Source organism: Lissotriton vulgaris, chromosome 5 (assembly GCF_964263255.1).
Source record: "Lissotriton vulgaris chromosome 5, aLisVul1.2, whole genome shotgun sequence".
NCBI lineage: Eukaryota > Metazoa > Chordata > Amphibia > Caudata > Salamandridae > Lissotriton > Lissotriton vulgaris.
The window spans coordinates 1885543421-1886087034 of NC_141693.1; the positions used below are offsets into that span (position 1 = coordinate 1885543421).

The following is a 543614-nucleotide window of genomic DNA, read 5'->3' on the forward strand; positions in this document are numbered from 1 at the left end:
AGCATCTTTTATTCGGTAAAACAGAGCTCGGGGGTTCTCTTGGGGACCTTCTTTAATATGCTGGAGACGTAACCGATAAGCCTCTTCATCGATTCCCATTCTTTCTAGAACACAACGTTTAATATCAGGATAGGGTGTCAGACCCAGGGGGTTTGCAGCTTGGTATGCCGCCTGGAGATCCCCACTCAGAAGAGATCCCAGATACTGACCCCACCTATCTTCGGGCCATCGAGCAGCTCGAGCCATTCTTTCGAAATTAGAAAGAAAAAATCAGGTTCTTCCTGTGGTACATATTTCTGTGCTACTATGGACGGAGTGGCAGTATATCCGCGAGGTTGTCCCAATGTCTCTGCCAATTTTCCTATGGCGGCCTCTTGTGACTGACTCTGTCCAGTAATTGTCTTATGTAACGCGTCCCTGTCTGTTTCTGCAGTTTCCAAAAACTGCGTCATTATTTTTTCCAATCGTTCTTGTCCTTCTGCCATTTTCTTAATGACGGTCTCCATGGCTTCCGATCCCACTTCTGACACCAAATGTCGGAGGTATGGTCGGAAGCAGAAGCGAGGAGGCCGTATGGGGCCAATATTGAAACTATTTATTTACATTTATAGAAAGGAGGCATACAGTTAGCACAAAATGTCACCATTAGGGTAAGAGTAGCAGGACAGTTGTTATTCCAAAGGTGTAGTTTCTTCTCTCTTCGGATATTGCTGGGAGGAAGGTATCTTCTAGTAGGCTCTTTCCCCACGTTGCAAAACCTATGACGGGTTTCGTGTGGTCGCTCCTTGGAGGTGAAACCTATTACGGGTTTCAGGGGTGGCCCAGGTCTGGATGCACCTCAAACAGAAGAGAGTGGCATCAGTGTCTATCCTTCTTACTCTAGGGATGGTTACCGTCACCAAAACCACGTGGGGGAGGAAAAGTACAACTAATATAATGTGAGGAGGCTTAACAAAAAAAAGGAAAACAAAACCAAGGAACCTGTTACAACGTATACCTGAGGACCTACGTAGAGGGTTGGCAACAGGATAGGGGTCAGGCAAGGTATAAGGCAGAGGTTGCGGTAGTTTGAACAAGTTTGCGCATCGGTTTTTATATACACGCATGGATGGAAGACTTAGGCTCTAGTAGGAGACAGCGAGTCTATAGGAGTTTCAGAAGCATGCAGCGCCTTTCCCCAACCCCGGACAGCGTCCCTCCCCTTCCCTAGACCCTTGTCCGCCACGTACCACAACTAGCCACAACTCTCCGGAGTTGTGGCGGCTCGCTCGTCCTCCGGGCTCCACCACTCTTTACTCCAGCTTTCCTCGTCGTCGCGTTCTTAGGTCTCGGCGTCTGCGTTTCCTCCCGGCAGTTTCAGGTTCGCGTTGCGCTCTCCTTCCGGTGTCTCCGTCGCAGACAACTTTAATGGTGTGCCTTCTCGTTTTTCAAGCGGTCGCCGTTCCTTAGAGAAGGGTCCTGATTGGTCCTGCCTCAGGTCGATTCCGCCTCCCAGAGAGCGGGCTGTATCCGGATCACCTGTGGAAGGCTATGGGAGGAGGAAAGATTCGCGGGTTAGCGCTGCTGGTCCAACACAGACGTCCTCCTCTGTTTCATACTGGTAAGGAATCCATTGCGGGTTTTTAGTGATCCGGGGTTCGTTATGGATGGGGACGGGACCTCCCTCACAAGCCACTACTGTATATGTTGTTGTACTAGCACAGGGTTCTCCAAAGTCGGTGCTGGAGGGCCGGATCCATGCCAGATTTTTAGCACCTCCCAACTTAAGTAAATGTAGTTATCTTAAAAATCTGGCATGGATCCAGCCCTCCAGGACCGACTTTGGAGAAACCTGTAGCAGCATAATTGTGGTAAATCTTTAGATACTGTGGGAATTATTACCACTGTGATATATTGCACAGTTTGATACTAGCATTTCCATTACACTTAAATTTACAGTTTAATAACATCACTTTTGCCAAGAGATGCTTGTCTTATAAGATTGTGGTCTGCCTCCATGGACACTCTAAGTCACTCACTCCTTCTCTAGTCATCCATCCATGCATTCTCTTAAACAATTCATCTATGCGTTCACCCATTTATCTATTCTCCAATGCAACCCCATTAATTATCCATACCTTCACTTATTCATCCAACTAATGCACCCAGTCATCCATCCAAGTGTGTACACATTCTCACATTCATCCCATCATCCACAAAAATGCCTCGCTGTGGGACTCCACCTGGTCACCTAAAAACCTCAGACCCATCCCCAGCACACAAGCAAGAAGCCTCTGGATCATCATCGACAGCAAGCTAACATGTCAGCCCAGGTCAATGCCGTCGCCACGGCCTGCTTCCACACCCTGAGGATGCAAAAAAAGATTTTCATATGGCTATCTAACAACACCAGAAAAACCGTCACACACGCCTTCATCGCTAGCAGATTGGACTACGGGAACACCCCCTGCATGAGAATCACCAGCAACCGCACAAAAAGACCCAGACCATCCCGACGCAGCAGCAAGACTGGTGGTGCTCAACCTGCCAAGCTGGTCTCACGTCATCCCGCACCTAAAGGAGCTACACTGGCTCCCTATGCATAAACTGTAAAGTCAGCGTTCTAGTTGATGCACGTCGCATGACGACGCTACGTGCCTGACGCCATTTTGGGGGATGCGCGCGCATCCTCAGTGAGAAGGCGTGAGTGCCGGAGCCCGGACGTTCTGCCGGCTCAGCGCTCTCTGCAGATATAGATTAAATAAATAGCGTATTAACCTCACGCTGTGTCCTGTCATAATTGGAGGCAACAGGCATCATTACAATGGCGACGAGGACGGGATAAAGACAGGCAAGAAAACTGAGAAAAAAAAACGAACACTAACTTTGAAAAAACTGAGAGCCCTGAACCCAGGAAGGAGCATTAAACAACCTGCCCGACGAGCCTGTAAGTACAGCAACCATACAGCGTCAGAGGGACATCAGAGAGCGCGGCAGAGCCCACAGCCACACGGAGGAGCCACACTTAGAACCGGGGAGGAAATAAAAGAGCGCGCAGAGGGGTAGACTGCCAAGGGCACCCCACAGCACAGCACAACCACGGGCAGGAGCACTGGCGACCTCAGGGAAGAGCGAAGGGGCAGAGATACAAAGCCCCCAGCTGCACACCGAGAAACAAGAGGAGAACGGCGCACCAGGCAGCCCCAGAAGCCACAGTGGGACTCCACCCCCGGGAAGGCGCGAAAATATGTGCGCACAGTAATCGTCCGCTACGGCCCCCGTACAATTCCTACCCAAGCCAGGGGAACCCCTTATGAGGTGGGAAGACTGGAGGGACTACATCGACAACTTCATTGAAGTACTTGAGGATGAAAATGAGGAGATATTTACCAGCAAGAGGAAGAGACGAATACTACTACATAATCTAGGCCCGGAGGGGCTCAGAATTTTCAAAAACCTAGTGCCCAAACAACGTGGGAGTACAGACGACGATGTATACGCCAACGCTATCGAAGAATTGAACGAACACTACAGACCTGCGGGGTGTGTCTCGATTGACAGATACAACTTTCAACAAAGGAAGCAGCAAGCGGGAGAATCGGTGGAAGAATACGTGGCGGCATTAAGGAAGTTGGCGTCCACATGTAAATATGATGCATTCCAAGTTGATTTCATTAAGGATCAAATCGTAATGCACACCACAAGCACGGCCGTGCAAGACAAACTGTGGGCCAGCGGGGATGCCACGCTAAAGGAAGTAATGGTAATAGTCAAGAAAGCGGAATTGGAGCGACGATGCGCGGAAGCGGCAAAAGGAGACAGTGGCCAGTCCAATGGTGAACAGGATAGGAGAAGATGAGGCCCGAAAGGACAGCAGAAGCAAAGGGTTCATGCCGAAGGGACCGAACAGGTGGCAAGGGAATCCAGAATCCAGGACCACCGGGAAACCAGGTGGGGAACAACAAGAAGGCCTGCTATCAATGTGGAAGTTGGGCGCACGAAGCCTACGACAGGAAGTGCCCGGCGTTTCGCGCCAAATGCATGTTCTGTGGGATCGTAGGGCACTATGAGAAAGTGTGCCGCAGGAAGTCCGCCAAGAGTGTGGTTAAATACGTTGACCAAGGACAGGAGGACCCGGAGAAGAGTGACCAAGAAGAGGATGACACCATACTCTGCATCTACGACCAAGTGTTAAGTGTAGATAACAAGAAGATCAGACCATGCAGGACGTGAAGGAATGCATAGTAAATGGCTGGCCAGAAAAGAAACACCTCAGTGAGACCCTAAGGAAGTACTACGAGGTCAGGGAAGAACTGTCGGTGGACGACCAAGGAGTGTTCGTATACAGGGGGGACAAGGTCATTCCCCCAGCAGGCATAGTTCCAAAACTATTGGCGATACTACATGAAGGTCATTTGGGGATAGGAAAGACAAAATTGTTGACGAAGCAAGGATACTGGTGGCCAGGTATGGACCTGCAAGCTGAACGGTATGTCAGGGAATGCACACAGTGCCAAGGAGCGGACAAAACACTTAAGCCACTAAGACCGGCGCTGGGAAAATTCGATTCCCCAAAGAACCCATGGGAAGAATTATCCATCGACATATTAGGCCCGATCTTAGATGGACATGGAACCCAAAAGTATGTGTGCGTCCTCATCGACAGGTACTCAAAATGGCCTGAAGTGAAGGTGGAAGAGGTAATGGACACAGAGACAATCCTAAAGTTTTTGAGCGACACGTTTGTGAGAGAGGGCATTCCCAAATCAATCCTGAGCGACAATGGCCCTCAATTTACCTCAGACAAATGGACTAAATTCATGGAGAGAAATGGCATCCTCTCCAAACACACTTCAATTTATCACCCGGCAGGAGATGGACTAGTAGAACGCTTTAATCGGGTGGTGATGGGGTCTGTGCAAGCTGCGATAACAAATAACAAGGACTGGGAGAAAGAGATATGGCACATGATATGGGCGTACAGGATCACCCCCACAGGAACAGGATATAGCCCCTTCCAAATTTTGAGGGGCCGTGACCCCTTCACGAAGGACAACCGAGCTTGGAAGGAGAAAACAATCACAAGCAAATGGTCCCCCGCAGTGGACCAGGCGAACTTGGAGAAAGCGCAGGCCGTCTATGCAAGATACTACAACATGCGAAGGAATGTGAAGGACACTGGACTAGAAGAAGGTGAATGGGTGCGAGTCAAGTTAGCGGTTATGCAAAGGAAAGGGGACAGCAAATATAGTAAGCCCCTGCAAGTCAAGGAGGTGTATGATAGAGCTGCCTTGTTAAGTGATGGCAACGTATGGTCTCAGGACCGCATGGCGAGATGCAACAAAGTATTACAGTGGAGCCAAGGTGAGCAGGAACTGGAAGGAGGGGTGGAGTCCGGTGCAGGAAATGAACAATTCAACTTGGAGATGGACACAGAAAGAGGAGAAGTCAATGGAGAGCAAAGCAACAGAGGTAGCCTTGGGACGGAGAAGGAGATGAATACCAGGAGATCAACAGAGAGCCCAGTGGCAATGAACAATAGGGGAGGTGGCGCAGAGACTCACGAAAGAGAAGCCACGGCTACCCCGGCAAGACAGACACGCAGTGGGCGAACGGTGGTGAGACCATCCAGATTCCAGGACTATGACATGAGCAGTAGACTGTAAGTTTTATGTTGTTCCATTGTTTTGAAAAAAGGGAGATATGTAGAGTCAGCGTTCTAGTTGATGCACGTCGCGTGACGACGCGACGTGCCTGCGGCCATTTTGGGGGATGCGCGCGCATCCTCAGTGAGAAGGCGCGAGTGCCGGAGCCCGGACGTTCTGGCGGCTCGGCGCTCTCTGCAGATATAGTTTAAATAAATAGCGTATGAACCTCACGCTGTGTCCTGTCATAATTGGAGACAACAGGCATCATTACATAAACATGCACAATTCAACCCACACATGCAAAGCACCACACAACACAGGACATGCCTACCTGAGCAACCCACAAGGCACTGGTGCTCAGCTGGACTCTCACTTGCATATATACCATGCATACACAAAAGCAGAGCAGGAGGTCGTTCTCCCTCATGCATCGCTCATAAAGCGTGGACCGACCTTGGACACCACTTTAGAGCCTCCTCATCACTGCTTGAATTCTGTAGAAAGCTAAAGAACTAGCTCTTTAAGTAGGGCCCTTCGAGGCCACCACCACACACCTGCTAAGTGACACGATAATCGTACAGGTAATTAGGCACTATAAAACATTTCATAACAAACATAACGCAACATCCATTCAGAAACACACACCAATTTGCCAATCTATGAAGAATCAATTTCACTTAGCAATTGTCAAGGCCTGTTGGCTTTACCAGCGCTCGTCCTCCATTCGTTTCCCAGTTCCCCCTTTAAAGGTGCAGACAGTGCCAGGTAAGTTGTTGACGCTGCCAGCTCAGAGGCAAACGCCCCCAAGTTACACTAGTGTCAGGCATTGTGAAATCAGAGGCAAACACACACACAGCTCTTGGTGCAGATAATCACAGCACAATCCCAGACACAAGAAACCGCAGTGCCAAGGCTGACAAGTGTTCCATGAAGCGTAGGACATTTAAGGACTGTCCTGTATGTTTAGCTCACTGCAGCTGTGCAGCCTGGAACTTGTAGTTTTGATTTTACCATTAACAGCCAGCATGTGAAACGCGTTTCAGTAAACAGCCCAGACGTAGAGGCACTGCTTTTTCTGCAGCAACGACTCCCACCTCTGGAGGCAGCACTCTCTGCAGAGATTCGGGCCTTCCCAGAGGTAGACGCCCCGGTACAGATTCAAACATAAATTGCTCACATGCAGACACAACATATAATCTGAGGACACTCCCAGCTCAGCCGCAGACACGCCCTACTCTGGTGCAGACGCTCCCAGGTTAGCGTTATGTGCATGAGCAATAACCAATCAAAACCCAATTCTCCACGAAGCTGTAGAAGGAAGTAAAGACAGACACTCCCACTTCACAAACTGGCAGAAACGAAACTTAACTTCGGCACCTTGTATATCAGCAGGAACATGGCTGCATCTATCCATCTCCTAAATTTGAAGGAGGAAGCCACGTGCTCCATATGCCTGGAATATTTTACAGAACCGGTGTCTGTGGAGTGCGGACACATCTTCTGTCTTTCCTGTATCAATCGGTGCTGGGAGGGGCTGCAGACAGACTTTCCCTGTCCTGAGTGTAGAGAAACCTGTCAAAGTAAGAAACTCCGACCGAACAAGAGATTGGCAAATGTGGTGGAAACGGTGAAACATCTTGACTTACTGAGTGCGACCCCCGAGGAGGCGAATCTGTGCCGAGAACACGAAGAGAAACTGAAACTGTTCTGTGAAGATGACCAGGAGCCCATCTGTGTGGTCTGCAGCATGTCACGTGATCACAAGCCTCACACAGTGCTCCCCATTCGAGAGGCTGCCCAGGAGTACAAGGTATGTGTGCTACAGAGCTGGGGTATAGGGGCAGGCAACACTGCTGCAATTCGAGTGGCTGCCCTGGAGCACAAGTTGCATCTGCTGGAGGTGAGGGTAAGGGGCGGATTCAAGCTCGCATTTGCTACTCACCATTCCAGAGGCTTCTCTGAACTACTACAGTGTAAGAGGTACCTACTAGTTATAGTGTTACCTAAGACCTTTTGATTTTACCAAAATTATATGCATACTGTGCCTACTTATATGGGGCTTTTAGCATGCCCTTTTCATTTATTGGTCTGTTATTGTGTCATTCACATATCCCTTCCGCCCCTTACAGCATACGCAAACGGGTCCGCCTACTTCAGCCATTGGCTAACTTCACTGCAAGTGAAGGCATTCTGCTCTTACACAAAGAGCGCATCTGCTCACAATGTCAGGGATTTCTATGGCCCAAAAAGTATTTTTGCTTTTTAGCCAATGTTGTTTTTAGGTTGACGAGGGCCCAGCAGCTTTACCAACAGTAAGTGTGCAAAAAAAATTACAAAACAAGTTTGGACAAAGCCAAATGGCTGGAGGCCAATGCCAGACTTATTGGCTTTTACCCATTCATGTATATCCTGTGTCTGCTATTATCCTTACAAACTGCATACAGTTCATCTGCACTATCATGTGACTATTGGCATGAGATATCAATAAGTCACTATATCATACAGTTTTTATCTTGCCTTACAAGTCAGGGATAGGGTGGGACTGACCTTGGTTTGCTTTTGGAGGAAAGGGGGGTGCATGTATCAAAGGGTTTTACCCATTTTATGTCTGTGGGTAAATTCTATGGTACATAAGGGCCTGGATTCTTAGACCAAAACGTACTCTGTGATACTGAGGTGACTTAAGCATTTTTATGGGCCTGGTGATTCTGATAATGATAATAACCTGCTTTTAGGTTTAGCTGTTCTGGTGCATCAGAGCCAATCCTGCAAATGTCATGACGCTGACAAAATACAAAGACCTCCCTGGAATGGGAATCGCAACCAATTTTTCAGGTCTCTCCTAGCGATGCAGCGCTTGTGCCGCACTCCTTGGCGAGATCTATTGTTGTGGGTTTTGCGTCCGAAGGGGGACAGGAGATGTGCACTTGCCTGGACAGTCGATGTGCACGTGTATGGCTCGTGATGGTGTTTCTGCAGAATGCGTGCATGGAGTGCTTTCACTTGTTTATTTTGCTGCATCTCCTCCCTGGCGCAACGTTTTGACTTGGGGGTAAGAACTTTTTTTTAATTCAACCGTACGCTGCATAGCAGTGCCGCTGATTACTACATCGGTGGCCATACACGCACACTGGCTGGAGGTGCGCTCGTTGTCTGGGGTCTGGTAAAGTTCAACCTCCGTGTCTGTTTCTTTCTACAAATTTCTTTCTTTTATTTGCTTCGAGTCGTGCGTGCGTGTGCAACAGACGGGGTTTGGTACCTCAAGGAACTGCGCCAGCTCCACAAGCGTAGCTGTCACATAACATTTGGATGCCGCATATCTGATTCCTCTGAGTTTTAAACCAGTAGATAACCCGCTTGCCTCCCATTCACCCGTCCTCTGTGTTATAGTAGAAGGAGAAATGCCTTATTTTTCCCTGTTTCTGGAACAGGAGCAGCCCTCATTCACAACATCAAGAGTTGGGAAAAGACACCCCTGAACCATAACACCCCCTCCCCTACCTGGCATGTGCAGTGATTTGCGGTTCGCCGACTTGGTAGCATACACGTGGTTATCTTGTCATAAAAATAACTTGGTTGACATGGCTCTTCATACGTAGTTTCACCATCTGTAACAGCCGTAAATAGCTTGTGTCACCATTATCTAATATAATCACCAGGTTACTTGTGCTCAATAGACCGAGCTCATTAGGATTGAAGGCTAAGTGGGCCTGCTGGCATCCAATCTCTTAATGTGCAGGCCACAGTGTACTCACTGAGCCACCTCTGCGTCCTCATACCTCCTCCTTATATTACCCTCAAACCACTGCACACTGTTGCTTCTGCCCAGTTAAAGGCAACAACAAATTTCCAAAGCACCAATAAACAAACTCCAGCCTCTCACCTCCTGCACACCTATGCCTCCAATGTGCCTCCTTCATCTCAAAAGGAGGCGCTCAGTGAGCCCAGGCATGGCACCTCAATCAGGCACTCTTCTTCCACTTCTGTGACCCACTTTCGGCTGAATCTGCTGAACTCATGCGTGCAGTGTGGCAATTCCTCTCGGTGAAGATCATGGCCACAGTAAGAATTCGTCCACATTTGTTCTGTCTTCTGTGTCATTCTGTCAACCGCGTCACTTCTTTACTCGGATCAAGGGTGTAGTTACCATTGGTGCAGCAGGTGCAGTCGCATGGGGGCACCGGGCCCAGAGGAGCCCACTAAACCAACACCAACAGCAGTCACAGGGCCTTTTTTCCCACTTGCATCAGCCCTATGGCATCCTTGCAACACCAATGACTCGGATCTGTGAGCAATGCACCCCTAGCTTCACCGTCCTCATCACTCTCACAGCATTAATTGACTTATTCTTTTACCTCCTAAGCCAGTACTGAATAGCTTTAATACGTCCGGATGATCTCCATAGCCCCTTTCCATTTACACCCTGAGGGGTGCCCGGTTGAGCAAGAGCGGACAAGTTGTTCCCCAGCAGAGCCTGACCATTTCAACTTGTCATTATCAGCGAATACTCGATCTCAGGTCAGCGATCTAGATAGAAGGACTGACAGTGGAGTTGTGCCTATCTTGCAAGTGTTACCATCTTTCCAGGTCCAGGAAGAATCAGTTAATGGGGAAACAATGAATATCCTCTCATGGAACCTGACCGGTATTAGTTGAAAGTGTAACTGTCCACATTGGTTGGACCTGGTTTCTCAACAGGAAATATGTCAATTTCAGGAAACCTGGTTCCAGACTCCCATACATATTCCTGGGATTAAGTCAAAGTCAAAGTCAACATTTTTTATTTGTGTAGGTACTCAACAGAGGACCACAAATTTACATTTTACAAAATTTTAAGAAGTAGTTGCACATTTTAATCAATACAGTATTAAAAAAGATTTAAGAAATTTATAAAAGTTATAACAGACAAATTCATTTGGAGGCTGTTTACATAGATCTATTAGTTCGCTCACTCGGGTGATTCTACAAGATCGATAAATAGGGGCAAGGAATCTTGTCCGTGCAGTAATTACCTTCAAGTTGGGACACACGAACAACACGTGCTCTAGGGTTTGGTCTCCCCCTTCACACAGGGGGCATATCAAAGATCCCTCTGGCTGCCATCTTACTGTGTAAGTTAGTATAGGTAAGGTGCCCAGTCTTAACAAGGTGATTGTCCTCCTTGCACCATGAGTCAGTGAAAACCCAATATATGGTTGTTTTTGTTTATACTCCAAAGAATCTACGAAAGATTTGTATGTTGACAATTTTTTACAGTGTTGGTAATCTAATTCGTAGCTTAACTTCGGAGTGAAGCATTTTAGGAAAAGTTTCATTTGAGCGTTTGTCCAGCCTTTTAGCATTTCCGGGGTAATCTCTGCCATTTGGAAGATATTTGTCATATTTTTTAAAAACGTCTGATTTTTAAATGCACCCTCGAAGATTTCTTGTCTCAGCAAATGTCTTAATGTGCCCTCCTTTGCATGGAGAAGATTGTAGCTCCACCTGATTACATTTGCTACCGCCGTGGCATAGGAGCTTGTGATCGAAAATTCTATATGTAACGCTTGGACTGGTGTGGAGTCAGAAACTTTCATTATTCTTTTTAAAAAATTTCCCTCCTTGCGGTCCATATAGGTCCATTGTTTCATTGGAATGTATTCTGTTGCATATGACAATACAGGAGGAATTTTTGCCTTATATATTTTTATTAAAGAGGAGAAATGCCGATTCCCAGTTGTCTGATATAGTCTTAGGAGGGCCTCAGTATGCACCTCTGACTTCCTCATTAAATTTTCTATATGTTTTCCATTCGTAATATTCTTCGAGAGGATCCTGCCTAGGTATGGATATTCGCTTACTGTTTCTATTTTCTCTCCACCTAGACTCCATCTATATTTAACAGTAGATTTCTTCCTTGAAAAAAACACAATTTTTGTTTTTTTTAAATTGGGGATTAGAAAGTTTGTTTTTGAGTAATCATGAAGAATGTCCAGGGATTGTTGCAGACCATAGGGAGTGAGATCAAGCATCACGATATCATCGGCATAGAGTAGCACTTGTATGTTTTGTTTAGCGATTTTAGGGGACAGATTTGAGCCTTGATGTAATTGCTTAGGTAAGTCGCTGAGATATAGGGAGAATAGTAGTGGGGCCAAGAGACACCCTTGCTTTAGGCCGTTAGATGTTTTTATCCTTTCTGTTAATCCCTTTTCGCCTCCCATTTGGACCTGGCACCAGGTGTCGGTGTGAAGGTTCACTATAGTTTGGAGTAGTAAATCTGGAATGCCAAGTTCCTTGAGTTTGTGCCATAGAGTAGGGCGATCTACTCGATCAAACGCCGTCGAATAATCTACGAACACTGCGTATACCGCCTGAGATTTACCTGTTACGTATTTGTCTATTATTGTTTGTATTATAGCAATATTATCCGTAACTGAATGTTTTGGCCTAAAGCCAGCTTGAAACATTGGAATTTTGTTCAATGAAAAAGCCCAATCTTTTAATCTTTGTAAAACCTCTGCTGCGAAGATTTTTCCAGCAGCATCCATTAAGGCGATTTGCCGATAATTTCCTGCGATTGTCTTGCTTCCCTTTTTATGTATTGGGATGATGGTGCTTCCCTGCCAAGATATAGGCATTTGTCCAGTTTTAAAAATGTGATTAAATAGATTTGATAACAACTTACTCCATTCCCTTGGATTTGCCTGGTAGATCTTTATTGGGATCTGGTCTGGGCCAGAAGCTCCTGTTTTCCTTGCTTTTCTTATGTTCCATTCCACTGAGATAGCTGTAACTCTATATATTTGTGGGTCAGCGTCTTCTTTGTCTTGTTCTGAGCTTTTCCCCTCAAAGTTAATCGGGTTTGCTTTATATAAGTCTGTTAGATAAGTTTCCCAGTCCTTTGGTGTAACAGGTATCGCTTGTAGCTTCTTTTTCGTGCCAGTTAGTTTAGCTACAAGGGACCAGTATTTTCGGGAATTCATATCTTTTGCAGCTTCTTGAATGTCCACCCAATTACGGTCTTGATTTTCTTTTTTTCTTTTTTGCTTTTCTCTTCTGAGTTTGTTTTTTAGTTTATTTATTTCTTTCTTAATTGACATAGAATGATTCAGATATTGTGCACGTACCAGTCTGTTAAATTTTTTCTTAGTTATAGAATTTTGGGTATTTTGTGTGTTATTTTTATTGCGGCTATTGTTTCCATAATTCACACCTTTAGGGGCACATTGGAGTTTGTCCAATAGTAGATTTTTTAGCTCATTAGTGATGTGTTCAAAATTTTCTATTGGGTCATCCGAGATTGTTTTTAATAAGAGATCATTCTGTTCAATCAGTGTCGATATTCTGTCCAATACTTTCGAGCTCCAGAAAATTCTTCTTTGGGCACTATTTACCACAACAGAGCTTCTATGAAATATTAGCTGCCTGTTAGTAGCTGTTTGAGGCCTCCATTCAGTTTTTAAAATCAGCAGAACGTGGTCGCTCTCTTGGCTTAACTGTATTTTTAGGTGAGTAACAGTCTCCATTAAATTCATATTGCAAATAATATAGTCAATAATGGATGAACTTCCATTACCCCGTCTGGTATTCGATGCCGGAATGTCTCCTTCTATGTTTCCGTTCAGAATTACGCCTCTTAGGGAAGGTAGTGTCGATAATAGTAATTTCCCTCTTTTGTCACATTTTGCACCCTTGGGAAATTGCGGGGCTGAGAACTCGGCAAATTCCTCGTCATAAAGTTGCATCCATTTACCAATTTCTGAATTTGAAATTTTGCCGTTTAGATCACCTGCTATTATGTATGGGATGCATGATTGATCTTCGACAATTTGTGTGATGGATTCCATGAATACTAGAAAGGTATTATCGTAGTTCTTGCCCGGAGGGGCATAGACATTAAATAGCAGAAATGATTGTTTAGTTGCTACATCATGAGTTTTTAGAAGGATCTTTAAGCATTGCAGGTTTTGTGATTTGGTCTGGATAATTTCCTGGGCCCACATATAATCCTCCTTCAATAGAATGGCCAGACCACCCTTGGCGTGGCCCCGAGTGGATGCTTTGGCGGGGATGTCATATACGTAGTAGTTATTTTGCGAAAATGTTTGTGTTGCCCAGGTTTCCTGTAGCATTAAGAGGTCCGGGTGGTTGTTTATGGCTTCCGTCAGTTTGATCTTAGTTTTCCCCGCTATATTCCATGATATTATTTTGAGACCATTGCTAAACAGGTTGTCCCGAACATGATGTGGATTTATTGCTGTTCAAGTTCTCAGATACCCAAGACCAAGATCTGATGCTTTCTCTGTACTCCTTTCCCTTTGGGTCTTGTTGCCATACTAACCTTTCACCATTTTCCAGTTTTACCTTCAAAGTGTCTTTCCCTGAATACTTAATTCCTGAATACGTTGCTCGGGACTCATCAGTTTCTCCCACAGGATTTTTGTATTGCGAGTTAGAAATTCTCCATATTTGTTCGTCATATCTTGGGGGAAATCTGTTTTCTTTGGGATCCCTTCTTATATAGACGTCGTATCCATGTTTGTGTAGTGTTTCCTTTTCTCTGATTATGATTCCAGGTATAACGTTTGACCAGAAGGTTACTGTAGCTATTTTATTATTATCTTTTTGTGGAAAGATTACTAGATCAATCTCGTTGCTATTCAAGGATTCCAAAGGTTTGATGTGGTGAAGGAGATTGATGATTCTTCTTCTATTTAGTGGTGCTAGGTCCATTGGAAAAAGTTCTTCAAGTTGTAGTGTTCTGGAGTATGATGTTCCTGCTCCATGTTGGTTTTTTCCTTTATTTTTCCTTTCGATCGTATTTTGGAGTTGTAATTCTTCAGGGACATTATACGAGACAAAATCCTTTGCAGCCGGATCTAGTAGTTTCAATTTCTCTTCTCTTTTTTTTGAGCTAGTTTCCATATTGCCAATAGCCCCGGGTTTAATAGGTTCAATTTCTAGTACTTCTTGTTTATTATTGACAATTGTAGACTTTTGGAATTTCAGCTTGCGATTTTTTTTCCTATGTATACGTCTTATTGGTTTCTTCCTCTTTCTTTTTCCTTCTACTCGGTCAGTATTTATAGATTTATTTGTTTTTTCTCCTTTTTTGCTTTCAGATGTATTGTTGAAAGTGACTTTTTGGGTATTTTCATCCAAATCTTCATCTTTTGGTATATCCGATTTCATTACCTTTGTGAAAATTGGATATTGTTTGTCATTAACGGGTTTTTCTTTGAAAAGTCTTTTCAGGGAGAATATTGGTGTTTCATGTTGTCGTACTAACTTCTCCTTTTTTTGTTTTGGAGATACTGATGTTTGTGTACCACGATTATTTTTCTCTGGGTCTTTTTCGCTGTTTTTGTGACTTGTGTAGTTCCTTTGTTCATTGTCATTGAACTTCAATTGGTTTTTTTCCAATTCAGGGGGTTCTTTCCTTTTCTTTTTTTCCTCTACTAGATGCTTAAGGATTCCAATTTGGACATCCAGGGTTTGGTCTGAATTTTCTAATATGTTCCCTAGAAAGGAAAGGACCGACTCCAGTATTTCATGTAAGGAGAACAAGGCTTTTGACATAGGTGTAGCTATGTTAGCTGAGTTGTTGGTTTTTATGAGAAAAGGGTCTACCGATGATTCAAGTGTTTGAGGTTGCACTTGATTTTTTTGTAAAGGGGGACTATTTGTTATTTTTGACTCATGTTGGTTTTGTGTTATCTTAGAGTTGTTTGCACAAAGTTCTTCCAGATGACAGGTATTTCCTGGGCCTTTTTTTGGTGTTGAAGATGTTAACTGATTTTCCTCGTGACCCTGAATTTGAAAATTTTTAGAGTTATTGAAAGACTTTTGTATATTGTCGGAAACAATGTCGCTTAAGTTTGGATTTGGATTTGACCCAAGTTTGGTGAGCACACATTCTTCTAACCCTGTATGCAGTAGTGAGTTGGGTATTTCTTCTGCCACAAGTTATTTTTTGTCAATTTCATCTTTAGATATTAGAGTAGAGAAATATTCAGTAATGGCCGGGGTCCGTGTAATGCGACCTTGTTTTATTGATTTGTCTGATGATTTACGAACAGCGTCCTCCGTGCCCATACGTTTCATAAAGATAGTCCTGGATCGTAATTTTTTAAGACACATTTCTTTTTGTTACCACGATTTCTGTTGGTATTTACTTACTTCTAATCCCTCGTCGTTTTAGAGCAAGGATTAGCACTAGTAGGGGAACAAGTCAGAAGAGGATTTGGCTTACCAGGAGCAGATGGTTAGCAGGGTGGCCCGTCCCGTCCTAGTACGACCTCGGACGGCCTCAGACGGCCCGCCCTTTGCCCGGGCTTATCCCCTCGCTTGGTCCCGCGCGCGTCCCGCGTCGCGGGGAGCGAGATGATATTTATACGTTTCGTTGGGGGCGTGTCCGTGGGCGGTTCGCCTGGGGGAAGTGGAACCAGCTGATCCCAGCTAGGAATTCTGGTCCTCGCAGTCCCCCAGGCTAGGTGCGCTCTCAGTACACACCCTGGCCTCAACCCCTCTGACTCCAGCTGGGAGCGACAGGCAGAGCGTGCAGAGTGCAGCTCACGCTCACACCAGCGAGTCAAGGGGAGGCAGCGCCACGAAACGGTGATGGTTGAGCGTCAGCTCCGTTCAGGCAGCACAGGTCACAGTCAATGTGGAAGGGTTCCTCGCACAGCAAAGCAGAGTACAGCACCAGTTCCAAGCTCCGGTGAGTGGCTGGGATTAGGTCCTTTTTTAAACCATCAGTTTCTGCTAAAGCGGGTCGGGCTTCAGGGGGCCTACTTATTTTGGTAAATCTTTCCTTGAACTGCGAAATAAATGAGCTGGCTACCAATAACCCAGACATTTTGGGGATTAGGCTAGCCCAGTGGAATGGATTAACTGTCGATATGTACAATGTATATGCCAGGAGCACTAGAGGTGGTAGCTCATCGACTCTCCTTGCCTTGGATAACTTATTGGGTGACCGGAATATCAGCTATCTGCTGATAATTGGTGGTGATTTTGATGTTATATTCGAACCCCTGGATTGGATCGAGTCCCTTGACGTGTCTGAAGAGGACAAAGTTTGGAGGGTACCCTCGTTGGAATTACCCCCAATCAAAAAATGGTCCCATGCTGCCCTCCAACTGGACGCAATCTCCCTGGAATACAGGCTAAGGGCTACCAATGGACGAACCAATTCCGACAGAAGTGGTGGGATGACCTTTATAGGAACAAAGGGGTCAAGTCGGATGGACTATATATTAGTGGATCTGACCCTGTGGCCTCAAGTCCAGGACATGCTTATACACCAGGACTGTGACACTGATCACAACTCCCTACACTTATCTATTAGCCATCTATGGGGGAGTATTCGGCAGGACTCTACTGCCCCACTATGCACAAGGGAGTTGAGTGCCACAAAAGATAAGCACCGGCTTAAATGGCCCATGGTCCTGGCGGACAAACTTAAAATTCAAAAGATCAACGAAGTTCTAGCTGAGTATTTATCGATATTAGAAGCAGCAAGTATCGACTCTCACTCCTTGAACACCTGTAGTGCCATTCACGGAAAATTCTTCAAGCAATTGGCTACCTTCTTTTACATCCCCTTTTCAAAGACAAGATCCTTCCAGGGTAGCCGCCTTGGAGCAAATCCGTGGTACAATATAGACTGTAGGCTTGCTAGAGCAAGATTGACCACAGCTATTAAAAATAGGGACCCAGTAAGCATCCGTGAATGCAGAAGGGCCTATAAACAGGTACAGGGCATAGCCAGAGGGAGATGGGAAGAACTAGAGGAGGCTATTGGTCATCCTGACCCTCGATAATTCTGGCTGTTAGTGTCCAAGGCAAATTTTGAACGTAACCCTCCCCTGGCCAACAATATTACATCATTAGAATGGTACAATCATTTTAATGCGCTATATTCTTTAGGTAATACTACAGAGCCCCCCAGCTTGGACGTCCAACGAAGCATAATTGTATTTACTAGGAAGGTGAATATGAGCTCGTTAGATGCCATTATACCTGCTAAAGCCCCAGGCCCAGATTTTCTTCACCTGACCTTGCATCCCCTCCCTCATGCTCTGAATTATACTTGTCCTGTGAGACGAGGAATCACTCTGGTTCCGGAACATCTTTTCCTTCAACCCTTTTCGTTGACAATTAATAACTAGAACTGGATTTGTTTCTTGTCACAGTCGCCATGGTGCCTGTACTCTCTCTATGGTAAGTGTATCTCAACTGAGGCTGCCCGCGGCACACGCAGTGTGCCCGCACAAAAGGATGGTCACCTAAGTGCCACATTAGGCACATTCCCACGTCGAAGTGTGGGGACCCCCGGGAGGAGTCCCTAAAGTTCGGTGCAGATTCCGCGCCACTTCCAGCGCATCTTGGGTTGGGGCGAGGTACTTCTACCTGCCCATCTGGCCGTTCTTTTGGTATCTCCTGGTCATGCCATCGGGTCAGGTCGTGGTTGTGGTCTCTTTGTTTCGCTGGATACGCTGTTGTCCCCCTGCTGTCCTGTTGCGTGATGCCTGGAGCCCTTTGGCGGCATAAAGCATCTGTGATTTATTGCGGTGAGAGGGGGCAGTTTTCTTTTGCCTCCTGGTGGCGCCCGTTGTCTACATTTCTGGAAACCTAAATAAAGCTTACTTTAAACTCTCTACAATCGCCTGGATCATCCTTATTACACTTACGACGACTTGGAACCACCCACGTGTGTACAAGCCTGTTCTCAAGGAAACGGAAATGAGGGACATGTACCGGAAAGAGAGTTAAGCTGAAGAGTTTCCACTATTAAAGGACACTGGACCTCAACACAAATACTCCGATTTAACTCACAGCAAGTACTTTGAATTTCTATTTGATATATTTAATATAACTGCGAGACAACTGTTACTCAAGCTCTCCTGAGCTTGCGCTCTGTGCCTCTCGCGCATGGACTCAGCTGCGACTAGAGATCACTGTGACGTATTGGACTTTCTTGTTCCTCTGATTGTTTCTTTGTTCCTCGTCACTGAAACACAACGTTTTATGTTGCATGACTACCCTTGCGGCCATCTATAAAGAGCATGTAGTAAATTATTGGAAATTTGCACTGAAACACAGCGCCTCATCCTGCGTGACTACTCTCCTCTGAAATATTGGAAGAGCAGACTTACTGTTTGTGCTCTATCACTCACATCTGTTTTCTTCCATCTGCCCTATTACACAGTGATGCGCACACCTTTGGTCATTTACGTGTCACTAATGGCTCACATTATTGATGCGGTGACACGCACACCTTTGGTTCTTTTGATACGCATACTTCTTTATCCTGCCTATCATTATTGGTTGAGGTTTTGATGCGCACACTTTTTGAATATTTGTTTACCAGCTTTACTACGCTGACACGCACATCTTTATTGATCGCTTGTCTTCATTAGTGTTTAACCTACACGGTGACACGCTTACATTCAATTCTTGTTGGTCATTGTACACGGTGACATGCATTTCTAATTTCGGCCGCTTCAGTTTTTCAGCGGGCTATGGAAAAGATATTGAAGGGTGTGGTGGGATTGAAGATCTAACAAGATGACATATTGGTGTCTGGTTCAACTGAAATGGAACACAACACAAGGCTTTGTGAGGTTTTAGATCCCTTGTTGAAGTCTGGTTTGATTCTTAAATGGGTAAAGTGCAAGTTTGGAGTTCAAGGGATTGAGTATTTGGAACATCTCCTCACAAACAGTGGAATTCAACCTAAAAAGTTGTTGGTTGATACAACAGAGAATTTGTCTTCTCCGAAGAATAGAGATGAATTGGTTAAGTTCTTGGGAATGGCCGAATTCTGCAACAAATTTATCCCTAATTTGCTGAGTGGTCGTTATCTTTAAGATTTTTGTTAAAGAAAAACACAGAATTTGTCTGGTCCAATTTATGCAAAACTGAATTCATATATATCAATCTAGATTGAAAAATACGTCTGACCTTGGGAGTTTCGATGTCAATGATGATGTGATTGTGATGACTGACGCTAGCTGTAGAGGTTTGGGAGGTGTCTCATTGCAAAGATTAGGAGGTGAATGTAGGACAATTTCTTTTATTCGGAAAGGTCTGGTGGTGCTGAAATTAATTATTCAGTTATTGAGGCTTTGGCTGTATTTTGGACTGAAAGAAAACTGAGTAAGTTTCTTTGGGGCACAAATCTGAAATAAAGACAGATCACAAACCTCTCAAGAAGGTCTTTTCAAAAAAAGGTGTGGACCAATAACCATCTACGCATACGTAGATGGGTTATTGCTCTTCAAGAGTTTGATTTTGAGATAAACTATGTCCCTGGTGCTTGCAACTTGCAGGCAGATTGTCTTTTAAGGTTAGTTACCGAATCTGCATGTGATGTAGACTCTTTAGAGGAGAGCTTTGCTGGTGAAGACTTTGACGAAGATTTCAATGTGTGTTTCGTTACTGAAGGGATTATACAAGAGACGGAGTAGAGGACTTTGCTAGAAAAGGATGTTTGTTTACAGAATGTGATGCAAATGATAAGTGTGGGGCGGAGTTATTGGGTTTTTGGAAAGTTCGCAATTAACTCTCTATTGTTGAGGATTTGCAAATGAGAGGGAGTAAGCTTGTTCCTCCTGAAGATTTGAGACTTGTTTTGGTAAAGAGGGCTCATTCCAGTCATATGGGCAGTTCTAAAACTAAAGAAAGGGTCAGAGAGAAGTTCTGGTGGCCGTCAATGGATTTGATGATTGAGAGGGAGGTTAGAGAGTGTTTGGATTGTGCAAGGGGTGACAAGGTGTTAAAGTATAGGACGCAGCCCATGGTTGTCAGGGAGAGAGCTACTGGTCCATGGGTCGACATTTCCATGGATATTCTTGGTCCTGTGAGGGTCAGTTCGCAGGACAGATATGTTTTTGTTTGGTTAGACATGTTTTCACTGTGGCCAGAAATCAAAATTGTGAATTCAATTGAGTCTGGTGATGTGATAAAATTCTTAGAGGAGTTGTTAGAGAGAGAGGGTTTTCCCTCCAGTCTTCTTACAGACGATGGGTTGCAATTCACCTCTGGGCAAGTTGAAGAGTTTCTTAGAGAGAGAGAGAGAGAGAGAGAGAGAGAGGTGTGAAGCATAAGAAAGCTTCACTCTATCATCCGGAGTCCAATTGTGTTGTTGAACGTTTTGTTACAGTTTTAAAAGAGAGTCTGCAATTGTCCCTAGTTTGTGTGTCCAACTGGGTTGAAGGTTTTGAGGAAGAAATTGAGAGAGTACAGGTTGACTCCTCATTCCAGTACTTGAGTGTTGCCTTTTTGTTTGTTTAAGGGGAGGTTACCCTATTGTGAGGTCAGCCTTGGATGGCTCATTGAGAAAAGATTGAAGGTTGATAAGGAAAATTGTCTGCCTACAGGTTGGGAAGCCAAAGAGGAAGAAAAGAAGTTGAAGTCTAAGACAGTGTATGAAATGAGGAAAGCTGTTAAAGAGACAAGTGTCAAAGTAGGAGAGTGGGTGAGGATAAAATCCCCAAGGAAGAGGGTGAAGTGTTCAAAATTTGGCATGCCTTGTCATGTTAAGAATTTTTTAAAAATGCTGGGAAAACTGTTGACAATAAGATTTGAAATTTGAGCAGAGTTTCAAAATGTTCATCTGAGCAGGAATCGCTTCCTTTGTCTTCCAATGTGATGGATTTGAGACCAGGATCTGATTCAGCTCCTTTGACGACTAATAGGGGAATAAACCTCCCTTTGAAATTGAACATACATAATAGGGAAAACCACCTCCCTATAGGGGAATACACCTCCCTTAGAAACTGAACAATGCGTAATAGGGGAAACCACCTCCCTATAGGGGAACACCCTCCCTTTGAAACTGAACAAAATGTAATAGGGGAAACTACCTCCCTATAGAAGAACACTCCTCCCTGAGAAACTGAACAAAATGTAATAGGGGAACTACCTCCCTATAGGTGAACACTCCTCCCTGAGAAACAGAAAAAATGTAATAGGGGAAACGACCTCCCTATAGGGGAACACTCCTCTATGAAAAACAGAATAAGACTGTAATGTAGGAGCTCACAGTAAAAGGGGAACACACCTCCCTATAGGGGAACACACCTCCCTCTAGGTGAAAACACCTCCATTTGTGCTGACGCCCTCTCCTCCCTTGTCAAAGCTAAAATTCAATTCAATAAATATTCTTGGGATGCGGCATGTAATAACCTTCTTAAATTTAACTCAAAAATGTATGGTGGGCACAATAAAGCTGGTAAATCACTTGCTAACTATCTCAAAATAAAGAAACAGAAGTCCAAAATAGCTGTATTACCGACGTTCAGGGAATCCGTCATTGCACGGATGATAAGATCCTTGATTGCTTTGTTCAGTACTACTCCTCTCTATACACACCTGAATCGACGCCGTCCTCTGATCAAATAGATTCATTTTTCCAAACTATTCCTAAATCTCCAACTGCTGATGTTGATTTCTCCTCTCTTGATGCCCCCATTTCCGAAAAAGAGATTCTCCAGGCCATTACTCTCTTACCTAAAGATAAATCACCCGGTCCCGACGGCTTTACTGTCCGTTTCTATTTTCATTTTAAGAATTTTTTATTACCACATTTAATCTCATTGATTGCTCATTTCCTCTCCATGGGTGAATCTAAAGGTTCCTTCACCCAAGCTATGCTATGCCTGCTTCCAATAAAAGATAAAGATCCCTCTCTCTGTAAAAAGTATCGGCCTATTTCATTAATCAATACTGATTGCAAAATATATGCCAAAATTGTAGCTTCCCGATTAAATTCTGTTATTCCCGACCTCATTAACATCTACCAATCTGGTTTTGTCAAAGGTAGGTCTATCACAGATAATTCTAGAATTCTATGTCAGGACCGGAGGCTTCAGATTATGCTATATCTTCCTTCGCTTTATTAACATAAAGACTCCACAGCAGCTTAGGAAAAGATATAATAAGAACAAAAAATGCTTTAAACATAAAGCATTGACGTAATGTTCAACAAATCAAACAACCACTCCCAAGAGTCTCTTTACATAACAATAGTCCATAGTCCTTCTACTCTGTCCATCATCACTATATAACCGGACTTCTCATCATCTTCCTCCTCTTTCTTCGCTGCTCCCGCAGCCAGATAAGTGCTTTCCTATATTTTTTTCCTTTTTCATTGTGATTGATTGTCTTGTGTACGATCATTTGGGGGACTCATTGCATGGTTTATTCCCTTACAGAGTCCCCAGTTGCGGGAACGTTCTTCGTTCCTACGCGACTTTATTCCCACTTGTGTGCGGTGTGTACATAGACCGCAAGGGGGCGGCCTGTCGTCTCGCCGACCCTTCGGCGCGCCTCCGCAGTGCCAGGGGCCGCGCCGTGGAGTCTGCTTGCGCAGGAGCCAGCCCTCGCGTACCCCTCTGACACCTGGTGACCCGGGTCTGTAATTTACCCACTTTTGACGCCCGCTGGGGTCTGTATAGCGGCTCTGACCACGTGAATCACCTTCGGGTGGCCTTTGTGCACCTCTTTACCCGAGTGTGGCCTAGCGCGCTTGAGGGGTACGTAGACCCGGTCCCGGCGAGGAGGGTCTGCGCGCTTGGGGGTTGGTGCAGCCCACCTGCCACGTCAGTTGGCCCAAAACGTGATCGCAGCCGCTTGGCCTGCCCACATTCGAGAACTTTCTCGGTTGCCGCCCTCTTGGGTGCCCCGCATTTGCCCTTGGTTCCGAGATGGAAGGGGAATACGAAGAAGAACCCTGCCCCTATCTGCAGGATGATGAGTTTTATCAGGCGGTGGACAATTCTATCTATCGCTGCGTGACGGAGGTGGTAGGGCCCATGGAGGGCCGCCTTTCCGCCCGCATCGTGGAAGAGTGCGCGAAGCTGGCAGCGGCGCATGTGCCTCCGTCCCCCGAACTTCCGGGGACGTCCGGCGGGTTGCCACCCGCCCCGAAGAGGCCTTGTAAGGAGGGGCCATCATCGGAGGCCCAAGGCGTGGACAGGGGCGCTTTCGAGCGTCTTCGTGACGCCTTCCTGGCTAAAGCGACGGCGGTGCCCCCTGCACCCTTGGTGGACCCTAGTACTTCGGGCGACGTGACTACGGCGCCCGCCTGCCCGATCTACGACTCTCCGGAAACGGATGACGATGGGGAGTCGACCCGCTCTTGGCTCCCGGCGCCTTCGGCCAAGGAGATGCCCCGGGATGAGTCGGGCATGCTGGACCCGGACGAGATCGTCCACCCCCGATCCGCGGCCTGGGCCCCGAGGGAGACGGTGGCGAAGTTTGTGGCGAGCAGACTGCGCAAGCCCCTAGAAAAGGAGGCGAGGGGTTGCCTACGAGGGGAGTGCCCTCGGCCAACTTTGGAAGGGAAAGTGGCCATGACGCCGGAATTGGACCCCAAGATGGCCACCTTCCTGGCGAAGTTTATGAAGGACCCCAGGAAAGGGATTGACCGGTCCTGGCGGGCCTGCCAGGACAAGTTGTTGGATGCGGTCGGGCCCGCCACGAAGATCCTCGACATGGCGGAGGAGGCTCGAGCGAATGGCACCGCCATTTCACCGGAGGTGCTCTCCAATTGGGCCCAGAGGGTGATCGTGTTCTTGGGCAACGCCAACTGTGCCCTGTCCACTGAGAGGCGGCGTTCGCTCCTGATCAAGCTGGATCCGAAGCTGGGGGACCTGGCCTCGTCGGAGGCGGGTGCTGTGGCCCAGGGTGGCCTCTTCGGCGAGCCTTTCATCCGCGAGCTAGGCAAGTTTGTGAATACGTTCACGTCGCTGGACAAGGCCCAGTCTAGCATCAAGAGGGTGTTCCACCAACGTTTCTCTGGAGGGGCCGGTCGCGGTAGGGGCCGCGCGATCGGCCGTGGTCAGCAGACCAACAACAAGGGACAAGGCTCCGGAAGAGGTCAATACCAGACCTCGGCCAACTACACCAACTTCTACCCCACCAGGGGACAACGCTTCGGTGGCAGAGGGTTTAAGAAGAACTCCGGACAGGGAAATGCCCCCGGTAAGTGTACTTTGCTTGGATCAGGTTCAGATTGGGGGGCGGCTGGCAAGCTTTTACGGGGAGTGGGAATTGCTCACTGCCGACGCTTGGGTTTTGCAAACTGTAAGAGGTTTCCATATCGAGTTTTACGACCAGCCAACTCAGGCGAGGCCCCCGCGCCCGATGGTTTTTTCAGATTCCGACGCGCGATTGATAGACGGAGAGGTCTCGGACTTGCTGCGCAAGGGAGCCATCCGTCTATCAACGCGCCACCCACATGGGTTCCTCAGCAACGTCTTCTTAGTAGACAAGACGGATGGGGGCAAGAGTCCTGTGATCAATCTCAAAGAGTTCAATGGGTGGTTGGTCTACCGTCACTTCAAGATGGAGGGGATCCACCTCCTTCGAGACGTGCTCCTCCCTCGGGATTGGATGGTGCGACTGGATCTCAAGGATGCCTACTTAGTCGTTCCCATCCATCCCCCTCATCGTCGCTTCCTACAATTCCTGTGGGACGACAAGGTGTTCGAATTCACCGCCCTGCCGTTCGGTCTTTCTTCGGCCCCGTGGTGCTTCACGAAGGTCCTCCACCCGGTGGTGGAGTTTCTCAGAAGTCAGGGGGTCCGGATGCTAGTATACTTAGACGACATCCTCCTCATGGGGCAGTGCCCGGAGGTGCTGGCGGGCCAGCTGCGTCAAGCTGTCGGCCTGCTTCAGAGACTAGGGTTCGTCATCAACGGCTCCAAGTCGGTTTTGGTTCCCACTCAGCAGATCACCTTTTTGGGTTTCGTGGTGGACTCGGTACAGGCGGTCTTGAGCCTGCCGGGTCGGAAGGTCGCGAAGATACGACACCTGCTCCGGCAGACGATCGCAAGGGATCGTACGTCACTGCGTCATATCGCCAAGGTGGTGGGCCTTCTCTCGTCCTCCATCCAGGCGATTTTCCCAGGCCCGCTGCACTACAGGGCTCTTCAGCGCTCGAAGGCGCAACATCTGCGCCGTGGGATGAGTTACGATCAGTGGGTTCCCCTCACAGACGAGGTGAAGGAGGAAATGTCATGGTGGCTGTCTCACATGGAGGCGTGGAATGGTCGAGCGATCTTCGGTTCGGCTCCGGACCTGATCATAGAGTCCGACGCCAGCAGGTCGGGCTGGGGCGCCCGGTGCGGGGATTTTTCCACCGGCGGCGCCTGGTCGTCAGAAGAACAGCAATTGCATATCAATTGTTTGGAGCTCCTTGCGGGCTCCTTCGCAGTTCGCTGTTGGACCAAAGATTTGGTCAAGGCTTGTGTCCTGTTACGGATGGACAATATTTCGGCGGTTCGATATGTGAACCATCTAGGAGGTCCTCGTTCCCGCGCCTTGGCGGACTTGGCGAAGGACTTCTGGGATTATTGCCTGTCTCGTCACATTACGGTGACGGCGGAGTATCTGCCGGGCCAGTGCAATCAGGTAGCGGATTGGCACTCCCGACATCTCAGGGACGCCAGCCAGTGGAAACTGGATCCGGAAGTCTTCCGGTGGCTACACTCCCTCTGGGGCCCCTTCTCGGTGGACCTCTTCGCGTCCCGTCTAGACCACCAGCTGCCGCGGTTTTACAGCTGGAGGCCGGACCCTCTAGCGGAGGCCACGGACGCGTTCTTGCAGGATTGGAGTCGGGAACAGCCGTTTGCGTTTCCCCCGTTCTCCATGATCATGCGAACGGCGGCCCAAATACGCCGCCAGGGTGCGGAGCTAGTGTTGGTTACACCGCTGTGGAGGTCTCAAGTATGGTTTCCGGTTCTTCTGGAACTTTCTTGGGATTTTCCAATCCTACTCCCCCTGTTTCCTCTGCTCCTGACGAACCCGGATCAGGAACCTCACCCTCTCGTCATGCAGAACACTCTCCGCCTCGTGGCGTGGAGGCTCTCAGGAGACGCTGGGCGCTCCCGGGCCTTTCGGGGTCGGCTGAGCACCTGCTCTCCTAAGCATGTGCCAATAGTACAACGAAGCGTTACAGATCCGCTTGGCTTAAGTGGATGCGTTGGTGTTTACGAAGGGATCTGGATCCCATGGTCGCAGGCCTTGTTCCCGTGCTGAATTTCCTGGCGCATTTGGCCGACAAGGGTCTAGCGTATTGGACGATCAATGCTATTCGGTCGGCGATTTCTGCTGGCCATGATAACATCGATGGCCACCCGGTGGGGGAACATCCTTTTGTGTGCCGGCTTCTGCGAGCTATTCGCCTCGCGCTGCGCCAGAACCCAGGTACTCCGTCCTTTGGGACGTCAATTTGGTTCTGAATTTGTTCCTGTCGTGGCCGGCCAATTCTTATCTGTCTCTTAAAGAGCTGTCGGTGAAGCTAGCCATGTTGTTATGTCTGGTTTCTTGTAGGCGCTTCTCGGACGTGCGCGCGCTGGATGTCTCTGCACGCCTTTTTTTCCCCGGATGGGGTTACTTTTACCGTGGGCCGAGGCACTAAGACGTCGTCGCGTTCCATTTCTTATCCAGCCTTTCTTGACACTCCTAAGTTGTGTGTCGTGCAATGCCTCAAAGCATATGAGGACCTGACCTTGGATCTGCGCCCTCCGGGCGAGCGTCAGTTGTTGATTGCCCTGCGGAAGCCACACAAAGCTGTCTCCTCCCCCACTATTGCTCGGTGGGTGCGATGGGTCATGCAAGAAGCGGGCATCAATACTTCTCTCTTTGGAGCACACTCCGCCAGGGGGGCCATGGCCTCTAAGGCATTCTCGGTGGGTGCTCGTCTGGAGGACCTAATGCGAGCAGCGGATTGGTCCTCGGATTCCACCTTCAAGAGGTTTTATTTTAAGCCAGTGGTGGATTTGGCTCAGTTGGTGGTAAGTAAGCTTTAAACTAGCATAATCTGAAGCCTCCGGTCCTGACATAGAATCGAAATTTGCCTAGCTTACGTAACGGTAAGTTTCAATTCTATTAAGGACACGGAGGCGAGGATTATCCCACCCAGGCTACAGTGGTGTCTCTACCCACCCGTATGGCAGTAAGTAAAGCGTTTTCCTTTGCGTTGTCAGTACTGTATTAATCACTGAATGCTCCTCGCCTTGTTGTCGCATTCCTGGACCACCTCGCTGATGCTGTTCCTTTTTCGACAGGCAACGACGGTGCTAAACAGGACCAATGAGGCTCAAGCGTGATCTGCGCGAAGAAAGAGGAGGAAGATGATGAGAAGTCCGGTTATATAGTGATGATGGACAGAGTAGAAGGACTATGGACTATTGTTATGCAAAGAGACTCTTGGGAGTTGTTGTTTGATTTGTTGAACATTACGTCAATGCTTTATGTTTAAAGCATTTTTTGTTCTTATTATATCTTTTCCTAAGCTGCTGTGGAGTCTTTATGTTAATAAAGCGAAGGAAGATATAGCATAATCCTCGCCTCCGTGTCCTTAATAGAATTGAAACTTACCGCTACGTAAGCTAGGCAAATTTCGACTCTCCTTAACATTATTCACCTTGCCTCTAAATTGAATTCCCCACTCGCTGCCATTACTCTGGATGCTAAAAAAGCTTTTGATAGGGTTTTTTTATTTTTTTTATTTCATCAAGCAGCAACATATAGACATTATACAATAGTACATATATATGTATCAATCTCTACGTACATTCCACTGTACTACTACATAGTTATTATATAGTAAAGATGATCTTACATTATCCTAATGATCCAAACCTGGGCATTGATACTCGACAATATTACAGGCACTGGAATGTACCCACGCAACCTTTACTGGCATCAGTATACTAACGCCTGTGGCAATTACATAGTTAGTCAGATCTATAAGCATGACTCCGAGCTCACCGGGCCAGAGAGTCCCCCACTCCCACCCGCCCCCCTCCCGGCTTCTGATTGCTGTTCCTCCTGTTGTTGGATTAAATAGTCTTGGAATGGCTGCCAAAAGTCTTTGGGCCTAGATGCGTGCGGTAGCTCGTCCTCGTAGGTTCCCAGTGTCTCTTTGCAATATGTCATTTCAGACAGCCAGTCCTTGAACTGAGGTGGTCGTTTACTGCCCCATTTAATTGCAACTCGCCTTTTTGCCAGTAAGAGTGCCACCACTAGCAGTTTGCGCCTTTTAGGCTGTTTAAGCTTATAGGTGCCCAGTAGGCACACAATGGGTGCATTAGGGATCGGCTCAGACAGCATTCGGGCCAGCACTGTCAACACCTCACACCAGTACTTTTCCAGTTAAGGGCACGACCAGGCTGTATGGACAAAATCTGCCCGGGGGCAGAGCATCCGCGGCATTTATCGTCTGCCCTGAGGCCATAGCAATTCAGTTTGTCAGGTGTTTAGTAGGTCTTATGGAGGAATCTAAAGTGTATAGTTAGTAAATTACAATTTGGTGTGAGTAAATGCAGCTGTGTGCAGCTATAGTTCCAGTCGTCTTCCGAGATAGGTACCCCAGTGGTCTCTACCCATCGTGCCAATGCCCTATCTGGATCTGAGTACTGTTCGTTCTGCGATGTGGTATATAGTTTTGTGACTAGTTTGTCACGCGTTGGTGCTGTGAGCAACGTCTGTAATGCCTGCACTGTTGTGGTTTCGGCTGGGAACGTATTCTAGAAGTCTTTTATCGCTGCCCTTAATCTGAGGTAAGCGAACGTTTTTAGCGGTGCTTGGTGCGTGCTTAGGGAGGGGCATGTTAGTGGAATGAATATGTTATGTGGGAATATCGCGCTCATCGTTGCTAGTCCCATTTCCTTCAGTGTCGTCATCATGTTCTGCTCTTGTGTGACTGACAGTTTGGTATGATGCACCAAAGGGAGCGCTGGTGCGTATATGGGATATTTCCCTGCCCTTGTCGCCAGCACGTGCCATGCTCTGGATGTGCATTTGACTGGGTGTATTACACCGTTAGGATAGTTCCTCACTGGATCTGCTATGTATTCTGTTAGTCTGTGCGGGCGGACACTGTCGGTTTCCACTGCGATATGTGGAATATGGGAGTGCGGTTGCGACCAATAATGGGCATGATGTGCCTGTGCACAGTAGTAGTACAGTTGCAGATCGGGGGCGGCAAAGCCTCCCTGGTGGTACGGTTTCATGAGGACTTTCCAACTCACCCTGGGCTGTTTTCCGGCCCACGTGAGCCGTTGTAGCGCTGTACGTAGTCTTGCAAAGAACGCAGTCGTAAGCCATATAGGGATATTCTAGAACAGATAGAGGAATCTGGGTAAAACTATCATCTTTTGGAGAGCTATGCGGTCAGCCATATATAGAGGCAATCTAATTCATTTTTCAATTTGGTCTTTCAGTTCGTTCATTGCCACTCCATAATTCGCCCTTATCACCGTTTCTGGGTCTCGGTGCACCCATACTCCAAGGTACTTCATCGGATCTGTGACCCATTTCAATGGGTAATCTAGCGTCGGTTCCGGGGTTGTTTCAGTTAAAGGGATCACTACTGATTTGTTCCAATTTATGCTAAGGCCTGAGTATTGTTCGAATTTAATATATTCCCTAATTAGTGGATTTAGATTCTTATCTGGGTGTCTAGTGTACAGGACCATATCATCGGCGTATAGGGAGATGCCCACAGGCCGGAGACTAAACTGGAGTGCCGTTTCCGGGTGTTTTTGCCTGATTTTGCATGCGAGGGGCTCTAGTGTAAGCGCGAACAGGATAGGGGACAGTGGGCATCCCTGCCTCGTTCCACGGGTTATCTCAAATTGCCGGGATGTGTGCCTGTTGATGCACACTCTTGCTCTGGGGCCATTATACAACAGGGCAATCCGTTTCAGAAAGGCAGTTGGGAATCCCATTCTGGACAGGACGGTGATCCTGAAATCCCACTCCACCGAGTTGAAAGCTTTTGCCGCATCTAATAGTGCAGCTGCTGCCGGTATCTCGGGATGTAGGCTGTGGTACATCGTGAAGATTGTGCGAACGTTGTGGGTTGTGGATCGTGTGGGGATAAATCCCGCCTGATCCAGGAGCACCAGGAGTTTTAGCAGTGGTTGTATAGGATTTGCCAATATCTTGGCCAATATTTTCGCGTCTATATTTATAAAGGAGAGAGGGCGGTATGATTCGCAAAAGCTGGGGTCTTTACCAGGTTTTGGAAAAGCTATTAGCAGTGCTCCCCGTAACGTCATCGGAAGGGCTCCCTCTTCATATGCTTCCTGGAACATCTGAGCTAATTGTGGAATCAACAAGTCTTTAAATTCTTTGTAGAGTTCTCCTGGTATGCCGTCCATCCCCGGAGCTTTATTATTTGGCAATGAGTTAATCGCATCTCTAAATTCGTCCTCAGTAATATGATGCCCTAAATATTCCCTGTGGGTGTCAGAGAGCCAAGCCAGGCCTATATCATCAAGGTACTCATGAATATCTTTTTGTACGTGTGGCGACTTTGCGGTGTACAGTGTTGTGTACAATATCCTGAAACTGTCTAGGATGGATGGAGTGTCGTATATCTGTACATCTTGGTCTGTCGTGATGGTTGTAATGAGTGCTGATCCCTGCGTTGGCCTGATTTTCTGTGATAATGCTCTGCCTGGTCTCCCACCCTCTCCATACGCCCTAGCCATGTATTGTTTGGAAAGGTATTTTATTTCAGTGTTTGCGTATTCGTTATATGTGTCCATTTTGCTACGGATGTCTGCTAAAAGAGTATCTTGTAGTGTGGTGGCATACTCGGCTTCCAGTGTACAGAGATCTTGTTCTACCATGTTTAGTTGTTGCCTAATATCTCTAAGGATACCAGCATGCTTGCTGATTCAATGGCTCCTTATTGTTACTTTGAAGGCCTCCCATAGCGTCCTATAGCTCTCCACTGTCCCAGCATTGATCTGGAAAAAATCTTCTATAGCTTGTTTCAGTTCACCCCGGAAGACTTGATCTTTTAGTGCTGATGGTCTAAGTGGCCATGTGAATTCCCTAGGTGTATGTGTGGGGATCTCTATCACCAGTCGCACAGGGGAATGATCTGATAGAGTCTTAGGTAGGTGTTCTATTTCCTTTGTCCAGGTACTAACGTCCTGTGTGGTCAACCAAAAGTCTAATCTTGACCAGGTATTGTGAGTAAGTGAGGTGCATGTACCGTCTCGTCTCGTTGGGTGTCTTAAACGCCATACGTCCACCATGGACCACTCCTTCATTCCCTCTAGAATCGAGCGGGCTGCTCGCTTACCGTATCTTTCGGTACCGGAGGCTCTATCTAGTAGTGGGTCTAAGCACGTATTGAAATCGCCCCCCCCCCATACTATGGACGTCGGTTGTGCCTCTCTGAGTTTGCCCCAGAGGTCTTCGTAGAATTGCGGGTCATCCACATTTGGGCCGTATCCTGACTATTGTAAGGTCTGTCCCACCGAAATTACCTCTGAGTATAATATATCGCCCTTGATCGTCTGTGGTCGCATTAAGTAGTGTGAAGGGAATGTTGCGCTTAACCAGTATCAAGACCCCCCTGGCGTAGTTCGAGTAAGAAGATGCCACTCGGAATTGGGCCCATCTATAACCCACTCTGCACTCTCGTTGAGGCGCTGTGTGTGTTTCCTGAATACATGCTACGTCTATTTTGTGTCTATCTAAGTATGCAAGAACTTTCCTGGTTTTCCGTGGGTCTTGTAAGCCTCTCACATTCAAGGTCATCAGGGTCAGTGTCCTAACCTGTTGTCTCGTCTCAGCCATGGGTTACAGGTAAGTCATCGTCAATGGTTTCTAGAATCACTACACTCTTTTGTGTAATGTTTTGTGAACAGAATGTGTTGCTGCTGGCCGGTGAATTTTTAACTCCCCCCCCCCCCCCCCCCCCCCGTCCCACCTCCTCCCACTTCGCCTATGTCCCTTAAGCATGGGCGGAAAATCCGTTTCGCTCGCGGATTTTCGGTAAATTCGCAATCCGCGAGATTCGCGAATTTCCCGCAAAATCCGCAAATCCGCTAGCAGCGGATTTTATGGCTTGCTCGCACTGTTCGTGTGAGTTCGCGGCTTCCCAGTTCAACCTCGCGCCCCGCGAATAAGCGCTAAATTGCAGAAATACGATCTTAGCAAAACTGAAACTACTTACCAGGTTCAAAAGTTCAAGCTCATCATTAGTAGCCATTTCCTGTAGTGCTTCCTGAGGGGCCCCTCCAGAGTTCAGTTGCCTACTTGCAACTATTATGTGACCCTGCTCTGACCCTCAGAATAGTTACACAAAGGTCCTGAATTACAGCTAAGGCAGACAAGCAGGAGCCAGGCTAGAAGTTCAAATCCAGTGACACATTAATCAGCCCCTAATTCATTATTGCCAGTTGGGGCAGGGCAGGTGTTGTAACTAATTTTGCAACAATGAAAGCACTTAGCAAGTGCAAAAGATCACTAATCAGGAAGCACTAAGGAAGCAGGTGCCAGCTAAAAAAATATTCTGTGACACATTAATCAGCCCCAAATTAATTCAGGTCACTTGAGGCAGGGAAGGTGTGCTTTGCTTTGCCGAAAATAATGTACACTGGACAACCAGAGGGTGCGGTGATGAAACAGAGGGTGGCATGGGTGGGCCAGAGGGTGGCATGAGTAGTCAGAGAGTGGCAGTGGTGACAGAGAGTGGCAGTGATGAAGAAGAGTGTCCCAAACAGGCTGGACACGTAGAAACAACAAGTTCGCAAAACTTGCGACCCGACAGGTAAGTTCGCGTTTGCGAAATTGTACAAAACCCTCGCAAACTGGCAGAAAACCGCGCGAACACACAAAAAAAAAATCGCGGGTTCGCAAATCCGCAAAATTCGTGAACGCGAGATTCGCAAAATTCGCCCATGCTTAATGTCCCTTCGACGAAGACCGGGCCTCCAAGTCCTCGGCTTTAGCGGTCAATATAGCCAGTTGTTTGTCCACTCCAGTCTGCTTTGATGTTGTTTGCGCGCTGATATCTTCCAAGTCTGATATCCGGCGTTCGGCCATGTCTGTCCTTTCGGTATGTCTGTCTAGTCATTGAGACATGCGGTCTACTCTGTGTGTGAGGTTATCGATTTTCCCGTCAATATTTGTTGGCGCCGTTTGGATTGTAGCGAACATTGATTGTATACTATCTGGTGCGGGATCTCCCGAATCGTGCGCTGCCGTTGGATTTGTTTGGTGGTCTTCTCCGGGTTAGTCCGGTGTTTTTTTAGATTGATCGAAATGTAACTTCCTGGTTCCGGTCTGGCTTACCCATTGTGGCCCAAGTGTGGTCCCCTGTGCTATTGGCGCTATTTCAGTCTGCTGGTGCTTTACTGTGCACAGGTGTCTGTCTGCGTTGTGGGCTAATGAACGCGGTTGGTGCGTAGCTGAGTGTACCCAAATGTCCGCCTCTTGCTCGGGTACGTCTCCTACTGCCGGCCTGGGCCTGCCGCTTATACCCTCTATGTCTTCTCACTAGATGTCCTGGGCCAGGGTGTAGCACATTTCCTCACTCTGGATTCAATGGGCAGTGATGCGCTCTTAACTAGTTCTGCGGCGCTGTGACCCAGCCACTGCGTACGGATATCTCAGAGTGCTCCGGGGGCTACGGTTGCTGCAAGTGGTTGTGCCGCCCTGTGCGCTTATTTCGGACCTCCACACGGCATGTATCGGTACTCCTCCTCGCAATGCCGGTCAGTATGGTCACTCTTGGTCGTGTGGCCCAGCAGCCCGCAACGTGTGTCTTTCGCCCCGATGAATTAAAATAGAAGGCCCGGTCACCGCCGCAGCGCGCCTCCTTTAGTCGCACTGTTCAGCCGAACGGCCTTGCGTGGGCTGCTATGTATGACGCTTGGCAAGTTTTTGAATGGCGCAGGGGACTGGCGTACCTGTATCCGTTGAGGGCGTTAGATCATCTCTCGCAGGCAATGTGTCGGTGCATGTACCGGCCTCCGGCAGCGCGATCTCTGCGGTGGGCGCGGCTACCGGAGTCCGAGTTGCGTGCTCTGCGTCTCGGCCCTGCTTTCCACTCTACGCCGGTGTCGCACGCCAGTCTTCCACTGCGTAGGCCACCGCAACTTTTCATTCGATATTTCTCAGCGCCTGGGACTTCGTTTCTTGCAAAAACTTCAGTCGAGTGAATGTCCTGTGTCAGGGTATATATTGTCTGAGTATCCGAAGTTTGGACACCGTCTGCAGTGTAGGATCAGGATGATGAAAGCGGGCACCCGGAGGAGCTCACCTAAAGTGCGGCCATTGCGTTCCGCGGCTAGCTCCGCACCCCCAAGCTTTTGATAGGGTTAGCTGGGATTTCATGTTTGGTGCTCTCCGTTGGCACGGTTTCAGTCCACACATCATTAAACGTATTCACCTTTTATATTCTGCTCCTTCTACCTCTATCTGGGTTAACGGTGTTCAATCTTCGTATTTCCCTTTACATAGGGGCACCAGGCAAGGCTGCCCCCTATCTCCCCTTCTCTTTATTTTGGCTCTAGAACCTTTTCTTGAAAAAATATGGCGTTCCGCATCTTATTCTGGTTTTGTTTATAAGAATTTAAATATTAAGTTCACTGCTTACGCTGACGATATTTTACTTTATATTTCTAACCCTAATACTTCTCTGCCTGCTCTTTTTTCCTTACTATGTGAATACTCCTTAGTCTCTGGTTATAAGTTGAATATCGGTAAATCTGAAGTATTACCCCTTAATAAATTTTGTCTTCCCCATATGTTTCAGGGTTCTGGCTTTGAATGGAACCCTACGAGCATCAAACGTTTAGGTATTCTCTATGCTAATAATGTTAAAGATACCATCAAAATTAATCATAAAGACATTCTTTCCAAGCTTTCCGCTCTTATTGATCGTTGGTCTCCATTATTCTTATCTTGGTGGGGAAGATTGTCTACTATTAAAATGATGCTTCTTCCTATTATTAATTTTTATCTCTCAATGCTCCCCATCTCCCTTCCTGCCTATTTATTTACACTCATCAATCGCTTTCTTGTTCGGTTCCTCTGGAATAATCGTAAGTCTAGGATTTCTCTATCTCGCCTTCAGCAACCAAAGAATCTGGGGGGGTTAATTTTCCCAACATCGTCCAATTTCATTCCTCTTTTACTTTTAAACGAATTTGGCCTTTTTTATCCGACTCATCCCCTCTCCCTGTCACTGCCTGGAGTGCACTGGGGTTGGCTCAGCTTTCGCCTTTCTCTTTTCCTTCTGCTACCCACTTGTCTCAACCCCCTAAGCGATTTCTCTCCCCCACCTTCAAACTTTCAAGGGCGCTTGCCCTATCTTTTTTCGCTCTTCTTTCTCTCAAGCACATCTTCATTTCCTCACCCCGTTGTGGTATAATCAATCCTTGAAAATCAACAACAAAGCTCTTTTTTGGAAGGAAGGGATCGATAAAGGCATTATGTATGTAGATAAACTCTTTGTCGATGATTCCCTGTTGGAGTTTTCAGATATATGCACAACCTTTCACCTATCTCGCACACACTCTTCACAGTATTCTGCTCTTAAACCTGCTCTAACCACTTTCATATCTCATCATAGCTCACTATCTGATATTTCTCTGTCAGAATCCCCTCCACCAGATTTCACTACTCCCCACAAAGCTGCTGTTATCTATAAGATTCTTTCCCGCTCTGTCTCTGACCGCCCCAAATCCAAACCCGAGCTTGCATTGGAAAGAGATTTTTCGCAGGACTTTTCATTTCCTGTCTGGGACTCTATTTGGTCTAAAATTCACACTGTTTCTCACTCAGCTAGTACCACCCAGACTCTATTTTTTTTACAATAGACTTTTCCTTACCCCCTCTGATTTATTCAAGTTCAAATCTTTAGACTCTAGCAAGTGTTGGTCATGCCCTCATTCTGACAGTGACCTCGTCCACATGTTTTTCCACTGTCCATTGGTCAAATCCCTTTGGCATCAAATATGGTACAAGCTGAATGATATTTTAGGCTCTAATTACACCATTGACATTGTTCACATTTTTCTAGGTGGTTCCTCCCCCATTTGGAACTTTCACACAATGTTCGTAAATTTATAGACTTGTTTATAGCTATCTCTTTGCAGATAATCACTACGAACTGGAAAGATACCGAAACAATTTCATATAATGCTTGGTGGAATCTCATATATCATCATCATAGACTTGATCGTGCCTTTGCTACCACCACTCCTCTTTTGATTTAAAAAAGATTTGTTATGGTTACCTTTAACTGATTTCCTGTCCAGGCGGTTGCCTTAATATGCCTTATTTAATGCTTTATTTTAGGTTTTTGTAATTCATGCTTTTATTTATTTTTTTCCTCCCCTTTCTTTCTTTCTCTCCCCCTTTCTTTCTTTCTTTCTTTCCCTTATTCCCCTTTTTTCATAAAATCCTTAAAAAGCATTTTCTCTTAGTATGTATATTTAATACTCCCATTTTCGGATTTTGTGTTTTTTGATTAACCTGTATATTGTATTTCTCCATTGGTTTAATCTCTCTTATTGATTGTGATTTTGTACTGATGTTCTACTTGGTACATTTGATTTCAATAAAGCTTTCTAAACTAAAAAAACTAAAAAAACCTCCATTTGAAATTGATCAAAACGTAATAAGGAAACTCATTTCCCTATACCTCCAATGTGTAAAGAAACTTAACCTGTGGAACTAAGACAATGCAAACTCCAACCCCCAAAACAGTAGTAAATTTTTTTTTTAAACCAGAAAAAAATCTCACCACGTCGTATATCCTCAATGGTTAAGTGGAACTTCATACATCAGAAGTCAAAGTTACCAGGATGCATAACATGTAAACAAGTTCACAGCAACGTTTTTGAGGTTTCCAATGCAATATGCAACCAAGAAGCTCCTCAACTGTACACAGTATACTTCCATGCACAAAGATTAAAAATGAGAAAGTACCTGAAATAATGTGCTGCTCCATAAGACGATTCACCTACCAATAGTAAGACAAAAAGAAGCAGATGTCCTACCAGCAACGTTTCAGTCAGCGTAAACTTCGAATTAACTCCAATTCCTCAACTTGTTCTACTTTCCTGAAGATTCTTTTCTCGAAGTGTATAACTGAGGAAAAGAGATCCCACGACAAGTCCTTAACATGGTGTCCATGTTACCAATACTGGCCTCTGGCTCCAAATGCTTGTGTGTGAAGATCAGAGCATTAGATAGGAAAACAATACATACTTGAAGCTGTGTGGCAACCACAAGATGGCGGCACGCACTGGTGAAGCCTCGCCGGGTGGCTCCCGGCATCACCGTGCACCAAGTCGACCATAACAGCAAGGGACCTTGAGAAGAAATCAATGTCATGTGCTCCCCTGACAAGACAGCGCAACATCGTGTAACAGCTTGTGCTTCATAAGCAGTGGTCGAAGTGGGGGAAAAAAAGTAGGGGAACTGTGGGTGGAGAATCAGGGGGCGGGAATAACCAACGATTGGATCAGTGGGCGGGGTCAGGGGTGTGGCTAGAAATAGCAAAACATACCGGGGCATATTTACAATAAGTGGCGCATCCCTGCATATCAGCAGGTTGCGCTGCATTTATAATGCAAAAAACACAGTTGATGGACAGAATGTAGAACAATGTCATACATTCACCCCAGTACAAGGATCTGGGCCTAAATCCATCATTTTTTTTGCACTCCACACCACCCTGGGTTAGACACTGGCTATATGCAAATCAGCTCTGACCCTGTGCCTCATGAGAACAGTCCAGTCCGAACTACCAAGCCGTGTCTTTCCCAGACCGGAATCAAGCATCCAAGGACCGGTTTCTGGCTATCAGCCTTCATCAGCCTGGATAGCTTGACTCCAGTGGTGTGGAGAGCCTGGGACTCACGTCTGAGCATCCCCAGCACACTCGGGGTGAAAATTGCAAAAAACACAGTTGATGGACAGAATGTAGAACAATGTCATACATTCACCCCAGTACAAGGATCTGGGCCTAAATCCATCGTTTTTTTGCACTCCACACCACCCTGGGTTAGACACTGGCTATATGCAAATCAGCTCTGACCCTGTGCCTCATGGGAACAGTCCAGTCCGAACTACCAAGCCATGTCTTTCCCAGACCGGAATCAAGCATCCAAGGACCGGTTTCTGGCTATCAGCCTTCATCAGCCTGGATAGCTTGACTCCAGTGGTGTGGAGAGCCTGGGACTCACGTCTGAGCATCCCCAGCACACTCGGGGTGAAAATTGCAAAAAACACAGTTGATGGATAGAATGTAGAACAATGTCATACATTCACCCCAGTACAAGGATCTGGGCCTAAATCCATCGTTTTTTTGCACTCCACACCACCCTGGGTTAGACACTGGCTATATGCAAATCAGCTCTGACTCTGTGCCTCATGGGAACAGTCCAGTCCGAACTACCAAGCCATGTCTTTCCCAGACCGGAATCAAGCATCCAAGGACCGGTTTCTGGCTATCGGCCTTCATCATCCTGGATAGCTTGACTCCAGTGGTGTGGAGAGCCTGGGACTCACGTCTGAGCATCCCCAGCACACTCGGGGTGAAAATTGCAAAAAACACAGTTGATGGACAGAATGTAGAACAATGTCATACATTCACCCCAGTACAAGGATCTGGGCCTAAATCCATCGTTTTTTTGCACTCCACACCACCCTGGGTTAGACACTGGCTATATGCAAATCAGCTCTGACCCTGTGCCTCATGGGAACAGTCCAGTCCGAACTACCAAGCAATGTCTTTCCCAGACCGGAATCAAGCATCCAAGGACCGGTTTCTGGCTATCAGCCTTCATCAGCCTGGATAGCTTGACTCCAGTGGTGTGGAGAGCCTGGGACTCACGTCTGAGCATCCCCAGCACACTCGGGGTGAAAATTGCAAAAAACACAGTTGATGGACAGAATGTAGAACAATGTCATACATTCACCCCAGTAGAAGGATCTGGGCCTAAATCCATCGTTTTTTTGGACTCCACACCACCCTGGGTTAGACACTGGCTATATGCAAATCAGCTATGACCCTGTGCCTCATGGGAACAGTCCAGTCCGAACTACCAAGCCATGTCTTTCCCAGACCGGAATCAAGCATCCAAGGACCGGTTTCTGGCTATCAGCCTTCATCAGCCTGGATAGCTTGACTCCAGTGGTGTGTAGAGCCTGGGACTCACGTCTGAGCATCCCCAGCACACTCGGGTGAAAATTGCAAAAAACACAGTTGATGGACTGGACAGAAAGATCCGTAAAGAAATTCTAGACATACACGCAAAGGAAAAAGCAGCTAGGGAAGCCGAGAAAGCGGAGGAAGAAATCTCAGAGGACGAAGATATAGATGATACAGAAGACCCAGATAGAATAGCGTACGTAGGTAGAGCAAGACCTTTTGACAGACCCATACGCCCAGAAAGCAAGAAACGTTTTCTTTCTCCCATACCAGAACAATGTTCTCTTGAGCATTTATTTCAAGCCACTGATAAAGTACTGAAACAACGAATAGGTTACAGTGAACTTAGTACCATGCGCGAACAGGAACTAGCACGGTCAGCAGTTCAATGGGCTGGAAATACCAGCGTATATAAAGATGATTCAGTAGCGCAAACATTTTTTAATCTTTCCCCAGACGAACAGCGATTAGCTGGTATGTACATGATCCAGCATCTCATTACACTATATGAGAGTCAGCATTCTGATCCAGGTCCCCTATATAATATATTGGACGAATTACTCCTAGGTAGATGGAGAGGCCTAGGTACCGATTTAATTAATATCATTCTAGAACAACGACATAAATACAGAACTTTCCTGACTCCACATTTCGTTCCTGTTCCACCCCCAGTAAGGAAAACCTTTTACATAGACAGACAGAATCCTTTACGAGAAGTTCATCCCATCCGGAAAACAGACGGTGAGCTTGAACGAGTATTCGTATACACACCGTTGACCAAAATGGAATTATTGGAAATGAAAAAATTAGTGCCCTGTCCTGATAAAGATCCAGCAGGGGTCCACCGTGAATTAAAAGACATGCTCCTCATGGGGGAGTATACATATCCCGATATCCTTAAAATGTTAAAGGTACTGTTGCCTGCCGGCATTTATGAAAAACTTAAAGAAAAAGAATGGGAAGTGGGAGAGAAAAAGATTGATTGGGCAGTATTAGAAAACGAAGAAAATACACGAGTTCCAGGTACTGGTCTCGGGGAAAAAGCCAAAGCATTACCCGAATTGTTAATACAGGTTTTGCCAAGATTACTAACTACGAAAAAGGAAGACTGGGATGCAATCTCAGCCTGCAAACACAAACAAGACGAAGACACTAGTGATTTTTATTCTAGATTCGAGAAATGTTTCATTATTAATAGCGGCCTAAAAACAAGTAGTGAATCATACCCACATCTTTTTGTGACCAAATTAGTCGAGAATTCCTTACCACAAGTGAAAAATAGAGTACTGAAAGTCGAGAGTACATGGCAAGCAAATAGCCCTTCCCAAATGTTACAAATGTTACAGTACCACCAGAACCGAATTAGAGAGGAACACGATCATGAACAGAGACGCATTAAAGACACGAAAATGAAAGTACTAGTTGCTCAGTCTGTTCCAGCAGACGGTCAGAAGAAGGGTATGATACCGCCAGGTCATTCTGCAGCTCCGGTTAAAGGGAATTGCAATTACTGTAAGCAGCCAGGTCACTATATAAACGAATGTACCGTTCTGAAATACAATATTGCTACAGGCAGGACGAAAGAAAGACCGCGTCCTCCTAGACAAGAACATGTTCCACAGCATATTCCACAGAACACGCAACCTCCACAGAATGCATAACAGACAGTAGCTGTACCCCAACCCCAACCCATTGCTGCCACACAACATGTCACGCAACAAATGTACCAGTATGCACAGTCCGATTACCCCGATTATCAGCAGTACTCATGAAACAGCCTAGAGAGGGAGGTTGGCTTGCCTCTTATCGAGGTACCGTAGATCAAGAGGGTCCCTATGTACATAGTCAGGTATTAGGGAAAGACAGAAAATCTTTGATTGACACAGGGGCGAGCAGAACTACCATCAGTCATGACGAGGTTCCAGGGGCACCCCTCTCAGGCTCACAGAATGTTTCCCTGGGTGTTTCAGGAAAGCCTATTGTTAACGAAGTGTCAAAGCCAGTTTCCCTAGAAGTTGGTCCATTGTCCCCTACTACAGACTTCAAATCAAATCAATTATCTTTATTTAGATATAACACATATATCTTTAAAAGAAGGTTATAAAATTCACATTGTGTATCAATAAATAAGATTAAAAAATCTTGAAGAATAAAAACATGGTCAGTTAACAGTCATTATAAAAACGGAAATTCTCTTCTCTTAAGCCTCTTTAAATGAAATAGAGTAGCTTGAAGCATGATGTATAGGGAAAAAAGTCGTCTCTTCCTCCCTTTTATATTATACTCGGCATCAATGGTATCCTACTTTTAGGAAGCAGCCGACATTCCTGAGGTTACTGGTCGTTTTATTTTAACCTCCCTAAGAGTTGGAAAGTGGGAGGGGCACTTTAGCAGGGCCTCTTTTGATTGAAATTACGGTATGCTTGCAGAATGAAGTTTATGAGTCTTATGATTAGGGATGTGTTTTCCAGATTTAAAGCTACCATGATAGCTTGCCTGCAAGTCCTGGCACCCAGCCTATTCCATTCTGGTTTTAGTCTCCGCCTGCGTTCTGAATTAAAAGCTGGGCAGAGGCAGATCACATGCGACATAGTTTCAGCTGTTTTGCCACACCCTCTACAAGTTAAATCTTCAGCGGTGCGTCGCCAGGAGGGTAAATCTTTCAGGAATCGCCAGTCGCCCATTCTAATGGCGATAAGGCTGCGTTTTAGGTGGAGTGAATATGTACAGGCCAGATAGGAGGCGGGGGCTAGCCGTCTATAAGAGTTTACAAGAGCCCAGGCGTGACTGCGTTTCAAAAAGAGTGCTTTATCGAAGATACTTGATCTCATTCTCACACCCTTTTTGATCCCTATTTTGAATGCTGTCTGACTAGGATTCAGGGCCCACAAATCACTTGCTGACATTTGCTGAATGATTTAGAAAAGGGGGTGGTGATGAACAGAGTGTCTGAGTTAAACAGACCACTCTTACCCAGTCCAAAGATCAGGGCTTGGTCCATCACCGTTATTTATCTCACTGCCCCATCCCAGCTCAGAACCTGGCTATATGCAAATCAGTCTGTCCCTGGCCCAGTGCATCATGGGAACAGGGCAGACTAAACTACCAAGCCAATTCTTCACCAGAAAGGAGACAAGCTACCGGGGACCGGTTTCTGGCATTTCAGCCTTCTTCGGCCCGGCTTGCTTGAATCCTGATGGAGCAGTGAGAAAGGGACTCATGTCTGAGTATACCCTGCCACACCTATAGTGGCCAAAAACGATTTAGAAAAGGGGGTGGTGATGAACAGAGTGTCTGAGTTAAACAGACCACTCTTACCCAGTCCAAAGATCAGGGCTTGGTCCATCACCGTTATTTATCTCACTGCCCCATCCCAGCTCAGAACCTGGCTATATGCAAATCAGTCTGTCCCTGGCCCAGTGCATCATGGGAACAGGGCAGACTAAACTACCAAGCCAATTCTTCACCAGAAAGGAGACAAGCTACCGGGGACCGGTTTCTGGCATTTCAGCCTTCTTCGGCCCGGCTTGCTTGAATCCTGATGGAGCAGTGAGAAAGGGACTCATGTCTGAGTATACCCTGCCACACCTATAGTGGCCAAAAACGATTTAGAAAAGGGGGTGGTGATGAATTGGCTTTTGTAGTTTGGTTTGCCCTGTTCCCATCATGCACTGGGACAGGAACAGACTAATTTGCATACAGCCAGGTTCTGAAACTGGGATGGTGCAGTGAGCTAAAAAACGGTGTTGGATCTAGCCCTGATCTCTTGACTGGGTGAGAGCTTTCTGCTTAATTCAGAGACTCTGTCCCTCACCACCCCTTGTTGTAAATAGACATTTGCTGAATGGCATCTTTAAAGAGACGGCCGTATGTTCCACCTGGATTTTTCTGAGTTATTTCTTCCCAGACTAGGGATTCTAATGTATTGGGGTCCGCTTGTCTTAGTTTGTGACAGAGATTAAGATATGCCCCGATGTTGGAGGCATCGTAGTTTATCAGTCCCATCTCCAGTCTTATCTGTGCAGCAGATGCGGATTTTGGCAGCTGGAGAACCTTTTTATAAATTTTGGTTGTGTGCTGGTTCAAGGCTGTATTCATTTTCCCCCCAAATAACTCTATGCCATACGATAGAGTAGGGCAAATTTTTGCTCTCATCACCTCCAAAAGAGGCGATAGGGTTGGGCCTGAGAGATTTTTTACAAGCTTGCCTAGTGATACCGCAAAGGTTATTGCTTTGACTGCGATCTCGTTACGCTGCTTTCTAAAATTGTATTTAGAATCCAGGTGGACGCCTAGATATTTATATGACTGGGCTGTTACGAGGCTTATGTTGTTGATTGACCAACCACCACCTGTGTGTCGTTTCTTACCAAAAGGAACGACTTGCGTTTTTTTTAAGTTGACCTCTAATTGGTTAATAGTCGTACTTGTTACTTACGAAAGCATGTCCAGAAAATCTGCTTGGTATTAAAACGTTGAAAGCACTAGGAGTAGTAATATGTTGTTCTCCGGAAGGAGTGAGGTTGTTTTTACGTGATTTTAAAGGACATTATGTGTTGAGAGATTTTGATCCAAGATTGCAGAATGTACCACAGCATTTATGGGCACAAGGTCCAACTGATGTAGGTTGTATGCACATTACACCATATCGTGTTACACTCAAGCAAGGAGTTGTACTACCCCGAATCCGACAATACAAATTGCCACCTGAGGCTGTAGCAGCCTTACTGAAAATTATTGACAAACTGATTGCCCAAGGAGTGGTTGTAGAAACCGACTCCAATGTATGTAATTCTCCAATCATTCCGATTCTTAAACGAACTGACCCAAATGCACCACCGGTCTACAGATTGGTGATTGACCTTCGAGAATTAAATAAATGCATCCATTGCTATCATGAAGTGCAAAGCACATACGAAAGTTACTGACACCATTTCCCAGGGTAACGACCTGGCAGACCGAACAGCTAAACTCACAGCTCAGACTCAAACAGACATCCCAACTGATCCGACAAAGACTGAAGTATCAACACAGACACATTGTATGACAGTGAAGGATCCCATACTAGATGTACTCGACATACAGACACATGCCACTCCAGACGAAATCAAGAAATGGACTGAACAAGGAGGGATCCCGACAGATCAGGGATGGATGACGAAGGGAAGAGCCACATGGTTTCTCCCCGACTCTATGGTTCAAGTTATCATAAATACAGCACATAGTCCAGCACACTTAGGAGAAAAAGCTATGTTAGACAGCATTCAGAATCTCTGGTCCAACAAGCATTTACGTGCAGCAGCAAAACAGAAAGTGCGTACCTGCATGATCTGTTGTCAGTTCAATCCAGGCAAAGGCATTTCCGTGGAACAAGGTGGATTCCATCCTCCTGATCACCCTTTCGAAGTCCTCCAGATGGATTATATCCAGATGGACCGATGTAGAGGATTTAAATATGTCCTCGTAGTTGTATGTGCCCTTTCCAGATGGACAGAAGCGTACCCAGTCCCAGATTACACTGCCGTGACCACTGCCAAACTGTTGGTCCGTGAATTCTTCCCGCGATACGGCTTGCCCCGTGTCGTGTACTCAGATAATGGACAGCCATTCTCGTCTGAACTCATGAAACAGGTATCACTCCTGTTAGGATACCAGTGGAAATTTCACTGTGTACGACACCCCGAAGCAGCTGGCTTGGTCGAGAGACATAATCAGACTCTGAAAACACGATTAGCGAAGGTCTGTGCAGAAAAAGGTGTAGATTGGATAGTAGCCCTGCCAGTTGCCCTCTTTTACATGCGTATGGTAGCTCATTCCAGAACCGGACTATCTCCCTATGAGCTAGTCTTCGGCAGACCTCCAAACATGTGGGGTACGCCTATGCCTCGAAAGATAGCTGATGTCGATAGTAACATGCTGACAGATTACCTGGCTTCCTTGATGTCTGCACTACTATCTTGTCGTTCACAGGTCGCGGCTGCCTTCCCGGACAACACCCAAGTGAAACCGCATGAAATCGATCCAGGAGACCTAGTATACGTCCGCAATTTTGATCGCACAAGCCCTCTGGAGCCCAGGTGGAAGCAGCCGAAACTGGTGTTGATGACCACGAGGACTGCGGTGAAGGTGGAGGGAAGAAAAGGGTGGCTCCACTCCAGCCACATCAAGCGATTTCATGGACTGTGTCCAGAGACTGTTTCCAAGGACTGCCCTGACACTGACTCTAAACTCCCCCTGTTAGAAAAAACTCCGCAGCAGGAGTACCGAGCTAAGCTAAGGTCTAGTAAGTCAGACAGCGTTTAATTGTTTAAGTCCCCCCCTGGGTGAAGCGGTTAGACAGGTTTCTGACATGTATAAGATAGACCCAAGTAGTCAGAGAGATAGGCGAATCGAAAAGAGAGAAAAATATTGCAAAAACCTACATAGCAGATGCGTCATTACCTTAATTTTTATGTTTATTCTGAGTATCTCGATTATATGCATAAGCTTGATGCTACATGTTTTCTTTCCTCCTCTTGGTTCACATGTACATACTTTCTCTAATAACACCGTAGAGCACACTTTCAGCGATCTGCCCCCTCACGAGCTGTCCTATCGACTAGCAATGCACAACAATACTTTCATTCGTATGTTACACCATACTCACCAGACCAGCAATGCCACGAATTGCTGGGTATGTGGCCGACTCCCACCTTATCAGAAATACAAGGGAGCTCTGCCCCTCTTTCCCTACCCGTTTACACATAATGGTTCGTGTGGAGCATGGTTTGCTTTAATGTCCTCCTTAGACAGTAAGTCCAAAGTTTCCCAAGGCAATTGGATATGGGGGAACCTGAATACAGTCATGAATAAAGCATGTTTCCCAGACGCAGACGGTCTTCCCCAAAGGATAGGGACCGATCTAGAAAATGAAGTGTACGAATTAGGTAATTTTTCCCTCAATCTCATGATCCTGAACGTTCAGTCCGAGACTAATTCGGACTTGCCGTTTATAACCGTTTTACCAGTGAAAGGCGAATTATGCGTTAGAAAGAATGGTTCAGTACATCTCGGACACAGTGATTGTAATACTGTGGTCGAATTCAGCGATAAAGGAAAGTCTACTTTCAAAGCCTCTCGCCATTCCTATTTTATTTGTAGTCAGACAGCTTATATACACCTGCCCCTTGATTGGGATGGGACGTGTTATATCCCGTTCCTATTACCACCTGTTTTCCTAGCCCCACCTGATTATCATCGAAATTCACGCCTTGTACATGTAAGACATAGAAGGGAGATCAAGTCCCCAATTGTCGATCAGACTGAGACAACGTGGGAACAATATACAGATTTCAATAAAGGATTCTTTTTCTTTGTAGGTCCTGTCCAAAACAGTAAACTGATACGCAAATTAACCAGAACTTTGGAAGCAGTAGTGAATGAGACTACTTCTGCTTTAGGTAACCTGACCAGGAACAGTCTGCTATGAGAATTGTTGTTCTTCAAAATCGCCTTGTCCTTGACGTCATCCTGGCCGATAGGGGCGGGGCTTGTAGAGTGATCGGATCCAGTTGTTGCGTGTTTATTCCTAATAACGCGCCATCCGTGTATAAAGCCATAACCAGGCTCCATGAGATTGCTCACCTGATACACCAGAATCCTGGCACCTGGACTTGGTCCTGGTTGGCTCTGGAGTGTGATATCCTGGGGATGGAAAGTGTTATCAATCCTAGGAATAATACTGCTTATTCTATTCAGTTGTTGTCTCTGTCTGCAATGTGGGCCAGCGAGTTGCGGCTTGTGCGCCACAGCTTGTATTCCCCGTCCAAGTTCATGTTCCCGTTCCCGAATGAAAAAAGATGAGCAAATGATGTTATATGAACAGATAGATGGTCTCATGAGAATAGACATATCCTAAAGGGTGAAGTAGGGGCCAAGGAGGGAATGAGGAAATAGAAATTTTTAGGTAGCCAATGTGTCCCCCACTCGCACCCCATCCATGCACACATGTGCCCCATGTATGTCCTGTAATTCCTTTTCCGTGCCTGCCAGGAAGACGCATATGCATTTGCGTCCAACGTTAACATGTCAGTTATACAGTTCTCCAAGAAAACCACGTTAATTAGGCTTCTAGGCCTATGGTGCCAAAGTCTTTACATGGTGCACTTTTGAATAAAGCACACGTTTTCTCGATGTTTTTCTGGCTCAGTCGAGCCAGGCCCTTAATTGAGGCTCCGAGTCGCTTCTGTCTCTGAAAGCTGCAATTTAGGTATGCATCCCTGACCTCTACCTTACATCCTGCCCAGACGAGCGGTGCCCGGCTCGGCCTGGCCTGCCTGCCAAGACGGTATTTTACCTACAGTTATCTGCTCAGCCTCCGCGAAAACACATTCCAGTCTAGTGAAATAGGTAAACATATTCCCGGCTGTTCCAGAGCAAAGGGCCCTGCCTTCCTGTCTCCATGCAAGTAATTTACTGCACCCGTTACCATGGTAGGCCCATGGCCCCCGTACTTTGCATGAAGATCCATATGCACGCACTAGAATTCAGTGATGAACGGCCTCTGCCCGAGAGACCTTTTACTTCAGACACTACATCCTCTAAACACAAGATACCAGATATGCTATAGGTGCAGGTCGTTCTGACATCCCAGACATTAGTCTCCTCTGCTAGGGCTAAAGTCAAGCCCCCAGCTCTCCCCAGTTACACGTCATGCTCAGTTGCGCGCGCATACGTGCCAAAGGTTTCTGCTGATTCTGCAAACTTTCTCTAAGCATCCACCCACTTGTGACGTTTCTCTGACTCGTCAAGTACACGCCTACGTGTACGCCTTCTTACACGCCTCCTGTTACGCACATGTGTTCTTATCTCTCTCTTTTCACCTGTTACGCCTACTGTATTCATTTCAATTATATGGTTTTACTATATATAATGTGTGATGTTAATAAAATGTTGAATATCCCTTCCTGAGCCTTAGTGGTGATGGAACCCGATGTCCAGTATCTCGAGATACTTAATTAAAGCCCGTATGACTCTGATACCACGGACTCTGCCTCTCATTTGATTGAGCTATCCTTATTGTCATTTAATGTATAGAAAAATAGTCCGGTAATTTTATTTACCACAGGACAGAATGTAGAACAATGTCATACATTCTCCCCAGTACAAGGATCTGGGCCTAAATCCATCGTTTCTTTGCACTCCACACCACCCTGGGTTAGACACTGGCTATATGCAAATCAGCTCTGACCCTGTGCCTCATGGGAACAGTCCAGTCCGAACTACCAAGCCATGTCTTTCCCAGACCGGAATCAAGCATCCAAGGACCGGTTTCTGGCTATCAGCCTTCATCAGCCTGGATAGCTTGACTCCAGTGGTGTGGAGAGCCTGGGACTCACGTCTGAGCATCCCCAGCACACTCGGGGTGAAAATTGCAAAAAACACAGTTGATGGACAGAATGTAGAACAATGTCATACATTCACCCCAGTACAAGGATCTGGGCCTAAATCCATCGTTTTTTTGCACTCCACACCACCCTGGGTTAGACACTGGCTATATGCAAATCAGCTCTGACCCTGTGCCTCATGGGAACAGTCCAGTCCGAACTACCAAGCCATGTCTTTCCCAGACCGGAATCAAGCATCCAAGGACCGGTTTCTGGCTATCAGCCTTCATCAGCCTGGATAGCTTGACTCCAGTGGTGTGGAGAGCCTGGGACTCACGTCTGAGCATCCCCAGCACACTCGGGGTGAAAATTGCAAAAAAAACAGTTGATGGACAGAATGTAGAACAATGTCATACATTCTCCCCAGTACAAGGATCTGGGCCTAAATCCATCGTTTTTTTGCACTCCACACCACCCTGGGTTAGACACTGGCTATATGCAAATCAGCTCTGACCCTGTGCCTCGTGGGAACAGTCCAGTCCGAACTACCAAGTGATGTCTTTCCCAGACCGGAATCAAGCATCCAAGGACCGGTTTCTGGCTATCAGTCTTCATCAGCCTGGATAGCTTGACTCCAGTGGTGTGGAGAGCCTGGGACTCACGTCTGAGCATCCCCAGCACACTCGGGGTGAAAATTGCAAAAAACACAGTTGATGGACAGAATGTAGAACAATGTCATACATTCACCCCAGTACAAGGATCTGGGCCTAAATCCATCGTTTTTTTGCACTCCACACTACCCTGGGTTAGACACTGGCTATATGCAAATCAGCTCTGACCCTGTGCCTCATGGGAACAGTCCAGTCCGAACTACCAAGCCATGTCTTTCCCAGACCGGAATCAAGCATCCAAGGACCGGTTTCTGGCTATCAGCCTTCATCAGCCTGGATAGCTTGACTCCAGTGGTGTGGAGAGCCTGGGACTCACGTCTGAGCATCCCCAGCACACTCTGGGTGAAAATTGCAAAAAACACAGTTGATGGACAGAATGTAGAACAATGTCATACATTCACCCCAGTAGAAGGATCTGGGCCTAAATCCATCGTTTTTTTGCACTCCACACCACCCTGGGTTAGACACTGGCTATATGCAAATCAGCTCTGACCCTGTGCCTCATGGGAACAGTCCAGTCCGAACTACCAAGCCATGTCTTTCCAAGACCGTAATCAAGCATCCAAGGACCGGTTTCTGGCTATCAGCCTTCATCAGCCTGGATAGCTTGACTCCAGTGGTGTGGAGAGCCTGGGACTCACGTCTGGGCATCCCCAGCACACTCGGGGTGAAAATTGCAAAAAACACAGTTGATGGACAGAATGTAGAACAATGTCATACATTCTCCCCAGTACAAGGATCTGGGCCTAAATTCATCGTTTTTTTGCACTCCACACCACCCTGGGTTAGACACTGGCTATATGCAAATCAGCTCTGACCCTGTGCCTCATGGGAACAGTCCAGTCCGAACTACCAAGCCATGTCTTTCCCAGACCGGAATCAAGCATCCAAGGACCGGTTTCTGGCTATCAGCCTTCATCAGCCTGGATAGCTTGACTCCAGTGGTGTGGAGAGCCTGGGACTCACGTCTGAGCATCCCCAGCACACTCGGGGTGAAAATTGCAAAAAACACAGTTGATGGACAGAATGTAGAACAATGTCATACATTCACCCCAGTACAAGGATCTGGGCCTAAATCCATCGTTTTTTTGCACTCCACACCACCCTGGGTTAGACACTGGCTATATGCAAATCAGCTCTGACCCTGTGCCTCATGGGAACAGTCCAGTCCGAACTACCAAGCCATGTCTTTCCCAGACCGGAATCAAGCATCCAAGGACCGGTTTCTGGCTATCAGCCTTCATCAGCCTGGATAGCTTGACTCCAGTGGTGTGGAGAGCCTGGGACTCACGTCTGAGCATCCCCAGCACACTCGGGGTGAAAATTGCAAAAAACACAGTTGATGGACAGAATGTAGAACAATGTCATACATTCACCCCAGTACAAGGATCTGGGCCTAAATCCATCTTTTTTTGCACTCCACACCACCCTGGGTTAGACACTGGCTATATGCAAATCAGCTCTGACCCTGTGCCTCATGGGAACAGTCCAGTCCGAACTACCAAGCCATGTCTTTCCCAGACCGGAATCAAGCATCCAAGGACCGGTTTTTGGCTATCAGCCGTCTTCAGCCAGGATAGCTTGACTCCAGTGGTGTGGAGAGTATGGGAGTCACGTCTGAGCATACCCATCCCACTCGGGGTGACAAATGCAAAAACAACAATTGATGGACAGAATGCAGAACAATGTCATACACTCACCCCAGTACAGAGATCTGGGCCTAAATCCATCGTTTTTTGCACTCCACACCCCCCCAGTTCAGACATGGCCATATGCAAATCAGCCTTGACCCTGTGCCTCATGGGAACAGTCCAGCCTGAACTGCCAAGCCATGTCTTTCCTGGACCGGAATCAAGCATCCTAGGACCGGTTTCTGGCTATCAGCCGTCTTCAGCCAGGATAGCTTGACTCCAGTGGTGTGGAGAGCATGGGACTCACGTCTGAGCATACCCATCCCACGCGGGGTGACAAATGCAAAAACAACAATTGATGGACAGAATGCAGAACAATGTCATACATTCACCCCAGTATAGAGATCTGGGCCTAAATCCATCGTTTGTTTGCACTCCACACCACCCCAGTTCAGACATGGCCATATGCAAATCAGCCTTGACCCTGTGCCTCATGGGAACTGTCCAGCCCGAACTGCCAAGCCGTGTCTTTCCTGGACCGGAATCAAGCATCCTAGGACCGGTTTCTGGCTATCAGCCGTCTTCAGCCAGGATAGCTTGACTCCAGTGGTGTGGAGAGCATGGGACTCACGTCTGAGCATACCCATCCCACTCGGGGTGACAAATGCAAAAACAACAATTGATGGACCGAATGCAGAACAATGTCAACATTCACCCCAGTACAGAGATCTGTGCCTAAATCCATCGTTTTTTTGCACTCCACACCACCCCAGTTCAAGCAGGCGCAGGGTTGTGACGCTTCGAATCAGAAGCAAGGTAAGCCCTTGGTCATAATGCCGGTTAAGCCCGATCCCGGTCCCGAGCACGATCCCTTATTAGGCTATTGTTTCCTTCCTAGTAAAAGAAGACCTCCTATCTCCTTCCTCGCTTCTGGCTACAACAGACGTAGCTAGACAGTCCCCAGCGACCACGAGGACCTAACTGAAGGAAACCTCGGAAAACAAAATAACAGAGAATCGCCCACCGGCATATACTACACCTGTGTAGCACTTGATGTTGCTCACCGGTTGAGATCTCTCCCATTGATAATAAGAGATAACCCAACTATAGGCGACTAGCAGTAGCGCCAGGTAAGCCTTGCCCCTCAGTGCTAACTAGGCATGGAACAGCACACTCAATGCATGTCAAACGAGCAATTCCTGGTTGCATATCTCTGAATTTCTGGCTCCACCGAGGGCTGACGTTCGCCCCCATTAAAAGGTGACTGCCCCCTGGCACTGGCTCACTCACTAAGTCACTTGATCACAGAGCACCAAAAAGCAATAGAAGCATCCCTCTTGTCACCGCGCATAAATCACAAGTGTTCATGAATGACACCAATGTCACTGCGCCGTTTTTCAGCACTTCTCCACCTGTATATTTTTTTAAAAATTCACAATCACACCAACAAAGAATCGGCGAGTTCAAATAATGAAATGGCCTTTTTTGAATACTTAGAATTGTACCCTGTTGAGAATTAAGCTCTCATGAACGATTTTTCTTTCTTGCTTAGGCCTTAAATCTGTGTTTATTTTTCCCTTCTTTTACAGGCTTTAATTTACTGCAGGCACTAACTGTATAAATAACTGTCCTGATGATGATCCCATTGTATTATGAGCCCTTAGGGATCGAAACGTCGACGCAATTTGCAGTGTAGCATATTAATTGACATGTTTATTCTAAACTGTTGACACTGAAGGGTGAATTTGTTGAAACTGTATTTATTGTACCTACAAGTCACCTTTCGGCTCAAAAAATTTCCTTCTTGCCTGAAAACCCCTTTTTCCTTGTTTTATCTCTTTCTTTCTGTTTTATCTCTTCTAAACTTTCCGGGATAGGTACAGGACTGTACCCTATCTTGCAACTATTTCTGGCCTCTCCATGGGCCAACATTACACTACGTCATTCTTTGAATAAACTTACGTCCGGCTGGACGTTTTTCAAAAATATAGTACTGATTGTAGTCTATATCATTATCTGTTTGTGATATTGTGATTCCTTAGGACCCCTGTTCTTTAAAACGGGTTGTGACGCAGCATGGGCACCAAAATGACTGAGTGAAATCTTGTAGATTTCACTCAGCCACTTTCCGTAGGCGTTCCTGCGCCGGAACGCCCCCCCCCCTCCCTGCGCAGGAACGCCTCCTTCTAGCGCAGAGCTGGAGATGCGTCACGTTGCAAATATCCCGCACCATAGCGCATCTTTTGCGGCGCCGCTGCGGCACAAAAGTGACGCAATGGTGGCGCAAAAGCGGCGCAAGGGGCTTGTAAATATGCCCCACCATTTTTAGTACGTTTAGCATTTCACTGACCAGTTACAGCTTATAACGTTATTTAATTCAAACAATGGATAAACATATTTATTTGAGGTTTAATTCAGGAAAAAGCAAAAACTCATAGGGAATACAGGTTTATGTAAAGCGTGTGAAATATAAGCAGGAACAACATGTTACCTTAATGCTTTTATCTCATCGTTCAGAAATCCATGAGTATTTTATGTCTCAAACATTGAGGACATGAATACAGGGCTCCTCCTGTAAACATGTGTTAAGCAGGGCTCAGAAAAGAAAGGGACTCTTCAGGAGAATCTAGACTCAGGGAAACCCACAAAGGCTCCTTCATATTCATGTCAGCCAGCTAGCTGCTCAACCATAATATAGCAAAAAGAACAACTGGTGGACAGAATGTAGAACAATGTCATACATTCACCCCAGTACAGAGATCTGGGCCCAAATCCATCGTTTTTTTGCTCACCATGTCATTCCAGTTTGGACCCAGCCATATGCAAATCAGTCTTGATCCTGTGCCCAAGGGGAACAGTCCAGCCCGAACTGCCAGACCATATGTATTCAAGTGTCCTTTCATTCGGGAAGTGAACACAAAGCAGTTCCCACTGAACTATGCACATTAAATATTGCTCTTTGATATGCATGTTACACATTCTTTCCAGCAGGCATATTACCCCTCTGCGCTACCTTAGGTGAGTAAAACAGCCACTAGACAAAACATGCTCCCATCTCTCTCCAGCAGGTACATTGATCACCAAAGTTATCTTGGCACTTGTATTGTTGACCGAAACCTGCTGAATATACAAAGAACTTTGCAGTGTTTTTAAAACTCCTGCACTTGTACAAAACCGCCCCCGCCCCCCCCCCCCCCACCCCCCAAACTAAACTGCCCTCCTACCCTTCCAGTCGCCCTGGGAAACGCCTGATGCCTGGAACGGCCAGTCCAGCATAGTTACCCTTTTCAATGCAATACTGCAGATATGTATGCTTTTTAGATATAAACGTCATGGATCACTGTGTTTCTAGTTTAAGGTTCACTGGTACCCCATTTCAGTGTAGTCAGTTTGTTAAAATAAACTAGTTTGTGTGCCTTCCTGCACCACAGCATCCTCTACACAGAGGATTTTACACTCCTTGTTCTGGAATCTACTGCTAATCAAGGGCCGATATTGCATTGTCAACAGTCTGCTCTGCTGTGTCACCAGTTAATTCACAGTTGTCTGATTGCCCTTTCAGTGTTGCTTTGCAGGCCCCTAGATAGAAGGGAAGGGGGAGGAGGTCGTGGGCACTGCAGAGTAGGGTGGCCAACTGGCATGGGCGCAAATTCAGAATGGTGAGTGTAAAAGTTCAGGACAAGGGGTCAAAATTCACAACAAAAATTCAGGACAGGAGGTCAAAATTCAGGAAAAAAATTCAGGGCAACAGGTATGCTTTGCAGACACATCAGTGGATGGCATGTAATAGTATATAAATAAATAGGTAAAGAACATAAGTACAAGTCACTTTTACTGCCCTGTCACTTTCTCCTGCCCGGTCACTTCTACCCCATCACCGCTCCTTCCCTGTCATTTCCCCTGCCCGGTCACTGCTCCTTCCCGTTCACAGCTCCTGCCCCGTCACTGCTCCTGCTCATTCACTACTCCTGCCCGTTACCTGCTCCTGCCCGTTATCTTCTCCTACCCATTCACCGCTCCTGCTCATGCCTAATCACTTCTCCTGCCCCATCACTTCTCCTGCCCCCTCACTTCTCCAGCCCCATCACTTCTCCAGCCCCATTACTTCTGCCCCATCACTTTTCCTGCCCCGTCACTTTTCCTGCCCCGTCACTGCTCCTGCCCTTTCACTGCTCCTGTCCTTTCACTGCTCCTGCCCGGTTACTGCTCCTGCCTAATCACCTCTCCTGCCCTGTCACCTCTCCTGCCCTGTCACCTCTCCTGCCCTGTCACCTCTCCTGCCTCATCACCTCTCCTGCCCTGTTGCCTCTCCTGCCCCATCACTGCTCCTGCCCCGTTCACTGCTCCTGCTCCGTTCACCGCTCCTGCCCCGTTCACCGCTCCTGCCCCGTTCACCGCTCCTGCCCCGTTCACCGCTCCTGCCCCGTTCACCGCTCCTGCCACGTTCACCGCTCCTGCCACGTTCACCGCTCCTGTCACGTTCACCGCTCCTGCCACGTTCACCACCGCCTCTGCCCCGTTCACCGCTCCTGCCCCGTTCACCACCGCTCCTGCCTCATTCATCGCTCCTGCCCCATTCATCGCTCCTGCCCCATTCATCGCTCCTGCCCCATTCACTGCTCCTGCCCCATTCACTGCTCCTGCCCGGTTACCGCTCCTGCCCCGTCACCTCTCCTGCCCCGTCACCTCTCCTGCCCCGTCACCTCTCCTGCCCCGTCACCTCTCCTGCCCCGTCACCTCTCCTGCCCAGTCACCTCTCCTGCCCCGTCACCTCTCCTGCCCCGTAACCTCTCCTGCCCCATCACTGCTCCTGCCCAGTTCAATGCTCCTGCCCCATTCACTGCTCCTGGCCCTTTCACTACTCCTGCCCCGTTCACCGATCCTGCCCCGTTCACCGCTCCTGCCCTGTTCACCGCTCCAGCCCTCTTCACTGCTCCTACCCCGTTCACCGCTCCTACCCCGTTCACCGCTCCTACCCCGTTCACTGCTCCTACCCCGTTCACCGCTCCTACCCTGTTCACCGCTCCTACCCCGTTCACCGCTCCTGCCACGTTCACCGCTCCTGCCACGTTTACCGCTCCTGCCACGTTCACCGCTCCTGCCACGTTCACCACCGCTTCTGCCCCGTTCACCGCTCCTACCCCGTTCACCACCGCTCCTGCCCCATTCATCGCTCCTGCCCCATTCATCGCTCCTGCCCCATTCACTGCTCCTGTCCTTTCACTGCTCCTGTCCTTTCACTGCTCCTGTCCTTTCACTGCTCCTGCCCGGTTACCGCTCCTGCCTAATCACCTCTCCTGCCCCGTCACCTCTCCTGCCCCATCACCTCTCCTGCCCCATCACCTCTCCTGCCCCGTCACCTGTCCTGCCCGTCACCTCTCCTGCCCCGTCACCTCTCCTGCCCCGTCACCTCTCCTGCCCCGTCGCCTCTCCTGCCCCGTCGCCTCTCCTGCCCCGTCGCCTCTCCTGCCCCGTCGCCTCTCCTGCCCCGTCGCCTCTCCTGCCCCGTCGCCTCTCCTGCCCCATCACTGCTCCTGCCCCGTTCACTGCTCCTGCCCCGTTCACTGCTCCTGCCCCGTTCACTGCTCCTGCCCCGTTCACTGCTCCTGCCCCGTTCACTGCTCCTGCCCCGTTCACTGCTCCTGCCCCGTTCACTGCTCCTGCCCCGTTCACTGCTCCTGCCCCGTTCACTGCTCCTGCCCCGTTCACCGCTCCTGCCCCGTTCACCGCTCCTGCCCCGTTCACCGTTCCTACCCCGTTCACCGCTCCTACCCCGTTCACCGCTCCTGCCCCGTTCACCGCTCCTGCCCCGTTCACCGCTCCTGCCCCGTTCACCGCTCCTGCCCCGTTCACCGCTCCTGCCCAGTTCACCGCTCCTGCCCCGTTCACCGCTCCTACCCCGTTCACCGCTCCTGCCACGTTCACCGCTCCTGCCACGTTCACCACCGCTTCTGCCCCATTCATCGCTCCTGCCCCATTCACTGCTCCTGTCCTTTCACTGCTCCTGCCCGGTTACCACTCCTGCCTAATCACCTCTCCTGCCCCGTCACCTCTCCTGCCCCGTCACCTCTCCTGCCCCGTCACCTCTCCTGCCCCGTCACCTCTCCTGCCCCGTCACCTCTCCTGCCCCGTCACCTCTCCTGCCCCGTCACCACTCCCGCCCGGTCACCACTCCTTCCCAGTCACCACTCCTGCCCACTACCTCTTCTTTCCTGTTGCCACTCCTGCCCCGTCACTGCTCCTGCCCCATCACTTCTCCTGCCCCATTCATTTCTCCTGTCTGTTCACTGCCACTATCCGTTCACTGCTCTTGCCCGGTGACCGCTCCTGCTCATGCCTAATCACCGCTCCTGCCCCATCACTCCTCCTGCCCCGTCACATCTCCTTTCCTGTCACCTCTTCTGTCCCGTCACTGCTCCTGTCCCGTCACTGCTCCTGCCCTGTCACCTCTCCTACGCTGTCACCTCTCCTACGCTGTCACTTCTCCTGCCCTGTCACTTCTCCTGCCCGTTACTTCATCTGCCTGGTCACCTTTCCTGCCCCATTACCTCTCCTTTCCTTTTGCCTCTTCTGTCCCGTCACTGCACCTGCCCAGTTCACTCTGTGTACCACATTGACAAACTACACAAGGGGGCAAATTCCCCACAGTACTTAGTTTGGGGAAAGCTCCTCTGTAATCAGGAACTAAGATCTCACTGGCATGTGATATGCTAAAGGAAGGCGGTGGGCGCATTGTCATTCCAAAGGTGATAATTAGCCTCAATTGGAATGACAAAGGGCCTGCCCACAATCTGTGAGAGCTCAGGGAGGGGCTGCTGCAGCCTCTGGAGTTCAACAGAGAAGTGCTAGCAGCCCCTGGAAGCTGAATGAAAAAGTTATCGTTTTTAAGTAGGACTATTCTTGCTGTCCCAGGACGATTTTTTAAAATAAAGAAGTAGGGGAACTGACTGACCTAATTTTTAAAAGTAGGGGCACGCCGTGCCCTTCGATCCCAACTTCTACCACTGTTCATAAGGGCTTTGTGTGAGCTTCAAGCTATTCTCTGGGCTCGCGGCTCAACAGCAGCAGATGTTATGGATGCCTCGAGATGAATTCAAACATCACACAAGCTCCACAACCAAATGGTAAGGAAGCACGCGCTGGAAAGTTATGCACTCCCAACCGTTATCTCTAATGGTTTGTGCTGCATGCGGCTGACAGTGAATTTAAATGAACAGAGTCACAGTTCAAATAGTTTGCGCTGAATGCGGCTCCTAGTAGACTTAAATAAGCAGAGTCGCTGTTGTAATGTTTTGTGCTGCGTGCAGCTCTCAGAAAATCCAAACAAAGATAGTAACAGTTTGTTGGCCGCATACATGGACAGCACACTGTATATCTGCAGAACCATACATCGCCAAGAACTCCCCACAATGCCAACACGTCAAATAATCTGCCTGTTGCCTCAAAATTCCTAAAACAGTTGGCTGCAGCTCTGTGCTTTGTGCCAAGACTAAGTCGATCCTATGTGGCTCAAAGTATATCCCTTCATACGTCGTGTACACTCACTCACAACAGAGCATTGAACATCTAGATGCTGTGCACAGGCCAGGAAAGACACAACTTCCAGAGAGTCCAACTGCCACAATCTGAAGTCATTCCTTGTACATGTTGTGACAATCTCAGTAGTCCACTCTGCAAAAAAGTCATCATGATTGGAAACCGCTCACAGCAGGAACAGGCAGGTAGCAAAGCAGGCAAGCAGCAGGAACTGGCACTTACATGGTAGGGCGACCGGTGGAGTGGTCACTGATGGGGCTCATTGGTGCCAACTTCCTTAAATACACAACTCGTACGTTCTCTTGAAGTTCCATATACTTGAAAATCCTTGAAGTTTCATAAACCATTATCCATTGAAGTAGCACACACGTAGGCTCTACCAAATCACCGCCAGTGTTAAAATGAAAAATATCTCTTAGTCAGGTCGTCTAGAAATAGGTAACAGGTTTATTCATTAATATACTTCATCAATTATAGCTTCAGGATGATGGTAAGATCCATAATATATGCCCACCAGGAGCATCCTCCTTGCTGCTGGCCCTCTCACACCAACTGATCTCACTCAAGCACAAACATTCTCAGCATTCCAAATGACATCACCAATGGCTGAGCAGCAAGGCGGAGCACCACAATGGGGAGGATGCATAAACCAGACCAGTAGGTTATAACACCAGTTCGTTTTTATGATTATGTTTAATGATTTTTTTGTTTTTTTGTTTTTGTTTACTATTTTTGTTTATTATAAGTGAGGAGGTGATGTGGTATCCTAGGTTATAGAACCATCTCTTTCAGTGGTTCTGCAACTGCAACTGTAAACGGCGACTTCGGCAGCTGCTTCACGGAGCGCTCCTGTGGATGAGGCCTACATTTCTGGAAATCTAAATAAAGCTTACTTTAAACTCTACAATCGCCTGAATCATCCTTATTACACACTGCTTGCCTCCAGGCATGCTTTCTGGTGGGGGGCCTGAGGTCTGCAGGTGGGCAAGGGCAAGTCTTTGCTGCCCCTGCCTCCTGGTGAGTTTGCGCCCTCAGAGAGCGGATGGTGCTGCAGCTAGTGCGGCCACCGTAGCTGCTGCGAACAAACATGTCTTGTGTGTTTATTGTATTGCTGTGCATGCTTTGTTCTTCTTGCGGGGGGAGGTTGCCTATATCGGCACTATGCATATGGACCTTCCCACCCGAGTGTTGGTCTTGAACCAGGATCAGATAACCTTCCTTGATGTCTGTAGGCCCCGCACCCCTCACTGGACTTATACAATCATTCAGTCATTCTGCCACTTGAGCGTGACAGCCAAATTTTCCACATCCAAGGTGTAGGCATTGAAGACAAATTAAGGGAGGATGGGACTTGCAATGCAACAGCACGTCAGTGTGATGATGTCACTTGGAGAGCATGTAACATGATGATGATGTAATCCAGGAAACACAGGTGGTAGCAGATAGGAGATTTATTCAAGGATAACAGTTTATACATCCACAAACTACAGGAGACAGACTAGCTCTGCCAAACTCCCACATATAGAATGAAAAGAGTCATAACAATTCTAGAAGTACATAGAAGTGCAGGAGGAAGGAATACAACACACCTTCCCCCTTTTGAAAGAAAAAAAAAAAGAAAATTAACAAAATCACACAATTTGATAGGAGAATATTTAACACGAACACTTCTTCTTAAAACCTCATTGTCAGGTTGTTCAATGACACGTCCAGAGACTTCATAATCAGCATTCACATTAGGATCATTTAAAGTACCACAATCATTGATAGGTAAACTAACCTCACTAAGTTGTGAATCAACATTCTCAGTTTGAGGCGAATTGAGAATCTGTGGTGGAATGACAATCTCAGATTGTGGCTCACACCCAAAAGTGTCTAAGAAAGCAAAAAAATTTACATCATTTTCAATAATTAAATTTGGCTGCAAAGATGGACTGGCTTTTGAGCTTGGCTTGGCTGCGAAATGTACTTAGAATTTATTCCCTTTATTGCCGAAGATGTACCAAATTTTATTCTCACAAAATCTCCCACTTTGATTTTAGGATTATGTGAGACAGAACCCGAACAATTCCTTTTCATCCTCTCCTGATAAGCTAACACCCTGTCTCTGACCTTGAAAGGATCAAAGGAACCCTCGCAAGCAATCTTACTTTTCATCCACCAGGGTAAAATTTTAGAGCCTGGCTTCCTGCCTCTTAACATTTCAAAAGGAGACAAACCCGTGACAGAATTGACGAGACGAACCCACGGACCCCTTCAGCTGCCATGCCTGCAAGTTCACCTGCATCCGAACCTGCCCTGCACCAGCACCCGCCAAGCCGAACACCAGCAGCAACCACCTCAAGTGCATCCTGCTCAACACCCGCTCCGTCCACAGACACGCCATCGAACTCTGGAACTTCCTCGACACCACAGCTCCTGACGTCGCCTTCCTCACGGAAACCTGGATGAACGACTCCTCAGCGCCCGACATCGCCATCTCCATCCCAGAGGGCTACAAGATCTCCCGAAGAGACCGCGACAACCAGACTGGAGGAGGCATCGCCATCATCTACAGGGACACCATCCGCATCAAGACCAACACCGATGACACCCTGACAACCGCCGAACACCTGCACTTCTAGATCCACACGGACCCCAAAACCACCCTCAGAGGCACCCTCATCTACCGACCCCCGGGACCACGCACACAATTCAGCGAAGACATCGCCGACTTCATCAGCCCGCACGCCCTCCCCTCCGCTGACTACATCCTCCTGGGGGACATCAACTTCCACCTGGAGAACAACAACGACCGCAACACCACCACCCTGCTTGACAACCTCGCCATCCTCGGACTCAAGCAGCTGGTGACCACCCCCACCCACCTCGCCGGACACACACTCGACGCTGTCTTCTCATCCAGCAAGGACATCGTCTTCAGCCACGCCACCGGACTCCACTGGACGGACCACAGCTGCGTCCACTTCACCTTCAGAAGATCCACGATCCACCACCACCAGCAACAGGTTGCTCGAAGAAACTGGAACAAGATCACAGCAGACCAGCTCGCCGCTTCCCTGAGCCAGCACCCTCCCGCCAGCTCAGAGAACCCCAGCCAGGCCGCCGACAACCTCACGAAGTGGATCAGCGATCAGCAACTGCGCAGACGACCTCGCCCCACTGAGGACCCCGCCTAGCAGACCCGGCAGCAAGAAGGCCCCCTGGTTCACCGACGAACTCAAGAGCTCCAAGAAGAACTGCCGAGCCCTCGAGAAAGCCTGGAGAAGGGAGCCAACACCGGACAACATGACCACCCTCAAGCTCGCCACCCGGAAACTCCATCAACTGATCCACGCCACCAAGAAAACAGCATTCAAGGACCGGCTGGACAACAACGCACACAACTGCAAGGAACTCTTCAACATCGTGAAAGAGCTCTCCAACCCCAACGCCGGAAACGACGACATCACCCTGTCGCAAGACCTCTGCAACTCCCTCGCCTCTTACTTCCACAACAAGATCGCTGACATACACCACAGCTTCAGCCCACAAACAACGCTCCCCAAGACCGCACCAACGCCCCCCACCACCACCCTCAGCGCCTGGACCCATATCAACACAGAAGACACCATCCGCACGATGAACTCTATCCACTCCGGATCTCTGACCGACCCCTGCCCACACCACGTCTTCAACAAGGCCGACGCTGTCATCGCACCCCACCTACGGGACATCATCAACACCTCCTTCGACACCGCCACCTTCCCTGACAGCTGGGAGCACGCCGAACTCAGCGCTCTACTAAAGAAACCAACAGCGGACCCCACCGAACTCAAGAATTACCACCCCATCTCGCTCCTCCCTTTTCCAGCCAAAGTCATCGAGAAGACCGTCAACAAGCAGCTGGCCGCCTTCCTCGAGACGAATGGATCCCTCGACCCCTCACAGTCTGGCTTCCGAGCCAACCACAGCAACAAGACCGCCCTCATCGCTGCCACCGATGACATCCGAGCCCTGCTGGACAACGGAGAAACAGCAGCCCTCATCCTCCTAGACCTCTCCGCGGCGTTCGACACTGTTTGCCACCACACCCTAATACAGCGCCTCAGCAACATCAGAATCCAGGAGAAGGCACTGGAGTGGATCATCTCCTTCCTCGCTGGAAGGACACAGAGAGTCCGCCTACCACCGTTCAGATCTGCAGCCACGGAAGTCATCTGCGGCGTTCCTCAGGGCTCCTCGCTCAGCCCCACCCTCTTCAACGTCTACATGAGCCCCCTTGCGGCCATCGCACGCCAACACAACCTCAACATCATCTCCTACACCGACGACACCCAGCTGATCCTCTCCCTGACCAACGACCCCGCCGCCGCCAGAACCAACCTCCACGATGGGATGAAAGACGTAGCCGAGTGGATGACGACCAGCCGCCTGAAACTGAACTCAGACAAGACGGAAGTCCTCATCCTGGGCTCCTCGCCCTCCGCCTGGGACGACTCCTGGTGGCCCCCCGCCCTGGGCACCGCACCCAAACCGACAGACCACGCACGCAACCCGGGTTTCATCCTGGACTCCTCGCTCTCCATGACCAGACAAGTCAACGCCGTCTCCTCGTCCTGTTTCAACATCCTGCGCATGCTACGGAAGATCTTCCGGTGGATCCCCACCGAGACCAGGAAGACGGTCACCCAGGCCCTCATCACCAGCCGACTGGACTACGGCAACGCCCTCTACGCCGGAACCACCGCCAAGCTCCAGAAGAGACTCCAGCGAATTCAGAACGCCTCAGCCAGCCTCATCCTCGACGTCCCCAGACGCAGCCACATCTCCGGACATCTGAGAGACCTGCACTGGCCCCCCGTCAACAAGAGAATCACCTTCCGTCTCCTCACCCACGCACACAAAGCCCTACACGACCAAGGCACGAGCTACCTCAACAACCGCCTCAACTTCTACGCTCCCAAACGCCACCTCCGATCGACCAATCACGCCCTCGCCGCCGTCCCCCGCATCCGAAGAGCGACAACAGGAGGAAGGTCCTTCTCCTACCTGGCCGCCAAGACCTGGAACACCCTCCCTCCCGACCTTCGCCTGACCCAAGATCACCTCTCCTTCAGGAAGAAGCTCAAGACCTGGCTGTTCGAGCAGTAGCGGCACCCCCCCCCCCCCCCCCCAAGCGCCTTGAAACCCACCGGGTGAGTAGTGCGCTCTATAAATGCCTTGATTGATTGATTGATTGAATTGGGAGAAACACGATAAGACAATAAAGAGGCACGTAGTGCTTCTCCCCAATTTAAATTGCTCTTAACAGCAAGTTGAATAGACTCCTTTATCACTCTGTTAAAACGTGCTGTTTGACCATTGGCCTGTGGGTTGTAATTCAACACTCTTTTGTGTACAATGCCACATCTTTCAAGGAAAGAAGAAAATTCTTTGCTAATAAACTGTGGATCATTGTCGGAAACAAGTTCCGCAGGAATGCCCTCTCTACAAAACACTTCATCCAAAAATTCCACAACTTGAGTGGAACGTATTTTATCCACAATTTTTAACTCTGGCCACTTAGAAAAGTAGTCAATTAAGACCAAGATAAACAAGTCTTTATTAGGTGACAAATCAAGAGGACCTACAATGTCCACGCCCAATTTCTTCCAAGGAGATGTAACAAATTCGATAGGCGAAACACCAACAGACAAAGGCTTCACAGACTTATCACTCAAAGAACAAGGTAAACAAGAACTGACCCATTTATCAATCATATTATCAATACCTGGCCACCAGTAGAATTCACAAATACGCCTTTTAGTACTTGACATACCCATGTGGCCTTCATGAGCCATTGAAATAATTTTCTTCCGTAAATCACAAGGAGGCTCTATTTTATCACCTCTAGTCACAAAACCTTGGTCAAACATGATTTCATCCTTTATCTTGTAAAAAGACAGAACCTCGCCTGATAATTTCCGTTCCTCAGGCCATCCATGTTGTAAGTACATCACTACATTAGATAAAGCCGAATCCTTAAACATGGTATTTCTCCAGTCAACTTTTGAAATAGTGCTAGACAACTTGTTGTAGCCTTCACCATTGACATCCCCAATGGAAAATACAACATCCACATCGCTGTGAACAGTGGAAACTTGCGAATCAAAAGGCAACCTAGACATGCAATCGGCATGTACATTCAAACGGCCAGGAACATATTCCACAACACACTGGAATTCCTGCAATTTCGCAGCCAAGCGTGCAAGACTGGCTGTCAGAGTTCTCCCACCACCGGCCGCTAGCATATTAATTAAGGGCTTATAGTCGGTGCGTAAACGAAACTTAGTTCCCCAAAGGAACTGTCTGAAATGTTCGACTGCCCAGGTGCAAGCCAACAATTCTTTCTCAATAGTGGAGTAATTGTACTCAGCACCATGGAGAGTTCTTGAGGCATAAGAAACAACATACTCCTCACCTCTATCCTTCTGCATTAGAACAGAACCTAAGCCAACATTGCTTGCATCCACACATACAATGCATTCTTTACCCAACTCAAAAGGTCTTAGAAATGGAGCATTGAGGATTTCCTTTTTAAGAAGATCAAAAGCAAATTGTTGTACATTGGTCCATAAAAACTTTGCATTTTTTTTAACAGTAATCTCAAAGAATGTACTTTAGAAGCGTAATCTTGAACAAACTTACTGTAAAATTCGGTAAGGCCTAAGAAAGACACAAGTTGATCCTTACTAGAAGGTGCAGGAGCTTTAAGTATACTCTGGATGTGATTGAGTTTAGGCTTAATGCCTTGGGCAGAGATCTTGTGTCCAAGATATTCTACCTTACTCTGTCTAAACTTACACTTTGAGAATTTTAAAGTTAGACCTTTGTTTTGAATTTGTTTTAGTACAGAGTCTAGATTCCTGTCATGATCTTCAAAATTTATCCCAAAAATTAGAATATCATCTTGAAAAGCTATAGCTCCCTTGCAACCCTCAAAAACTTCTTTCATGAGTCTTTGAAAGACAGAAGCCGTGCTGGCTAGGCCAAAAGGCATGCGACAAAATTGAAACATACCTTCTGGTGTTATGAAAGTAGTCAAAAACTTGGACTCTTCATGCAAAAGTACCTGATGGTAAGCACTTGCCAAATCTACAGTAGAGAAAACACATGCACCTGAAAGAGTAGAGATAAGTTCATGTATATTGGGTAGGGGATGCCTATCAACCCAAATCTCTTGGTTTAAGCTCCGAAGGTCAACACATAGACGAAGTTCGCTGTTGCTTTTAATGGATAAAACCACTGGGGAAACCCACGGGGAGGATTCAAAAGGTTCCACTATTTTCCTAGCCACAAGATCAGATAAAATTACTTTTAATTTATCACGATACGCAAGTGGCACATTTCTAACTCTGTGCCTCACCGGAACAGCTCCTTCCTTGAGAATAATACGATGTTTGAAATTCTCAAATCTACCTAAATTGTCAGAAAAAATGGCAGGAAACTTTTCTTTTATGGAGTTGGTAAATTTATCAGCCTCTGGAGATATGATGTAAACAGGATGTGATGCATTGGGGTCAAGTTTAATGCCTAGCTCATGCTGATGAGGCCAACTGAGAATAGAAGCACCATTAGAGTCAACATAGACTTTGCCTTTAATACTGCTACCTGTAAATGTGATATCAGCCCACATGAAACCAACCAAATCAATCTTATGACCAGTGTATCCACCGGGCTGTACATCGGGTGGTGATAACTTCAAAGAACCCCAACATTTTTTTAATATGTCCAGGCCTATAATACTGTACCATGCACACGAATCAATGAGCATAGAAATTTCATTGCCATCAATTAATATTATGTCTTTAGGAAAACCTTTACATTTGGTATCCCCGACACACAATAAACTATTGACTCCAAGGCCATCAGTGGGAATGGAATCCAATTCATCATCAGTCAATAAATTCACTTTTTGAGTAGACCTACACATTTTACTAAAATGACCAGAATCTTTACATTTAACGCATATTTTGTTCCAGGCAGGGCAACCTCTGTAACTCCCTACATGGTCGACACCTCCACAATTTGATTTCTCCTTTCAAAGGGTTTGATATCCCTTCTGAAATTCTCTTTAGGTTTAAACGGAATAAACTGTGGCTTATTAGGAACAAATTGTGTTTTTTTTTTATTATAAGAATCTTTTACTACTGAGACTTCGGGAATAACTACTTTGGTTTTGCTTTCCTGACCTCTAATCTCACTTACAAACAGTTCGGACTGTTCGATCCCTTTAGCAATATTTAACGCAGCCTTAAGAGTAGTTTCAGTTCCCATCCATAAGCGTTCCTGTATTTTCTTACTCTTAGTTCTCATCATAATTTGATCTCTGAGAACCTGTTCAAAATTAATTGTTTCAAAAGCACAGGAACCAGCGAGAGTTCTTAATGCAGCTACATAGTTCTCAATTGATTCATCCTCTTTTTGTACACGAGAATAAAATTTAAAACGTTCCATGACAGTATTTATCTTTCTTCCAAATCTAGAGAACAATTGTTTAACAACAACATCAAATACGTTTATGTCACCTGCACCTTCAATGGGAGGTAAATTTTCTAATTCTTTAAGACCAGCACCACCTAAGCAGTTTTTAAGTAGCGCCAATTTTCTTTTAGGAGAACAACCATCCTCTTCAACAACATCCAGATAGGCTAGAAATGTAGGAAACCAAAGATCCCATTCCATTTTGGGATCACCGGCTATAGGTAGGAAATGTGCAGGGGAAGAAATGTTATGAGACATGGTAGATAGTCTAGTATTGTACACTTAAAATAGATACTTTGAAAACATGAGAGAATAAAATAAATACACTAAAATAAAAGAGGCAGTCACCGATGTCTGTCTTGAAAAATGCTGGTGTAGAGACTACAAGGCGTGAGCTTGTTGATGTAGAAAATCCAAATCACAAAAGGAAAATTTCTCTCTTTGTTTGAGTTTGCTGGCGTAGAAATCGCGCTGGCATGGGACTAATAATGTGAAATTAAAAATAATAACAAAATCGGCACTTCCGTGCAGATCGGCGTTTAGATGCGTAGTCAAGGTAACACAAAATGGCGGATCACGCAATGACGCAGGACGCTACGTGATGTGCGCTGCGTTGCGTGATACGCGCTGAAAGGTCAAGGTTCGAAGGCAGACTCACAGAACGAAGACGGAGGAGAGAATGACAATCCCGAGAGGGAGTGCTCGTGCGATGCTAAAGGTTCGGATGCACACGCGATGCCAGAAATTCAAATGTAAACCGGTCAGGTACTGGAAATGAAATGAAAATAATAACAAAATAATTATAAGAGGAAATTAATAGGAAATGTAGAATTTTCCATGTCTTGGTAGAAATGTAGAATTTTCATGTCTTCGAAGAGAAAAAAAAAACGATTAATGAGTAGAAATCAGGAAAATTTAGCCGCTGGTGCAATCAAGAGCACGACCATGTACATAAACAAAAACATCAGGCGCAGGTGCAATCAATACACATAGAAGAGTAAATATCTTTAGGTATACGTGAACGCTGTTTGAATCCTTTCAATCCTTTCTCCAAGTTTCCAGTTTTCTTAAAGTCATAGAAGAAGAAAAAAAAACCGATGTCTTGGAAGTCAGGTGTTCAGATCCCAAATCGTCGCCAAAATTATGATGTAATCCAGGAAACACAGGTGATAGCAGACAGGAGATTTATTCAAGGATAACAGCTTATACATCCACAAACTACATGAGACAGACTAGCTCTGCCAAACTCCCACATATAGAATGTGGAACCCCAAAAGAGTCATAACAATTCTAGAAGTACATAGAAGTGCAGGAGGAAGGAATACAACACATGACATTGGCAGCTCTTGTGATGTAAGAGTGTTCCTTGCCTCCCAAGTGCCCGTTACAATCTGTGCCCCTTAGAATGATGACGTTACTTGTGTTTGTGTTAATAAACACTTTATTTCACATTAAGAGTGCAGGACTCAGTATTGCTCTCAGCCATTGCAATCACAGTGGATTCATGAGGGTGGATCAGACCTCCCTCTGGAACCAGAAGACTGCCAGCTTTAGACTAGTCCAGGGGCGTAACGCAGATCCCGGCGTCACAATGATTGCGGAGCCTGGTTCAGAGTCTGAGTCGGAAGTTACTGGGCTCCAAGTGTCACAACTGGAGCCGTTCACTACAGGTGTCCTGATCCCACACTACTACTGAAACCTAGACTGCATAACCATGTAATCCTCCTTAGCACTTGATTCTCTCATGATCGCTGAGCAGTTTGAGGCTGCCTCAAGGAAACCACGAGCGTTCGATCCTCAGAACACCATCATAGTACCCTTATATAACTGAATGTCCAGACAGTGCTTCACATTATACAAAATATACCCAATGCTTATGAAACTAAATACTGTCCTTGACTTCGTGATTTTGAAAAAAAAACTAAATTGTCTAGCTCATTTCTTCCTAGGTGGAGATAGAGCCCCAAATGTTATTAAAGAGCTTAAGCACTAGTGCTACAGAAAGACTTTACAATGGGGCTAGACAATGGAGGCACTCGGGCAGATCTAGCGCCCTCGTTCTAATGGAGAACCTCAGGTCTTCCTTGTTGCACTTCAGACTGACATGAGCTGCTGCACTTCAAAAGGTAAATGTGTCTCTTCGTTTGAACTCTCAGGAATGTGCTACTACTCAAATCATCTGTTCAAGGTATTGTTTTTATCCGCTAGATGTCTTATGAGTTTTTGGTGTCTTTTCCGCGAAAACTAAAGTGATCTCCATAAACTTTTCAAAATCTCTGTAAGCCAAGCCAAACTCTGGCTATCTCAAGATACACTTAAAGGGGTGTGGGTGCATTCCACATATGTCCACTAACTCCCTCGCTAGTCGTTGTTTGGGGGAATTATTGCTGGTTCTGATGCATGTACACCAGAATTACCAAGTGCGGAATACTTCAAAATCCTACATCTAAGAAAACAATGATCACATTGACATTTTACAGTGCCCCTGGTGCCCTAAGATCCAAGAGAATGGCCTATGGCTCCAGCACAAAGTTAAAGAAGCAGGACTTGGGCTTCAAGTGTAGATATCTCCAGAACCTCTTGATATATTTAGATGTGGTCAAGGGTTCTGGACTACAGATGACTTCTATCCGCTATCTGTCCAGCTCACCAGGGAAGGTGTTGAAACTATTGTAATCCTCAGGGTATTTACAGATAACAAAAAGGCAGAAATCCCTTTCCCGGCATCCTGGAGGGGTCAGGAATGATGCTGGCACACCCAACAGATGGTTTAAACAATGACTTTTCCTTGGACCCCAGGTGGTGCACAGAGGGCCTCGTTGTTTTCCACTTTTCCGATGGCACTGACTACTTAGGAGTTAGAAAGCGGGTTTCCAGTTGTTGATGCACCCATCAGCACGCGGAGGACGCCGAGAGGAGTTGCGGGACAGTGTAAGAGGGCGTTTGCTGGAATCGAGCGCCCACTGTGGCAGCATCTTTCCGCCTGGACTATCAATTTTGGAACATTTGCTTGGGACACAGTTACGGCACAATTTGTGAAAATATTGGACAGTTTCCAAACATTTCGTTAACGATTAACTATAGGTTCTCACCTGTACCGCCCTCACCTGTCCTGGCCCATTATCGGCGCAAGACCATTTCTTTTCGATTTTCGCCACAGTGCGCCAAGACTGCTTGGCTTGTCTCACAGAAATATCTACTGATACCCTGACTGGGTTGGAATTATCACCAGTCGTGGGGGATTACCCATCTTTCCCATCTAGGGATCTAGCCCTGAAGATTTGGAGTGCACCCCACTTCAATGAAACACGTGTCTGCTGGCGCAAAAAATGCAGTTGCTACATATACTAACCGCCCCTCGTTGTTGTTTCAAAAAAGCCCAAAAAAAGATCAAATATCTGTATTTAGTTTGTGTGTGCATAGGTTTCTGTCCCACAAGGTGCACAGAGGATAGCTGGATTACCTAGAGTGGTGCAAACATCACATCAACTCCCACAGCTTCTGACCGGCTGCTGGACCTCTGGACCAAACTGGCCGCAGGCAGACTCTACTCTGTAGTGCACAGTCCAGCAGCTTCGTTCAACAGGAAATATGGCTATCTTCTTTCAAGGAAGTCTAGCGATACTTCATTAATGAGGCCCCCACGTCTGATGAATAGATGGCAACCAGACAAAACTGTATGTCTATATCAGTCCTTCCCAAGTGCACTAATGTTTAGTTCTGTCCTTGGTTGATCAGTTAGTGGTTGAAGTGATCACCAGTTCTCAGGATGAGGGCTAGCCAATCAGCTCTCCTACAGCATTCACTTTCTATGGTGCTTCTCCAATCACAGAGTGCATGGAGTTTGTGTCTACTTCACAGTCTGTTCTGTGCCATAAAAGTGTGCAGGCTTCATGTGAAATCTTGCATATGTTTGTTGAAGTGGCATGCGCCTGGCACCAGTGCTGTGGGTAGTAGATGTCTTCACTTCACCATCAGAAGACCTGTGTGCAACTCCAGGACTATCAGTACCACCTTATCTGTCTATGTTCATTCTACTCCATCTATAAACCTTTCCATTGGATCACACAGGTGGGTTCTGCTGGCATTGCAAAAGTGTGAATAATTCATAAAGAGACCAATAGACAACTATTAAATGTAAAAAATCACTACGCTTTATAAATTCAATCTAGGGAACATATGTACTAGGCATGTTATCAGTTTGAAATGCTCCCATTCGACGTTTGCGACTGGTAAAATGCTTTTTTCAGATGGACGAAACCTGTTTAAGGAGTCCGAAAAGTTTTTCCGATCCCTGAAATGGGAATTCGAATGGATACAGATTTGGTTTCTGGAAGGGGCATGTTTTTGGTGTGTTTTTTAAACACTGAATCAGGGACTAATGTAGGAGGTGGTAATGCATCTGCAAATGGAAGAGGATGTAGCCTTGCAGCTATAGAGGTCGACTTCGAAGCTGGGGAACCTGGTTCGAGTCTCGGCAGCAACGCTCAACATCCTGTCATTTTGAGCAAATCACTTACCTCCCTGCGCCTATCAAAAATGAATGTTTCCTTGTGTAACAAGACTGGTGCTCTTGTAAAGCACCCTGATACCTGATATCTTCAGGTCTAGTTTGCACTATATAAAACTAAAAAAAAAAAAGTTGTCGAAGAGTAGTCAGAGGTCCAGGGGGAACGCTGCCAACTCGTGAAGAGCCAACAAAAAGGAGAACTTTTCTTTCAAAATGCAACGGTTTCCTTTATTGAAAACGGTTGCATTTAAAAAAACAACAAAAAAAGGTTTGCTTTACAAAAAAAGGCATGATGGTCAGCAGACCACCATCCCTGTGATGGCCTCCAATTGTAGTGAGCCGCAATTGGCGACCTCCCTTATTAATATTCATGAGGTAGCTCGGGGTGGACCAATATGATATGGAATTTTAAGAACTGACCTATTAGTACATAAGTTGGTTCTTAAAATTCGTTATCTTACTTACACATTGTGACCATTATTTTGTGACCAGCACACCTTCCAACTCACACGGTGCCACTGTGTGTCACACGATATTGGCTCCCATCACACAGTCACCTGATAAGGAGCAGCTATCGGTGTGGGCAAAATTACCTGGAAACTCGCGCAGAGAGCATGTTTCCAGATAATTGTTTGGCGGTTCCGCTCAGCTGATGCCCCTTACCAGGTGTGAAACCTTCCCAGATCATTGGGCCAGCTTCAAAAGCTTTGTATTTGGTTTTTGCGGAGCAGACAGGTAAGAAGTTTGGAGGAGGAGGGATTTGAGTGCCTCGGCTATGATCGGCACTAAGCCCCCTTCGAGGCCCCACCCTCTCCCCAAACAGTGAAAATGCACGAGATTCTTAGTTTACCTGCCGCTGACATTTATTTTTTTACTTATTTTTATATCCATGTGTACCACAACCTATTTGTGTTAAAGAAAGTGTCTCAAGATGTGGGAGGCTTCATGTATGATTGCTGGGAATGCCAACAAAGGTGTTATATTTCAATAGTTTGCACAGCTAATCCAAGTGCGTGGACTTCCCAATGATGAAAAGGTGTATATATAAACCAGCTCATTAAATAATAAATCTCAGCTAATGCGGTCACTGTCTACATCCTCCTTCAATCTCAGATTTATTAATTAAATCACATTAGGCAGTAGTTTGTTGTACTACAAGATGTAGTACAGAAGGCGATTAAGTACATGTAAACTCATTTTTAAGACATTAAAAATAATAAAAAAGGATCTTATAGTAAGCAAGTTATCAGATGGCACCTGCTCAGGATAGCATTTTCATCATAACCCAGATGTATTTATAGTTTAATATCTTCATCTTCCACACTGTCTTGGGAGGGGAGCACTCAGCTCCCTGTACTGGTGGTGCTCTGAGGGTGTGGGTGGTGCAGAAGTTGGAACACTCAATGGCATAAATTTGCGGCAGTCTGATGCTGTCAGAGGGTGTGAACCACTCTCCGGGTGGATGGGTGGATGGTTGGGGGTGGGTGGGTCACCAGACGTGGGGTACCTGTGTTGCTGACATGGACACCTCAATATTTTCAGGGTTACTGGAGATTGGGAGTCAGTGAAGCATGTGCAGGCCAGGGTGGGGCAGCACAGAGGATTGTAAGATACCTCCCCTTTAGAGGAGGTGCACCCCCAGGTGAGGCTTCTGGCGGAACAGATAATGCAGAAATTACTTACAAAAGATGCCAGGAAAAATTTAAACATTCGTGGAAAGACATGTCCCACTCACAAATCATACGGGATAACCCAGAAAGCCAAGAGACTTCAAGAACTTCCAGTCCATCTCTCTGCTCCCCTTCCCGACCAAGGTCATCGAGAAAACCGTCAACAGACCGCTAACCCGATACCTCGAAGAAAACAGAATCCTGGACCCTTCCCAGTCAGGGTTCCGCAACAACCACAACACCGAGACTGCCCTCATCGCCGCCACCGATGACATCAGGACCCTGCTGGACAATGGCGAGAACGCAGCACTCATCCTCCTAGACCTCTCTGCCGCCTTCGACACTCTCTGCCACCGCACACTACGCGCACGCCTCACGGATCTGGCTCTGGATTGGACCACCTTCTTCCTCACCGGCAGAACCCAGAGCGTCCGCCTTCCCCCATTCCGTTCCAAAGCCTCCTCATCTGCGGAGTACCCCAGGGATCCTCCCTGAGCCCGACGCTGTTCAACATTTACATGGCCCCGCTCGCACATGTAGCCCGACAGCACGACCTCAACATAATCTCCTACGCCAACGACACTCAGCTGATCCTCTTCTTCACCAAGGACCTCATCATCACCAAAGCCAACCTTTACGAAGGAATTAAGGCCGGCCCTGACTAGATGAAGACCAGCCGTCTGAAGCTGAACTCGGAGAAGACAGAGGTCCTCATCCTCGGCTCTAACCCTTCAGCCTGGGACGACTCCTGGTGGCCGACGGCACTGGGGGCAGCCCCGACACCCACCGACCACGCACGCAACCTGGAAATCATCCTCGACTCAACGCTGTCTCCTCCTCCTGCTTCAACACCCTCCGCATGCTCCGCAAGATCCACAGATGGATCCCGACAGATAGAAGAAAGACAGTCACCCAGGCCCTAGTCAGCAGCAGACTCGACTATGGAAACGCCTTCTTCGCCGGAGCCCCGACCAAGCTCATCAAAAGACTACAATGCATCAAAACGCCTCGGGACAACTGATCCTCGACGTACCACGCCACGGTCACGTCACCCCACCACCTGAGAAACTTGCACTGGCTCCCCGTCAACAAGAGTATATCCTTCAAGCGCCTCACCCACGCACACAAGGCACTCCACAAGAACGGCCCAGCCTACCTCAACAGACAGCTCTCCTTCTACATCCCAACTGCCAGCTACGCTCCGCCAACCTCTCACCATCCTGCGCATCCGAAGAACAACCACCGGTGGGAGATCCTTCTCCCACCTCCCCGCCAAGACATGGAACACCCTCCCACTGAGCCTTCGACAGACCAAAGACCTGCTGAACTTCAGGAGGATACGCAAGACCTGGCTGTTTGATCAGTAGCACCCCCTTCCCCCAGCACCTTGAGACCCTCGCGGGTTTGTAGTGCGCTTTACAAATTGATTGATTGATTGATTGATTGATTGAATGCCCGAAGATCACTTGCCCAAACAAGCTAAGAGCTAAATGGAGCTGACCATAACCTCCTTGCTGTATAGTTTGTTGAATGCTGGGCTTATATGACATTTGGAAAAGTAGCTGAAGCACTCCACGCTCTTCAAAAACAGTCCTACAGTCCCTCCCCTTCCCGGTCTGACAAGGATCATGTACGGTTAATAATTCTAGTGGGCTAGGTTTCTGTTCTAGGTCCAGAGCCTTGTTTTAGGCATGCTTCCTTATCCACCTTTCTATTTCCCCACCCATTGCCAAGGGCTGTGGTACGCAGCCCGGCAGTCTGAGGTACCCATGTTTAGTTCCCCATTCTTGGCCAAGAGCTGGGAAGAGTTATCCTGCAACCTAATGCTCCTCCACCCTCTTGCTGACTAATCTGAATTGGTAAATTACTAAGAACATTATTTATCTGCCCCCTTCTTTCAAAAACTCTCACTTTCATCATTGTCATCATACACTGAGTGTCTGCTAACTAGCCAACAGCAGAATGTCACAACATGGCCATTGTGATAAATGCTGGCCAGCTAAGGTGGCCATTCTCAGAATCCCTCTGCTAGAAAACATGCACAGTATCATCTTCTCTGCACCATCTAACTTGTGCTTTATAACGCCTTGGTAACACACCCTTCACCATAACCTCTCTGCTGAGAACATGCCAGTCCTACCCTAATGCATATTCCTGACTCTGGTAGCATGCCCTCAGAGTTACTGTCCAGGTAACATACAACTGTGTTTAGTGCCCCTGTAGTCTTCCCTGATATGTAGTGCTCTAAAAACTTGCCAGGGCGCCCTTCATCGACTATTGGCACTTTTGTGTTGTCTGTCACAGAGTACAACAATTTTATTAAAAGGCAATGTAGACTAGATATCTCAGCTTATGAAGAATAGTTATACATTGTGTTGTGTTATTGTAAAACAATGTCTTTGTGGATTTTCAAATATAGACTTTCTTCTTTTAGAAAAAAATTCAAAGTTATCTTGACTGCTTGAAGAAAAAGCTGGAGGATGTAGTGGAACTGAATCGCAGCGAAGAAATTAAAGGAAAACAGCTGGAGGTAAGGCCAGAGTAAATTATATACTGGTAGTCTCGAGAGAAGACCTCAAATATTGCCTCAATTTACCAGTTTCCAGCATGACCACAGCATTTGTGCCAGGGTGCAGCTGTGCTTCCAAACTATCACCTGCAACTTCTTTGAACATAAAGAGATAAAGTCACTTTAAGGAAGCAGGGGTTTCCAGAGTTCTTGTTTGGATGTAGTGAAAAAGTAATCAAATCACAGGCCCTGCTTAACCGTGTCCCTGATTCCTGTTTAACTACCTTCTTGGAGGCGATGACCACAGTGCACGGATGATGGTAGCAATGGTACCATTAAAGTCTATTACTACATCAAGTGCCTCCAACCAGTCGATCGCGAGGAGCCAGTTCTCCTTCCTTTGGATTTTGAGAAGGCTTTTGATTCTCTTAGTTGGGTCTTTCAGGAGGAAGTGTTGATCAGGTTAGGTCTGGGTCCTCGGTTCTGGGAATTTGTGCTGGTACTCTACTCTAACCCCAAGGCCCAGGTACTGGTCAATGGCACCTGATCTACCCATTCAACAAGTGGTCGGTGCACCCGCCAGGGATGTCCACTGTCACCAATCTTGTTTGCTCTGGCGATCAAGCCGCTGGCTATGTGGATTCGCTGTGATGCTCAGGTCTGGGGATTCAATTGGGGTGTGGCAGTGAAGGACCTCATTGCTCTCTATGCGGATGATGTGCTTTTGTATATCTCACGCCCATCGCTTACGATTCCTTTGGTGCTGCAGATCCTTGGTCTATATGGGGATGCACTGGGGCTTAAAATTAACCTGCCTAAAAATCTCTCTATCCCCCTGCAGTGCCCCTGATGGACACGGAATGGTCAACACGGCTTACGGTGCACAGACGGAGTTTCCGATATCCAGGAATGTATGTTGTCTTAGAGCCAGGTCTAACCTGGAACTTGAATATTTGCCCTTGTGATTCCGCTTAATGACAGACCTAAGTTCAACAAGGGGAAAAACCTGGTATCCTACTTAATGGTTTACTGGGTTTATGCATCACTACTATAGAAGGCAAACCTTGATCCCTGGGAAACTCCCGACCCTTACACTCTCTGAGTACATTTGAAGTAAGTATGGCGTGACCTGGGAGGCTACAGCTTTATATTGGTCCCATCGCCTCTCCGAACTGGAGACTGTGTATTGCAGAGGCTACTTCCCACCATAATATTGCTCTCCATACCTGCTGCGTCCTCAGGAGTTAACACCGGTAGGGGTAGATCAGCGAAGATGTCCTTTGAGGCCTCTGCTGTGGCCGTGGGGCTTTCGGAGTATATATTTTGAGAACAGTCTATAGCCAAGTGAATAAACTAAGGATACAAAGCAATATATCTAAAAACCAAACAAAATTTGCCCAACATTGTACAGACTAACAACCCATGTGATAATTCAATTATTCATTTTATTATTCATGTATATATTTTATAGTCTTTTTTTAGATACTTTCTTATCTTTTTTTCTCCTTTTTTCTTATAAAGTTGATTACAATTCATGTACAAAAATTATAAAAAATACAATACAAACAAACAGGAAGCAGTAGATGTGGCAGACGATGGAGGCAATGCGGTATTAACTACACGCACCTCGGCTAGGCAGCCCTCCCCAGGTGACCGTCCACTGCAAGAAAATTAATTGTCCAGACCATACAGATGAAAAGAGAGAATACGTATAAAGACCGCCAGACACAGGACGCTGACTTTCTTGATTAAACTAATGATGAAAAAAGATGTGCATGATGGTCAGTACCGCAACATCCGATACTGGAAGTAGTAATTCCTCAAATAGGGCCTCGTGTTTCTAGCGATAGTTCAAACCACATTCTGTTATATCGTCATGAAATTCGATGAAAAGGATGACGTGGTTACACGGCTGTAAAAAAAGGATTCTTCTAATCTAATTCTGACGGCTTACGGGGGGGCCGAGAGCCGGAATTTCGATAATGCTTGGGTGATGGCTTCCTAGATGTGAAAGATAATTTCGAGATACGGCTCTCCGTAAAAGCAGGAACACCGCGAACGTGCCGGTGTTTGGTAAGATGGCTGGCAGCAAACGGGGCTTTCGGAGTATAACATGGCAAAATATTGTGCGAATGTCTCCGCTACCTCTCGGGGATCGTTTAGCATGGCTCCAGCTGTTGTAGTGATTGTACTCCCCCACCTATTTGCTTTTTTGCGCCGCTCCAGCCATGCAAACAGTTTCCTGGCTTTATCGCCATGCTCATAAACGCGGTCTCTAGTGGCCGACTGTTTGGCTCTGGCAGCCTCTGAGGCCAATTCCTTATAGTCCTGTCTTTTGAGCTGCAGAGTACTGAGCAGCTCTTCTGTGTGACACTCTGGTGCTTGAGTCTCTAGGTTTGAAATGTTGCGCTCCAACTCTCTTATCTCTTTTATATCCTACCATTAGTGAGAGACCTTCCCCCTTTATGACTATCTAGTAAGCTTCCCACAAGATCTGTGCTGATTCTACCGAGTTTTTGTTTTCATCGAAATATGTTTTTGTAGTCCGGACTAGGCCTTTTCGTATCTGATGGACATTCAGGCCCCATGGCTGCAACACTATGTTTCTTTGGGTACCCCGAGCCCATATCGGGGAGTGGTCAGAAAGTCCCCATGGCAGGTGGTGTACTTCCCAAAAGCAAGCAACTCTATCTGTATGTGTGAACAAGAAATCTATGCGTGAGTGGCTATTATGTACCCTTGAGTAATTAGTGAAATGCTGTTTTAATGGATTCTGAGTGCGCCTGACATCAGCGAGACCCATTGCTGTCAAGAAATCTGAAAGTGCGGAGGAGTGGCAGAGTTGTGACCTTGCGGGGAATCTGTCTTGAATGTCCTTTGGTGTCATGTTGAAGTCACCTTCAATTAGGAGCGCTCCTTCAGGTAACCTCAGAAGGAATGTGTTCATGTCGGGATGGCGCTATTGTACAGCGCCAGCGGTATGTATACTGTATACTTAATTTTATTGGACCTCTCTGCCGCGTTCGATACCGTCCCCTATGAGCTCCTTCTCCGCCGGTTGTCGGCCATTGGAATTGGGGGAGTTGTCCTAGATTGGCTATCCTCCTTTCTGTCCGATAGGACTCAGCAGGTCTGGATGCCTCCTCACGCCTCTGAACCTAAACCACTGCTTACAGGGGTACCGCAGGGGTCTACTCTTAGCCCCCTGCTGTTTAATGTCTATATAACCCCCCTGGTTTTTCTGGCAGAACAGTTTGGGGCCAAGATAATAGGGTATGCAGATGATACCCAACTGTTGTTTACCTGGCCGGATGATAATCTGGATACAGCGGTTGTTCATCTGTGCTTGTCCGCTGCATTTCGTTGGTTAACACAGGCCCAATTGAAATGCAACGAGGAAAAATCTGAAGTACTTTTCTATGGCTCCTTCCCCACCTTGTTTAAGAACTCGTTGTGGCCACCAAACATTCCTTGCCCAAAAGAGATGGGGAGACCAGCAAAAAATCTCGGCATCTGGTTCACAGAGGATCTCAAATTTGAGGCCCACATTAATAAACTTACAGGTACCTGTTTCGCTACCCTAAAAATGCTCCGCCAATTCTTTCCTTTGCTCCCTAGGGATGCTAAGGAGACGGTTGCCAGAGCACTTATACTGGCTAGGCTGGATTATGCAAATGCACTGTTTAGTGGCATCCCGGCCTATTTGGTAAAACGCCTCCAAATCATCCAGAATGCGGCAGTCCGACTCTTGTTTAACATCCCGAGATGGAAGAGCGTTCGTTCTGAGATGCGCACGCTCCACTGGCTTCCGGTTGCCCAACGCATTCTATTCAAATCACTGGTGCTTGCGTTTCGTGCTTCTCATGATCAAGGCCCCCTGTATCTGAGGAAGAGATTTACCAGCTATGTTCCTGCACGCCCCCCTCAGATCCTCTACCTTGCACAAACTGTATCTTCCCCGCTTCAAACGAGCAAGACTTGGTGGCCAATCGATCTCAGTGATCGGGGCCCGGGCCTGGAATGCTCTCCCTCTCCAGCTACGATCTATGTCCTCAGTGGCTGTTTTTAAAAAGCATTTGAAAACTCATCTGTTCAAGAGTGTAAGTTAAGTTTTCTTGTATGTCTGACTGTCTACCTCTCCTCTACCCGCGCCAGGATACTCTCCAGTAATGGAGCGCGCTATAAAATAATTTATACATACATACATATGTTAATCGTTTTCCCTTTCCACTTGCCTGTCAGCACAGCAAATCTACCCCAGTCGTCCACTAAAGTCCGTTCCAGGATGAGCGGGAATTGCTTCCTCCCCAGCACTCCCACTCCCCTCGACTCGGAAGTGAACCCCAAATGCACAGCCAACTTCTATCCCCCCCCATCTGTCTAGAGCCCTGCAGGTATTACCCTCTAGATGTGTTTCCTTGAATAGGGTCACGGCAGGCAAATGTCGCTTAATGAATTGTAGTACGGAGCCCCCTTTTTGTTATTGTTATTGTTAACTTGGTTTTCTATAGCGCCAACTCACCAACCGGTCTCTAGGCGCTCGAAACAGACAACAAACAACAGTGCATGAGGATGAGGGAGAGGCAGGGCATGTTATAAGACTATTTAGCTGAATCAAGTACCTCCCTAAATAAAAAGGTTTTTGGCAGCTTCCTGAAACGCAGGAGATTCGCTTCTTTCTGAAGTGATTCTGGTATATTGTTCCAGATCTGCCGAACCAGAACTGAGAAAGACCTCCCTCCTTTGGTTTTTAACTTATAACGAGGGCAGACCAGAAGCTGGGATTCGGCGGACCTTAGGACTCGCTTGGGGATGTACACCTCCATGCGCTCTTTAATGTACGCAGGGGCTTGCCCATAGATGGCCTTGTGGGCTGTGCACAGGCTCTTAAACTTCACCCTCTGTTCAATGGGGAGCCAATGTCGCTTCAGTAGTAAAGGAGAGGCATGAGATCTTCTAGGTAACTTGAAGATCAGACGCGCCGCGTCATTCAGGACCACCTGCAATTTATTAATCAAGATTTTAGGCAGGCCTAAATAAAGGGCGTTCCCATAAACCAGCCTCGAGACGATGGTGGCAGAAACCACCATGCGGAGAAGGAGAGAAGAGGAGCCAACTTTCGTAACTGTCTGATCAAGCCAGTACACATCCCTACAACTGAGGAGATCTGACTGGCCATTGACAACTCATTGCCAATCTTGATTCCAAGACTTTTTACTTTGTCACTCGGTATCGGTGAGGGTCCTAATTCCTGGGGCCAGTAGAGATCACGCCAAGGCGAGGCTGAGGTGGAGACCACCAATACCTCCGTTTTTTCCGGATTTATTTTCAGCGAGTTTGCCGTCATCCAGCTGACTGTATGTCTGAGAATGTTCCGTGCGCTAGTTTGTGCCAGGAGCGTATTGTCAATACTCAGCAGCAACTGGGTGTCGTCAGCGTAGTTAAATACACGACAACCCATGTTAGCTAGAGAGTCAATCAACGGCTGGAGGTAAAGGTTGAAAAGCAGTGGGGATAGTGCGGAACCCTGAGGGACTCCGCACTCCAGAATACCCACCTCAGAAATGGCATCCCCCAGTTGGATCCTCTGGGTCCTGCCGGTCAAGAAAGAATGGAGCCATTGATGGACCTGACCCCTTATCCCAAAAGCGGCTAATCTGTCCAATAGCAGGGAATGGCTGACAGTATCGAACGCCGCCGATAGGTCTAAAAGTATCAGGGCGCTCGGTTTCTTACTGTCAGCCATACCTCTCAGCTCATCCAGCACCAAGAGCATCACCAACTCGGTGCTGTGATGTGCACGAAACCCCGCCTGACGCTCCTGGAGAAGATGGTGTGATTCCAGGAACGAGGAAAGGCTTGTCCCCCAACCCATTGACGTTCCATGATAGCAGTCGCAATTGGGGAATATTAATCATGTCTGCCATTCCCTACCCTTGGGTGCATCTTATGTCTTCCTGCTTCAAGTTTGGAAATTTTTAAGCTCTTCATTTTGGGGGCCTTTACCTCCTTATGCAGCCCACCCATTAATCGTACTGTTTGAGATAAAGTCTTCTGTCACTCTGCCCTCGGGACCCGGGTTGTCTGTTCTGGTTTTGAGTACTACTAACCTTAACTACAATAAAAACTACCCTACTACCCTAGTGATACCCTATAAAAAAACTTGCCCCCGCCTACCTCCTTGCATCTCAGGCCTTGATCTACCTGCATCCCCAACTCTGCAGAGCGCCTGTCGTCCCTCCCCAATCTTAACTTTGGAGACTAGTGTCACAGCATCCCACCCCCTCCCAACGGCCTTGCATGCTAGGTAAAATATACTCCTATATCCAAGCTCCTCTCGAGTTCAGTGCAGCGCCCTGTGTGTAGTAGTCTGATTCTCCACCTCACAGTTCAGACATATCTTTGATGCCGGAGTCCGATTTCACTAGTATAGTGACACCACTGAGTTTGTTTCTTTCTTTGAGTTACTGTGGGTCACATCTTTCCTCCAGGGACCATCCTTAGGTACTCGTAGATGTTCCAGTTACTCTGTGGGACTGGTCTCCCTTACTGAAGTCTGATCCTGTCCTGCTGGAGTCCCCTACCTCCATAGTTTTCATGGGGCGTTTATATCTTTTTGCTTTGGAACTGGGATCTCCAACTCGTCGCCATACGTCTAGCTATTCCCATACTTCCACTGGGTTGGCCAAAAACCAGACCTTCTGTTCCGCCTCCACTCTGAGTTTGGCTGAGAAGAGCATTGCATACTTTAGTTCTTTCTCTCTCAGAACCATTTTCACCTCAAGAAAGCTGCACCTCTGTTTTTGGCTTTGATTGTGAGGTCTGGGAAGGACGAAATTTTGTTGTTTTCATAGCACACAGGAGGTGCACTGCGTGCAGTTTGGAATATTGTGTTGCGGTCTCGAAAATAAAGAATGCAGGCCAATCTCGATCTTGTTGGTGCTCCCAGCTGGATCTCCCTTCATAATCATCAAGCTTTGCATCTAGAACTTTGCTTGTCTCATGTACTTCACTGACCTGTCTTTTGAGAGAGGTGGTGTCATGTTGCAGGTCTGCTGTTTTCTCTTCCATCTCCGTCACTCTAGTGCCCATTTTTCTTAGGTCGGCCCTGACCAGCGAAAGCTGTGTGTTACTGAATCTATTCACGATTCCAGTGAGGCCTGTACTCTGTTTAATGCAGTCATTATGTCTTGCAGTGTTAGGCCCTCTTTTGTTGCAGGCTCCTGTGTATCTGCCCGTTTCTCTTCCCGGGGAGTCCCATCGGTGTCTGCTTTGCTTGTCCAAGCAAATTTGTTGAGCTTGGATTGATGAGAGCCAGCAAACCTTTCCCCCCAGTCATTGTAGGTGGCTGTTGATCAAGCCTGGTAGTTGAGGTTAAAGCCCACTCGTGTTTGTACGCCACCTGTCTGTAGCTATGTTAACTCTACGCAGCCTGTTGGGGTGTCCCCCGGTGGGATCTGTTCTCGGGCCGCTTCCTCTCCCAGTAGTTATCGGGGCTTCAATGTGGCATGGAATGCTCTTTAGATGTGTCCTACTTGTCACCTTTCCCTCCTTTCCGCATGGTTCTATCAGTGGCCCCTGGTGTGTCTGCTTTGTGCCTTCTGCCAAGATTTTTGGAGAGAGCGTATTCCCGTGCTCTTCTGTGCTGATTTACTTTGTCCTTGCCTCCGATTGCCTATTTCTTGTTCACTCTACTGGGGAGGGTGATGGTGGGGGTGGCCCCCTGAAGGTTTTGGCTCCCCACACTGGGCCGTTGGCTCCGGGTCTATTCAACCGCACAGGCGGCCTACTGTCTGTCTTTAATTCCTGGCACTTCTATTTGGCTCCACAGCCTCTCCTGTTACCACTCCCCCTTCGTCTCAGCAACTCCACTCCCAATGCTCGTTGCGCCCAATGGTGTCTGCACTTCGCAACTCACTCACCTCAGAGGCACAATACCTTCTCCACATCTGAGGGTAAGGGCAGCTGATGTTGTTCCTTATTAGGGTTCTCTCGAACCGTTTTCACCACCCACTCCTGGCCCTTCTGCGCAGCTGTTACTGACTCAGGGGGATCGTTACTTCCGCTACTGCTTGCAACTCAGTCTCTGCCTCGTCCGTTCTGTTCTGCTCTACGGTCGCTTGTTTCTGCTGGCACTCAGGGTTATTCCGCAGTGCCTCTGGGACTACACTGTATTCACTCATTCAGCTCTCCCGGGCACTGGCGGTTACTTCCTCGCTTTGTATCAGCGCTGTTATGGCTCGGAGAGGCGACTACTATAGCCCCCTGCTTCCGGTGTCTTTTAGGCCATGCCTCTGGACTCATTTTCCTGACATCTAGGGGCTGCACATTTCAATGGACTCCTCTAGAGCAGTGTCCCACTTGAAGGTTGTGTGTACCTAGAACGGATATTGTACCGGATATTTAGGGAAGGGGGTTACGGATCTCGGGAACTCCTTTAGTTGTCGGCCATCTTACATCGCTGCTGCCTTGGGACGCACCGCTCTGTTCAAGATGATCACTCTCTCGCTATTACTTTTCAGAATATTACCTCTAATTGGAAAGACACCTCAAAAATGTCCTTTCAAGCATGGTGGAAATAACTATGTCACCATCATAGAATGGACAGAGCCTACGCCACTTCTACTCCTCTGATGAATAAAAGAGACTTATTATGGTTACCTTTAACTAACATTTTATCTAGAAAGTCAACTTAACTTTTATTGGTCCAATTTTTACAATGTTATTTCATGTACTTTAAATTTGATTCTCACTATGTTTATTTCTCTATATCACTTTCTCTTTTTGGACTCTTCTCTTTTTCTTCTCCTCCTTTTTTCTTCCTTCTTTCTTCTTTTCCTCTTCTCACCCTTCTCCTCTTTCTTTCCTTCTTCTCTTCTCGGAAAATTTTATAAAAATGCATTTTCACTTAGTACAGCTATATTTCATAAGGACATTTAATAATACTGTTTTTTGTCCATAATCCACGTTATTAAGCTTCCTGCTTTTTCTAGACTTTGTAATGATGTTTTACATTGTTTTCATAATTTCAATAAAGCATTTTAAACATAAAAAAAGATGATCACTCTCCCCCGCTTTTTATACACATGACAAAACTATCCCTTGCTATTGCCGCAATCTTGGTGGTGCCAACTGCAGGCTAAAATCCTGGCATTTTTGTGGCTTCACCAACCTCCCTATATCATATGGGAAAGGCACTCCATCCACATGAGATGGGGGGGCTTGGGATGGCCGATGAGCTCCTTTACTGTTGGGCGGCTCAGGTTCTGGTGTTCAACAAGTGGCAGAGCAGGGAATTTCAGTTGGAAGTGGACAGGATTGGCATGGACAAGGTAAATGGCTGCTGTACGGCACTCCCATTCCAGCTCCTCTTCCCCAAGTTCTCAAGGGTGGTTCTTGGGACTTGGCGTAAGGCACACCAGTGAAATGGCTGGGTTCAGAGGATTACACTTGCAAACCCTCTCTTGGTAGGCGGCTGGTTGCATCAGGTCTCCTCCCTAGAAGGGTTCAGTGGGTAGGATAAGATCGGGATTTCCAAAGTGGGAGACATTTGGCAGGCAGCGTGCCTTAAGTTCTGTCAGGTGCTGCAGAAAGAGTTTGCTCTGCACAAGTCCCAGTTCTTCAGGTATATGGAGTTTCCATGCCCTGGAGCAACACCGCAGTACCTTGTGGAATGTTCCTGAGTGTAGCCTCTTGGAGTCCAAGAATCTTATGGGACCCATCACAGAGAAGGGGATTTCGCAAGTTTGCAAATACCCTATTGTCATTCCCCACATGTATTTGTGACCCTTAAGGCCCGATGGGAGCATTGGGTGGGGCCCATAGAGGATGGTGACTGGAGGGATGTTTGCATGACACCGAGAGTGCAGGTTATCTCCTCATGATCTGGCTCATCCTGCTCAGTTACCTGCACATGACCTATAAAACACCAGATTGGCTGCTGCACACAGGTGTGATGGAGTCGCCGGCGTTTTGGCACTACCCAGGGATGCCTGCTCACTTTTATCATATGGCATGGAAATGTCCCTTGATTGCAAGATAATGGGGTAGGATCATTGAAGTACTACCTAGGGTACTGGGAAGGCGTATGAACAACTCTCTGCTGCCCATTCTACTGAGAGTCCTGGAGTGGGTGGAAACAAGAATTTGCTGGGGATTGGAATGGAATGGCACTGGCCAAGAGAGATATTGCTAAATGGTGAAGGCTGACCTCTTCTCCTCCATTAGCTCCCTGGAAGCAGGCAATGGATTTGTGCACAACACAAGAGAAGGCTGTATGCACAGCTAGGGAGTACTGCAAAAAGCACTAAAAGGTATGGGGAAAGTGGATGGAGTAGCGAGGACTCGTTTAAAATGTACACTTGATTGGGATGTGATGGTGTACAACCGGTGGTATCATTTTCTGGGCCTCTGGAAATGTTGTAGGTTGTTAAATGCTCCAAAATCAATAAAATTCAGTTTATTTAAAATATATATAATGAGCAACCTTGTCTAGTGCCCCTAAAGAAGATTAAACAAATTGGAAAAGTATCCATTGATAAAAAGCCTTGCAGAGTGGTATAAGTATAGTGTTGATATCATTCTAAAAAATGAGTCTCCAAAATTGAAGGTAGATAGGGTACGGAGTAAAAATTGCCAATAAACCTTGTCAAAATCTTTATCAGCATCAACTGCTAGGAGCTCTGTCATAGGGCCCTTAGCTAAAGTATTTTTTGTTCAAACCATAGTATCTGGCTCTTTGGACATTAGCCTTGAAGTCAATGATGTTGGGCATGAGGATCTCTGGTAAAAATGCGTGAGTTGTTTTGTTGAAGGTGAGCCCATAATTCTATCGATGCCCAGGCTGCTGGCGCAAACCGCCTCTTAGTTCCCATTCTGAATAGTTACCAAAATAAAGAGACGGGCGCTGGGAGCAGGAATCAAGAACGGAGTTTATTTCTCATGAGGAGAGCCAGTCATTTCGGACACGAAACACAGTGTCTTTCGGGAGGTGCTCTAACAAGTGAGCGTGAGACTCTGGCTTTTATACATTTGCAGAACATTTGATGATACAATCAGGTCAGTGTGTCGCAAAAGGAAAACATTCCTATAATCCTCGTGATGATCCTACTCCACATACGTTCACAATGGGGACCCTTGACCTGCTGATAAGAGGGAAGGGCGATCGTGCAGCTGAGTGTGTCGTAGGATGTGTGCGCCTGATCATGGCCCAGGGGGTGGGGTGGCTAGGCATACAATAAGGGCAGTAAATGGTATCTCCTGGCTTAGGCGATGGCCTCGGACATGTGTGGTCAGCCGAACTCGGGGGAAGGGGTCATCAAAGGAGTGGTATTCATGCCTGCGTGGACAATCGAGCGCGGAGGGAGGGCTCGTCAATAGAGGGGCATTCATGGAAGGGAAGGAGGTGCTGGTCAGGCGCGGCCGTGATTCTCAAGGACAGGGCTTTGTGAAAGAAGAGGGTTTATGGCTTGCTCATATGAGGAGAAGGAGGGGGGGGGTCAGGGTGCATGCAGGGCCAGAGCCGCGCAGAGAGAGAGAGAGAGAGAGAGAGAGAGAGAGAGAGATCTTATGACCTGTATATGAGAGAACAGGGGCAGTCAGATACAACTGGGGGGCTATGTCAGCTGAGGCGAAGGGTGCCTCTTCAAGAGGGAAATGGGGGGGGTGGTGCCTGGGTCAAGCAGGAGAGTTGCCTTTCATAGCAGGGTCGCGCAGAGTGCTGGGTTTCATGGTCTATGCATGTGAGAGTGAGAGAGGGGGGGGGTGCTCAAATGCGCGCAGGAGGGAAGCCAGTGATTCTAATGAGTGGGCAAGAGGCCAAGGTGCCTAAAATGGCTATCATGTACACATGGGTACAGGCCTTTGCGGGCTGAGGGATGCAGTCAATGCTTTACAATATCCATGGTGCGTGCAGGGAGGGGAGTGGGAAAAGGGAAATGAACGTTGCCTATGTACATCAATACTTCTTATTTTCTACAGTCGCCCCTTTTTACATAGCAAAGTTCATTTTTTCAGTCGATGAAGGTACATATAAACAGGTGCGATCGAAGAATTTGCATTTGTCAATACTAACATAGGGCATATAATCATAGACAGTTGATGTGTTTGGCAGAACGCAGCACATAGGGGATGGCATTTGTCGAGTTCCTATCATTTCAAATCACTACATAGCATAAATGTTTCTGACTTAAAAGTGTGACCAATGAACATTTTGACCAAGTAGTCAAGGGAGGAATTCAGTTCAATACGCAAGATCTCTTCGTCACAGTGTCTTTTATCAGTGAGCCATCACTGGTAGGCTCTAGTCCGTGTCCTTTCGTTGGCGCTGTTGAGCACCCGCGGTGGAGCTATAGGTCCAGCTCTGTTCTATCCTTGCGCGTTGCAGGGTGCGGTCAGTCCTCTGCTGTTAGACCACAGTCCTGTTCCCTAACCAATCCTTTGAGTGGCGCCTTAAGCTTGGCACCTATATTTCCACGGTGTAACCCCATTTCCATCTAGATGCTGTTCTTCCTTTCAGCAGAGAGTCGCATGGAAAAGAGGGTGTGCTGTTTCGTTAGTCGATGGGAGTGAGAGGGCGGAGTGGGGGCAGATTTTCCCGGGACACACCAAAGGGACCAAGGGAGCAATGGGTGACAAGCAAGCAGGCCCATCAATCGGGCTTGAAAAGAGGGACGGAGGCTCCAGGCACACGTGGGGTGGCGGACAGAGAGCTTCAGGACAGCCCTTCATTCTTTCTTTTACCGCCTTTGAGAGTGCTGCCTCGTCCCGTTTCTTGTTGTCCTGCGGCTCCACCTTTGGTTGAGGTCGCATGTGTCTCATGATCTGCAGCCACGCTGTGCGTCACATCCGGCCCTTCTCCTCCGGTGATTGAGTATCTTTAAATGGGTAAAAACAAGTTTTAGAGAACTGGCAGGAGAAGAGATTTTTACATATGAATTCCACTCGCAATCCTAGCACCTGGCGTTATGCTCATTGGTCATAGTCAGAAGTCTATTACCATGAAGTAAGTAGGTGGGTATTTCTACTGCGTTCGCACCAAGTCTAATCGGCGTTCGTTCATGACATATATGGACAGAGGTCAGACTCTTATTACCTGCGTATTTCAACAAAAACCCCAAGATTGACAACATTCAGGAGAGACTCGTCCTTCTAATTCGAGCCTTAACAGTCTTACATTTCCCTTTAGAGCTGGCTAACTCTTTAAAACAAAGCGGGGGTGCAATCATTGAAAGACAGAGTCAAACATGTTTTTCTCGAGGGGCGGCAGTTACTCATGGTCATCATATATATATATATATATGTCGGGGACAGTAGCTGGGGTCGATCAAGTGGGGCGGGGACGCTTCGGGCATTCGTGCCTGGGGGCAAAGGGGTGGGGCAATCTGGGCATTGGGGGTCAATCTGGACCTTGGCGCTTGTCTCTAACAATAAAAATTAGGATGCCATTGACATATAGTTCCCCTATAAAAGGCCAAATTGGGGGACCTTAGCCGTCTTACCTGTCCTTTCCTTCTCAGCCAATTCAAGTTCATTCATTTTGCAGAAAGGAGAGGTAGTAACATGGCGAGATACAGTCATTTTAGTTTCGGTCAATTTCGCTGAACACCTTCGTGTTCAATATGTATCAAATCAGACTGGTGCCGGTGGGGCACAAATTTACCAAAAAGAGGGAGAGAAAATAGGGAGACTCTCATAGAGAGTGAGAGTCGTCCGCAATCTAAACGAGCCATTCGGTACACGTATGACATGTAGAGAGAGAGAGAAAAAAAAAGGGTGGAGAGAGAGAGAGAGACGTGTACGAAAATAGGTCATTTAGTGCGCTCACAACACAGAACAGCAAAGGTCGGGTATCATGCAGATATAGACAGAGGGGAGACATATATTCGTACGTTACACACACACAAACTCGGACAGGGAAGACGGCACATGTATTACACATATACAAGACATTCACAACAAGACAGAAAACAATTGTTAGTCTACAACATCTGTTTTTATATATATCCTACGTATCTTTCACTATCCTATTTATCTATGTGCTTAGCTCTTTCTGCCCTTCCCCCCTTTTCCTTCTCGTTTGTCACGCCTGCGAGCGTTCCCAATTACCAATACTCACACCTCGGTTGGTTGATCGGAAATTAACCTGGTCATGCTAGTTACCCATGGTTGGATCTTAAACCGTTTTCTGTTCCCTCCTTTGGTGGGAAGTTCTCCAGGCTGAGGCAACGGCAAGTATTGATCGGGAAAACAGTCGGACAGCTTGGCTATATCTGTAAGAGCGTGAGAAAGGGGGCAGTGCATTTTGAACATCGACAACATTTCTAACTTCCTAGGCGGGTGGTGCCGTGGCAACCCTTACCCGTACAATTTTTCTTTGTCCTTTCCCTACCTAGTCAAAACGTCCAGTCATTTCATTTAACGCATCGTTTCTAGTCAATTTTGGTTTTGTCATTCAGTACTTGTCCAGTCTCTATGTCAGTCCATCCTCCCGTTGCTATGTTCTAAGGAGGAACAGTCATGTTTAAGTCTACGTCGTTTAAAAACTTTTATTTGTCCTAAGGACCATGCTCACATTCCCCTTCTCCCCCTCTCATCGGCGGTTCGGTCGTCGTCCATCCATACATCAGCCAGTGTTCCGACGTGACCTGCAGAAGGGAGGAAAAAGAAGGGGTGGGGGGCAACATTCAAAACCTCATCAACGTGCAGTAATCCGGAAACGCTTTACCTACCACATACTCGACCTATTTTCACGTAGTGCATTTCCCTACCATCACGGCGTTTAAGCCCAGATGGACCAGAAAGGTCAGACCGATAATCATTGATGATCTGTGCGACATGAGCTACTTGATCGTAACCCCTTTTCATCGGGTACAAGGGTGGCGGTCAGGTGGCATTTCTGTGGTGTCGTTTTTAGGGCTTCTAAAGCACCTTTCCGGCTGCCTGTCACACATAGTGTGGCTGCTAAATATCGGGTCCTTTTTAACCTTTAGCCTTCATCATACTTTCTCGTTGCTCATAGTAGTAATACATTCAAAACTCATTAATGCAATCCGCTACAACGATGCTTTCGTTTCCAAAATACCTTTAATAAAGAGGGTTGACACATAAATACAGGCCTACAACTCGGTGGGCTAGCCACGGAGCAGATTGGAGCTGTACATGGGAAGAACGAAGCTGGTGGCAGTTCATTGCATAAAGTGCGGCAGTGCAATAAAATCATATTAAACTCCCCTACAGAGCAAGCATGATGCATGTCAGTAATTCATCTTTAATACATTCATAAATACATCATCCAATAATCATTCATTACCTTAAATTACACCAATTCATTTTCCAACTCATAAACAGTACCCACCCTTAAGTCAATTCATTGTCCAAGCACATACTCAATATCCTTCATATCTACTTTCATTATCCAAACGTTATATATCTCGGGGCAAAAAGCTTGCGCAATCAGGGTGCAACAAAGTTCATTAAAAACGTCACATTTTGTGTCGGCGCCATTTTGGGTGGGGTCAGGCAAGTTCCAGCACAGTCAGAGTGTCTCTAGTCTCGCAAGGTTGGCCCAGAACTTTCCATTGGCAGTTCAGAAAGTCTCGTGCAATGTGGTTAACAATCTAACAAATATGGACCATGAGTCAAAGAGTGGGAAGGGCGGCAACAATTTTCCTACCGGGTCATTCTGGTGTTCCTCCGGAACTGAACAAGCCTGTGCCGTGGCGGCATCTTAGCCATTTCCGATCCGAGTCTGGTGCCGGCAGGAGTAGCACCGATGTCGTGGTTCCCAGCGAAGGGGGCGGGGGCACCCATGCAGAGGGTCGGGGGCCCCCCGGCTCTTATAGAATCTTCAAGGTCGAGGAGAGGCGATATGGAGCGTGTGCCCGTCCTGGGCAGAAGACCTCTTTTTGATGTTGACCCTCTTTAAGCGAAGAGTGTTGGGGTGTCGCTGGAAGCCTCCACCTGGAGGGAGGTGGGGGAGGGTCGTTCGCGGCACCTCCCCCTTCCAGCGACCCCGCGCCGTTCCCCGGCTCCATCGTTTTCGACATTGGCCGTGCCAGCCATTGATGATGGGGGGGGGGTGGTCGGCGGCTGAGGCAAGACAGCCCCCCCCCCTCCCTTTTTGACATGTGGCGGGACTATCTGATTCTCCAGGGAGCCCGAAGTGTGGCAGGACCGCCTGTACCTATGAAGGCGGCGGCAGGCGGCGAATTTGGCATCTGGCGGGACTACTTGATTTGCCGCCGTTCTTGCCTTGGCTTCGGCTCTGGACCAGCAGGCGATGGCATGCGGCGAATTTGAAATGTGGCGGGACTACTTGATTCGCCGCCGTTCTCGCCTTGGCGTCGGCCTTTGGCAAAAGCCGGATCGGGTGAGAGAGAGGGGTGGTCGGTGGCCGAGGCAAGACAGCCCCCTCTCTCCCCGCGGCCTGCAGGGCGGCAGAAGGGAGAAGACGGAGAGGTCCTTGTCATCCCTTTTGGACCGCCTGCCCAACATCATCTCCTCCTGACCGTGGGCAGGCGAGTCCCTCGTGCCTCCAGGCCTCGCCTTCCGGATGGGCGTAACCGCGGACCTGTTGCACTTCGGGAGCTTCCGGAATGGGGGTAGGTACCTATTGAGTTGTTTCTATTTCATGTGACCGTTATTTGGGCGGGGCGGGCAATGAGACAGACATGTTGGGAACAGGAACAGGCAGTGAAGCCTAGCTACCTCGTGGCTATGTTCTGCTATCGAATCTTTTCGCCATTTTACATTTCTTATTACGAACTACTTCTAATGTTTCTTATTTTTGGTGAAGTCAAAAGCTCATCAGGGGGTTACTGACTTAGCCTGATTTCTTTTTATTTTTCTTTCTCTTCCTTAGCGTGTTTCGAGCTAAAGCTTTCTGTTAGTAGGGAACGGTGATCACTTCATATTTTTATGTGTCCTTTTCACTAGGGGGTGGTACATCTGGACGGACCAGACGAGTCCCCTCCAATAAATGGTCCGGGGTGGAACGAGATTATCGATCAAAAGGGGAACATATATTCCTTCATTAGGGTATCATCCTGGACAGACCGAGCGATGTACTTCCACTTACTAGGGTAGCCTCCTGGACGGACCAGTCGGTCTATTTCTATTAAATGGCCCATGAGTAGAGAGCATATGTCCTCCATAAGAGTAGTCTCCTGGGCGGACCATGCGAGCTACCCCACAATCACCAACCAGTGGGGAGTGGGTAGGACTGACGAATTCACAAAGGGGCATAACCTACCCTTTTCTACTTGCAAAGACTAGATAGAGTGTTTCTATTTCACGTTGTTTGCAAATAGAAAATACCTCAAACGAAACAATTCCTGGAACAACAATGTCCAGGCAACCAACCAATCAGTGGGGAGAATAACAGGCATGACGAATTACAACGGGGACAAATGTCTGCATTACCTGCCCTTCGCTATCCATAAAGGAAGATAGAATATTTCTACTCGTCTCAGTTTGTAGACAGGGAAGATCTCAAAGAGCAACAATCGATTATTAATCGACTTCAAACAATCAGTGGGGAGAAAAGTAGGCATGACGGATTACAACGGGGACAAAAGTCTGCATTACCTACCCTTCTCTATCTGCAAAGAGGGACGACGTTCCTATTCGCCGCTGTTTGCAAACAGAGAATGTCTCGTTCTCAAAAGAGAACCAATATGTCAAGTAGCCTTCAAAGCTAAATGAACCAATACCAACAATGCCAGTATACAAATACCGGTTTTCAATACAAACAATCAATCAATCAGGTGGACAGAGCCACCCTACCAATCAGGCGTAAAAACACCCTACTTAATCTTACCCGGACCGGACCATACGGACAGTTCTTCGACTCCCTCCTCCAGCGCCCGATCGTTCTCTTACTCCATGTAGCATTCCTGTGGGATTCCAGTCAGGACAATAGGTCACTCAAGAGAGGTCCGTTCAGAATTGGTGAAGTTCTGTCGATCGGCAGCCGGGCTAGGGCCCTCTCAAGGCAGGTATACTCCGATCATTTTAGACGTTCACTTCTTCGTCTGGATCTCTCTTACCGAACCCCATGTCACTGATGGACCCCGCGTTGGGACGCCAATTGTTGAAGGTGAGCCCATAATTCTATCGATGCCCAGGCTGCTGGCGCAAACCGCCTCTTAGTTCCCATTCTGAATAGTTACCAAAATAAAGAGACGGGCGCTGGGAGCAGGAATCAAGAACGGAGTTTATTTCTCATGAGGAGAGCCAGTCATTTCGGACACGAAACACAGTGTCTTTCGGGAGGTGCTCTAACAAGTGAGCGTGAGACTCTGGCTTTTATACATTTGCAGAACATTTGATGATACAATCAGGTCAGTGTGTCGCAAAAGGAAAACATTCCTATAATCCTCGTGATGATCCTACTCCACATACGTTCACAATGGGGACCCTTGACCTGCTGATAAGAGGGAAGGGCGATCGTGCAGCTGAGTGTGTCGTAGGATGTGTGCGCCTGATCATGGCCCAGGGGGTGGGGTGGCTAGGCATACAATAAGGGCAGTAAATGGTATCTCCTGGCTTAGGCGATGGCCTCGGACATGTGTGGTCAGCCGAACTCGGGGGAAGGGGTCATCAAAGGAGTGGTATTCATGCCTGCGTGGACAATCGAGCGCGGAGGGAGGGCTCGTCAATAGAGGGGCATTCATGGAAGGGAAGGAGGTGCTGGTCAGGCGCGGCCGTGATTCTCAAGGACAGGGCTTTGTGAAAGAAGAGGGTTTATGGCTTGCTCATATGAGGAGAAGGAGGGGGGGGTCAGGGTGCATGCAGGGCCAGAGCCGCGCAGAGAGAGAGAGAGAGAGAGAGAGAGAGAGAGAGATCTTATGACCTGTATATGAGAGAACAGGGGCAGTCAGATACAACTGGGGGGCTATGTCAGCTGAGGCGAAGGGTGCCTCTTCAAGAGGGAAATGGGGGGGGGGGGTGGTGCCTGGGTCAAGCAGGAGAGTTGCCTTTCATAGCAGGGTCGCGCAGAGTGCTGGGTTTCATGGTCTATGCATGTGAGAGTGAGAGAGGGGGGGGGTGCTCAAATGCGCGCAGGAGGGAAGCCAGTGATTCTAATGAGTGGGCAAGAGGCCAAGGTGCCTAAAATGGCTATCATGTACACATGGGTACAGGCCTTTGCGGGCTGAGGGATGCAGTCAATGCTTTACAATATCCATGGTGCGTGCAGGGAGGGGAGTGGGAAAAGGGAAATGAACGTTGCCTATGTTCATCAATACTTCTTATTTTCTACAGTTTAGCCGTCAGTGGTTTACGATGATTTTCACAGATCAGAAGTAGCTCTCCCTACAGAAAATTTTGGAGACTCCTAAAAGTTTAGGAGTATTAAAGTGATAATCTCCAGTATATATATCCTGGTATTTGGTGTATTTGCCTGCATGTGTAATTTGACAGTAGTACAATCCTAATTAAAGTTCTTAACCACCAAGACTTTGAATGATTGTCTTTGATGTCCAGCAGAGCTGGTATTTCAGGAGATGGTTCCACCTTTGTGTGGTGTAAATCCGCCCATCGTTGCTTGTGAAGAGAGTTGATCAGTCCTAAAACCCAGATGCAATAGTTGCTTTTTCATCTTTTTTTAAAAGCTTACAATCTGGACATATTTTCACATCCCGTGTTCTTTCAGTGAAAAAAAAGTGAATTATCTTGCGTACCTTTTTAGGTATTCCTGATTCATCGAACACCCGCTCACATTTGTTATGCATACAATAGTGAAATGTTGTTTTCACAGATTGGGCATTATTTGCAGTATTCTGCTTTAAACAGGTAATCATTCTACGTCCACAGGACTAATACTCAGGGTGCATATGGTTGAAGCAGTCAGTCTTTATCAGTCACATAGGTGCACATAGCCATGTAGTTGGAACAAGCATATAACTGTACTGAACGGAGATGAAATATGTACCACACTGTGATCATCTGCTTGTGGTGGCAAACTGATTCAGTCCTTAGCCCGAGTAAAAGACCCAATCCTGCTTCAACCACCCTGTCTAAGGCCTCGCTGTAGGGGGTAGGTAATATATGGTTGTAACTCTGTTCTTAGCCACTTGCTCTTCGAGGGGTGGAGGTTTAGCTTTAACCTTAAATTACCTTGATATTGCCTTCTTGCAACCCCCACCAGCCTACATGCACCTCGGAGGTTCTCACCCTCACTGTGCAGTGCGTGGTTTGTCTGGTGCAGTCAGGACTCCGAGGATTGACCTGTGCCCAGCCATCGGACCAGCACACCCCTGTTCCCTTTGTGCTGCTGGTCCAGATACGAATAGCACCTTTGCACAAGCCAACTCGAAGCAAATAACTCCATTCAAGGTGCCACCATTGAAATAAGAGTGTGCTCGAAACGGTGAACTGTAGTCTAGTTTATGCTAAAATATTTTAATCAGTCCATTCTCATTGATATATAGATGGTTATAAATGAAAAACAACATATTTCTTGCATACTAATCTTCTCCAGTTTGGTAGTAGACTTACCCTTCAGTGATTTCTATCAGAGCTTGCTTTGTAAAAAAACCAAAAGAAATATGTGCCAGGGCATTCCCAGGAGCCCACTGCAGTGTGCACCGTCCATTGCCATCCACACACCGCTGTCTGGATTGCGAGTGGGTGGAGGCTGCCACCCTTGGTTTCTTCCGCCAGTCGTGCCCTTCACAACTGGGTTGCACCAAGGCTATTACTAAGCGGCGTTTGTTAGGGGCTTCTGTTTTTTCCAGAGCCCTTCTGAGTTCCAGCGGTTAATTTAAGGCGGTAAAACCTTCACCAACCGGTTTCGGTAACCCACAATACCCTTGTCTTTCATTCAGGATAATTATCCTCGAAGTGCCACAGCCCCGCTGGTACTGTTGAGGCATGAACAGAGGTTCTACAGGGTGAGTCTACCACCCTGTCATACCAATGAGAGCTGAGATGTATGTACTTTTAATTTTCTTTATTGTGTTTATCCTCTTCACATGGTATATTTTTCCTAACAAATGTTATATTTCAGCAATTGTGCTCCCTGTCACAACACATCGAACAATGTTATTTCGGGTCACCAGTGCAAGCACAATGGGTCACGTTCTAGTTGTACAGAGAGTCATGGCATAATTAAGGATGCACAACAATCATGTAGTATTGATCGTGGTGCCTTTTTCCCTCCTTTTTCTTAATTACCCTCATCTTTGTTTGGGTATTTATCCTATAACATACGTGGTAGGTAGATAACTATCACTACCACAAAGTGTAGATAGTTTACACATTGGTCCTGATGAATTGCCGTCTGACCACTCGGACATTATGGCAAGAAACATGTTGACCATTATAGAGTAGTGTAGTAAGTAGTCGTATTCAGGTAGCAATTTAAGTAACAAATTTATTACTAACAGCCCCACACCTCAAGCGGTGCGCAGGTCAGAATGCCAATATCATTTATCAGTTGGGCAGTTGGGAAGGTGACAGGGGCAGTGTAGAATGTTAGGGGGCCAATCAGGACGGCGGGAAACCATGGATGCTCTCGCGCAGGAGAGCTGGTAGAAACCACTGCCAGGAGGCTTGGGGGGAAAACTAGACTAGGTTACAACACATCTTCCTCTCTTGCGAGTTTTACAAATGGGCCACAAAGTGTGGCAAGGGGAACAATAGAGCTAAATAAACAGGTAGGCTTTAATCACAAACATAGTCTTCATAACGTTTAGGTTTGTGTATGGTTCTCCCAAATCTTCCCTTGGCAACAAGGGCACCGGGAAGACTTTCTGTGTCAGAGTGAGATTCGTTACTGGTTCTACCCGACCTACCGCTGAAGCTGTGACTGCCAGACATGGCTTCTGAGTCAGAGTGGGAGTCACCGTAACGACTCCGATTGGTGATCGGAGTGTGGGTAATGACATCCTCAAACTGGTCTGATGATTGACAGTCAGCTGAGTCAGTGGCAAGTGGGGGAGCGTGTGAACTGGCATTTGTGAGCCTGGAACCTTGTTCTGCACTGGATCTATCAACTTCAACCCACAAGTCTTTGCAATGTGACCCATGTTGCAGCTGGTTGGAAACATTGGTCCCCTGATGGTATCTAGCAAATCTGCTCATGTGCCAAACCTTCCCATCGCTGAGTCTGGCCGCGTTGTTGAATAGTTCCTCAATTTGCATTGGAGCGGTGAATCTGCTTTCTCCTTTCCTTACTTTTTTTTCAAAACGAACTTTTACCAAATCACCAACTTTAAATGAATGTTCTTTTGCACCATGTTTGGAATCATACCATTCTTTGTAATACTTTTGAGCTTTTATTATGTTATTCCTTATTACGTCTGGTGACCATGCCACTTGTTTTGAATTTGGCATCCATCCCAGATCACTACTCAGAGGCTGTCTGCTTCTAATCCTTGTTTGGGTTTGATGCCCTCTTTGCTAATGGTGTGCCCTAAGTATACTACTTTGTCTTGCGATATTTTACACTTGTCTAATTCAACAGTCAGACCATGCATTTTAAGTTTATTAAAAACTTGCCTGAGATGTGTGTCATGTTCAGATTGGTTGCTACCCATGACCAGGATATCGTCTTGGAAGAACCTGATACCGTTGACGCCTTCAAAAATGGTAGTCATGACCCTTTGAAAAAACGCCGCGGCAGAGGCTAAGCCAAAAGGCACCCTGGTGAAACGATAACAACCAAACGGGGTGATAAATGTGGTGTATTTTTTGCTGTCCACATGTAGGGGAATCTGGTGATATGCAGATTTTAAATCAATTATTGAAAATATACACATACCATTGGTGGCATTAAACATTTCACATATGCGTGGCAGGGGATATTGATCAACAATAATATTCTTATTCAGGTCCCTGAGATTGATGCAAAGTCTAATTTTTCCGTTGGGACGTTTGACCACCACCAAGGGAGAAACCCACTCCGCGGACTCAACTTCTTCTATTATTCCATCCTTGATAAGTCTATTCAGTTCAACTTGAACATCACTTCTTACTGATACAGGTAAATGTCTTACCTTGTGAATGCATGGGATGGCTGAGTCTTTAAGTTCAATTTTATGCTGAAAACTGTTGAGAAGACCAACCTTACCAGAGAACACTTCAGGAAAGTCATTTTGGATGGTACGTTTGCAGGACTCATCGACAGACAGTACAGGATCATCACTGTTCGGGTCAAGGATAATGCCCAGATCAGCTTGGTCGCTCCAACCTAGGATTGATGGACCCTTCTTAGCCACAAAAAGCCTGCAAAATGCTTTCCTGTTTTTGAACTCAAATTCAAGATCACGTGTCCCTAGGAAATCTATATTGTTTCCGGTGTAACTTCTAGCAATCACTTTTGATTTTTCCAAAGAAGAACCCAATCTGTCATTGAATTGTTTCCACACGCTCTCATTTATGATTGTGAAAGGAGACCCTGAGTCAGCCATGAGATTCACTGTGACCCCACCTAATTTCACATCACACATGGGTTTTTTTCTCTTCGTAGGTGTGAGCTCCAGAACGTCATATTCAATTGAGAAAACGTAACTGATGCTGTCAGAATCTGAATACTCTGAATTTTCCTCGTCTGAGTCACTTTCCTCTTGAATTTGTTTGACATGTTTACCTTGTTTTGAAGATCTTCTATTACAAGCTTTAGCAATGTGACCTGTCAAACCACAAGACGTGCATTTTTGATGTCTTGCAGGACACTTTTTTGAATCCGCTAGGTGGGTGGGAGACCCACAGCGATAGCATTTAAGTTCAGAGACGTCGTTGTTCCTTGTACTGCAATGTTTTTCTTTGCTGTATTTGGATCCGAAATGTTCACTTTTCTTATGTTTATCATGTTCAACATCTCTCACTTTATCATACTGTCTTAGCTTGCCTGCATTAGAAGATTTAATGGCTTTTACTACTACAGGTTCTTCAAGAACGGCCTTGGCACATCTGCCTGTAAGTTCAGCTTTTTTGACTAGAGCGACCACTTCCTTTAAAGAAGCTTCACCATTAACCCAGAGTTTGTCCTGGATATTAGGATTGCTGGCATGCATGATAATTTGATCACGAACAAACTCTTCTTGTAGTTGACCAAACCTGCAAGTCAAGGCCAAATTATTCAACGCAGCGACATAATCGTCAATGCTCTACTCTTTACATTGCTTTCTTCTTGAAAATTTGTAACGGTCAACAGCTACGCAAACTATGGGTGAAAAATGAGCATCAAGATCATCCAACGCATGCTGATAGACATCATCCCCTTCTCTCGCCTTTTTTTCAATGTTATTGTAAGTCTTTACTCCACCAGGACCTAAACAGTACAACAGAACTTTCTTCTTTTTCTCAGCTGTGAAGTCCCCATCTTCCACTGTTTCTATATAATTAGTAAAGTACTCTTTCCACTCCTTCCAAGGCATGCAAGGAGCACCTTTGCAGGGTAAGAACGCCTGGGGTTGCGTAAGATTCAGCGAACTTAGAGCACACATTGTGTAAAGTTTATTTACAAAGTGAGCTTATGCTTGCACAGATCAGGACTTGCTTTGCTTTATAGCGTTTTCTAGTAAAGGTAAATACCATAAATTTCTTTTCTCTTTGAATGTAAATTTTGCTGAACACGACCTTCAAGTGCAAGCGAAAAAGTTTCCAAAACACAGAAATCAATCAGTTCACACTCCTAGAAGAAGAACATGGGAATGCAGAAGAGTGCTGTTGCTATTGATTCTTCCTTTCTTTAATTAACTCCTGTTGTTAATATTGACCGTTGAAACCAATGCTTGTTTTCGTTGTTGTATCCTTTTTTTAATCAATGGGTTACTATACTTTTAAATTCACAAAACTGTGCGTGTGCCCAGGCGGGATTCGAACTCCCGACACCGATTCTAATCTCAGCGCTGAATGTCCAAGTATGGCGCCTTACGCTGCGTTTCAATGACGTGGCACGCCTTAGCGCATGCGCAGACGGGGTTGCAGAAGAGGCGTTTGTGGCGCGAAAATCCCCTGACAGGATTTCCTTTAGTCGGACTTGCGCAGAGCTTCGCACAGCATGGAAAAGGAACTTGACGCTGCAGAACAGTACCTTCTTCCCTTAATCAGCTGGAATAGACACTGCATTCAGGCTCGCTGTGAAGATTCAATCACACAGGCAAACACCGGTTTCATGTTTCCTACCGGAACGATGCCTCGAACAGCATATTCTCCAGACTGCACATGTAAGCAGAAGGGTCGGCAGGAATCAGCGAAGACGCACCAGGATTTTACAAGGTAGGAAGCCAGTTCTTCCAGGGCTCTGCTGAAGCGCCGTGCCTTAGCAGATATTAATTCTGTTTTAAGCTGGAAAGCGGTGGGTCCGCGGTGAGGGGCTGAGGTCCTCGTCGCCACTTGTAGTAAGTAGTCGTAGTCAGGTAGCAATTTAAGTAACACATTTATTACTAACAGCCCCACACCTCAAGCGGTGCGCAGGTCAGAATGCCAATATCATTTATCAGTTGGGCAGTTGGGAAGGTGACAGGGGCAGTGTAGAATGTTAGGGGGCCAATCAGGACGGCGGGAAACCATGGATGCTCTCGCGCAGGAGAGCTGGTAGAAACCACTGCCAGGAGGCTTGGGGGGAAAACTAGACTAGGTTACAACAAGTAGAGCACTACAATCATAAACGAATAAATTTAAGATAGTTGTCACTCAAGTTCTATTTCAATCAGGTAGGAGCCATTCTATTAAGGTACATTTTTGGACTACCAAACCTGTTTTATATCGTACCTTCACTATACAACATCTACACTTACCAAGGCCCCTCACCCACACCTCACCAAACGGCAAGGAACAAAAGATCTCCGCCAAAGAGCACCATCATTGGGTGCCTGTCGGGTATTGCACCGCCGACCCGAAGAGGAGCAGTCCCGATGATGAAGCATGGCACCTAGCTGGCTGGGTGTGTGAGGGCCTTAGATCCAAAAGGAGGAATTCCCCCGTCTTCTGATTTCACTTTCCTTGGAGGACACTTTTCCCCTAAGGGAATTGTTACCCCCTTATCTCTCTGTACACACCCTTTGGGTGACCTACCTAGAACTGCATACCCCTTTGTTTTATTATTGCTTTGGGAGAGTATGCTGAACCAGAACAAAAGCCCTTCCTGATCCCCCTTGTTGATGTACCCTGTCGGGGAAACAAAATACCTGGGCTGATTTCTGCTCAATTGCTGGACCCCCCTTTCTCTGGTATGACATATATGATGGCCCTTAATCACCTGGTGAATAATAATTTCTGAAGGGCCAGCAATTTGAGTATGGGCTTTATTTTTATCTTGCAGTTGCAGTTCAAGAGCCAGAGAGAGCAAATCCATAATGAGTTTGAGAAGCTCCAGAAGCTTTTGGAGAAGGAAAAATCTTGTCACCTCAGCAGCCTAGAGAAGGAAGAGAAGAAGAGCCTGCAGAACATCAAGGAGAAAGTGACCAAATATAAAGAACAGCAATCTGTCCTCAGGAGCCTGATTGCAGAGATCGACTTAAAGTGTCAGCAGAAAGATGTGGAGTTATTAAAGGTAAGAAAAGGTTATAATTGTATAAAACAATAAGAGCACCAAAGCTTCCTTAGTGTTAGAAAGTATCAAACTTGTAAACTGGGTCTAAATGGAGCCATGTATGATTCCACACCACTCTGAATCCACTACCAAATATATTTTAAATATGTTGGTTAGAAGTCGACTCAGGGGTGTGTGGCTATGAGGAGGACCCATGTAGAAGAGTCCTCGCCAAACTCCAAGTGCTGGAAGGCCATCTGAGACCCGTACCAGACCAGATGGGAACTGGAAATCCTTGAATTTAGAGCTGAGGCATTGGAAGCTATTTTGCATCAGCAGGTGCCACTGGAAACCACTTTTGAGTATCGAAAGGCAGCTACAAAGATCCACAAAGTGGCCTACCCTGATTCCAAGATACGCTGGACAAGATGACTGCCGGTAGAATGAAGACGGCTTCCAATGCAGGCAGGAACTTTAAGCCATGCACAACCCACTATGCAGGACCGAGGTATGCCAGATTTGGGCCCCTGGGACCGCAGCCAGAAGAGCGGTTATTATCCACAAAGCTGTTGGAGAAGAGATTACAATCCCACAACCTTGGGTGGGTCTAGAGTAGACCTCAAAATAAAGAAGAGAAGCCCCGAGATTTGGCTGGAGGAGGCGGAAGGTTCAATTGTGTGCAATGGGATGCCCCCTGTAGGGATTCTGATCTGGACTGGGTTTGTTAAATAATGCGACCATGGATGATCCCATGTGAGGAATTAGGTTGTTGTTTGATTGGGGTGTGAACCCTGGTCAAGCAACAGCCACAATCCCTTGCACGGTAAACAGTCACTAAATTAACCTGTTATCCCTTGGTCAGCTCAGCACAAAAAACAGTCTGGTTTAACTTGGAAGCATTGTGTAAAGTATTTATGCTGCACACAAACAGAAATACACAACACAAGAAAAATCCCAAATCAATTCAGAAAAATAGAGTACATTTATTATTCGACACAGTAGAACCGTAAGGGCATGTTTGTGCGACATATTGCACTTTTAAAAAGTCAAAAAAGTGCTTTTTTAAAGAAAATCGCAAATTACCACCAATTTGAAGTTGGTGGTAATTTGCAATTTCCTCAAGGTTGAATAGCAAATGTTTGGTGCTTCCAGAATTGCATTTAAGGAATCGCAGTTTGCAATTCCTTAATTGCATTAGCAAAATAGAGAATCGCAAATTTAGCAATTCTCTATTTTGCGATGGCCTTTTGGAATGATACATCAAAAAAGGCTTTTTCCAATTCGCAAATGGGCCGACTCTTAGGAAAAAGGCTTGATACATATGGCCCATAGTCTTGCAAGTCTAGCTCAAAGCGGAAAGTTAAGGCCGACCACAATGGAATGCGGTTCGCATTAAAAAGTGGATTGGGCACGTTCAGCGCTTACCTTCGTACTTAGAAAAGTCAAGTGAGGCAAAGCGGCAGGGGGTGTCCGAGAACGGAGTTTTGTAGTCGGATGACCTTGGGTCAAAGCTGCAGTGAAGATACCTGTGTTCGGACTCAGTCACCGAAATGGAAGTCCAAAAACTCCAGCGGGACGAAGCAGAGGGCTGTAGCCGAAGACAGTTCTACAAGGTCAGATACCCTTTTGGCGAAAAACTGCTGAAACTGATTTGCTGCTGCAGAAAACATAGCAGGAGAAGTCACAAAGTCAATCCAATCGACAATGCACCTCGGGTGGAAAGGCGAGCAGGTTGGTCCCAGTCTCCGCCTGCTCCTCCGAGCACTTTTTGGCTAAATGTTGTCTAAGGCCTCAGTTTTGGAAATTAGCCATCTGGGCACCTTCAGCACCACAACCAAGGATCCAGCAGAGTGGGACACCTCTTGGGGGTTCAGAGCTCACTCAAGCTGGGTCTCGGTGAGGGTTCAAGATGGTTGGAGCCTGTTTATGTCCCTGTGGCCTGGACCCCGAAGCCGCCACAACACCAGACTGCACTACGACCCCAGCACCCTCCATGCACTCAACCCCGGACGAGATCACTCCTGCTACCGGGCCACCCCAAAACGCACCCATAGCCCCTTCACCTGCCGGAACTGCAGCTTCACCAGCATCCGGCCCGCCAAACCATCAACCAGAGAACCCAACCACCTCCGATGCATCCTCCTCAACACCCGTTCCGCTCGCAAGCATGCCATCGAACTCTGGGACCTCCTAGACTCAACCACCCCGACGTCGCCTTCCTGATGGAGTCCTGGCTGAACACCACCTCGGCACCAGACATCGCCATAGCCATCCCAGAAGGCTACACGATCTCCTGCAGAGACCGCATCAATGGAGTGGGAGGGGGAATCGCCATCATCCACAAGGACACCCTCAGAGTCTCGACCAACACCGACGACACCCTCACCACCGCCGAGCACATGCACTTCCAGATCCACAATGACCCCAACACCACCCTCAGAAGAACACTCGTCTACAGACCACCCGGACCCCGACCACAATACAGCGACTCCATCGCCGACCTCATCAGCACCCACAACCTCGCCTCCACGGACTACATCCTCCTCGGGGACCTGAACTTCCACCTCGAGAACAACAACAACGCCAACTCCACCGCCCTTATTGACAACCTCGCCAACCTCGGACTCAAACAGCTCGTGATGACACCCACCCACGCTGCTGGACACACACTGGACCCCATCTTCTCCGCAAGTCCCCAGGTCTCCTTCAACCACACCAACAAAACCCACTGGACAGACCACATATGCGTCCACTTCACCTTCAGGAAACCTAACACACACCACCGCACTCAACAGATGCCACGCCGCTGCTGGGGCAAGGTCACCGAGGACCAACTGACCACCACCCTCGACGTGGGACCCCCCACCGACCCCGACACCGCTGCCATCAACCTCAAACAGTGGATCAACGACTGCTCTGACACCCTCGCCCCACTCAAGACCTCCGCCACCAATCACACCAACAAGAAAGCCGCATGGTTCAACGAAGACCTCCGAACCTCCAAGCGCACCTGTCGGAAGCTGGAGAAGAGCTGGCTCTGCGACCGAACACCCGACAGCTACACAGCTCACAAGAGCGCCACCCGCAGACACCACCAACTCATCAGGGCCGCCAAGAGGACCGCCTTCAAGGACCGCCTAGACAGCAACGCACACAACAGCAAAGAGCTTTTCAACATCGTGAAAGAACTCTCCAACCCCAGCTCCAACACCAATGACATTCCACCATCACAAGACCTGTGAAACTCACTGGCCACCTTCTTTCACCGCAAGATCACCGACATCCACGACAGCTTCAACACCACCACCACCACATCCACAGCCGAGACCACCACCCCTGCGACCACCACCTGCACCAGTCGCCTGACCGCCTGGTGCAACGTCAGCGACGAAGACACCATCAAGCCCATGAACTCCATCCACTCCGGATCCCCATCTGACCCATGCCCTCACCACGTTTTCAACAAAGCCCGCACAGCCATCGCACCCCATCTCCGGAAAACAATCAACATCTCCTTCGAGACAGCAACCTTCCCAGAGAGCTGGAAGCACGCCGAGATCAACGCCCTACTGAAGAAACCCAAGGTGGACCCCAACGACCTCAAGAACTTCCGGCCCATCTCCCTGCTCCCTTTTGTGGCGAAAGTCACGGAGAAGATCGTCAACAGACAGCTGACCCGCTACCTCGAAGACAACAGCATCCTGGACCCATCCCAGTCCGGCTTCTGCAGCAACCACAGCACTGAGTTCGCCCTCGTCGCCGCCACCAACTGCATCAGGATCCTTATGGACAAAGGAGAAACAGCCGCCCTCATCCTTCTGGACCTATCAGCAGCCTTCGACGCGGTTTGCCACCGCACCCCGACAGCACGCCTCCATGACGCCGGAATCCTAGAGAAGGCCCTGGCCTGGACCACATCCTTCCTCTCCCGCAGAACCCAGAGCGTCCGCCTCCCTCCCTCCCTTCCGCTCCAAGACCACCAAGATCATCTGCGGCATTCCACAGGGATCATCCCTCAGCCCGACGCTGTTCAATATCTACATGGCACCACTCACCCCCGTCGCACGACAACATAGCCTCAACATCATCTCCTATGCCGACGACACCCAGCTGATCATATCCCTCACCGAAGACCCCTACACCGCCAAAGCCAACCTCCACAGAGGAATGAAGGCCGTCGCCGAATGGATGAAGGACAGCAGGCTGCAGCTGAATTCAGACAAGAAGGAGGTCCTCCTCCTCGGCCCCACCCCCTCAGCCTGGGACGACTCCTGGTGGCCAACATTGCTAGGAACAGCCCCAGAACCCACCGACCACGCACGCAACCTGGGGGTCATCTTTGACTCCGCCCTCTCCATGACCAAGCAGGTCAACGCCATCTCCGCTTCCTGATTCAACACCCTCCGAATGCTCTGCACCCAGGCCCTCGTCACCAGCAGACTGGACTACTGGAACGCCCTCTACGCAGGAACAACAACCAAGCTCCTGAGACGGCTGCAACGCATCCAGAATGCCTCGGCACGACTGATCTTCGACATCCCCCGACACAGCCACATCACACCCCACCTGAGGGGTCTGCATTGGCTCCCCGTCAACAACCAGATCACCTTCAAACTCCTCATCCACTCACACAAAGCCCTACACAACGCCGGACCAGCATACCTTAACGACCGACTCAGCTTCTACACCCCCACCCGCAGCCTCCGCTCTGCCAACCTCACCCTCGTCACAGTTCCAAGCATCCGGAAAACCACCGCCAGCGGCAGATCCTTTTCCTACCTCGCCGCCAAGACCTGGAACACTCTCCCTACCAGCCTACGACAGACCTAGGACCTGCTGGCCTTCAGAAGACTTCTCACGACCTGGCTTTTCGGTCAGTAGCAGCCCCCCTCCTCCCCCCCCCCCCGCACCTTGAGACCCTCACGGGTATCTAGCGTGCTTTACAAATGAAATGATTGATTGATTGATTGAACAGGAGGCAGCATGCTAGCCCCTAGAGTCCCTTCTGGTAGTCGGTGGTTCAGATGTAGATGCAAGGCTCAACAGCAGCACTAGCCTCTGATGTATCAATTCAGGGTCCAGGCAGCAAAGCAGTCCTTCCAAGTACAGCAGCAATCTGGCAGAGTGCACAGCAAGTCACAGCAGCAGGCAGTACTCTGATATCTCTTCTGCTGGTCCAGTAGTGAACTGCAGAGTGAGTCGGAAAGTCCTAATTCTATTACTCTGGCGCCCTTCTTCTGGAAGGTGGGGGAAGTTTTTGGAAAGGTTCTTTGAAGTGCTTAGAATTTCCTGATTCCCCTGCCCTGGCTGGCAGTCATTGAGCACTTTGTGAGGAGGCGGAGCACAGGCTATTCAGGTGTAAGTGGGGCTGTGCAGAGCTCCGCCACCCCCATACTGCCAGCAGATTGCTCGTCAGGCACACCAAATCTCTCTATTGTATGCCTGTCTGGGAAGAATTCACAAAGTCTGTCAGCTACACTTAGTCATGTGACCCAAGAATGTGTGACATTGATCCTCATTCGGTCCATCACCTGTTGTTTTTGCAAACTCGCTATAAGTGTACTGGGGATGCCCAGACGTGGGTCCCAGGCACTCCACACCACTGGAGTCAAGCTAGCCGGGCTGATGAGAGGTGTTACCTCGAAACCGGTCCGGTCCTCGGATGCTTGATTCCGTTCTGGGAAGGACATGGCTTTTGTAGTTCGGACTGGACTGTTCCCATGGGGCACAGGGTCAGAGCTGATTTGCATATCGCCATTGTCTAACCCAGGGTGGTGTGGAGTGCAAAAAAACGATGGATTAGGACCCAGATCTTTTGACTGGGTTGAATGTGTGACATTGATCCTCATTCGGTCCATCACCTGTTGTTTTTCCAAGACAGGCTGCAGGCACAGATTGCCGAGGTTGGGTAAATGCCATCTTTCTCAAAAATATGTACATTTCAAAATTGTAAGGAAAAGTCCAACTTTACCATTAAGAAGGATTTATCATTACAATTCCATAGAAACAAAGCATGATATATCTACCTCCTCTCAGTTAGGAATTACAGCTTTTTCAATGTAATAAGGAATCCCTAATGTTGTGCCACAGGAGGGGTAGTCCTCACATTAGTGAAAAACACATTTGGGAGTTTTTCACTACCAGGACATGTAAAACCTAAAAGTACATGTCGAACATTTTAATTACATAGAACCCTGCTTGCTGAGCTACCTAAGGCCTACATTAGGGGCAGCCTAAATGTGATAAAAGGGGAGTTTAAGGCTTGGCAAGGGGGTTTAAATGCCAAAACGACATGGCAGTATGACACTGCATTAAGTCTGCATTGGCAGGCCTGGGACATGTTTTAAGGTGCTACTAAAGTCGGTGGCACAATTAGTGCCACAGACCCTCTGGAGGCATTTAATTTAGAGGCCCTGGGTATATGGTATACTGCTCTACAAGGGAATAATACATTAAAAATGGCCATTTACATAAATGCCACTCAAACCATGTTTACAAGAGTGAGCATAAGCACTTCAGCACTGGTTAGTGGTGGTAAAGTGCACAGAGTCCTAAAGCGAACTAAAACAAATTTCAGCAAAAAGTGGAGGGTAAAAGGCAAACTGTTTGAGACTGACCCTGCAGAGAGGGCCAGCTCTTACACCTTGGCTCTGGGTTAGGTGACTTGGTGGGGAGAGCCTGTTGAGAGTGCTGGAGAGTGAGGGACGGCTTACGTCAGCTATGATTGATCAGCCAGCTATTTGGTGATGGCATCGTAGTGCACCTGAGATTACACAAGCCCTGACACTTATTAGCCCAATAGTTATGTACACTGCCTAATGGCAAAGGCCCGCACAAGAGTTCAGAGGGGCCAATCTAATTGGGCACTTTTAAACGCTCAGACGCTGCAGCAAAAGATGACTTCCGCCATTGATAAGATTGGTGTAATGAAACCGGTCAATATTCAGGCCAGTGAATGTGGGGAAATTGGTTCTACGGCTACGAGAGCCAATATTCCATTCATGCTGCCAGAGATAACAAGCATTTGCAATGCAATAGGTCTCGCATTTGAGAGTTTGAGCTTTTGGCAATGCAATAGCTTAAACTCTGTCAAATGCGAGACCTATTTCATTGCAAATATTTGTTTACTATCAGCCATGCAGCGCTTTCACATTCATGGAGGCCGGGTACCTTTCTTCAGACAAGCCTCGACTAAAGAAAGGGGCGTGGCCGACATTAAAGTGAAACCGTGGCATGGGACGCTTTGACTAAAAAAAAGCATCTGTTTGTCAAGTTGACAAACAGTTTTTTTGTAAAAGCTCTTTCACTTAAATAGCGGTTGCGCACCTTTCTTTAGACACTGCTTTTCTAAAGAAAGGGGCACTGCCTCCATGAATGTGAAAGCACTGCATGGGCGCATGTAAACAAACAAAAAAAAAGTATGCGTGGCCGATATTCTTAAAGCGGACTGTCATTACTAATTAAAATAAAACGGGTGGCGTGCTGTTAAGTAATAGGTGGAATAGGGGCAAATCATTAAATAGAATCGTGCTCACAGCCAAGATAAAGCATACCGTGTAAGAAGGAGAATGACACAAGCTAATTAGAAATACGGGTGGTGAGTAGGCGGAGCTCCAAAAAGACCATACTCTTATACTGCATGCCTCGCAGCAGCGCAAGCGCTGCCCCAGCTCGACCTAAAAAGGAAATGGGCCAATTGTGACAGAACTTTTGGAAGTCACTTGCTGACACTGGGGTGGACCATCTAGAGGTAGCGACAACTCAAGAAGTACACAAAAGGTATGAACTGAGTATGAGCCTTGAGGAACTGGAAAAAAGATGGCAATGGCTAATCAACACAGCTGAAGATGGTTAAAACTGTTCTGGGCGAAACACAGTGTGGATCCGAGGAATTCTGGACTTAGGGCCCGATGTAGGTAGCCCTTTACCGATCCGAAACGGCCGAAAATACCGATTTTCGTCCGTTTCCGATCGGTAAAGGGCTACCGAGATGTAGGGGCACATTTTCGGTAATTTTACCGAATCGGTATCATTACCGAATCGGTAAATTTACCGATTCGGTAATATGTACCGAATCGGTAAAATAATTACCGATTCGGTAATATTTACCGATTTGGTAAAATTACCGAAAATGCAATGTAGGTAGGCAATGTACCTTTTGCACATGGCTTACAGAATCGGTATTTTACCATGGAATACAAATCCATGGTAAAATACCGATTCCAGTGTGCATGCACATGTGTCTATGCACACCTATGTCATGTGACAGGCAGACCTGCCCTTAGGGCAGGTATGCCTGCCACATGGCACCTGTGCCTGTTTTGGGGGTGCCAGAGGGTGTCAAAGTGACACCCCCTGCACCCTTGTGAATGCTTTAATTACCGATTCGGTAAATACCGAATCGGTAATGCCTAATCATTCCTATGGGCTTCAAAGCCCATAGGAATGAATGGGCATTACCGATTCGGTATTTACCGAATCGGTAATTAAAGGATTGCTAAGGATTCGGTAACGAATCCAGATGTTGGGACCTACATACCATTTACCGATTTTGAAATACCGAATCGGTAGGATTCGGTATTTCAAAATCGGTAAATGGAATTTACCTACATCGGGCCCTTAGTCTCTAACCAACACTTACCTCAATATGTTAAAGATTTGTTTAAACCACTCCTGCAGGGCTCAGAAGATCTCTTAGTTGAACTAGACCTCAGTCGCAGAGTATTCAGCTCACATCAGACCCAGAAAAGTTAAACTCCTGATGTTCTGACTAGAGGTCAACACTTAATACAGAAGGAGAAAATACTAAAAGCGGCTAGACAGTCCAAACCCAAAGTGTTCTGACGATCTACCTTGACTTTTTTCCAAGATTTCTTAGCTATGACCCTTGCTAAGAGGAAGTTCTTAAAAATAGCGGCAGAATATTTACAAGCTCACAAAATCTCATATCAGTGGGGCTTCCCCGTGCATCTTCTATTCCAATATAAAGATAAACAATCATTGATTTCTATTAGACAATACGCTATTTTCCCTGCTCCACCTAAAAGGGAAACAACACTTCAGGGAAGAGCAGCTGGATCAAAAGCGACCAACATGAAGGCAACAACAAAGAAAGAAAGCTACACAACGAGTAGAACACAGGAACCCCTGAGAGAGACAATTGTGCTTGATTGATAATCCTCAATCATAGGGCCCTTGAAATGTGAGCTGTTGAATATAAATACTCATGACCTATGTGGAGTTGTCCCTTAAAGGTGCCTCTGGACTCCAACCCAGTGGGTCTTTTTGCCATCTTTTGCTCCGAAGGATCCCTGGAAGAATTTAGCCTACTGTAACACAGTACGTTAGAGTACGTTAGAGTGGCAGGTTACTTGGAGTAGTTGTTAAATGCTACTAGTCTCCTTCAAAATTAATGTATTGTAGGAAGGCTCTTCTAAATGTAGCTTATTGTGTGCTAATTTCACATTTCACATTCTTTTTGTTCGTTAAGGCAGGGGGGAGGGGAGTAACCACCCCCTGGCTTCAAAGAAGCTGGCCCTACTGATGAGGTTTAGAAGATGTCTGCAGTATGTAATGAGGGGAGAGCCTCCCTGACACACACCAAGGCTCTGTGTGGTCTGACAGAAGAAACACGTTCTGAAGGCTCTCCATTAGTTCGAGTTTTACTGCATAGTTCTGTTATTGTGTTTGTTTATCTCTTACTATGGCCTGGAAAATATCTTTGACAAAATCAGTGCAGAGAAGGTGGAGGGTCTATTAAGCAGCCTCAGGACTACACTGCGGATGGATGTGGGTGGGTTTGTAGGCCTCCTTTTACACCTGCGATGCAGGACAAGGGACCGACCCTGAATCTTTTGACTAATTAGAAGAAACCACTGCTCCATATGAAAAAGGCGGCCTAGTGCTATTAGAAGAGGGGCACCTCTTACTCAAAATGTCAGTCACGATACCACCCACAGCAGTTCCACTCTAATGCAATGACCAAGACTAAGGGTGTTACGGTTCTAATAGGGTCTGTGACACCTTTTCATGTAGTCTCAATACATTGAGATGAGAATGATACTGATTAATTGGATAAATATGGACAAATCTGAGACAATAGTGTTGGTTTGTGACCCAAAGGAAAGTCAAGAGCCGTTCTGTGCTTTGCTCTTCCCCTATTTACCCCAGTGTTAATTGGACAACTTGATTTTTAGGAGTGACTTTAATGCAGCTGTTGAACCTAGTATTGATAGATCACACTAATCCTGACAGACATTAACCTCTCCATTTCCCATGGCCATGGACCTTGATGACTTGAAATTGGTAGATGTCCAGCACACAGCATATAGGAGAAAGGGGTTACACATTTTACTCCAGTGTTCACAGATCATACTCACAAATTGATACTTTTGTTTGCCAGTCTGGTTATTCTTGGGTTGGAGATTCTGGAATAGACACACAGGTTTTGTCAGTTCATAAACCAGCGACTGTAACTATACTCGTTTCCTCCCCATAAGTGCCACCCTATAGGTCCTAGGACCTGGAAAATGAATGAAGTCGCGTTTCAAGATCCTGTCCTTGGAGAGAATATGACCTTGTACGGAGGGCGACCCTTTGGGGTGTCCTGGTAGACATGGGGTTGCCGCATTATATCCTCTCATTACTTATTAGGCTACATGAAAATAGTTTTGCCCAGATAAGGTGGGGCCCAGAGAGTGAAAAAACTAACAGCATCCCGGTAGAGAGGGCGGTCCGCCAGGGATGTGTCCTAGCTCCCACCCTTTTTTCCCTTTACATCAATGGGGTGGTTGAGCATCTTCGGAGACATCCTTCAGATGAACCATCCCTGGCTGGAGAGCGTATACCAACCCTTATCTTCGCGGATGATACGCTTTTGATATCGAAAACCCCGATTGGCCTCCAAAGACTTTTGAACAATTTTCAGTCTTTTTGCTCTGAACGGGGTTTGATTATCAATACCGAAAAGACAAAGTATCTTGTGCTGAATCCCGCAAAAAAAACAATTTGCCCTCGTACCCTGAACGGAGAACCTTTGGGGAAAGTAGAAGTTTTTGACTATCTAGGCATACGGTTGTCCCACAAAATGCAATGGGCCCCTCATTTGGATAAAATGTTGCTAACCCACAAACGTCTAACAGGAGCCCTTCTGAAAGAACAACGCTCTTGTGTTATTAGACCCATATCTACTGTTCTTGAAATTTATACAGCCAAAGGGGTTAGCTCTGCTCTTTATGGGGCTGAGTTATGGGGCTCATCTATTACAAATGAATTGCCAAGATCTGAGAGGAAATTCTGCAGAGCAATTATGTCCCTCCCGCAAGGTACGCCTATGGTCCCGCTAATGCTGGATTTAGGTTGTCGCCCAATTGACGACAAAGCAAAACTTCGGCCATTGCTGTTATGGGCCCGCCTGTGGCGAGTACAGGAACTCGGCAAATATGCGCAAGGCCTTTCAGAAATCATGTCACTTCCAGGATGGGAGAAAATTAAATGGTTGAGAGATATGAAAATCTTGTTATCCAACTTGGGTCTAAAGGAAGCATGGTTAAACAGATCCTCTCCACCAAAAGAAACTCTTAAAACTCTGTACTGGAATTGGATAGCGTCAAAAAGGGACACGAACGATTGCTTGGGCAGACTAACGGAAGATTTCCTGAACTTTAAGGACCTGCCAATATGTGAACCTTATTTAGACATAATAGAGAAACCTTTTGACAGGGCCCTTTTTTTAAAATTTAGAGCAGGTACTCTTCCTTTGTATGCCTTGTCATCACGGTGGAAACCACCCGTGCAAACCACAGAGTACTGTTCAATGTGCATAGGCAGACCAGAGACAGTGGCGCACTTTTTGTTTGAATGCGGAGAGTATACCTTGCCACGGAAGAAATGGCTTAAACATCTATGTCGCCAGCTAGGTACTAGGCGTCATGCGGAGGCAATAGGCATACTCAGGTCTGACTGCTGTATCTTATATGTTTGCATTCTTGCAAAATTCTTATCATGGGCCTGGTCCATTAGATCCAAGAGGCTTACATCAATTGTTTAATCCGTTTTTAAATTATTTTATGAAATATCTTTTTTCCAATGACCTTTGGAAATGTTTTTAATTTATTGTATATTAATTTTCCTGTAATTTGTTTATCTTGTCATCTTAAACATGAAATTGTGTATTTTAAAACGAAGCTTTTATGATAACCTTTTTATCGAAATAAAGCCTTTTGACTTGACTTGACTTCAATATAACCTTTGTGGTGAACAACCTTTACAACGCAACTCTATGATAGGGAATAAGTTTAATTTACTATCCAACACCTTCCCTAGTGTGCACGGGGACTGGAGTTGGAATAGTAAATTAAATTATTCACTATCCAGCACCCCAAAGTGCTATGCGTTGTAAAGGTTTTAGTTGTAAAAACCGCATTGTAAAGGCATGCGTGGTAAAAGCATGCGTTGTAACGTCATACATCCAAATTTGTAGTTGAAAACTACTTTAAAGAAAACGAAACAGTGGGGATGATGTGGATTATGATATGGAATGCAACCAATGCAGTAGTCAGGAGTGAACTCATCAAATACAGCTGAACTTTGCTATGCATGGCCATGACCTGAAGATTAGAGCTTGAGTGGGAAACGGCCAAACTGGAACCAGAGTTTAAAAAAAGAAAGCTTTCGAAAAACACTGTGTCTTACGGAGAGCCTGGTGAGAGCTGGAGGTGACAGTAAGATGTGTCCCACAAGTTGTTGGAAATAAAGCACCTGTATTATGGCAAAGGGTTCAGAGCGGATAGGCTGTTGGCCCATAACATAAACATGCACAGACCAAAGAATTATGTACTTGGTAGTGGACAACGAGGGTCATCTACACATAAATGATTCTGGAATTTTAAAGACTTTTTTACATTATTACACAGCCCCTATATGGGAGTGAGCGTAGTAGAGTTCAATTGCCGGATAAGTACCTGTCAAGAATCTGCCAAGATAGAGTCAGAACTAAGAGATGAGTTGGAACAACTGATAACAGTAGTAAAGGTGGCACAGGCCATTAAAATACTTCCTAACAAGAAAGTCCCAGCCCCCAGTAGATTCTCTAACTCTTTTTATAAGACCTTCTCGCTATTCATTTTACCTTACCTGACTAAGGTCTACAATTCTTTCCTTGGCACCCGGCAGGTAACCCCATCAGTCTTCGAATCTCTCCTTACACTGATAGCAAAACTGGATAAAGTCCCCCAGGGTCGGGGGCCCTATTGCCTGATAGCCCTCCTAAATAGTGACGTGAAGATATTCACTAAGATCTTAACGACTCGGCTGAAGGGGTTATGGCCCAACATAGTGTCTCCTTATCGATTGGGTTTCATTAGAGACAGGCATACAAGCGATAAGATCAGGTTGGCCATCAATGTAGTTCACAAGGTATCGACTACAAGAAACCAGATGCGTGGAAGGCAGTTGACTGTGTTGACTGGGAATTCTAAATAAAAATGCTATAAAGAACGGTTGTAGGCCCCCAAATAAAATCTTTAATCTTGTCAAGTTATTTGGGAGTCTCCGCTAGACTCCGAATACAATTATGTCTTTCAAATAGGATGAGCCAAGGGAACGAGACAGCGGGGCCCCTCTTAGCCCTAATATTTGCCTTGAAGATGGGGCCACTGTTCTAGCATGTGATGGGCAATCTAGAGTTAACAGGTCTAGAAACAAGGGATGGGAAGGTGAAAATGACCTTTGCAGATGATGTTTTCTGACCAATCCTTCGCCTCGCTCTTGGGATTGATGAGAGACCTGGACCAATTCCGACTTGTAGCAGGGTTCAAAGTTAACCACCAAATATTCAGAGGAATTGGGATGGGAGAAAATCAAGAGGACAGTGAGACAGTTGCTTCCAGTTGTGGGTTACAGCTAGCTGTGACATCTGGAGGTGCCTATTCCTCACATAGTTTTGAACAACAAACCTCTGCTCCTTAGCACTCTATTTAAAGATCTCTATCGATGGGGTAGACTGAAGACCTCGTAGGTGGATAGGATAAATTGCATTAACTGAACCTTTTCCCATCTGCTCTATTTTATTCGGTCATTGCCATTGATGGTCCCCCTTGAGGATTTGAAATCTATACAAAAACGTGGGTTTTCATATGGAATAATAAATCGCCATGCATGGCAAAAACTCTCTTAACAAGGAGCCCCGTTGAGGACGGCATGGGAAAATCGATCTTTGCATATTACCCACCTATCTGTTTCCAATTCTTCTATGGTGCTAATCCCTGGTGCCTTATGGAGCAGGTGCACAGTAACCACACTTGTTACCAATTGTTAAAGATTCCCCCCAGGGTTTGCCGCTCTCTGGGAACTCTGATGTGATCTATGGAAGTGCCTTTATAGTACAGGAATAAGGCGGTCTGGACAAGAGTGATAAATAACTTTCCTTCTTGATCCCAGAGGAAGGAAACCTTGGAACTCCTACAGGGCATGATTGATAAGGAATACCTATCTTGTGAGTGAGTGACCCATTGTGCCTTGGCTAGCTACATGCAAATGGAACCCCGAAGACCTGAGATCAGTGTCCAGGCTGTGCAAGTCCTGCACTGGGCTAGGCACCAAAATTACAGGAATGATGGGCTAGAGAAGCTACAGGGGTGGAAGATTTGTGCTCACATGAAGTAACCAACAAAGCGCTGTCCAACTTTGTAGAGCAATGGACAAGAACACTCTGATCTCAGCTCAAATGTACAAAGAAATGGATGGAGTACTGACAGAGACTGCCTGGAGTTTGATCCACAGGGTATGATTTTACACTTTGAGGCTTTGTATGGGAAAATGTTCCAAGCCCCTCTGAGGATCACTTCCTTATTTTGCTATTTGAAAGTGATGGAGTGCGATGGTGTTTTGAAATTTGTAGGGGTGCATCATAATCACTGATAGTCCACACTGGCATATGTACTCTTATGTTGTATTAACAATTGACTATTCGAAGGTGTTCAGTAATAACGTGTGAAAGTAAATGGTAGGAAAAAGTGTTGTGTCATGTAAATAGACAACGTAGCGTTCATGCTATAATGTTTTAATTCATAGTATTCAATGTCATCTGCTTAACAAATTTGCTTACATGTGATGTGTATGATCTAAACATGCACCATATTGAAGTTGCACATAAACGTGACTTAATTGCATTTTACATGTAGAATTTTGTAAGTGGCTTGCAGTTAACACAAATTCAATGTGCTTCTGTAATGTAACGAGGTATAGAGGCCCAAATGAAATGTTCACTTATGTGTGTATTCGAAAGGCCTATGTATTTCACTCTTATGTTGGCCGATTTCTGTAGGCCTGAATTATATTTTCCCTGAGGGCTCTGAGCTGGACTGTTAGAAATTTCATATGCATGTTGAATCTGTTCTGTTCTCAAGTTTCTGTTGCAGGTGGAGAAAGTCGTCTTTGTTAGTTAGAATAACGTCTTTTGTTTAAGAGAGTTAGGTTCGGGAGGATGCAATACATTTTGGTGAAGAGAGCTGTTAATTGGGAGCCGGTGTTCCTTCTCACTGAGGGAGGCTTGGGAATCCAGGTGATAAAGCGCGCGCGGATTTTCACCTGCTCGGTTTTACTATACTCACCTGGGCCCATAATATACACATTTTGAGCGGGTGACCCTTTAACCCTCTTACCAAGTTTTAAGTTTACCTACTAGGACCTATACCATTGACTTACCAATCCTTATCGCTGGTACCTAACGTCCTATGGGATCAAGGGTGTTAGCATAATAGATAGCATAACAACATTTTCATTTACCTTTAAAATAACCACAGAGTCGGGAAAGGTTTAAACTCTTTATCTATGTAAGTTCTTAAATGTCAGAGTTCATAACACGCCTGAGACACCAGGACACTGCTTGTCAAGACTCGTTCGATTGTAACTAGACCCCTGAGGAAGGGCGTCAGTCCCGAAATGCATAGGGACACTGCTCTTTTTTTTTACAATCGGGCACTTTGGAGCATAAAAGGACTATATGTCTTATGAACATAGTCGCTAGGATTGAAATATGTGACTAGTTGAATAAAACTCTTCAATTGAATTTTGAGAAAAATTGTTTCCCGCAGTTTACATTGTTTACACTACTAAGACTTTCTCTAAAGGAGATCATCCCCACTGGAGTGCCATCGGAAGTAGTGTCGGTGATTCCTACACTCTCCCAGCATTTTTGTTCAAATTCGAGTCCCCAGAGGCCAGGAGGGACTTATTACGCAGCACCCGAAAACTTCACTGTTACTATTACTTCGAAAAAGAATTAAGTTGATCTCATCAAGAGGGAGTGCCGCACACCAAACTCTTTGTGTATTTATAGAGTTCATAACAACTCAGTTAAAGCTCGTTCAGTTAGAAAGACAATGATTAAAACAAAATATGCAAAGATTTGATAAGAAATGTCGTTAAGCATTTTTGCAAAGGAAGGGTAGAAAAGGGAAACAGTACAATGACGAACTCACACGGATTTATAATTACCTAGAATGGTATAACGACCAGCCCTGGCCACGGGCTGGGACAAAAGAACAGGACTCCCGATTGGTTCCGGTGTCAGTAGACAGCACAGGTGCAGATCAGGACAGGTATAAACCAAATTAGGATGAATGCAGACTGAGCCAGGTACCCTCAGCTAAAGTGCAACGCCAGCGTCACACCCCTCAGCGCAGCTAACAGTCGTACCACGATTGGGTTATCGATTCTCCTCCTCAACCCCGATTGGGTTATCGAACCTTCTGACAGAATGCTCCGCTAGCACCTCTGCACTCGAACCTTCTGACAGAGTGCTCCGCCAGCACCTCTGCTCTCAATCCCTATTGAGTGCGTTGGGTCAGTTACAGGTCAGCTATTGGGACAAGTCGAACAATCTAGCTAGCTAAGCTGTGGTAAATAAAATTACCGGGACTATTTTTCTATACATTAAACGACAATAAGGATAGCTCAATAAAAAAATGAGAGGCGGAGTCCGTGGTATCTGAGTCATACGGGCTTTAATTAAGTATCTCGAGACACTGGACATCGGGTTCCATCACCACTAAGGTTCAGGAAGGGATATTCAACATTTTATTAACATCACACATTATATATAGTAAAACTGTATAATTGAAATGAATACATTAGGCGTAACAAGTGAAAAAAGAGAGATAAGAACACATGTGCGTAACAGAAGGCGTGTAAGGAGGCGTACACGTAGGCGTGCACCAGATGAGTCACAGACGTGTCACAAGTGGGTGGATGCTTAGAGAAAGTTTGCAGGGTCAGCAGAAACCTTTACCACATATGCGCGCGCAACTGAGCATGACGTGGTGTAGACGTGTATCTGGGGAGAGCTGGGGGCTTGACTTTAGCACTAGTAGAGGAGACTGGTGTCTGGGATGTCAGAACGACCTGTACCTATAGCATATCTGGTATCTTGTGTTTAGAGGATGTATTATCTGAAGTAAAAGGTCTCTCGGGCAGAGGCCGTTCAATACTGAATGCAAGTGCGTGCATATGGTTCTTCATGTAATGTACGGGGGCCATGGGCCTACCATGGTAACGGGTTCAGTAAATCACTTGCAAGGAGACAGGAAGGCAGGGCCCTTTGCTCTGCAGCCGGGAATATGTTTACCTATTTCACTAGACTGGAATGTGTTTTTGCAGAGGCTGAGCAGATAACTGTAGGCAAAATACCGTCTTGGCAGGCAGGCCAGGCCGAGCCGGGCACCGCTCGCCTGGGCAGGAAGTAAGGTAGAGGTCAGGGATGCATACCTAAACTGCAGCTTTCTAAGACAGAAGAGACTCAGAGCCTCAATTAAGGGCCTGGCTCGGCTGAGCCAGACAAACGTGGAGAACGTGTGCCTTGCAATATTTAAAAGTGTACCATGTAAAGACGTTGGCACCATAGGCCTAAAAGCCAAATTAACGTTGTTTTCTTGGGGGACTGAATAACTAACATGTTAACGTTGGACGCAAATGCATATGCGTCTTCATGGCAGGCACGGAAAGGGAATTACATGGCATACATGGAACATGGGTGCATGGCTAGGGTGCGAGTGGGGGTCACACTGACTACCTAAAAATTTCTATTTCCTCATTCCCTCCTTGACCCCTACTGTGCCCTTTAAGATATATCTATCTTCATGAGACCATCTATTTGTTCGTATAACATCATTTGCTCATCTTTCTTCATTCGGGAACGGGAACGTGGACGTGGACGGGGAATACAAGCAGTGGCGCACAAGCCGCAAATCGCTGGCCCACATTGCAGACAGAGACAACAACTGAATAATATGAGCAGTATTATTCCTAGGAATGACAGTACTTTCCATCCCCAGGCGGATATCACACTCCAGAGCCAATTAGGAATAAACACGCAACAACTGGATCCGATCACTCTACAAGCCCCGCCCCTATCAGCCAGGATGACGTCAAGAACAAGGCGGTTTTGAAGAACAACAAGTCTCATAGCAGACTGCTCTTCGGTCAGGTTACCTAGAGCAAAAGTAGTCTCGTTCACTACTGCTTCCAAAGTTCTGGTTAATCTGCGTATTATTTTACTATTCTGGACAGGACCCACGAACCAGAAGTATCCTTTGATGTAATCCTTATACTGATCCCATGCTGACTCGGAATAATCGATAACAGGAGGAAGGTCTCTCTTGTGTCTGACATGTACAAGGTGGGTATCTCGATGATAATTAGATGGTGCTAGAAAAACAGGTGGTAATAAGAACGCGATATAACACGTTACATCCCAATCCAGGGGCAGATGTACGTAAGCTGTCTGACCACAAATAAAATAGGAATGGCGGGAAGCTTTGAAAGTAGACTTTCCTTTATCGTTGAATTCGACCACAGTATTACAATCACTGTGTCCTAGATGTACTGAACCATTCTTTCTAACACATAATTCACCTTTCACTGGTAAAACTGTTATAAACGGCAAGTCCGAATTAGTCTCGGACTGGACGTTCAGAATCATGAGGTTGAGGGAAAAATTGCCTAATTCATACACTTCATTTTCTAGATCGGTCCCTTTCCTTTGGGGAAGACCGTCTGCGTCTGGAAAACATGCTTTATTCATGACTGTATTCAGGTTTCCCCATATCCAATTGCCCTGGGAAACTTTGGACTTACTGTCTAAGGAGGACTTCAAAGCAAACCATGCTCCGCACGAACCATTATGTGTAAACGGGTAGGGAAAGAGGGGCAGAGCTCCCTTGTATTTCTGATAAGGTGGGAGTCGGCCGCATACCCAGCAATTTGTGGCATTGCTGGTCTGGTGAGTATGGTGTAACATACGAATGAAAGTATTGTTGCGCATTGCTAATCGATAGGATAGCTCGTGAGGGGGCAGGTCACTGAAAGTGTGTTCTATGGTGTCATTAAAAGAAGTATGTACATGTGAACCAAGAGGAGGAAAGAAAAAATGTAGCATCAAGCTTATGCATATAATCGATATACTCAGAACAAACATAATAATTAAAGTGATGACGCATCTACTGTGCAAGTTTTTGCAATATTTTTCTCTCTTTTCGATTCGCCTATCTCTCTGACTATTTGGGTCTCTCATACATGTCAGAAACCTGTCTAACCGCTTCACCCGAGGGGGACTTAAACAATTAAACGCTGTCTGACTTACTAGACCGTAGTTTGCTTCTATACTCCTGTTGCGGAGTTTTTTCTAACAAGGGAAGTTTAGTGTCGGTATCGGAATCAAGGCAGTCCTTGGGAAATGTCTCTGGACACAGTCCATGGAATGTTTTTATGTGGCTGGAATGGAGCCAACCTTTTCTTCCCTCGACTTTAACAGCGGTCCTCGTGGTCATCAACACCAGCTTCGGCTCCCGCCACCTGGGCTCCAGAGGGCTTGAGCGGTCGAAATTCCTTATGCAGACATAGTCACCAGGAACGATTTCATGCGGTTTCACTTGGGTGTTGTCCGGGAAAGCAGCCGCTACCTGTGAACGACAAGAGAGTAGTGCAGACATCAAGGAAGCCAGGTAATCTGTCAGCATATTACTATCAACATCAGTGATCTTACGCGGCATAGGGGTACCCCACATATTCGGTGGTCTCCCAAAGACTACTTCGTACGGGGATAGTCCGGTTCTGGAATGAGCTACCATACGCATGTAAAAGAGGGCAACCGGCAGGGCTACCATCCAATCTACATGAATGAATGAATGAATGAATGAATGAATGAATGAATAACTTTTATTGTGTGGTTACTTAAAACCATTACATTAAGATCAAGTATAAAATTTACAAAAATTAAAAGACCAGAGAATTCCGGTAGTCAAGCATGTCTTAAAAAGTTCCCAAAGTTCGTGGGGGCAAAAATCCAATCTACACCTTTTTCTGCACAGACCTTCGCTAACCGTGTTTTCAGAGTCTGATTACGTCTCTCAACGAGACCAGCTGCTTCGGGGTGTCGTACACAGTGAAATTTCCACTGGTACCCTAACAGGAGTGATACCCGTTTCATGAGTTCGGACGAGAATGGCTGTCCATTATCTGAGTACACGACACGGGGCAAGCCGTACCGCAGGAAAAATTCACGGACCAACTGTTTGGCAGTGGTCACGGCAGTGTAATCTGGGACTGGGTACGCTTCTGTCCATCTGGATAGGGCACATACAACTACGAGGACATACTTGAATCCTCGACATCGGTCCATCTGGATATAATCCATCTGGAGGACTTCGAAAGGGTGGTCAGGAGGATGAAATCCACCTTGTTCCACGGGAATGCCTTTGCCTGGATTGAACTGACAACAGATCATGCAGGTACGCACTTTCTGTTTTGCTGGTGCACGTAAATGTTTGTTGGACCAAATATTCTGTATACTGTCTAACATGGCTTTTTCTCCTAAGTGTGCTGGACTATGTGTTGTATTTATGATAACTTGAACCATAGAGTCGGGGAGAAACCATGTGGCTTTTCCCTTTGTCATCCATCCCTGATCTGTCTGGACCCCTCCTTGTTCTGTCCATTTCTTGATTTCGTCTGGAGTGGCATGTGTCTGTATGTCGAGTACATCTCGTGTGGGATTCTTAACTGTCATACAACGTGTCTGTGATGATACTTCAGTCTTTGTCGGGTCAGTCGGTATGTATGTTTGAGTCTGAGCTGTGAGTTTAGCTGTTTGATCTGCCAGGTCGTTACCCTGGGAAATGGTGTCAGTAACTTTCGTATGTGCTTTGCACTTCATGATGGCAATGGCTGTAGGTAAGTGTATTGCATCTAACAGAGCTTGAATGAGGGGACCATGTTGTATCTTGGCTCCGTGAGAAGTCAAAAAACCTCTCTCTTGCCAGAGAACACCGAAGTCGTGAACGACTCCGAATGCGTACTGTGAATCTGTGTATATGTTTACTTTCAGGTTCTTGGCTCGTATGCAGGCTTGGGTCAGAGCGATGAGCTCTGCTGCTTGGGCTGACAATGTATCAATACGATGTGTTTCTATGACTTCAGTTTCAGTGGTCACTGCATATGCGGCCACTAACTCTCCTGTGCTTGTTCTCATACATGAACCATCCACATAAAGTGTCAGGTCTGGGTCGGGCAATGCAATGTCTGTTAAGTCTTGTCTTGGTTTTGTTACAGTATTAATGACTTCCACACAGTCATGTGGTGTAGGGTCAGTTGTGCTCGAGGGTAACAATGTGGCAGGGTTTAAAATGTTGCAACGTCTGATCTCAATGTGTGGCTGAAACAGTGTCAATTCATATCCTGTCAGTCGTGCTATGGTCAGGTGTTGTGTCTGGGTTCGGTTCAGGAGAACTTCCACGGAGTGTGGAACTTGTACTGTCAGGGGATGTCCTAACACTATTGAGTCGCTTTGTCTGATTGCTAGAGCTGTTGCTGCAACGGATTTTAGACACGCAGGCAGAGCCTGGGCTACTGGATCCAATGTACTAGAAAAATAAGCACAGGGCTTGTGTTTTCCTGCTTGATCTTGTGTAAGAACAGATAATGCTGTGCCATCGCGTTTAGTGACAAAAAGTGTAAAAGGTTTGCTGTAACATGGTGTCGCTAAAACAGGTGCTTGACATAAAGCTTCCTTCAATTCATCAAAAGCTTGTGTATGTTCCTGAGTCCAAGGGAGGACAGTCGAAGTCGCTGCCTCCTGTGTTGTCAACTGTATTAGTGGTTTGGCTAGATATGCATACTGAGGAATCCATTGTCGGCAGTAAGAAGTGAGGCCAATGAAGGCCCGTACCTCCTTCTGTGTCTTGGGTCGTGGAAAATGTGCAATTAACTGAATACGGTCTGGTGTCAACTGTCTACCCCACTTGGACAGCAAGTGCCCAAGGTATACCACTTGCTGGGCACAGAATTGCAGCTTAGAAGGGGACACCTTATGCCCCTTCTCGGCTAGGAAGTACAAGACTATCAGTGATGCACGTTCGCAGTCACGTTCGGTCTGTGCAGTAATCAATAGGTCATCAACATACTGGAGAAGGACAGTGTCAGTAGGCATGTGAATACTGTCTAGTTGTCGTTTCAGGGCTTGGCTGTAAATACTAGGACTTTCCGTGAACCCTTGAGGAGCACGTGCAAATTTGAAGCTTCGGCCATTTAAACAGAATCCGAAAAGATACTGGCTTTCTGGATGAATGGGAACACTAAAGAAGGCGTTCTTGAGATCGATTACAGTGAAGAACGCAGCTTCTGAATCAATGGCAGTTAACAGGGAGGAAATATCCGGGACCACTGGGTACTGGGGTATTATGCATTTGTTTAACTCTCGAAGGTCAATCACCAGTCTGTAGACCGGTGGTGCATTTGGGTCAGTACGTTTAAGGACCGAAATGATTGGAGAATTACATACATTGGAGTCGGTTTCTACAATCACTCCTTGTGCAATGAGCTCGTCAACAATTTTCAGTAAGGCTGTTACTGCCTCAGGTGGTAATTTGTATTGTCGGATTCGTTGCAGTATAACTCCTTGTTTGAGTGTAACACGATATGGTGTAATGTGCATACAACCTACATCCGTCGGACCTTGTGCCCATAAATGCTGTAGAACATTTTGAAGTCTGGGGTCAAAATCTCTCAAAACATAATGTCCTTTAAAATCACGTAAAAACAATCTCACTCCTTCCGGAGAACAACATATTACTGCTCCTAGTGCTTTCAACGTTTTTATACCAGGCAGGTTTTCAGGGCATGATTTCGTAAGTAACAAGTCTGTAGTACGGGACAATGGACCAACTTCTAGGGAAACGAGCTTTGACACTTCGTTAACAATAGGCTTTCCTGAAAAACCCAGGGAAACATTCTGTGAGCCTGAGAGGGGTGCCCCTGGAACCTCGTCATGACTGATGGTCGTTCTGCTCGCCCCTGTGTCAATCAAAAATTTTCTGTCTTTCCCTAATACCTGACTATGTACATAGGGACCCTCTTGATCAACAGGAACCTCGATAAGGGGCAAGCCAACCTCCCTCTCTAGGCTGTTTCATGAGTACTGCTGATAGTCTGGGTAGTCCGACTGTGCATACTGGTACATCTGTTGCGTGACATGTTGTGTGGCAGCAATGGGTTGGGGTTGGGGTACAGCTACTGTCTGTTGTGTATTCTGTGGAGGTTGCGTCTTCTGCGGGATATTTTGTGAAACATGTTCTTGTCTAGGAGGACGCGGTCTTTCTTTCGTCCTGCCTGTAGCAATATTGTATTTCAGGACGGCACATTCGTTTATATAATGACCTGGCTGTTTACAATAATTGCAGTTCCCTTTAACAGGAGCTGCAGAATGACCTGGTGGTGCCGTACCCCTCTTCTGACCATCTGCTGGGACAGACTGAGCAACTAGTACTTTCATTTTCGTATCTTTAATACGTCTCTGTTCGTGTTCGTGTTCCTCTCTAATTCGGTTCTGGTGATACTGTAACATTTGTAACATTTGGGAAGGGCTGTTTGCTTGCCATGTACTCTCGACTTTCAGTACTCTGTTTTTGACTTGAGGTAAGGAATTCTCTACCAATTTGGTAACAAAAAGATGTGGGTATGATTTACTACTTGTTTTCAGGCCGCTATTAATAATGATTCAGAAAAGGGGGTGGTGATGAACAGAGTGTCTGAATTAAGCAGACCACTCTTACCCAGTCAAAAGATCAGGGCTTGATCCATCACCGTTATTTATCTCACTGCACCATCCCAGCTCAGAACCTGGCTATATGCAAATCAGTCTGTCCCTGGCCCAGTGCATCATGGGAACAGGGTAGACTAAACTACCAAGCCAATTCTTCACCAGAAAGGAGACAAGCTACCGGGGACCGGTTTCTGGCATTTCAGCCGTCTTCGGCCCGGCTTGCTTGAATCCTGATGGTGCAGTGAGAAAGGGACTCATGTCTGAGTATACCCTGCCACACCTATAGTGGCCAAAAACGATTCAGAAAAGGGGGTGGTGATGAACAGAGTGTCTGAATTAAGCAGACCACTCTTACCCAGTCAAAAGATCAGGGCTTGATCCATCACCGTTATTTATCTCACTTTTCTGAATCGTTTTTGTCCACCATAAGCGTGGAAGGGTATACTCAGATGTGAGTCCCTTGCTCATTGCACCATCAGGATTCAAGCAAGCCGGGCCGAAGACGGCTGCAATGCCAGAAACCGGTCCCCGGAAGCTTTTTTCCTTCCCAGTATAAGAATTGGCTTGGTAGTTTGGTCTGCCCTGTTCCCATGATGCACTGGGCCAGGGTCAGACTAATTTGCATGTAGCCAGGTTCTGAGCTGGGATGGTGCAGTGAGCTAAAAAACGGTGATGGATCAAGCCCTGATCTTTGGACTGGGTAAGAGTGGTCTGCTTAATTCAGACACTCTGTTCATCACCACCCCCTTTTCTGAATCGTTTTTGTCCACCATAAGCGTGGAAGGGTATACTCAGATGTGAGTCCCTTGCTCATTGCACCATCAGGATTCAAGCAAGCCGGGCCGAAGACGGCTGCAATGCCAGAAACCGGTCCCCGGAAGCTTTTTTCCTTCCCAGTATAAGAATTGGCTTGGTAGTTTGGTCTGCCCTGTTCCCATGATGCACTGGGCCAGGGTCAGACTAATTTGCATGTAGCCAGGTTCTGAGCTGGGATGGTGCAGTGAGCTAAAAAACGGTGATGGATCAAGCCCTGATCTTTGGACTGGGTAAGAGTGGTCTGCTTAATTCAGACACTCTGTTCATCACCACCCCCTTTTCTGAATCGCTATTAATAATGAAACATTTCTCGAATCTGGAATAAAAATCACTAGTGTCTTCGTCTTGTTTCTGTTTGCAGGCTGAGATTGCATCCCAGTCCTCCTTTTTAGTAGTTAGTAATCTTGGCAAAACTTGTATTAACAACTCGGGCAATGCTTTGGCTTTTTCCCCAAGACCAGTACCAGGGATTCTTGTCTTGTCTTCGTCTTCTAATTCTGCCCAGTCAATCTTTTTCTCTCCCACCTCCCACTCTTTTTCTTTAAGTTTTTCGTAAGTACCAGCAGGCAGCAGGACTTTTAACATTTTAATAATATCGGGATATGTATACTCCCCCATGCGGAGCATGTCTTTTAATTCACGATGAAACCCTGCTGGATCTTTATCGTGACAGGGCACTAATTTCTTCATTTCCAATAGTTCTATTTTCGTTAAGGGGGTGTAAACAAATACTCGTTCAAGTCTACCACCTGTTGTCCGAACGGGATGAACTTCTCGTAAGGGATTCAGTTTGTCCATGAAAAAAGTCTTTCGATTTTGAGTAGGGACAGGAACGAAGTGGGGAGTTAGGAAAGTCATATATCTATGTCGATGTTCCAAAATGTTATGAATTAGTTCGGTACCCAAACCTCTCCATCTAGCTAGCAATAAGTCTTCCAATAATTTATATAGGGGGCCTGGGTCAGAATGCTGACTCTCATATAGTGTAATGAGATGCTGGATCATGTACATACCAGCTAATCGTTGTTCGTCTGGGGAAAGATTAAAAAATGTTTGCGCTACTGCGTCGTCTTTATATAAGGTAGAACTGCTAGCCCATTGAACTGCTGACCGGGCTAGTTCCTGTTCGTGCAAAGTATTAAGCTCACTACTCCCTATTCGTTTTTTCAATTCTTGGTCAGTGGCTTGGAATATGCGTTCAAGGGAATAGTGTTCTGGTATGGGGGAAAGAAAACATTTCTTACGTTCTGGGCGTATAGGTCTATCAAAGGGTCTTGCCCTGCCTACGTACGCTATTCTATCTGGGTCCTCAGTTTCTATGTCATCGTCTTCTGAGACTTCGTCTTCTTTCTCAGTTTCGTTCTCGTCGGCCTGTGCCAAAGCCTTTTCTTTCTCTCGTATGTCAATAATTTCCTTACGGATTTTCCTGTACATTGACTCTACACAGGTTTGTTTATCATGCTTTCCGACTGCTATGTTGTCACTCCAAGTTAACATACGTTTAGTCACTTCTCTGTGTGGTTGATCTTGTTCCCTAATCAAACAATTTATCAGGAACTGTAAAATCATGCGCTGGGTTTCCACCTTTCTGTGTGCCATGGCCTCATGTATACTTTCTGGTCCCTCCCCCGTTCTAATAAAATGGTATATCTTGTCTAATTTCTCTCTCATCCCTGGTAAAGTGATCAGATAGTCTGCAACGCGCCTTAATCGTAGTGAGTGTAAGACCAATGAATCCTCACCCGGTACTGGATCATATATACAATCAGTAAGGTTCTTTCTAAGGTTGGCGTATGTTGCCTTTGGCGTTTGTTCCAAGTCTCGTAACGATATTCGTTTTACTTGAGGAGGGGTGGAGAAACCTCCTGAGGCTCCTAGATGTGAGCCACCGGGGCTGGCAGGCAATGATGGCACTGGGAATATTGGTGCAGGTAAAGTAGGTGTCGGTATTGTAGGTTGGCCCTGAGTTACAGGTGCTGCGTGAATAGGATTGGGAGGGGGGTTGGTAACAGGTTGAACAGCGGGAGGAATCGTGTTAACAGGGTTGTGAGGATGGACATTCAGAGGAGGATTCGTATTTGCATACTCTGGGACAGTGTCGTCTAAGTAGGAAGAAAGAAAAATTTCCGCTGCGGTCTGTTTATGACGCAGTTTAGTCGGGACCAATGGCGGCGGCAAGTTACAGGGTACTTCCGGGGTCACTTTGGGTAGGCCCTCGGCAAGAACAGGATACATGCCTGTATTAAAGGCATTTCTTTGTCTGTCTAATTGTTCTGCTTTAACTCGTTCACCTTCTTCTAGTAGTTCTCTTTCTTTAGCTTTTTCAGATTCTTCTCTACTTCTCTCTGCTTTCTTTATTTCTTTCTCAGTTCTTCTATGCGCTTCTTTACGCCATAATTCTATGGCATCTTTCTGAGATTGTCTGGCTTTCTTTTTCCATAGTGCTTCTTCTACTCTCATGATGCATTCAGCATCCCATGTCCCTGATACAGGCCATCTATACTTCTCTTCCAGATCCTTGGTATAGTCCACCCATAAATCTAAGTACAGTATGGCATCTAAGCCATGTTTATGGTACATAAAATGACCAGGAGTATCCCTAGGCGGGACGGGAACTGCCTCTTCGAGTATCCCCTTCCTGGTTCCTATCTGACGTAATTTCGAGAACAGTGGCATGTCTGAACTGACTTGAACGTGAACACAATAAACACAGTAATGAATTGCAAACAATCATTCATACCACGACATTAAAACACATTAAAACATTTTGGACCGATACTACCTAGTACATAGAAAAACACAATTCTGAAAATCTCGAGATACAACACTAGAATACTTAATTTCTGGAGGCACTGCTAAAACAGTACAGACATACCGGTCCCATAAAGAGACACGTCATACCGTATCCACCTAAGTGAACACGTCTGGACCGGGTCTGTGTACCCAGACCCGTCTTGACCGGGCACAAATTAATGAACCCGTCTATATGCGTCCCCAACAACGGTACTCACCGGGAAGCAGAAACTGAAGGCCTCGGATACTGGACTGGACTGGACTGCTACGACATCTGGCTGCTACTACTACTACGCATGTGCTTCGGAACAGGTGGGCCTCCGGATACCTCGGACCTTGCTTTGTCGGCTTGGGCTCTGGTCGGGACTCTCCGCATTCCTCACCGCCTCGTCTGGATGCCGGGTCGCAGTCTCCGTCTCCTCCGTGGGCCTGAGGGAGTTAGCAGGAAAACCCGCAGGTGTGCACAGGAGTCCGTCACGGCTGTAGAAGGGGTCACGGGCCTGCGTTACATCGCCGGCGCGTGGGGAAGGGGAGGGGTCCCTATTCGGGCGCCAGATTATGTGGTAAATAAAATTACCGGGACTATTTTTCTATACATTAAACGACAATAAGGATAGCTCAATTAAAAAAATGAGAGGCGGAGTCCGTGGTATCTGAGTCATACGGGCTTTAATTAAGTATCTCGAGACACTGGACATCGGGTTCCATCACCACTAAGGTTCAGGAAGGGATATTCAACATTTTATTAACATCACACATTATATATAGTAAAACTGTATAATTGAAATGAATACAGTAGGCGTAACAAGTGAAAAAAGAGAGATAAGAACACATGTGCGTAACAGAAGGCGTGTAAGGAGGCGTACACGTAGGCGTGCACCAGATGAGTCACAGACGTGTCACAAGTGGGTGGATGCTTAGAGAAAGTTTGCAGGGTCAGCAGAAACCTTTACCACATATGCGCGCGCAACTGAGCATGACGTGGTGTAGACGTGTATCTGGGGAGAGCTGGGGGCTTGACTTTAGCACTAGTAGAGGAGACTGGTGTCTGGGATGTCAGAACGACCTGTACCTATAGCATATCTGGTATCTTGTGTTTAGAGGATGTATTATCTGAAGTAAAAGTTCTCTCGGGCAGAGGCCGTTCAATACTGAATGCGAGTGCGTGCATATGGTGCTTCATGTAATGTACGGGGGCCATGGGCCTACCATGGTAACGGGTTCAGTAAATCACTTGCAAGGAGACAGGAAGGCAGGGCCCTTTGCTCTGCAGCCGGGAATATGTTTACCTATTTCACTAGACTGGAATGTGTTTTTGCGGAGGCTGAGCGGATAACTGTAGGCAAAATACCGTCTTGGCAGGCAGGCCAGGCCGAGCCGGGCACCGCTCGCCTGGGCAGGAAGTAAGGTAGAGGTCAGGGATGCATACCTAAACTGCAGCTTTCTAAGACAGAAGAGACTCGGAACCTCAATTAAGGGCCTGGCTCGGCTGAGCCAGACAACGTGGAGAACGTGTGCCTTGCAATATTTAAAAGTGTACCATGTAAAGACGTTGGCACCATAGGCCTAAAAGCCAAATTAACGTTGTTTTCTTGGGGGACTGAATAACTAACATGTTAACGTTGGACGCAAATGCATATGCGTCTTCATGGCAGGCACGGAAAGGGAATTACATGGCATACATGGAACATGGGTGCATGGCTAGGGTGCGAGTGGGGGTCACACTGACTACCTAAAAATTTCTATTTCCTCAAAGCCTACCTTAGTTATACCATTTTCCAGGGCAGTGTACCACCCCCAATGTTGCGAATTTGTGTATTCCCGCAATTTGATTGTACAAAAGACGAGGAGAGGTCCTCACTCCATGCCAGTTATGAGATCATTTGCCTCAATATTGAAATTAGCATTCCCGCCCATAATTTTATTTTCCCAAGCACTTTTATTCCACCCGGCAGTGAATGTATCAATATCAATAACATTGTATTATAGTTTGTACAGTCCAGCTTCCTCTTGTAGGGTTGAGAGTTCAGGCGCATCTTCTAGCAAATCAAGACTTGGCCAGATTTCAATGACAGTGATTCAGGGATTTGAGCTTCTCTGCACAGGCGCAGTTCCTCCAAAGATGGAGTTCAGAAGTACATGCCAGGCCCAAAGTACGATTCATGTAAAATAGAAGAGAAACCATTTTAGAACAAGGAATAAATGAATGCACTGTACCGCTTATCTCTACTCCATTCCCATTACTTTATATTAACTACTGCATTAGAGTTTAAGCAGAACGAACAATGTTTAGTAAAAGCAGCAGCAGGTGCTTTAGTATGTGAAACATGAAGCAGCCATCTTAGTTCTAGTGCGCAGAAGCAAGAGTTTCCCACCTAGCAGAGAGAATACATCATGTCACATGACTGTGACAGACGCATGCGCAGTACAGATCCTGCGTTGCGGCGGCCCTTTTAGTGCACTCACGTTACTGTTAGTAAAAGCACATATGCAAGCTTCCCCTAGATAGTAGAAATGTTGTGTGGTGCAATATTAGTAAGACGAAACATGTTAATTAGTATGTTACAAATTCTTTCGAGAGGGCTGCATACGAGCAAGTCGCTCTACGTGCGCAACCTTGCTCCATCAAAGGTCATCGAGCCAGGAGCTAGGAACACAGACACTGCGTGGAAAATCACCTATAGGAAGTCTCCAGCGAGATGAGGTGATCTGTGGGCGTGTTCTATGTTTTTGTGTTTTGTATTTGGGATAGTGTCCCGGGATGGAGTCAGGAGAAGGTATGAGGAGATCTAAGGCGAGGGAAGGAGCATCTTAGAACTAGCTCTGTAGCTTTAGGCTACTTGGCCTATACAACGCAAGTGTACTTCTTAGGAAGTCTTCACGTGCTGACACCTTTTTCCTGATCTTGTCTGGGAAATGCTAAGTAGGGATGTCACAATAGTGGTAATGTAGGGACAGACTAATGATTTTTATTCATACTCCGCAGATGAAGACTGAACTTCACGTGGGGCCAATAATTGCCTGCGTTCTGCTTCTGGAGATTGTCATTCTGTTTTTCTACAACCTCCTTATGAGGTGCTTGTAAGTCTAGTTGTTTTTGGCTTTGCAATAAACCCCACTAATTTGAAATCCAGAGTCTGTGGTTCTTCAATCCTGGTTTTACAACTTATGATCCTATTAATATGAATTGGTTCTCTCCTTTATGCTTCTCAGCAGGCAATAAAGGTCAGTCGGGCCATAAGTTCCACAGTAATTTTGTAGAGAGGAACTCTGCCTCTTTCAAAGTGACAATATACAGTGTCGGGTTCGAACGCATGTTGAACATTGAATTGTTTTGATCTCTTTGACACTGCTTGTAACTGTATATTATTGTGTGTGCATAAGAAAATGTTTACATATGGTTGTTTTTTTTGTTTTTTTAAAAGAGCTAGACTCAAGGAAAGGGGAATAGGGAGACTTGATATCTCCACTCTGCCTTGTCACACAGCTGGGCACTGTCTTCATCTGGGGTAGCATTGCTATCTAAAGAGAACAGTATAGTCAAGTAAAGTCAAGTCAGGATATTTGTATTGCGCACATATCACGTCCAAAGAGTCTCATGGCGCATGCAGACAACTCTGACAGAAAGGTAAGCAGCTAAAATTAGCAGAAAAGCCAGGTCTTAAGCTTCTTTCGGAAACTAGTGTGTTCAGGGGCTGTGCGCAGACTGAGAGGCATTTTATTCCAAAGAGATAGTGCCAAGAAGGCAAAAGCGCGACCTCCATTTCTGGCAGTTTGAATTCTCAATGGAGTGAGTAATGACTCAGTGCTTGATCTCAGCTGCCTCCTTGGCATATACCATGTGAGTTTCTTGGTCCAATATTTTGGGCCTCTTCCATACATATGTTGGTGTACCATACATAGTGTTTTAAACGTGATCCGTTTTTTTACAGGATGCCAGTGTAGGGTTTTTAGGCACGGTGCAGACGGGGATCTTTGAGGTAAGTTCAAAACAAGGCGTGCTGCCGTATTCTGCAAAACTTGCAGCTTCCTGAGGTGGCATTCATTTGTGGCAAGTAGTAGTGAATTGCCATAATCGAGCCTGTTTATAATGAGGCCCTGTACTAAGGGCTTACGGGCTTCAGCTGGTATCCACTTAAAGACCCTACGCAAGCCGCGCATGATGCCAAAACAGGTACCAACAATATGGTTTACCTGAGCTTTCATGGAGAGCTTATTATCCATGTGTAGACCTAAATTGTGGACCGATTCCTTGGGGACTGGGCATTCGCCCAGTTGCGTAGGCCACCAGTCCAGGGTCCAATGTTCAATGGCTTTGCCGAACAACATGACCTCTGACTTGCTGCCATTCAGCTGCAGGTGATTTTGACCCATCCAATTTTTTACCTCCAGCAGACAGTTCTTAAAACGGCCTTTGGTCTCATTAATGTCAGGGCCAAGAGTGGCCAGAATTTGTGTATCGTCGGCATAGGATAGAACATCGAAGCCGAACGCTCTGCTTACTTTGGCCAGGGGAGCCATATAAATATTAAAACGCGTGGGGCTCAAAATGGAGCCCTGTGGCACCCCTCTTTTGACAGGCCGAGTGCTAGCCAGGATTCTGCCTATTTGTACTGTGGTCGTCCGGTCTGATAAGTAACTCTTGAACCATTCCAATACCTGCCCTCTGACACCAATCTCCCATAGTCTCTGAATCAGAATACGATGGGAGATGGTGTCGAAGGCCGCAGACAGATCTAAGAGGACAAGGATGGAAGATTGGTGTTTGTCCAATGCAAGTCTTATGTTGTCTGCGACCTCGACCAGTGCTGTCTCCGTACTGTGGGCAGCGCGGAAACCAGACTGTGAAGGGGCAAGTAGGTTATTCATTTCAAGATATTTTACCAGCTGTCCGTTGACCGATGCTTCCAATATTGTTCCAAAATATGGGAGCAGGGAGATGGGTCGATAGTTTACAAGAGTGTTAACATCTGCTCCTGGTTTTTTCAATATTGGCCTTACTCTCGCCGCCTTCCAGATTTCTGGGACATCTGCTTCCAGCAGAGATTTATTAAGGAGGCTAGTGAGACAGTCTACTAGAGCTGGGGCGAGTAAGGTAAATAGTTTTGGGGGTAGTTGATCATTCGGGGAACCTGATTTGATATTTTGCCCTACTATAATGGTCTTATCCTTGTCAAACATTTCAAAGGTAGTCCATCTGGAGGGAGACTTGTCAGTGGTAGGGTCATGATCTGGGTACTGTGTAGGCAGAGAGTCTGGGCTGAAGGATTCGCATATGGTTGTGATTTTATCCTCCAGGAATTTAGAGAGTGCTTCGGTCCATTCTACAGTATCAGGAGCAGGTGATGGATTTTTTGAAGAAGCTCTTTCGAGGAGTTTTCGGCTTTAATTATACGGTCTGCTAAGTACACCCTCTTAGCTGATCTTATTTCCCGCTTATAGTTGGTATGCAGAGTTTGATAGGTCTTACGATCCGTTAGGTCCTTACTTTTCCGCCATTTTTTCTCAGCGGTTCTTGTGATGGACTTGGTTTCTTTTAGCTGTTCCGTAAACCAGGGTGATGGCTTCTCCCTGCACTTAACCATGCGTAAGGGGGCGATATTATCCAATGCCTTACCAATTGCTGACTCTAGGTGTATTGCTACTAAATTGACATTCGTAAGTCTTGCATGATTTCTTTTTAATAATGCAAATGATCTCAACCACCACAGTTGGGACCCCGAATCAATTCTCTGTTTTTCCTGCAGCCAACCCTGAACAGGGTCTGACAACCTTTAACAGAGGCCTTTAAAAATTGATCTAGCTAAAACATTTAATAATTGAAGGAGCTGTATGAGACTCTAGAGGGATCCCTGTTTCTTCCCAGACACCAGCAATGCCAGTTTGTGTCGAATGAAGTTAGGAGATGAAGACAGAGACACTAGTCTATGGTAGCATAACATCTAGCTAAAACAGGGCTCTAAACATACATGTTCAGATGTCGATGTTACCATCCTGTGTACAAAGCAGTGCAATCATCCTGACCATAGTCCTCAACCAAGGTTTAATTCAACAACAAAATGATAGCTGGTAACTATATTACCATAACCAGGGTCCAGGATTCATGATATGGTTGGTTCCTGCTCTAATCTGCATCCATTCATCTGCAAGCCCTGAGGTTTGAGGGTCAGAAGATGTTTGGTTTAGAATAGTTTTGACATTTCGTTATTGTTTCAGCATAGAAAAACGAATTTGAAACTGTGTGGTTATATTTTTTCAAATCTAATTTCTTAAAGTACTTCACCCCAATGGAATTGCGTTACAGGGAATGGATAACAAGCAAGCTGGAGCGTAGCATAATGAATTCAAGGATACACAATGCATAGGACCTGAAGAAAATTCAAGGTTAAGTGGAGGTACTTACAGTAGTGAAACAGTGCTTGGGTCAAAAGAGTTTAGGCCACTGTCAGGTATGTGAGGTTGTTGACTGAAGAGAGGAGGAGGGAGGTGTCTGGCCTGCAGCAGAGGAGGCAGGTCATACAGCTGTTGCGATCTTGGCCTGGCAGTGACTGTGACAACATAGGATCTCTACAGCAGCATCATTCAGGAGCGGAGAGTGCATTGAAGCGGAGAGGATGTAGGACAAGCACAACTTCACACGTCACTGAGAGCAGCCAGCGGCTTAGAACTGAGAGACTAGACATTCACTCCTGCTTTTTCCCACAATCCAGAACTTGTGTTCTTAATCTTCCCCAACAGGTGTGTGTTCTCTAAGAGTGCGCACCTATCAGGGTTGTACCTGAGAATTATAAGTGTTCCATCACTCCTTGTTAAGTTACATTATTATTATTATTATCTGTTTGTTCTGTGTCCTGGTGGTTGTTGCTCTGTGTGCCATCTTCACTTGTGTTCTTTCATGGTAACCTACTGAGGTGTTATTGGCTTTATAGCATAGAGATTATCGTAGTTGACCTGTATTGGTTACTTTCATTTCTAAAGTAGCATTTAAGGGTAATGGTACTGACCACTGCGACATCAACAATAGGTAGTGTAGTGTGGAGGCAGGCCCGTCTAAGATTCAACAGCTGATTACCATGAAAGCACTACCATGTTTGTTGTAGGGTTCCATGTAGGGTCACATGAAGCGGCACTGAAGGATTTAGAGATCTCATGCATTTATGGCCATTACCCATGTCGGCTCTTATGTCCAGAGAAAGAGGTCCCTTTATCTAACTAATCTTATCTTCTGGAAGGACCATTTATCTCTTTTGTTATAATAGTGTATTTTAGTATGGTTCTAGAGTCAGTCAGTCAGTCACACATCTTTATTCGATCTTTTGTAAATAGACCATAAAAGCACAACAGCTCATATAAAATAATTTCAAGTAATTAAATACATATTTACATTGGTTAAAATAAGTATTAAACAAGTTTGCTGTGATCAGAAATAGGAACTTTAAAATCATTTGTATGAAAGGAGAGAACGGTTCATGATTAAAAATTACACACTACTATCAAAAAGTGTTCCCACCTTTTTTCTCTTCCTAAAACAGGCCCATAGAAATGAAGCAACACAGAAACATACAAATGGGTCTGGTAAAGCCTTTAGAAAATACACGGCGACCCGGCATTGCCTAAATTTATGGTGCCTAAGGATTGGAAGTATAAATATTTTCCTTTCCTCAAAGTAGTTTTGACAAAATAGTATAATATGCAGGTCTGACTGGACAGCATGGTTGTTACAGGGGCAGGGAGCGAGATCTGCTAATCTATATTTATTTTGTGGGTAGCCCAAGAGTATCGGGATCATATTCAGTCTGAAGCGTAATAATATGAATCTGTGCTGCGAATTGTTTATGCACGATAAATAATGAAAACCCTCTCCTGATAATGGTGGAACCAGGTCATATGCAATAGAAGACTGTTTTGATCCGGTTTTTTTCCATTCAGGTTTTTTGTTCTCTTTGGGAATATAGATCCGTTAACCATTTCTTCTTGACTTCTTTGCAAGTGTCGGGGTCCTGAAAACGTTTTGCCATCCCTAGGCCTTTCAGTACTGTTTCTACATAATTTAGCCACCCAATCCGTTTGTAATGATCTAGATTACAGCATTCTCTTATAATGGTTTGTGCCAGGTCGACCGTTCTAGAGTCCTTTTAATGCATTCATAGGTTAATCAAGTAAATCTCTGCTTGATGCTTTATCTGCCGATGTCAGTAGAAAATGTACGTGTTCATTATTACCATATTTATTTAGATTTGTATATAGTTATTTGTAATTACTGAGTTTGTTAAGAATGTTTCTAAATATAAATATCAACTTTTGTTTTTTTCTATCTTAATCTCTTCATGTTTCTCTCCCCAGGATGTAAAGACCGTGTTGAGCAGGTACGATTCTCTTCTTTATTAGCTCGTCACACAAAACAGTATTGAGGAGACATCATAGTTACTTTTATCACACTACACTCTTACATGTGTATAAAGCAGTATTTTGATGTATATTGGAACAGTGTGGCTGATTGTGTTGAACGGTTGCTTCTGAACAATGTATTCTTAAGGTCACAGGCTTTGCAGACTCTAGCTTCCATCCTTCTGACACTGGTAAATGGAATACTGTTGTAATGTGTGTGTTGCAGTTGTACTTTTTACAGCATGTAGAAGCAGTAACATTTTGGTATAATGTGCTATACTAAAAAACGTTTTATTTGTTATTAGTCCCTTTTTTAAATTGACTAATTATTTATAGATTTACTTACAGAGCATGTTTACCTTATTTACTTGTATGAGAGTAAATAATATTTAATTCATTAACATATTTGGGTTATACGGTACAACTGAGCATTTGTTTTCCTTACTGTATATGGTCCTTGCCCCATTCTAATCTTAGAGCTGCATCTCATTTCTTTCTTTGATGGTCTAGATTTCCAGTCAAGTACTTCCCTTTGGGAAATCCCGTCATTTATTTTTCAGTCTAGGTGCACTCCGTGTCTGATCCTTTGCACTCGGAGGTCCTTTACTCCTTATTGTATCCCACAATAGTGGTCCCAGTTCGATCGATTGGTCTGAGAAGTCTCTCATTCCTTAGGTGTCTCGCGGTGTTCAATCAGCTGCTTTTTTGTTCAAAACCCCATGTTCTATTTCTCATTTATTCCACGGTGGAAGCAGCCTGCCCACTCCCTAACTGTTTACAATTTGTTATAACCCCACATTCATCTGACAGAATTCAAATTCCTTAACTATACCTTGCTTCTGAGCAGATGAGAATTTGATGCCATCCCTACTTCTTTTTTCAAGGTATGAAAATATCAAAGCTCAGCAAATAGCTTATGATACCATCAAGGAGAAAGAAAATGAGACAGATAAGGTGAAGGAAGTGGACCTGCAGATGAAGATACTGGAATCATTGGGTGAGAAAACACAAAGTTGTCATTAATACGACCATACAAAATGTGTAGTAAATTGTAAATGTCTATTTTTATAAGATCACCAAAATATTCAGTTACTTAAATCCCAACCTATTAAACAGCTTCAAGGCATCAAAGCTGATGATAACATTAGTGCAGTAATAAAACTCAACTTCATGCTACAGACATCCAACTTTGAAGTCTTGTAAAATACCTGTACACTTATTCATCCAGTGTTATGGTCCGCAGAGAATCTACCTCATAAGGATAATACTCTGAGTGGTCCTGCTGTGATTTGACCATTGACATGTTGAAAACAGATAATTCCGTAACTGACTTCTTTCTGTTTAGTTCCTGTGAAGCTATAATAAAAAAAATGTGAGTCATACGCGAGACCCAAAATTCTGCTCCTACTAAGTGGTAAAGGACTTCAGCTTTAATAAATAATCTGAATATTGTACTGAATCTCTCAGATATCCTTAGGATGTGTTTTAGAGGAGGAAGGAATTGAGATATTTGTCAAAAAGTGGCTGATGTCCCATCTCTTCCTTCTTCTCAGTAACCCACCTCAATTAAAGGTCCGGAGTATATGGTTTTCTTGAAGGTAGGGAAAACCCCTTGGCAGGCCCAATACCATCCTATTTTTAGGGGTTCCCCCGACAACATTACCTCCAGTGTCTTTCTTGTCCAAGTCTACCATGTCAATCACAGGTGTCCACACAAACTCTGAAAAAACTCCCAGTGTGTAGTTGACATTATTCACTTTTTATACCGTAAAGCGGGAGCCTGTTTTGGGGTTTGACAGCCAAAGGGGTGCAAAGTCTGAATCCGGATTGGAATACATTGCAGATCCTCAGGGGAATGGAGCAATGTCCGGGTGAGCCGCAAAGCACTAGCGCTTCCATTCCTTAGCACTAATCCAGCGCCTACGACCTCTCCCTCGGAGGCCCAGACAGAGACAAGCAAGAGGATATGCAGACAGCCACAAGCCCTCTCAATTGCACAGAGTACCAGAGAGGTGCCTGGCTCCCGCCACGCTGTAGGAAGGGTGTGGGTAACACAGGTGAGCCACCACTTGCGCAAGTTGGCTACACAGGTAAAAACTAGTGAATTGAAAGGTGGAGTGGCGACGTCACAGCACAGTCTCTAGAAACTATTGACGCTAAAAAAAGAAGACTTTTGATCTGGTTATTTCTCTTTAATAAGAAGAAATTTACTTGGGCAGAATTCCCTTGTTTAAGCTAGAGTCATTTAGAACCAAGTTTGTACTCTCGGTCTGGAGGATTGTAAGCGAAGACGAGAGCTTGCTCTTTTTTTTTTGTTTATGGTGTTTTTGTTTTTGTCATTAGTTTTACAATTAAATAACCTATCAAGGGTAGAAGAAAACAGAAAAGGCAAAGCGACAATAGGAAAAGGAGAAAGGGTGAAGGAACCCATGCTGACCTACTCGCCTCCTTTCTTTCCGAGGGTCTCTGGCACAACCCGGTCTTGTCCTGATGAAGAGGGTAGTAGTCAGTACTTCGGAAAGAAGACAATAAACAGAAAGTAGACAAGTCAGACTGTGTGAACTCTGAACCAGACTAATAAACAAAGAGCCAGCAAACTGAAAAACGATTTCTCTGGCTCTAGAAGTCTGTCTGCCATCTATCAGAAGTAGGCTGGGACTGCGCCTCACAGACATCATGAGGGCCATGCAGTTCTGCAACAGGCAGGGTAGGATGAGGTCTTGAATCCTGTTATAGGAGTTGGAGTGTCTTCTTGGTCACCAACCACCTAGTGGGGTCCTTGAATGCCAGAGCAGATGAACTGGGCATGTGTTGGCTGGCGGAACATGGTAAGCATCTTCATTCCAAGGTGGCGATATGCATATCTGATCAACGGGGAATAGTTGGCTAGATCTGTTCCCCACAATTGAGAAAACAGTGTCAGCAATTCTATGCAGTGGAGTTTCCTCCTAGGCACACATTAGTAGCCGCAATCTATCTGGAACTGAAGTAAGGACTCCTGTTTCTATTTCCACTGCTACCTTCCATGCCTCGCGCTATAAGGAAGATCTAGACAGACCAGGCCCAATGCATTTCATCGGCCGGTACTGGGCCAAGAGAGGGTGATATGCAGGGTCCTGCATCCAAGTCTCTGAAACCTACACCTCTTCGCGTGGAGATTGATAGGCAGCAACAGAATGTGTTTGACATACCGACAGAGATGGTTTATGTCATCCTTGTAGTCAGATCGTTGAATGAATTCAATCTATGCTAGGCGCAGAGCCAAGATTTGTTGCCTGGTATGGTGCCAAAACTCTGACCCCTTACAAGTCAGACTTTTTTTATGCAAGGCCATGCAGCGGGCACATTGATGGGTTATTTATTAGCTGCTTCAACCTTTCCGTGTGTCTTCCTGTCTAACGGTCTTGTTTAAGTTACTTTTTGTGGTCTGTTTCATAAAAGGTTTACTCCCAATCCTCACCCACTTTGTTATGCCTTATTGGTACTGAACTGACGTTTCTCATGTGCATACCTTTTAAGCCTATGCACAGCTGTTCCTGATGCATTTATAACTATCACATCTTCCTCACTGCAGTTAAGTCAGTTATGCCATGTGAGTGAGCTGCAGATGCTTACAGACACCACTTTATTTCTGTACAAATGACGTTGGCCTTCCTTCCAAAAGTTGAGACTTCATTTCCTATTGGTCAATCAATCATTCTACCTACATTTTTGCCTCGCTGCACACATTGAATGAGGAAGACCGAATCCAGCTTCCTGACCATAAGAGGGCATTAAGTTGCAATAAAGACCTGTGTTTGGGTTTTATTTAGTGTAAAGAAAGGCAAGACAGTGCAGAAAAGGACCCAATCAATGTGCACATGCCAAGAAGTGCAAGCTTTGGTGGGAGAAGTACCTGTTTTAGACATCTGCCAGGCTGTGATGTGGGCATCAGTGCCCATGTTCAAGAACCCTACTGTTTGTATAGTCTGCCCCAGCGGGAAGTTTACTTTGCTCAGTTGGCTCTGAGGGACTTTTTGGTCCACTCCCTTTAGGAGAGAAAATTGCTTTTAGAAGCATTCATCAGAAGGACAAGTTACTTACCTTTGTTAAAGCTCTTTCAGGTAGGTACTCTAACTGCAGATTCCTCATTGACCTCCCTCCTCCCCATTCTATGGAGATGACTCTTTGATTAAAGAAATCTGAAGTTATGAGATCAATACACTGTCTCCACCAATTTGTTCCATTCTCCGCGTTGGATCCAGTCTGGCGCTTTAGTATATTCTAAAGGTGAAGAATGTGGGAATAGGTAGAGTATTCACCAGAATGTTAATCACTGTCCTTGGTGGTTCAGCTGTTCCCATATTCTATTACCTTGTGTTCACTTGGCATTTGTTGACTCTGTATGTAGTTGACTCTTTATGGGAGGTTTGCCATTGTTTTAGCTATGGTTTACCTTTCTTTAATCATATATGCCAACCAATATGTTATGTTATGTTATGTTAAATATTTGTAAAGCGGTCAAATCACCCTGGGGCATCTCGGCGCTAAGTAGACAAGTGTACTGAGGGCTGTTAGAAATGGCGATTTCCGGTTGGCTAAGGCTTGCGCCAAAGTCAGGCAGAAACCACCACTCTAGTCAGGGCAAGGGAGTTACACACCAAAGATAACCCCTGCTCACCCTCTAGGTAACGTGACACGAGCAGTAAGGCTAATCCCGGAGGCAATGTAGGTTAAGTATTTGCGCACGCACCCACCAGCAACAATATCCCAGGCCCCCCACAAAGGAAACTCCACACAAGGTTATATATAAAAATAGCCTTTGTATTATACCAAACACATAAGATAAAAAAGACACACTTTACAATGTGCCTGAGGCACGGGTAGAATTTACCGGGGATTATGTACATGGGACAGGGCCACATGGACCACTGTCAGGAATAAGCACTCTTAGAACTAGCACTTGGTAGAATTAGCACTTTGTAGGAATAACACATAGAACATAGCACATATAATAACTTGTAACACCAAAAATAGGAAATGTAGCACACAACCAGTAACCACTGGTAAAAGGTAAGTACCACCTACGCAATCCTAAACACCATAAGCAAATATCAGGCAGGCAGCAATGAACTCACTAGCATAGCTATACTAGAAAAAACAACCTCCTAAGCATAAACACATTTAGATGCATCAGAACACAGGGTGAGCAAAACAGACTACACACAGTACATTTCCTAACACCCAAAAAGCGATAGCACATGAATCAGAACAGCACATAAATTACATTAGGGTCCAGGTTGCGCCACTGCGCAAAAACCTAAACGTAGCAGCTGCCCACTACTTGCTGGGCAGCTGTCGACAATAGCAAGGGGCCTAAACTGTCAGAATTACAGTCTCAGCCGCAGTTTGCTGAGAAGGCACTTGATGAGTCGTAGTGGGAAGCCTCAGTTATCTTGGAGGCAGTTGGTGGCTCACCGTTTCCTAAAGACTTGTTAGATCGTGTTTGCCGTTTTTCACTGTATCCAATATGGCGGCTTCCGCGATCAATTAGTTAGCATTCTAGCGTTTTTTCCAGTTCTTCAGGTGACAGTTGGTTTCGTGCACGAGCGATGATGCTCGGCGCACTTCAACTGTCATTTTACCGGGAGTAGCAGCGTAATTCCAGTGCACCGATATTTTCCAGTCAGTTCTTCGCGAGGGATTTTCCGCTCGCCAATTCGTTCCTTCCCATTTCCGAAGAGTTCCAGTGAAAGGGTCGGAAAGCAGGAAATTATAGTCGTCGTGGGAAACTAAGGCATTGCGGTGGCTGGTCGTAGGAGAGACTTAGAATCTCTTCTCCCAGTGTGCCGCGGACTCATATCTTTGGTTCTATCAAGTATTGAAGTTATTGGTGCAGTCTACAATGTTGCTCTATATTCTGAGGAAGAATTTCGAGTAGGCAAGAATTCTAGTAGCTACAGTTGCAGCATGTATCAAGTCCAGAAAAGTATGCGCTTTTGAACTGCACATTGTTTATAGAAAGAGTTTTTCCAGTCAGCGTTGCTTAAGACTTGAGACTGAACTATTGAAGTAAAACCTTAAGCATATCAAGAGCATATCTTCAAGTAGGTGAAAATATATATATATATATTTGTGCTTACTAACTAGATCAGCGCAGATCATCAATGCTCTATGACAGCGTTTACAAATATTGATATGCAAAAGACAGTTGAATAAAGACTTTAATCAACATACTAACTACAACAAGAGAGAGGCAATTACCACTGTTAGCACAGGTAAACAAAGTGTAGTAATTTGTAGGCAGGAGTGAATACATTGTTTGGGGTCAGAACACAGTTGTGTGAACTAGTAATCTTGTGCTTTGTAATTACAGGTGTAGGAGTTCCTCACGGAAATTCCAGTGTAGCAAGACACCGCAGTGGCAGTCTCTCTTTCTCTCCACTTCTCCTTTCCCCCCCCCTTTGCTGCTAGTTAAAAGAGATTTTGGCTGCAGTGGAGTAGGGGAGTTGGGAGCTATCTTCTGATCCTGTGGAATCCTGGTTCTGGAATTCGACGCTCGACAGATTGAAGTGCCAGACAGAATCTTCCATCCGATCAGAATGGCCGAAGGTTTAGATGTTAAAGGGTTAGCTTTAGTTCTTGAGGGAATACAAAAACAATTGGGTGAAACTATGGAGGAGGTTAGGAGGTCTGGACAGGAGGCTGGTGTTCTACGTAGGAGGTTTGATGATTTTGTGGCTAGTTCCAGTACCTTACCTAGGGAGTCTAGTTCGCAACCATTCTTCCCCTCTCCCTCCACCACTGAGCTATCCACGCAGGTAATACATGCATTCTCTCCCACCATTCCTTTAGCTGGCCCAGAGAGATTCACAGGTGACCCACTCAAGGCTCAAATTTTTCTCACACAATGCTCTTTACACTTACTATGCAAACCTATTATATTTAAAGAGGACCAGTCAAAGGTGGCTTTCGTACTGTCCTATCTGAGTGGAGATGCGGCTGCATGGTCCATGCCCTTGGTATCTACCAATGATCGAGTCCTATACAAATTTGAAGAGTTCAAGACATGAGTTTTTACGCATTTTTGATAGTCGAACAATTTCTCAGGCAACAGATACCGAACTTTTGGATTTGAGACAAGGCAACAGAGACCTGGTGGCATATCTGGCGCAATACAACAAGCTAATTGTGGAGACTAGATGGCCAGAAGAGAAAAGAAAAGAGCAGCAATTATTTTACAGAGGATTAAAGGACGAGATTAAAGATGGACTCGCTCAGATTCCAAAGAGACCCGCAGATGTGTCCGAATTAATTGATTTGTTTCTGCAAATTGATCAACGTCAGTCAGAAAGAAAGAGTGAACAACGAAAAGACACCAGACCTTTTCCCCCTCGTTTCGATAGGGTAAGGTCTGAAGCGGTCAAGAATAATGAATCGGGGTCAGTCGAAGAACCTATGCAGATAGGGACCGTTCGAGGGCCATTAACCAAAGAGGAACGTGAGAAAAGGAGGAGTGGTAAATTATGTATGTACTGCGGTAATGCCGGACATTTTGTAAGAGAATGTCTTAAGAGACCAAAAACCAACAATTGGGTAAAAGACAGGCCCCATCAGTAGAAGGAGCTGCTCTGATGGGCGCGGATGAGGAGACAGCTCCAAAGGCGCAGTTATTGGTGAACACTCTTCAATCATCTGCTCCACATTTGATCATTTCTTGTTCCATCCAATTTGGAGAGCAGAAGGTTAATGAAGTTTCAGGCATGATTGATTCTGGGGCCACGGGGAACTTCTGTGACATAAAATTTGCTTAAACCCTAGGAATTCAGTTTATCAAGAAAGAGAAGCCTGAGCCGGGCTGAGCAGTAGACGGTACAAATCTATCCTCCGGACCAATTGCTTACGATACCGAGGAGATAGTTTTGTTGGGACCTGCTCTTCATCTGTCAATTTTGAAGTTTTGTTGAAATTGATGCTCCTCCATTTCAGTTTATTTTGGGATTGCCCTGGCTCACTGAGCATAATCCGAGAATAGATTGGGCAAAGAGAACAATTGACTTGAATTCCGATTTTTGCCTGGAACATTGTTTCAACTCCTTTCCTTTAGAGCATCAGCCATCTCCATCTTGCCATCTGGCGGAGCTACCACAAATGATCTGTGCAGTGGAAATTCCGGAAATTCCCAAAGAATATTTGGATCTGTCACCAGTCTTTGATGAATTCGAAGCCAAGAAAGTGCCTCCTGACAGGGAGTATGATTGTCGAATTGAACTTGAACCTGGGGCTTCACTGCCCTGTAGCAGAATCTATGCTTTGTCAGAAGCCGAAAACCGCCATTTGAAAGAATATTTGGAACAATATTTAGAAAATGGGTTCATTCGTCCTTCGCAATCCCCCGTGTCATCTCCTTTGTTCTTCATTCCGAAGAAAGATGGGAAATTGAGGACTTGCATAGATTATCGCGCATTAAATCAGGTCACTAGGAAGAATCGCTACCCTCTGTTGTTGATTTCTGAAATATTGGACCAAGTCAAAGAAGCTCGAGTCTATACCAAGTTGGATTTACGTGGAGCTTACCACTTGGTACGAATGGCAGAAGGAGACGAGTGGAAGACCGCATTTTGTACCAGGTTTGGCCTGTTTGAATATCAAGTCATGCCCTACGGGCTATGCAATGCTCCTGCTGCCTTCCAGCATTTCGTGAATGATATGCTGCGCGAGTACTTGGATCGGTTTGTTGTCATTTATATAGATGACATTCTAATTTTTTCTGCTAACATTCAAGAGCATGTGGGTCATGTGCGGACCATTTTGAAAAAATTGCTGGAAAATCTACTTTTTGTCAAATTGGAGAAGTGTGTCTTCCATGCCAGTCGGGTGGAATTTTTGGGTTTCATTCTCTCGGCGGAGGGAGTTGCAATGGACGAGTCCAAAGTGAAAGCTGTAAAGGGATTGGCCTTCTCCACGAAATGTAAAAGACATACAGAGGTTCTTGGGATTCGCCAATTTTTATCGGCGCTTTATCTGTAATTTTTCGGAAAAGGTTAGTCCCATGACTCGCTTATCTAGGAAGAACATCAAGTTTGAGTGGAACCTGGAAGCTGAGAAGTCATTTCAATTGCTCAAAGAAACCTTTACTTCCGCTCCAGTTTTATTGCATCCAATTTTGGACGAACCATTTTTTGTAGAAGCGGATGCTTCCAATTTTGCGATTGGCGGGATACTCTCCCAACTTCACAAGGAAACTGGGCAGCTGCATCCAGTAGCATATCGTTCTCGGAAGTTGACTCCTGCAGAGATCAATTATTCGATCGCCGATAAAGAATTATTGGCTGTGAAAGATGCCTTTCAAGAGTGGAGACACTATCTGATGGGCGCAAAACATGAGGTCACTCCTCGACAGCTAAGGTTGGCGCTTTTCTTTGCTGACTATGATTTTGTTCTCACTTATAAGCCTGGATCCACTAATGGAAAGGCGGATGCCTTATCTCAATTGAATACTGAAGATGAGAATGAGCTTCACGAGAAAGGATTGATCATACCTGAAGAAAAGATTGTTGGAACCATCCAGTATCCTGAATTGGAAGAGAAACTCCAAAGTCTTTATTCAAATGAGGAACTAGAAAACTGGGCTGAGAGTGGAGCAAACCGAGAAGTCAAGGATGGGAAACCATATTTCATGGGAAAACTATATGTCCCAGACTCTGAATTACGTTTGGAAGTCAGCAGTTTCATGACAACCTGTTAGCTGGCCATAAGGGTGAGAAGAAGACCTTGGATCTAATTAAAAGAAATTTCTGTTGGCCTAACACGGAAGCTCAGGTGAGGCAGTATGTGAAGCTTGTGTTAAAGGCAAGGCACTCAGTTGGGTGGTTGTGGACCACTTTTCCAAGATGAGCCATTTCATTCCACTGAAATCCCTCCCTAATGCTTCTCTATTGTCCACATTGTTTGTTCAACACATAGTCAAGCTTCATGGTATCCCTAAGGTGGTCATTTCCGATCGAGGCCCACAATTTATTTCTCGTTTCTGGAGATCCTTTTTACAGAGATTAGAGGTGGAAGTTCGTTTGTCCACCAGTTTCCAGCCAGAGACTGATGGACAGACTGAACGGGTCAATCAAGATCTTGAACAATATTTGCGATTATATCTCATGGATCAGGAAGGAGATTGGCCCTCTTAACTTTGGGCTGCAGAGTTTGCCTATAACAATGCGGTGCACTCTTCCACAGGTTTTACACCATTCTTTCTTACCTCAGGTCGACATCCCTATATGTTGGTTGGTAAGGAAGAGGGAGATGTTCCCGCTGCTGAAGAGGTGATACAGGAGTTGCAGCAAGCATTGCAGATTGCTAACAGAAATCTAGGAAAGGCTAAAGACTCCTATAAGAAACAGGCAGACAAGAGAAAGAGAGCGAGCCCAGTGTTTGTGGTTGGAGATTTAGTTTGGATTTCCACTCGAAATTTAAAACTAAAGGGGAACAGGAAATTTCAACCTCGTTATGTGGGTCCATATCCAGTAGAAAAGATCATAATTCCAGTTAGTGTCAAGATTAAACTTCCAAATAAGTTTAAGATCCACCCAGTGTTCCATGTCTCTTTACTCAAGAGAAATCCACCAGGTTTGAGAAGAGTATTGCCACCAGCTCCAGTCCAGATTCATTCAGAGGAAGAGTTTGAGGTTAAAAGAATACTTGATTCAAAGGTCAAAAGAGGGAAGTTGTTCTACTTGATAGATTGGAAGGGATTTGGCCCAGAGGAGAGATCTTGGGAGCCCAGTTCCAATGTCCATGCTCCTAGGTTACGTAGGGAGTTTCATAATACCCATCCAGACAAGCCAACAGAATGTAGAGAAGGATTTTTGGTGGGGGGTACTGTCAGGATTACAGGTCCCAGCCGCAGTTTGCTGAGAAGACACTTGATGAGTCGTAGTGGGAAGCCTCAGTTATCTTGGAGGCAGTTGGTGGCTCACCGTTTCCTGAAGACTTGTTAGATTGTGTTTGCCGTTTTTCACTGTATCCAATAAGGCGACTTCCGCGATCAATTAGTTAGCGTTCTAGCGTTTTTCCCGTTCTTCAGGTGACAGTTGGTTTCGTGCGAGAGCGATTATGCTCTGCGCACTTCAACTGTCATTTTACCGGGAGTAGCAGCGTAATTCCAGTGCACCGATATTTTCCAGTCAGTTCTTCGCAAGGGATTTTCCACTCGCCAATTCGTTCCTTCCCGTTTAGTGAAAGGGTCGAAAAGCAGGAAATTATAGTCGTCGTGGGAAACTAAGGTATTGCGGTGGCTGGTCGTAGGAGAGGGAAATGGTGCTCAAGGGCTGTGAAAAAGTAAAGGAAAGTACATAGGTTTAAACAGGATGTAAACAATTACAAAGGTCAAAACAGGAATTGGAAATTACTCCAAAAGCCAAATAGCCTATATAAATTGAGGCAATTATTGAAAAAACAGTTCATCTAGGGACATTATCCAGTCACATATACAATTCAGTGTGATTCAGGGCATGTGACGGACGTCCAGGGTGAAAAAGTCGTCGACGTTTCGACCCCTATTAGTAGGCTAGATTGAGTCCTTTGCCGGGGTCTTCATCAGGACCATTATAGTGAGGGAAGGGACGTAAGGGGGCCGTCCTATCTGTAAAATTAAAAACCAAAGTCAGAGACTAGAAAAATAAACTTGACAATACAGTCATTGTCCTGTAAACCCTAGGGGTTAATTAATCAAGACGAACATATATCATGGCGTCCGGGTCAGTGAGACCTCAGGACAAGGGGAACTGGGAGCAGAATGAGCAAAGTGTCAAACTCTAGCTCAATTGTGTAAATCAATTATCAAAAAGAGACACAGTTATCATAGAAATACATTAGCCAAAAGGGACTGAGTAGCATACATGAGGAGACTCACTTGTGATAGGAGGAAGATAATGCAGTAAGTAGTCCAACTGGACTACTGCTCCCGAAGGGAGGAACCTGATTCCAAGAAGACTGTAAACTGAGGATGAAACCACAGTGGTGATTAGTACAGGTATCAGTAGGTATTGGTAGAGAACCGTTACAAGGACAAGATTAAATGGCAAACCATCCAATCGTGAGTTACAGAAACCCAAATATGAAACCGAATTACCTTAAATGTAGTCAAACTAACTCCATGGGAGAAAGTTGCCACGGGTCGATGTACTTGTCTGTTGCAGAATTAACTGGCAAATCTGGGTGGAAACATAACGTTGAAATGGGGTAATTACCAAGTGGGTTCATTACAAATGTGATGAAAATAACCATACACCATCGGTGCAAAACGTCAACCATTAGATGGGGCTCAGTGCCGAAGCATTATACCCACTGGATGACCGCTGAGGGCAGTATTGAGCGAGAGTCATACGTGAGTTGTGCACTCAATGCAGAATTCACATTATATGAGCGACACACGTGGGTGTTAGAAGCAATACATCAAATGACAGAGAAATCAATATGTATACTGACGTCTGTTAGGTCCACGTGGCTTTTAAGTGGAAGGGAAACCACCAGGACCCACAGCGTTCGGCATCAAAAGTCGGCCGACTTCGTGCTGTCTAGAATAAATCCTGTGGACCAAAAAAGATCGCATTGTGGATGCCGCTCCTGTGTCAGCGCGGGTTTTAGAGTCACAAGAGTCAAAGAGCCAGGCACACGCACTTACTTAGAGTAATCGAGACGCAGCAGCAGCTTGCAGTCCGAGTAAGCGACTCCGTTAACCTCCGTCTAGCGTTACGCGGAGTTAGTGGGCGGGGCCTGCCAGATGACATGGGAGGTAGATATAGAAGAGTTACTACCTAGTCCAGTCATCATGTGACGTTAGGAGGGTTACATTTAAAGTTTAGTTGCTAGCGCAGCTCGCAATACGGTTGCACTAAATTAAAGCATTCACAGAAAACAATGCGAAGAATTAACAATAATGCAAATGGATAAGAGAATTCGAAATGTTATTATACTCAGGCACTACCCAAATATGGGAGTGCAAGCGAGTAGACACATCATAAAACGGATCAATTATTGTTGAGCTGATTAAAAGTCACATAACTCCATTTAGCTGGGTGGCAGAAAGGTCAAAATGTATTGCGCTAACGCACTAATGAAGCGGAGGATTACCAATAATGACAATCACATTGTTATTATACTCACGCACTACCCAAGCATGGGAGTGTAGGCGAGTAGACACATCACAAACCAGATCAAATAATGTTAGGCTGAGTTAAGAGTCACATTACTACATTAAGCTAGTTGGCTGGGTGAGAGGTCAAAAATGTATTGCGCTCGCGCGCTACCCAACCTTACAAGTATAGGCTAGCTTGCTCATCATAAAGCCAAATTATTTATTAGAGAATTGTTGAGCTCGTGCACCTAACCAACATGGTGGTGTAAACGAGTGGGTATACGTAACAATTTAACCCAGACAATCATTGGTGAAAACAAAGCAGATAGATACATCATCTCAATGCAGCTAATTGTGCGAGGCTGCCATCTTGCTCGTTCAAGCCATTTTTAATTGAATCTAGGAGAGACATCCATTTACATTCTCGCAGGTTCAAGACAGATGCTAAGTTCCCACGTCTCCTCCCTAGAGAAACTTTCTCAATTACCAACCACTTTAGATCTGATACTGTATGTCCTGAGTTTTGCCAATGGTCTACCAGAGGGGCACCTAGGACCTTACAGCGTAGCCTGCTGCAGTGTGAGGAAATACGGGCTTTTATCTTTTGCTGGGTTTGTCCAACATATACTTTGTTGCAAGGACATACTATTAAGTAGATCACACTATTGGTGTTACAGTTGGTGTGATGTTTTAATGTGAAGACTTGCTCGCCATGTGTGAAAGTCTTGGTCTGAATGGTAGTCTCACAGGCTGTGCAGGCACCACATCTGAAGTGACCTATCACAGGTGGTAAGTTCCAGAGGCTAGTGAGTGTAGGGGATGTCTCAGGTTCCAAAAATGACTGAACCACCATATCTCGAATGTTTCTTGACCTTTTAAAGGAATGGAGGGGGAGCTGTGGTTGATCAATAAGTTGTTGATGAAAGACCGTTCGACTCCAACACGACTCTTTTGGTAACCTGTGATATTATATCACTTTACACTAGCATCCCTCAACAAGAGGCTTTGGATGTGATGGAGGCGGCATTGAACCAAAGACCTGCACCGCTTCAGGTTCCCACGGAGTTTATCATTGATTTACTGTGCATCGCAATGAAAAATAATTTTTTCATTTTTCAAGACAAATTTTATGTACAGACCAAGGGGGTGGCCATGGGCGCTACTTTTGCCCCGAATTTGGCCATTATTTACATGGACCACTTCGAACAAGAACACGTTTTTTCACAGAGCAATCCTTTTTCATCCATGCTGACCCTCTGGGTCAGATACATCGATGATGTTTTGTGCATCTGGCAAGGCAATGCTGACCAACTAAAGGAGTACCATTCATGGCTGAATCAACGGAACCCCAATATCCAATTCACCCTGGAATCAAGCAACAAGTCCGTACCTTTTCTGGACATCACGATTTATGTGGAGAATGACCATCTTTTGACCACACTTTACAGAAAACCGACGGAACGAAACTCTCTACTACAATATGGGAGCCACCACCCGAGAGGCCTCAGAGACAATCTGCCGGTGGGCCAATTTCTGAGGATCAGAAGAAATTGTTCAACACGGAACAATTACATCAAAGAGTCTGAGATCCTCAGCGAACGCCTTACATCACGTGGTTACCCAGCTCGCATGGTCAGACGCGCCAGGAAACGAGCTTGGTACAACCCACGAGGGACCTTGCTGAATCCTGAAACCCGCAATGCCCCGGAGATGAACAGGATGATCTGTGTCACAACCTTTACCACAAGGAGCAACGAGGTTCAACAAGTAATTAATAAGAACTGGCCGCTCATAGCTGATGAGATTGATCAACCACAGCTCCCCCTCCATTCCTTTAAAAGGTCAAGAAACATTCGAGATATGGTGGTTCAGTCATTTTTGGAACCTGAGACATCCCCTACACTCACTAGCCTCTGGAACTTACCACCTGTGATAGGTCACTTCAGATGTGGTGCCTGCACAGCCTGTGAGACTACCATTCAGACCAAGACTTTCACACATGGCGAGCAAGTCTTCACATTAAAACATCACACCAACTGTAACACCAATAGTGTGATCTACTTAATAGTATGTCCTTGCAACAAAGTATATGTTGGACAAACCCAGCAAAAGATAAAAGCCCGTATTTCCTCACACTGCAGCAGGCTACGCTGTAAGGTCCTAGGTGCCCCTCTGGTAGACCATTGGCAAAACTCAGGACATACAGTATCAGATCTAAAGTGGTTGGTAATTGAGAAAGTTTCTCTAGGGAGGAGACGTGGGAACTTAGCATCTGTCTTGAACCTGCGAGAATGTAAATGGATGTCTCTCCTAGATTCAATTAAAAATGGCTTGAACGAGCAAGATGGCAGCCTCGCACAATTAGCTGCATTGAGATGATGTATCTATCTGCTTTGTTTTCACCAATGATTGTCTGGGTTAAATTGTTACGTATACCCACTCGTTTACACCACCATGTTGGTTAGGTGCACGAGCTCAACAATTCTCTAATAAATAATTTGGCTTTATGATGAGCAAGCTAGCCTATACTTGTAAGGTTGGGTAGCGCGCGAGCGCAATACATTTTTGACCTCTCACCCAGCCAACTAGCTTAATGTAGTAATGTGACTCTTAACTCAGCCTAACATTATTTGATCTGGTTTGTGATGTGTCTACTCGCCTACACTCCCATGCTTGGGTAGTGCGTGAGTATAATAACAATGTGATTGTCATTATTGGTAATCCTCCGCTTCATTAGTGCGTTAGCGCAATACATTTTGACCTTTCTGCCACCCAGCTAAATGGAGTTATGTGACTTTTAATCAGCTCAACAATAATTGATCCGTTTTATGATGTGTCTACTCGCTTGCACTCCCATATTTGGGTAGTGCCTGAGTATAATAACATTTCGAATTCTCTTATCCATTTGCATTATTGTTAATTCTTCGCATTGTTTTCTGTGAATGCTTTAATTTAGTGCAACCGTATTGCGAGCTGCGCTAGCAACTAAACTTTAAATTTAACCCTCCTAACGTCACATGATGACTGGACTAGGTAGTAACTCTTCTATATCTACCTCCCATGTCATCTGGCAGGCCCCGCCCACTAACTCCGCGTAACGCTAGACGGAGGTTAACGGAGTCGCTTACTCGGACTGCAAGCTGCTGCTGCGTCTCGATTACTCTAAGTAAGTGCGTGTGCCTGGCTCTTTGACTCTTGTGACATCTAAAACCCGCGCTGACACAGGAGCGGCATCCACAATGCGATCTTTTTTGGTCCACAGGATTTATTCTAGACAGCACGAAGTCGGCCGACTTTTGATGCCGAACGCTGTGGGTCCTGGTGGTTTCCCTTCCACTTAAAAGCCACGTGGACCTAACAGACGTCAGTATATATATTGATTTCTCTGTCATTTGATGTATTGCTTCTAACACCCACGTGTGTCGCTCATATAATGTGAATTCTGCATTGAGTGCACAACTCACGTATGACTCTCGCTAAATACTGCCCTCAGCGGTCATCCAGTGGGTATAATGCTTCGGCACTGAGCCCCATCTAATGGTTGACGTTTTGCACCGATGGTGTATGGTTATTTTCATCACATTTGTAATGAACCCACTTAGTAATTACCCCATTTCAACGTTATGTTTCCACCCAGATTTGCCAGTTAATTCTGCAACAGACAAGTACATCGACCCGTGGCAACTTTCTCCCATGGAGTTAGTTTGACTACATTTAAGGTAATTTGGTTTCATATTTGGGTTTCTGTAACTCACGATTGGATGGTTTGCCATTTAATCTTGTCCTTGTAACGGTTCTCTACCAATACCTACTGATACCTGTACTAATCACCACTGTGGTTTCATCCTCAGTTTACAGTCTTCTTGGAATCAGGTTCCTCCCTTCGGGAGCAGTAGTCCAGTTGGACTACTTACTGCATTATCTTCCTCCTATCACAAGTGAGTCTCCTCATGTATGCTACTCAGTCCCTTTTGGCTAATGTATTTCTATGATAACTGTGTCTCTTTTTGATAATTGATTTACACAATTGAGCTAGAGTTTGACACTTTGCGCATTCTGCTCCCAGTTCCCCTTGTCCTGAGGTCTCACTGACCCGGACGCCATGATATATGTTCGTCTTGATTAATTAACCCCTAGGGTTTACAGGACAATGACTGTATTGTCAAGTCTATTTTTCTAGTCTCTGACTTTGGTTTTTAATTTTACAGATAGGACGGCCCCCTTACGTCCCTTCCCTCACTATAATGGTCCTGATGAAGACCCCGGCAAAGGACTCAATCTAGCCTACTAATAGGGGTCGAAACGTCGACGACTTTTTCACCCTGGACGTCCGTCACATGCCCTGAATCACACTGAATTGTATATGTGACTGGATAATGTCCCTAGATGAACTGTTTTTTCAATAATTGCCTCAATTTATATAGGCTATTTGGCTTTTGGAGTAATTTCCAATTCCTGTTTTGACCTTTGTAATTGTTTACATCCTGTTTAAACCTATGTACTTTCCTTTACTTTTTCACAGCCCTTGAGCACCATTTCCCTCTTCCATTCCCTTCCCCACTTGGGGCCTTTTTCAATTTTCAGATTTCTCACTCTTTTTAAAGTGATTGTCAAAATGTGTTATTTATTCCAAATGTAGTGTTGTTGAATAAACTACAACCGCTTCTTCAGTAACTACCTTCCCATTTTCATTTAATTCATACAAGTGTTCTTGTGTATCTAAACGTTCTCTCCACGGGGACCCCTTTTGTACACTTACTACACGACGCCCAGGTCCCCGTGACTGCGTGGGTCCAAACCCCCCTCCTTGTAATGGTCGTAGGAGAGACTTAGAATCTCTTCTCCCAGTGTGCCGCGGACTCATATCTTTGGTTCTATCAAGTATTGAAGTTATTGGTGCAGTCTACAATGTTGCTCTATATTCTGAGGAAGAATTTTGAGTAGGCAAGCATTCTAGTAGCTACAGTTGCAGCGTGTATCAAGTCCAGAAAAGTATGCACTTTTGAACTGCACATTGTTTATAGAAAGAGTTTTTCCAGTCAGCGTTGCTTAAGACTTGAGACTGAACTATTGAAGTAATACCTTAAGCATATCAAGAGCATATCTTCAAGTAGGTGAAAATATATATATATTTGTGCTTACCAACTATATCAGCGCAGATCATCAATGCTCTATGACAGCGTTTACAAATATTGATATGCAAAAGACAGTTGAATAAAGACTTTAATCAACATACTAACTACAACAAGAGAGAGGCATTTACCACTGTTAGCACAGGTAAACAAACTGTAGTAATTCGTAGGCAGGAGTGAATACATTGTTTGGGGTCAGAACACAGTTGTGTGAACTAGTAATCTTGTGCTTTGTAATTACAGGTGTAGGAGTTCCTCACGGAAATTCCAGTGTAGCAAGACACCGCAGTGGCAGTCTCTCTTTCTCCCCACTTCCTCTTCCCCCCCTTTACTGCTAGTTAAAAGAGATTTTGGCTGCAGTGGAGTAGGGGAGTTGGGAGCTATCTTCTGATCCTGTGGAAGCCTGGTTCTGGAATTCGGCCCTCGACATAAACACTGCAGCTGGCACTAAGTGCTGCGCAGCTGGGGAAGGCCAAGGTAGGGATGAAGGAGTGCGACTCACTCCTGAGTCCAACGAACAAGTCCCTAGAAAGGAAAGAACCTAAACGGTGCAGCTCCCCACTACTTGCTGGGCAGCTGTGAACTCAAAACTGCGACTGGGGCTTTCACTAGCCCTTAGGAACAAACACTGTGCAATAGGTTGGAGCCCTCTGGCTCTGAATGAACAACAGTGCATTGGAGCCCTCTGGCCCTAGGATCAACTATGCCCATTGGAGCACTCTGGCTCCTAAACTCCTCATGCCCCCAAAATGTGGCTTTACATAAGGGTACCCCTGGGGGAGCCACGGGGCTCTTGAGAGCAACTATGCCCAAACTGGGGTATCACTGACCCCACTGGGCCCATTAAGAAAAGGTGCCCAATCGTTGGAGCCTTCTAGGCTCTGGGAAACATCAAAAACTTTGGGGCGGCCTGCTGCCAGCCGGGGCCGCCCTAAATGCACCCCTGGCTCTGTGCCTTACCCAGGCATCAACGCACGCAAGCAGCCCCCCCCCCTTCCGCCTTAAAACACTCACTGGCTGCTAGGGGCGCTCCTCTGGCGGCGGCAGGACGTCTCTGGCATACGCGGTGGGGGCAGGCAATGTGCCTCGCGCCCCCTCCGCTGTTCACTGCTGCTTGCTGGCTGGCTCCTCTGCTGGGGCTCCCTCCAGTACACGGGAGCCCCGCAAAGCTGTGGCTCATTTCTGCTGGCGGCCCCGGGCTCTCCCCACTCCATGGGAGCCCTGGGCTGCGGGAGGACATCCCTTCTCCTTCCGGGGGCTCGAGGAGGCGGGGTGGGCTCCCGACCTCCTCTATCGTGGCATCACTTCCGGCCGCACTCGGACTTCCGTCCTGCGGCCCCGCCCACAGTCCGGCGGGTGTCAGTTCTCTGTTTGGGGCATAACGAGGGGTAGGCACCCTCGAGGTATGAGATAAACATAGAAACGGGGTGGGCACCCGTTAAGGCGCACATATTTATTTATTTATTTATTTATTTAATTTATATAGCGCGTTATAACCACCGGGGCCTCTAAGCGCTGATTGTCCAAATTACCTAGTGAGGCTCAGCATATTACTTGATCTAGGAAGTACACCTAGTGGCTGCACCATGCTTGTTTAAACAAAACAGTTTTTAGCTTTTTCCTAAAGGTAAGTAAATTACGTTCTTTCCTTAGATCTGGGGACAGTTTATTCCACAGAGCTGGGAGTGTTTTAGAGAAGGCACGTCCCCCCACCGTGGCCAATTTGAACCGGGGCTGGGATAGGAGAGTAGCATCTGATAAACGTAAGGTCCTGCTCGGCGTATAGAGGGAAATTCGGGACTTTAGGTATTTTGGTGCATTCCCGTACAGCGCCTTATGCACTATACACAGTCCTTTAAAAACTACTCTCTGCCGAATTGGGAGCCAATGAAGCTCCTGCATCAGAGGGGATGAGTGGGTCATCCTGGGTTTTTTGTAAATCAGTCTAGCTGCGTCGTTCATGATCCCCTGTAGCTTATCCAGCAGCCGCTGGGGTAGCCCTATGTACAGAGAGTTTCCATAATCCAGCCTGGCCAAGATTATAGCTGAGACCACATGTTTCAGGGTGGAAAACGATAGCAGTGCCGATATTTTTCTCAGTTGTCGCATTAAGCCAATGCAGGTACCTACTACAGTCGTGACCTGTTTTTCCATGGAAAGTTTTCCATCTATATACAGACCCAGACTTTTTACTGCAACCGCTGGTTTCGGTGGTACACCCAGCTCTACCGGCCAGAATTTCTCGTTCCAGGGGTTGCCCGAGATGGAAATGGGCAACACTTCCGTCTTGTCCGGGTTAATTTTTAGGGAGTTTTTTGACATCCAATTAACTGTGGCTTTAAGAATGTCCTGTAGCCTGGTAGACGCTCCTGGACCGTCATCTAACCGGATGATAATCTGGGTGTCATCAGCGTAGTTATATACAAAACAGTCCATCCTATTCAGGAGTGCAATCAGTGGCTGCAGATAGATGTTGAAGAGTAGGGGTGATAGAGCAGAGCCCTGTGGGACCCCGCAAGAAATGGGTGCGGAGGTGGAAAGCAGGTCCCCCAGTTGTACTCTCTGTGTCCTGCCCTGCAGAAATGAAGTAAGCCATGCCAGGGCTGTACCCCTGATACCAAAAGACCTCAACCGCGACAAAAGTTGTTCATGACATACGGTGTCAAAGGCCGCGGAGAGATCTAGTAGTACCAGGGCACTAGGTGTTTTAGTATCTGCCCGGCTCCTTAATTCATCCAGAATTGATAACATGACTAGCTCCGTGCTATGGTTAGCACGGAACCCTGCCTGATTGGCCTCCAGCAGGTTGTTACTCTCTAGATGTTTTGAGAGCGATATCAACACATGCTGCTCAATTACCTTTGCCAAAAACGGTAACTGGGAAATGGGACGAAAGTTCTTTAGACACTTTGTGTCCGAGCCAGGTTTTTTTAATAGAGGGATCAGTCGAGCCTCTTTAAATGCTAAAGGAACCTGTCCTGTGTAGAGAGAAGTATTCAGTAAGTGCAAGACTTCTTCCTCGATTCCCGGTAGTGCTAGTTTGAATACTTCAGGCGGGCATGGATCCACCAATGAACCGGATTTAACTCGGTCCGTAATCTTGGTCAGTTCCTGCTTTACAATTAAAGGAAACTCGGCTAACTGAGTGAGAGCTGGCGGGACAGTATAGTCAGGTGGGCTAGGACAATTGAGGGGTATAGTTGCAGCGATTTCTCCCAGAATGTCGGAGATCTTACTCACAAAGAAGTCCTGGAACTTCTGACAATCCTGTTGGGTGAACTCAGTGCTTAGTTCTTTGTTTGTCCTGAGTTCTGACAAAACCCGAAAGATTTCCTTCTGTGGGTTCCTAGCTGCCGCTATTCTCTCCTCAAAAAAGGCCGCCTTTCTGGTTTGGATGGCTGATTTGTAGGACGCCAGAGAAGACATATAGTCTTTCTTAGCAGTAGCGTCATACTCCTTCCGCCATGCTCGTTCTTTCCTCCGCACCCCACGTTTCATGTCACGTAGGGAGTCGTTATATCAAGGAGCCCCAGCTCCCCTATCCACCTTCTTCACCCTACGAAGGGGTGCCACCAACTCAATGGCTCTCCCCAATTTGTGGTGGAGATGTCCGCAAAGGGCATCAACATTGACGTCCTGCTCCTTTAGCGGCGGAGACTGTTGTAAGAAAGACCTCATTCTCTCTCCGTCAAGATTTCTCCATTTCCGGGCCATTTTCCAACCTTCACCCAACTTGGGCGAGTGACCGTTCAGGAGGATTTTACATTTTATTAATGAATGATCAGACCAAACACATGGCAAGATCTCTGTAGCGTCCTGAACTGGCATAGTGGTCCAGATTAGGTCAAGCATATGTCCCTTCTCATGAGTTGGTCCATTCACCTGCTGAGTAAAGTCCAAGGAGGAAATTGCCTCCTCAATTAGTAGTGCTTGACCTTCTTTGGGGAGTTTCTCCCAGTGGTAATTAAAGTCTCCGACGACAATCATTTTGTCGTATCTCGACCGCAAATCCTGAAGCAGTCTGGTGAACAGCACAGGGAAATCTGGCAAAGCTCCAGGCGGGCGGTAGACCACCAGGAACACCACACACGCCGCCCCCTGTCTGAGTTTGACTCCTAAGATCTCTGCGCCCCCCAAGGTAACTGATAGAAATCTTTCAGCGCGGAGACGTGCTTGAAAGAGGAGAGCTACTCCCCCTCCTTTTTTGGCTCCCTCCCTGTTGAAGTGGAGTGCCAGATAGTTGTCTGGTAGGGCAGCCACTAAATCCGGCACTGAACAATCCTCTAGCCACGTTTCCGTGAGTGCAAGGGCATCCAGCTCTCCGTCTTCCAATAATGAGAAGACCTCCAGCTTGTGTCCCTGCAGAGAGCGCGTGTTCAGAAGACCAAACTTTAACGCATAAGCCTTGGCGTGGCGAACCCGCGCTGAGGTACTCCTAAGGGCATTCAACAAGCCCTCCCGAGCCAGCACATGCATGCAGCCCTGATCAGGTTGTGACTTACCACAGTTGAGCTCCATTAGCTCACCTCTGGAGTACGACAAGATTGGACCAGGGGTTCTGGCCCCGGGCCCCAGATGGTCACTGATGGGCAAAGATGGGCTCGCCTCTGGCGAGCCTCCGGCGTGCCTATGGCGCGCCCGCTGCGCGTTACCGCTGCGCGTCATCGGGGAACGTTTAAGTAGCACCCAATCGTGCTATGGCTTTGCACGAGCAAGAGCTAAACCGCCAACAAAGATGGCGTCCCTTTCCGGCACTTCCCCTCCCAAGATGGCGCCTAATCCCCAGCTAACGAGCCGCCAAACAGCGGTGCACCTTCCAAAAATTAAATGTGAGTATGTCCTACACAATCCCGACTAATCATAAGTACATTCCAAAAGTTTTTAAAAGATACGCAAATAAAAGCGCACAGGACCGCGCTGCAAGCGCCGAGCATGTAGCGCAGTTTAAAAAGGGTTTTCCATAAACAGGGTGGGCACCCGTAAATAAGCATAAAATGCACATGAAGACGCATGGTGGGCACCTGGGCACTCAGTGGCATCCAAAGGGCAGGAGCGCTTCCCTCCTCGGGAAAACAACAGCGCTCTGCCCAGCAATGAAAAATAAAGCGCTTTCAAGGCGCTGGGGGCACAGACAGAACCAGGCCCCTAAGGAATGACCCCCTTAAGCAACCAGGGCCCCAGCAATAAGGTCCTCCTAGGTGCAGAGGGCAGGAGGGTCCAAAAGTCCTCCAGCACCAAGGCAAGGTTGAGGGGTCCCAGCACAAAGTCGTCCAGGCATCCAGGGGCTGGGCAGGGCCCAGGGAGGCAAGCCTTCCCCTGGGCCCCAGCAGCAGCACACCCCTGGTAGATTCAAGTCAGGAAAAACAAGAACATTTTACAGGAGGTCACAGCCTCTTTTTATACAAAAAATCCCTTTGTCTCTAGGGTGCAGGGTGGGGGAAAAACCAGACGCAGCTGGTTTTGGAGCACTCTGTTCCTCAGCTCCTCTCCCCATTCACTGGCCAGGCTAGGGTCATCAGTCGCACCACAGAGGGTGGAGTCAGCATTGTGTTGGGGAAAGCCCAGCACTATTCAGGTCCCTGGTGCACCCCTCCCTCAAATCAACATCCAGATCTCTCCATTCACCCCCGAGGCAGACCCATCCTGACTCCTGGAGCCAGGCACACCAGCCAGCTCCAGCCAATCACAAGCCAGACAGTCACTGCATAGACAGGCCAACTTCTAGAAGTGGCACTTCCACACTAGACACATGAACGCCGCACACATCATCGCGCAGCATTTAATCACACGAGTTCGCACATACCAAACTCGACCTTGCACTCCCCAGGCATCAGGAATTACCATGGACACACATATTCCCCATGCATTCCTATGGGAGGGCAGGCCACTCTCACACACGCACTCAGAGAGCGCACGCACTTTACACTGCGCCACAGTGCTCAAGTGAGCAAAGACCAGAAATCACTACAATGATGTAACATAAAAAGGCAAAAAGTTCAGGGGTGAACCTGCCAGACGGGCCAAGTCCAACAAGGGCTAATAAACCAGGATAAGTTGAAGTTTCTTTGTTAAAACAGAAAAGCTTTCAGCTATTTCCTGAAGATGCCTTAGCTTGGGATTTTGCCTAGAGCTGAAGGGAGCTCATTCCAATACCTTGGAGCAAGATATGAGAAGGCTCTACCCCCCGTGCGGACGAGGTGAATTCAGGGAACCGGCAGGAGATGCAGATTCTCTCAAGTAGAATATTTTAATCGTTTTTTCCACAAGTATAGGGGGCCTCTTTCAATCAATGCGTTATATGTCAGGCAGCAAATCTTGAAAAAGGATATCTTCTTCAATGACAGCCAGTGCAGTTCCCTTAACAAAGGAGCCGAAGATGCACCTGCGGGTCGATTTAAAATCATTCTTGCTGCAGTATTTTGAACTATTTGGAGTTTGGCCAGAAGGGTCTCCCCCACTTCAGCCAACAAAGCATTCCCATAGTCGAGGCGACTAATTACCATGGCCTGGACTAACTTTCTGCGGTTGGAGGTGGGCATATAGGGTAGAATTTTCCTGAGAAGCCGGAGACCATAGTAGCACGAACTCGTCGTAGCCGCTATGTGATCCTTCACACTCAAAGCCTGGTCCAGTCTTAAACCCAGATTTTTTACTGTCTGTTGGGGGGCGGGGGGGCAGGCCCAACTGAGCAGGCCACCAGTCTGTGGTAAATAATAAATTACCCTGTCGGAATTTCTATACATTAATAAGGATCATGCATATAATGAGAGGCAGAGTCCGTGGTGTCCGATTCAGAAGGGCTTTATTTCAATAACTCGAGTTATAGGAGAATCGGGTTCCATCACCACTAAGGTTCAGGAAGGATCGTCATCTGAATCTTTATTCACAGAGTACATTATTTATACGTTAAAACATACATTCACTTGCATAGAGAAGGCGGAGCACTCCAGGCGGAGCTAGAGAGAGAGAGAGATAAGAGCACATGGGCGTGTAAGAAGGTATACACATAGGCGTTCACTTGATGAGTCATAGGTGTGTCATAGGTGGGTGGATGCATAGAGGGGGTCTGCGTGGTCAGCAGGAACCTTTACCCTACTTGTGCGCACACAATTGGTCATGACGTGGAATAGACGTGTAACTGGGGAAAGCTGGGGGGAGCTGACTTTCGTGCTAGTAGAGGAGTCTTGGATGTCAGGACGACCTGCACTTCTGATATTATCTGGTATCTTGAGTTTGGAGGATACATTATCTAACTTAAAGGTCGCTGGAGCAAAGGCTGCCCATCACTAGGAACTAGTTTGTGCATATATTTCTTCGTGCATTGCGTGGGGGCCATGGGATTTCTATGGATGCGAGTTCTGTAAATCACTGAAGTGGAGACAGAAAGGCTAGGCCCTATCTTCTGCAGGCGGAATATGTTTACCCTTTTCATTAGAAAGGAATGTGTTTCTGTGGAGCAGAGCAGATAACTGTAGGCAAAATACTGTCTTGGCAAGCCAAGCTGGGCACCTCTCGGCTGAGCAGGAAGTAAGTGAGAGGTCAGGGATGCATAGCTAAACTGCTGCTTTCAGAGCGTCAGGAGGCTTGGAGCCTGAATTTGGGTTCTGGCTCGGCTGAGCCACAAAAATGAGTTCATCTCGACTTTTAAACGTGTACCGTGTAAATGCATTGGCAATATAGGCCTCAGTGCAGAATTAACATTTCTTTCATGGAAAACTTGGTAACTGACATCCCAATGTTGGACGGGAATGCAGATACATTATTGTTGCTGGCCATAGAGGGAAATATGCATGAGAGACATGCACATACACTAAACGTTGGGGTACAAGAGGGGACATACTGGCCATATAAAATTTCATTTTCCTCATTCCCTCCTTGTCCCCTACTTGACCCTTCAGGTAACATCAATTTGCATGAGACCGTATATCTGATCATGCAGCATCATTTGTTCATCCTTTTTCTTCTGGATACGTGGATGGGGAATACAGGCAGTGGCACACAAACCAAAAATCGCTGGGCCACATTGTAGACAGAGACAGCAACTGAATGTAACTAGTAGTATTATTCCCAGGAACGACAACACTTTCCATCCCCATGCTGATATTACACTCCAGAGCCAACCGGACCAAGTCCATGTGCCTGGGTTTTGATGAATCTCGTGAGCTATCTTATGGAGTCTTGTTATTGCTGTATACACAGATTGCGCGTTATTTGGAATAAACACGCAACAACTGGAGCCGATCACTCTACAAGCCCCGCCCCTATCTGCCAGGATGACGTCAAGAACAAGGCGGTTCTGAAGAACAACAAGTCTCATAGCAGACTGTTCCTCGGTCAAGTTTGACATGGGCAGACGCAGTCTCATTCACTACTGCTTCAAGTGTTCTTGTTAACCTGCGTATTAATTTACTGTTTTGGATGGGACCTATGAAGAAAAAGAATCCTTTATTGAAATCTGAATATTGCTCCAAAGCTGTCTCAGTCTGATCGACAACTGGGGATTCGATCTCCCTCTTGTGTCTAACATGTACTAGTCGTGAGTCTCGATGATAATGGGGTGGGGCTAGAAAGACAGGTGGCAGTAGGAACGCTATATAACACGTCCCACCCCAGTCTAAGGGTAGACGTACATAGGCTGTCTGACCGCAAATGAAATAGGAATGGCGGGAAGCTTTGAAAGTAGACTTTCCTTTATCATTGAACTCGACCACAGTATTACAATCACTGTGTCCTAAATGCACTGAGCCTTTCTTTCTAACGCATAATTCACCTTTTACTGGCAAGACTGTTATGAACAGTGAACCTGTATTTTTCTCGGATTGGACATTCAGAATCATAAGGGTAAGGGAAACATTTCTTAGGTCGTACACTTCATTTTCTAGATCTGTTCCTTTTCTCTGGGGGAGACCATCTTCGTCTGGAAAACATGCCTCATTCATTACTTTATTTAAATCTCCCCAAATCCTTTCACTTTGAGAATCTGGCATTTTTCTGTCTTGTAATGACATTAAAGCAAACCATGCTCCACATGAACCATTGTGCGAGAACGGAAAAGGAAAGAGGGGCAGAACTCCCTTCGCTGTCTGATAAGGTGGGAGTCGGCCACATACCCAGCAATTCGTTACATTGCTGGTCTGATGAGAATGGTGCAACATGCGAATAAAGGTATTGTTGTGCAGTGCTAGTCGATATGACAGTTCATGGGGTGGCAGATCACTGAATGTGTGCTCTACAGTGTCATTAAAGGAAGAATGTATATGTGAACCAAGAGGAGGAAAGAAAACATGTAGCGTCAAGCTTATACATATAATCAATATACTTAGAAGAAACATAATGATCAGAGTTACTATGCATCTGCTGCGTAAGGTCTTACAGTATTTCTTTTTCTTATCTCTCTGTCTATTCTTCTGGTCTACGATCTTATACATGTCAGGAACCTTGTCTAACCGATTCATCACAGGGTGGACTTAAACAATTAAACCTGTACTCCTGTTGCGGAGTTTTTTCTAGCAAAGGGGGCTTTGAGTCACTCGTTTCTGGGCAGTCCTTAGTTTTTATTACAGTTCCGTGTCCATGGAATCTTTTGACGTGTTGGGCATGGATCCAGCCCTTCCTTCCCTCGACCTTGACGGCGGTTCTCGTTGTCAGCAGCGGTGCTCGCCAGCGGGGCCCGAGAGGACTTGAACTATCAAAATTTCGCACCAACACTGTATCACCGGGAACGATGGAGTGTTCTTTAACTTGGGTGTTGTCGGGGAAAGCGGCTGCAACCTGTGAACGACAAGAGAGGAGTGCAGACATCAAGGAAGCCAGGTAATCTGTCAGCATATTACTGTCAACATCGGTAATTCTCTTTGGCAAAGGCGTACCCCACATATTTGGCGGTCTACCAAAAACCACCTCGTAAGGGGACAGTCCTGTTCTGGAATGAGCTACCATACGCATGTAAAAGAGGGCAACCGGCAAGGCTACCATCCAATCTACGCCTTTTTCTGCACAGACTTTCGCTAGTTTTGTCTTAAGTGTTTGATTGTGTCTTTCAACAAGGCCTGCTGCCTCTGGATGTCGTACACAATGGAACTTCCACTGGTACCCTAACAGAAGGGATACTTGTTTCATTAATTCAGAGGAGAATGGCTGACCGTTATCTGAGTACACGACACGGGGCAATCCGTACCGCGGAAAGAACTCTCGAACCAACTGCCTGGCAGTGGTCACAGCAGTATAATCTGGGACTGGGTACGCTTCTGTCCATCTAGATAGTGCACATACAACTACTAGGACATTCTTGTATCCTCGACATCTGTCCATCTGGATATAATCCATCTGGAGGACTTCAAAAGGGTGGTCAGGAGGATGAAATCCACCTTGTTCCACTGGAATGCCTTTGCCTGGATTGAACTGGCAACAGATCATGCAGGTACGTACTTTCTGTTTTGCTGCTGCACGTAAGTGCTTGTTGAACCAAATATTCTGTAAACTATCTAACATAGCCTTTTCTCCTAAGTGTGCTGGACTATGTGCTGTATTTATGATGACCTGTACCATGGAGTCTGGGAGAAACCATGTAGCTTTGCCTTTAGTCATCCAACCCTGGTCAGTCTGGACCCCTCCTTGTTCAGTCCATTTCTTTAATTCGTCTGGAGTGGCATGTGTCTGTATGTCGAGTACATCTTGAGAGGGATCCCTGACTGTCATGCTATTGATCAGTGATGGTACTTCTGTCTTTGTCGTGTCGGTTGGAGTCTGGGCCGTAAGTTTAGCTGTTCGATCTGCCAGGTCGTTACCCTGGGAAATGGTGTCGGTGACTTTAGTATGTGCTTTGCACTTCATGATGGCTATAGCTGTAGGCAAGTGTATTGCTTCTAACAGAGCCTGAATGAGGGGCCATGCTGAATTCTGGCCCCATGAGAGGTCAGAAAACCTCTCTCCTGCCATAAAACTCCGAAGTCGTGAACGACCCCAAAGGCATACTGTGAATCTGTGTATATGTTTACTTTCAAGTTCTTGGCTCTTATGCAGGCTTGTGTCAGAGCGATGAGCTCTGCTGCTTGTGCTGACAATGTGTCAATTCGATGTGTCTCTATGACTTCAGTATCAGTGGTCACGGCATATGCGGCCACTAACTCTCCTGTGCTTGTTCTCATGCATGAACCATCTACATAAAGTGTCAGGTCAGGGTCTGGAAGTGCAATATCTGTCAAGTCTTGTCTTGGTTTCGTCACTGTATTAATTACTTCCACACAGTCATGTGGTGCAGTGTCTGCTGTGCTTGAGGGCAAAAGAGTGGCAGGGTTAAGTATGTTGCATCGTCTGATCTCTATGTGTGGCTGAAATAACGTTAGTTCATATCCTGTCAGTCTCGCTACGGTCAGGTGTTGGGTCTGTGTCCTGTTCAAGAGAACTTCTACTGCATGTGGTACCTGTACTGTCAGGGGGTGTCCTAACACTATGGAGTCACTCAGTCTTATAGCTAGGGCTGTCGCTGCAACTGATTTCAGGCACGCAGGCAGAGCCTGGGCCACGGGATCCAGTGTACTAGAAAAATAAGCACAAGGCTTGTGTTTTCCTGCTTGATCTTGTGTGAGGACAGATAATGCTGTTCCATCCCGTTCAGTCACGAAAAGCGTAAAGGGTTTGCTGTAACATGGAGTCGCTAAAACTGGTGCTTGACATAAGGCTCTTTTTAATTTCTCAAATGCCAGAGTGTGTTCTTGTGTCCAAGGGAGGACAGCCGAAGACGCTGCCTCCTGTGTTGTCAACTGTATGAGTGGCTTGGCTAGATATGCATACTGCGGAATCCATTGCAGTAAGAAGTGAGGCCAATGAAGGCCCGTACTTCCTTTTGTGTCTTGGGCTGTGAAAGGTTTGCAATTAACTGAATGCGTTCTTGCGTCAGCTGTCTACCCCTCTTGGACAGCAAGTGTCCAAGGTACACCACTTGCTGTGCACAGAATTGCAACTTCAAAGGGGACACTTTGTGCCCCTTGTCTGCCAGAAAGTGTAAGACTGTCAGTGATGCATTCTCGCAGTCTGGTTCTGTTCGTGCTGTAATCAGGATATCATCTACATATTGGAGTAGTGCTGTGTTGGCAGGCATGTGAATACTGTCTAGTTGTCTTTTTAATGCTTGACTGTAAATACTAGGACTTTCTGTGAATCCTTGAGGAGCTCTCGTAAATTTAAAGCTGCGTCCATTTAAACTGAATCCGAAGAGATATTGGCTCTCTGGATGAATTGGGACACTAAAGAAGGCGTTCTTAAGATCAATTACAGTAAAGAACGTCGCTTCGGAATCAATTGCAGTCAGTAATGAAGAAATGTCTGGGACCACTGGGTATTCAGGGACTATACACTTGTTCGATTCTCGGAGGTCGACCACTAGTCTGTAAACTGGTGGTGCATTAGGGTCTGTTCGTTTAAGAATAGGGATGACAGGTGAATTACATACATTTGAGTCAGTCTCTACAACCACTCTTTGGGCTATGAGTTCGTCAACAATTTTCAGTAATGCCACTACGGCATCAGGTGGTAACTTGTATTGTCGGATTCGTGGTAATACTACTCCTTGTTTGAGAGTGACACGGTGTGGCGTAATGTGCATGTAACCCACATCAGTTGGACCTCGTGCCCATAAGTGCTGTGGTACATTCTGAAGTCTGTGGTCAAAATCTTTCAACACATAATGTCCTTTAAAATCACGTAAGAACAGTCGCACTCCTTCCGGAGAACAACAAATAACTGCTCCTAGTTCTTTCAATGTCTTTATACCAAGCAAATTTTCTGGACATGATTTAGTAAGTAACAAGTCTGTGGTACGGGACAATGGACCAACTCCTAAGGAAACTGGCTTTGACACTTCGTTAACAATGGGCTTTCCTGAAAATCCCAGGGAAATATTCTGTGAGCCTGAGAGGGGTGCCCCTGGAACCTCGTCATGACTGATGGTAGTTCTGCTCGCCCCTGTGTCAATCAGAAATTTTCTGTCCTTTCCCAATACACGACTATGTACATAGGGACCCTCTTGATCTACAGGAACCTCAATAAGGGGCAAGCCAACCTCCCTCTCTAGGCTATTTCATGAAAACTGTTGGTATTCTGGATAGTCCCACTGTGCGTATTGGTACATTTGTTGCGTGACATGTTGCGTGGCAGCTATTGGCTGTGGCGTGTTCTGTGGCTGTTGCGTGTTCTGTATGGTTTGCGTGTTCTGTGTGGTGCTATTCTGTCTGGGAGGATGCGGTCGTTCTTTTGTCTTGCCTGTAGCTATATTGTGTTTCAGGACAGCGCAATCCTTTACAAAGTGACCTGGCTGTTTACAATAATTACAGTTCCCATTAACAGATGTCGTGCCCTTTTTGTTCGCATTAGCTGGTACCGTTTGGGCAACCAGCACTTTCATTTTCGTATCCTTCATGCGTCTTTTCATGTTCCTGTTCCTCTCTAATTCTGTTCTGATGATATTGTAGCATTTGTAACATTTGCGAAGGGCTATTAGCTTGCCAAGTACTCTCAACCTTCAGTACTCTATTTTTGATCGGGGGTAAGGAATTCTCTACTAATTTGCTCACAAAAAGATGTGGATATGATTCACTACTTGGCTTAAGGCCACTATTTATAGAATTTTTTTTTTCGAATCTGGAATAGAAATCACTAGTGTCCTCGTCTTGTTTCTGTTTACAGGCTGAAATAGCATCCCAATCTTCCTTTTTAGTAATCAATAATCTCGGTAAAACCTGTATCAGGAGTTCAGGTAACGCCTTAGCTTTTTCCCCAAGACCCACACCAGGGTGCCTGGCTTTATCCTCTTCTTCCAATTCTGTCCAATTTAACTTCTTCTCTCCCACCTCCCATTCTTTTTCCTTGAGTTTTTCGTAAATACCAGCAGGCAACAGTACTTTCAATAATTTTATAATGTCAGCGTACGTGTAATCTCCTATGCGGAGAATGTCTTTTAATTCTCGGTGAAATCCCCCCGGGTCTTTGTCATGGCAAGGCAACATCTTTTTCATTTCCAATATTTCTAATTTTGTCAAGGGTGTGTAAACATATACTCGTTGAAGCTCACCCGCTGCATTTTTAACGGGATGTACCTCTCGTAGGGGGTTCTGTCTGTCTATGTGGAAGTACTTTCTGTCGTGGTGTGAGGCGCGGAGTATGCATGTAGTCAAGGAAGTTATGTACTTATGTCGCTGATCCAGGATGACATTAATTAAGTCAGTACCTAGGCCTGTCCATCTTTCTAGAGCTATGTCGTCCAGTAATTTATACAAGGGACCGGGATCAGAGAATTGACTCTCATATAACGTTATCAAATGTTGAACCATGTACATACCGGCCAAACGCTGTTCGTTCGGCGGAAGACTCAAAAAGGTCTGGGCCACTACATCACCTCTATATACGTTAGAATTTGACTGCCACTGGACGGCTGCTCAGACTAGTTCCTGTTCGTGTGGGGTGGGGGGTCGCTCGCTATCTATCCGTCGTAGCAGGGCTTTTTCAGTAGCTTGGAATAGATTCTCAAGGGAATATCTTTCTTTTATAGCCTGTCCCTGTTTACGGTAATTGAGGCACTTGGGCTTGTCAAACTGTCTTGCTCTGCCTACGTAATTCATTTTATCCAGTTCCTCTGTCTCGGGCTCAGCATCATCTGATGCCAAGTCGTCCTCATTCTCGTCTGACTCTTTCCTGTTTAAGTTTAGAATTTCTTTACGTATTTTCTTGTACATGCATTCTATCTTTCCCACTGTATCATGTTTACCGGCAGCTATGTTGTCACTCCACTCAATCATACCGCTAGTTACTCCTTTATCTGGCTGGTCTTGTTCCCTAATCAAACAATTAATTAAATATCGTAAAATAGCGCGTTGAACCTCCACCTTTCTTTGTTCCATAGCCTCATGTATACTCTCGGGTCCCTCCCCCGTTCTAATGAAGTGGTATATCTTGTCTAAATTGTCCTTCATGCCTGGTAATTTGATCAGATACTCTGTAACGCGTCTTAATCGTAGTGAGTACATGAGCATTGGGCCCACACCTGGTACTGGATCGTATATACAATGTGAAATCGTTACATTTTGCTTATAAGGTGATGATGCCATTTGTGGCGTTCGTTGTAATCCTAGATCTTGCAGTGCTCGTGTTGGTGGCGGTGTATGCGGTGTGTTTGTGGGCCCCCCTCCCACTGCCCCTAGTCCTAAATCGTCATTCACTGTCACTGTCATTGAAGGCCGCACTTGCGTAAGTTGACCCTGTGATGCGGGCAGAGGGAGAAAAGGATTGTTGCCAGGAGGAGGAGGAGGAAAATCTGCATTAACATAATCCGGAGCGGCCTCCTCTAAATAGGAGGAAATAAAAGCCTCAGCTTCTGTCTGTTTATGCCTGCGTACTTTAGTTGGGATCAGTGGTGGCGGCAAATTATCAGGTACTTCCGGGGTCACTTTAGCTAGTCCTTCAGCTAGGACGGGATACATGCCTTTGATGAGGGCATTTCTTTCTCTGTCTGCTTGTTCTGCCTCGACCCATTCCCCCTCTTCCTTTAGTTCTTTTTCTCTTACTTTTTCCGCAGCTTCTTTACTTCTCTCTGCTTTGTGGAATTCTTTCTCTGTTCTCATATGCGTTTCCTTACGCCATAACTCAATGGCATCTTTCTGGGACGGTCTAACTTTCTTTTTCCATAGTGCTTCCTCTACTCTCATAATGCAATCAGCATCCCATGTTCCTGAGGCAGGCCATCTATACTTCTCTTCCAGATCCTTCGTGTAATCTACCCATAAGTCTAAAAACAGTATGGCATCTAGCCCATGCTTCTGGTACATGAAATGACCAGGTGTGTCTCTAGGCGGGACGGGAACTACTTCTTCGAGTATCCCTTTCCTGGTCCCTATCTGACGTAATTTCAAAAACAGTGGCATGTTGGAACTAGCTTGAACGAAAACACAATATACACAAAAATAGACTGGCCACAACCATTCACACTACAACATTAAAACATTAAAAAAAACAGATACATCCTAACTAGTACACAGAAAAAAACATGATCCTAAAAAACTGCTTACTTTATGTACTGCAAAACAGTACAACCATACCGGTCTCGTAAAGAGACACGTCTTTACTGCATCCACCGTAATGGACACGTCTTTACCGGGTCTGTGTACCCAGACACGTCTTTACCGGGTCTGTGTACCCAGACACGTCTTTACCGGGCTTAAATTAATGAACCCGTCTCTATGCATTCCCAATAACGGCACTCACCGGGAAGCAGAACTTGAAGGCCTCAGAAACTCGATACTGCGTGAACTTGATACTGCGGCTGCTACTGCTGCGCTTGCGCCTCGGAACAGGTGGGCCTCGGGATACCTCGGACCTTGCTCTCTCACGGCTTGGGCTCTGGTTGGGATGGTCCGCAATCCTCACCGCCTCGTGTGGATGCCTGGTCGCAGTCTCCGTCTCCTCCGTTGGCCTGAGGGAGTAAGCAGGAAGTCACGCTGTCGTGTACACTTGAAGTCCGTCACGGCTGTAGAAGGGGGGGCAGGAGGCTAGACCTACATCGCAGGCGCGTGGGGAAGGGGACTTGTCCCTGTTCGGGCACCAGATTTTGTGGTAAATAATAAATTATCCTGTCGGAATTTCTATACATTAATAAGGATCATGCATATAATGAGAGGCAGAGTCCGTGGTTTCCGATTCAGAAGGGCTTTATTTCAATAACTCGAGTTATAGGAGAATCGGGTTCCATCACCACTAAGGTTCAGGAAGGATCGTCATCTGAATCTTTATTCACAGAGTACATTATTTATACGTTAAAACATACATTCACTTGCATAGAGAAGGCGGAGCACTCCAGGCGGAGCTAGAGAGAGAGAGAGATAAGAGCACATGGGCGTGTAAGAAGGTATACACATAGGCGTTCACTTGATGAGTCATAGGTGTGTCATAGGTGGGTGGATGCATAGAGGGGGTCTGCGTGGTCAGCAGGAACCTTTACCCTACTTGTGCGCACACAATTGGTCATGACGTGGAATAGACGTGTAACTGGGGAAAGCTGGGGGAGCTGACTTTCGTGCTAGTAGAGGAGTCTTGGATGTCAGGACGACCTGCACTTCTGATATTATCTGGTATCTTGAGTTTGGAGGATACATTATCTAACTTAAAGGTCGCTGGAGCAAAGGCTGCCCATCACTAGGAACTAGTTTGTGCATATATTTCTTCGTGCATTGCGTGGGGGCCATGGGCTTTCTATGGATGCGAGTTCTGTAAATCACTGAAGTGGAGACAGAAAGGCTAGGCCCTATCTTCTGCAGGCGGAATATGTTTACCCTTTTCATTAGACAGGAATGTGTTTCTGTGGAGCAGAGCAGATAACTGTAGGCAAAATACTGTCTTGGCAAGCCAAGCTGGGCACCTCTCGGCTGAGCAGGAAGTAAGTGAGAGGTCAGGGATGCATAGCTAAACTGCTGCTTTCAGAGCGTCAGGAGGCTTGGAGCCTGAATTCGGGTTCTGGCTCGGCTGAGCCACAAAAACGAGTTCATCTCGACTTTTAAACGTGTACCGTGTAAATGCATTGGCAATATAGGCCTCAGTGCAGAATTAACATTTCTTTCATGGAAAACTTAGTAACTGACATCCCAATGTTGGACGGAAATGCAGATACATTATTGTTGCTGGCCATAGAGGGAAATATGCATGAGAGACCTGCACATACACTAAACGTTGGGGTACAAGAGGGGACATACTGGCCATATAAAATTTCATTTTCCTCAAGTCCTCCGACCAGATGTCCATGGATTTACCCATGCGCATAACCTCTGTTTGTTCCGGATTCAACTGGAGACATATTGCTGTCATCCAGTTGGAGATGGCAAGCATACCAGTGGCAAAGCGGATTTTGTCTAGCTCTGGGTTTGGACCGATGGTAAACATAAGCTGCGTATCATCAGCATACGAGATGATTTCAAAACCAAGCCGCTCAACTATCCCTGCCAGCGGAGCCATGTATAAATTGAAAAGAGTTGGGCTTAGACAAGAGCCCTGCAGAACACCCTTGTCGAAATGCATTTTCGCCGAGGTATAAGGTCCCAGCATAACCGTTTGGGTTCTCTCAGACAAAAAGTGCTTGAGCCACTTGAGAGCAGCCCCCTTGATACCACAGGAGAAACATCTCTCCACCAGCTTAAAATGTGAGATCTAGGAGGATCAGAATTACTGAGCCTCCCGCATCTATAGTCTGCCTGAGAGAGTCGATAATGCCAGGATTGCGGTCTCTGTGCTAAAACCTGTCCGGAAACCCGATTGTAAGGGATCCAGCAGATTATTATCTTCCAAGTAAGAGCTTAATTGTCGGTTAATAAGACCTTCCAATATTTTGCTCAACAAAGGTAGCAAGGAAATAGGATGGTAATTACTAAGGATTAAGGGATCAGCCATAGGTTTTTTAAATATAGGGTGCACAAATGCCTCCTTCCAAATGGCTGGGATGGTACCAGCATGGATTGAATGAATAAATATATCTCGAATTACCGGGGCACAGCTTGTGGCTAGCAGCGCCATTATTTTTGGAGGGCAAAGATCTGATGGTGACCCAGATTTGGCAGCAGCAAGACCTTTTATGACCTCCTCCGTTGTGATCAATTCAAAACTGCTAAGAGATCTAGATACTCTCTCATTGTGCTCCTCGGATAAAGTGGAAGATGTCACGTCATGTGGACCTCATGGAGAAAAGTTCTCATACATTTTTTATATTTTCTCATGGAAATAGGATGCCAGGGAATTACATAGACATCTGACCTTTGCTCTGAGCCTCTAGCCCTCCCGCACTCACCGGCTGCTTCGTGAATCCTCCGGTGGCGGTCCTGGGCAGCAGGGGCTCGACCCAAGAGCTTCCGCTCCTCTCTCTGGGCTCTCTCCTCGGTGCGGGGCTCTCCCTGCCTCACGGGAGCCCCGCAAGCACCGGTAGCCCTGCTCCGCTCGTCTTCTCAGTAAGGTCCCGGGCCGGCAGCCAATCACAGCGCGGCCTGGGAATGACGTCACGGGGCTGTCCTGCAGTTCCGCCCCCGGCCTGCCTGGCTTCCTAGTCGCGGGCCGGGCGGCGATTTTCGGCTGTCCCGGGCTGCGGCGGTGATGCTGTGGGACACACGAGGGGTGGGCTCCCTCAGTAATTTAAATATAAAGCGAGGTAGGCACTCGCTATGCTCCGCGATCTCGGGCAAATGCCGGGTGGGCACCGGCCAAAGCACACAAAGCGCTCCCAAGCGCTAGAGGTTAAATAAAGCGCCTTTCATCGCTAAAGGGACAAGAGAAAGCGCCCTCCAGCGCTATAAGTAACATAAAGCCGCTCTCAAGGCGCTTGGGGGACTGAGACAGCGCTAGGCCCCTCAGAAAGGACCCCATTAGCAAGGAGGGTCCCAGCAACAAGTAGGACATCACAGGCAAAGGTTTCCAGGGCCAAAACAAAGTCTCCCATCACCCCAGGCAAGGCAGAGGGCTCCCAGGAAGTCCTTCAGCAGTCCAGTCATCCAGGGGCTGGGCAGGGCTCAGGGAGGCAAGCCTTCCCCTGAGCCCAAGCAGCAGCACGCCCCTGGCAGGATTCAAGTCAGAAACAAAAACATTTTGGAAGGGGACACATACCCTTTTTATACAGGGAAATCCTTTTGTCTAGCAGGGTGCAGGCAGTGTGAGAACCAGCTAGAACTGGTTATAGGGAATTCCTTTTACTGGCCAGGCTAGGGACATCAGACGCACCCCAGGGGGTGGAGCCAGCATTGTGTGGGGAAAACCCAGCCTCATTCAGGACCCTCAAACCAGACGGTCAATCCACAAGCAGGCCCAGGCTCTCTCCTCCCCTAACATCAGCATGCTAAACACTCCATTCACCACCGGGGCAGACCCTCCCAGACTCTTGGAGCCAGGCTCACCAGCCAGCCTCAGCCAATCACACGCCAGACACAAATTACACAAATATGCCAACTTCTAAAAGTGGCACTTCTACACTAGTCGCAATCATGCCGCATATACCATTGCTCAGCATTCAATCTCACGAGTTCGCGCATACCAAACTCGACCCTGCACTCCCCACACATCAGGAACTACCATGGGCATACATATTCCCCATTCATTCCTATGGGAGGGCATGTCACTCACCACACATACACAGAGAGCTCACGCACTTTACACTGTACCACAGTGAAAAAGTGCGCAGAGGCCTAAAATCACCACCACCAGGTTCCAGAAACAGGCTAGGAAAAAGGAAAAAGTCTCGGGGTGAACCTGCCAAAAGGGCCGGGTCCAACAAGGTTTACGTTCCACAAGGATCTATATTTGGGAGGACGTTTAAGTCTTATACCTTTCATTACTCTACGAATCACGTGATCGGTACCAATAGAAAAGTCGTTTAATAAAGAATGTCCTGCAGAAATTACTGATCTATAGCAATTAACTGTTCTATAACATAGTCCTGAATTTAAAAGGTCCTCTAAGAAATTAGCTACTTCTACTACAGGTGCCTCCAGGGGTTCCATATCCTGTTCCAAGCACCAACCACACCATCTTTTCCAAGCACCAGTATATCTTCTCCTTGTTCCTGGAGCCCATGATTCATCCAAAAGGCTTTTAGCCTCTCCTGAAAGGCCTGAATATCTACTAGAATCCCTGAAATCTTCCAGGCAAGAAGGTTCATGTTTCCTTCTAAAAGAAGAGGATGTATTTTGTCCTTCTGGACCCTCTAAACACAATATAAAGACCAAATATATATAGTAACAGTCCAGCGCACTCATACAGTACAGTAATACATCGGGTCAACGTAGTGTGAAAGCAAATGGAACCAATCCATACATAGATCCTGTGATTCCACAGGCGCCTGGCTGCAGACTTTTGGAGATACAAAATCCCATACTATACCAAACAGTATTTTTGGAGAGTTACTAGCATTTTCAATATGGTTGATAATAAACTGGCGTCTAGGCCCTTTTAAGCTAAGATGGTATTTGGCTAGAGCCTGTCTATAGAGAGACCTATTTTGGTGAGTCTTGCTAGAGCGCCATGTTCTTTCCAGACGCCTGCAACTGGCTTTTTCCATTTTAAGTTCCACCGTATACCAGGGGTTGGAGGGCCGCCGCTGAATAGGGCTCTGTTTCTTTTTTGGTATAACTGCATCTAAGGCTGTTTCCAAGGCAGTATTAAATGCCTCCAACGTTCTAGATACTTCCCAGGTATTAGTTACCAATTCTGAGGAAAAATCCTCGTTGCATGCCTCTAGTGAGAGATTACGCCAAATCCTACTCTGTTTAGAAATATGTCTAAGGGGACGTTTAGAGCTCTTCTGGCACGACTGCTGAGTGTAGATAAAAATCATGGAATGATCCGTCCAAGAAAGGGTATCAGGAGGGTCACATCTTAACTGGTCTATGTTGGAAAAGACCAGATCTAATAGGTGACCTGCTCTTTGACCCTTTGGGTGAGTCCCATTAGTTCAAGAGAGGCAAAACGTTTGTTGACCTCTGGATCGTCTGAGTTTTCCCCATGGAAGTTAAAATCTCCAAGCAGGAGAAACTTATTTGCAGCAAGTACATGTAGTGCAAGATGTTCCACCAGAAGATCTATAAATTTATCTCTGGGACCTGGAGGCCGATAAACTAAGGCGCCATACCAGCTGTCTGAAGCAGACAAGGAGACTTTAAAGATTCCTAGTTCTAAGCAGTCAATCCTGACCTTAGAAACCCAGTTCACAGCTAGGTGATTTTTAAAGGCAATGGCAATACCTCCTCCAGTTTTAGTCTCTCTATCCAAATGAATGAGTTTATAGTACTCTGGTATGGCCAAAGTAATCATAGGATGGTTGGAGGGGCACAACCATGTTTCGGGAAAGAAACAGACAGCAGGGTCATGCGAAACAATCATAACCCATATTTCATATGGGTGTTTGTTATGTTATGTTATGTTATGTTATGTTATATCTTGTTTTGTATAGCGCACGGCTACTCAAAAAGTGTCCCGGCGCTTTTATTGAGCCCTAAAGCAGAGTAACACAACACAGTGATGTAAAAACAGATTAGAAGAAACAAAACAGAGGGGAAAAGGCCTAAAGGGCAAAAAGCCAAGTTTGGCAAGAGATCTCACATTGCACATAATATATTTCTGACTCAGTGGCTGGTTCTAGTATTATCCCAAGGGATTGAAGATCCCCTGCAGGCGTTGCCATTTGAAATTGACATTGGTTACAGGCCCTTCTAAAGAATGCGAGAACTTCTGAGCACAATTCGCGTAGGAGTGATTATTAACTTGTGCCAGTGTTTTAATGTCATTTAAGGATTCAGCTGAATAACATATGGGGTCTGGAAGACGGATATTTACCTTGGAAGGGGCAGCGTCTCTGGCCTCTGGGCTCATTTGGACGCGGACAAGCGCAGACAGGCTTGCCGCCGTCGTGCCTTCTGCGCGCGTCCTCTGCGCATACACGTTTGCATACTCTTTAGTAGAGCCCGTGAAGCAAACACTAGAGCGATGATCGTGCTGTTCCCCCAAGATGTCTGCCGGCTCCTGCAGTGGCGTGTGTATTGTCCCTCCAAGAAACCCAGCTCCTACTCGGCTGAGAAATCGGCAGGGACCGAAGATGACAATCAGGGCAAGTAAATTGTAAGTTAAGTTGTAAATACTGATTTAAAACAAAGTGCAGTGTGAGTTAAAAAAATCTCTACTCCCGGCTTCCACGTCAGGAGTCAATTGCCTAGCACCTTACAATTAGCCAACAGATTGCCCTTTGAGGTGCGTCTTGGAGATAATAGCTACCTTGTTTTTGATACAAGCTGCTGGTTTTATGTGCAGGCTTTACAAGCTCTACATGCACACTGAAAATGACTCGAACCTCTGACGTCTGCTGGAAGATTGAGAATCTGGCACCTTGCATGTATTTTCCTTGTTGCTGACTGGGTTCCCGTTTGTGACCCTTGCTTTCCTTTCTTCTGGCATACTTTGTTTGGATCTTTGTTCTGCCAATGATTCTGATTTCTTTTGTCCTTCGGTGATTGAGACTTTCTTGTGTGAATGATGGTTGCTGTCTTGGTTGGCATGACAAGGCACACTCCTTGTAAAATATCATGCCTGTTGCAGCGGCAGCTCCTCTGCTAAGGCGGAGGAGCGTCACCCTACTGCTCTAAGTTTAAAAAGGTAAAATAAAATGATAATAACCAATGTTATTATCATGTGTTTTCCATTCCTTCTTAAGTGCAGGCAGGGCTGGGGTGGCCAGAGTAGGGGCCCGGGAGAGGAGTGGTAAGCACACTCTAAAGTGCACATGACCGTTTGGCCGGCCAAACAGTCATGCGCACCTTTCCTGTTCTGCACTGGCTGTATTGTACATCCCGGGTGGAGAACACGCACAGGCTCCCATTCCCAGTCTTAGGGCCGAACCACAGCGCAAGACCAATCACAACACTGCTGTCATGATGACAGGAGTGTCGTGATTGGCTAGGGGGCCTGGGAGTCTATGTGCTTCCTGGTTCCTGCTGTCATCCGAGGAGCTGAAGTGGTCTAAGAGGCTGCAGCCGGCCGGCCAGCAGGTAAGTGTTTTAAAAAATAAAATCCTTTTACCCCCCAGGACCTCCCCCCGCCACCCTCATTAAGTAGTGGCTGCCACTGGCCTGTTGGTGGTAATTGTGTTTGGATGGCCTATTTTGCCATTTCTCCTTTCTTCAAAAGTAAGGTTAGGATCTGGAAGGTTCTGCCTTCCTTCACTTTCTGTGACTTTAGCTTTGTTGTTGCTTGACTGAGGTCAACTGCTTAGTTTCTGCAGGACCGTTGCTTCTTTGGTATTAAGCATTACTGTGTAGGTGTCTGAGACTCTTTTTTCGCAGGTTTAGTTACTGTCCCGATGTGTGCAGGGGTTATGTTCTACGAGTTAGCCTTCTGGCTTGTTTAGCTGCTTCTGTTGCTAATTCCTTCCCTACCAATCTATCATGTGTCTAGTTGTGACTTTCATGTCTTCCAGTACTCCATGTTAGGTAGGTGGCCTACTTGCGTTGTCTCTGGCTCCAGGGAGTATTACTTGGGTACTGATGTTCCATGAAGTGAGAGATCTACAGGTAGAAGTAACCCTCAGAAGAGAATGTTACATATTTTAAGTAACGCTCTTTCTCGTGGACACTTTACCTACCTGTAGATATCTTGTCATGCCGCTTGCCTTTTCCCTCTGAGGAGTGGTTACTGTGCGGTCTAAATGGTATTAAAGCTAGTTTTCCACTGCAGTTTGCCAGCTTTCCTCACCTCTAAGGGCTTGGGGAAAAAGGACAAGAACTGATGTAATGCTCTAGGTGGTGCTGTATAGGGCTTTGTGGAATCAAATCTGGGGAGTTGGATTGGAGACATGGCGCCATCTGTAGGTGCAGGAGAGCTATTGCAAATTTTTCAGAGAGATTTTGGCACCTGGGGAAGATTCATGAGGGTCCATCATCCACCTGAGAAATCATTATGACAGGTAAGTAACATTTTCTTCAGGTTCTGAGAGAGTTTAAGGAGCCTGAGCTTGGCCTTCAGTGGTGAACCATAAAGGGTGAAAGCAGGAATATGGCTAGTGTTCTGGTGTGCCCTGGTGTCTTATGACATTCTTGCCCCAACACTCGGGTGAATTGGTCTAAAACACTCCGATAGGACCAAGACAGTTGGATAATCTGTCAGCCAAAATGACCAGGTGGACAGAGGCACTCTGTGGCTACTCCTGTCATCTCAGACACTACCTAGGAAATAATATTTCATATACTTTGGTATTTATCTAACCCAGGACATCAAAAGATTGTATAATATGCACCCTCTCCCAGAACTACAGAAAAAGGTATCTTGTTTCATGCATATTTATTTATGTTTGTGTATTCACATTTCTAGGTATTTTTCACTAGAAAACAGGAGTAACTCTATTGAGAAACAATTAGGTCTTTAGTGCTTTCTGAAAAGCAAAGATGGAGCCATGCATTCCAAGGCCGCTGCAACAGAAAATTCTCGACCTCATATATGTCTGGCAGAGTTTTAGGAGCCACCAGAAGAAAAGCTCCAACAGATCTCAAGGAGGTGCTTGGAACATAATGATAAAACTTGTCCTGCGGATAGTGAGGATCCGACTGATGAAATTCCTTAAGCACAATGCACATTGCTTTTCTCACAATACGTTTGGCTACTGGAAACCAGTAGAGGGTCCTTAATACTTGTGAATCAGAAGATAATTCAGGTAAATTCGGTACCAGATGGTCCCAGTTCGAGTCTGGATTCCGAAGCAACCACAGCACCGAGACCCCCCTACTCTCCGCCACAGAGGACATCCGCACCCTCCTGGACCAAGGCCACTCCGCAGCCCATATCCTACGCGACCTATCAGCGGCCTTCGATACCGTCTCCCACTGCACAGTAATCGCCGGACTACACGACGCCGGCATACAAGGAACAGCCCTAGAATGGATCCGATCTTTCCCCACCAGAAAAAGCCAAAGGATCAGACTGCCACTCTTCCTCTCCGATCCCACGAAAATCACCTGCAGACTCCCATAGGGGTCATCACTGAGCACCACTCTCTTCAACAACTACATAGCCCCCCTCTCCGCCATCGTCCGACAACATGGCCTCAACACCGTATCCTACGCTGACAACACCTAGCTCATCCTCTCCCTCGCCAAAGACCCCACCACCTCCAAACTCAACTTCCAGAAAGGAATGCAAGACGTCACAATCTGGATGACCAACAGCTGCTTGAAGTTCAACGCAAATACGCAAGTCCTCATCCTTGGAACCACCCCTACAGCATGGGACAGCACTTGGTGGCAGACCGCCCTCAGAAGCCCACCTTCCCCCTTGGACCGCGCCAAAAATCTCTGCATCGTACTCGACTCATCCCTCACCATGAAACGACAGGTCAACGCTGTCACCTCCAGCTGCTTCAACACCCTCGGCAAGACCTTCAAATGGATCCCCCCTGAATTAAGGAAGACAGTCACCCAAGCACTCATTACCAGCAGACTGGACTATGAAAACGCACTCTATGTCCCTACTCCACAAACTCCAGACCATACAGAACACTGCCGCTAGACTCGTCCTCTGCATCCCCCGGCACAAACCCATCAGCCAACACCTACGAAGACTCCACTGGCTCTCCTTGGAGAAAAGAGTCACCTTCAAAATCTTCACCCACACCTACAAATGCCTCCACAACAATGGACCCAAATACTTCAACGACCGATTCAACTTCCGCGTACCCAAAAGTAACCCCTGATCTTCCAACCTCACATTAGCCGAAACCCAGCGCATCCACAGACCCAGAGCGGATGGAAGATCCTTCTCTCACATCGTAGCCAAGACCTGACACGAGCTACAGGTGGACATTAGATGTGCCCTCTCCCTGAACACCTTGCTCTTTGTCTAAACATATCTGCGGACCCCCTCACACAGGTGAGTAGTGCGCTTACAAGTCCCCTGATTGATTGATTGATTGAGATGGTCTGCAGTGTTTTAAACCAAGCTGACGTCGATGAATGAAGACATCAGGGGAGACCAAAAACAAAGAATTACAGTAGTCCAATCGACTCACAATCATGGCTCGCACTATCCAGGGTCTAGTCTGAGCAGCAAGCAGAATCTTTGCCATGCTGTCATTAGGATAAAGCACCTTGAGGATAACTTATTAACCTGACACAATAGGGTCAGATATTTGGTCAGTTTAAAAGCCAAGGTCCTGAACTTTGAGAATGGGAAAGGAGGAAGCCCCAGTTTGTCTGGCCAGAACTTAGCTTGTAAGGTCCTTGGAGAATTTATTTCACAGATCATGAAGATTCCCGTTTTGTCTGAATTTAGTTTGAGTGAATGTAGTACATATACCAATCCTCACCGCCAACATTTGCTCTTTGAAGACTATCGTACCCAAAGCCTCAAGGGGCAAAAGCTCATAATACGTACAGACATTGGTCCCAAACTATACTATGGAGGCTGAACCCTCCGTTTAGCATCTGTACATCCTATCCATCAATGACCATTCAAGAGATGGAACATGGTGCCACAGCATCAGATTGCAGAATGCTCTCTCCCATTCCTTGAGAGCTGAACGCAACTACTTACAATTCAGGAAGCTCTTAAAGGCAGAACTATCCAGACTTAATTTCCAACTGAACTCCTCACAAACCGAGCATTTTAATGGAAGAACATCCCATTGGATGCGAGTCTCCCTTGTCTTTTTATTTATCTGTACATGGTCAGCCGCAAAGAATTGGAAAAGTAACACCACTGTATAAAACTCACAATAAATAAAGAAGTCGAATGTTCCATTTATTTCTCAGTGCCACAATAGATTTTCAAAGGCATTTGTGTTTTAGGCATTTGAGGTTGTATTAGCCTTACTTTGAATAGAAGTAACTTTTTCCAAGGTCTAACAGACGTCACTTCTAGGCATTGGCAGGATACATCTCTTAAACATTTCGAATGAGAATCCTCTGTGGTAGGGTTAAACCCAAGAAATTAAAGAAAAAATATATATATATTTTGCTCTGCAGCTCATAAAATTTGGGTTAGAGGCGTTATCCAATGGGAGGCTCTTTGGCTGTGGAAGTGAAGGGTCTGTCTCTTTTGCTCTTGCGCCTGATTCTGGAAACCACCTGAAGGTTTGCTGGGACTGACTGGAGAAGGATAGAGGTTGAGAGTGCTGTGTCTTGTACTGATGGATGTGGGTGCACGTTCTCAAGACACTTCTATACGATACACAGCATCTGAAAGGCATTGCGTTGGAGTTTGACTTTATGTTTACAGATTAGTGAGGATTAGGGTTTGACTAAAGGATGGTGAATGGCAGGGGGTTGGGTTGGAGTAGGGGTTACTGCTAGGGGAAAGTCACAGAATCGGCAATTCGTTTTCATATTATTTCCATTTGAACTGTGCCTTTTTATTTGTACACCATGATTGTATATACAAGTTTGTGTATCTCTGTGTTTATATTATTTTTATTTCCTTTCTGTTTCTTCTAGAGTGGAGATGGGCCCGCAGCTTCGCAGGTAACTAAAGTCTGTCCTTCAATTTGATTTGTCACTTCTTAATTCTCTTCCATTTCTTCCAGTTACAGGAGTGCTTGCAATGAGCTGCCCTTAAGAGTCTCTCTCTGCATTCTTTTGATCTCATTCATATCTTAATGTCAGATGCTTTCTGCTCTAAGAGCGATGGTATTTTTCCTTCTTTGGCAATAGAGCAGCTCTTCGGGAGAAAACAGACATTCAGCCCCACTGCAGGGATCTGGCCACTGCTGGGGTCTGTAGTGCGGCTGTGGTCTCTGCCACTGCTGGAGCCTTCACTGCTGGTGGGATCAGTACCACTGCTGGGGTCGGTTGTGCTGCTATGGTCTCGTCCACTGCTGGGGCCTTCACTGCTGGTGGGATCAGTACCACTGCTGGGATCTTCAGTGCTGCTGGGTCTGTGGTGTCTGGTCCAGGGAGCTCCTTCGAATAGAACCTGTCGACACAGCCATTTGCTGCCTTTGAAAGCAACGTCTTCCACTCTATGCAGTCCATGTAGATAGAGCCCCTGGCTGGATCATAAACCCATTTTGACTGGTTCTATTTCATGTCCTTGGTGGTATGTTAAGGCAGTGCTCCGTGGAAACATGTTTTAACACTGTATTACGAAAAAAAAGCTGTTAAACTGCCCAGTCCGGAGGAGGCATCTACTATGTGAAACCGTTTCTGCTTTACATGCACAAATGCACTCTGCAAAGTCATCCCCATTCAGCCAGCTCTGATGCACTGGACCCTGCCCAGTTCTTTACATAATCTGCCATTCTGCGCATAGTCTTTCCCCCGCATCATTCTCACTCTGCACATCTACACTGCTTACCACCTTTCCACTCCCAGTACATTATTTCCACCAACATCTACCCTTACCAGTTTTACACTCCCAGCACACCACAACTCTTTAGATCCCATCTGCATTGGGCTCCACTCTCTTCACACCCGCTCAGGAGTGCTGTACACACTGCTGCAGCTGAAGTACGCAAGCCACCTTGATTTCCCCCTTTGCCTTTTTCCCATCATAGGTAACTTTTTTCTTATTCTGTTATTTTATATCATTGCTTGTTTATTTTCTGGATTTGAATTTTTTATGCTTGCTGTAAAATCTTTCTCATTGATTTCTTTGTTATTGTAATACATTCCCGGTGATAATTCTTTATTGTACATTCCCCCCTTGCAATTGCAATTGTTTTATCTGTATGATGTATATTGTTCTCATATCCCATTTCCTGTTTCTTCTCCCCCCCTTCCTTTCTGATTTTTTTTTCTCAAATAAAATCAAACTTAAGGAGTGCTGTACACTGAGCAGCCTCACTTTCCGCACTTCCATACACACCCAGAGGAGCTCTACGCTATTTGCATACCTCCATACCTGGACATACTCTCTTCACATTTTACTACTCTGTATATCCCTCCAAGCTTTGCACACTCCCCTTCCATCTGCACACACTCCCCTTCTATCTGCACACCTGCTCGGCAGTGCTGCACTCGGAGACGCCTCGCTTTCTGCACTGTCCTACACTCCCAGAAGAGATCTACGCTACCTGCATACCTCTATACCAGGGCACACTCTGCACAGTTTACCATTCTCTGCTCAGCCCTTCAAGCTTTGCACACTTCCCTTTAATCCGCACAGTTCTTCACTCACAGTACAGTCCCTACTGTCTGCTCAGCCCTCCAAGCTTTGCACACTCCCCTTCCATCTGCACAGTCCTTCACTCACATTACAGCCCACACTCTGCTGAGCCCTCCAAGCTTTGCGCAGTCCCCTTCCATCTGCACAGTCCTTCACTCACTGTACAACCCCTCTCTGCTCAACACCCAAGCTTTGCACCCCCCTTCCATCTGCACAGCCCTTCACTCACATTACATCCCACACTCTCTGCTGAGCCCTCCAAGCTTTGCGCAGTCCCCTTCCATCTGCACAGTCCTTCACTCACTGTACAACCCCTCTCTGCTCAACACCCAAGCTTTGCACCCCCCTTCCATCTGCACAGTCCTTCACTCACATTACATCCCACACTCTCTGCTGAGCCCTCCAAGCTTTGCGCAGTCCCCTTCCATCTGCACATTGCTTCACTCACTGTACAGCCCCACTCTCTGCTCAGCCCTCCTCCACAACCCTCAACTCAGTTAGTTTTTCTCCATCTGCACAACCCGCACCACTACAGAATGCTCAACTCCATACATCCCGACACTCTCTGAACAGGCTCCCGCTCTCTACACAAACTATAACTTTCTGTACAGCCCTCCACTTTCCTCCTCAAAAGTGGAACTAGGGGTGAGGGAGGTTCTGCAGCCCATCTCATATTACGAAAGTAGATTCAGGAAAATGGACCACAGCGACAGCGGTGCATATTACACCTAGGCCTGGGAGCTAAACTTTGCTCCGTTTGCGGAAGTTGCAGAGTTTTCTGCACTCCGCGGAGCTCACGGAGTACAGAAAACTCAGCTTTGTGATGTGCAGCAGAGTTTTTTTTCCCTCTCTCGAATGGTAAGTTTGGGAGCGCGAGGTGCCGCTTGTGTAGAATTTCTACCGAAGCTGCAGGAATACCAGCAGAAACTGCAGTTCGCACTGCACTCCGCCACCCACGGAATTTCGCAGAGTTTTTTTGTAACTTCGCGGTGTTACGCACAGCAAAACTCAGCGAACTACGCCCAGGGCTGATTACACCATCACTGTGCAAAAGAACTGACTGGAGTCTGTAAAACTTAAAAACAGAACTGTTTTCTAACAAACTATTGCCATTTTGAATTGGTACCGACCTGTCTTTGTGTGTCTGTGAGTAAAATGTGAGACCTGAAACTTGGAACACCCTTGTACTGCACAGGAGTGGGAAAGCGAAAAAAGTAATTTCAAAGATTACTTACAGCACACATATTTAAGAAGATCTGCTTCTTCTTTTGTAAAGTGTGCAAATAGTTTAACAAAAGTTTTCCTCACAATTTTGCAGTGTTACTTGATCAAAGACTTTTTTTTAGAAAAGTCAACATGAACCAAAGTACATTGGTGTACTCTCTGCGATGTACACCAGGTTAGAACTTTTCTGTTCTTAGACTTCTTTCTTAATCATAGTCTTTTTCATTTGAAACTGACATAAGTATACAAAAACAAATTGATGTTAAACTTGATGACCTCACAGCAGGTTCAATTAATTATTGTATATATTAAAATGTATTGTGCTACTTTATGATATTCTAGCAGATGTTCATATGTGCTATTGATATTATCTCTTCGCTTTGATGGATCGATACAGTGTGTGCATGAACCCATCCACCTATCCCGCTATTTAAAATATTAATTGACATTCGAACTATCCTGGTCTATCAGATTTAAGACAACCCATGTACTCTGCTATGCATAGGATGAGGAGAATATAGCAGCTCCCAGTCTCAACACGAGACTACGTGCTGCAAAAATAAGACAGAAAATTACATCTAATTATTAGTTATGGAATCAATCAATCAGGGGTGTGTTAAAGCGCTACTACTCACCCGTAACGGTCTTGTGGGGGTGGGGGGTGCAGGTTCCATTCGATCAAGGAGTGGGTCTGTCGAAGAGGCAGGTTTTGAGGTTTCTAGTGAAGATGGGGAGCAATGTTGTCTGTCTGAGGTGGCCGGAAGGGCGTTCCAAGCTTTAGCAGCGAGTATGGAGAAGAAGCAGCCTCCCAATTTGGACTTTCTGGTGCTGGGGACCATGGCGTAGGAGAGCTGGGCTGATCGTGAGGTCCTTTGGCAGATGTGGCAGTGTTTTGGCAGGTTGAGGACCAGTCTTGCGGCTTCGTTCTGGATGTTCTGTTGCTTGCGGTGAGGTTTTTGTTTATTCCGGCATAGAGTGCGTTCTGCAGTCGAGTCTGCTGGTGACCAGGGCGTGAGTGACGGTCTTTCTGTATTCGAGGGGGATCCATTTGAAGGTCTTATGAAGGAGGCGAAGGGTGTGGAAGCTAGAAATCGTGGCGGAGTTGATCTGGCGGTCAATTTTGAGGTCGGAGTCCAGGATGATTCCCAGGTTGCGTGCGTGGTCCGTGGGGGTTGGCGGGTTTTCGAAGGTGGGGGACCACCAGGTGTCGCTCCAGGCATCGAGGTTTGGGCCCATGATGAGTACTTCTGTTTTGTTGGTGTTTAGTTGTAGGCAGCTGTTTTTCATCCATTTGGCGACGGCTTCCATGCCTTCCCGAAAGTTGTATCTGGCGGTGTTGGGTTCGTTGGATAGGGAGAGGATGAGTTGGGTGTCGTCTGTGTATGACACAATGTTGAGTCCGTATGTTCTGACAATGGGGAGAGTGGAGCCATGTAGACGTTGAAGAGCGTCGGGCTGAGGGAGGAGCCCTAGGGGACTCTGCAGGTGGTAGGGTGCGAGAGGAAAAGGGAGTCAGACCCGCTGCGTTCTGTTGGAGAGAAAGGAACGGATCCAGTCGAGGGCCTTGTCCTGGATTCCTGCGTCGTAGAGTCTGTGTATTAGAGTGCGGTGAGAGACCCCGTCAAACGCCGCTGAGAGGTCGAGGAGGATGAGAGCTACTGTTTCTCCTTTGTCCATTAGGGTGCGGATGTCGTCTGTTTCGGCGAGGAGGGCAGTTTCCGTACTGTGTTTTTTTCTGAAGCCGGATTGGGAGGAGTCGAGGATGTTGTGTTTGTTGATGAATGTGGCGAGTTGGCTGTTGATGGCTTTCTCAATGACTTTCACTGTGATGGGAGCATGAAGATGGGTCCCTTATGGGATTGTATTTAAAATATACTTATTGACATGAAGTTTAATCACACAAGTGATGCATATTATTGGCAAGGCTTACCAAAAACTAAACCACATTATTGAGAGCTTCATAAAAACATGTTATTATAAATTCCATAATGAGGTGCATTTAACATGACATGGGTAGGTAGAAGGGTGTGTGGGTTTGTAAAAGAAAGACATAGTTCAGCTCTTCCTCCAGTCTGCCATTCTCCATAGATTCCCCATGGCGTTGCCAGTTACCACCTCTGCTGCCTAAGGTGCAATTGCCCAAGCCTGGGAGGTTTACATTTACCAATAGCTTTGTGGAATAGACAATAGTGGCTGATAAGGTTTGTCCTTGTCTGATGTGGCACTCTGAGCTAATGAAATAACTGAAATGACAGCCCTGAGTAATTGACAGTGACCGCAAACAAGATTTAACCCACCAATTTCTATATTTCACAATATTTTGAAGTACATTATAACATTGTATAGCGCTAACAAGGTACATTGTTTTTAAAGATGCACATGTTTCCTTTAGGTATATTTTTTTCTTACATGGCTTATATTTGTTGTTACTCAATGTTTCACTTGTACAATTTCTCATTTGTAAAAAGAGTATTCATTGTTCGAGGATCCAACTGGTCGCTCAACGTTTCAATGGGCAGGTTAAAGATTTTTGGGGCTGCATTTGTCTGATTGTGCTGAATGGGGAAACTTTAGATTCAAAGTTAGGTAACAACCTGGGTATTATACAGACTAAAAGAATAAATAAGTCTACATATTATGAATGAATGAAACAGCTTTTATATAGCGCAACGTTCACTCCAAGGAGTATCTTGGTGCTGATGCAGAGGAAAGGGCACCTTCCAGGAGAAAGCGAAACTGGCATAGTCTCAGAAGATATAAGATCAGAGAAACAACCAAGCCGTATTCTCTGGAATACCAAAGATCCATGTTTTTAAGGACTTCCTAAAATTGAGTCTGGTTTATGTAAGTCTGAGTTTGGTAGGCAAGGAGTTCCAGGCTTTCGTCCCCATGGCTACCAGTGTCTTGCCGCCCCTGCTTTTAAGTTTATATTTAGGAGAGTTGTGAGGAGGTTTTCTGAGGATGACCGTAGGGTATGTTGAGTGATGTATGGCTTAGTTCTATCATTGAGTTATTCTGGTCCAATATTGTTTACTGTTTTATAGATAATGGTAAGAACCTTAAACAAAATCCTGGGCAGCCAATGAAGGGTTTTCAGTGTTGTTGTAGACAAATTAAGTACCAGCCTCGCTGCAGCGTTCTGGACCACCTGTAATCTTTGTAGTACTTTTTTGTTAGTTCCTGCATAGAGACTATTAGAGTAACCCAGACGGGATAGCACTTAGGCTGCTACCACCGTTTTTTGGGCCGACGGGAGTAGATAAAAATATTTTCTGAGAGTTTTAATGACTTGAAAACAAGTACCAGCCACAGCAAGAGCTTGCTTGTGGAAGGATTATGTATGATCACATTTTATTCCCAGAGTCTTTACAGTCTCCACTGTAGTCGGGGGTGGTGCAGGGTTTTCCAGCCATCATTGATCCGGTCTTAAAACGTTATTCTTGCCAAACAGCATAATCTCTGTTTTGGAGCTATTACATTTTAAATGGTTTAGCTTCATCCAGTTCATCACTGCTGTTAAACAGTGGTGATATTTTTCTAAAGCCACTGTTTTTATCCAATGTAAGGATCAGTTGAGTGTCATCCGCATAAGCGATACACTCAACATCGTATGTGTCCATCAAAAAAAGCAATGGTACCATATAGAGATTAAAAAGTGTTGGACTTAGGGCCGAGCCCTGGGGAACCCCTGATGCCAACTCTCTTTCTTGTGATCTATAACCTTCCAGCGTTACAATCTGTTTTCTATTTTCTAGAAAGGAGGTGAACAAGGCCAATCCATTGTTTGTGATTCCACTGTAAGCAAGCCTGTCTCTCAAGATATCATGAGAGCCCGTGTCCAACGCCGCTGACAAATCTAACAGAACCAGCACTGCGTCCTTTCCCTGATCCATAACAACACATTTTATACAGTTTACAAGGCTGCTTCTGTGGGTGGCACAACCAGTGCTGCAAGCCCACTAGCAGCATGTGGTTTACAAGCCCTGGGCACACGCAGTGCAGTGTACTAGGGTCTGACAAGTAAACCAAATCAGCCAATCATGGAGTCACTAATCCATACATCAATTTACAATAGGGAGAGCATATGCACTTAACCACTGATCAGCAGTGGTAAAGTGCCCAGAGTCATAAAACAGCCAACAACAGGTCAGAAAAAATAGAGGAGGAAGGCAAAAAGTTCAGGAATGACCGTGCAAAAAGGGCCAAGTCCAACACAGACCATAACCCTAGGTCCGAGGTCGAGCGCCCTAGCCTAACGGCTAGAGCGCTCGACCTCGGAACCTAGGTTTGAGTCTCGGTAATGACGCTAAACAAAACATCCTGTGATTCTGGGCAAATCACTTAATCTCCTCGAGCGTAACAAAACTGAATGTTTGTCCTCATGTAACGTAACTGGTGCTATGTAAAGCGCTCTGATACCTGATTCAGTTCGGGTCTAGTTCGCGCTATATAAAACTCTAAAAAAACAAAACAAAAAAAAAACGCATTTGCAATGCAATAGGTCTCGCATTAGGAAAGTTTGAGCTATTGGTCTTGTAAATGACAATTTTTTATTTATGTGTTGTTTTTGAAAATAGCTAAATTAATAGCTTTGTCATTTACAATACCAATAATTATAACTTTCGCAAATGTGAGACCTATAGCATTTGTAATGCAACATGTTTTGTATTTACGTGACTTAGATATGTTGATATTACAAATAACAATGGCTTTTAATTTTTTTAAATAATTAATACTTAAATAAAAGTGATTGTAATTTATAATGGCAATAGCGTAAACTTTTGTAAATAACTTTTGTGAAGATTAGGTTCAGTGTATTTTATTGTGACGAAAATCCAAGAACAGAAGTGAAATATTAACATCTTTTTGTGACATTTGTAATAAAGCTTGAAACATTGAAAGAACATATTTGAACCAGTGATGTTGTGGTTGCGCTTAGTGATGCTGTGGTTGCTCTTAGTGATGCTGTGGTTGCGCTGAGTGATGCTGTGGTTGCGCTGAGTGATGCTGTGGTTGCGCTGAGTGAGGCTGTGGTTGCGCTGAGTGATGCTGTGGTTGCGCTGAGTGATGCTGTGGTTGCGCTGAGTGATGCTGTGGTTGCGCTGAGTGATGCTGTGGTTGCGCTGAGTGATACTGTGGTTGCGCTGAGTGATACTGTGGTTGCGCTGAGTGGTGCTGTGGTTGCGCTGGGTGGTGCTGAGTGGTGCTGTGGTGGTGCTGAGGGATAATGTGGTGGTGCTGAGTGGTGCTGTGGTGGTGCTGAGTGGTGCTGTGGTGGTGCTGAATGATGCTGTTGTGGTGCAGAGTGGTGATGCTGAGTGGTGCTGTGGTGGTGCTGAATGATGCTGTGGTGGTGCAGAGTGATGCTGCTGAGTGATAATGTGGTGGTGCTGAGTGAAAATGTGGTGGTGCTGAGTGATAATGTGGTGGTGCTGAGTGGTGGTGCTGAGTGATGTGGTGGTGCTGAGTGATGTGGTGGTGCTGAGTGGTGCTGTGGTGGTGCTGAGTGATAATGTGGTGGTGCTGAGTGATAATGTGGTGGTGCTGAGTGGTGCTGTGGTGGTGCTGAGTGGTGCTGTGGTGGTGCGAAGTGGTGCTGTGGTGGTGCTGAATGATGCTGTGGTGGTGCAGAGTGGTGCTGCTGAGTGATAATGTGGTGGTGCTGAGTGATAATGTGGTGGTGCTGAGTGATAATGTGGTGGTGCTGAGTGGTGGTGCTGAGTGATGTGGTGGTGCTGGGTGGTGCTGTGGGGGTGCTGGGTGGTGCTGTGGTGGTGCGGAGTGATAATGTGGATGGTGCTGAGTGATAATGTGGTGGTGCTCAGTGATAATGTGGTGGTGCTGAGTGATAATGTGGTGGTGCTGAGTGATAATGTGGTGGTGCTGAGTTATAATGTGGTGGTGCTGAGTGATAATGTGGTGGTGCTGAGTGATAATATTGTGGTACTGAATGATGCTGGGGTGGTGCTGAGTGATGCTGCGGTAGCGCTGAGTGATGATGTGGTGATGCAGAGGGCAGAAAGGCACAAAAAAGGAGTCTAACAGAGGGCAGAAGGGCACAAAAAACGAGTCTAACAGGGGACAGAAAGGCACAAAAAAACAAATCTAACAGAGGGCAGAAAGGCACAAAAATCCGAGTCTAACAGTGGGCACAAAGGCACAACAAGTTTGAGCTATTGGCATTGTAAATGACAAACCTTTTATCTATGTATTGGTTTTGAAAACAGATAAATAAAAGGCGTTGTCATTTACAATACCAATAGCTTAAAATTTCACAAATGCGAGATCTATTGCATTGTAAATGCTTGTTTGGTTATTGCCCCCTCTAACTTCCGCAGCCTCTGAACAATGGAAATGCCTGCATTCTTCCCACCTTTCCATGTTTTTAAACCAGCCAAGTAAAGTTTTTGCAACTTCTTGTAGCCTTTATTTTCTAAGGCATCAGACACACACGTAACAAATAAAGAACGAAAATAGGCACCGACCCCTCAAATCAAAACTATATAATTAACAGCAGGAGGATAGAATACTGGTGTGCATGCAATGAATGCAAATCAACATTTCACCGGAAGCCTTGCGCACACAAAGAGGTCTTGTGCTGCATAACACGGCAAAGTCGTGTTGGCTGAATGAGGGTGCGGGGTAGCTCAAACTTCACATGGCCTCTGGTAATTAACCCCGTTTCAAGCCCACCAGCCGCATCTTGGAGATCAAACAAAAGCAGGACAACACAAACCAACAAATTGTTATCTTTTTGTGAATCACCCCAAGCAGCAACATATTTCATGGATTCCTAACGCTCGGTCCTGGTGGGGAAAGCATAATGCCTTTATGCGGTTTTAGAACGAAAGCAGGACTGCTTGTCGGTCAGCAGGTGGGGGACATCGGGCATGATTATGGACTCGGTAACTGTCATGGCAGCAGAAGGCAGGACTGGCCAGCGGGTGCTAACAGCGTGTTACAGTCACGCTGTCTCACGGCGCAGAAATGGGCAAAAGCCCAGTCTGTGGTTGAGCAGAGCATGCGCTGGAAGCCATGGATGGGGAAGGGAGGGGGAACAATGGTCGAACATGGAGTAAACGCCCGTAAGGGCGCCTGATTCAGGAACATGAAGTGCAGTGTCTGTGCAGCTGAAGATGGGGTGGGGAGGTGGGTAGCCTATCTAAAAGTTACAGCACGATAAGCTACAAAAAAACATTGCAGGAAACCGTGTCCTGCAGGCAGAGCAAAGCGGTTTAAGAAAATATTGGTGACAGACTATAATTAAAACAAATGTTGAAGGTAAGGTAGCAGTGATAAATGGAAAGGAAACAAACAAAAAAATTTAAAATAAAAGTACACTGGGAGGCCGTGGGCAGCAATAGCATGGGTGAATAATTATGGGGGGGGAGAAATGCGAGACACGGCCTGGCGTCCGTGAAAGTGAAAGTACGGCCGGCCGTGGGCAGCAACAGCAGGGGTGAATAATTAGGGGGGAGGAGAAATGCCTGAGGCCGAGCGCACGCTGGGGGAAGCTTCAGATGCCTGTGGGAGGGAGGCTGATGGCTTTGATGTGGACGCGCGTTCCGCCCCAGTGCACCACACGAACTTTAGGAAATCCGCAATGGTTTCAGACCTTGGTTTGGCCTCTATACTCTCACCCTATTATCCCTTGTGGGATTAATAGGACGAGACCTAAACAGTAAGGAATGTGTTCCAATTTTCTAGTCCTAAAGGCTTGGAAGTGTACCAGCCATGGTACCCACATTCTATCATATTTGTTGGTATAGCCTCTGGTCTGCTATACTTCTCTTTCCATGAGGGCACAGCAACACATTCCCTGGATCCATTCCTTAACACATGGGGCACCTATGGATTTCCATCTATGCACTCTATCTCTAGTTGCGATCAAGCTGTTCATACCCAATGAACTGCAATTTGCTCCAAGACCTCCCCATTTTTCCAGGAGACCCAGTAGGGCTATTTTCCGTCTACCCTCTATGGCCGCTAGTGTGCGTTCGATTTGAACCCAGAATTGAGTGAGGATGGGGCGCATCCAAATCATATGAAGGAGGGTGCCCTCAGTATGGCAATGTTTACAGGGCTGGCTGTTTTATCCATTTCCAAATCCTTTCCAGAGTGAAGTATGTCCTCTGGAGATAACTGAATTGGATTAGGAGGAGGTGGCTGGTATAGCTGGTTCATGAGGGGCCATCTTGGTTTCTTGCCATACATCACCCGGGTCCTCTTGGCATGCACAGCTTCTCCAAGGGGGTCAGATATATTGGTCTCAAGAGAACTGTGTACCCTAAAAATTCCATGGCCACCAATATTCTTCACTACCATTGTAGCTTGTAAAGATGAATTTATAGAGCGCGAATTGCTGCCCGGGAGCGTCCAAGCGCTAGAAAATAACAAAGGCGACCTCGTAGAGTGGCTAGCTAAAGAATTAGTAGGGAAGGTTGAAAAGGAATATTTTTAACTGCTTGCGGAGTGAAGAGAGGTTGGGGTTGGCTCTAAGATGTAGGGGGAGGGTATTCCAGGTCTTGGATGCATTGTAGGCGAACGTCCTGCCACCAGACCTAGTCTTTTTTATTCATGGGGGCATAGCCATAAAGGTCTGGCTAGAGCGGAGGTTTCTACTGGGTTGGTAATGGGTGACTAAGTCACGGGTAATCATGGGACCTGTGTCCCAAAAGGCTTGATGGGCAATGCACATGGCCTTGAAGAGGATTCTCTGGCGCACTGGCAGCCAATGAAGGCTGAAGGCTGACCAGACCGGCCCTCACTGATTGTCTGCGAGGAAGCTCGAGCAGTGAGCGACCCGCAGTTCTGCACTGTCTGGAGTCCGCGTACGGTGTAATCTGGAGCGCCGAGGTATAGCACGTTGTTAAAGTCTAGGCGAGACTGTATTAGACCCTGTATGGCTATGTGCTTGGCTTCCATGGGTAGAAGAGGAAGGATTTTCTTTAGCATCCTAAGGAGGCCAAAACAGGCAGCTGAAAGTTTTGTGGCTTGAGTATTGAATAAGCGGTATCTATCCAGCCATACCCTAAGGCTCTTGATGTTGTCCTTTGGTGCTGGAGGGGGGCCTAGACAGGGGGGCCACAGAGAGTTGAAGAAGCAAGGGTCGGAGGGGCCCAGAAGCATCAGCTCCGTTTTGTCCCCATTTAGTTTGAGGGATGATGAGGACATCCAACTCTTTACTTCCTCTAGGCACTCTCTAAGTCCGCCTGACGCAGGCGTGTTGGCCTCCTGCGCCAGTGAGACCACCAGCTGCGTGTCGTCCGCGTAAGAAATAATCTTAACCCCAAATGGGCGGACGACATCAGCCAGTGGCCTCATATAGATGTTGAAAAGTGCGGGGCTTAAAGAGGAGCCCTGAGGGACTCCGCACCTTAGTGGTCTACTGGTGGACACAGACTCACCGTCGAAAACTCGAAAGGATCTGTCCTCCAGGAAGGATTTGAACCAGAGCCAGGCTTTGTCCTTGATTCCGGCGCTAGACAGACAGTACAGCAAGGTGTCGTGGCTGACCGTGTCGAATGCCGCGTGAGGTCAAGGAGGATCACTGCCACTGATCCTCCTTGATCCAGGATTTTTCTGGATTCCTCAGTGACCATAAGGAGGGCGGCCTCGGTCCCGTGTTTGGGTCTGAAGCCCGTCTGGGTGGGATCTAACAATTGGTAGTCTTCTAGGAAATTTACCAGTTGGAGATTATTGTATCTTTCCAGAATTTTACTCACCCACGGGAGCAGGGAGATGGGCCGGTAGTTGCTGAAGTCTGACGGGTCCAGATTGGGTTTCTTTAACAATGATCAGACCATGGCCCGTTTCCAGACAGGAGGGACAGTGCCGCTAGGGGGAAAAGCTGAGTAGATTTTGTTAACTTTTTGATGGAAAAACTCAGCTACGTTGTTGCAGTGAGTTGAGGATTTTGTATCATGCAGGCTGGGTGGGGGTTTTGTTAGTTTTTTCACAATTTGGAAAATTTCTTTAGATTTTGATTTGGCTAGGAGAATTCTGTTCGAAAAATATGTAGCCTGGGCAGCTTTGACTTCTGCTTTGTATTCACAGATTGACTCTCGGTAACAAATTTTATTTCCTGGAGAGTAATCTAAACGCCATCGTCTTTCGGTTTTTCTGCATTGGCGTTTCTTATCCCTGAGAGCCTCCGTGTACCAGGGGGCAGTTTTGTGGGAGCGTTTCAGCGTGATTTTATTTTTAGGGAGGGTGTTTTCAAGAGTTTGTGTGATCCAGTCAACATAAGCCTGGTTGGCTAGACCTGGATCCTCATTGTAGAGAGGTTGGTTGCTGGCGAGCTTGATAGACCAGTCGTCGATTGAGAGGCGAGACCAAGCTCGAGTGAATCTTGTAGTGGGTCCAGTCGGCGGGGGCTTAAGTGTGGTCCAGATGAAGGGAACCAGTAAGTGGTCTGTCCAAGGGAGCGGAATTGGCAGTCCGGCTACAAGGTCTGCACAGTTACTGAACACTGGGTCCAACAAATGGCCCTTGACGTGAGTTGGGGTTTTGACGTGTTGGGTGAGTTGCAGAGCAGCTAAGTCATCTACCAATGTGGTGACTATATGATCAAATGCAGAATCGAAATGAAGGTTGAGATCACCTAGCAGAGTGAAATTAGACGTGGTACTGACGCGTTCCGCCACAATCGAAGGAAGAAGATTGTGGAATTGCTTAGGGGGGCCTGGGGATGGTAGAGGAGTGTTCCTGAGAAGCAGTTATTAGGGGAAAGTTCGATACTGAAGGCAAGGCTCTCACAGTCGGGAATGGTTTCAGGAGTAACTCGGCAATGAAACTGTTCTTTATGAATGATTGCTAGGCCTCCTCCTCTCCCCTCAAGTCGGTCCTGCCGAGTGATTTGGAAGCCTGGAGGGAGGGCGGTAACTAGGGCAGGGTCGGAATCTGCGGTGAGCCATGTTTCCGTCAGGACTACTATGTCCGGCGTGCATTCATCTAATAATAGGGCAATTTCCGCCCTATGTTTTGGCAGGGATCGGCAATTTAACATGAACATACAGTAATCGTGGGTTAGTTCAGCGGCAGGCTTGGGTTTGAGGAATGATTTGCATTTTGGGCAAGTTTGTGGAATGTTTTCAGCGGGATAGAGATGCCGTGGGCAGTTCGTAACAGGGGGCCTAAGGCTGTGAAGGGTTTCAGCACTGTAATACCTGGGCTCTTGTAACTGAGGTATAGGGGGTATGGCCCTAGGCCCGGACTCGGCGCGGATGAGCGCAGACGAGCTTGCCTTAAGCGCGCCTTCGGCGTGCAATCATCGCGCCCGCTGCTCTCGTCCGCTGCGCTTTCGGTGAATACACATGTTTATCCAGTATTATGGGTATCTTTCATAGATTCACATGCCTGAATCATTCCCCGTCGTCGGGGTGGGAGTCCCCGGTATATAAAGAAAGTAATGTCATAAAGACATATACATAACAATAGGCCAGCGGCCTCTCATTAGTAACATATCCATGTCCTTTTGTAAAAAGGACTAAACTTTGGCCAAGAGCCAAACAGATCTCACCACCCTCTAGAACCTTCCTGGAAGGAGCCCTAGTCCCTCAGATTTTCTACCGCACGTCGTGCTAAGGGAGTCTCCTCTGAGCTCTGCTCAGTTTTCTTTATATTCTTGGATTTATCTCCACAATTTTACTCAGAACTTTATTCCTGGAGGAATCTTCTGCTTTTGTCATGACTGATTCTCCAAAGAAAGGACTTTTCAGACCTTGTGCCTCTTGTAGCAAAAAGAGGCTTCATGTGGATGACAGGCATGAGGACTGCCTGTACTGTTTATATCCTGACCATTCAGCTAAAGACTGTAAAATCTGCCGTATTTTTTCGGCCAAAACTCTCATGGATAGAGAGGGCCGACTGCTGATATGGCTCCAGAGACTTAAGGAAAAAGATCTACCAGTCTCTTCAGGTGAGAGTGAGTGTTCCATGGGGAGTGTACACTCTACTCCTAAAAGGCCTAGAACTTCATCTCCAGGACCATCTGTACAGCCCCCTCAAAAGAAGACGTCCAAGTCTTCAGAGGATCGTTCTAAGGCCACTGCTGTAAAGGTTTCTCTACAGGATCCTACCTTCAAGAAACCTTTGATGACATCTTCAGCCCTGCCGATAACAATGTCGACAGCCACGATCTCCACTACGGTGGCGTCCTCTATGTTATCGACGTCGACGACTACAACATCCTCGTTGTCGACGGGTAAGTCTGTTTTATCCATTATTAGTTTAAAAAAGACCTCTTCAGCGTCACCGTCGACGAGCACCTCGTCGTCGACGAAGCCTAAACCGTCATTGTCGACAAAATCATCGACGCCGACTAAACCGTCTTCGACGGCAAGCTCATCGTTGATAAAGTCATCGACGACTATACCGGCGAACCTAGCGAAAACGACGTGGACACCAGCGTCGACGAAGCCGTCGACGACAACACCAGCGTCGACGAAGCCGTCGACGACGAAGCCATCAACGACACCAGCGTCGACGAAGCCGTCGAGGACGAAGCCATCAACGGCACCAGCGTCGATGAAGCAGTCGACGACGAAGCCGTCGACGACACCAGCGTCGACGAAGCCGACAACGACGAAGTCGACCACGAAACAAACATCGTCGACGATCCTATTGTCGACGACGTCGTCGATGAAGAAGACACCGTCGACGACTCACTCTCAGTCGACTATCGACGGTTCCCCGTCGACGACCAATCCGTCGACGACTGAATCACCTCCATCGAAGTGTATCTATTCACACTTCAGGATGACTGCACGTACACTCACGCCAGAATTAACATCGCCGAGCAGGGTACAACCTTTTCCCCCGGCTAATATCCAGGATACTGAGGACTCAGATGAAGGCTCTATGTTTCAGCAAGCGACAAGCCCATCTGAACTGCAAGTCAAACTTCACGAAAGTTCAGACTATGAGGAACAGGAGCAGGAACAGGATGTAGAGTACCAGGAAGAGATCCATCCTCCACCGCTTCCACAACAGCCTATGGTGTGTCTTCCTGCTTCTATTGTGACAGACCTGCAGTTTCTCATTGCAGATTATAAGCAAAGATTCCCATCCACTGCTCCGCCTCAGCCAGTGGTGACACAAACACCTGCGACACCTACAGTGGTCACACCGCCTCCTAAATCTCGACCGGCTCCTTTGATTCTCCATTCGGAGCCGTCTCGCTCACGCCCTCTGCCGTCCTCTGATGGGGAGGAGGAAGAAGAAGAGGAAGAGCAGCAACGTGAGGAAGGCGAGCTTCAGGAGGACGAATATGATGAATACATCATTTCAGGTCCCGCATCTCCGGTACAGGCGCAAGCGAATTGTAGTAGTCGTACCGTCGAGCATCAACAGACGGCGTGTCAAAGATCACGAGTCCGTCATGGAAACTCCTAGATGTGAGTAACCTGTGCAAGAAACACATAACGGTGCCATTGCTATATTGTAATGTACTAGGATCGGATACAGATATTGTCCGGATGAACTGAGGAGTTAGAAAGAAGTTAAAACTATGCTCCCCATGCTGGTGTCACCGTCATGTGCTATCTGCCACAAGAATGCACTGCGTTGACACCTTTCACGTTCATTTAAAAGAATCAGTGTTATTTGACATTGGGTTACCAGTATTCCAAGTTTGTGCAGATTGAAATATGCAAAGTGATTGCTAACCGGCAATTGCCAAATGCTTACAAGGCTGCCAGGAACTACCCATGTTACCTCATGGGATTACGGGCGAATTACGGGGCTTACCTGCAGTCTAGCTCAGAGAGTGCGCCCGCCGCCATTAGCATGCAGAGAGGACAAATCCTACCATTACTGATACGGGGCTTGCAGCATTCAGGCCAAAGCCACATAATCCCAACACCGGCTGGCACATACCAATGCCGTGTCCCTCCGGCGCTTCCGACGTCTCGCAATCCAAACCAGGAATGACGACGCGGAAGTAAGCCTGGCGGGACTACTGGCAATCGGGTCAATTTTGCGACAGGTGGCAAACCTGAAGACGACCTTGGAGTACTGCTACAAGCTTTTTTAGGTCAGGGCTCGGGAGGCCAAAGAGGGGGAGGCGGTCAGGCTCAGAGAGGCCGAGGCAGGGGCAGAGCACCACCAACATGGCAGACCTTTTCACCCAGCGTGACACGGAGCAGGGGCCGTACATTTCAGAAGTGACAGGGTCGGCCACTCCCATTCCAGTCCCGGAGAATGATATTGTAGTTAATCTATCCAGCTACACACTCACCACCACTGAGAAGGGTGTCTCAAATAAAGGACTAGGGTTTGTGCCGACACCCCACCATGATTCCTTCCTCTGTAGAACTGAGTTGTCTGAGATGATGCGCAAAATCAGGCTGCATAAATTTTTCCATGACCAATCGAGCATAAGGTACTTGCGCCATGCAGCCACCGGCAATGGGGTGGTGTTGTGTGCTGCAGCCTCTTTTATTGACTCACCAAATGACCACTGCTGTGCTCTGTGAAAAAATGGAGGATTGAGAATAGAGACCCAACTATTTGCCCTGACGAAGTTGCCAATGACAAGGCAATGAAACATGTCGGTCCAGTCACAAAATTTATGGTAGTAATTTAACCATTTTTAAATGGTGGAGTTTGGCAGCACCAGAATAAAATCGACTTTGCCAGCCAAACCCCACATTTTTATATTTGTTGGTTGTTGGGTGTAGGCACTTGTTAGTCTTTTCTAAACACTTCTTTCTGTCCTACCAGGTAGTGTATTTGTACACTCCTTGTCTGTTTCTTTCTCTATTCTTTCTTGTGCATATCTTCTCTGCACTTGTTTCATCCTCCTAGCAAGGAAAGTAACCGATGATGAGAAGTGGGTATACCGGTGATTAACAAACCGGGAACCCCCTCGGGTGTCACGTCCGTGAGGTACTTTCCTTGCCTCCTCACATATTTTCTCTATGTGGGTGAATCTGTGCACATCTATTTTCATATTTCAAGGCATGTCGGGACCTGTAACACAGCAGCGGTTAAATTTAATTTTTTCTGGTGAGCCAATATGAGGTGTGGCCCCAGCAGTTACAGTGTTTGAGAATCAAATCATGCAGGCTGAATAGGGCTTTTTGTTTCATATTTGCTGAGTGGGGGGCCGCCCTATATAGCCTTTTTTCCCCTTTACATCCCTTTTTGAATGATTGATTTAGTACGGCGGCTCAGCCGTGAGGATGATGCCCACAATTTGTTTTTAAATTTACAGAGTCAGACAAGGTGGTGTGGGGAGGCTTCCAGCATCACACACGACCCTAGCAGCCCATGTGAGGAGCGCTTTACCATAATCATTACACAGTAGACATTAATTACTAAATCAGGGAATGAACTGCCTGGCCTTTTCCGATGAACAGATTGCACTCATATTTGCAGGCCCTCCGCTACTACCTGATGCACCCCTGAACACGGAAGGGTCTGCTAGGGAGGAGTGGGATAAACTTAGTGCCCTTAAAAAACGCCAGATCCGAGTGGCCCTCCATGGGGCACTTATGACCGAGTATTTAAGAGCTGGGGCTTCCCCTCCGAGTCTCATAGTTAGGCTTGAACCCAAGATCTTTCTGGAAGACAAGCAGTTCCGTTTTGATTGGAGCTGCGTTGCTAATAAATGCACACGCGACAGGCTTCAGTGAGGCACTTCTGAAAGAAATCTTGGAACTAGAAGAAAGTCTCAATAACAACAGTGCACTACTGGATGCGAAGGACCAATTGGCGCGCATTCAGGGGGACTTAGCGGACTACAAGGCCTACATGGTTTATCAAAAAATCAAAGGCCTCAAAAAGAATCTTTAACGCCATACCCACAAGTGGGCCTTCCCCTATATTGAGGACGAGTATTACGAGAGACCGCAAGAACAACCAAGGGGCCAGTACCAGCCCAGGAGGGGTCAACAGCAAGTCAATCGAGGGGGCCAGCAAGGATATAGACCAACACCTAATAACTGGCAGTTCGACAATACCAGTAGTGAGGACGAGGAGGCATCAGATCGCCCCACCACGTCTACTGGCAATCGGGTCAATTTTGCGACAGGTGGCAAACCTGAAGACGACCTTGGAGTACTGCTACGAGCTTTTTTAGGTCAGGGCTCGGGAGGCCAAAGAGGGGGAGGCGGTCAGGCTCAGAGAGGCCGAGGCAGGGGCAGAGCACCACCAACATGGCAGACCTTTTCACCCAGCGTGACACGGAGCAGGGGCCGTACATTTCAGAAGTGACAGGGTCGGCCACTCCCATTCCAGTCCCGGAGAATGATATTGTAGTTAATCTATCCAGCTACACACTCACCACCACTGAGAAGGGTGTCTCAAATAAAGGACTAGGGTTTGTGCCGACACCCCACCATGATTCCTTCCTCTGTAGAACTGAGTTGTCTGAGATGATGCGCAAAATCAGGCTGCATAAATTTTTCCATGACAAAGAAAAGACTCCTTTGTCATTGTTTGACACAAATCTACACCGTCCCTCTACGTTCTGTCCCCCAGTATCACTTTTGGGTCCGGAAGTTGCAGTTTTTGAGCAACGAGTGCTACATGAAGTGGAGGTCCTTGAACAACAAACACATCTCCATCAGGGACATAATATGACTAAAGAGGACTGGCAAGCAGTTAAAGCATTACAACAGAATTCCGCCATCACCATCAAGCCGGCGGACAAGGGTGGGGCCGTGGTCGTGCTCAACACCGCCGACTACGAGACGGAGGTGCTGAGACTCCTGTCTGTGCGCACCAACTATAGCCCCATAATGCGTGACCCCACCCAGGAACTTGCCAACACTATCAAAAATCTAGTGGCAGACGCTGTATCCAAGAAATGGGTAACAACCAAGGAGGCTGACTTTATAATCAATGCGAATCCGCGCATACCGGCATTTTACATCTTGCCAAAGATTCATAAGCCGCAGCGGCCACCACCAGGGCGCCCCATCGTTTCCGGAATTCAATCGATCCTCGAACCCTTATCTCAATTTTCCGACTTTTTTCTCAGAGAAGCAGTCATCACACAGAAATCATTTGTGCAGGACACCACAGATATTTTAAACATTCTGAAGGACATGACTTTTGACCCCACCAACCAGTTACTAGTCACAATCGACATCGAATCATTATACACCAGCATCCCCCAGGGCGCGACGCTGGTGGCAGCAGCTAGAGCCCTGGGGGCGATGGAATGGTTCTATGACACACCTGTGTCATTTGTTCTTCAATGTATTGAACTGGCACTCACGAGAAATGTCTTTGAGTATAAAGGACAACTGTACTTGCAGACGTCTGGGACATCTATGGGGGCCACATTTGCCCCCAGCCTGGCCTGCATTTATGTGGGCCAGTTTGAGGAGAATGTGATATACCATCCCTCCAATCCCTTCCTGAGTAACATCCAGGAATGGAGACGTTATATTGATGATGTCCTCTGTATCTGGTCAGGTACAGAGGACCGGTTACATTTGTTCCTTAATTGGCTAAACCAAGCCGATGATAGCCTGCGCTTCACCTGGTCCATTAGCAACAGCAAGGCAGTGTATTTGGATGTGGACATATTAGTGGAGGAGAACATGCTAGTCACCATGGTTCCTCACAAAGACACGGACAGGAACTCCCTCTTACACTACCACTCGTTCCATCCACGAGCCCTCAGAGACAACCTGCCGGTAGGCCAGTTTCTTCGATACCGCAGGAATTGTTCCACTACCGAAGCATATGTGGATCAGTCAGCTGGACTGGTCACCAAATTGACACAGAGACAGTACCCGACCAGAGTAACTAAACACGCACGCAAGAGGGCTCTCAATACCCCACGTGAGGCTTTGCTTGAACGTAATGTGAAAACTAATCATCCGTGTTTAGCAGTGGTTACCACCTTTGACCCACTATCCACAAAAATAAGACAGATTATCCACAAACAGTGGACATTACTAGACACTCCAAATGACAAGATGCCAGCCCCACGCTTTGCATTTAAAAGGGCAGCCAACTTGCGTGACAAGTTGGTACACACCAGGAATGTGACAACTACCCCTGAAGCTAGCACGATCCCGGCAGGCCACTATCCTTGCAGCGGGTGCACTGTGTGCCCGCTGACTACAGACACAAAAGAGATTACTTTACACAATTGCAAGACCTGGTATCTGACTAAATTTAGTAATTGTAACACGACACACGTCATCTACAGGATCACCTGCAGCTGCGGGTTACACTACATTGGCCTCACCACGCGCAAAGTGAAGGTCCGCATCCAGGAACATCTTAGCACGATTCGGGCTAAGAAACTCACCACACGCTTGATGCAGCACTTCAAAGAAAAAAATCATGGACAGGGCGATCTAAGGTGGACAGTATTGGAGAAAGTGGTGGGCAACACACATTATCTAGATATGATACTGGCCAGAAAAGAAGCTAGGTGGATCTACTTGGAGAAGGCTGACAAAGAGGGGCTTAACGATTCCATTGAGTGGAATAAAGTGAGCAGACGATAGGTCCCCTGGGTGGGCCCCTGAATCATCTGTGCAACACAGATATAGGTTTGGCACACCCTCAAGCACTCCCCCACCTGAGGTTGATTTCAGTTTCTTTAGTGTTCGACACACCTGAGTTAGAACTCCTCTTCCCCCTGGGTTCAAATTCTGTACAGGGGTTCCACATGTATATATACATTTTTACACATACACAAAAGCATCTTTTTTTTTTTTCACAACCAATTTTATTGAGCAAGTAAGCAATAAAACCGTGGCACCCCACAGGCCGGAGATCACCGCAGCAATACAGGTACAGTAAATCAAATGAGTAGCAAATGTTCAAGCAGGCATCAAGAATAGGCTCAGTATGAATAAACCCCCAGCCCACCCTACCCCCGGACCCCCATCCCCCCAACACACAGAAACTCCCCCCCACCCTCCCCCCCGCACGTGTACATATAGCAGCAGATAAAGGGTGTAGGTGTAGTGCGACAGGAGTGTCGCAGATTCGGGCCAACAATGTCCGTACAATCAAATGTCCTCTTCTCGCTCTGCTGGGGGGTCAAGTGACAGGCCCCGGTAGTCGGCCCACCGCTTCCAAATTTTGTAGTGTTTGCGCGGGCAGCCCCTCGCCTCAAAGATCGGCCTCTCAAGGCCCATGAAGTAGTCCAGCCCAGCTTTCCACGCGGACAGGGGAGGGGCCTTCACAGCCTTCCACGCTCGGGCTAGGTCCCGTTTGGCAACAACAAGCCCCAAAAGCAGCAGATGACGCTTATAGATGTTCCCACCAATGCCCTCCATAACGTGCAACAACCCTAGCCGATGGGTGCGGGGAAGGTCCCAGCCTAGGACCTCAGACAGACAATTCCATATACCTCTCCAAAAACCAGACAGTCGACCACACGACCACACAGTATGTATCAGGGATCCAGGCACCGTCCCACAGCGCAGAAATTCCGGGGATGCAATCAACCCAGCTCTCCACAATCGTTCACGGGTGTAGTAGGCCCGGTGCAGGTATTTAAATTGGATGAGTCGGAGCGGTACAGCAATGGCGGTCCCACACGGGGATTCTAGCACCTCCCTCCAATCGTCCTCATCCAGGGGGCCGACGTCCACCTCCCAAGCCGCCCGAAGAGAAAGCAGGGTAGAGGAGCAATGAATGACCAGCGTCTGGTATATCCGGGATACCTTCCTATCCCCCAGGTCTCCCATAAAAACCTTCGCTTCGACGGGGCTGAACTCTGGTAGGGAGTCTAGGTTAGCAATGCTCGGGGTGAGGGCATGGCGCAGCTGCAAATAGCGGAAAAACTGGGACTGAGGCATCTGGAATTCCGTGCGGAGTTCCTCGAATGATTTGAGGGTAGTGCCGGACATGACCTGGCCCAGTAGCGAGATACCTATCGCTTCCCAGCCCTCGAAGCCGGCCAGAGCCGCCAGCTCCGGGAGCAGGCCATTGTGCCAGAGCGGCGTCTCAGCCGTCAACTTGCCCCACCAGCCCATGCGGCGTAGGGCCTGTCTCCACACAGCGAAGACCACTCTGGTAACCGACGGCAGTGCACGACGCAGACGGGCCGAGTATAGAATGGTGTGTAGTGTATTATCGCCCATAAGCGACCGTTCTAATGCATACGCCGGGTCCCCCCTGTCACTGTACCACCACTCATTAAGAACAAGCAGTTGGGAAGCCTGTTAGTAAGATAGGAGATCAACAAAAGCATCTTTTCAGGGTATATTTGTAAAAAACTTTTTATATATTACATATCTTTACACTTTGCCCGCCCTTATTACCAACTCCTGAATGAAGCACCCAGCTTTTTGTGCCTGCCCTAGGTTTCGTTTCCCTAATTTGGGCACCTGATACAATACACGGCTCCTTGACAGCCACGATACTCAGTGCTCTATTTACATTGAGGGATCGTCCCCTATGCAATTAAAGCTCGGCGATTTTGATCGCCTTTACTTTGACTTCATCACCTACCCAAGATGGCCGCCACGTTGCGCGAGGGGAGGAGTCCCGACAGGCTTACTTCCGCGTCGTCAATCCTGGTTTGGATTGCGAGACGTCGGAAGCGCCGGAGGGACTCGGCATTGGTATGTGCCAGCCGGTGTTGGGATTATGTGGCTTTGGCCTGTATGCTGCAAGCCCCGTATCAGTAATGGTAGGATTTTTCCTCTCTGCATGCTAATGGCGGCGGGCGCACTCTCTGAGCTAGACTGCAGGTAAGCCCCGTAATTCGCCCGTAATCCCATGAGGTAACATGGGTAGTTCCTGGCAGCCTTGTAAGCATTTGGCAATTGCCGGTTAGCAATCACTTTGCATATTTCAATCTGCACAAACTTGGAATACTGGTAACCCAATGTCAAATAACACTGATTCTTTTAAATGAACGTGAAGGGTGTCAACGCAGTGCATTCTTGTGGCAGATAGCACATGACGGTGACACCAGCATGGGGAGCATAGTTTTAACTTCTTTCTACCTCCTCAGTTCATCCGGACAATATCTGTATCCGATCCTCGTACATTACAATATAGCAATGGCACCGTTATGTGTTTCTTGCACAGGTTACTCACATCTAGGAGTTTCCATGAAGGACTCGTGATCTTTGACACGCCGTCTGTTGATGCTCGACGGTACGACTACTACAATCGAGCATAAGGTACTTATAGTGCCATGCAGCCACCGGCAATGGGGTGGTGTTGTGTGCTGCAGCCTCTTCTATTGACTCACCAAATGACCACTGCTGTGCTCTGTGTTTTAATGTATGTATGTGTACAGGTCCTCATATGAAAAAATGTAGGATTGAGAATAGAGACCCAACTATTTGCCCTGACAAAGTTGCCAATGACAAGGCTCAATGCAGAGGATCCTTCGAGGACGTCGTTCGGATCACTCTTGCCATAGTCCAGGCTCTGGATTGGTGGCGTCAACCTCAAAATCTGCGACGAGGCCTATCCTTCATACTTCCAACCTCGCCACACGTAATAACGACGGATGCTTCCTTGGAAGGATGGGGAGCGTTTCTTCAGGACCTCTAAATCAATGGGCAATGGTCCCTAGCAGAGAAACAACTACACATAAATCTCCTCGAATTGAGAGCGGTATACCTGGCACTAAAGGCGTTTCTACCCAGGATCAGGAATTCCCCAGTGCTTGTGAGGACAGACAACACCACCACAATGCACTATCTAAACAAACAGGGGGGAACACGTTCTCTGTCGTTGTCTCAAGAATCTCAAGAAATTTGGACTTGGCTTGTACAACACAACATTTCCCTTCGAGCGGAATACGTCCCAGGGACGGACAATGTCCTGGCGGACTCTCTCAGCAGGCAACGTTCCATGTACCACGAGTGGGAGCTGGATCGTCATCTTCTCAGCTCAGTATTCGCCCGATGGGGCAAGCCACCTGTGGATTTGTTTGCGACTCACCACAACGCAAAATGCCAACATTACGCAAGCTGGCATCCCCAACCAGGATCCCTGGGGAATGCATTTTCGATCAGTTGGTGCAACGTGTTTGCTTACGCATTTCCGCCATTTCCCCTGATTCCCCTGAGGGTTCTTCGGAAACTGAAGGCGGAGCATTGCACCCTGATCCTAATTGCTCCAGCGTGGCCGCGCCAACACTGGTTCACGGAACTTCACCTCCTATCACAGGAACCGCCAATCCAATTCAAACCTGGCCCGACTCTCCTGACAATGAACCAAGGTCAAGTCCAGCATCCGGATCCAGCATCTCTCAGTTTGTCGGCTTGGCTCCTGAGTTCAGAGAATTTCAGAACCTAGACATTTCTCAAGAATGCAGGACCATTTTAGCCCGGGCTCGGGCAGAGAGTACAAACAAAACGTATTCTCTTAAATGGAAAAGGTTCTGTGTATGGTGTAAAGCAAACAAGATACATCCTTTTTGTTCCACTCCAGCACAAATCCTTCCTTACCTGCTCCATTTAGCGCATTCAGGACTGGCGCATGCCTCCATTAAAGTTCACCTGGCTGCAATTTCGCGCTTCAGGCGTTCATCGACTGGCTCTACTCTCTGGTCCGAGAGACTATTTAAACAGTTTCTAAAAGGCCTTTTCAGGACATTTCCTCCGGTGAGAGCTTTACCACCCACCTGGCAATTGAACATAGTCCTTGCTCAACTCATGAAACATCCATTTGAGCCAATACACAAAGCAGACATCAAATACCTGTCCTGGAAAACCGCTCTCTTGCTGGCGCTCACATCTGCAAGGCGGGTTGGTGAGTTACAAGCTCTCTCCATCCAGGATCCTTTCTTGCAATTCAAACAGGACAGAGTTAGTCTACGAACCAATCCTAAATTCATCCCTAAGGTTCCATCTAATTTTCACTTGAATGAGCCTGTAATTTTGCGGACTTTTTTCCCAAATCCAGTTTCTGCAGCGGAGAGGTCTCTCCACTCTTTAGACGTCAAGCGTTGTCCAAAATTCTACATTCATCGAACAGAACAGTTTCGGAAATCCAACCAACTGTTTGTTGCTTTCAGTAGGCCTAGAAAAGGCCTTCCTCTGACAAAACAGAGCATTTCCCGTTGGATCTCAGCAGCAATAACTTTCTGCCATCAACAGGCAAATCATCCTCTGCATTCAAGAGTGAGAGCTCATTCTACCAGAGCTGTCTCTACTTCAATGGCACTCTTTGCAGGCGTGCCTATTCTCGACATATGCAGAGCAGCGACGTGGAAGACACCACATACGTTCACCAAGCACTACTGCTTGGATTCTGAACTCATGAAAGATGCAGCTGTGGGTCAAGCAGTACTTCGTCATCTATTTCACTAGAGGTGAGCCTTCTCTTTCATCCCACCTTCCTACTGCATTCTTGCACATTTCTTTATTTCATTATTTGGAGGTACTTGTTCTGTTTCACAAATGGTATTCTAATATCGTGTGATTTTACATGTTGTACCTTACGAAATGTGCTGGATATTGCTTGTTACTCTGATTCAGGCATGTGAATCTATGAAAGATACCCATAATACTGGATAAGAAATGCGTTACTTACCTGTAACTGCAGTTATCCAGTATTGGTATCTTTCATAGATTCACATGCAACTCACCCACCTCCCCTGGAAGGGCTCACCTTAGTTCTCTCAGTAGGTACTATTTAGCACTGTGCTTACGAAAATCTGAGGGACTAGGGCTCCTTCCAGGAAGGTTCTAGAGGGTGGTGAGATCTGATTGGCTCTTGGCCAAAGTTTAGTCCTTTTTACAAAAGGACATGTATATGTTACTAATGAGAGGCCTCTGGCCTATTGTTATGTATATGTCTTTATGACATTACTTTCTTTATATACCGGGGACTCCCACCCCGACGACGGGGAATGATTCAGGCATGTGAATCTATGAAAGATACCAATACTGGATAACTGCAGTTACAGGTAAGTAACGCATTTCTTATAGGGCAAAGGGAGGGTACGGGGCGTGGCCTCGAAGTGGGCGTGTCCCTTGACTAGGCGTGGGTAATGGCGGCTGAAATTGGTCCAAGAATTCTCCCTCTCCAGCGCTAGTTCCGCTGTGTAGGGGTGCCTACACACAGTAAATCGGGTGTCAGGAAAGCTAGGTGAGTGAATTTTAAAAGCAATTCTATCACAGGTAAAAACGTGCAAGAGCGATTGTGACTACTCCCGGCTGAGCCTCAGGAGGTACCGAAGTTATCTGCAGCGCTTGTATTTCAGCGCGCTTTTTGTACTAGTTGCAGGGGGCGTGGCCTCGAAGTGGGCGTGTCCCTTGGCTCGGCGTGGGTAATGGCCGCTGAAATTGGTCCAAGAATTCTCCCTCTCCAGCGCTAGTTCCGCTGTGTAGGGGTGCCTGCACACTGTAAATCGGGTGTCAGGAAAGCTAGGTGAATGAATTTCAAAAACAATTCTATTGTGACTGCTCCCAGCTAAAGAGTGCCCCAGAGCATTGACAAGTGGTCACAGAGGGGGTCAAGCATATATTTAAGTTGTAAAAAGCATGACAATGTAAGTGTTGTGTAGCGAGAATTCGATGTGAAGACCCTTTAAGGACTTCATATCCCATCTCCCATATATTTCCCAGTTTTGATATGCCAATAAAATAAGAGTTGCTGAACTCAGAGACTTTGGTGGAACAGGGCAGGACATCACCTACCCACAGTGGGGTTTCAAGTGTGGGTCGACTTGACACCCAGTGTGTTTCAAGGCCAGATTCCGAGAGTCGTTTTTGTTATCTATGTAAGAGGGTTCTGGAGTCTGGAGGTGTACAGGAAGTGTAGGGTGCCCTTCTCAAGAAATAAGTTTGAGTTTCAGTCAGTATGCAGGCCATCTCTTTTCCCTTGGAGCCAATCGTTGATCACCATGAATGGGCCGCCCAATAGCACAACTGACTATCTGGAGCTTCAAGGCCCCCCTCGTATGGAGAAAGGGTGCATTTAACAAAGAGATTCTGGGTTGACATCCCACTCAAATAAAATCTCTAAAAGAGGCTCGGAGCTACTGGAAGAAGTGCACTGGAATCTCAAAGGAGAAGTTCTGCAGAGTGTATAGCCATCTGAGGAGTGCACTCATCTTGTATAAGGCAAGTCTTCAAAGTACTGACATTCGAGGGTTTAACAACTTTTCTAGATCTCAATTTGTTCTCTTCATCAGGGGTAATAAATTGGCTTTCCAGGAAAGTTGTGGGGATAGTGAAACATAGGTCTCCAAATATTTACTATTCTCCCTCTACATTTGAAGTCGGGAGAGTCTCCCAAAGGTGACTGCCTCCCCCTAAACGGTACCAGGATTGACTTCTCACAGTTAAGTGACAGACGAGACGTAGAGCCATAGGTCCCAACCATTTTCATTAGATGGCCTTCAGTTACCAATGGGTTTCTCAAAAACAAGGCAACATTGTCTGCGTATAGAGAAAGGCGGTCTTCTATTGTGCCTCTCCATCGAAGGCCTGCATAAATGCATCTCTTTTAATCCATTAGGCCAGTGGTTTGATAATCGGGGCGAACAGCAGAGAGGAGAGAAGGCATCCCTTCCTGGTGCCCCGCATTCAGGAATGGGCCAGACAAGGCACACTAACACAGCACAAAGCTCTGCATAGAATGTCTAATTCCTCGTCCGGGCATGAATAATTTTCAGCACAGGGGCTGGACTTAGGTGCCAATCACAGGACGAGGTAGACTTCTCCTGGTCCCAGCTGCCACGCCCATAAACAAGAGAGCCGAGCACCGGTAGGCACTGGTGGTACTCTTCAGTTCTTAAGTAGTGCTGCCAGAAAGGCCTTCTGTAACCACCAGGGCACAAGACACACACTGCTGGCTACCCGTTATCCACCCTGCAGGTCAGGTTGTTATTCTATTTTAAGTCTGCGTAAAAGGATGACCCTAAATCATACCCTTTCTGACCTTAACACTGCTCGTTCCTGTAATAGGAATAATAGGAAGCAGGCAGTTCTTTTTCAGACATTTTCTTTGTAAGCATGGCCATGTATTCCATTATCCAAAATGTTCCAAGTGGTGTGGATATATATCCACATTCAGACAGCATGAAGCACCTCTTGCTGGGATGTGGGGTGCAGGAGGTGCCTGCCCTCCCCTATCCATGTCTGCAGCCTAAAGGGGGCCAAGGAAAGTTGATAAGGTCTTATGCAGGTGAGCAATGGGAGGGGGGGGGCATGGACACACGTAATTTAGTTACACACTTTGTTGGTAGACCACTGAATCATTGTCAGGAAAATTGCTCTCCCACCCTTGCAGCTCCACCATTAAGTGAGGCTTCTCCTGAGCCCCTGCACTCCTGTAGTGTTGGTGTTCGAGGTCCTCCACCCGTAGGTTATACCTGCGCCTCATCCCTGGTGGTCTAGTGGACCTCTGACTCCTTTCTCTCACTCTGCTTTTCTGGCCCTTCATCCTCTTCTCTCTGCTTCGTTTTCACCCTATAGCTTTTTCTTAGCTTTTTCACCCTTTCACTCTTCAAGCATTTTCCTTCTGCTCTCTGCTCCGTTTTCACCCTTTAACTACTACTTTTCTTTTTTCACCCTTTCACTCTTTGCATTTTTCCTCTTCTTTTGCTTGCTTCCCCCGTTTTTCCAACCGCTGCTGCCCCGCCACCCACCCCCAGCGTGTCCAACCCGAGCCAGTTCCCCTCCCACCTCCCAGCTGTCCGACCCCTACTAAATGGCAGCTGTTCACAGCGGGCGCGCCTCGGGTGTGCCAAAGGCAAGCCCGTCTGGGCCTGTCCGCGACCCGACCGCGACCAATGCCAGGAACCTTGGATCTCCGCACCGCCAGTGCTACAACTCAGCGGCACTCCACGCACTCGTCCCAAGCCCCAACAACAACTGCAAGCTAGCATCACCAGCCGACAACCACAGACCCTTCAGCTGTCACTGCTGCTGGCACACCTTCAAAAACAACAGTTGATGGACAGAATGCAGAACAATGTCATACATTCACCCCAGTACAGTGATCTGGGCCTAAATCCATCGTCTTTTTTGTTCACCACACCACCGCAGTTCGGACATGGCCGTATGCAAATCAGCCTTTACCCTGTGCCTCATGGGAACAGTCCAGCCCGAAATGCCAAGCCATGTCTTCCGTGGACCGGAATAAAGCATCCTAGGACTGGTTTCTGGCTATCAGCTGTCTTCAGCCAGGATAGCTTGATTCCAGTGGTGTGCAGCACCGCCAGGAAAATGAACCCAGCACAACCCGCCCGCAAGAACACAATCAAACTGAAGACCCTGCAATGCATCCTCATCCATGTCTGCTCACTCCATGAACACGCCACCGAAATCTGGGACCTCCTCAACAGCACCACCCCGGACATAGCATTCTTCACCGAAGGCTGGACCAACACCACCTCGGGACCAAACATTTCCTGCGCTATTCCCCAAGGATACAAGATCTCCCGGAAGGACCGCCCCACCCGCCCGGGAGGAGGATTCGCCATCGTCCACAAATCCACCCTATGGCTGTACACACTCCCTTACGAGCCCACAGACCTGATGGAACACCTACACTTCAAGAAACAGACCATGTCCTACCACCACCCTCTGAGGAACTCTCATCTACCTACTCACCGGACTCCGCGGACCTTTCAGCAACTCCATCACGGACATCATCTCCCTTCAAGCCATCACATCCACCAACTACACCCTGCTGGGAGACCTCAACTTCCACCTCGACAACCAACTATACCCCAACACCACATCCCTTCTGGACAACCTCCACAACATTGGACTCCGCAAGATCATGACCAAACCCAAGCACTCAGCAGGACACACCCTCAACCCCCCCTATTCACAATAGGAAACTTCATCACTTTCAGCCACACCACCGAACTCCCGTGGACAGACCATCGATGCATCCACTTCACCTTCAGAACACCCACCATCCACAGACACCACCCCCTGCTCCCACAAAGAAACTAGACCAAAATAACCGCCGGCCAGCTCACCTCCTCACTCGTCAACTCCGCCCTAACCACCGCGGAAGACGATGACCCAAACACCGCAGCCCGAACTCTGCACAGATGTATCTCCGACAGCGCCAACACGATAGTCCCCCTCAAGAAGAACAACACACGCCAAAAAAGCCAGATGGTTTACCACAAACTTCGCGAGTCCAGACACACATGCTGCCACCTTGAAAAGGCCTGGAGGAACTCCAAATCCAGAGAAGCCCACAACAACTTCAAAGCCGCCACCAACACCCACCATCAACTCATCAGAAATACGAGAAAAACAGCAATCAAAGACAGAATCTCCACACACGCGCACAACAGCAAAGAACTCTTGAGCATCATCAAGGAGTTCGCCCAACCCACCAGCGAGGCTACTGGTATTCCTCCCTCGCAAGACCTCTGCAACAAACTCAGCACCTTCTTCCACCACAAAATCGAGAATATTTACGACAACTTTGACGAAGACAACCAGTACAGAGTACCCTCACCAGCTACCCCCGACAGCCTGAAGCCTACGACTGACAGCTGGACAGCCCTCACCATTGAAGACAGACTGAAGACAATGAAGACAATCCACTCTGGGACCCCCACGGGCTCCTGCCCCCACCACATCTTCAACAGAGCTGCTGACACCATCGCGCTCATACTTCGCCACACCATCAACCGCTCCCTGGCGATCTCCTCTTTCCCCAACGACTGGAAACACGCAGAGATCTACCACCTTCTGAAGAAGCCCTCGGCGAACCCCACCAACCTAAACAATACAGATCCCGTTCCCAGCGAATGTCATCGAGAAAGTCATCAACAGCCAACTCGCCACCTTCATCGAAGAGCACAACATCCTCGACTCCTCCCAATCCAGCTTTAGAAAAAACCACAACACAGAAACCGCCCTCCTCGCTCCAACAGACGACATACACTCCCTCCTGGACAGAGGAGAAAAAATGGCCCTCATCCTCCTCGACCTCTCAGCGGCCTTCAACACAGTCTCCCACTGCACCCTATCACACAGACTCCACAACGCAGGGATCTGGGACAAGGCCCTCGACTGGATCCACTCTTTCCTCTGGCAGAATGCAGCGGGTCAGACTCCCTGCCTTCCTCACGGACCCTACACCAGCCATCTGCTGAGTCCCCCAGGGATCTTCCCTCAGCCCCACGTTCTACAACGTCTACATGGCTCCGCTCGCCCCCATTGTCAAAACCCACAGACTCAACATTGTTTCATATGCAGATAACATCCCACTCATCCTCTCCCTAGCCAAAAAACACAACTCAGCCAAACACAACTTTCAAGAAGGCATGGAAGCTTTCGCCAAATGGATGAAAAGCAGCTGCCTACAACTCAACACCGACAAAACAGAAGTATTCATCATGGGCCAACACCCCGAAGCCTGGAACGACACCTAGTGCCCAGCCCACCCCCAAGGACCACGCACGCAACTTTGGAATCATCTTGGACTCCGAGCTCAAAATGGACCGCCAGATCAACTCTGTTTCATCCTCCTGCATTCACACCCTCCGCCTCCTACGTAAGACCTTCAAATGGATCCCCCTCAAGCACAGAAATACTGTCACTCACGCCATCATCACCAGCAGACTCGGCTATGGCAACGCACTCTACACCGGAATAAACAAAAACCTCACTGCAAGCTACAAAACATCCAGAACGCCGCTGCAAGATTAGTCCTCAACCTGCCAAGACACTGCCATATCTCCCAGCACCTGCGCACACTCCACTGGCTCCCCATCGAGGCTAGGATAACCTTCTAGATTCTCACCCACGCACACAAAGCCCTCCATAACACCGGACCAGCATACCTGAACAGCAGAATCAAATTCCACCCACTCCAAAGGACCCTACGATCAGCCCAGCTCTCCTACGCCAGAAAGACCAGATCAGGAGGTTGCTCCTTCTCCTTCCTCGCAGCCAGAGCCTGGAACGCCCTACCAGTCCACCTCAGACAGACCACATCACTCCCCATCTTCATGAGAAACCTCAAAACTTGGCTCTTCAACAGACCCCCTCCTTGATGGACTGGAACCGGCACCTCCCCTTCTCTCAGCGCCTTGAGACCCTTACGGGTGAGTAGTCGCGCTCAACACATGATTTATTGATTAGTTTCTTCTGTCTTGATCCCTTCTTAAATTGTCTTCGGCAAGCACACCCATGATGGGAACAGCTCAACTTAAAAACAAATGCATTTCAAGACGCATTTCTAACAATCATAACTCACTCAGGGACCTTCAAAACGTCACTCCTTTTTTCTGTGCAAATGTTTATCCGAAGAGGGCTTCCTTCATCCTGTTATCTTATGTGTATTTGTATAGCAAGCTAATCACCTGTGAAGGCATCCAGGTGCTTTGCACGGGAAAATCGCAGCTGCCTCCTTAGAGTGATTATTCTAAAATCCAGGTCTTCAGCTTCTTGTGGAACACGAGAAGGGAAGAGAAGACACTGATGTGTTTTCAGGGGACGTTCCATGGCTTGTGGCTGTGTAGGAGAAATCGTGGCCTCAAGCTGTTAGTTTGTGGTTGTGGAGAATAAGTGCAAGTGACAGTCTGGCTGGGCAGATGTGCTTGAGAGGTAGGAGTAAGTTTATGGGTTGTTGCGGTAGGCGGGCCCTTTGGTGTATTGTTTCTATGTGTGTGTGTGCGTGGGTGGAGCTTGAACTGGGTCTGTTTGTATATTAGGAGTCAGGGAAGTTCTCTGAGATGTGGAGTGATTTGGGTGCAGGCGGTAGGTTGAGGATGAGCCTTGATGCAATATTTTGGTTATTTTGAGCCTGTTCAGGAGCTTCTTCGGAATTCCTGTGGAGAGTGCGTTGCCTTTGTCAATTCATTCACTGCTGTGTATCTGTCTCCCTGGTGTTTACCGGTAGCGATTTGAAGATCTTTCACAGCATCCTCAGGATGTGGAAGCAAGTGGAGATCTCTACATTTACTTGGCCCATCATGTAGAGCTTGTTGTCCAGTATGATTCCAAGATTTCTGGTGTAGGTTGTGTGGGTCGAGCAGTATGAGGGCTGCAGTAACTCTATGGTTGAGAATCAGCCTGATATTTTCTGTGGCTGCGATGAGTGTGATCTTGGTACTGTACGTCAAACAATCCATCAGTGGTTTGTGTAGCACAAGCTACTCACCTGGAACGGGTCTCATGTTGCTGAGGGGTGAGGGGGGGGGGGGGGGGGGGGGTCCATAGATCTTGGAGGTTCACTGAGTTCCATCAAAGACCAGGTCTTGAAGTCCTTTAGGAACTTGAGAGCGATGCAGTCTGTCGCAGTTAGAGAGGGAGGGAGTTCCATGCCTTGGCGGCGAGGATGGAGAAGGAGCGCCCTCTTGTTCTGCTTTTCTTGACCCGAGGTACTGTTGTGAGGGAGAGCTTGGCCGAGCGGAGAGAGCGCTGGGGATCGTGGAACACGAGGCGGTGGTTCAGGTTGGCGTGTCCGGCGTTGTGGAGGGCCTTGTGTGCATGGGTGAGAAGCTTGAAGGTGATTCTCTTCTCGACTGGGAGCCAATGTAGGGTCCGTAGGTGTTGGCTGATGTGGCAGTGGTGCGGTAGGTTGAGGACTAGTCTGGAGGCAGCATTCTGGACGTTCTGGAGTTTGCAGGTGAAGTTCTTGTTGATCCCGGTGTGGAGTGCATTGCCGTAGTCTAGTCTGCTACTGATGAGGGCGTATGTGACTGTTTCCTGTGTTCAAGGTGGATCCACTTGAAGGTCTTGTGGAGTAGGCAGAGGGTGTGGTAGTGGAGGAGGTGATGGGGTTGATCTGGTGGTCCATTTTGAGTTCGGAGTCCAGGATGATACCGAGGTTGCGTGCGTGGTCCGTGGGGGCCCGAGGGAGGAGGGCCACCAGATGTCGTTCTAGGCATTTGGGTGTGGGCCCATGATGAGTATCTCTGTTTTGTCAGTGTTGAGTGTAAGGCAGCTGTTCTTCATCCATCTGGTGAGGACTTCCATTCTGTCTTGAAAGTTTTGTTTGGTGATGTTGGGTTCATTGGATAGGGAGAGGATGAGTTGGGTGTCGTCTGCGTATGATGTGATGTTGAGTCCTTGTGCTCTGACGATGACTACGAACGGGGCCATGTAGATGTAGAACAGGGTTGGGCTGATTGAGGATCCTTGTGGGACTCCGCAGGTGGTTGGAGTCGGTTCTGAGAGGAATGGAGGGAGTCTGACACGTTGCGTTCTGCCGGAGAGGAAAGAGAGGATCCAGTCGATGGGATGAAAACCGGATGGCGTGCTGTCTATGAGCTGGTGTGCATTGAGGTAGTTAGCTGTTTGTTGATGGCTTTTTCCATGACCTTGGCTGGATAGGGTAGAAGGGAGATTGGATGGAAGTATGATAGTCGAGTGGAGTCTGCCAATGGTTTCTTTAGCAGTGCAGTGACACTTGCATATTTCCAAGCATCTGGGAACGTCTCGGAGGTGATGGAGTTTGTTCAAGATGCAAGTGAGGACTTTGCTGATAAGGGAGGAGCCCATATTGTAGATATGGTTGGGGCAGGGGTCCACTGGAGACCCGGAGTGGATGGTTCTCATGATGTTGCTTGTTCCTTCCACAGTGAGAGCTTCCCGGCAGTCAGGGTTTTTCCACTGATGTTTATGAATAGGGTTTATTTATTTATTTAAAGGTTTTATATAGCGCTAGCTGGAGCCGAGGGTATCAAAGCGCTTTACAAGGGTTTAGGCAGGAAAGATTGCTTGAAACATTTGGACAATGACTAAATATACGAGCCATGAGAACATGAAAAACAGTATGGTTAAAACAAGGGGAGATAAAATAAGGATTACATTAGGTAAACCACCAATCCTAAATGGATTTAGAGAGTGCGGTGGTCAGGGATGGAGAAGAGGAGGGGAGTAAAAGTGGGGGGAAACAGTGATTAGGGTTGTGGTGAGGCCGACTCCATCTTAAGTAGGCTCCAACTCCATCTTGACTAATGGCAGTCACCATATTCCCCTATTTTACAGAATTATTGTCATATCTGCTAATGTCACCTGACCTCATCCTTCTAAAAGCGTCAAGCTATTCAATTAATGACACAGATACAGCCTTCAGTGTGGCATTCGTCTAAGTCAAATGTCTCCCTTTCACTATGTTAAGGTTAAATAAGAACACATACAGACATATTACTTAAGTATTGTAGTCTAAATTGACGTCCTTTTACCTTATATGTCACAAGGAAATATCTGGCGCGCACACCATGATGCACATAATTTATGTTAGACATTCTTAAATGTGTCAGTAATCCCAATTTCTGATATGATTTAGTGTATAGAGATGGCCACTTGATCATCTTAGCCCAGAGTATCACCCGAGATTCGGCCAGATGCGGTCTCACCTACTGCCAGCACACTTCGTACTTTGTAGATGCTACATCTCGCCTGAGGCCTGTAAAGCCAATAAAGCTGAGTCCTGGAGGAAGACTGTAGTGTGCATTTGCCCTTCGTGGGGACTGGGGAACACTGTCTTCACAAGTCTGCTAATAAAGACAGCTTTTGCTCTCAACCAGGTATGCAGTGCATCTCGTTGCTCTACGAAACTCGTGCCTACAAATTGCTCTAGCTTCTATGCTTTCTTAGGGTAGTGACTATAAGAATGTTCTGGTCCGTAAGGTTTAAGAGGACATTTTAAAACCTGTTAGAAATGTTCACTATAGTCTTACCGCCTGATTCATCAATCTTTTTTGCGCTCGCAAAGGGCCAGATTCTGAGAATCTGGCCCTTTGCGAGTGCAAATCTTGCATTTGGGATTCATCAACCCAAATGCAAAAATCGCTATTTAGAGACTCGCAAATTTGCGAGGAATAGCATTTAAGGAATCTCTATTAGAGATTTCTTAAATGCTATTCTTGAAACATTTTAAAATTGCGAATTCGCAAATTTCGGCCGCTATTTACCGCAAGGTCAAACCTCGTGGTAAATAGCGAAAACTTAGAAAAATGCTTTTAAAAGCATTTTTCTAAGTTGCATGTTACACACGCACATGTCCTTTGGACATGTGTGTGTGTAACATCTGTGTAATTTAACATTTCAGGGGTGTTACAGGGTGTCCTTTGGACACCCCTGCACCCTTGAAATCGCAATCTCATTTGCGATTAGCTAATTGCTAATCGCAAATAAGGAATGACTCCCCATGCATTCCTATGGGCCTTTTGGCCCATAGGAATGAATGGGGAGTTTTTCCTTATTTGCGATTAGCAATTTGCTAATCGCAAATAAGGAATTTGTAGGAATCGCATTTTCTTTTGCAATTCCTACATGAATACCGTTTTGCGAGTCTCTAATAGAGATTCCTTATGATTCTCTATTAGAGACTCGCAAAACGGTTTGTTGATGAATCAGGCTGTTAGTTTTTTTGGTCTCGCCTAGGCATCACATGCAATGTCTTCAAGAGACATGCTGTATCAAGGCTATGGGCTTGAAAAAACGCCCATCTTTTTCATTGGTTCCTCTTGCTGTCCTTTAGAAATGCTGGTGTTTCAATGGTGAATACAGTTAGTAGTCCCTCCTTTTGGACTTTTGTATCCTCCCGTGAGGACTACCCCTGTTGCATGTATTCTTACTTATGAATTTACTAAGAGACTACAAGAGTACTCTTTTTTTGTTGGTCTGACTCTATTCAAGTTTTATGTTTACTTTGCTTGAGCAGCTTTATTTGCACTTCTACACAAATGGATGATGAGAAATCCAGTGAGGTCACTTCCTGCGCAGATGAGCAGTGAGAAATCCTCTCATTCTGCATTGTGTAGAATTAGTCTGGGGAACTCTGCATCTGTACTTACCACATGGATGAGACTTTGAAATCTGAAAAAGTATTTTCATCATCAATATATTAAAAGCCAAGGGGAAGTAAACAACTTATCACAGGGTTATACTTCTAGTACCGATAAATGCACATTTGTATTATTATAATCATTTATGAAATTTGTAATGCGCAACAGCAACCCAAAAAGGGTTTACCGGCGCAAAAAGCAGACCAGAGACTGAGATACAATGGCTTGCAGATTATTTGTTAAAAAGCCACGTTTTCAATGATTTGTGAAATTGGAGGTATTCTGTTTCGTTGCGAAGGGTTAAAGGCAGGGCATTCCAGAGTGAGGGGCCAAGATATGTGAATGAGCTTCCACCCATCCGCAAAAGTTTAATTTGGGGATCAACAAATTTCACCTGAGCGGAGGTTGCGAAAGGGGACGTATGGATCTCGAAGTAGAGAGGTTGCACAAGGACACCCCATCCTGTCTGCATACTTACCACATAATCAAACAGTGATATAATAGTGGCCTAGGCCTCACCTCCCACTTACCTTGGTCTGGTCCTTCGACCAGTCTAAAGCCCTTTCAGACCCAACCGTCTACCTTGAGGCACTGCCTAACTGCACTCCTCTTCTGTCCCTCTGCTCTCTCGCAGTCCTTCACACTCTAGCTTTCACCTGTGCTTTGTCTTTTGTGCCCATTTATTTTTTGTGCTTTGGCTTGTGTGCCCATTTTGTTGCAATTTCCTGTTTTTTATGCCCGTTTTTGTGCTCTTTCTCATCTTTGACCTGTGCATTGTGCTCTTTCTCGTCTTTGATCTGTGCTATGTCTTTTGTGCTATGGCTTTTGCTGCTCTGTCCTGTCTTTGTGCTCGCTTTTGTGCTCTTTCTCATCTTTTTGTGCCCATATTTATGCCTATTTTTTTGCCCTGACTTATTTCTGCTGTCTGCTTTTTCCTTCTTCCTCCCCTATTTTCCCCCTCGCTTCAGGGACTCCTGCCACTTCCCCCTCCTACACTTTTACCACTGCCTACCCATCCCCTCTCTTTACCTGTTTCTCCCAGGTCTTCCTCATGCCTTCTCCCTCTGCGGATTCCTAGCCCTTCCTAGACCCACTCTGCGCTCCTCCCCATCTAAGGACCTACTTAATGGCGGCCCCTGCAGGACTACACAGCAGGCATGCCACTGGTGCACCAAACACAGGCCCATCTGCACCTGTCTGTGCCCAGAGCCACAGACCATGGCCGGTCCGACCGCCACCGCTACACTTTATATGAATTGCTAGTACTCCACACCAGACGCGGACACAACTGATGCCCCGCATCACGCAGTTCGACCCTTCTCATGGGCTCATGGCTGCTTCTCTACAGCTTCACCTTTACTCCTACCACATAGCACACTTCACACATTATCTCTTACATGCTTTTCAACGCAAGATCTCCCTGCAAAGTCTGGGGCTTCATCGACATGCACTCCGTTGACATCCTCTTTCTCACCAAAACCTGGCATAACCTGTCATCCACTCCAGCCTTCGTCACGGCTGTATCTTACGGATAAAAGACGAGGAGGAGGTGTCATGATCATCCATAAAGACACCATCACCTGCACAACCACAACGGACGAACCCACCACGCTCATGGAACACATGCACTTCCAACTACACATCAGCCTTTCCATGACCATCTCTGGTACCATCGCATATTAACGGCCAGGACTTGCACCACCTTCAGTTACTTCCTCACTGACTAATCACCATCAGGTCCAACAAAGTCTCATAGCTCTACAATCTCAACATTCATCTTGAAGACCCAGTGGACAACAATGCCTACACCCTCCCAGAGAGCCTCAACAACATTGGATTCACACAGCTCTTACATGACCCTAGTCACATTGCTAGTCAAAGCTTGACCCAGTCTTCACAGCCAGCAACAAGATCACCTTCAGCCACTTCACCCAGCTCACATGGACAGATCAATCCATCGTACACTTCTACATTAACATGCCCTACTTCAGAAAACCAAAACCAGCCAACAACATCAGTCGCAACTGGAACAAATTAGCAGAGTCGAACTGGACCCACACAATCAGATCCAATCAGCCTATGCTCACAGGCAACCTCCAGAATGACCTAACCACTTTCAACAACTGGATTTCAGACTGTTCCAACACATTGAGCAAATCAGGCATACAAGAACTCACGCTGAAGCATGGTAGTACACAGAAGACCTAAGAGTCTCGAAAACGTTATTGCAAACAACTAGAAAGAAAATGGAGAACTTGCCGAGATAACACCTCTAGAGTGCCTACAAATCCACACTCAGTAGGTACCACACCCATATTAATGAAGCCAGGTAAGCTGCCCTCAAGCTAAGACTAGAATTCTGCTCCAACTCTGGCAGAGAGCTTTTTAACATTGATAAGAGATTACATCAATCCAATGGCTGACACCATCACCCCTTCACAGGACATCTGAGAAGACCTCTGTGACTTCTTCTACAACAAATTACTCAAGATCACTACCAACTTCGCATCCCAATCCACTCTAAAAGACATCATCATGCAACCTCCCACCGCAACCTGGAATGCCCATCCTTTAATAAACTGGAGCCCTCGCACCACAGAAGGCACTGCCTGAATTATGGAGACTGTCCATTCAGGGTCCCGAACAGACCCTGCCTTCACCATATGTACAACCTGGGAAGAACACTGTCCAGCGCCAAAATCCTTACCATCATCAACACCTCCATCCTTAGCGGAACCTTCCCAGATGGCTGGAAACATGCAGACGCATAAATTCTCCTAAAGAAACACTCGGCAAACCTGAAAGAACTCATCAACTAGACTCAAAGTCCCAGCCAAAGTCTTAGAGAAAGAGATCAACACATAACTCTCCGCCCATCTAGAACAGCGTCACCTCCTGGTTACCAACCAGTAAGAGTTCCACAGCAACCACAACACGGAAAGCCCTCTCCTGGTAGCAACAGATAGCATACGGTCCATCATGGACAAAAGGGAAACCAGCACTCTCGTCCCGCCAAACCTCCCACCAGCCTTCAACATCATCTGCCATGGCACCCTCCTTAGATGACTACTGCACTCAGAAATTCTAGGGCCTGCCCTATCATGGAGTGCCTCCTTCCTCTCCAACAAAACTCAACAAGTCATACGCGCCCCTTACACCTCTGAACACAAGAAGCTTGTCTGTGGAGTCCCCCAGGGCTCCTCCCTCAGTCCAACCCTGTTCAAGATGTACATGGCATCCCTATCCTGCACCATAAGAGCCTAGGGCTTCATCAGTGCCTCCTACTTTGATGATACTCAAATCCCCCTTTGACTCACTGACACAATAACACCACCAAGACCAATTTCACTTTCTGCATGTCCAACATGGCCAACCGGATGAGTGAGAACTGCCTTAAACTCAACATGGACAAATGTCTTGATCTTCAGAAACAAGAGATCCCCTTGGGACTCCTCCTGGTGGCTATTCCAACTAGGTCCTACCCCGACCGACTACACCAGAAGCCTCTGCATCATCCTAGAAGACAAGCACATGATGAATAAACCGGTAAGCCCTGTGCCAGCATTCAGGTACCTCATCCTCAGAATGCTTCCCAAGATTTTCAAATGGCTCCCCATGTACACTAGACGCACGGTCACTCCAGCACTCTTAACCAGTAGGCTAGACTACGGGATCGCGCTCTAATTTGGCATCTCCAACCAGCTTATGCAAGGACTCACATCACTCTCTACGCCACTGAACTTCATCGGCTACCCATCCAGGGACATAGCTAATTAAAGCTGCTCATCCACTCCTACAAAGCCCCTCAACAACACTGGATCAGCATACCTCAATGGCCGATTACAACTCCACCAACCTTTCAGATAGCTACACTCTATCTCTCTCACCCTCTCACGGATCCCCGGTATCTGCAGAAGCAAGTCAGGAGGGCGTTCCTTCTCCTTCATCGCCGCCAAGAACTGGAATGAACTTTCTCAACAAATCAGGACAGCTCCTTCACTTCTCAACTTCCACAAGACGACCTGGTTGTTTAACTAGAAGTGCTGCACTGTCTACACTCTTGCTCTACGCTCTTGCTCCAGCACCGGGATACCCTCACGAGTGATAAGCTTACTTTTTCAAACTATGCACTGTAAGCTTGTTTTCCAGCTATCATCCAGCTGTGGTCCATCTGTTGTCCAGATCGTCACCCGCAAGAGACAGAATACACATAATGCACAGATGACTATAGCACATAGAGCTGCCTACCTCAATAACCATCTACTCCAGGAAGATGCATGACAGTTCCTGACAACACATTGACCTGTCCAACCATACATGCAACACCCACCTACTTAATCATGAAGTACAAAGCAAAGCATACTACATGTGTAGCAGAAAGGTGAACCTAGGAAGTAGCTAGGTTGGAGGTAAAAAAATCCCAGAGAATCCTTACGATTTTTTTCTTGGTGCCCTCACACATCCAAATGATATCATGCTTCATCATAGGCCATGCTACTTTGTCGGGCCGACACTACAACACCTGAAGGGCCCTGTAAGAGGGTGCTTTGTCAGATCTTTTTTTAATTTTTTGCGTAATGATGCATGTAAGGACAAGTAATGTGTAGGGTGGGATTATTATTATTATTATATCTGATTTTGTAGAGCGCTCAGCTACCCGTAGGTTTCCCGGCGCTAAGAGAACAGAAGTAAGAGAGGACAACGGAAGATAAGGAATCGGTTACAGAGAAAATAACCAGGTTTTCACGCCTTTGCGGAATTTGATGTAAGATGTTTCAGACCGCAGAGGGATAGGAAGTGAGTTCCAGAGCGCAGGTGCCAGGTGGGAGAACGAACGTCCGCCGACTCTGGCACGCTTGAAGCGGGGAACAGAGAATCTGCAATGAGTGGAAGACCTAAGGGTGCGAGAGGGACAATATTGCTGGACTAAGGTGGAGAGATAGTGGGGGGCTTTTCCAGCTTTGATGCGGTGCATAAAGCAAAGTGCTTTAAATTTGGTCCTAGATTCTATGCGCAACCAGTGAAGGCTGCGCAGGGAAGAAGAGACTGAGGTTGTTCTCGGGAGATTACAGAGTAGACGGGCAGCCATGTTCTGAACTACTTGGAGCTTCCTGGTAACCTCCTTACAGGCACCCAGAAGAAGTACGTTGCCGTAGTCCAGCCGCGATGTCACTAGGGCCTGGACCACTGACTTCTGGGTATGAGTGCAGATAAAGTGTAAAGTGAATATGTCTAAGGAGTACCAGAATAACTTTAATATGATGGCCCCCTAAGCAGATATAACAAGCATTTGCAATGCAATAGGTCTCGCATTAGGAAAGTTTGAGCTATTGGTATTGTAAATGACAATTTTTTTATTTATGTGTTGGTTTTGAAAATAGCAAAATTAATAGTTTCGTCATTTACAATGCTAATAGTTTTAACTTTCGCAAATGTGACTCCTATAGCATTTGTAATGCAATATGTGTTGTATTTACGTGACTTACATGTATTGATATTACAAATAACAAGTTTTAGCTATTGGCATTGAAAATGACAATGCCTTTTATATATATGTTTTAAAAATGAAAACAAAATTTGTAATATCAATAGCTCAAACTTGCGTAAATGCGAGACCTATTGCATTGCAAATGCAAATGCTTGTTTTAATTACCACAGTGGTCTGTGGAAATAGGACAACCTATGCAGTGATCCATTACCATTTGTAGTATTGACAGCCATTCTTCTATTTCCACAAACCATAGTGGGAATTAAGGAGCGGCTTTGACTCGCCCTTCTGGATGTGCACGCGGCTCTCTAGGTGGGTTTAATGTAGAGCCTGAAGGACAGAGTGCAAGTTCAGGCCGTCTTCCCCAGCCCACATCCTCTCGTCGCTCAGCCGCCTGAGTCCTCCTTTAAAACGTTCATACTGGCACTCATTTTTTTTAAAACAAATTAAACACTGAGCCTGCACTTTCTCACCCTGCTGTTGTGTGTAAGACACTAGTTCTCTGGTGGTTGGAGATCACCCATATGTGCAGTGGCTTCCCCATGCTCATCTTCCACTTTTCTCAAAATAATAATTTTAATAATCATTTTACCTACCTACAGCTTACTAGACAGACAGTTCTTGTCAGTGAGCCCCCTCAATGCAACCCGTGAAGCACTGGCCTGTTTCAGTTCAGCTGTACTGTGGGGAAAAAAAGTAACCACAACTTTTGCCACTCACACAGCTCCAACCCTCAGGTTGCCAAATGAGACCCAGCAAGGGCATTGCCTTTCTGACAGGGATCTGCTTTAGCTAGCACCATCCATCTGAAACTATATTCTGAAATTGGTAAGCAGCAGTGTCAAACATTGTGGAAATACAACGGTGTCTGCCCTTTTCAGTCTCACTCGTATGAAACTGTCCTAATGCATTGTGCAAAGTCCTTATAACTGTGTTTTTGTTGAGCTTGATCAGCCAATGCCAGGAGACCCTGGGTCACCATGCTGATATCCAGATGCACCTTGGAATTCCCCTTCACGTGATACACATGGACACAGGAGACCTGTTGCAGCTTAATGCAGCAATGCTGAAGTCACGAGCTGCATAGTGTTTACTACTGTTGGTGCTACCGTGCTTTCACCATACTTGTTCATTTCCAGCCCCCTATGTCCGAATGTCCATTGGGTGTGCACCATTGCTCCATATGCATGTACAAAATAGGGTCACTCTGGCCTCTGTCACTTGACGCAGTAACCCCTCTCCTTCCCACTATGATGGGGTCAGGTGTCTTGCTAACAGAACCTGCATCTATAGGGGCTATAAATGGGTGTCCTAGATGTTGAAAGACCTAGGCTCCCCATGCTTGAAGTTTATTATTGATTGCCCATGTTTTGGTGTTTAGAATTAATATTGTTATCCTCCCAACTCTGAAAATGCTCAAAGCATCACTGTATCTGAATAAAATATTAAGGCGAGACTCGGTCAAGACATCCACCTTTTACAGCTGAGCGTTAATGCCCTCTGCTCAAGGCAGTCTCGAGGCTAAATGCGAAATCCCATCAATTAGGTAGAGCATTACCACCTTACACATTGGGTGTTAACTGCTACTATTTCTCTTCCCTGCAATTATGGGCCGAGCAAAAAGCGAGAGCTCATAAAGCATGGAATAGTAGCGAACACCCCAAATTATGTGCGCTATAAGAGCATTAGACCAAATTCCCCTACTCTTTTTCACCAGGCTCATGCAAATAAACACACCCGCTGTCTTTCTGGTTCCTTTTTCCTGCCTCTAAATGTAGGCCTTATTAGTTATTAATGCCATCATTCCAACATTCTGATTGGCTGAGGCAGTCTCATCATTCCATAAAGGCACTTTATGTGATTTAACCTCATTTGCAGTGCATGTTCTGGTGAGAATCAGTCATCTTGTCTGAGTAATTGCATATTCGATCTTTGCTTTGAAAGAGCCCCAGAGTTTAGCAGCATGTTATGCATGTACGTGGCTTCCTGGCCAAGGAGCTTGCAGCTTCCTAATGTAAATGCCATATTTCCCTTAATTCAGATTTTATGCAAGTACTGCATTTAATGTGCAGACTGTTATGCGCCTTCTCCTTTAGATGGCTTTTTAATCTACAGGACTGTACAAACAGCGGTTTAATTCTTCCTGCTTGATGTTCTGTAACTGTTCACTTGGCACTTTGGCGTATAATTATGCCCTCTGCATTGAAATAGAAACTCGGCAAGCATTTTCAGTGGGTGATCTGAGTGATTGGGCAGCCTCGGGGTGTAATGCCATTAGCGCTCTGTGGCATGATAAAGTAATTATTGTATGTTTAGGACCACACAATGGTGTGTGGGACACGCCTGCTAGGGTTTTCTGGTAACCTACAGGACATACTGAAATCAGAGTGCCGTGGAAAAAACACATCCTGGCCGCCACTCTTTGCTCTGAATTACTGTTATGAGCTGATGGATATGTTTACTTCATTCTTGTTTGTGCTACTAGGTAACCAGCGTTCCTGATTAGTGTGGCTGTTATTTTCTATTGTGCTGTTACAGGAATTTGCAGGACTGCAGCATTAGCATTTTTTCGCTCCCCTCTCAAGTGATCAGGCACAAAAAGCTGAACTCGCAGGAACCTTGGCATATTTTGTTTTGCTTTTGCGATCTGGAAAAAAATGTTTAAAGTGATCAGGATGCAGTTTCGAAAAATAATGGCGTTCTTCCGCTAAATTAGATTGTATGCAGAACAGCATATTATGCAAATGTATGCATTCGATGTGACATGCCATCTTATACGTGTCTGAGCTCAATGACTGTATCACCTGCAAAAGATTGTTTGAAAAGCGTTTGTGACTGTGTTTACTAAAATATTTGTGCCGTACAATCGCTGATGCATAGCATTGTTTTAAGTAGAAAAGCTGACACATTGTGCAGTTCGCGCTCAGGAGACCAGTAGTAGTGATAGTGAGATGTGCTTCCAGGGGTGAAAGGTTATAGAGGCGAACACTCCCCTCGTCAGTACCGGACTGTAGGAAGTGGGGCTGAGGGTAACTGAGCTAGGGCCATCTTGGAGATATACACTAACGATTCTTAAAGAACTAGCAATTTAACAGCTAAAATCTATAAGTTTAATATTTTACCCAACCCTTTTTATCCAGGATTCCTCTACCTGGAGCGCCCGACTTTAGTTAACCCATGCCTCCCATAAACAAGCAAACTCACCGCCGCAGCCCGGCTTCAACAGGAAGCCAGGCAACATTTGTTGGGACGGGGGCGGGGCCGGACAAATACAGGAAGCAGGCGCTCCTGTGCCCGCCGGAAGATTTCCGTCTTAGCTAGCGGGGTTCTAGTGCTCGTGGAGAGCCCTGCGGCCCCCGCCTGTTAATAAGAATGACCCGCGAGAAGGACCTGGTGAGTGGGGTGTGAGGGGGATGTTTTGCGCGCGTATGTCTGTGTGAGCACGCGTGTGTGTATGCGTGTGTATGTATACCTGTGTGTGTGTTAAAAGAGCCTGATGACCGTTGGTGGGGTGGGGGGGACAGTGTGTGTGTGTACGCGAGTGTCTGTCTGCACCCAGCACTACACGTCTTGAAAAAGATGTTCAAGACAAACCCGAAAGCGAAACAGCGCACACACAGCCTGCAGCAAAAGCGCGATCACGAGGACAAATCTGAGACAGCAGAGGCGCGTGGCCGAACGCTGTCTCAGATTCCCAGGAATATAAAAACAATAGTTGTCGAGCTAGACCGCATGCTACGCATGCGCAACTCTAGCTCGACCTAAAAACAATGACTAAATGAGCCCATGAGGGCTCAATGGACCAAGATAGTGTGTATGTGCGGTCAGGGCGACATGTTTCACGCCTAACTGTCCCACTGGATCCTGGCGTTCCTTCAGGACCCTATGACACAAAAGAGGGCCTGAGGAAATTTAGACACCAGTAGGGGGCGACTCCGCTTTTCAGAATCCAAAACCAATAAAAGGCCCCAAGGATCCAGAAGATGTGGAGGAGTCCTAAGGAGGTGTCCCTTTTAAAGGACAGTTTCCCTCACCCACCCAAAAGTGGCATGCTTCATCATAAGGTAACCTTCTCGCATTATGAACCTGGTCATAATGTGGGCTACTACCCTCTCTCTGAGAGGGAGGAGCTCAGGGATGTTTTCAGTGTTAAAAAGAGGTATCCTAAAACCTGTAGATGAACATGGTGGATTGAGGAGTGAAAAGAAGGAAAGCGTATGTTAAGTAAAATTACCTCCAAGGTACACTGTTAACTTTATTGGGACGTCCTTGGGCCAGGATTAAAATCAAACTGCGACAGGAGAGTATTCAACCTGTCATATATACATGAAATTCAACCTGTATCAGCCTTCTATCCTCCTGTGGTGGCTTTCTTCAGGACCAACATGAAACAAGCATTTGCAATGCAATAGGTCTTGCATTTGTGAGAGTTTAAGCTATTGGCATTGTAAATGACAATGCCTTTTAAGTATCTGTTTTAATATTTATACAAATAAAAAGGCATTATCATTTACAATGCCAATGGGGGGCGTGGCTTGAGCGCCGAAGGGAATGGCGGCGTGAGCCCGGAGCTCCGCGCCTCTTCCCCCGCAAGAATCCTGTTACAGGGGCCGTAGAGCCCGTGTGTGCCCCGGCGCCGGATGATGGCCCGGCGGTGACCGCCTGGGCGAGATTTGGGCAGCCGGCGACTCCGCGGACCTGGGAACGACCGCCGATCGCGGCGGCCTCTGGAGCGGCTGAGGGACTGGCGCCGAGCAAGATGGCGGCCGCAGCGAAGCCCTAGACAGCGGTGGATCGCCGAGAGTCGCACTGCCGGCGTGCAGGGTGAGGGCGCGATAGCTGGAGGTGTCGGGCCCCGCACGGAGAGGATTGTTCCTCGGCGACCGGCCGCGGCGAGCGGCGCCATCGGTGGGGAACGGAGTGGGCGTGGCCTCCTGGTGGCCCCGTACAGCAGCGATCCGGCGGACCGACCCGGATTCAGGCATCGGCCGGCCCAGTAAGTGAGCGAGGACCTCCTGGGGAGAAGGGGAACAGAGGGAGACGGCGAGCGCTGCAGCGCATTCTGGGCCCCCCCCTCCCCCCGCGGCAGAGACACACACGTCTTGTGGAAACGCTGGGAGTTCCCACGGAGGCTGTAACGGGCGGTAAAGGGGCCCCTGACAGCCGGCCTGCCACACCGCCTCGGTGACGAAGTGTACGCTACCCCACAGCACCCGGGGGCTGGTCACAGCGACAAACGCACATACTGGGACGCCCATCCCGGGGCGCAGTAGCCGTCTGACGAAGCCCCGAGGAGCACAGGGGCGGTCCACGACTCCGGAGCCAGTGGGCAGTCGGGGTGAACGAGAGCAGCGGGCCGACCACGATGGGAAAGCCGAAGACCAAGGCGGAGGAGGCGGCAGCGCCAAACGCAGGGGAAGGGGGCCCTGCGGAACAGACAGACCTGCAGCGGCTGCAGGACCGAATACTGGACGCCATAACGGCCACCAGGGATGCACTCCACAACGACATAGCGCAAGTGGCGTCGGGGCTGGGCCTACTCCGGGCTGACCATGATAAACTGAAGGACAGAGTTAAGGAGGCTGAGGTGGTGATCGGGGACATGGCGCCGGCCCACAAGGCGATGGAGCGTAAGCTGACGGAGGCCTTGGACCGCATAAGCACCCTAGAGAGACGGGCGGAGGACGCCGAAAATAGAAACCGACGCAGCAACATTCGGGTCGTAGGTGTGCCGGAGACGGAGGGGACGGGAGACATGATTGCCTACATGGAGGAATGGCTGAAGACGGTGGTGGCGCCAGAAGGACTATCGCCATTCTTCACTCTGGAGCGGGCCCACAGAGTCCCCTCAGGACCACCCAAACCCGGACTTCCACCCAGACCGATCATAGCCAAGTTGCTACACCACAGGGACAGAGATCTGCTCCTGCGTAGGGCCCGTGAGGATGGCCCCTTCCTGATTGCAAACAGTAGAGTCACGCTCTTTCCGGATTTCACCTTTGAAACGCAGAAACAGCGGGCCTCCTTCCTCACGATCAAGAGGGAATTGCGGACTGAGGGCATCCCCTACTCCTTGCTTTTCCCAACCAGACTACGAGTGGTAGTGGACGACAAGGCGATTTTCTTCACGACATCGGCGGACGCTTGGGACTGGTGGGAGACGTACAAGGCCGGGACTGACGGAGCCAGAGTGAGAGAGGAGCGGGAGAAGGAGCGGGAGCGCTCGCCCAAGCGGCTGCGGAAATCGAAAAGACTCTGGAAAAGGGGTCAGGGGCAGCTGGGCCCATCGGCCTCACAAACGGAGGCGGAAAGGAAGGCGGCGCTGTTGGAGGTGGGGAAGCTCGGCCGAGCGGAAGGTTCCGGGTCCAGAGGGGCCTCAGACTCGGACACTCATGTTTCGGCCTCTGGATCGGAATCGGACTTGTCGGGTCTACATCGCATGGAGGGGCCGCTGGTGACACCGCAGACGGCGGATGAGGTCCTCAACATATGAACTACTGTCGATGCTGATCGGGTAATGATTGGGATGTACGGGAGAGGGGGTTGCTGCCCTCGCACACAGTGGGGGCCGGGGCACACGGCGGGACTCGGGGCAGATGATCCATGAGGAACTGGGGGGGGGAGGACGGAAATGGGCGGCGCGACCTCCCTTTGGACAAGGCCGCACTCCGTAGGCCCTTAAGGCACCCACAGCTGCGGCTGTGTAGTTGAGACCTGGGTCATCAGGTACGGGAGTTTGGATGGGGACTGGTATTTCGATATTGGGGCCTGTTCTGGGGGAGGGGGGGGGGGCTCCACAGTTGGGGATTGTTGGTTTGTTTTTTTGACACTGTTGACCCTGGGTACGCCATTGACAGGGCTGTTGGGGAGTTTTGTTTTTTACACAGGGGGCACCATCACCGCCAGCGGGCTGGACCTGGGAGGAGGGTTTCGACCGGATCACTGGGATAATGGCTAATGCAAATGTTTTGACTTGTATGACCTGGAATGTCCGGGGCCTACACACTATGCAACGCAGACACAAAGTGCATGCCTACTTAGTACGGAGGGGAGTACACATCGCGCTGCTGCAGGAGACGCACCTCACACAACGGGAGGGGGAGGCCCTACAAAGGAGATGGCGGGGCCAGGTTTATCACACCAACTATTCGGCTTATGCGCGAGGGGTGCTCATATGGATTAGGGCAGGCACGCCTTTCCAACTCTCACGGCACTGGATTGACCAGGAAGGGAGATATGTGGTGGTGGAGGGGAAGCTCGAAGGTAGAGATATAGTGTTAGCTAGCATCTATGCCCCGAACACGGACCAATTAGCTTTCCTAGCTGCACTGTCGGGGACGCTTGCCCACCCCCTTGCGGGCCCGGTCCTGCTGGGGGGTGACTTTAACTCCATTGCCGACCCCCTGCTAGACAGATCTCACCCCCCCCTTCGTGACTCCCCGGTACACAGACTCTCTAAGGGAAGGAGGGACTGGCAGGAGAACTGGGGACTCGTAGAGAGGGCAACACCCGACTGATCGGGATTACTCGTTTTTCTCAGGGCTCCATGACCTGCATGTCCGACTGGACGCCATACTTTGCTCCCGGGAGGTGCTACCGTGCGTCACCAGCTCAGAATACCTGACGAGGACAATCTCAGACCATAACCCGCTCTTGATCCGGCTGGCGTGGGTTATGGGGAAGCCCAGGGTTCCGCTCTGGAGACTGAGGCCTGAGACACTGGAGGACCCCCTCTTCGGGGAGGCCCTTGCGGAAGGCGTGACCTCGTATTTCGCGGAGAACGCAGGGACGGCAACTTCAAGGGCGATGGAGTGGGATGCCTTTAAAGTAGTAGTAAGGGGCATCTGCATTCGAGACTATGTGGGCGTACGGAAGGTACTGCTGGGTGATCTGGCGAAGGCGGACGCGGACCTGAGAGAGACGGAGAGGAAGAGGCCTGGAAGGCCGGAACTCCAGGACTCTCTATGCTCGGCCAAGGAGGCGGTAGCCGTTGAGGTGGAAAGGCTTCGAGCTTTTGACCACAAGCGGTACGTGCTACGCTCCCATGTAGAAGGCGATAAGGTGGGCACCCTCCTGGCGTGGCTATCGAATCCCTCCAGGAGATGCGCTCCCATACTCCAGCTGCGGGATGCGACGGGAATGGTACAACAGACTCAACTAGGCATAGTCAACGTGTTCCAGCAATACTATGAGGGCCTGTACAAGAGTGACCCGGGCGGCAGGGCGGAACTGGTGGGTCCCTTCCTGGCTGACCTGCCCCTAGGTCAGATAGAGGCGGAGCAGGCGAAGGACTTGGGGACGGACATTGACGCGGGCGAGATACGACTAGCGGTGAGGCGGATGGCGAGGAACAAATCGCCGGGGCTAGACGGACTCCCCATAGAGTTTTACGCCAAAAACCTGGACGTATTGGCCCCCCGTCTCCAGACTGTTTACAAGGAGGCAAAGGCAACGGGACGACTACCGCAATCGATGAGGGAGGCGTTGGTGGTCCCACTGCTGAAGCCCGGCAGGGAGAGCACTGACCCCACGTCATATAGGCCGCTATCTATGCTCACCGCAGATTATAAAATCCTGAGCTCCATTTTGGCGGCGAGACTCCTACCGCACATGGCGGGGTTGGTGCATGACGACCAAAACGGTTTCATACCGAACCGCAACACCACGGCTAATATCAGACGGCTCATCCGCATCATGGACGGGCTCACCGAGAGGACAGGGACGGAACTGGTCCTGTCGGTTGATATTGAAAAGGCCTTTGACAGCCTCGAGTGGGACTACCTCTACGCTGTCATGGAGCGCTTCGGCCTGGGAGCTGGCTATATCCGCTGGACTAAGGTCCTTTACGCGGAAGCGATTGCGAGAGTGAGGGTAGGTCCGGCGGTATCCCTTCGATACCCGGTGGAGCGGGGCACTCGACAGGGCTGCTCCCTATCACCGCTCCTTTTTGCGCTGGCCATTGAGCCGCTGGCGGCCGCGGCCCGAACGGGGCGGCACATCCACGGAGTGCGGACCCGTGACGGGCATCATTTCATTTCACTGTATGCTGACGATTTATTGCTATTCCTCCGCGACGGGGGTGAGGACCTGAGGAAGGCGGAAGCTCTACTTGAGAGATTCGGAGAGATATCGGGCCTGCGGGTCAATTGGCCCAAGACAAGCTTGTTCCCGCTGCTGGAGGGCACTGCCCAGCCGCAGCACCAGTCGGAGGCGACCTGGAACCCTACCTGCATGAAATACCTGGGGGTTCACATCTACCATAAGCCGGAAGACTTACTCGAGGGCAACCTGGGACGGTGCGTGCGCGGACTGAAGGGCTGTATGTCCTTCTGGTCCACATTACCGCTATCAGTAGCGGGCCGGATTTCCCTACTAAAGATGGTAGCCCTGCCGAGGTTACTGTACTATTTCCGGACGCTTCCAATCTGGATACCTGGTTCCTTTTTTAAGCTCCTCAAATCTCAGATCACATCGTTCATCTGGGGAGCGGGACGATGCAGAGTAGCGCTAGCCACGCTCTCTCGCCCGAAGGATGAGGGGGGGCTGGCGGTGCCGGACTTCGAGCTCTATTACCTAGCGGCCCAATTACAGATCTTCACGCAGGAGGTAGCGAGGGTATTCCGGGGCCCGGAGGATGAAAATTTGCGGGGAACTTATCGCTGGAACAGCGCACGTACCGACAATGCTGGAATCGGACCCAGAAGAGAGCGGGTTTCCAACGCCCTTACGCGCCTGAGATACCACTGGCCATGCTGACGGCACTACCACATGGCGGCGATTGGTCGAGCCTGCAGGAGTGGGAGGAAGCGGGAATTCAGGTGGTTGGGGACCTCTTTGAGGGTGGAACACTGCTCCCGTTCCGGGAGTTAACAGACCGCTTCGATATCCCGAGAGGAGGATTCCTGCTGCACGCAGCGGTGACCCGGGCGATGCATGCCCACTGGGGCACGGGGCTTGGGGAGCCCGAGACGGCAGCGGCGTGCCAATACACCATGATGGCGGCGGGCACGGTTAAGGCAGTTACATGCCTGTATAACCGAATGGCTAGGGAGAATATCCCTCCTCTCACATCCCTGAAAGCCAAATGGGAGGCGGACCTGCACAGGGACATTCCGGACACGACCTGGGCACAACTTGTCCGCAGAGCTCGTAACAGCACAAGGAACGCCAGGTTCCAGCTGATACACTACTATGTGTTGCATAGGGCGTATATGACACCAGGTAGAATACGGCGGTATTTTGGCGATGACACAGCAGCCTGTCCCCGGTGCCCGGAAGAGGGAGCTGAGTTAGTACACATGCTATGGGCGTGCCCGATCCTGCAGGACTTTTGGCAAGAAGTAGGGGAAGTACTGAATGAGGTGACGGAACGATCGCTAGAGTATGGACCGGCCGAATGCCTTTTGCACTGGTTCCCCCACACTCCCAAAAATAAGCTCACGAGTAAGTTTATCGACATGGGGCTGATGATAGCGAAGAGAGAGATTACCAGGAATTGGAAAGCGCGGCTAGGGCCTACTCCACGGAGGTGGCGGCAGGAGTTTCTGAAATGGGCCTCGGCTGACAGCACGCATAGATACCAATTGGCGCGCAGGACCCCTAACCAGACAGCGGCTGACACCGCGACAGCATGGGAAGTGATGGTGCAGGCGCTCAGGGATAGCGAGGCTGACACACAGGAGGAAACTCCCGGAGGGGAGGGCACAGAGGGAGCGAGTTGAGGCCCCAGGAACAGCAGAAATACGGGGAGCATGAGGCTAGCATCCCAGGATTAGTACTAACGTAGCCTTAGGCGGGTGATGGTGTGCGGGTAGGGGTGGGAGGGGGGGGGGTGCTTAGGGGCTAGCGCGGGGAAGGGGGAGTTGGGGTTCAGCGCGTAGTTTGTTAGGACAATAAAAGTAGACATACACTTAATCCGGACAATAACCACTCCTCTCTACGGAACGTCAGGCATGGAAGTGCAGATGCTATACCGCCGCCCAACCCCCGGGTTGTGGGCCGGAAGGCTGTGTAATGATTGATGAAACGTACTGTATATCTGCTGACATTTGGGTTGCTACTGCTATCCGTATATTTGCCTGTACAGGTATGTCTACAATAAAAATTATTTAAAAAAAAAAAAAAATCATTTACAATGCCAATAAATAGATCAAACTCTTGTAAATGCGAGACCTATATAGCTGCAAAGAAGCGTCCGCCATTGTTCCAGGCTGCTTGGAAAGTGTAAGCGCGCATGGCGCACTGAATGTTACAGGAAAGCATGTAGTGCCTGCAGTAGGAGAAACTCATTAAGGAAGACAGTGCTTACAGACGTACTGTATAACAATCAAAGTAAAAGGGCCAGTCCTAATGGGGGGTTACAAATGAAGACAAAGTGGTACTAAGGAGGGACTTACAAGCCCATTAACAAATCAGAAGCCACCTATTACAAAGGACAATGACACAAGCCAATGACAAATATGGGGGGAGAGTGGACGGGGCTTCAAGTCCATACTCCAATACAGCATGCCTCGCAGAACAGCACGTGCGCTGCCCAGGCTCGACCTAAAAACAGTACACTACTTACTACTTCTCTCTACTACCCTGAATATGGTAGACCTATATATTTAGACAGAAAACTGCATGAAATCCTGGGAACAAATAAGCTACTGAAAACAGTTTAATCATACCATGCATAAGGGAAATAGCAAACATACTGGATTTAGTGTCAAAATGTTTGTCTAGCAGCAAACTGCAATACGCAACTGTTCACTAGGCTGCAACCAACTGTTAGAAGGGGCGATCTCAGGGGTCAAGATGTATTCTCCCGACCACCCCGTGATCCACCTCTCCCACAAATACTGCAGAGTTCTTAACGTGAGGTCCCTGCCGGGGAGGACTTTGAGTCTATGATCATACACACTGATCTCACACCACACTTAGGAACGGACACCACACTGTGGATTGGAGGAAGCACGTTCTTTATCACACAGCAAAACGGAATAAGTATTTACAAGCGATCGAGGGACAGTCTCAATAGTAGACCAGTACGTAGCGTACCCTGCGCACAGCTCTCATTCCTCGAGCCTGGGGGATATGGAAGATGGAGGTTGTACTGGCTACTCTTCTCACTTCGGTTCGAGTCAGGTTGCGTTGGTAGCGTCGATGGTCCAGCCGGACCAGAGTACTCCTCGAGCTGCGACAAGGTCAGCAGAGCTCGATCCGGAGTGAATAGAGGAGCTGTTAGTTCTTGAGGAGCTGCGACAGCGTCAGCAGGACTCAGGGCTTGCAGCAGGGGTCCTTAACGTTTCAAGGATGAGCCGCAACGAGGTCAGCAGGGCTCCGCGGTTCCAGTTCCTTCTTCACGACGATGAGCCGCGACAGCGTCCGCAGGACTCGTAGGTTCCAAAGTTCAGTTTCTCCTCAAGGTCAGCCGCGATCAGATCAGCAGGGCTCTCTTGTCCAGGATGTCCAGGATACAACTGCCTGTGAGTTCTTGGGTGGGCCTTCATATAGTACAGTGGCCCTTTGATGTCCGGATCCTCGCAGGAGGAGATCTCGTGGCCCGGGGGCGGGGCGGCAGAGTGCCGCGTCGGTTGGCCCTTGGATTCTTTTGAAGATGCGTCCGGGGATTCCCAGACGCCCATCAAGGCCTGGAGCCAGCTCTCGGGGAGGCCAGAGGTGCGATCGAAACCAGCCCCCAGGGGCAGGCCAGAGGTGTGACAGAAACCCGTCTCTCCGGGGGAGGGGCCGGAGGTGCAATCAAACTCTTTGGTCCTATGTACTCAGAAAGCCCTATACGCCCCAGCCGGGTTATGGCGCGTCTGCCGCCTAAGCTTCGCTGGGGCCGGGGTCCGCCAAGGGCTACGGAGTCAGGGACTGCGGGAAGGGAAATGGCGGCCAGTGGGCCTGTGTGGCGATGAGGGCGGCCGGTGGCCATGTGTAGGGATGCAGGATCGGGGTGCCCGGCACCGGGTCCGAGCATGCGGGGAGTGTCGTGTAGGGAGCTGGGCGGACAGGGGACAGGCCGACCAGGGTTTCTCGGGGTGTAGGGCTGAGCTAACCGGGTGCTGAGGATCGGGGGGAACCATGCCACGAGGCCAGGTCCAACACAGAAGGCACCAGCTAGAATTAGAATCATGGTTCACAACAGAACCCATACACCAGTTCTTTGTAGGCTGGGGATCTAAAAAAAAAAAATAATTTAACATTTTAATTTTTGTTAGAGTGCATTTTAGACTTGGGGACTCGTTTTGAAAAAAATTATCTGAACTATATATTCCAGTGATAGTATTAAGATGAACAAATAGAAGCAGGGATACCATCTTCCATTTTAGGATCAATAACTCAAAACAAAACTTGAGTCTACACTGCTACACTTTGGAAAGTTAAGGACTACCTTCAGAGTAGAGCACCTAACTAAAGAATAGGTAAAGTTCATGAACTACTCCATACGATTTTTAAATTATTGTTTCTGTAACGAGGGACTGTGGAGGAGAGTAGGTCTTGCTTACTATGATTATCCCCACTTTTTGCTGGTATTCGACTTTAGTATGGCAGGCGCCCTGCTATCCAGGACCCCAGCCTAGCTGCTTCCTCTTTAAATTGATTGCATGTACTTTAGGTACACGCCAGATTGGTTACTGGGTTATCCTTGTGAGTCCCTAGTATATGCTACCTTAGGTAGTCAAGTCAAAAACCACTTTATTCAATTTAGTTAAAAATCATAAATGCATACTACAAACAATTTAAAATGGCAGTTCAATTTCATAAAAAATTCCATACATCAATATCAATTTCATATCTACTTTAAAAACAACTAAAAAATAATGTACAGCTAAAATTTATACAAGTAGAAACAGACACATTTCAACCTCCAGTACAGACCCCCCAATTACGTTTGCAATCGCCTCCTCCTGATCCTGACTGCAGCAACAAGATAGTTAGCCACGCTGAACATAACCAAAGGTGAATCTAACATTTGTAGATACAGGAGAGCTGGTTTTGCCTGAAGGAAGGCTTTGTCCTTCAATAAAGGCACCAAATACTTCTGTCTAGGCGTGTTAAAGAAATGGCAGAACAGCATTAGGTGCATATTGTCTTGCAGTGAGAAATTGTCACAATTACACACGGGTGCATCCTCCTGCTTATACCAACCATGGCAATCACAGAGAACCGTATAGATCTGATTAAACCGAAATTTGACCAGGAGCCACCTGTGGAAAGGGGCTGAAGCATGTATTATGCCACCCCTGGAAAACCTTCCAAAATGGCACCACAGGTCTGCTACTGCAGCCTGGGTAAGGTGGTGCATGCACCTCTTACTAAGATATAGGTTACCTATATCTACCTTTAATCACTGACACATAAATTCCTATAAGTCACTCCTAGGGCAGGCCTTATCAATCCTGAAGGCAGAGTGCTTGGTTTTGTGTGAGAGGTTGCCCATGCATGAGCAGGACCCCTCTGCAGCTTTCGGAATCTATTCTCTGATGCTGTTCTGTGATGCAGCCAGACCATATACTCTTAAGTGCATTACATCCTTGCAGTAAATGCTAACTTTGGAATGGCTGCGTGGAAACATGTTGTGTTTGGTGTCAAACACTTTGGAATCCTACCCCACCCCCCTACGCCAGTCCTGGTGGCGGGCTTAGAATTTCACCCTTCTAGAGGGCGAGACATGTACACACTGGTCCCTGGCATCATAAAATGGATGCCACAGACACGAGTGTGACCTCCTGCTGCTGGATGAAACTCCGGCAGGGGAGACCTGGACAATAGGTTTCCTGTCACAGGGAGGTGTAATCCCCTCCCAGACAGGCTTTAGTGTATTGGGGCTTGGTGGGTACATTCAGAGAATGCTTTTCAGACAGTGCTGGGGGCACACTGGATGTCCCTGTGCATACCCCAGTTCAAACCGGTTGCAGGGGCACTCAGCCCCTGCTCTGGTGCGAAACTGGACAAAGGGAATGGGTGTAACCACCCCTCTTCCCAGACCCTCCCATAGATGGGTCCCCAGAGTATGTCTATTTATTTATTTATTTATTTAGTGTATTTTATTATAGCGCACAGATACCCCAACGGGGTGTCCCGGCGCTCCTGTGCGATTTAAGCTGAATTAGATGATATATTAAAGGAGGGATGTTCAACAAAACAGATACGTTTTTAAGGCTTTTCGAAATGGGAGTTCTTCCTGGATCATCCGGATAGAGTCAGGTAATTTATTCCAAAGGGTAGAGGCGCATACTTGAAAGGTTTTTCCGCCTGTGCGGGTTTTTTTGAACCTGGGGATGGTAAGAAAGTTTTTTGAAGTGGAGCGAAGGGACCTTGTATTGCGGTAAGGAGTGAGGCAGGAAGAAAGATGAGCAGAGCCCCTGTCCCTCAGTGCACGGTGGGCCAGTACCAGTGCTTTAAATTCTGCCCTTTTTTGTATGGGCAGCCAGTGAAGTCTACGACGATGGGGCGAGATATGTTCACGTAGGGAAATGCCACCAACCAGTCGTACTGCAGCGTTCTGGACTGTCTGGAGTTGATGGCATAGACCAACAGACAGTCCGGTATACAGGCCATTAGCATAGTCCAAATGCGAGGTGATCAATGCTTGGACTATGATCTTCCTGGTGTTGTTGGGTAGAAAGTTGATGAATTTCTTCACCATCCTAATTTTGGCAAAACATGCTGCAGGGACTGTGTGTACCTGTTGTTGAAATGAAAGGTTAGAATCCCATCTTACCCCCAGGTTTTTCACCGAATCTTTCGGTTTAGGTGGGACACTTAGATCAAGAGGCCACCAGATGTTCGGGTCCAATAGGGATGGCTGGTGGAAAAATAAAACCTCCGTTTTTCCTGCGTTTAGCCTGAGGAAGTTATTGTCCATCCATTTGGTAATAGTGCGTAGGCAGTTTTTCAATGGGTCAAAGGCTGTGTGGGTAATACTGTTAAACGAAAATAAAAGTTGAATATCATCAGCATAGGATACGGCCTTTATTCCAGTTTGAGCGATGATATCAGCGAGAGGTGAGAAATAAACATTAAATAAAAGGGGACTCAGTGAGGAGCCCTGAGGGACTCCCCACCGAAGTGGACGACTGTCTGAGGTGTAAGGAGGGGTAAATACTGCCTGCGTCCGGTTGGACAAGAAGGATGCAATCCAGTTTAAGGCCGTTCCCTGAATGCCTTTAGATTGAAGGCGGTCCAGGAGTAGGGAATGGGAGACGGTGTCGAATGCTGCTGACAAGTCAAGCAGCACCAACACCGCTCTTGATCCCTCGTCCATCCTCCAGCGTACGGCATCTGCCATCTCAATTAGTGCCGACTCGGTGCTATATCCTGGTCTAAAATCGTGCTGGGTGTCGTGATAAGCACCAGATGTTTCTAAAAAACCTGCTAGTTGTTGTTGGGCAAGTTTTTCAAGCACTTTGGCAGGGGCTGGAAGGAGGGAAATTGGCCTATAGTTGGAGGGTTCACTGGGGTCTGCATTAGCCTTCTTCATTATGGGGACTAGCCGAGCGTGCTTCCATGAGTCTGGGAAGACTCCCGTGTGCAATGAGTCATTCCATATTCCATTCAGAATAGGGTTAAGAATGGGTGCCAATGATTTGTATTGCTTGGCCGGCCAAGGATCAAGGGGAGATCCGGACTTGCATTTTAGAAGTTCTTTGAGGGATTGATCTAGCGTAATCTCTTGAAAGTTAGAAAACGTATACACAGGTCCAGCAATGACTGAGTTAGTAATACATTTATCTAAGTCCGTTTTACTAGGGAAGGAGTCATATATGGAAGCAATTTTGTTTTCAAAGAAATCAGAGAGACTATTGCAAAGTGTCTGTGACACCAGGGGAGGACGTTTAAGAGCCAAGGGGTCGGTGAAGGTTCTGACTGTGTCAAATATTTCCCTGGATGAGCCCTGTGAGCGGTTAATTTTTTCTTCCAAGAAGGTCCTTTTGTGTTCAATTATTTTTTTTTCTATAATCTTTTAAAGCAGATTTATAGAGCAATTTACGATCAGGAGAGTAAGTTATTCTCCAACGTCTCTCAAGGCGCTTGCATGCCGATTTGCATTTTTTAAGATCATCGGAGTACCAGGGGGCAGAAGGGGCAGAGCGGTATGTTTTGATGGGCCTAAGAGGGGCGAGAAGATCAATGGAAGAGGAAATCCAGCCGTTAAAATGAGTCAATCTGGCATCTAAGTCAGGGATCGAATCCGCAGGATGGATAGGGGGAAGAAGGGCGGCAAGGCTATCAGGGGTGATCTTACTCCAATTTCTTCCCTGTAGTTTAGCCGGGCGTATATGACGATCCTGGCGGTGTAAGGAAAACGAGAATGGGATAAAGAAGTGGTCAGACCAGACCACCGGGAAGGGGTCACTTATGACTAGTCCGTCCAGGTTGGTACAGATTAGGTCGAGAGTGTGGCCAGCCTTATGTGTAGGATTACTGATAAGTTGGTGTAAGCCTCCGTCTGATAAGGTCGCTAGAAAATTAGAGGAGATAGACTCCAAAGGATTATCCACATGGAGATTAAAATCCCCGAGTAGGGTAAAGTTAGCGTAGCGTGATGTTGCTTGCAGGACATAGTCTAAAAATAGGGGTAAATGAGATGTTTTAGAATTAGGGGGACGATAGACTAAAAGGCCAGAGAAGGTAAAGTTGGGCGCCATTTTAATACAGAAGGGGAGTGCTTCGATACGTTCTAGTTGTATGTAAGGAAAGGAAGAGATATGCCAATGGGATCTATATATTATGGCAACTCTGCCAGCAAACCAGCTAACTTAGTTAAGTATGGGACCCCAGTCCTTAGGACTTCAGATTACACCTGGACGAAACTCTGCAACATATATTCTGGACCTTCGACATTCTACACGACTAGAACACGGAGGAATCCCCCTTGGGGTCAAGGAGTGACTCCCCTGTTTAAACAGGCACCAAAGAAGCATCTTGACGGTCTGCATTTCCAAGGCTCCCAACGGATTTGTGACTCAGGACATGGACTTCCAGACTTCTCAGAGGCCGACACAAGATCCCAGCAAAGCTGAGACCCGCAGCCCTCACGAGTGACGTGGAACCGGAACTCCTGAACACCGTGCACATTTGCATGTGCATCAACTTCCTGAGCTTTCCTGAAGGTGTGCTTTGGACTACTTTATTCCAAGCCCCGAGCACCATTTGCACCGAAGATTGTCAGCCTACACACCACGAGTCTTCTGTGGGCCCACTTCCAGCATTTCCGCTCGAGGCTCCTTCGCGATCCCTGGTCCGTTGACTGGTGGGTTCCTACGAAGGTAACTCTTCTGTTTCTTGGGCTTTCCTGGTTGCTCCAGACATGCCCTGACTCCCCACCAAGTGGTGAGTCCCTCAGACCTTGCTGGTCTGCAGCAAAGCCAATCTTTGCTTTCTGCGTGGGTTGCTGTTGCTAAGGCTTGTTGGGTCCAATCCGGATACAGACACCGCAGCACTCGACATCCTTCGTGAGACAGCTCGAATCCAGCTCCTGGTAGTCGTTGACGCCTCCAGGTTCTCGTGGCTGAAGAGTCAAGCTTCACCTTCTTCACCTTCTTCACCTGAAATCACCAGACATCGGTGGGCATCTGCTCATCGCCTTCATGGTCACTGGCTAGTGACCCGACTCTGTCCCCTCTGCTTTCAGGTTCTTAAGATCTCCGATCCACCCTTGGATCCACCCGGACGCTTTCATCTTGGTCGCCAGCAGCACTTTTCAGCAGATCGTGATTGAAAACGACGATGAAAACCGACATCAAAAGACACCTATGCACCCAGCTTCCCTGGGTGAGGTAACTTGAGTACTCAATTGCTTCCGTGGGAATTGACTCTAGAACTGCCTAGTTCTAAAGGGGTTTGCTCCAAGTCCTCTTTTAAGTGTCCTCAATCTTTAAAATTCCAACCGCGACTTTCCCCATAGAAGTTAATGGTGGTTCGTGGCTGTGTTTAGACATTGCATGCGTCCCCCGTGGGTCCCCTGTGTCACTACCTTGGGTGGTTCCTGGTGGCCCCAGCGGTTCTAAAGGCTCTAGGCCTTGTATCTACACCCCTAGGGCTCAACGTATATTGTGCTAATTTACTGTGTGCTAAATATATTTACTGAATGTACTTTTGCCTCTAGCCTCATAAAGAGACTAGAGGGATGTGTTTAGAATAAATACATATATTTTATATATATACCTGGTGTAGTTCTCCTTTCATTTGGTCATTCATGAGATTATAGACTGGTAAAACAAGCTGATTTACATTCCTTCAAGACTTAGCCTGAAGGCTGCTCTCCACAGCTAGCACTAGGATAGCTTTCTATATAGGTTGTCTTTAAAACTACCATCAATAAGGGTTGTTTGGTCTGGTGCAAGGTGCCCACTAGAATAGTGGACAGCATATGCCAGGCCAAGTTCTCACATTGGTGTGCAGCGTGTGGGATTCCAGCTTACCATTGTTTTACCAGATAATCTTAAGTCAAGTCAAGTCAAGTCATAACATTTATATAGCGCACTACATACCCAGAGGGTTTCAAGGCGATCATTTGAAAACCACTAAAGGTACCAGAGGTACATATAATACAAGCTTAAATACAGTAAGCTCTACTGAACTTAGAGTTGTGTGTCAAGGGCTTAGCACACTCTTTCTACAACTCAAGAGAGTTTAGTAGGTAAACAACTAGAGTAGGTAGTGCATACACCACACCTCACTAGTTATGTCTTCAGGGCCAGGAACCAGTGGGTCCCTGCCAGATGTCAGTATGTTACAAACATCCAAGTATGACACATTCCCTTTTTCAGAATTAAGGGCTCTGTGTACTATGAGGAAACTGAAGACAGGCAAGAATGCCACCACCCAACATCTCAGAGAGGTGTTATTGCTTGATGACCAGAGAAAGGCTGCAGATCCTGAAAGGGTAGGCAGGTGGGGTGGAAGCAACAGAAGGGGAAGAGGCCAGTGGTATTCACCCATATGACTCAGACTCTGATGTTGACCAGGCAGTTGACAATGACCTAGACCTAGACCAGCTCCTCCAACTGGAGATGAAGAAGGCCATGGTGGCCCTGTCTGTGTCCCCCCAGGGAGAGTTGGGGGTGTACCTAGAAGTCCAAGATCTCCTTCAGTGGAATCTAACCATTCTGACACATCTGTAGGGACCTCTGTCTCTTTTCTTAGGAGGGACACCCCCCAGGAGAAGAGAGAGAACCAGCTGAGGTTTGAAGAAGCCCAACTGGAGATAAGGAAACAAGGAGTAGCCTTGGAAAGGGAGTCCCTAGAGCTTGAAAGAGCAAGAAAAAAGATGGGACTAGAGTCTCATGGTGGCAGCAACATCCCTAGTGGCAGGGATAGGTCGTATGACCATAAGAACTTGAGCAAGATTGTGCCTCCCTACAAGAGTGGGGATGACATCCACAAATGGATAACTGCACTAGAGAGGGCCTGCAAAGTACAGAAGGTCCCTCAGGAGCAGTGGGCAGCAATCTTGTTGCTCTCCTTTGCAGACAAAGGTAGAGACAAGCGCCTCACTGTCCGAGAAGAGGATGCTGACAATTACAAAGTCCTGGAGAGTGCTCAAATAGATGGGTTTGGCCTAACCACTGAGCAGTATAGAATACAGTTCAGAGATGCCCAAAAGGCACAGACTCAGGACTGGGTTGACTTTGTTTATTGTGCTACTAAGGCTCTGTAGGGCTGGTTACTGGGCAGTAAAGTGTGTGATTATACAGGATTGTACAACTTGATTATGAGGGAGCAGATCCTTAATAACTGTCAGAATCAGCTGTTGCATCAGCACCTGGTAGACTCTGATCTGACCTCTCCCCAAGAATTGGGCAAGAAGGCAGACAAATGGGTCAAAACCAGGGTGACGCAGAAGGTACAGAACCAAGGTGGTGACCAGAAGAAGCAAGATCCTAATAAGCGTGGGGAGAAGGGTAAAGACCAGAAGTCTTCACAAGGCCCCAAAAATCTTCTAATGGTGGGGATTCCCATACTTCTAAAAAGAAAGGCCAAAGGAAACCATGGTGTAAAGTCTGTAAGCAGAACAGCCATTGGACTAGTGATTGCACTAAGAAAGATGCAACTCCGGTCACCATTGCCCCTAAGGCAACGGTTCCACCTTGTTCAGCTCCAATTGGTGGTACTCAGCAGAAGGGTGTAGTAGGGTTAACCTTGGGTACGGAGATGGGCTCTGACCTGGCCTAGTCAGAGTGCCAACTCAGGCTGTCTTGATCTGTGATGGAGGCATGGAAATGTCCTCCTGTGTGAGTCCCAGTAACGTGGGCAAATACAGACAACAGCCTTTGATAAATGGAAAAGAAGCTATGGCCTACAGGGACACAGGAGCAAGTGTCACCATGGTGCCACAAAACCCTGTGGACCCTGGACAGATTATACTTGGTGAACTTTACCAAGTGACCAATGCTAGCAATGTCAGGACCAACCATACCCCAGCAGTTGTTAATTTCTCCTGGGGAGGGGTAACAGGCCTCAAGAAAGTTGTGGTAAGTGCAGACCTCCCTGTAGAGTGCTTGCTTGGAAATGATTTAGAGACTTCAGTCTGGTCTGAAGTGGAGTTGAGGACCCATGCAGAAATGTTAGGGATCTCTGGACTAGGTCACAGGCCAAAATGTCTAACACTGAACAAGCCCTGGATTCTGAAATAATGGACCAGGTACCTTCCAAGAAAAGGAGCAGTAGGGTTAAGGCAGTGCCTTCCCCCCTGACTCAGAGTAATGATCAGTCTCTTGAGGGAGATGATTATGCTCCTGAAGAATGAACTGTCCCAGAGGAGCTTGAGCCTGATCAGGTTGAGTTCTTGGGTACAGGGGGCCCTTCCAGGGCAGATCTGGGTCAGTAGCAGCTGAGATGCCCTTCTCTTGAACCCCTTAGACAGCAAGCTACTGCTGCTGAGGCTGCTGGGAATGCTAGTGGCACCTATAACATTTATTGGGATGATGGACTCCTTATTCCAGAGAGTAGGGACCCCAAGCGTGGTGCAGCTAGGAGGTTGGTTATACCTTTGAAATTCAGGAGCTTCCTATTGACACTAGCCCATGATATAACCTTAGCAGGACACCTGGGCCAAAACAAGACCGAATTGTCCCTCACTTTCATTGGCCCCACATGTCTGAAGACACAAAGGAGTTTATTTTTTTTAAACAGATTTTATTGTGTGAACTCACATGTCATGCATATCTCTGACATCCAGAGACAAATGCCACCATCAATGCATCATCAACATTCTATGGTCACATGTAGGAAATAGAATTTTGGAACATTTCTAAACACCCCGCCCCACTACAATTGAGCTACAGAATGTAACCAATGTGTAAACCCCCCCTATCCCCCCTCCCGCGCCCGTCCTGCGTGCCAACCTGCCCATCTGACGTTTAAAATAGCCAAACATTACATGCCATGTAAAGTCCATACCAACTGCCACTACCCATGATCTGTGTCCTCAAATCGTCGGGAGGGTGACCTCCTCGGGCGGCGGGTCCAGATCTAGACCCTGATAATCCGCCCACCGTTTCCAAATTTTGAAGTGCTTCCGGGGACAGCCCCTCGCTAGGAATACCGGCTGTTCCAAGCCATGCAGTAGTCCATTCCATTCTTCCAAGCCGTGAGTGACGGTGCCTGGGGGGCCTTCCACGCCCGTGCAATATCACGTTTCGCCAGTGTAAATCCCAACAACATTAAATGGCTTTTATACCCGTTTCCCCCGACCCCAGCCATGACATGCAGCAGCGCTAGTTTGGGATCCCTCTGTAACCTCCAGGCTAAGACTTCAGCCAGGCAACGATGGACCCCATCCCAAAACCTTTGCAACGACACACAATCCCACACCGTATGTAATAGTGTGCCTACCTCTGACCCACAGCGAAGGCAGTCGGGGGATGCCACCAGTCCCGCCTTCCACAGCCGCTGCCTGGTATAATATGTGCGGTCAAGTACCTAAACTGAATCAGACGCAGGCGCGTGGATATGGCTACACCCCTGGGACTCTCGAGGGCTTCCACCCAATCCTCCTCGTCTAATCTCTGACATCTCGCTCCCAGTGGGCTCTAAGGCCACTCAGATCTGAGGAGCAATGACGCACCAACATCTGGTAGATACACGAGAGTTTTTTATCTGGCAGATCCCCCATAAAAATGTTCCCTTCTATGGGACTGAATTCGGGAATCTGCTCCAGACCAGCCAGGGAGGGCGCCAGAGCATGGCGGAATTGGAGATATTTATAGAACTGGGTGAGTGGCATCCCATAGTCCTCCTGCAAGTTCGCAAAGGATTTAAGGGTGTCACCAGATAGAACGTCGCCCAGGGTGGAAATGCCAATGGCATCCCAGCCCCTAAAGCCCATCAGAGAGTCTAACTGCGGGAGCCTTCCATTGCGCCAGAGGGGGGTTTCCTGCTTAAGGACATTCCACCAGCCCATCCGCCGCAGCGCCTGCCTCCACACATGGAAGACCACCTGCGTGGCCGATGGGAGGGACCTCCGGAGAGGTGCCGCATACAGCAGCGTAAGTACGGACGCCGAGCCCATTAAATGTCTTTCAACGGCGTAGGCCGGGTCCCCCCGGTCACCATACCACCAGTCATTCAACACCAGAAGATGCGCCGCCTGATAGTATGAGAGCACGTCCGACGTAGCCAGACCACCGGTTTAAGTTGACAAAAAGCACGTCCGTAGAGCCACTCGGGCCACGCCCCCCTCCCACAAAAAAACGCTCAGAGCTGAATTAAGCTGCCGAAACCAGCACGGGGGAATCACGTGTGGATGATTCTGTAATTGGTACACCAGGCGTGGGAGCGCCACCATTTTAAAAATCGCAGACCGCCCGAGTATAGATAACGGCATCCGCGCCCAGACCTTTAGGTCCTCGCATACCCAATCCCACACTGGGGTGATGTTGCGCTCCCGGGATAGAGCCGCATCCTCGGATAGAAAGACTCCCAGGTACAACACACCATCCGTCTCCAGCCGGAGGCCCTATGCCCAGTCCCTAACTCTCGGCTGGTCACCCAACAGCCACAGCATGGATTTGCCCGGATTCATGTACAGGCCAGAGGTCTCACCAAAAATCTGCAAAATGCGCAGTAGTCGCGGGCCTGAGCGATCCAGGGCGGTAAGGAAAAACAGGACGTCATCAGCGTATAGCGCTATTTTGTCGGTAAGCCCCGGCGCCCATCGGAAACCTCTGAGTTGGGCATCGATGCGCACCCACGCCGCCAGGGGCTTCATGGCGAGCGCAAATAGATATGGGGAGAGGGGACAGCCCTGTCGCGTCCCCCTCTGGACCAGGAACGAGCGAGACACCGCATGCCCGACACGCACCGATGCCGTGAGACCCGTGTACAACAAGCGAACGTACGCTAATGCAATCGGCTCAGCAGGGCAAAGAGATACGTCCAGCTGAGGGAATCAAAGGCCCTGTCCATGTCTGCCAAGAACAACGCGGCCGGCTCCCCCAGGTCCCTCCAAGTCGACAGTCTACCTGGGCCCGCCTGATGTTGTGGCGGGTAGCCCGCTGCGGCATGAACCCGGCCTGATCCGGATGTATCGGAGCCGAAATATGCGGCTCGAGCCTAGTGGCAAGAGCCTTCGCCAAAATTTTAATCTCAGTGTTCAGGAGCGATATTGGGCGGTAGGACGCGTGATCCTCTGGGGGCCTCCCAGGCTTCACAAACACCACCACCTCAGCATGACGCCAGTCCGGCGGGAGCGAACCACACTCGCGTGATTCCTCAACAACCGGTCGAAGAAGCGGGCCCATCTGAACCAAAAATCTCCGAAAGAATTCGCTTGGGAATCCGTTGGGGTCCGGCGCCTTGCCCGGGCTCAATTCGCCCAGGGCGGCGCCGAATTCTGTATCAGTCAGGGGCTGATCCAGCAGATCCCTAACCTCATCCGAGACGGCTCTCGGCGGGAGATCATCAATAAACCGCTGAACGGTATCAGCCTCCAAGCACTCCCGAGGGGCATAGAGGGCCTCGTAATACCCGGCAAAACTCTCTGCAATTTCCACTGGATCTAGCATGGGAACCCCCTCCGGGGTAGTTATCCGAGGCAGCGGCTGGGCATGCATGATGCCCTGGCAAAGGCAGTGTAACTTTTTGCAGGACTTATCGCCCCACTGGTAAACCCGACTACGGGTCGCCAACCAGGCCTGTCGCACCTAATCCAGCAAGACCGGTTGCTGCAGCAGGGCCAGCTGTCGCCGCGCCAGCCCGCCATCAGCCTCTCGGGCTCTGTGTTCCATGGCTGTCAGTTCTGCCTCCCGTCTCCCTAAGTCCCGACGTCTCTCTCTTTTCGCCGCCGCGCACCAGGATATGTCCACTCCTCGCACCGTAGGTCCTTTATTTGCAGACAGATAATGATCTATTTCAACCGTAAGGTGCGCTGCGTATTTATCTTGGTGCAGGTGCCAGGTCGACATCCGCCACCGAAACGGCTGCTTAGCCGGGCCCACGCGCAGCACGGCCAGCACCGGCGAGTGATCTGACAGGGCCCGCGGTAAGATTTCGGCCGGGGCTATGCGAGAGGCAGATCCCCTAGGGATAAGCACGTAATCTAGCCGGGAGAACGAATCCCGCGCCGCAGAGAAATATGTGTATTCCCTGCGCGCACCGTGTTTGTGTCGCCAAGCATCTAGCTAGTCCAGCCCTGTGATCAATGCTGACAGTTTGGTAACGGTGCCCTCACTCCGCAGATCCACTGCCCCCTTCCGCCACCTATCCCAGCCTTTATCCGCAACATCATTCCAGTCCCCCCCTACAATAGACAAAGAGTCCGGAATTTCACCCCACAGGGACATGATCCACCTTCACCCCGCAACTGGCTATACTCCCTCCCCAGGTGGCCACATTCGAACAGGCAGTAATCCATGACTTGGAGACCTTAGATCTGTCACAATATGGGCATTTTTCCAACCTGTCAAATCACGAAAAAGAGGCATTAGGAGAATTGACTAACAACAAAGAGATCATCCTGAAACCGGCAGATAAGGATGGAGCAACAGTAATCCTGGATCAGGAAACCTACAGATTGGAATGCTTAAGACTGCTGGCGGACCAGAGAAACTATCAAAAATCGAGAGATGATCCAACTGAGAACATCATGAGAGAGATCATGACCATGGTGGAAGAAGCAAGATCAGAGGATTGGATCACGGAACAGGAGGCGGAGTTCTTGGTTAGTAAACAGCCGAGAACCCCGTACTTTTACATCCTTCCAAAGATCCACAAACCAGGGAGACCCCCTCCCGGAAGACCCATTGTCTCCGGGATCGGGTCTCTTCTGGAACCCCTATCGCAATATTGCGATTTCTTCCTTAAGCCAATGGTCCAACAACTACCCACCTACCTGAGAGATACCCTGGACGTTCTTAATTTGTTAAAAGATGTACAATTCGATCCTAACACGGAATTTCTTATAGGGCTTGACATAGAAGCCCTATATACCAACATCCCTCAATTAGAGACTCTGAGAGTATTGGAAACCTTACTCTTCGACAGGGAGTGGTTGTACCAAACCCCACAAGCATTCATTTTACACTTGGTGATTGGTACACAACAAATCACTTTATATGTTACATGTTGTCTGGAATTTATGGTTTGTCTTGTTGAGTGACTTTGATTATTGTTGTTTTCCCCTTCCCTAATGCTCCGCCCGGGGTGTGGCTACACCAGGGCGTATTGCAAGCAGGCCCAATGATGGTAGAATGTCACATACTTCGGTATGTGAGTGAGGGCAACTTTTTCCAATGATTGAATTTCCCCATGTCTACGTTCCGTTGTGGTTGCTTTTTTTGTGTGTACCCTACTACCCCCCTTGTGTGTTCACTTGAATTTCTGCGGGCCTGGGGTGGTAGAGTTAGGAGCCCTCACCCCTTCTTTGTGTTTGATACATGATCCTTTCAACCAGTGGCCACTGGAGCGGAGGTGGGGCGTAGACGCTACCAAAAGTCACCCTGTCCCCGCCTATCTCCCCCTGCACCACCACGCATCTACCTTGTGTGTCTGTCCAGGCGCGCTTATGGGTATATAGCACCCTGCGGTGTATAAGGACCACCACCCCCCTGGAGCCCCTCGTAAAGCCGGAGTGGTACATCTGTGTGTAACCTGAGCGCTGCAGGCACAGTGCTTTGCTGCCTAGCAAGTGGGTTTCCTGCTACAGAAGAACATCCACCCCCACCCGCCTGGCATATTGAAATACAGCACCCCACTTAATTTTGTCTAGCATCCCTCTCACATTCCAACTCATGACCCGTAGTGATCCGGGGCCTACCCGCCCTTCCTCCCTAACAATCGACATCTGAGCAATACTACAAATTTAGGACTAGCAGTTCCAGCATCTAGCCGGCATGGTACATGGCAGTCAACAGGTAACATAGCACACGCAAGCAAGGCCCCCCTCCCAAACTTCCCACGATCTCCCTTCCCCCCTGACCACCCCCCACCCCGCACCTCCCAAACATGGAAGTACCTGTCGCGGACGAATGACGACCAAGCCCCCAACAGGGGAGCAAGCGCTGCATCCTCCAATGGATCCCCAAGTAACCACCCATAGGAACTAGGCCATTACTCCCACCCTCCTATGCTGAACAGGACGGGCTCCCAGCCCGTGTTTACTGTGCACCTGGGCTTCCACTAAGAACATAATCATTAAGCAGCGTTCATGTCTCACTGTCATCAAGGCACTTCAGATTGCTGGTCCTGTGTCGGGTTGACCGAGCCCGAGCGCGAGCTCCTGCTTGATCGCGATCCTCTAAGGTGCTGACGCTGGCTCCGCAAGCCCTCCGTGGCAAACCCACTCGAGGAAGAGTCCAACTCTCCGTCCCTGGCAGTGTTGAGCCGAATTTTGAGCGTCTCATCCGTCCACTGAAACACTTCTTCTGGCGTATCAAAGAACAATGTGCGGGACTTATAAACGACTCGCAGCCGCGCCGGGAAGAGTAGTGCATACTGGAGCTTCAGATCCCGGAGACGGGCCTTGGCCGCGTGGAAGGATTGGCGCTGCTGCTGCACCAGCCTCGTATAGTCCGGAAAGATCATGATGGTAGCGTTGTTGTGTGTGAGAGTGCCCTTAAGTCTCACCTGTCGCAGGATAGCGTCCCGATCCGCGTAATTCAGGAATTTGGCAATGATCGATCTCGGGCGCGCTCCGACTGGAGGCTTCTGCACCAGCGCCCGGTGGGCTCTCTCCACCACGAAGCACCTAGACAGGGCATCTGCCGGGATCCAGCCCGCTAGCCACTGCGCTATGAAGGTCTCCGCACTGCCCTTCTCACACCCCTCCAGAAAGCCAACAAAGCGCAGGTTGTTGCGTCAGGCCCGTCCTTCCGCATCCTCCGCCCTCAGGACTAGGCCCTTCTGGACTTTCTCCATGTCTGCGACCTTCCGTTTAAGGGTAGACACATCGTCTTCAACGCCAGATATTCGGGTCTCCGCACTTGTAATACGCTCTACCGCATTCCTCAAGTCCTGTCGGAGGAGGGTGACGTCCGCCCCAACAGCCCCTATCTTTGCATCGAGCATGTCCCTCGATTGTGTGATTGCGGCAAGCAACGCTGCATTGTCCGGAGCCGGGCACCGAGGGGCCACCAGATCTGGCCGCCCCAGTAAATTTGTCCATGGGCCCCTGTTTACCCTGTCCTCCTCCGGCTCCTCCTCGTGTCATGGCTCGCTGCTAGTGCCGCACGGGATATGAACCCTACTGGTGGCCCAAGTATTGTTAGCCACAGACCAGGGCCGGAGGATCAGAAGACCCCGTGGTCAATGGGCATGGGGCCGGAATCCACAGTCGTATGCGCCGGCCCAGTGCCGCACCGAGCCCGCTCCGGCCTCGTGTTCAAGCGCCCCAAGGCCCCTCACTCAGGCGCCCCCCCCGTCAAGACTGGTCACCAGTCACACAAAGTCCCACAGATCTCCACTGTCAGGCGGCCACTGGCAGGGCCTCAGCAGGCGCCCTCCTCCCCACCGAGGATCCCCACCGCCGCGATGGGCGCCCGGCTCAAGATGGCAATGTCCCACTGCCGCTCGCCGCTCTCGACCCTGACCCGGGGTGCTTCTCCGCCTATTGGGAGCGGGCAGTATCACACTCACTGTCCCAACAGGGGTGGGGGGCCCAGGCCGATGCAGCGACACAGGGCGATCCAGACATCCAGGTATAGCCCACACTCGGCCTCGATAAGCAACCAACCACTGGGGCCACACTCCAAGCGACCGTCCCCAATCTTACAGGGCTCCCGGAGCGCCAGGCACAGTTCAGGGCACGCTCTCAACGAGCCAGCGAAGGTCACCTCCAGGCCACCGCAGGGAAACCCATCCCACGCAGCCCCCGTCCGTGTCAGGCACCTCCTGTCCTCCCCACTGGGGCCCGATCTAGCCCCCGAGGCCCATAGACTCTGGGCAAGCTCCACTCACCGCCTCTACAACGATCTCCCAGGACACCGCAGCGCCTCCTTCAGGTGTCGGGCAGGCCAGGTCCATCTTCCTCGCGTCTGGGGTCTCCGCCGTGCGAGGCCCAAACAGCGCCTCCCAGCTCCTGCCGATCGCGGCCAGCCTCCGTAGAGTCTCCTCCTTGCCCGCCGGTCGCCACCCGGCCGAGGGCTCCGCGGCTCACAGTGCGGCCCAAGAAGGCGGCCGCTTCTCGAGGGTATCGCCTCCGATGAATGCCCTGATAACTCCAGGCCGGGCACCGCTCCAAGGATCAGCAGCGCATCCGCGGTCAGGTGCGGGGGCCCCCCCCCCGGACAGCTAGACCCCAGGCCAAGCCCCGGAGCTCCGCCGCGTTCAGCGCCGCCGCCCACAGCCGCGCCGGACCCGGATGGCGCCAAAATTGAGGCCCCGGCTGTGTAGGCCAACGTCCTCGGTGCCCCCACTCGGCTGATCGCGCTACCGAGTGTAGCGCACCGGTCCAACAGCAAGGATCAGTGTCCAGGAACCCAGCGGAAGCCCAGGGCAAGGATATTTTTAATCGGATAAGATTAGGCTGGTCGGAGCTCAAGCTCTACACGACCGCCATGATCGCCGGCCAAGCCACCCCGACACAAAGGAGTTTTGTCGCTCCTGTGTCACCTGTCAAGCCAGTGACAAAGCAGGTGGTACAAAAAGGCCCCCCTGATACCTCTACCTGTGGTGGGGGTTCCCTTTGAGAGAGTAGGGATTTACATTGTTGGACCAATGGATCCTCAGACAGCATCTGGGCACAGGTTTATCCTAGTGGTGGTGGACCATGCCACTAGGTACCCAGAGGCTATACCTCTTAGGACCACTACAGCACCTGTTGTGGCAAGAGCCCTCTTGGGAGTGTTCTCACAAGTGGGTTTCCCTAAGGAGGTAGTATCTGACAGAGGTGCAAACTTTATGTCTAGCTACTTGACTGCAATGTGGAAGTGTGGAGTGAAATACAAATCCACCACACCCTATCCCTAGTAGCCAACTCCTATAAACGACTTCACCCGGCAAATTATTTGTCAATAACATTTTCTTATCATCTAAAGCGATGTCTGATCGCCCTAAGACTGGGAGACTGGCGCTTCCTACAAAATCTCCCTGCATGGCGTCAAAAAAAGGTTGATCAAACGTGCAGAGGGTGTGGGTCAGCAAACGAAACTTTTTTGCACGTGCTTTGTATATGCCCCTTCTTCATTTCCCAACGCAGACGTCTACTCAGGCCGGAATGGAACAGGCTGGGAGTTCGGACTTGCAGACACGCCATTACTGCTGCTCTGTCCTTAGAGAACACTGACTTAAACATAAAATTGGCCAAATTTGTTCAGTATGCCTACAGACTCTTAGAAAAAGTGGACCACTGTGCAGAATAATGTGCATCTAACTCTACCTGCACTGTCCGGGAGTGCTAATTTCTAAATTGACGTTGCAGTAAGCACTGATAAGAAAGCCACATTGCACTCTGTTTTTATTTTTTTTTCTTCATTTTTTTAATTTCTTTTAAGTTGTAAGATTGTACTAATGTGCAGGAAGAATCTTTTTAAGATATGTTTTTATATATCTAAATAAAGAAAGTCTTAAACACCACACCCTATCACCCACAATGCAATGTTTAGTTGAAAGATTCAACAAAACCTTAAAGGGTATGATCAAGGGTCTCCCAGAAAAGCTTAGGCGGAGATGGGACATCCTACTACCCTGCCTTTTATTTGCATACAGGGAGGTTCCTCAGAAGGGGTTGACTACAGCCCTTTTGAACTTCTGTTTGGGCATCCTGTAAGAGAGCCATTGTGTCTGGTGAAGGAGGGATGGGAGTTACCTCTCAAACCCCCTAAACAGGACATAGTGGACTATGTACTTGGTCTCCACTCCAGGATGGCTGAGTATATGAAAAAGGCAACTAAAAACCTTGAGGCTAGCCATGAATTACAGAAAGCCTGGCATAACCAAAAGCCTGTACTGACTTTACCAGCCAGGACAGAAAGTGTGGGTCTTGGAGCCTGTGGCCCCAGCAGCTCTCCAAGACAAGTGGAGTGGACCCCACACTATTGTTGAACAGACTGGAGCGGTTATCTATTTGGTAGATATGGGAACTCCCAGGGGCCCCCATAGGGTGCTTCATGTCAACAGACTGAACCATATGTTGACAGGGCAGACATGGGCTTTCTCATGGCTACTGATGAGGGTCAGGAGGAAGAGTGATCCACTCCCTGACCTGCTCTCACAGAACCCTGATGATAGATCAGTAGATGGTCTGGCCTTGGCAGGCAGCCTCACTGATCAGCAGCAAACTGATTGCAGACACGTACTCAATCAGTTCAGACATATGTTTTCCCTGACTCCAAGTCAAACTACCTGGTGTACTCATGAAGTGGACACTGGGGACAGTCTACCTGTTAAAAATATGATTTAGAGGCAACCCGACCATGTCAGGGACTGTATCAGGACTGAAGACCAGAAAATGTTGGATTTGGGAGTTATTGAACCCTCAGATAGCCCTTGGGCTAGTCCAGTGGTCTTGGTACCTAAACCTCACACCCAGGGTGGTAAGAGAGAGATGAGGTTTTGTGTTGACTACAGGGGTCTCAATGCAGTCACTAGGACTGATGCCCATCCAATCCCAAGAACAGATGAGCTTATAGATATGTTGGCCTCCGCCAAATTTCTGAGCACATTTGATCTTACAGCTGGCTACTGGCAGATCAGATTAGCTGATGATCCAAAGCCAAAGACAGCATTTAAAACCCTAGTGGGCACTATCAATTTGTGGTAATGCCATTTGGTCTGAAGAATGCACCTGCCACTTTTCAAAGGTTGGTGAACAAAGTCCTAACAGGCCTGGAAGACTATAGTGCAGCATATCTAGATGATATTGCTGTCTTTAGCTCCACCTGGGAGGATCCCCTGTCCCACCTGAGAAATGTTTTGGAGGCCCTGTAAAAGGCAGGCCTAACTATCAAGGATACTAAGTGCCAGATAGGGCAGAGTCAAGTTGTGTACCTGGGCCACTTTGTAGGTGTAGGCCAGGTTCAACCATTACAGAGCAAAATCCAGACCATCATGGAATGGGCTGCTCCAACTACTCAGACTCCGGTCAGAGCTTTCTTGGGCCTGACTGGGTACTACAGGAGATTTGTCAAAGGGTTTGGTTCCATTGTGACACCCCTGAATGACTTAACCTCTAAGAGAATACCTAAGAAATTTCAGTGGAGAGTAAGCTGTCAAAAGGAATTTGATGACCTGAATCAGGCCATGTGCACTGCACCAATTCTTCAAAGTCTTAACTACTCCAAGGAATTCATTGTCTAACCAGATGCATCTGAGTTGGGGTAGGGGCTGTGCTGTCACAATTGAATGATGAAGGTCAGTACCAGCCAGTAGCTTTTATTAGCAGAAGGCTGACCCCTAGAAAGAAATGTTGGTCAGCTATTGAGAGGGAGGCCTTTGCTGTGGTTTGGGCTCTGAAGAAGCTGAGTCCATACTTGTTTGGCACTCATTTCACTGTTCAGACTGACCATAAGCCCCTCTTATAGCTAAAACCGATGAAGGGTGAAAACCCCAAACATTTGAGGGGGTCCATTTCAGTGTGGCTCAGGGGTTAGAGGCGGTAGACCCGGAAGCTGAGATCGGCCCTGGACCAGGGTTCAATTCCCCGCCTCGGCGGGTCTTGGGCTCAAAAAATTCCACGGACTCGATAATTCTCGCTCCGGTGCCTTCTCAACTCATGGGTTCACACTCTGCGACTCTGGGCAATAGCTTGCTTAATCTCCACAACGGCCCCTCGCGGCGGGATGCCTGGCTTTCACCTTGTGGATACCCTGCTGGGGTTATCTCACAGGGGAATACCAGGACGGGTTCCCTAAGCAAGCGCCGGGAAACCCTTTGTGGGTAGCTGTGCGCTATATAAGCTCAAATACATTTACATTTACATTTACAGGGGATGGACTATACAGTGGAACATAGACCTAGGAGTAACCATGCCAATGCAGATGGACTCTCCAGATATTTCCATTTAGAGCATGAAGACTAAACTGGTCAAGGATAGTTTAATGTCCCTGCGTTTGGGGGTGAACAATGAATGAATGAATGGGAAATTTGTAATGCGCGAACTTAGCCCAAGGGCATCGAGGCGCAAGGACAGACAAACAGTCTCAGAGTACCGAATACAGAACCACTAATAAGCTTGAGAGAAGAGCCAAGTTTTCAAAAGTCTACGCAAGACCACATGAGAAGACTGACTGGAAAGTTCAGGGGGGAGGGAGTTCCATAATTTGGGAGCCAAGGTGGAAAAGGCTCTTCCTCCCCACCTAGCCCTCGTGAATCTGGGAACCGAAAGCAGATTTCTGGAGGCAGAACGCAGAGTTCTCCTGGGGATATAGGCTGAGACAAGAGAACTGACGCCTGCAGAGCCTGAGCCAAATACAGCTCTGTGGGCAATACAGAGGAGTTTGAAGGAAATCCTAGAGTGTATTGGGAGCCAATGTAGATCCTTCCTAGCCTGGGTAGCCGAGGCCAGTCTGGGAAGGTTCAGGACCATCCTGGCAACGGTATTCTGCACCATCTGGAGGCGATGGACAGAGCTCTTGTTAATGCCGCTGTAAAGGGCATTGCAATAATCAAGCCTGGAAGAGACCAGGGCAACTGTTGCCTGTTTCCGAGCTGCGGGGGACAGATACGGGGCAATCTTTTTCAGATTCCTAATGATGGCGCAGCAGGTGGACACCGTTCTATTGACCTGGGGATCGAATGATAGAGCTGAGTCAATCAGTGCTCCCAGATTCCTGGTGGAGTGGGTAGGGTGAGGGCAGTCCCCCAAAGAGGGCGGCCACCAGTCCTCAGACCACATATCCTGTTTTCCTCCGAAAATCAGGACCTCAGTCTTATCCCCGTTTAACTTTAAGAAGTTCCGTACCATCCACTGCGATACTGCCTCCATGCACGCTCTGAATTTGAGGGCTGAGTCGTTAACCGACTGGGTGATGGAAACCATGATCTGGGTATCGTCAGCATACGACAGTACCTCAAATCCAAACGATCTCACCACTTTAGCAAGAGGAGTAACATAGATGTTGAATAAGAGCGGGCTTAATGAAGAGCCCTGCAGTACCCCACATTGCACCGACTGGGAGGAGGAGAGAAAATTGCCCATCTTAACTCTTTGCTCTCTTTGGTGAAGGAAAGAGGCAAGTAGCCTGAGGGCGATGGCATCCACCCCAATCCCCTCGAGCCTGGAGACCAAGATCGAAGGGAACAGGGTGTCAAAGGCTGCCGTGAGATCCAGCAACACCAGCAGAGAAGTGTGTCCCCTATCAACCTCAGAACGGATGTTGTTGTCACAACCGTGAGGGCAGACTCTGTACTGTGTGCGGCCCGAACCCCGTGTTGGGAAGTGTCCAACAAATTAGATCTCTCCAGGAAAGTGGACAAATGACGATTGAGATGGGTCTTAAGTATCTTGGCCGGGGCTGGAAGAAGTGAGATAGGGCGGTAATTCTTTAGAATTCCCGGGTCTAAAGAAGCCTTCTTGAGCAGTGGTTTAACAACTGCTGTTTTCCAGGATCGGGGAAAAATTCCCTGAGCGATAGCCAGGTTCATAACCTCTAGGAGAGGGGGGAGAGCCACCTTTCTGCAGGCCTTCAGAATTTTCAAAGGACAGGGGTCCAGAGGCGAGCATGACTTTGTATCATCAAGAAGGCGATTTAGTTCTTCCAGGGTTAGGTGAGGAAAACCAGTGAAGCGCGGTTTAGAGCTGGATTTGAGAGCCTCATCTTGAGGAGAGGACAGAGGAGATAAGGATGCAGAGTTAGTATTCAACTCCAAGTTGAGAGTTTCAAGTGAGCTGTGGATATCAGCGATTTTTGAGTGAAAAAAGCTTGCAATGTCGTCGTAGAGCTCCTGTGCCTCGACTGTAGGATCAGCTGATTTAGGTGCCGATAGCGTGTCCATGATTTTAAAAAGGTCTCTAGAGGATTTTAAAGAGGCCGTAAGATTGGTATAGTAGCTCTTTTTTTCCTCCACTATAGCCTTCTTGTATTCCCTCAATAGTAATTTGTGTTGGGTTTTTCCCAGGGAATCAGGATGTGCGTGCCAGGACCTTTCCTTTTGTCTACACTTCTGACGTAGAAGCCTAAGACGGTCAGAGTACCAGGGCTGCGAGGGACTTTTCCGGGCAGAGTAATGTTTCTTGGCAGGTGCTAGTGTGTCTATCGCATTGGTTAGAGTGTCAGACAGACTTAGTGCTGGTGTGTTAGGGTCTGACAGAGAGAGAGATCCAAAGGCATCCAAAAATGGTGCAAGAGTCGCACTATTGACCTTACTGTAATTCCTTCTGGTTTCCCATTGATTACTCTTGGATTGGTTGGGGACAGTGGAAGTAGCATTCAAATAAAACGGTACAGCCCAATGGTCAGACCAGGCCAGCGTGGCCAGCTGAGTGCGTGGGGCCCACAACCAGTTGGATTAGACCGCATGCAGTCAGGCCTTCTACTAATGATATCGTATCTCGAGCATCTGCGACCTCTAAATGAAAATTGAAGTCGCCAAGAAGGGTTAGATTAGGCCTATTAATAAAAGGTTCTAAAACTTTCATCATGTCTTGGGGAAAAGTGGTTCTAGGGCCAGAGGGTCTATAGCAGAGAATGCCTGAAAAGGAGGCTGTGGGGGTAAAATTTATCGAAAAATACACTGCCTCAAAATTATCAGAGGGAGAAGAGAGGGGGTCAGTGCGGCAGATAAAGGAATCTCTGAATAGAATTCCCAGCCCACCACCCCTGCGACCGGTTCTGTCCATCCTGGTCAAGACATAGCCCTCCGGGATGGCATCCACCAGGTCCGGGCCTGAGGAATGAGATCCCCAGGATTCAGTTATGAAAACCCATGGGGGTTATCTTTGCAAAACAAGATCACTAAAGGCCACATTATTTCTGATCAATGATCTGGCGTTTATAAGTAGGCCTGCCTCATTTATAGGATTTTCAGTGGACTTGACTAGCCCTGGACGAGCCCGGTTTCTCATGAGGTGCCGGGTCCGAATTGGTCTTAAAGCACCCTTACAGCAATGCATAGTTAGAAGATTGTCGGGAGCTATGGAGTGATGACATAACTTAGGAGGAGGTCTTACAGAGAGCAGGGTAGAAAGGGAATACAACTCACGGTCAGCCTGAAGGGAGTAGCGAGGCCCAGCCCGCCTGGCCCCTGGCGCGTCCTCAGCGCGGACGGGCGCAGACGGTCTTAACTTTGGCGCGAATTTGGCGCGCGGCCGCTGTGCGCAGAGAAAGTCATCCCACCTAAATAGGGTTGAGCCCAAGTCTGGAGCCCCGCCTGACCTAGTGCAACCAATGGGAGCGGGGACACCAGCTGTTTGCTGACGCGCCCTCCACAACAAACGGGAACACCCGCGGTGGAACGGGGCACTGGGCAGAAGAAGCAGCGAGCAGGAAAGGAGGCGAGTAAGCAAATAAAAAGTCTGAAGGCACAAATTAACAGTAAAGAATTAAAAAAAGCGGCGAATTTAAAATAGCATGTTATTCATGCAATAGAGATCAGTTTTGGCATAGGAACGCTAACAACCGAGGCATCATAATCATGCACTCGGAGCCTGAGACCAACAGAGAATTCTAGTCGCCCCACCTAAATAGGGTTGAGCCCAAGTCTGGAGCCCCGCCTGACCTAGTGCAACCAATAGGAGCGGGAACACCAGCTGTTTGCCGACGCGCCCTCCACAACAAACGGGAACACCCGCGGTGGAACGGGGCACTGGGCAGAAGAAGCAGCGAGCAGGTAAGGAGGCGAGTAAGCAAATACAAAGTCTGAAGGCACAAATTAACAGTAAAGAATTTTAAAAAGCGGCAAATTTAAAATAGCATATTATTCATGCAACCGAGATCAGTTTTGGCATAGGAGCGCTAACTACCGAGGCATCATAATCATACACTCGGATCCTGAGCCTGAGGTGGGGTTGTGTAGGAGAGTAGGATATGCTTATTATGGTTACCCCCACTTTTTGCTGGTGTTTCACTGTTTTTCGACTTTAGTATGGCAGTCGCCCTGCTATCCAGGAACCCAGCCTAGTTGCTTCCTCTCTAAATTGATTGCATGTACTTTAGGTACACGCCAGATTGGTTACTGGGTTACCCTTGTGAGTCCCTACTATATGGTACCTTAGGTACTAAGGGCATAGGTACCCCAGAGGCCTATCAGGGGCTGAGGCATGTATTATGCCACTCCTGGGAAGCCTTCCAAAATGGCACCACAGGTCTGCTACTGCAGCCTGGGTAAGGTGGTGCATGCACCCCTTACTAAGATATAGGTTACCTATATCTACCTCTAATCACTGACACATATAAACTTATAAGTCACTCCTATGGCAGGCCTTATCAATCCTGAAGGCAGAGTGCTTGGTTTTGTGTGAGAGGGTGCCCATGCATGAGCAGGACCCCTCTGCAGCTTTCGGAATCTATTCTCTGATGCTGTTCTGTGATGCAGCCAGACCATATACTCTTAAGTGCATTATAACCTCGCGGCAAATGCTAACTTTGGATTGGCTGCATGGAAACAGGTTGTGTTTGGTGTCAAACACTTTGGAATCCTACCCCCGCCAGTCCTGGTGGTGGGGGGTAGAATTCCTCCCTTCTAGAGGGAGAGACATGTACACACTGGTCTAACCGGTAATAGTGTAAAAGAGCCCTGGCATCAGAAAATGGATGCCACAGACACGGGTCTGACCTCCTGCTGCTGGACGAAACTCCGGCAGGGGAGACCTGGACAATAGGTTTCCTGTCACAGGGAGGTGTAACCGCCTCCCAGACAGGCTTTAGTGTATTGTGGCTGGGTGGGTGCATTTAGAGAATGCTTTTCAGACAGTGCTGGGGGCGCACTTGGTGTCCCTGTGCATACCCCAGTTCAAACCGGTTGCAGGGGCACTCAGCCCCTGCTCTGGCGCGAAACTGGACAAAGGGAATGGGTGTAACCACCCCTCTTCCCAGACCCTCCCATAGGTGGGTCCCCAGAGTATGTCTAACCCCCTAACTTAGTATAAGTATGGGACTCCAGTCCTTAGGACTTCAGATTACACCTGGACGAACCTCTGCAACATATATCCTGGAACTTCGACATTCTACACGACTAGAAGACAGAAGAATCTCCCTTGGGGTCAAGGAGTGACTCCCATGTTCAAACAGGCACCTAAGAATCATCTTGCCGGTCTGCTTTTCCAAGGCTTCCGCCAGATCCCAACGGATATGTGACTCAGGACATGGACTTCCAGACTTCTCAGAGGCCGACACGAGATCCCAGAAAAGCTGAGACCCACAGCCCTCACGAGTGACATGGAACCGGAACTCCTGGACCCTGTGCACATTTGCAAGTGCATCAACTTCCCGAGCTTTCCCGAAGTTGTGCGTTGGGCTACTTGTAGTCCAAGCCCCGAGCACCATTTTTACCGAAGATTGTGGGCCTACACTCCACGAGTGTTCCGTGGGCCAGCTTCCAGCATTTCCGCTCTAGGCTCCTTCGCAAATCCTGGTCCGTTGACAGGTGGGTCCCCACGAAGGTAACTCTTCTGTTTCTTGGGCATTCCTGGTTGCTCCAGATGTGCCCTGACTCTCCACCAAGTGGTGAGTCCCTCAGTCCTTGCTGGTCTGCACCGAAGCCAATCTTTGCCTTCTGCGTGGATTGCTGTTGCCGAAGGCTTGTTGGGTCTAATCCGGATACCAACACCGCAGCACTTGACATCCTTCATGGGATAGCTCGAATCCAGCTCCTGGTCATGGTTGACGCCTCCTGGTCCTCGTGGCTGAAGAGTCGAGCCTCACCTTCTTCACCTGAAATCACCCAACATCGGTGGGCATCTGCTCATCGCCTTCCTGGTCACTGGCTAGTGACCCAGACTCTGTCCCCTCTGCTTTCAGGTTCTTCAGATCTCCGATCCATCCTTGCATCCACCTGGACACTTTCGACTTGGTCGCCAGCAGCACTTTGCAGCAGATCGCCATTGAAAACGACGACGAAACCTCACATCAAAAGACACCTATGCACCTGGCTTACCTGAGTGAGGTACCTCGAGTACTCTAGTGTTTCCGGCGGGTATTGACTCTAGAACTGCCTAGTTCTAAAGGGGTTTTCTCCAAGCCCTCTTCTAAGTGTCCTTAATCTTTAATATTCCAACCGTGACTTTCCCCATAGAAGTTAATGTTGATTTGCGGCTGTGTTTAGGCACTGCATGCATCCCCCATGGGTCCTGCTGGCCCCAGCGGTTCTAAAGGCTCTAGGCCTTGTATCTATGTCAGTTGTGGTTCTTATACCACTTTCTTAATATATGGTTTGGTATGCCCCTAGGGCTCAAGGTATATTGTGATAATTTAGTGTGTGCTAAATAAGTTTACTGAGTGTACTTTTGCCTCTAGCCTCATAAAGAGACTAGAGGGATGTTTAGAATAAATACATATATTTTATATATATATATATACCTGGCGTGGTTCTCCTTTCATTTGGTCATTCATGAGATTATAGACTGGTAAAACAAGCTGCTTTACATTCCTTCAAGACTTAGCCTGAAGGCTGCTCTCCACAGCTACCACTAGGATAGCTTTCTATATAGGTTGTCTTTAAACCTACCATGAATAAGCTTCGTTTGGACTGGTGCAAGGTGCCCACTAGAATAGTGGACAGCATATGCCAGGCCAACTTCTCACAGACTGGCCTAGCCACATGCTCCGCATTACTGAGAAGTGAAACCACAAGCCTGAAGTCAGTCTGGTGCGAGACGTACTCCAGACGTTTACAACCTCTTGAACCTTCTCTACCAGGAACACCTGCAGCATAATAAGAATGCTTTGTAAATCTTCAGAATCAGCTTGTCAGAACGCACCTCTAGCCAGCGTGGCCTTCGTAAAACAGGAATTTACAACACTTTAAGGATGCAATGCAATTTGTTGAAAATGGGCACTTCTTCAGGGTTCAGAAGAAACCTCTTAGGACACTCCAAACAAGTCCACACGATTACAGGCTTTCAAATACGCTTCTAGAAATCAAGAATCTTCATAGCACAGCCACAAATACCATCGGATTAAAATGAAGGTGGTTTTTAAATTAATTGCGGAAAGACAAGACCACTCATGTAACCACCACGGTTTTTATCAAGCATTCAATTACTTGCAGTCCATCAGAGCAAGCGCTGCAGGTACCTTCCCAAAATTAACATTCTACCAACTACTTTCAGGGAAAACCTAGCAAGAGGTGCATGGAGTGATCGAATAACAAAGCCTCTATTGCCACAACCAAGAACACATGGCCTTGGCAGGAAGGCACTGTGGTTCTGGAAGGAACCCAGCCCTGTACAGTGAGACCTGTGTTTAGAGGACAACATTATGTAACTGCTTGAGGGAAGTAAAAAGTGCTCGGTGTCTTGGCACCGAGCCATCGCACGGACCAAGAGCCAACCATTCCTTTCTGTGGAGCCATACACCTAAGCCTCGCCAACAAAGTGCTCTGCTTTCTATTTACCCACAATACTCAAATCTAAATATTTATTTTCACAGTTCTTTTCTTTAACCAGAGCCATCTGGCAAACTGACAGCAGTCATTCTAGACGATTGCTGTTGAAGATCTGTCTTGATAGAGTTTTAGGACGAGACTACGTTGGACAAAGCTGGCTCTGTTCTCGGCATCAGCTAAAAGCACCTATGTGAGGAAAGCTACGGAAAGGTGTTAGAAGAAGAAGAGCTCATGTTTCATTTCACAGACGCAGGCGGGGCTTAGATTTTTAAAACCGACTGAAGGCAGAGATTGAGAAATCCTGAGATTCGAGAAGAGTTCCTTCCTCATAAGGGCGTTATGATAACCCAAGACTCCACAACTACCGAGAATGGACCACATCCCTCTGTAAGTGTGGCCCATAGGCTCCCTGAAAGAACACAATGTACACCTCGATTACTCTCAAGGGTCTAGAAAGAAGGAGATGGGGCACCCTAAGCCCTAGCTTCAGTGTCTGGGTTTCAACGCCGCCTTTCTCTTAGGACCTTTCTTTCCTGCTACATGATTACTTGATAACCCCCTCACCCCCCCCCCCCCCACGCACACACACACACACACACTCCCCCGTTCCTCAATGTAGAGGACAGGGCCCCATGAAAGACAATATATACTCTCCTTTAAAAAACACGTGAACAGGAGGTACTTCCTGACCCCGCTGACATTCTGCAACTTCTGCTCCGTGGGGAGAAGTCTGGAACATGTCAGCTTATTACTTGTAGCACTTGATCTTTCCAATCCAGTATTATACACAATAAAATATACCCAGCTCCTATATGGTTAAAAACAGGACTTCCAGTATGTCGAGGCATAAGCGCCTCAGCCAAAACTCAGTACTTTCATTGGTTGGAATAGATTTATTTATTTTAACACTTGGCTCTTCCGCTCTTTGTTGCTGCCCTACGTTGTAAACATTTAATATTTCTGAACATAGATGGTGAACTGCTACAGCATTTCCTAACACACAGCAGAGTTCTGGCCATTGACTACACTACTTCCCTGCATTTCCCTTCCGTTTTGTATACTTAGCCTTCACCTACTTGTGACCAGTTTTATGGAGATGGGGCACTTAGTTCGGGTTTTCTCGGAGGTACTTGCAAACCGACAGGTCCACACAGAGTTACAAAGTGCCCTCAAATTCTTATGTGAGTGGAAACTGGGGGATGATGGTTTAATGCAAATGTCTTAATGAAGTGACAGCCCCAGTTGGCGACGCCTGGTCCTAAACCTTTATAGCACCTCATAGGGGAATAAGTGGCTGGACTAAAGCTCTGCTAACTGTGCAGCACCATTCCAAAGTCCTACCTTTAAAAAAAGGAGCCCTCGAGAACCCTGCGAGGAGCGGGCACCGTCAGAAAGGAGCGTCCCGCGAGTGGTGCGCAGACAAGCCCGCGAGTGGTGCGCGCACGCTATCGCAAAGCGCGTGATGGGAGCATGTGAGGAGCCGCAACGTGGGCGCAGAATGTACTGAAATGTAAATCAAGCGTGCGGTGGGAGCGTGTGAGGAGACGCCACGTGCGTGCACATCGCCTGTCTGTGCGCGCACGTGGTTTGTCTCCCTTCGCAAACCAAAGCGACAACAATAGAGGCTCGCCAAGGCGAAGCAGCGCATGCGCTGCGTTCGCTAGGCGAGACCTAAAAATGTGTAGCATGGCTCAAGTAGAAAACATACTAAATCTCCCCTGGCCTCTCCTTGACATCGACCTTTATGGTTTGTTGGTATTGGACTATAATCACTAGGCCATTGGTCTGAATCGGACATCGAGTATCCTGAACCATCACCTCGGACCTGTTGACTGAATTCATTGGGTTTGTAGACATCAGAGATATAAGGGTAAACCTTTTCGTGGGAGAAACTTTTTGATTTTATCTGAAAGTAAATTCTCTTTGTAGCTCTTATTGGTCTTCTTTGTTTCTTCGGTATACTTCTTGAAGAGAGTGGGTGACATGAAAACGACTATCTCAGCCACTTTCTTCAAGTAGAATACTGAAGAAACAAACGACCATTAAGGACTACAAAGAGAATGTACTTTCATCTAAAATCAAAAAGTTTCAAAAGGATCTGGCACGGTTCTCCCGTGAAAAGGACCCTTCTTCAGTAAGGTTCAGCACTCTCTGTACATTACCACATTTTCCTTTACACACGTTCCCCAGGTGTGAGCACAGCTCTGTGCGGTAAAAGTTAGAGAGAGGATGTGGTGTTAGGGCCAGAGCTGCCGACTTTGGAACTGGGGAACAGAGTTTGAGTCTCAGTGTAGGCTCAACATCCTGTGATTCTGGCCAAATCACGTAATCTCCCTGCGCCAACAAAATATGAATGTGTCAATCAATCAATCAAAGATCTTTATTTCCGCATGTACAGCCATAAACACAGTTAAAAATACAGTACATAACATTTGTTAAAAGAAGAGGACAATCATTACAACAACAAAAAGGTGCTTATACAATTAATTAGCAGCAGACGGTAGATAAAGTGCTCCAGTATAATCCAGCTAAAAATATAATAATCTGTAATCTGTAAAGTGCAAGTGCAATACATACACAGCAAGGGGGCCTATATCGAAAAATGCAACATTTAAAACATATATTTAAAACCATTATATGTGTGCAAATTGCCTCTGATATTCCTGTGGCCATCCCTGAAACTTTACAGAGCAAAATCTATTTTTAAAACGGTTCCTGATACACAATTCATACATCCCCTCTGGTGTTTCTGAGGCGCAGTGCCACTCTTAAAAAATGTACAGTACAGTTCAAAGTTAAAAAATCTGCAGAAAGTTTTAAATACAATAAGGCCACCTTGGCCCGCCTAAACCCTGCTTTTTTTTAAACTCCTTTTAAAAGGTGTTTCCTTGGGTGCATGTAATACGGGCATAACAACACAAAATGAAGGTTGTCCTGAGGAGATCGGAGATCGCAGCCGCAGGGACCCTTCTGCTCCACCGTTTTAGTAAAACCTGCAGGCACCGCTAGGATGTGATGTATACAATTCAACCTGAAACGCGTCATGAGGAACCTATCTTGAGCACTGTGAATTAGATACAAATAGGGTTCCATACCAGGGCTAGATTTTGTCAGGATGTGCCTTCTCACTGCGGGTTTTAATATCTCTTGGTCTTCTCTGCTGGACCCCAGTAAATTCAGATACTCCCCCTTCACAGTGAACTTGTCATTTGCCAATAATTTTGTCGTGTGAGTGAAAAGTTCCAGACGACCTATGGCCTCTAGAGATTCTCTGACATATTTAAGCCATGGGATGTTCATCCCCTTGTCCCGTGCCAGGCAATCCTGAATAATATCTCGTCAGGGTGGCCTCTGGATTTGTCCAAATTTTAACCCAACAACTAACCGGTTTTAATTTTATCCTGTCCTTGATGTAAGGAACACCCATTCCTCATGTATAATGAAGCCCGGGGTACTTTGTGGCACTTTCAGTAGTCTTCTTAGTAATTTGTTCTCTTCAGTATGGAGCGACTTAGCATCTTCAAAGTCCCAGACCTCACTTCCATAGAGTACTTTGGCGGAGCATATTGAGTTATAAAGGATCAGGATCTGGTCAGGGGCCCAGGGACCCAATCTGCGTGCCTAGTTCATAATCGCCCCATGCTTTTAATTAGGATACAACACTTATCCTCCAGCAACGGTTTAAAGTTGAGCCTGGAGACAACCAATATCCTCAAGTATGGGAAGGACTTGACTTTTTCTATATGATGTGCCACCTATCCTTTTGACTTGCCTGAACGACGGAGGATTCCTGAAGCACCAGCGAGGCACAGCAGCGCCCAGTCCTACTGCTCGCCGCACCCGCTCCGCGGGTGCCGCTTCGTTGTGTGAGGCGGGGCAAGGAACATCACATCACAGCAAGGAGCTCTGCTTAACCGAGGCGGTAAGGCGGAAAGGCGGTACCGGGCGTGTGGAACCAGCGGGGCTGCGAGCGTGCGGGGACTTCATTTCCCAGAAGTCCCTGCAAGACCGACGGAGAGCTTCCGGTCCGCTCTCCCTGCTGGCCCGCCCTTCTCGCCCCCTACATAACAACATCCTACTCCCGCAGCGCGGGACGCAGCCCGGGCGAAGACGGGGCAAAGACAGGGCCGTTTCAGGCCGTTACAGACCGAGCAAGACCGGACCGGGCCACCCCTCTTGGCTGTACCTTGTCCAATATTCTAATAGAACTTTCAATTGAGAAAGGCTACACTTATCATTTTAAATATGTCCGTTCGTGCTACACGAAGTAAAACCACAAAAAATGGTAAAAAGGCTACAGGGACCTTGGACGACTTTATTACAAGGACTAGCCTTTCCATCGACAATGAGATCACTAAGCTCCAGCACAGAGTCTCCCTAGAGTTAGAGTCCGCAAGAAAATTGTCCATCGAACTGGCATTGAAAAAGAAATCCTCACTAGGCCATATTGCAACGTCTAAAACTCCTGAGCGCTCTACCGGCCCTGTACCTATTATCACCGTGGCCGAAGTACATTCTACACATGAGGAGTTAGCTTCCATTGTCAACATAGAAGTAGACAGCCCAGGTTTACCCGATAGTGTAGCATTAGAAAATACTCCACCCTCCGAGGCACCGACTGAGGCTAAGTTGGGGGATAAGGCGCTGGGGAGAGTTGGTCAGAGCGATACTCGAGAAACTGTCAAGTCACCACCGAAACAGAAACGTAAAGGCAAAAACCTATCCGTCTACGCCAGAAAGAAGGCTAAGGTAACATCAAATCAAAGTCTCTTAGGGGGGGCTCCCCAACAGTCTATTGTCATCCCTATCACTGGGACTGATCAAACGCCCTCCAATGATCAATGTAAGAAAGCCAGCATAGAGCTATCTAACCCAGTACAAAGAGTGGATCAATTAGTAGAAGAGGGTGAGAATACCTCTTCATCCAGGTACTCCACACAAGGGGATAGGGAAGAGTTCCTGAAAATAGTCTGGGAAACGCTTAAAGCACTTCTCAGGCCATTAGAAGTTAGGTTAGCTGGTATTGAAAACCAATTACTTGAGGTAGAGAAGAGGGTTATAACGCTAGCAAGTCTAAGCCTTAATGGCAATGATACCCCTTTACATGCTACAACTTTGGCACCTGTGGTATCCTCAAATATCAACCCATTTAGTGTGCTGCAACAAAAAGAAGGGGTAGCTAAAAACAACAATAAAAACCACAACTCGAAAGTTAACACCCAATCAGCACCTACCACCACACCCCTGAATGTGCCACCGGCAAATGTAATTAATAAACCCCAGCCTTCTGTTGCTGCTCAAAGTAATAAATCACAGCCAGTAAATGTGGCTGCCTCCAATCCCTCAGCTCCTAAGTCTTCTGTTTCACAGAAGTCCTTGCCAACAATTAGACCCCACAAGAGTAATAATACCCAGGGCCCTAATAAATCCATGCCTGATAGACCCCATGCTAATAGAACGGACTCAAATAACCACCAGTCAGCTCATGCCTAAAACAACTTCAGGGGAGGATATATTGACATACCACCTGATGCTAGCCCATTTGTCATTGTCCTCACTGGTGTCCCCGAACTACACAATCAAAATGAAGAGAATTTTGCTTCATTAAAAAATAAGGTGATTTATTGGTTAAATTCAAATAAACCAATTCCAAATCACATGAAAAGCAAAATTCTGATGGTACGCAGGGTACCATGGGTTGGACAAATGACAAAGTCAATTCCGGGCGACTGTATAGTCATCTCATTTGAGGAACCCCACAGTGCGGACCAGATTTGTGCATGGAAATCGTATGGTGATACATCTCCTATTATAGCAAGATCCCTTTCATTCTTTTATCCTCCCCCAAGGCCTCCTAAGTATGGCTCTGGTTGGAACACTCCAAATCTGTACCATGGCTATGCACCAAATCTGGCCAGACAAACTGAGCTAAATATGTGGTCCGGAATTCCCATTTTCAATAGGTTCAGCTGCCTAGATGCAGTTGACTGACTTGAAACCATACCAAACTGCATCCCAATGCTTTATGATCTTTACTGTACACTGGGTGTGGGGCATACTCCTCCTAGTCGAGGAAATAGCACTCAGTGCAAGCAAAGCAACTCTGAAGGTAACCCAGTACGCATTAACACGCATAAAGATTGTTTTGGCGAAAATCCTAATTGTGCAGTAGGGGTTGTGACAATAAAAGCAGGGAACAAAATAGACCATCCACACCTAGATAGTGCTGTTCCCTTGTCAGCCTCAGCAGTGTCTACTGCTAATTGTGACCTTACTGATAATGTGCCAATTCCAAAACTGCTCTTTTTATCTTGGAACATTGCCGGAGTAGGCAAAAACCTGATGGACCCCAATTGGGCTGACTATATTGACTCTGGTGATCTTTGCCTACTGCAGGAAACTTGGGCTACGGACATTCCGCACAGGTTGGGATTTAAAACCTTTGGTAATGAGGCCGCACAGTCTGAGAGGGGAAGGCCATCCGGGGGATTGATCATATGGATTAAAATCACATTAACTATAAGGGTTAAACATATAGATACTGGAACCCCTGACATTCTAGCCCTAAAGATAGTTACTGCAAAGGGGTGTGAATATTACATTATTAACGTCTATAATAGACCCATAGGTCGTTCTAGGGTCTCTCCTACCTTGGAAACTTTGGATTCCTTCTTGAAGACGGTGGTCGGTGATGTCCCAGTAATTATGGGAGGTGACTTGAACTGTAATTTCGAGCCAATTCTTGGGATCACGGAAGTTCTCGAGGATGAGGACCAAGCCTATAACATTCCCCGGCTCGAAACCCCAAATTATGTTAAGTGTACCACTCTAGCAGTCCAACTATTGAGGCTAACAGTTGATCATGGTTTGAGAGCATGCAATGGCCGCCTTCCTTCTGACCTAACCAAACAGCCAACCTTTGCGAAATCAGAAAGTAGGCTTGACTTTATTCTTGCTTCACTAAGCATCTGGCATTTTATGTTGGATTTCAGTGTAATAACCAGGGATGAGAGTGATCATTATCCCCTGGAACTCCATATTGATGCCCATATGTTAAGTGACATATCGAATGGGGAAGTTGCTGGTGAATCATGTGAAACTGTACACATTAATAACAATAGACGTGCTCTAAAATGGCCGCATTTGCTATCTGAGGGCACAACACTAGCAGCGGTTTATTCTCTTTTTGATTCGACCTTTGGACCCATGGCTGACCAACCCTTCCTAACTGAGAACTATGAACATTTTGTAGAACTGCACAAAGTCTTTTTTGATAAACTTAAAATCCATATGACTAAAATGCCAAGGAAACATCAGCAAAATGCAAGGATGGGATGCCATGGGAAACTCTGGTATAACCGCTCGTGTAGGTTGGCTAAAAGGAAGCTCTTAACTGCTATCAAAGAGGGCTCCAAGATGGATGTTAAACTCGCAAGGGAAGAACACAAGCATGTCTTAAAGGATTCTAAAAAAGAATGGGAAGAGCAGCTCTGGGCAGATATGTTGGCTGCTGCAAAAACAAATGACAATGTTGGATTTTGGAGGCTGGTTGCAAATGGGGGGCATGCAGGAAGAGGTGTGAAGGACACATTTTTGGATGAATTAACATGGGTAAATCATTTTACATCTTTGTATAAGCAATATGATGGTGTCACTGTAGAGGACCCATGGTTACCCCCACCTCCTGAATACCTTGACTTTACATTGGAAGAGACAAAGAAGGCAATTAATGAACTAAAAAATAGTAAAGCCCCCGGTCCTGACAAAATACCTGGAGACCTTTACAAACACGCGATCGAAGTTTGGGCTCCTTACATAAACCGCTTATTTAACGTTGTCTAAAAATTGTTCATTTCCCGAAAGTTGGCGGGCAGCTGAAGTTGTATTAATTTTTAAAAAAGGTAACAGATCTGTCCCCTCTAATTATAGACCCATTAGTCTAATGGACACCCTGCAAAAACTCTATGCCAAACATTTATTATACCGAATAAATGATTGGCTGGAGGAGTCAACAATACTTTCTAAATTTCAGGCTGGCTTTAGGTCCAAGACCAGTACATTGGACCAGGTCTTCAGATTCTGTTGTATTTACTGGAAGTATGTGCATATTAGGAAAGGTCACCTGTATGTAGCGTTTGTTGACCTTAGAGCTGCATTTGATCTTGTTCCTAGAAATTTGCTCTGGAGATCTTTAGATAAAGCCGGGATGCCAGGGAGTCTATTAATACAGATAATTGAGCTACATGCTAGAAACCATGCCAACATTAGATGGGGCCCAAATGGCGAACTGTCGCGCGATATTCCAATCGAGCGCGGCGTCCGTCAAGGATGTGTATTGGCCCCCACCTTATTTTCCATATTTGTTAATGATGTTCCAGAATATCTGAACGCCTGTAACAACAATTCACCACAGCTAAATGGAGAGAGAGTACCTGCGCTGCTCTTCGCGGATGATACCATCTTAATATCCCAGACCAAGAAGGGCCTCCAGGTACTCTTAAACTCCTTTAGTAGCTACTGTGAAAAAAAAGGTTTAGAAATCAATATTAACAAAACCAAATGTATGGCATTAAACCCTAGCAGACCGGATAGAGGGAATCTGACCCTGAATGGACAAACTCTTGGAACTGTTGATAATTTTTCTTATTTGGGGGTGGTACTCGACTCAAAGTTAACATGGAAGGCCCAAATCGAGAAAAGTAAGGTGTCATATGCCCAAAATGTTAAACCTATAATGAGCAAACTGAATGCTAGTACAAGCAAGAGTGCAACACCTGTTCTCGAACTCTTTAAATTTAAGATCCAATCTGCCACCTTATATGGGGCCGAAATATGGGGTCCTTGGGCCAGAGAGAGCTTCCAAGGATTGGATAACAAATTTATGAGATCAATCGTAAGGGCCCCCACTAGCACCCCCCTAATTCCCCTCCAATTTGATTTAAATTTCAAACGCACTGACCATTTTACAATTATAAGACCTCTAATGTTCTGGATTAGGATTTGGTCCACTCCAGAATTGCTAGACTACAGGAACAGCCTTCGTGAGGTATTAAACCTTGACTCTCTTAATTCTATCGTATGGTTTGGGCATATCCAAAAATGGTTTAGAATGCTGGGCCTGCATTCATTATGGGAAGACCCAAAGAACCTACCATCCTTTGCTAAAACCATGGTGAAGAGAGCTTTTTGGTCCTATATGAACAATAAGTTTGTACACGAGAGTAGAATTGGGACCCTCACCAAAGACTTCTTATTGTTTAAAGGCGAACCCTGTTTTGAAACATTTATGGATGAAATTGAGCCCCCTGTTGCCAAGACTCTCTACCTGAAATTCAGGTATGGGAATCTCATGTTAAACGCTAATTTAGAACGCTGGTCAAAGAAAAATGGGGGATGTACAATTGACAGTAGTAGAAGATGTCCTATCTGTTTAGCCTCCTGCATGGAGAACGAAGTTCACATGCTGTTTGTATGCAAAACATACTCGAAAGCCCGGAAAAGATGGCTAAAACCTATGTGTGTTCTCCTAGGAACCAGAACTTGCCTCACAGCATATAGGATTGTTAAAACTAACACTGCCCAGTTCATTGTATTTAGTATCAGCAGATTCCTTCTTTCAGTGTTCTTTATTCGAAAGAAATTGGGTCAACCGCTGTGAGACATTGGGTCAGAAACATTAAGGAGGACTACTTTTGCTGCCAAAATAATTATGCTAAATGAATTATGTTAAATGAACCCTGTTATAAGGAGACTGATGAATTTTGACTTTTGCACTTTATTTTTAAACAAAAGGAACCTTTTATGAACTGATGTGTGTAATTGATTGTTCCTTGTTTTATGTATGTATATATATGTGACTTTTATGGCTATTCTGCCGAAATAAAGAATTAAAATATATGATGTGCCCCAATCATATATTTATATTTCTTTGAGAGATTTCTTTCTTTCCCAACCTCCATTATGTAGAATTTGGCAAGATTTGCTGACAAGTCCAGACTCTCCATGAAGTGAATAAAGCCATCTAACAGTGTTTGTAGGCCGCGGTGGGTTCGAGCCAGAAGTACTGCATCATCTGCGTAGAGCAGGACCTGAACCCCCCTCTGACCTATCTTAGACGAGTCCACTCCTAACCCAGCCAGAGCTTTCTCTAGGCCATTAATATAGAGGGTAAATAAAAAGGGAGCCAGATTACAGCCCTGTCTGACTCCCTTCGTACATGGAAACTGATCTGTCATACTACCCTCCTCATTGTACCTAACCTGGGCACAGGTGTTCCTATGTAGGGATCTCAAGATGTTTACTAGGCCCTGGTCCACTCCCAGTCCCTCCATGAGTTCCCATAGTTGTTCCTGTTCACCCGGTCGAATGCCACTGTAAGATCCATAAACGGCAAGTACACGGTACCTTGATTCGCTATCTTGTACTTGGCCGTCAGGATATACAGATTTAGAAATTGGTCTGTTGTAGAACGGCCGGCCCTGAACCCATACTGCGTGTCCGTGATGATCTTGTGTTCTTCTGCCCAATCTAATAGGCGATTAAGTATAGCCCTGCCAAGAACTTTCATGGACATGTCAATCAGGGAAATGGGACGGTAACAGGATGGGCTCTCCCTGTCACCTTTTTTGAAAATTGGAACGGTTGTGGCTGTCGACCAGGATTTAGGCATGCCCGTACACACTGCTGCATTTATAACCATGGTCAAAATAGGAACCCCCATCTGGTCCTGGCGCTTTGTTCCTGGTCAAACCTTCCACACCAGCCTTAATCTCATATAACGAGAAAGTTATAAATTACTCTTTTCCTGGCCCTTCCTTGGTCACTTGGCAATCCTCATGGGTACTAAGGTTTTATAAACCATTGAAGTGCTCAAACCATGTTATCTTCCAAAATGCTATCATGTTTTTGGTGTCCACTGCCTCCCTCAGGTTCTCCCAGGCCTGCTGCTGCAGGGATGATTTGTGGCGGTTTACTGAGTCCTTGTATAAGCCTCGACACACGATAATCCTGGTTTTGTCCCTGGGACGGGTTTTCAATGACCGTTTCAGATCTCTCAGAGCCTTAGAGCAGGCCTGATCGAACCACCCATGTTCCCTCCGACCTTGTTTCCCGGGCTTAGCCCTCAGGAGTCTATCTATATGCGATGTTACCACTTCATAGGCCTTCACTAGGTCAACCCCTATTACTTCAAGATTTAGGCACCTCCCTACATAGTGATCTTTATCTGCCATTAGTGCTTCATAGAAGGCGTCAATATCCAAGTTGGACCATTTCACCCTTCTACCCTGGTCGGTCGCCATTAGCTTCCCATTCAAACCCCTCTTATCCTCAGTGCTGCACCTATTTTGGTCCCTCAAAGTGATAACTAAGGGGTTATGATCACTGAATGCGCTTGATTGTATTTCAAACCCCAATAGCTGCTGTTTCATTATGTGTGATACAAAAATAAAATCAATAACTGAGTCGCAATCTCTCCCTTTAAAAGTTGGGTTTAACCGCCCCGCGTTCCCTCCTTTAATTAAATCATAGTATGTTGGAGGTCATGCATTTCCAGCACCTTGTTAAGCTCCTTTCCCTCTATCGTATGTTCTAGATGTGGGCCCTCTTCCAGTGGACAAGAGGACCAGGTGCCCGCTAAATTTTTGATGTTTGGACAAAGGTGACAGTTAAAATCACCCACAAGCACCCATTGGTACACCCTTCTCTTTTGGTCAGTCTCCCCCTCCAGTCTTTTTTCCAGTTCTTTAAAGCTAGTAAGTGATGACCTTGGTAATGTGGCGTTATAAAAGTTCACAAATAATATGTTCTGACTCCTCATGCGTAATCTTAACCCTTGTAGCTCATCAGAGTTCCAGCTCAGGTCTTCCCATGTCTCTTTCAGTTTTAGATCCACATAAATAATCAACCCTCCCTTAGCTCTTCCTACCCGGCCTTTCCTTGCCGGGACATCTTAAAGCCCTCGAGAGCTAGCTGTTCTCTGTTACATTCCCAGGTCTCTTGTAAACATATGACCTGGAACTTTTTTATATAAGCCACCCAGTCATTATTTGTTAATTTTGCTGTAAGCCCCGCTACATTCCATGAAATGACTTTTAATTGTACCTTTGCCCAATGCACTTATACTCGGCGATATCTGCCCACCTATGGTAGACGAGTGGGTTCCTAAAATCAGGTCTTTGTCAATTTTACGACAGCTATCCTTGTCATTTTCCTTAGGGACTGGTATTGATATTCTGACTGGGATTGCTGGGGGGCCTCTACATAAACCTCTACATGGAGCGATCGCTTCGGCGGGGGCATCACCAGAGCGAGTGCTCCGTTTGCGTCAATCAATATCTTCCAAGCTCTGACTGTTTGCCAGTGGGGCATAACGATTATTTATAGAAGGCAAGAGCCCAAAACCAGCCGCTCCACTGTGCATTTGCCAATCAACCTCTCTGTTGGCAGTTTTCCTTGGGTCCCGATAAAAGAAACCCAGTGGTAACAATTGGATAGGTGAGCCACTCTCCCACCTGAGGCCGCCCCGGGAGTAGATCAAAAGGTCCTGGAGCAGCCGATCACTACATCTCCTTCAAAGCACTTTCTACTACGGCCTATCCAGATCACCCTTCTTGCCATGAGTATATGCCTATAGTGCTCGAGCTTGAAATTAATATTTTTACTTAGCCAATGGGCTACCTTGTTAATTAACATATGGGATGTTTCTTCGCTGGTTTCATTTGAAGCAGGAATCCCTGTCAAAATTATTGTATATGGGCTTGCTGCTGGAAGGAGGTCCATGACAGGCAAGTTCCTTGTGCTCATGACATACACTGGCACGTCAGAATTAGTTTTGCCCGCCTCATCCCCCCTTCCCACCTGTACCCTTTTGTCTGTCGGCCAACTTTGTTGTGGTTTCGTCTGCCCTTCCTTCCTACCCGGCAGAACTCTTTCCTCCCCTCTGGTTTCATCCTTTCCGCCACACCCCGGGGGACCTACTTGTACATTGCCCAGATGGTTGGTAGTCCTTTCTTTTTGTATAGGGCCCCCTCTGAAGCTCCCCCCCTACTTTCACCGCATCAGGTGACCATGTCCTGAACTTCTGTAGATCGGGGGGTTACTGTCCTGGATGAGCCCATCTTTTCTTCTACCAGTCTAGTTACTTTCTCTTCAAGTGCACGAATTTTTGTGTAAAGTGGTGCTAGTTGGTTATTGATTAGCGTTTCCAGCCTTAGCCATAGTGGTGAGTCCTCCCCGTCACCCCAGTCCATCCCTCTGCAATTGTAGCACTGGGGTCTATCTTCTGGGGTCCCTTTAGGCCTACCCTCCTTTGATAACTCTTTCTTATTTGCTTTGCTAGTGGGCATATTACGTCGCCCCCCCTCACCCCCTTGAGTTCATGACTAAGGCTATGGGGGCGCTTGCAGGTGTGCCCTCCCTGTTTATCATTTGTTTGTCTAGGAGCGCCTTTTTAGAACGTGTTACCACCTCTGCAATTTCCATATGTGGCTGCCCACAGATCTCAGCTTCGCCCCCCCCCCACCCGCTCTTCCCCTGCTCCCTCCCCTCTTAAAGGTGACGTGGACACTACTGCTGCTTGGCCCAGCACTCCATCCTCTACTCCATTTGTTACCATTAAAACAGGCCTCTCCTTGAAGGATGATATGTTTACCGCTGCCTCAACATCAATTATCTCGATCTCTCTCTGGGGGGTATTTTCGCTATCTAAATTTCTTAGAGTAACAACCTTCGGTGTCCCTATCTTAGCTAAACCCCCCATAGACAGTCTTTTCTGGGCCGTATTAGGGTCCAGGGAGAGTCTTTTTTCAGCAGAGCGAATTTCTTGGTCCAGGGCCGACTCTGCCCTAACAAAAAAGGCATCAAGTGTCCTTTTTAGGCTCCCTCCCCCATTGCCTGGCTTGGTACTCTCTTTGGCCATAACGAGTCGTTGATCAGTGTCCTAACGAGGGCGGCTTTAAGCTCCACACCAGTGTGTATCCAGTTCAACAACACTCGGGGTATGTGAGTTCTGCCCAGTTGAAATGTCCCAAAACGAGGAGCAGTTACAGATTTTAAATCGCCCAATTAATTTGGGACAAAGATGTTAATGCCTTTGCCCAACAATAGCAGTCCCACACAATACTCCTCACCTTCGTGCTGTTGTAGAGGCGGTTTGGTCGAATTTGTAGGTGAAGATGTTACAGCCCTGGCCCAGCCCCAGTGGCGTCACTAGGGGTGGTGTCACCCGGTGCGGGTAACTCATGGTGTCACCCCCTCACAACTTACCGGATGGACCAACTCACCCTCCGCCTGCACCATGTCCCCTCTGTCTGCACCATCTCTCCCTCTGCCTGCACCATCTCTCCCCCTGCCTGCACCATCTCCCCTCTGCCTGCACCATCTCTCCCTCTGCCTGCACCATCTCTCCCTCTGCCTGCACCATCTCTCCCTCTGCCTGCACCATCTCTCCCTCCGCCTGCACCATCTCTCCCTCTGCTTGTACCATCTCCCCTCCGCCTGCACCATCTCCCCTCCGCCTGTACCATCTCTCCCTCCGCCTGCACCATCTCTCCCACTGCCTGCACCATCTCTCCCTCCGCCTGCAACATCTCACCCTCTGCCTGCACCATCTCCCCTCTGCCTGCACCATCTCTCCCCCTGCCTGCACCATCTCCCCTCCGCCTGCACTATCTCCCCTCCGCCTGCACTATCTCACCCTCTGCCTGCACCATCCCCCTCTCTCAATCAATCAATCAATCAGTGACACTTATAAAGCGCGCTACATACCCGTTGGGTCTCAAGGCGCTGGGGAGGGGGGGTGCCGCTACTGCTCGAACAGCCAGGTCTTCAGCTTCTTCCTGAAGGAGAGGTGGTCTTGGGTCAGGCGCAGGTCGGACGGGAGGGAGTTCCAGGTCTTGGCGGCCAGGTAGGAGAAGGACCTTCCTCCTGTAGTCGCTCTTCGGATGCGGGGGACGGCGGCGAGGGCGTGGTTGGCTGATCGGAGGTGGCGTTTGGGAGCGTAGAAGTTGACTCGGCTGTTGAGGAAGCTCGGGCCTTGGTCGTGTAGGGCTTTGTGTGCGTGGGTGAGGAGGCGGAAGGTGATTCTCTTGTTGATGGGGAGCCAGTGAAGGTCTCTCAGATGTCCGGAGATGTGGCTGGATCGTGGGATGTTGAGGATGAGTCTGGCTGAGGCGTTTTGGATCCGCTGGAGTCTCTTCTGGAGCTTGGCGGTGGTCCCGGCGTAGAGGGCGTTGCCGTAGTCCAGTCGGCTGGTGACGAGGGCCTGGGTGACGGTCTTCCTGGTCTCTGTGGGGATCCACCAGAAGATCTTCCGTAGCATGCGTAGGATGTTGAAGCACGCCGAGGAGACGCTGTTGACTTGCCTGGTCATGGAGAGGGAGGAGTCCAGGATGAAGCCCAGGTTTCGTGCATGGTCTGTCGGTTCGGGTGCGGTGCCCAGGGCGGGAGGCCACCAGGAGTCGTCCCAGGCGGAGGGTGAAGAGCCCAGGATGAGGACCTCCGTCTTGTCCGAGTTCAGTTTCAGGCGGCTGGTCGTCATCCACTCGGCTACCTCTTTCATCCCTTCGTGCAGGTTGGCTCTGGCGGCGGCGGGGTTGTTGGTCAGGGAGAGGATCAGCTGGGTGTCGTCGGCGTAGGAGATGATGCTGAGGTGGTGTTTGCGTACGATGGCCGCGAGGGGGCTCATGTAGACGTTGAAGAGGGTGGGGCTCAGTGATGATCCTTGGGGGACGCCGCAGATGACTTCGGAGGCCTCTGACTTGTACGGTGGTAGGCGGACTCGCTGTGTTCTTCCGTCGAGGAAGGAGATGATCCATTCCAGCGCCTTGTCCTGGATTCCGATGTTGCTGAGGCGCCGTATTAGGGTGCGGTGGCAGACCGTGTCGAATGCCGCGGAGAGGTCTAGGAGGATGAGGGCCGCTGTTTCTCCATTGTCCGTCAGGGCTCGGATGTCATCGGTGGCGGCGATGAGGGCGGTCTCGGTGCTGTGTTTGGCTCGGAAGCCGGACTGTGAGGGGTCGAGGGATCCGTTCGTCTCGAGGAAGGCGGCCATCTGCTTGTTGACGGTCTTCTCGATGACTTTGGCTGGAAACGGGAGAAGCGAGATGGGGCGGTAGTTCTTGAGGTCGGTGGGGTCTGCTGTTGGTTTCTTGAGTAGAGCGCTGAGTTCGGCGTGTTTCCAGCTTTCGGGGAAGATGGCGGTGTCGAAGGATGTGTTGATGATGTCTCGCAGGTGGGGTGCGATGACAGCGTCGGCCTTGTTGAAGACGTGGTGAGGGCAGGGGTCGGTTGGTGATCCGGAGTGGATGGAGTTCATCGTGCGGATGGTGTCTTCTGTGCTGATCGGGGTCCAGGCGTGGAGGGTGGTGGTGGGGGGGGGTGGCTGGTCGGTCGTGGTGTGCGTTGGTTGGTTGTTGAAACTGCTGTGTATGTCCGTGATCTTGTTGTGGAAGTATGAGGCGAGGGAGTTGCAGAGGTCTTGCGATGGGGTGATGTCGTTGTTTCCTGCGCTGGGGTTGGAGAGCTCTTTCACGATGTTGAAGAGTTCCTTGCTGTTGTGTGCGTTGTTGTCCAACCGGTCCTTGAATGCTGTTCTCTTGGCGGCGCGGATCAGCTGGTGGTGTTTCCGGGTGGCCAGTTTGTAGGAGGTCCTGTTGTCCGGTGTCGGGTCCCTTTTCCAGACTTTCTCGAGGGCTCGGCAGTTCTTCTTGGAGCTCTTGAGTTCGTCGGTAAACCATGGGGCCTTCTTGCTACCGGGTCTGCTGGGCGGGGTCCTCAGCGGGGCGAGTTCGTCCGCGCAGTTGCTGATCCACTTCGTGAGGTTGTCGGCGGCCTGGCTGGGGTTCGCTGAGCTGGCAGGAGGGTGCTGGCTCAGGGAGGTGGCGAGCTGGTCTGCTGTGATCTTGTTCCAGCTTCTGCGGGCGGCCTGTTGCTGGTGTTGGTGGGTCGTCGTTCTCTTGAAGGTGAAGTGGACGCAGCTGTGGTCCGTCCATTGAAGCTCTGTGGCGTGGCTGAAGACGATGTCTGTGCTGGATGAGAAGACGGCGTCGAGTGTGTGTCCGGCGAGGTGGGTGGGGGTGGACACCAGTTGCTTGAGTCCCAGGTTGGCGAGGTTGTCGAGCAGGGTGCTGGTGTTGTGGTCGTTGTTGTTCTCCAGGTGGAAGTTCAGGTCCCCCAGGAGGATGTAGTCAGCGGAGGGGAGGGCATGCGGGCTGATGAAGTCGGCGATGTCCTCGCTGAATTGCGTGCGTGGTCCAGGGGGTCGGTAGATCAGGGTGCCTCTGAGGGTGGTGTTCGGGTTGGTGTGGATCTGGAAATGCAGGTGTTCGGCGCTGGTCAGGGTGTTGTCGGTGCTGGTCGTGAGACGGATGGTGCTCCTGTGGATGATGGCGATGCCTCCTCCCATCTGGTTGGCGTTTCGGTCCCTCCGGATGATCTTGTAGCCCTCCGGGATAGCGATGGCGATGTCTGGAGCTGAAGAGGCGTTCATCCAGGTCTCTGTGAGGAAGGCAACGTCAGGGGCTGTGGCGTCTAGGAGGTTCCAGAGTTCGATGGCGTGTCTGTGGACGGAGCGGGTGTTGAGCAGGATGCACTTGAGGTGGGTGCTGCTGGAGTTCGACTTGGCGGGTGCTGGTGCGAGGCAGGGCCGGGTGCAGGAGAACTTGCAGGCGTGGCAGCTGAAAGGTCCGTGGGTGTGTCGTGGTGTGGCTTGATGGCATTCCGGGAGTCGGCCGGAGTTGAGAGCGATGAGGGTGGCGGCGGTGTACGTCAGGCGGGTAGGTCGGGCTCTTCGTGGGCCAGGAGTCCTGGCGCTGGACGCGGGCCGGTCGCGGACGGGCGCAGACGGGCTTACCTTTGGCGCGCCTTCGGCGCACAAACGGCGCACCCGCTGCGCGTGACCGCTGCGCGTTCGCACGGTCGCCATTTAAGGCGAAGTGCGCGGGTGGGCGGGGCAGCTAGGAGGCGGGAGCAGAAGGGAAAGGGGCGTGGTCAGCGGGAAGCGGGGAGCGGGGAGGGAAGGCGGAGGGCGGCGAGGTAGGCGGGCAGACAGGAAGGAGAACGTGAACGGGCAAAAGGTGACCAAACAACGGGCACAAATGCTAAGGCAAGACGCTAGCAGGGGAAGTAAATACAGTGACAAAAAACAAGCACCAAGGTTATGCTGGGACAAAACAAAAACAAAACAGACGGCAGCGGCGTCAGCCGGCCACGAGGGAGAAAAAGAACAAGCACAAAGGTTATATTGGGAAAAAACAAAACAAAACAGACGGCAGCGGCGTCAGCCGGCCACGAGGGAGAAGAAGAACAAGCACAAAGGTTATATTGGGAAAAAACAAAACAAAACAGACGGCAGCGGCGTCAGCCGGCCACGAGGGAGAAGAAGAACAAGCACAAAGGTTATATTGGGAAAAAACAAAACAAAACAGACGGCAGCGGCGTCAGCCGGCAACGAGGCAGGCAGCGAGGCAGGGGCAGAGCGGAGTGGCGCACGCAGCAGCTGGTGGCCGTGCGGCGCGGGGGTGTCCCACAAGTGGGTCACACTCACCTGCATCGCACGGTCGCCATTTAAGGCCAAGTGTGCGGGTGGGCGGGGCAGCTGGGAGGCGGGAGCAGAAGGGAAAGGGGCGTGGTCAGCGGTGGTGGCGGGAAGCGGGGAGCGGGGAGGGAAGGCAGAGGGCGGCGAGGTAGGCGGGCAGACAGGAAGGAGAACGTGAACGGGCAAACGGGCTCTGCCTGCACCATCCCTCCCCCTCCGCCTGCACCATCTCTCCCTCTGCCTGCACCATCTCCCCTCCGCCAGCACCATCTCCCCTCCGCCAGCACCATCTCCCCTGTGCCTGCACCATCTCTCCCTCTGCCTGCACCATCTCTCCCTCTGCCTGCACCATCTCTCCCTCTGCCTGCACCATCTCTCCCTCTGCCTGCACCATCTCTCCCTCCGCCTGCACCATCTCTCCCTCTGCCTGCACCATCTCTCCCTCCGCCTGCAACATCTCACCCTCTGCCTGCACCATCTCTCCCCCTGCCTGCACCATCTCTCCCCCTGCCTGCACCATCTCCCCTCCGCCTGCACTATCTCCCCTCCGCCTGCACTATCTCACCCTCTGCCTGCACCATCTCCCTCTCTGCCTGCACCATCACTCCCCCTCCGCCTGCACCATCTCTCCCTCCGCCTGCACCATCTCTCCCTCCGCCTGCACCATCTCCCCTCCGCCAGCACCATCTCCCCTCCGCCAGCACCATCTCCCCTCCGCCTGCACCATCTCTCCCTCTGCCTGCACCATCTCTCCCTCTGCCTGCACCATCTCCCCTCCGCCTGCACCATGTCACCCTCTGCCTGCACCATCTCCCTCTCTGCCTGCACCATCACTCCCCCTCCGCCTGCACCATCTCTCCCTCCGCCTGCACCATCTCCCTTCCGCCAGCACCATCTCCCCTCCGCCTGCACCATCTCTCCCTCTGCCAGTACCATCTCTCCCTCTGCCTGCACCATCTCCCCTCCGCCTGCAATATCTCACCCTCTGCCTGCAATATCTCACCCTCTGCCTGCACCATCTCCCCTCCGCCTGCACCATCTCCCCCTCTGCCTGCACAATCTCTCCCTCTGCCTGCACCATCTCCCCTCTGCCTGCAATATCTCACCCTCTGCCTGCACCATCTCCCCTCTGCCTGCACCATCTCCCCCCCGCCTGCACCATCTCCCTCTCTGCCTGCACCATCCCTCCCCCTCCGCCTGTACCATCCCTCCCCCTCCGCCTGCACCATCTCCCCTCCGCCTGCAACATCTCACCCTCTGCCTGCAACATCTCACCCTCTGCCTGTGCCATCCCTCCCCCTCCGCCTGCACCATCTCCCCTCCGCCTGCACCATCTCCCCTCCGCCTGCAACATCTCACCCTCTGCCTGCACCATCTCCCTCTATGCCTGCACCATCCCTCCCCCTCCGCCTGCACCCCAGGGCACTGCGAAACACAGCCGATATTACAGAAAGCGATTTCTTTTAACTACAGTATTACTTGGAATTTGTCATCTGTTTTTGTCTGTGGGAATTACAATCTTGGGAGCTTTCTGGGCAATTTCAGTCCATTGCCTGCCTGAATTCAGTGACTAGCAATACCGAACCCTCGATTTTCAAGTAACCTCTTTCCTTCCCAGAAAACAGTTTTTATGCCCGAGAAGTGTTTCCCTTTGACTTATATATACCCAATCAGTTTAGCACTTCGATCTCTGCACTGCGATGATTTTTTTTTGTGCTTGCTTGTGGTGTTTTTCACGTGATGGTTGGAAAGTGAATTGCTTTCATTTACATCATTAAGCTCCTGCCGGCCGCAGACTGAGCTGTGTTACATACACAGCGTAACTGATTGATTGATGGTGTCACCCCATGTCAGGGGTGTCACCCGGTGCGGTCCGCACCCCCCGCACACCCCTAGTGACGCCACTGCCCAGCCCTGCCTTCTCCTGGCTACGACGGGCTTAGACGGGCCCGCCCTTGGCCCGGGCTTCGCCCTGTGCGCGTTCCACGAAGCGGGAGGCCGAGCAGCTTTCAGGCAGGCGAGTTGGAGGCGGGGCTTAGCACACCTTCCTGGTCCTACTGGCTCCTGGGACCGGTAGTGCAGCGTCAGAGTCCCCCGTTCGGCGATGCATCTCCCGCGAAGCAGGAGGCCGAGCAGCTTTCACGCAGTTGAGTTAGAGGCGGGGCTTATCACACCTTCCTGGTCCTACTGGCTCCTGGGACCGGTAGTGCAGCGTCAGAGTCCCCCGGTCGGCGATGCGTCTATGAATGTGTCATTTTGTAATGTAACTGGTGCTCTTGTAAAGCGCTCCGCTGCTTCGGGTCGAGTTCACGCTATATACAAACTGCAAACCACAAACAATATCTCTGCTCAGGCTAATTCTCCTAGGGCCTGAATTACCCCCAGCACCTCTGGTTTCCTTTATCAAGTCTCCTGACCCTACAGCTCAGATTGTTTCATCAGCTCCTATCTGACAATAAGGCACTCCACTGCTCCTTGGCTACTACAAATGTGGCGTGCTTGCATTTTGGCCCTACAACTATTTGATATTATGTCATTAATATCTGGCAGGGTATTAAACAGGTGATATGTCTCCTAAAAAGATAGGGTTATATGAATCATAAGGTAAGAAGCAGTTTGCCTGGACCTCGCGCCTTTGTGCAGAAACTTCAAAAACTATTCAAAAATTTTCACAATCCTTGAAGTTTGTAGTGCTGGGATTCATTTTACATTAAAATCCACCAAGAAAACGCAATTTGGAAGTTAAAAACAAATAACGTTGCCCTTCAGTCGGTCATATCTATACTACTATTATAAAGGAAGAACTTTGAACCTTTGAGGCGGGTAAACTCGGGAACCACAGCGCCAATCCACACACCCGATACATCTTTGTAATCGTCAGGGTGTGCAGATGGACATAGGCTATAATAAATTTAATAAATATACGTTATTTAAAAAATGTACCGAACAAAAAGTAGTCCCTTGGAAGAAGCGCCGGCCGCGACGTGCGTGCCCGACGTGAGGAGCGCGGGGAGGAGCGGCGTCCAGGAGCACGAGGAGGACCGGCGTCCAGGAGTGCGAGGAGGACCGGCGGACATGGCGCGGTGAGGAGCGGCGGACAGGCGGTGAGGAGCGGCGGACAGGCGGTGAGGAGCGGCGGACAGGCGTGGAGGAGCGGCGGACAGGCGGGGAGGAGCGGTGAGCGGCGGATGAGGTAGGTTATTTATTTATTTATTTAGCAGTGGTGAGCGGCGGAAAAATGAAGCAAAAATAAAAATCGTGAGCAAGAGGAAGCAAACGGAGCATTACAAAAGTGAGCCAAACGGTGCATTACAGGAGGAAAAAGTTACGTGTGCAGGTTACAAAAGCGTACATCGTGAGCAAGAGGAAGCAAACGGAGCATTACAAAAGTGAGCCAAACGGTGCATTACAGGAGGAAAAAGTTACGTGGGCAGGTTACAAAAGCGTAAAAAGTAAACATAGAGGTATAGGAGGAAAAAGTGACGTGTGCAGGTGGCAAGAGGAAGCAAACGGAGCATTAAAAAAGTGAGCCAAGGGGGGCGTGGCTTGGCGGGCGAAGATGGCGGTCGCAGCCTTGTAGAGCTCCCGCCGGCCCGGACTGAATCCGATCATTTATCCTGACCCCCGAGCCCACTGTTGGTGCCCAGTGATTGTATTCGATCTGGTGAAGTCTCCTGTCTGTGTTGGTGTGTCGATCCTGCGATTACTCCCTTCCTGTGATCGAAGGGAGACGGCGGCGGAGTGCGGCCTAGTGGCCGGCCGGAGACCGGGGTCCTCGAGTTTCGCGACGCCTGGTGGCAGCTGTGACCTGGCGGGTGCGGGTGGCATCCGCTACACCGCCCTTGGCTCATCTCTTCAACCGCGATCGCCTGGAGTGTGAGACGGAGCCGGCGACTCCTACACATCGGCTCATCTCCTGAAAAGACCGGCGAGTGGTGGCGGCGAGGCGGGGGCCCGCGACAGGCTGGTGGCGGGACTTCTGGTGCCCGGAGGCGACCGAGGTTGGACTGGTAGTCGGTTGGGCCGTCTGATCCACCTCCCCTGGCTCGACCCGCTGGATACGGCGACCCGTGAACTGCGGATCCGCAGATTCTTCCTGTTATACCCTGGACAGCTGCCTGTGGGGACGAGTGTGGGTGCGGCCTGTTCGGCTGGGGTGACGCCGGGGCCTCGATTTTCGCGACATCCGATCGCAGCGGCCGGCCCGCGTTCCTTCCTGGGGCCTCATCTGGGCCGCCCCGCTCCAGTTTTGTGACAGTGCCCGAGAGTGGTGCCGGCCCTGCCCAGCGACTGCCATGACCAGGGACAGAGGAGGTGGCCCGCCCAAACATGGACCCATTGATAAATTCACCGGGCCGAGTAGTGGCGCTGGGGCGACCGGTGGCAGCGCCGGCCCCGGGCCAGACAATGCGGCTATCCTAGCGGCCATCACCCAGTCTCGAGACATGCTCGATGCCAAGATAGGAGCGGTTGGGGCGGATGTCGCGCTCCTGCGCCAGGACCTTCGCAATGCAGTGGAGCGGATCGCTGGGGCCGAGACCCGTATCACGGAGACTGAGGCGGACATTAGTGGCCTAAAGAAGCGCCTTGCGGAGGTGGAAAGCGTCCAGAGGACACTGGCGGCCCGTGTGGAAGATGCGGAAGGGCGCTCGCGGCGCAACAACCTCCGCTTCATTGGCTTTCCGGAGCGGTGCGAGAAGGACAACATGGAAAGGTTCTTGACCGGGTGGCTGGAGAGCTGGCTCCCTGAAGGGGCACTATCTACGTGCTTCGTGATTGAGAGGGCCCATAGGGCTCTGACCCAGCGGCCGCCGGAGGGTGAGCGCCCACGACCTGTTATAGCCCGCCTGCTGAACTATCACGACCGGGATGTTATCCTGCGGGAGGCGAGGAACAAGGGCTCCCTCGCCTTCGAGAATCATACCATCATGATTTTCCCGGACTACACGAAAATGGTGCAACAGCAGCGGCAATCCTTCATGGACGCTAAGGCTAAGCTTCGGGGCCTCAAGCTCCAATACTCACTCCTGTATCCGGCTCGCCTGCGGGTAATATATCAGTCTCGTACCCACTTCTTCGACTCGCCTGAGGAGGTGTTTCGCTGGACGGATGAGACAGTACGACTCCGGCCCCACGCCCAGCCGGGGCTGGGCCCAGGCAGGTCTCCAGGATCATCGCCGGAGCGGACGAATCGCCAGCCAAGGAAGGGCCGACATCGGAGGTCTCGCTCCAAGAAAAGATCGGCTTCCGCCTGTGCGTCGCAATCGGGTGGCACCAGGGACTCTGAACACTCCGATGCGGGCAGCTGAACACTGTTGGGCCTCCACGCACGCTCTATGCTGCATACGGACTTGCTCTGCTTTGGCTGGTGAGACTGTTTTATTTTGTCCTTGATGTGCCAGCCGATTCCCATGTGGAGACTTCAGCCATAGACACCGGGACGCTGTGTGGCTCGGAGGGTACCATATACGGGCCTCAGACCCTCACGGATGTGAGTGTTGTTGGGGGGTGGTGAGTGTGCGTCATGGTGGGGTTTTGGGGATCCATTGGTATGGCGGGCCCTGAGTCCTCTGTTTTGGGCTCGGGTCTCTCCATGCCGCGACAGGTACTTCACTGTTTTCTGAGGTATTGGGGTGGTGGGCGCGGGGTGTGGGGGGGTGTTTTGTTGTTGTGCTTGTTGTTGGGGGGGCTCTGGGTTGGAACGGGGGAGCTGAATTTGCGGGCTGGGGGGGTGGGTCCACACATGTCGGGGGCTGTGCTTCTTGTCGATCTGCGGGTAGCGCCTGGGTGGGAGGGGGGGCCAGTTCTTGGACTATGTACTGATAATGGCTAACGCTGCGAGCGTGACTCCTTCGAAGACCCTGCGGGTGGTGACATGGAATGTGCGGGGTGTCCTGGATAAGATTAAGCGTGGGGCTGTGCTGCGGTGGGGGAAAAGGGAGATGGTGGATGTCCTCCTGCTTCAGGAAACGCACATGCTGGGCTCCAAGGCCCTTAGCCTCCAGAGATTCGGCTACCACCAGGTCTATCATGCTGGCTTTACGAGGGGCTCACGGGGTGTGGCCATCTTGATTCATCGTAGGGTGGCCTATGTTCATGAGAAGCAATGGATTGACCCTCAGGGCAGATTTGTCTTTGTTAAGGGCCTGCTGGGCTCCGAGCCGGTGGTTTTTGGAAGTGTTTACGCCCCTCCCCCCCTGCAATGGGCACTATCTGAGCGGCTGTTTGCGTTGTGGGACGAGATCCCCGAGGTCCTGGCTGTGGTGGGGGGTGATTGGAATGAAGTCATGGATGTGGGCCTGGACCGCCAGCGGCGAGCGCATGTGGTGTCTGACCCCCCCCCCGCGGCTGCTCCCACCCGGTTGAGTGCGACGGCGCGCAGTCTGGGCTGGATCGATGTGTGGCGGCATTTTCATCCCGCAGTACAGGCCTTCACGTATGTATCGGCGGTGCATGGGTCCTTCTCGAGGCTCGATTACTTGTTTGTGCCCGGGACCTGCCTGAGCCGCGTTAGGGACGCCACGATACTTCCCAGGGGCCTCTCGGATCACTCCCCTGTCCTGGCCACCCTGACCCTCCCCGCTAAACGGCAACCTTTTCGCTGGCGTATGTCCGCCTGGCAGTTGCAGCGGCCGGACTATGTGGCGCACCTACGGGAGGCTATCGACCACTTCTGGCGCGAGAACTTGGTGGGGGGTGCTGATGCTATTGTGGTGTGGGAGGCGCTGAAGCCCACGATCCGGGGCATAGACATAACTTGGTGTGCGGCCGCTCGGCGGGAACACCGGGAGGCCATTGTGGCTGCCGCGGCCCGCGTGGAGGAGCTGGAGCAGCGTGGTCGTCTTGGGGGCGAGGAGGGCGTGGTGCGCCAGCTCCTGCAGGCCCAGCAGACTTACTCCTCGGTCCTCTATGAGGAGGCCCGGCAGGCGTGGCTCGCCACGTCCAGTAGGATATATCAGTGGGGCGATAAGTCCTGCACCATGTTACATAGGCTTTGCCAGGCGACTTTCCAGCCCCTGGAGCTGCCCGGCCTTACGGCGGGAGATGGCTCAGTCATGACCGACCCAGACCACTTGGCGGCCAGCTTTGCCCGCTACTACGAGGCACAATACGCTCCTCGTGACCCACTGGGGGAGAGCGAGATTGCCTCATACTTAGATGACTTACTCCCGCAGGCAGTCCCGGAGGAGACCAGAACGGCTTTAGAGGCCCCACTCACGTCCGAGGAGCTGGGGGAAGCCCTTGGCCAACTGAATACTGGGAAGGCGCCCGGCCCTAGTGGCTATCCTGCCGAATTTTATAAAAAGTTCCATGTCCAGCTGGGACCCCACTTTCGCAATGCGCTAGAGGCAGCGCGGTCTAGAGGCGAGCTGCCACCTGACTGGCGTCATGCTGAGATTGTGGTCTTTTTAAAGCCTGGTAGGGCGCCGGACCGTCATGATTCCTACAGGCCTATCTCCCTCCTCAACATCGAGGCCAAGGTCTTGGCGAAAGCCCTGGCGAACCGCCTTCTGCCCCACATCGCCGACCTGGTCCACCCCGACCAGGCTGGGTTCATGCCGCACAGGGCCACCCGGCATAATATCCGACGGGCGCAGGCAGCGATCGACGCCATGAGTGCTAGGGATGAACAGGCCGCACTTCTCCTTGCGGACATGGACCGGGCCTTTGACTCGGTGAGCTGGGCTTATCTCTTCACCTTGTTGGCCTGCCTCAATCTGGGGCCGGTTTTTCTGTCCTATATCCGTCTCCTTTATACCAATGTTACGGCGTCGGTCCGGGTGGCAGGTGCGGTCTCAAGACGCTTCCCAATCGGCCGCGGTGCCCGGCAGGGTTGCCCGCTGTCCCCATACCTATTTGCCCTGGCCATGGAGCCCCTCGCGTCGCGGGTGCGACTGGATGCTCATCTGCGGGGCTTTGTCTGGAACGATACTCTTACAGATAGAATTGCACTCTACGCGGACGATGTCCTCCTGTTCCTTACAGATCTGAGGCACTCGGGCCCTCGAATCCTGGAGATCATGCGGGGGTTTGGCGAAGTCTCCGGGCTCAACCTTAACCTATCTAAGTCGACCCTGTGGGTTCTACGTGGCGGGGTGGTTACCGACCATTGGGCTGCTGACCTACGTGTGGCGACGGACGGCCTGAAATATTTGGGCGTTTTCCTTTCGACTTCGCGAGCCGTGGCCTGGTCGCGCAGTGTCCTGCCGGTGTGGGAGCGGGTCCAGACAGATGTTAAGACATGGTCCAGGATGCCACTTACGATTTTTGGGAGGTCAGCCATCTTTAAGATGGTGGCGCTGCCGAGACTGCTGTACCAACTTCAACATTTCCCGCACCCTATTGGCATGGAGTGGTTTCGCCAGGTGAACTCTGTACTGAGCCGCTTCCTGTGGGAGGGCGGAGCAGCCAGGGTGGCCCTGAAGACATGCTTCTTATCCACCTACTGTGGTGGCTTGGCCACGTCCGATCTCCTCTCCTACTACCAAGCATCGCATCTACTTGTTCTTAACGATTGGTGGTACGGGGACAGAAGTGACCCGGCATATGCCCTAGAAAGACATCTTATGGGTGACCATACGCTCCACACCGTTCTCTACTCGGCGCGTATACGCCGTGGGTTGCCGTCGGTGACAAGGGTGGTCTTTGCAGTGTGGCGGCAGTCTTTGCGCCGCATGGGATGGTGGGGCAAATTGACAGCGGAAACGCCGTTGTGGCACAACGGTCTACTCCCAGAACTGGCGGCCCTGGCTGGGTTTGGGGGTTGGGAGGCTATTGGGATCATTCAACTGGGCCAGGTCATGTCCGGCGCAACCCTCAAGTCCTTCGAAGAACTCCGCGTGGAGTTCCAAATGCCACAGTCCCAGTTCTTCCGTTACTTACAGCTGCGGCATGCCCTCGCCCCAAGCATTGCCGGTCTCGACTCCCTGCCGGAGTTCAGCCCGATTGAGGCGAAAGTCTTTATGGGAGACCTGGGAGACAAGAAAGTTTCTAGGATTTATCAGACCCTTGTTACCCACTGCTCGTCTACTCTCAGCTCCCTCCGGGAGGCCTGGGAGGTTGACGTGGGCGCCTTGGACGAGGACGACTGGAGGGAGGCACTGGAGTCCCCGCGTGGCACCGCTAACTCGGTTCGGCTCCGCCTCATACAATTCAAGTATCTGCATCGTGCCTATTACACGCGCGAACGACTGTGGAAGGCTGGTTTGATTGCGTCGTCGGAGTGCCTGCGGTGTGGGGAAGTGCCTGGCTCCTTGTTGCATACGGTGTGGTCGTGTGGTCGCCTGGCTGGCTTCTGGAGGGGTGTATGGAATTGTCTGGCTGAGGTCCTGGGCTGGGATCTCCCCCGCACCCACCGGCTAGGCCTACTGCACATCATGGAAGGGGTTGGGGGCAACATCTATAAACGTCATCTGTTGCTTCTGGGCCTGGTGGTTGCTAAGCGTGACTTAGCTCGGGCCTGGAAATCTGTGAGGGCCCCCCCCCTGTCGGCGTGGAGGGCGGGGCTGGACTATTTTATGGGTCTTGAGAAACCGATCTTTGAGGCGCGGGGCTGCCCACGCAAGCACTTCAAGATCTGGAAGCGGTGGGCCGACTACCTTGGAACCCCCGGCGGAGCGAGAGGAGGACATTTGATCGCAGCATTTTCTCTGGCCCTAATGGCACAACCCGGGTTGCATCATACCCGCGTCTATTATGTGAATCGTCTTTGTCTTGCTTCTGTACATGTGTGGAGGGGGGGGGGATAGTGGGTACGGGTGGGGGTGTAGTTGGGGTTGGGATGGGTAGTTGGGGCATTCTAAAGCTGAGCTTCATTGATATTTGCTTAGTGATTCTTATGTATGTTATCATTACATTGATCTTGATGTGGTGATCTTGGTGTGGGAAGATGCCACATGCTTGTCATTCTTTTGCTCAATAAACTTGGTTGTGAAAAAAAAAAAGTGAGCCAAACGGTGCATTACAGGAGGAAAAAGTTACGTGTGCAGGTTACAAAAGCGTAGAAAGTAAACATAGAGATAGGAGGAAAAAGTGACGTGTGCAGGTAGCAAGAGGAAGCAAACGGAGCATTAAAAAAGTGAGCCAAACGGTACATTACAGGAGGAAAAAGTTACGTGTGCAGGTTACAAAAGCGTACAAAGTGAACATAGAGGTATAATCCTGCAATATATGGAGGAAGGCTCCGGGGGACCCACGGACAACGTCGGGGCGGGCGGGGGCCCTGAAGCCTAATTGCTCCCGGACAATGTCGGGACGGGCTGCTAGTAATACAATAAAATTAAAAAATGTTTTTTGACATTTCGCTCGGATTTTGGCCTCTATTTCTGAAACAACCGCCTTTTTTGTGTAAAGCTGCACAATTGCCAGCAGAGTTCAGGCGCCCTTAAGGTGCTTGGATAGGGAAAGTATTATTTCACTGGTGCAGGGGGGAAATTGGGTGGAATGTTGTTGGTGTGGTGTGAACACGAGGTATAAGGGTGGGTGTGGGGTTGCTGAGGGGTTCCTATAGTTTTTGAACTGGCCATATAATTTGCCTCCATAAAAACATATAATTAGCAGAAAATATATAAATCCGTTATTTATGCTGACTATATTGAGAACTTGTTTAGGTACATTTTGTATTCTGTATTTCTTGTGGTATGAAAAGTTTCCCAGCAGTGTTAGAACCGGCAGTGTAGACCCAGGCACCGAGAGCCGGGTACTCCAGTGCAGAGCCCGCCTCTCCAGGGCTGGATTGTGTCTTTACTATTTCCAGTACTACTAAAACATGTTATTTAATCTGTCTACAGAAGGCAGTCGAGGAGCGGAAGAGAAGGGGGATGTGTATAGGGTGAAGGGTCTTGAGGTTGTCAAGTCAAGTCACAGAACTTATATAGCGCACTACATACCCAGAGGGTTTCAAGGCGCTTAGGAAGGGGAGGAGGATTACTTTTCAAATATCCAAGTTTTAAGTTGCTTTCTGAATGCTAGGTGGTTCTGGGTGAGGCGAAGGTATGCGGGGAGAGAGTTCCATGTTTTAGCAGCCAGGTAAGAAAAGGATCTGCCTCCCATGGTGGTCTTGTTGATGCGAGGGACAGTGGCGAGGGCTTGGCTGGAAGAGCGTAGTTGGCGGGAGGGGGTGTAAAAGGACAGACGTGAGTTGAGGCATTCTGGTCCGATGTCGTAGAGTGATTTGTGTGCGTGGGTAAGCAGTCGGAAAGTGATCCTCTTATTGACGGGTAGCCAGTGGAGGTCTTTAAGGTGACCAGAGATGTGTTCGTTGCGTGGGATGTCTAATATGAGTCTGGCTGAGGCGTTTTGGATTCGTTGGAGTTTCTTCTGGAGTTTTGCGGTAGTACCTGCGTAGAGGGTGTTTCCGTAGTCCAGTCGGCTCGTGACCAGAGCGTGGGTGACAGTTTTCCTTGTTTCGGTGGGGATCCAGCGAAATGTTTTTCTGAGCATGCGAAGAATGTTGAAGCAGGAAGAGGATACGGCGCTGACTTGTCTGTTCATTGAGAGTGAGGAATCCAGGATGACGCCTAGGTTCCGTGCGTGGTCTGTCGGGATGGGTGCTTTTCCGAGGGCTTCCGGCCACCAGGAGTCGTCCCATGCAGAGGGGGACGTACCTAGGATGAGTACTTCAGTTTTGTCTGAGTTCAGTTTCAGACGGCTGTGTTTCATCCATTCGGCAACTTCTTTCATTCCTTCGTGTAGGTTAGTTTTGGCGGTGATGGGGTCATTGGTGAGAGAAAGGATTAGTTGGGTGTCATCCGCGTAAGAGATGATGTTGAGGTTGTGATGGCGTGCGATGGCCGCGAGGGGGCTCATGTATACGTTGAAGAGGGTGGGACTGAGTGAGGATCCTTGTGGTACGCCGCAGATGACTTCAGAGGCCTCGGACTTGAATGGTGGAAGGCGGACTCTCTGGGTTCTTCCGGTGAGGAACAAGGTGATCCAATCAAGTGCTTTTCCTTGGATCCCGATGTTTCTGAGGCGCTGTAAAAGGGTGCTGTGGCAGACTGTGTCGAATGCTGCAGAGAGGTCAAGGAGGATGAGGGCGACTGTGTCTCCATTGTCCAGTAGAGTTCGAATGTCGTCTGTTGCTGCGATGAGGGCGGTCTCAGTGCTGTGTTTTGCTCGGAAGCCAGATTGTGAGGGGTCGAGGGATTTGTTGGCTTCGAGGAAGGCGGCGAGCTGGTTGTTGACAGCTTTCTCGATGACTTTGGCCGGAAATGGAAGAAGCGAGATGGGGCGGTAATTTTTGAGTTCGGTGGGGTCTGCTGTGGGTTTTTTCAGAAGGGCGGTGAGTTCAGCGTGTTTCCAGTCTTCTGGGAAGGTAGCGGAGTTGAAGGAGCAGTTGATGACGTCTCGGAGGTGAGGTGCTATGACGGAGTCTGCTTTGTTGAAGATGTGGTGAGGACATGGGTCTGTGGGGGATCCTGAGTGGATGGAATTCATCAGGCGGATGGTGTCCTCAGTGGAGATGGGGTTCCAGGCGTTAAGGGTGTTCACGGGGGGAAGGTGTACAGCAGATGGTAGGGTGGGTTGGTTTCCGGGTTGGTTGTCAAAGCTGTTGTGGATGTCTGCAATCTTGTTGTGGAAAAATGAGGCTAGGGAGTCGCAGAGGGTTTGAGAGGGGGTGATGTCGTTGGAGTTGGCTGAGGGATTGGAGAATTCCTTGACGATGTTGAAAAGTTCCTTGCTGTTGTGGGCGTTGTTGTCAAGTCGATCCTTGAATGCTGTTTTCTTGGCTTTTCGGATTAGTTGGTGGTGAGTACGGGTGGCGTTTTTGAAGGCGTCTTTGGTGCTGGTGGTAGGGTCTTTTTTCCAGGCCTTTTCGAGGGAGCGGCAGAGTTTCTTGGATTTCTTAAGATCATCGTTGAACCATGAGGCCTTCTTGTTGCCGGGTTTGTTTTGACGTTTTTTCAGTGGAGCTAAGGTATCAGCGGTGTTGGATAGCCATAGGGTGAGGTTGGCGGCGGCTTCGTTAACGTTAGAAGAGAGGGCTGGGGTGTTTTGAAGGAGTGATGCGGAGATTTGGTCCGTGGTGATTTTGTTCCAGTTTCTTTGCAGAGTTGGTTGGAGGTGGTTGGTGGGTTTGGGCTTGTTGTAGGTGAAGTGGACGCAGCTGTGGTCAGTCCAGAGGAGATCCGTAGTGTGGCTGAAGGAGACATGATTGCTGGAGGTGAAGATGGGGTCGAGTGTGTGACCTGCGATGTGGGTGGGGGAAGTGACCAGTTGTTTAAGTCCGAGGTTGGCGAGGTTGTCCACGAGGGTGGCGGTGTTGCGGTCGTTGATCTTTTCAAGGTGAAAGTTGAGGTCTCCCAGAAGGATGTAGTCTTTGGAGGGGAGCGCGTGTGGGGTGATGAAGTCCGTGATGTCTTCACTGAATTTTGCGCGGGGTCCTGGTGGCCTGTAGAGGAGTGTGCCTCTGAGTGTGGTCTTGGGGTCGGTGTGGATCTGGAAGTGAAGGTGTTCGGAGTTGGCGAGGTTGGCGTCGGAGCTGGTTGAGATGCGGATGGATTTCTTATGGACGATAGCGATTCCTCCTCCTGTGTGGCTGGTACGGTCTTTGCGAGTGATCTTATAGTCTTCAGGGATGGCAATGGTGATGTCTGGTGCGGAGGAAGCGTTCATCCATGTTTCCGTTAGGAAGGCGATGTCCGGAGAGGTGGTGTCTAGTAGATTCCATAGGTCGATGGCGTGCCTGTGGACCGATCGGGTGTTGAGCAAGATGCATTGTAGGTGGTTGGGGTCGGGAATCTGTGGTGTGGTCGTAGCGGAGATGTTGTTGGTGCCGCTGAATTTGCAGGAGAAGCAGGAGAAAGGTCCGTGGGTTTGTCCAGGGGCGGCTTGGACGCAGTTGGGGGCGCGACCGGGGTTAAGGGCTAGGAGGGTGGCGGCATCGTAGGTAATGCAGGGGGGCTGGGAGGGACGGGGGCCAGGGGGTATGGCACTGGGCGCGGTCCAGGCGCGGACGGGCGTAGACGGGCTTACCTTTGGCGCACCTTCGGCGCGGGTTGGGCGCGGTCGCTGCGCGTGAACGCTGCGCGCGGGAACCACTGTCATATATGGGTAGTGGAGGGGGGAGGGGCGAGGGCGGCTCAGCTGGGAGGCTTGGCGGGCTCAAGGGAACAACAACAACAGTAACAGAGCCAAAATGGAGGGGAGGGCAGAGCAGGGCGCCGATAACACACGATGTCAATTACACAATGCAGGAAAGTAATGGAGCGACCAAGCAAGCATCCGGTGAAGCAGTGACCAGGCGGTGGGAAATGCTAATGAGTCCTGGCGCTGTTTAAATAAATAATAATTAAATGCTCACACGCTATAGAATCTTTGCGCTATGCAAATAGAAAGTAAAGCAACTCTGAAACGCTGAAACGATATGGCGCTATTAAAATAAATGAATCACTCAGCTTTGCAGCACAGTACCGCCTTTCAGCAGCAAGCAGGCAGGGGAGCGACCACTCGAGGCAGGAGCAAGGAGTGGATCACGTCGTAGAGAGGTCAGAGGGCGCTCTATATTGTTAGTGGGAGGGCGGCTCAGCTGGGAGGCGTGGCGGGCTCAAGGGAACAACAACAACAGTAACAGAGCCTAAATGGAGGGGAAGGCAGAGCAGGGCGCCGATAACACACGATGTCAATTACACAATGCAGGAAAGTAATGGAGCGACCAAGCAAGCATCCGGTGAAGCAGTGACCAGGCGGTGGGAAATGCTAATGAGTCCTGGCGCTGTTTAAATAAATAATAATTAAATGCTCACACGCTATAGAATCTTTGCGCTATGCAAATAGAAAGTAAAGCAACTCTGAAACGCTGAAACGATATGGCGCTATTAAAATAAATGAATCACTCAGCTTTGCAGCACAGTACCGCCTTTCAGCAGCAAGCAGGCAGGGGAGCGACCACTCGAGGCAGGAGCAAGGAGTGGACGTAACGACCGTGACGATCGTAAGTGGTGTTTTTCGACTCGCACGAATATGGTAGAGTCTGATATCTATGAACCGCAAATGACGAGTTTAGTGGGTGTGCGCAGTTTCGCTGTGCTAACTTAAACCGTTCGTTTGTTACGTGGGTTTTTCATCTGTACCCACGGGTTCCATCTTAGATATGGCATCCATTTTGTCTCTTGCCCTCAAGTAGCCAGCGAACGGACGCTGTCCGCTTCGCGACCCTGGGATTCCCAAGACTCTTGCGGAAGACACATGTTCTTTGAAACTGTCTTTATGACGAGGGGGATGATACTGTAAGGCAGATGGCGCCGCTCGAGGCTCATCTTGCCGTACCGGACTATTGTCTCAGCCGTGCATCTCATTAGGCGCGTCCCTTTGATGCCTGTAGCTCGTGTTTCCTGATACCTCCCCTTTTACACCCTTTCCAATCTCCCTACTGTCTCCATCTTCCTCTACACCTGTTCTCGTTCCTTCTTCGATCTGTTTTACTGCTGATTGGAATGTACTAATGGTGGGAAGATGGGTTTTTACAGTTGGGAACCGCCAAATGTTTCCGCACTTATGCCCCGGACCTTGGATGTATCAAAGCGACCGAAGCGACCCCTCTTGGGGATAATTGTGGGAACCAAGTCGTAAACCTTTGTGTACCATGTAACCCTATGGGAGAATTATGTATAAAAGGAGCGATCCACAGAACCAATTTGAAGCAGTCTCCCCAAGTTGCACGTGTTGTACTTGTCGTGACTTCTGTGTTCCCTGCAGTAAATAAACCTCGAATCTTTGACGCCGAAGGAAGTGTCCCGTGTCTCTGTCATTTGTACGCCGGAACAGGTAACCCACGAAGGTTTCAGGTGTTGTCCCCTGGCACCGCTGGGTCTTAAATAACCCAGTCCTTCAGTTGGCGCCCAACGTGGGGCTGCATCAGTGGTACCGGTCCAAGTTCGACGATCGTGAGGAACTTCGTGTGAAATCTCCGAGGGAAGGTGCACTCCGCTTCATCGATCCCGTTGTCGAAACAAGTGGCCCGAAGACTTTTCCCGCGAAGATTCCCGCCTCCTGACGGCTGCGACGGACTGCTGCCCTGACTGTAGACCTGTTTTGGCGCCTGGCGTAGACCTTGGTACAGCGAGACGATTGACGGGCCTTCCTGGTGACGCCATCGATCTTTGAGTTAAGTATTTGTGGGTCGCTCCCAGAGTCCTTAGTTGTGGTTGCTTGGTTGTTGCATGGTTCCATTGCATTTGTGGTCCTTAGTACTTGGTCCTTTGTTGTATTATTTGACATCTGCAGTTGCCAAAAACCGAGGGTTTTAGCGCTTTGCTGGGACTTGGTAAATCCCGTAACCCTTGAAGTTTGTGAAACTCGGCTAGTGTGCAAGATGCCTGGTCGCAGTACTTTGTTTAGTTGTTTCAGACGTTGTGGTACGGACTCCCGACTAGAGGACTCGTGTCCGATACCTCCGGCCCGATTACTTTTAATGATTATTGGATCCGTTATACTAAGAAAGATGGTGCCCTTAGTTGGCCACCTCATGGTAGTTTTGAGACAACGATTTTAGATAATCTTGAGGCTAAATTGTTTGAGAAAAAGTCAAAGCCGGCCATGTTTGATGCCTTTCGGTTGTGGCACAAAGAAGCCCGACAGAAAGAAATCAGACAGACTAAACGAAATCAAAGAGATAATGTTGCTACCATTGTAAAGAAAGCAGAGCAGTTTCAGCGTGATAAGGAGAATAAGGAAAAGGAAGTGTTTGATAGGTTGCAGCGTATGTCCATAAATAAATGCTACCCCGCTTTGCCTACGGAGTTAGATAAGAAGGAAGAAGCAGTTGAGGATCCCTTAATGTCTTATCTTATGAAGTCGCCACCTCCGTATGTACAGGGTACCGCACTTCCCGTGGTTCCCCCTGTACCTGTTCCCCCTGTACCCGTTCCTCAACCTGCACCCGTTCTTCCGACTGTTCCTGCTCCTTTGCCTATTGCTATTCCTACTGCTCCTCCGCTTCCACATACTCCTGCTCCCGCTACTGCTCCTGCTCTACTAACTCCTATTGTTTCTTCTGTTTCTACCTCTTCTCTTGTTAGTCCTTTGTGTTATACTTCCCCATCTGTTCGGAGTCGTACTCCTCCTGTTGCGGCCAGTTTCTTTCATTCTCTTGGACCTGTTCTTGGGTCCGCTGGTTCGGACGGTCCTCAAAGACGTAGTCAGCTTCCTGGTAATAGGGAACGTGCTTCGCTATACAATATGGCGATGGGTTGGATGATGCACCCTCTCAGAAATCCTCCACGTGTAGTGCTTGAGACATTTTGTCAATTCAATGTGCCGACACAAAGATTTGTGTTCGAAGAAATGTGCAAGGTCCTTCGTGATCAGATATCGGCCGATGCACCTGCTGACGTGTTGACGGCTTTGTCTGATCTACAGCTTCAGTTCTCAAACGGACTGATAGTGGATACTAACGTTCGACGTGCTGTTGAGCGGTTGCTGTCCTTCTGTCCCACTCCTATACCTCAAGCCTTGTTTGTTGAGGACGTTGAGAGCCAGTTCGATGCGTCTGGTCAGTTCCCTATGCGTGAAGTTCCACCAGTATGGATGCCAGCTAATCCGCAGGCTCAACCTCCGGTATTGGCGCATTTCCAGAGAGTATGGATACATCTCCCATGGAAACGATCGGAAGTGTTGTAGGTGAAGCAATCTTTGCCTGACCCTCGCAAAAATCCCGCAGGGTACTATAAAGAATTGTCGCAGCTTGTAGACGCTACGATAATGAATCTTGCCGATATCGATATGCTGTTTGGCAATGTCGTACCGCAGCCGGTATGGGCTAAGATTCGTCAGGAAAATCACCCAAACGAATTAGGTGGTGATTGGGCTGCCCTTATAGCGGCGGATGGGTTACAAACTGGTGGTGCTAAACCCGAACAGTTGATTGCTGCTCTCCCTCAGAGAATAATTACCTTGATGAAAACGCTTATGCCAGCCATGAGAGTGAACTGGGATAAATTGTCAGCTTGTAGACAGAAGAAAGACGAGAGTGTCTCCGATTTCTTTACGAGATTTGAGGAGGCATTCATTGATCATAGTGGTCAGGATATGGGTACTGAGGGTGGTCAACGGTTGTTTGTGGATAAATTTGTTTCAAACTTATTGCCCGACTTGAGCAATAAATTAAAGAATTCTGAGAGTGCGTGGGCAGTTTCTACGTCCGCTCAAATTTTGGCTACGGCACAATATTATGAAAATAGGGAAAAAGAGGAGAACGATCGTGCTGATAAAAAGACGAAAGAACTTAAAACTAAAGTGTTGTTGCAGCAAGCGTATCCTCCGCGTTCGAATCAGAATGATTCGCAACAACGTAATCGATCGCAGTCGCAATCTAATAGGTCGCAATCGCGGAATGACTCCTCTTCGCAGAGATCTTCATTAGGGTACAATCAGTGTGCCTATTGTAGACAAGAGGGTCACTTAAAATTCCATTGTCCTGCTTTGGATGAGCGTAATAGTGGTAATACATCTAGAGGAGGTCGTGGTGGTTCTCAGCAGTCGTCACGTGGTAGGGGACGTGGTGCTCAAAACGATCGTTCAGATAACTCATCAAATTCCAACAACTGTTTTGATCAACGTGGATCGTCGCAAGGACGATCAGCGCAGTACAATGTAGACGATTATTACGTCGATCAGGGAACTGACGACAGTAATTACTAGGACAGCCAAAGACAAGGAGAGGGAGTGGTATCAGTTCCGGTTGATCAGAGAGGGCCTTACGTCGCAGTTGCTACATCGGGCGTCGTTGAGCCTTTTCTGTTGGACACTGGTGCAGCGAAAAGTTCCATAATGCATTCGAAACTCCCTGGCGCACCTTTGTCTTGCTTAACAAATGTTTCCGTTGGATTCTCTGGCGCCCCCGTTAGCAATCCAGTTTCGCGCCCTTTACCACTCACCATTGGGCCATGTGAGCTTGAAGCTCCGTTGATTTTGACTACTGGTTGTGGTGAAAATCTTTTGGGTCTGGATTTGCTTAAACGTCTGTATGCGACTTTGTATTGTTCTCCCGCGGGAGTAAAGCTTACATTAGGTGAGAGAGTTGTCTCTCCTATGTACTTGTCTCTCGATAAGCTTCCACCGGAATTGAGTTCTCTTCCTGCATCTCTGTGGGCAACAGGTCCCAATGATGTGGGCCTGCTTGACATCTCCCCTTATGTTGTCCATGTGAAATCTAATGTGCGATTGCCACGTATTCCCCAGTATCGAATCTCTCTTGATGGTGAACGAGCTCTGTTAGCGATTATCTATGATTTGATCGAGAAAGACGTTATTGAAGAGACTCGGGGAAACGTGTGCAACAGCCCTGTACTGCCTATTTTGAAACATACTGATCCTTCTAAACCACCTGTTTATCGTTTTGTTATCGATTTACGGGAGGTAAATAAAATTGTGATTCCTCAGTTTCCTGTTGTGCCTGACATCACGGCGCTACTGACTCTGATTCCAGCTTCTGCATCATGGTTTTCGGTGATCGATCTGAAGAATGCTTTCTTTAGCATTCCGATTGCCGAAGAAAGTAGAGACCTTTTCGGTTTCTCTCTTGGTGGTCGTAGCTTCCGGTTTAAACGCGCTCCTCAAGGCTACTGTGAAAGTCCATCTATTTACAGTCAGGCCTTGAAGGGTCAACTGGATACATTCGTGTTGCCGGCCGGTGCGGCCTTGATCCAATACGTCGATGACCTATTGGTGACTGCCGATACTCAGGACATTTGCAAAATTGCCACTATATCATTGTTGCAGCATCTCTGTGACTTGCACCATAAGGTGTCACCTTCTAAACTCCAATATTGTTGTCAAGAAGTCACCTATCTAGGTCACTTATTGTCAAAGGAGGGAAGGCGGTTGACCCCAGAACGAATTGCAGCCATTGCGCGCATATCCGTGCCAAAAACCCAAAGAGATGTGCGTGCCTTTCTAGGTATCACGTCATACTGCAGACAGTGGATTCCAAATTTTTCATTGTTAGCGAAACCATTGGTGGCTCTTACGTGCAAGGATGTTTCAACTCCTTTACCATGGACGGACGAATGTCAGAAAAGTTTTTCTGAATTGCGTGACGCATTGTGTTCGGCTCCTGTGTTAGGTACTCCTGACTATAGCAAGCCGTTTACACTATACGTTCACGAGAGGGAAGGTTGTGCGTTGAGTGTCTTAACGCAACCTTTCGGTGATAAGCAGCGTCCATGTGCATATTTTTCCTCGACCTTGGACCCGGTAGCTAGAGCATTGCCGAGTTGTTTAAGAGCAACAGCGGCAGCCGCGGTCTCCATCCGACAATCAGCAGGATTGGTCATGGATAATATGCTTACGGTGATGGTTCCGCACGCAGTTGACACTCTTTTGAATCGTACGAAAACCCAGCACTTGACGAGTGCGAGGTTGTCAGGGTACGAGTTGACATTGTTGGCAAGTCACATTCAGATAAAACGTTGCAATGTTCTGAACCCGGCGACTTTATCACCAATTAGCACAGAGTCAGATGAAATAGCAGCCCATGACTGCTATTTGAGAACGGAAGAGGAAACAAAAGGTCGAGTGGACCTTAAAAACGCTCCTTTGGAAGATCCCGATGGGACTTTGTATGTGGATGGTTCATGTTTTAAATTGCCGAATGGTGATGTGACGACCGCGTATGCTGTGGTAACGTTGAACACTGTTGTCGAAGCTGCAAGATTGAATCAGAACTCTGCCCAGGCTGCAGAACTGATTGCGCTCACTAGAGCATGTGTGTTGGCGAAAGGGAAACGTGTGAATGTGTTTACCGACAGCCAATATGCGTTTGGCGTCGCGCATAGTTTTGGACGATTGTGGAGAGAGAGAGGTTTTATGACATCGCATGGTACGAAGATACAGCATGGACAGCTTGTGAATGATCTTTTGGATGCACTTACATTGCCTAAGCAGGTAGCGATTGTTAAATGCAGTGCGCATCGTAAGGTAACGGATGATGTCGGTCGTGGTAATGCATTTGCGGATGAGATCGCTAAGGAGACTGCCCGGAACCTTAGCAATCGAATGTATGTGACGAGTTCGGTTAGGTGGCCTGCAGAGACTAGCGTGTGTGAAGACACTATTGAGAGTGTGAAAGCAATTCAGAATGAAGCCACCGATACTGAAAAGACGAAGTGGAAAGAAAGTACGGGAAAGTTGGATGCGAATGGTTGTTGGGTTGATTTGTCAGAACACAAGAGATGGATGTTGCCGGATGCGTATGTGCTAGCTGTTGTGACAATGGCACATGGGTTAGCACATATTAGTGTGAAAGGTATTTGTAAGTTGCTATCCCCTGTGTGGAAGAATGATGGTATCACGAAATGTGCTGAACGTTTGGTTAAGAATTGTATGGTGTGTATGTTGTACAATCCTGGTAAGGGAACTCCAACTCCTCCTGGTAGTTTTGCTCCTCCTTCATGTCCTTTTGAGGTGATACAATTAGACTTCATCCATATGGAGAGATGCAATAACCTGAAATACGTTTTAGTTGTGGTTTACGCGTTCTCCCGATGGATTGAAGCCTACCCTCTCAAAGACAATACTGCCCTGTCCACTGCGAAAATCCTACTGAAGGAATACTTTCCTCGGTATGGAATGCCTCGAATTGTATGGTCTGATAACGGAAGTGAGTTTGTGGGGAGTGTGATGAAGAGTGTGTGTAAGGGCCTTGGAATTAATCAAAAATTCCATAGCGCCAATCATCCCCAGTCAGCTGGTTTGGTTGAAGGGTATAACGGCACCCTTAAACTGAAGCTAGCGAAGATTCAGGCTACGACTGGTCTTTCGTGGCCTGACGCTTTACCCTTAGCTTTATTGTCAACTAGGGCAACCGTACACTCCCGAGTAGGGCTTAGTCCCTATGAAATAGTGTTCGGTCGTCCTGCAAATGTTTGGGGGGTTCCTAGACCGGGTGCGTTCTCCAGTCTTGAATATCCAATGTTGATTGACTATCTTCATGATCTGACTGCTAAACTGAGGTTAATTCACCAACAGGTTTACGAAGCATTGCCGACGCAGACGGAGGGTCCAGGCCACCAGCTCCAGCCCGGAGACTGGGTGGTGACCAGAAATTTTGCTCGTAAGAAGAACTTGGAACCCCGGTTTACTGGACCCTACCAGGTCCTCCTTGCCACGAGAACTGACGTTCGTTTAGAGGGCCGGAAAAACTGGGTGCATGCCACCCATACGAAGAAAGTTCCTATTCCGTTGCCGGCAGACTCGTGGGTGAGGAGGGGCATTGTTTCAGCTGAAACCGAAGGATTGCCGGCGTTTGTACCTTTCAGCGACGCACAACTGGTTGGAGAATCCTCAGTGCAGCAGAAAGACACTGTTGAACATTTGTCATCAAAAGATTCAAGACCAGAACATTTGACTGATCAACAGGACTCTGTTCCTTCATCGGATCCTTTGTTTGATGAACATACACGTCCTGGGAAAACTCGATACTTTTTGCGTTCTAGCACTAAGGACAAATAAAGAAATTCGTTCTGTCCCTTGATAATTGCATATCCCGTTTTCCACGATCAAGTCCGAACACCCGTATTATTGTAATTATTCTTGTATATATTGAGTTTTGTTCCATATGTATTTTTTACTTCCACAGCTGAGAGACATTATTTTCTTATAAATTGTGAATAAAGGCCGTAGGGCCGCGCGTGTACTTCCTTCTGGTTAGTAGGTCTTGACGCTAGGTTAAAGACCGTCGGTTCCTGGGAACTCCTGGGGATTGACTACTGCTACACAGAACGAAGTGCGTCAAGAAACGTTGCGGACGGTCATAGGGGATGGCGTTTTCGAAGCTGATGGACTTGGAAGAAGCTCAGGCGCAAAGGTTCAAGTTGCAACAACTTATTCGTACCAAATGTTTTATGTTTCAAATGTTCGTATTGCTTCTGATTGTTTCTGCACTTTTGGCGGGTGGGGTGTATTACATGATGTCATACTTCTTACCTTCTGCCATACCTACTCCTACTTCTGATCCTAAACTTACCTCCACTGCATCCCCTCACTCTTTTCATATCTTACCTGAACACGAACAGGCTAGACGTGCAGAATTTCGAAATAATTCCTTTATTCAGCTCCTTCATCAGCATCAGTTGGTGGTTAATACTACTAACTGTTAGGTGTGTGGGCTGATGCCACATACTACGGATAAGTGAATTCCATTTCTGGTCTTACCGTATAGTTCCCAGGGTTCAGCTCGAGCATTTCAAACAATGTTTCGAAGCGCACTAGACTCTTACCCCAGTCGAGAGCCACGTACTCCCTATTTTGGCCCTGGCTCGTATCACAAGCCTTTGTCCATAGCGATAGAAGATCTAGATAGAGATATCTATGAGCCGTCGCTCATCCCAGAGGAAGAGGTACAAGCCTATAGGGTCCTGAGTAAGGTTGAGTATAGTGCGCTCACGAGTGAAAAACAGCTTAAAAGCTTGCCTCCAATATGGGTCGTACCCCACATTGGTAACTTCTGTCTAATGGGTCGCGGCCGAAGATCGAAAGCCCGACTTGGAGAGAGTGCTTGCACTGAGAATTACATTCTGCCGATGGTCTCGTCCCCTGTGTTCCTGGCTGCCAAGGGTACATACTTTGTCTGTCATGATCGTGCGTATGCATGGTTGCCCTCCGACTTTGTGGGCTCATGTTTTATCGCCAATCTGTTGCCTCCGACGTTCACTGTAGACGCAGACTATCACAAAATCAGAGTTGTGAGAGGCGTAATTAGCGAAGAGGACACTGCCGGTCAAGAGGCAGGAGACTTTTTCAAGGGTTTCCTCCCGTTTTGGGGACCTATGGTTAATAGTAGGAACCTGAGACAGTTGACTCGAGTGGTGGAATCGACAGCTAATATTACTGCCAGTGCCCTTGGTAATATCACCACAGAACTTCAGGCGGATAGACTTATGACGTTACAAAACCGTATGGTTTTAGACGTGATCTTAGCAGATCGAGGTGGGGTATGCAAGGTGATCCATTCGAGCTGCTGTATTTTCATTCCAGATAACGCTCCGACTGTCTATCAAGCCATCTCAAAGTTGCATAAGATCTCTGAGTCCATACACGTGGACGTAGGGGGTTGGACGCTGCTTGGGTGGTTTTGGGGCCTGATGTCGACTTGGGGTTGGAAGATTCTGATGATCATCGGAGTTGTTGTGGCGTTCCTGTTCACGTGTTGCCTTTGTGTGCAGTGTGGTCCTGCCTTATGTGGCCTCTGTGCTACATCGTGTATAAGACAGCCACCTGTTACCAAGGGAACTGGGTTGGACAGAGCTATGCTGCAGCAACATCTAGATGGTCTGATGAATATCGAGTATGATTCCGACTAGTGCTTGCCTACATGAGGGCAAAAGGAGCGTCTGAGGTTCCGTGACGATCATAAGTGGTGTTTTTCGACTCGCACGAATATGGTCGAGTCTGATATCTATGAACCGCAAATGACGAGTTTAGTGGGTGTGCGCAGTTTCGCTGTGCTAACTTAAACCGTTCGTTTGTTACGTGGGTTTTTCATCTGTACCCACGGGTTCCATCTTAGATATGGCATCCATTTTGTCTCTTGCCCTCAAGTAGCCAGCGAACGGACGCTGTCCGCTTCGCGACCCTGGGATTCCCAAGACTCTTGCGGAAGACACATGTTCTTTGAAACTGTCTTTATGACGAGGGGGATGATACTGTAAGGCAGATGGCGCCGCTCGAGGCTCATCTTGCCGTACCGGACTATTGTCTCAGCCGTGCATCTCATTAGGCGCGTCCCTTTGATGCCTGTAGCTCGTGTTTCCTGATACCTCCCCTTTTACACCCTTTCCAATCTCCCTACTGTCTCCATCTTCCTCTACACCTGTTCTCGGTCCTTCTTCGATCTGTTTTACTGCTGATTGGAATGTACTAATGGTGGGAAGATGGGTTTTTACAGTTGGGAACCGCCAAATGTTTCCGCACTTATGCCCCGGACCTTGGATGTATCAAAGCGACCGAAGCGACCCCTCTTGGGGATAATTGTGGGAACCAAGTCGTAAACCTTTGTGTACCATGTAACCCTATGGGAGAATTATGTATAAAAGGAGCGATCCACAGAACCAATTTGAAGCAGTCTCCCCAAGTTGCACGTGTTGTACTTGTCGTGACTTCTGTGTTCCCTGCAGTAAATAAACCTCGAATCTTTGACGCCGAAGGAAGTGTCCTGTGTCTCTGTCATTTGTACGCCGGAACAGGTAACCCACGAAGGTTTCAGGTGTTGTCCCCTGGCACCGCTGGGTCTTAAATAACCCAGTCCTTCAGTCTTGAGCAGTAGAAATGGAGAGGCTTCCAAGACAAAGAGGTGTGGTGCTGCTGTGAGTCGTCTGACATTGGGTGGCTTGTAGTTGGTTCTGGTATTGTTTGGCTGCTGACCTCTGACCTCTGCTTCTCTCTCTTGCAGCTGCGGTGACCCTGGATCCTGACACTGCTCATCTAGAGCTCGTCCTGTTCGAGGCCGGAAGGAGCGTGAGGATGGGATACAGAGCACAGGATCTGCCCCGCATGCCCCAGAGATTCACTAACTTAGTCAGTGTCCTGGCGAGAGAGAGGCTGAGCTCCGGGAGGCATTACTGGGAGGTGGAGGTGGGGGACAAGACCCGCTGGACCCTGGGGGTGTGTGACGGGGCTGCGAGGAGGAAGGGGCCGATCACACTATCACCTAAGGATGGATACTGGACAGTGGGGCTCAGAGATGGGAAATATGTAGCTCTCACCTCCACTTTAACATTCTTGCCCCACTGTGTGGCCCCCAGGGCTGTGGGTTTCCTCCTGGACTATGAGGCGGGCAGGCTCTCGGTGTTCACTGTGGATGACCGGTCTCTGCTCTTCACCTTCTCCGGGGCCTCCTTCCCCCGCACCCTGCGGCCCTACTTCAATCCAGGACTCAACGAGGGAGGGAGGAATGCGGGGGCGCTGCGGATCCTGCCGGTGATGGGACAGGAGTGAAAGCCACAGACTCAGGTGAGAGAGCTGCGTATAATGTAAACTAACCTCTGATAGGGAACAGTTTATATATATTATCATTCAAAGCGCAGTGATATCACAGTGACCTGCTCCTGCATGCAAAAAGCAGGCAGCCAACTAAGCATCGCTTATTTGTGCTGCAGACAACAGTTCCAGGAAGAAGAAACAAACACAGTTCTATTGCTGGAGCACAGTGTCCCAGTGTCCAAAGCTCACATTCACACTCCTTTGTGCACATATGGTGCGAGTCTTGAAATCTGCCTCTGCGACCTGATGGAAAACTATCTGATGCTGTCACTGAATGTTACTTCTGTAGGAAGGAGGAGGTGACCTGGACGTCACTTGGAGGTCTTTCCTGTTGATTTAAGGGCACTCGCACACCAGGTGAATGAGGGTAGACGATGTGAGACGGTAGATAGGTGCAACCTGGTTAACCCTCCTGAGTATGAGGGTAGCAAATGTACCAAGACATTTGTTATCCCTTCTAGTAGAAACGTCCCCAGGATGCACTAAAAATGGTTTCAATAGCTTTCAGACAACTGTTCTGTATGTTCTCTTCAATGAATTTATTCAAATCTTTTCATCTTCAACAATGATTATTTCCATCATATTTTTTCTTATGGTATGCCCTATGCATTTCGGGCTCTGCCCTTCTTCAGGGAACCTATTTTCTGCAATAGGAGGTTGCCACGGGTCGCCACTGCGACCCCAGCCACTTTGCTTGTGACCCCTGGCTCCCATTAACGTTGTCGGTACACAGCAGTTCAGCCGGTCTAGCCCCCAGATTAACAAGAATTGGCAAAAGCCAACATGCAAGACCTATTGGTGTTGTCAATGTTTTGCACAGCAGCACAGAGTGCTGTCCAACATGGCTTAAAGTAAATACAAATAAAAGTGGTACGGCGCTGGCAACGCTGGCCGCACCATAGCTTTTGTTTTTGTTTACCTTAAGCCATGTTGGACAGCAGCTGCTGCTATGCAGCATCTTAATATAAAAAAAAAACGATGATTACGCCAAATAGCTCGTCGATGTGTGACTGTACAAAGCCGGAGAAAAGACCAGCAGCAACTATCTAAATAATATATACTTTGGAAGTGGCACCTGGTTATGAGATGGTTGTCAATTCTTCATAAATCTATGCCTGTTCATGGGACCTGACCTGATGTGCGGAAACAAGTTGTCGAATACTGGGTGTGGAATGAATGCTTGTATCTTTCTGTTGCGTGTGTGTTTGGTATTGTATGGGCTGTGTGGATTGAGTATTTTGTGAACATATTTGTCTATGATATTTTCCATTTCTATGTTTGCAGTTACCTGATGGGCAATTCTGGATTGTGTGCTTCGAAAGAAACTGATGCATTATAACATAAATCTCCATCTCAGCCACTAAAAATATCTGCACACAAATCGGCCTTTTCAGTGAGGAGCACACAGCGTTGTACACTTTCTTCAAGAGGCACTTTGAATTGGAGCCTTTCAACCAAAACATTTGAGTTTTAAACAAATGAACAAAGTGAGAGAGGGACCAGGGCCTGCTGCAGGTGCCCACCAACACTCTTGACTTTAAAAGGCGACTCTATTTGCTTTCAGTCGCCTCACTATCCATTTTTGGATGTGAATAAACAAAATTATCAAAGAGGTGTCTTAGCACTGGTGATGAAATCTCACAATATGCAGACGACATCGTGGTGCTGAGCCAAAGTCCGATCGGCTTACAAAGAGCAATAAATAATCTGAATTTATACCTCGACCAGGAATTGCTCGAATTGAATAAAAAGAAAACAAAAGTTGTGCGTTTGGTTGACTCCAAGAACAGTAAATTCAAATGGTATGTCAACAGCGACCATGTGGAAGAGACTGGTTCATACAAATATTTGGGCATTACTCTGGGGCGTGGCTTGACTCACAAGGAACACAAAATGGACCTTAGAGCAAAAGCTCATTCACTAATTTTTGCATACAAGTTGTTGTACAAAAAACTTTGCTGCCCCGATTATAGTCCTCTTTTGAAAGTGATGGCAGCACAAACAATACCTACTTTATCATATGGCATGGAAACATGGTGTGGCAAGGACGCCGATTTGCTGAACAAGCTTCAGACTAAGGTATACAAGGCAGTACTTTGCCTCCCCAAATGCGCATCACCAGCCCAGGTCCATATAGAGTTTGGCCTCCGGAATCAGAAGTTTCGAAGTATGAGCGCCTTAGTGAAGCTGTGCTGGAAGCCTCGTGCTTCTGAACTCGTCTCACTGAATAGCATATGTTGGGCTGAGATCCAGGCGCAAAAGGCCCAAAAATCTCCAAACTCATGGGGCGCCCATCTAAGTAAATACTTGAAGGAGCTAGACATCCGAGAGCTTTGGGATGACAAGAATGACAGGGCAACATTTAACAAGTCCTGCTACAACTATGCAAAAAAGAAATCCCATTTGGAAGACAAACTTATCCTGACCAAACAATGCCTCGCATGGTCCGTGATAAATTCATATATAGACTCAACGCCTCAAGCCTACCTGTCTTCATACTTCCGTACAGAAATAAAAAGGAGTTTAATCAAATACCGACTAGGAATGCACAACTCAAAGGACCTCCTGCCGACATGGAAAAGGAAATCATCATCAACAAGCTGCCGTCTATGCGGCTATTTTAAGGAAACATTAACGCATTTGCTGTGTGAATGCCCAAGCGTCAGCGACCTAAAGAAGATTCTTTTAAAACCTATTTTTAACGTCCTAAGAATTCGAACATATAGACCGGCAGTGATCCGCTGGATGCAGGGTACATCAATTATTCTTACTTGCTGTGGCGTAAAATTCCTCATACAAGTAAACAAACTTCTTCAGGAAGCGGACAAAAAAGCCAGACACGGAAATAGTCCTATTTTAGTATCTTGGGAAGAAGGAAGAAACGCAGTACAAGAGTCCTAACACAAACCCAAAAATACAAGAAGAACCAGTTTAATTTACACAAAAACATATTTTAACAAGCACTGGCTTTGCCAATAGGTCTCGCAGTAGGAAAGTTGGAGCTATTGGTTTTGTAAATGACATTTTATATTTGTTTTGTGATTTAAAATGCCAATACTTTTAACTTTAGCAAATGTGACACTTTTAGCATTTGTAATGCCACATGTTTTGTATTGACGTGACTTAGATGTATTGATATTACAAATAACAATGGCTTTTAATTTTTTTAAATAATTAATACTTAAATAAAAGTGATTGTAATTTATAATGGCAATAGTACGTTTTTGCCAGAGCTATTGGCTTTGGCAATGTATGTAAGCTATGTTCAAGAGCAGCTTGGCTGCTGTGAGGCATGCCATAAAGTTATAATAAAAAAAGTGTTAAAAGCATTTTTGTTACCTTATTTATAACCAAGAAGACATAATGTAAAACTGAAAAATCTTTATGCAACTGAGTTGAGGCCTGTTAAACTACCCACAGGGTAGCCTTTTATCAGGGTTTGTGTGGTATTTGAGCAAAGTATTTCCTTTCTGTATAAGGTGATTATCAGTTTGACATTATCGTGTTTGATAATAAGATCAAGGAGTGAGAAAATGAAAAAAGCATACGTAATGGTGGTGAAGATCACTGATATTGCGTGGCCAATGCGTGCAAGGGACTCAAAAGTGCAAGTGAAAAAACATGGGTTCTTAATCACGGTCCTAACGAGGTTGTGAGGTAAACAAACGAATAATGTGTTCAGTGCCCAAAGGAAAAAAAACACGCAGGTTCTTAGTCACGGTCCTAATGAAGTTGTGAGGTAAACAAACGAATAATGTGTTCAGTGCCCAAAAGAAGAAACAAGATTTTGAGCTATTGGCATTGTAAATGGCAATGCCTTTTATAAAATTAAAAAGCATCGTCATTTCCAATATCAATAGGTCAAACTTCGCCAAAAGCGAGACGTTTAGTATTGCAGAGCGCAGTGTCCATTAAGTAGGCGCCGTGCTCACCTTTAAAGTAAAAAAAATTAAAAAGAGAGCACGGTGTCCCTGAAGCAGGCATTATAAAATAAGTTAAAAGGGTAATTATCAAACTCCACGTCTGTTTACTAATGTTTTCCTCTTCAGACATTTATACGCTCAGTTGCACATTAGATTGTGGAGAAAATGTCTTTTTTTAAGGGAAAAAAATTAAAAATTGACATATTGTTTTCGCATTTGTGATTGACTACATTAAATTGATGTTTGTGTAAAATGTATATGCAGTCAGGAGCTGCTTTGTATAACATATTCACAAACCTCATGCACTATGACATATTTTTCAACATATAAATTACATTATTGACACGTGGCATCCTAATAAATTCCATTATTCATCTTGTTTATATTTATTTGAACAACACCGATACACACGTCAGTTATCATAGGTTAAACAAATGATTAAATGTTTATGAATACGCGGATAGAGCTTTAAATGTAGACTAGGTGATGGTCTCTAAACAGTCACTGCTTTGCACTCCTAGACAAGTAGATGTACATTTTTGTTTTGGTTCAAGTAAAAATGCGTATATTGTAGAAAAATCTTCATATTCTTAAAAATCACAAAGGAAGCAGCTCTGCTTTGAATGTAAACTTGAAGCTGTGTCACTGTACTCCAGGCTACTAACTCTGCACACACAAACGCGTTGCTTTCTGCATTTGGAATACGTTTACAAATAAAGTTACTGTATTTTATGTAAATGCAAGATTCACAAAATGTGTTTCTCAACAACTACACCAAATAAAAGAAGATGACATTCATCCTTAGTTCTTCCGCATAGCAGCGCTAATACAAAAGGTAATAGCACAGCCTGCTGTATTGTAAATCTTCCTTATATGATTCAAAACATGTAAGACATACGACCCAGATGGGACTCGAAATCACAATCCCCAACTCCGGAGACTGATGCCTAATCCATTAGGCCACTGGATCAATGTGTAGTTGAAAGGCACGCTAACGCTTTGTATCTAGTACACATGCAGCATTATTCCCATCATGCAACGTGAAGCCTACCCGTCTATGTTTGCTAAAGCCTCTTCTCAAAATGTTGTTTCAAGCCTCGGTTTCTTGGCAAGAGCACTTGAACTCAGCGCTCTACTGAAGAAACCTACAGCAGACCCCACCGAACTCAAGAATTACCGCCCCATCTCTCTACTCCCGTTTCCAGCCAGAGCCAACCTGCACGAAGGGATGAGAGAGGTAGCCGAATGGATGACGACGAGCCGCCTGAAGCTGAACACAGATAAGACGGAGGTCCTCATCCTGGGCTCCTCGCCCTCCGCCTGGGACGACTCCTGGTGGCCCCCCGCCCTGGGCACCGCACCCAAACCGACGGACCACGCACGCAACCTGGGTTTCATCTTGGACTCCTCCCTCTCCATGACCAGGCAAGTCAACGCCGTCTCCTCGTCGTGCTTCAACATCCTGCGCATGCTTCGGAAGATCTTCTGGTGGATCCCCACAGAAACCAGGAAGACCGTCACCCAGGCCCTCGTCACCAGCCGACTGGACTACGGCAACGCACTCTACGCCGGAACCACCGCCAAGATCCAGAAGAGACTCCAGCGCATCCAGAACGCCTCAGCCAGACTCATCCTCGACATCCCACGACACAGCCACATCTCCGGACACCTAAGAGACCTGCACTGGCTCCCGGTCAACAAGAGAATCACCTTCCGCCTCCTTACCCACGCACACAAAGCTCTCCACGACCAAGGCCCGAGCTACCTCAACAACCGAATCAACTTCTACGCTCCCAAACGCCACCTCCGATCCGCCAGCCACGCCCTCGCCGCCGTCCCACGCATCCGCAGAGCCACTACAGGAGGAAGGTCCTTCTCCTACCTGGCCGCCAAGACCTGGAACTCCCTCCCGGCTGACCTGCGCCTGACCCAAGACCACCTCTCCTTCAGGAAGAAGCTCAAGACCTGGCTGTTCGAGCAGTAGCGGCACCCCCCCCCCCCAAGCGCCTCGAGACCCTACGGGTAGGTAGTGCGCTCTATAAATGTCTTTGATTGATTGATTGATTGAATGCAAACAGTTACACTGAAATAAATCTAATACTAACCCAGTCATAGCAGCTGATTGCTTCCCGGATGGCAGCTCCACTAACCTCGTGGTCATCACTGAACAAGAACAGATCAGGTTGGCACTCCAACGCTTAATTAATGGTGAATATTTTAATGCTAATTAAGTGAAACAGAAGGAAATGAAAATAAATAAGCAAAATAACATGGGCACGCAACACAAAGGGTGTGGAGAGGGGTGAACAATGACGCGTGCGAGTAGGTGGCAGCGCAGCTTTTTTATTCATCAACATGGTGCACGGGGAGAAGAGCGGAACGAGCTGAGCAAAGAAAACTCGGGCAAAAAGTGCACTAACACAAAGGGTACAAGGACAACGGGAGGGGGAGAGAGCAAAGGCAACAGGGATAAGAGTTGCACTGGGAGCAGATCATAGATATCCAAAACAAGAGCGGTATTGGATTCGGGCAAGCGGCAAATGCGAGTTCGGTGAGCTGCCCGTATGTAAATATAACACCAGATTTTTTAAATGAAGACAGTGCCTGCCTTGCGGTCATTTGTGGGGCGGGGGAGGAAAAGGGGGAACGGAGCGTATTTAAAATGTATAGCGTGACGCTCTAGTTAAAAGTAAATCAAGTAGTCCCGAAATGAAACTAAACAAGAGCGGCCGGGAAACTGAAAGTACGGCCGGCCACCGGGCAGCCATGAATAATTAGGGGAGAAGAAGCCGCAGAGCACACGCTGGGAGAAGCCCTTTGATGTGGTGGCGGCCGTGAAAAAATGCAATTAGGAGGAAGGGAGGGAGGCTGATGCGCGTGCTTGTTTGGTTACGTGATTCACGTGAACTCGAAGAAAACCGCACGAAAAAACTCGTGGTTTCACGAGTATTTTGAGAACTTGAATTCTCGCCATTTCCCATTCCTTCGGAATGGAAAAGGCGAGACCTAAAAACTACTTCACACAGCATTGTCGCGTGTTATAATTTATTTATTTATTTTTTTTTTACATTTCTAGAGCGCACTGTTACCCGGAGGTGTCCTGGCGCTAACAGATTAGGCTGGTGTGTGTGGGTAAGGAGCTTTAACGAGTGAAGAGCTAGGTCTTCAGTGCCTTTCTGAAGGATAGCAGATCAGGCAATTGTCTAATGTAGAGGGGTAGCTTGTTCCAGGCTACTGCTGCGCCTAAGGAAAAGCTCCTGCCTCCCCATCTTGCTTTCTTGACTCTGGGGACTACTACCAATGCCTGCTGCCCAGATCTGAGGGATCTTGCCGGCTTGTACCAGAAAAACAGTTCCTTCATGCATCTAGGGCCCAGATCGTGCACTGCTTTAAAGACCACACAGAGCGCCTTGAAAGTAATTCGTTTCCGCACTGGCAACCAATGAAGTTTAGCCAGGTCCTGAGCCACCGATGCAAACTTAGGTGTATCTGTTATCAGGCGTGCAGCTGCGTTCTGTAGGATCTGGAGGTTATTTAGTACGCCGACTTGGGCATTCAGCATAAGAACATAATACCTGTACCTGTACCCCTAAAAAGCCAAAACGCATCTTAAGACAAATGCACTTGCTCTTTACTACGACATATTAAACCCAGGTACGGTTTTTAAAGTGCCCCTACTTTACGAATACAGCCTTGCTCATTTTACCCACAACCAGAAGATCCTAATGAATTGCATTGCCGTTGCACATGTTTTAATATGTTGTAATGGTTTTAATTAACCAATACAAATACAGTTCTTGATTTGATTTAAAATCTCACAGTATTTAAGAATGCTCTATTACTTACCGGTAATCTTCATTACTCCTGGTCCCGTTGTCCGCGGCCCATTCAATACTTATGGAGATAACCATCTCCCGACAGAAATTAAAACAAGAGGAATGCTGGGATATCCCTACTGCCCCTCCCCCCGGGAGTACAAAGGTAGGATCTACCCAGCAGCCCTCCTGTACAAACAAGCCCAGACAGGAAGGCCGGCCGCCCGGGAGGGAGGGAGGGGCGTATGAATGGGCCGAGGACAACGGGACCAGGAGTAATGAAGATTACCGGTAAGTAATAGAGCATTACCCCCAGGTCCCTTATGTCCTCGGCCCATTCAATACTTATGGAGAAATACCAAAGCAGAAAAAGCTGGCCTTCCCAACCCAAACAGAAGCCAACCCAGGAAACCACACCAAGGCAGCAACCGCAGAAGGAAAAAGGAAGAACCGGGGAAACCCTAGGCAGAGCCCCCGACAAGAGGGACCCCCACCAGACCAGCATACACCCAACAAGAGCAAGGGCGCACAGCCAGACGACCAGACCGGCCACCACAGAAGCCAACCAGCCCACCGCAGGAACACCCCACAGCCAACCAGCTACAGGGAGAGCACAGACACCCAAGCCACCACAGGCAAGAGGACAACAGCATAAGAGAGGCCAAACAAAGAGAAAGGCCAAGAGCCACCAGGCCAACAAGCCAGAAACGGGCAGAAGAAGACAACCCAGGCAAGAACAGGCAGGAGACAAGCGGACCAGAGGAACCAAAGGTCCAACAACACCAACCCCGGGAAGAACAGCGGAAGCCCACCAGCACCCAACCCGGAAGGCAAGACTGAGCCCACGGACAGGAAAAGCGAGAAAACCCAGGCACCAGGGAACGAAGAGCAAACCCCAGGAAGCCAAGCCACCAGGTCCCGCAAGATGAGGACACAAGGCAAAGGGAACCAGCACCTCCAGGAAACCCGAGCAGGAAGAACCAACAAGGGCAACCAACCAGGACAAAGAGACCCGGAAAAAGAGGAAAAGGGAACCGAAGGAACCCCAGGAACCCCAAAACAGAACTCCAGCCAAAGCGGAGGAAACGGGAGCAGGAAGCAACAGCACGAAGAAGGCAAACCCGAACACCAAAGCAGGAGTGCAACCGGACGGGCCAAGGACCCGGAGGACCCAAGACGACAGCAAGGGAACCACGAAGGACACAACAACCACAGCCAAGCCAAACCAGAGACAGGCCAGGCACAAAGACCCCAAACAGCCCAAGCAAAGGACCGGGGCAGAAACCCAGAGGCCAGAGAGACCGAGGCAAAACCACCCCAGAGGACCCCACAGAAGCAACCGCAGCCAGGGAGGAAAGCACAAGCAAACCACAGCCCGGCAAGACCCACGCACAGGGGACGAACCCCGCACGGCGAAAAGCAGCAACCGAGGATACAGACAGGAAGCCAAAGCCGAAGCCAAAAGCAACCCGCAGAACCAACCCAAAACAAGGGAAGGACAAAGAAGGAAAGACCCCAACAGAGCACAGGCCCGAGAGCCAACAGCCCCGTCGATGCCCCAACGAACCCAAGAAGAGTCAAGAAGGGAAAACAAGAAGGCAACAGCGTGACGGACAGAAACAAGAAGCAGACCGGAACACACCACACCCACAAGGAACCGGAACCCTACGACACAGGGACCAGCCACCCCACAGGCAGACAGGGCACCCGCAAAGAAGTGCCAAGCCACCCAAGAAACTCCCAGAAGAGACTCAATCAGGCAGCCCAGGACCGCAGAAAGAGCACAAACAGGCAACCCAGAGCAGGACGCACAAACAGAAAAAGCAGACCAGCCCAGAACAGGAGCCAACAGGGAGGAAGCCCAAGGCAACAGGCCACCACAGAAAGCCACTGCCGAAGGACAAGCAGAAGCAAAAGCAGGCCACAGCAACAAGCGCAGCGCACCTCCCACACGGCCAAGCAACGGGGAGACGCGCACAGCGACCCGGAAGAAACTGGGAGGCGGCGCACCCGCCACAAAGGGCCGAGAAACCGGAACACCGGCCAGGAGGAAGCCATGCTGCCCAGCAAGCCCGGCAGGCCGGGATGCAGACCCAGCAGACACCCGGGGAGAGAAAAACCCACAGGCCCAGGAGAGGCAACAACAACGGCCACCCCGCACCACCACCAAAACCAGAAGAGGCAGGGATGAAAACCGAAGGAAGAAGCCAATCGCACCCCGCAGCTCCAGGCGGCCAGGCAGAAACCAACCAGGCCTGACCAAGCACAACCACCGAGCAGACAGCGGAGCGCGGGAACAACACACCAACCCCGAGAACAGGAGGCATGACAGGACCCGGCAGCCGCCAGGAGGCCACAGACAGGCAACACAGCAGACACAGGAGGGGAAGCCAGAAAACAGCAGAACCTAGCAAAGGGAAGGCCACAGCACCAGAAGGACTCAAGCAGGCCCCCACCATGCACCACGCCCGACAACAGGCGCAGGCCGGGAGGAACAGAACAGCCGGACCCAAGGCAGCTCAAGCCACACAAGCAGAGGCAGAGGGGAGAGAGCACCCCAAAGAACCATCGGCACCTACGAGAGGAACCAGGCGCAGCCAAGGAAAAGGAGGAACAGGACCAGGAACCAGGCGCCCCAAAAGACGGCCAACAACACAGAGGCCAGGAAGGGAAGAACCAGGACCCCCAAGCAGGGCAGAGGCCACAACAGCCAGCCCGCAGCGGAGGCAAGACCACCGAGGAAGAACAGCACGGCAGGCCAACCTGAACGAGGGGAGCCCACAGGACCCCCCGCGCAGCGGCCCAAGAAGCAGGAACAACGACCCACCACCAGACGGGGCAGAGAGCCGGAAGCAGAAGGCAACCCAAACAGGCCGCCGCAGTAGAAAAAGAAGCAACACCGACACCAGAGCACCAGAGGGCAAGGCGCAAGCAAGCAGGCAGGGAAACCCCAACCACACAGGGAACCCACGAGCAAGCAAAGGCAGGAGCAGCGAAAAGAACCAGCCATCACAGAGGCGACCGGAACCCAAGCCAGCCCGAGGCAGGCCAGAAACAGAAAGGGCAAACACCCCCAAAGGCGCCAAGAGCAGGGGAACCTCCCGAAGAAGAGAACCAAGGGAACAGACCCACGGATCGACCACCACCGGAGAACCGGGGCCAGCCGAAGGCAGCGCGGACCCCCGAAACAGCAGCAGGAAACCCCAAAAGGAAAGGCAGCACAGAGCCCGCAAGCAAGCCCCGACACCAAACAGAGGCGCCAAACCGCCAGAGCGGAGGCCAACCAGAAAACGGAAGGCAAGCCAGGGACATAAGCCCCCAAACCCCCCCCCCTCTGGTCAAAAGAACAAAACCCAGGGCACACCAAATGCCGCACAGGGGACCGGAGGACCGACAGAGGGCAAAGCGCCAACCAACACAGCAAAAGGAAGTGCCAGCCAAGGCAACCCAGGAGGCGGACGAGCGGCAGCACGGCAGCGAGGAGCCCACAACAAGGAAAAAGGCACCCACACCCAGCCGCAGCGAAACAGGCAGGCAACGAGAACAAGGAACGTACCCCGCACAGCTTCTCACACAGACCCCTGCACAACAAGCGTACAGCAAGGCCAAAGGAAACCGCACACCCAGAAGGGAAGAGATCCACAGAGCCACCAGACCCAGAACCATACAGAGGCCAAAGAACTGCCAAACGAGCCACCACGGCAGGCAGCAGCGCACACACCCATCCAGACCCGGGCCCACGAAAGCACTCCAGAAACTGAGACCCAAATCCCCGCGCCGCACTCGGAAGCGTGGCGAGTTGATAGGAGGCTCGAACCAAGGGTGGCAGCACCAAAGTCGGCAGAGGTAGCCGACAGAACACAACCACTCCCTGACTCCGAGGAACCCTGCCATGTCGGAAGGAACTGCGAGAAAAACGAGATCCGCCGAGAATCACAGGATGAAGAGCGCCCCTGCCGAGACTAGAACCTGGACCACCCACCGCTAGGTCGCCCGTCCAAGTCGAAAGGGCATAACGGGCAGAGTGTGAGGGACAGAGCAGCCCCACCACAGCGGCAGGCAGCACACCCCCCCAGACCCGGGCCCACGAGAGCACGGGACAGAGCAGCGGCCCAGCTGTCACGCAACTATCAAACAGCAGAGGCCCAAAAACAAACCTCCGTCGCACACCCCCATCCAAGACCTACCAAGACGAGGCGAGCAGAGGGGGCGTTGGGCAGCATGCAGCGCAGCACCCACACGCAAGGCAGCCCCGGACACAAGACGAACCTCCGGGACCAGGGCCTGCAGCCAAGAGGGCAGAACCAGAAAGATGCCGCATCTGAGCACCCTCCGGGGGATAGCTAGTGAAATGCAGCTGGAGACCGAGCACCACGCACCGAAGCAGGCCTCAGCAGCAGCGGCAGCCTCGAGACACCCGAGGCAGGAGAGCCAAGCAGCAAAAACAAGCTGGCCTCATCTCTCACAGACCCCTGCAGTACCAGCCGAACATGCAAAGTGACAGCCGTATCAAACAGCACAACACTCACAGACAGGGGGAGCAAAAACACCGCAAAGCGGGACTCACCCGGAGCGGGGGCCAGAGCAGCATCAGCAAGGCCCCCACACCAACAGCCGGATCCGGGATCGAACATCCAGCGCAGCGCGTCTCCCACCCGGCCAGGCTCGGGGAGACGCGCACAGCGACCCGGAAGCAACCGGGAGGCGGCGCACCAGCCGCAAAGGGCCGGAAAACCGGAACCACGGCCGCGAAGAAGCAATATCCCCCCGGCATGCCCGGCAGGCCGGGGGGCATACATATCAGGAAATTCCACCCCTGCCCACGAAGCCAGGCAGCCGGGCAGGAGGAGCTAGACGAGCCTGCACACCACCCAAGCCCAGCAGGAGCTGGTGCAGGCCATCATCACCAACAGCATCCATCAACCATTCTGTCGAAGACAGAAAAAAAGAACAGGAGGGCTGCTGGGTAGATCCTACCTTTGTACTCCCGGGGGGAGGGGCAGTAGGGGTATCCCAGCATTCCTCTTGTTTTAATTTCTGTCGGGAGATGGTTATCTCCATAAGTATTGAATGGGCCGAGGACATAAGGGACCTGGGGCTAATATAATCGCAAGTAATCACAAATTGTTGGGAGCCTCACTTTAGCAGAGTGTTGCCATAATCAAACAGGTTCAGTTCAGATAGGAAATATTGCATTGAATCTAGTCCAGTGGTAAAACCAAGGGCGTAGCTACCATAGAGGCAGCAGGTGCAGTGCACTGGGGCACCTTGAACCCTGACAATGCTACAATGTATTGCCCTGACAGTGGTCAAAGGGTCCATTTCCCCTTCTTGCACCAAGGCCCATGGCAGGGACTTTCACAGCATAGCATTTGGCTGCATAATCCTTCCATAGACTGTCAGGGCAGAGCACATAGCAGCACAACCTGTCAGAGCATAACAAGAGGCAGCATAGGCCCATCGGAGGAGGCCAGAGCATAACACAAGGAACAAAGGCCTATCAGAGGCTGTCAGAGCATACAACATGGCAGCATAGGCACTCCACAGACGGTGAAGGGCATTAAGCATGGCAGCATAGGCCCTTCAGAGACTGTCAGAGTACAGCGTATGGCATAACACATGAGAACACAGACCCTTCAGAGACTGTCAGGACAAAGCACAGGGCAGCATAGGCCCTCCACAGACGGTGAAGGGCAAAAAGCATGGCAGCATAGACCCTTCAGAGACTGTCAGGACATAGCATAAGGCAGCAAAGGCCCACTAGAGACGGTCAGAGCAAAATGCATGGCAGCATAGGTCCTTTAGAACTGTAGTGTAGTTCCTAGTTTCCCACTAGGCCCTGCGCATTGGAATAACATAAACAGTAGTATCGACGTGGAACTGCGGATATTCCAGGCCTCCACTGACTATGCTAAACTTAATTGGGTTGTGTTACCAACTAGCTCAGAGGTCACTGGAAACTTTCTTCTCTGCATAGGAAGTGATCAGCTTCCTTGGCACAGACAAGAAGGGATTCAGCTTTCCAACAACCGTGCAACATGACAACTTTGCTCCTCAGATCAAGAGTCGATCTCTAGGGTCGTGTGAAACAATAGACCGGTATTTCACTCAGTCAGGTTAGTGCAGTTTACTTTCACGATATGTAGAGAACAGAGAGACGGGCGTTTGTCAATAAAGGGTTAACATTTATTGAACAGTCTTTCTTCTCGTACAAGAGAAATGAATTGCCACAATTGCAAGACTTGTTATTATAAAAAGTACGTACAGTAAGATAAGTATTGCGAAATAGAACTGTAAAAGCATTGATATGGTTTCTTAGCCATACAATGGTTTAAAAGTACTAAAACATATATACAGTCATATATACATTAGGCTAACATACTCAACTGGTGCTTCTAACTACGCCTACCCCAGTGTGCCTGACCTAAGCCTAACACGTGGAAGGGGAGTAAGTAAGTAGCTTTAAGTTAAGTTGGTTTTGCCAAGGTTTGTTTCAAGAATTCTCATCTAAGGGATTAGTCAACACCATACCTCTGAATAGAATGATGGAGGATTGGTATCTCCTTCAGGGGTCTCTCTCGATATCCCAGTCACCTGCGAGGGTAAACCGGAAACGCCGTGGCTGGATTTCTCTGCAGGAGAAAGGCAGCGGGTCTCTTCAGCGCGTCGAGGAAGGAGGGGGGACAGCGTCCGCGGGCAGCTGGAATCTGCTGGATGTCTTCGCAGAGGGACGGCTGTTCAGCTCCTTAAGCGTACTGCACCATAGTTCGCGCTTTAGCGGCGATAATGGTATCAGCAGCTTCACCACCACGGGATAGCAGGCTGCAGCGACAGAGTGCTAGATTTACCAACACGGGGTCGTGCAGGCAGCCAGCATCAGCAACAGTAGCTTGCAGCTCACATTGCTTAAGGCAACGTTGGTAATATTTATACCTGACAGGTGCCGGGTTTGACGCAAGTTTGCTGGACATAAGACGTCAATTAAAGATGTCACTAGGAAGTGATAGTGTCAGAAGTGTACCTGAATTCTTGGCTTTTCCGTGGAAGCTGATGACCTGAGGGAGGAGCCCTGCTGAGTAATTCCCAATTCCCTCACCTCCCTGGACCCGGATTTCTCCAAGGCCAGGAACGGAAGGGAAAAGGGGAAGTGGATAGACAAGAGAGACTGCCACACTGGTGCCTAAGGACTCTTCTTAACAATGGCCCAACTGCACCTAAAATACGAAGAACAACATTAATACAGTTCCCATAAGACTTGGCTTCCTACACTACTAGTATCCACTAGCTTCTCAATTTACCTTTCTCTAGTGTGGATTTAGCTGCTCTCTATTCGTTATATTTGTATATGATGCTTCCTATAAAGTTCATGCATACAGTTCAGTGTTCATTGATCGCAGGTTGTAGTATGATGGTATGTAGGTAGACAGCAGTATAAATTATATGCATACAATGAATACCCCATTTACTGCGCTCAACAGGAATGATGACTGGAAGATGCAGGAAGCTATGATGAAAATTGGATAAAGTTCCAGAAAGTAATCTTTCACGAAGTTCAATGAAATACTGAATAGCCCAAAGAACACAGCTATCGAGCAGATTACACCAAGGCTAATGCAGGCTTAATATGACAGGAGAGTTCAATAGCGAAGAAGTAAACAAGGAGCAATCCTACTGCATAGTCGGTAGTTCTGAATAGCTGTCCGGAGTCATATGCCAGGAACTCTTCAGACGCTAAAGTTGCTGCCAGGAACCAAACACCAAGGACTCGTCCAGAACAGGAATTGCTGGTCCGATATTCCAGACTGAAGGGAAACCAGCTTACTGTGAAGAGAGGCAGGGAAAAAACGAAGCCTCTAGAACGGACAAAAACGGGACTTGTGCACTGGCCCAAAAACTAACCAGAAAGAATGGCCGAGTGTGCTAAGAGACTCGTTCTATACTAACGAGCCCTCAAATGGGACAAGAGCCCCCAAAATTACGAATTCAAGTTCAAATTTCGGACGCGCTGAGGAAGCGCGACCTTCCGATTCCAAAACGACAGTTGAAGTTCGCAGAGCAGAGGGCTCTCGCGCACGAAATGGCGGACAGTCAGCGGAACGCTAGAACGCTGACCGACGAACTCTGGTGGCACAACCAGGAAACCTTTACATAACGTTTGACCACTGTTGCGCCACTCTCTGCCGCCAACTCCACATGGACAAAAACGGAGTGGTACATGAACAATGCCCAGAACGAATCTTGTGAGGGGAAAGGCGGGATCTGACAGATAGTTATCAGTTGCTCATTAGAGTTCCATTACTAATCAAAACATAGCAAGCGGGGATTTCCAGGTTTGCTGAGTTTTTATCTTGTTGAAGAACTCGGAGTGTTATCTAGGAATATCAGATAGTGACTACTGCTCTGTCATTGCACTAATTGGTCGCAAAGGAAGTGGCAGAGGGAACTATGCTGGAATGTGGCTCTGTTCGTGTGAGGCCAGAGATGACTTTTCAGAATATCGCACTTGAACGGTTATGCCAATATAGGGAATAAATGGATTTATAGCCGAATAGGGGCATAAGGTCACAGTATCGATCAGGAACCTAGATAAACACGCAACACCCACTCCACGGGTTAATGTCCATCAAAATTACTAAAACTAAGCAATCAGATGCATGTGTAACATTGCCCACCCCAAAATACATAAATGCATTCGAAATAGGCGTATTTGTCATACACGAAATTTAGGTACTGTACGTTTTTAAAGCATAGGAATCATTCAAAAAATTATTGCATATGAAATCAATGAACGATTATGCATAAAGAATTACACATGAAGTATCTCTGACAGAAGAAAGGCGAGATAAATCATCACATAAAAATGCATTGTAATAACATGTGCTAGAGGCTGGTGTAATGTTGTTATGTCTCTAGATGTGTTTAGAAATAGAAGTGTGAGGCTTCTGTTCTTTAAGAATAGTTTTTACGTTAAGCAAAGAATTGTTCGTGCCAAAAAAAGGTCAATATTAGAAAAAATTTCCAATTCAAAGAATTATTGCTTGAACTGGGAAAAATAGTTCCAAAGCTCTTGGCAGTTTTTGTTGATCAAAACTGAAGGCCGAATTCAGAGTTCATGGGAACGCTGTGTGTCGGAAAAGCTTCTAAAAGTTATTGTTTCTGTACGGGTGAGAACATCGTATCAGACAGGCTCTCAAAGAATTGGTCTACAAAATCAGGCGATAGTTCAACCAAATTAGATAGCGCTGTAACTTGGCAGGTGTGAGAATGATTGCTGTCATCGTAGTCGTGACCAGCAATGCTCACAGAACGTTGTACCTGGATGATGTTGCTTTTGTCACTCGCTCCACTGTTACCACTTGGCTGTAGTACAGGAGTCTCCACGAATGCCGTAATCAGGATTGGTAGCCGCTGGGGACAACACAATGCGTGAGCCGTTATTGGACTGAGCAAAGTATCGACGTCCATTGGTACTGCTGATGGAAGTGAAAGACAGATGTCCAACACGCATTCATCGCCGCAAAGCATACACCGTAGCACAGGTAAAATGCAATTATGCCATATCGGTCTGAATGAAAGGAACCAGGTCATGTTTAGATCTCTCAGCCTGGCCAATCCAAGGACGTTAGTTATCCTGTCCCGGTAGCGCATTGCTAGGATTGTCTCTTCCATTCCCATGGGAGCTATGTCTGAGCCGAGGCTTGCCATAACGAAGCAGGAGGGTCAAAAATAGAATCCCTGCGACGAGTCCCAAAAATAGTGGTATGCCGCCAAAAATGGAGTGCACAAAATTAGGAAAGATTCCCAAAATTGCCTGGAAGGGTGTTAGCAGTCCCGTAAAGACTGTCTTAAATATGCCTGGGATGCTTGTTGCACTAGACATGTTAAGGAGTTGGCTGAACATTTCTACGAAATGCACGGGGCAATTTGTTGATAAAAGGTCATGAATTTCAGTAGCTGTCCTTGCAACTAGAAGATCATACGTCTCTTTAGATGACGTTATAGGCACTGTTGTCTGTAAAAGTACAGATTTCATTTTGCTTAATGTATCAATTCGTATAGAATAGAGATTCAGACGAGGCCAGATGGCAGTCACTGTGTCTGGAGGCCCACTCGGAAACAATGCTTGCATACAGCATTTGACCATGGATGTTACTTCTACTAGATAACTTTTCCCTGGCACGAGGCCACAACATCTGTGATCCGTTCTAAGAATGTAACTCCCGTTGGCAAGTTGCATAAAGAAGGGCTCTATCTGAGTTGCAGGTGTGACTAGCTGGTGGCATGAAAGATTGTTTGAATTTCCATCACATGCTCCGTGTAAATTAATACCCTGACATAAAAGTATACCGCTTAGTGAATGTTTACAGTTGTCACCACTAAGAAATACATTTTTGTCACTGTCACTATAGCAAGAATGAGTGTATGGTAATTTCCACTCAGATTTTACAAATCCTTTACCCAATTGTTCATACTGGCCAGCAGGTATGTACTCAACGCACTTTTTAAATCGGAAAGTTGTTATCGGAATTGTGATAATTCCGTGTATTATCCATTCAATGACAGGACTCTCTGACATTGTCAATGGTAATCTCTCGAGTTTTTCGATGCTCAGGATTGTATAGTCTGCTCCTTTCTGTGCCAAACTGATCTGTTTATCAGTAAGGTTAAAACTGGAAAATAATGACGTTGTGTTGATTAAATGCCAAGGCACATAGCCTGAACGAAGATTTTGCAGCGTCCAGCCTAGTTCTATAATAGAGCGTAATTGAGAGTGGCCATGTTGTAACATTAACAAGTCTCTGTCTATCACATCAAAGGCAGAGGATACAATATTGTCCAACGAATATATTCTGGAAGACAGAGTCGTTAACCCATTGTCTACCACAGAAAGTGATTTCTCCAAATTAATACGATCAATTTCTCGTATTTTTTCAGCTGTTTCAATTTGTGTGACTTTCCAAGCCTCGTTGTAAGCAGCATAGATACTGGTCACTATGAAACGCTTTTGACGCTGTTTGCGTGGTCCAAGAATGAAATCGCGCAAATCAGCACCATCTTTTAATAAAGACAAGTGTTGCTTAATTTCAGCCAGTGTGGATGTTGTTAGCCATTCGAGGCAGAGTTTCCCTACACTGTATGTTGTTATAATCCCTGGATGTTGTCTCTGGGAATATCTAGGCTCTAATCTGGTCATTTTTAACCCCTGTGTTTCATTCAGGAATCTATCTTGACAGCTGTTTGTGTCTGTAGGCCAGATTAACCACTTTTTCCAATCAGGATGTGTTCTGTTGAAATGTAAAATTTGTGACACGTCTAACTCAATATCTGTGGTTACATTTTCAGGTATTGGCTTTGGTATAGACGGTGTTTTAAGGTCTTTTATCTTAGCTAGGCCAAGACAAGATGTTTGGTGTATTGTGTCATTTAAAAATAACATTTGTTCTGGTATCATGCAGGTTCTAAATAGTGCTTCAATGCCTTGTACCTGCCAATCTTTTGTACCCCAAATTGTTTTCGTTTCAATATTATTTTTCCAATAATCAAAACCAAATGTCATCATTTTGTCATAAAATGCTTCTGAATATATCAATTTAGAATTTTTCAGCATTGTTTTCATTCCTGTTTTATCTAACAGTTTGTAATAAAACGTTTCTGCATCACTGGTGTTAAACCCTGAAAAGTATTTGAATTTCTCAAAAAATGCTCTAGAACTGCTTTTAGGTGGTGTTGCACAATGTTCCCATTGATTATACATAAAAACATTTCTAGGCTTTGCAGATTTATGCAAGTAATGGTCGCCATAGTGGGTGTAACAGAAATGTTGCTCATAACTAGACGAACCTTGTAAATAATCATGATCTGTGAATCTAGCTGACATTACTAAATCAGACATCATGTCATTAATACTGTTAAAGTCCCAATCATCAGAGAATGTACTTGGTGTCACAAAGTCACTTAAGGAAACCTTTAGTTGATGAGGATACTTCAGGATTTCGACCGGACCATAGATCTCATAGTCAGTTTTCTCCCATACTACCCCACCAGGTATTGGAATTGCTGTGACATTTACTGTTGACAGTTCTCTTTTCTTCACGTGGGATGATCTGTGTGGTTTCAGGACTAGGTTGATGTTCTGACTTGCTGTGTCCATTCAATTGTAATGAACTTTCCTAAAATTAAAACTAAAATTAGGCATAGTAGGAGTATGAATACCCCTGAGATAATCCAATGCTCAATCAACGGTGAATCCAGATATAGTTCTTTGATTTGTTGAAGGAGTCCTGTTGTATTTTCTTTAGAATACTTTTTTGTTTCTGGCATCACTTCGAGGTCGTTTAAATCTTCAGAGAAGTTGTCGAAGTTGATGAAATAACCAGAGGCAGTTCTGTCAATTGTTGGGATCAAATTTTCAATTTGTCTCTCACTGGCAGATTCTGATGCCACATTATTGTAGACTGGTGTTGTTTCTTGACGAACTGTTTCAATCTGTGTCTCAAGAGGCACGAGTTCCATGGCATTATTGCATAGTCCTTCATTGTGCACTGCAGGCTGATCGAATGTGATTAGTCTTTCAGTTTGAACCTCTTGGATTGTTGCAAGTTTGGGTATTCTGTTGTTTCTTGGGAGTCCACTGGGCCTACTGTTGATTATAGGCCACATGCTTGTGGTTTTACCAGATCGATAGACACGACTCTGTTCTCCTTTTTACCAGCAAGGGGCGGTAGCACAACTGATCTTGTTCCGGTGACTGCTAAGACAGGTACTGCTTTTCTGTAAGAAGGCCCAAATTCCTTCTTAACCGCGATCTTTTCTCTGACTAGATCCCCAATCTTTGGAATCCAGACAGGCCTTGCTGGGGCTGTTGCGGGTGGTGCCTCGTCAGTGGTAGATCCCAGGCACTCCACACCACTTGGAGTCAAGCTAGCCGGGCTGATGAGAGGTGTTACCTCGAAACCGGTCCGGTCCTCGGATGCTTGATTCCGTTCTGGGAAGGACATGGCTTTTGTAGTTCGGACTGGACTGTTCCCATGGGGCAACAGGGTCAGAGCTGATTTGCATATCGCCATTGTCTAACCCAGGGTGGTGTGGAGTGCAAAAAAACGATGGATTTGGGCCCAGATCTTTTGACTGGGGGAATGTGTGACATTGATCCACATTTGGTCCATCACTTGTTGTTTTTGCAATTGCCGCCCTAAGTGCGCTGGGGATGCCCAGACGTGGGTCCCAGGCACTCCACACCACTTGGAGTCAAGCTAGCCGGGCTGATGAGAGGTGTTACCTCGAAACCGGTCCGGTCCTCGGATGCTTGATTCCGTTCTGGGAAGGACATGGCTTTTGTAGTTCGGACTGGACGGTTCCCATGGGGCAACAGGGTCAGAGCTGATTTGCATATCGCCATTGTCTAACCCAGGGTGGTGTGGAGTGCAAAAAAACGATGGATTTGGGCCCAGATCTTTTGACTGGGGGAATGTGTGACATTGATCCACATTCGGTCCATCACTTGTTGTTTTTGCAATTTTCGTCAGTGGTAGATGGCTGTTGCTTTAACTTTATGTTGCTTAAGGATTTTCTTGTTTCATTCAGTTCCTGTAAGACAGCCAAACGATCCTTTACATCAAAGGTTGTTGTTTCTTCTTGTACCACTGACATCTGACTATCGAGGTCCTGAACTCGCATTCTAATTCCGAACAATAGTTCGTATGGGCTGAAACCTTTTAGAGAATTTCTTGGCATGTTATTAAGACTAGTCTGGACACTTATTAAATGTTTGACCCACCCAGCGCCTGAACCTAATACCTTCGCTGTTATAGATTGCTTTATGTCACGGTTTTTTCTTTCTACCACACTATTCCCTTACGGGGTATGACGGACAAGAATACCGCAACCCAATTCCCATGCTGGCCATGGCCTCCCTATAAGCTCGAGAGCTGAAAGCAGGACCCTGGTCAGAATGGAACGTGGTAATTGCGTATGTGCCGATAAAGACTCGCAAATCTTTTATAACCGTTCTAGCGTCAGCCGAGCGCTGGGGCCATATTTTTTAAGTGCGTTTGGCCTTAATGGTGTACAATGGGACGCGCTTCTCTTTTTTGATTGCGCAGACAGATCGCGTTATGCAGTCTATCAGGATATCTGAAACTATACTGGCCGGTTCATCACTGCGATCTCTGTTGCAGTCTGGACAGTTCTTTGCGAAGTCATGAATTCCTTCACTCATGTCCGGCCACCAATACTCTGATTGTAATTCTTTCAGAGAGGCTTTGATTGTTTGGTGTCTCAGACCCAATCCCATGTGTGCTTCCAGTAAGAGGAAGCCCCTCCTTCTCCTGTTTGGAATCACTCTATCCCCCACTCCAGGGATTCGAGCAAAAGGAACGGAGTTTGCATCTATTATGTACGCATAATTGAGTGGATAGTTCACGGGCAGTGCTGCACAGTCGCCTTTTACGGTCGTTTTTACTGCCAGCATTGTTTCCCCGTCTATATATTTATCTGTACGCTTTTTTGTGGCTACGGAAACCGGTTTAGTTGCTTCCGCTGTGGCTGTATTAGCCAATGAATTCCCTGCAACGTGAACGCCATCACGTCGAAGACTCTGTGCGTGAATCACGTGAGTCTTTTGTAGTTCTTTACTTAAAAGAGCTACCTCGTTCCAGAGCAATTTATGCTTTATTGTGGCACCTGTGTCATCTTTGTAGTCGTTTTCGATCCAACTCTGCAGTTTGTTATTGTAAGAGTTGACGCAAAAATGAGAATCGCACACGATAAGTGTGGGGAATTCACGTTCTGCATTTTCGAGCGCCATCTTTAAACATCTGATTTCAGTTCTCTGAACCGAACAGTTTCTTACAGATTCAGTTTTTGTTACTTTCGGTCTAAATTTACCGCACAGCCAACGACCTTTAATGATCGCACATGCTGCATTGTAGGTTTTACTCTCTACGTTGAAATGCTGTACAAAGCTATCTGTATAGATTATACAGGCATATAGTGGGAGAGGCAGAATTTCGATTGGCAGAGGATATTCTTCTTCATATTCTAAATCATTCAGTTCATTTAGGAGCGGTCCGTGATAGAATTTCACGTCCTCTGCTGCAAGAGAATCTACGTACTGTATCCATTTCGGATCCAGTGACACTGTAGGCAGGTTTACTGGGCTGAATAGCGCCTCGAAGGCGGATTCCGCTGTAAGGATATTAATCCGTTTGCCGTGTGCTAGTTCTCGTTCATTTGCTAATGCGATTTGCACTGCGTTCACAGTTCTTTCTGTGCGACTGAATGTTTTTTCTGCTTGTGTGTACAAGTGAGATTTAATTGAAATTGGTACCTTTTCTCCCTCATTAGAGGTTAGGTACGTGAATCCGCATCTTCCTGGGATGACTCGGATTACAAGACCGCGTGTGTTGTCACGTGTATCTAATTTAGTTTTTGCTAACATGTCTGTTTGCAGTGATCTCAAAATTTCTGTGTGTTTTTGAGTCCAATTGATTTGTTTAATATCAGGTTTAATTAGTTCGTAGAGAGGTTTAACCCTCTCTGCGTAATTTAGAATGTAAGTTCTTCCGAAATTCAGAAAACCTAGTATGGATTGTAAATTCTTCAGCGTTTTTGGAGCTTGGAGTACAGCGCACTTCTCTAAGAAGTTGTCCGCTAGGCTTTTCCCTTCACTTGATAATTCGTATCCTAAAAATAATACTGTCAGATGGGCAATTCGGGACTTTTTAAAGTTGAATTTGTAACCCTCTGCTGCGAACCCAAGTATAATGGTGTTCACTCTTTTCAAGTGAGTATCCAAGTCGTTGTCTGTGAGATAAATATCATCTACGTAAGACAATGCTTCATCATCATAGATTTGTAGTAACTCTGTTACCCTAGCTGAGAATAGTCCTGGGCTGTTCTTGAACCCCTGTGGGAGTCGACAGAATTTTTTCTGCGACCCAAATGCTGAGAAAGCGGTCAAATATCTGCTTTCTGGTGCAATGTTTTGACAAAAGAAACCATTAGATATGTCTAATGTCGTCTTATATTTTTTCCTAACTATGTTATTCATTAGGGCTGCACTATGCGAGTTTTGTACTGCAAAAGTTTTGCAACATGTATTAAGGTGTCTGTAGTCCAAAACTAGACGATATGAATTGTCTGGCTTGGAGACAGGAAACAAAGGATTGTTCATTTGAGAGGTGCATGTTTCAATCACCCCCTGGTATTCAAGTTGATCTAAGATCTCCCTGACTTGTTTTTTAGCTTCTTGCTTTATGGGATACTGCCGTTGGGCAGTTGGTTCACTTTTTAGTTGGATTTTGTGAGGAGTTGAGTCCTCATCCCATCCTACATGATTTTTATATAATGCAGGTGCCTGGGCCACTGCCCATTTCCTTGCATATGTATATCTTTTATGAATCGGAATGTGATTCGAGAAGGCAGGCATAATCATTTCTTCGCCACGAGGGCACTCCCTGACAAACTCTGGGGGCCAATCTTTTTCAGCTAACAGGATATCATAGCCTTTTGAGAGTTTATCTCAAAACAGACCCCTTATTTTCCTAGTCTTATCACCCTCTATACGCAATGTTATTTCGTATATTTTATGGGGCTCGCTAAGTCTGGTGTCGGCAGTTTCAACCTGAATGTATTCATTCGTGTCCACTGTCTCCAGATGACTCATCAGGATCTTGCGCGCTATACTGATTTCTGCTGCACTGTCCAACATTATCAATGCCCACTCCCCGTTTTTCAACTGTGTCCTCAGTATTCTCGGCATGGTTGATTACTCTAATACTGGCTACCTTCTTTTTAGGAAATTGAGATTTCTTATTTTGAGCAGGTTCCTTGTCTTTGGACTTGGTGTGCTCTCCTGGGTCTGACCGTCCTCTTCTTTCCGAATTCTGTGGAAGAGATCGAGAGGGACGTGTATCAATACTTTGATATCTATCAGGTTTTTTTAGATTATCCCTATTTCTAAGGTTATATCTTTTCTCAGAGGGCTCCCTCTGGGGAGACTGGCGTTCTCGAGTCGGAGTTCTTTCCCTCCGTCGAGGAGACCTTCCTCTGGACTGGAAAACTTTTTCCTTGGGAGTGGATTGTTTATTTCCATCCCAGCTCTTTTTAGGAGTGTTTAAATTATTTTTAATAAATAATTTTTCAGGATTTTCGAGCAGTTGGGGCTTTACTGGTTTCCCACCCAAGCTGTCTCTACCTAATTCTTCATAGCATTTTTCTATGATTTTTGCAAGCTCAACAGGATCTTTTATATCTGTTTCCTTCAACTTCTGGCGGATCGCCACAGATGCTGCTTCTCCTTTTATATTGGCTAATAATATAGCCGAGACCTGCTTGAAGTCTTTCAGTAATTTCATACCTAGATTTAAAGCGGGCTCTGGACCGAATTCATTTTGAATCTGTTTAAGCACTTCTGGTATTACCGCCATAGACGGAACACCGTGTGTTTTTGTGTAAATGGAAGCAAAGACTGTACCCCAAGTGTCGCAGTCCTCCACGTGTGGTGCGATTCCCATAGGAAGGCAGATTGTCAAGATTCTGTGTTTCTCTATAGGGGTAGTATCAGGAAATACTGCCTCTATTTGAGTGATTTTCTGTGCTAACCAGAAAGGAATTTGTTCCCATTTTACGGGTGTTTTACCAAGACATGACTGTATGTTCTGTGGTGTAATTTTATTTGTGTTCCCCTGATGAGGGGTCAGCTGTGGTGTATTAACAGCTGGTTGGACTGTTGCAGTCCGCATTACATATTGGACTAATTGCCTACGTATTTTTATAAGTGTTTTTAGCTGTACTAACAGCTCTTCCTTAGACATTTTTACAATATCAGGATGTGGTGTGTAGCTGGCTAGAACCGGCCACGTGGCTCCTGGTCTACCTAGTGGACCGAGCCTAGTAATGTGATCATTGTGTTTTAGGGCGCCATTAAACCAGAGCAGGTGCTCTTGAAATTTAAGTGGAATTTCAATCTCCTCGAAAGGAGCGTACTCTTCCGGAGGTTCCTCTACTTTGTAATAGTGAAACTCTTTTGTTCTAGCGTTTACCGCTGGAAAGTTTATCCATGAATAGAATACCTCTGTCTGCCGATACTCGTGAGCCTCTATCACGAAAATTACTGTACCACCTTGAGGTGTCAGTCCATTATCTATAAGTTTTAACGTTATAGATCTTCTTAAGTGGACCGGGATGATAATAGCATCCGGGTCTGTGTCTAGGAGACTCGTGTCTTCCTCTATCAGTAGGGTTGCCAGTCTAACTGCTTCCCTTTCTTCTTCACTGTCTGTCATTTTTTAGAAATGCAGGCTTTGCAGAGTAGGTCTCCAAGGAGACAAAGATTAGGTGCACAATATTTTGGAACACTGTATCCTTCAACGTTGAATAAACCAGAGCTTTACATAGGAATCTCTTCCTACTAAGGTCGGGCGGATTTTAACCTTTCACCCACTCCAGACGTCTATTGGAGTATTTACGGGAGAAAGGGGTCTGTGTGAAATATGCACGACTGAGTTACTCTAACGTCTTGCGTTAGTTTATCGCCTTACCAAACGTTTGGGCGCCATGTAGTGTAGTTCCTAGTTTCCCACTAGGCCCTGCGCATTGGAATAACATAAACAGTAGTATCGACGTGGAACTGCGGATATTCCAGGCCTCCACTGACTATGCTAAACTTAATTGGGTTGTGTTACCAACTAGCTCAGAGGTCACTGGAAACTTTCTTCTCTGCATAGGAAGTGATCAGCTTCCTTGGCACAGACAAGAAGGGATTCAGCTTTCCAACAACCGTGCAACATGACAACTTTGCTCCTCAGATCAAGAGTCGATCTCTAGGGTCGTGTGAAACAATAGACAGGTATTTCACTCAGTCAGGTTAGTGCAGTTTACTTTCACGATATGTAGAGAACAGAGAGACGGGCGTTTGTCAATAAAGGGTTAACATTTATTGAACAGTCTTTCTTCTCGTACAAGAGAAATGAATTGCCACAATTGCAAGACTTGTTATTATAAAAAGTACGTACAGTAAGATAAGTATTGCGAAATAGAACTGTAAAAGCATTGATATGGTTTCTTAGCCATACAATGGTTTAAAAGTACTAAAACATATATACAGTCATATATACATTAGGCTAACATACTCAACTGGTGCTTCTAACTACGCCTACCCCAGTGTGCCTGACCTAAGCCTAACACGTGGAAGGGGAGTAAGTAAGTAGCTTTAAGTTAAGTTGGTTTTGCCAAGGTTTGTTTCAAGAATTCTCATCTAAGGGTTTAGTCAACACCATACCTCTGAATAGAATGATGGAGGATTGGTATCTCCTTCAGGGGTCTCTCTCGATATCCCAGTCACCTGCGAGGGTAAACCGGAAACGCCGTGGCTGGATTTCTCTGCAGGAGAAAGGCAGCGGGTCTCTTCAGCGCGTCGAGGAAGGAGGGGGGACAGCGTCCGCGGGCAGCTGGAATCTGCTGGATGTCTTCGCAGAGGGACGGCTGTTCAACTCCTTAAGCGTACTGCACCATAGTTCGCGCTTTAGCGGCGATAATGGTATCAGCAGCTTCACCACCACGGGATAGCAGGCTGCAGCGACAGAGTGCTAGATTTACCAACACGGGGTCGTGCAGGCAGCCAGCATCAGCAACAGTAGCTTGCAGCTCACATTGCTTAAGGCAACGTTGGTAATATTTATACCTGACAGGTGCCGGGTTTGACGCAAGTTTGCTGGACATAAGACGTCAATTAAAGATGTCACTAGGAAGTGATAGTTATCAGTTGCTCATTAGAGTTCCATTACTAATCAAAACATAGCAAGCGGGGATTTCCAGGTTTGCTGAGTTTTTATCTTGTTGAAGAACTCGGAGTGTTATCTAGGAATATCAGATAGTGACTACTGCTCTGTCATTGCACTAATTGGTCGCAAAGGAAGTGGCAGAGGGAACTATGCTGGAATGTGGCTCTGTTCGTGTGAGGCCAGAGATGACTTTTCAGAATATCGCACTTGAACGGTTATGCCAATATAGGGAATAAATGGGTTTATAGCCGAATAGGGGCATAAGGTCACAGTATCGATCAGGAACCTAGATAAACACGCAACAGAACCTGTCAAGCCACAGCTCTTCATTACGTAGACCCTTCAGAGATGCATAGAGCACAGCACGTTCAAGCTTAGGCCTTTCAAAGACTGCTAGAGCAAAGCTCTTCAAAGCATAGTCTTCTCGGAGACTTTCAGGGCACAGCTCTTCATGGCACAGGCCCGTCAGAGATGTCAGAGCAGAGCTCTTTATTGAATAGGCCCTTTACAGACTGCCAGAATACAGCTGTTCACAGCATAGGCAGGGCCACTGGAATTATGTGATGTGCGGCCACAGCATTTTTTGCAAGCCCCATTTGCCATATAATCCATCATCTTCTGCATAATTTTCAGGTTTTAACCAAATATATTGTTTCTAGCTCAAACGGTTGAAAAGTTACTAAAAACACAGCGACCTGTTACTATGCAACGGAACGCCCCTAGCAAAGGTTGACTGGTGACCTTTCTGTTGCTTATAGTTATATTAGAGTGTTAGACCAGTACTAATGAGCTGCAATCAACGGCCAGACAGTGTTAACAAGTGTAGAAATATCAAAGTAATGAAAGAATTGTATTGCAAACTGTGCTGTATTACGCCGCATAATTTGTCTTTAGTTGCTGCATAATTTATTCAACCCTGCCACATAATTTTGCCCTCCTCTGCTGTATAATTCCAAGGGCCCCGAGCATAGGTCCTTTTGAGACTAACAGCACAGGCAAAGCTCTACTCAGCACAAGGGCTTTGTGGAGAATTTAACGCAGCAGCTGACCCAACATGCAAAGAGGATAAATTACTATTAAAAAATACTCCCCCCTGTTACTCCTTTTGATAAAGGTTTTCTTTGAAAGACAACGTCCTTCTTTTCAAAGCTGCAGTTGTTTTCATGCAACCTTTTCGGTTCATCCCCAGCCCTTGGCAAACCAAGGCCTTTTGAGTTTGAAAGGTCAGCACCTCTTCCTGATCGGTGACAGCTGTTCTTCTTTTCTCTTCAGTGTTGATTATATTTACCCGGTAGAAGTTGAACAGTGTCTTTCGTGTCACCAGAAATGCAACACGCAAAGCGAGAGCTTAGCTAAAGTATGTGTGCCTCTTGTAGTTTTTCCATACATTCTTAACTCAGGTTGTGTGTGCAGCGATTTTGAGCTCTGGGTAAATACATGCTGGTGAAATAATTTGTTAAACACAGGAATTAAACCCTATAAATGTGTCTAGTCGGAGACAGCGAACAAGTGGTTGTAGCTCATTCATCTGGGACTCATGCGGGTGGCCCTGGGCACCTGACAAGCACTCCTCCCCCTCTCCCCCAAAGGTACCAGTGGCTACAAATAACAAGCTAGACATCAAGAAGGTGGCGCTGGCAGCAAACCATGCCCACTGACTGAGGCATCTGAGGCTGCCGTGGCTCGCGCAGTGGGCCACCTAAAAATGGCGGCCACATTAGACTGACGCTCACCCCTCGAGCTGAGGGGACCCCGGGAAGGAGTCCCCGAACCTGGCGTGCCGGCTGCCGCATCACTTAAGGCACGCGTATGGTGGGGCTGAGGTATTTATACCCGCCCTGAAGTAGACTGTTGCATTTTATGTCGGGCTGCTCCGGATCCCAAGGTTAGTAGGATTTTCTTTGGCTTATTGTAGGTTATTCGGATTCATCTTGCACTCTTAAAAAATTGTGCTGTGCATTTACTCCAGTTTCTATCTAGCAGATTAAATGAATTGAAGTTGGGTGTTACCTTTAGTAGAAGGGGGGGGCGGGAGAATTCATGCATTGGTTGGCGGCATTAATAAATGAGCTACAGGAGATTAGGTATTGTTAGTTTGGAGAGTTGAGACTCTTAAAGGAGTGGTTGTGAAATGAGAATTTTGTAGAATAGGAATAAAGGCCAGCATGCATGTGACTTGGAGTAGACGGGGCTTGGAGAGAGGCGTCATGCAGAGTTGAAAGGAGGAGTCATTTGAAAGAGCAAGGAGAGTCGGCAATTGAGGGCTTCTTGTGGGAAAAATTGTTAAAAATGCGGGATTACATCGCAATGCTATTACAACACGGTTTTAACGACTTTCGTTGTAAAAACCGCAATGTAATGTACCACGATGTAAATGTATGCGTTGTAGCGTCATACATTCCTTCTTGTAGAGTTTTTAGGAATATTGTCAAGGTTTCTTGAGATTGCATGCAAAACTGTAGAAAGAAACATTGGGCCTGATTCACAAAAGTAAACTTAGACCAAAAGTTTAAGTTTAGAGCTGAAGTCTATGTTTAGACCTAAAGTCTAACTTTACTACTACTGAAGTTAGACTTTTGGTCTTTGTTTATGCCAAAAGTTTAAGTTTAGACCTGAAGTCTAACTTTAGTTGTAGTAAAGTTAGACCAAAAGTCTATGTTTAGACTTTATGTCTAAACATAGACTTTTGATCTAAGTTTACTATTGTGAATCGGACCCAATAATATTTGCATGTGCGGGTAAATGGATTTAAAATAATCCTGGTTTATTTTCTCATAAATCAGATTGAAGGAAAATGTAAAACAGGAATGTCATTTAAATGTTTGTGCTCTTCCTATTTTCTTCTGCTGCTCAGGGTCAGATGAAGGCTAACTGGGTCTATTTTAGTGAAATTGTGTAAAGTAATGCATCACGGGGCAGGTGGCAGTGGGATTGTCTCTCCGGTCTGAAACACCCACACATAGTCACAATGAAGGGTGAGATCTTGCATCTGACTGCCATTGAGCCTTCCTGTAGCAGTAATCAGACACACAAAAGGAAAGGCTCTGCCTACAAGCTTCCTCACCGGAACAATAGAAAATGAATTCTTCCCCTTCCCCTTCATACTTATCAATTATCAACCTGCTGTACTAGTCAAAAACAAGTAATCCGCATTCCGTTCTTAATAAGGCCCTCATTGAATATCTAAAGATGAACCTTGTCTGCACTCTCACACTTCAGTGTCTGATCTCCGCCCTCAAGCTATAGGAATGCAGTCCATACAATTTCACTGTACAGGGTAGGTGAATGCATTTGTTGGTTTCGAAGTCAGAAGCAAGGCAACAAGGCGCACCATTTAGATAAGATTTTACACCATGGAAATGTAGAGGTGAAGGCTTCACGCTAAGAGCTTGATCAACCATTCAGAGTCACGAGATGCAAGCACATGCTTTCAACAAACTCAGAATGCTAAAAGCCAGTCAGCATAATATATATATATTTGGGTGCTCCATATTCATTACAGTGACAGACATGCCTGGGGATTTTCTTTTTTTCTCGCTGTGAATCAGTGGGATAGGCATGCCTCTGGATGCTGTTTATTTTGTAGGAATGCCAGGAGTGTTCTTGTTTCCACACTAATACAGTAAGAGACATGTCTGTGGTGTTCTTTATTAATACAAACATGAAACTACTAGAAACATTATGCTTGGGGTTGTTCTTTATTGTGTCCAGTGATACAGTGAAATTTAACGGGTACAAATATGGTGTAATACAGTGGAATAGGTGTCCCATGTGCCCCACAGAGCTCAGTACAAAATTTGGTAAACATACTATGCATTGTCCATTACAAGAAAGCGTAGAAGAGGCCTAGGATAAACAGTCTTTCCATCAAACACTCTCCAACATGACATTCAATTGACTTTACTTCTCACTATTTTTTATATATGCATTTTGTTGGTATTTAATGTATGTTAATAAAGCAGGAGCACAATGCAGGGCCTCCAGGCCTTGGAATCAATGCCCTGGCTTACATTTTACACACTCCTTAATGTGTTTAGTGCTCCTTTGCTAGCCAGCCAGATATGGTTGTGCTACAAAAACACTAAATCAAAAATACACACAAACATTATTACTGTGCTGTAGATAATAACCTAAATTTGGGTTTTACCTCCTCCCCCTTGTCAGTCCAGGCCACTACTGCACTTCCCCTCCTCGCCCAGCAGGTTTATTACTGCACATCATGAGGACACAACTCTGGCAGTGCCAGGCCACACAATATTAGTTCAATTGTGATGGTTCAATTACATGAATTGAACTGTGTCAGGACTACGGGTCCCAGTATGCACTGATGTGTAAACATGTATGAATGGGAGCAGACTGTCTGAAACAAGTCATTATCAGTGCTAAGATATTGAGATCACCAGCCAGGATGAGCATGTTGTAGAGGAGTGAATTTGGAGAGAGGGTACCCTGCATTGTATCCTGTACTAAATTGTCACCTGTGTCATATAGAAATGTACACTTTAAGGTCAGCTACTACTTGCATGCTGGAAGTAGCAACAAAACCAGGCCAGCAGCTAGCGTGCACCACACAATTGATTTTCAGGCTCTTTTAGAAATGAACTGGCCGACGCATGCAGCCTTGGGCTCGGTTAGCTCAGCTCTTAGACTAGTCCAGCAGAGGGAAAGATAGAGGCCTGTGTGCTGACTGTCAATCTAAGGGTGTAAAATGCTAGTTAAGTTCTACTGCTGAGCAATCTGAGTTAGTCCCCCTCTAAGATTGGAGCCTTTTTTTTCTTTTTTTAATATATCTTTTTTTATTGAAAGGATTATGACAGCAGTTACACAATACATTCAGCGGTATCAGGTTAATGCGCATATACACAATGAATACAGCATTCCTATTTCGGTTCCCAATAATATCCAACTGGCCATATTACAGATTAGCATACCCCATTCCTCCATCATCCGTTCTCCCGCCCATGGCGTACAACCATCATGTGAACCACAGCAATCTGTTGCAGCAGATAGTGTTTCATCTGAGGACATGTGAACTGTTGGCCTCTTCATATCGTGCTAGTCAGGCAACTATTACTGCCCAGTCAACACCACCTTCTTTTTAAGGATACCAAACAACAGCATCATAATAATAGACATGCGGGTCAGCCTCTTGTTTTCCAGGCGTCAATGTATTCTTCTCATCTGCCATTCAACATCAGCATGGGAGCCAGTATCTTCTTCAATTTAAGTATCTTCTTGCCACTTTTCCCTAACACACTAAACATGCTGAGGGTGACAAGCATACTATCAATGACCACAAGAATTCTACTGGCTATGTGCAATTTTTTTCTAAAGAAGTAATTATAGTAAATCTGGGAGATGCATAGACTCTTTAGCTGAGAAAGTAAATCGACCATATCACAGAAAGGAAGGTTGCCTGGAGAACTTGATCTGCGTTAAATAGCACTGTGGCCTAAATGCCAAGACAGAGTTATAATTGCATGGTACTCTTAACTTCTAAAACAAATGGCAAAGTGAAATTGTGCTACGTTTTTTTGGCTCATCAACTTTCTTATTATATAAGTAATTTGATATGGATATTGTCTAATTGTAATCTTGCCAGAATATTTTCCAACATTGTATGCTATAGGTTCTCAACCAATGCTGCATTATCTCAACCCTGTATCTAAAGATACTATTTGATCGAGACAATTATGTAGCAGCACTTTCAATAGAATTTGAACAAACTATGCTTGCTTATAGAGTGTTTCATTTGCAGGTATAGATTTTCCAGCCTTTCTGTATGATAAATCTAACCAAAGGTCAGATGCATCACTTACTGTGATGGTTTCATGCCAAAGGCCATGCAATCACAGTTCCGTTGATGTCACTAGGTCAAAGGTGTTCTGATGTCATTTCCTGGGACATCATCACAGTGGGGGTACAAAGGATGTGTGATGTTACTTTCGCTACCCCAGGCATTTTGGTGAAATGACCCATGGGAAGGGATCTTGGGTTTTCTGTAGAATTAATTGTAGTTTTGTTATATAGGCTGAAGGATACAGGCATGCATAGGCAAGGAAAAACTAGGGCTGGCTAAACTGTAACCTTTCAGAATGGAAGTGTGAGTGGCAGTATAGGTTGGTGAGTGGGTGTGTGAGTGGTTATGTGGGTTTGTGAGTGGGTGTATGTGTCTCTGAGTGGGTGTTTGAGTAGCTGTGTGAGTGGGTTTGTGAGTGCCTCTATTGGTCTGTGAGTGGGAGTGGGAGTGGCTGTATGGGTCTGTACAGTGGGCGGAGAAAAGGAGCAGGGCCTCCAACGAGCTCTCAGCAATCCTGCTGTGTGGGACTTACTGGTGGTCACAGGAGGGGTCCTTGGCCCTCAAGGACCCTCTGAATCAAAGGGAACTTCATCCCTCAATGAGTAGTGCGCTAGTTTCAAGAGTGATGGACAAAGGGGATGGGACCTAACAACGAGCTCTCAGCAAACCCGCTGTGTGGGACTTACTGGTGGTACCAGGAGGGTTTTTTGCCCCCCAAGGACTCTCAGCATCCAACGATAAGTGCACCAGGAGGCGCGTTTGCAGGGTGGTGGACAAAGGGAGCGGAGCATTTGAGCTTTTAGCAATCCTGCTGTACCCCCTCTAAGTTCATAATTTAAGCCCCTCCATATTAGATTTCAAGCCCCAGGGTTCAAATGCGGGGGGTCCGCACTGCCCCCTCCAATATATTAAAGGAGCCTTAGGAGGGGGGGCTCCATGCCCTCCTTTTGTTCTGTACCCCAACATGCTCCAGGAGCTGGCCCACTCAGAGCCTATACTCTAAACAAGATCAGAAGACCACACTTGGTTTTGTAAAAAGATTTGCTGCGAGATCTCGAATCAGTCGTGATTTTTGCAGTAAAAAGACCAGCGCTTTTTGGCCCTGACAGGGTCCCTGTGGGACCCCAGCACCAGGCCTGGGGGTCAGGATATTCCTGCCCTGCGCCCTTCTCTTTTTTATGTTTTTCATTGAGACTCGGATGAGTCCAAGTCCCAAGATGACTGCCAACACTTTCTGGTTGAAGTGTTGGCAGCCAGTAAGATCTCTGCATGAGATCGGGAGGATTTGCGTTGGGGTTGCGTCCCTAAATATACAAATTTAGTTTTCTTTTAAAACCTCAAAAATTACCAAACCGATTTACACCAAATAACAAAAAACACTCTTTTTGAAATAAGATCTAGCTTAATGCCAAATTTGGTGTAATTCTGTCCAGCGACTCGGGCTGTAGTGGTGTTTAAAAATTCCCATGGGAATTAACATGGGAAACACACTTTATTTACCCCCCCTTTTTCTCGTTCCCCCCTTGACGGATCATCCCGAAACTTTCCATGCACATAAGACTTACCGGCACACTTTTCTTTGAAAATTTCATGAAGATTCATCAAATGGTGCTAAAGATATAGAGAAGTCCATAAACACTTTTCGTATGGAAACTAGGTCCCAGTCCATCTGCTTTCTCCCTTAAATTGCTATTTATGTACTTTAGGTACACTCCAGATTGGATACTGGGGTACCCTGATCAGTCCCTAGTATATGATACACATTTACCAAGGGCATAGGTACCCCAGAGGCCTCCCATCAGCTGAAGTATGTATTATGCCAACCCTGAGAGGCCATTCAAAATGACACAACAGGTCTGCTACAGCAATCTATGTAAGCCGATGCTTGCACTACTTACTTGGATATAGTTACACTATTTCTATCTAAATCACTACACCTAAAACTTATCAGTCACCCCTATGGCATGCCTTATCAATCCTAAAGACAGGGTGATGGGTTTTACGTGAGAGGGTGCCCCTGCATGAATACAGCCCATCTGCAGCCTTCGGAAATCATTCTCCGTGGTTGTCTGTGATGCAGCCAGACATATAGGTTAAGTTGCGTTATAACCTTGCTGTAAATGCTAACTTTAAAACGGCTGTTTAGAAACATCGTGTTTGGTAAACACCTTGGAATCATACCTCCACACCAGTAACTGGTGTGGGAGGTATGATTCCACCCTTCTGAAGCGAGCTTTGTGGGGTCATCTTTCTACCCGGTACCAGCTATCTCGACCGGGGCAGCACAAAATGGATGCTGCCAGCCACAGACACATTTCTGCCCTCCTACTGCTGAGCCAAGCTCGAGGAGAGGAAGGCATGACAATAGGTATCCTGTCACATGGAGGTGTGACCACCTCCAAGACAGGGTTTAGTGTAATGGGGCTGGGTTGGTGCACTCAGAGTGCAAGAGAGTCTGCACTGGGCGAACATTTGGTGTCCCTGTGCATAGTCCTGCTCAAACCAGTTCTGGGAGCCATTGGCTTCTGCTCTGGTGCAAAACTGGACAAAGGACATGGGTGTAGCCCTCTGTCTTGCCCCTCCCGTAGCAGGGTCCCCTGAATCTGTCCACCCCTTCCCATGGGTATAAAATGAGTTACCTGGCTAAAGGACATTGGATTTTACCTGGACAAGATTCTACTACAGAAAATACCAAGTACTTTGACAGCCTGCACGACGCTGGACGACTGAAGAATCTTCATTGGAGTAAAGGAGTTACTCCCCTGCACTAGCAGGCACCTAAGCGCATCTGACCGGCTTGCATCTCCGAAACTCCTGAGGACTCTGAAGATTTAAGCAATACAGGAGGGGGGTTCCTGAAGGTCCCCGAGGTCGATTTGCCCTTTCAGCAATTCTGAGGCCAGTGCACCTCGTGGGGACTGTGTGACCTGAACCCCTGTGCACAGTGTACATTTGTACTTGCATATGATTGTTGACGATTCCCGAGCTTGTGGATTGAACTCCATGTAGTCCTGGCCCAGAGCAGTAATTTCACCAAAGAACTCCGGCCTCCCTGTACCGAGTGTTCTTTGGGCTGGTACTTTGTGATCTTGCTCGAAGTCTCCTCGCGATCCCTGGTCCATTGGCCTGTGGGTCCTGGCAAGGGTCACCTTGTTTGTTCTTGGGCTTCCCTGCTTGCTCCCGATGTGCCCTGACTCCCCATTGCTTGGAGAGTCCCCTGGATGTTGCTGTTACACACCGTAACCTGTTTGTCCTTCCTGCGTGGGTTGCATTTGCCAAAGCTTGTTGGTGCTCCAGCCGGACATCGACCCCACAGCACTCTACATCCTTCATGGGGCAGCTCATCTCCGGTTCCTGGTCATCCTTGATGTCTCCTTGTCCATGTGGCTGAAGAGTCAAACATCTCGTCAACACACCTGAAGCACCTTACATTGGTGGGCATTCGACTACCGAGCCCCTAGTCACCTGAGGTGACCCAGACTTTGTTCTCTCTGCTTTCAGGTGCTTTACATCCAGAATACAGGCTTGGATTCCACCTGACACTTTCCACCTTCCCGGCAGCAGTACTTCTTCCTGGCGCGCCATTGAAAACAACTGAGGTTTCCTACTCCACTTGACCCCTATGCACCCGGCTCCTCTGGGATAGATAACTCGGGAACCTTGGTATCCATGGGTGGGTTGGCCTTAGAAACTCTTAAGTTCCAAAGGATTTGCTTTAAGTCCTCCTTGAAGTGTCCTTAACTTATAAAACTGTAACTGCGACTTTCGGATAAAGTTGTACGGAGCCCGTGTCCGTGTTCACACAAATCGCAACCGTCCTCTGTTGGGTCCCAATCTACTCACTTGGGGTGAATCCTTGGGGTCCCAGCGATTCTACATGCTCTAGGCACTGTGTCTATTCAAGTCGTGATTGTGATGCCATTTTTTTTAGTATATGGTTCGGTCTCCACCCTTGAGCCGTCTGTGTATTGTGCTACTTACATTTGTTCTATAGATCTAATATTGTGTGCTTTGCGTTCTATTCTCGTGTAGAGAATAGTAGAGAGTGTTATATTAATAAATAGATATTTTTATAGAAACACTTTGTGGTTCTCCTTTCATTTAGTCATTCAGGAGGTGATATTCCAGTAAAAGAAGCTGCTTTACATTCCCTCAAAATTGAGCCTGAAGGCTGCTCTCCATAGCTACCACTAGGATAGCTTTCAATAAAGGTTATCTTTAACCTCATACATCATAAGGGTCGTGTGGACTGGTACAGAGTGCCCACTTTAATTAGTGGATAGCATATAACAGGCCACCTTCTCACAAAATATATATATATATATATATATGTATCAAGGGCATCTGCTCGAAACGCGTCAGTCCGCTGCGTGCTTTTTGAAACTGGTGCAATAAAACATCTTGCCTTACCTTGGGATTCTTTTGTAAGCCAAGTCATGATTGGATATATATATATATATATATATTTATATATATAACAATGTTCCTGTTTTACCAATCCGTGGTGAAAATAGATTAGGTCAGGACCTCTTAACGTGACAATCCTTCAGTTGATCAAAAAAGAAGCAGCAACAATATTATCCTAAGAAGTGAAGTATTTATTTCACAAAGATGAAATAAATAGACATGGTGTCGTCCATGACGTGTTTCACTCCACGAGGGAGCTTGTTCACATAACGCGCCCCTTAGATTAACCTCATTTTATAATCAGTGCACAGGTGATAAAAATTTAGACATAGAAAGAGTGCAATATTGAAAATAAAGAAAAGACTAACATGTTGGCCATATTGCAAATACAAGTGAAACCATTCCTTAACAATCATAATTGCCATATAGAGATGAAAATAAAATGGATTTTCAAATCATATGGTTGAAACAGTGTGCACAAAATTTATAAATCGTAATGATGGAAAATTACGAAAATTACCGACAAGTGTCATAATCAAAATTCACATTTAGAGTCAAAACATCTAGGGTGGCAAAGATTAAATAAACACCAAAAATATATATTCTTAGAATCGTGTCTACTAGTGTAGGTTTTTGAAATTCCATAAATATATACAGTATATACATTTTTCTACAATCCAGGTGTGACTCATATAAATATAAAAATGAGAATTTATAGAGATAACCGACAAGTGTCTTAATCAAATGTGAAGTACAATCTGCACAAAAAACCAATACATGATCCAAAACATGTCCTTATTGAAAAACAATTCATCATCAATGATTAATATCATAAATATTGTTGTAGAAGTAATCCAAAGGAGACGTTTCATTGGAAATGATAACCATAGTTGGCAGTAGAAATTCTTGTAGCAAAGTTATGGCCTAAAATGTAAACAGAAAAACATATTTGTAGCAAAGCATACTAAAATGTGCTAAATCATAATAAACAGTATATGCATAAAAACAATTGTAGAAAACGGCAAGCAGAGAGACATCAAGAAAATAGCCATTATGATGCCATTTGACTCAATAACCCTGATTTCATTTTAGATAAAAAGATAGAACATTGTAGAACAGAGAAGCAAATAATTTGTGGAGGAACAGTACCAATATGATTAACCCAAACCTCACTGAACATCACAGCTAGATGGTGACATGGGATAGATGTAATTATTTATGAATGTATTATAGATGCCCATAGATTTGTTATTTCAATATTTTACAGGAAGACATATAAGTCTTCTGTAAGATTAAGGCCATTGGGAGCTCTAGTATCAAGCAAAAGAATAAGATGTGCTTCTTTTTGTCTTAGCAGACGTTCACGGTTGCCTCCCCGGACGGGAACAGGCACTGAGCATAAGACAGTATACTCCAGGTCTTTCAATTGGTTATTGTGAACAGCTTTGAAGTGTCTTGCAATCCAAAAGATTCCCAAAAACCCGGGACTGGTGTAAGAAATTATCTAACAGGCATGCGACTATGATCCACCTAAATTCTCAGGAAGTAGAATTAGGGAAAGACACCTGGTATTATTTCTACATTAAGGTGTTTGTTGTCTCTAATGCCCTACCGTCCTGAAACAGACATTCTAGTCTTTCGTTTTTGCTAATTATGGGGGGTTCATAAATCTTCAACTCGGCGCAACCCAAAAAAATGTCAGCCCTGTTTTGGACCATACACAGACCCACACATATACCAAAATAATACGTGAAAAAATGTGTGGCGGAGAGGAAGGCACCTCACGGGCGAACACCCTCGGGGCAATCTGGTCAGATATTTACCAGAGACTTGGCCCCTTTCTCATCATAGGCGGCCGTTCCTATTCCAGAATTTTGGTGAATAAGTGAGAAAAAGGAAAAGAGAGAAGGTGCAAATCAAGGAGATTAAGAGCGTGACTCCTTGAACAAACAGAACAGAGTAAAGGATAAAATCAACAGCCACACCACTCGTACTACTTTTATTTATGAATCGGGTGTGCGAAGTTGAAATAAAAAGGAGGGTAGCTTACAGTTGCATACCACTACCTGTGACCAACATGTTTCACTGCCCAGAAACCTTTATGGCAGATTCATCAGGGTCAAAACTCTGTTACTGCACCCCCTTCCAACATCTTTTAGACAGGAAGCCTTATTCAGCTATGCTCCTTCGTACCAGCTGAAAAATAGGGGTACTCCACCGAACAGTCGGTTGTCACATCAACCGTACAGACGAGGAGACTGGGCGTTGTATCAACCCAGAATTGAAGTGTCTTGCGACAGGATAGTCATTATTGCTGTTCACAATGGCGCGTATATGCTGCAAAATGCGCTGATGCACTGGGAGTTTAGTGATCCCAATATATTCCAAATTGCAGGTGCATCTTAATTTATAGACTGCAAAGTCTGACCTGCAAGTCAAATGTTCTGTTATAGGAATTTTTTTGTCGCTGAAAGCCGATGTATAATGTGTTGAATTGCGTGCAAAAGTGCAAGCGCGACAAGAGGTGCATTTAAAAAAAACAGTTTTAAAGAACCAGGGTTTTTTAGGCAGAACTTCAGGCATTGGTTTGTCTAGGGCATCGCGCATTGAAGGTGCTCGTCTAAAGGTAACAGATGGCAGATTTGGTAACATGGGATTCAAAATGTTATCAGTAAGGACAATTGGCCATTCTGAACAAATGATACGACAAATTGCTCTCTCTTGCGAACTAAAGGTGGTAATTAGTCTAATGGAGCAATCCTTTTCAGAATCTAGAACAGGTCTGGGTTTTAACAAAAGCCTGCTCTAGTATTGTTCTCTTATAGCCTCTTCTCAGGAACCTATCTACTGAGGAATCGAGACATGCATTAGCAGTCGTGGCATCACTGCAGATACGACTAATTCGAATGAATTCGCCGTAAGGTATGCTGTTGATGGTATGGATCGGATGTGCACTCTGAGCATGTAGTATGGAGTTTCCTGCGGTGGTTTTGCGGAAAAGTTTAGTTTTTAATTCGGCGTTCTCCACATACATTTGAACATCTAGGAACTCAGCTGAGTCTTTGTTGATGGATGCAGTGAATTTGAGATTCAAATCGTTGTCATTGATTTCATCAACAAAAGACAAGGCCTCTGAGGTAGTTCCATTCCAAAAAATACACACATCATCGATGTAACGCCAATAATGGCAGATGTGTGGCAACCATTTGGCGTGTGTGACTCTGAGCACGCGCTCCTCCCACCAGCCAACATGTAGACATGAATAACTGGGGGAGAAGCACAAACCCATTGCCACACCGCGCAATTGATGAAAAATGTTGCCTTGGAATTTTTAAATAGTTAGAGGTTAAACAGATCCGTATCATTTCCAACAGTATTGAGTTATGCCCTCAGAACATAATGTCACGTTTGTTTATATATCCATACCCATACATATGTTACATACTAGCGGTCACCAGTAGGTAGTAATAGTTAGGACTTATTATCCATAGGAAATCCGCAACATTCTATTTGAAATAACTTTGGTGCCAGTTGACGAATGTTCGCAAAATTTTCAAAACTGGTGGGGCGCTCCAGGTCCGCTCCTATCCTGAAAGTCTCGGCTTGATTCGTGAAGCGGGGGCCGAGGAAAAAGGGGTCCCCAAAACGTGTTTTCCCCATGCAATTTTCGATAGGAACCGTTCATCGCGGCTACAGCCCGAACTGCTGAACGGAATTACACCAAATTTGGCAGAACGGTAGACCTTGGTTCAGACTTGTGCCTTTTGCTTAAATGGTGTAATCCGTTCAGTAGTTCCTGAGAAAATCACAATTACAATCACATATATATCTATGGCTGTGTAGGAAAACAGCCATTACAACGCGGGGATTACCCCGCACTACCATTACAATGCGGGGATTACAACGAAAGTTGTTACAACGACTTTCGCTGGAGGGCGCTGTTGGATAGGGAATAGTTTAATTTTCTATCCTACACCTTCCCTACTGTCAACGTGGGCTGGAGTTGGAATAGAAAATTAAACTATTCCACTATCCAGCACCCTCCAGCGAAAGTCGTTGTAACGACTTTTGTTGTAATCCCCGTGTTGTAATTTCATGCGGGGTAAATGCAAGCGTTGTAATGACATACAACCCCAGCTGTATGCTAATTAGCTGTCAACTCTCCAAATCAGGAAGTGTTGGCAGCCATCTTGGGCCTCGGTAGAACCGAGGCACAAGAAACCTAAATAAAAAACGCAAAAAACGCGAAAAGGGGGCAGGGTAGAAACACCCTGACCCCCTAGGCCTGCTCAGGGGGTCCCACAAAGACCCCCAGGGTCCAAAAATGTTTTTTTTTTTTTTTAAATCTGCAAAATCCGCACAGTGTGCGTGGATCTTGCCGATAAAAAAAAAATGAAGCGCTGGCTCCCACGCTTCAATGATAATTAGCCCCCCGGGGGGGCTAAATTCCAGGGGCATGTTAATAAAAATAAAGTTTGGGGGGCCCAATCCCCCCCACACTGCCCCCCGCAATCCTGGGGGGGGATTGGGCCACCCTCTAGTGCTTTTAAAAACAAAAAAATACCTTGTGTGGAGAGCTGAAGCCCTCCCACACGCCCTGGGACTGCCACCTCCCTGGGGCTCTACATATTAAAATGTGGGTGTCCATGACGGACCCCCAAGCCCTGGGGACCACCACCTCCCCGGGGCTTTGAAGATGTTGGGAGGGGGGCGGCGTGGCCCCCCTCCTGGAGCCTTGTCATGGCCCTGGGTTCGCCATCCCCCAGGGCCGGCTCCTGCAGTGTCCCGGGGTGCCCACCCCCGGGACACTGCTGTTTGCAATGACAGTGCGGGAGCCTCGCGGCTCCCCCCTTGTCATTGCAAACTACTTTGCTTCATTGAAGCGAGAGCAGGGAAACCTGCTCTTGCTTCAATGAAGCAAAGCAGATTGCTTTTCCACATGGGGGGGTACAAAAGGGGGTGGTGATGGACGGAGCATCTGAATCAATCAGACACTCACACCCAGTCAAAAGATCTGGGTTTAATCCATCACTGTTCTTTAGCCCACTCTGCCACCCCAGTTCAGACATGGCTATATGCTAATCAGTCTGACCCTGTGCCTCATGGGAACAGTCCAGCCCGAACTGCCAAGCCATGTCTTCCCTGAACCAGCATGTTAGCTGATCCCCATGTAGAAAAGCAATGCCGGCTCCCGCAGGAGGCGGGGAGCCGGCGGGACCGTGGGTGGATTGGGGACCCCCCATGCGGCCCCCCTCCCCAAATAATACAAAAAAAAAAGAGGCAGGCCGGCCCCGGGGATGAGGTCCCAGGGTCCATAATAGGCCCGAGGAGGGGGGCCACGCAGCCCCCCTCCCAAAGTATAAATACATTTTAAAGAAAAGCAGCCCCCCTCCCAAATTTTAAATACATTTTTTTTTAAAAAGACCGGCCCGGGGGATGGGGTCCCTGGGGCCAAAATGGCCAGAGGAGAGGGGTCATGCAACCCCTCTCCAAAAAAAAAAAAAAATGGCCATGCCCCGGGGGATCCGGTCCCCGGGGCGATTATGGCCTCGGGAGGGGGCCACGCGGCACCCTTCCCGAATTTGAGATTTAAGAAAATAAAGTGGGGGCAGGCCCTGGGGGATGGGGTCCCCAGGGCCACAAAATGAGGGGGGCTACACAGCCCCCTTCTTAATAAAAATAAAAGAACGGCATCGCGCCGGAGACCATGCCCTCTTCTTGCAGCACTCTGCAAACGCGCCCCCTGGTGTGTTTGCAGAGGGGGAACAAATTCCCCTTGAATACTGGGGTCCCTCGGGCCAACTAACCGACCAGGAACCTCCATGATGCGCCAGGGGGCTGCGTTGCAGAGAGGTGTTCTGTGGCCACGACCCTTTTTACACCTCTCTGCAACGCAGCTCTGTGGCGCTTACTGGAGCTAGCTGGTGGGCTACTTGCACCCCAGGGACCCTCAGTATTCAAGGGGAGTTAATATCCCAACGGGGCGTCTTTGCACAGTGGTGAAGGGAGGGGGCGGAGCCTGAGTTCACATGTGTGCAAACACACCCTGTGGCGCGGTTTAAGTTGGCGAATTAATTCCTTGTCAATCCTGAGGGCCAACTAGCCCACCAGGTACCTCCAGTAAGCGCCACGGAGCTGTGTTGCAGAGTCTTGTAAAAAGGGGCGTGACCTCTGAATACCTCTCTGCAACGCAGCCCCCTGGCGCATACTGGAGGTACCCGGTGGGCTAGTTGGCCCCCAGGGACCCACAGGATTGAGGAGGAATTCATTCTCTAACTTAAAACGCGCCGCAGGGCGTGTTTGCAGACATGCCACCTCCGGCCACGCTCCCTTCCTTCATCACTGTGGAAACGCGCCCCGTGGTGCATTTTAAGTTGGGGAATTAATTTGCTTTCAATACTGAGGGTCCCTGAGAGCCAAATAGCCCAACAGGTATCTCCAGTATGCGCCAGAAAGCTGCATTGCAGACCTGTGTTCAGAGGCCAAGCCCCTTCTTACACGTCTCTGCAACGCAGCTCTGTGGCGCTTATTGGAGGTACCTAGTGGGCTAGTTTGACCTTGGGGACCCATAGGATTGAAGGGGACATAATCTCTCAACTTAGAACGGCCACAGGGCGCGTTTACACAGTGGTGAAGGGAGGGGACGGGGCCTGAGGTGATGTGTGCAAACACGCCCTGTTGTGCGTTTTAAGTAGGGGAAAAAGTCCCCTTCAATCCTGAGGGACAATGGGGGCCAAGTAGCCCACCAGGTGCTTCCTGGAAGCACCACTGCACTGCGTTGCAGAGAGGTGGTGCAGGCCGTGCCCCTTTTTACATCTAACAGCTATGCAGCTCTGTGGCGCTTACTGGACGTATCTAGTGGGCTAGTTGGACTCTAGGGACCCTCAGGTTTGAAGGGGAATTATTTCCCCAATTTAAAACGTGCCAGAGGGTGTGTTTGCACAGTGGTGAAGGGAGGGGATGGTGTAGGAAAGGGGCTCTATATATACTGGACCGAAGTAAAATCAGCCGAACTACGAATTCGGATTTACTCACCTGTTATCAGGAGAGACCTCAGTGATGCATCTTTGAGCCCAGTACTGAACCTGAAAAGTAATTCTAACCATACTTACCAGTAACTTGTATTTCCTTCCATAGGAATCCATTGTATGGTTTTCACCAGAAAAGTTTCCAAGTGTCGATTTTCACAAACTACAAATATTCCTCAAAAATCGCCTGTATGTCTTAAGCGCATTCTTTCAACTGTTTACAGGAGATGCACCAGTGCTGGATCCAGGATACACCACTGAGTAAGAAAAAGTAACGATAACACTACTTAACTGCTAAGTGAATTTCCTCCTATTGGATAACATTGGTGATTCTATGTTAAAAAGTTTCTAAGTGTCAACTTTTAAAATGCAATAATATTCCTTAAAAATCCCTACTGTAACCAAAACGCTTTTATTTAACTGTTTACAGGAGATGTCCCTGGTCTGAATCTAGGATCCAGTCCTGTGGCTAGAAAAGTAATCCATAAAGTAATTAATTGCATTTAACTAGAAATTCACATTGAGCTCAATGTTGTATTGTGTTTGAAATTGTGTTGCTCATTGCAACAACTGTAACTACTGTACTTAAAAGTCTATTGCCTATTTGCAAAGTATTTAAAATAAAGTAATTCATTCTGAGAAAGTATAATTTGGATTGTAATGTATAATGTAATTATAATGTAATTTGAAAAATAAAATATGATGCTAGGGGACTGCAGGGTGGTTACGGACCTATTCAAGGTGGGCAAACTAAAATCCTTCACCCAATGTAGAGAAGAGTTCCGTGTCCCGGTGACGGCGCAACTGCAGTATACCCAGCTGCGACATTGAGTGACTGCGGACGCAATGTACCAGGCGGCCACGCGCGCCTTTACCCCCTTTGAGCGGCTGGTCCGTCACCCCATCGAATCCAGAGGACTGGTATCTCGTATTTACCAGATTCTGCAGCACCAGCGGACACCGCCTTCCCACCCCTATCAGGACAAGTGGCAGGCATTGTCAGACACGGACATTACCCCTGCGCAATGGCATAGGCTCTGGCGGGACATCCCCAAAATATACCATAGCATCCCACAGCGGGAAAATGCCTATAAATGAATGACTCAATGGGATTATACTCCTCAGCGCCTGCACCAGATGTTTTCTGACTCCTCACCCCTGTGTTGGCGGTGCCGATTGCAACGGGGGAATTTCATTCATATCTGGTGGGCGTGCCCAGCACTAACTCTCTTCTGGAAGGAGGTCCTTAGCCACATCAGGGGGGTGCTGGGATTTCCCCTGCCTGAACTCACTACCACCATCCTGCTGGGTGTTAAACCTACTACTCTAAAGGCCCTTACCAGGAGTGACTGGATCCTGGTGCTCCAAATGATCGGTGCTGCTAAACAACTCATAGCCTTATACTGGAAGAAGCCCGAAGCTCCTCCAATTGCGGCTTGGTTCGTGCACCTCTGGCATGTCCTTACGATGGAGCTCTTCACAGCCCGGCTGCAGGCGCACGATACCCGCTTCAAAGCTGTATGGCAGCCCCTAGTCAAATACCTTTGCGCAGTTGAACGGGCGCGCTATGTACCTATCAAGCTCAGGGCGCTGCGATTGTTTGAGGATGCTCTTGCCCCCCCTGACCCGAGCAGGTTGCTACCGTGACTTCCCCCCCTATGCTGCGCCTCACCGCTACATCAATAGACTGGACTATCGACATCCCTCCCCCTCCCCGCGCGCTGTCTCTATTCTTGCTCTCCTATCCCAACTCCTTTTCCTGCTTGTCTTTCTCTAGTTGTCCTTCTTCTTGCTATTACTGTCTGTTTTTCGGGCCGTGATGCCCTGTTGAAATGGTTGTTCCATACGGGCCTGTTGCCCGTCTACAGCATTGAAGGGCCCCCTGGGTCTTACCACTCCACAGGCCTCCCTAATGTTGTGCTCTGTCATTTGATTGCGGCCGGCCCATCTGGGTTTTAGGCGCAACGCTGTGTAGAACTCTCTTTGCCCTGGACTTCAATTCCATCTGCTATGCTCTCCTATCACGCCGCCGGCCCTGAATGGGGTTGTAGGCTTATCGCTGTGTACCTGATTCCCTTGTGGAGTGTGGCCCTTTTTCCTTGCTGAAAATAAAAACAGATTTGAAACAAAAAATAAAATATCTAAAAATAAATAGTTTAAAAAAATGTAGTAAATCAGTATCAAAAAAATAAATATAACAATTAATACGTTTAAAAATTGTCATTTACAAAACCTTTGAAATTCACTGGAAAAACCATAGGCTTCAGACATGTTATAGTTAGGAATTAGCATTTAAAAAACCTTTGAAATTCAATGAAAAAACCATAGGTGTCAGACATGTTAAAGTTAGGAATTAGCATTTAAATTTTTTTAGAAATTCACTGAAAACACCATAGGTTTTAGGGGTGTTATGGTTAGCTGGGCATTTCACTCTTCAAAGATTTATGACACATGTAGATAACTTGACAACTAGTGAACGAGTAGCACTCAAGCACCTGACATCTAATAATGATATCATTACATCTAATAAGGATATCATTATAAAGCGGGCTGACAAGGGTGGCAATATTGTCATCCTTGATAGAGATTACTATGAGAGCGAAATTTTGGGGCAATTAAACAATGAGATTTTTTATAAAAAACTATCCAGCAATCCTATTTTTAGAGTTACAAAACTAATCAATGATCAACTTAGATTATGGTTCTCCTCTGGGTTACTAAATGAAGATGAATTTAAATATTTAACAGTAGACAGACTACGTCATCCATGTCTATACTGCTTACCCAAGATTCATAAGAATGCCACTAGACCGCCAGCGAGACCAATAGTGTCTGGCATAGGTTGACCTACTGAAAAAATCTCGGAATTTGTGGACACCTTTTTTCAGCCTTATGTGGCTAATCTTCCGGCCGAATATCATCATGGATATTCCTCGGGATGAATCAATGATTATGGTGACCTTAGATGTAGTCGCCCTATATACTAATATATCTCATGAACAGGGCCTTGAATCACTGTGTCACTTTCTATATAAAAGACCTGTTGAGTTACTTGACCATTCCAATATGTTGGTTGACATGGCCTGCATGATATTGGAACACAATGTGTTTTTGTTTAAAGCTGACTGGTATCAACAAACGTGTGGCATCGCGATGGGTTCCAGATTTGCGCCGTCTCTGGCCTGTCTCTTTATGGGATGGTTCGAGGCGGCGCATATCTGGGGCTCATACGGTGCACATTGGCATGACTACATAATGTATTTTGGGAGATACATAGACGACTGCCTATTTATATGGACAGGAGGAGAACCAGCGTTGCAGCAATTCTTTGATTTCCTTAACAATAATAGTTTCAATATGAAGTTTACCATGAATTATAGTGCTGTATCCATTGTATTTCTTGATATTGAACTATTTGTGGAAGGAGGGAAGATTAAAAGTAGAATGCATAGGAAAGAGACATCATGTAACTCACTGCTTCATGCAGATAGTGCCCACCCAAGAACTCCGATAAACTCTATTCCCTATGGAGAATTCTTTAGGGCTCGCAGGAATTGCTCAGAGGATAAGGATTTTAAAAATGTCGCCAAGGACATGGAAAATAGATTTTTATCCAGAGGATATGATAGCAAAGTTGTGACAAAAGCAAAGAAACGTGCACATGCATTAGCTAGGATAGACCTCCTTAAACTGGATAAATCAAAAGACGTTAAAAAATCACCTGTAAGGTTAGTGACTAATTTCCATCCATGGTCCCATAAAATATTTGGTTTTCTAAAACGCCATTGGCATTTATTAACTGTGGATGCACAACTTCAAAAACATGTATCAAAGCACCCAGTGTAACATATGGAAAAGGTCAAACCATTGGCAGTCTGATCAGCCCAAGCTACCATAAAAATGATGGATTTAATCCAACATGGTTACATAGACACAATTTGGGTTCTTTTAAAGGCACTAATTGTTGCATGTGTAGGTTTGCACTTAAAGAAAAGAAGGACTTAATATATATAATGGCTCAAAAACCTATACAATTGGACAACATATAGATTGTACTACTAAGTATGTAGTCTACATTATTGTATGTAATTATTCCAAAATCTATGTAGGTAGTACGATCAGAAGCATGAAAGATTGCATCTCTGAACATTTCAGGGCATTTAAAAATATGGATTCCAGATATCCAATTGGTGTACATGCTGCTATCTGCCCTCAGAAAACGAAACAGCTTACCTTCTCTTTTCATGGGCTAGAAAGTATCCCCATTAATGCTAGGGGAGGAAATCGAGAACTTATGCTCAGGCAGGCAGAGGTACGCTGGATAATTAGACTTCATGCGGTAGAGATGGGCATAAATATTGATAGTGAAATGCAATATTTTTTGGGTCAATAGATGAATTAGATCTCTGTGAAAGAAGTTATCCAGATATTATTGCTATTTATAGGGTGTGTAAAGTTTTTCTATCTTCAGTTACACACTTACTGATGTAATTAATTCCATTGCATGAATAGCATAACAGGAACAAACTGAATAAGAATGCACAATAGATACAACGTACTAATGTATGTAATTCGTATGCTATGTTATAGTGAGACATAATATAATTAGGTAGTGATACTGTTGAGAATATATTTGTTGAGAATCTATACTCCTCTTCGTGTTAATGATGCCACTTTTTATTTCAAATATACTACTTAAAGGATGGGTGCTAAATGGTGATGGGCTGCTGTCTGTGAACTTGTTATAGCCATTCACCTATGTTCGAGGCATGTGGGCTGCTGAATTCATATCTGTGCATAGATCGCCACCTAGTGTTGGGTCCGGATGATTGCACATTGTTGTCCTGGAAGAGTCTTCGAAGTATCACGAGATAGGTGGCTCCTCCCCTGGAGTACAGTGCGCATGGGCATCGACTCCATCCCCAGATTGTTTTTTTCTGCCATTGGGTTCGGATGTGTCTCGGTTCCCTCTGTCGGAATCGATAGTTGTTTAACTTTATTTGCTCGAGACCAAAAGGTCTTTAGGACTCGCGTCGGTATTGTCTATCGTTCGGGTTCGTTTGTTTCATCGGCTCCGAACCAACACTGCCCTTCCGCGTGCTTTCGGCGCGGACGGGCCTACACGACGCTCCAACTTACTTCATCATGGAACGAAGTCCATTTAAACGGTGCCCGGTGTGTGCATCGAAGTACCCACATATCGATGTGCACCCGGTGTGCAATAAGTGCTTGTCGCCGGACCACGACGAGGCCAAGTGTATGGCCTGCTCCAAGTTCCGGTCGAAGAAGACGCTCAAGCTCCGGCGAGCTGCATGGCTGCAGGCCCAGCGATCGGCACCCCCTCCGGCAGACATTTTCGACACGGAGGATGTCGGCGACGACACTATCCAGGATATCACGGAATCTAATCCAGCGTCGGAGGTCGAGGAGGACCACGACGCGGAAAACGAGGATTTCGATGAAGTCGTCGAGGAGGTAGGGGACGACGACGGGGCCCTTGCCACCGTGGAGGATAGCTCGGACGAGGAGCTTCCTCAAACTGACTCCGGGGCCAGCCACCATTCTAAGGCCCAGGCCGAGGGATCGCCTTCGGGCCTTACCCAAAGCCTTGATTCCCGTCCCACGGCTCCGCCTTCCGGCCAGGCCACGGACATTGATACGACACCACTCCCGGTACAGAAACCGAAAGTGAAACCGTCGGTCTCGACGCCAATCGTATCGAAACCGAAAGCGCTAGTCGCGCTGGGCGAGTCGACGACTTTGGAGGCCTCGGCGCCGAAGAAATTCAATATGGCCGTCGAGCTCAGGGGCAACGCCAAAATGGCCGACCCGAAGACTACCGTATCGAAGCCAAAGGTTAAAACAACCGACTCGGCGGCATCGGCGCCGAAGATGGTCGACGCACTTAAAAGTCGCATTGATACCAAGAAGGTCGACGACCATAAGAAGACCACTCTCGACGCGAAGAAGCGGCAGGACGACCCCAAGTCTCTCACTACCCCGCTTCCACTCGACAAGGCAAAGGGGGCATCTGCGTCTGCTCCGAAGACTGCGTCATTGGTCGCCGTCCCAAAATCGGCTTCAGAAGACTCTCTCGAGCCGGTGCGTCCCTCCGCCTCGTTCACTAGGAAGGTCACGGAGTCCCTTCAACGTATTAGGGAGGGGTCTGCAGCAGTCGAGCCGAAGGACCCTGTGCCGCCCAAGCCTCTTCAGAAACCGGCAAAGACGCCAAAGCCGATTCTGTTCACGTTGCCGCCTAAAACGGCGCCGAAGGCTTTCACAGCAAAACCTGGGGCCGGGGTGCCCGTGAAGATATCTTCGACGCCAAAGGCATCGGTACTGGTTCCAAGCCCATGGCTCCAACCGCTGGCAGAAGAAGAGAGTCGTGAGGTGATCATCGACGCCAACACAGGCAAGCTCTCTCTCCTTAAAAGGAAAATCACCCATGAACCACAATTGGAACATTTCCAGATTCCACTTAAGAAAAAGATGGACTCTGCTGGTGCCTCTGCCTCTATGGAGCCTGTCTCGCCACATGAACATGAACTTTCTCCCACTCACTCTAATGTGGAGGAGGGTGATGGCGACAACGAGGATGAGTACTCCTATCCAGTCTACTCAGTACTCAGACCTAGAAGATGTCACTGAGCCATGGTCTGCTGGCGGCGACCCTGTGGACCCGCATTCAGGACAGGAGCCTCAGCTCTTTTCAGCCAAAACTTCCCCAACAGAAGACTCGGCAGCTTTCAATGCTCTAATTGAAAGGGTAGCAGCCAATCATGACGTCGATCTCCATGCTGACCCAGTAGACGTCGACTTTCTCTTTGACACTTTTTCAGTCGCTGAGAAGACTGTCAAAACTTTGCCAATGCTAAAAGGGGTGTTGAAACATGCGGCAGACGTCTTCAAGGAGCCCACCCGAGCAAGAGTCATCAACCCACGTATCGACAAAAAATACAAAGCAGCGCCCACTAATCCTACTTACATCAAAGGACAGTTGCCTCTGGATTCCCTGGTTGTCTCTAATGCACGCAAAAGGGCCAACTCACAAACTACGGGTGATGCTCCTCACCCAGACAAGGAATCAAAAGTATTTGAGGGTTCAGGGAAAAGGGTGGCTGCGCAGGCAGCCAACATATGGCGCATATCCAACACACAGGCGCTACTGGCGCGTTATGACAGGGCACACTATGACACTCTAGAGACCCTTTTACAGCACTTACCCGATCAATATAAGGAAGCAGCAGAAATGTTGATACAGGAGGGGAAGCTTATCACCAATGCTTCCATTAAGTGCGCTCTGGATGTGGCTGACACCGCCTCAAGAGCAATTAACACTAGCGTTCTACTTCGTAGACATGCATGGCTCAGGATATCCGGTTTCAAACCAGACATTCAGACTACCATCTTGAACCAAACAGTCAACCCAGATCACCTGTTTGGCCCAGAGGTTGATACCACCCTCGAGAAGATGAAGAAGGACACCGACACTGCGAAGTCTATGGGTGCCTTGCAGTCCCAGCAGTTTCGGGGTGGTTCTTTTCGTCGCTCCAATAATAGAGGCACCTCAAGGGGTCAACTGTCACAGTCAACGCAATTCTACAAGAGCAGCACCCAACCTTCCTATACCAACAAGGGTCGGGTTGGATACCGTGGCAACAACGTCAAAGGCAGAGGACGTGGAAATAACAGCTCCAGGTCCTCCACCGCCAACAAACAGTGACGCCTTGTCACTGCCCCCCGACCACGCAACACCGGTCGGGGGGAGACTCCAGCAGTTCCTGCCCGTGTGGAAGTCCATCACCACGGACAGGTGGGTCAGATCGCTTATCCAACACGGTTATTGTCTGGAGCTCACATCCACTCCACCCAACATACCCCCAAAGAGCCGTCCTATGTCCGGCGAGCACTTGCACTTGTTGCAGCAGGAAGTCAATGTCATGCTGCAAAAAGGAGCAATAGAGCTCGTGCCCCTGCAGGAAAGAGGTACAGGAGTTTACTCCCTGTACTTTCTGATTCCAAAGAAGGACGGATCCCTCAGGCCCATCCTAGACCTCAGACCTCTCAACTTTTACATTCTGTCAGAACATTTCCATATGCTCACGCTGCAGCAGGTTCTCCCACTGCTTCGGCAAGGGGACTTCCTAGCAACTCTGGACCTCAAGGATGCGTACTTCCACATTCCACTGCATCCTTCACACAGAAAATACCTCAGGTTCACCATTCAAAACCAGCACTACCAGTTCAAGGTTTTGCCTTTTGGGGTCACCACAGCTCCCAGGGTTTTCACGTAGTGCCTGGCAACGGTGGCGGCGCATCTGAGACGTCAAAACATCCACGTCTACCCCTATCTGGACGACTGGCTCATTCAGGCAAAGTCGGCCCAGCAGTGCGCCAACCACGTGTCCCACACCATTCACCTTCTGCACGATCTGGGGTTCTCACTGAATTACCCAAAATCCCATCTCCAGCCCGCCCACATACGGCAGTATCTGGGTGCTACCATAAACACTCTGGCGGCCACAGCACAGCCAAATTCAGTGAGAGTCAACAGCATTCAGTCGCTGATACAGAAATTCAGACCGCAACACTCGCTTCCAGCAAGAGTGTTCATGCAGTTGATAGGCATGATGGCCTCCTGCATCTCCATCGTCCCGCATGCGAGACTACATATGCGCCCACTTCAGGAGTGCTTAGCACGTCAGTGAACTCAGGCTCACGGGCAGTTGAAAGACCTAGTGTTGGTGAGCGGTCGGGCATACAACTCTCTGCATTGGTGGAATCCACAAAACCTTTGCAAGGGCCGACCGTTCCAAGAGCCTGTGCCACAGATTATCCTGACAACGGACGCTTCTCTCCAGGGATGGGGAGCGCATGTACTCCAATACACTGTGCAGGGACTATGGACACTGCAGCAAAAGAAGATGCACATCAATGTACTAGAACTGATGGCGATCTTCATGGCCTTAAAGGCATTCAAAGTACATCTGTGCAACAAGGTCATGTTGATCCGGACGGACAACATGACGGCCATGTACTACATTCAGAAACAGGGGGGCACTCACTCTCCGCAGCTGTCTCATCTGGCTCAGAGCATGTGGAAGTGTGGGCCATTCAGAGGAACATTTTCCTCATGGCAGAGCATCTCCCAGGCAAGGACAATCAGATGGCGGACCTGCTCAGCAGGCACAGCCACCAAATGCACGAGTGGGAGATACATCCATCAGTACTCCAACCGTACTTCCAAAGGTGGGGTCATCCAGAGATAGACCTGTTCGCCACAAGGGAGAACGCAAAATGCAAAGCTTCGCCGCCAGGTTCCTACACCCACAGTCGCAGGGCAATGCGATATGGATGAACTGGTCAGGCAGATTTGCGTACGCTTTTCCCCCAGCACCTCTGATTCCGCTGGTGGCACGCAAACTCAGGCAGCACTCAATGACTCTCATCCTGGTTGCTCCGACTTGGGCTCGCCAACCATGGTACACCACATTTCTGGAACTGTCCGTGGTGCCGCATCAAAGGCTGCGTCTCACACCCAGCCTTCTGACGCAGAGCCATGGCGACATTCAGCACCCAGACCCGCAACAGCTCAACCTGGCGATCTGGCTCCTGAAGTCCTAGAGTTTGGCTACCTCAACCTTCCTCCCAATTGCATGGGCATCATTCGGGAGGCTAGGAAGCCCACTACTAGAGCCTGTTATGCGGCGAAATGGAAGTGGTTTGTCATCTATTGCGCAAACCACAACATTGATCCACTAGATGCTTCTATTCAGAACATCACCTGTTACCTGTTCCATCTATACAAATGTAATCTGCCGTATACTTCCATTCGCATTCACCTGTCTGCGATGGCCGCATACCTCCAAAATAGACAGCACCTTTCACTTTTCAAGGTGCCTGCCATCAAAGCATTTCTGGAAGGCCTCAAAAGAGTCATTCCGCCACGGACTCCACCAGCTCCTGAATGGAACCTCAATGTGGTTCTTACAAGACTGATGGGTCCTCCCTTTGAGCCACTACATTCCTGTGAGGTTCAATTCTTGACATGGAAAGTGGCTTTCCTTGTAGCAATTACATCGCTACGGAGGGTTAGTGAACTGCAAGCCCTCACAATCCAAGAGCCTTTCTTCCAAGTTCATGCTAATAGGGTAGTGCTCCGCACTAACCCTAAATTTCTCCCCAAGGTTGTGTCCCAGTTCCACATCAACCAAACCATTGAGTTGCCGGTTTTCTTTCAAAATCCGGAGTCACTGGTGGAGCGGATGCTCCACACCCTTGACGTTAAACGGGCCCTAATGTATTACATTGATAGGACCAAGGATTTTAGGAAAACTAAACAGCTTTTTGTTGCCTTTGCACCACATCACAAAGGTAACCCTATTTCCAAGGCTGGTATTGCTAGGTGGATCGTGAAATGTATTCAAATCTGCTATGCAAAGGCAAAACGCACTCTTAGCATCCCACCAAGAGCCCACTCCACCAGAAAGTTGGGATCCTCTATGGCTTTTCTTGGAAACATTCCCTTAGAGGACATATGTAGAGCAGCCACATGGTCTACCACACACACGTTTACCAAGCATTACTGTGTAGACGTGCACTCCAAACAGCAGGCAGCTGTAGGGCAGGCTGTTCTCAAGACACTTTTCCAGACTGCTGCAGCTGGCACGGGCGGCCGCCGCTAATGGAGGGACTGCTATGTAGTCTATGCACAGATATGAATTCAGCAGCCCACATGCCTCGAACTGCAAATGCTACTTACCAGTATGCATCTGTTCTTGGCATGTAGGGCTGCTGACATTCATATCGCCCGCCCTCCTCCCCGGCGCCTGTAGCAGCTGCAGTGTTCACATATAATTTCATGGCATGGTCATCATTCACTGAGTTTCACTCCATCTTGGCCACAATGGCTAAAAACAATCTGGGGATGGAGTCGATGCCCATGCGCACTGTAGTCCAGGGGAGGAGCCACCTATCTCGTGATACTTCGAAGACTCTTCCAGGACAACAATGTGCAATCATCCGGACCCAACACTAGGCGACGATCTATGCACAGATATGAATGTCAGCAGCCCTACATGCCAAGAACAGATGCATACTGGTAAGTAGCATTTGCATTTTCCTCCTTTTCTATATGGGTTCTTTAACCCTTTTCTTGATATTCAGCCATCTCTTATATGAGGCGCTAAAACCCTTAAGGCTGGTTGTTTTCTCCAATCAAATTAGATTGTTCTTATTGATGATAAATGAATCTGAAATTATGGATGCTCTAGTATGTTACCTTTCTTTTTCTTTTTGGAAGCCGTCAATTAATGGTTCCGATTTTAGGACGAGATCGAGGATAAGAAATCATTATGTCTCCTATTCCTTTCTCTTGGGTTTCATATAGGGAATACTAACTTGTTTTAATAGAATTCGTAATTCCTTTACTTTTAGCTAACACATGATAAGATGGCGCTACCTGCTGAACAATAGTCCATCTTCTATCTTCAAAGAGATTTGTAAATGTGAGGCAACGAGGTATTGAATTATTAGAATATGTAAATTTTTCTTAGATTGAGTTAGATATTGTCCGCCAAAAATACCAAAAATAGAAATTTGATTATAGCGATCGGAATATATGTCATTTTCATTTAACTACTAGAATTCGTTTTTAGAAATAAATAAGATATTGAGGATTGCTTTAATACGGTATTTATAAATATCTTCTCCACATATGATACAGTAGAAATACTTGTTAGGTGAAGTCCGCTCTCTACTTCCAAACAAGATAGGGTATATAAGCCCAACCCAAGATGGCGCCGATGCTAGACTCCGCTGTAAACATGTGCTGTATAGAAGACTACTGATTCGTGTTACCGGTAGGTCCTTACGGTGCAGTCAAAGGCGGGAGATAATGACTTTAGCCTAGATGTTAATAGTGTGTCTACATGACACTAGTAATGTTGGTAATATTATTGTGCTATTGGTCTATGACTTTTTCCTAGGTTCGGTACAAAAGGGGGTGGTGATGGACGGAGCATCTGAATCAATCAAACACTCACACCCAGTCAAAAGATCTGGGTTTAATCCATCACCGTTCTTTAGCCCACTCTGCCACCCCAGTTCAGACATGGCTATATGCAAATCAGTCTGACCCTGTGCCTCATCAGGGCCGGCCCTAGGCATGTGCAAAGTGTGCACCTGCACAGGGCCGCCAAACCCCAGGGGCCGCCACGACAAGGATCGGATTGGAAGGATCTGATAATCGTGCTTGGCAGTGGCGGCCCCCTGGCAGGATTTTGGCAGCCTCCGCAGGGACGTAACACAGGCCCACGCAGCCCCCATGTGGGGGGGGGGGGGCACTGCGCCACAGGGGCCCCCTCCGCGGCACTGCAGCACTACACATGCGCCTGGAATGTGAGAGCGTTCAGGCCTCTTGCGTTAGTCTCCACGTCACGGCACCTCCCTGTGGCCTCTTTTATCAATTAAATAGTGCGCAGCTGCGCAGACGAATCTCCGTGGTCTTCACTCTCTAAGGGTGGGGCTGGTTACCATTGTCAAGGGCATCATCCCAGAAGATTTCAAAGTGAGCGCGATGAGTTAAGGAATCCCGGAGGGCCGGACATAACTTAAAGGGAATGCGCGGCCACCGGCAATCGTTTCAATTGCCTTGCCCTGTCTCCTGCCGCCTATTCGCGCCTGCCACTGAAGCTGCAGGCCAGGCATCAGGTCAGTCTTGGAGGAGCGAGGAGTCTCAGAGGGTGGGGTGGGATGCATCTTGGGGTCCGGTTTAAAAAGTAATTTAGGCCTCTCAGCAGCCCCCGTGTTCCAGACTCCAGGGGCCCCCTCAGCTCCGTAGCACACACAGAGAGGAGGTGCTGCTTATCTGCGTGTACTTCGGGGAACAGATGTTACATTTTGAAGTTAGTGAGGCGAGTTATTTATGTCGGTGGTTGCAGCTGCAGGTGGTGGGCATTTAGACTCAGTTTTGGGGACTGGCCTTTTCCTCACGTCACAGAGAGAGAGGCCTGAGTCGTCCTGAGGGTATTCTCCAGAATGATTTTGCCATCAGGCAGGCCTCACGTTGGCTGGCAATATGTGTTTTGTTTTTTTCTGTCACTCAGCTTGGCAACACTAGACATCAGTGTTGTTGCAGTTGGGGCCATGTCCCGATGTGGGAGAGAGGCCAGGCCTGGAGTGATGCTAAGCTGCCCCATTTATATGTCCCTACGATTTGGTGCGAGTTCCCTGATCCTTTCTACCCTGTTTCTTCAATAAATTGTAGTGGCAGTCTGCCCATGTCTTTATGCCCCTCTATCTAAATCCCAGCATCTGTAAATACATGCCTGTTACTGTGTCTGTGTCCCAGTGTCCGTCAATGCATGCCTTTATGCCTTCCTGTCTCTCAATTGGAGAGTGCACAACTGCATCTGTGTCCCAGTGTCAGCCACTCCCTGTCTTTCCACCTCCTGTGTCTCAGCTCGTGTGTGTGCACATTAACACCGCCTACGGGCCTTACACAGGCATCAGATGCCCCCATTGAAACTTCCATGTGTCCACCTCTAGTCGCAATGATGCACTAATGTCTGCCAGACATTGCACCCCTGCAACAGAGGGAAACAGGGGCACACCGAGGAACAAGTATAGAGTGTCTTGTTGTGCAAATGTTTGTTATTTGCAATATTTTAATATTCCCCTCGTCTTTATTGTTTTATTTTGCTTGCGAGAAAGTATCACTTGTACTCGTTGAAATGTCACTCATAATAGCACTGAAATTATGAAAATGTCACACATGGAAATCTGAAAACCTGGCAGCTATGCGTTTATTTGTCATGCTCAGTGGGAGCAACGGAATCCATCAGAAAAGGGAGGAAGAGAATGATAGAAAAACAGTGATAAAAGGAAGATTGCATGAATGAAAACTTCAAGAGTAAGAAAGAGAGGAAGGTTTGGGTAGTGGAAGAAAGGCAACCTGCCGAGTCCAGGGGCGCAGTTACCATCTGTGCAGGAGGTTCAGTTGCATGGGGACTTGGAACTCTGAGGGGCCCATTGACCTATGATAATTGCTGTTTTTGACTACCTAACAGCAGTAAAAGGCGGAATTGTCCTTGCTTGCACCAGGGCCCATGACTTTCTTGCAGGGCTGCGGAATACCTCAGAGGTTGGCTCCTAAAAAAATACTTTGTGCACTCCACTTTATTATTATTATTATTATTATTATTATTATTATTATTATTATTATTATTATTATTATTATTATTCTAATACAAATTAAGCAGTGGCAAGTCCGTGGTTGACGAAGATTAAAGTGAATCAAGACGCTCCTCCTCACCCCCGACCAATGAAACCAGGGCTGTAAGCCTGTTGGCAAATGTGAAGGTTCTCCAAAAAGGGATAGGTCAAAGAAGGAGAACTAAGGAAGCTTTATGCTTTAAACTCAGCCTTTGAAAATGTTTGAGAGGAGCAGGTTAAAACAAACTAATGAAAATTAATACTGTCAACACTTTTCTTCTTCATATTGTAGGCATGGAAGACAAAGGCAAATATTGAACCCCTTGAATGTGCCCGTCAGCCTACGGCCGTCGCTAGCACTACCTGCGCACGTCCATTGGCTAACGCGGCCCGACGGCTCAATAGAACTCCTGTAGCACAGCAGAATTTGCGCCGCGGTTAAGGAGTTAAAGCAACAAACCAAAAATACATCTATTTAACAATGTAATAAAGACGGAATGTGTTTTTTTTATTTCTGTCAATCTATTCTACCAAGTAGCACATTTCACATGTGACACCCTCAGCCATTTCTTTTTTTCCAGCAACAAATTACTGCATTCTGGGGTTGGTGCATTAATCTGAGCAGGGGCAGAGACATGCTGTGGAAGCTGTACTGACCTTGTGTCAGTAAAACCCAGGGGATACTCCTGTTAGGCCACAGGTACTACTGCTAGTGACACTGGGTAGTGGTAACTCAGTTTCATTGTTGAACATTAAAAGAAGGCGACTTCAGGCAGGATAGAATTGGTGCTCACTAGGCACGTCTTACTTTCGTTCTTGGATCTGACTATGTTGACAGCACAAACTTCATATCTACAGATGTTGGATTTGTCTTTGTGGATCCTGGCTTGTTTGGCTCATTTATTGTTAAAATTTCTTTCACCTCATGAATTGTCCCTCTTGGACATAAAAGATTAACCATTGGTGTTGGCAGCAAGGTAAGCAGGGCCGGCCCTAGGCTGGGGACTGCGTGGTAATGGCATTTTGTTTGCTTTGATACTTGCACAAGTGCCACCATTGCCTTTGCCTACGAACGTAACGTTTGTTCTTGTGCTCGAGTGTCTACCATATATTGCTGTATTATACCTCCTCTAATTATACTTTGTTTTCTCTCGAGCAGGCTTCACTTTAAAATAGTTTATTGCAGGGGATTAGACTGTAGACACCTAGATCTTTGTTTACCCAACAAATTCCAAAGCATTGTAGCTGTAAGATAACTTTGGTGGTGAATACACTTGCTGGCGACTGGCAAGATCTGTGTGTAGTCTAGTTACAGGCCGGCCTCAGTCACTCACAGGCAAAGAGCCACCGATTATTTCTCTGTGGGGGGTTGTGGGGGTCCGGTGCCCCCTGTCATGGCCCTGGCACTGCAGCTGTCTGTGCGCCCAGTACCTCATGTCGTGTGTCACAATGCCCTCCTCCTCCTAAATTGTATCGTTCTGAGACGAATTCGGAAGGGTAGGAGCAGCCGCAGGTACTGGTCAATCATCTAACGACTTTTCTGGACGTATTATTAAAACACCTTCCTAAGCTCCGGCCCTGCTGGACCCCCTCTTCCGGGGCCCCCACCTACGCTCCCTGCACAGGGCCACCATGAGCCTAGAGCCGGCCCTGGCCTCATGGGAACAGTCCAACCCGAACTGCCACGCCATGTCTTTCCTGGACCGGAAACAAGCTTCCGAGGACCGGTTTCTGGCATTCCAGTGGCAAAGTGAGCAAGGGACTCACGTCTGAGCATACCCTGCCACACTTATGGCGGCCAAAAGCGGTACAAAAGGGGGTGGTGATGGACGGAGCATCCCAGGTTCTCCACACCACTGGAGTCAAGCTATCCAGGCTGATAGCCAGAAACCGGTCCTTGGATGCTTGATTCCGGTCTGGGAAAGACATGGCTTGGTAGTTCGGACTGGACTGTTCCCATGAGGCACAGGGTCAGAGCTGATTTGCATATAGCCAGTGTCTAACCCAGGGTGGTGTGGAGTGCAAAAAACGATGGATTTAGGCCCAGATCCTTGTACTGGGGTGAATGTATGACATTGTTCTACATTCTGTCCATCAACTGTGTTTTTTGCAATTTTCACCCCGAGTGTGCTGGGTATACTCAGACGTGAGTCCCAGGCTCTCCACACCACTGGAGTCAAGCTATCCAGGCTGATGAAGGCTGATAGCCAGAAACCGGTCCTTGGATGCTTGATTCCGGTCTGGGAAAAACATGGCTTGGTAGTTCGGACTGGACTGTTCCCATGAGGCACAGGGTCAGAGCTGATTTGCATATAGCCAGTGTCTAACCCAGGGTGGTGTGGAGTCCAGAAAAACGATGAATTTAGGCCCAGATCCTTGTACTAGGGTGAATATATGACATTGTTCTACATTCTGTCCATCAACTGTGTTTTTTGCATTTTTCCTAGGTTCGAACACAAAACAATAATCGAGTTACAAGAACCGTTTGTTTTTTCAACTAGATGTGACACGGTTCTTCCTATTTGAGGTATATTTGGATAGTAATTTCTTTATCATTTCTATCTGATATAGATATGATGTAATCTAATCTCCGTGATTTTATTTTTACCCTTTAGAATTGAACTCAATACATCGGTCGAAATATTGGCAGTCAGTAATTTGTTTAAAGAGAGAAATAAACGATAAACTGTTTCTACTCAGGTATTCTCTCCCTTCTCTCAATAATTAATCTTTGACTTGTCGGGACCATGTGATGTGTTATTGGTAGATCGTATTTTAAGGTCACAAAATAGGAGATAAGCCTCTATGTTACTCGCGTCTCTTTGGAGTTTCTATTTGGCTAGTATTTGATTGTTGGTTGTAACTTCAATAGAATCAAAATGTGTACAGTCCTTAATGAAATATGACACATACCCTGCCTCTACTATAAAAAGACTTTGACTATATATTTTAGAGATCCAAGATAATTTTTATCGAAACTAATGGTCACAATTAGGTTTAGCCTTTTAATCATCCTTTTGTAGATACATGATAACAATCATGACTAGTGTTTTTTGTTGATTAATTTATTTCCTTTTCGTAGGAATCTTATATGTATCTGGTCGGTTTGAATTTGGAATCTTACTTCATTTTGATATTGTTCCTGAAATGTAATCAACTTGGTAAGTTGAATTTGATATATGTTTAGATTTGACTGAGAGTAGTTAGGGGCACAAGCTTTAATTCACTTGTCCTAATTATTTTTCCACTAATAGATTTACTTTTAGTGGCACCCTATACACAACAAGTGTTGGTTCTTTGTTTGGTTCTTTTCACTTCACTCTATTATATCTAGATAATTTTTTCTTGTCACAGAAATTTGGTGTATCACTTGGGATGTGATTTACTTTTGAGCACTTTGGTTACCATCTTTCCTCTGTAGGTTCTTCCCATAGCCTTTAATTTGATCACTCATGTGAAACTTTTTAAGGCATATATCCATGTGAATTAAGGATATAAATTGCTTACTTTTAGTAGTCATTGGCTGAGGAGCCAGACGAAACACGTGTTGGCAAAATCTGTTGGTTATTTGTAATGCTGAAGAACCCCTTATGACTTGGACCCGATGATTGGACTGAACTATGAAATTGGATTAAAATAAATAAAGAAGATACAGAACCCATAATATCTGGATAAGACTGTTATTGATTTGGACCTTTCTACTTAATAGTGTTGCTCAGGTTGAAAGATTGTATTTGTAATATAGGATAGATTATTATCTGTCTGTTGTTACAACCTATGGTAGGGGATGTATCTCTACCTTAGAGCATATACTAGTTAAGATATATAAAGAGTAAATATATTCACACTATTTTGCGCATTATTCCCTACTGCCAATCTGTTGTGGAGTGCTCTGTTCATAATAAATAAATGAGACCTATTTATTGCGCTTGTTGTAATTTTTATGAAAACAAATCAGAACTGTGGCATCTGGTATACCTTTTCCCAATGAACCAATCAGGCCTATATCATTGGCTTCTCATCATAAGCAACTCAGACCTACTGTTTTGAGCAAAAGCTTCCCCACAAGTCAACCAACAGGTACACAGTAATAAAATTACACAATTTGTACAAAATTAGTTGTCAAAACTATGTAAAATCCCTCCTAAAAGGACCTTAAAAGGAGTATCACACTGCAAATATTCTACCCCTATGGTTCGTTTGAGGAGGTTACCGACAGCAATGCCTTGTATGATAATCTGTGAGATTCCATGCAACAAAATACCTTCCCACTGGCTTTGCCCACAGTTTAATAAACCACAGCTAAAGGCATAATGCCTTTAACATGTGAATTTCACAAAAAGTAAGTCAGGCATTACTGCCTTTCTCATACCTCTTCATAATAAATCAAACCTACAAAATCTGACATAACCTTTCCTAATCAACCAATAAGGCCTATAGCCTTTACAATTGGCTTGACAACCAACACAGGCGTATTGAAGTGCACAGATGCTGTCATCCATTATAGATACAGTTCTAAAATTACAAATATGTACAAAACTACAATTGGGAACACAATATACTCAAAAGAGCCTAAAAAGGATGAGCACACTGAAAATCTTCACTTTCCAGGGTCTGCCACAGGGATGATGAACACCAAAAACCCTTGCCTGTAATATTTCATGTAATAAAATACCAGTCTACAGTCTGTAAGACGGTACAAAAGGGGGTGGTGATGGACGGAGCATCTGAATCAATCAAACACTCACACCCAGTCAAAAGATCTGGGTTTAATCTATCAACGTTCTTGTACCGCTTTTGGCCGCCAAAAGTGTGGCAGGGTATGCTCAGACGTGAGTCCCTTGCTTACTTTGCCACTAGATTCAAGCAAGCCGGGCTGAAGACGGCTGGAATGCCAGAAACCGGTCCTCGGAAGCTTGTTTCCGGTCCAGGGAAGACATGGCTTGGCAGTTCGGGCTGGACTGTTCCCATGAGGCACAGGGTCAGACTGATTTGCATATAGCCATGTCTGAACTGGGGTGGCCGAGTGGGCTAAAGAACGGTGATGGATTAAACCCAGATATTTTTACTGGGTGTGAGTGTTTGATTGATTCAGATGCTCCGTCCATCACCACCCCCTTTTGTACTGCTACAATCTGTAAGACAGCATGATAACAATCCACCATAAAAAGCCTATTGGCTTTAACAAATGCTTTAACAAATAAGCCAAGCCTATTGCTTCTGTCATAATGTTTAATAATAAAGTAATCATACCTATGGCTTCGGACATATCTTTTAACCATGAACCAATCAGGCCTCTATGCTTCATCATTACCACCATAACCAACTGAGGTCTACTGTACTGAGCGTAAGATTTCCAACAAAGCAAGAGTCAAGCCTAATTTAAAAATTTGAAATGTAAACAATATAACAGTAACCAAATCAAAATACCAGATCTCGTAAGAGGGCCTAACAAGGTTTATCACAGGAGAAAACTTCTAAACCCATAGTTTGTCAGAGGTGGTAACGAACACTAAAAGCTTTGCTTCCGATGGAAATCTGCACTTCTATGTAATAAAATACCTCTCTGCAGATTATAATAGAGACAGTCCACCCTTAAATGCCTATTGCCTTTAGCATATCTATTTCACAATCAATAGGCTAGGCCCACTGAGTTAATCATAATAAGCAGATCTAGCTTATAGCCTTGGTTATTGTCTTTCCACCATAACCAACAATGCCCCGCTTTATTGAGCATAATCTTTCACACATGGCACCAGAGAAGAACAAACAACCTAATTATGTAGAAGAAGAGTCTTAATAGCATCACAGGGGCATCTGTGTGACCCTAAAGGGAAAGCTCCATCCATCACAGTGATATTTGGGTGGCTGAAAGGACAAAGCTTTCCTTGATAAACAGCCTATATCAAACGGCTGGAAAACCAAGTGATCAAAGCTTGTTGGAGGGTAAGTAATCCTTCTGTGTAAGCTCACTGCTGATAAATCAAAATGTGGGTGGTCCCACTCAATATTTCTCCTGAAAGCTCTTTTTCAACCCCAAAAAGGTCTGGGCATTGCTCCCAATGATAGTAACCACACAGGTGCTAACTATCACATTCCTACAAGTGTGGCAATTCCTACTATTTCAGGCCTCCAAAGCTATAAGAATCATTTGGAACGCAGGTAATGTTTTAATATATATTGAATTGATAATTACCTGTTGTGGTCATCTCTAAATTAGCTAGACTGCCATATTGTGGCAGACTGTCACAAGCACCAATGTTGACAATTGCGTACGTTTCGTTGCGATATATGCTAAAATCGGGAGATCTGTGATAAAATATTGAGGTGACAAAGCCTACGAGGACTTCCAGGCGCTAGGTTTTGCATGAGAAAACCGTGACATACGTTGGATCCTGGACCTGAGGCGTCGTAAATATTACCAGCCGTTGCCACAAAGGGTGTTACGTGGGGATTAAGTCAAGTCAAGTCAAATGATCTTTATTCGGATTGTAAAACATCCATAAAAGTACACATAAAATCCAGCAATAATATAAAACACAGATTCCGTCCCACTTATTACAAACTCATAACGATATACAATTTTATCATGTGCAAAAGTACAATTCTTGGTGCAAAGTATACATTGTGCAATAGGCAAATGTGCAAAAATGTGCATAGTGCAAATATTTCAATCAATTAACAGAGAAGCACGTGATCGTACGGCTGCTTTAAGAAAGCTGCTCACTCTGAAGATGGCCTCATCCGTCTTTAACATTAAAAAATCTTTAAAAGCTAGATTAAAATTGGTCAAAGCGTTTTTCCTACAGTACGGCATTAGAAAGTGCAAAGTGTGCAATCTATAAAAACCGCAAAAGAAAATGAAATGGAGCAGACTTTGTGTACCACCGAGATTACAGGGACATTTTAAGTTTCCCACACATTTATTAAAACCTAACGGAAAACAAAGTAAGTTTATAATGCTTCCGTCCCTGAATCGGAATAGCAAACTCCTATTCCATCTGCCTATTTTTAAGCGTAGATAACTCTGAGGCAGGGCGGATGGTTTCTCACTTAACTCCATAAAGGAGGTGTATCTGATTGTAGTAGATTTTGTCAAGTCACGCCTTAGCCTCTCCTTGCGTTAAAATTCATAGAGAGCCCTTTTTGTTAAATTCTTATGCGTATGGTCAATCAGTTGTGGGGATGTAAAAAGATGACCCAGGCCCACACTTGATAAACTATTTTCTACAGCCCTAAACCAGGGTATACAGTTAGCCTTCTAGCATTTTAGGCAATCCCTAATAATATCACGTGACAGGGAAGCAGCGGAATTACACCAGATTTTTATCCAAAACAATGCGGGTCTGGATCTTATAAAATCTTCAATATAAGAGTCTGGGGGAGGAGCCAAGATGGCGACCGGGTCGGACGCCTAGTCCCTCGGCTCCGAGGACCATCTCCTCCTTCGCTATTATCCTGCCGGCGATCCTGCACCGAGGCGGCACATTGCGGAAGCTGATGTGTTCCGACGACCCACGGTGAAATCCTGAGGCTTGCGCTTCCTCGCAAGTGGGTGAAACGTCCGACTGCAGTTTGCGGCCCGCAGCAGCCCTGGGACCGGGGCCTCAAGTGGATGTGGTGGCCGGTTGCCAAGCGAACAACACCGGGCGTCAGCGACTGTGGGGAGCCGGTCGGATCACTTTTACCGAGAAACGGCTGAATCTTGAAACGTATGCCCCGCTGGATTGCAGATACGGAACTAAGCGTACCTGACGATTTGATTGGGGGAATCACACGAGTGCAGGAGCCTTGAAACTGTTGGCGTACTGTCCCGCTATCGGCGGGAGGTTCCCGAATTTTCCGCCTCTTAAACATCGAACAGGGCGGATTCATCACGGGACAATGATTATGGCAACATATCGGTTCTGTCTGCCGCTCCTTCAACATACAGATATCGGATACCCCACTGTGCGCAGCCTGGCCCGACTCGGAGTGTTCCTACCAACGACTACTGAGGGCACAATAGAGTGCAGCCTTGAGGAGTCTGGGCTACAATGTGGTCGCGGACGTGTGGAGCAGGGGGACACGTTCGGAGGGGAGCGTGGAAGTGACCGGGGTTATGGCGATCTTCTGGCGGCTGTTGTCTCCCTGTGTCACGATATGGTGCACTCTGTTCGAACCCTGACCAGCAAGGTGGATGATATTGTGTGTGCACTGGGACGTTCGAGAGTGGCTGACTCGTAGGTCCATAGCGACATTCTTCGCTCCACGTCCGCCTACGACAAGATGGCTGCCCTATGCGACAGTGACGGCTTTGAGACTCCAAGCCCCGAGACGACTCTTGCTGTAGATGATGTTTGCCCGGGACGACGTGAAAACCTCGGATTGAAATCGCGACGGGAGTGTTCTCCCAAAGCCATGCTGCCCGTTACCCGGGGGCCGCTCCAGAAGTGGTTGGACACTGAGACTTTCCTCCCTGGCTCGGCTCCGCTCTATATTATGAGGATGGTGTACTTTTGGCCTGGCCTGGGATCACTGGATCTGCGGGTAAATAATATGGTTGAGCGGTTGAATCGGATTGACACTTTTGGACTGCTGTTCACGCTCTCCTGGGTCACTTTGGTAAGCAGTGGCGGAAAAGTTAAAACGGAACAGGGATGAACGCTTCCTATCACAGACTGGCAGTTTCTTCTTTGCTGACCGAGATGGATGTGCGGCGTGCTGATTTCTCTGATTACGCAATGTGCCGATTTCGTGCTTTGTAAACTGTCTGCTAGTAATGTTTTTTGTTATCGGATTTTACACCTTGTGCTAATATCGGAGCCACGGGAGGGTGATGCCGGGGGACTGGTGGTGGGCTCCTCCCCGTTTCCCACTACTTTCATTGTAGTTATAGTTTAGGACCTTTTTCTTACTTTCTATATTTCGGGACTCCTTTTTGTGGGGCGACAGGCACACTGCTATGGGGGGGGGGTAGGCCGTAGCCAGCTGCAGGGGTGCAGGGTGGGGGGTGGATGGGGGCTTTTGTTTTTTCTTTTTTGTTCTATTCTTTTTTCTTTCTTTTTTCTTATGGGCTTTAGAGTAAATCGACTCCCCGTTTATTGCAGATTGAATGGTGTGTAGTATTGACTATTTAGATGTTTTTCTTCAATGTGGATAGTCGTGGTTCTGGTAATATTAGTGAATTGTGTCCTTGTCTCTCCTGATCCTTAAACGCCGGAACCACTGTGCTGACCTAAGACATCCTGACACCGTTTATCCTTACGAACTAAAATTTGAAATTAGACCTCAGTACCTCTGTAATTAATCCTTTGCGCACTGCCATATTGCTCTGTACTGTACTTGTGAGCCGTCGGGCGTTTTGTTGGGCTTTGTGTACAATCTGCTATAAATAAAGGTCTTCCAAAAATTAAAAAAAAAAAAAAATCTTCAATATAAGGAAGATTTAATTCCCTATGGCAGATGTAAGTTGGTACACTTATAACCCCCCCCTAAAATCTTCTGACAAAATCTGTTTTCTTCGGTCTGTAATTGTGTGCTATTGGAGTAACCCCATATCTCGGCACCGTAGGTGCCCACAGGTAGACATTGTGTTTTATAAATTTGTACAAGTGACACAATCACGTCTGCTTGTTTGGGTTGGCGAAGGGAGGTTAAAGAGTTTATGGCCTTGCTCATTTTATTCCTTCCCAAGGCGACATGGGGTTGTCAAGAGCCAGTGTTGGAAAATAACAGACCAAGATAAGGGAAAGTGCAAGTGCATTTTAAAATATCATCCCCTGATTGAATGTGACTTATTTTGTAACTTTTAGGGCCGCAAGACATTATAAATGACTTTTTGAAGTTAGTGCAAAGGCCCAGGTCTGCCATAAATTTAACAAAACCAAAAATTAAAATTTGCAAGGCTTTTGGTGTGCGGCCCATAAGGACCGCATCGTCCGCATAGAGTAATGCAGGGACAGAATTGCCGTTAAGAACATCATTGGTTAATTTGCTCAAACAAACACTCAGATCAATAATATACAGGATAAAAAGTAGGGGGGCCAGAACACAACCTTGTTTGACCCCCCTACCAATTAAAATATCATTAGAGACTTCACCATCATTATTTATACGAACACGAGCTTTCAAATCACTATGAAGGTGTGCCAGAAAATAAACTAAAGATTCATCTAAACCATAATTTACCAAAACTGACCATAAACGGGAACGATTAACAAAATCAAACGCAGAACTTAAATCCATGAAACCAAAATATATGGGTGATTTTTTGACGATCGTATATTTGGCCATAAGTAGGTTTAGATTCAGACACTGTTCCACCGTACCCACTTTACTCCTGAACCCTAGCTGGCAGGGATGTAAGATGGTATTTTCTTCCGCCCAAGTACTAATTCTATTAAAAAGGACCCTTAGACCTTTAGAGTATTGTCAATTAATGATATTGGGCGATAACAGCCAGGATCAAGTCTATTGCCTTCTTTGAATATGGGTACGATGGTACTACAAGACCATGTTTCCGGGACAGCAGTGGTGGATAAATTATTGAAGACATTGCATAACAAGGGTGCCCAGAAGTCAGGTTCAGATTTAATTTAATCGATGGATAAACCATCTGGGCCAGGAGCTTTGTTACCAGCACTTTCAATGATAGCATCCTCAACCTCAGACAACAAAATATTTAAAGGCTTTATAACTGGGATAGTTGTAATTGGGTTGCCAGTCGCAGAAGCGTCATAGATCTTAGAAAAATGGTCAACCCACGCATCCCCTGTTATATTGCAATTAATGGGGCAGATGTTAGAACCCAGTGACCTAAAATTCTTGACAGCCCTCCAAAACCCTCCAACGTCTCGCAGGGCTGCAGTGCGGACAAGGGAATCCCAGTGATCTTTTAATAGTTCGTCTGATCTAGTTTTTAGACAAAGTTTATATCTGAGTCTCAAGGTCCTTACCAGAGACGGGTCTCGTGGTGCTGCAGTAAGGGCAGCCCTAAGTTCCCGGTTGGCTTTGGAACAAGAGGTGTCAAACCACCTGGGATTGCTATTGGTGTGGGCTGGGGCTGGTTTGGAGATTTCACCTTTGATTCCCTTGCATATCTCACAAAAAGAGTTAACAATGTCAAGCCCCGGGCTGGTGGTTGATAGACATACTGAGACTAGAGTAGGATGTTTTTTAATGACTCTAGCCAAGACTCCTTGGTTGTCTATCCCCCTCCAAGCCACCCTTAACCTATCTGTTGATGCCATTAAGTTTTTTGCCCCGATTTCTATTCTGTTCGTATGTGTTTTGGTTGATTTGAGGCAAATTAAAATTGGATAGTGGTCGCTATACGGAGACGTGATAACCTCAGATTTCAAAAGGAGATCCTCAAGGAGAGATGAAATGAAGACATAATCGATAGTGGTAGAGCTCCCACGGCCGATGTACGTAGGGGCGGGTACATAGTTCACATTCATATCCAATTTCTCCATAGCATCAACTAAGTCACATGTTGCTAATCTGTCACAGCGCTATGAGACCTAAGGGTGACCTATGCACTATACAAATTAAAATACATAACATAACTAACAGGTCTGATAGTTCTTCGCCTCTCCTACAAGGCAAGGAACTATAGTGAATGTGTGCATTGAAATCGCCTCCCAAGCAAATGTCATCAAAGCTTCCGTATTTTTGGCCATCCACTACTTCGTCAATAAATGTAAACCAATCCAGAAAATTAATATTGGGATGGGTTATAAAATCATTATTATAAAAATTAACAAAGTATAACTTTAACCATCCTGTATATTTCAATGCCATAAAATGTTTGTTAGTGGTTGGCAGTAGTTCAGTTTTAACACCAGCTGTAATTTTAACCCAAATTGATAAACCCCCACTAGGGCGGCCAATGGGAGGAGATGGAACAATCAAATTATGGCAGCTGTAACCCTCAAGGAGTAAAGATCTTGTACACCAGGTTTCCTGCAACATTAGGACATCAAAGCTTGTTACCCAATCATTCGAAGACTTTATATTCATTTTAGCCTTGAGGCCAGCAATGTTCCAACTCAAAATGGAGAATTCATCAAAGTCTATAGTGGAGATTTGGCCAGAAACGCCTTTTGTGGGGTCAAATGGCATCCTACACCTGTCTGAGGATTTCAACAATGTTGCACTAGGACAGATGGGTAAGTTGCCAACAAGGGCCTCATTGTTAGTGTGATCATTAGCTAAGGTGTAAGAAGGAGTATCTAATGGTCAGTCCAGACTCCATGTATCTGACAGTGCGGAGAATCTATTAAAAACTGGGAAAGGCGACAGCGCCGGAAAAGGTTGGAAGGAATGTGGGGCTGAAAAGGGTTGCATAGGTGGGGGCCTATAAAAATAACCCAAGGGCAAGAGAGTGACAACAGTAGAAGGTCCTGTGTTGGTGCTATTATGGTTAAGTATGTATTTAGCAGTGCCAGGGTGCCTAAAATTTAGAACAATACAGTCCCCATTGAAGTCTTTGCGTAAGGGACCAATCCAACTCACACAACGGGCAGACAGAATTTAATTCCTAATGTCATAACCTACCCCCTTGTGTTTGGTCAGCCAATCAATACACTTATTATTCAACTGGACCCAGGATTCCCCCTGTCCTTCCTTGAGAGGTGGGACGCCAGCCAATACTAAAACGTAAGGGCAGGCGTCAGGTGGTAAATGAAGGGTAGGTTCTTGAGATTTTCTGGGTCTACTAGCTGTTAGTTGGGCATTCCTGGCGTTGTTACTGCTTTGTACCGCAGGATTTACAGTAGGGGTGGTTAAGTTATGGCCCTCCTGTTGTGTACTTTTGGGAGTAATAGTAGGGTTAGAAGAGCCTGCGACTACAAGTGGGGTTGACTTGGCTTTAGTGACCGGTTTAGTTTGCCCTGTGTTAGTGAGCCTAGGTGTATTATTGGCTATTAGGGTACTGCTGGCAGGTTTAGGAACGTCCTTCGTGCTGCTGCTGCTGGTGCTAGGCGCACCGCACAGAATAACCTTACTGACAGACTCCAGGTCCTTCAAAAGGCGGTCACCCCTAAGCTGGTCAAGGCTAATCCCCCCTTTCCTTTTGACCTCTTCCTTTTTAGCTAAATTTTCTAATTTATCTAACCGTTTAAAAACAATATTAAATTGCTTGATCATTTGACATTCCAATTGTTTAAAAACAGTATCTACAATTGTCTCGATAAGATTCCCATTGGGCTTGGGTTGTATAGTACTGTCAGTCAAAAACTCAGTCTGTGTGCCCAGGGAATTGTGATCATCGCTGGAAATGGTTATGGACGGGGCTAGTACATCAGTTTGCGGCATATCAATGTTGTCGGTTTGATCCCCAGTTTGTTGTTGTTTCCCTCTAGTCCACATGCTCTGCGGAGTTGGTTGGTTCTTATTACGGACAGGTTGCTTCCTTTTGTTAACAATCGATTTCAAAGGGCCCCTTTTCCTTTTACCCTCACCATCTTTATTGTTCGTGGGCGGGGATGGAGTTATGAGCTGTACAGCACAGTCAGGCTGTGAATCAATGGTTATGACCGGACTGCTATCCCCAGGCTGCAGTTCCGATGATATTAATGTGGTGGAGGGTTTCATGATGGTAATTACAGGAGATAGCGGGAGGTTGTTGGGAGGATTAGCTTGGGGTGAGTGCAAGACAGTGTTGTTATAACCCAGTGACATCCTCCTTTCTGTGTTAGCTATTTCCTCCTGGTCCAGTGTTAGTGCATTTTCGAGTAAACATTCAAAGGAGGGAGGTGGGTTGGGGGAACACGTGGGAGCAGGCACTGTAGGCGTGTTGTTTCGCTTCCCCATGTTGGATTATCCCCTGCTCACCTCTTGTGGTAGAAGTTAGGGCTATGGCCCGGCCTCTGAGGGCCACAGAGGGCCCGCCCTTGTCCCGGGCTTCTCCCGCGCGCGACTCGCGAGGCGAGTGGTGTTCCGGTCACTTGTAGCGCCTCCGGGCGCGCTGGCGTCGTCACTAGTGCGCGTCACACTCCCAGTGCCTGCCGGGAATTGTGGTTTGGGTGCAGGCGAGTGGTGAGTCCTGCCGTTCCCCTCACGGCGTCCGGTGGCGTGTGATGTGCTATGCCGTTTCCCTCACGGCTGCCAGGTGATGTCTGTGCCCCCAGGAGCTCGCTGTGCTCCGGACAGTTGTAGCGCCTCCGGGCGCGCTGGCGTCGTCACAAGTGCGCGTCACACTCCCAGTGCCTGCCGGGAATTGTGGTTTGGGTGCAGGCGAGTGGTGAGTCCTGCCGTTCCCCTCACGGCGTCCGGTGGCGTGTGATGTGCTATGCCGTTTCCCTCACGGCTGCCAGGTGATGTCTGTGCCCCCAGGAGCTCGCTGTGCTCCGGACACTTGTAGCGCCTCCGGGCGCGCTGGCGTCGTCACGAGTGCGCGTGACACTCCCAGTGCCTGCCGGGAATTGTGGTTTGGGTGCAGGCGAGTGGTGAGTCCTGCCGTTCCCCTCACGGCGTCCGGTGGCGTGTCATGTGCTATGCCGTTTCCCTCACGGCTGCCAGGTGATGTCTGTAGGGATTAAGTGTGGAAAACCAGGAAGTTGGTTTTTCGGAAGGTGGTTGGGCTAGGACGTGAGAGCAAGGCAAAAGAACCACAAAAGGAAGCGAGAATGGACGCTAGCACTGCAGGATCCAGTTGTGAAAGCAGAGGGGCCACTGGTAGCTGGGAGTAGAAAAGAAGTACACGGGGCGGAGGAAAACGGGGCTCAGGGACGTGGGCGGTTTGTTGTGGTAATAATGGAACATGGTTAAGGGGGGGCTACTGACTTCTGAGGGACAGAGGTAGAATGGGCAGGGTAGCTATAGTATGGGGGGCAGAAACCGGGCGCCCATACAGTGGTGTAGCCTTAAGGTGCCAGGGCAGCAGACTGCCTAGGAGGTGGAGGTGACGACACGTGAATGTAGTGAACGCCCGGCGTTTTGTAACCAACTAAATGCCACCTTACAGTGCATTATTTTAGGTAAGTAGGTACCGCAGAAAAGTGCACTGTGCTACACGGCAGAACCATGTTGGAGTAAAGCGCCGCTGGGTGGTGCTTTGCAGTGGAGAGGGAGTGCAGGGCAGTGCTTAGTTGTCCGGTAAGGTGCATTAGTGGGATGGGAACATTGGTCCAGATTAAGGGGAGGTAAGAATTCTTACATTTAGGTAGATGTTAGAGTAGATTTAGACCATCCAGTTGAGGTTTACAATTGCAATTTGGGATCGCAGCCCTATTCATCTAAATTCAGGACTACAGCTACTAGAATTGAAAGAAAAGCTGGTGTTGATAGGAGACTGCAGCAACGGATCTAGGATACGTGAACATTTTAGTCGACTGCATCGAAAGGAAATATGTTTTTATTCCTTACACTTCTAACCAGCCCATGGAAGAACCCTTTTAAATTGAGGTAGGGGTCGCCTCAACCACTGCTGCAAAATGCCCACGTCATATGCGTGACACGTCTCGTAAGGTTTGGATCTTTAGCCAAAACCCAGTGGAATTCTGAGATCATTTATTTTAGCCTTTACTCAGAGACTACGAGCTTCAAAATGCTACTTGACCCCCTCATTAAAAAAGAAATCTAGACATTCGTGGCTTACTTTGTTAACAATTGCACCTTTTTAAAATACGGAGCTGCACATGGATCTGCACTTTGGGGCTAATTTAATGGCTGTTGGCAGTCTAACTGAAGACCCAGGCTACGGGCATGCACCTCCATGGCTGTAGCCAGAGGGGTAGGGGTGATCAGGAGAAGGGTGTTTGCTCAAATAACCAGTGGTGCGCGCGCACCACAGAGTAGCAGGGGGATGGAGTTCGGAAGCGAACGCGCGGTGCTGCAGTGCTGTCCACCGGTGGGAATGGGCGGAGCAAATGCGCACGCCTTTGCCCAATAGCGTGCATTATTTTTATTTAAAAAACACGCTAAACCCAATGGCAGCCGGGGATAGCCTGGTCACATGCACGAGCAGCTTTCAGGACCCCATACATAAAGACTCTCGCTGCGTGAGCAATGCTGTGCACTGCAACACAGGCGTGAGCCCTAAAAAGGGACTAAGCCCTATGTGAAATGGTGCCCACGGGGGAAGGAGGCAGGCAACTCCAAAATGGAACCTGCCTGCCTACAAGGAAAGAAAAGTGGGCTGCACAAACCTTGTCTATCTATATACATTTTCATATGTGCATATATAATTATTTTGCTAAAAGAGAACTTGAGAATAAAAAATATTTTTGCAACCTATCTCCAGGCTACATTGGATGAATTTTATGTGTTATCAATAAAGGAGGTAGTCCAACCGAGAAATGGTTTTATTGAAAACCAAGTGGTGACTTTTTTCAATCAATCAATCAATCATTGCATTTATATAGCGCACTACTTACCCAGAGGGTCTCAAGGCGCGGGGGGGGAATCTGCTACTGCTCGAACAGCCAGGTCTTGAGTTGCTTCCTGAAGGTGAGGTGGTCCTGGGTCAGGCGGAGGTGGGTGGGGAGGGAGTTCCATGTCTTGGCGGCAAGGTAGGAGAAGGACCGTCCCCCTGTGGTGGCTCTACGGATGCGGGGGACAGCGGCGAGGGCGTGGCTGATCGATCGAAGCTGGCATTTGGGAACGTAGAAGTTGAGGCGGCTGTTGAGGCATCCTGGGCCTTGGCTGTGTAGGGCTTTGTGTGCGTGGGTGAGGAGACGGAAGGTGATTCTCTTGTTGACCGGGAGCCAATGCAGATCTCTCAGGTGCCCGGAGATGTGGCTGCGACGGGGGATGTCCAGGATGAGTCTTGCTGAGGCGTTCTGGATCCGCTGGAGTCTCTTCTGGAGTTTGGCGGTGGTTCCGGCGTAGAGGGTGTTGCCGTAGTCCAGACGGCTGGTGACGAGGGCCTGGGTGACCGTCTTCCTGGTCTCGGTGGGGATCCACCGGAAGATCTTACGTAGCATGCGCAGGATGTTGAAGCACGACGAGGAGACGGCGTTGACTTGTCTGGTCATGGAGAGGGAGGAGTCCAGGATGAAGCCCAGGTTGCGTGCGTGGTTTGTTGGTTTGGGTGTGCTGCCTAGGGCGGGGGGCCACCAGGAGTCGTCCCAAGCGGCGGGTGAGGATCCCAGGATGAGGGCTTCCGTCTTATCTGAGTTCAGTTTCAGGCGGCTGTTCTTCATCCATTCGGCTACCTCTTTCATCCCTTCGTGAAGGTTGGCTCTGGCGGTGGCGGGGTCGTTGGTAAGGGAGAGGATCAGCTGGGTGTCGTCGGCGTAGGAGATGATGTTGAAGTTGTGCTGGCGTGCGATGTCTGCGAGGGGGCTCATGTAGATGTTGAAGAGGGTTGGACTGAGCGAGGAGCCTTGAGGGACGCCGCAGATGACTTCGGTGGCTTCAGATCTGAACGGAGGGAGGCGGACTCTCTGTGTCCTTCCGGCGAGGAAGGAGATGATCCACTCCAGTGCCTTCTCCTGGACTCCGACGTTGCTGAGGCGTTGTACTAGGGTACGATGGCAGACAGTGTCGAAGGCTGCGGAGAGGTCGAGGAGGATGAGGGCCGCTGTATCTCCGTTGTCGAGCAGCGCTCGGATGTCATCGGTGACTGCGATCAGGGCGGTCTCGGTGCTGTGGTTGGCCGGGAAGCCAGACTGCGAGAGGTCACAATCTTTTATAAATGAAAGAAAATGAGGATAATTGAGGTAGATAGGCAGCAGCCTGCCGAGTGAAGATCAAGTAATTTCCTAGTTAGTTTTATCAGTGGTTAAATTGTTATTAATTTGGTGTTAAATATCTCAGTATCATTGAAGAGCAAGGACTCCTTGTTGACAGCTGCTCAATATTATGGTATCTCTGGGACCGTGTGGTTACTTCCCATTCCGGTAAGACAAATTGTAAATGATAGAATTGTGGTGCAGAAATACTGTCAGCATCGGTAATACCATCGCTTTAGTATCCCCCACTCACCAAAATCTGCTTAACCCACTGAGTAGGATATTAACTCGTGTTACTAAATAAAACTATACAATAAATTTAAATCCTTCTCTTACTGTGTCCACTCTGCTTTAGTGGAACTCTCAACATTCTAATGGTCTAATAAATGTCTGTACATTATGATATAACCTCTCTTAATGCTGAGCATAGAGTTTGGAATGGAGCGAGCAAATACACCACATAATCTAAATATTAGAAAGGTAAGGAAAAAAAATAGAAGATGTGTTCCTTTAAGTGCATTACTGTCTATAACCTCAGTGTATTGTGTATTTAATGTTTTTCAGAAAGGGACATCTATCAGAACTGGTGTGCACTGGCAGGAATCTATGCACATAAGCAGAGGTCTGGAAGAGGAGCAACCCGAAGAGAGTAGCATCTGCTAAAGACTGTAGATTTTCCTTTCATTAAAGAAATTGTTGTCACTGATCAAAATAAATACTAAGCAATCACTTGGCTGAAGCTGCCCCATGTTCTGTTGCTTTAACAAATTCATAATCCCAAGTGTGCCACTCTGCAGTTATGGTTATTTTGCACTTTCCATTTAAAAGAACGTTTTGATTTGCTACTAACTGATGAATCTGAAGAAATGTGTGTGTCCAGCTTAGTTATGCCATATCGGATTTCGACAAGACACACCTAGGGAGCTGTGATGAAGGGGAAGTCAGAAAGAAGCAATTTCCGTTTCAAGACCAATAGGAATTTCTGCTACAGAAGACACCTGTGCAATATAGGGATTGAGGGGACCGCTCTATCTCTCCTGTCCTCCTTCCTGGAAGCAAGAGAGCAGAGGTTGTTCTGGAACGGCCTGAAGTGAGACAACTTCTATCTCCCACGTGCTGTTCCGCAGGGGTCTGCGCTTTCCCCAACTCTGTTCAATCTCTACGTCACCCCTCAGGCTAATCTCCTCAGGAGCCACAGCTTTGCTCTGGCCTCGTACGCCGACGACTCTCAACTACTCCTCTCCATTCTTAATTGGCCGGAGACCACAGCAGCCAGGTTCCACACTTGCCTCACCGAAATTATGACCTGGATGAGTCAGAACCATCTGAAAATAAACACAGACAAGACAGAGGTGATGGAGTTCGGGTCGGGCCAGCCCCTATGGAATCGGTCCTGGTGGCCACCGGAAGCTGGAGACTGCCCCTCTCCAGTAGAGAAGGTCAGAAACCTGGGGATTATTTTCGATGGTAAACTGAATATTGGCCCCCAGATAAATAGCCTTATTTTATCGTGTTTTTTTTCTCTTAAAAACTCTGAGAAAAATCTTCCCCTATATCCCGCAAGAGCCTCAAAAGACAGTGATGGTTGCTCTTTTCCTATCCAAACTGGATTATTGCAATGCCCTATTTTTGGGAATCGATAAATACCAGCAACAATAACTGCAGTCTCTGCAAAATGCTGCAGCGAGACTCCTGCTGGGAATCCCCAGAGGTCAGTCAACCTTGGCCGGCATCAAACAGCTGCACTGGCAGCACATCAAATTCAAAACCTTAACCCTGGTGCATAAGGTAATCCATCGCAGTGGCACCGAGGACCTCCAAAATCTTTTCACACCTTATGTTCCTATTGGCAACCTCAGATCGGCTAGTTCTGGCCTTATTAAAACTACAAAAGTAAGGCGGGCGAGATGGGGGGGGCAGAGCAATCACGCACTGTGCAGCAAAACTTTGAAACAAACTGCCGCTTTCCCTGAAGCTTCAACCTTACCTTCAGCTCTTTAGGAGGAGTCTTAAAACCTGGATATTTACAGCCATATACGCCTGAAAACAATAGTCCTCTCCACCCACACTTCTCAGCTCCAAGACACCTCGGCAATCAAGCGCTTTATAAGCATCTAAACATAAACATAGAAATAATAATCCAGTTTTGGCATGAAGATATACTTTGACTCAAAACAATGTCATTTTTTTTAGGGTTAGGGTCATGTGTTTTGAAGACAGTTAAGTGAAATTTGAAGTGTTGCAAGACAGTTCAAGAGTTGCTGGTTTGAGAAACCGAGAGTGAATTCATAATACAAATATGATTAGATGAAACACAAAGTTCTCAACATCTAGAACTGTTCTCGAATCTGTTATGTGTATTTGTAAAAGGGGACCATCACACGAAAGGTTACCCTGGTGCTCAGCAGATAATGTGCCTAGCTCTGCCTATAGTAGGTTGACTAATTGCACGTTGGAATAAAGCAGATCAAATCCCTGTACTGACAACCTAGCATAATACATGGAAAGGGGCTACCACTCGGTCCCCCCGAACGTATGGTTGGGGGCCCAGATCCTCCCGGGAAACCGTTTTGGGCGGGGGGCGTGTCACGGCTGGTATGCCCAAAGCGGCGAAGCCGGGGCGCGCCTTTTCCCGCCCAAGAGGGGTTGTCCTAGACACCTACACCGATGGCCACGCCCAGTAGGCGTACCAGGGTTCACGCCCTCCCGATGAGGAATAAAGAGAGCGGGAATCCGAAGAAGCATCCTCTTGTTCCTGTGCTTGGAAGCTGCACCCACTCGTTGCACGTGAGCCCTCGACGGAACAAGGAGCAATTTTGAGAACTTGTAATTCTTGTGTTTCTCTTTCAGCGACTTCGAGGCTAAGGGTCCAGGACCGTGTTGATCGACTTGGAGCAAATATTCGAAAACAATGTCTGGCAAGAAGGCAGGAAAGAGGTCCGAGACTGACCAGGTGCTTCGCATGTTGGTAAGCAGAATGGCGAAGATCGAACAAAACGTTGTTCTGGTCCCAGCGCTTGGCCGAGATATGGCGAACATGAAGAAGCAGATGGCTGCGATGAACAATCCGGGTAAACCAAAGAAGGTAATAGGCCCGGCATTGCCGGGAGTCACCACTGCGGGTAGGGGGAAACGGGTCAGGAATAGGGCGGCAGGGGGGGAGGTTCCGGTCCCCGAGGTACCCCCGGTGAGCCCTGCCATTCCAGTCGAGGCCCCGGTACCAATCCCGGACGCGGGTCAGCCGATTCCGGTTGTGATTACGCCCGCCAATGAGGAGGACATGCCTCCTGAATTGGCCGCCCCGTTGGCCGCATGGCTCGGCAAAAAGACAGGGGGTGCCACCGCACCCGGAGACACGGCCGAAGAGGCCAGGTTACTAATGCAGCAGTTGCGGCAGGCGCGAGATGCCGCAAAGGTGAATCTCCCTCTTGTCCCCCCACAGGTGACCCCGGAAGGACCGGCAGCTGGCGTCGGAAAAACAGCGGGAACGACAACCGAACCGGGTAAGCAGGCATTGCCAATTGCGGGGGAGGGCTCATTGCCCTCAAGACGGGAGAGAGTGGTTCAACATATCCCGTTGGCCACGAAAGAATTGATATGGGCTGACAAGTACGTTAATATGTTTTCTCTGTTGACTGACCATCGCGAGATGGAGTATGCTAAGACGCAGAAAGATTTGTGGCACCCGAGTGTCTGGCGAGCCAAGATGGCGGGATTCAGGGTGGATGAGACAATAACAAATTGGGCCAAGGCCTTTGCGATGTTTACTGCAATAATTGGGGAACGTAAGCCCGAGGTTTTGCCTGAATTGTCTTGCTATCAGGCACGAATAATGGATTTTTATGAAACGTATGAAGGGAATGAATGGATGGGTTACGTCATGAAGTTCCGTAAGGCCAAGGAGTACGATCCATCTCTGACGTGGGATTATCTCGACTCGATTTCTTGGCAGAAGCAGCTCCTGCCGGGCGCGACGAAGACGTCCTCGCCAGGCGGGAATGGGTCGGGGTTTTCCCGCCAACAGCCCGCGGTGCCCTTTCGAGCGGGCGCCGGTGGCGATCACCAACCAAGGAAGGGTGGGAATGGGGGAAAGCTGGGGGTCTGTTGGAGCTTTAATAGAGGCAACTGCTCCAGACCGCAAGGGGCATGTAAGTTCAGGCATGCATGTGCGGGTTGTGTGAATTCCTCGCACCCGGAAAGTTTGTGCAGATCCAAAAATTGCGGGTCGGGAGGTAGAGGGGGGTCCAAACAAGACTGAGGGGGACCACTGTGTACCGTTACCTACCCCCGTTGATATCATGGCAATGATCCCCTGGCTAAACAAATACCCTGATCATGTCTCCGCTGGGGTGTTGAGAAATGGATTCTTATATGGTTTCCACATCCCGGCGGGGGATTTTCGTGGGGAACCACTTTGTAGAAACCAACTATCGGCTCAGCATAATCCAGCGGTGGTAGAGAGGAAGATTGCAAAAGAGGTTACCTTGGGCCGGGTTGCGGGCCCATATCGGCACCCGCCAGTAACAAATTTCATCTGTTCCCCGTTAGGAGTAGTCCCCAAAAAAGACCCAGGGGAATTTAGGCTGATCCATAACTTGTCAGCTCCGAAGGGTCTTTCGGTGAACGATGCGATTGACCCGGGAGTTTGTTCGGTGCGGTACGCATCCTTCGATGATGCCGTCACCATGTTGAATCGCCTGGGGCCCGGAGCGCTGATGGCGAAGTCAGAATCGAGTCAGCGTTCCGGTTGCTCCCGGTACACCCACAGGATCAGCGTCTGTTAGGCTTTGTGTTCCAAGGACGTTACTACATGGATAGATGTATGCCAATGGGTTGCTCCATCTCTTGTGCTTATTTTGAGAAATTCAGCTGTTTTTTGGAATGGGCATTCACAGAGGCCACTGGGCATAGCCATGTTATCCATTACTTAGATGATTTTCTGTTCTTGGGGGCAGCCGGCGACACAAAATGTGCGCAGGCGCTACAGGAGTTTTGCATCCTCATGAGGGAATTCGGAGTGCCATTGGCACCAGGTAAAACTTTCCGTTTGCCGGTAGGGAAAGTAGCGAAATTTAGGGCTTCCCTGGAACTGTGCCTTAGTAAGGAGAAAGTGACCCTGCATCAGTTACAGCAAGCAGTGGGTCAGCTTAACTTTGCCCTGAGGGTGATACCAATGGCTCGCCCCTTTTCACGCTCTATTGCACAAGCTATGGTGGGTCTCAAGGAAGGACACCACCGCACGAGACTGTCTGCAGAGGTTCGCCAGGACATGCGCATCTGGTTGGCATTTCTGGCGGACTTCAACGGTCGAGTAGTGTGGAACAAGCCACCAGCGTCTTCGGACGAGCTAGGTTTGTGGACTGACTCGGCGGGGAGCGTGGGATTTGGCGCCATTTTTGGTAACCGATGGTCGGCGCAAACATGGCCGACATGGTGGCACACCAGCGGTCTCACAAGTAACATTGGGTTCCTCGAGCTATTCCCTATTTTTGTGGCTCTGATGGCATGGCCGGACGAGTTCAGAGATTGCTCTGTTGTATTTTGGTCCGGCAATATGACTGTTGCTGAATGTATAAATAATTAGGCAGCATGCTGCAAGTGGATATTGAGATTGTTGAAGGAAATTGTACTACTTTGCATGAGACTGAATGTACAGTTCAGGGCGAAACATGTGCCGGGTGTACTGAATCATGCTGCTGATGCACTCTCTCGTTCACATATGCAGGCGTTCAGGGGTTATCTACCTACTGCGGACCTAGCGGCGGCACCATTCCCCGAAGTACTCTGGCTACTCGGTGCCCCGGATTACAAGACCTCGTGGCAGCAAGCTTAGCCCCCAGGACGAGGAAGGCATACGAAGGAGCGTTTCGTTCCTATTGTGCATTTTTGGGTCCAGCAGGGGATCAGAAATGGGGTCAGGAGGATTGCTTCCTAAGGTTTCTGGTAGCATTACACAGGGAAGGCCGATCAGTGGCGACGGCCAATAGGCACCGGGCGGCCATTTCATTCATGGCGCAGGTGCATGGCATCAAGGACCCAACATCTTCCTTTTTGGCAAGGAAAGCCCTTCGTGGCTGGCAGCGCCTCGAGGGCCGTAGAGTAGACGAGAGGCACCCGATTGGGTTAGAAAGGTTGTCCCTGCTTATGGCGATACTACCCACGACATGTTCCTCCCAATTCGAAGCAGTTCTGTTCCGGGCCGCTTTCGCATTAGCTTTCCATGGGGCTACGCGGGTGAGCAAACTGGTCGCAAAGAATAAGAAAGATGTGGAGGGAGGTCTGTGTCGAGATCACATCTTGATTAGGGGTGATTCAATGGTAGTCACAATAGCTAAGTCCAAGACTGACCAGAGAGCTATGGGAGACAGTGTTGTTGTCCAGCGCATGCGAGGGTCCCCCATGTGCCCGATAAAGTGCATTGAGGAATATTTGGCGCTGAGGGCAGATACATGAGGTGGGAGTTTGCTGAGACACATCGATGCCACCCCACTGACGAGGTTTCAGTTTCAGAGGGTGCTAACAATGGCAATCGCAGCGGCGGGCTTGGACCCGTGCGATTTTGGGACCCACTCCTTTAGGATAGGGGCTGCTACTGAGGCTACAGCCAGGGGTCAGAGTGCTGAAGAGGTGAAACTGTTAGGACGATGGTCCTCGAATTGTTTTAAAAGGTATGTGCGATTGCACACGTTGTGAAGTCAAGTTACATGCACTCACGCTTCTTGTCTTCTGTTTGATTTACAGTTTCGCGAGCATGTTATGCGGGGCGGAATTTGCAGTCGACCCGGCACCAGGGGACCAGCGGTCAGAGATCACCGGCTGAGGAGAGAGTGGTGTGGGTCGTGGGCCACTCATACGTGAGGCGGGCCGGGGACGTATTCAAAGCAGGTGACGCGACTCACGCAGCTGGGGAATACGGGTACAGAGTGACCTTCCACGGAAGGGGCGGGCTCTGTATTGACCAGTTCGAATCTTTTGTCGAGGGACTCTTAGGGCGGCAGAGGTCACCGCCATCTGTAATCATAGTACATCTGGGGGCAATGACATGGTGCCACTCGGTAGGCGAGTATTACTCGAGCGAGTTTTGTCTACCGTTAGCTGGCTGGCGAAAAGAATCCCGGGGTGCACGATTGCATGGTCCCACATGATTCCCAGGAAGGTATGGCGGGGGGGCCTTTCGGTGTCAGCACTGAACCATTCAGTGAAGAAGGTCAACAACAAAATTGGTAGGTTGTTTCTCTCGGCGCAGTTGCACAGTATTCCGCATGGGTGTATTCGGGGTGATCACATGTATCTTGATGATGGGGTTCACTTGTCCCGGGAGGGGAATGTCTTACTCATAGGAGACTTCATAGCATGGCTAAGGGGTTTGAGGAAGCATGACCTTTAGGAGGAGTTGTGGGGGGGCCGGATAGCCGGTCCACTATCCGGCCTGTGGCGGTAAGGTCATGATCGGTGAGCAGTAATTTCAAGGTCCCTAGAGGGGGGCGCCACCCACTATGGATGGGAGCGCCCGGGGGGAGGCGGCCATTGGCCCCTCCCACGGGGAGGCGGCACCCACTAAGTATGGGTCGCCTAGGGGAAGACGGCCATAGGCCCCTTCCAGGGGAGGAGGCGGCTATATGCCCCTCCTACGAATTTCCCGGGGCCCGGATATCCGCGACGGCGGATGTGATAGACAGTGTGGGATGGGGGGGGGGAGTCCACGCTGCCTTCTTACAGACACCTCACACGGGTCCTCGGACGACCTTTAAGATGGCGTTGAGTTGAAATGGGGGGCCCCCAACAAGACAAGGGAAATTGGAGTTGGCACAGAGGGTACAGTCCTCTGCGCGGCCGCCACTCACACCGTGAGGGCGAGAGTTTTGGTAGTAGGGATCTGACACCGGTTGCGACCTTGCCGTTGGCCCGTAATGCTAGGATGTACAATTTTAATTTAGAAAGTATGCATTTGCAGGATGTTAGACTCGGCTAGGAAAACCTTTGTATTAGAGATTTGTTAAGGTTAGCCAATGGACATGTCTTCATCGAAATGTAATAAATGAAAATTGTACATGATATGAAACTTTTATTTAATGTTTTAATTTTGTTTCATATTTTAATAAATACGGCCGGGAGGGTAACTCCCTCCCGCCTTCCAAAAGTTCAGAACTGTGTCCGTCTTCCCATCCTTGGGGATTGTGTTGGGAGGGGGTGACAGGCATCCCGGCCATATGGAAAGGGGCGACCACTCGGTCCCCCCGAACGTATGGTTGGGGGCCCGGATCCTCCCGGGAAACCATTTTGGGCTGGGGGCGTGTCACGGCTGGTATGCCCAAAGCGGCGTAGCCGGGGCGCGCCTTTTCCCGCCCAAGAGGGGTTGTCCTAGACACCTACACCGATGGCCACGCCCAGTAGGCGTACCAGCGGAGGGTTCACGCCCTCCCGATGAGGAATAAAGAGAGCGGGAATCCGAAGAAGCATCCTCTTGTTCCTGTGCTTGGAAGCTGCACCCACTCGTTGCACGTGAGCCCTCGACGGAACAAGGAGCAATTTTGACCCACCCACCAGCCCCTTATGGCAATGTTAGCTCTGCAATAAAGTCTTTTCTCTGATTAACATTTTCTTCCCTCTGTGTTGCGGTATATGAAGGTCTAGTCTAATGAGATGATGTCTGTCTGAAGGTACTGTTTTCTTTTGTAGTATAGACAAATATTGCAAGTAGACAGGATGATGTTTTTTCCCTAGTAGGTAATCAAATGTCGTATTTATTTTTTGGTCGGGCGGTAAGGTCATGATCGGTGAGCAGTAATTTCAAGGTCCCTAGAGGGGGGCGCCACCCACTATGGATGGGGGCGCCCGGGGGGAGGCGGCCATTGGCCCCTCCCACGGGGAGGCGGCACCCATTAAGTATGGGTCGCCTAGGGGAAGACGGCCATAGGCCCCTTCCAGGGGAGGAGGTGGCTATATGCCCCTCCTACGAATTTCCCGGGGCCCGGATATCCGCGACGGCGGATGTGATAGACAGTGTGGGGTGGGGGGGGGGGGAGGGGGAGTCCACGCTGCCTTCTTACAGACACCTCACACGGGTCCTCGGACGACCTTTAAGATGGCGTTGAGTTGAAATGGGGGGCCCCCAACAAGACAAGGGAAATTGGAGTTGGCACAGAGGGTACAGTCCTCTGCGCGGCCGCCACTCACACCGTGAGGGCGAGAGTTTTGGTAGTAGGGATCTGACACCGGTTGCGACCTTGCCGTTGGCCCGTAATGCTAGGATGTACAATTTTAATTTAGAAAGTATGCATTTGCAGGATGTTAGACTCGGCTAGGAAAACCTTTGTATTAGAGATTTGTTAAGGTTAGCCAATGGACATGTCTTCATCGAAATGTAATAAATGAAAATTGTACATGATATGAAACTTTTATTTAATGTTTTAATTTTGTTTCATATTTTAATAAATACGGCCGGGAGCGTAACTCCCTCCCGCCTTCCAAAAGTTCAGAATTGTGTCCGTCTTCCCATCCTTGGGGATTGTGTTGGGAGGGGGTGACAGGCATCCCGGCCATATGACTGTGAGGGGGATGACGGGATATGGGCCGGTAACTCACCGTGCCTGTTCCACGGTCTACCACTCTCCGCCGTCCGCGGCAGGGACTAAATGGACTTGAAGGAATTAACATTAACCAACGTATCCTCCTCACAGGAAGAAGGACGTTCTCCATGGTAGGATAGCGAATGGACGGCATCCACGAAGGCGGAAGAGGAGGGATCGTCAGTATGTAAAAGGCGGGAATCCCAGGAAGCCGAGGGAGGAAACCCGGAAGACACTGAATGTTGGAGGAGCCCAGCTGTGACGGAGAAGGAAGACGCCAAGCCGACAGATGAAGAGAGTCCAACTGATGCTAGGAGAGTGGAGGAGTACACTGGTGAAGACTACAGCCTGACGACCTAATGTAAAGACTGGTGTACGCCCCGTGGATTGCCTTCAAGCCGCCACAACTCAGGAGAGTTGCTGTAGGTGATTCGAGCAGTGGGGAGGAAATCCAAGGGTCATGCCCATTGGAGGAGGAGGAGGGGTCATGAAGTGACACTGCCCTGAAAGTGTGCACTAACGCAATCTGTTATCTAACGCCAGATTACCCATAACCTCCGGAGTGGGAGGCTGAGACAGGATTTAGGGACAATAATCACCCTCTGAAACCTTGCATGCTGATTTATACCTTGTTTCTTTTTCTTGTTTTCGTGGGGTACACTACCTATTCCCTGAAACTAAGGGATAGGCAGAACCAGGCAAAGAGGGAGGAAGAAGTTAAAACAGTACCATATAATTATTTTTGTGGCCAGCACGTTCCTAAGCCCTTTTCTCACTTCTGATTCCCTGCACTTTGATGTGGTGACTGTATCTCATTAAAGCCCATGCACTGGGCCAATATACTTACTGCTGCTTTCTTCTCTTTTGGAGACTCCGGGGGATGTCGTGGTGACAGCCTGATGGAAGAGGAAATAGGAAAGAGAAGAATGACTGTTTGGAACCTCAGGAAATATACCTAACCTCTCTGTTCTGATATATTGCTTTCCATCATTACAATAAAACTACGCCAAGATTGAGCCGCACATCAAGCCTCCTAGATTATGTTTCCGCCTCTTTCTCCCCCACGATGAGATTATCCCACCGATAAATAAACAGGAGAGGGCTTTCCTCCGGAATCTTTGCAATGACCAAGGCTACCAAGACATCTGGCGACTCCTTTACCAGACTGAGAGGGAATATACCTTCTTATGTGCAGTACATAGTATCGAGTCTCTCCTTGACTACTTCCTAACCTCCCAGCCGACCATCTCCGCAGTGCTTTATCTGGCCCGCCTCCCATTCGGACCATGCCCCCACCTGCCTAACGATTGACTAGAGCATTCAGCAGCCCATTCAGAAACCATAGTGTCTTCTTACTGTGCATTTTAAGATGCCCAAGGAGAAAACCAGGCGGAAGTCGCACATGTCTATATTGCGTATTGGAAAACAAGGCCTTTTTGGTTCAGATTCTTAAGGCAGCAGTTAAGGACACCCTCAGGGGCCAACTGATGTGGATGTTACATTGACAAACAAAGTTAGAGTGCAAAAGTGGATGTTTTCTCCAACATGGCCCCCGAGTCCACCACATTGAAACTAAGGCCTGCAGTGCTAGTTGTTTTTCGGAAACCACGCACTGGTTTCTCACGCCCAGGTGCACAGAATTTTCCAAGTAAGCCATGCATAAATACGCTCACCTCGCCTCCCAAAACCAAACCACGGAACTTCGGGTTGGCGAGAGAGCAAGCAGTGACTTCACGACAATATGCAAGTACGGCATAGCCGCTTGTGAGAAGAGGATGGACCAGGCCTTTATTCCTCTGACTTAGGAGCATTTCTAGAGGCTTTCTTCTTCCTCAAGGAACGATGCAAACAACTCTGTATTTTGTTTTGTTTTTCTTCCCCTGAAATGCAGATGAAACTTTCATTTCCATCTCTCAACCCAGAGGTTCATGGGACAATGACTCACTAGTTTCCTAGTATGTACTTTTGTTTTACAAAAACGAACTTTCCTTACCTCCTAGCTCACTCAAAACCCATCTAACAACCAGCCTACAAAGTGTGTGAAATATGTTCTTTTTCTTTGTTGTCTGTTGTGTGTATTGTTTTCCCCCCTTCCTTCATTGATACAGGTCACGGCATCAACGTAAAACTATAGAAATATTCACTATGCCTCACCTTTCTTCCTTAGCTGATACTGTAACTGCGCATTGGGAGCGCATCGGAAATAACTGTGCTCTCTCTCCTTACAGGCTTATACTCAGAAATACTGATAGAGCTCTAGTAAAGTCGTAGTTGTACCAATTGGGTATTGTATTTTTTTTTTTAAACTTCACTTGTGAATATAGTTTCTTCACATATTGATAGCAACATAGTGAGTGACTGAGGGATCGTACTTTGTCCTGACGAAGAAGCATATCCTTGGCTTCGAAACATGTTGACGCCCAAAGGAGAAAACGCACATTAATAGCGTGATCTCTCCGAACACACTTTTTAACAATACCAGCCTATGACCAAATAAAGTTTTTTTGAACCCATAAGGCCAGGTATTTTTTAACATCACTTTTTTCCATCCACCACTGACCCTTTCTCACTCACAAAAATACACCTCACATAGCACTTACAAATATCAGTGCTCCAGCGTAGTCGCCAAGTCGCAGCACGCCCCGTCCCGCAGCGGGCGGGAAGACCCCGATAATGAAGCATGACACCAAGGGCCCTTTTGGTGTGTGAGGGGTATTTTAACAAACATTGTATATGCCTTACATACCTAGGCAGACAATTATCCTCTTCAAGGTGGTTCCTTTTGTTTCTTTGAATAGTATCAAACGCTACCATATGGCACTGCAATTTGCCCAGTTATCCTCTTTGAGAGCTGGACTGGTGAACCAACAGTTGCCTGCGTCTTGAATGGGATGTGGCTGGCGGTGGCCCTGGTCTGGACCTCCGCTACAGCTACTGAACCTCATCACCATCTCCTCACAAACCTGTCATACAAACAATGGTGGGGCTATGGAACGGAGCTCACAAATTGCTGAAATATCATTCCCAAATACATCTGCATGCCCTGTATGGAATAATGCCGCCATACGGATTGAGGGGCTGCCCTGTGCTCAGAGAGGCATGGCAACGTCTGGGATTCCCCACTTGAAAGACTTTGTAGCAGATGGAGCTTTGAAATAGTTTTCAGCCTTATAGGAGGAATTTCACTGACTCCATAGAGTTCTTGGACCAGACTGTGGCGACTTACTGACTCTCTCTGGCGCTCCTTTAAGGGAATGATGTTTGGCTGCTGTAATCCTGTAGTCCAACACCTGCACTCGTGGCCCCTCCTGGCCCTCCACTGTGACATATGGCAGAGGTGGCTCTAGGCACATTACAAGGAGCATGACTGGAAGGAACTAATAGAGGAACTGGACAGGGGGGTCCACTAGTCCAGGATGAAGCTTTACCTCTTTAAAACGATCCAAAATTGATACTGGACATCATAAAAGCTGGCAGCTTAAGGCCTCCGACATAATTTCTGATGCTGGCGCTGTGCCACCCCCATTTGCCACTTTGCCCTTTCCGGCCACGTCCACAGATGGTTCAGTACTGCACAGACCACATCCAAACGTTGTATCCTCCAGCATTGGAGATCGCCATGGTTGCCCTCTTGGGATGACTGGCTGTCTCCAGTGCATAAAGTAGAATCATATCAACAGCTTACATACCGCCTTCTTGTCCGTATGGATCTCTTCTCTGCTGTATGCTTTCTTGACCCAGATCCGCCATGACTCGCCTTGTATATCCCATATGTCTTTGACAGCACCCAACCCAGGCGGAATTATGGACCCACTGCTGACTACAGAGGTTGGGACAGACCAGGAGGGTCTGTGATTGTCCACCGGCATCATCCTTGGCCCGTCACTTTGGAGGGAGGGACGCCCCTCCAGTCACGGCTTCAGATTTCCTTTCCCTCCTGTCTACACACCAATACCCCCACCCCCGCTCTTACATTGTCACCGACATTCAGTATCTTTCTCCATGATCCAAGTCCTTTTATCTTCCCCTTCCGCTAGATCATTCCGCCTACCTTTTTCCCCTATGCAGGTCCTCTCCCCTTCCCTATCCCAAGCCCCCATTCCTACTTTGTTGCTTCTGGATCCACTTTGTTTCAGATCTCCAAGAAGGGGGACTGGTGGCCTGTTTAGAGAGGTCCAGCAACCTTGCCCTATCAGGTCACCAATATCAAAAGTTGGTGCTGTTCCTCTATTCGCCTGAGCAGTAGGCGTTTACCATCCATCAAAGTACGATGGTGGTAAAGGAGGGGGGGTTTGAAGGAAAAGCATTAGGAGGAAAGCTGGAAACACAGAGGATCCTGCTTAAGCGGAACTAGGGTGCTCACACACCCAGCAAGCTAGGTGTCATGCTTCATCATCTGGACCTGCTTCTCGTTGGGTCGGCGCTGCAATACCCAATGGGCACCCGCGAAGGGGCTCTTTGTCGGAGATCTTTTGTTCCTTTGCCGTTTGATGAAGTGGGGGTGTGTGGCCCGTGAAAGTGTTGATACGGTGAAGTGTAGTTCGTGTGTATTTAAAAAAGGTAGGATATTCCAAAGGATAATTTTATTCAGGTTGGTCATCCGCCTTATTAAAAATATGTGAGGAGTGGCAGCTTCCCTGATGTGAGGGTTCAGTTAAAGCTCTGCTCATCTCCCTCTGGTCAACATGTTTCTTGCCTGGTGGTTATGGAATACCGTGGCAATTCATCAGGACCTAAGAAGTGAACATCTATCTACACTCGGTGGTGCTGCTAAATGCTAACTACCACTAGGGAAGGGCACTACCTCCAGATTCTTCAGTAGTGCTGGATGAGGATCTATGGGGAAACAAAATGGATGGAAAAAAGGGGTCAGTTAATCACAACCAATATGTGGATGTCCCTAAAAGGTCACTCAATGTGTTCATCCGGCCTCCTAATAGATGCTTAACAAACAAGAAGTGAAAAGTAAACACGGTCACTAACAGTCTGCAAGTGCATCGTGATTAGCGTGGGGCAAGGATTGAACCCCTCGTGCACAATAAAAAACAATATATACACACATGTGGTCCACCAAGTAACATGTAATCCTGGTGGAGATCCACCGTTTAACAGAAGATACAACTCTTGACCAAGGAAACACGTCAATGCTGCATGATATGTGAGTGTCCACAATCAATTCATCCTTACAAGCAAGCAAGCTAGCACGGCCTTGTGGGGCATGCTAAGAGCAAGCGCCAACTGCCTGCAGAGTGGTAGGGGGCGTTGGTAAGCCACAGAGAAACTCACCTCCCAGTTCTCGGAGTAGTTCCTCAGCCGGTGCGGTGGGTCAAAAAGACACTATGGGGATGGTGTCCTATGAATTAAAATAACAGGCGCACATGGGATAAGTAGCGTGTTGAGCCATAAACCTCAGTGTATTTCAAAAATAAACTGCCCCTCTAATCGTGCATACAGCTGTCTTGTAGGAAGCGCCGCTCTGCTGTCAGAGCCTGCCCACAAGTACAGACGGTCCCCCGTAACCATGCGCGTGCGAGGCCCATCGTGGGGAAGGGATGGCAGCCCTCGTATTGGCACTGCATGGAGCACGAGAACACCACCGGGTGTCTGGGGCTGGCAAGAGGCAGCGTGGCGCTTAGCCTCATTCACTAGAAAACATACAGAAAAGTGGCGCATTGTGCCGAAAGTTAGGGGGGTCCTGGGAGCAACAATGGCCGCCCATCACAAGTACTAACATGTCCGTCGCTGGGTCACGGCGGTTCACCTACCCTCAGCCACTGCACCGGGATGATGTGAAGTGACCCACGAGCAGGATTTAGATCTGCTTCCGGTTCTCGTGCATGCTGGTGGGGGCGGCGGAATACGGACCAAGAGACCATCGGGTCATACACAGTAAACTAGAACACCCTTTGCGGCACGTCGCAGCGGTCATGTTGGATAGAGGATGGGGTGTCTCGTGAGAATTCATAGCAGGTGTTACGAGCCTCTAGAAATAAGTAGCGGGCGTTGATAAAGAAGGTGAGGATCTGTCAGGTGTGAGTAATAAGGCTCGCAAAAAGTATAGCGGAGCATGAAACATAGTAAGGGGAATTATAGATTCAATCAATCAATCAATTTAAGCTTATAAAGTGCCTGGTTGCACAGCCTGTGCGACCCCGCGCTGCAACAAGGTCGCATCTGAAAAAAATGAAGAAATAAAAATCAGACAATGGAATTATCCGCTGGAAAGAGCCATGTCTTAGGTTTTTGTCGGAAGACACTCTCAGATAGTTCCAGTCGGAGCTCCACCGGGAGCTTATTCCAGTAGGTTGCTGCAAGAAACCTAAAAGAGCGACCGCCCATCCTGGCTCTTCTAGTGGCACGGGTCAATTACGTATCCCTGCCATAAGATCTCAACCCTCGGGCGGGGACATATTGGATTAGAAGATTGTGTAGTTAGGAGGGGCCCCTCTTGTGCAGGATCCGATGACTAAAGCACATGGCCTTAAATAGGACACGTTTCCTCATAGGAAGCCAATGTAGCGATTCAAGAGCCTTGCTAGAGGCTGCTCTCTTGGGAAGCCTTAAAACCTGACGGGCGGCGCGTTCTGAATGTGCTGGAGTCTCTGAACACACTTGATGTTAGCCCCCAGGTACAGAACATTCCCATAGTCCAGCCGAGATGTCACAAGGGCATGGACCATTGACTTTCTTGCTGACACTGGGAGAACATCTAAGGTCTTGCGAAGAGTGCGTAGGACCCACACAATTACCCATCACCCGTCTGGTGTGGTTCTCAAAGGACAGTTTAGGGTCCAACCATATCCCCAGGGTCCTCACCTGATCTTTCGGGGAGGGGGTCTGTCCTAAATTGGATGGCCACCAGGCAGAAGACCAGATTGAGTGGGACTTGCCTATAATTAGAACCTTGGTTTTATTGCCTTCAGCTTCAAACAGTTTGCGGCCATCCAGTATTGGTAAATGTTTCCCTGTACATTAAATAAAATACCATGATAAAGGATTAGTGGGTTGGCTAGGTTGGTATGTGGAACTTGGTACCCATTTGCCAGTAGGTAGGGGCAGGTGTCACAGATGTATAAAGGTAAATCTAATCCCCATTAAAGGTGGTGGTCCATAAGGGTATTGATGGATATGGTCATCTGTATCCACAAGTTAAGGCAAAATGTGGCCAGAAGGGCCCTCTGTCACATCAGGTGCATGAGGATACCGTGACATAGGTGGGACCTGTACCCCCATGGTGACACTCTCCGCCTGTATTTGATAGTCTGCTAGATCAGGGTATGCCACACAGGTGTGTTGCTACTCAGTTATACATACCTGGCAGTTCATCTGTTGTTCAGTGCTGCCCATGGAATGTCATCGTTCAGGCCAAGGGTGGCTGTGGACAAACGATGTATCCATCGCTGTTCTATCCTGAATAGTGCTCGTTGGGTGATCTTTGGATGGCATTCTAATACCAGCCACTGTAGTGACTCTGGGGTGTGTCCCTGTTCTCTGTAGTGTGTGTATATCTTAGTTGTGGCCCTTAGGCATCTGATGTTACTTTTGTGTTCTGCATTGCGGATCTTCACAGCTCTCATTGTTATGCCCACATACATTTTGCCGCATGGGCAGGTGATCATGTAAATGCATCTAGGTGTATTGCAGTTAGTGTGTCTCTTCATAGTCGATGTGAACGTGTCGGTTAGATTTATTGTTTTCACCGCCTTAGTTTGCTCACATGACACACAGTTTCCACAGGGGTAATGGCCCGTGATGGCGGGGAGGTCCCAGAGGGTTCTTTGGGTGTCATTCTGTCTTGCTCTGGGCCTAGTGTGCCATTGCATCCTTCAGATTGCTCGTTCTCTTGAATGCAAATCTTGGTTGGGTGAACTCTAATTTGCCCGTATTCAACGCCTACCCCGGTGTACCTAACCTAGGTCTAGTACAAGGGAAGAAGTAAGTGAGGTGTAGCTTTGTTTCAGTATTCTTTTGCCAAGAATCTAATCCAAAAATTCTCTAAGGGTGTAATCAGCTCCGTACCTTGGTTTCAAATAAAGGAGGTCTGGTATCTCTCTCTCTGAACTCAATTTCCCAACAACCCGCAAGGGTAGGTTGGAAACACTGGAGCTGGATTTCTCGGCAAGAGAAAAGACAGCGTCTCTCTCAGTGCGTCTGCTGGAGGGTCGGTTTCCTTCAGCACTTGCTGTAGCAGGGGGTCGGGCAAGTAGATAGTCGAACTGCTCCAAACCACCATGTGTTTGGCTGGGCAAGTGTGGGTATATTTATACCTTGAAAGGGCCTAGTTTGACGTAAGGTTGGACATAATAACGTCATCAAAGACTCAGTTCTTTGAAAACTCTGTGAGTTCTTGGATAAATCATTATTCAAGCAAGGGGAAGTCCCTGACTGCTGAAGGCGGGTTTTTCCAAGAAATCGTTGTGGATTTTCGGAACTAGTGGAAGTAGCCATGCCGTATTTGGACTGCATAGGCTAAGTCTAAATATGGTTATGATTTATATGCCTGTATAAGGATAGGGTTATTTATACCTATATATGGGCATGAATCAGGAAAATTACACTAGGGTCCTAAATTCATATACAACAAGATACTATTGGTCTCCCAGGAACTGGAATAGTGCCTTTGTGGATCTTGGGGAGTGTGTAGAAGTAGGGCACTCTTGGATCCCTGGTGACCAGAAAGTCAGCCTCCTTCTTTGATATCCACCCATTGGCTTCCGCCTCACCCACCATGCTACTGATCTCAGTACTGAGTCTAGTGGTGGGATCCACCAAGATAGGCGTGTAGTATCTCGTGTTGCTTAGTTGACGTCTACACTCAAAGTCATAGTGGTCACTGGATTGAAACACTGTGGCACCCCCTTTGTCCGCTTGCTTGAAAGTAATGCTAGTGTCCTCTGCAAGGGATTTAGCTTCTGTTTGTTCGGCCTTAGACAAATTCTTGAAGGGTCTGGTCACTGGAATCTCACCCAGGTCCTTGAGTATTGCTTTCTTAAAAGTAATGACCTCTGGTGGTACCATTCCATTATTGGGTGTAAAGGTTGAGAGTAGAGGGTAAGGCTACTGATCTCGCTTGGTGGTTATAACCTCCTTCACAAGCCAGACACTGGCGGTACAGGGACTACGAATTATATCAATAGAAATCCTAAAAAGAACCAAAAACACAGACATTCGGGGGTCTAGGATCGCGTAGTAGTTTTACCAGTGGTTTGCTTACTAAAAACCCATATTTTAAAACCAAAAATTAATTTTTTGTGGTCTGTCAGAAGACTATATATAATTTTTTTGCACTTTTAAACTTTTACTAAGTTAATGAATTGGAGGACATACATGAACCCAGAGAACAGAATGTTTTATGTTCCAGCTTGTAGAAAATATACTGCTGCCATTCGGAAAGCTAGAATTGCCTACAAGCTGAGCGCATTACTTCTGCTTCAAACACTACTAAAGAAACGTTCAGAATATTCAGCAAGCTATTACAGTCAAAGTGTGTACAAGCGGTCATCCTGACGCCGAATGCCTTGTGTGAACACTTAGCCAACTAGTTCTCTTTTAAAATTGAAACCATTTATAGCTCCTTTCCACCACTATAGGATGGAAACTTAGTTCAAGCCACCAAAACTCTTCTCATTCAGTTCCGGGCCCCTCGTGACCCGGGTCAGACCAAACCTTTTAATACTTTGGAAAACATTTTGTCTACCCTTATCCTAAAAATTAGCAATTTCTGTTGCAGATTTAACAATGTTCCTTCTGTGTGGAAACAGGCCACTGTGACGCCATTACCAAAAGAAACGCTATCAGTCAAGATCTCACCAATTCCCATCCTAAGCCACTGCTCCCATTTCTTTAGAAAAATGCTGAAGACAGTAAATGAACACAGGTCCTCTTTCTTGCAAAATAACAACCTGCTAGACGCGGCACAAGCAGGTTCCAGACCCAAACAATGGTACTGAATCCATTCTGCTTGCAACTCCTGATGGCCTCCATGGCCTCCTCGATAGAGGCGAGTCAGGGGTATTCACCTTGACATCTCTGCAGCATTCAACACCATCCCCCATGTTGGCATGTGAGACTATGCTGAATTTGACACTGTCTCCGAAGTCGGGGTTTCGACATCATTTAATGTGCCCTTGTTATGCATTGTTGATTTTGCAAACAAGTCAATTGCTGACATGGCAGACGACTGATGTGCAGAGCAATGCGCAATATATGCAAATTGACGAATTAAAATATGTTTAAAAAAAAAAGGTTTTACAATCATTTAATAACTATGTACCTTGTATTTAAATATCACATCATTTAGAAGCTGAGAGACTTGGCTTTTATAAGAGCTTTATTCTAAAGAACCTTAAACCCTCCTATTAGGTGTTTTTTTAGATCTCTCTCTATTCAAATCTCCTTTGAAACTATGCTCTTAGACTATTTTTGTGTCTCAGTAAACTGGAGTTTCTCTCTTGTTTTGAGCGGAAACAGGATTAGTTTCGTGGAAAAAAAATCAAGATGTTTTAAATTCAGTTTTTTCTTATATAAGCATGTACCATAACATCATTGATGCCCTCTGACTTGAAATCACCAAGAGGAGAGCAGGATGCAATTTTATTTTATTTACTTATTTTACTGATTTGTAGAGCGCATGGCTGCCCGTGAGCGTCCCAGCGCTAAGTGACAAGAACCAGCTGAAGGTGGATCTCACGGGAATAACCATGTTTTAAGTGCTCTGCGGAATGAGAGAAGGTTGGGTTGGGCTCTGAGGTTTGGGGGTAGAGTGTTCCATAGTTTGGAAGCATTGTATGAGAACAGTCGACCGCCAGATCGGGCTTTCCTAATTCTAGGTATAGAGGCTAGATTGCAATTGGAGGATCGAAGCGTTCTTGTAGTGGTGTGAGGTGAGATGAGGTTTTGTAGTATTGCCGTGCAGAATTTTGTAGGTAGTGCAGAGAGCCTTGAATTGTATTCTTTCCTGGACGGGGAGCCAGTGTACGGCGTTCAGAGCGGGTTTGGCTGAACAGCGACGGTGGGTTCCTGTGAGAATGTGGGCTGCGGCGTTTTGTACTGTCTGGAGTTTTGACAGTACTTTTTTGGGGCCCCCCAGATACAGGGCATTCCCGTAGTCCAGGCGGGACAGCACAAGGCCATGAACTAGGAGTTTGCGGGATTGTGCCGGGAGTAGGGGTAGGATTTTCCTTGCTGACCGTAGGAGGCCGTGGCATGTTCCTGCTGTTTTCCTTGCCTGGGCCGAGAAATTGAGGCCTTCGTCTAGCCATATGCCCAGGCTCTTAATTTCTTGTATCGGAGTGGGGGGAGGACCCATGACGGGTGGCCATAGGGATGTAGATAGAGAAATTTATTGCCTAGGATCATTATCTCTGTTTTATCGTTGTTCAGCTTGAGGTGGGAAAGATTCATCCACTTAGTTATTTCGATGAGACAGGTTTGGACGTTGGGGAGGGAGTGGTCTTGCTGACTTAAGGATACCACCAGTTGAGTGTCGTTGGCGTAAGTTAGAAGCTTGATCCCAAAAGGGGCAAAGACTTTCTCAAGGGGGGACATATAAACATTAAAAAGGGTCGGGCTCAGGGATGAGCCCTGAGGGACCCCGCAGCTGATGGCCGTGGGCCTGGACGTGAAGTTGCCATCTGCCACCTGGAAAGATCTATTCTCAAGGAAGGATTTAAGCCAGGCCAGGGCCGTTCCTGCAATACCAAGGTCACTGAGGCTGTGAACCAGTATTGAGTGGTTGGCGGTGTCAAAGGCAGCGCTTAGGTCCAGGAGGATCACTGCCACTGATCCTCCTGAGTCCATGATTTTCCTTGCCTCTTCGACCACCGCCAATATTGCAGTTTCTGTGCTTTGGCCTGGCCTGAATCCCGTTTGAGAGGGTTCCAGCAGTCCATTGGTTTCAAGATGATGGGATAGGCTGTAGTTGACGTGCTTCTCAGCTATTTTGCTAATGCCTGGGAGCAGGGAGATTGGCCTGTAGTTGCCTAGTTCTAGTGGGTCTAGATGTGGTTTTTTGATCAGTGCTTTCACCATTGCTTTTTTTCCAGCTGGGGGGGACGATGCCAAGGGTGAGTGAACTGTTGATTAGTTTGGTCAGATAGGGGAGAATGGTGGGCGCGACTAGACAATCAAAGACTTTCTTTCGCTAACTGGAAAGAAAGACAAATGAGAGCTTAGGTGCAGTTTATATAGAACACAACCCCAGATAGCTGCCATCACCCATATGGGTTGAGGATCTCCTTTTAATCTTGGAAGATCTCCAGACTACCAGACGCGGTGATGAGGATTCGCACTGTCAGCCTTCCACAGTGCCAGCATAGAGAACAAAAACCCAGCATTAAGAATCTAGACTGGGTATAATACAGATACTGGAAATTCTAAACCCTAGATTCACCAAGGGTGTGAAGAGTCACAAAATGCCACAATATCCCTCTATGTTTGTAGGGGGGCTGCTGGCGAAAAGCAAAAGGGACCCATGCAAGATGAACAGAACGCATAGGATGTGTCAACCAAGCCCCTCCATGAAAGGAGCTTTTCACTACATAAGTGCCAGATCTGTTGCCTGCTGATGCTCCCTTGTCACTGCAGGAGACAGTCATGGGCCTCTCTACTCACCCGTGTATCATGCCATACCACTGTGGATCTACTTTACGAATGTCTGAAGAACTAGGATGAGAAGTCGGAGACAACCCAGTATCTTGCTTACATAATATTTTTTATTTTATAAAGTTTTATATAGCGCAAACCAGATCCCGAGGATATCAGAGCGCTTTACAGAAGAACGGTTGTAGTAACAACAATCGTAGACAAGTGATACACAGCGAGAAGAGAGGGAGAATAAAATTCCAGTACGGTATCGAATAAGAATACCAGACAGTTATAGTCACAATAATCACCAACAAATGATACACAGCGAGTAATGCGATTAACAGGTCAATAACAGGCTGCTACAGGGGGCAATGCCAAATTAAGGTTAAAATGTGTTCATTAGGAAATTTAGGAATATTTGTCCAATTAGGGACACATAAGCTTTGCCACTTCTAAATAAGTTGTAGCCAAGTGCCTGTTGCTAAGCCAGCATCATGTGCCGTGCAGATGGCGTCCTTGAGCAAGCCTTGCATTGTGATACTGGCTTACTTACAGTAAAAGTAGATCAGTTCACCAGGGTCTATTCTCTTCTGCACATGTCCAACAGGCATCGAGTATCACAGAGCTGGTCGGGCTGTTGGAATGAGGGAGCACTAAAGGATGGCTTCCCCATTCTCACTAAAATATACATATACTTGCTCACAGAGAGGCCTTCGAATAGCTCGGTTCATCTGTGGAGTGGTGTGGCTCACTGGTCAGAGGCGGCAGACTCGGAAGCAGAAGTCGGCCCGGGACCAGGGTTCGATTCCCGACGCGGCAGGGTCTTGGGCCATGGTCAGCGGACTCGATAATAATCGCCTCGGTGCCTACTCCAACCATGGGTCTCACTCAGCAACTCTGGGCAATAGCTTGCTTAATCTCTACTAACGGCCCCATCAGCGCCAGGGATGCTTGTCTTCACCTTGGAGATGCCCAGGAGGGACCATCTCACAGGGAAAGCCAGGATGGGTTCCCCAGCGGTATACAGCGCCGGGACGCCCCTTTGCTGGGGCAGCTATGCGCTTTACAAGTATATGACATTTAACATTTAACATTTATTTGTCTGTTGTGTCATTCCCGTTACCTTATCATATTGACCAAAATACCACTGCTTTGTTTTCTATGTAAGTTATAAACAGTATTTATTCCAGGTCATAAATTACATTTAATTTCATTAAAAATATTGAATAGTTAACACTTGTTGGGTTACAGTTAATATTACGGTTATCACTATGGTAAAGGTTGCTTTTTCATTTTATTTTTTTATAATGAAATGTTTAATGTTTTGTATGGATTAGGGTTAGCATTTGAGTGGAGGGAAGAGTATCTTTCAATTTTAGTTTCATTTATTTGAATTTGATTAAATATATAAAGGGAAGAACTTCAGCTTTAAGTAAGTTTTAGTTTTTAGTTTGTCCCCCTATACATTACTTTCACCAAGTGTCAAGGGGCTACAGAGTTCTGAAGTATACAATAATCTGATTTACTATGCAGTGAGGGGTCAATCCTAATTAGCTACAGAGGCACAACCACAGCAATGTATATGTACACAGTATATGCACCACCGTGGGCATAATGTCCATATGTAAGTGGTATCTTTACAAGACTGCTAGAGGGGGGAAACAACCTTAATACCGAATCCCTAACAACGAGTGGCCTTAACAACGACTCCCCATCAACGACCTGTACCTGAACCACGACCTCCTTAACAACTACTGTATTTGAACGGACCACGACCTCATCAACCAGAAGTAGGTGTCAACAATAAAATAAAACATTTACAAATACTATTTTTTTTTAATTGTTTTACACATTTACTTATTTTAATTACGCTGTTGTTAGAATAGGTTTTGTAAAAATTATACATGGTAGGCCAGTATATGGCACTGAAGGTTTGTTTTTCAATGATACTATTCTGTACTGTGCTCGATGCGACTGTTCACAGTTAAACTTCAATTTAATTAAAATCAGTGTTCAATTCACAGTTGAAGTGGTCAGAAAAGGGTGGTTAAATGGGTAAATGTTGCATTGTGAAAGCACTTTATACGTAGTCAATTTTTTAAAGACAGCCCTGAGATTTAGGAAAAGTATGGAAGGCTAATAAGTTTTTTGATGATTCGTACCGTTGCTCCCGCATGAGCTGTGATAGGCTACACTGTAATCCACTGTTCTTTATCTAACGTTTTTAGTGATGAACTGTTTATATATGTGTTACCTTTTTTTTCTCTGTACTTTTATGACTGATTTTTCTTTCAGTCGAATAAAGAAATTTTGAATTGAATTGGGTGGTTACACGTTTTAATTTGTTTTGTTTGAGTTCATTGTTTAAAAAAATGAACATTTTATGGAGTCCGTTTTTTAAATGTCTGAGAAAAAAAGATGATGACCTTATGATAAATAGCATTTTTCACGTACACTGTCTCTCTATAAAGTCGTCTGTATTTCGAAAAAAATCATTATTTGATAGTAAACTTAAAGTTTCTTTACTATAAATAGTTTTAAAAAGAAGTGTTAATTAATTTAAATACATTTTTTTCTTTTTTCAATCTTGCATTATTTAAAACGTAGTAGTAGATTCGAGTTATATGAGAATAAATACATTTTCGTGGTTCAGTAGGTCGTTGTACAATATGTAGTAGTAGGGCTGTGGTCGTTGTTAAGCCTTCGTGGTTTAGGAACTCGTTGTTTAAATGGTAGTTGTTTAATCATACATCCCTAGAGAGATCCCTCTGAAGATGCCTTATCTTCACAGAGGAGAACCAATAACCTACCTTCAGTTCCAACTCCTGCGCTGCCGAATACTCTTCTGCCTCATGGAGAGATTGCAAATAAGAGACTTCCATCTCATTCCATGATGGAGAGCCTTTCAGAGCTCAGGTGCCATTTCTGGTACTTTACTTTTAGGAAGGGACCCTGCTGGTCTAGACCTGGCTATTAATGTGACATATGTAATTACAAAGGGTGTAAATAATCCTACAGATGAGATGTCGTATCATATCACACTTAACACTATGGAAGAGACAACGTTCGTACATTTGTAAATACCGAGTATATTTGATGATGTTATTTTTGGTGTTTTTTTAATTTGGATAAATATTGGGAAGCCATAAGCACTGCATTTCATGTTGAGGTATGGTTTGCATGTCTTTTGTGAGACTTATGGAGTGTGGCCCTAGACATAACTGACATTTTTCAGTGTCTTTTTGATTCTAATTTGCAATCTTAACTCCCTGTTTGTTTTTTTCGTGAATTTCTAAGGTGTTTTCAAACATATTTAAATGTTTTAGAATTAAAGCTTACCATAACTTCAAGGTAACCATTATTTTTCAGTGATTTTTTTTATCATTACTTGTGCAACCAACCATGGCAGCCAGCTAGCGATGCACAAGCGTTTGAGAGTGCACAGCTGGGGTTAGCCACAGGGGCTGGCAGTGAGTGTATACAGTACTTACTGTATAATCTTTTCTTTGCCACATAATTTGCAGATTTCATAAAACATGTTGTTTCCAGCTGCAATGCACAAAAATAGGACTTCTGGAGAGTATGCTGCATAATTTCTGGGGCTTTTTTGCAGCATAATAAACATCTTTATGCCAGATAATACTATTAGCCTTGGTACAACTCCAGAGTGTTTTGGGGTAGTGCCATTTTGTTGAAGAAACCTCCATTTCATAGCACCCAAACGTGCTTTATATATTTTACCATGTATGCTTACTAATGAACACACCACACACTAAAACCGGTGCCACTCACCATGTTGGTTTCTCCGTTGTTTCATTTATTTCTGGACTGTTATTAAATTGGTGTTTGGAACATGGTAGTCAGCACAAATGATGGCTTATACTGTTTGTGTTGGAAACTATACCTGGAGAACTTCAGTGATTTGTCTCATTTGAGGCAGACCTATAAATGTTTTAACTGTGTTAATTCAGTGAATCTCGTTGTCTTTATGAGGTACGTGATTTCCACTCCTCGCTTTGGTTGTGTGCTGCTGAGATTAGCTTCAGGTCGTATCCTGGGGCCAGGCCCTGCAGCCAGCTTGTGGTGAGCTCAAGTACAGCTCAGTGCCTTCTTCCATGCACACTGGGGCCTGAGTGCAGGGCCAGGCTCTCTGCCTACCTCCTGCTATCAGCCAACCTTTGCAGTGCACAGCATTTTGGCCATGAGCTCTGACTGTAGCCTACCCCCACAGTACACAGCCTTCAGCCATGCACAGGAGGGTTCATCTTTGCTTGTGGTTAGTCACTTGCTAAAGTGTTTTCTTTGGGGGTGATTCAAGTCAACCACAAAATGGCTTCAGATCCTGCACCTAAAATGGCTGCGTGTGTGACTTTCAAATCTGTTTCTGTTTTTCCCTGCTGAGAGACTTCCGCTTTTAAAGGCCTCTGTGAACCTCTTTACACTCTCCTGGGGTTGGGGACCTTTGAGGGTGGCCCCCACTGGCGAAGCAAATTCGTTTTCCACGGTGTAAAACTCTGGAATGTTTCCTTGTCTTAGAGTTTCAGGATGGCTTAATAAAAATGTTCAGTTCCTTGCCAAGGCATGCCAAGGCATGGAACGGTCTCCCCCTCAACCTTAGGCACGCCCCCACAGAAAGCCTTTTCAGGAAACTCCTGAAGACTTGGATTTTCCCTCAGTCTGATCTATCGGTTCTCGCAGCCATCTAATCCACGCCTCCCTATGCTGGTTCTTCTGTTTGCTCAGCGCCAAGATGCTCCTTCCGGAGCGATAGCTGCGCTATACAAATCTCAATAAATATCAAAAATATCAAATATTCAGCCAATCACATTGCTTAAAAATTCAAAATGTGATTGATTGGGTTATCGAGTCATGACATCAGATTCCGCTCCCTTTTTCAGATAAAAGACACCATAAAAGTGCACATATCCTAGTAAAAGTGTGTTTAGAATAATCACATTGATACCCAACATCATAATAACAGCAGTAAAAATCATAAAATTAAGCGACAGAAAGGTACTCATAAGAGATAGCTAACCAAAAAAGAATGAGTACAATTCACTCAAAATGCATTGTGCTTCGTGATCGGACAGCTAATTGCAGGAAAGAGCCGACTTACAGACCGTATTCAGCGTCCAATAGTTGTTGGAGACAGTGCAAGTTTAATCTATACTGCTATAATGTACGCATCTTTAAAAGCGGTATTAAAAAAATTGTTTAGTATATTTTAAATGAAATTTACAAAAGTAATACAGCACTGATAGTGAGGTAGTACCATCGCAGGGACAAGCGCTACATTCTCTATGATAACCCAAGGGAAAGCACAGTAGATAGATAAGGGCACCGGCCCTAAAGGGGACAGGAAAGGTCTTTCCCAGCGACCTCGAGTGATAAACAAAGAGTGTCGTGGAACACCTGCAGGGCTCAGGTGCAAATACATTTTAACTGTCTATTTTTTTATATTTTTTTTTATTGATCTCCTGAGGCACAGCCGGGAGATAGCGTGTTTATCTTTTAAAAATTGTAACTTTTGTGTGATAGTGTGTTGGTTTTAACCTCACCCCCTCCCTGGGCACTTACTTCCTTCTCCTCGCGCAGCCGATATTAGCGCTGCCGAGGGATTCATTCCTGACGCCATTTCCCTGGTGACACAGGCGACGCCCACTGCATCAGGCCACGCCCCCCGCCGACACTCCATAAAAGCGCGCTGAAGGCTAGCGCGAGCCCGTGGACTATTGATCTCCTGAGGCACAGCCGGGAGATAGCGTGTTTATCTTTTAAAAATTGTAACTTTTGTGTGATAGTGTGTTGGTTTTAACCTCACCCCCTCCCTGGGCACTTACTTCCTTCTCCTCGCGCAGCCGATATTAGCGCTGCCGAGGGATTCATTCCTGACGCCATTTCCCTGGTGACACAGGCGACGCCCACTGCATCAGGCCACACCTCCCCACCTCCGGTATATGAATGTGTTTCTCCCGGCCGCGCAGCGGACGAGCGCAGCGGGCGCGCCGGCAGCGCGCCGAAGGCGCGCCTAAGGCAAGCCCGTCTGCGCCCGTCCGCGGCTGCCGAGGGCCGGGGGCCAGAACCCCTGCACAATCTCAGATAGACCTCTGTTATACCCGCCAGGAACTTTTGGATTTGCGCACATGCGCTGAGTATAGCTGCTTGCCTATTAAGGATAGTGCAACTGATGGACTTGGGAATACGTGCAGTCACTGTGGCTACTCATTCAGCCACTGGAAGGCCTGTAATGGATCCGCCAGAAAGCTTGGATGCGCATTGATCAACTGCAGGTCCCTCAGAAAGCACCGCATGGAAGTGAGGGACTTACTTGAGGATAGTAAACTAGATATCCTGTTCACTACTGAAACTTGGCTGGATGAGGAGTCATCCCCCGAGGTGCTAGACGCACTCCCCCCAGGTTATGGCATTTGTAGGTTAGATAGACCGAGTGGGAGAGGCGGAGGGATTGCGATTATTCATAAGCACGGGATTGAATGCACTCTGGAGGCCATTTCAATATCAGATAGTGAGGCTGGAACCTTTTCTATATCTGTCTCTAAAAACTATATAATAAAAGGCCTCCTAGTATACAGGCCCCCTGGAGGTAGCAGTCAGTTTGCTGCCAGTCTGATACAGAACATATTATCCCCAGCTTTGCGCTATGAGAAATTTCTGTTGCTGGGTGACCTTAATCTTCATTTTAACGATGCTTTGAGCATCTCGGCCCAAGAGGTCCGTAATGACTTACTAACTCTGCAATTAGTTCTTAAATCGGAACTGCCCACTCACCGACTAGGGCATACGTTAGACCCTATTTTCTGTAACTGGGACTCCCTCATAGTTGATCCCCCAAAACCAATGGTATGGACGGATCACTTTTTGGTACCATTTCAGATTAATCAATCCCCTGGAATTCTCCAAGGGAAAAGGGATGGTACTCGCAAGCTACAGAGGAGGTGGGCCAGGTTTTCCCCCGCAGACTTCAAGACCGGTTTGGAACAGGGAGGACCACCGGAAGGTCTGGGCCTAACAATTGATGGGGCGTGCGAAACACTCGATCGACGCATCCATGCTGCTTTGGACGCTACAGCACCATGGTCTAATAGGGGACCTATGCGGCGTACTAAATCCGCGGCTTGGTTTAATGAGGACTTAAAAAGGGCTAAGACCGTATGTAAGCGGTTCGAAAGAATCTGGAGACAGGATTACGCACCAGACCAAGAGAGGGAATATAAGCTGAACCTTAAAAAGTATCATGCTCTGATAAGGAAAACACGGGCAGATTATTATACTGAAAGGATTACTAAGGCCGATTGCTCCGCCAAAGAACTCTTCACAGTATATAAGGAATTATCCTCTCTGGCCTGTCTGGAAGAAAGAGCAGCTACCTCGGTGCAATCTTGCAATCAGATAGCTGACTACTTTAATAAAAAGGTACAGGATATATATGCTGCCTTCTCCAACACAGCCAGGGCCGGTTCCAGCGACCAAACCCTGCTGGATGAGGGACCTTCAGCCACAGATAAGCTGTGCGCTTTTCTGACTCCTGATATTGTTGAACTGAAAAAGGTGGCTGGAAGTATAAAATCAGGCTCTCCTAGAGATCCGGCACCCGCCAAAATTCTGAGAAGCAATATGGAGACACTAGCGCCGTATGTCAGACATCTCCTGACACTGTCATTTGACTCTGGCACGGTTCCAACGACATGGAAACAGGCTGTGGTACTTCCACTTAAGAAGAAGCCACAGATTAACATCGCTCAAATGAGCAATTTACGGCCTATTTCACTTCTCCCTTACATCGCCAAAATAGCGGAAAAATTGGCGAACCAACAACTTACGGCTCACATTGAAACCCAACAACTCTATCACCCCACCCAGGCTGGCTTCCGTGCTCTCCACTCCACGGAGTCAGCTCTCCTCTATTCCACGGAGATGCTTAGGAAGCATGTGGATGAGGGTCAAACTGCGGCACTGATTCTTTTAGATCTCAGTGCCGCGTTTGACACTGTGGCCCATCACACACTGCTACAGCGCCTGAGAGAGGGAGGAGTTGCTGGCAAAGCGTGGCACTGGCTGAAGTCCTTTCTCCTTGGCCGCAGCTTTTGTGTGGAGCAGGGGCCTCATAGGTCCAGAGCTATCGCCCTGAGCCAAGGAGTTCCCCAAGGCTCAAGCCTAAGTCCCACTTTATTCAACCTCTATGTTGCCCCAGTGGCATCTATTGCGGAGAAACACGGGGTTGTTGTGGTGACTTACGCGGATGATACTCAGCTGGTTGTAGCTCTTTCTCAGCCAGCTGAGCAGGCAGCCAGTCAGTTTACATCCTGCCTGCAAGACCTGGCTAATTGGATGTCAAACAATTGTCTCAGATTAAATGGGGACAAGACGGAGGTGCTTATTGTAGGCAAGTCTCCGTCTGTTTGGACATCCGCATGGTGGCCCCAGACCCTGGGCCCCTTACCTCAACCTAAAGAACAGGTCAAGAATCTGGGTATTTGGATGGACTCAAAACTATCTTTTGAGTATCACACTAGACGTGTAGCTGGTACTTGCTTTGGCATTCTCCGTTGTCTGAGAAAGACACTCGACCTGCTCCCAGTGTCAGCTAGAAGGGCCCTGGTCCATGCCCTGGTGACTTCCAGGCTGGACTACGGGAATGCCTTATATCTGGGAGCTAACGTGAGATGTCTTCAACGCTTGCAAGGTATCCAAAATGCTGCTGCACGCCTAGTGTTATCACTGCCAAAAAGATCTTCCACCAAAAAGGCATTGGGGACGCTCCACTGGCTCCCAATTAAAGAGCGTGTCCAGTTTAAAATCCTGTGTATAGGCCATCGGATCGCTCACGGTAAGTGCCCGAGTTTCCTGAGGAATCTGCTCACACTGTATAAACCAACTAGGCCCCTCCGGTCGGAGGGCACTGGGCTAATGTGTATCCCGAAGGTTTGCAGGGCCAGGATGGGCGGCAGATCCTTCCGCCTTCTGGCAGCACAGAGTTGGAACACTCTTCCTCTCAGACTCCGGATGGAGCCGTCTGAAAGAGTTTTCCGCAAGGAACTCAAGACACATCTGTTCCCCAAATATTGAAGCGCTCTTTTCTGGCTGTGTTAGGGATCTTTTGGCCACTATTAGCGTGGGGACACACTGACTAGTGTAACCAGGCGCTTTATAAGCTCAGTTAATAATAATAATAATAATTTTCCAGTCTTCCCGCCAGAACAGGGCTCGTTAAAAAGATGGGGCAGCTCCATCTCATGAAAGGCTGTTTTCACATCAGCTAGCCAAGGGAATACTGGGGCACTGGTCACATGCTAGGCAGTCTTTAATGATGGCTTGATTCAATGCCGCTTCCTTGGTCTGACATATAGATATCCATAAAAGTAAAGGACTAGCTCCAATACCATCCTCTAATTGGCTCACGCCAAGTTCTTCGTGGTAAATTAAATGAGAGGTGGATGGGGGTAGACTAACGGACCCTTTCCGCAATAGCAGTTCTGCTCCTCCGGGATGTGATATTCTTGGGCTCTAGGCCCTCATGCCGTGGAAGTAGACAGACACCAACACCGTAAATGTAGTTGTTAGTAATGGCCACGAGTTCGAGCACTTGGGCTCCTTTATTGGCAGGGCACCTAATTGGTGACTCCTGTGTTGGATGGGTGTGGGTGAGTGATTGGGCTGGCCCTCGAGGGAGTGTCTAGCAAAACATTCAACTGTGTCCAACAGGACACAACATTCCTCCAAATCGTATTAAAACCAAAAACAAAAATCAAAACTATGGGAAGGAATGAGAAAACAACTAAAAGTCTCACAGTGCAGGACAACGGTGGAATGGTGAGCCTGGAAGCACCCGGGCATCTTGGTATGTGTCAATACTTTAACCAGATACATCTGGACACGAACACATTGCTTATGAAGTCCGGCCCTGTCAGATTTGCATCAGTTAAATGACAGTCCGCCTACATGATGGAAGTCGGTCCAGCGTACTCTTGCTGTGAGGCATTTGATGTTGTACATTTCAAACACAGGTGCATCTGCACCTTATTCCATTGACGACAGTCTTGGCATTCGGCTAATTCCTGAAATCCACCAGTGGGGCAAAGTAAAATCCATCTCTAACGCTCTGGGAGGCCTTTAGATGAGTTGCCACGGGACCGCCAATGGGCTGCACTGGGTCTGCATGTGTGTGCATCTAGACAGCCGCAAGACTACCTCGGAGCTACCGCCTAGCCGCTTGTGCAACTTCAAGGGTAGATGTAACATGCTCACACTACCGGGATCAGGATGCACGCCAGCTAGCTCAACTGGTCACGGGGTCGTTGGATTGGCACACGGTGCAGGACTCCATTAGTGTAATTTAATCCTCTCTGGATGGTAGTGATGCACATGGCTAATGATGGAATGGCAGCCATGAGACGACTCGTTAAAAGTGGCAACAGGCCACACAATGCATGTCCTTTATACACATGCCCTAAAATGTGGCCACAGGCCACGGAAACTCTCAGGGAACTCCTGCTCACTCTGTCACATCCTTAGGACTCTGCATCTTCTCCCGTCATGGACCACACCCCGTCCGGTCCCATCAATAGGACTGGGAGTCTTCCCAGATGTGCCAGCCAGCTCAGGGACGGCAGTGAAAGTAGATGTACCTTGACGGATCCGGTCTGCAATGCCTTCCATACCCATCTTCCCCTTGATAAAGCATTACGGTAACTCGGGATCGCTGTGGGAGGTACAGGACTCCCATCTCATTTACAGGTGTGGCAACCTGCCACTAGGAGTATGGGAATCTCCTTGGTGCTCTCTAGCTTTACTTGCTTCTCTCTTTCAGCAGCGGCCATGTGCCACCACAAGCATATGTCCTCATCCTCAACAAAGCAAACAATGCGACAACGTAAGAAAGTGAATAGATTCCATGTGCACCAATCCAGGCCCCTGTATAGTGTTAGTGTCTCTTCAGGCAGCCATTGGGGGAACGAGTGTACCATGGCGTATGCCCACCTCCTTCTGCACCGATTAACAGCCAGCCCCTCTTGTCTCCCACAGCAGCTTTCAGTGGCTGCTGTACCCCACCAGGAGGCGTGTGGCGCAGGTCTTACCCCTTGAGTCTGTGCTGAATCAGTGCAGCATCCCCCATGAGTGCTGGAATACAGGCCACCCACACTTCGCATTAGTAGTGGGTATTCCTTTTAAACAGTCCTCAAACAAAGCAGTCTCTAGAAGGGATGAAAGAACTATTTGGATTTCATAGTAAGGAACCTCAAGGCCACTGTCCTCAACCAGACAGCTGGAGCTCTCAGATGCGTGGGACTGGGCTTGAAGTCCAACACAAGAATTCTGCAGGGCTACAATTTTCTTGCTTACTTTTTCCAGCGACAGTATTTGTTCTCATGCCTTGTTTATTTTTTTAATTCTCCTCATTTTGCTCTGGTCTGGCTACATTTGTACTTTTTGGAGACCATCTTTTCTTCTTTTGAACCTTTAGAATGTTATGCATTTCATCCACTATCCTTTTTGTCATTGGTAGGCTGCATTCATCCCCTGTAGGTGAAGTGTACTCCACTTCAGCCTTCAATGCATTCCCCTTCATAGACGTGGACTTTGCTTCTGCCTTTCTATTAGAAAATGAGTCAAATCCTGCCATCTGGTTATCATCTATGGATTTCATTGCAAGTTCAGTTGTGTTACAAGCATTTCTCTTTACATCTGCTTATCTGTGAGCTTCAATTATCGCTTCCCCTGCACATTTCATGTCATATGGATTGGCAGAGTTCTCTTCTTAAAGTGGAGGATGAACAGTGGGAGATTTAGTAGGACTCATGTAGGTGTAGATCCTGGATTGCCCAATAGACACAATGTCCCCTTTAATTTTCGGGTGGTTTTCATTTGTGCCTCCTCCTCTCTGGCACTCTTGACACGTCTTCTGTTTTTCCCTCTGACCATGATAGTTTAACGCCAACAGCAGACGTAGGTAACCGGACAGGGAAGTTGGTAAGGAAAGCGGACTATCAGTGTAGTAGACAAGCCGCCACCAGGAGGCATACAGTGCTATTCAGGCTATATGGCTGCAGGCAGTGTTGGAAATACGGCTGCCCGTGGCCCCCGCAGGGAGTCATCTAAAAGGGCGGTCCTTTAGTGCCATTTGGACAAAAACGCCACCCCTACTGGTCTAAGGGTTGGACTCAGGCTAGGAGTCCTTTGTCCTGGCGCGCTAGGCGCATCACTTCTGGCGCACAGATGTCGGGGGAGGGTACTTATACTACCCCCCACTTCTCTGGCATCCCCTTTGCGCCAGACATGCCGTTGTGTGGGATCGCCCAGCCTCTCCGTTGTGGGGGGGTCGTTGCGCGTCGTCCGGGTCTGAGCCACTCGCAGTGGAATACTGACGGTGAGTCATCTCTGTAAGTCATGGGTATCCCCCCCCCCCGGGCATGCTCCACTCCCAGGAGTTCCTGGTGCATGCGTGAGCAATGGGGGCGTGAGCTCAGGATGGCTGTCCAGTGGCGCCTGGTAGACTTGGGGGCATGTGATCTTAGGCCAATTCTCTGCTAGTCGGCATGTTTGGTCTGTGAGCCTAGCGGATGATCCGACCAGAACCCCCCCCCCCCCCTTCCCGGTCTATCTGCTCTCAAACAGCTCAACAGGATCCTATAGTGCTTCATACACTGTGGGGTGGCTGCAGGAACCTGGGTTCGGACCCCAGTCATGGCATTGTCAAGGGCTATGTCATGGCAGTAGGCCACCTTTCGCGGTCGCACTCTCACCTTTTACATGTGGAGAACGAGGTTAGAGGCAGTCGGTAGGGCCGAGGCATGTCGCGCTGAGGCACGATTGTGGTGTAGGGTTAGCGCTACCGCCTTTCGAGCCTAAGATGCAGGTTCAAGCTCAACATTTGCAATATCGGGGGAATAAAAGAATGATTGCATCTGGATGTAATGTAAATGGGGCTCATGTGTGGGATAAAGTTAAAAGTCGATTCACTTAAAAGTTACAAATGCATGGCAGGTGCTTCTATTGCAGAGGTACCACTCTCGGGCAGGTGTCACCACTACGTGCACTCGCCGGTTGGCTTGCGGGTAAGTCTCTCCCCCTAACTTCCGGAACTCACATTCCTCGGACTCCTCCACTAAAAACGGTAGCCCACAATCCCTGCCATCTACTTATCATTCTCCTCCCATGACCCCCCTCTTCCTGACCCCCAACCTCTTTTCACCTTCCCAATCACTCATGTACTCCACCGTCCTTTCCCTTCAAACCCCTAACACAACTCCTTTCCCCCCCTCCTCTTACCCATCCCGAACACCCTCTACTCCTCCCCATCCCCCCTATCTTGCCCCTTCAGGCCCTCCTAACTCAGCCTCCCAATCCTTTATCCCAACCCCTGATAAATACACAACCCCTCCACCCCAATATATCCTCTCTCCACTTGCTCTATGCCCTTTTATCCTCTCTGACCACATCTCCCGAAGTTCTTAACCTCCTGTCTAACTAACCCCGACCCCTCACACCTAACAGACCTGTAACCCCTCACTCCACTTCCACTACCCTATCTTCCCCCTCAGACACCAGTCCAACCTCCGCAACTAACACAGACCATTCCCTACCCCCAGACCATTCCCTTCCCCCACCCACATCACTTCAGTACCTCCCTTTACCTTAATTGCCCCGAGCCTACACAACATTGAACTCGACCTATCTAATTTGATTACTGAACCCCTCTCACCTAACAGCTCCGTCACCCCCCCTCCACTCCCACTACCCTATCTCCCCCTTCACACATCAGTCCACACCCTGCAACTAACCCAGACCTTTCTCGATCTCCCGCCCACGCCTTTTTAGTACCTCCCCTCACCCCAATTGCCACGAGCCTACACAACACTGAACCTGACCTATCCAATTTGATTACCGAACCCCTCACACCTAACAGCCCCATCACCCCTCACTCCACACCCACTACTCTGTCTTCCCCCTCACACATCAGTCCACCCTTCGCAACTAACCCTGACCACGCCCCTTCGGGACCTCCCTTCACCATAATTGCCCAGAGCCTACACAACATTGAACTTAATCTATCTAATATGATTACTGAACTTTCTCAATTCAGGAAAGATTTTATCTTCCTCAGCTCCAGAACCCACCCTCACCATAAACCCCCCCCCCTAAAATTGTCTAACACCAAACACAATCATAGGAGATCGACTCCTCTCCACTGCGTATACATAGACCTCGCCGCTCCTCGAACAATCTCTCCCCGTCTGACCCATGCAACTCTTACCTTCTTAGTTTACCAACCACCAATCCTCCACACCCCTACTCCCCTACTCCCACATCCCTGTTATCCTGGGGCCAAATAGAATCCCCTCCTCCCCCGCTTCCCCGAGACCACCGCCCCAACTCACGTCGATCCACTCTTGTCCACCCACCATTTGCAACCCCACATGCTATGCTTGTCAACTGTCGCTCCGCAGTCCAGCATGCCACGGAAATTTCGGAAACAATCCTGAGTGAATCCATTGATATTGCATTCCTCACAGAAACCATTCCTCACAGAAACATGGCTCAATGACCACTCAACGAGCATACTTGACCTACTCTCCCCCCCGGGATACTCTATTCTTAGTAAAGATAGACCTGACAGAGTTGGGGGTGGTCTAGCCATTATCTTTAAAAAGGAACTTCAGCTATCCCTTGTCAATAATTCTGGCTACTACTCCTGCAAGTACCTGGAAGCTGAACTGACAACTTAAAATTCCCACCCAATTCGTCTACACAACATCTATCGCCCCTCTGGAGCCCCCCAGCCTTTCATCGAGGACGTATCTGAGCTCCTGACTCAATCCTTATTATCCAACTAAAAGATCATTCTTGGGGATCTTAACCTCCATTGGAACGATACCGATGATCCCACTATCTCCCTCCTCACTAATCTACTTGAGATCAATGAACTCAAAAAACTATGCCTGTCACAGCACATACAACAGAGCCATCCTTGACGCCATTCTTTCCAATGAAGATCTGGCCTCTGTGACCAATATCGTCCCCATTGACTGGTCTGACCATCACCTTTTACTGTTCACCATTGCTACCACTGCAAATCTCCCCACCTCCAAAATTAACAGACTTAAGAAATTGACCAGAAATCTTAAACTTATCCCCCGGGTGTTCTTGAATCTAAACTCCAAGCTCAACTTCTTCTCATTCACCCTCACAAAATGCTAATGAGCTCACTGAACACTTGAACAATACTGTCACCGGTATCCTTGACCAACTGGCCCCGCCTAAACTCAAAAACCAAAAATCTAAGAAATACCCCTCCAACTCTTGGTTTAATACTGAGCTTAATAACGAAAGACGGTCACTCAGACTGTCGGAAAGAACCTGGAGACACCATCCCTCTCCCTACCATCTTGCACGCCTCAGATATGTTAGTTCCACGTACAAAAAACACATCTTCAAGGAAAAGGCACCCTTCTTCCGCACTCAACTGGATCGTGCCAAAGCACAAGTTACTTACCTTCGGTAACGACATATCTGTAAGAAACAGTAGTTAGTGTTAGATTCCTTACCTTAGAATATCCCCAGACGTCAGACTGGATCCGGAAAGTTTTGCGTAGCAGTACCCCTTCGCATCGGTAGGTGTCATCTGCGGCTCCGCGTCCGTCGTCGGGATCGCCGGGATGACGTCGGAGTACTTAGACGCCACCCCCGCGCGCTGACGTCAGTTCTTGTACATAGCTTTCTGCACCAGGAACGCAGAGCCATGCCAGAGACCAACACTGGTGCCATACAAAAACTAGGGCCCTCAAAGGGAGATACCTTAAACCTAGATATCAATTCGCAGAACGGGGAGAATGGGTGAGGCGGTAAGGAATCTAACACTATGTACTATTTCTTACAGATATTTTGTTACCGAAGATAAGTAACTTGTGTATCTGAAAGAAACAGGTTAGTGTTAGATTCCTTACCTTAAAATAGATACCCCAGCAATACCAACCCCGGTGGTGGGTCTGCAAACCAAGATCACACCAGAAAATCCAGGAGAACAGAACGGCCGAAAAAGCCATCTCTCTGTACATGGCTGTCCAGGCAGTAGTGCTTAGCAAACGTGTGCAGCGAGGTCCACATAGCCGCCTGACAGATGTCCTGCAAGGGGACTCCCCGACCCAGGGCAGTAGTAGCCGCCGTGGCCCGAGTAGAATGGGCCCTCAGCCCAACAGGAGGCTCCTTTTTAACCAAGGAGTAGCAAACCTTGATGCACTAAACGACCCACCGAGAGATGGTCCCTTCTTAGCGCCCACGTGACCAACAAAGAGCTGATCGTCCACCCGGAACTGGCGTGTGCAATCTAGATAGGAGAGCGCACGTTTTGGGTCCAGACGGTGGAGCCTCTCTTCCTCTTTCGAGGGATGCGGAGGCGGAAAGAAGGTGGGCAAGGTTATGGACTGCCCGATAGGAACGGCTGTAACAACCTTGGGCAGGAAAGGACAAGTCCTCAGAACAACCTTGTCCGGATGATCAGATAGGAAAGGAGGCTTAGAAGACAGAGCCTGGAGCTCACTCACTCTCCTGGCAGAGGTGATGGCAACCTGGAACGCAGTTTTAAGAGTCAGAAGAGGAAGAGGACACTTGTGAAGTGGCTCAAAAGGAGCGCACATCAAAAAGGTTAGAACAAGATTCAAGTCCCACTGAGGCATCACAAAAGGAACAGGAGGGAACATGTGTGTGATGCCTTTCAAGAATCTATTTACAACAGGGGACTTGAAAAGAGAAGGCTGATCAGGAAGCCTCAAGAAGGCTGAAATGGCAGATAGGTAGCCCTTGATAGTTCCCAAGGCAGAGCCCTCCTGGGCAAGAGAAAGAAGAAAGAGGAGAACCTTTGAAAGAGGGACATAAAGTGAATCCACAGCCTTTGCTGTGCACCATGCCACAAATTTGTTCCACCTGCAGGCGTATACCGATTTTGTGGAGGGACGCCTAGCTGCCAGAACTGTGGAATTTTAGTTTGCGAGCTAAACATCATCTGCGCCAGCTTGTCACCCACGTACGACGTGCACGACAGCCATTTTAGGTATCATGGTCTCCCTGTCCACGATCGATCGCCAGCGCGCCCCTCTGACCCAGCGAGCATCCTCCGCGCACCCTGGCTCCCCCTCCCTCCCTCTCATGAGCATAACCCTTCTGCATGACCCTGTCCTTGGGAGTCACGCCTGCGCCTGACCAGCATCTCCTCTCCTCCCATGAATGCCCCTCTATTGATAAACCTTCCCTCCGCGCTCGATTGTCCACGCGGCATGAATACCACTCCTTTGATGACCCCTTCCCCCATGTCCAGCTGTTCACACAGGTCCGAGGCCATCGCCTAAGCCGGGAGATATCATTTACTGCCCCTTATTGTATGAAGTCACTCTTCTTCAAAGGACCCTCTTGATCAAGGCCTCCCCACCCCCCGGGATATGATCAGGCGCACACATCCTAAGACTCGGCGGAATACTCAGCTGCGTGATGACCCCCTCCTCTTATCAGCAGGTTGAGGACCTCTAGTGTGGAGGTATATGGGGGTGGGATTGACACGAGGATTACGGGGATGTCTTTTTCCTTACTTCACAATGTTCTGATTGTAGTAAAGAAAGGTCACATGCCATAAACCAGTGTATAAGAAGCCAGGCCTCCGAGAGGCTGTTAGAGCACCTCGAGACGATACCTTGTTGTCTGATCTGATGTGTTCTGCTCCGTCGGAATAAAACTTCTGTTTCCTGCCTTCTGGTCTCCGGCGCCTGCCTCATTGCTTGGTAATTTGAATGGTACAAAGGCGGTTAGCGCCGGGCAAATCTTGAAAAAGGTCATAGCCCTACCTTTTCCACAATTGGCGTCCCAAAGCGTGGGGCCCATCAGCGACACGTGGATCCAGTGGGAGAGGTCCCGACGACAGAGTGAACGACTGCAACGATCGGGAGAGCTCGTGTCCGATAGACCCTCGTCTGACAGCCGATCATCCGACCTTCACTAGTTCCGAACAGACCTCTCTCGAGTGATCTACGGTCCTGACTGGGAACCATCAGGAGTGCCACGAACATCACGAAGAAGAGAGGACGATCGGGCGCTGGATTCGGAAGACAGGAAACCGTCCATGCGGTCCGGGTAAGGTCGTGTAAACACGACAAATTGAGAAATGATTGTTTGGTTTGGATAATACTAGTATTACGCTTTGTTGATCCCTCTGGAGATTCACAGTCTGCAAACGGAGAAAACAACAGGCTCTCTCTTTGCAAACAGTGAAGGATAGGTAACGCAGACTTTTGTCTCCATTGTAATCCGTCGTGCCTATCTTCCTCCCCCACTGTTTTCCCGAACTGTCGTTCGTGGATTGTTGTCTGGAGATTCTTTGTCTGCAAACAGGGAAGAACAAGGTCTCTCTTTGCAGGTAGAGAAAGAGTGGGTAACGCGAAACTTTAACACGTCGTACCCACTTATTCTCCCCATTGATTGTTTGATTGACCGTACATTAAGTGTTCGGTATTGGTTCTTTTGAGGTATTCACGGCCTACAAACAACGTAGAATAGAAATATTCTGTCTAGTCTTTGTCCGCCGTGATAAGATAGGTAGTGCAGACCTTTGTCCCCGTTGTAACCCGTCATGCCTATCTTCTCCCCACTGATTGGTAGCCTGTTCAGCCCGGACCGCTTATTAGAGATGAACCATCCAGCTCCACTGGAGGGCACCCCTAATAAGGACATGTTCACTAAGCATGGACTAGTCGCTATAGCTTATACTAAGCTATGGCATAAATATACAAAGAAGAACCCTGAAAGTCAGTGGCCACTGATAGGTTCCTTTGATGAAAATAAAATAAAAACATTGGAAATAGCGCTCCAGAAAAATAAGACCACGCCCACTATGTTCGATAGTATAGGCATGTGGCGCAAAGAAACGGAACAACGAAAGAAAAGAGAAGAAGCAAAAATAGGGAAAGAATTACGAAAGGCAGCCCACCTAGCCGCTAAGCAACTAGAAGAAGAAATAAAAGAAAGAAAAGAAGCTGCACAAAACCAAGAATCAGGGTCGACAGGTCAATGCCCTATTAGGACCCCCTCTGCGCTCTACCCCGAATTGCCCTCCAAACAACGGACGAACGATGAGTTACTACTAGGTCCCCCAATCATCTATATGCCCCCTCCATATGCCCCCTGCCAACAAAGCTTGCAAGCCCCAAGTGCGAGCGAAAGTGACCTTAGCGCTAGTGCACCAGCCCTCACGGCCTTCGCACCAGCCACATTAACAACATCGCCAGATGGCCCCGAGGCTAGCAAGCAACCACCAGCCAGACCAAATAGGTTGAGCAAAGATGAACGGGATGGGATTGACAAAATAGCAAAGACATTAGTAGAACGAAGGGAGAGCGAAGAATACACAATGAACATGTATAACTCGCATGCCGACAGCCATAGACGGCATTTCATTTTGCGATTCAGCTACCACACCCTGAACGCATATGAGGATAGGTATCAGAGTAAGGGCCCCGCTAACCTGACAACGCTATATGGAAAGGTTGATGTTGAAGATGGGACTGAATGTGAAGCGACGGAGCTCTTCATGCAGATGCTTGAGGTCTTCCGCCACCTCACGGAACAAAAACCAGAAGCCAAGGTTACAGTCCCTGAAACGACCTCAGTAGAAGTAGCCAATACTATGATGCCCATCAGAGAAGCGGCCCCTTACTGGATCCCGCCACGTGGCCAGGGAACAAGCGATGATATTAATCACGCAGATGCAAAAGGGAGGGTTGTGTACAATTGGGTTTACCAACCATGGGACCGACAAGATATCCTAACCTTTAAACAAACTCTGCCCGATTTAAGAAAGAACCCGACAGCATTCTATACCGAATTAGGCACAGCCTTGGGTTCGACAATAATGACTTTAGCAGACATTGACTTGTTTTTCGGGTTATGCCTGCCAGCTGACGTGTGGAAGCAAATCCGGAAGGCTGACCACACGGATCTGTTTGGACATACCTGGGACCAACTCAGTAAACTAGATAGACAGCGAGAGCCTGGAAGGAAACCAGTAAAGGACATATTAGAACTCCCAGACAAATTAGTTCAGAAGTTAAAGACACTGATCCCGGAGAAAAAGGTAGATTGGTCGATAGTCACGGCCTGTCGACAGAAACCCCAGGAAGATGTGTCAGAATACTTCTCCCGATTCGAGACAGTGTTCTCCGACTACAGTGGCCAAGACATGACCACTGCAACCGGACAGCACCTGTTTGTACAAAATTATGTAAAGGGCCTATCACAAGAGGTCTCCCAAAAACTGCAGACGAGTGAGAGTAGTTGGGGGGCCTCCAAACCCGCAGCTATCCTTCAGATGGCTCAGTATTACGAGCACCAAAAGAATGAGAATGATAGGGCGTCCGAGAAAAAGAAGAAAGATTTAAAAGAAAGGGTAATGATAGCCCAGATACAAGGTATAGTGGTAGGACGGGAACACCAAAGGGGGAACTACCAATCGACCGCCCCCAGAAATTCACCTCCTAAAGATAATACCCCAACACCCCACACTGGACGTAGAGACATTAGCAATGACCAATGCGCCTTCTGCAAAGGATTCGGCCATTGGAAATCCCAGTGTCCGGTTCTGCTAGAGATGAACAGAAATAGGGACCCCAGGGATGTGGCGGGTGGTCCGAGAAATAGAGGACAAGGACGAGGGCACACGAACGACACCAACAATGACAGATCAGGGAGATCGAACACATTTGACCGCCCCCGACAGAACCAGTATCAACTATCCGACGGTGAGAATACCCCCGATTTTGCATAGGACTGCCAGGGCCAAGGGAGGGATCCAGTCAAGCTCTGTGTTGACCAGCAAGGTCCTTATGTCACTGCTAAGGTCCTGGGTACAGAGTCTCCATTTTTGGTAGACACTGGGGCGACACGTAGTGTGTTATCGAAACGACTGATTCCAAGGGCACCCTTGTCTGGCTCACACATTACATCGATAGGTTTCGATGGGACGCCCTCCACTAACCCCCTATCCGTGCCTATCACCTTTGACCTAGAAAGCAACACCGCTGACACAACATTTCTGCTCTCCTCCAACTCCCCTGACGCCATTATGGGCATTGACTTACTGAAACATTTTCGAGCTACCATTAGGTGTTCCCCAGATGGAATCCGAGTCATCCTGTACGACAACCCAGACATACCCAAATCCTGCCCCTCACGACACATGTGCTCCATAATTGATGCGGACCTGTCCTTGCTTGATACCCTGCCTCCGTACCTATGGGCCAAAAATGACTCCGATGTGGGACGAATGATGATTGACCCTATTCATATAACTGTAAGACAGGACGCTATGCTCCCGAAACTCCCACAATATCGGATATCGCCCGAGGGCGAGAAGGCACTGGTAGCGATCATTCAGTCTCTGGTAGATGCAGGAGTGGTTGAAGAGGTGGTTAGCAACGTCTGCAACAGCCCAATCCTACCCATTGTTAAGAAGCAAGGCGAAGGAGATGAGAAAGCATACCGCTTCATCATCGACCTGCGAGAAATTAACAAAGTGGTTGTACCCCAATACCCCGTAGTCTCCGATATCACCACCATTCTGACCCTCATCCCATCCACTGCCACCACCTTCACTGTTATCGACCTTAAGAATGCGTTTTTCTCTATCCCCATCCATCCAGACAGCCGTTATCTCTTCGGCTTCACTTTAAAATCCCGCTCGTACCGATTTTGTAGAGCTCCCCAGGGGTACACTGAAAGCCCCAGCATTTACAGCCAGGCCCTCAAAAGACAGCTGGATGCTTTCCAGCTACCAGATGGAGTGGTGTTGATTCAATATGTCGATGATATCCTTTTGGCGGCCGACACCACCCCACTTGCAATCACAGCCACTGTTCAACTCCTACACTTTCTTGCAGAAAATGGCCATAAAGTTTCCAAAAAGAAATTGCAGTTCTGCCAGCCACAAGTGACATACCTAGGCCATCTCCTGTCTAAAGAAGGGAGGAAACTCACACCCGACCGAATCCAAACCATCCTAGACACCCCCGTCCCAAAGACACAAAAGCAAGTCCGCTCTTTGGTTGGCCTAACCTCTTTTTGCAGACAGTGGTTACCTAATTTCAGCCTCATTGTAAAACCCCTACTTGCCCTATTGACCAAAGATGCCTCCTTCCCGCTCCCTTGGACCCCTGAGTGTCAAGCATCCTTTAAGGAATTACGAGATGCACTCTGTTCAGCACCCGTCCTAGGAACCCCGGATTACTCCAAACCCTTCTCCCTCTTCACCCACGAAAGGGAGGGGTGTGCATTGTCTGTCCTAACTCAATCAATTGGTCCTAAGCAGCGCCCTTGTGCCTACTTCTCCGCCACTCTTGATCCTGTAGCCAGAGCTTTGCCTGCCTGCCTTCGAGCGGTAGCTGCCGCTGCCGTCTCTATCCGTCAGAGCGAAGGAAATCGTACTTTCAAACTCTCTGACCGTGTTAGTACCCCATGCTGTCGACACCCTTCTGAACCAAACCAAGACTCAACATTTGACTAGCGCACGACTGACAGGGTACGAACTGACGCTACTTGCACCCCACATCACACTAAAGAGATGCACGACTTTGAACCCTGCCACATTACTGCCCCTGCCTGAAAATGACCCCGACGTTCCTCCCATACACGACTGTGTGACCCTCACGGACGAACAAACTAGGAGTAGAGTTGACCTCCGAGACAATGCTTTCACTGACCCCGATGGAGAGCTATGGGTAGACGGCTCATGCATCAAACTCCCAGATGGGACCACTTCAGCTGCCTATGCAGTAACGACAGCCCGAACAGTAGTTGAGACAGCCTGCATCACACAACGGTCTGCCCAGGCAGCGGAGCTGATAGCCCTCACACGAGCATGCATCATAGCCACAGGGACCACCGCGAACGTATATACAGACAGCCAGTATGCCTTCGGGGTGGTTCACCATTTTGGGCTCCTGTGGAGGGAGAGGGGATTCCTGACGTCCCACGGCACCCCTATCCTCCACGGAGATCTAGTCTCCGCCCTGATTGAAGCAGTTCTCCTCCCCAAACGATTAGCGGTGATCAAATGTCAGGCACACAAAAGGGTGACAGACTTAGTCGGACAAGGGAATGCACTGGCCGACATCACTGCACGAACCACAGCTGAGAATAGGACGATGACACGCATGTATGTGACCAGGTCACAAGCAGAGAAATGGACCGACGCAAGGGAAATGATCAGAGACATCCAGTCGGCTAGCACCCCTCACGAACTGACTAAGTGGACAGGGGTGGGTTTGAAGGACGATGAGGGCTGCTGGCGAACAAAAGATGCAAACAAGTGGTTGCTGCCTGACTCATACCTGATCCCCATACTGACAATGGCTCATTCCCCCGCACACATAGGATCTGCACCCATGATCGAACTCATTTCCAAAGTCTGGCACAACGACAAAATCCCCGACTCAGCCAGACGCCTAGTCCAACAGTGCCTTATCTGTCTGCAACACAACCCCGGGAAAGGAACTGTGGTACCCCGGGGAGGGTTTGGGACCCCCAATCACCCCTTTGAGGTCCTTCAGATGGACTACATCCAACTAGAGAGATGCCAAAGCTTGAAGTATGTGCTAGTCATCGTATGTGCCTTCAGCAAATGGGTAGAGGCCTATCCTACCCGTGACAACACTGCCATGACTACTGCCAAAGTACTACTGAAAGAATTCTTTCCTCGCTATGGCCTTTGTCGAATTTTATGGAGCGACAATGGCCCCCACTTCATAGCTGAGGTTATCCAACTAATCCGAAAGGGATTGGGGGTGAAACAGAGATTTCACGCAGTCTTCCACCCCCAATCCGCCGGCCTGGTGGAACGCCATAATCCCACACTGAAGTTGAAATTGTCAAAAATAGTGGCAACCACCGGATTTACATGGCCAGACGCTCTCCCTTTGGCCTTGCTATCGATGCGCTCTACTCCCACCAAACACCATTTGACCCCCTACGAGGTTGTATTCGGGCAACCGATGAACCTCTGGACTGCTCCCAAGCCAACCTCCATTCATGACGTCCCGGACGTCCTACTGTCTGATTATTTGTGCAAGTTAACTAAAACGTTGTCTGTCATTCATCAACAGGTGCAGCAGGCCATCCCCGATGCTTCCAGGGGCCCCGGCCACGACATCCAACCGGGAGATTTCGTTCTAATACGAAATTTCCAACGGACCAAGAGTCTGGAACCCCGGTGGACGGGCCCCTGGCAAGTGCTGATTACCACACGGACGGCGCTTCGAGTGGAGGGGAAGAGGCACTGGCTGCACGCACATCACTGCCGGAAGGTCTCTGCAAACCTGGCCACGACAGAAAGCGTCAACACCCAAGAAGAGCTCCTGAACAAAGACCGACCGACATTGAACTGTTATCCCGATACTGAGGCACTCGAACTTGCAAAATTCTCTGATCCCACTGTGTCATCCAGAGAAGGGTATTTCCTGCGTCGAAAGGAGGGAGTTTCGGCTAAGTAGGCCACGGACTAAGTTGAATCTCAGAACGGTGACCTAAGCACAACCAAGGGTTGCCGGGAGAGAAGCTAAACGAAGTCTGTGGTTCTGCCCGCTACCGAGCCCCTTGAAGGTGATGGAAGCGCCAGATAAGAAGATGATGGAAGCGTCAGATAAGAAGATGATGGAAGCAACAGGAAATACCCACTATAGAAACACAAAGACTGACAATTTGCACAAATCAAAGACAATCGCCCTCTTTATTGTCTTTCTCTTCTGCCTCCTCCTCATGACCTCCTTCTGGATTCTGGAGGAAAGCACACCGGCTCATGAGGCATTGCTGCCTACTGCACAACCGACCCCCATGAAGGAGCATCACCAAATCTCCCTGTCGCCTCAGCTCCGAGAGAGGCGCAGGGAATTCTGGAACAATTCCTTCGTGCAACTGTTGCACCAACACAACCTTGCTGCAAATGCTACGAACTGCTGGATCTGCGGGTTGCTCCCGCATGCCACTGGACACTCCATCCCCTTCATCCCTTCTCCTTTCTCAGTTCACGGCTCCTGCCTCGCCTGGTTGATCCTCATGCAAGAGAGCCACAAGGACAACGCCACTTCCAGCCAGACAGTGTCGCACTTCTACTCTGGGTTCTGGCTGAACAAAACCGGAAAGACCTCTGCTCCCCTGTGTCCTGCGCTCACAGGCGCCACCTTCCTTAAAGACATTCCAGCCAAAGAACGTGTTGAAGTACAGGTACTCCACAATCCAGCTAGATCCACCTTCTCTCATCTGCAAAAACAAGCCACTGCCACTCTGACTGTGGCTCTGTCTGTTATCAATATCACAGGTCTTGTGTGCCTAGAAGGCCAGGGAACGCAGCTGGTGGGTCACAGTTCCTGCCGAATCACCAGAACATTGGACTCAGTTGACCCCCCTTCTTTTGTTGCCTCTCCAAATATGTACTTTGTGTGTGGCACCAAAGCTTACACCTGGCTCCCGAAAGGTTGGAAGGGTATCTGTTACATTGCCTTCGTTCTTCCCCCCACGTATGTAGCCCCTGCCAATCATCACCAGCAGAGGCGTGCAGATGACATTGGACAAGCCGACTCCACTGGAGCACAGTTCCTTGATGCAGCAAAGGGACTTGTTCCTCTGTGGGGCCCAATGGCAAACAGCCGCGCTATCCGACACCTGACCCAGGCAGTAGAAACAACGATCAACATCACGGCTGGCATCCTCGCTAACAACACGGCGGAGCTTCAGGCGGTCCGCCTTGTGACCCTTCAAAACCGCCTTGTTCTAGATGTGGTCCTAGCCGATCGAGGAGGAGCATGCCGCATCATCGGATCCAGCTGCTGCACCTACGTGCCAGATAACTCGCCTTCAGTCTACAAAGCCATTGAACACCTCCACAGACTTTCCTCGGAGGTTCACCAAGAGCAGGAAGGATGGTCGCTTGGGAGCTGGTTTTGGGACACTTTGAGGAACTGGGGTTGGAGGTTGTTTTCCTTCATACTGATACCTGTTGTGATATTATGTGGGTGTTGCTTGGGTATTCAATGTCTACCCTCCTTGTGCAGCTTCGTTTCTAACTGTATGTGCCCAAAGACTTTGGACTTCCGAACTGAGCACATGAGTCCCCTCTACGAAGTAGAAATACGTGGCCTTATGGGGATAAATCCGAACTGACAAGTTGGCGAGACATGTTAAAAGGGAGGACTGTGGAATTTTAGTTTGCGAGCTAAACATCATCTGCGCCAGCTTGTCACCCACGTACGACGTGCACGACAGCCATTTTAGGTATCATGGTCTCCCTGTCCACGATCGATCGCCAGCGCGCCCCTCTGACCCAGCGAGCATCCTCCGCGCACCCTGGCTCCCCCTCCCTCCCTCTCATGAGCATAACCCTTCTGCATGACCCTGTCTTTGGGAGTCACGCCTGCGCCTGACCAGCATCTCCTCTCCTCCCATGAATGCCCCTCTATTGATAAACCTTCCCTCCGCGCTCGATTGTCCACGCGGCATGAATACCACTCCTTTGATGACCCCTTCCCCCGTGTCCAGCTGTCCACACAGGTCCGAGGCCATCGCCTAAGCCGGGAGATATCATTTACTGCCCCTTATTGTATGAAGTCACTCTTCTTCAAAGGACCCTCTATTGATCAAGGCCTCCCCACCCCCCGGGATATGATCAGGCGCACACATCCTAAGACTCGGCGGAATACTCAGCTGCGTGATGACCCCCTCCTCTTATCAGCAGGTTGAGGACCTCTATTGTGGAGGTATATGGGGGTGGGATTGACACGAGGATTACGGGGATGTCTTTTTCCTTACTTCACAATGTTCTGATTGTAATAAAGAAAGGTCACATGCCATAAACCAGTGTATAAGAAGCCAGGCCTCCGAGAGGCTGTTAGAGCACCTCGAGACGATACCTTGTTGTCTGATCTGATGTGTTCTGCTCCGTCGGAATAAAACTTCTGTTTCCTGCCTTCTGGTCTCCAGCGCCTGCCTCATTGCTTGGTAATTTGAATGGTACAAAGGCGGTTAGCGCCGGGCAAATTTTGAAAAAGGTCATAGCCCTACCTTTTTCCACAGAATCACATCACAGACGTCTGGAGGCAAGTCAAATGGCCTCAACTGTTGCCGCTCAAACTCCACGCATGGAGGTGGAGACTGGACAGGCTCGGGTGGACGACCTTCCCCTGCTGCTGCAACAGAAGATCCTCCTGAAGAGGCAGACAAATTGGGGGATAGACTGACATGCTGAGTAGCTCGGGATACCAGTATCTTCGTGCCCAGACCGGAGCCACAAGGATGACTTGGGCCCGGTCTCACCTGATCTTCTTCAGCACTCTGGGCAGAAGTGGTATAGGCAGAAAGGCGTACGACAGACCACAGCTCCACTCGCGACGAAAAGCGTCTCCGAGCGAGTGCCGCATTGGAAATTCCAATGCGCAGAACTGATGACATTGCGCGTTCTCTTCTGTGGTGAATAAATCTAATCAAGACTCTCCCTACTGCTTAAAGAGGCCTTGCGCCACGTCCGAGTTCAGACGCCATTCGTGATCCATCAAGCACCGACGGCTGAGTTTGTCCGCCCTGCAGTTCAGGAAACCTGCCAGGTGTTGGACCACCAGAGAGATGCCATGGTGTTCCAGCCACGTCCAGAGGCCCAGAGCCTCCTGACGAAGGGTCCACGACCCCACCCTGCCCTGTTTGTTGCAATACCACATGGCGGTGGTGTTGTCCGTGAACACCTGCACTAAACTTCCCCGACAGAGGGAAGGAATGCCTTCAGTGCAAGCCGGATCACCCGCAGCTCCAGAAGGTTGATATGGAGCCGGGACTCTGCCGGAGACCAGAGGTCTCTGATCTCCACCTCTCCCATGTGGCCCCCCCCCCATCCCAGGAGAGACGCATCCGTCACTACTACGTGCTCCGGTTGGGGTAGGGAGAGGGATCTCCGCTGACCCAATCGCGGTCTGTGAGCCACACCTGCAACTGTCTCGCAGTGCCCTCCGAGATCAGGACCTGGTCGGACAGGTTGCCCTGATGCTATGCCCACTGAAACTTCAGGTCCCACTGCAGAGCCCGCATCCTCCACCTGGCATGATGCACCAGTAGGATGCAGGAGGCCATCAGCCCCAGGAGCCGCTGCGTCAACCTGACCGAGACCCGGAATAAAGGCTGAAAGATCGGAATCAGAGCCTGAATATCCTGAACCTGCTGCTCGGGGGGGATAAACCCGAAACTGCGCCGAGTCCAGAACCGCTCCGATGAAGAGGAGCTTCTGAGAGGGGTACATGTGCGAATTTGGCACGTTAATGGAGAACCCCAGCAGGTGCAGGAGGTCGTCCGTAGTCTGGAGGTGGGAGACGACTGCCTGGGGCGAGCCCGCCTTCAACAACCAGTCGTCGTGATAGGGGAAGACTGTAACCCCTAATCTGCGCAGATGAGCTGCGACCACCGGCATCACTTTCGTGAACACCCGTGGGGCGCGTGTAAGGCTGAAGGGGAGCACTGCAAACTAAAAGTGATTGTGCACTACCGTGAACCGCAGGTAGCGCCGGTGGGCCAGCAGGACGGGGATGTGGAAATAAGCGTCCTGCAAGTCCAATGCCACCATCCAGTCTCCAGGGTCTAGGGCAGCTAAGACGTGAGCCAATGTCAGCATCTTGAACATCTCCTTTCCGAGGAAGCCGTTGACGTTCCGGAGGTCCAAGATAGGGTGTAGGCCTCCTTTGCCCTTCTTGGGAACCAGAAAGTAGTGGGAATAACAACCACACCCTAATTCTGGCCCAGGAACGAGCTTGATGGCCCGCTTGGCCTAGAGGGTCGTAACTTTCTCTTGCAGAAGTTGCAAGTGATCCCCCGACACGCAGTGGTACTGCGGTGGCATGGCTGGAGGGGTTGCCTCGAAGGGGAGGGAGTAGCCCCTTCGGACGATTTGCAGCACCCACCTGTTCGATGTAATGGGGCACAAGTGGAGTAGGTGATGGCAAACCCTGCCCCCCACTGGCGTCGAATGGGCCTGAAAGCATGGACTAGGAGGGCTTTGAGGTGAATGCTGCGGGGTGGATGTGGACTGGCCTTGCCGCTGGCCCCTGGCACCGCCAAGGCGTTTACCACATCCACCGCCGCACTGAGGTTGGTTTTGCGGCCTGTGGCTGGCAGGACGTGTGGGGGCACCCCTTCCTTGGCCACGAAAGAGGCGAAAGGCAGAAGTTTGCTGTCGCTGGCCAGATAAGCCCAAGGACTTTGGCGTAGCCCTGGAGTCCTTGAAACGCTCAAGCCCACTATCTGCCTTGTCGCCAAAATGGCGACGGCCATCAAACGGCATGTCCACGAGCGTGGCCTGGACATCAGCCGAGAAATTGGCGGACCTCAGCCAGGTGTGGCGACGAACCGCCACCATCGTTGAAATCGCTCTGCCCAGCGAGTCCGTGGTATCCAGCCCACATCGAATGGAGTAACGTGCTGCATCCCGCCCTTCTGCATGGGCTTGGGTGAGCTTCACCAGGCCCAACTCCGGGCACTGCGGCAGCACGTTCTCAACAGTATCCCACAGGGAGTGGATGTAACGGCCCAAGTGGCAAGCAGTGTTGACAGACAGTAGACCCATACTCATTGAGGAGAGCAGTTTCTTACCAAACTGATCATACCTTTTGGATTCCCGATCTGGTGGGGCAGTCGGGAATGTGGTCTGGGAAGTTGAGGCCTGGATAACCAGACTCTCAGGGATGGGGTGGGTGGTCAGAAAGCAGGGGTCGCCCGGAGCTTGGTGGTGGCGTTGGGCCACGTTCAGATCCACAGGAAGGCCTCGTAAAGGGCTTGGACCAGGTGCCCATCAGAACGTCGGTGAGAGCTTCGTTAAACGGCAGTAGAGGCTCAGAGGAGCTTGCCCGCTGTTTGAGCACCTCAGTGAGGAGGTTAGTCCTCACGGCCGCGACAGGGAGCTCAAGAGCCATGGCCTTGGCCGCCCTAGTCAACAGCACGCTGTAAGCAGCCCCCTCCTCCGTAGCCACGGTAGGAGGGGAGACAAATCCAGTGTCGGGCAAAGTGTCCAGACCACTGGCCTCACCTAGCTCGTCTGCCCAGTCCTGGCACAACTGGCACTGTGCCAGAGGGTCCTCAGACCTCTCCCAGTCCTCCTCGTCATCCATCTCCTGATAGTCAGAGAAAAATGATGGAGCCGGGTTGAAGGTGAATTGCTCACCCCTCAGCGTCGAAGACGGCGCCGGGCGGTGCCGATCCGACGCCGGACCCGGATCGGGGCTGGAACTGGGGACGACGTTATCCGGGGACGGCGTCGTGGGTGATACCCTTGGGGTTGGCGCCAGCGGAGAGGTCGTAAGGTCGACTGGCGATGACCCGGATCCAGGCCTGGGTCCTGTGGGGCTGGAGCCGCTGGCCCGCTAGGACTCCCAGACGGACCCGCGGGCCCGAAGGCGCCTCAACAGGGTCCGACGGAGGGAAGTGAGTCCTCATGGCCACGAAGAAGTCACGTATCTCCTCCGGCATTACGTGCAGCCCAGGGACCAGTGGGTGTGGAGCTTGATGCGGCGCTTGCGGCTCCGGCGGAGCCACAAGGGTGGTGTCGCCCGAACCCCCAGCCGCGGCGCGCAAGCGTTGAGGGGAGTCGGAAGAGCGATGACGACTCTTCGACTTCTTTTTCGAGTGCCTCGACTTACCTGAAGACTTGGAGCCCGACGAGTGGTGGTGAGTCATCTAGCGGCGATGACTGCGGCCCCGCAACTGGTGCCGCGACCTCCTCCTAGACCGGGCCATGGAGCGGTGCAGGGCCGACTGCCGGAGCTCAAGCCGCTTACGGGACCAAGCATTCGAGGCCAAGGCCCGGCAGTCGGGGCACGACTTGTCATTGTGGTCGTCCGGATACAGTAAAGGCACCGACGAAGGGGTTGGTCACCGACATCAATCCGTGACAGTCCTCGCAAGGCTTAAACCCAGGCATCCCTACTGGCACCGAGTGTTGAAGGTCGACTCGAGAAGTGATCCAAAACAGATCAAAAAGTTAGTCAAAAATTGACTAAGAGTACTGCTCTTCCCGGATCTGTGCCTGCTGGCGTGGAAAAAAGAAGAACTGATGTCAGCACTCGAGGGCGGCGTCTAAGTACTCCAACAACATCATCCGGCGATCACGACGCTGACGACTGACACAGAGCCACAGATGATGCCTACCGCCGCACAGGGATACTGATACACAAAACTTTTCAGATCCAGTCTGACGCCTGGGAATATTCTAAGGTAAGGAATCTAACACTAACCTGTTTCTTTCAGATAACAGACCTAGGGAACTCTTCAAAATCATTCGATCAGTACATCCCATTCGCAGCTAGCTGGCCTGCTGGGTTGTAGGCATTCTGCTCATGTTCCTCTAATTGTGTTCTGTTGATAAAAACAGATTTAATACTTAAATCATTAGAAACCAAACTTCTCCCGCACCTCCAAATCTGATCACATCCTCCGCCAGATGTGAAGAAATGTCCTACTTCTTCTCGGAAAAAATAGCCAAGATTGATCAATCCTTCCATTCCACATAGCTCCCCTCCAACTCCCAATGCAAACCTGTCTTCACCTCTAATTCCTACCCCACATCCCCTCAATCCGTTGATCCCTTCTCTCATCGCCCATTACTCTACCGCTCCCCAGCGACTCTACTCACGGATGTATGAAAGTACATCGCACACATTTTCAAAGCGTGCTTTTACAACGCGGTTCCCATATCGCAAAGTCTGTAACATCGCAAGTTTTCCCAACGCATGGCGTTTCAACGCCAATGCCTTTTACCCTATTGCGAAACCCATTAGATTGCACACTGGTAAATTGTACGCCATTACAACGCCTATGGTGCTCGTAAACTCCCTGGAATGCGGCTATCGCGAAACCAGGTCTTGTGTGGCGGGTTCGTATTTTAGTAGCGGTACCGGAGTATGGTTAAATGGGATTGCCCAAGAAATGAAGAAACTGTGAAATGTTAATAGCAGTGTATGTCTACGCTCCACCTCCAAGATTGCACATAAATCCATAATTGCATCAAAGAATTAGCAATTACTAGTTGAAAATCAGAAGTGGCATATTACCTCCCCCTATTGATCTATCGTTATATATCTATATTTGCTATGCTCCCGTTCCTTTTTTTGTTAATTTAACGCAAGCAACCAGGTCCCTTTTCATTAACATCTAAAGCATGTAAATAAAACATTTATTAATGTGCACATTAGTCTTGCATTTCCTGTCCACATGTAAAACAAACATTTTTTAATCTACACATTGTTCTAGCATTTCCTTGCATGAAGCAATTGGCAATAACTAGTTGAAAATCAGATGTGGCATATTACCTCCCCCTATTGATAGCAATTAGCAATAACTAGTTGAAAATCAGACGTGGCATATTACCTCCTCCTATTGATCTATCGTTATATATCAATATTTGATATGCTCCTGTTCCTTTTTTTGTTAATTATAACGCAGCCAACCATGTCCCTTTTCTTGCTAATTTAAGTCCGCAACCAAAGAACGACACAATGTACCTCTCCCGCCCCTTAAAAATTTATATGTACCTCTCCCGTCGCTTTTTTGGGTAGTTAACGTAGGCTACCAATGAACGACACAATGTACCTCTCCCGTCCCTTATTTCGGTAATTAAAAAATATGTTCCTTACCTTAAGGGATCTCCCGCTTCCATGTTATGAAGGAATGACGCAAAGTACACGTGCCATTTCCGTCTAAAATATTTGCCGGTTTCGGGCTTCAGCCAACCAGTGGATGAGTGACACAGTGGCATAAGGGGGCCATAGAGAGACCAATGGTGACCCAAAAGCCACACAGTGAGAGAGTGGTGAGAGTGCATCTGGCTTGCAGTGCATTAGGCACAGTGGCACCAGGCCTGGGAGGTGGAAGCAGTTAGCCTAGTGGTTGGTGTAATTTGAATCCGGGCCAGAGGGCTGCAAGTGTGAGCAGCAGCGGAGCCCCATTCTTTAGCGCTCCCTGCTTGCCCAACATCTGAGTCTCTCACTCCCCCTGCAGACACTACTGTCACACCATGGCATCAGCATAACAGTGCAACCAGCTCAGACCTCCGGAATGGTCTTTTTGCTGTACAGTAAATACGGCACTGAGCTGCTCTTTGCTGCGCTCCTGCTCCCTCTATCCGGCCAATGGGAAAGGAGGTAGTCATCTGGCTACGCGGTTGCCACCGGCTTAAAAAAGTGACTCCACGTGACTCAATCTGCAACATTCATCAGACCCATGCAGTGAATACTTGGCCAGGATAATAAAAAAACACAAGCATCCACAAACTCTGTCACGCCAAATATGCATGGCAGTGACCATACAGACTTTTTTCACCCTCTTATTATAGACTGGAAACTTATATACAGATTTTCTTTAATTTTACCAACCTGAGGCGCAAAAATGTAGCACTTAAAGCTGGCACAAACCACGTCATCCACTGCATGATGTAGTTCCAATAAAGTCGTGATGTAACAGCATGCGCTGTAAACATTTCCGCGATGTAAGCATGCGCGATGTAACAGCATGCGTTGTAAACATTTCCGCAATGTGAAATGTGCGATGTAATGCACCCGCGATGCGCTCGCATCGTTGTAATGGGTGTTTGCCCTCCTCACCTGCCTACTTCCTCACTCCCCTAACCACTCTTCACACCTATCCCCCACCACATCTCCAGAAACCAACTCCCCTAACTCACAATTAAAGAATAATGCCTCCTTGCTCAACTTCCTCCCAGTGAGTGAGCTAGAAGTGCTTAAAATAATTGGTAATCTTAAACTGTCCTCCCACACAAAAGACCCCTTACCCTGTAACCTTGTCCCTGCCCTTAAGAACATCATTACCCCATACTGGACCACAATCATCAACACCTCTCTCTCCACTGGCTGTGTCCCCCCCTCCCTTCAACTTGAACAAATCTCTCCCATAATCAAGAACCCCAATGCTGACCCCAATGACCTAAACAGTCTCTGCCCCATCACTAACCTCCCCCTTCTCTCAAAGGTCCTTGAAAAATGTGTCCTACTACAACTAGACATACACATCGAAAACTTCAACCTACTCGACCCCTTTCAACCAAGCTTCAGGAAAGGCTGCAGCACCGAAATGGCAATGCTCAATGTCGTCGATGACATCCACCACTCACTTGATAATGGCAAGACTTGCCTTCTTATCCTCCTTGATCTCTCCGCAGCGATACAATACAGTCAACCATACAATACAGTCAACCATTCAGCCCTACTTCATAGCTGCCCAGGTTTCAGATTGCCTTGTGTGACATTTTCATAATTTCAGTGTAATTATGAGTGACATTTCAACGACTACGAGTGACACTTTATCGTGAGCAAAAACGAACCATGAAGACGAGGGAAACAATTAATACCAGAAATTACACCCATTTGAGCAATGCAAAACTCTCAGAAGATCTTACAAATGGAGCAATGACTTTGTAGAAACGGAAAGACACTAATGTAGTGCTCTTGTACTGCAGACAGTGGCTCACTGCAATGCAGTGCTATCAGCTGTACTAACTTTTACGCAGCTGAACTCCACTTTGTGCAGACTGCATTTGGGGCTCAAGGCACTTGGAGTTATTTTAATGTTATTTTATGGATCAATGAACATCACCCCGTCGCAAGTAAGTTACAGATTCTATACTGTGGAACGGTAGACCCCATCGAGGGCACAATAAAATAAGGGTCATAGTGTTGCAGGGGAGAAAGCTCGCGAAGAAGGCAGACTTCCAGGCTACTTAGCTTGCACAAACCTTCACTATGGCAGCCCATGTCCACTGCTTCACATCCCCAAATTCTGTTCACCCTCACTCAACAGGTTTCATGGCTATTCTGGATTCAGGCTTTACTTTAATACTTCCGGAAGTTACTGCCAGACAGAATAGGCTATCTTCAGAGCCAGACAAGGCACGTTTGCAGCCTACTGTAGTGTAAAAAGACTTGTCTTTTTGGGACACCCTTACAGCAGAAATGCCCGTTTTTACCTTTCACACTATCTCCCAACAAATCCAATGCAGTGCTGACAGCTGCAAACTCATAGATATTGGGGAGAAAATACATTCGTGTAACGAAGGGAAGGAACTCTGTTCCAGCCATGCAAAAAATGAGATTAACAACTAGGCAAGAAGTCTACTGAGAGGACCAAGAGCAGAACTACAGTGTCAGGAATCAAGCGGGGTTTCCCTTGTTTCAGAAATAGCTTTCAAAATGAGTGGGAATTATATACATAGCTGGCAAGATAACTTAATTGGTTATAATGCCTGATGTTGAGACTTGCGTGCCGTAGTCTGGCAACCCCCTCATCCCTCCCCTACCACCCTCAGCCTTCGGCTCTTCTGTCACTGTGCTCGTTCAGAGACTTGGTGCTATACAAGCAAAATATTTGTATTATTAAATATCTTTAACTGAGAGGGAATTTCGCAACAGACTTACGAGTGCAGGCTAAAGCAGGAGGAGGGGTTGGAGCTACTTCCTTGAGCTGATGGAAGCGCTGCGGTGGCGAGGAGGGCCTGCCTAGCCGCCTTATCTAAAAGTAGTGACGGCCTGGCAGAGAAACTTTTACTGTGGCAAACGTGATCTGAAAGCAGCTGACACCGCCTCCTGTGGGGCCCCAGTTCGGATCATGATTTCAGCTGCACGATAGTTAAAGTTTGAGGCCTCTGCAGCCGCAACTTTAAGGATCAAGATCATGAGGCGTCACTATTCAGGCGCCCTCACAACTAAAGTAAATTACATTACATTGCCCCCCTGTAGCAGCCTGTTATTGACCTGTTAATCACATTACTCGCTGTGTATCATTTGCTGGTGATTATTGTGACTATAACTGTTTGGTATTCTTATCCGATACCGTACTGGAATTTTATTCTCCCTCTCTTCTCGCGGTGTATCACTCGTCTATGATTGTTGTGACTACAACCGTTCTTCTGTAAAGCGCTCTGATATCCCTCTGGATCTGGTTCGCTCTATATAAAACTTTATAAAAAAAAAAGAAAATAACTAAAATAAAAGTAGTGACAGAAAAGTAAATTAAATGATTTGGATATTGTGGGATGTGACGCTTACTATTAACAAGCACTGCAGCGCTTTCACGGTATTGCCGGCTTACACCGTCCTAGACTGTGCTGTAATGCAGGCTATCAGTGCATCACTTCCTCTTCCTGCAGGACGTGATGAGGCACTATGGGTCGTATCCGGATTATAATCCCGGGCCCCCAGATAGTGTACCACTGCCAGTAGCAAGCAGCCACTACTGAGGGCAGGCCCCCCGTGGTATCTGCAGCCAGGCATGACAGGCTGGCTGGGCAGACTTGTTACATTGTAGCACTCTCAGCCACTCCAGAGCTGAGAGCAGACAATCAACGTTAACTATTAACTTACTGAGCCCAGCACTGAGCAGCTGCTGGCAGCACGTCTCGGAGCAGCAGAGCCGGTGGACAGGCGCCGCCGGCAGCGCGCGCTGGCCCCCTGCCTAGCCAGAGTTTCAGAGTGGCATAAATGCATGACAATGCATTTCAATGTGGTGATGCAGAACACCACACTGCAATGCGTGAGCGTCACACCTGATGCGTTATACTTGGCTGGCATGCTACTTAATGTGCTTAGGACCCGTTTCGGCCATAATGGTACTGCCTACAAATGGTTTGTCTCCTACCTACAACACCGAACCCAGTAAATCAAAATTCAAAACTGTCTTTCTAACCCGACTCCTGTCTTCCTTGGAGTCCCCCATAGATCTATTCTATTTCCATCCCTCTTTAACCTCATTATGGAACCCCTCACCCTCATTCTTAAACAAGCAGGCATAAACTATTACCTCTACGCCGATGACACCCAAATCTATTACAAGATTAAAACTCATGATGACATCCTACACCTGAACAACACCCTCACCAAGATCGAAACCTGGTTCCATTCCACTCATCTCAAACTTAACCCTAATAAAACCGAAATCATTCTCTTCTCCCCTAAAAATAACCATCTCCCCGTTCAATCCTGGATCTCTGACCCTAATGCACTCAACTGCTCACTCACCCTGTCCAACTCCGTCAAATCTCTTGGTATTTCTATCGACAACACCCTAACCCTTAACGCCCACATCAAAAACTCTGCTAAAGGAGCCCTCTTCACTCTCCGTCACCTCAAGAAAATAAAACCCTTTATACCTACCGATGACTTTAAACTTGTAGTTCAGTCACTTGTTCTTTTACAAATTGACTATGGTAACGCCATCCTCAACGGAATCCCCAAGGTCCACCTTGCTCCAATCAAAGCTGTGCTCAACCTTGCAGCCAGGCTCATCACAGACTGCAAATGCTTCGATCATATATCCCCGGCTCTCAAATCTCTTAAATGGCTCCCTATTGAAGGCAGATCTGCCTACAAAACTGCCTGCATTACTCATAAAGTCTTCCGCCAACACACTCCGCAGTACCTCTCCAAGAAACTCCTTATTGCGGGCACCACCCTCCTCCTAATCCCACCACTTCATAAAAAGAAATCCACACAATCACGCTCCTTCTCTGGTAATACCCCTATCATCTGGAATGCCCTCCCTAAAAACCTGCGCTGTAACCCCTCCTATCTCATCTACAAAAAAGACCTCAAAATCCACCTCATCAATTATTATTGGGGATCCTAACCTGTGACCTACACTTGATCTCCAATCACCATGTTATATTTGTCTAGTAATATTTGTCCATTTCCTGAACATCGTCTACCTAATTACTTGAAGTGTATAGCTCTTGGTCTGTTTTTCCATTTGATTTGTATATTTTTCATGGTATTTTCATTATCTTTTATCTACTTGTATGCCATGCTTGGCCCAATTATTATTGGGGGTCCTCACCTGTTACCTGCACTTGATCTCAAATCACCATGTTATATTGGTCCAGTAATATTTGTCCATTTCCCGAACTTCATCTACCTAATTACTTGAAGTGTATAGCTCTTGCACCTGTTTATCTATTTTGATTTGTATATTTCACATGTTGTTTCATTATCTTTTATCCACTTGTATCCCCTGTTTGCTTTATATTATCTTACGCATGTAAAGCGCTCTGATACCTCTGGGTCTAGCCAGCGCTATATAAAACTTTTAAAATAAAATAAGTGTGAAGTGCCCCTCCTCCCCAGCACCCTGTCGTATGGGGATCGCATACGGTCGTACAGTCAAAAGTCTCTGTCGGCGGGTCCTGAATAGAACCATGTGGTTTGAAGGTTTGTCGGGTCCCCTTCACCTTACGCCCGGGTTATTTTCCAATCACCCCTCCCCCCCTGTTCTCAGCATAGGGGGCTTGTTGCTCGACGAGTAGCCGTGGCTGGTTCACAGCGCACCTTCAACTGATAACATTTAGGAAATGGGGGACGGTTGTTTGAAACAGAGAGTCTGTATCCTGTGTTTGTTTTGTGCACGAGTGTAAGCTAGGATGACCAACCGTCCGTAAATTTCACGGACCGTCCGTAATTTGGGCCTCACGTCCGTTGTCCGTGAGGATCCCTTTTACGGACGCCTTTTGTCCGTAATTTTGGCATTGCAGGGAACAGCACTGTTCCCTGCTTGAAGCCTCAGCTCCCTGCTGGGGCGCCTCACACTCCTCCTTGGAGCACAAGGGCAGCCCCACCCGCCCATTGTCACTCTGTCTGAGGCTGATTGCCACATACAGAATGACAATAAGCCCGTCTGAAGTGTTACTGGATGGTGGGCCTCCTCCTGCCTTGGTCTAGGGCAGCGTATTTTGTTAGATGATAGGAATATGCAAACACGCAAATGCTGCTACAGAATCCAGTTCATTCAAAGAAGCTGGTGAAACAAGTTGAAAAGAAGAGGCTCGGGCTAGAGTGCTTTCAGTCTCATCATTTTAGAAAAGTACAGTTTAAATATTATTTTCAACAAAGCCATGGTTGCAGCATTTTTGTTTTATGCATCTAACAGCCACTGACAAAGCCAATAGTTCTGGCTTGTTGTAGGTGTAACATTACTTGTTATTTATCTGGATACAATGACAGAAGAGGCAAAATACCAGTCTGGCGGCACACTATGCTAAACACAGATTTTTAGCTCTTAATTACATCGAACACCCCCTTTTGAGAGACCCTCCCCCTTTTTTTCATCCCGCTTAAAGCCCTGGAAACAACACCATGTCACAGTCACCTCACGTCCTGGCACTGTGCATCATGAATGACTCATGACTTCCACTTTTTCAGATTGCCTATGTGCAGGGGCATAGTGAACACTCCCCCACCCCCAGGCCCGGCCCGTGCAGGGCGTTATACCGGGGCGGTGACGTCAGGCGGGGGAGGGGCAGGGTGGAGGGTTTCGAATTTCGTTGCGTACGCTGCATCACATTTGGCGATGCAGCGCGGGCAACGAAATTCGTTTTATTCATTTTTTTCATTACTTACCTGTAATGGTCCATATCCCGCATTTTAAAACCCCCCCACACTGCCCCTCCCCCGCCTGACGTCACCACCCCGGTATAACGCCCTGCACGGGCCGGGCCTGCCCACCCCACCCCTTGCTTTAGGAACTACAGGGAGGGTGACATTCTTGATGGACCCCTTCTATCTGGAACTCTGCAGACAAAGGCTCAGCTCATAATTAATATGAAAACGTGGGTGAGTGAGTAAGTGAAGGGATGGATGGATGGATGGATGGATGGATGGATGGATGGCTGGATGGATTGCTGAATGGATGATTGAAAGGGTGAATAGATGGATAATTAGCGAAAGGATGGATGGATGAGTGAAAGGATGGATGATCGGTGAGTGAATGGGTAGATGGATGAGTGAAAGGATGGATGAGTGATAGGGTCAATGGATGGATTCATGAGTGGATGAGTAGAACGATGGGTGGATGGATGGATGGATGGAAGGATGGATGCCTAAGTGTAAGAGTCAATGGAGAGAGAAAGGGAGGATGGGTGGATGGCTGAAAAGGTGAATCGGTGGAAAGATGAGTGCCTGGATGAGTAAATGAAAGGATAGCTGGATGGGTGAAAGGATAAATGGCTGGATGGAAGAGTGGATGGATTAGTGTACGGATGGATAGGGTGAAAAGGTGGGTGAATGGATGAGTGAAAGTGTGGATGGAGGGATGGATGAGTGAAATGGTGGCTGGAAGGATACACTATGGATAGGTTTGTAAATGTATGAATATGTTAGGATATAAATGGGATTACTTATATACTATTGCGCGACCTCCTTTGATGTGTCTGTAAAACCTACCTTTTGTCCCGAAAATGTGTCCTGAATTTTGACCCCCTGTCCTGAATTTTTGTCCTGAATTTTGACCCTTTGTCCTGAATTTTTACACTCACTGTCCTGAATTTGCACCCATGACAGTTGGTCACCCTAGTGTAAGCTGCAAACACACAGGTTAAAAGTTCTGTCTGCTTTCACTCTGACCCCTCCAGTTGGGCTTACGCAGCGCGCGCTGCTCCATGGACAGATACCCTGGATTCTGGCAGACTGCTGTGCTGCACACCGATGGCTATCTCTATTATTATGTGGGCAGTGACTCTTCCCAAAACCAGTTTTATCCCCCGGTCTAGCTCTTTTGTTTTGCTTCTTAGGTCCCCAGAACGGGGAGAGGACGTGGCGTAACAGCCAGAGCTGCAGTCCTTGAAGCAGAAGAACCAAGTTCAAATCACCCACCCTCATGAGCCCACTAAAAATGAATGTGTGATCGAGTAAAGCGATCAGATCCAGTCGGGGTGAGTTAGCGCTATACATTTTCTTTGTTTAAAAAATTGCTCGGGTGCAGTCGTGTTAGCAGAGTTCACCGCTACCCCCCCTCCCGCCTCTATCGCGAAAAAGGTTACCCGGGCGAGGGGACAATGTGCTGAGTTCAGGCGCGCAACACCCATTGGGCTCACCGGGCTTCAGCCCCCCCCCCGTCGTCGTCTTCAGCCCGGGCTAATTTGACACGCACTGAAATGACTGCCCATCGGAGCTGAGAATGTCATTTTTATTGATGCAGCCCGAGCCAGCCAGCCTCTAAACAGTGTCAGTGAACCCCCAGCCCCCACCTCTTGTTTTCCTTTACTGGCCCGAGGTGATATTCTTGCCTGAAGGCAGGGATTTCACCTAAGTACTTGATGTGTTCAGCATGGGGTGGGAGTGGGAAGATGCACACAGCAGGGGGAAAGGGACGGCCAGTGCAGGTGATGCTTTTCCTTTGTAAAGGAATTTCTGCTGGTGTCATAGCCCAGGGTTTGCTGTCTGTGCACTTGTATGGATGTGTATTCCATACAAGTGCACAGACAGCAGACCCTGGGCTATGACGCCAGCAGGAATTAATTTACAAAAGAAAAGCTTCACCTGCACTGGACATCCCTTTCCCCCTGCTGTCCGTGCACTTGTAGGGAATTCACATCCACAGCGCAGCTCACCAGGGGCCATATGTATCAAGCCTTTTGCGAATCACAATCATCACAATCATTCCTATGGGTCTCCTGGCCCATAGGAATGAATGGGAAATTATTCCTTAATTGCAATTAGCAATTTGCTAATCGCAATCAAGGAATTTTAAGGAATCGCTAAAATATAGCGAATTTCTTCATACATACCATTTTGCGATTTCTAAATAGCGATTCCTTAAAAATCGCTATTTAGGAATCGCAAAAGGGTTTGTTGATACATATGGCCCCAGATAAATGGTGAACAGGGCCATGGATCTTTCTCTAAAGAGGAGAGCCCCTCCGAATATGCAAATGCAGTGTAAGTTTGTAGTGTTCATTTTTTGGGGTGCTAATGGGTAACTTTAGGGATCATTGTGAGTGTGAGTTTTAGGGTGCCAGGGAGTAATTTTAGGGTTCAGGGTGGGTTACGGATTGGGGTGCCAGGGGGTGATTTTAGGGTTCTGAGTGGGTATGGGTTTTAGGGTGCCAGGGGTCATTTTAGGGTTCAGGGTAGTAATGGGTTTTGGTGTGCCAGGGGGCAATTTTAGGGTTCAGGACGGGTATGGGGCCAGGAGGGTAATTTAGGGGTTCAGGGTGGGTGTGGGTTTTGGGGTACCAGGGGTAATTTTAGGCTTCAGGGTGGGTATGGGTTTTGGGGAACCAGCGGTAATTTTAGGGTTCAGGGTGGGTATGGGTTTTGTGGGGCAAGGGTGTAATTTTAGGGTACCGGGGGAAATTTTGGGGGTCAGAGTGGTAATGGGTTTTGGGGTGCCATGTGTAATTTTAGGGTTCAGGGAGGGCATGGGGTTTGGGGTTCCAGGGGTAATTTTAGGGTTCAGGGTGGGTATGGGATTTGGGGTGCCAGGGGGTAATTTTAGGGTTTAGGGTGGGTGTGGTTTTCGGGTGTCAGGGGAAATTTTAGGGTTCAGGGTGGGTATGGGTTTTGGGGTGCCAGGGGGTAATTTTAGGGTTTAGGGTGGTTAAGGGTTTTGGGGTGCTATGGAGTTAATTTTAGGGTTCAGGGTGGGTATGGTTTTAGGATGTGAGGGGGGAATTTTAGGGTTCAGAGTGTGTGTGTGTTTTCGGGTGTCATGGGGGCAATTTTAGGGTTCCGGGTGTGTATGGGTTTTGGGGTGCCAGGGGGTAATTTTAGGGTTTAGGGTGGTAATGGGTTTTGGGGTGTCATGGGGTTTATTTTAGGGTTCAGTGCGGGTATGGGTTTTAGGGTGTGAGGGGGGTAATTTTGGGGTTCAGGGTGGTAATGGATTTGAGGGGGCAAGGGTGTAATTTTAGGGATCAGTGTGGGTATGGGTTTTGGGGTGCCAGAAGTAATTTTAGGGTTCATGGTGGGTATGGGTTTTGGGGGGTAAGGGGGATGATTTCAGGGTGGTAATGGGTTTTGGGGTGCGAGGGGGTAATTTTAGGGTTGCATGTGTTCTCCGCTTGACCTGTGCATTTATCGATCCTGATTATCTGCCATTTTAGCCCCGCCCCATTGATTAACATTAGCCACGCCCCTTCATTTGCCATGGTAGCCCCCCCCCCCGAAATTAAGACCTAGTTGCGCCCCTGGCTGAGTTAGAGTAGCGGGCCGGGTGTTGCCACTAGCGGGGGTCTGAGGCATCATTGCAGACGGATGCAGGGGTATCTGGACCTGCCAGCAGCCAACCGTCTCGAGGGTATTGGCGCCTCATGACCCAATTCAGAATACGATCCTCCCGCTTTTCTAGGGCTCGCTCTGGGCAGTTCACAGACCTGGCCCGCAAACTGGTTGGGCTGTCTCTGGGTCATGGTCCTGGGTCCCGGTACAGCAGGCACCTGATTACCTTGGTGGGTGCGGCTTTGGTGAGAGGGCATCGAAGGGGGTGGCATTGAGCACGGAGATTCAGGCAGCAGTTTTTGTGCCTTCCTGTACAACAGCGCGGGTTCAGGGTCACGGCAGTGGGGGGATTTGAAGGTTCGGGTGTGCGTGCTTGGCATCGGTGGCCCGCTCCAGCCAACCCACGCTGCACGAGTTGGGGACCAAGGTCCTTGTCTCCGACCGAGTGTGACCCCCACTGAGATCCCCTGCCCAAGCACCTTCTATTATGATGTGGGCAGGGAGCCAGCCCCACAGTCACATCAGGGCCCCGCCCCCCAATGCCCAAACCCGCAAATAATACACAAACACAGTGTTAGGTTTGGGAAAAAATTGCTGCAAGTTTATTACATACAACATATGTAATGATGGTGGGTTAACTTAGGGGCGATCCAGGGCAGGCCGCATTCTCACCACCTGCCCGCCTGTTGAGCCAAACAGCACAGTGGCGAACCACCCAACTGCTGCACAATTAAAATATATATACTGACACGCCCATTGCGGGGCATGACTAGGCAAACCCCCGGTTGCACAGGCCCACAACCGCCCGAAGGACTACTGGGGCGCCGACACGAATTCCTGCACCTCCCATGAGGTTACAGGTTAGGCTCTGGCACCCCTATGTGCCCGCTGAAGTACATCGTTTGCACCTCTCTTCTTCCGGATCGCCCAGTAACTCCGCCTGCAACGAGAAAGGAACACATTAAATTCCCCCAACAACCCCCTCATACTGACACTCTGGGTTCGAGGAAGGGTGGGAAAAGAGTGTCCCGAAGAGCCCGCGATGGCGTCCGGAGCGGCAAAGAGGCCCTCCAACAGGGTCCAGGAGCTTAAGTACCCCTAGAGGCCCCTCCCCGCCGCCCCGGACGTGAAACACCGCCAGCCGCCTCCTCCAACCAGGGAGGAGGAGAAAGCTGGACATCCTACTGGGGGCGGGACAGCCCTCTGAGACTAGGAGCCCGCCCTCTCTATGGCCACTGCGTGGCCTCGGGCAAGCGCATAGTCACATCAGGGCCACCAGATGTCCCCCGCCCCCCAATGCCCAAACCCGCAAATAATACACAAGCACAGTGTTAGGTTTGGGAAAAAATTGCTGCAGGTTTATTACATACAACATATGTAATGATGGTGGGTTAACTTACGGGCGATCCAGGGCAGGCCGCATTCTCGCCACCTGCCCGCCTTTTGAGCCAAACAGCACAGTGGCGAACCACCCAACTGCTGCACAATTAAAATATATATACTGACACGCCCATTGCGGGGCGTGACTAGGCAAACCCCGGGTTGCACAGGCCCACAACCGCCCGAAGGACTACTGGGGCGCCGACACGAATTCCTGCACCTCCCATGAGGTTACAGTTTAGGCTCTGGCACCCCTATGTGCCCGCTGAAGTACATCGTTTGCACCTCTCTTCTTCCGGATCGCCCAGTAACTCCGCCACAGCCCGTGCGGTGGTACCCGCTGCCGCACGGGCCCCCCCACCATTGCTACCTACGCTACCTGCAACCCTTGTTCATGAGTGCTTCTTTCAAATCCAGCAGGAAGAGGTCTAAGCCAACAGGCGTGAGGTGAACCCCATCCGCCTCAAAATAACCCTTTACTTTGTACTTTGAATCATGTCATGTTTGATAAAGCCTAGACCTCTGCGCTGGGTGAACCTTTTCATGGCCGCATTGATCCGCCTCCTAGACTTCTCAATCGCCTCACTAGACTTAGCACCCCGCCACGATCTCCTGGGCACTATTTCGGACCACCAGACCTCGCATTCCTGAAAAAGCCCACTGATGATCCCCAAGTCGGTCTTCATTTTAAGCAGCAGAGTGGATTTCCCCAAGTTCGTAATGTCATTGCCACCCAGGTGAATTATCAAGTGGTGGGGAGGGGGTCCACCCAAGGCAAGGGCCTCCCGAAGCCGATAAAGTAAGCTATGCCAGCGCATGCCCGGGAAACCCCACCAGACACAGTCTATACTTGTGAAGCCACTAGTCCACTGCCTGATCGCTGCCCACCGGGCCAATCTGTCGACCATGGAGTGCCCCACGACCCATACTCTTGAACCTGTCAAAGAAAGACGCAATATGTTCAAGGGTGTTTATTGAGTAAATCACAAGAAAAACAATATCGCCACATCAAAACACAGCAAACAAAGCACACAAAATACAAGATGAGAAGGAATCAGGGCCTAATGTAATGTTTATAGCAAGACGATTCCCAGCGCCCTACTGACTGAACCTGATCTGGCTGCATACCAGCACGGAAAGCCGATGTGGCCGCCCCTATGCGGAAGGAATGACTAGAAAACTTCTTCCCCTGCGTTACCAGACCAGCCCTGTCCAGGCAGGCCAGCATGATTTTGTCCATCTGGTATTTAGTCAAGGGGCTGAGGTCAGCATGGACAAAAAGGTAACCCGGCCCAGCAGGCCGCATAGCCAGGAAGGCCCGTAAGGCCGACACCGGGCAGAAGCGGGGATCCCCAAGGGGGGATAGCCTGATGACAGACCCTTTGCCAGCTTGATCATTCTTGGACCGCCTAAGCGTGATGGACAAACCCTCCACAAAAGAGATATCCTCCACTCCCAATGCATCCCCAGAGACATCTGTCTTAGACCGGGCCACCAGTTCGCTACTCCGGAAGGCCCCAAAGAATGCTAGAATAAAGGCTGCAGAAAATAGGGCCGCTTCATACTGCGAACGCACAACCGCCCGCACCACTAGCAACATAGCCTGTAGTGAGGGAAAATCAATGGGGGACCTGTCATCCGGGACCCTGGATTCCTCCCGAGCCCAACCCTTCAAGGCGGCCCTAATCACAAAGGACTTGGCTGGGTCACTCCCCCCACACAACCTAGCCTCATGGCTAATGGCCGCTAGGTGGCCGCAAACCCAGGAGTGGGATTTTTTCTGTTTCTTAGCCCACACAACAAATGCCTGAACTCTACCCTCCAGAGGCAAGGCTTGTAAACCTAAGTCAGTGATGGCTTTAAGGAAAGTAGAACGGTGACTCGCATAGCGTTTCCTTGTACCCAGCGCTAAAGATTTCTCTCCTAATTCTCTCAATTGCTGCTCCACTCCAAGATGCGCCAAAGCCTTGGTGCAAAGGGGGTCATCTCCTCTCTCGCCTGTGGGCATGCCGCCCGGAAACGGTCCCACTGCAAACGAGAAAGAGCGTCAGCTGCGACATTAGTGACCCCCGCAATGTGCCTAGCTCTAAATTCCACATTGCAACGCAGGCACCTGCTAGCCAATTCACGGAGTAGGGACAGCACTAGCGGGCAGCTGGCAGTTAGACCATTGATTGCCTGCACCACTGCCATATTGTCTGACCAAAACAAAACCTTCCTGTTGGACAGTGTATCAGGCCAAAGATGTAGAGAAATCACAATGGGAAAGAGTTCCAGGACAGTTATGTTAGCAGTAATACCACGCTTGCGCCAAGCATTGGGCCATTCCTGCGCGCACCACAGCTCTTCCAGAATAGCCCCAAAGCCCTCCCGACCTGAGTCGTCAGTGAACATATTCAACTCTGGGCTCTCCACCCACGCGGACCTCCATATCACTGTACCATTAAAATCAGATAGGAAATCATCCCACATTTGCAAATCTTTCTTGAGTCCAGAGGTTAATCTAACAAAGTGATAATGCTTGTGGACCTTGGCAGTAGCCCTGGCTAGACGCCTCGCAAAAACTCTCCCCACCGGAATGACCCTGGCAGCGAAGTTCAGTTTGCCTAGAAGACTCTGAATGACCCACAGAGGTGCCTTATCCCTACCTAGCAAGGCATGAATGTCCTTCTTTAAACCAACTACCTTTTCTGCCGGGAGACGCGACACCCCCTGAAGCGTGTCGAGCTCAATACCCAGGAAGGTCAGCACTTGAGCAGGGCCCTCAGTCTTGCCTAGCGCCAGCGGCACACCTAAGCGACTAGCCAGGTCAATGAAACAATCCAGGCCCTCCTGACATTCCTGCGTGCCCTCCCTCTCAATAAAGAGGAAGTCGTCCAAGTAATGTGACACCGCAGACACTCTGTACTCTGCTGTGAGGGCCCATTGTAAGAAGGTGCTGAAAGCCTCAAAGAAGGCACAAGAGACAGCGCAACCCATTGGCATGCATTTATCAAAATAGTACCCCCCTTTCCACTTGAAACCCAGCAAGTGCTGGCTGTCCGGGTGTACAGGTAACAAGCGGAAGGCTGCCTCGATGTCCGCCTTAGCAAGCCAGGCCCCCTCCCCAGCTCTCCTCACTAAGTCGATGGCCATGTCTAGGGAACAGTAAGAGACAGAACAGGCCGCTTCTGGTAACCAGGAGTTGACGGAGTTCCCCTCTGGGAATGAAAGGTTATGAATGAGCCTAAAAGCCCCAGGTTCTTTCTTGGGGACTACACCCAAAGGGGACACCACAAAGTCAGGGAGGGGGGGGACGGAAAGGGGCCTGCCACCCTCCCTAAGGCCACCTCCTTGCTAATCTTCTTGTCCACCACTTCAGGGAGTTCCCTAACAGATTTTTGATTCTCTGCATCCCTGCTGACTTTAGGACCCTGATATGGGATCTTGAAACCTTCCAGGAACCCTAAGGTCAGGACATCCCTATCCTTTTCATTGGGATAAGCACGTAGGAGGGCCAGCAGGCTGGGGATGATGACTGGGGACGGGCCTTTAGAACTGAGGGGGTGGGAGTCCCTACTGGGCAGCACAGAGAGTCAGAGAGCAAAGCGGAAGGGAGGGACGCAGCCGGGGGGGTAAAGGGCGGGGATGGGATCGGGGGGGTACTATTTATCCTTACTGGCTGCGCTGGCAGAGGAAGACCGTTTCTCGCAGGATGACTCTGGATGGGAACCACCACATTTGTTGCAAGCGTGGGAGAATCTACACGCCTTCCCCCAGGTACAATTACCTGCATTGTACAACCTGCAAGTGGCAGAGACATTTTTCTTGGCGTACTGTCTGTTGAAACTCCCCCCACCGCGCCCCCCGCGAAAGGCCTGCCTGAAATTACTTTTCTTCTGAGTGAACACTTTGTCATTTCAGCCTTCTTAACCTGAACATTCATGTTAGCACCGCTCTCAGCCTTTCCTTTACCCATATGTACCATCCACAGTCTAACTTCCACCTGGTCCCAATCTAGTTCTGGACAGACCGACATTTTCTTGCGGAACTCGCAATCATATAAGTACCACCCCATCCCGGATGATGCTTCTGCTTCATTAATTATGACACTGTTATACTGGAATAAACCTTGCGCCTGATCTGGGAAGCGCTCTGTGATTACAGCTGCCAGAATGGCAAATGCCTGACGCCAGTTTTTAATTGTCTTTTCTGGCCAAGACTGAAAACGCGCTTTTTTCTCCTCATCCTTGGAACCCATTTTTCTCACATCCACCCCATCCGCACCCAACATCAGGAGGGAGAAAATGTCTATAAATTCTCTACGCCAGATGCCCTCTTTCGCTGCTTGCGGTACCTGCCAGGCTAGGGAGCATTTGCCTGACAAGAGAGGCGCCATGGTCATCAATACTGTGGGCGCAGAAGTGGCCACCCCTAAAGTCGGGGGGGGCGCTCCCGCAGAGGCAATGAGCGCCAAGGGAGTAGGAGCCGCCGAGACCACAGCCTGGGGCTGAGCCAGGGCAGCTGCGGGTGTCTGGGCATCCTGGAGCACACTTGGAGCCAGAGGCGACACTGGGGCAGGAAGCGGAGGAGAAACAACACTTAGTGCTGTGCTGACAGGCAGGGCAACCACACCCGCCAGAGGGCTGGCAGTATCCCCCCCTAGAACAGAAGGCCCGCTCCATACTCGAGCCACGTCCACCTCCCCGGTGGCAGGAAGTGGCGCCACGGCTGCCGGCACCACTAACTGGGAATGCACTGAACTAGGAGACTGCCGGGCGTGGGGATGAGGGGGGGCAAACATGAATCACCGCTGGTGGGGACGCCGGGCGTGCACGATGACGTTCCTGACCGGGCTGCCGCCCTGGTCTTAGGGGGGGTTCCGCTGGGAAGTCCTTCACTGTCGGTTTCCTAGTGCTCTTAGGCCTCACAGTGGCCGGGTCCTCCGCTATGTCTATTTCAGTTAGCAGGGGGGCGGGGGCAGCAAAAGTTCACTAGCCCAAGCCACCCCGTTTGATTTGATCAAATCCAACAACGCTTTCATCTGTGGGTCCTGGGAAGGCCCTATACCCGAATCATCGACCTGAGACGTCTGCGTAAATAGCGAAGGGGACCCCTGACTCTCCATGGTGCCTTTTGATCATATCCTGAAAGAAAGATAACCATGAGCCAACATGACCACAATATTTTTGGCAAAAGAAAGAAAGCCCCCCCCCCCCTCAATGACTGGCGCACCCCTCCCCCCGAGTACTCTCTTGCCACTGATGATGGGAAAGGGGGGGGCGAATCTAGCGCTGGACCTGTAAAAGAAGGGCAAGAACCGATCCTTAACGTGAGAAAGAGGGGGGGGGGGTAGATTGCCAGGCAGCGTCCAGCACCCCCCCCAGTACAGACCCACAGTCCCAACACTTTTGCTGTACATACCTCTACTAATATGTCTTCGAATGCTAACGGAAGCCGGGTAAATGAGGCGCACCCCGAGGCTGCTGATGCGGACGAGCGAACGCTGTGTAAGACAAAAAGATTAGCCTCACAGAAAGGATCAGGCTACCGGCCAGAACCGGAAACGAAACGACCACACAGTACCAGGTCCCGCTGGGAAGCATCCCCCCCCCCACACATATCCGTACCCCTGCAAAGAGCAGTAGGCGGAAAGAGAACAGCATAGTGAAAAGCCAGGCCGCGCCCCACTACTCCTGTTCATACATACCTTGTACTAGTCCTGGAAGGAGGGGGGGGGGGGGAAGCTCCAAACAGGGCCGAGGAGGCGCCACGTGGTCGCAAGACGGAACCTGTGTCTGCAAGAGAAAACACGATAACATAAAAATAAGGCAAAACACCTGAGTTACAACGGACGTGCACTCACTGAAGCGAGTGAGCGGATCATACTCCCAGAACTGCACACGTCCCGGGAGGAAAACCTACAGGCACCAGACAAGACCCGGGCCCAGAGCGAAACCTCCTCGATAACAACTCGGGCAGCCAGCAAAGCGTAGGCGCCACGGACACACCAGGCACAGCGGACACTGAGCCCCGCCTGGCGGCCCCCCCGCAAGGACACGCACCACGTGTCTTGGAAGCGGGCCCAAGTGCGAACGTCGAGGAACCGTATCCCCAGGACACCGCCTCGCAGCCACCACGCTGAGACAGGCGGGAAGCGGGACGCGGAAAGCACGGGCGGGGGCAGGGGCAGGGAGAAACTCTTGCGTGTAGCCAGCGATGAAATCCATACATTGTAAGCACACAGCTTACCGCCTGGCCCGCTCTTCTAGCGCCCGGCTAGCACACCCTTTCACCTAATATCAGTGCACCATCCCCGCACCTAAGCGCGTCCCACTTACCAACAGTGCTGAATAAATTTTGCCAGCACACTGCAATCTGATCGAACCTCCCCCCCGAAACCGGGCAAAGAAAATGCGTGTACCCTCGTGCAAAAACACTGCAGGCCAGACCTGAACCTCTCTTTACCAGAAACCAACCCTCGCTGCACAGCAACCGCAACGAAAATGTAGTACAATTCAAATATCTTGCAATACAATGCATGTCAAAGCAGTAATGGGAACAGCTCAAATTCGGTATGAACAGCATAACACAAATGAAGCCCTGCATGAGCTGCAAGTCGGGTCCCGAGCCCACGTGGACCGAACACCGACCTCGCCGCCATATATCTTTTTAACAATCGATCATACCCGCCCCGCACACTGAACATTTCCACAAGCGCATAAAACATAACATGAGCATCGAAATCGCCATTGCAAACTCTCTCCCGCACCCCCGACCTGTCGAGCAAAACACTTAAATAAACTTCACAATGCTCGCCGAGCACACAGACCCAAGATGGCGGCCCCGACGAGGCCGGGAAGGCAGGGCGGGGTGGGGGGGGAGTAGGGGTTCGCCCGCGGCTACCCAGGAACCACGTAAACACCACCGAGGAGAAGCAAACGCCGGCACTGGGCCCAACCTGAACAAAGAGCGCCCCGGGACCGGAGGATGAAGGGAAATGTGCAACCTGCCCCGAAGGAAACCGAAAATTACCTCAGCCCCTGGCCATCCGAATTTTTCCATGCCGGCCGGGGGGACGGGGAAAGGGCCGCACGTGGCCCAGGCCCGGCCAGGGCCCGGAGGAAACTACAGGCTGCACACGACCCAGACCCCCCGCCCCACCGCAGGTAGGACAAGGGAACCCAGTGACACCCGGACGTCCCCCCCTCCACAGCGGCCCGACGCTAAGCAGGCCGCCTGGCCATAGCTCACGCCTCAAGAGAGGGAGTAGGCGGGGGGGGTAGGCACAAAGGCCTAGCTCACCGTAAGAGTCCCGACGAAAAGAGTGTCCCGAAGAGCCCGCGATGGCGTCCGGAGCGGCAAAGAGGCCCTCCAACAGGGTCCAGGAGCTTAAGTACCCCTGGAGGCCCCTCCCCGCCGCCCCGGACGTGAAACACCGCCAGCAGCCTCCTCCAACCAGGGAGGAGGAGAAAGCTGGACATCCTACTGGGGGCGGGACAGCCCTTTGAGACTAGGAGCCCGCCCTCTCTATGGCCACTGCGTGGCCTCGGGCAAGCGCATTTTCAAGGCAATATTAAGCAAGCGGCCAGGCAGCAGTAATATCAGATGCCGCCGGCGCTGGCAGTGCGTGACTACTGGTGCAGCAGTTACGCTTGTTTTGGAGACAAGATGGGGGCACTAGCACCCAAACAGGCGAGTTTGGAACTGCGCAACCTTTATTGAATCTCGGCTCTACATCTAGTGATTCTGGGTAAATCACTTATTTCCCTAACAAATTCGAATCGTATTTGGCAGTGCGCCCGATCCAATTTGCATTGCAACTGGGACTTATTATTAAAGTGCTCCAACTGGCATGACGGTGTTTGCGCTTTTAAACATGCCAATAGTAAGCCCTCTGGGGGATCAGACTGATGACCTCTTGATGGACCTTGCCAGGTTATCCCCTTCCATGGCGCCATCAGTCATGCTGATGCTCCCTGCTGTTCTGAGCCGACTCAGTGCTCTTAAAAAACAGCAGCAGCCAGCTCAGAGGGAAGAATTCATTGTGCCTGTTCCCCTTTGTCGCACCAAAAAGGTGTAACTCTAAAGTATCTTGGCAATGGTGGCATCACGGGACAACGGGCACGCACAAGAGCGGGGGGTGCTCTGGGTAGGAAGGTTGCAGACGGCACGGACCATGAATTAATTTGGGTGTCGCCCCAGAGATATTTACATGTTGTTCTCTCCTCCCCAGTAATTCTGCAAGTTTTCAGTCGCACCGGACCTGCCAGGGCCAAGTTGCGCCGCAGGGCAACGCGAACAGTAAAAGCAGTAAGTGGGGAGGTACTGTCCATGCCAAAGGGGCAGAGTGTCTAGTTTGGGACGGCACACCAAGGGTGGGTCTCCCTGGTGCAGTCAGCTTGGTACGCCTTACAGAGGGGGAAGTGCAATAAGGGTCGGATGACTGGGCGAGTAAACCTTGGTCCGTGGTGCGGGCCCGAATAATTAGGCAATGTGTGGCTGTACTATGTACCTTTGAGCAGTCAGGTGGCACATTAGGATAGTTGTGCTGAATGTGTAAAGTAACTGGACCCTCATGTATAGCGTTTCAATACCTTTGCATTCACATATACGTTACACTTGTATAATTAAATGATAATTCTCAATGCGCCTTAGATTAACGCTATGAACGGGGGATCGGGCAGCCTTTTCAGGGAGCGAAATACCTAGTAAATGAGTGGTGTACCGATGGCCGGTGGCCGGTCTGAATTCCATAGTCATTGCCTGAGCAAGCAGGGTAGCCCTGCAGATTAGTTTTAACTCTTAAACAATCCTAGAAGCTTGCTCAGGGCTCCCTCAGCTCTGTTGATGTCTTTTTTATAGGCCAGGTCCTTCTGGAACTCTTCAACGCTGTGTCCGGGACCAGGTGGAAGGTGTACATATCGCCTTCAGCACCTATGCTGAGCAAAGATTTAAGCTTAAGTGTTGAGGGGGATATGATGTTCCCTGGTCTTACTGAGGGGCTCCAATAGGGTAGGATGACCCAGTGGCAAGGAGCAGCTAGGGTAATTTACGTGTGCATTATCGACCACGAAGCCAAGCATGTATCGCGGGGCTCTGCTCACACAAAAGTTGACCAAGATCACACAAAGCATAGGATGAGAGTGCGATGTCAGTCATATATGGTGATTTATGAGAATATGCCAGAGGTAGCGACTATGACATCACCAGACATGATCAGTGATAATATTATGGTTCATCTTTTACCCCAATATAGACAATAGTTATGGACAGGCTCTCTTTTGCTAAGAATAGTTATTTTGTCTCATTCGAGTGCCGCACGTGCCTCTTTCGCAGTATAATGAGGTCTGACTCTTTAAAAGGATGAGCTCTTCACCCCCACCTGGGGCATGCGTCACCAGAGGAGTCTCCAGTGGTCATGGGGAATTCTGCGCAGTGCTTGTAGAATGTCACATACCGTTAAGGGCATGTTACTACCAAAGTTATCCCAAAATTGGGGTCAAGCTGGGCTGGAGGAGAAAGTTAAAGCACAAATAGGCTACAATGTATTAAAGAACATTTGGCATTCCCAGTATTCTAGAAAGGGCAGGCAATGATACATATTGTTCCCCTCCTGTTCCCACTGTCTTGTCTGCTCTATGGTATACTAGCAGAAGTTTGGGAGGGAATGACTTCACCTAGGGTGGTGACTGGCTCAATTCTCAGCTGCCTGTTCATAGTTTTACTCATATGCACATTATTATTAATTTAAATAACCACTGCATTGACTAGTGCGAATAGCGGATCTTCACGCACCAAGGCATTTGGTTTATTTACAAACATTAATTCTTCCCTCTTCCCTGACAATAATACCAAGGGGCAGTAAGAGGTAAATCAGTTGATATGTGCACTCTTTGGGTGACCTGGGTTCCTATTATAAATGAACAACATAATAGTTTATTAAATTAAACATAGGAACAGGTAGTGTACAAGGTCATTTATTTTGAGGTCCTCTTATTTGTGATAAGGGAGGAAAAGTGCATACCATCGACAGTTCCGATGCCTTAGGGCGTGGCGAATGCTTGTTCCGCTCATATTGGAAAGTGATTTATGCATGGGCTTAGCTTTGCATGCTACCCGCAGTGGTTTTACTGACTAGGGTGAGACAGTGTTGCAAGCATGCGCTCAGGGATGGGTCCTTCGATACCATTATTAATCTTAAGCTCGGTCAGTGTACAGGTCAAGGAATGGTGGCATGCCCCCCGGGTGCTGGCGTTGGTTTGTTAGTTGGCAGCTTTTCGGATGTTTGTCGCAAGCTTGCACATGCTGTTGTTCCCGCAGTGTTTGGGGTAGGTTAGCCTTATCTCTGCGGGGTTGATGTGTCTTTCAGTCAGTATGATCAAGTAGAGCCATTATCGATTGGTATAGCTGGACATAGGAATGCCAGGCTGGAATCCAAGGGATTATAGAGCAAGTGATCAGTGTTCTGAGCCTAGTATATGCAGGTGTGAGTAAAAAATGATAGCCGCAAGTTCAATCTTGCATCACTCTAAATTCAAGACAATAGGCATTTCTTTAAGTGTGAAATAGGCCCCACACAGGGCTTAGAGGGAACATTCACCCAGGCTAACTGGGACTGTGCAAACTAGTATGAGCCGGGTCATACGCTGGGATCAAATACCCTCTTCACCAAGCTGCTGGGCATTATGTTGCCAGGGTCGTTGAAGGACAGGCAAGGGCATTAAGGGGCTGTACTAAGCAACAGGGTCAGCTGCAGGGTGGCCTGTGTCAGTTGTCACTCCACGAAAGGGTGCGGTGGCACTAATAGTGGCCCTGCCTGGAGAGCCGGACTAGCCAGGCTGGTTCGGGACACTGGCAGCCAACATAGGGTGCCGCTGTCCCAACAATTGGGGAAACAAGGTATGTGGGGTGCCTAGTTGCTCCCAACATGGCACATTAAGATGGGCACAAACCGGGATGTTACCCATTTAATGTCACAAATGCACACAGTGCTAGCAGTTAAGCAAAAGGGAAGTCCCCTCAGAAGGAGCAGCATAGGTGTAATTTCTGTAAGACAGGAGGGATTCATGGCAAGTACATGAGGACACACTTACTTATTATCACTTACTCCTGGTTCATCAGATAGTTCATCCTGTTGGTGATATACACATGACCCCCTGGTCATGTGGGGTTGGTATGTCCCACCCTACATTTTAAGGTGATTAGAAGGTAAGCTGAATGCGGACTTGAATTTGTGGAGGGCAATCATTCCAGGGATAACAAAGTGAACTAGGTCTATAGCAGGATTGAGCTCCAAGGGTCACGGGATCGAGCTTTAGTTAGGCAAGCCAAAAAGTCCGGTGCAAATATCTGGGCAACTGCAACAGAGTAGGGGCACCCTGGTCTTGGGCAGGTTTTGGGTTGCTTCAGTTAAGCACAATATTCTCTGCCCTGAGTGCCCCAGTAGATAGGCTGGTTGTGGAAATGGGCATCTAACAAGGATGATGCTGTCCCACAAATTGGGGGAAAATGGTGTTAAAGCACTTAAAATACTGGAGGATTGAAACTACAGGTTGCAGGAGGTGGGAGCCTAAATTAGCCTCAAGGGTAACGTTAGGCACCATATTGCAGACAGTGTGCACTGTATTAATGCAGACAGGTTAACTAAGCTGGTATGCCTAGGGGTGTTTCACCACAGAGGGAGCTGAGCAGGCGAAATTCCCTTAAGGAATAAGGGATGCATGGCAAGTGCAGGGGGACACCCTTGCTCAGAGATTGGCCCAAGGGGGGGTTCCCCCCAATTTCTTAGTGATACACCTAGGGGGCAACAACCTCATTGCCATGGGGAGGAGGTCACTCTTACAAGCCATAAAAGCTGACCCAAATACATGGGTCAATGTGAGTTCTGGTGGTCTGAGATTATTCCCCACAGAGTGTGGACCGGGGCTAAGTCAGAGGAGGCTCTTGAACATCCCTGAATGAGTGCCCAAATTACCTTGGGAAGCGGATGGCCTTCTATGCTCCCAGGAGGACTTTAAGGTCCGCTCTACAGGCCATAGCCGATGTTCCCACTATTAGACGCGCTCGTACTGGAGGCCGCTCTTTCCGGTATCTGGCACCTTGTTGCTGGAACGAGCTCCCTTTCGCTTTAGAACAGCCTCTAACTTGCTTGTTTTTCGAAAAGAATTGAAGACTTGGCTCTTCTCCCAGTAATTCTGTGCCTGGCCTGCGGAGGGCGTTGTGTTGTGTACTTTTCTTCTATTTCTCTTCGCCAAAGCGCCGGGACACTCCAAGGAGTAGCCGTGCACTATAGAAGAGCCCTTTTATAACATAACATAACATAACACAGTTCAATGTGTAAATTTGAAGACCAGAGGGGTCTGGGTTTCATTAGACACGAGCTGATTCAGGCTAATGTTAGAATCAAACAATTTTTATTCAGCAGACATATAGCAGTGAACACAGCTAGGCTGCCTACATCCACTGGCCGGCAGAGCGGAGAAGAACAGCACAGAAACACAGCCATAAGGTCTACAACCCGGAGGGCGACACAGCGATGATGGGCTGACAGCCAGGTGGTGCAACCATGTAGGGAGTTGATGCTGCTTTTTATCAAACCAGAAACGAGAAAAACAACCCAAAGGAAACAAAAGCCTACCCACCCCTCCCGCCACCCAACCATCCCGGACCCCCTTCCCTCCCACACCCCCACCCTCTCCGCATCAGCATGGTTCAGGCAACCAACTAAGTCAGAGTCCCCAGGGACCCCGTTACCCCCCAAGGGCAAGCCTAGAACACTCAGGCGGTCGCCCCTGGCGGTTCCAATGGAATGAGTTGCAATATGTGTAGGAATTTGGGGCATGTGACCTCTCGTAAGTCCCGAGATAGCAAGTGTATGAAGGGAGCCCAGAGCTTTGCATACATGTCCCCTTTACCATCCACACACAGGGAGAGCCGCTCCATGCCCAGCAGCAACCAAAGTCGTCTAATCCAGTCCATCGGGTCCGGGGCGTCTGGCGAGCGCCACCGTGTGAGAATTACCAGGCGAGCCGCCAGAAGCGCCAGAGCTATCTGTCTACCCCGTGGGGAGCGCAAGTGAAACGCCTTAGGGTGAGGTAGGCCCAACAGCACATGCTCAGGAGTTCTGGAGAAGGTGATACCAAATGCGTTGTCTATGTCGTCAAGGACCTCCTGCCAGTAACGCACTAATTTGGGACAGTGCCAGAGCAGGTGAGTTAGAGTGCCTGTCGCGCCGCAGCCCCTCCAGCAGAGACTCGAGCACTTGGGGTCCAACCCATGGATCCTCGCCGGCGTGTGGTACCAGTAAGTAACAATTTTAAAGGCCGCTTCTGCTCCAGCCACATTGGCTGCGGTGTGGTGTGCGCGATAGTGTATCTTGTCCCATTCCTTACGCGTCAAGGGGCGGCCTAACTCTGTCTCCCATCTAACCTGCGCCTTGGAGCGCTGCGTGTGTTGGCGCTTCATAATGAAGGCATAGAGTTCGGAGATAAGTCTGCGATCATCCTTCTTGAAGGCCACCCAGCGCTCCAAGGGCGTCATAGGACGGGACATATCAGCTATATTGTCAGGGAGTGTCACCCAATGAGCGACCTGCGAGTAGTGGAAGGCGTCGGCAGCGGTCAGCTCAAAGTACTCCCGGCGGAGCATGGAAAACGGTATCAACCCCTCGGTTTGGAAGAGGTGACCCACCCTCTTGCAGCTTAGTTCCCTCCAGCGTTGGAAGACCGGCGAGGCGCATCCCGGGGGGAAGTCCGGATTGTCAACTATAGGCGTCAATGGAGATGGGAAGGTGGTCCAGCCGCGTCTGTACGCCAGGCGATCCCACACGCTAGCGTCGGCGAGGTTACCGGGGAAGAATAAAGGCCCCAGGACCGGTGTTTACGCGGGAGCCAGAGCTCGCGCCAGATGTTGCGTCCCGCCACTGACTGGTCCATGAAGAACCAGTGCTTGCTGGACATGGGCCTGTTCCATTCCAGGATGAAGCGTAAGCACGAGGCCTGGTAATACTCCTCCACGCACGGGAAGTTCAGCCCGCCCTCATCTCGCGGTGCCATGAGTCGGTCGATAGCGACACGGGGGCGCTTGTGGTTCCACAGGAATGTGGTCAGCAACCGCTGGAGCTTCCTCAAGGCCCCCGGGGGGGGACGCAGGGGTAGCATCTGGAAAAGATAAAGGATGCGAGGGAGGATTGTCATCTTTATCGCAGCTAGGCGGCCAAACCAGGCCAGCTGTAGCCGGGTCCAGTCCGAGACAGACTTAGCTTTTTGGTCCAGGAGGAGCTTGTAGTTGAGAGCAACCGTTTGGGTGAGTGTGGGCGCCAGCTGGATCCCCAGGTACGGGATGGCCGACTGGACCCATTGGAACGCGAAATCTGCCCGTAGGTCCCGGACCTCCTCCTCCGGTACCGAGAGATTCAGGATTTGGGATTTCGAGTAGTTGACTTTGAAGCCAGCCACCACTCCAAATTCCTCCAGCTCCCGGGAAAGATGTCTCAGAGAGGAGCGCGGATGCGTGAGGGACAGAATGACATCGTCCGCGTAAAGGCTCACCTTGTGCTCCTCCGCCCCAAAGCGCACCCCCTGCACGTCCACATTGTCCAGGAGGCGCTGCGCGAAAGGCTCCATATAGAGCGCAAATAACAGGGGCGAGAGAGGGCAACCCTGCCGCATCCCACGCGTGATCGGAAAATATGCAGACCTGCAACCGTTCACTCGAACAGTGGCCCGGGGTGAGGCATAGAGGCAGCGGACCCAATTGACAAACTTGTCTCCCAGACCAAACTTACGTAAGACCGCAAACATATACAACCAGTCTACCCGGTCGAATGCCTTCTCGGCATCAATGGAAAGAAAACACGCCTGCGTGCGCGACCGATGTACTGAGTCCATCAGATGCAGGAGCCTCTTGGTGTTCTCGCCACCCTGGCGCGTCGGCACGAAGCCCACCTGGTCAGGTTCGATGATGCCGTCCATAAACGGGCTGAGGCGGGCAGCCAGGATGCCAGAGAACAACTTCATATCAATATTAAGAAGTGAAATGGGGCGGTATGAGCCGCAATCTTTGGCGTCTTTGCCTGCCTTGTGAATAACAGTGACCACAGCCTCGGCCATGGACGGAGTCACGTTCCCGGAGTCCCGAAAAGAGTTAAAGAGACGCGTCTGGAAGGGTGCCAGGGCACCACAGAACTTCTTGTAAAAGGAGGCTGAGAAGCCATCAGGGCCCGGTGATTTAGCCACCTTCAGGCGCGCAATCGCCGAGATGACCTCTTCGATGCGTATCTCCGCATCGAGAGACACTGCCGAAGTCTGGGAAAAGGGAGTGATATCACAAGACGCCAGGTATGCTTGGATCCGGTCAGGGTCCGGGGGGTCAGACGTATAAAGCGCACGATAGAAACGTTGAAAGCTGTCCGCGATGCGCGCGTCGGCCGCATGTTCTTCCGCATGTTCGTCCCTGATGGCCGAAACCATCATCTGCTGTGTCCGAGCTCTCAGACGATGTGCTAGCATCTTGCCCCCTTTATCGCCACTAAGATAAAATTTGTGGCGCAGGCGTAAGAGCACATATTCAGCCCTGTCGAGGTCTAAGTGTTTTAGCATGCGCCTCTTTGTTTCCAGTTCCCTCCAGACCCTCTGCGCCCCAGTCCGTTTGTGTATCGCCTCTAGCCCGCGTACGTCGTGCTAGAGTTCCTCGCGTTTCTCCCTGCGCAGCTTAGCCAAAGAAGCCGAGATCGCGATGCATTCGCCCCGTACGAACAGCTTAAGCGCCTCCCATACCGAGCTGAGGGACATACCGTCGACATCGTTGGTGGTAAGGTATTGTGCAATTGTGTCCTGTAAGCGGTCCACCACAGAGGCAGAGTTGAGCAGAGAATCGCGCAAGCGCCAGCCCCCGCGTTTCTGCCCGCCGGTCCCCCCAGACATCACCACAGAAATGAGCACGTGATCAGAAAGGGAGCGCGGCGCAATTTTCGCAGAGGAAAGCTGGGGAAGCAGGGAGGTGGAGGCGAGGAAGTGATCTAGGCGCGCGTAGGACTTGTGTGTAAGTGTAATCGCACTCTACTGGGTGGAAGTGACGCCACACATCATGGAGCCCACCCTCCTGTAGCAAAAGCAGGCCCCCTTTGGAGATGGCGCCAGCCGAGTGGGAGCGCGCTTCAGACCTGTCAAGTGCCGGGTCCATCACCATGTTTAGATCACCACCCACCAAAACCCAGGAATCAGGGGAGGCCAACACATCCGCAAGCGCCGAGGTCAAAAAGGGTTCTTGCTGGACATTGGGGGCGTAAAGGGAGCCTACCGTGAAGTGGGAGTCGCCCCATTGAATCCTAACCGCTAGGAATCGACCCTTGATATCTACCACCTGGGACAGCACTTTACAATGCGCCTTTGCGCTGATCAATATCGCCACCCCCTGTCTCTTCGTGCCACAGGAAGACCATAGCTGGGTGGGGAAGCGCCTGTCTTTCATCCTTCTCGTGTCTTTGGCGAGGAGATGTGTCTCCTGCAGGAGACAAATGTCGCTTTCTGATCCCTCCAGTAGGGACAGGATCGCCGCTCGCTTGACAGGGCTGTTGAGGCCTCGAACATTCAAGCTAACAATTTTCAAGTCCTTCCCCATCGAGAGGGCAAGACATGGATCTCGCTAACAGAAACCAGCGGCTGACGCGGAGCACCCCCTCCCCCCCCCTCCCCAACCAGTCCCCTAAACCCCCCCCCCCCCGCCCCTCCCCCCACAAACCAACCCCACAACAACAACAAAATCCTGACAAGGCTCCCCCATGAAGGAATCGGTCTGTTGGTAACAAGGACCCCCTGATACGGATCAATATCCTGGGACAGGGTAAACAATGTATGAAAAATATCACTCCCAGGCATACAATACAGAAATTACACAATAGATTAAACAAACAAACTAGTTCAGTTTAGAAAAAATACATTTTTTAATTTGATTAAAAAGAAATATTAAAATTCAGTGCATTGCTCAAAATTGGTAAAATAACAATATAATGATTCATATGTATTCACAAAGAAGATTAAAAAGAGGTTAGATGGCATCCGGTCGACGCGTTTCGACATACAAAATATGCCTTCATCAGGACTTTTACCGTCAAAATTCTGTAAAAAAGATCATAACAGGATTTTAATGTTATTGAATTCCTATCGTGACAGATCACAACCGAACTAGTTACATGTTTGTTACACCATTCTATTGGTAAGAATATGGTATTCTTTTCACATTCTTGATATACTGCTTTAATTAGACATTTCAAGAACCTATGCGTATACATTAATTTCCAAAAACAAGGCATGATGTGATTTATGTTCGTAAATATGGCAGGGTAGGCCTGACCAAACAATCTTTTTCCTAATCATAGAGCATAAGACCCAATTCAACTGAAGACATGTTAAAAAGTTAGTACAATTATAAACAGTCCCTTGTTTTTGTGTATTTCAATCTAAAGAATTGAATCAGATAATGTGATTGATAGTCTTCTTACATTTTGCACCATATATGTTTTGAAAGTGGGTACAGTTGAAAACAATACTACTTTATAATCAAATCTCATGATTACTTGGTACATTTTACACAAAATATATTCACAATCATGTTAGGCTTGCTTGCATATGGCTGTTGCTAGACAATGAATAGGGCCTATTCACTCGTGATTACTAAGGTAGTAGGGAAAGAAGGAAGATGAAAAGAAAGAAAGTGGAGAATAACCGTTTAAACATTTCTTCATTTAATGGTATTTAATATGTCTATTGGTATTGTCCTAAACAGTACTCGATTCCTTGAAATTAATTGGGAGATACTATTAGTAAATACCACGTATTAAATTGACTCATCCTTAGAGTTCTTAACCCAAACCATGTTCTCATATTACTTATTGTCTTAGCTACTATAACTCCTATTTAAATTACCAACCTAAAGCACGTTCTCATAGTTATTGTTTTCTTACCTAAAGTAGTATTCTTATCCTTGGACACTACTATAATTCTCATCTACTGAGGCTGTGATGTATTTATACAGTGGGGTTATTTGGGTCCAGGGCGTAGTCACGTCCCAACAAGTGAATAATATGGTTTCATTAATAACCACCCTATTGCTATTTATTTTTTAATTTTTTAAGGGGAGAAAACACACATATAAATAGTTATCTTACCCTTATATGAATTTTGATATGCTTTTCGTCTGGGGTCTAACTAGTCGGTACAGCAACACCATAGAACAATAATATATTAAAAGAATCCTACCAAAAGATACAGAAAACAGATTTAAGTAGATGATCCGAAAAGGTATATTCATATTACACTCTTTTAGTGTAGCCGCTTACCTAAATAGAAAGAAAGGGTTGCCTGCTGATAGTTATAGTCCTTTCTCTTTTCTTTTGATGAATTCACAATACGAAGCGTACGCAGCGTGGGCGTTAATATGTCACCGCCGTTCAAAAAAAGGCTCCTAATGCAAAAATATTAGCTCAATGTAGATCATTGTGTTTTAGTCTAATGATAGCCATTAGATGTGTAAATTAATAGTTTACCTTAATTTTACGGAGCAATGTAAGCAATGACGACGTGTTACCCTCGTGGTCGGGTGTGCAAGTACTAGGCGACGGCGTCTTGATATCGACTTGATGTCCAGGGGAATTTAAAAGCCGAACGCACGTTACTCCTATTAAATAAGGGGCAAACCATTAGCATTTAAATGGCTATGTGCATGATTGCAGTTAAGTTTAGGCTACTCTAAGCGACATACGCGTTCTCTTACCGTGAGCGCTACGAGGGAACAGCTGCATCCGGATACTCTGCCAACGGGTTAGGTTTTCGAAAAAGAGCGACTCCGATTGGGAGTTCAAACGTGCTTTTATGTGGGCATTTTCTATTGGTTCATGCCCCACCTGTGTTTTTTAAAGGGCGATACTCTAATTTGCACTTCGTGTGTTTTTTTGTTTTTTTGTCTCACCTTCCTAAGGGCATTAATTATCATATATTCCAATGTTAATATAGTTTCAGTATGGTTGCATGCTAAAAATACTCATAATGTGAGAGAGTAGTTTATTTTTAGAGGGGGGGGGGGCGGGGGGGAGAAAGCGGTCTTGTTTACACTTCGTTTCTGTCTGACCCTCCTAAGGTTGTTGATTTTATATATTCTGGTGTCGATATAGCTTCAGTATGGTTATATGTTAAAATTAATCTCGATGTAAGGAGTGGTTTATTTATTAGGGATATTTTTATGGAACTAATGGTTAACTATCTGAGAAGGAATAATAGATCTAATTAAGATTTTGTTTACATCAAATATATAGGCAAATGCTTAATAAATTAGGGGCGGGATATCAATCAATGGGGATCTTATTAATCAATGGTTTTTGAAGTATTCATAAGATCGCATTCTCCCAGGGTAATTCATTGTTAAGGCCCTGGGTGAAGGTCTTAAGGGAAAAGATCCAAAAAACTTCTCGTTTCTTTCTTATCTTCTCTCCTCCTTTAGTATTGGGTGTATGGATCTTTTCCAGAATGCGCCACCTCAGGTCAGATGGAGCATGCTGGAAGTCCATGAAATGTGCGACAAGTGGTGCTGACAATTTTTTAGTTTTGATTGCTGACCTATGTTCGGTCAGCCGGATTTTAATTGCTCTAGAGGTTTCGCCCACGTAACCCAAGTTACAAGGGCATACGAGCAGATAAATCACATTGCTAGTGTTACATGTCCACAGATCATTAGCTGTAATGTTATATCCATTCAGCTGAAATGTCTCTCCTGTTATAATGCCATTGCAAGATTGGCAGGAGCCACATCTTGAAGTGCCTTTCACAGGGTTTACACCTTGTATCGATTTTTGTACAAAAGAGGGCCTTTCAGAATTGCCTGTGTGTCTTGATCTTACCACAAAGTCTTTTACATTTTTGTTTCTCCGATGTGCAAACATCGGTTTCTTAAGTTTAGGTTTGGATGGCTCTATGTTCAGTAAGTGCCAATTTGCATTCACTATCTGTCTAATTGTTGCATTCATCGTTGAATGTCGTGTGACACACACCAATTTAGGTTCCTGGACTTCATTTTTTGGTCTTAAGAGTACATCCCGGTCATAGTATCGGGCTCTCTTATAAGCTTCACGGACTAACCGATGGGGGTATCCTCTGTCAAGGAATTTTTTCTTCATCTTTTCAGACTGGATATCGTAGTCCTTAATATTTGTACAGTTTCGTCTCACCCTGAGAAACTGTGAGAAGGGTATTCCATCCTTTTGGCTCCTCGGGTGATAGCTCGAAAAGTGGAGCAAGGTGTTTCTTGATCTCGCTAACAGAAACCAGCGGCTGACGCGGAGCACCCCCTCCCCCTCCTCCCCTCCCCAACCAGTCCCCTAAACCCCCCCCCCGGCCCTCCCCCCACAAACCAACCCCACAACAACAACAACATCCTGACAAGGCTCCCCCATGAAGGAAACAAGAGTTCGTCAGTTGAGTCCCAAGGGCTGGGGGCATGGACTTACTCCCACCAGCCACCCAGATCCTGATACAGGACAATATACACGTGTCAGTACATTACCCATCAGCGTCCTGTAGACGGGTCCCTCCACCGCCAGCCAGTAACCTGCAGAGGGAAAAAGTCCGGCCACATCGCTCAGGACCCTCCGGGCGTCTCGGTAACCTTCGCCACTGAGGCCACTGCTGCATCCCGTTCCTGCAGACTGACGGACAGGTCTGGGCCTGGGGGTTTCGATGGTTTGCCCACGGTGTGCCATTCCGCGAAGCGACGACGAGTCCTCGGAGGGGGCGATGAGGACTCAGCAGCAGGGTCTGCGCTCTCCATTCCCGACAGCTCACGGGCGACCTCCACGGAACGCACCTGGACCAGCTTCCCCTTCCATCGAAAGACCAGCCGGAAGGGGTGCCCCCAGGAGTAGGGGACGCCTTGTTCCCTCAGGAAGGCAGTGACTGGGCGGAAGCCCCTCCGCTTGGCCAAGGTGGAGGCTGCCAAGTCCTGGTACAGCACCGGGCGATGATCACGGAACATGAGGGGATCGTGCTCACGGGCTTTTTTCAAGATCCTTTCTTGGAGCTGAAAGTCATGCACGCACACCAGGATATCGGGGGGAGGTGCGTTGGCTCCACGCGGCAGGCCGACCCTGTGGACTCTGTCTAGCTGAATCTCGCGGAGATCTTCATCCTGCAGGACGTGGCGGAACAGGCCATCGACAAGTCCGACCCCTCGCCTTTCCAAGGGACCGCGCGAATACGAATGTTATTGCGCCGGAATCTATTCTCTAAATCCTCAGCGTGGGTCTGCAGGTCGAGATTCTGCTCAGTAAGGCGGAGCACATCTTGCTGGAGCCTATGGATGTCCCTGGCCGTCTCCAAGTCGTGGTCCTCGAGGGTCGCCACCCTATCCCCAATGGCGTCGACGTCTCTGCGGACCTCCTTGAGATCCGAGGCCAGTTGCGACCGCAGCTCTTGAATGTCCTGCTTGATGGCCACGAAAAGTTCTCGCATGAAGGCTTTGGTGGCCGGGGCCTCGCTCTCCTCTGGCGTCACCGCCTTGCCCGATACCGCAGGTGCCCTCAGCGGCGAGCCCTTCTGTGCGCCCTCCTTCAGGGCCTTCTCCTTCTCCTTGTCCTTCTTGGTCCTGTTGGCCGTCATGGCCACGTTGTCCCCTCCACACACCAAAGCGGCGCCCTCTGACTGCAACTTCGGGGCCAAGTGGACCGCGTTAGCTGGGCACTCGTTGCCATGCACCACGTGGCGTTCTCCAGGTGCGGGGGCTGCTAGCTGCGCTGTCCAGGGCAAGGCTCACCTCCGGGGCCCCCCCGGCCAGGCTCACCCCGGTAGCTGCTCCGCAGGCTGAGGGGCCGGTCAGTGGAGTCCAGAACCAGGTACAGGTGCGGGGTTGGGGGGCGCTATCCCCGGTCTCCAGCACCCTCGCGCTCTCACCACCGCCGGCCCGGGCGAGGGGGGGGGGCGCAAGATGGCGCCACGCGGCAAGCCTTATAGGCACGACACAGGCCAGGCCAGGCCGTGGAACCCCCAGGGCACCCCCAAGCAGTCACTGGGCTCACCGCTCCTCAGCGCTGGAATGACTCCATCCACCAGTGCGTGCACCCAGGCCTGACGAGATGCAGATGGCCTCCGGCGGCCCCCGGATGGCTCGGGGGCCGGATCCGCCCCCACCGACCTCCCTCCGCAGGGCACCTCCGCAGGGTACCAGGGCCGCTTCCTCCTCCCGCCGACTGCGGGTGGCCCTCCGCCGCGAAGCGGCGCAACAACAATGGCGCCCGGCGCGAAACACCGCCGGGGTAGGTCTCCAAGCCGGGACCCACAGTAATCGCCCGCCGGCGACGTGCACCATGCGCTCCGGGCACTGCACCCGGCCTCGCTGCCGCGAGGCGCCGCATCCTCCCCCACGGGACCAGGGGGCTGGAAGCTTCACCGGCGGTCGCCCGGCCGTGTCCGCGTGGCCTGAGGCGGCTACTGAGCGAAAGCAGGACCCCCTGCAAGGCTAAACAACGCTGTCAGGGAAACGGCGGTGGAGGGACCGAGAAAGACGTCTCACTCCGCCGCCATCTTGGCCACGCCCCCTCCCTCTCAGGCTAATGTTAAAGGCTACTTTGATACAGATGGGTTTTATTGTCACCATTGGGAATGGATTTGTTCCCTTGGCCTTGCAGGTGGCCTTGGAAATGAAAGGTGGCAAGTGAGAAGACCGCTGTCTTGGTGGCACGGGCCATCCAGGCGTACACCGATAGTTAAGTTGATAAACAAGGGGTGCATTTGTCACAGGTGGGGATGGCCACGTTCCACAGGAAATGCAGGAGGCCCTAGAAAGCAGGTTGCAGGTGAGAATAGAGCTGTTTGGTGGGGGGCTCTGGCGGCGACAGGGGCCGCCTCCAGAGCTGTGACGGAGTTACAGGGCGATCTGGAAGCAGACTGGTATAGTAAGGGTACCTCTGCGGTAGGCGGGTACAGTAAGGGTACCTCTGCGGGGCATAATAGGGAGGCCAGAGCAAAAGACCAGGAGCCTTAGGGCAGGTTCCTGGGAAACCGCGACTGCGCCCCTTAGTCCGTCGGGCGGTTGGGGGCCTGACCAACCAGGGGTTTGCCCTGCTACGTTCCGCCTTGAAAAGGGCGTGAGTAATAAGGGACCAACGGGTCACGTGATCCGGAGGAGGATCACCCAAAAGGTGTAGCACTGATTGAGTTCCCCACAGTGCTTGGCTCATCAGGCGGGCGGGGCAGCATAGGTTGGTGCAGCTGCCTGCCCTTGGATCGCCCGTAAGATAACCCACCTTATTGCATACTTTTGTATGGAATAAACCTGTAGCAATGTTTTCCCATAACAAAAGTTGTCTTGTGTATTTATTTATTAATGCATGCTCAGACTGTGGGTGGGGATGTTGCCAATAATGGCATCATGCGACTGCCCGTGGCCCCAGCAGGGGGTCACCTAAAAGGGCAGCCCATTAGTGCCATTTGGGCACATACGCCACCCCTACTGGTCTAAGAGTTGGACTCAGGCTAGGAGTCCATCGCCTTGGCGCGCTAGGCGCATCACTTCCAGCGCACAGAGTTCGTGGTAGGGTACTTATACCTCCCCCCCACCTCTCTGGCATTCTCTTTGCTCCAGACACGCCGTCTCCCACCCTACCGCTTACCCGGGGTGGGGTTGGCAGGCAATGTTCGTAGAACGTTGTAAAGTTTTCTTTTTTCATTGCAGGCGGAGTTACAGGGTGATCTGGAAGCAGACTGGTACAGTAATGGGTACCTCTACGGCAGACGGGCACAGTAAGGGTACCTCTGCGCGGCACAATAGGGGTGCCAGAGCCAAAGACCAGGAGTCTCAGGGCAGGTTCCTGGAAAATCGCTGCAGCGCCCCGTTAGTCCTTTGGGCGTTTGGGGGCCTGACCAACCCGGGGTTTGCCCTACTATGCTCCGTCCTGAAAAGGGTGCGAGAAATAAGGGACCAACGGGTCACGTGATCCGGAGGAGGATCACCCAAAAGGTGTAGCACTGATTGGGTACCCCACAGTGCTTGGCTCTGATAGAATTCACTTTTCGATACCCTATTTGCCCATTGATGATGTGTGAGTTAGCATCATATGGCTAACTGATGAAGTTCGTATATGCACCAATGCTGAATTATTTTACTTACTCCTTACTTATATTCAAATGTACGTGTGACCATATTACTTTCTTAGCTTAGCCTGTGTGCCACCATTTTGTGTATCCCTCTGTGCCTGCGGGCCCTGCTCGCTCATATGCCCCTCCCGCAGGAATACAGAAATTCACTAAGACAGCAGTTTTCGTTTCTCGGCTTACTGTGGCCGAAACTAACAAGTCTCTTTATCAGTAATGTTCTCATGCCCAGAGACGCCGAAGCCTAGCTCCATGGCCTTGAGTAGAGATAATGATGTATCCCTTGCAGGTGCAGATGCCTGCTGTATGAGAGCATTGTCCACTGGTCCGAGGCTCGGTAACTTTCCACAAGGGGCGTACCCCTTTTTACTGTATTGCATTATAATGTATTGCTGTGATGCAGAGAGTCAGTCCTCTCGTTCGCACTCCTAGGAGTGAGGTCGGACAGGGCCCTCTCATATGAGTGTTGTTTGGCCTAATAAAGATTTTGTTTATTCTTCTCCACTGTCCGGCTGACTTCCTATATAGTGACTATAGGTGAGTGCGGTAAGTCACTCGGGTGGATTTGAGCCACGCTTATCAGATGGCGCCCGAACAGGGACCCCGCGATAAGGATCTTTCTCACCCGTAAGTGGGTAGCAGAAGACCGGGGACCCGCTGGTCGGCACGGTGGGCCCGGGTACCCATCTGATGCCGAGCTTGGTTCTCGCAGCGCTGCCCCACCCTGCTGATCGGGAGAGGTCCCGGTTCGGATCTTACGCCGGGGTCCAGAAGGCGGAACTTGAAGCTGACCGTGTTGGTCCTGGCAGCCGGAGGTGGAGAACGGTAGAGGTCGGTGCCGCCTACGGAAGGTGAGTGGTCCACCTGTGATTGTTTCAGGAACAGGAGTGTTCCGGGAGACTAGGGTGTCTCCAGTGGTTTGAGGAGCCGGTGTGCTCCTGGGGCTAGTGTGCTCCGGGGAACTCAGAGTACGAGAAGGTGCTCTGACAGACTTGACGAGGTTGGGGAAATATCTAGATGTATTGTTTGTAGCGATCCGACCGGGTGGTACTGTGGTGAAGGCGTGGCTCATTGCGGGTGGACTCCGGTGCTTGCCCTGAACTCCTAGAGTGGCGGTTCAGTGGAGGTGAGATCTGGGTCTCCCGTGGTAAAGTGCGCAGTGATCCGTAGTGCCGCACGGGTAGCGGATCTGTTCCCCATCCTCAGAACAGTTAGTGTACTGTTCGGTCTGCGGTAGGGTCCAGGTTCCCCAGGACTTGGTCGACGGGCCTTGTCCCATTTGGTAACACATGTTTGGAGGTATTGTATATGTGCGTGTGTGGTTTCCTAATGTATGTCTATATGTGTGTATGAATGAGCTCGAGCTAGCGACTGAAGGTAACGTAGCCTGTGGTGAAGTGTTTCTTTCACACTGAAGTAGAGATGCCGTGTTTTAGTAAGTTACGATGCTTTGGATGTTGTTGTCGACCCTCAGATACTAGACTGGCCGAGAGCCAACCTGCCCCCCCGGAGGGCACTCCCAGCTTTGATATGTATGTCAAGCACGGACTGGTCCCGCTTTTGTTTGGTACTTTATGGCACCGGTACACTGCTGATAATGTGGATTTACAATGGCCTTTGACGGGTTCTTTCGATGAAGCTAAATTGGATTATTTGCAGGACAAATTGTTTGCTAGGCGTAGCCGTCAGAGTATGTTTGATTCTTTGCGAGTGTGGCAGAAGGAGGCCAGACAGCGCAAGTTGAGAAACGAAAAGGAGGCTTATAAAAAGTCCACCCAGAGTATGGCGCAGAAGGCGAGAGAACAGGTTGGAAATGAGAATGCGCTGCGCATGGAATGCTCAGATAGACTTTGTAGGTTGAAAGAAAATAAAAGTTATGTAGCGCGAGAGGACGACCCAGATGAGATGGAAGACATTTTGAATACCCGACCCCCTCCCCCTTACGCTCCGCAGTCCTTATACCCCTCCCTGCCAGGTCCGGTCCCCGTTAGTGGGGTCCCAGGCCCATCAGCCAGTGCTCCCCAACCATCCCTGCCATCGACGCCCCTCGTTTCTTTACTCCAGCACACTTCGCCTGCACCCTCACAATTTTCTTTAGCGCTCCCTACTGTTTCAGCTAGTACCACCCCCAGTCAGGAGATGCTAACGCCGAGTCGAGGCGCAGGTAGCGGATTACTCTCGCAGGTACGGAAGTTGCTTACGCGTTCTACAGTTGGTTTAGATGAAAAGAGTATGGTGGCTAATCAGGCATGTCAGTGGGCCAGGAATAATATTTATTCGTTTGAAGATATTTGGTCCACTATGAAAGATTTTGAGCCTTTGATGCAACAGCACGCTTTGTGGCACATGTCAAATGTATTGATACCGCTATGGGAGCAGGGGTATGGAGGTGTGGCTCCAGCGGTTTTACGAGATATACAGGCTGGAGCCTATAGAACGAATACCGGGGTGAAAGAAGTGATGAGTAGTTTACGTGCACTATTACAATACAGGAACGAATTACCCTCTGCCGGCACACCCCATTTCCCAGGTCTCCACCCAATGCGCGAGGTGCACCCTATTTTTCATCCTGAGGTCCCCGAGTTGCTAGATCCAGTAACGAAGGCTGTTACCAGGAACAGGATAGATGCGCATTTCCAGGAGCAATGGGTGTATACGCCATGGAAGAGAAGTGAGGTATTATCATTGAAAGCTCAGCTGCCGGATTCTAGAAAGAATCCGACTGCCTACTACAAAGAGCTGACAGAAGCCGCGTCTTCCACTGTGATGACTTTGGCTGATGTTGAATTGTTTTTCAGGCTTTTGGTCCCGGTTGATGTGTGGCGGCAAGTGAAAGGTACTGACCATGCAGAAGAATTAGGAGGTACGTGGCAGGAGTTGCAGGATTGGGATAAGGAGCGTAAGCCAGGGGAGAAGCCGAAGGCTGAGATTTTAGCTTTGCCAGGGCGCATAATAAAATATATGCATTCTCTCATTCCCCCGAAAAAGGTAGATTGGGACAAGTTGACGGCCTGTAAACAGAAAAAGGATGAGGCAGTCTCGGACTTCTTTACGAGGTTTGAGGAAACGTTCATAGATTTTAGTGGGCAAGATGTGTCACAAGATGGCGGGTTACGGCTTTTTGTTAATAGGTTTGTCACGAACTTATTACCTGAAATTTCAGCAAGACTGCAAGCGTCGGAGAGCACGTGGACAACGTCCTCTCCTTCGGGTATTCTCAGTATGGCACAGTATTATGAGCACAGAGAAAATGAAAGTAAGGACAAGCAGGAAAAGAAGGCTAAGGATCTCAAGACAAGAGTTTTGTTGCAGCAAGTGGCTAGAGGCAGAGGAAGGGGCGCAGCGCCGAGTCGTGGGGGCGGCTTTGGGAGAGGGGAGAGTAGGGAAAGGCTGGGGCAGAATCAGTGCGCGAAGTGTAAGCAGGAGGGGCATTGGTGGCGGGATTGCCCACTGCTTCAGTCGAGCGCCGGTCCAGGACGAGGACGAGGTAGTGGTGATTTTGGGAGACAGGCTACACGGGCTGAAGGAGGCGGGAGACCGGGAGGAAATTACTTTGACAATAGTGCAGACAGACAACAGTTGCAGAGGGGCGGTGGTCAGTACTATAATGATGATTACTCAGTGGACGATCTGACAGGGTTTTCCCACAACTAGGACAGCGTAGGACAGAGCATGGGACCAGTACTTGTGGAAGTTGATCAGAGGGGACCCTATGTTGAGGCAGATTTATTGGGGTCTCCACAAACATTTCTAGTGGATACGGGTGCAACGAAAAGTTCAGTGGCTCGTTCTCGAGTCCCAGGGGCGGCTCTGTCTGGCAAAAATAATATTTCTGTGGGTTTCGCAGGTACCCCGGTGATTAGCCCCAATTCTAAACCTCTCCTGTTGACGATTGGCCCTTTCACCGTTGATTCACCGTTTCTATTAACATCAAATTGTGGGGAAAATTTGTTGGGCCTAGATTTACTGAAAGGGTTGCACGCCACCATCTATTGTTACCCAGATGGTGTGTACCTTACTTTGGGCCCGAATGTCGCCCGCCCATTACAGTGTTTTTCAAAAGATGACCCACTACCACCTGAATTTCAAGGCATACCCGACAGCTTGTGGCTGTCAATGATACAGATGTAGGTAAAATGGACATTGCCCCAGTGACAATAAGAGTGAAGGTGGGGGCAAAATTACCCAGGGTTCCACAGTACAGGATTCCTAGGGAGGGAGAGAAGGCCCTGTTACAAATAATACAAGATCTCATACGGTCTGGTGTAGTGGAAGAGACCGATTCGAACATATGTAACAGCCCTATTTTACCTATCCTTAAAAGACGGTCACCTGAAGCTCCTGATAATACTCCTGATGTTTATAGATTTGTGATTGATTTGCGACACGTAAATAGAGTGGTGGAGCCACAGTACCCGGTGGTCTTGGACATCACTACAATATTGACCATGATCCCCCCCTCTGCGAAATATTTCTCTGTCCTAGATTTGAAAAATGCTTTCTTCAGTATTCCAGTACATAAAGACAGCCGTTATCTCTTCGGATTCTCATTGGCTGGCCGAAGCTTCCGCTTTAAGAGAATTCCTCAGGGGTACACTGAGAGTCCGAGCATATATAGTCAAGCATTGAAGGCACAATTGGATGAACTGGAACTTCCACCTGGCAACGTTATGTTGCAGTATGTGGATGATATCCTGATAGCATCGGACGACGAGAAGGGTTGTCGGGATGCTACCGTGAAATTGCTCCACCATTTGGTTAAAGAGGGCATAAAGTGTCCCTTCCAAAATTTCAATACTGTCGAACGGCGGTCACCTACCTCGGTCACCTCCTTTCGAAAGTGGGGAGGAGGTTGACGCCAGAGCGCATAAAAGCTATTAATAATATGAGTGTACCTAACACGCAGCGAGAGGTGCGCGCGTTCTTGGGCATAACATCGTATTGTCGCCAGTGGATACCTAACTATGCGTTACTAACAAAACCCCTATTGTATCTGACTACCAAGGAAGTGCGCGAACCCCTACCCTGGACACCCGCATGTCAAGAAGCGTTTGAGTCACTAAAAACGGCTTTATGTTCTGCGCCTGTTCTTGGAACACCTGATTACCAGAAGCCTTTTGTTCTTTACGTACATGAGGCGGAAGGTTGCGCGTTGTCTGTTTTAACTCAGTGTTTTGGGGGGAAGCAAAGACCCTGCGCTTATTTCTCTGCAATGCTTGACAATGTGGCGAGAGCGCTGCCGAGTTGTCTGAGAGCCACGGCGGCTGCTGCGGTCTCTATAAGACAATCGGCAGGGCTCGTATTGGGATCAGACCTCACAGTCATGGTACCGCATGCTGTGGACATTTTGTTGAACAGAACTCAGACGCAGCACTTAACTAGTGCTCGTCTTACGGGTTATGAGATGACTCTTTTTGCACCCCATGTGACGATCAAAAGGTGTGCTACACTGAATCCGGCCACATTGTTACCTATCCCCACAGATACAAAGGACGATGACATACATGACTGTCTGTTTAGGACCGAGGAAGAGACAAAGGGGAGGGTGGATCTGACAGACAGGCCCTTGGACGAACCAGACGGGGAGTTGTATGTGGATGGGTCCTGTTTTAAATTGCCAGATGGTACATCGACAGCAGCATATGCAATAACAACATTACAGACGGTAGTGGAGACCTCTAGGATACCTTACAATTCGGCCCAAGCTGCTGAGATTGTAGCCTTACTGAGAGCATGTGAATTGAGTGAGGGGTTGGATGTGAACATTTATACTGACAGCCAATACGCCTTTGGCGTGGCTCATAACTATGGGCGACTTTGGGCAGAACGGGGATTTCTGACCTCTCATGGACAACGCATACAACATGGTCCACTGATATTACGACTGCTAGCGGCATTGACACTACCCAAAAGATTGGCTGTGATAAAGTGTAGTGCACACAAGACAATAGTGGATGATGTAGGACGAGGCAAAAGAGACTGCTAGAGAAAAATTACCACGAATGTTTGTGGCAGGACCAGCTAGATGGGTCCCAGATGTTCATATGTTCTCAGACACTGTACAGAGTGTCAAGAACATACAGGGAAAAGCGACAGAAGATGAATTGAGGGCATGGAAGGATGGGCAGGGACGATTGGATGCGGATGAATGTTGGACAGATGTGACCGATAAGAGACGATGGTTACTCCCGAATGCATATGTCCTTCCGGTAGTGACAATGGCAAATGGGCCTGCCCATGTAAGTGCCAAGGGAATTTGTAAATTGTTAGACCCAGTGTGGAGCAATAAGAATATCTCTAAAGTGGCCACTCACTTGGTTCGACAGTGCATGGTGTGTTTGAGACATAATCCTGGAAAGGGTACCCCTGTCCCAACTGGAAATTTCGCACCCCCTTCTTTCCCTTTTGAGGTGATTCAGATGGATTACATCGAAATGGAAAGGGTCAATAACTTGAAGTATGTCCTTGTGGTCGTATGTGCCTTTAGTAGGTGGGTGGAGGCGTATCCAACGAAAGACTGCACGGCCATTTCTACTGCGAAAATGTTAATAAAGGAGTATTTTTCTCGCTTTGGATTACCTAGGGTGATCTGGAGTGATAATGGTACATCCTTTAATGCAGAACTAGTGAAGCAAATATGTAAAGGCTTACAGATTTCCCAAAAATTTCATTCAGCCTTACACCCTCAGGCAGCAGGACTCGTGGAGCGGTTTAACGGCACGCTCAAATTAAAGATGGCCAAAATATGTGAGAGTACAGGTCTCTGTTGGCCAGACGCCCTTCCCTTAGCCTTGCTTTCAACGAGAGTTACTGTAAATGCGAAAATGGGCGTCTCCCCCCACGAGGTGGTATTCGGCCGTCCGGCCAATATCTGGGGAGTGCCCAGGCCTAAATGTTTTACAGAAGTACCATACCCTTTGTTGACAGATTATCTGTATGCTTTGACTAAAGATCTTCGTTCTATTCATCAGCAGGTAGCAGACACTCTGAAGCCGTTGCCGGAGGGGCCCGGACACTCCATCAACCCAGGGGACTGGGTTGTGATCAGAAGATATCAGCGGAAGTCCTGTCTGGAGCCAAGGTGGTCGGAGCCCCGCCAGGTGCTTCTTACCACGCGTACTGCACTTCGGGTGGACGGAAGGAAGGCGTGGACCCACGCCTCACATGTGAAGAGGGTCCCGCTCCCGTTGCCCTATGACAAATGGGTACAGGATGGCATTGCTGACGAAGAGCATGAGAATATCCCAAGGTATGCTCCTTTCTCGGATGCTTCACTGATTGGAGAAGAGCGAAACGGAATAGAGAATTCAGTGAGCTCTACTACTCCTGTTGCTACTAGTGAAGAGACACCAGAGAGTCCAGCATCTGCCACAGATACACCTGCCTTGTTTACTGACCCCGAAGTGCCAGGGAGCACTCGATATAATTTGCGGCCCCGAAGAAAATAAGTAACAGTGACGAATATGATGGACTAAACACTGGAAGAAGGGCTTAGTGAACTTTCTGAATATGAAGATTTAGTGGTAGGGATGGACTTGTAAGAGCCCTGGTGTTTAGCCGAAGATTGCGTACTTATGAGACTATAGAGTGGTGCGGGGCCCGAATTAAGTGCTCCCCTGTTTTCAATTGTTCAAAAGCGACGTTGGAATAAGGTATGGACGGTAAAAGCCTGCCTGTGAGGCTTTGAAGGACACAGGGAGAAGATCCCTTTTTAAGGGTTGAAGAACCCCTCTGGCCGGTTGAGGATTGTCTGGGACTATTTTTTTAGTAGAAGTGTTTTCATTTTTTTTGATTTTGGGTATATTTTGAACGATTCTTGAGAATGTATCCTTTTGGACGCCCCATTCCTGATGAGGAGCAGCCCTTTGCGGCTCCTCCGAGACCTGTGCCTGATTCCCCCTGGTTGGCCCTTCCCCGAAAAGGAAAGATCGTGGTCATCATTATTATTCTGATTGCTTTTATAGTGACTCTTGGAATATTGTTTTTCCTGGATAAAGCTTACCCTGTTCATGTGTTTGCGCCCACACCCACTGCCGTTCCTGAACATAATATGATTACTGTTGATTATGGTGAAACAATGCTGAGAAAAGGTTATAAAGAAAATGTTTTTATTAAGACTCTGCACCATGCACATGCCACTACCAATTTGACAGATTGTTGGGTTTGTGGACTTTTGCCTTCTGCTGCCTATAAGAAAGATAGATTTCTTGCCCTCCCTTTGACGCCTGTGAATAGTTGTGTGGGGTGGTATACTCTCATAGGTCTTGTCAAATATTTTCAGCAGCCGGATTCCCTGACACCTCGACTGCAGAATAGGGGGTGGACAATGACAATGCGAGTACGCCCTCTGCCACCTTCTTCCCTTGGACGGGTATATACTGACGGCCGTTTTGATCAGAAGTTTATAGAGACGTGTGAGAAAAAGTTGGGCCGGTTTTTAATACCAAATGATACTGACAGAGTGAGGGAAAGTTTCCTGAAATTGAATTCATCCCTATCTTACAGACACCCCCCAAAGGGAAATGACAGTGCCAAGTCTTTGATACCCCTGGCTGTGGTGGGCCCTCCACCATATTTTTGTATAGAGGGAAGGGGCCCCATTAAAGTTGGTAATAGTTCCTGTAATGTGACTGCATCGATCCGCTTGCCTCTCAGTCCATCTTTGATTGCCCCACCCAGCATCTATTTCGTGTGTGGAGATAATGGATACTTATGGTTGCCCGAGGGTTGGGGTGGGGTATGTTACCTAGCCTACATGATTCCTCCTGTATATGTGGCTCCTTCTGATTATCACAAAACTCATCGTCGATTCCCCAGTCCACAAGAGCAGCCGCAAGAGCAGCGTAAAAGGAGGGAACTCCAGGTAGATGACGTTGATCAGACGGACACCTCGTACCAACAATGGACTGATTTTTCTAAGGGTTTGTTACCATTCTGGGGTCCGATATTTAACAGCAGAGCTATTCGACGACTGTCTAGGGTAATGGAAAAGGTAGTCCTCACCGAAGCTGACATTACGACTAACATATCTGTCGAGATTCAGGCTATGAGATTATTTACGATCCAGAATAGGATGGTGCTTGACGTCATACTGGCTGATAGGGGCGGGGCCTGTCGCGTCATCGGGACGTCTTGTTGCGTTTATATACCTGACTCAGCCCCGACTGTTAACTTGGCAGTACAGAAATTACATAGATTAGCGACTGAACTGCATCAGGATAATGGGACATGGTCCTTACAGGGGTGGCTCTGGGGTGCCTTCTCCTCCTGGGGTTGGAAAATATTGATGGGTTTGGTTGGTGTAGTGAGTGTAATTCTGACTTGCTGCCTTTGTGTATATTGCCTCCCTCCATGTTGCTCAATGTGTGCTACGAATTTACGTCCGAAAAATAAGTTACCTGGTCAATATACCACTTCTATGATTACTGAAATTCCTGCTGATGCAAGTTGGTTGATGTTTATTGCAGAGGATGTTCTAGACTAGAGAAATAAATAAGGGTGTACAAAAGTCCTGCCCCTAGAATGGATGTCGGCACTACCTTTTGGCAAATAAATGAGGCCATAGTTAGCCAATGATGCTAAAAGGAGGGTCTGATAGATTCACTTTTCGATACCCTATTTGCCCATTGATGATGTGTGAGTTAGCATCATATGGCTAACTGATGAAGTTCGTATATGCACCTATGCTGAATTATTTTACTTACTCCTTACTTATATTCAAATGTACGTGTGACCATATTACATTCTTAGCTTAGCCTGTGTGCCACCATTTTGTGTATCCCTCTGTGCCTGCGGGCCCTGCTCGCTCATATGCCCCTCCCGCAGGAATACAGAAATTCACTAAGACAGCAGTTTTCGTTTCTCGGCTTACTGTGGCCGAAACTAACAAGTCTCTTTATCAGTAATGTTCTCATGCCCAGAGACGCCGAAGCCTAGCTCCATGGCCTTGAGTAGAGATAATGATGTATCCCTTGCAGGTGCAGATGCCTGCTGTATGAGAGCATTGTCCACTGGTCCGAGGCTCGGTAACTTTCCACAAGGGGCGTACCCCTTTTTACTGTATTGCATTATAATGTATTGCTGTGATGCAGAGAGTCAGTCCTCTCGTTCGCACTCCTAGGAGTGAGGTCGGACAGGGCCCTCTCATATGAGTGTTGTTTGGCCTAATAAAGATTTTGTTTATTCTTCTCCACTGTCCGGCTGACTTCCTATATAGTGACTATAGGTGAGTGCGGTAAGTCACTCGGGAGGATTTGAGCCACGCTTATCAGCTCATCAGGCGGGCGGGGCAGCATAGGTTGGTGCAGCTGCCTGCCCTTGGATCGCCCGTAAGATAACCCACCTTATTGCATACTTTTGTATGGAATAAACCTGTAGCAATGTTTTCCCATAACAAAAGTTGTCTTGTGTATTTATTTATTAACCCCTTGGACGCTCATGACGAGCTCAGCTCGTCATGGTGTACACCTCCATACACTCATGACGAGCTGAGCTCGTCATGAACAATGGGAATAAAGGATCTGCAGCACAGGAGGAAAATAACACTAGCATCGATGGTGTTAATGCATGCTCAGACTGTGGGTGGGGATGTTGCCAATAATGGCATCATGCGACTGCCCGTGGCCCCAGCAGGGGGTCACCTAAAAGGGCAGCCCATTAGTGCCATTTGGGCACATACGCCACCCCTACTGGTCTAAGAGTTGGACTCAGGCTAGGAGTCCATCGCCTTGGCGCGCTAGGCGCATCACTTCCAGCGCACAGAGTTCGTGGTAGGGTACTTATACCCCCCCCCCACCTCTCTGGCATTCTCTTTGCTCCAGACACGCCGTCTCCCACCCTACCGCTTACCCGGGGTGGGGTTGGCAGGCAATGTTCGTAGAACATTGTAAAGTTTTCTTTTTTCATTGCAGGCGGAGTTACAGGGTGATCTGGAAGAAGACTGGTACAGTAATGGGTACCTCAACGGTAGACGGGCACAGTAAGGGTACCTCTGCGCGGTACAATAGGGGTGCCAGAGCCAAAGACCAGGAGCCTCAGGGCAGGTCCCTGGAAAACCGCGGCGGTGCCCCGTTAGTCCTTCGGGCGTTTGGGGGCCTGACCAACCGGGAGTTTGTCCTACTATGCTCCGTCCTGAAAAGGGTGTGAGTAATAAGGGGCCAACGGGTCACGTGATCCGGAGGAGGATCACCCAAAAGGTGTAGCACTGATTGGGTACCCCACAGTGCTTGGTTCATCAGGCAGGCGGGGCAGCATTGGTTGGTGCAGCTGCCTACCCTTGGATCGCCCGTAAGATAACCCACCATATTGCAAACTTTTGTATGGAATAAACTTGCAGCAATGTTTTCCCATAACAAAAGTTGTCTTGTGTATTTATTTATTCATGCATGCTCAGACTGTGGGTGGGGATGTTGTCAATAATGGCACTATGCATGTCTCCCCTGACTGCAATTACCAGAGCTGGAGGAGGGAGTATATTCCTAGGACTGCAGGCGTCGAGACGAGGTAACACAAAGTTTTGGGCACTACAGGCCATATACTGATGCCAGGACAACTAGTAGCTCATTCAGGCCGCTTCATTAGCGAGGCACCTACTCGAGGTTGCAGTACGGCCGCTAGGTGGTACTTTAATCACCTCTCCACTCCTTGGGTTACAACAAATCTCCTTTTGCTGCGGGCCGCGTCACTCCCTTCAGCTGCAGGGCTTGCACAGGTGAGGCTGCTTTCCGTGACATGGGCGAGGTGCACCAAACTGTAGGTAAGTGGTATGGCAGCCACGCTTATGAGTGCACTATGGGCGACACCACTCATAGGCGCTGTTGTCCCTCCTCTGCACACAATGCAGGGGCTTTAGAGATGGCGGCGCAGGGACAGTAACTTCCTACAGCTGCTACCTCTGTAACATGCGGTTAAAACGTGGGGGAATTGATTCAATTTCGGATTAGACAGAGGCTGGATTCCTAAAGCATGTACAAAAAAACAAATTGCCTCTCACACCATTAATCAAACAAGCATAATTCTTACCCAAAAGATTTTTTAATTATCTTTGGGATATATTCATTTATGTGTTTCTTCTTTTTTCATATTTGATTTACAAAACATTCATACCCGTCACTAAACAAACTAGACCAAGGTTTTCTTGCCTTCTCTTATCAATATATATACATTGATGAATTTGTTTACATAAAACAATGTGCCCAACAATTATGCACAGTGCAAAAAAACTTTCACTTACAGTGCATTATACAATGAAAACTATATCAAACAGTGGTTCTAAGGTACATGTAACAAATTGAACAGTACGTCAGATAGAAAAGGTCCTGCTAAATTCTGTCACCATGGACTGGGGCAAGGGTAAATTACTACTTTTGCTGTCCTCAAGCTAATTTACTTTTCTAGCCAGGAGAGAGGTCAGGGGTAGTGCTCGAGACTCGAGGATAGAGCCCTATGTTCTGGGGTCTATTTTGTCCAATTTTGGGACCTAATTTGCGCTCGGTTCTGCGTAGAAACTCTCTCAGGTGGGGCCAACGCGTTTCGACCTTCTGGGTGGCACTTCTTTTTGTGAAGGTCTTCGTCAGGATGGTGAATTTTCAAAGGAGGACTTGTGTACCTTATGGATTTCTTAGTTGCCCACAGGGTTGGAGTTTATTGTCCTTATGTTCCTTATCAATGGCATGGGCTTTAAACTTCGCGCAATCCTGTGGTGTGGTTTCACCCTCAGTGAAACAACATCTTTTGTATCTTTCAGAGAATGGAGCGGGCCGCAAGGTTGAATTCTCCGTGCAGACGGAGGATTTATTGCTCTTCGCGTGCCTCCTGGGCTCCTTCTGGTGTACGGATTGGTCCGCAAGTCCTCCTTTGAAAATTCACCATCCCTGACAAAGACCGCCACAAAAAGAGGTGCCACCGAGAAGGTCGAAACACGTTAGGTCCCAAAATTGGACAAAATAGACCCCAGAACATAGGGCTCTATCCTCGAGTCTCGAGCACTACCCCATACCACTCTCCTAGCTAGAAAAGTAAATTAGCTTGAGGACAGCAAAAGGAGTAGTCTGCCCTTGCCCCTGTCCATGGTGACAGAATTTAGCAGGACTTTTTCTATCTGACGTACTGTGCAATTTGTTACATGTACCTTAGAACCACTGTTTGATATAGTTTGCAATGTATAATGCACTGTATGTGAACTTTTTTTGCACTGTACTTAATTGTTAGGCACATTGTTTTATGTAAACAAATTCATCAATGTATATATATTGATAAGAGAAGGCAAGAAAGTCTTGGTCTAGTTTGTTTAGTGACAGGTATGAATGTTTTGTAAATCAAATATGAAAAAAGAAGAAAAATATAAATTAATATATCCTAAAGATAATTAAAAAATATTTTGGGTAAGAATTATGCTTGTTTGATTAATGGTGTCAGAGGCAATTTGTTTTTTGTACATGCCTCTGTAACATGCGGTGCCCTCCTTTCTTCGGGGTGGAAAGGGGAAACAGCCCCAGGCGGGGAATGTGCCTCCCGCTTCTCACCTTGCAGACCGGTGGCACAGCTACTGGCTCATTCACGGCAACTCCGCCGGGACAGATGGTGGCATGGGGGTTGGGGCAAAACATATGTTAGCGCTTCAACTCCACCTCCTGGTGTGGGTGAGTGTATGGGCTGGCCCTCGAGGGAGTGGCTAGCAAAACATTCAACTGTGTCCAACAGGACACAACACTTGATAGCTGCAGTTAGTGATGGCCCAAATCTTACCTCTGTACGTTGCCCCAGGTACATGCTGCGTTTTACAAATCTGTAATAGCAGAAGAACTGCACTCCCCCCAGAAGCCGTGGGAGGCTGAGAAGAGAACTAGCTGCTCTAGATAGCTTTAGCCTAAGGAGTATGATATTAGGTGTCCATGAGCCTGAGGAACCAAAACTAATGCCAAGATATGAAAAGGTATTAGGTTTGTCTAGGCGTTTATTGCTGATGGTGGGAATGGAAACCCAAATTCGCTTTGGGCCACAGGCCATGATATATGATTTAGAAAAATCAGTAAGGAGATTTAAGTCAGCCATATATTGGATAAAATATTTAAGAAACAAATGCAAAGCTTTGGGAGTGCGAGCCATTAACACCACGTGCATAGCAGAGTGGGGATGGGTGCCCCTTCGACTCTAGGAATAACTATGCTCGCAATGCATAAGTAAGGGCTTAGCCTATTAATATACATTATAAAAAATAAGGTACTAAAACACAAACTTGCCTTACACCAGGGAAAATTTCAAACTCACTAGGCATATCTTATTCTAGCTGTCGTGCTCTCATGCAGGGTTGCTAAAAAGTGCAAAAGTGCCTCATGCAGCCCTATGGTCTAAAGGAACTGCTGTAGTTTTGAACGATTTGCATAATCAAAGGCTGTGGAGAGATCCATGAATGCAAGATAAAATGGGCAAGCTGTAGCAATGTTGTACTTCCAAAAATTAAATGTACATTTAAACATTGCTCTATTGGTCGCATGTTTCCTAAAGCCATATTGACAGCAATGTAGAATGTTTTTTACTGTGGACCAGTTCCTAATTTTATTATAAATGACTATCCTTGATATTTTTATTGAAATTTCTATGAATGAGATTCGGCAACAGAAGCTGGGATGTGATTGGTCACCTTTTCTGAATACTGGTACAGTGACTGACGAGAACCATGAACTTGGTGGAGAGGTGTGTGTAAGATTATTTAAAAAGATTGGTCAGTAGCGGAGCCCAGCGACCCATGTTACACGTTTCCACGTCTATAAGGACTCCCTCTTGCCCAGGTGCCTTGTCACTGACTCTCTGCTGAAAAGACTCAACAGCTTCCCATGGTGAAAACAGTAGACCCAATTGTGTATTGAAGTTGAGAGAGGACTGTCTACTGGAAGATTTAACCAAGTATATTCAGGAGAAGTGAACCACCCAGGCTGCATTGGTAATATGACACATTATCGGAGTTGCAGTATGACGTAAAGTTCAGGTGGAAGTTACTGCTTTCCAGAAACTTAAAGTCTTTTATATGTGCTGCTTGTACTAATTTTACCCATTGCTGGGCAATGACGTTGCTCCCACCTCTTGTAACCACAGCTTTATACAGCTTATGCATGGCAGCTACTGCAACTGGAACTCTGGGGCTAACACTAACTCCTGCGCAGCTGTCAATTAGCGCTCCAGTCATTATTAAATACCTTGGTATAGCACTTATGTTCCTTACTGGTCATCCATACCAGCCTAAGACCATGGGAGTCATTGACATTTTTTTTTTACAGATTTTATTAAGCTTTTGCCAAAGCATGACCCGTTGGGCTAGAAACACAAAAGACAGTATCGCTTAGTTTCCAGCGAAAGCTCCAGAAACGAAATAAAACAAAGAAAAGACAAACAGCGAAAGAAAACAATTAACAGGCGAACAATATACCAACAGAGCCCTGTCTTGGCAGGGTTTTTGGCTCTATTTAGCAGTGATATAGACTTTAATCTTGCTCACATCTAGGATAGGTATTCTTAGCTTGTGTTAGCCCTTTTAAGCCCTTTCTTCCAGACCTAGAAGAGGCCATCTATTGCCTATTGGCTTTGGCCTAATATTTTTGCTTATAGTAGAGTTTGGATCCTGTGGTCCTGACTTTATCTTACACATTGGTATGGTTTATGTAGGTATTCTGACAGAGCTAAGGGGTATTTCATCCTTTTCAGGCCTACAGGCCTAGAACTAGAGGGACTCCATCTTGATGGAGCTGAGAGGCTTGCAGAGCAAAGGTGAAGTTTATAGTTAAAGCTGTTGTTCGCCCTAAGCGGAGAGAACCGGCCAGAGCTTAATCTAATCAGGAAGTGTTCCTGGGCTCAGGTCTCTAGACGAAACAAGCAGACTGGTCACTGTGGGAGCGTCTAGCGCAAGGAGCCTGGTGCATGGGATTGGTGGGAGGAAGCTGCTGGCTGGAACTTTCCATGAGGAAACAGCATTCTATATCAATGAAGTGCAGAGGCGGAGTCAGTGAGTCGAGTTGAGTTGGAGGAGCGGTGAGGAGTCAAGGTGGAGTGGTAGAAGAGTGAGGAGCTGTTGGAGTAGGAGAGAGAGAGGGTTCAAGCTAGAGAGAGAGCTGAGATGAATTGGAGGAGCAGAGAGTGTTGGTAGAGTTGGAGGAGTGGAATTGCAAGAGGAGAAGAGACAGAAAATGCTTGGAACAGAGAGAAGACAAACAGACAGTCAGTGAGCTGGAACTGAAGGAAGCAGTCAGAAGCAGTTACTTATCAGGACGAGGTGTGAATAGCTGGAGTCTGAAGTAATGCCTTTTAGAAGAGATTAAAGTTATCGTGGATTAACCTGTGGGAGCAGCTGGAGTTAATTGGACATTGGCACAGAGATCGTATCCAGAAGGAACAAGCTAGTGGAATGAACGAGTATCAGAGCGGCAGAAACCATTAGACTGAAGCTGGAAGGTGGAGAGAGAGTCCGTGGGGGAGAGAAATCCAGTGCAAAGTGATCAGCGCAGAGGTGTATCCAAGAGTGCAGGAGAGAGAGAGAGTCTGAGATGAGCCAAGGCACAGACGAGAGAGGAACCCAGATGACAGCTAGAACAAGACTTCACACTAATCAGGTGATATCGGTCCTGTCATATTAGTTTACTTTACACTTACATCTTAATCTTGTCTTTATTCCCTGGGCTATTGTATTGCTAATCCTTTTCCTTGCAGCGGTGTGTTCTATCTATAGTCTTTGTCAGTTACATGTGGATGTGTCCATTATAATACAGATCTGTGTATGTGTTTATATTGTTAAAATAAATATAACCCCAGTTCTTAGTGAACTGACATGTGCCTTGTATTCTTGTTCAATCTTGGTAAATGGTTCTCCTAGTTGAAAGTTGTTTGCATGAACGGATGTGAAATCCCGATCAGGTAAGTAGTGATCAAATAAATAGGGAGCGAGTGGACCTTTGATGCCGAGACTAGAAGGTACATCATACCATTTGGAAACCGTACTAAATTTCATTATCATAGTTTTATCCCAAGTAGACAAATGAGAAATTGTTCCCATAGGTGTTCATAGGAAAGTGGTCGTCGTTGATATACAGCGTTAATGAGAGCGCTGGGGAGGATTACCAGCGTGGAGGTTCGCCGGATTGTGAACCGTGTGTAAGTGAGAGCGTTGGGGGGGATTACCAGCGTGGAGGTCTGCCGGATTGTAGACCGTTTGGAAAAAAGAGAGCATTAGGTTCTGCAGGCCCGTGTGTAGACACGCCGGATTGTGTGTCATATCTGCCCCAGGGTAGATTAGTCTGGGTCTGAGTGGCCGCGAGACTATAAGGTATGAGTGTGGTGTAAGGCATGGATATCCTTAGTAATCAGTGAGTATTCTTAGTATCCCTATAGATTTAGTGGTGTTTCTGATAATATGAGCTTGTATATTGCGAGTTCCCCATCCTCAGGTAGGTACCCAGGTGCCTGGATAGATGGTCCTGAGGAGGGATGTGGTTACGTTCTGGCTGGGTTAGAGGGGCCCCTAGGGGCTGATCCCATCTAAGCAGAAAATCCGGCCATTACATCTGGCGTAGTCGGCATCTTACGAATCCTATGTGACCTGGCCATGTGCTTAGATTGTTTCCCATGTGTTGTGAGGGAGTGCCCTGAGCGCCAGACATGACATCTGGCGTAGTCTTGCAGTTTACGAAGCCTGTGTGACCTGGCCATGTGCTTGGAGAGGTTCCCATGTGTTGTGAGGGAATGCCCTGATCGCCGGTTCCATCTGGCGTAATCTTGCAGTTTATGTAGCCTGTGTGACCTATGGGCTTGAACAGTTGCAGTGTGAGGAGATTGCAGTACATCATGGCATTTGGCTTATTCAGGGTGGAAGGAATGGTTTTCGTTTTGGTGTTTGAACTGTCAGGGTTGAAGGATAGCATTACATGAGGGAGCCAGTAACATCTTTGTGATGGTCCAATTGTATAAATATGTGTAAAAAATGCTTTTAAAATTGTCCATTAACTTGCTTGCTGCATCTACTTATGCTGTGCAATGTGAAATGTGTTCATTGTTATATGATTTGTGGAGTTCTTTGTATATAGCTCCTTGTGAATATGGCTTGTGAATAGCGCCATGTTATTGTGGCTTGTGAGGAGCATGTTCTCATTTTGACTTGCTGTGTTGCTTGTGAATTGCGCCTTGCATATATTCCTTGTGAAAAGCGTGTCATTTTTTGAACTTGTTTATTGTCTTGTAAATATGGCTTGTGAATAGCGCCATGTGGTCATGGCTTGGACTGGGCATGTTATCATTACGTTAGGCAGGAGAGAGCTGGATCTCTCTCGGGTGCTTGGGGATAACGTTTTGAAGATGTGCGTACGTGTTATCTGTAAACGTGGAGAGATGAGTTCATGACTTTCCCATGTATCTGAAGTCATTGGGGAATGATTGTGCTTGAGCTGCCAAAGGGTTAATATCTTGAATTGAGATGGCAGTATTTATTTTAACATGCTGTTTAACATGCATGGTTATTTGAGCTGACTCTAAAAGTCAGTGAATACTTTGATGATTGATGGTTTGATTTTGATTTTTATTGGTTCCTGGGTCTGCCTACGTGCTTTGTCAGATTCTTGAAGGAAAGGTAACATCTTGTGCTGAGCGTAGGGCTCTGTTCATTTAACATTCTTCTTGAAATGCGTCTACGAATTTGTGTGGGTTTGCCTTGGAACTGATGACTTCATGTGTCTGACTCTTAGAGGTCGGTAAGTTATAAATCAAACAGTCGGATTGAGATAAGGGTTTGCACGGAGAGAGCTGTGTTCTTTTAAATGTGCTACTTAATATGCATCCACAGACGTGTGGAGAATTATTTTTGAATGCATGATTTAAAATGAGTGAAATATTAGAAGATGGCCCAGTTGGTGTGCGCGCGCTACGGGGCTGTTTTTACTACTTATTTCTTTGAAGGTTTTCCATCTAGAAAGGAATGTGCTGGCCGGTGTTTTGCAATGATCACAGGTTGAGAATAATCAATCTTGCCCGACAGTGCATGGTAACATGTGCTTTTAATTAGTGAAAGGCAACCGTGTGCTTTTAAAATAAATGTGTTCTCATTATTATTTTCCCTGATGCAAGCTGAACCTTTTTTCAAATGTAGATGTTTTAATATGCAGCAATCCAGCATATGTAAGTTAACCCACTCAGTTAGAAAATAAATGGCTGTTTGATAATATATGAATTTGGCCCTTTTATTAGGTTGGATTGCAAGGCTTGCATGATTGATTACGCTGTAATGCAAAATTACATGTTGCCCCTGGTTGAACAAAATACAATGGTGAAATGTGTCTGCATTTTATGTTCTTTTAAAATTATTTCTCTTTCAACAGCTGACAGTATATATTTTTTATTTTTTGGATGCTAGTGTGTATAGTTAGGGTGGAGCAGAATATATTGTTAAAAATGATAACTATAACACACTACCATCTTAACGCATTGCTATGTGTCCCTTACATTAGTTTAATTTGCATTTAGTTACAAGGCTCGCCTATGTACTTTGAAGAGCTGTTGATAGAAAGGTAATACCTTGCACGGTAAAAGCAGTGTTCATTAAACATGCTGCCTGATAGATATATGTGCAGAGAAATATTAAACCCAACAGTCCATGATAATTCGTTTTTTTAAATGCAAAATGCATAGTCTTGTGTGCAGAAGTAAATTGCCCCTTTTTGTGTGTTGATCTGCATGCTAAATAAATGCCCATGTTTTAGATGTCTTGCCTTCTAGCTGAATTAGTTAGACAAAAGTCTTTTTGGAAAGTGGAGCTTTTTAAGTAGCAGTACATTGTAACAGAATTATTTTTAAAATGCTAGCATCTTTTTACCACATTTGAATTTGCTTTCGTTAGTTAGAGAATGTGGCCTGGGAACAGCTTACAAAGAATGTGTTTTTGACCTTGCAGACCAGATGTCTTGTAAAGGGGGGCTTTTTCCCTCTAGAGGCTCCGAACACTGCCTGTCTTGTTATGATTGGTTAACATCCAATTTTGTTCCGCGGACGAATGTTTATGTAAGGGAGGGGTGAACTCGCTCTTCCTTGCTGTCGGCGCAGACAGCTTCATTGCCTCCAGATAAGAGATCCCTGTACATGCAGAGTAGTTGGCAGACTCTTGGCCCTTGGAGTTAGTTAGATACAGTAGGCCTGGGCAGGCTTCCCTGATTAGAGAAAGAGAGGCTTGAACCGAGTGCTTGGCAGCGCCCTGCTCCTGCTATGAGATCATCACTTGGCAGTGATTCAAATTACTTCACACTGTAGCCTGGCTTCTGCGTATTTTTTTTTTTTTTTTTGGAGCAGATTCAAAACTCTGAGCACGAACATCTTTCTGAAGGGAGGGGCTGTCTCACAGAGGATTAGGGTATTACTAGGCCCTTCTGGATGTGTTTAAAAATTAGATTTTGCCCAAACAAATTTCAAAGTATATGGTTTTGATTATTTCTTGATTTCAGAATAATGTTTTTAATTAATCAGGATATTTTCTTTTCAATAATGAAAAGCACTTGGGGTGCTTTTTAAATGGAAAATTTTATTTTGCAAGATTAATGATACTTGTTTTCTTGTCCTAGGTTGCTGGGTTGTGGTGTTGGTGCGTGCGTCGGCCCCCCCCCCCCCACTTCCTTTATTATTTTAGTTTTTTACTTTCATGTTTTTATGTTAGTTTATTATTTTTGGAAGATGGAACCAGACCAGACCAGACCGGATTGGTGGTGGATCAACGGTGGAGGAACCAGACCAGACCAGCCCGGATTGGTGGTGGATCAACGGTGGAGGACGTGTTTATGAAGATGCAGGGTGGTGACCTACACTGATGTCCCAAAATTTGACTGCCTTGAACCCCGATATTAGGACATTGGACTTACAAATTGTGGCTGAGCTCGTCATGAGCATGGAAGGGGTTCTATGTTGGCTGCTTTGGCGGTCAGGTTACGAAAGAACCCATCATGATACGATTTCCCGCAAAAGGATTTTGTTATGTAATTCCTTGGCCTGCATTATTCCCATGTTTTTCTTTGCAATCACTACAAACAGGCCCCACTTTTAAACAAAAAAAAAAAAGAAATGTTTTCATGGTTTTGATGTTTATGTAGTACTATCTTTGCTTTTTAGGATGCAGTCACCTATTATAGTTTTCCTGCTTTCTGCAAAACAGTATGGAGGAATGAAAAAAAAAAGAATGGTGGTGCACACATGTGTTCCACAGTGTGATGAAAACTAGGTGCTAACTGTTTTGTGCTTTTCTGTATGCACCACGTTTATGCTTAGTGCTACACCAGCTATCTTGTAGGAATGGGGTTGTCTTTATTTTCCTGTTATTACACTTTCACTTTGATTGATCAAAGGGTGGTTACCCTAGACTTTAGGTTGTCCTGGGAGGTGTGTCTTTTAGTATGATTATGTCCTATTAATGTTTGCCCAGACTTTGAGAACCATTTGTCATGTTTCTTTCTCAGATTTCACCAAATTTTTCCTTAAGTTGACCAATGTCAGTAGGCCTCATTTAGGCCCATTGTTATTTTTATCCCACAAACAAGCCCCTACACCAATAGATTTCATGAGTCATCATTAGCTTAAGTTGACCATAGTAGGTAGGCCTCATTTAGGCCCTTTGTTGTTTTTTCATTAGAAGTTGAAACACATTTAGTTCTTAAGTTGTCCGAAGTAGGTAGGCCCCATTTAGGCCCCATTTAGGACCCTTGCTGTTTTTATTCAACACATAAGTCCCTACATCACTAGATTTCACCAGTTATCACTAGAAGTTGAGGCACATTTAGTTTGAGGATGCTTTGGATAGTTTCTGTTGTTATCAGATCCAATCTTAGATATGTTTCAGCATTCAAGTCAAGGGTGCTTTGATTTGTTTTCAGTTGGTTGTTAGATTTGTATTCCCTATATTGAGTTTTAGGTGGAATTTCCTAAAGTTGTCATTCATTTTAGAGAGTCTTTTTGCTTTTTGATTTGTTGATAGATTGTGTTGATGTTTGTTTATATTGATGTTGTTGTTTATAGATGTTCGCAAAATAAAGTCTAAGGGTGGAATGTCTTGGCAGGGTTTTTGGCTCTATTTAGCAGTGATATAGACTTTAATCTTGCTCACATCTAGGATAGGTATTCTTAGCTTGTGTTAGCCCTTTTAAGCCCTTTCTTCCAGACCTAGAAGAGGCCATCTATTGCCTATTGGCTTTGGCCTAATATTTTTGCTTATAGTAGAGGTTGGATTATGTGGTCCTGACTTTATCTTACACATTGGTATGGTTTATGTAGGTATTCTGACAGAGCTAAGGGGTATTTCATCCTTTTCAGGCCTACAGGCCTAGAACTAGAGGGAGTCCATCTTGATGGAGCTGAGAGGCTTGCAGAGCAAAGGTGAAGTTTATAGTTAAAGCTGTTGTTCGCCCTAAGCGAACCGGAGAGAACCGGCCAGAGCTGAATCTAATCAGGAAGTGTTCCTGGGCTCAGGTCTCTAGACGAAACAAGCAGACTGGTCACTGTGGGAGCGTCTAGCGCAAGGAGCCTGGTGCATGGGATTGGTGGGAGGAAGCTGCTGGCTGGAACTTTCCATGAGGAAACAGCATTCTATATCAGTGAAGTGCAGAGGCGGAGTCAGTGAGTCGAGTTGAGTTGGAGGAGCGGTGAGGAGTCAAGCTGGAGTGGTAGAAGAGTGAGGAGCTGTTGGAGTAGGAGAGAGAGAGGGTTCAAGCTAGAGAGAGAGCTGAGATGAATTGGAGGAGCAGAGAGTGTTGGTAGAGTTGGAGGAGTGAAATTGCAAGAGGAGAAGAGACAGAAAATGCTTGGAACAGAGAGAAGACAAACAGACAGTCAGTGAGCTGGAACTGAAGGAAGCAGTCAGAAGCAGTTACTTATCAGGAGGAGGTGTGAATAGCTGGAGTCTGAAGTAATGCCTTTTAGAAGAGATTAAAGTTATTGTGGATTAACCTGTGGGAGCAGCTGGAGTTAATTGGACATTGGCACAGAGATCGTATCCAGAAGGAACAAGCTAGTGGAATGAACGAGTATCAGAGCGGCAGAAACCATTAGACTGAAGCTGGAAGGCGGAGAGAGAGTCCGTGGGGGAGAGAAATCCAGTGCAAAGTGATCAGCGCAGAGCTGTATCCAAGAGTGCAGGAGAGAGAGAGAGTCTGAGATGAGCCAAGGCACAGACGAGAGAGGAACCCAGATGACAGCTAGAACAAGACTTCACACTAATCAGGTGATATCGGTCCTGTCATATTAGTTTACTTTACACTTACATCTTAATCTTGTCTTTATTCCCTGGGCTATTGTATTGCTAATCCTTTTCCTTGCAGCGGTGTGTTCTATCTATAGTCTTTGTCAGTTACATGTGGATGTGTCCATTATAATACAGATCTGTGTATGTGTTTATATTGTTAAAATAAATATAACCCCAGTTCTTAGTGAACTGACATGTGCCTTGTATTCTTGTTCAATCTTGGTAAATGGTTCTCCTAGTTGAAAGTTGTTTGCATGAACGGATGTGAAATCCCGATCAGGTAAGTAGTGATCAAATAAAAAGGGAGCGAGTGGACCTTTGATGCCAAGACTAGAAGGTACATCATACCATTTGGAAACCGTACTAAATTTCATTATCATAGTTTTATCCCAAGTAGACAAATGAGAAATTGTTCCCATAGGTGTTCATAGGAAAGTGGTCGTCGTTGATATACAGCGTTAATGAGAGTGCTGGGGAGGATTACCAGCGTGGAGGTTCGCCGGATTGTGAACTGTGTGTAAGTGAGAGCGTTATGGGGGATTACCAGCGTGGAGGTCTGCCGGATTGTAGACCGTTTGGAAAAAAGAGAGCATTGGGTTCTGCAGGCCCGTGTGTAGACACGCCGGATTGTGTGTCATATCTGCCCCAGGGTAGATTAGTCTGGGTCTGAGTGGCCGCGAGACTATAAGGTATGAGTGTGGTGTAAGGCATGGATATCCTTAGTAATCAGTGAGTATTCTTAGTATCCCTATAGATTTAGTGGTGTTTCTGATAATATGAGCTTGTATATTGCGAGTTCCCCATCCTCAGGTAGGTACCCAGGTGCCTGGATAGATGGTCCTGAGGAGGGATGTGGTTACGTTCTGGCTGGGTTAGAGGGGCCCCTAGGGGCTGATCCCATCTAAGCAGAAAATCCGGCCATTACAAGCCCAGAGTCTAAAACACAAATAATTCAAAAGATTCAAGGGTCTGCTCACTCATCCCAGCCACATTGCCTAACCTCAGCATCTAAGTATTGTTCAGTAGTGTGTATAGGCTCCCGAGTCAAGCCATGGTAACCTGCTCATATCTGCCAGTTCTTAGGATGTTTTTGGGGGCATCCCCTTGCTTGCAACACAGTGGCTTCTACAACCTTACACAAGTCCATACCTGGCTTCCAAATACCGAGTAGCGGGGGGGTCTGCATCTTTCCATTGTTTTGCAATGTCTCTTTTGGCCAAGATGAGGTAAAGTAATAGCATATGACGTTTAGATCTATTATTAACTATACCTTCAGTACTATGGAGGAGGAGCAACTTAGGGACCAGTGGAATATCCCAACCAATCACCTCAGCGAGGCAGGCAGGCCACAACCCCCGCCAAAAGCAGGACAGGACCCTGCAGTCTCAAACTGTTTGGAGAAATGTACCGTCTTCAATCTCGCACCGTAGGCACTTAGGGGAACTGAAAAGGCCCATACACCGTAAGCGGTGCCTTGTGAAATAGACTCTATGGAGATATTTGAATAGGATTAATCTTAGGCGGGAAGATATTACCGCCAGCGGGGAGACTAAAGCCTCTGCCTAGTCATCATCATCTATATTCCCCAAGTCTCTCTGCCACGTCGTCTGGAGGGTAGCTAACTTGGTGGCTCTGTTTCTAACTAGGATTTGGTATATTTTAGAGATTTGGTGATAGCCAAGGTCGCCCATTAGAAGTTTGCCATAAAGTGGGTTGAGCAAAATGGTCATGAACTTACGGCGATAAGGTGTGTCTCAGCTGAAGGCATTTATAGAATTGACTGTGGGGCATCGAGAATTCAAATTGTATCTCCTGGAACGACTTTAGTATGAGGCCTCTTACAACATCACTTAGGGTGGATATTCCTATGTGGTCCCATCCCTGAAAGCCCCGCGACCTGTGAAAGAAGTGTGCTCTGCCACAGCGGTGTCTTCTTCGTTAGACGCCTCTACCACCCCATTTTAAAAATGGATTACCTCCATACCAAAATCACCTCTCTGATTTCTGGGGGAAGGGTACCATCATCTGACCCACTGTATAATAGCGCAAGCATAGAGGTGTTGCCCATAGCTCAGCCTTTTACGGCATAGGTGGGATCCTCGCATATGTCATACCACCACTCATTAAGGACCTGTAGGTGTGAAGGAGAATGTCGGAAGTGGCGATGCCTCCACAGTACGTGGATTGAAAGCAGACTCGGAGGGCCCCCAAGCTGTACGACCACCCAACAAAAACTGGCCCAATATAACATTGACCTACTAGAACCAGGCGGAAGGAACTATATAAAGGTAATTATGCAGTTGATACAGAAGCAGGGTAGCAAGACCATCTTATAAATGATGGAATGGCCAAATAGGGGTTAGGGGCAGTTGAGACCAAGACCGTACCTCAGTCTTGACACGCATCTTCAGCATGGTATAGTCCCACCGCCCACTCAACGTTCCTTGATTACCCCCTCAGTGGCAACAGCATAGACTTGCTGATATTCATAAAGATTCCAGGCGTCTCCCCCAACACCTGCATAATTCTCAAGATCTGAGGTCCCGAAACCACAGGGTCAGTCAGGAAGAACAATACATCGCCGGCATACAGCACAATACGATCTGAGATTTCTCTGAACCATTCAAAGCTCCACATCTGGGCATTCACTCTGACCCAGCAAGTCATTGAAGTTTGATGATCACAACTATTACCTTTTGTTGTAATGACAATGCTGCTTCTATGGGTTATGATCACCAAAGTTTGAAGCAACTACGGCTCAGTGCACTAGTTAATTAATGAAACCGCTGGAAATAAAAATGTGTCAATTACTGAGGCACAGCTTCTGCCCCAATAAGTGGGAAATGAGATCTGTGAGGCTATAAAGTACCCTAGCTCCTTACTTCTGTGATCTTCACAACCCACAATACACTCCAGATTTTCCAGCGTGGGACAGTGTCCCAGTCTGGTGTTGAAATCGCCTGAAATAATCAGGTGTGACTCACGCCCCTTGATATATATTTTAATATAAGTAAATCAATAAACTCAAACAAAATCTGGAATTTTAAATTCGGAATTTTGACAAAATAATTATTATAAAAAGTAATCAAATGCAAACAAATACTAGAGTTTTTCTTTGATGAGCACAACCTGAAAGTCCTGTGCAGGTTTTTCCAAGCCCTGAGCTTTCAGTCAGTGACAAATTAATCTAAATAGATAGGCCCCCAGAAGCACACCCATGGTGTTGCTGGTACACAGAAACACTCATAGCTGTCAAAAACCAACAGCATTGAGTCCCTGGTCTCCTGCAACAATAAAATATCATAGTCTCTTATAAACAGTTGCCAGTCTGGTAAGAGCATATTTGAGTGAAGGCCAGCTATGTTCCAGCTTAAAATCTTCAGATTAGGGAGTTCAGGGTTTGGATTTATTGTGGTTACAGTACAGTTGGAAAGGGGGAGAATTTGCTCAATTTGCTCGGCAACTGACCCCTGACTTACAGCCTCGATGCGGGAGAGTCAGTCATTGGCAGCAAGGTCGGTCAGGATTGCAAATCTATTACTGACCTCCATAGCTGGAGGATATCCTTGTGAAGATAAAATCATTGGAGTTTGTAAAGCCCAAAGGGAAGGTGACAACCCCTGTAGTGAGGCTCATAGCCTGCTTGCAGTTTTAGGAGATTTTTCAAACAAGCCCAGTGTTGAAAGTAGACCACAATCCAATCACCAGCAACATTTTTGCTCAAATGATCCACCCAGCTCACTTTGCGGACCATTAAAATCTTATTGCACTCCATCACATTAAAATTATTGTGCCAATAGATTACTTTATTTCAAAGTTATTTCAAAGTTGATCCCTGGATTCAGGTTGGTTATGCTTTAAAGGAGGTACTCCAACCAACACCACCACATAAAGACATGATGATGTTGGCAGGTTTAAAATTGCTTGGTTACAGAGAGCTGCATCATTCTGACTGTCCATGAATATTGGGTCTCTGCAGGGTCGATTTCCCTTTATGGTGCATTGAGTTTTTGGGATAGAATAGGTGGCAGCTGCAGACATTGTCTAAACCCTGTGAGGATCAGCCTATGGAGATTTTCTCTGTGCACTTACTGAGCTGGTTTTATTTTTGTCAATGTTAATTGGTCAAACTTCCCCAGAAGAGTTTGCCACACTGAGAGCAGGAGCTGGAGGTTGAAATTTGCAGCTCCCGTCTGTATGGTTCAATTGAAGACTGGCCAGCTGTGCCTCAAAACAGCCTTAACATTCAAAAAGGGGGTGCAGGTCCTCCCGTAATAAATCAGATATTTTATTGCAGTATTTATTGTAAAAAGGATAAGCCTAAATCAGTGCGGGGTCCCCTGCTTTCGTCGTTTGCGACTGGGAGTGTAGAAGGCTTCTTTTTTTTATGCCTAACTGTCAGTTCTTGGGGCGACAAAATAGCTATGGAACTGGGAGAGGCTAGAGGGACATCCATAATATCAACAGTTTTATCACCGTTAATGCAGTGATTGGTTGACAGCTGCCCCTCACTAGTACCTAAGCAGCAGTTTTTTACATTATCTTTCAGGGTGGATCGCCGGGTACTGGTCTCTCTTCAAGAAACAGTCAGCACTCCGTCAGGGCAGTTTCCTGCATTATCACCCCACCTGCTCTTTCTAACATACGTTCATTCATGGAAACTCTACGCAGCGCGCTGATAGATCCTGCCGCCTTACGTTTATCCATGATGGATATAATGGTAACACTCACTCGGGGAACACAAGTCATGAAGTGTTCTGATGCAGGCGAAAGAGAAGGGGCCTTGCCCAGGGTCTAATCGTGGATAGATGCAGATGGGCCCGCTCTTAGCCCAGCTTTATTGAAACAAATATACCAAGTAAAACATCAGTACAAAATCACAATCCGTAAAAAAGGATAAGCAAATGGAGAAATAAAAAATACAGGGAAGAATTAAGTGTACATACTAAGAGAACATGCTTTTTAAGGGTTTTGTGAAAAATGGGAAAAGGGAAAGAAGGAAAAGAGGGGGAGAGAGGGAAAGGGAAGGAAAGTAAAGACAACCATTTCAAAAACCTTAAATAAAACATCAATTAAGGAATATTAGGAAATATGTCTGGAAAGAAAATCAGTTAAAGGTAACCATAACAAATCCCTTTTAATCAAAAGAGGGGTAGTCGTAGCATAGGCGCGATCAAGTCTATGATGATGACATATCAAATTCCACCATGCATTGCAAGAAATTTCTGAGGTATCTTTCCAGTTCGTAGTAATTATCTGCAAAGAAATAGCTATGAACAAATCAATAAATTTACGAACATTGCATGAAACATTCCAAATGGGGGAGGAACCACCTAGAAAAATATGAACAATGCCAAAATTGTAATTAGAGCCCAAAATATCATTAAGCTTGGACCAAATTTTATGCCAAAGGAATTTGACCAATGGACAGTGGAAAAACATGTGGGGGAGATCACTATCAGAATGAGGGCATGACCAACATTGACTAGAGTCTGAAGATTTGAACTTGAATAAATCCGAGGGAGTGAGGAATAGTCGATTATAAAAAAAGTAAAGAGTCTGGGTGGTGCTAACTGAGCGGGAGACAGCGTGGATTTTAGACCAAATGACATCCAAGATAGGAAAGGAAAATTCCTGCGACAAATCTCTTTCCCAGGCAAGCTCGGATTTGGATTTGGGGCCGTCAGGAGCAGAACAGGAAAGAATCTTATAAATAACAGCAGCTTTGTGGGGAAGAGTGAAATCAAGTGGAGGGGAATCTGACGGAGCAATATCAGGTAATGAACTGTGATGAGAGATAAGAGTGGTTAAAGCTAATTTAAGCGCAGGATACTGTGAAGAATATGTGTTAGATAAGTGAAAGGATGTGCAGATATCAGAGAAATCCATCGGGGAATCATCAACAAAGAGATCATCCGCATACATAATGCCTTTGTCAATCCACTCTTTCCAAAAAAGAGCTTTGTTATTGATCTTCAAGGATTGATTATACCATAACGGGGTAAGGGAGTGAAAACGTGCCGGAGAGAATGAGGAGCGAAACCAAGATAGTGCGAGCGCCCTTGAAAGTTTGAAGGTGGGTGAGAGAAACCGTTTAGGGGGTTGAGACAGGTGGGTAGCAGTGAAAAAAAAGAAAGGCGAAAGCTGAGCCAACTCAAGTGCGCTCCAAGCAGTGACAGGGAGAAGGGATGAGTCATTTAAGAAAGGCCATATTTGTTTTAAAGTACAGGAGGAGTCAAAACGGACGAGGTTGGGAAAATTAACCCCCCCCCCCAGATTCTTTGGTTGCTGAAGACGGGATAGAGAAATCCTAGATTTTCGGCTATTCCATAGGAACCGAATATGGATGCGATTGATGTGAGTAAAAAAGTAAGCAGGAAGGGGGATGGGAAGCATTGAGAGATAAAAATTGATAATGGGAAGAAGCATCATTTTAATGGTTGCCAATCTTCCCCACCAAGATAGGAATAGTGGAGACCAGCGATCTATAAGAGCGGAAAGCTTAGAAAGAATGTCTTTATGATTAATTTTGATGGTATCTTTGACATTTTTAGCATAGAGGATACCTAGACATTTGATTCTCGTAGGATTCCATTCAAAACCAGAGCCTTGAAACATGTGGGGGAGACAGAATTTATTAAGGGGTAATACTTCAGATTTATGAATATTCAACTTATATCCAGAGACTAAGGAGTATTCATGAAGTAAGGAAAAAAGAGCAGGTAGAGAAGTATTAGGTTTAGAAATATAAAGTAAAATATCGTCAGCATAAGCAGTAAACTTGATATCTAAATTCTCATAAACAAAACCGGAATATGATGTGGAGCGCCTTATTTTTTCAAGAAAGGGTTCTAAAGCCAAAATAAAGAGAAGGGGAGACAAGGGACAGCCTTGCCTAATGCCCCTATGTAAGGGGAAATAGGAAGATTGAGCACCATTAACCCAAATGGAGGTGGAAGGAGCGGAGTATAGCAAGTGAATACGTTTAATAATGTGTGGACTAAAACCATGCCAAGGAAGAGCGCCAATCATAAAATCCTAACTGACTCTATCAAAAGCTTTTTCAGCATCAAGGGTAATGGCAGCAAGTGGGGCATTCAACTTTGAGGCAAGGTGAGTAATATTAAGGAGAGTTCTAGAATTGTCTGTGATAGATCTGCCTTTGACTAAACCGGATTGGTATATGTTGATGAGGTCAGGAATAACAGAATGTAATCGAGAAGCTAAAATTTTGGCATATATTTAGCAATCTGTATTAATTAATGAAATAGGTCGGTAATTTTTACAGAGAGGAGGATCTTTATCTTTTTTTGGGAGTAAGCATAACATGGCTGGGGTGAAAGAACCTCTAGATTCGTCCATAGAAAGGAAATAAGCAATCAATGAGGATAAATGTGGTATTAAAAAGTTCTTAAAATAAAAATAGAAACGGACAGTAAAGCCATCGGGACCGGGTGATTTATCATTAGGTGAGAGAGAGTAATGGCTTGAAGAATCTCTTTTTCGGATATGGGAGCATCAAGGGAAGAAAAATCTATATCAGCGTTTGAAGATTTGGGTATGGTTTGGAAAAATGAATCTATTTGAGCAGAGGATGGAGTCGATTCAGGAGTGTATAGAGAAGAGTAGTACTGAACAAAGCAGTCAAGGATCTTATCATCAGTGGAATGACGGTTTCCATAAACATCAGTAATGACAGCTATTTTGGACTTCTGTTACTTTACTTTGAGATAATTGGCAAGTGATTTCCCAGCTTTATTACGCCCACCATACATTTTTGAATTAAATTTAAGAAGATTATTACAGGCCGCATCCCAAGAATATTTATAAATTGAATTTTAGCTTTGACAAGGGAGGAAAGGGCTTCTGCAGAGTTGGAGGTATAAAAAAGATGCTCTAAGTCCTTTATCTGTTTAAGAATAAGGGAGGATTTAGAAAGGGCTTGTTTCTTCTTGCGAGAGACAAAGTCAATGATATAGCCTCTAGCTGCTGCATTAAAAGCATCCCAGATAAAATGGAATAGAGAGGTCGAATTGAGGTTATTTCGAAAAAATTCCTCCATAAAAAGGGTAAACTGAGCAGTAAATTGGGGATCAAGAAGGAGAGAGTTATTCAAAATGCCATCGACAGGAGCTAGGTGTAGGAGAAGGTAAGTCAATGTCAAGAATAACAGGGGCATGATCGGAGATAAGGATAGAACCGATTTCAACATTTGTCATGTATTGGAAGATGTGTTGGGTGAGAAAAATATAATCTATACAGGAATGTGATGCATGGACAGGAGAGAAAAAGGAAAATTCCAAGGTATCAGGGTGGGATCATCTCCATGAGTCAATTAGGCCCCTAGAAGTTATAGCTTTGTAAAAGGACTTTTGCATCTTATTGGGGATAAATCTAGTTTGAGACTTGCGATCCAACAATGGGTCCATTCGTTGATTACAATCACCAAAGGAAATGATGGACGGGGTGTTGACAATACAAGCACTCACCCCCAGTCAACTGATCTGGGTTTAATTTATCACCGTTCTTTAGCCCACTCTGCCACTCCAGTTCAGACATGGCCATATGCCTCATGGGAACAGTCCAGCCCGAACTGCCAAGCCATGCCTTCCCTGGACCAGAAACAAGCTACCGAGGACCGGTTTCTGGCATTTCAGCCATCTTCAGCCCGGCTTGCTTGAATTCAGTGGCAAAGTGAGCCAGGGACTCACGTCTGAGCATACCCTGCCAACTTACGGCGAACAAAGAACAACCAAAGGAATTGATGGACGGAGCGTTGACAATACAAGCACTCACCCCCAGTCAACTGATCTGGGTTTAATCCATCACCGTTCTATAGCCCACTCTGCCACCCCAGATTAAACCCAGATCAGTTGACTTGAGGTGAGTGGGGGTGAGTGCTTGTATTGTCAACGCTCCGTCCATCATTTCCTTTGATTACAATCACCATCAACAATTAGATCAGCAGTAGTATGGGAGGAAAGAAACATAGAGAAATCATTCCAGAAATTTAGATCAATACCATTGGACCATAAAAATTACAAAAGGATAAATTAGTATTATTAACGGTAACATCCAAATATAACCATCTACCATTAGCATCTGAAAACTCATTTTTTAACTGAATAGATAATGATTTGTGAAACAAAATGATAACTCAATTTTTATTGCTAACTGAAGGGGAACAAAAAACCTCTCCGACCCATTGTTTGTTTAAAGAAGACAAGTCTTTATGGGAGAGGTGGGTTTCTTGCAACAGAGCAACTTGGCATTTCAATCGTGCTAAATGAGATAGAACCCGTTGTTTCTTGACCGGATTGCGAAGACCTTTAACATTCCAAGAAATAACACGAAGACCATTCATTTCTGGAAGTCACAGAAGAATAAGCAAGAGGATAGAAAATAAGGAGCATAACATAGTTGGAGTAAACAAGAGATAAAAAATAGAGAAGAAAGGAGAAAGGCTGCTGGAAAAGGAGTTAAATAAAAAGTTGTTCTGTCGGGTGACAGCACAAATGATTTACAACTGCTATTCAATGCAATCTACGAAAAGAAACCACCCTCTGAGAAAAGCAAAACCAGGTCCTTACACTGAATGAAAAGATGACCTGTACGTGATTTGTTGAATTTTGTTTTTATCTGAATTAAATTCATTCAAATTGATTTTTTACACAATAAATACGACTGTCAATATAATAATTGAAGTGCAAACAAGTGACAATAGTGAATAGTGATCACGTGATAAAATGATATGTACAATAATGATGTATTCCAATAAATCAATATATACAAATATATACAAATGTTTTATTTCCTAAAGGCCATCCGCTGATGCGATTTTCCAGAATCCTATTTATTTCTTTCAGTTTGCTGACTGATTGTAGCCGTCGAATGAGCAGCCGTGCCATATAATTACAGCGCGATTTTCACACAGTTCCGGATTAAAGGACTCTGTGCCATTCCTGTCCAGGCGATTGACACTGACTTGGCCCTAGGACTGTCGTACCTTGTACATCTGTCTTGAGAAAGACCCGCCGCGACCTTAAACACGGGCGCCGAAGGGTCGAAACGTCGACATTTCTTCACAGGCCCAACAATTCTAGAATTCTAGCAAACTAGAAGATTTCGTAGGTTGCATTGAATAGCAGTTGTAAATCATTTGTGTTGTCACCCGACAGAACCACTTTTTATTTAACCATTGATTACCCATAACCACTGTAGGGAAGAAAATAGGAAGGAGCAATTTGCGGAAAAGTTGAAAAGACTGAGGAGAGTCATGACATGAGTAGCGAAAAGGAAATGAAAGAAGAAGGAACAAATGCAAAATGCCTTAAAAAAAGAGAAAAGCATGATAAGGGAAGGAAAAACCAAGGGAGAAGAGAAAAAGAGGTAGAGAAAGAAGAGGTAGAGTGAAAGAACAGAGGGAAGAAAATGGAGGTAAAAAGGAGGGAGTGGGAGACTAGAACTCCCCTGAGATAAAGTGAAAAAAGAAAGATGGCAACAAGCCAAGTGGCTTTAGCCATTTGAGGACTAAGACACGAAGGACAGTAGAGTGAGAGTGGGAGCAGCGAAGAGCAAAACAACCGCACAAGCAAAAGAGAATGTCGAATGCATGGTCTCAAAACCAATAGGTACAAGGAGAACAAGAAAAAGGGTAAATAAATCAAGAGACCAAACACAACCAAATAAGACAAATAAAGGGAACTTACCAAACATTTGGGAAGGGGAGGCAGCGTAACGAGATGCACAGAACAGAAATCAGGGCAACACAGTAAAAGGGATGAACAACGAGAACAATGAAGGGGGAACCTGGAAAACAAGATGAGAAGAACAGGAACAACATTACCGTGGAGAACAAAATATCAGAAAATATAAGACAACAAGCATAAAAACAAAGAAAATAAGATCGACTGAGTTCCATGGATTCATCCTTATGGGTATTGATGAACTTCCGAAGGTCCGCCGGATCGTCGAAGCTGAAAGTTCTTTCTTGTAGGTCACTTTGAAAAAACACGGTTTAAGAGGCCATATCTGGCATTCATAGATCGTAAAGTAGGCCTCAAGTCTAGAAACTCCTTGCGCCGTGCAGCAGTTGGTTTAGAAACATCTTGAGTGAGAAAAACTTTATGGCCAGACCAAAGTAGCTGCTTGTGCTGCTTTGAGGAAATATAAATTCTATGGTCAAGAAATGTTCCCTAACGTGTACCCTACCGTCTCCATGTACCAGCCTGAAGTGCATGTAACTTCCCTCCTGTGCCAGCTATGAAGACGCAAATACATTTGCGTCCAACGTTAACATGTCCTCTTTCAGATCCGCCATGAACGGGTTGAATATTCTGTTTCTAAGTATGCCTTGCCAACGTCTTTTTGTGGTATACTTTACACGTTTTCCAGCCCAGGCGAAGTAGGCCCTGAATCCTGCCATCAAGCCTTTTCCTGCCTTCTGACTCTGAATGCCTCAGCCTGGTCTGCCTCTGTACCTGTGACCTCTGCCTTACTCCCTCCGCGGCTCACGGCGCTTGGCTCAGCCTGTTGCCTGCCAAGACTGTATTCAACCTTCGAATTATCTGCTCCGCTCCTCGAAAATACATTCCTGTCTCGTAGTTCAAGTAAACATCCTCCCAGCTGCAGAGCAAAGGGCCCGGCCTTACTGTCTCCGTGCAAGTAATTCATAGCTCCTGTTGCCATGGTAGGCCCATGCCCCCTCGCATCTCATGCAGACACGTAGACGCTTATACACGCACTTACAGTCAGTATAGAATAGCCTCTGTCCGAGAGACCTTTTCCTTCCAGATAATACAGTTCCTTAAACATGAGATATTAGATACGATTTGGGATTAGGTTGATCTGACATCCCAGACTTCCGTCTCCACTTGTAGAGCTAAATGTCAAGTCCCCTTCACCCTCCAGTTACACGTCAATCACACGTCATGCTGCTGCGCGCGCATCTCTGCCATGTATTTCTGCTGACACTGCAGGATTCTCTTATGGATCCACCTACTTGTGACATCATGTTAAATGACGTTTCTAGTACACGCCTTCATGCACGCCTATTGTAACGCCTTTTCTGTTACGTATGAGCATTCTTATCTCTCTTCTCAGCTGTTACGCCTTCTGCATATGCCTTTACTGTAATGCATTGACTATATATATGAATAATTGTCAATAAAGTATTGTCTGTCAGTCCCTTCCCGAACCCATGTGGTGACGGAATGGTATGCCACCTTGGCTCGAGCCAAATACCCAATTCCTTTTTAAGGAATAAAACCCTTTTTGAGAAACCTCAAATATCACAGATTTTGCCTCTTATTTTTCTGAGTTATTCTTATTGAACTTTACCGCATAAATTAAGCATGGGTAATTAGAATTTACCACATAATTGGCGCCTGAATAGGGACCCCTCCCCCATCTCACGCGCCGGAGGTGCGTTGCAGGCCTAGCCCCCTGCCACAGCCGGACGGACAACTACGCGTACCCGCAGGATTTCCTGTATCTCCCTCAGGCCAACGGAGGTGACTGAGGCTGCGATCAACACCCAGACGAGGCGGTGAGGAGTGCGGAGGATCCCGACCAGAGCCTAGCTGAGAGAGCAAGATCCGAGGTATACGGAGGCCCACCAGGTTCCGAAGTTCCGAAGTATCTGCGCCACGAGTCGAGTCCGAATCCAGTCCGGTCCAGTCCAGTCCAGAGTTTCCGAGGCCTTCTGTTTCCGTGCTTCCCGGTGAGTACCATTGCTGGGGACGCATCTAGACGTGCGCATTAGTTTGTGCCGGTCAAGACGGGTTTGGGTACACAGACCTGGTCTGCACTGTTTAGCAGTGTATCTGCACTGTTTAGCAGTGTATCTGTACTGTTTAGCAGTACATCTAGTATCACGCAGTTAGCAAGTTTTATTCTAATTATTGTTGTTCGTTTTAAAATGTTTTAATGTGTTATCTAAATGTCGTGGTATGAGTGATTGTTCGATCTTCATTATTGTGATTATTGTGTTCATATCTGAGTAAGAACCAAGTAGCCAGATTTTAAGATGCCGTTATTCTCCAAATTAAGACAAATAAAAACTAGAAAAGGGATACTAGAAGAAGCTGTTCCCATTCCACCTAGGGACACTCCAGGGTACTTTATGTACCACAAGCACGGCCTAGATGCCGTTTTATATCTCGATTTATGGGTGGACTACACCAAAGATCTAGCAGAGAATCAGAGATGGCCCGCTGCTGGGACATGGGATGCAGATTGCATCATGAGAGTAGAAGAAGCATTATGGAAAAAGAAAGCCAGACAGTCACAGAAAGATGCCATTGAACTATGGCGTAAGGAATCGCATAGGCGTACAGAAAAAGCACACAGAAAAGAAGAGAAAAGTAGAGAAGAGTCTGAAAAGGCCCGAGAAAACGTATTAGTTGAGGAAGGTATCCGAGTAAAAATAGAACAAGTAGATAGACAACGAAACACCCTTATGAACGGTATGTATCCTCTTTTGGCTGAGGGTTTGCCTAAGGCCACCCCGGAAGTACCGAAAGATCTGCCACCCCCATTACTCCCGACTAAAATGCACCAGAAAACAGCAAAGGACATTTTCCTTTCTTCCTATCTAGACGATGTAGCCCCCGAATATGTTAATACCGCACCGCCACGCACACCTCCTCCTGGCGGCGCTGGACCCCAAGATGGTCAGCCCCCACCTCCGCGACAAGCTACTCCTCCTCCCGTTCCTCCTGGTCTTCCAGCCGTTCTTCCACCTCTTCCTGGACCTATTCCCCCTGTTTTACACCCAACGAATCCCTTCGGATCCGGCGCCTCAGGAGGCGCGTCCGGAGGGGCGACAGGTTTCCAAACCCCGCCACCCACACATCGGTGGACTTATAGAGACCTAGCACAACAACGTACACCTCGAACGGCCGATTTTGCAATATATGGAGATCGTCTTGCAGACTGTAGATATGATCCAGTACCTGGTAAAAAGAATGACGAAAGAATGTTGCTCGCATCAGTACGATTGCGACGAGTCACAAACTTTTTATTGACACTACCAGGAATGGTAGATCATCTAGATAAAATATATCATTTTGTCCAAACAGGGGCAGGGCCTGAAAGTATTAAGGAGGCATTGGCCTACCAGAAAGTGGATACTCAAGGCAAGATATTACGGTTTCTTATAAACTGTCTAATAAGAGAAGTAGATAGGCCGGGTATGAACCCGGACGACGTAAAAGCACTCCATAGGTGGGGTCAGAATATAGCAGATGGGAATCATGATAAACAGGCCTGTATAGATAATATGTACCGAAGAATCAGAAATGCAATAACAAAGATGCATGAAAAAAGACAGCTACCACCGGAAATAGATTCAGACAAACTTGAATCCTCAGAGGAGGAGAACGAACAAGAAGAGACAGCCGAACAAACACAGCTACCAGTTAGAGAAATGATAGCTTATGTAGGTAAAGGAAGACCGTTTAATAATTCGATGCGTCCAGTACGTCCAGAAAGTTAAAGAATTTTTCGGGAAGCTATGTGTAACCCGAGAACTCCTGAACACTTATTTCAAGCCACTGACAACAGGCTTCGAGAACGAATGGGGTACCATGTACTCGATTCTATGGACGAACAAGAATTAGCTAGGTCAGCAGTACAATGGGCTGACAATTCTGAGAAATATAGTGATGATGCGTTAGCACACACGTTTTTGAACATGACACCGAGTGAACAGCTTTTAGCTGGTACATACATGATACAACACCTACTCCTATTGTACAGAAGCCAACATTCCGATCCAGGTCCCCTGCCTGATATATTAGCAGAACTGCTCATGAATAAATGGAGAGGTCTAGGTACCGATCTAATTAAAGTGATTCTAGAACATCGACACAGATATAGTGCTTTCTTGTGTCCACAGACCGATTCAGCACATGCCATGGAAAGAAAAATGTATTACATAGACAGACAGAATCCGTTGCGAGAAGTGCACCCAGTTCAGAATGCTGACAATACGCTTAGACGCGTGTTTGTGTACACGCCCATAACTAAAATAGAATTATTGGAAATGAAAAAATTAGTACCTAGCCATGACAAAGATCCCGCAGGTTTTCACCGTGAAATAAAAGACATGTTACTAATGGGCGATTACACCTATCCAGACCTTATGAAAATATTGAAAGTATTACTGCCTCCTGGTATTTACGAGAAACTTAAAGAAAAAGAATGGGAGGTGGGAGATGCAAAGATTGATTGGGCTGCATTAGAAAACGAAGAAAATACTCTATTTGCAGGCCTAGGGCTTGGAGACAAAGTTAAGGCATTACCAGGATTGTTAGTACAAGTATTGCCACGTTTATTAAGTACGAAAAAAGAAGATTGGGGTGCAATCTCAGCCTGCAAACAGAAACCCGATGAAGACACTAGTGATTTTTATACCCGATTTGAGAAATGTTTTGGTATTAACAGCGGCCTGAAAGCGAGTAGCGAGTCATATCCACATCTTTTTGTAACGAAATTAGTCGAGAATTCCCTGCCCCAGGTTAAGAACATGGTCCTGAAAGTCGAAAGCACTTGGCAAGCTAATACTCCTTCACAAATGTTACAAATGTTACAGTACCATCAGAATAGAATTAGAGAAGAACAAGAACACGAACAAAGACGTATGAAAGACACAAAAATGAAAATGTTAGTTGCCCAGTCAGTTCCTGCTGACGGTCATAAAAAGGGTGCGACCCAGCCCAGTAATTCGACGGCTCCTGTTAAAGGAGTATGTAACTATTGTAAACAGCCAGGTCATTATATAAACGATTGCGCAGTTCTGAAACACAATATCTCCACGGGTAAGACCAAGGAGAGACCGCGTCCACCTAGACAAGATCAGGCCCAACAACAAGTACCTCAGAATATACAACATATTCCGCCTATGCCAGCTTCAACACAGACCGTAGCAGTACCCCAACAACAGCCTATTACCGCAACACAAAACACGACACAACAGATGTACCAGTATGCACAAAATGATTACCCCGATTATCAGCGATATACATGAAACAGCCTAGAGAGGGAGTTTGGCTTGCCTCTTATTGAGGTTCCTGTAGATCAAGAGGGTCCTTATGTACACAGTCAAGTATTAGGGAAAAACAGAAAGTTTCTCATTGATACAGGGGCAAGCAGAACTACGATAAGCCACAATGAGGTTCCAGGGGCACCCCTCTCAGGCTCACAGAATGTTTCCCTGGGATTTTCAGGAAAGCCTATTATTAATGAAGTATCACAACCCCTTCCTCTTGCCGTTGGTCCTTTGACACGGACTACAGATTTATTGCTTACAAAATCATGCCCAGAAAACTTGCTAGGTATAAAGACATTGAAAGCTCTAGGAGCTATTATATGCTGTTCTCCGGAAGGAGTACGATTATTCTTGCGAGATTTTAAAGGCCACTATGTATTGAGAGACATGGACCACCGGTTACAGAATGTACCTGCACATTTGTGGGCACAAGGCCCCACTGATGTAGGTTGTATGCACATTACACCATATCGAGTCACACTCAAAGCAGGAGTGGTATTACCACGAATTCGACAATACAAGTTACCCCCAGATGCTGTAGTGGCTTTACTGAGAATCATTGACGAGCTCATTGCACAAGGAGTGGTTGTGGAAACCGACTCCAATGTATGTAATTCTCCTATCATTCCAGTTCTTAAACGTACTGATCCAAATGCACCACCTGTTTATCGATTAGTTATTGATCTGCGCGAATTGAATAAATGCATTGTACCACAGTATCCCGTGGTCCCAGATATCTCTTCATTACTGACAGCCATTGATTCAGAAGCGACGTTCTTTACTGTAATTGACCTCAAGAACGCCTTCTTTAGCGTCCCAATCGATCCGGAAAGCCAATACTTGTTCGGATTCAGTTTAAATGGACGAAGTTTCAAATTTGCACGCGCACCTCAAGGATTCACAGAAAGCCCCAGCATCTATAGCCAAGCACTAAAAAGACAACTCAACAGTATCCACATGCCAGTTAACACTGCCCTACTTCAGTATGTCGATGATCTGCTGATCACCGCCCGAAGTGAACCCGAATGTGAAAAAGCTTCACTACAGTTTTAAATTTCCTGGCTGACAAGGGGCACAAGGTATCCCCTTCGAAGCTGCAATTCTGTGTTCAGCAAGTTGTGTACCTGGGTCACTTGCTGTCCAAAGTGGGGAGACAGCTCACTCCTGACCGCATTCAGTTAATTGTAAACATGTCACCACCCAAGACACAGAAAGAGGTGCGGGCTTTCATAGGCCTCACTTCGTACTGCAGACAATGGATTCCCCAATATGCATTTCTAGCAAAACCACTCATTCAGTTGACAACTCAGGAGGCAGCAACATCGACTGTCCTCCCTTGGACTCAGGAACATACACAAGCTTTTGAAGACTTAAAGAAAGCCTTATGTCAAGCACCTGTCTTAGCGACACCATGTTACAGTAAACCTTTTACGCTTTTTGTCACAGAACGTGAAGGTACTGCCTTGTCAGTACTCACTCAAGAACAAGCAGGTTCACACAAACCGTGTGCTTACTTTTTTAGCACATTAGATCCAGTAGCCCAGGCCCTCCCTGCGTGCTTGAAATCAGTTGCAGCGACAGCTTTAGCAATCAGACAAAGCGATTCCATAGTGTTAGGGCATCAATTGACAGTACAAGTTCCACATTCCGTGGAAGTCCTTTTAAATCGAACACAGACCCAACACCTGACCATAGCAAGACTGACAGGTTATGAATTGACATTGTTTCAACCACACATAGAAATCAGACGCTGTAGCACATTAAATCCTGCCACACTTTTGCCATTAAATGGAGTAGATCCATTGGCACATGATTGTATTGAAGTCATTACTATTACAACAAAACCCAGACAAGACTTGACAGATGTTCCATTATCAGATCCAGACCTGACACTTTATGTGGACGGTTCATGTATGAGAACAAGTACAGGAGAATTAGTGGCAGCCTACGCAGTCACGACAGACACCGAAGTTATTGAAACCAATTGTATTGACACCCTGTCAGCCCAAGCAGCAGAGCTCATCGCTCTGACACAAGCGTGTATTCAAGCCAAGAATAAGAAAGTTAACATATACACTGATTCACGTTATGCATTCGGAGTCGTTCACGACTTTGGAGTCCTCTGGCGAGAGAGAGGTTACTTAACTTCTCACGGTGCCAACATTCAACACGGTCCCCTCATTCAAGCTCTGTTAGATGCAATACATCTGCCTATTGCAATCTCTATCATGAAATGTAAGGCACATACAAAAGTCACTGATACGATCTCCCAGGGTAACGATCTGGCAGACCGAACAGCTAAGCAAACTGCTCAAAATCGAACTCATGTAACTGACCTGACAAAGACAGTAGTACCGACACCGACACACTGTATGACAATCAGGGACCCCGCACATGATGTAATTGACATACAGACACATGCCACACCAGACGAAATCAAGAAGTGGACTGAACTAGGAGGGATCCAGACAGACCAGGGATGGATGACGAAGGGAAAATCTACATGGTTTCTCCCCGACTCTATGGTTCAGGTCATCATTAACACGATACATAGTCCAGCACACCTAGGAGAAAAAGCTATGCTAGACAGTATTCAACACATATGGTTCAATAAAAACTTACGAGCAGCAGCCAAACAAAAAGTGCGTACTTGCATGATTTGTTGCCAGTTTAATCCAGGTAAAAGCATTCCCGTAGAGCAAGGTGGATTTCAGCCTCCCGATCACCCTTTTGAGGTCCTCCAGATGGATTATATCCAGATGGAACGTTGTCGAGGTTTCAAATATGTCCTCGTAGTCGTATGTGCACTTTCCCGATGGACAGAAGCATATCCAGTCCCAGATTACACTGCTCCGACCACTGCCAAGCAGCTGGTTTGTGAATTCTTCCCACGGTATGGTTTGCCCCGTATCGTGTACTCAGATAACGGTCAGCCATTCTCATCCGAGCTTGTGAAACATATTACACTCCTGTTAGGCTATCAGTGGAAATTCCACTGTGTCCGGCATCCCGAGGCAGCAGGTCTCGTGGAGCGCCATAATCAGACTCTAAAAATCCGACTTTCAAAAATCTGTAGAGAGAAAGGCGTTGACTGGATAGTCGCTTTGCCAGTTGCCCTTTTCTATATGAGGATGGTGGCGCATTCTCGAACCGGGCTATCCCCGTATGAAGTGGTCTTTGGTAGGCCACCGAATATGTGGGGGACGCCTATACCTCACAAAATCACAGATGTTGACTGTATTATGCTGACAGATTACCTTGCCTCCTTGATGTCTGCACTACAATCTTGTCGTTCACAGGTAGCTGCAGCTTTTCCAGACAACACCGAGGTGAAGCCTCACGAAGTGGTCCCTGGGGACTTTGTCTTCATCCGCAACTTCGACCGGAGAAGTCCACTGGAGCCCCGCTGGCAAACCCCGAAATTGGTTCTTCTGACGACGAGGACGGCCATTAAAGTAGAGGGCAGAAAAGGGTGGCTACATTCGAGCCACGTAAAGAAGTTCCACGGACTCCCTTCGGACTTGGACTCTAAGCCCTGCCCTCCTACACAGACTGATTCAAAACTCCCCCTGGTTGAGAAAACCGCCTCCGAAGAATACAGACTAAAGTTACGGTCTAGCAAGTCAGACAGTTTAATTGTTTAAGTCCTCCCCTAGGTGAATCGGTTAAATTAGTTTCTGACATGTACCCCCTAGATCGAGATAGAGAGAGAGATAGACAGAGACAACTCAAGAAACGTGCATATTGTAAATCACTCCGTAGTCACTGTATAGTGACATTATTGATTATGTTTTTCCCAAGTCTTCTGATTATTGTTGCTAGTATATTACTGCCAATCTACTACCCTATTTTCAAGCGTGCACAATCTGCTTATAACGTCACTGCCGAACATTCTTTTAGTGAATTACCCCCACATGAACTGTCCTACAGACTTGCGCTGCGCAACAACACATTCATTAGTATGTTACATCACTCCCATCAGACTAATAACGCTACAAATTGTTGGATTTGTGGCCGACTCCCTCCCTACCAGAAATACAAGGGAGTTCTGCCCCTCTTTCCGTACCCGTTCACTCACAATGGCTCCTGTGGCGCATGGTTTAGATTGATTAATTCCCTAGATTCTGATATTGCTGTATATGGAGGAAATTGGGTTTGGGGAAACCTGAACTTAGTCCTGCTTAAAGCCTGTTACCCTGACAAGAAGGGACTTCCCACTAGGACAGGAACTGATCTAGAAAATGAAGTATATGGATTAGGTAATTATACAATTAACCTCATGATTCTAACCGTTGAATCCGAAGCTGCACCAGTTCTACCTGCTATGTCAGTATTACCAGTCACAGGTGAATTATGTGTCCGGAAGAATGGTTCAGTACATTTAGGTCATAGTAAATGCACTACTGTGGTCGAATTCAGTGATCAAGGCAAGTCTACCTTCAGAGCTACACGTCATTCCTACTTTGTTTGCGGCCATACCGCATACATACGCTTACCTCCAGATTGGGATGGTACCTGTTACATTGCATTCCTTTTACCACCTGTTTTCCTAGCCCCTCCTGATTATCAAAGAAATACCAAATCTAGTAAACAATAGACTCCGAAGGGATCTCCCGATTGTTGATTACACTGAAACGGCATGGGAGCAATACACAGACTTCAATAAAGGCTTCTTTCCCTACTTAGGTGCTGTCTTTAATAGTAAACTGATACGTAAATTAACCAGAACCCTCGAAGCCGTAGTGAATGAAACTACTTCCGCTCTAGGCAACTTAACAGAGGAGCAGTCTGCGATGCGGGTTGTTGTTCTTCAAAATCGTCTTGTCATTGACGTCATCCTAGCAGATAGGGGTGGAGCCTGTAAGGTCATCGGGTCGAGCTGCTGTGTTTTCATTCCAGAAAACGCGCCAACAGTATATAAAGCTATAACACGTCTTCATAAGATTGCCAGTTTGATACACCAGAATCCAGGCACCTGGACTTGGTCCGGTTGGTTCTGGACAACGTTGACCGCTTGGGGATGGAAGATCCTATCCTTCCTAGGCATTGCCCTTCTCATAGTATTCAGTTGCTGCCTATGTCTACAATGTGGGCCAGCGATTTGCGGCTTGTGCGCCACATCATGCATTCCACATTCAAGTTCCCATTCAAAACGCGAAAAGAAGAAAGAAGAGCAAATGATGTTACGTGAACAGATTGATCGATTCATGAGGATCGATATATCATGAAGGGTCCGTAGGGAACAAGGAGGGAATGAGGAAATATAAATTCTATGGTCAAGAAATGTTCCCTAACGTGTACCCCACCGTCTCCATGTACCAGCCTGAAGTGCATGTAACTTCCCTCCTGTGCCAGCTATGAAGACGCAAATACATTTGCGTCCAACGTTAACATGTCCTCTTTCAGATCCGCCATGAACGGGTTGAATATTCTGTTTCTAAGTATGCCTTGCCAACGTCTTTTTGTGGTATACTTTACACGTTTTCCAGCCCAGGCGAAGTAGGCCCTGAATCCTGCCATCAAGCCTTTTCCTGCCTTCTGACTCTGAATGCCTCAGCCTGGTCTGCCTCTGTACCTGTGACCTCTGCCTTACTCCCTCCGCGGCTCACGGCGCTTGGCTCAGCCTGTTGCCTGCCAAGACTGTATTCAACCTTCGAATTATCTGCTCCGCTCCTCGAAAATACATTCCTGTCTCGTAGTTCAAGTAAACATCCTCCCAGCTGCAGAGCAAAGGGCCCGGCCTTACTGTCTCCGTGCAAGTAATTCATAGCTCCTGTTGCCATGGTAGGCCCATGCCCCCTCGCATCTCATGCAGACACGTAGACGCTTATACACGCACTTACAGTCAGTATAGAATAGCCTCTGTCCGAGAGACCTTTTCCTTCCAGATAATACAGTTCCTTAAACATGAGATATTAGATACGATTTGGGATTAGGTTGATCTGACATCCCAGACTTCCGTCTCCACTTGTAGAGCTAAATGTCAAGTCCCCTTCACCCTCCAGTTACACGTCAATCACACGTCATGCTGCTGCGCGCGCATCTCTGCCATGTATTTCTGCTGACACTGCAGGATTCTCTTATGGATCCACCTACTTGTGACATCATGTTAAATGACGTTTCTAGTACACGCCTTCATGCACGCCTATTGTAACGCCTTTTCTGTTACGTATGAGCATTCTTATCTCTCTTCTCAGCTGTTACGCCTTCTGCATATGCCTTTACTGTAATGCATTGACTATATATATGAATAATTGTCAATAAAGTATTGTCTGTCAGTCCCTTCCCGAACCCATGTGGTGACGGAATGGTATGCCACCTTGGCTCGAGCCAAATACCCAATTCCTTTTTAAGGAATAAAACCCTTTTTGAGAAACCTCAAATATCACGGATTTTGCCTCTTATTTTTCTGAGTTATTCTTATTGAACTTTACCGCATAAATTAAGCATGGGTAATTAGAATTTACCACAGCTTGGCAGAGTGCAGAATAGACATAAAGTCTGAATAAAGAAGGAAATAAGCTATGATGCCTCTGGGTTTAGAGGATGAAGAAGAGTTCTTTGGTCCAAGTCGGTGAGCCCTTTGTATATTAACATCCAGGTGCTTAGGAATGTCAGTAGTAGGTAGGACTTGAGTCTTCAAAAATTGGATAATGTCAGACCCCTCTGAGTTCTCCGGAATGCCATAAATGCGTAAGTTATTACGCCAATTGCGATTTTCCAAATCCTCAGAGGTTTTTTTGAGCAAAGTAACTTCTTTGGTAAGACTGGCAACTTTAGCGACAACATCCTGAGCATCACTAACTTTTTGTTCCACATCAGATACCCTCTTGTCCAGACTAGACCATTTCTCATCAAGCCTCTGAAGAGTAGTGGTGGTATCGGTCATGAAAGGGCGTATAAGGCGTAGCTCCTCCATGATATCCTCCAACGTAACAGGCAGTGGAGATTTAGAAGAAGATGGAGGGTCTTTTTTAAGGCGTTTACCGGTGGAAGCAGGATCTTTGCGTGTAACAGCGGAAGCACCGTGAGCCTTAGAGTTATGCACGGGCTCCATTGTGCACAAAATACCAAGAGGACCAATTTCTAATACAAAAGGAGGTGAAAAAGGCGCGTGAGAATAGGAAACTGGCAAGCGAAGCAACAATTATAAGATGAGGAGCAGTAAAAATGACAAAAAAATGCAGCATATATTAATGAGATAACAGCACTTCCATGCGGACGGAAGAGTACATCACAAAGTCCTGTAACAAATGGTTAGGAGAGAGTACTGAGGCGAATAAAAGTTCCATAAAACAAAGTCCAAGCAGGCAAAAGAGAAGGGTTCATCAAGATTAGCTGCAAAAATTGTTCATCATTGGTGACTACAGTATCAAAGTGAATGAGAAAAAGAAAAAAAAACGTTGTGTGAGAAAATGCAGAAAACAACAAAATGGTGTCCGTTTTTTCGAGTGAGGAGCGTTTCCTCATAATTCTAGTTGAAAAACAGCTTATTGTGCCACAAAAAGCATACCAAAGTGAGGAGGAGCATCTCCGATTGCAGAATCCTCGTAGTTGGAGAGAAAACGCTGTCCGAGTATATTCCCTTTGAAAGCGAGCACCGCCCGAAATCGCGGAGCTCAGGGAGGAGCGGCCATTTTGCCTCGCCGCGTCGCGCGCTCTCCCGGCCAAGACCTTTTGATATAAATAAATATATTACAATATACTTATGCAAAGCGGCTTTCAGCCAGCTTTCTTCATACATTGGTCTGTTGGTGTGTCATTCACATTTTGTTTCCATCTGCTACAGCATTGATTATGGGGCAGTGGGTCCGCCCCCACTTCAGCTACTGGATAACTTAACTTGGAGTTACTGCATTTTGCTCTTTCACAAAAAGCACTTCCACAAACAAACTAGTTTCCATCTGAGGCAATGCTTTTTTGAAATGTATTACTTTGATGTTGCCTTTGTGTTTTAAGTCTGTGACAGGCCAAACTCCATGCTTTATAAGTTCTTGTCTCCTGCCAATGCTGTTGTAAATTCATTTTGGAGTGTCCTTTGTTTACTTTTGTGGTTTTTTAAACAAATTTTATTGCATTAAGTGTCAAATACACTACAGCGCTCTGTAACCCAGAGGCTAACTGCTACATTTTGCAGCATAGAAATTGCTTTGACGTTTAAGAAATACATTTTGTAAAAGAAAAAATGATAAATCACCAACAAAACTCCACCCCCAAATTCACTGTCTTTGCACCACATATTAGACATCACCTGCCCTCCCACAGCATGCCTTTGTTTACTTTTAGACTGCTGGTATTTCATGATATTACATATTGTGTCCATTTGAAACTGTTATGTATTAAGTTAACGAAAACTTCAATATTGTACATGTGAATGCATAAGTGGAAAATTCTTCAGAATACATTTATTCTGGACTCAATTTCACCAACGGTGCTTTAATAAACTTTATCCATGAAGAAAACCAGCCTTTATTGTGTCTTACCGCAGCACTTGTAAAACGGTTTCTTTATTGCCTGCTTGGCTTCTTTGTTACTTTCTTCCTCAAAGAGGCTGACAGCCAATGGCACAATTGACTTTTTTAGGTCTGTGTTAGACAAGACATTTTGATTTTACTAAAATTATGTGAATGACAGTTACTTATAGGGATTTTCAGACAACCTTATCTATTTTGTCTGTGATTATGTCATTCACATTTTTCTCTAATCCACTCAAACATGCATCAAGGGAAAATGTGTCACCCCATCTGAGCCATTCACTTATTGCTATGAGTTACGGCATCTTTTGTCAATGGTTTTTTCCAGATTGACAAACCAACAGCAGTTTTCCAAACAATAAGGTTTAGCAAAAGCATTGAAAGAAAAAAAAAAGAATTGTTAAATGGCTGGCGGATGATGCCAAAACAACTCGCTTTGGCAGAGCTTGTTTACATTTTTGGTGGGTGCGCACCCACGGCACCCACAATCCTTTCTTTGTTGGGGGCTATGGTGAGAATCCCAAGGCCTCCGTGGCCACAACCGACTGCTCGGCCAGCACCATAGTGTGTGCTGGCGGGAGCAGGCATCATTACTTTAGACCTTCTCGGGTGGGAGCAGCATTTTTTACTGCTCCCCCCGGGTGGGGGCAAACTTCAGTGGGAGAGTGTGGGCAGGTGTTCCTGGCAATGGGGTCCCTGGGACTACTGCAGGCGTATTGGGCCCCAGTGGATTCCCACGCCTTTGCCATGTACTGCTTATTATCACACATATGACATCACTCATGACATGTTCTATGAAATCATTGATACCATCACTGATTACATTTGGAATGACATCAATTAGTTATAGTTAATTTAGTAAACTATAACTTGTGAATTTTTTCTAGTTTAAAATCCTACATTTTAACTAACATTTTCACCTAACGGTATCATTACTTTATCCTTTATTTTTTTCCAGTGAATTTATATATATTTTCACTAAAAAACAAATTTTACTATAACGTTCTTTTAGCCATTGTTTTTTCAGTGACTATAATATAATCGATATACACATATATGTTACTGAAGAAAAAAAGGGTAAAGCGATACTAGTATGTTAAAAATACTATTTTAACCTATAATGAAAAACAGGCTGAAATTCACCAATTAAAGTTTATAACTTTTTGCATAGTTTTATATAACCGAACTTGACCCCAATCGGGTATCAGAGCGCTTTACATAGCACCAGTTACATTACGTGAGGACACACATTCATTTTGGTAGGGCATGGGGAGATTAAGTGATATGACCAGAATCACAGGATGTTCAGCGTCATGGCCGAGACTGGAACCCAGTTCCCCAGATTCGAGCGAGACCGCCCTGGCCGTTAGGCCAACTCCTCTCCCCAAGTTTAAAGACATCATTGATGGCATCTCAAATGGCATAAGGGTTGTAGTTTTTAAAGTAAATTAAGATAGTATTACCCGAGCTAACTATGACATCACTTTAACCTTTTCCCTGTGACATCCTGGATTCCCTCAGTCTGGTAGACCTGTTTGACTGGAATCGCTAGGGACTCTCCCTAGATGTGGGATGCTAGTAATAGAGGGTTTAAAGCAAGAGATATGATTACCAAACACAGAACAGTTTTTATCACAGCTGTTATGAGATCTCATCACACACCCCTTCTCAGAATGACAGAATATTAAACAGCTCTAGATTGTTTGAGACTCAACGTTCCTTCTTGAGCGTTTACTTTTTATGTGCACAGGCAAACAATTTGTGCCTTTTGATGAGAAGTTGTATTTTTTTTCAATTTTTATTGCACAATAATTTTTCTTTTCAAATGCCTTTCACATCACTGTTTGTAACATAGCTTTTGAGATCATTGTTTTGCGACAATTTTAGCATATTTAGTTCCGCGCACCAGTGATGAATTTAGCCCTACTTGATTGCCTGCTGATTTTGTCGAATATTAAAGCCTTAAAGACAATTTCCAGGCTTGTAACGTTTTTAGTAACCAAATCTCATAGGTCTGCTTAATAGTATCACTTGAAAGGAGACGATTCAAAATGTGCACATCAGCGCTCCTACCAGAGTCAGCACCGGCGATCTCCAACTCACCCTTATTCGCATGTGGCTTTGGAAATATTCAGGAATTACACCTGATTCTGGTAACTGGCATCTCCCAGCAGAGCGCTGTTAGCATCCCTCTAGCGCCACTGGAAATACAGGACTGTGCATGCTTCTTTGGGCATAGTCTCCCAAGATGGCCGCCTCCTGGTGAATTCTGGACCTTGAGGTTCAAACATAGGCATTCTTCCCAAAGGATGATCAAGGGGGCACCAAGAAGGTAACGCGCAGTCAACAACACAATTCAACATAACAAACATGAACACATAACTACAAAGTACATCAGCAGTAAACAACACAAACACAACCACAATAATAGCAGTCAACAACACATGACAACAGACAAGATCACAAAACACATAACTATAAAGGCAACACATTGCAGAAGCAACACAATAATAAAATAAAACACACAGCCACCTCAACAACATCCCAACAATACAACAACAAACAGCACAACAAAATACAGCAACATAACAGACCAACAAAGCACTTCAACAGAAGACACTACTTTGAAAACAGAAAAGTAAAGCATAACATTAACAACCAAAAAACAACACAGGAACAGTAGCACACAACAGATCACACTACAAGGCAAATGTGTTGTGTCCGGTTGTGTTGTGTTTCTGCAGTGTTTAGTTTTGTATTGTGACTGTTTTGTGTTGTTGCAGTGTACAGATCTAATACTGATTTGCGGTGGGGCTTGAGTTGAAATTTCTTGGACATTTTTAACAAGCATAATAAAGTAGGTCGTCTGTGCTGACAGGAAGTGCCATGAGATTGAATCCTTTTAGGATATTTAGGAAGGAGAAGCAATGACAAAGGGAATGCTTGCGCCTGTTATAGAAAGTTGATGTTAGGGTGTGTGCAATCGGTGCATGTTCTCTGCATTCTTGTATAGCTGAATGTTGCAAGTGAGAGGGGTTTAAGCTACCTATGACGTGCCATGTGGGACTCTGTGACATGATGGTGGGTACCCGCAGCATAATGCAGGCCCTGGAATAATAATGGTCGTTCTTTACCTACAGTGGACACCTAAGGCATGATGGATGGTACCCACTTCAGGCACAGTGCTGCACCTAACATTAGGGTGGGAAGTCTTAGTGAAATGGGGGTGATTCTTGGCACAGTGTGGACCTCAAGGGCATGTTTGTGGCCACCACAAACATAAAGGTATCTTCTAGTAGGCTCTTTCCCCACGTTGCGAAACCTATGACAGGTTTCGTGTGGTCGCTCCTTGGAGGTGAAACCTATTACGGGTTTCACTGATGCCACTCTCTTCAAACAGAAGAGAGTGGCATCAGTGCCTATCCTTCTTACTCTAGGGAGGGTTACAGTCACCAAAACCACGTGGGTGGGGGGGGGGATAAGAACAACTAATATAATGTGAGGAGGCTTAACATAAAAAAATGAAAACAAAACCAAGGAACCTGTTACAACATATACCTGAGGACCTACGTAGAGGGTTGGCAACAGGATAGGGGTCAGGCAAGGTATAAGGCAGAGGTCGCGGTAGTTTGAACAAGTTTGCGCATCGGTTTTTATATACGCGCATGGATGAAAGCCTTAGGCTCTAGTAGGAGACAGCGAGTCTATTTGAGTTTGAAAAGCATGCAGCGCCTTTCCCCAACCCCGGACAGCATCCCTCCCCTTCCCTAGACCCTTGCCCGCCACGTACCACAACTAGCCACAACTCTCCGGAGTTGTGGCGGCTCGCTCGTATTCCGGGCTCCACCACTCTTCACTCCAGCTTTCCTCGTCGTCGCGTTCTTAGGACTCGGCGTCGGCATTTCCTCCAAGCAGTTTCAGGTTCGCGTAGCGCTCTCCTTCCGGTGTCTCCGTCGCAGACAACTCCAATGGTGTTGCTTCTCGTTTTTCAAGCGGTCGCCGTTCCTTAGAGAAGGGCCTGATTGGTCCTGCCTCAGGTCGATTCCGCCTCCCAGGGAGCGGGCTGTATCCGGATCACCTGTGGAAGGCTGTGGGAGGAGGGAAGATTCGCGGGTTAGCGCTGCTTGTCCAACACAGACGTCCTCCTCTGTTTCATACTGGTAAGGAATCCATTGCAGGTTTTTAGTTATCCGGGGTTCGTTATGGATGGGGACGGGACCTCCCTCACATCCCCCTTCCCTAACTTTCTTGTTTACAAGAAACAATTCACAGGGATACCGGGACATAAAATCCGCATTTGCATGGTCTTTCCCCTTCCTATGATGCACAGTGTACCTGAAGGGTTGTAAGGCCAGGAACCATCTCAAAATCTTGTGTTGTGTCCTTTGTTTCTAGAAAGCCACTCAAGGGGTGCGTGATCCATATACAATTGGAATTCTCTTCCGTCAGAGAGATTCTACAACCCACTTGATGGCTATGGCCTCTTTTTCAATAACCGCATATTTGGACTCTCGGGGAAAGAGTTTTCGGCTGATAAAGAGGATAGGATGTTCTTCCCCATTGTCACCTTCTTGTGATAGTACAGCACCGATACCATATTCCGAGGCATCTGTTTGTAGCAGAAATGGTTTCTCATAGTTGGGATTGACAAGGACGGGTTAAGACGTAATGGCCTGTTTCAATTGCTGAAACGCCCCCAATTCTGAGGGTGAAGGGTTTCTCAAACTTCTTTCAGCCTGACTGGTCTTTCTCAATAGGTTGGTTAGGAGACAGGCAATGTCTGAAAAATGTGGGATAAATCTCCTATAATAACCAAGTAAACCTAAAAAGGCTCGGAGGTCCTTTTTGTTTTTGGGAAAAGGAAACTGTTCTATCGCTGCAACTTTTTTTGTCTGTGGTCTCATACACCCTCCTCCCAAAAGAAACCCTAAGTATTTAACTGATTGTGAGGCTAAATGACTTTTGGCCGGGTTGATGGTCAATCCTGCATGGTGTAGCGATAGGTTAACCTGAGATAGATGTTGTATGTGTTCCTGGCTGTAAATTATGATGTCATCTAAATAAGCAGCAGCATACTGCTGATGGGGATGTAAGATTTTATTCATTAAACGTTGGAAGGTCGCGGGAGCCCCATGCAAGCCAAAGGGCAACACCTTAAACTGGTACAATCCTTTAGGCGTACAAAACGCTGTTTTCTCCCTGTCCTGAGGTCTTAGTGGCACTTGCCAATACCCTTTACACAGATCAAGTGTACTGATGTATTGAGCCTTGCCAAGTCTTTCCACCATTTCATCGACCCTAAGGAGGGGGTAAGCATTGAACTGCGATATTTTATTCACTTCTCTAAAGTCGATACAGAAGCGTATAGACCCGTCTGGTTTGGGCACTAGGACCACAGGAGAACACCATTCGCTTTTAGAGGGTTCTATGATGTCCATTTGCAACATTTGTTGTATTTCTTCCTCTATGGCTGCTCTTCAGGCTTCAGGGACCCTGTATGGTTTTAATCTGACTATTTTTCTTAGTGGAGTATGGATTTCATGTTCTATCAGTGTGGTTCTACCTGGAGCTAGTGAAAAGACTTCTTGTAGGGGAATAAGAGCCTCCCTTAGTTCGTCTTTTAGGTTATCAGCAAGTTCAAGATGTATGCTTTGTTCTGTCAGGGGTCTAGTTGGTTGAGCTACCATCACAGGGGTGGGTCCTACCCACTTCTTTAATAACTTTATGTGAAATATTTGAGTGGTTTTCTTTTGGGGGTCTAGTTCTAATTTGTAGGTAACTGGGGTGATTTTTTCTATCATCCTAAATGGTCCTTGCCACTGACTGAGTAGTTTATGTTCAGAAGAGGGACGTAACAATAAAACTTGGTCACCTATCTCGAGGGATCGCTCTTTAGTAGTCTTGTCATATTGTTTTTTTGCCTAATCTGTGATTGTTCTAAATTAGTACGAACAATCTCTCATACTTGATTTAGATGGGATTTCAGACTGGATACAAAATCCAATAGGGTTTTCGTGGTGTCAGATTTCTCTTCCCACTCCTCCCTCGCCATGTCAATAAGAGTGCGGGGAGGCCTCCCATAAAGTAATTCAAAAGGGGAATAGCCCAAGCTCTTTTGTTGGTGGCACCGGATAGCAAAAAGGGCTAGAGGAAGCATGTCCTCCCATTTGCGAGCTTCCAAGTTTAGTAATTTCTCCAGGGTTGTTTTTAGAGTGGAATTATACCGCTCTACTAATCCATCTGTTTGGGGATGGTAGTGAATGTGTGATGAATGTGATGAATGTGTGATGGTAGTGAGTGTAGTGATGGTGTGAATCTGTTTAATGTGCAATTGTTGACATACTTCCTTCACTTCATGAGTCGGGAAGTAAAGGGCGTGCCTTGATCAGTCAAGATTTCCTTTGGGAAATTTGGGAATGTTAATCATAGCTTTAGCAATTTGGGTAGTGTTGGGTTGTCTCAAAGCCATAGTTTCCGGGAATCTTGTGGCATAGTCTACTAAGACCAGCACATATCGACATCCACTACTGGAAGGAAGCAGAGGGCCTATTATATCCATACCCACCCGGGAGAAAGGAACATCAATTATGGGTAATGGTCGTAGGGGCACTTTGGGGGGAAGTGACTGACTAGTTTTTTGGCATACTGCACATTCCCTACAGTATTTCCGGACTTGGTGGTAAATACCGGGCCAATAAAACCTTTCTAGTATGGCTTTTTCAGTTTTCTCCCCTCCAAAATGGCCTCCCAACAGATGACTGTGGGCCAAATACAACACTCTGTCCCTAAAAGGAACAGGGACCAAAAGCTGTGAGGGTTGTGTCTTACCGCCTTTCCTATATAACAATCCTTTAGTAATGAAAAATTGTGGACCTACTTGAAGGGGGTCTTCCTGTTTACTGGCTTGTCTCCAGGCTTCTTGTAGAGTGTTGTCTTCCCTTTGTGCCGCCCGGAAACTCCTGTCATGTTCCCATAAAGGAGGAACAGAGTCTGTTAGTAGGACTGGTTTCCCTTTTTGTTTTTCTAGTTTTCGTTGTCGCCTGCTTTTCCTGTCTTTGCCTGGTTCCCATTCCATTTGGGGTTCTGTGAAAAAGGGAGCTTCTTCTCTCCAATCTGCTGTAGCGCCTCTTTTCCCCATTAATAGTTGATTAAAATGGGGGTAATCCGTTCCAAGGATCATAGGCTCCAGTAAATGAGGAAGAAGACCAACCCTCATTTTGATAGGGTTTTGGGCGGGATGGTGTTGTATCTCCAAATCAGTCATGGGATACAACTTGTTATCACCGTGTATGCACTGGATGTTCACCACTCCCGTAGGAGGAGATACCTCTCCAGGGACTATTTGGGGCCTGATCAGGGTCTGTTTACTTCCTGTATCTACAAGGGCTTCCCGGGGTTCCCCATTTACAGCAATTTGTCGGTGGAAGGAGGCCAACTCCTCTACAGGTCCGCCATATAGAGCTCTTGTATAGCCGACCTCCATTGGTTCTTCTTTTTATGTCCATAGGTTCCGCAGTGGACACATTGGGGTCCTAAAGGGGCTGTAGGTCTCTGAACCACTGGGAGAGGATGAGGTACACAAGGGTTACAGCTTCGGTTTTCTTGGGGAACATGGAAGATCGTGATGGCCTAACTATGGGATGAGCAGGTGGTTTCCAAGTGCCTTCGTCCTTTCCTTTTTGTACTTCTTGGGCCCTAAAGTACGCAGAAGCTACTTTCACGGCTCTTTCTAGGGTCAGATCAGTGTGTTGCCGCACCCACTTCTGAATCGGTGGATGTAAAGAAGTGAGAAATTGCTCTAAGTATATCTTCTCTAAGATAGCTTCTTTAGAAGCTGTCATAGGCTTTAACCAACTGTCAGTAGCATCTTTTATTCGGTAAAACAGAGCTCGGGGGTTCTCTTGGGGACCTTCTTTAATATGCCGGAGACGTAACCGATAAGCCTCTTCATCGATTCCCATTCTTTCTAGAACACAACGTTTAATATCAGGATAGGGTGTCAGACCCAGGGGGTTTGCAGCTTGGTATGCCGCCTGGAGATCCCCACTCAGAAGAGATCCTAGATACTGACCCCACCTATCTTCGGGCCATCGAGCAGCTCGAGCCATTCTTTCGAAATTAGAAAGAAAAAATCAGGTTCTTCCTGTGGTACATATTTCTGTGCTACTATGGACGGAGGGGCAGTATATCCGCGAGGTTGTCCCAATGTCTCTGCCAATTTTCCTATGGCGGCCTCTTGTGACTGACTCTGTCCAGTAATTGTCTTATGTAATGCGCCCCTGTCTGTTTCTGCAGTTTCCAAAAACTGCGTCATTATTTTTTCCAATCGTTCTTGTCCTTCTGCCATTTTCTTAATGACGGTCTCCATGGCTTCCGATCCCACTTCTGACACCAAATGTCGGAGGTATGGTCGGAAGCAGAAGCGAGGAGGCCGTATGGGGCCAATATTGAAACTATTTATTTACATTTATAGAAAGGAGGCATACAGTTAGCACAAAATGTCACCATTAGGGTAAGAGTAGCAGGACAGTTGTTATTCCAAAGGTGTAGTTTCTTCTCTCTTCGGATATTGCTGGGAGGAAAGTATCTTCTAGTAGGCTCTTTCCCCACGTTGCAAAACCTATGACGGGTTTCGTGTGGTCGCTCCTTGGAGGTGAAACCTATTACGGGTTTCAGGGGTGGCCCGGGTCTGGATGCACCTCAAACAGAAGAGAGTGGCATCAGTGTCTATCCTTCTTACTCTACGGATGGTTACCGTCACCAAAACCACGTGGGGGAGGAAAAGTACAACTAATATAATGTGAGGAGGCTTAACAAAAAAAAGGAAAACAAAACCAAGGAACCTGTTACAACGTATACCTGAGGACCTACGTAGAGGGTTGGCAACAGGATAGGGGTCAGGCAAGGTATAAGGCAGAGGTTGCGGTAGTTTGAACAAGTTTGCGCATCGGTTTTTATATACACGCATGGATGAAAGACTTAGGCTCTAGTAGGAGACAGCGAGTCTATAGGAGTTTCAGAAGCATGCAGCGCCTTTCCCCAACCCCGGACAGCGTCCCTCTCCTTCCCTAGACCCTTGTCCGCCACGTACCACAACTAGCCACAACTCTCCGGAGTTGTGGCGGCTCGCTCGTCCTCCGGGCTCCACCACTCTTCACTCCAGCTTTCCTCGTCGTCGCGTTCTTAGGTCTCGGCGTCTGCGTTTCCTCCCGGCAGTTTCAGGTTCGCGTTGCGCTCTCCTTCCGGTGTCTCCGTCGCAGACAACTCTAATGGTGTGCCTTCTCGTTTTTCAAGCGGTCGCCGTTCCTTAGAGAAGGGTCCTGATTGGTCCTGCCTCAGGTCGATTCCGCCTCCCAGAGAGCGGGCTGTATCCGGATCACCTGTGGACGGCTATGGGAGGAGGAAAGATTTGCGGGTTAGCGCTGCTGGTCCAACACAGACGTCCTCCTCTGTTTCATACTGGTAAGGAATCCATTGCGGGTTTTTAGTGATCCGGGGTTCGTTATGGATGGGGACGGGACCTCCCTCACAAGCCACTACTGTATATGTTGTTGTACTAGCACAGGGTTCTCTAAAGTCAGTGCTGGAGGGCCGGATCCATGCCAGATTTTTAGCACCTCCCAACTTAAGTAAATGTAGTTATCTTAAAAATCTGGCATGGATCCAGCCCTCCAGGACCGATTTTGGAGAAACCTGTAGCAGCATAATTGTGGTAAATCTTTAGATACTGTGGGAATTATTACCACTGTGATATATTGCACAGTTTGATACTAGCATTTCCATTACACTTAAATTTACAGTTTAATAACATCACTTTTGCCAAGAGATGCTTGTCTTATAAGATTGTGGTCTGCCTCCATGGACACTCTAAGTCATCCATCCATGCATTCTCTTAAACAATTCATCTATGCGTTCACCCATTTATCTATTCTCCAATGCACCCCCCATTAATTATCCATACCTTCACTTATTCATCCAACTAATGCACCCAGTCATCCATCCAAGTGTGTACACATTCTCACATTCATCCCATCATCCACAAAAATGCCTCGCTGTGGGACTCCACCTGGTCACCTAAAAACCTCAGACCCATCCCCAGCACACAAGCAAGAAGCCTCTGGATCATCATCGACAGCAAGCTAACATGTCAGCCCAGGTCAATGCCGTCGCCACGGCCTGCTTCCACACCCTGAGGATGCAAAAAAAGATTTTCATATGGCTATCTAACAACACCAGAAAAACCGTCACACACGCCTTCATCGCTAGCAGATTGGACTACGGGAACACCCCCTGCATGAGAATCACCAGCAACCGCACAAAAAGACCCAGACCATCCCGACGCAGCAGCAAGACTGGTGGTGCTCAACCTGCCAAGCTGGTCTCACGTCATCCCGCACCTAAAGGAGCTACACTGGCTCCCTATGCATAAACTGTAGAGTCAGCGCTCTAGTTGATGCACGTCGCATGACGACGCGACGTGCCTGACGCCATTTTGGGGGATGCGCGCGCATCCTCAGTGAGAAGGCGTGAGTGCCGGAGCCCGGACGTTCTGCCGGCTCAGCGCTCTCTGCAGATATAGTTTAAATAAATAGCGTATTAACCTCACGCTGTGTCCTGTCATAATTGGAGGCAACAGGCATCATTACAATGGCGACGAGGACGGGATAAAGACAGGCAAGAAAACGGAGAAAAAAAAACGAACACTAACTTTGAAAAAACTGAGAGCCCTGAACCCAGGAAGGAGCATTAAACAACCTGCCCGACGAGCCTGTAAGTACAGCAGCCATACAGCGTCAGAGGGACATCAGAGAGCGCGGCAGAGCCCACAGCCACACGGAGGAGCCACACTTAGAACCGGGGAGGAAATAAAAGAGCGCGCAGAGGGGTAGACTGCCAAGGGCACCCCACAGCACAACCACGGGCAGGAGCACTGGCGACCTCAGGGAAGAGCGAAGGGGCAGAGATACAAAGCCCCCAGCTGCAAACCGAGAAACAAGAGGAGAACGGCGCACCAGGCAGCCCCAGAAGCCACAGTGGGACTCCACCCCCGGGAAGGCGCGAAAATATGTGCGAACAGTCATCGTCCGCTACGGCCCCCGTACAATTCCTACCCAAGCCAGGGGAACCCCTTATGAGGTGGGAAGACTGGAGGGACTACATCGACAACTTCATTGAAGTACTTGAGGATGAAAATGAGGAGATATTTACCAGCAAGAGGAAGAGACGAATACTACTACATAATCTAGGCCCGGAGGGGCTCAGAATTTTCAAAAACCTAGTGCCCAAACAACGGGGGAGTACAGACGACGATGTATACGCCCACGCTATCGAAGAATTGAACGAACACTACAGACCTGCGGGGTGTGTCTCGATTGACAGATACAACTTTCAACAAAGGAAGCAGCAAGCGGGAGAATCGGTGGAAGAATACGTGGCGGCATTAAGGAAGTTGGCGTCCACATGTAAATATGATGCATTCCAAGTTGATTTCATTAAGGATCAAATCGTAATGCACACCACAAGCACGGCTGTGCAAGACAAACTGTGGGCCAGCGGGGATGCCACGCTAAAGGAAGTAATGGTAATAGTCAAGAAAGCGGAATTGGAGCGACGATGCGCGGAAGCGGCAAAAGGAGACAGTGGCCAGTCCAATGGTGAACAGGATAGGAGAAGATGAGGCCCGAAAGGACAGCAGAAGCAAAGGGTTCACGCCGAAGGGACCGAACAGGTGGCAAGGGAATCCAGAATCCAGGACCACCGGGAAACCAGGTGGGGATCAACAAGAAGGCCTGCTATCAATGTGGAAGTTGGGCGCACGAAGCCTACGACAGGAAGTGCCCGGCGTTTCGCGCCAAATGCATGTTCTGTGGGATCGTAGGGCACTATGAGAAAGTGTGCCGCAGGAAGTCCGCCAAGAGTGTGGTTAAATACGTTGACCAAGGACAGGAGGACCCGGAGAAGAGTGACCAAGAAGAGGATGACACCATACTCTGCATCTACGACCAAGTGTTAAGTGTAGATAACAAGAAGATCAGACCATGCAGGACGTGAAGGAATGCATAGTAAATGGCTGGCCAGAAAAGAAACACCTCAGTGAGACCCTAAGGAAGTACTACGAGGTCAGGGAAGAACTGTCGGTGGACGACCAAGGAGTGTTCGTATACAGGGGGGACAAGGTCATTCCCCCAGCAGGCATAGTTCCAAAACTATTGGCGATACTACATGAAGGTCATTTGGGGATAGGAAAGACAAAATTGTTGACGAAGCAAGGATACTGGTGGCCAGGTATGGACCTGCAAGCTGAACGGTATGTCAGGGAATGCACACAGTGCCAAGGAGCGGACAAAACACTTAAGCCACTAAGACCGGCGCTGGGAAAATTCGATTCCCCAAAGAACCCATGGGAAGAATTATCCATCGACATATTAGGCCCGATCTTAGATGGACATGGAACCCAAAAGTATGTGTGCGTCCTCATCGACAGGTACTCAAAATGGCCTGAAGTGAAGGTGGAAGAGGTAATGGACACAGAGACAATCCTAAAGTTTTTGAGCGACACGTTTGTGAGAGAGGGCATTCCCAAATCAATCCTGAGCGACAATGGCCCTCAATTTACCTCAGACAAATGGACTAAATTCATGGAGAGAAATGGCATCCTCTCCATACACACTTCAATTTATCACCCGGCAGGAGATGGACTAGTAGAACGCTTTAATCGGGTGGTGATGGGGTCTGTGCAAGCTGCGATAACAAATAACAAGGACTGGGAGAAAGAGATATGGCACATGATATGGGCGTACAGGATCACCCCCACAGGAACAGGATATAGCCCCTTCCAAATTTTGAGGGGCCGTGACCCCTTCACGAAGGACAACCGAGCTTGGAAGGAGAAAACAATCACAAGCAAATGGTCCCCCGCAGTGGACCAGGCGAACTTGGAGAAAGCACAGGCCGTCTATGCAAGATACTACAACATGCGAAGGAATGTGAAGGACACTGGACTAGAAGAAGGTGAATGGGTGCGAGTCAAGTTAGCGGTTATGCAAAGGAAAGGGGACAGCAAATATAGTAAGCCCCTGCAAGTCAAGGAGGTGTATGATAGAGCTGCCTTGTTAAGTGATGGCAACGTATGGTCTCAGGACCGCATGGCGAGATGCAACAAAGTATTACAGTGGAGCCAAGGTGAGCAGGAACTGGAAGGAGTGGTGGAGTCCGGTGCAGGAAATGAACAATTCAACTTGGAGATGGACACAGAAAGAGGAGAAGTCAATGGAGAGCAAAGCAACAGAGGTAGCCTTGGGACGGAGAAGGAGATGAATACCAGGAGATCAACAGAGAGCCCAGTGGCAATGAACAATAGGGGAGGTGGCACAGAGACTCACGAAAGAGAAGCCACGGCTACCCCGGCAAGACAGACACGCAGTGGGCGAACGGTGGTGAGACCATCCAGATTCCAGGACTATGACATGAGCAGTAGACTGTAAGTTTTATGTTGTTCCATTGTTTTGAAAAAAGGGAGATATGTAGAGTCAGCGTTCTAGTTGATGCACGTCGCGTGACGACGCGACGTGCCTGCGGCCATTTTGGGGGATGCGCGCGCATCCTCAGTGAGAAGGCGCGAGTGCCGGAGCCCGGACGTTCTGCCGGCTCGGCGCTCTCTGCAGATATAGTTTAAATAAATAGCGTATGAACCTCACGCTGTGTCCTGTCATAATTGGAGACAACAGGCATCATTACATAAACATGCACAATTCAACCCACACATGCAAAGCACCACACAACACAGGACATGCCTACCTGAGCAACCCACAAGGCACTGGTGCTCAGCTGGACTCTCACTTGCATATATACCATGCATACACAAAAGCAGAGCAGGAGGTCGTTCTCCCTCATGCATCGCTCATAAAGCGTGGACCGACCTTGGACACCACTTTAGAGCCTCCTCATCACTGCTTGAATTCTGTAAAAAGCTAAAGAACTAGCTCTTTAAGTAGGGCCCTTCGAGGCCACCACCACACACCTGCTAAGTGACACGATAATCGTACAGGTAATTAGACACTATAAAACATTTCATAACAAACATAACGCAACATCCATTCAGAAACACACACCAACTTGCCAATCTATGAAGAATCAATTTCACGTAGCAATTGTCCAGGCCCAGTGCTTTAAATGGGCCGGTACTCACCGGTACGGAGTACCGGCACTTCTTAGATTTGTCAGTCTGAGTACCGGCACTTCTCTTCTGCCAGAGGAGAGTACCGGTACTCATGACAAGGGAGGTCACTGGCTGAGAGTGCGAATGAGAAGGTGGGGACGTTTCTGTCAGCCAAGGCGTCACTTCTGTAGCCCCCATCTGAGCCCCTGCTGAGCTAATCGGCAGGGCTCACTTGAATAATGAGAGGTGCTCACGGTCACGCGGTGCTAGACAAAGCAGGGTGGAGATGCATTTTACCTGCTAGTGTGCGCGTGATTTTGAAAGCGCAGCACTTCAGAAAGTGAAAAGTACTTTAAACATATACATTTTAGCAGTGGCAAGGGCGGCGATTCTCACACTTCCTGTACTTTCTGGATCAGAGGGTTAATGCCCAGACAATGCGATGGAAGAGGCTCTTTGAGCGCTAATCTAACAGCGTTCTGCACTGAGAAACCCACCTTCCTAAAAAAAAATGTCTCAATTACCCAATGTGCCTGCATTTGTATGACTGGTTTTGTAAGGAAAACGCGAGAGAGAGAGAGAGAGAGAGAGAATCAAGGCATGCTCAGAGAGGTATTTAAAAAAAATAGGTGGCACGTTGTGTGTACATGTCTGTGGTGACAAAGGTTCATGAATAACGTAGTAGGGAATGTTGGTGGGTGAGTGAGTGAGTGGATGGATGAGTGAGCTAGGGTGGATATATTAATGGATGGATGAGTGAATGGATGGATGGGTGAAAGAGGGTGGATGATTGAATAAAAGGGCGGATGATGGATGTGTAAGTGAAAGATTGGATGGATGGATGGATGGATGAATGGAAGTGAAGGAGGATGGATGAAAGGGTGGATGATGGATGAGTGAAAGGAGGTATTGAGTGGATGGTATAAAGGAGTGAAAGGGTTGATGGATAGATGAGCAAAAGGATTGATGGATGAGTGAAAGGGTGGATAAAGAGATGGATGAGTGAAAGGATGAATGGATATGTTTAAGGATGGATGGATAGGTTTGGATATTAAGG

The 543614-nt window shown here is 47.6% G+C and overlaps 1 protein-coding gene across 2 annotated transcripts; it reads left to right on the forward strand.

Moving 5' to 3' along the window:
- The first annotated feature begins 6941 nt into the window (after positions 1–6941).
- Positions 6942–390644, forward strand: LOC147717626 (E3 ubiquitin-protein ligase TRIM39-like). 2 transcript variants are annotated; one of them, XM_086924415.1, is made up of 8 exons: positions 6942–7437; positions 75926–76021; positions 102273–102503; positions 138529–138551; positions 139458–139570; positions 184800–184826; positions 312695–313254; positions 390480–390644. In XM_086924415.1, the coding sequence occupies exons 1-7, from the start codon at positions 7024–7026 to the stop codon at positions 313237–313239; spliced, it is 1449 nt and encodes a 482-aa protein (XP_086780541.1). In that variant the 5' UTR covers positions 6942–7023; the 3' UTR covers positions 313240–313254; positions 390480–390644. The 2 variants fall into 2 exon arrangements, with proteins under 2 accessions (XP_086780541.1, XP_086780542.1); XM_086924416.1 differs by lacking the exon at positions 390480–390644 and adding an exon at positions 314569–316194.
- The last annotated feature ends 152970 nt before the right edge of the window (positions 390645–543614 follow it).

What these genes read in the sequence shown, in the direction of transcription:
- LOC147717626 (XM_086924415.1), top strand. Translation starts at nt 7,024, where the DNA reads ATGGCTGCATCTATCCATCTCCTAAATTTGAAGGAGGAAGCCACGTGC. An exon ending in TTAAAGGAAAACAGCTGGAG is followed by an intron (nt 76,022 to 102,272) that starts GTAAGGCCAGAG and finishes TTTATCTTGCAG; the next exon opens with TTGCAGTTCAAGAGCCAGAG. An exon ending in AAGATGTGGAGTTATTAAAG is followed by an intron (nt 102,504 to 138,528) that starts GTAAGAAAAGGT and finishes TTCTCTCCCCAG; the next exon opens with GATGTAAAGACCGTGTTGAG.